This window comes from Balaenoptera ricei, chromosome 10 (genome assembly GCF_028023285.1).
Source record: "Balaenoptera ricei isolate mBalRic1 chromosome 10, mBalRic1.hap2, whole genome shotgun sequence".
Classification (NCBI taxonomy): domain Eukaryota; kingdom Metazoa; phylum Chordata; class Mammalia; order Artiodactyla; family Balaenopteridae; genus Balaenoptera; species Balaenoptera ricei.
Window position 1 is genome coordinate 15,596,721 of NC_082648.1, and position 576,716 is coordinate 16,173,436.

The 576,716-nt window shown below is 38.2% G+C and overlaps 3 protein-coding genes, 2 long non-coding RNA genes, 1 other non-coding gene and 4 pseudogenes across 18 annotated transcripts; 6 read left to right on the forward strand and 4 right to left on the reverse strand.

Moving 5' to 3' along the window:
* Window positions 1-5,886: 5,886 nt before the first annotated feature.
* Window positions 5,887-77,045, reverse strand: LOC132372439 (uncharacterized). The gene is made up of 3 exons (XR_009505190.1): window positions 76,844-77,045; window positions 69,897-69,954; window positions 5,887-5,961 (listed from the first exon to the last, which is right to left on the reverse strand). It is a non-coding gene; the product is annotated as an uncharacterized LOC132372439 (long non-coding RNA).
* Window positions 77,046-89,071: 12,026 nt separating this feature from the next.
* On the forward strand, window positions 89,072-92,467 carry LOC132372840 (phosphorylase b kinase regulatory subunit beta-like; annotated as a pseudogene).
* Window positions 92,468-93,995: 1,528 nt separating this feature from the next.
* LOC132372442 (uncharacterized) lies at window positions 93,996-97,363 on the forward strand. Its single transcript, XR_009505191.1, has 3 exons — window positions 93,996-94,457; window positions 95,242-95,440; window positions 96,984-97,363. It is a non-coding gene; the product is annotated as an uncharacterized LOC132372442 (long non-coding RNA).
* Window positions 97,364-139,655: 42,292 nt separating this feature from the next.
* On the forward strand, window positions 139,656-140,068 carry LOC132372440 (MORF4 family-associated protein 1-like). The gene has a single exon (XM_059934517.1). It carries the CDS (start codon window positions 139,703-139,705, stop codon window positions 140,066-140,068), a length of 366 nt encoding a protein of 121 aa, XP_059790500.1. The 5' UTR covers window positions 139,656-139,702.
* A 1,456-nt stretch (window positions 140,069-141,524) lies between these two features.
* LOC132372441 (ubiquitin-conjugating enzyme E2 S-like) lies at window positions 141,525-141,955 on the forward strand (annotated as a pseudogene).
* A 62,338-nt stretch (window positions 141,956-204,293) lies between these two features.
* On the forward strand, window positions 204,294-441,557 carry PLEKHA5 (pleckstrin homology domain containing A5). Of its 13 annotated transcripts, XM_059935403.1 has the most exons (31): window positions 204,294-204,535; window positions 204,685-204,764; window positions 207,074-207,131; window positions 350,422-350,505; window positions 351,964-352,084; window positions 354,531-354,635; window positions 356,997-357,069; window positions 363,423-363,523; window positions 366,861-366,976; window positions 370,737-371,204; window positions 376,184-376,649; window positions 381,026-381,109; window positions 383,832-383,951; window positions 384,779-384,832; window positions 401,421-401,501; window positions 406,415-406,450; window positions 406,969-407,031; window positions 408,223-408,303; window positions 408,437-408,586; window positions 420,340-420,441; window positions 423,313-423,424; window positions 424,328-424,374; window positions 425,144-425,332; window positions 426,176-426,293; window positions 429,558-429,676; window positions 432,357-432,566; window positions 433,456-433,596; window positions 434,125-434,249; window positions 437,104-437,249; window positions 438,623-438,728; window positions 440,729-441,557. In XM_059935403.1, exons 1-30 carry the CDS (start codon window positions 204,444-204,446, stop codon window positions 438,715-438,717), a joined length of 3,837 nt encoding a protein of 1,278 aa, XP_059791386.1. In that variant the 5' UTR covers window positions 204,294-204,443; the 3' UTR covers window positions 438,718-438,728; window positions 440,729-441,557. The 13 variants fall into 13 exon arrangements, with proteins under 13 accessions (XP_059791386.1, XP_059791373.1, XP_059791375.1 ...); XM_059935390.1 differs by lacking the exon at window positions 425,144-425,332; XM_059935392.1 differs by lacking the exons at window positions 425,144-425,332; window positions 438,623-438,728.
* Window positions 282,776-282,882, reverse strand: LOC132373894 (U6 spliceosomal RNA). The gene has a single exon (XR_009505550.1). It is a non-coding gene; the product is annotated as a U6 spliceosomal RNA (small nuclear RNA).
* LOC132372443 (ubiquitin-like protein 5) lies at window positions 379,749-379,969 on the reverse strand (annotated as a pseudogene).
* Window positions 416,017-416,628, reverse strand: LOC132372444 (COMM domain-containing protein 7-like; annotated as a pseudogene).
* Window positions 441,558-483,490: 41,933 nt separating the features above from the next.
* AEBP2 (AE binding protein 2) lies at window positions 483,491-542,275 on the forward strand. The gene is made up of 9 exons (XM_059935404.1): window positions 483,491-484,269; window positions 504,934-505,141; window positions 510,607-510,714; window positions 526,379-526,565; window positions 529,198-529,322; window positions 534,497-534,564; window positions 536,636-536,749; window positions 539,087-539,113; window positions 539,689-542,275. The coding sequence occupies exons 1-9, from the start codon at window positions 483,596-483,598 to the stop codon at window positions 539,732-539,734; spliced, it is 1,557 nt and encodes a 518-aa protein (XP_059791387.1). The 5' UTR covers window positions 483,491-483,595; the 3' UTR covers window positions 539,735-542,275.
* Window positions 542,276-576,716: the final 34,441 nt, after the last annotated feature.

A 576,716-nucleotide genomic window follows, 5' to 3' on the forward strand; every position in this document is an offset into this window, starting at 1 on the left:
TGATCTGGGCTTTTAGCACTAAAACAAGGGGATAATTGATCCATCTAAAAGTAGCTTTAAAACTATGAAACCTGCTTGAAATGTCATACAGGAACCAGGGAGAGGGAAGAGCCCACCGAGCCTGTATAAGAGGCATTTCTGAAACGAGTCAAAGTTACTTTATGCTTTTCAGCCGCTCTGAGCCCAGCTCATTCCACGGGTAGCTTATACACACTCAACGCTGCCTCATATGAATTATGGAATGCCCTCTTCCTTGGCATGCTCTCTGGGGGGATTAAGTTTCTAAAGGTCTGCCGGGTCATGTACGGCATGCACTGTTTACCCTACAGCCCTCCATCATTTTGTTCACAGCTATCTGGCCACCCTACCCCACCCCACCTCCACTTATGAGAAACTAGCAACTCCCAGCTTTGCACACCTGATGAGTATATAACTCGGTACATTGGGTTGGGCATCACAAAACACCTTTTGCATTTCTTGGTTGTGCCATAGTCATCACATCTTTGCTTCCTATGTTTCAAATCAATCTTCTGGTGCCTCAGTCGCAAGTCCTATGACTACTTGAGAAACAGCCAGAAGAACTCATTAGGTCTGAGTACTCTGAAATCCCCAAAGTAATTATTTCTTAAGCACTACTCCAGACAAGCGATGGAGGCCCAGGATAGGAAGCAATTTGTCTCTCAGGAGCATTCATGCAGATGACGTTTCTGCAGTTGTGAGAGAACAAACAGGGAGCAGAGGCAGGGAGGAAAAGGAACCGTCCTCATGATAAAGTACGTACAAACTACATCTGGACTTCGGCGTGCATTTTGCATTTTTAAAATATGGGACGCAGTCTAAGCTTACAGATTCAAAACTGTATCTAGATATAGCCATAAAAATATGTTTGTCAACATTCTGTCATGCTTTTTAATTTCCAAAAATGGTCATTAAAGAGTATAACGTGCCTTCTCATTTGAAGATGAAACTCCTGATGGCACCTAAAGAATGGTTTTAATAATATTTTGGGTAATATGACCATACTCACTGTATACAATGTTAAGTGATAAAAAGGTACAAAATTGGACATGCAGCATGTATATGTATATGGCAGCATCTAGCCATGTCCCAGCTTGGGGATCTCAAACATGTTGAGTTCAGATACCCCCAAATACACATGTGACCCACAAGCCCACAAGGCATCCAGGGCTCTCTGCTGAGTCATTGGGTCCCAGAGCAGACACTGTCAGCACCCCAGCAGCTTTCCTCAGGTCATATAAGGCAGGTTACACTGCTTGGCTTCCAACTGCCTTTGGGCTTTCTCTAGCATCCAGAGTCTGCTCTGCCTGCACCTAGAACAGGCTGGAAGTGACCGATAGTTAACATTTCCATCTCTACCAGTGTTCCACCAATGACTGACTAGAGTGGTGGTATAAATAAGCCAACTTCTCACCCCTCCAGCGAGACAATTCTGAGACACATGTTCTGTCCTGACTGTTTGTGTTCTCCCAGTAGAATTAAACTCCAGTTACCCACAAAGCTAACTGGCTTCATAACTCAACATTATTGGTGTTTCCTTAAGATCATCCCCAAAGATTGTACCAAGTCTTCATCTCAGGTTATACTTCTGTGGAAACCCATACTGAAACAGCTGGTGACGCAAATGGTTCTAGGAAGCAGATCCTTATCATGGACTCTGGAATTGGATACTGATAAATTGTGGGGAGTGATAACTTAGCTGTGGAATCATAATAAGGAAGACTCTCAACTGTGGTGAACTGGGATGAGATTAGGGTGCACTCACTTATGCAATATCCACAGAATTAGGGAGAAATTATAAAGACTGTGAGGTTTTTTGATTAGTTCGTTGCTGTTGAACATCACTGATGCACTAAAGGAAAAGTATTGACAGGCTCAGGTCAATCAATCAGAGCACACTGAGGAAACGAAAAGATGGCCTCCGTGACAGCCTTTAGAGACACTTAACTCTTGCAGCTAAAAGAGCAGCTGCTGAATATCAAGCCTAGAATCTGAGATTAGCCATTACAATGAGAGACTGAGTTGAGTCCAGCAAGTCTAGAGAAGACCCTAGATATTGAAGGAGTGGGATTCAGAAAACTGAAACAGGGATATCTGGTTAGACACACTTGAGAAACTTGAACCCCTAGGTTTCCCTAAATCTTCTGAGCTGGCAGAAATTGTCTAATCCCCCTGCTAAGATAGCAGCTTTCTCTTGTCTACAGATCATGCAAAATCCACACCTATGGCAGATGTCTCACAAGATAACACTTGCCTCCTCAAGATTTGCTCCCACCTCCTCTGATTACTTCCAGGCCAATAACTAGGGTTAAGTCTCAGCATGATTAAACGTGGGTCTCTCTGATTGGAGGAAAGGGATTATCTATGAAAAGAACTGGAGGACCTGGCTACTACGTCATGCCAGGAATGGGAGAACATGCCTGGGAATGGATCTTAATGGTACTGAACCAAAGGAAGCAGAAAATACTATTGAGTAAAGGAAATATTTATAATATAGGAGTACTCTCCTGTGACTCAGGATTGAACATCTGGAAGAGATAGATACCTGTAACCTGTTCTAATACCTTGCTGGAATAGCTACTTGAAGCTAGGAACAAAATGATGGTCTACAGTAAAGGAGATGGAAGTCAGAACTTCCTTGCCAGATGTTTAAGGAAGGGGGCCCAAGGTTGGTCCAAAGGTGGACATGCCAGGATGTGTCTATTATACATAAAATCAGAGGACTCATCAGCTGTATATGTTCCCCAGGAGGCCAGAGAACACTCTCCACTAAAGAAACAGTAATATGCTACTGATGTGTACAAGACATTTTTGAAAATTTCAGTGCTGGATGTTCTCTGTAAGCCAGGATTGATGGTAGGGTTAATGGTATGCAACTGGGCTCCGTGGTATCAATGCGGATGAATGGATTCTAGAATTGCAGAGGCCAAGTAGCAACACTAACAATAACCATTACAGCAACAAGTCTAAAATGGCATCAGAGAATCCTGACCCACAAAGATCTGTGGCAATGGCTAATATATCACAGTGTTCCTTGGATGAGATTGATTCCAGGTCCAAGCCAATTCTCAGACTCAAAGCCCACTGGTTGAAGAAGAGTCTGACTTCTTGAGGAAGGACACCGTGACACCATAGCAATTATAAACATAACAAATTCCCCAATCCTTCTATAAAGGGACCTATAGATATTCATTACAATAAAGATAACACCCAGAGGACTTCCCTGGTGGCTCAGGGGTTAAGAATCTGCCTGCAAATGCAGGGGAAACGGGTTTGAGCCCTGGTCCGGGAAGATCCCACATGTCACGGAGCGACTAAGCCCGTGAGCCACAACTACGGAGCCTGCGCTCTAGAGCCCGTGAGCCACAACTACTGAAGCCCACACACCTAGAGCCTGTGCTCTGCAACAAGAGAAGCCACTGCAATGAAAAGTAACCCCTGCTCGCCGCAACTAGAGAAAGCCCATGCACAGCAGCCAAGACCCAACACAGCCAAAAATAAATAAATAAATTTATTTTTTAAAAAAAGATAACGCCCAGATTATTTGAGAACAGTTGGCTACATGGTCTGAGCTGACACTCTTGAGATATTAGGAGATTCAAAACATCGTCATAGTCCCACTGTTAGAAGGGGAACTTACAGAGGCAAAGCAATAATTGGAGATCTGGACCAAGAATCCTCTTGTGGTCGTTTTCCCAGTCTGAGTGCATAATTATGGTAGATACATTTTAGCAGTTGGTATAACCCTCACCTCTGTTCTCTAACCTATGGAATAAGAGCTACAATAGTAAGGAAAGGCAACCTGTAAGTCTCTAAATCTGCCCCTTCCCCATCCAAGACTGTAAATCAAAGTAATACTACGTCCTGGAAAGAATGGCAAATTAGCGTCACCCTCAAAGTCCTAAAGGAGGCAGGATGGTGGTCTCCAACTAATCTCCCTGTAATTTACCAGTTTAGGCCACACAGAATCCCCATGGGTCACAGAAAATGATAACGGACTGCAGTAAACTTAACTAAATGGCAATCTTAGTCACTAGAGCAGTGCTGGATGTAGTATCTTTACTAGAAGAAATTAGCACAGAGTCTGGAATGAAGCTACAGATTTGAAGGAGTTCTTTTCGATTCCCTACAGGAAAGAGTATCTGAAGTAGTTTGCATTTGCTTGGATTGGAGAGCAGCTCACATTCATTCCTACCATATACTTCACGCCAAAAGCTATTGGCCTTTTAGGATGTTTGAACAACATCTTAAAGGCACAGCTGAGCCGCCTGCTATGGGATGGATAATAGCCTATGAGGTTAGGATGCAGTACGTATTTTGAACGAATGGCCATTATCTGCTGCTCTGTGTCAACAGTTAGGATTGAAGTAGGTCCGGGCACCAAGGAATGAGAGTAAACGTGGCCCTTCTCACCATTAGTCCCAGTAAATTATTCAAGGAGTTTGTGCTTACTGCTCCTTCAGCTTTCAGGTCAACTGGACTAAAGATCCTGGTTCCTGGGTGAGTGGAAATACAGTAAAGGACAAAGTAAGGGTCCACTAAACCTAAAGCTATGACTGCCTCCCAGGCATTTTCATCGTTCATGCTAATAGATCAGCAGACAATGTGAGTTATTAGACAAGCAAGAGTGACCAACTCTCATGGCGAGCTGGAATTTCTTCTACAAAACAGGCACAGAGGTTAAGTATGTTTGGGAGTCAAGGGATTTAGAGGGCACCTGCTGAAAAAAAATTTTTAAGCATTTGTGACTGGTCGCCACCTTGAAGAATGAATGACAGAATGGAATGAACTCATCATGGAGCATGAGTGGATCTGAGCAGTGCCAAGGGGCAGACTGTAGCAGAGATTGTCAGTGTACCACCCATACACCCTCAAACTTTACCATTGTAGTGCACAAAGCTGACTTCCAACTGTCTAATGACCCTCTCTGGTGGCCAGAGCCTCTCTGTCCACACACGTGGTAGGTCGGAAGTGTCAGAGAATTAACAACCCACAGGAGCAGCATTCAACCAATGACTGAAGGGAACTGGGGTATAAATGCCACAGTTCCTTTCACGTGGGGTGAGGATAACCCTGAGGCACACGTTCTGCAGTTTCCTAGAGTTCTTCAGTGAGTTTCCAGTTATCTACAGGGGTTACTTGCTTGACTAGGATCCCTTTATTGGCTGTCATCTCTCCCCTATTTCATCTTCCCACCCTCTTACCAGGGTTTCCTGGAATCATCCTCATATAAATTACTCGTACTTCAGTCTTCATCTCGGATATACTTCTAGAAGAAGCCAAACTAAGAAAGACTCCCAGGTCCCTGGTGGAGGGATGTTCACATGTGATACTCAAACAGGGACCAAGCGAAGTCTTGTGTCATGGACAGGATCACTTCTGCTGGGCAATGAGTGATAACGCTAGCTACAGACAGAATGCAAACCCTTCTCTGGCCCTGCTGGAAAGGGTGAAATGCTGTGGGAGACTACAGGAGGCTGGGTTATCAATGGGCAGAGACTCAGGTCCAGTGCACGTCCTGGTAAGTTCAGTAACGCCCCTTACAGCATCCCTTTGTCAGGTTCACTCATCTGAGACTTCCCAGAAATCAGGCCCTCTCCTTCCTTGGACAAAATTTCCCACCTTAATAGGTACATCTCTGTTACTCTTCACTTCTCCACTGCCATCCCATGCCACACATCCCCCCAGCCCACCTTTTCTCTTCAGGCTTTCTTGAGCAGCACTTCATCCCTCCTCAAAACTTACACTCCTCTTCTCTTTTATAATACACCCAGAAGCCCCATTAAACCTGCAATTCATATCTTTAATTATTAAGCAATTAACAAAATTAAACAATTAAAAGCTATTTAACTATATTTAACAATAGCTTGCCTTTTCTTGAGTGTCGGGAAAGTTTCATCTTCAGCCCCTTCCAGAAGATAAGAAGAAATTGTTGTGTACCACCTTTCATTTGCAGCAAAGAAAAAAGAAATAAATCAGGACAGTCTAAATGACCACGTTCTGTTACATATGTGTAAACAAAACACAACACAACATTAATAGGTTTTATTTCTTAGTAGTAAATTTACAAAGGGTTCTGATTTCCTTTATTCTTTTCTCTGTTTCCCCAACCTTCTGAAAGATACTACATGTACAATCTCAAGAAAATGCAACTATGTGTATCATTTTAGAGTCCATAGATTGTGGACTCTGTGGTTTTTCAAATAATTTGTCTATATTAGGAGGAAGGAACTAACAGGCCCTTGTTAACTTCGATTTCAATTTATTTCCCATTGACAGTTTTTCAAATTTAAAACACATGCACACGAGTAACTATAACTCAAATTCCGTGAATTAGAATACTACTTACCTATTTACAACTATAACAAAACTTGAAATTATTTTTTTCATGTGTATTCATGCAAACATAAAATCAATATCTAATCTTACTGAGTATTGAATCTATTCACAATTTTTTAAATTACTATCTGGCAGCCCCAAAACAATTCCAGCTTCAGTTAAATTTAAAGATAAAACTTATAGGTGCAATCTAATACACGACACAAATGAACCGATCTACAAAACAGAAACAGACTCACAGACATAGAGAACAGACTTGTGGTTGCCAAGAGGGCTGGGTGGGGGAGGGATGGACTGGGAGTTTGGGGTTAGCCGATGCAAACTATCATATATAGAATGGATAAGCAACAAGTTCCTACTATATAGCAGGGATTCCTGAATACAGGGAACTGTATTCAATATCCTGTGATAAACCATAATGGAAAAGAATATGAAAAAGAATGTATGTATATGTATAACTGAATCACTTTGCTGTACAGCAGAAATTAACACAACATTGTAAATGAACTATACTTCAATAAAAAATTTTAAAAGTAAAAAATAAAAAAATTTTAAAGATAAATTCAACAGTATGAGAGCTGATTCTGACCAAGAATGAAAGACCTTATTAGAAGATCATGGTTAAGCACTGGAAATTTGCTCTCTTATAAAATTTCTCATAAAATAGCTAAAGATCATCTTGCCTGAGAAGAGCAATAAAATAAAAGCTACTATCCTTCAAGAGAGCCAAAGGTATCTTTCTGAGCTGTTGCCTTCACTGCTCAAGAACATACTAGAATATAGCTCTGAGGCACAGGACGAGCTTCTATGAAATCTCATCCATTTACATCCTAGGCATAAGGAAAGGACTAGAAAAGAATGAGTAAAACTTGAAAGCTTTTCACTACATTCTGGATTAAGTTCCTTCCTTAGAACTGTCTGAAACCATTTAACAGAAAGTATGTAAGGAGATAAAAATTCAAAATAAAATAAATTAAATTTAGTACAAGTTAATTTACCATAGCTCACAGTAACTAAGAGAGACTATTTGAACAACAAAAACAAAGAGCCATTTCTGGGATAAACTGCTAGACACATGTCAAGTATTAAGTTGGAACTACATGAAATTGCCCAGGTTTGGCCATTTTTCAATCAAATGACAATTTCATATGATTTCACCTAGTATTTTCTCTTACATTTGCACAACTACAAAACTCAGAAAAGTAATATTTGGTTGTTATGCTGATTTGAAAAACAACATGCAAAAAAAAAAAAAAAAAAAGACAATACTTTATAATCTTATCTTCATAAAGTATGGTAAACTAGCCGGGGGTAGAAGGACTCGAGAAGTTGATATTCAGTTTTCAACTAATGTTCAGATGCACATGGTCAAAGACTTATCTGATTCACATAAATTCACATAAAATCAGTCAGAAAACTTGAGTTAAAAACGAATGCTCTTTTCCCCTACTACTTGTAAAATAAAACTACTTGTATTAACTGTTTCAGTTGTTCTCAGTCTGGTCCAGAGCACTATATTAGACAGGAATAGGAGGAGAAATTTCTCTCTTTGAGAAATTCTCCAATGGTATTGTCTTCACAACAATTTTTCAAGTAATATGTTAGCATAATATTTGTTGAGATTATGACGCAAAGATGTTTGAGGTGGGAAGCAGTGTGGAGGAGGGGGAGGCACTAGATAAGCCAGATCCTTGACACACATTTCTTTGCTTGGTCTCCCAATAACCAGTGACACATACCACCAAGACCGCCTGCCCAGCTCCACTCCCAGAATCTCTCCTTGGCTTTAGAATGTGGTTTCATCTCTGTCTGAAACCTTTACAGGAAAAAGGTAATATGGATCCTTGAACATACAAGGTATATTAGGAATATTTTAAAGGGGTAACCATTTATATCCTCCTTCTTAAAATACTCTATTTTCTTGGAAACCTTGACATCAACTCATTTGGTTTTCCTTCGACCTCTTTGACTCTTTTCAAATTCTCAGAGCAGCTTCTCCTCTCTATCCAACCTCTGAATGTTGAGGTTCCTTGGGGTTTAGTCGTGTGGTTTTTCTCTTTTTCTTTTTCTCCCTGATACCTTCCACTCCTGTGGCATTAAATAATATCTATATGATGACAATTCCCAAATTTATATCTCTAGCCAAGATCTCTTTTCTGAGATCCAGATCCACTGCCTTCTTAGCATTTCTACTTGGATTTTTCTCCCTCCCAAGTAAAAATTAGAAACTGAACTCTTAATTTTTCTCCCCAGAATTCATCCTTATTCTATATCCTTCATCTCAGTAAATGGCACTTCAATCTCACCAGTTGCCCAAATCAGAAACCTAGAAGTTATTCAACTTCCCTTCCTAAACCTATCACAACCATCACTAAGTTCTATCAATTCAATACAATGTGTGAGTGTGTGTGTGTCTCCAATTTTATCTACCTTTTTCAATGTCCATGGCCATTTTCTAGCCATGCCACCATCATCTCTCACCTATACTACTGCGGTAGTACCACCTTACCAAATTGTTCTTCACAAAGCTAAAAAGAGCAAACCTTTAAAAGTACAGACCAGGTCAAATCAATGCCAAGGGTAAAACCTTTTGACAGCTTTTAGGATATTAATCCAAGACTCTGCAGGATTTTGATTTGGTCTCTGCCCTTCTCTCCAGCCTCATCTTGGGCCTCTCTCCGCCATTCTTGGCCCATTCCTACCCCGTTGAGCAACTGACCTGCTGTTCCATCACCTCCAATACTCCCCTTGCTATTCTGTTAGCTAATATCTTAGGCTTCTGCTTAAATGTCACTTCCCAAAGAGGATTTTTCCTGATCCTCCAAACTAAATTAGGCTCCTCCTACTATGCTTCCTCATAGTAACCTACATTTTTCCTTTAAAAGACCACAATTTTATTTATACTTATGTGTATTTAATGTCTCTCCCACTATTCCACAAATGCCTTGAGGGCATTTTATTCACCAATACACCCAGAGTCTAGCAGAGTGCATAAAATGTAACTCTTGTTTGATAAATATTTGGAATATCTGAATCAGCTTTTGACATTAATAATTTATTTTCTGACACAATAGCTGTGTTAAAAAATAAAAATATCAAATTTCTTGCTCTTGCCTGGAATTGCATCAATTCAGTTTGATGTCATAGTTTACTTTTGCTGATTGGAAGCTCTGTTTCGCCCTTAGATATAATGATTTTTTAAGGGGAAACAGATGTTTTTATCATCACAATTAATTTATTATCATAAATGCAGTTTGAGAAATGAAGATCTTTCAAACGTCCGTAAGGAAAACAATAACAGAGTAAGGGTCTTGGCAATTTATTTATTTATTTTTTAACATCTTTATTGGAGTATAATTGCTTTATAATGGTGTGTTAGTTTCTGCTCTATAACAAAGTGAGTTGCCCGCCAGTGCAAGATGGTAGATTGAATACATATATTTACCATCCCTTCCTGCAAAGATTTAATTGAAATGACAATAATTTATGCCAAAAAAAGAGAGAACAAATTCATAGCAGCCCCAAGAAGAGGGAGTGACATTAACAGATTTGAATGATTTCTAGAAAACAGAAAGCAGGTGGAATTATGCAGATGGAAAAGGAGGGGCTGGGGGAACAGACTGCGGTCAAGAACATGCGGAGGAGAAGGCAGCAGGGGAAGGAGAAGCCACTCTTCCCAGCTCAGCTCCAGAGAAGCTCCAAACCCTGAACTGAGTGGGAAGGGGGGCAGAAATCAGGTGATCAATCAAAGGACAGTCTCTACAGCAGCTGCAACAGCAGCCCCCTCCCCCAACTTGCCTCCACGTCCACGTGTGCAAAGTGACTGGCAGCAGCAGCATTTTGCCCTAGACTAAAATCAAAGAAATGCTCTCTATAAACATTGAACAACACACCTGGAAAGGGCAGGGTTCCTAGAGTGGATGGGATACCACAGAATTAGGTGCTTCTTATTTAATCGTCCAGTAGACGGGCCAGCTTGGCTATATACTTCCTGCTCACACATTCCAGCTGACGCCCACACCCGCATACTATACACTCACAGCCAGCCTTCCAAAGCAGGGGAGAGCCTTGTAGGAAGAACCACTCTACAAAACATACCAGCTAGCTAGATTCATCCATTGAATCCTTTATTTAGTTCTTATCACGTCCAAGCACAAATTATATAGTATTATGCTGGGCACTGTATAAACATTTCTGGAATGGGGTAAACAAATTAACGAAAGATGAAATAAATCCCTCAAAGAGATTGTTGCCTAGCAATAGGCTTACAATCATCATTCTCCTAAAACTTTGTTTTGCAGTTGACAGAACTTGCAGCATTTGCATGTTTACTACCTGTTCTTTCCCCCAGTTTCAGGAACATTACTTTCTCCTCCTTCTTTGTCTGATCCTTTTCATTTTATTCTCTAGTTGTGCTTCCTCTTTATTTACATCAACTATGGAAATTCCTCCAAAACATATGGTTATTCTCTCTCTCTCTCTCCCCTCCAACCTTCCTCATTCATTCTTTATCAATTTGTTCTCTTTCTTTCATTTGCCCAAGCTCCTCTCTAATGCCCCGTCTTCTGGGTATTTCACTCAGATGTCCCTTGTTCACTTGAAAACCATCACCTGCCATCTGTGAGATGGTGACATCTCACAGCAATGCCACCTACTTACAGTCATTTATGTGAGATTTTGACTCACTTCTAATTAACTTCTCTCCTTCATTTTCTATACCCAGCCAATCTTTCAGGTCTGTCAACATATCATGGAAGTATTATATGATTTAAACTTGGCCTAATTCCACAGAAATATTTAAGATGGCATGTAGAAAGCACATAAACAAAATAGTTCATCATAAATTTAAAAAATCAGAACTAAAGAAAGTAGAAATTAGAATACAAATACAATATCGGGGAGGACTAAAACACAAATACGTAGATTATAAAAGCATATACAATTGTTCTAATTTAGTAAAAGAACTGGTTTTGAACAATATGATGAAGAAAATGAAATGAAAGATGTACATTCATAGTTTTCAATGTCCAAATATGAACATTGTTTTCATAAGATGATGGGGTGTGGAAGAAATTCAACAAATAGCAACCTTCTCTCCTACCCAGGTTTTCTGTCAGCTGAGAAATTAGAAGAAAGGAACAAGCCAGTGAAGCTACAATAACAAGATTACCACTGATAAAGCTGCAGTTTGAGAATGTGACCTATATCTGTACACGAATAGGCTTAACACACTGAACCCAGAATTAGGTCGACTCCCTCTGCCAGTCCCTGCCGTGGCCCCCAGTAAAGGCAGCAGGGCCCCCCTTTACCACGGCTTCCAGAACAGCAGAGGACAGTTGAGAGCACACTCTGTGGACAGACTCACTCCCAAAAAGAAGAGCAGAGAGAGGGAATGAGCTGCCCTTGCCCAGTTCTTCCTTCCAAAATCACCCATCAGATTAACTCACCCCTCCCCAAAGGAGGAGCAGGTGAGGGGCAAAGAGATATATAGTTTGCAGCCTCCTCCATGTGGAATCAAGAACATGGGAGAAAAGTTCCTTGTTCCCAACATCAGGGTCCCTGAGGGATGTGGCAAGCAAGGTATCTGACAACTTCCCTGCAGTGAATACAGTTTAAAAAAAAAAAAAAAAAAAAAATATATATATATATATATATATATAAATGTGTGTGTGTGTCTTACTGAAACCTGTAATTGTAACACAAAAAACCCGATTCACTGAAAGGAGTTCTGATGGCAGCCTCAACAATAAAAAGTAGAGCATAAAGATTTTCATAAAGAAAGCTTCATCATGTGCACCTCGGATAAATATAACCTTAGTTTATTTTACTTGTAATTTTTTCTATTACAAGAAATTCCACCTTAGAATTTATATCTTCCAATCCAACTCATCGCACTATTAAACACCCTTTCTGTACAAATCCTTTCTATCAGGCTGCATCATTGATCCATGAACACAAAATACTCATGTGTCGTTGCTTATATTGTTTCCATCTGGAATGTCCTTTCCTAAACTTTCAAATCTTAACCATCTTTCAAAGAAATTCTAAGACTGCCTTCCTCACAAAGCATTCTCTAATTACTCCAGACCACATCGGTATCTGTCTTTTCACTTCTTAGAGCACTTAGAGTCTGCATCAAAATTCTGCTCATATATTTGTGTTGGTGTTGGTCATTCTTGTTTGTCATGTATCATCATGTCTACTTAACCAGACTCTAAACTCTTTAAAAGATAGATATTTTGAACTCTTGAACTTTTCTGTGTTAGCTACATCTACCACAGGACTGAATGTAGAGTAGGTGATTAATAAGTACCCGTTGAATGACAATCAGTCAAATTGAGCATGTATCAGAAAACAGATACAAAACAGGATTACAAGTCAGCTGCTCCAAGGTCCAAACTGCATATAATCTTTAAAAATATTCAACTGAAGCTACGAGAGAATTATGACATTTCAGTCGGTTTACATATTATATGTTGTTCCTGCTTCCTCATATAAAATTATACATATGCCCGAGAATGGAGAGATTACATACAAGATGGCAGTAGCTGAGCACTTAAGTACATGAGTTTGGTTGTTAGATTTGGATGTGACTCCCAACTCTTACCAGTTGTGTAACCTTCCTTTTAATTTTGAAATTTTTTATTCCCACAGTAAATTTGAAAGAAAAGTACAATGAGCAGCACAGTTAATAGCTTGCCATACTGATAATATAGAGAGAGATGGATACCGATACACACACACACACAGACACACACTGCCCTTTGACCAAACCATCTGAAAAGAGGCTGCAGACCTCATGACACTTTGGCACATAAACTGTGTAATCTTGAGCAACTTACTTCAACCTCGATAAGCCTTGGTTTCCTCATAAGTGAAACCTGGGGAGGGGGTGATTATTAGGCACTCTTAATAAAGTTACTATGAGGATTACATCTTTAAATACTTGGCATATAACTGTTATTATTGTTATTAAGTCCCATAAAATCTGTACATTTCCTATTTCAGTCCAGTACTTGCCACACTTGTAATTGTTCATTTAATTGCCTTGTCCACTGGACTTTTAGACTCCACGAAGGTAGAACTGTGATAACTTACTCACCGTTGTAACCACAGCAACAAGCATTTGGTCTGTGTTAGGGCCACAATTTAAAGATTAAAGACAACACTTTAATCCCTACCTAAAAGGGCCATTGTCATTGCTTGTTGAATACTTAAACAAGAATAATCCATTTTAATGATTATTAACAGGTAATTTATGTTCATTACAGAAAATATGTTTTAAAGAGACAAAAAAAGAAAGTAAAATTCACACATGACCATCCCACCACCCAGAAATAATCACTCAGTTAATACTTTTGTATATTCTTCCAAACCATTAAAATGTGGGCTTTATAAAGCTATATATATGTTTATTAACTGGGTCTTATCGTGTCAAGTGCACAAATACAAATCAAAAAGCACCTTCTTTGCCCCTAATGTGTCATAAAATTTGCACCTTAATTGCTTCTTTGTGATTTGCCGGATTGTAAGCAAACAAAAGGCAGAGGACGTGTCTTATTTGCCTTGGAATTCCTTGGGACCTAGCACATGGTTGTTACACAACTGTTACTGTCAAATAAAAACGAGACCCATTAAAATCTAAAAACCAGCTACAGAATGATGATAAGCGCTTTGGAAAGACCACTTCTGGCAAGTTGTGCCATAATTCTTCTCAAGAACTAAGACCTCAATATATTTTGAGAATTTGTTTTGGGTGAAAGAAAAACTACATTTTAGACTCCTAGATTATGAGCCTTCTCTTTTCATACCAATGCATGATTTCATTGTGATTTTTCATTTTTGATTTTATTGAGTATAATAGAAAAGTTAACTTCAGTAGAAAGAAGATTTTTATTTTAAAGCCTTATGGAGAGGATTATTTTATAGGAACTGATGATATTGTAAATATTCAAATATAAAATACTTTAGTAGTTTTGCTGAAGTTTTCAATCTGCCATTTGATGTGAGCTGGCTCGATTCCCAGAACGAAGTCTATGTGTATTTATTCAGTCGAGTGAGCCCGGACGCATCTCTGAGGACACTGCCCATTCCCTCGAGCTGGCCTCAGAATTCACTATATTCCTGAACTTACCCAGTTCGTTGGGTGGCTCAGTGCCTTGGAAATATACCTGAGGTTTTTTTTCTTCTTTTTATACATATAATCCAAGCCTTTTGTGATCCTCAGTTTCATCTAATAATCTTATCTTCCTATTTCCAGATGTTCTCTTTCCTCCTTGATGTCATTTTATGTAATAAGTGCTTGCCCAAAGCACTGCAAAATACTCATAAACAATCAGGCTGAGCATGCTAAAGTTTTCTGTGAGGTCACTGACAAACAATTCTTCCTACATCTCCTTTCAATACTATGTAGCCATTTTTTTAGGTAAATGAAATATCTGGTATATACAAAAGAATATAAATAAGTCATGACACAAAATAATAAAACAAATATTGAATATTTACTTTTAAAATCTGACTGTTTCAGATTTAACAGATAATATTATCATTTAAAACGTTAATAAAACAGTGAGAGAGATAATAGATAGATAGAAAGATAGATAGATACATACATACATATATAGATGTCATTTATTTAACATATACTCATCCAAACAACTATAAATACTCACGAATGATAAGGCAAAACATGCTCAGGTTGCCTGTGAAGTGTGCATATACATGACAAGTAATAACAGGTTTCTGCTTCCAGCGATATGCCTGACCAGAAGGTTCAAGGAAACATCCCTCTATAGAACAACTGAAGTTTGGAAACAACATATTGTGTGAAATATTGCTCACCTCAGAGGAATAGGAACATTTCCCAGGGACATACTCTCTTTTGAAAAAGTCACTGGGTCCAGACTGGTAGCAGACATCCAGGAGGAGCAGAGTTCCCAGAAGGCGGCGCTATAGTAGCAACGCTGTCTGGAAACTCAGCCTTAAGCCAGCCTTGGGCCAGTACGAGTCTCAGAACAAGGACCTACAACTCACATGCAGAGCTTAGGTAGTTCCAGGTTGGAGGGTACCACCAGCAGGAAAAAAAAAGGAAATTCTCTACAGAACAGTTTCTCAGATTTTCAATTTAGGCACAAAGGATCAAGCAAGAAACTCACAATATTTGATGCCAAACATAGTTGAAAACAAGCCACCAGTGAGAGAGAGGGGAAAGAACAGATCCAGGGGCTATAGAGATTACAAATGTAGCTACAGAATACAGAACAATGACATACAAAATGATTAAAGAAACAGAGGATAAAATCAGAGATCACCTATCAAAATGAGACTGTTAAAGAATGACAGATATATCTGCAATAAAACTTGTGGAAAGGAAACATATAATGTTGAAATCAAGATCTCAGTCAATGGGCTAAACTGAAAATAAAACACAGCTGAAGAGAAAATTAATAACTAATATACACACAGACACACACACGTACACACACACAAAGAAATTACCCAGAATGAAGCAGAGAAGACAGAGAGATGCAAAATATGCAGATACTAAGACATATGGAAAGCCGAATAATGACTAACATAATTCTAATTAAAATTACTGAAGAAGAGAATAGAAAATGAATAAAAATACTGTGCCTGACCTAGAAAACAATCTGGTGAAATTGATTCTAAAAAGAAAAGCCTTTGGGAAAAAAATGTGTTCATACCGATGTACAGTCACATGCTTTAAAGCTTTAAACATGCAATACTCAGCTGAGGCACATTTTACATTTTTTCAGAGATCATTTTCCATGATGCACAGTGTTCAGTATAAAAATTACCTAATAGAATTCTAGTATTTTTAGATTAAAAAAATTGGCATTCCTGAGAGCAATATTTAGTTGTACAAATTTGTGACTGATTTCAAGTTCTCAAAGTCAATACCTGCAGGGGAACCGTATCCATAGGGGAAGAGGAGAACAGATTGGTTATTGTGATGGACAGGAAAAAGAAAGGGAGGTAAACGACATGAAAGCAGCCTTAGCACTTTATGCTGTAGTCCTAGAAAGAAATCTGGTGAAACTCTGCCTCCTACTAAAATTTTAAATTGCTTAGACCTGAAACTTGGAGCATTTAACAAATCTTTAAATTAAAATCTAACAGCATAAAGACTCAGCACCTTTTTGTTTATTTAAAAGGTCATACTTTTTGGTTACTCTTCTCTATCTTGTAAATATTTAAATCATGTAATGTATTATATTTATATTTAATATGCGCAAGTACCACCATACACATGCTTTATAACTTAGTTCATCTTCATGGGGAAGATGAACTAAGTTATGAACTAAGATGAACTAAGTTAAGATACTTAACTCACTCGGCTTTAGTCTCCTCGTTTATAAAAGTAGCACCTACTTCATAGGATGATGGTTAAGTATCTTGCCCAGAATCACAATGTTAGCAAAAAGAACATTGTCTACTAACACTTTTGAGTAGTGTGATTTTTTTTTTAAAACGGGTCATTGTGAAAACTACTCTTCTTATGTGAACATTCAAAGCTAATCCTGCAATGCCAATGGTAGATGAAATCAAATGTAAATTTCTAGTTTCTGGATCATTTCTAAAACTTCCTCTCCATCAACCTTTTCCAAAACTCCCCAGATATTAAAATTAGCCTGGGGACTTCCCTGGTGGCGCAGTGGTTAAGAATCCGCCTGCCAGTGCAGGGGACTCGGGTTCGAGCCCTGGTCTGGGAAGATCCCACATACCGCAGAGCAACTAAGCCCATGCGCCCCAACTACTGAGCCTGCACTCTAGAGCCTGTGAACCACACCTACTGAGCCTGTGTGCCACAACTACTGAAGCCCACGCACCTAGAGCCCACGCTCCGCAACAAGAGAAGCCACTGCAATGAGAAGCCCGTGCACCTCAACGAAAACCCAGCGCCTCCAATAAATAAATAAATAAATTTATAAAAAAAAAAAAAAAAAAAAAAAAAAAAAAATTAGCCTGCCTTCCTTCAGCCACCTATGTGTTCCTCAAATCTCAATCTGCTGAGGCCCTAACGCAACAGGGGAGCTGGAAAAGTCAGGCAGAAACAAAGAGGAAGGGTAGCCGCTACAGGATTCACTTGAAGTCACAGGGCCATCAATAACTGAGCCACCTCTTACTAGCGGTTAGGATATCCAACCCTACTGACTTTGCATTTTTAGAAAATTCTGAGGAGCGGTTAGGGCTCTATTGACGTGGAAGCAGATAGATTATGATCTAAGACTCTCGGGTAAATCTGACAGACTTTGAATGTGGTCTGGCATGTTTCAGGCAATAGATTGCTAACTGAAATTGGGCAATAAATTGATAAAAAAGGGATGAGTTTACATTGAATTGTCAGGCACATCACTGGCCAAAATAACTGGTTACAATAAATGGGATTTGATGCAGGATCGTCTCCATTCATTTTCATCTAGGTTTCAAAGGCTATAGTCCCACTAAATAATATTATATCTCACCGCAAACACCAATGTTAATGTGATCCTTTCCTTCTGGACGACCTGATCCAAGTACCATACAAAAAACACACCACTGAGTACTAAAAATAAATCCAGCATGAGGCAGAGATCTTCCCTTTCATCTTCCACATTGGGGTATTATTACAATTTTAATGATCTGCCTAGGATTTTTCATACACTCTGCTTCTTTTGAAGGAAGGACAGGAAACCTATTGAAACACACCAATCTCCTTGAAATGTCTACAGCAACAGAGCAGTGGGAATATATGCTTTGCTATATATAAAGAAAGAAAAAGACTAAAGCAATCAGAAATGTATCACTTTGGTCTTTTATGATACACTGATGTTCCTTTAGAGAGAACAGGTACTTGTGTTCTAATATTGTATTTTCAGTTACTACATTATTCCTTTAAGGTACTCAGAGTATTAACATCCCCACCAAAAAAAAAAATCTTCTCTCTAAATATTATTTCTGCTTTAGAACTTTGTAGTCAACCCAATGCAATCATTTGATTATATATCTGCTCAAGCTGCTTTCATTTCTTCCCAAAGGGAAATTTAAAAATTTTTTTAAATGATTGAAACCTCATCTATACACTTAGGAAGTCTTATATGCTTACTTAAAATACAAGTTTTGCTGATAAGTACTTAGAAGTGCTAGGAGTTGGGGTAGGAATAATGAAGGAACTAATGTTTGAGCAATTACTAAACAGTAGGTATTCCATAGTGGGTGTATTACTGTATAGTGAGTACCTTCAAATGTTATCACATTTAAACTTCTCAACAAACTCCAAATCTCAGCTAACCCTGTGTGGAAGGAAAATATTCCAAACATTAGGGTCAAATCAATTCACTTTTCTTACAATTCATCAATTACTCAAAGCCATGTCACGTTTTAGTTTGCTCAACATTTGGATTATGATTTAAAAAAAAAAAAAAAAAAACAGTTCCTTTACCCAGAACTCCTAATTGTCCCTCCTTCTTGTGATTGGTAAAACAAATCATTCTCTTATCAACAAGATGATATAACTTCTTGATAAAATTTTGTAGCATAATTTGCTTTCTTCTTGAAGACACTCTTTCTGAATATCTTGGGCTTCATCTTAATTTGGATCATCCAAGGATTTTATCATATTACTAGATTAGTTTTATTGTTTCTTGGATTCCATATCCTCTTTTCTCTTAGATTCATTTTTACTTCTCTTGACATATCTGCAAATACATTTTTCAGAAAAAGTTAATAAGAGACAAAATTTCTGGACCTCTTGCTAGAATTTCTGGAAATGGCTTTTTGGCCAGGTCTAGAATTCTACGATAAAATCTTTCCTTTCAGAACTTGAAATTATTGAACCATTATCTTCCTGCATCTAGTACTGTTGATGAAAAGTCTGAAACCAATGTAATTCCTTTTCCTTTGAAGGTAAGTAGCTTTTCCTCTGAATAATTTTCAGAATGTTCATTTTATTCATCTGAATAAATTTAGTCTTCTGAAATTTATCAGGGATATAGCTAATGTAAGATGTTAAAAACTATTATTCAGTATGGCACTTCATAGGCCCTTTCAATCTGATCACTCATATATTTCATCTATCCTGAGATATATTTATATTGTTTTTTCCTTTCTTTTTTTTCCTTCAATTTTCTATTTTTAGAACTCCTGTTAGATGTTTGTTGGAGCTCATGGATGGATTCTCCATTTGTCTTAATTTGTCCCTAATCAGCAACCATATTTGTAACTACCAAAAATTCCTTCTTTTTCTCTAATAGCTCCTTTCCTAGGGTAGCTTATTAGTTTCAGTGTCTTCTTGTCTCTGGCCACTCACCATGGTTCTGACATGTCACTCCCACCCCTACATATGCTCCAACCTGAGCAGGTCTGACCCCCCAACACAGGGTGGGAGGGAGGCTTCCTTGGCAGCAATACTGGCATCCTTCAAGTAAATGACAAGTTCCTACCTGGGCCCCCAATGTTATGACCAACTGCCACCAGGCAGGTGTTGCCCTTAGAAGATTGCTGTGGGGTCTATACCTCCATAGGACTTTGGTTCTGAGAGCACAGAGGAGAGAAGGAGAGAGCAAATACGTAGGTAATGAGGCCATTTTGCACAAAATGGCTGAGTGCTTTGGCTCTGGTGGCCTGGCTTCAAGAGGAGAAAATGGAATGAGCCTGAAGGCAGTTTGGGGCCAGGAAACACCTGGAATACATGAAGGTTCCCCTTTTCAGCACCTCAGTTAAATTTCACCTTCATTTAGTGGGATAAGTTCATGAAAATGGACCAAGTGCCCGCTTGTCACAAGAGTTACAAGCATTAAAATTTTTAGCAAAAACGACAGCATGTCTGAAGCACATAACAATAATATTGAAAAGAAAAAAAGCCAGACATATACATCCTGTATGATTTCAGTGATATAAAATTCTAAATCAGACATAAATGGTGGTGTAGAATTACGTGAGAAGAAATGGTGAAACTCTACAGAAAGGTGAGTAAAAGATTATTAAGTCATGAGAAGGGTTTCCTCAATCTGGGGAGAGGCAACTAGGAGTTTCTGAGGTGCTGATCATGTCCCATTTCTTGACCTGGGTAGTGGTTTCATGGGTATTTACTACAGATTAGTTATTAAACTATACATTTATGTTTCTGTACTGTTTTGGATGTATGCTATATTAAACAATTTTTTTTTTAGTGAAAAAGATTTCATTAGAATAGGTGGGAAGCCAGTTTCTGGTATAGAGTGATATATGAAAAAGCATGAGATGTCCCCTTCTAACCACTGAAGAAGAACAGCCACTGAAGTAAACAACCATTGCAACCATTGCTGTGTGCTGTCAAGTGGCTATTAGCTACCTGTGGTACAGATATGACAGACATAATAACCTCAACACACAGATGATACTAAATTACAGAAATATCATTAGGAAGTGATGGGTTTTGAGTATTTATTACCTCTGTTTTAAAAATAAATTATTAATCTTAGGTTCCTAGAACTTAATCCTTAATCATGGCCTCGTTTAATAACCAGCTCACAAAAACCCTGAAAATTTAACAAGTTACTGGTAAGCCAGTGCAAGCCAGCTTCAGCACACCACTGACTACAGTTCACAACACGGGACTTAATGAGGGTGAAAAGGAGTGTAAGCAAAGTCTGGTCTCGGAAACCGAGTACGTGTAGGGCACAATTTATTTATTTATACATTTAGGAATTGCATAGCACTTACTACCCGCCAGGTGCTGTTCTCAGCACTGTACAAATATTCACTCTGACGGCTGTGCCTGTGCCTGAAGCAGAGGCCGGCACTGGAATTAACTACTCAAGGTCTTCAAAGACGAACAGCATCACAAGCTCATCAAGAAATGGGTCAAGACTCACACACTGGCCAATGACAGAGGAAGTTGAACATCATGGAGGGAAATTGCTGTGATTAAGCATGGCCATTAATGAAGCATTTACAAAAGAGTTAATGAATGGCTCCAGTTGGGCACAGGAAGAAAAGGGGCCAAGCGAAAGAAATAAGAGGAAGTAACCAAGGAGAATGGGAGAGGGTGGTTAAGTGTCTTTATGTAAGACTAAGAACAAGGAGACAATCAAATGCGAGGAGGAAAGGGTGATACCGACAAGCACTCCTATCTAGATTGCTTTGGAGCCCAACGGATGGCCCTAAAGCCACAAGAAACTCTTCGGAGCTTCCAACACAACCTGAAAAGCAAGTGTGAAGGATAAAATTGCCACTAACTGTAATTAAAAGCATCATGTTCTTGGAAAGGCTTTATATTACAATGTGATGTAGATACAAAACCAGTTTCATACGGAAAAGAATAAATGGATGAATGATACAGGCAGTTGTCAGTTCTATTCAATATAATATTAAAACTTTTAAATTACTGTGTAATTTTAAATGATGTTATGAATGCCTGCACCTGCCAGATACTAGAATTCTAGAACTAGGTAATTATGAGTGGTTATTTTTTTTTCCAGTTTTATTGAGATAACTGACATACGGCACTGTATAGGTTTAAGGCATATAACATAATGACTTGACTTCCATACCTCATGAAATAATGACCACAATAAGTTTAGTGAACGTTCATCATCCCATATAGATAAGAAGGAGTAGACACCAGCAGTACTATGTAGGAAGCTACGGGTGTTGAAAACTAATTGGACACAGGTGTCAAATGATAGGTGTTGGTCAAAGTCTAGAAGCTATTGCCACATTTTTATTCTGAGCTAAGCAGTAGTCTACTAGAATGACACATTAATTTAAAACGAGAGGTTCATAGAGTGTTTTATTTTTGTGTTTCAATTTTAAATTCACTTACAGAGTTAGGCAGGATTTTTCTTAAATTTCTCAATTTTTTATATATAGTGGTTGAGGTGACACATTAAATCATATACTATATTAAATCATATACTAAATCACATATTTGTGGTTTCTCAAGGGCCCATATTGAGTTTGAAGTAATATAAAACAGAAGAGAAGACCTAGCCCGTGCCCTGGAGGTTTGTAATCTCCGCATGACAGGCAGCTGTAATGGTCTGACTAATACGATTCGGGGATGACTGGGTTACCACTGCGGCTTTGGTTTGCTCTAGGAACTCTTCCAATTATACAAAGAATCATGGAACCAAGAGAAAACTGGCATTTTGAAAAGAAGGATGCTTAACGCCTTTACCTCCACCCCACTCTCAATCTCGCCTGGGGAAGGAGAGGAGGAAAACGCAGAAAGGCAGGGTTGTCTTATCCCTTGGAAGGTGGTGGTTTTTGCTCTCCAAGGTATGCGTGTCACGTGCATCTACAGTAGTGCACTAATGCAAAGTGAAATTGAAGCTCGGAAAGCTTCCTTTTACTCTGTTCTGAAAGTGAAGCTCAGAATAGTATAGAGCTTATTGTTTGGATAAGATCTAGCCTCAGAACAGTGCCCTGATTGGAGGCACAATAAAAGTATATCTAGACTCTTGCGAAGACTCTTGACACATGCGCTGGCCTCCTCACCTGTCAGCACTCACGCCTGTTTGTAGAAGTGCTGGAACCTGTTATCATAAGATCAAAACCTACCCATAAATAATCAGTCTTACTTTTCTGAAACCTTGGTAAAGTCACAGCCTCCATGCATCTCAGTTCTTTCATCTGCCAAAAAAAGATCATAAAGTTGCCTCCCCCTTGTCTTTCCAAACCTATCCTTTCATAATCCCTTAAGCTGACCTCACCTGGCTTCTTCCATCCCTCACAATGCCATGTTGGTCTCTTTCTAAGTCCCACCACCCTTTTCCCCTCTTTAAAATAATTATTGCTGCAGATTTCCTGAGAGACGACTCCATCATTGCTGCTCAGAAACCTCTCTCTGTCTTTTCCACATTCCAGTATCATGGGATGACTTCAAGTGGCATTGCTGCCCCTCTCCTTTCTCCTATCACGCTGAGAAGGCAAAGAACCAGAGTAAAGACAGGGGCCTGTGTGTCTTGGAAATCAGGGGTCAGTCACATTTGAATGTTGAGAAATCAAGTAATAGCACAGTCGCTCCTGCTGCCTTTTCTGTCCTGGCACAGAGCCAGGAGAGGCAGAGCAGGGGACAGCAGAAGTGAGTTTTCAAGGGTGTCAGCTCTTGGGACTGTTCCAGCCTGCCTGGCCATATCCCCAGGAGAGGGGCCGGAGCCTTCAAACTCTGCTTTCATTGCCTGGACTCTACTGTGTCAGTCATCAGCTCTCCAACCCAAGAAGAAGGCAAGTGATAATAAAATCAAATTCTTTTATTTTTTCAGACAGAATCTGAAATTAGAGTTGAAATAATTTTGTGTGCACCTTCTTAATGAAGCACTGTTTCCTGCAGAGAGTTTCTGAATTTAGAACTCTTACCTCCTTGCCATCTTTATCACATCAGCTCTGTGGCATTTAACTTCTTTTTTTTCCCCTTTGGGAGGGGTAAAAAAACTAATGAATAAAATTACAGGTCACTATTGTTTGCAGGCTGCAAACAAACGATGGTAGAAGAAAATCCATAGTTGTTTGAAGCTGAAAATAATACCAATTGTACTGGCTGTGATACATTCGTATGTTGCACCTCTCAGATCTGGAGGACTATCATAATTTTTCAAACGGTTCTTTTCACTACAGGCTCTAACTCGTGAGCATGGTAGGCCTAAGGGACCTCATGAGGAAAGGACTATTATTAGAAATATTCATTTCTGCACCAGGGCTTAAGGAAATATGCAGTGACATATGGATCGGCACTGAAATTCTAAACCTTTAATTGACTTTTTACGGGTCCATACACTGAATATTAAACACATGGATTTTTTTCTGTTACATTTCCAAACTAATTTTGCATTCTGTTTAGTTCAGTAACATTATCTCTTTGTTTTTAAATTTGTTTTTCGCTAACTAATTTTATCACGCTGCTTTAGACCAAGCTACCATCATCACCCAAATCTGCCGTTTCACACTGTGTCATCTTGCTGTGTCCTGACGTGGTAACGCATACACGGCACATTTCCAATTATCTGCGGTAGTGCATGATTGGAAGGGCGTAGATAAGCAGAGCCCGCGAATAATCCTAAAATCTCTTTGTAGCCAGCACTACATTTTCAGGACTTTTCTTCATCAAACATTCCACAAAATTTGCTAATAAAATTGATTGGATTTCCAATTTCTGCTCCTGACCGTGTTAACTCATTGGTGAAAGTGATAATAATAATAATAAGTAGATAAATTATTAAATGACAACAACAGGAGAATCAAAATCGACATACAAAGGAGCCTGTTCTCCACTGCAGTAATGAGAGTTGGCTAAATCTCAATAGGCCTTTTTAAAAAACATAATGCTCTGCAGTGGGGGAAGGAGGTTTCCAAACTTGAGTCTGTGGTTTTGGCTAGGACTCAAACATCTGGCCTGCCTGGAGGTGGTAGCGCAACTTTGGGAGCCTGGAGCAGCGTTAGCTCTCTGGATGCCAGTCACTGGCAGCTAGCAGCAATGGCCAGTGCACCTCGTCCAGCTTGGCGGGCAGGCAAGACTTCTGCGTCAGACGTTACTGAGAGCAGCCAATGCAGCAAATAGGGAAATGGATTGCCCAACACAGGAAAGCAGAGAGGACCTGAATCTGACTGTGCATGAGCTGCACCAGGAGTGGATCTGAGTGGATAAGAATCAGGGAAATATTACTACCCTTAATATCACTCTTAAAAACATTACTCCCAGCGAAGTGAGATAGTGGCATGGACATATACACACTACCAAATGTAAAATAGATACCTAGTGGGAAGGAGCCGCATAGCACAGGGAGATCAGCTTGGTGCTTTGTGACCACCTAGAGGGGTGGGATAGGGAGGGTGGGAGGGAGGCGCAAGAGGGAGGAGATATGGGGATATATGTATACGTATAGCTGACTCACTTTATTATAAAGCAGAAACTAACACACCACTGTAAAGCAATTATACTCCAATAAAGATGTTTAAAAAAAAATATTACTCCCAGGAAAATGTGCGAAAGAGGAATTACAGGTATATTGGTGATCGCACACTTTTTTAAAGATGTAATTGTAGTGTGTAACTATGTGTTTGACTTTCTTACTTTTATGGCCAAACATGTTTCCTCTTTTCCTACCTCTAGGGTCTCTTCTGTTTCCCAGGTTCTTGGGAAATCTCTTCATTCATGTAACAGTAGTCAGGTGGGTACTATGTTTTCTCTGATAAAAGACTGGGGTGATCTGTCTAGATTGACTCAACCCAGAGTTGTAACATACTCAAACAGTGGCTTTATAAACACCAAAAATTTGCTCAGAAAATAGAGTATCTCAGATGGGGATTGACACATACACACTACTATATATAAAATAGATAACTAATAAGGACCTACTGTATAGCACAAGGAACTCTACTCAGTGCTCTGTAATGACCTATATGGGAAAAGAATCTAAAAAACAGTGGATATATGTATTTGTATAACAGATTCACTGTGCTGTACACCTGAAACTAACACACCATTGTAAATCAATTATACCCCAATAAAAATTTAAAAAAGAAAATAGAGTATCTCATAAGTCTTGCTTTGTTTCTAAGCCACAAGGGGATGTATTCAAACAAGAGGATAAAACAAGAAGGAAATGTATTCCTTTCCCCATCTTGCCAACTCTTCTCCCTTCCCCTGCTGGGTGACATGCATGTTTTGTACTTTGTGAAAGGAGGGGCAGGTAGAGCAGCAGTGGTGGGCGACCCCTGAAACACTGCCCAAAGGCCTGGCAAAGTGGGAATGTACATGTCCTGCTCTGTAGACATAGTTCGTTCCTGTTAGAAGTAGTTCAAACCATGTTCAGTGATCTTTAAGAATCCAGGAAAAGGGGAGAAAGGCTGTGAGACTGGAGACAGAAAACAAAAAACTGACATTTTTTCTAAATCCAAGCTGGATACTGTGAAGTGCAGACTAGCAATTACATTTGTTAGGCCAATTGTAGCCACCAATAGCAGAGAGCAACTTGAGCTTCTTAAACAAATAATGGGAATTCACTATAAAGCTGACCTGAAATCAAATTCCAAATACAGTCATGTTCAAGTCTCAGTTCTGTGGCTTCTTAACTCCGTGACTTTACACCAATCACCTAACCTCTCTAAGCCTCAGGGTTTTATCTGTGACATGAAGATCCTAGCGGCACCTGACATGCAGGTTTATGGTGATGGTTAAGTGAGATGATGCCTGTAAAGTACTAACCACAGGGCCTGGCTATTTGTAAATGGCAGCTATCATTATTATTATTAAAAGACTCACGTGAGGTTATGAATGGTGTCAGCGAACATGTAAAGAGTGGCCGTGTGGAAGAGAGAAAATAGATAGAGCTCAGAAACAGTTTCCAGCTCAGTTGGGGGAAAAGCTCTTGAACAATCTGAGTCATTCACGAGGAGAATGATTTGTCTCAAGAACTGGGAAGCTGCTTCCAGCTCCCTGGAGCAAGATAAATACCAGCAGGGCAACTTGGTGGGATGTAAAAGTTTCCCCAGCATTAAGGAGACGGTTGGCCAAGGAGACGGTTGGCCAACGAGACAACCATTAAGATTCTTTCAAGCCCATAAGATCCTGTGATTCTATTAGTCCTTTCCCTTTGAATTACAATAGAAATGAGAAGAAAGTCACATTTAAGGAATGGCAGAGAGGAGAAGAAAACACAAGAAGAAAGACTGCTGCTCCATACTTACTGAATAGCCACTATTTCTCCAGAAAAGACGTCACCCCATTACCATGAATGACGATAATTTCCGGAGCTCCAGAAGGTGGGTATTATGGATGTTCATTTTGCAGTTTGTAAAAACATACTTGCTGTTTCCAGTATTTTACTATATCTGAGGGCCTGCTTAGGACTGTAAGAGGGTTTCAAAATGACTCTTTCTGCACCTTCTAAAATTTAGTGAGCCATCTCATCAAATTGGTACTTACCCCACACTGAACAGAAACTGCCCCAGTTGGGTTGCCTCAAGGAGACACTCTGAGAATAGAGGTGTGCTTTTAGAGCCACTTGTCATCCTGCATCAGACAAGAATGCTCTTGCCTACTAACTATTCAAGGCAACTGCAGACCGCAGTAAAGGATGCTGCTTTTTAAAAAATTTCTCACTATTGACTCAAGGCTCTTTAGTCATGGGATGGTAGCACAATTCCACTTAGAATTAACTAGGCAGTCTATGGCCACCCCACTCTGTGGAGCATAGATGCACTGGAACTTGGAGAGCAAAGGTGGAAATACTTGTGTAAAAACCCCTGCTTAAAATCAGATTCTAAATAGTGCCCCATTTGGGTGACCAAGGATTCAGAATCTTAGAAGAAGAGGTTTTCAGTTCAGATGTTTAATAAAGTTTCCAAAAAAAAAAAAAAAATAGTCTCTACATGTCTGCTTATCAGAGGCCCTGACTATTTTTATCCTATTATGGGCTCTGGCTTTAACTTGAACTCTTCAAAGCCAGAGAAAGTTTAGAGAGTTTCAATACACAGACCATTACTTTCCCTGCTCCCATGAGTGAAAAAGAAAGAAAAGGAAAATATTCTGATACCAAGAATCTAGAGATGAAAGGACTATAAAAAGTAAGATAGCCATCACTGATAGACTGAGGAACCCACAACGCTGAGGTAGTGATCGCTGTCAACTACTGTCAGTTCTGCTTCAGGACTGGAGTGTAAGGAAGGACAGCTAGGGCAGTGTCCATAGTCATGAAACGATTTCCTCTTGGGCGAAAGTAGTTGCCATCAGGCAGTGTGTCTGGAAACAGAGAGAAAACACTTTATGCTATCTTTCGACTCACTGTCAAAGAACAAAGGTGTGTCCCTCGAGGTGCACACAGTGGACAGTGGCCGTGGTCATCTCGGCTCCTCCACGGCAGAGGACGAGGTTAAGAAGCCACTGGGTGGTGACTGGCGGCCACCCCGCCTAGCACTTGGAGCCGAGGACCCCTTGAACGAGGATGCTGCCTTGCCCTTTAGCACAGTGGCTGAAGTCTCTCACTGTGCAGTGTTTTTCAAACTCCCCTGATGATGAGAACCACCTGGAGTACCTGTTAGACAGACAAAGCCCCAAGCCCCACCTTGAACCACTGAATCAGAATCTCTAGGCGAGGGGGCTGGAAAGTTAAATATTGAATAAGTGCCCCCAGAAGAGTCTTATTTTCGAAGAGGCTAGGGAACAGTACAGTTTAAGTCCTTGTTCATAATTCTCTGAAACTTCTGGGCTCTAACCAATGGGATGGCAGGCCCTGTGCCTGGCCTGAGTGGCACATTGTCACCAAGCTTCCAGAGGCATCACGAACCCCTCATATTAGTCGACACTTTCAGCAGCTCAGCCTACATGTCACAGAAAAACAGAACGTCTATGATATAAACCAAACTATACAATTAAGCAGCACAGAAGGAAACAGTGTTTCATTAGAGAAGTTTTTTCCATTAAGTCTCTCAAAGTGTTTTTGGATTCAAAAGTCAAAACATTGTATATATGTGCCACATCTTCTCAGCCATAAAAAGGAACAAAATTGAGTTATTTGTAGTGAGGTGGATGAACCTAGAAACTGTCATACAGAGTGAAGTAAGTCAGAAAGAGAAAAACAAATACCGTATGCTAACGCACATATATGGAATTTCAAAAAGCAGTACTGATGAACCTCATGGCAGGGCAGGAATAAAGATGCAGACGTAGAGAACGGACTTGAGGGCACGGGGGTAGGGGAAGCTGGGATGAAGTGAGAGAGTAGCATTGACATATATACACTACCAAATGTAAAATAGATAGCTAGTGGGAAGCAGCTGCATAGCACAGGGAGATCAGCTCTGTGCTTTGTGACCACCTAGAGAGGTGGGATAGGGAAGGTGGGAGGGAGAAGCAAGAGGGAGGGGATATGTATACATGTAGCTGATTCACTTTGTTGTATAGCAGAAACTAACACAACATTGTAAAGCATTTATACTCCAATAAAGATGTGAAAAAAAAAAAGTCAAAACAAATGCTTTAGTTGGCATAATATTTGAAAACCACTTTCAGTATACCAGACTTCTGAAAACAGAAAGTTCCACGTTAAATCATAAATCCAATAGAAACATAAGCATGTAAACCCCCATCTAGGACTAAACCTAGATATTAGCTTATTTTCCATTTACGGTGACAATTATACTTTTCTAACAATTATACTTTTCTAACTCCATCCTACATGGAGTTCATAATTACTACAAAAATACCCAGATGAACAGATACTATTTATAATGTTACATAATAAGAATTAATTTTATTATTACCTTAAGTGAAAGTTAATCAAGATAAGATTATTTTATTAGAAAGTAAAAGACATTAAAACAAAAAGGAGTTTCTGCTTTAAAAAAATCTCATTGCTTATTTTGTCAACTCCTGTTAGTTAAATAGAGCAGAAAATGACACTTTGAGATGGACCCAGATTATTTCACAGTGTTCCACGTGGCTAGTGCGACCATTTGATTAAGTTCTGTTCAGTGGAACGTCAGCAAAAATAATGTGTCACTTCTGGGTCTTGCTCTCAACACATTTGAACATGAACCTCCTGGTTCCTTTGCTCCTTTCCACTGGTTGAGAGAAAACAGCCAGCTTGGACCCAAACGTGGAGGCTACAGGTTGAGAAAAGGAAAAGTGCCTGCCAGCCCAGGACATTTAGGCCTGTGTGTGTGTGTCTGTGTGTGTCTGTGTGTGTCTATGTCTGTGTGAGAGAATGAAAGAAACTCTATTTTGTTTAAGTCACTTTAATTTTGAGTCTGTTTGTTAGAGCAGCCTAGCCTGTACCCTAATTAATGCCACAAACCAAAACACAACGACCTTGAATATAGAAAAATAATAGGACTTTCAGAAAAGTTATAAACAAAAACAACCACTTTGCAGTACATATTAACCCTGATTGAACTCCTTTTTTTTAATTTCCAAATTTTTTAAATCAATGGATTGTTTTATAAGTAATTGTCAACTCTTCTAATACTCTCAATATCTACTCTTTGGATGTTATTGTAGAATACTGAATGACCTTTTAGGTTATTTATGATGTAAAACGAACTATCCTTAAAATTGTAATCTTTTAACTGTCTGCAAATCCTTGCAAAGTTCAACAGATTCATAAATAATGGAAGTTAATATTCTGCTACAATATTTATGAAAATTTAAGGCAGAGGCATATAGATTTAAAAATAAAAGCACAATATTTTTGCATTAGCAATTCAGATCGATAGAGACTGTATTTCTAAGGCTAAAGTTTTCAAGGCACTATTTCTATTTTCATATCTCTCTACGGGAAAAGTATTTTCTGTCATTTTATATAAATCCACAGAGCCTTAGTTCAGAATTTTTCAACATAGAATATTAGAACTCAGCAGATATAACTGTTAACATCAGAATTGCTTGGATGCTCTTCTCATAGGTTTCCTGTTTTGTTTGCTTAAGCGTTAACTTTGGGTAAATCCTTCTTATACAGGGCACACCTGTTTTGAGCAATAACCAAGGACATGAGTAATATCCCAGGGGTCTCTGTTCCCAAACCTCTGTTGAAAAATGTCATCCTAGATCTCCAAGCTCCTCAGACCACCCTCCTTCTGTTGAAGCCAGGCCTCCCAGTCTCCCCCATCTCTACTTTCCAATGCAGGGTTCTCAGCTTTGGGGAAGAAACTGATTATGACAGCCAACTCTCCAAATTTTGAGCTTGGGTTTCTAAAACTCTTCTGTAGAGGGATTTTGGCTAAAGGAAACCTTACAGAAAAAAAAAAAAAAAACTGGATCAACATCCATAATGATCATAAAAAGCTTCTTAAATATTTTATAATCATGAAAATAAGGTAATAAAGACTAGAGTTGCCAGATCTAGCAAATAAAAATACAGAACACCTAGTTCAATTTGAATTTCAGATAAACAACAAATACTTTTTAGTATAAGTATGTCCCATGCAACATTTGGAACATACTTACACTTTAAAAATTATTCATGGTTCATCTGAAATTTTAATTTAACTGGGCATCCTGTATTTTATCTGGCAACTCTAAATATAGACAGCACAGTTGAATGAATATAGCAACGAAACACATTGTTAGTATATCAGGGGTCCCAAATGCTAAAATTTTACTGGTCAAGGCATATACATGAGAAAAGGGGGCAGGTGGTCAGCAAGCATCTATTTGCAAGAATTGATTTACATGTGGGGAAAAGACACATAAAGAGAGGGAGGAGACGATGGGGAAAGGAGAAGAACACAGCATCTGTAGCCGGTTGGATTCCCAGGCCTGGCCCCAGGGACTCACGCTGAGCCATTTTATAGGGACTGACTATAGGCCCCAGGCTGAATGAGAGATTCTACAAATCACCCAGTAGAGGTCTACAGTGCACTTGTATCCAAGTAACATGTAACACTGAGTAACAATGTGACTTAGAGGACGGGACAGAAGCCCCCCTCCACTTCTCACCTTGCTGCTTGGAGACTTCAGAGGTGGCCCTCTGGGAGCACTGAATGCCCCTCACTGACCATGCTTGGAGCACCCTCGCTGATTCTAGCCACAGCAGCCAGACAGCAGTGACCCCCCCCCCCCAGGGTGATCACAATGAGCAAAAGGACCAGAAAGAAGAATACAGTAAGTCCCCTATATACGAGCCTTCAAGTTGCGAACTTTCAAAGATACGAACATGCGTTCTCATGTCCAATCACGAAAGCTAGTTCACGTGTCTGGCGTACATTGTCACGTATGTGCATCCTCTACAAGTGATTGTGCTGTTGTGTACTTTACGGTACAGTACTGTATAGAATACAGTAGTACAGTATCTTTATTTCCAGCCAGGATGTCTGGAAGCAAGCGTAAAAGCAGCAGTGATGTAGCTGGTACTGATAAGAAGTGCCAGGAATTGGAGGCCCAGAGAAAGGATGAAGAGAGACAAAAGGAAGAAGAAGTAACTGAAAAACCGAAGAGGTTCAAGACGCAGGAAATGGCAAGGGGATTTTCTTTATTTGAGGAGGCACTGTTAGTTTTTGAGGCATAGAACCCGAACACAGAACTGTACATGAAGGTTGCAGCAGCCGTTCAGAATGCAATCCAGTGCTTCCGTGTGATCTATGATGAGAAAAAAAGAGCTACTACCCAGACATCAATGGATCCTTTTTTCAAGAGGGTAGATAGAATTGATTCCAGCGAGGAACCAGATGCTGTACCATCAACGTCAGGCGTGAGTGAAAGTGCAGCTTGCCTTCCGTCTCCTATTGCTGAACGATCCCTCAGCTCTACCGTCTCCCACCTCCTCTCCCTCCTCCAGTCAGTAACTCTTCTTGCCTGTTCACTCGATGCCAGCCCCTGTATGCCAGCTGGTGGACTGTATTGCTGTATTTTCAAGGTGCTGTACTGTAAGATTAAAAATGTTTTCTTATTTTTTGTTTGTTTTTTATGTATTATTTGTGTGAAAAATATTGTAAACCTATTACAGTACAGTACTATATAGCCAATTGTGTTAGTTGGGTACCTAGGCAAACTTTGGTGGACTTACGAACAAATTGGATTTACGAACGTGCTCTCGGAACAGAACTCGTTCGTATGTAGGGGACTTACTGTATGGCAGATTTGGCAACATCTTTAGCCAACAGAATTGCTCTTAAGCACAAGAGATACATGTCAGATATGGGGGGAAATAAGTGGATGAGAAGTTGAGGAGCCAGAGAGCTGGCCGTGGCCCAGTGAAGGCAAGAACCAGAGAACCATAGGCAAGACTGCCAGCCTGAGCCCGTGTGTGTGTGCACAGATGGGGAGGCCCAGGGAACGCGTGTCCAGTGTATCAGTAAAGACAGGGATGCCCTCTGCTCTACCACCAACGCCTTGCTCATCAGACACTAATGAGAATCTCTCTAGGGAAGAGTTCATTCTCAGATCGTATTTTTTCTTCTGCAACCTTCCTTTCTCCAAATATTACATGATTTTTATGAGCAGGGATTCTCAACTCTCCATGCTCCCAACAAGTCCTCAAGGTTATCAGGAAGGTATTCAGAAATGGATTTACATATTCTATAATTTTATGTCAGGTGACCTTTCGATGGGGAAGGTATTTATTCTACTGTCCTTCATTTGTTTGCCTTTTATCTCCTGAGAAACCCTTCATGGTTTTCGGACTCTGCTCCTGCCAAAGCACAAACTGGAGGCTAACACGGAGCACCTGGGCCCTTCTTTGCAGCCTCGTGCCACTGAAAGCACTGCTGCCAGACGCTGGGGCCACAGTGAGTCCCTTCTCCTTAGAACTTCTCCATCCTGCTGTTCCCAAGGCCTTGCCTTCAGCCTCTGAGGTCTTTGCATCTGTTCTCCCAGGAGGCCTGGAGACTTGGATGCAAGCAAGCCTTTTGGGTAACTTGTCCTGACACCGTAGAAGCAGATGAGGCTTCCACCTTTATTTTCACTCCCTTCTAAGTAAATAAATGAAAAAGAAAAAAGAAACTCCTCACACTCTGGGCTCCCTAAAAGCCTAAATAAGACGTTTAGGATTTGGAAGGTGGCAGATAGGTCGAGAGTTTATCTTTCCTTCAGAAAAATATCAAAGGTAATAATATCTTAGATTACAGATCAGAGAACTTGAGCGAATTGCCTAAAGTCAAGTGGTGGCAAGTAGCAGGAGGGGAACAAGTTGCCTGCCTTTCAGCTTCATCCTCTCTGTAGTCACCCCAGCGCCTTAGTTAAGAGGGTCACACAAATGCCGACAGCCAGCATTTCAGAAGTGAGGTCTAATCCACTAACATCAGTCTGTGCAGAGTGCAAGGAAAAAGCAAGTACAGAACGATTCATGGTTATTGGGAAACGCTCACCATCTCTAAACTGTGCTCTTGGAAGGGAGACAAATCTTAAAGACACATTGAAGGATTTGCTGTCCCACAAGGCAGAAGGGCCAGAGCCTCCTGGGAGAGTAGGGACACTTGCCATCTCTCTTGCCATCTGTCTCTCTGGCTCCGCCTTCTCGGAGCTGTTGAGTACGTTAATGGGCCTTTTATTATATAGCAGGAAGATTCAAGGTTTGAGTGTAGGCTGAAGGAGAGGAAAGCTCCGTGGTCCTCTAGCTTCAGCCACCAAGTCCACCCTCCCTCACCAGGTTCTCTCCTAGCGTAAGTGAGCAAAGCATTTTCTTCCTTTACTTTGCAATGCTTGCATTCTCCCTTGGGAAGTTGGAGAAAAAGGGTGCTGAAAAGCCTGGCAGGATTCAGGTATTACTGTGTTCTTAACCATAATATCATCCTAACACCAACGAATACTTACCATAACTGGTAAAAGGGGTAATTCAGGAAGATAGCACACTGTGAGAGAGTAGAGCTAGACAGGGAGCGAATGAGACCCTTTGGAGCCCCAGAGGGACAGCACTCAGGGAATGAGCTGTGCAGAAACTTGACCAGAAGGAGCAAGAACAGGAGGCAAGGAAGGAATCCCAAAAGGGAACTGAGCAAGTACCAAGGACCGGGCTTTTCCTCCTCATGTTTCTGGTGATGGCAACAACCATGAATCTCCAATTTTTACTGAGCAAAAGCTGTTATGCTACAGATTTCCGAGAGACTCAGAGAACAAATATTCTAGAAACACTTATCTTATCCTAGATAACAAATAACACATACCAACATTCCCAAACTATTTACTATAATGTGCCACACAGTGGGCTTTTGTATTTAAGATTTGTTCAACCAATGAATGGTTTCTCTTTCACTGTCTCTTTTGTCTTTGATCTTAAAGGACATTTTGCTTTAAAAAGTTGCTAATATAACCTATATTTTTTAGTCTGCTAAAAATATTTTAAAACCTCCACAACTTTTCAGTAAAAGGTACTCAAATATAATCACTCTATCATTGCAACTACTGATAATAAAGCCTTTTTTGGAAGGGAGGTTAATGTATACTCAAGGAAGTAAAGTTGCAGAATTTTTATTGGAAACATCACTGGAAAACTCTAGCAAAAGCGATGCTTTTAATTTTGGAAAGAAATCAATTTCCAAAGCGCACTTATCACTTCAAACAGGTCCTTTAAGGAAGGACTGGGTGTAAAAGGAAATGAAATAATGATGTACTCATTATTTGGGGGTGGAGCAAGCCCTAAAGAGACATGTTAGACTACCAGATATAAAATAACGAAGTTACAGGGATGTAATGTACAGCATAGGGAATATAGTCAATAATATAATAACTTTGAATGGTGCATAATCTATAAAAATATCAAATCACTCTATTGTACACCTGAAACTAGTATAATACTGTAAGTCAACTATACTCCAATTTAAAAAAAAAAAAAGAGGCTTGTTATAGTTGCCCTGGAAGCCATGTCCTTCTTCTGTTCAATTGCAATGGAAAATGAGCAGCATGGTCAATTTGAGCTTTGATTTTTAGCTGTCAATTTACAGGAAATTTCCAAGAAAATGCCACACCAGGGTTGTGTATACATTTTTATTTTTTTAATTTTTTTTCACATCTTTACTGGAGTATGTTTTACAATGATGTGTTAGTTTCTACTGTACAACAAAGTGAATCAGCTATATGTATACATATACCCCCTTTCCCCTCCCTCTTGAGCCTCCCTCTCACCCACGCTATTCCGTCCCTCTAGGTCGTCGCAAAGCACCGAGCTGATCTCCCTGCGCTATGCAGCAGCTTCCCATTAGCGATCCATTTTACATTTGGCAGTGTATATACGTCAATGCTACTCTCTCACTTCATCCCAGATTCCCCTCCCCTCCCGCATGCCCTCAAGTCTGTTCTCTACGTCTGCGTCTTTATTCCTGCCTTGACACGAGGTTCATCAGTACCACTTTTTGAAATTCCATATATATGCGTTAGCATACGGTATTTGTTTTTCTCTTTCTGACTTACTTTACTCTATATGACAGATTCTAGGTCCATCCACTTATTACAAATAACTCAATGTTCCTTTTTATGGCTGAGTAATATTCCATTGTATACATGTGCCACATCTTCTTTATCCATTCATCTGTTGATGGACACTTACGTTGCTTCCATGTCCTGGCTATTGTAAATAGTGCTGCAATGAACATTGTGATACATGTCTCTTTTTGAATTATGGTTTTCCCAGGGTATATGCCCAGTAGTGGGATTGCTGGGTCGTAGGGTAGTTCTATTTTTAGATTTTTAAGAAACCTCCATACTGTTCTCCATAGTGGCTGTATCAAATTACATTCCCACCAACAGTGCAAGAGGGTTCCCTTTTCTCCACACCCTCTCCACCATTTATTGTTTGTAGATTTTTTGATGATGGCCATTCTGACCAGTGTGAGGTGATACCTCATTGTGGTTTTGATTTGCATTTCTCTAATGATTAGTGATGTTGAGCATCCTTTCATGTGTTTGTTGGCAATCTGTATGCCTTATTTGGAGAAATGTCTATTTAGGTCTTCTGCCCATTTTTGGATTGGGCTGTTTGTTTTTGTGATATTGGGCTGCTTGTATATTTTGGAGATTAATCCTTTGTCCGTTTCTTCGTTTGCAAATATTTTCTCCCATTCTGAGGGTTGTCTTTTCGTCTTGTTTATGGTTTCCTTTGCTGTGCAAAAGCTTTTAAGTTTCATTAGGTCCCATTTGTTTATTTTTGTTTTTATTTCTCTTACTCTAGGAGGTGGGTCAAAAAGGATCTTGCTGTGATTCATGTCATAGAGTGTTCTGCCTATGTTTTCCTCTAAGTGTTTTAGAGTGTCTGGCCTTATATTTAGATCTTTAATCCATTTTGAGTTTGTTTTTGTGTATGGTGTTAGGGTGTGTTCTAGTTTCATCCTTTTACATGTAGCTGTCCAATTTTCCCAGCACCACTTATTGAAGAGGCTGTCTTTTCTCCATTGTATATTCTTGCCTCCTTTGTCAAAGATATGGTGACCATATGTGCGTGGGTTTATCTCTGGGCTTTCTATCCTGTTTCATTGATCTATATTTCTGTTTTTGTGCCAGTACCATACTGTCTTGATTACTGTAGCTTTGTAGTATAGTCTGAAGTCAGGGAGCCTTATTCCTCCAGCTCCGTTTTTCTTTCTCAAGATTGCTTTGGCTACTCAGGGTCTTTTGTGTTTCCACACAAATTGTGAAATTTTTTGCTCTAGTTCTGTGAAAAATGTCATTGGTAGTTTGATAGGAATTGCATTGAATCTGTAGATTGCTTTGGGTAGTATAGTCATTTACACAATGTTGATTCTTCCAATCCAAGAACATGGTATATCTCTCCATCTGTTGGTATCATCTTCGATTTCTTTCATCAGCGTCTTAAAGCTTTCTGAGTACAGGTCTTTTGCCTCCTTAGGTAGATTTATTCCTAGGTATTCTATTCTTTTTGTTGCAATGATAAAAGGGATTGTCTCCTTAATTTCTCTTTCTGATCTTTCGCTCTTAGTATATAGGAATGCAAGAGATTTCTGTGCATTAATTTTGTATCCTGCAACCTTACTGAATTCACTGATTAGTTCTAGTAGTTTTCTGGTGGCATCTTTAGGATTTTCTATGTATAGTATCATGTCATCTGCAAACAGTGACAGTTTTACTTCTTCTTTTCCAGTTTGTATTCCTTTTATTTCTTTTTCTTCTCTGATTGCTGTGGCTAGGACTTCCAGTACTATGTTGAATAATAGTGGTGAGAGTGGACATCCTTGTCTTGCTCCTGATCTTAGAGGAAATGCTTTCAGTTTTTCACCATTGAGAGTGATGTTTGCTGTGGGTTTGTCGTATATGTCTTTTATTATGTTGAGATAGGTTCCCTCTATGCCCACTTTCTGGAGAGTTTTTATCATAAATGGCTGTTGAATTTTGTCAAAAGCTTTTTCTGCATCTATTGAGATGATCATATAGTTTTTATTCTTTAATTTGTTAATATGGTGTATCACACTGATTGTTTTGCGTATATTGAAGAATCCTTGCATCCCTGGGATAAATCCCACTTGATCATGGTGTATGACCCTTTTAATGTGTTGTTGGATTCTGTTTGCTAGTATTTTGTTGGGGATTTTTGCATCTATGTTCATCAGTGATATTGGTCTGTAATTTTCTTTTTTTGTAGTATCTTTGTCTGGTTTTGGTATCAGGGTGATGGTGGCCTCATAGAATGAGTTTGGGAGTGTTCCTCCCTCTTTTATATTTTGGAAGAGTTTGAGAAGGATAGGTGTTAGCTCTTCTCTAAATGTTTGATAGAATTCGCGTATGAAGCCATCTGGTCATGGACTTTTGTTTGTTGGAAGATATTTAATTACAGTTTCAATTTCATTACCTGTGATTGGTCTGTTTATTTTTTCTAATTCTTCCTGGTTCAATATTTGAAGGTTGTACTTTTCCAGGAATTTGTCCATTTCTTCCAGGTTGTCCATTTTATTGGCATAGAGTTGCTTGTAGTAGTCTCTCATGGTCTTTTGTATTTCTGCAGCGTCAGTTGTAATCTCTCCTTTTTCATTTCTAACTTTATTGATTTGAGTCTTCTCTCTTTTTCTCTTGATAAGTCTGGCTAATGGTTTATCAATTTTGTTTATCTTCTCAAAGAACCAGCTTTTAGTTTTATTGATCTTCGTTATTGTTTTCTTTGTCTCTATTTCATTTATTTCTGCTCTCATCTTTATGATTTCTTTCCTTCTACTAATTTTGGGTTTTCTTTGTTCTTCTTTTTCTAGTTGCTTTAGGTGTGAGGTTACATTGTTTACTTGAGAATTTTCTTGTTTCTTGAGGTAAGCTTGAATTGCTATGAAATTCCCTCTTGGAACTGCTTTTGCTGCATCCCATAGGTTTTGGATCGTCGTGTTTTCATTGTCATTTGTTTCTAGGTATTTTTTGATTTCCTCTTCGATTTCTTCAGTGATCTCTTGGTTATTTAGCAGCACACTGTTTAGCCTCCATGTATTTGTGTTTTATACTGTTTTTTTTTTTCCTGTAATTCATTTCTAATCTCATAGCGTTGTGGTCGGAAAAGATGCTTGATATGACTCAATTTTCTTAAATTTTCCAAGGCTTGATTTGTGAACCAAGATGTCATCTATTCTGGAGAACGTTGCATGTGCACTTGAGAAGAAAGTGTATTCTTCCACTTTCGGGTGGAGTGTCCTAAAAATATCAATTAAGTCTATCTGGTCTCTTGTGTCATTAAAGCTTGTGTTTCCTCATCTATTTTCTGTCTGGATGGTCTGTCTACTGGTGTACGTGGGGTGTTAAAGTCCCCCACTATTATTGTGTTACTGTCGATTTCTCCTTTTATGGCTGTTAGCATTTGCCTTATGTATTGAGGTGCTCCTATGTTGGGTGCATAAATATTTATAATTGTTATGTTTTCTTCTTGGATTGATCCCTTGATCATTATGTAGTGTCCTTCTTTATCTCTTATAACTGTCTTTATTTTAAAATCTATTTTATCTGATATGAGTATTGCTACTCCAGCTTTCTTGTGATTTCCATTTGCATGGAATACCTTTTTCCATCCCCTCACTTTCAGTCTGTATGTGTCCCTAGGTCTGAAGTGGGTTTCTTGTAGACAGAATAGATAAGAGTCTTGTTTTGTATCCATTCAGCCAGTCTGTGTCTTTTGGTTGGAGCATTTAATCCATTTACATTCAAGGTGATTATTGATATGTATGTTCCTATCACCATTTTCTTAATTGATTTGGGTTTGTTTTTGTGGGTTTTTTTCTTCTCTTGTGTTTCCCACTTAGAGAAGTTGCTTTAGCATTTGTTGTAAAGCTGGTTGGCTGGTACTGAATTCTTGTAGTGTTTGCTTGTCTCTAAAGCTTTTGATTTCTCCATTGAATCTGAACAAGATCCTTGCTGTAAAGTAATCTTGGTTGTAGGTTTTTCCCTTTCATCATTTTAAATATGTCCTGCCACTCTCTTCTGGCTTGCAGAGTTTCTGCTGAAAGATCAGCTGTTAACCTTATGGGGATTCCCTTGTATGTAATTTGTCGCTTTTCCCTTGCTGTTTTTAATATTTTTTCTTGTTATTTAACTTTTGATAGTTTGATTAATATGTGTCTTGGCATGTTTGTCTTTGGGTTTATCCTATATGAGACTCTCTGTGCTTCCTGGACTTGATTGACTATTTCCTTTCCCATTTTAGGGAAGTTTTCGACTATAATCTCTTCAAATATTTTCTCAGACCCTTTCTTTTTCTCTTCTTCTTCTGGGGTGCCTATAATCCGAATATTGGTGTGTTTAATGTTGTCCCAGAGGTCTCTGAGACTGTCCTCAATTCTTTTCATTCTTTTTTCTTTATTCTGTTCCCTGGTGGTTATTTCCACCATTTTATCTTCCAGTTCATTTATCCGTTCTTCTGCCTCAGTTATTCTGCTATTGATTCCTTCTAGAGTATTTTTAATTTCAGTTATTGTGTTGTTCATCACTGTTTGTTTGCTCTTTAGTTCTTCTAGATCCTTGTTAAATGTTTATTGTATTTTCTCCATTCTGTTTCCGAGATTTTGGATCATCTTTACTATCATTACTCTGAATTCTTTTCCGGGTAGCTTGCCTATTTCCTCTTCATTTATTTGGTCTTGTAGGTTTTTACCTTGCTCCTTCATCTGTAACATATTTTTTTGTTGTTTCTTTTTTTTTTTGTTTTTGGTGGGTGGGGCTGTAATCCTGTCTTACTGGTTGTTTGGCCTGAGGTGTCCAGCACTGGAGTTTGCAGGCGGTTGGATAGAGCCTGGTTCTGGTGCCGACAAGAGGACCTCCAGGAGGCCTCACTCTGATTAATATTCCCTGGGGTCTGAGGTTCTCTGTTAGTCTAGTGGTTTGGACTTGGAGCTCCCGCCACAGGAGCTCGGGCCCGACCTCCAGCCTGGGAATGCAAGCCATGTGGTGAGGCAAAAAAAAAAAAAAAAAAAAGGAGCAGTATGACAACAAAGAATAAAAAACAAAATAAAATTAGAAAGATAAAAAATATATTAGGAAAAATAAAAATATAATTGAAACAACTGCATCAAGTTAAAATGAAACCCTAACAGAAAAAAAAAAAAAAAGTGGGAACAAGCCAAAAGGAGCAGAACAATAACAAAGTATAAAGAATAAAATAAAATTAGAAAAATAAAAGATTTATTAGAAAAAATGAAAATATAAATGAATCAATAACAATGAATCAACAAATTAAAACAGAACCCCAATCTAAAAGAGGTAAAAAGGAGAAAAAAAAAGCCTTGGCTATGGAGGCAGAGTTTAGGCAGGGGTGGAACTTAGGCAGGGGTGGGGTTTAGGGTGGGGTGGGACCTTGGCGGGTGGGAGGTGACATTTGAGCATGGGCGGGGCCTAGTCAAGGTGACGTTCAAGCTTGGGGTGGGGCCTCTTCTTAGGACCTGCATGGAAGGGGAGAGGCAGCACGTCCAAATGAGGGCCTCTGGAGTGTGGAGTTCCAGAGCTTGCAGGGAAGGCCCTGGGTGAGGGTGTGTGGGTGGGGTTTAGGCCCAGCATGTTGGAGGGGGTCTCAGAGGGGGTCTCCGAGTGTAGAGGTGGGGCCCTGGGTGGGGGGTGTAAGGGCGGGGCTTGGGTTCTGCGTGGCAGGAGGGAGGCTCCGAGTGTAGAGGTGGGGCCCTGGGTGGGGGTGTAAGGGTGGGGCTTGGGTTCTGCGTGGCAGGAGGGAGGCTCCGAGGGCAGAGGATTAGGCCCAGGAGCCCAACAGGCTTCCCGGTGCCTAAGTGGACAGGGAAAGTGCTGGCCATGTTCCCTTCCTTTCCTCCGCGCTCCCCACCCCCCTCTTCCCCAGGGTCTCCCCTGTCCCCGCTGGACCCCTAACCATGGGTGGGTCCTGCTGGGTGTAGGAACTCCCCCCCTCCCCCAGCCACCCCTCAGGGGTGCCATCCTGTAGGTCTGGCCTTTACTTTTGCTCCCCCTTCCCTCCCTCCCACTCCCTCAGGACCTGCAAGGCTTGAGGGGGCCTCAGTGGGCAGAGGATCAGGCCCAGGATCTCAGCAGGCTCCTGGGGGCCAAAGTGGGCAGGGGAAACCTGGCCACTCTCCCTTTTGCTCCTCTGCCCTCCCAATGGTCCCCCAACTTCCCCCTTTGGGCGTGGGATCCCTTCCCCTCCCCCAGCCGCTCCTCAGGGCTGCCGGTCCGTCCCACCTCCACTTCTCCTTCCCCTCACTCCCCCCCACGCCCCACATCCTACTGAGGTTTCCTCCCATCCCCTAGGTGTCCGTGGTCCCCCACCATTGCCTGGTAGGCGCCCTAGTTGCGCGGAGACGCAAATTCCACATCCTCCTACTCCACCAACTTGACTCCGCCCTCCCACATGTTTAATGTATGAAGTATTTCACAATACTTAACTTTATCTGTAATACTTTAAGCAGTTACTATTACAATTTATGCAAAGTCTTAAATATGGCACAAAATAACAGGAAAATAATAATGACAGTGTGTGACACTACAGTAGTGACCGACCTAAATCACTTTCTCCCCAGCTCTAGATCTCTCTCCCCATGCCCTTTTCTTATATCACCACTCTTTTCTTTGAAGAACCCTGCCTCTCCTCTCCAGGAGGTGCATGTGACTGCCAGTCACTTACCATAAAACACCACCACCTGGGCAGGCAGGTGACTCACGCTGGCCAATCACTGCCTTCCCTGAGAATGAAGCAGCAATCAGGGAAGTGGAATCCACACATTATTTAAGCCCTTGAATCTTTCCAGTATTTGTCAGCCAGTAGATCCCACCCCACAAATTATTTCGCTTAAACTAGTGTGAGCTGGTCTCTGGTCACATGCATCTGAAAAAGTCCTGAATAATATGTGTACTATCCTTTAGTTTACTTGAACTCCATTTACTCTGATTTATTTTTTCTCACACAGTCTGGTATTTACACCTACCTTTAAACAAACTCTCCTTGATGATTTTTTTGTTGCTGTTAAACTCTTTTTCTAACATCAATTTAAACTACGTATCTCTGTTAGATTTTGGGAGTTCAGAATACTGATCCATCCTTTTTAAGCAATGTTTTCTAAACTTGCCTGATCATAGACTAAACTAAACTCTTGGGAGGAGGAGTCCTTGTTAAAATACAGATTGCTGGGTCCCACATAAACCTTGCTGAATCAGATTCTCTAAGGGGGAAGGCTAAGAATCTATATTTTTTAACAAGCATCACAAGTGAGCCTTCTAATAAGGTAGATTTAGGCCACACTGCCCTACAGCAACATTTGTCCTAAACTTAAATCCTTCCTTTTGAAGGAAAGCCTCCTTCCTATGGGTCTTTGAACTTTTGAACCCTTTGAATTTTTCCCTGGAGTAAATCTGTTTTCTTCTGAACACCTCTGATGAAGCAAGTCTCTTTGACTACTTTTCTTTTTATAAGTGTTCTGTAGTAAAAGTCATTCAGCTTAGCTAATTCCAATATAATCAATGAAGCTAAAGCTGTGTGAGCTCATTATTTAGGAAATTCATGGAAAGAATGCCAGCCTTGGAATTAGGTAAACCTGAATTTAAATTTCCCATTTAGACAAACCTGGGTATAATCCCCACAATATATTTAATAACTACATAACCTTGAGTGAATTCCCTAAACCCACTTACCCTCAATTTTGTTAACCTGTAAAGTTGGAACAGAACATATGGTATAATGCCCACCCTACAATGAATTGATAATAGAATACAGAGTAGAATGAACACTTTTGCTTAGTACTTTACTTTCATATAGTATTTTTTAAATATTTTTCTTATTTTTTATGAATGATGCAAAGCATATCAAGGTTACATAGAAAACTTTGCTCAAGTGGAACTTCAAGACAATTTGTGATGTTGCTCCCATTAAAAAGATATAGTAATGCTTCATAAGTAGTAGCTTTATTTATTTTAAAATACAGTTTTGCTTTAATGAGCCCTTATTTACTACTTTCATGCAAAAACAATAGGGAAAAAGAACGTTAACACCAAGCTGTCAAAGGAAGGAGAATCAAGTTGAGTCATTGCTCTTCCTACTTTAGTCTCCTATTTAAATAGTAAAAGCTTTTTTTTTTTTTTTCCAATTTCATTCTTTTCTTAGTTCATGAACCACAAACCTAATGACAGGATCAATAAATCCCCAAAACTGAAGCGATAAAAGAAGATTGCTTTTTACTTGTTGTATTGCTTTTTATCACTCGATCATAGTCGCCTAAAAACCTTTTTGTTGATCTTATTAATTACTTTGATCCTCTGCTTTCTCTGGCCTACCAAGGCTCTTTCCCAAATGTCCTGGCTTGCAAGAAATAGCAGGGACTCTTCTAGGGGAGGATGTGTTTAGCTACTGGAATCCAAGCTCATCACCACTGTAGGTCCCCCTTTTGCCCACCATGACAGCCCTGAAAGGTTCTTCAATGCCCATTCGAGCATTCTGGAAAATATCTAACCTGCTCATACAGAGGGTAAGAATTTACGACAAGAATGCTGAACCATTTGACTCAGATTATCATTAGTAGATAAAATTTTCCTGAGAAGTAGAAAATAATATTTGTATTGCTATAACATTTTAATATTCAAGGCACCAACTGTGAAACCTGGAAACGTAAACTGTTTTCAATCTTGCTTCCAATTTTAAAATCCCTCCTTGTCTGCAGATTCCTGTATATCCCAGAGCACGTCTATATACGAGCTTTGCAATCTCTCTCTGAGAGGTAGTCTGAATATATAGCTTACTATATTATGTTATTATATAATTACACAGATTTAGAGAGAATATTTTTACATAGAGTGTTTATGTAATTATCTCGGTTGCTATGCTTCTTGCTGGTGAATGGTAAAAAGAATCTCAAGATAACATCAAAACCTTGCTCAAGTAGAAATGCTAGATATTTTATGCTGGCCCTCCAATTAAAAACACAAGTATAATTCTAGCTGGAGAAAAGCCTCCATATCCTATGAAGGAAGTTGATTGGTGCGAATTGAGAGAACCATAGAAAGTACAAAGAAAACTGCACTTAACAACAAGAACAAAATGTTTACTATGTACAGAAGGGTTTAGCTCTACCCACCCCAGAAATTTTATCTTGATGTAACACATCATAAAGCTCTGTGTAACCAGTTGTCTATTTCCAACTTAAACAGTATACTTACAAAGACAAATGCCTACATTTTTTTGAGTTTACTGCAAATTTCTATTCACTGGTACTTCCCTGTCTAAAATTTTTCTGTTCTGACTGATATTGACAACGGTTGTTTCTTTAGCATTGTGTTTAGAGGCATGTTGGATTTTTTGCTGTTGCTGCTATTTCCATCTTTCGGTGGGAGTTTCAAACCATGCTGACAGCTAGTATCTAAACACCTTTCTAGTCACAGTTGGCTAAGATAATGTCTTAGAGCCAAGGTGGTAAGTTTTATGCGGTGCCTCAGAGAACCATGTGGTGAATGACGTATTCAAAACATACAGCACAAGCACAAATGATCATAGCGCAAGAGTACCCTAAAGTTTTCAGGCTTGAGTTAAAAGTAGGCAGTTTTTAATCCATGTGGTGAGCAGAACAACAATCTAGAAAACAAAAGCCACAACAAGACAGGATCCATATACAGTATTTACAGACCTTTAGGTAAATAAGGTAACACAATGTGGGATGTATAAACTAAATGGGTGGGTCAGAGAGGTAGGTACATTATAGATCAGAGTTAAATTATCTCATTGAGAGATATCACATCAGCTATTCATTCCAGAAGATGAATGTGAACGTTTTCTCTGCAAGCATTTTTTCCTGAAAAATTAAACTTAGTTATGCCTTACTTTATTACATTACCAAAATGATACATATTTTGACCACAGGAGTTCAGCACCTCCCAGCATTGCTTTGATTGAAATATGCTTTAATGATGCCTTAAGCTTCTATGCAATGTTGTAAAAAGAAACATTCAAAAGAAATTTGCCTTTGCATTTGTTGTTTAAAAAAATAATTGGGTAGATAATCGAACCTATCATTCAATGTCTCCTATAAAGATAAGCCCTTGGACAAAATTTATTCTAGAAAATGCTACCAGGAAAAACTATCTTTTCTAAGACCTGTGCTTTTTGCTTTTAAATAAGAAGAAACAGGTAGTTTACTTTATTTCCCCTTTTGCACTGACTGCCAGGAATCCCACAAGTAAGTATGAAGCTCAATATGGTAATAAGTTAATCCATATGGCATCATATTGCATTCTCCATTTTTCCATAGTTCTGATTTTCTATTTCTATTTTATTATGTTTGTATTAACGTTGCAAAAGCTACTTCATATTCTTCTGGGGAAAGGACTGGAATCAGCATATTAAATTATCCAGAGAGCACATACATGGCAACACTGACTCTCTAAAACACAGTTCAGATCATCAAAGAAAGTAAAATAAAAAAACTCTAAACAGTTTGAATCTAGTTACAAAAGCTCTGCACCAAAGACCACCCATGTTGCACCAGGAGAATGCCTCTGTCCTTCACTTAAAGCTTGTTTTAATTCATTTACACACAATGCTAACAAATTTGGTTATCATGTTCCTTAGGGCACAGAAAATATGAAGCAGGAGTGAGAAGCTGCTAGAAGCAGTTACACTGTTAACAACAATAATTTGGAATGACAGCAAGGGAAAAAGGTACACAATTATAACATGCCGTCAAAAGAGGTGAAACCCTAGCTAATCCAGAGCCATTTCACGAGTTTCTCAAAGTAATGAAGCACTTACATTAGCATCACCTGGGGAGGTATTAAACCGGTAAGGTCCTGAGCCCCGTATTAGCATCTTTGGGGGTGTGGGAAAGTGCAATGTTCACAAGCGTTTCGGGTGATTCTTTCCTAAAGGTCAGTTTGAGAATCACAGGTGTAGACACAGACAACCCTACATAACTCAGTAGGCCTTCAGGGCCAGACCGTACACCAACCCCCCAAAAGTCAAAGATTATTTCAGAACCTCTTTTAGAAGGTGGTAAGGTATGTGATCAATTGAGAAAGGTTATCCTCGGAAATTGCTAATATACAAACATTTTAGCATTTTGTTATCTTCATGTGTGGCAGGATAATTATCAGTACATCCAGATAATGGAAGAATTGTGACTGTCCCAAACTGTGAATGGGCTGAGGTTTTAGCCTAGTTGCAACTGCTACAGTTTCATGCTGGCAGAAGACTAGAGATTCCTGGGTCAGAGACAAAGAACCTGTTAGTCACAGCACAGCAGGAAGTATGAGCTTCTTATTTGTGTCAGTTTCCTTCTACCCCAAGTCCCTTGAGGGCTGGGCAGAGGGGGCCTAGACGGGTTTGTGTGACAGTTGAGGAAACTTAAGCATAGGAATCCTCAACCTTTTATAATGAGAGTTAGCAAACTGGCCTGAACTTAGCTCTGGAAGGAGGAGGCATTGTCCTTGTTATACTGGACAGTAAATAAAACTGTTCTCTGCTCCAGAGGGAGACACCGTATCTTCCAAAGCTGTTCACTCTACAAATATCTTTACAAAGATAGCCTGGAATAAAGACCGTCAGTGCCTCTGCTCACAAAATGTACAAAAACAAAAGACTCGCAGAGAAGTGTCCCCCAAATGTCCCTGTTCTACTTGGGTTCTGGAGTAGTGTGCGTTTTTTTAAATACAAGGGTTTATTGTCACTTGGACAAGAAAATGTTTTCTTTTCCTCCTATCTCACTCGTGGCTCTTCTTCGTTTTCTCCTCTGGTCACTCTTCTCCCAGACCTTTGGACATTGGTGTGCTCCAGGTCTTAATACTTCTCTTCCCTGCCTGCCATGACCCCATCAGCGATCTCATCCAATCTCAACACTTAAATAGCATTTATATTGCCAACAACTCCCAAATTTGTATTTCCATCCCAGAACATCCTCTGAACTCCAAACTTGTATATCCTAGTGCCCATTCAATATTTCCACTTGGGTGTCTAATCCAGACTCAAACTTTAGACCCACGTTCTACCTGTGGCTTCCTCTGCATAGTCGACTGGCAATTCTATCCTTCCAATTGCTCAGGCCAAGTATCTTGGAGCCATCTTGACCCTTCTCTCTCTCTCATATCCCACACCTAATCTGTCAGGACGTATTGTTGGAATTATCTTTAAAGCAAATCTCACCACTGCTACTTCCCTGATCTGACCCACCGTCACCTCTCTGCTCGACTACCGAACTAGGGTACTAAACTGGTCTCCTTCTACCACCTTAGGCTCCCCTAACATCCTTCCAACACACACACACACACACACACACACACACACACACGAGTCTATTGTAAAAGACAGATCACTTCACCCCTCTGAACAAAACCTCAGTTAAACTCATGAGAGCTGCCCCACCCCTGTTATCTCTCTAGCCTTTCCTACTACCATTCTCTCCCTCCAGTCACGCTGCCCTTTCTGTTGCTTGAACAATCACTGGCACACTCACACTGTATTAATCTCCTTTGCCACTGTAACGAATTACCACAAATGTAGTGGCTTAAAACAACACAAATTCATTCTCTTACAGTCTAGAGGTCAAAAGTGTGAAATCAGTTTCACTGGGCTAAAGTCAAGTTGTCAGCAGTACTGGTTCCTTCTGGAAGCTCTGAGGGAAAAGTCCATTTCCTTATCTTTTTCAGCTTCTAAGTGGTCACTTGTGTTTCTTGGCTTGTGGCCCCTTCCTCCAACTTTAAATTGCATCACTCCAACCTCTGCTCCCCTCATCACTTCACCTCTGACTCTGACTCCTCAGTGTGCTTCTTGTAAGAAGAGTTGTGATTACATTGGGTCCATTTTAATAATCCAGATAAGTTCCCCATTTCATGATCCTTAATCACATCTGCAAAGTCCCTTTTGCCATATAAGGTAACATTCACAGACTTGGGGCATTGTGACATGAACATATTTCGGGGGTGCATTATTTAGCCTACCATCCTGACCTCAGGGCCTTTGCACTGGCTATTGTCTCTGCATGGAACACACTTCTTCTAGATAATTACATGGCAGATTCCCTCACCCCCTTCAAGTTTCTTCTCAGGTGTCACCTTCTCAACAAGGCCAACCCTGATTACCCTATTTAAAATAAAGCAATGGACAACTCCTCACCCCTGTATTCCTGATTCCCTTTACCTCCCCCTTACCTCACCTGCTCTACCTTTTCCTCATAGCATTTATCACCTTCCAACATACTACATAATTTACTTATTTACTGTCTGTTTCCATGAGGTGAGCCACTGTGCCTGCTTTGTTCATGGGTGTATCTCAAACACATAAACAGTACCTGGCACACATCAGGAGGTCAATAAATGTTTGGTGAATAAGTAAATATGTCATAGACCTCACAAACCTAGCACGCCAAAAGCAGGTCACGTTTTTCAACGTCAAGTGATAATACCGCATGCTTCCACCAGTCTCAGTTTCAGAAATTAAATCCTCACCACGTCTGGTTCAACTGTAGGTGCCAATTCCTCACTGAGGAGGCTGCTCTGCGGGACACATCTGTCCCCCACTGTGACCATGATACTTCTGTCCCTCCTTCCTAAGCACAGTTCTCCGCAGCTCAAAACCAGACCAACATATTGAACAGAGACTTAGAATGATTAAGGGACAAACCAAACAAAGAGTGGCTTAAACTGCTACCAGCAGTGCCCACTCTTCTTAGAACCTAAAAACACAAACTCAGCTTCAGAATCTCTTGCCTAGTTTCCATAACTCCTCCAGGTAACAGAGGCCAGTTCACCCCTTCCGCCACATGGGAGGTTTAGGAACTCTGTTTATACCCCAGAATCCAGACAAAACTGTTGCTTGACTCAGAGAGAGTAGGAACCTAAAATTTGCCTCCAAGAATTTTTATTTCTCTGCCCTAGAACTGGCTTCATCCCACAGTAAATTATAAGGGATATACCATCTCCAACCCATATGCCCTAAGAGTTGTAACAGAACAATCCACTACCGTTCAATAATTGCACATTTTCTAAAGTCTAAAGCTATTCAATTTTTAATAACATCCTTTGTGGGGCTTCAACAGAACAGTCCAGAATAATAAGCTTCAACAACTTCAGTCAACTCATTTTTAGGGTCCCTCTCCCCCAGTTTGTGGTGTCCATTTGCATCCTTTCTCCTATAATTGTATCTTCCCTCTAATCTTTGGCAAATGCTTGGACAAAGGCATGAATAGGATATACACTCAATCCTCACAAGAAAAAATAATTTTCAGAGACTATGGGGTCTACATGTAGAGGAGAAAAAATTCTCTAAAGAAAACATGAAGGATACTCTTGATTTTTATGACTATACAGAACTCTCACCATCTCCCTCTGAAACATCTGCTTCCAGTTACTGCACCACCTTTAGGCCTTCCCAGACACTAACAGGGGAGAAAAAAGAACAACTTTTGAAAGAAGCCTTTCATTTGCATATCTAGAAGCCTTAGTCAAGAGATTTTCTTAAAATGAAAGAGCAGTTTACCCTCAAAGCTGAATTCAAATTGCTCCCCCCTCCAAGGCTCTGAGGCTTTGAGATTGGCAGGTTTTTTTAGCTCACAAAAAAAAAAAAAAAAAAGTTGAGGTTGAGGTCCAGCTACAGTGATAGAGTTGTACTAAAAGATGAGTAGTACCCTTTGCAAGGTGTCAAAACAACGTTTCAAAAGGCAACGAGAATTCTGCAATAGCAGAACCTTTCTGAAAGATGTTAAAGTCATTTCCTACAGAACTCTGAGCACCTATTTGATGAAATGGGTACCCAGAGAATAGCCATCTCTGAAGGAATATGTGCCACCTGCAGAAGTGACAAATAGAAGAAGAGGGAGGTCCAGAAGGAGTCTAAACCTGAAGGTAGTTAAATGTCACCTTCTAGCTGAGGACTTCTCTAGCCACCTTATCAAAGCATCTCAACCACCACTCTCCACCTACACACACACACGTACACACACACACAGACACACACACACACACACATACTTCCTAACCTCATTCCTCGTAGTTTTTTTCTCCCTTACACACATCACTATCTAATCTTTTATATATTTTACATATACATTTTTTTTAAGGCCTTAGCCATCAGAATGTGAGCACCATAGGAGCAGGGCTTTTTCTATTTTATTCACGACTTGTATCATAAGGGCCCAGAACAGTACTTAGTACACGGAAGGCACTGAATAAATATTTGTTAATTAAATGGATGGATGGATGGATGGAAAATCCTGAAGTTCTAAAGAGCAAACTGTCAGATTCTAAATAAACTGACTATGCTATAATAACAGCACATTTTATAGCAAGTGGATACACAACACACGATATTTGCCCATTTAAAGGTTTTTCACAATTTTTCCTTATAATGCACAACATATAACAGTAATGAAACATTTCAAAATAACACCATCACAGATGTTTATCGGTCTCTCCATGCTAGTTCCTAAGACCCCGATAGCAAAAATTGGGTCTCAAGCCTTGGTGACACAGTGCTTAGTAAGCATTAAGTTCTTCATGTGCAGCTAATGAATAAATGAAGTAAAGTAAGATTTCCAGTTCCCACTATGGGGCTTACAGTTTTCTACAAATTTCCCTATAAAGCATCTGCTTCAGTTTCTTGGATATAAAATAGTCTTTGAAGGTAAGTCGTTATTTGTTAGAATTTTAAGTTCTTTGAAGACAGAAAAAAAAACTGTCATGGGGGTATTTCTTATTTCCAGGGAATGTATACTTTGGGACAAGTGACCTATAAACTAGGTTTTTTAATAACTGCAAATGATATAATAGTTTATAAACTCTTATGAGAAACAAATAAACATTTTGAGACATTTACTTTTAGACCTGATGTTCCTTCCCTATCAGATGAGATAAGGTGAGACAAAGTGCTTTGTAAAAAACTGGCCCTATAAACATAGTATATGATATTGTTGTCATTTTTTTACAGTGTTAAAGGCCATAAAGAAAAGAAGTCTGTGCCCTTTCTTTTGGGCCCCTTCCACTAGCTTCCATGCAGAATTTAACAGAGTTTCAAACCATCTCTTCCTCCTCCTCTAAGAGGGAGTATTACATGAGAAGCCTTAAAAGCATATAGGAAAAGACTTGCTCCTGAAAGACTTCACTGATTGAACTTGCTCCAAAATGCCACTTGCTCCCTCCCTCCTTCACCCTCCAACCCCTTCCAAAACAAGGGCGGAAAAAATCAATGTTTTATTTTTTTAATGCTGTCAAAGGCTATAACTAAATAGCTAAAAGCAGATGAGAGTGATATGGACATATATTGCCTCTAGAACTAGTAATCCAGAGATCTTTTCCTACATGAGTTTGTAATGGTCAAATAGTACAGTGCAAGCAACAGACTCTCTTCTTGAGGGTTTAAGAAGAATTCTACAGGTAGGACAGGAATAAAGACACAGACGTAGAGAATGGACTTGAGGACACAGGGAGGGGGAAGGGTAAGCTGGGACTAAGTGAGAGAGTGGCATGGACTTATATATACTACCAAATGTAAAATAGCTACTGGGAAAGAGCCGCATAGCACAGGGAGATCAGCTTGGTGCTTTGTGACCACCTAGAGGGGTGGGATAGGGAGGGTGGGAGGGAGACACAAGAGGGAGGGGATATATGTATACGTATAGCTGATTCACTTTGTTATAAAGCAGAAACTAACACACCATTGTAAAGCAATTATACTCCAATAAACATGTTAGAAAAAAAAAGAATTCTACAGTATTAGAAAAATGATTTAACATTAAAATTGAGAAGAAAAATCTATGGAAATCTATGAATTCCCCAAAGAAATGGAAGGAAAAATGAGATCTCAAAGTTAAATACTCCGTTCCTAGGGAAAAAAACATAATCTAGCAGTTTTTCACCACCTTAGTCAAGTTCTCATTAAGTGCTGGCGATATTTCTAAGGGAAAAAAGCTGGATCAGCAAGGTTTCTAAAATACCACTCTAAAAGAAGCTTTAAAATGAAGGTTAGTTTGTCTTATCCTTCCCCAAATCTCCTTCTTTGGGCTACAGAGCTAACAAGAGTGGTTCAGAGCTACTGTATTCACTTATCCTTTCTCTAATGTCTTCCTTCTGAGAATAAAATACCAGAAAACTATGTGTATAGAGTTGTAACCTTAACTCTCTAGCTGACATGCACACTCTGGAAGGAATAAACAAGCATTTTATGACCCCAGTGTAATGTAGCTACCATACAGAAATTTTAGTAATAACCACTATGGCTGAATAGTGCCATGTGGGCAAAAAGACAAGAAAACATTTCCCAGAGGAGCAGGGAAATTTTTTCTTAAGAAAAATGTAGGATTTAGCTAGACAAAGAAACAAGTTTAAGGAAAGCCCCTTGGAAAAAGGAAGCCAGAATCATAAGGCAGAGGCCAAGCCACGCAGAGCCTTTTTGGCTGTGCAAAATAGTTTAAACCTCACCCTACCAGAGTAGACCTCGTAGGGCCATTTTGAAGAGTTTATCACCAGGGTAGACAATGAGCTAGTTGCATAGTATCACCTTTTCTGAAATTCCTATGCATTTCAGCCAAACTGTACAAGTTATTTTAAAGTGAGATATTTCTCACTAGAAACTTGACAAATATGACCATCAGATAATTATGCTGTAAACGATTGCTCTGTGGCTTAGTACACGCAGACCTGCTTGCTCTCTGTTTTATAGATGCTTAACTGTTTTTGTCTTTGTTGTTTTGTATGCCTGTTTATGTTTAGCAGTCCAAAGTTACCCTCTGTTAAGTTACTACAGTTATAAAAACCAATCTGGGAGCTAATCATCTGACACCAATTATCTTGTTTGTGCCATACAGATTATTCATTATGTACAGATGTTGTTTTCATCCAAATAAATTTTAGCCAGATACAAGTTATGGCTTTAAAAAGTGGCCTTCTATAAACAGGAAGCAGCTACTTAGGTAAACAAAAACACCAAAGCTTCTTCCTTAATACAAAGAGCCGGAAATTGATTACAATCTAGATACACGCTGGGAATCTGACCAGTCTTGGTTCCCAGGTCAACTGATGATATTTGCTCAACAATTATTTAGAAGAGGGTAAATCATCAACCACGACTGGCCCAGCCTCTTAAGGTGTACTCTAGCATAGTTTTAATCACATTTAGACCATAGCAGTGCCCGAGCTCTAGTTTAAGAGTTTCTGATTATGTGAAAGTCTTGCTAATAGAATTACTCCGGAACCAATATTTACTTCATGTAAATTGTTCCTACTTCATCACAAGACTGTTTTACTCTAAACTTTCAGTCCGAAAGCTACCTTAAGGAAAAGAGAAAATGTTCAGAAGCTCCTCTCATTTATGAGATAAAGCAAAGTCCAACTACCTACTCTATTGCACCTGCAAATTTTGGTTTTATTTTGATCACAAAACAAAGAAGTCATAGTTTCACTACTTGAAAGCGCCTCAAAGATGAATTCCCATTAAAGGCACAGAAACAATCCACTCCTGACATTCTCTTAAACAACATTCATTAGGTAATAAACTCGTTCATTTGCGCTTGTTACCCAAAGAACTATTATTTTTCTTTATCTTACTCTTCTTACACTGAGCTATAACATCTCACTGCAAATACAGGTGTATTAGCAGTGTTTCACTGCAATTTAGAAGTGAGTTCTAAGGAAAGAAAAGACAAAGACCTCACTATTTTCAGTGAAAACTACTGTTCAGGCAAAGCCTTTTATTCTAAGCTCTTTTAGACTTGTTTTTTAGACTTGTTTTCATCCCCCAGTTCTAAATGGAATCAATACCAGCCAGTAGAGATTTCAGGAGGGAAGCTCTGTTGTGGTCAAATTTTGACTCTTTCCCTTTAAATCATAAGCTTTCTTCCTAATACTCTTTTGATGCACTTAGTATAAAGGATACAGTATTAAAAGCTATTAAGATTTGTCTAATTTCATTTTCCTCATAAGCTTATTTCAGCATTTTATTTGCAATTAGTTTAGCAACTTCTCATTTTTCTACACTGAACATTGATTACTTTTATAATCAGGAAAAATAAACTAATAACAAAGACATTATAGTCAAGGCAGTGTAGTTATCAAACTCTTCTTAAACTGCTCATTATAGGAAACAAGGAAAGACATTCATCTCCCTGGCTGTATTTCAAATTTTTCACCAAAACTTCTTTTCAAGAGTACTTTCTGCCAATTATTTTGATGTCATTGAGACTGCATGACCCCTTTTAAATGTTTTCACTCAATAGCCTAGACTGACCTTTTCCCCCAAGGCCTGGGCTTAATGAACATTTTCCTATCACAAACTTCTCAGACCTGTTAAAAGGGCCCTTGAATATACAAGTTCATACTTCAGAGATAGCGATGATGCCCTCAGAGCTCCCCATTCAGAACAAAATTACTTCAAATACATCAATTCTCAATATTTCAAGTACATGAGGAGAAAATTGGCAATTATTATCCTAAAGCAAAATTAATGCTATGTCAAATTTAGACATGTATTCCCAGTTCCACCTTAAATCAGTAACAAGGTGACATATAAATAAACAAACTAATGCATCCATGATAAATATTTAAAATTTCAACTGAGGATATTAGTTAATGAGCTGTTTCAGGACAATGATATAAATATAGTTTGAAATACACAGCAGGCAAATAAATAATAGAAGGGTTTTTTCAAATCCACTTAACTCAGACCAGGTGCCTGGTCCCTTATGTGGGCTTCTACCCTCTGATTTTGGAGGTAAGTTGTGATTTGGCCCTCTGACAGCTCTGGACTGTCTCCCATGAATAGACTAAGCAATAGATTACAGACAAGTCAGCCATGGCCCTCCGTATCAGGTACCTTCCTAGCCCAGAGCGTGAGCCCATTAACTTTAAAGCACTGCCATGTTAATACTGTCACAAAGTCCCCCAGCAAAGCTGCTCTTCACAGTTGTGGCTCAAGACCGGCCCCAACCCAACACGACCAAGCTGCAGCTGCTTTCAAGTTTGCCCCACCGAAAGCTTGCAAGTTAGGGCTTTGGAGAAGTTTCTTGCTGCACTGGACCACTTTGGGGCATTTAGGCAGTTTCTTCAAAAATTTTAAAGTCCCACTGAGTAGTTGCCTGACATTTTTTGAAGTGGGCAAAGTGCAAAACATCACATGAAGGTGTCTTTCTTATGTATTTCAAAGGCTCAATCTGCTCCATTGCTTTTAATTAGCCTATTCTGACCCAATTAAATTCATCCATTCATTCATTCAAAATTGCATTTATTAATTCCACTGTTCAATTTAAACCAGTTGTCCAAGCTCAATAGGCAACTAATTTTCACCTCTGCCATATACAAAGGGAAAAACATGAGCCTGGTTAAAACTTATCTATATTTTTGTCTTTGTGGACAATTTACAGCGTTGGGCCAGAAAGCCCAACTGATTAGAACAAGGTGCTAATGAGGCCAAGGTTGTGGATTCAATCTCTGCATGAGCCAATTAACTTCACTTACACAAAACCACCATTCCACAGATGCAGATTAAACCTCTAAACCCAGCCAGCCATGTGAAAAACATGCCAGTGAGCTCAAGAGAATATTAAGAGAAAGAGTGCGCGTAGCTCAAGGAAAGTCACCATTACTGCTTAGAGAACGGAGAAAAATTAGTGGGTCATTCATTCAGCAATAACTATCCCACATCTGCCCTGTGCAATGTAATATGCCAGGTAAGTGGTGGATCGGAAGAAAACTAAGGTGGGTAGAGCAGTTTACAATCTGCCATTCAATTTCAGAAGAGTTTCTGCCCAACAAAGAAATAAAGTCAAATATTGAGGCTGAGACATATAAAAAGAAACTACAATACAAGCAAGAAGTAATTAATAGGCATAATAAGGTGTATGATAAACCATGAAATTTGAAAAGCTTCATAGTCTTACAAAAGACAGAGAGTTCATATTCAGCTAGTGTGACCAAAAGTGACTTAATGAAAAAAATAAAATTTGGTCTGGGGCTTACAGGAAAAATTGAGAGAAAAGTCTAGAAAATAGGTCAAAACTAGATAATAGAGGGCCTTGAATACCAAATAAATAATTTACACTCTATCTTCTAAGAAACAGAAATATTAGAATTTTTTTAATATAGCAACAACCTGATTAGAACTCTGAGACTACATTGGTGGTGGCATGGGACACCTTGGAGAGAGGGGATTGGGACAAAAGCAGAGAAAATGAGGCTTTTTTGACTGCTGTATCCAAGATCTCAGTGAGAATGGAAACAGATTCAGAAAATACTAGGAAAATAGAAATCGCCAGGATTTGGCAATGGATCAGATGGAAGAAATGATTGAAGGAAAGGAAATTAAGAATATATGAGGATTCAAAATCCAGTGATGGGGAATGGTAGTACCACAAACAGAAATAAAGAATAGAAATAAAAGGGATGGAATTAGCCAGGAGGAGTCAGAAAGGCAAATGATGATGATGAATTTGTGTCTATATATACTGAGTTTGAAGTACTGGGAGAATAGTTGGATTCATACAGCAGGCTTTAAATATGCCCCCAGCTTATGATTTTTTTCTACTTTATGATGGTGCAGAAGCAATTTGCATCAATAGAGACCGTACTTTGAATTTTCATTATCGATCTTCTCCCAGGCTAGCGACATGCGGTACGATACTCTCTCATGATGCTGGGCAGCGGTGGCGAACCTCAGCTGCCAGTCGGCCATGTGATCACAAGGATAAATACCATTTATAAACCTCTGTACCCAGACAATCATTCTGTTTTTCACTTTCAGTAGAGTATTCAATAAATTACATGAAATATCCAACATTTTATTATGAAATGGGCCTTGTGTTAGATTTTGCCCAACTGCAGGCTGATGTAAGTGCTGAACACATTTAAGGTAGGCTAGCTAAGCCATGATGTCCGGTAGATTAGGTGTATTAAAATGCATTTTCAACTTAAAATATTTTCAATTTATGAGGAATTTATCAGGAGGTAATCCCTTCATAAGTTGAGGAAGATCCATAATTGTAAGAAGAGGTAAGTCAATCATATCAAATGCTGCAGAAAAAAAGGAGAACGAAGAGAGAGAAAACTCTATTTGATTTGATAATAAGGAGACCTGGTAGTTCACTGAATACATTTCCATTCTTCCTTCTGAGCACATGTGAGTTTGTACTTCCTTAATTGACCCCTTTAGTTAGATGGGGCCATGTGACTAGTTCTGGCCAATCAGTTTGAGCAAAAGTGACGTCTCATTTCCAGGTGAGAAAATGTAATTTGCGAGTACAAAACCCTGTGGAATTCTCTTCCTTTGCCAAGGCAACCTGCAACGTTCCAGATATCAGCTGCTTCATCAGCCTGGATCTCAGAGTGAAGCTGTCATGGGCCAGCATCCCCAGGCCACCCCCAATGTTGCAGCGGTCATCTGTATAGCATGCATGAGAGGCTAACCTTTGCGGTTTTAAGTGGCTAAGATAGAGCCCATACTGACTGATAGACCAGGATTCTGGGGAACCATCAAGAAAGCAGCTTCGGGGACTTCCTTGGTGGTCCAGTGGTTAAGACTTTGCCTTCCAATGCAAGGGGTGTGGGTTCGATCCCTGGTGGGGGGCTAAGATCCCACATGCCTCGTGGCCAAAAAACCAAAACATAAAAACAGAAGCAATATTGTAACAAATTCAATAAAGACTTTAAAAATGGTCCACATCAAAAAAAAAAAAAAGAAAGAAAGAAAGACAGCAGCTTCAACAAAGTGGTGAGGAAAAAAGTCTGTCTTGCAAGGTGCCAAGAAGTGATAGAATGGAAAAAAGTGAGGTATTCTGCAAGATCATTGTGTTAGTAAATCTGGTCACGAAAAGACAGAAAGGATTCAGCAACTTTGAAGGTAATAGAAGAAAGAACTAGATTGTGAGAGCCTTTGTTGTTGTTTTGGTACAGGAAAGCAGTCCCAAGGAAAAAGGAATATAGGCGAGAAACAGATTAATAGAATAAGATTTCAAAAGAGTTGGAAGAGGGTCAAGGTAAAAAGACTCGCACTTCCTCCTCTGAGGCAAGAATAATGAGAAGAAAAATTAGCCTTCAGGAAATATTGTGATGGGAAGGGAAGAAACTGAACATGCTCATGTCAGATGGTTTCAATCAGTCAATAGTGCCATCTTCCTACACAAAGGCTGTCATATTTTAACATTATCCTGGGTATTATCGCTACTTACGAAATACTAAATAAAAGCAAAGTCTTTCATAAAATTCATCTTCCTTTTAAGACACAGTGAATGACTACAATGTTCTGAACACAGTGCTAAGCAAGAGGAGGGATACAGGCGTCTGGGGCATGCATTGTAGTCTCTTCAGTAAACAATGAAAATTAATATATATTTAAAATTAGTGAAGAGCAGAAAACTGTATATAACCTAGGGCTAAGATGTGAACTATAGGGGAGAGAATGATTATTCAAGTCTAGGAAAGTCAGGAAAAAATCAGTGGAGCATGGAGGTATGCAAGATTTAAACAGAGACACAGGAAAATGGAGGAATTCCTAGTGATTACTATGACCCCGGCAAAGCAGGCAGACCAGGAGGAGCCTGGCATGCTCTTGGGATGGGAAGATTGATCTGTCTAGGGTAGAGTATGTTATATGTGTTCAGTCAAAATTCTTAGCCATATGCAGTGAAAAAAACAAATCTGGCTATTTTAAGGATTCAGACACATCACAAAAATCTACAGAGCTAGGTTTAGAGGTTAAGCGGCCAGAGTCAATGACCAAAATTGTAATGCAGGACTGGTCTAGTAGATTCTAGTGCAGCCACTGATGGACATAGACACCTCAGTTTGCATTGTTGACCCCAGATACTGTCGCTGATGCCTCTGGAAAGTGGGTGGGTGCTGCCACTGCCACGACATATCACAGTGCATTCTGTGAGGGCCCTATCGCTCTGTGTCTCTATCTTATGATTCAAAGTCTGGGAGAAGTGTGTCCAAAGGAGAGAACCTAGATCATATGCTATGACATATGATGACACTGCAAGGAAGGCAGGAAAAGTGACTGCTGCAGTTTCTACAGCAGGGGTATAGCCCTGCTTCATAAGGTGGGGGATTGCCCATAGTTAAGAGCATTCCATTAGTGGTTGGCCAAAAGTCTACTACAGTGTTTATGACAAGCAGAAATATGACTGGGATGATTAATGGAGGATGAAGAAGTGAATATAGAGGATCCTGAAATCCCAAAGAATTTAGCTTCTTATTGAAGGAAAATTGGAACTATTAAAGATTTCAGAACAGAATAGAGATGCATATCAGAAACAGACAAGGTGATTTATAAAAATTTGTTGAATGACTAAACAATTAAAGCAGTAAGACTAGATGGACTGAAAAATGGACTAAAAGGATTAGAGACCAGAATGTTAGGCTCTAGCAGTAATCTAGACACAAGAGTATGATACCTTGAACTAGGGAAGTAGAAATATAAATAAAGAGGCAAGGGCCCATAAGAAAAATATTGTAAAGAAAAGATCAATAGGCCCTAGAGACTGACTGAGTACAATTAACAAAAGAGTAAATTACCTCCAAAATGCTTCCAAACTTTTTAGCATAGATCACTGAGGAAATTTCGACCAAAGCTGATTTGGGTGAATTTTCATTTTGAAGACTATAAACTTTCTTCTGCCATCTTCAATCTGCTGCTAAGACCATACAGTGAATTTTCCACTGAAAATTTAGTTCTCAGTTCAAGAATTTCCATTTGGTTCCTCTTTAAAGTTTAAAATCCTCTGCTAAGATTTCCTATCTGCTGTTAATAAGATAATATTTTCCCTTCCTTCTTTGAATATATTCATAATAATCAATTTAAAGTCTTTGTCTATTAAATTCAACACATGAGCCATTTGAGTTGGCTTTTATTAAACTTTTTTCCTGGTTATGGACCACATTTTGGGTTTTTTTTTTATTTATAATAATGGGTTTTTTTAATCACTCGATATTATGGATAAATCACTGTAAAGACTCTGAATTCTGTTATCCTCCCTTGAAGAGTTGACCTGTTTTCTTAGGCAGTTCAATTACTTAATGATTATCTTGAACCTTATATGAAAACCTTGTGGGCTTTGGTTTTATGCTTCATTAGGGAGGATCTGTAGAAGGCACAAGGTGTTTTCCAAGCCCCTCTAAGTTGGCAAAATTCAACTTCCAAACATTGTCTCCCCTAGGTTTTACTCTAGGATGTGGTCCTTAGAGGTTTTCTAGTATCTTAACTGGATTTTAACAAATATTAGTGAGATGTTAACTAGATTTCTCCCCGCAGCTGGATTGGAACTCCAATGTTTCCAGCACTGCTCAACCTCCAGCATCTCTGTTCCACTTTCATCCCCACAACTGCAAGTCTCAGCTCTCAAGTAAGCCTTGAGTAGTCTCTCCTGGCACATATGCAGCCCAATCCTCAGCCAAGGTATGTATGGGGAACTTCCATACACATTTTGAGGTTCGCTTTTTCCTCTCCAGTACCCACATATTCCACCTGCTTCTGCTGTCTTGAACTCTAATCTTTATCTCTTCAGCAAATAACCACTGCGAATTCCAGCATCCTCTGCTGTGACTGGGAAATGTTTCCCAGGCAGACATCCAGGTCAAGCACGGGGCTTATCTTGTGAATGTCCCTTCTTTCAGGGATCATGGTCTTGCATTACCTGTTGTCCAAAGCCTAAAAAGCAATGGCATATAGATCTTGTCCGGTTTCATGACTGTTTATGGCATGAGGTTATCCTTGTACCAATAACTCCAACACAGCCAGAAGCAGAAAATTAAAGACATTAACCTTAAGGGGATGCTGAAACAACAAAGTGAAAATTCAATACACTCCCGGCATCTGCTTTGTCTCAGACCCTTAGTGTGAGGCCAGGTACCCACATTCATTCCTCCGAAGCCCATAAGTGCTGGCTGCAGCCGACCCACTCTCTCTGGCATTTGTCCAGACTGCCTGCCAGTTTGACATTTAACCTCTCTCCTCAATCCTTCAAGTTCCTTCTCATTGGGTTGGAGAGAGGGGAAGGCAGTTTCTCCCCCTAGCTGTACACTGTTGCCAGCCTTGAAACTGGGAGCTGTTACACTGACTGAATTTTAAGGAGAAATTTCTTCCCTTCTCTCTACCTCTCACTGGCTTCTCTACATAGGAAGAAAAGTGACATAACTAGGGGTTCAGATTGCAAGAGGAGGTATTCTAAGTAGGAAGGTGGCCTGTCCTCCTCTGTGCATCTTCTTCTCTTATAATCAGCCTGTTCCCAGCCTGCATGAAGTACAGGGGTTGCCCTGCAGGTAGGTGCCCAGCTGCTCTGCCTGCCCTAAACCAAACCAGTCTGATTCACTGGGAGAAAGAGCAGGAAGCTACTTAGACCTTGGGGACAGTCACATTTCAAGTTCATATTTACTAGTAAAACTGAACCCAGAGTAGAAAGGTGTGTGGTTCATTGACCCTTCAAACTTCAACAGTGCCCTGGCTTAAGCCCTTCTCCTCATGTTGGTGACTCACTTAGACCTTTTCCTTTAACTTTGAAGCTCAGCTCTTGATTTGTGCCTGCTTCCTCAGATTTAGCAAACCTAACTCTACATAAGAGAGAATCTTTCTGCCAGTTCCTGCCCTATGGGACATACAACTACCCTGATTCCCCCTCCCTATTTCTTGCTGAAGATAGGAGATTAGAATCCCCAAGAAAAATATCATTTTTGTTTCTAAAATAAGCTTTATTTGGTGCTCATCTTTGTCTGTTGATTAAAGTACAATATAAATCATACCAAGAACAAGGGATCAGTCCCCACGTGGGCTAGTTAATTTAACGTGGTTCCTCATCATCTCAGCTAACATCTTACTTCTCTTAGCTCTCCAACCAAGTGGAACCTAAAGGGAAACCATAATGATTAACAGGACTCCAGGACCTTTAGTGGGACAACAGCCTAAGATTCGTGCTGCACTACTGATCAGTAGCAGACTTTTTTGTGTATCAAGGACAGCATTATCATTACATATATTATCACTAAAAGACTCCTCAAAACCAAAGAAATTTCCTTCTTTGATGTTAGACACATGGATGAAAAGGTTAAATGCTGGAAGAAAGCACAGTATAAATTTTTTATCCTCAGAGCAGTCAGGTCAATAATTATGATTATTCTTTACTATTAGCATCATAAAAAAATTTACCCAGCAAATATTATGTGGTATGCATAATTCCAGGTACCATAGTAGAGAATAGACAATGAACACCTTCAAGGAATATACAAAATACTTGTGAAAGCAAGACGCATTCATATGAAAGTATTGCCAACAATACAAAATAGTATACAAGAAGTGTCCAAATAAATGGTATAGGAAATGTGGCATGAAAAAATGGCTGTGTCCCGGGGGCTTTCCTTCTCCAATCTCACATTGGATGTTGGGATCTGAGTTGGACTTTATAGTCTGAATAGAATTATAAGATAGGATCATATGAAACTGTCATTTTTTTAATAGGTCAGAAGTATTGAATACCAGCAATTTCATATGGTTCAACCTAATAGCTGGGAAGTCTCGTTTATTATGTGAAAAAGAAAGTTTGGACTCCGTAGCAACAGGGCACATGGGGAATGGAAATCCATGAACAAGGTTCCAGTGCTGGCACAAAGTAGGCTGTTTAATTAAAGCTTCTGCTAAGTGAAGTTATTTAGCATTTCTGTTTTCAGTTATTTACTTTAAAAGGAAATAAATGCTCACCAAAATGGTGACCTTTGAGCCAGGAGCCACACATCTGTGTCCTCATTTACTCTTCACAACCATCCTGTGAGATGCACATTTCCTCATTTTTTACATGTAGAAACTGATGGTCAGAAAAGAACCTTGCCAGGTCACAACGTAGTAAAGAGGGTACCTGATGCCCTTAGTAACAATTTCCTGCGCCAGTGTAGCATACTGGAGGAACAAGCCAATCCCTGCCTCCCTGTAAAAATAATTAAGTGATTGATTGATATCTTAAGATATCTGTCATCTCTGTGTGATAGGGCAATGGAAATGTTTCCGAATTGACATATACTCAAAATCCTGTAGATTTTGGACTGTAAATTCATGGGGAATGACATTTTTCATATCTATTCAGTACTTTGAATTAGTCCTTAGAGAAAAAAAAAAGATTAATATGAGTACTATAGCTTTCTCATGTGCTATAAAGTTCAAGAGTGAGACTATTTTTGCTTTAAAATTGTTCTTGAAGAATTCTCAGACTGTTTCCAGCTAGGTTCTCTCTCCATGTGATGTCAGTCTAAAAAAATAGTCTTGCCCTCTGCAATTCTTGACCTACTCTTAATTGCAGGATTAGAATTCACAAGGAGGATTTTAAAGACACCAAAACTAGTTCACTAAAATCAATATTCCCTATACATGAGCTTGATATGTGTTCCTATGTTTTAAATTAGTTTACATTTATCCTAGAGCTATGTTAAGTGTCTTCTAACTAATTATGACAAATTAGATTATTCTCATCAAGTTATATTTGCAATTCAACTTGAAGACCCAGAAGAGCAGCTAAACATTTAGGACTTTTTTCTTTTTCTAATTAATTTTCTTTTACATTAGTCTTCTAATTGTTTCCAGAAATCTAAGGTATTTGAAAAAAAAAAAAGACCTCATTGATACCAAGATCTATTTCTTAATAAGTGTTAAGACCTTGGAAACCTACTCTCTAAAATATAGTTCTGGAAAAGGAATAGTTTAGCTAGCTGATTTGGGATTAAGGAAATGGATATCAAAACTACCTTTTTATCCCTGTTATAAAATAATATAAAATTACTTTCCCCTGAAGGTATAGCACATACCTTTGAGATCTCAGAGCAATTCAGATAAGGCACATACAGGATCAAGACACCATTGCCTCATTTTTTAAGAATGTTCTGCATACATTGATCACTACTTGACCCTACACAAATGATTTAACCTTTCTCTCTCCACAAAAAGAATTCTGACTCCAACTGTCTTCTGACAGACAAATTATTGTTTTACGGCATTTAAAACCCTTTTTAATTGCTCCTCTTGCTCACCATTGGTGAGCTTTGAAATATAGATAACACAAACTTTTAACATCCGCCTTCATGCAAGACATTCATTCTTGTAACAATCCTTTTGAAATCTGCACTCACTCCTTCTACTTCCTCTCTACTCATCACTCCTCATTCCAACCCAATCTGGTTCCATTTTCCCATCCACTCTTCTGATATCAATAACCTCCCTGTCATCAAGTCTAATGGACTTTCCTGAACACTCATCCCTTTTAACTTCTCAGCCACATTTCACACAATCGATTCCTTCCCTCTTCTTTCTCTCTTTTCTCATTTGGCTTTGGTAAAACTTTATTTGTTCTTTTATGTTTCAATTGTATCTTTTCTTCCTCCTCTAACCTGCTAAACATAATGGCCAGCCCCTTCTCTGCAGTAACACCATCCACTATCCTAATCAGAGCTCAGGTTTCACCATATTCAGTAACACCAAATCCATGCCTCTGGCTCGGAACACTCTTTTGATCTCCATACTCAAACATTTAGATGCCCTCCTGTATCTCCACCCATCTGTCCCTTCATTCCTTCAACTCAACATTTCCCTAGTGGAGATCCTCTTGTTCTCCCCCCAGACACCAACTCACTAACTATTAACAACATCACTAACTTTCAGATCAACCTGATACAAAACTTTGGAGTTGTTTTAATTACTCCTTCCCCTTGACCCGTACTTCAAATCAGTCAAGCTCACAACATTCTCAAATCTCTACCTTCTTTTTCAACACTGTTCCTAGCATACAACAGAAGTTACCAAGGGTTACTTTCTGATTTTATTTTAGCTATTTCAGCTGTATTTATTTCAGCTGTATTTCAGCTGTCATTTCTTTCTTCTGAATTATTTGTTCCTGAAAGGAAGGGGCTGTGTTTTATTCATACCGTGTAATCCTTTAGCTGTGCCATTGAATGCTGGAAGGGCAAAAGCAGTAGGCTCCAGAATTTCTATAAAGAAGGGGTTTAGCAATCTGGCTGTGGGAGCAGGGAGGACACAGGAGACTTCGTTGGAAGCAGCATTTGCATGGTTAGCACACTGTTTTCACTTAGGCTGCTTAGGTGGCTTCGGGATTCTGATGGAGATTTTGATGGCTCTAAAGACCCCTAAGATCCCTTCGCACTGCCTCAGCTGATAAGCACATTGCCCAAAAATAAATTGTATTAAGGACAGAGCAGGAATAAACCCAGCTTCTAGAGATGGTGAAAAGAGCCTTTTACATTTCCCTGGAGCCACAGCCTGTCCCTACTGAGTCCAGCTCAGAAGAATGTCAAGCAGTCCCTTTTTCTTGCCACCTTCTCCCCTTCTCTCTTCCTCCCATGATTCCTTACCCACCTGCCCCTCTTCTCTAATTCCACTTCTCCATCCCCTCAGCCTGGTCTTGTGTGCAGAAAGAAGGAACAAAGGGAAATTATCTCTCTCTGACTAGAGCCAGATGAAGCCTCTTCATCTGATTGCATAGCTCTGATTCTAAAGAATTTCTGTCTTTTTGCCCATTTTTACCATTTCCTATTATTCTAGTATGGAATAAGCCAGAACCCCCAGGAGGGAAGGGTATAAGCACTCTACCTATGAAAGGGTGAGGATTTTAAAATCCCATCCTGCAATTCACATAATCCTACAAAACTCAACACAGAGACTAGCACAAATAAATATTTGGTAAGTAAACTAATAAATGTGTTCTCTGTAAGATTCATAGCTGAAATGGAAGTAGTCTCAAAACCAAACATACTAAATTCTGATTAATGTGTAATGCTTTATAAAATACAATAAAAGAATTTAATCTTTTTTATTTTCCTTGGATTAATGGTGCCTTCCTAATGAATCCAGGCTGTTAATGAATTTGGCTCAGCGCTAGTAAAATCAGTGAAGCATTTCTGTCAAATCAGTATTCAGAGTATGTCTCCACTGATTTCAGCATAATAGTTAATATGTGAACTACCAAAACACAGTTGTTTCCAGTCCAGTGCTCAAAGATCCTTCCCTTGAAAAAAATAAGAAAAACGTTGATGTTATAGAGATACCCCAAAATATAGAGTTCTAAATGTCATCAAATAGGATGTGAAGCCACATTTTGGTAAATCATGTTCTATATTTCCACTAAATAACTAGAATAAATGTTACATAGCTGAGATCAGATGTGTTTGGTTGGCAACACCCATCCCTACACCGCCCAGCTTCAGCATCCATTTGTGGGAGCCAGATGGAAAATAGGGATAGAAAAGAATGGTTTTATATGTGGAGTCCAGGGTCCAGAGAGGACCAAAGACACAGGATAATATCTAGTCCTTTTTACAGCCTGCCCCCAAGATTCAGTCTGAGCTATCATAGAGAAAAGGGCTGCAGAGAAAAGTTGAAGTGGCTGTTTGCAGAAGGAATTTCATGAGATTGGTGCCAGGTTAACAATGTCCAAGGCAGAGCTGGGGAAAGGGCATTTTATCATTTCTGTAAATAACACAACATGGCTCCAATGTGGCCGTAAAAATGGAGAGGAATTCAGTCAGATTTGGCAGAGATGTTGCAGCTTTGGGAGCACTGTAAGAAAGTATGCTGGCTAGAGAAGCAGCCTTCCCACAGAGGCCACTGGAAAGCAGCTTGCAGCCAGCAGCTCTCAACAGGGAGAGTTAAATGGAATAGCACCAGACGGGTGTTAGGAGCACAAGTGAATCCCAAGAATGACTGGGGAGTTTTAAAGGTTGTGCAGATGGAAATCAACTAGCTAACAAAATAAATATATAAGCAAGCATGGCCTTATTTGGAACCAAAACCACTGAAGTTTGGGGATATTTGGTCTAGAGTCATAATGTATAAATTGATGTCCTTCTTATTCAAAGTTAACCACTCTAGTATGTGTGCGTGTGTATGTGTGTGTGTGTATGATTTCACTTATGAGTCTGAAGTTTTCAGCTACTTGGACACCAGAATATAATCCTTAATTTAATCCAACTCTCTTTTCTCTTGATTATTCATTTTACCCAAATAGAAAACAGCAATATGCTTTTTTTTTTTTTTTTGAGAAACAACATTGAGCAGTGTGGAAAAAAAATTTTTAATAGTCTTCCATTAATGAACACAAAATGTATTTGGGGACATGAAATGACACATAAAGAACAATTAAGAAATAGATCAAGAATATATGCTAACGTGCTCACAGAATACTTCTGGAAGAATACATAAAGACAGCGGTTTCTTCTGCAGAGGAGGACTGAAAGATAGGCATGGTTGGGGCAGTTTCATTTCATGCTTAGCCATTTGTACAGTTTGAACTTTTTTGCCATGTGTGTGTATTACCCTTTCAAAAACAAAATAAATGAGTTGTCTTTTTCTAAAGGAAGTACAGAATAAAGTATTAAAACCTAGTTATAATCTGTACAAGAGCATAAGTCATTGGAGTCAGACAAACCTGGCATTGCTAACTGATCTAAGCCTGTTAAGACTTTCAGAATTCTCTGGTTCTTTTTGGTAGATGTCTATAATCTCTGGAAATTAATAATAGATGAGAACTCTATCTACAGTCTTATTAACAAGTAGGATACTATAATGAAAGCAAATCTTGGGCCAAATATTGTGACAAATACAAATATTTATTAGTAAGTAGGCACTAAAAATGCCATACAATCTTGGAGCTTGGTGGAAGTCCTTTAGACATTCAAACATGTATCTCACAAGCATTACAGACATGAAAATATTTTAGCAACAGAATCAGCTAATCTTCTACTTGGAGCAGACAACAGAATCTTCCATTAAGTGGTAGAGTGCTGAACTGAATGGACTGAGTGCTTTTTTAAAGAGCTTTAGGCTGATGGGCTTCCTAATTCTTATTAATATATAATATTATGATATAATATTCTTATGCAACATTTATAGAGGTATCTGCATATCATTTCTAGTCAACAAACATATCTTAAATACCGCTTACTTCGCCAACAAAAATTTATTTCTAACAGATGCAGCACAGTATAATCTTAGAGGATGTAGGCTCTGGAATCAGACCACCTGGGCTCAAATCTGGCTGTGCCACTTGCTAGCCACATAACCTTGAGCAAATTATTTAAGTTCTCTGTGCCTCTTTTCCTTCATCTATAAAATAGGGGTGCTAATTATGCCTACCTTGAAGGTCATTATGAGAATTAAATGAGTTGATGTTTACAAAGTGCTAAGATCAGTGTCTGGCAACTAATAAGGGCTATAGTAGTACTTATTAAATATATTAAATTGGCACCTTTTAGGCTAATTAATGAACTCTCTAATGATGGGTTAGGGTTGGTTAGGGTTAGGGTTAGGGTTAGGGATTTCTTGCAGCCTTGGAAGATATAGATAGTGATTCCCTTTGGAACAAAGGGCAGGTATGATTACCACTCAAGAAAAACTTTTTGGATTTCCTAAACTTGGTGTTTGATTCCTGTAATACAACATATTGCATGTGCAAGTGTCATCCAGCCTTCTTTACATCACCCTATGGGAACTGGATTCTGGAAACTGGTAAAGAAGTATTAATACTCTAATTACTGCTACTGCTATAAGTAATAAACTATCCTTCATCTCTGACCCAAGAGTCTTGTGTCTTCTGCCAGCATCCATGCAGCTGTAGCAGGCAACTCATTAACTTACAAGTAGAGTAAAAGCTTAGCCCTTCACAGTTTTTAATGATATTAAAGATGTATTTTCAGCAAACTTAGGCCAATAAACCTGAAAACTTAGATGAAATCAACAAATGTCTTGAAAGACACAACTTACCAGACCTCTTCATGACATTGGGGAAGGCAAATTTTTCTTAGGCAGGACACGAAAAACACTACCTATAAGAGGAAAATAAATAAATTAGACTTCAACAAAATTAAAGTTTTTGCTCTTTGGAAAATATCATTGAGAAAATGAAAAGGTAAGCCACAGTCTGGGAGAAAATATTCATAATTGATATATCTTACAAAGTACTTGCACCCAGAATATATAAAGAACTCTTCCAGTTCAATATGAAGTCAAACAACTTAGTTTTTTTAATGAGCCAAATATTTAAACAGAAACTTCTAAAAACAAGATATAGAAATGGTCAAGAAGCATATAAAAAATTCTCCACATCACTAGACAGCAGGAAAATGAAAAATAAAACTATAATGAGATATCACAACATACCCACTACATGATGGCTAAAATTTAAAAGACTGGCAATACCAAGTGTTGGCAAGGATGTGAAACAACTACAACTTTTGTATGTTGTTGTTGGGAATGTGAAATAGTATACTGTAAACACTTTGAAAAGTACTTGGGCAGTTTCTTATTGAGTTAAATGTATACTTATCATATTACCAAGCATTTCCACTCCTAGATATTTCCCCAAGAGAAAAATATATGTAAACACAAATACTTCAACAAAAATTTTCATAGCAGCTATGTTCAAAATAGTCAAAAATGAGGCCATATATGACAAACCCATAGCAAACATCATTCGCAATGGTGAAAAGCTGAAAGCATTCCCTCTAAGATCAGGAACAAGGCAAGGATGCCCACTGTCACCACTTTCACTTAACATAGTTTTGGAAGTCCTAGCCATGGCAATCAGAGAAGAAAAAGAAATAAAAGAAATCCAAATTGGAAAAGAAGAAGTAAAACTGTCACTGTTTGCAGATGACATGATACTATACATAGAAAATCCTAAAGATGCTACCAGAAAACTACTAGAGCTCATCAATGAATTCAGTAGTTGCAGGATACAAAATTAATACACAGAAATCTCTTGCATTCCTATACACTAACAACGAAAGATCAGAAAGAGAAATTAAGGAAACAATCTCATTTACCATCACATCAAAAAGAATAAAATATTTAGGAATAAATCTACCTAAGGAGACATAAGACTGGTACTCTGAAAACTATAAGTCACTGATGAAAGAAATCGAAGATGACACAGATAGAAAGATATATCATGTTCTTGGACAGGAAGAATCAATATTGTCAAAATGACTATACTACCCAAAGCAACCTACAGGTTCAATGCAATCCCTATCAAATTACCAATCGCATTTTTCACACAACTAGAACAAAAAATATGTAAATTTATATGGAAACACCAAAGACCCCGAATAGCCAAAGCAATTCTGAGGAAGAAAAATGGAGCTGGAGGAATCAGACTCCCTAGCTTCAGACTATACTACAAAGCTACGGCAATCAAAACAGTATGGTACTGGCACAAAAACAGACATAAAGATCAGTGGAGCAGGATAGAAACCATAGAAATAAACCCACACACCTATGGTCAATTAATCTATAACAAAAGAAGCAAGAATATACAATGGAGAAAAGACAGTCTCTTCAATAAGTGGTGCTGGGAAAACTGGACAACTACATGTAAAAGAATTAAATTAGAACATTCTCTAACACCATACACAAAGATAAACTCAAGATTGCTTAAAGACCTAAATGTAAGACTGGATACTATAAACCTTGTAGAGGAAAATATAGGCAGAACACTCTTTGACATAAATCACAGGAATATCTTTTTTGATCCACCTCCTAGAGTAATGAAAATAAAAACAAAAATAAACAAATGGGACCTAATTAAACTTAAAAGCTTCTGCACAGCAAAGGAAAGCATAAACAAGATGAAAAGACAACCCTCAGAATGGGAGAAAACATTTGCAAACAATGCGACCAACAAGCAATTAATCTCCAAAGTATACAAACAGCTCATGCAGCTCTATGTCAAAAAAAAAAAAAAACCCAATCAAAAAAATCGGCATAAGATCTAAACAAACATTCCTCCAAAGAAGACATACAGATAGCCCAAAAGCATATGAAAAGATGCTGAACATCACTAATTATCAGAGGAATGCAAATCAAAACTACAATGTGGTGTCACCTCACACTGGTCAGAATGGCCATCATCAAAAAGTCTACAAACGGGGCTTCCCTGGTGGCGCAGTGGTTGAGAATCTGCCTGCCAATGCAGGGGACACGGGTTCAAGTCCTGGTCTGGGAAGATCCCACATGCCGTGGAGCAACTAGGCCCGTGAGCCACAACTACTGAGCCTGCGCATCTGGAGCCTGTGCTCCGCAACAAGAGAGGCCGCGATAGTGAGAGGCCTGCACACCGCGATGAAGAGTGGCCCCCGCTTGCTGCAACCAGAGAAAGCCCTTGCACAGAAACAAAGACCCAACACAGCCAAAAAAAATTAAAATAAATTAATTAATTTTAAAAAAAACAAAATAAAACAAAACTAAATTCATCATTCTAAAAAAAAAAGTCTACAAACAATAAATGCTGGAGAGGGTGTGGAGAAAAGGGAATCCTTCTACACTGCTGGTGGGAATATAAATTGGTACCAGCACTATAAGAACAGTATGGAGGTTCCTTAAAAAACTAAAAATAGAGCTACCATATGATCCAGCAATTCCACTCCTGGGCATGTATCCAGAGAAAACCATAATCCAAAAAGATACATGCACCCCAATATTCATTGCAGCACTATTTACAATAGCCAAGGCATGGAAGTAGCCTAAATCTCCATCGACAGAGGAATGGATAAAGAAGATGTGGTACATATATACAATGGAATATTGGCCATAAAAAAGAATGAAATAAGGCCATTTGCAGCAACATGGATGGACCTAGAGATTATCATACTAAGTGAAGTAAGTCAGACAGAGAAAGACAAATATCACATGGTATCACTCATATGTGGAATCTAATTTTAAAAAATGATACAAATGAACACATATACAAAACAGAAACAGACTTACAGATATCGAAAACAAACTTATGGTTACCAAAGGGGAAATGTGAAGGGGGGATAAATCAGGAGCTTGGGATGCACATACTCACACTACTATATATAAGATAGATAACCAACAAGGACCTACCATACAGCACAGGGAACTCTACTCAATATTCTATGATAACCTATATCAGAAAAGAATCTGAAAAAGAATGAATATATGTATATGTATAACTGAATCACTTTGCTGTACACCTGAAACTAATACAACATTGTAAATCAACTATACTCCAATAAAAGTCAAATTTTTAAAAATAGTCAAAAATGGAAACAAAAGCATTCAACAGGTGAATAAGTAAAGAAATTGCGGCATGTCATATAATGGAATGTTACTCATCATTAAAAGGAAAGAACTACTAATGCATACACAAAATGAATGAATCTTAAAACCATAATCCTGAGCAAAAGAAGCCAAAAACTGAAGTGAATATACTGCATGGTTCCATTTACATGCAGTTCTAGAAAAAGCAAAACTAACCAATAGTGACAGAAATCAGATCATGAGCCTGGAGATGGAGAATTGGTTTCAAAGCAGTATGAGAAAAGCATTTGAGGCTATGAAAATATTCTATATATTGTTTGGAGTGATGATTATAGGGAATATACACACACATATGCCAAAGCTCATCAAACCGTACTGTTAAAATTGGTGCATTTAATTTTATATAAATTATAGCTGAAGTGATTTTTTTTAAATCATGACCACTTTCACTAGTTATAAAAGATTCAGTGGGTTTCAACCTCACTGAAACTTTGTCTAAAAGATATGAATGATACTATCTATTGTACTGGCAAGAAAATTATATTAAATAATTCATATAGACCATTTAGCACCATGCCTGGATCAAAGTAATAATAATAATGTACCCTAAATAACTGCTGAGAAGGTTAAGAGTAGTATCGATGGTATTATCCATTAAGTTTCCCTGGGGAGGTGATTTCTGAGAAAACTATTAACAAAAGGCATGAATTATTGGGGAGAACATTCCATATAGAAAATGCCAGACAAAAGCACTGAGGTAAAATTGCCAAGATGAATATAGTAATGGGTAACCATCAGGTATATTCTTCTGGGTTAGACAGAAAATTGAGAAAGAAGTTATGGAGGAAGAGAAGGTGAGAGGTGATAAGTCCAGAGATGTAAAAACTAGACTAGGAAATAACGGGACACATTAGACCAAGTACAGAATGATATAGAGAGATTGGTGTTCAAAGTAGGCTATTCTGAAAACATATGTAAAGTGAATAGAAATAGGGCATGACTTGAGACAAGTAGAGGTAGAAACCTATCACTTCTCCATGCAAGAGGCAACAAGGCTTAGGTTAAAAGAGAGAAAAATAAGAACGTGCAAGAAACATTGTGGAGAAATATTTTCAGAAACTGACTCTAATTAGAAGCAAAAAAGAAAAAGGAGCTGCAAATAACTTCCAAGTCTTAAATTGGAAAAATGGGTTGTTCTTTAATACTAATGCCCAAGTACACAATATGTGCAGAAGGAGAACAGAAAGGAAAACTCAGAAGAGAAAGTTAGTATTTTAAAGGGAAAATAGGAGAGAGGTTAGAGATTGTGGTAGTCCTTAGTGCTTGTGTTAGTTTGCTAAGGCTGCCGTAAGTATCAGAAACTGGGTGGCTTAGAACAACACAGAAGCATTGACTCACAGATCTGGAGTCTATGAGTCTGAGACTAAGGTGTCCGCAGGATTGGTTCCTTCTGAGGGCTGTGAGGGAGAATCTGTTCCCTGCCTCTCTCTCAGCTTCTGGTGGTTTACCAGTGATCTTTGGTGTTCCTTTCTGCTAATGCTGCATCACCTCAATCTCTGCCTTCATCTTCATATGGTGTTCTCTCTCTGTGCATGTCTGTGTCCATATTCCCCATTTTCATAAGAAAACCAGTCACACTGGGTCAGGGATCCACCCTATGACCTCACCTTAACTAATTATCTTTGCAATGACCCTATTTCCAAATAAGGTCATTTTTTGAGATATTAGGGGTTAAGACTTCAACACATGAATTTGGGGGGGACATAATTCAACTCATGAAAGCACTGTTCAGCAAATATTTCTAGCCATCCCCTTCTGAGCATATGTAGAATTGTATTTCCTCACCTTCTCTGAAGTTATGTGTAGCCATATGATGTGCTTTGGCCAACAAAATGTGAATGGAAGTGACATATACCATGTCCAGATGAAGCTTTAAAGGCCAGTGCATGGTTCACCACATTCTCTCCCCTCTGCTTAGGTATATGTCAAGGTCAATCCTCCATCAGCCAATGTCACTGAGGAACTATCATATAACAAGCAGAGCTTCCCTTCTGACTTGCATTGGGAATACAGCAAGAAAAAGAAATAAGCTTTTGTTGCATTGAGTTAGTTAAATTTGGGTATTTTTTTGTTATTCCTACTAGACACCTAGCTTATCCTGACCAACACAGGGAATTCCCTGGCAGTCCAGTGGTTAGGACTTTCACTGCTGTGCTTTCACTGCCGAGGGCCTGGGTTCAGTCACTGGTTGCGGAACTAAGATCCCACAAGCTGCACAGCGTGGCCAAAAAAATTTTTTTAATAATAATAATAATAATAATTTGGAACTGAGCAATACAGAGATGACTGATCTTTTTCTCAGAAGAGTAGTGATTAAAAAAATAACTATCTATGAGTCAGCCATCACTTCACAGTTTTAAGGAAAAAAAGGCTAAAAACAGATGAGACCAAGAGCTTTGTTCCAACTCTGCACTGAACAGCAAGTTGGCAGATTGTTTCTTTGGTGGCCTCCAAAGAACCATGCCTCCTTGGGTAGAACTTTTCAACCTTGACTTTGGGATTGGCTACTTGACTGGCTTTGGCCAGTGGTCCACTAATGGGCATGATGAAAATAGAGTCTTGCACATGGAGCCCATCCTCTTGGATGCTTGCCCTCTTGACCCTCCCTCGCAGAACCCAGCAACCATGTTGTGAGAAGTCCAACCTAGCCACGTAGAAAGGCCACATGGAGGACCATCAAGACCTTGGCTGACAGCTCCAACTGAATTCCTAGTAATCATCAATTTGCCAGCATATGAGTGAGGTTTCTTGGAACTGGATCTTTCAGCCACAATTAAGCCACCAGAACTGATGTCATGTGGAGCAGAAATGAACTGGCACATCAAGTTCTGTTCAAATTGCAGAATTATAAGCAAATAATGACTGTTGTTGTTTTAAGACACTAAGCATGTGGGGTGATTATCGTAACAATCAATAAATGCTTTTTGTATGATAAGTAGTTGAAAAATTAAAAGTAAGAAATTATTCTGTGTATTAATAATTCCTTGTTCTTTAGTAAAAGAATACTTTAACATTACAGAGCCAAGATCATGAGCTCTGAAGTGGGCCATATTTGAGTTAAAACTCTGGCTCTGCCATTTACTACCGGGACAAACACAGGCAAAAAAAAACAATATGTGGGCAGAGTAGAAGTACATGCTCTCACTCCCTCTTTCGAGAACGCCGGAATCACAACTAACTGCTGAACAATCATGGACAGGAAGACACTGGAACTCACCAAAAAAGATACCCCACATCCAAAGACAAAGGAGAAGCCACAATGAGACAGTATGAGGGCCGCAATCACAATAAAATCAAATCCCATAACTGCTAGGTGGGTGACTCACAAACAGGAGAACACTTATACCACAGGAGTCCACCCACTGGAGTGAAGGTTCTGAGTCCCACGTTAGGCTTCCCAACCTGGGGGTCCGGCAACGGGAGGAGGAATTCCTAGAGAATCATTCTTTGAAGGCTAGCGGGATTTGATTGCAGGACTTCGACAGGACTGGGGGAAACAGAGACTCCACTCTTGGAGGGCACACACAAAGTAGTGTGTGCACTGGGAACCAGGGGAAGGAGCAGTGACCCCATAGGAGACTGAACCAGACCTACCTGCTAGTGTTGGAGGATCTCCTGCAGAGGCTGGGGGTGGCCGTGGCTCACCGTGAGGACAAGGACACTGGCAGCAGAAGTTCTGGGAAGTACTCCTTGGCGTGAGCCCTACCAGAGTCCGCCATTAGCTCCACCAAAGAGTCCGGCTAGGCTCCAGTGTTGGGTGGCCTCAGGCCAAACAACCAACAAGGAGGGAACCCAGCCCCACCCATCAGCAGTCAAGTGGATTAAAGTTTTACTGAGCTCTGCCCACCAGAGCAACAGTCAGCTCTACCCACCACCAGTCCCTCCCATCAGGAAACTTGCACAAGCCTCTTAGATAGCGTCATCCAGCAGAGGGCAGACAGCAGAAGCAAGAAAAACTACAGTCCTGCAGCCTGTGGAACAAAAACCACATTCACAGAAAGATAGGCAAGATGAAAAGGCAGAGGGCTATGTACCAGATGAAGGAACAAGATAAAACCCCAGAAAAACAACTAAATGAAGTGGAGACAGGCAACCTTCCACAAAAAGAATTCAGAATAATGATAGTGAAGATGATCCAGGACCTCAGAAAAAGAATGGAGGCAAAGATCGAGAAGATGCAAGACATGTTTAACAAAGATACAGAAGAATTAAAGAACACACAAACAGAGATGAACAATACAATAACTGCAATGAAAAATACACTAGAAGGAATCAATAGCAGACTAACTGAGGCAGAAGAACGGATAAGTGATCTGGAAGACAGAATGGTGGAATTCACTGCTGTGGAACAGAATAAAGAAAAAAGAAAGAAAAGATACGAAGACAACCTAAGAGACCTCTGGGACAACATTAAATGCAACAACATTCGCGTTATAGGGGTCCCAGAAGGAGAAGAGAGAAAGAAAGGACCCGAGAAAATATTTGAAGAGATTATAGTCGAAAACTTCCCTAACATAGGAAAGGAAATAGCCACCCAAGTCCAGGAAGCGCAGAGAGTCCCATACAGGATAAAACCAAGAAGAAACACACTGAGACACATAGTAATCAAATTGGCAATAATTAAAGACAAAGAAAAATTATTGAAAGCAGCAAGGGAAAAACGACAAATAACATACAAGGGAACTCCCATAAGGTTAACAGCTGATTTCTCAGCAGAAACTCTACAAGCCAGAAGGGAGTGGCATGATATACTTAAAGTGATGAAAGAGAAGAACCTACAACCAAGATTACTTTACCCAGCAAGGATCTCATTCAGATTCGATGGAGAAATCAAAAGCTTTACAGACAAGCAAAAGCTAAGAGAATTCAGCACCACCAAACCAGCTCTACAACAAATGCTAAAGGAACATCTCTAACTGGAAAACACAAGAGAAGAAAAGGACCTACAAAAACAAACCCAAAACAATTAAGAAAATGGTCATAGGAACATAAATATTGATAATTACCTTAAACGTGAATGGATTAAATGCTCCAACCAAAAGACACAGGCTTGCTGAATGGATACAAAAACAAGACCCATATATAGGCTGTCTACAAGAGACCCACTTCAGACCTAGGGACACATACAGACTGAAAGTGAGGGGATGGAAAAAGATACTCCATGAAAATGGAAATCAAAAGAAAGCTGGAGTAGCAATACTCATATCCGATAAAATAGACTTTAAAATAAAGAATGTTACAAGAGACAAGAAAGGACACTACATAATGATAAAGGGATCAATCCAAGAAGATATAAGAATTATAAATATATATGCACCCAACATAGGAGCACCTCAATACATAAGGCAACTGCTAACAGCTCGAAAAGAGGAAATCGACAGTAACACAATAATAGTGGGGGACTTTAACACCTCACTTACACCAATAGACAGATCATCCAAATAGAAAATTAATAAGGAAACACAAGCTTTAAATGGCACAATAGACCAGATAGATGTAATTGATATTTATAGGACATTCCATCCAAAAACAGCAGATTATACTTTCTTCTCAAGTGTGCACGGAACATTCTCCAGGATAGATCATATCTTGGGTCACAAATCAAGCCTCACTAAATTTAAGAAAATTGAAATCATATCAAGCATCTTTTCTGACCACAATGCTATGAGATTAGAAATGAATTACAAGGGAATAACCATAAAAAACACAAACACATGGAGGCTAAACAATACGTTACTAAATAACCAAGAGATCACTGAAGAAATCAAAGAGGAAATCAAAAAATACCTAGAAACAAATGACAATGAAAACACGATGATCCAAAACCTATGGGATGCAGCAAAAGCAGTTCTAAGAGGGAAGTTTATAGCTGTACAATCCTACCTCAAGAAACAAGAAAAATCTCAAATAAACAATCTAACGTTACACTTAAAGGAACTACAGAAAGAAGAACAAACGAAACCCAAAGTTAGCAGAAGGAAAGAAATCATCAAAATCGGAGCAGAAATAAATGAAATAGAAACAAAGAAAACAAGACCAAAGATCAATAAAACTAAAACTGGTTCTTTGAGAAGATAAACAAAATTGATAAACCATTAGCCAGACTCATCAAGAAAAAGAGGGAGAGGACTCAAATCAATAAAGTTAGAAATGAAAAAGGAGAAGTTACAACAGACACCACAGAAATACAAAGCATCCTAAGAGACTACTACAAGAAACTCTATGCCAATAAAGTGGACAACCTGGAAGAAATGGACAAATTCTTAGAAAGGTATAACTTTCCAAGACTGAACCAGGAAGAAATAGAAAATATGAACAGACCAATCACAAGTAATGAAATTGAAACTGTGATTAAAAATCTTCCAACAAACAAAAGTCCAGGACCAGATGGCTTCACAGGTGAATTCTATCAAACATTTAGAGAAGAGCTAACACCCATCTTGCTCAAACTCTTCCAAAAAATTGCAGAGGAAGGAAAACTCCCAAAACTCATTCTATGAGGCCACAATCACCCTGATACCAAAACCAGACAAAGATACTACAAAGACAAAGATAAAACCAGACAAAGATACTACAGAAAAAACCAGACAAAGATACTACAAAAAAAGAAAATTACAGACCAATATCACAGATGAATATAGATGCAAAAATCCTCAACAAAATACTAGAAACAGAATCCAACAACACATTAGAAGGATCATACACCATGATCAAGTGGAATTTATCCCAGGAATGCAAGGATTCTTCAATATATGCAAATCAATCAATGTGATACACCATATTAACAAACTGAAGAAGAAAAACCATATGATCATCTCAATAGATGCAGAAAAAGCTTTTGACAAAATTCAACACCCATTTATGATAAAAACTCTCCAGAAAGTGGGCAGAGAGGGAGCCTACCTCAACATAATAAAGGCCATAAATGACAAACCCACAGCAAACATCATTCTCAACAGTGAAAAACTGAAAGCATTTCCTCTAAGATTAGGAACAAGTCAAGGTTGTCCACTCTCACCACTATTATTCAACATAGTTTTGGAAGTCCTAGCCATGGCAATCAGAGAAGAAAAAGAAATAAAAGGAATACATATTGGAAAAGAAGAAGTAAAACTGTCACTGTTTGCAGATGACATGATACTATACATAGAGAATCCTAAAGATGCCACCAGAAAACTACTAGAGCTAATCAATGAATTTGGTAAAGTTTCAGGATACAAAATTAATGCACAGAAATCTCTTGCATTCCTATATGCTAATGATGAAAAATCTGAAAGAGAAATTAAGGAAACAGTCCCATTTACCATGGCAACAAAAAGAATAAAATACCTAGGAATAATCCTACCTAGGGAGACAAAAGGCCTGTATGCAGAAAACTATAAGACATTGATGAAAGAAATTAAAGATGACACAAACAGATGGAGAGATATACCATGTTCTTGGATTGGAAGAATCAATATAGTGAAAATGACTATAGTACCCAAAGCAATCTACATATTCAATGCAATCCATATCAAATTACCAATGGCATTTTTTACAGAACTAAAACAAACAATCTTAAAATTTGTATGGAGACACAAAAGACCCCAAATAGCCAAAGCAATCTTGAGGGAAAAAAGCAGAGCTGGAGGAATCAGACTCCCTGACTTCAGAATATACTACAAAGCTACAGTAATCAAGACAATTTGGTACTAGCACAAAAACAGAAATATAGATCAATGGAACAGGATAGAAAGCCCAGAGATAAACCCACGCACCTATGGTCAACTAATCTGTAACAAAGGAGGCAAGGATATACAATGGAGAAAAGACAGTCTCTTCAATAAGTGGTGCTGGGAAAACTGGACAGCTCCATGTAAAAGATGAAATTAGAACACTCCCTAACACCATACACAAAAATAAACTCAAAATGGATTTGAGACCTAAATGTAAGACCGGACACTATAAAACTCTTAGAGGAAAACATAGGAAGAACACTCTTTGACATAAATCACAGCAAGATATTTTTTGATCCATCTCGTAGAGTAATGGAAATTAAAACAAAAATAAACAAATGGGACCTAATGAAATTTAAAAGCTTTTGCACAGCAAAGGAAACCATAAACAAGATGAAAAGACAACCCTCAGAACAGGAGAAAATATTTGCAAATGAATCAACGGACAAAGGATTAATCTCCAAATTATATAAAAAGCTCATGCAGCTCAGTATTAATAAAACAAACAACCCAATCCAAAAATGGGCAGAAGACCTAAATAGACATTTCTCCAAAGAAGACATACAGATGACCAAGAAGCACATGAAAAGCTGCTCAACTTCACTAATTGTTAGATAAATGCAAATCAAAACTACAATGAGGTATCACCTCACACCGGTTAGAATGCGTATCATCAGAAAATCTACAAACAACAAATGCTGGAGAGGGTGTGGAGAAAAGGGAACCCTCTTGCACTTTTGGTGGGAATGTAAATTGATACAGCCACTATGGAGAACAGTATGGAGGTTCCTTAAAAAACTAAAAATAGAATTACCATATGACCCAGCAATCCCACTACTGGGCATATACCCAGAGAAAACCATAATTCAAAAAGACACATGCACCCCAATGTTCACTGCAGCACTATTTACAATAGCCAGGTCATGGAAGCAACCTAAATGTCCATCGACAGAGGAATGGATAAAGAAGATGTGGTACATATATACAATGGAATATTATTCAGCCATAAAATGGAACGAAATTGGGTCATTTGTAGAGACGTGGATGCATCTTGAGACTGTCATACAGAGTGGTGAGTCAGAAAGAGAAAAACAAATATCGTATATTAACGCATATATGTGGAACCTAGAAAATGGTTCAGCTGAACCGGTTTGCAGAGCAGAAATTGATACAGAAGTAGAGAAAAAGCATATGGACACCAAGGGGGGAAAGCGGCAGGGGTGGGGGGTGGTGGTGGTGGGATGAATTGGGAGATTGGGATTGACACGTATACACTGATGTGTACAAAATGGATGACTAATAAGAACCTGCTGTATAAAAAAATAAATAAAATTAAATTTTAAAGAAAAATCTGTGAACCTCAGTTTCTTCTTTCACACAGCAAGCATAGAAAGAAGAACCTCCCAAGTTTATTGTGAAGATTAGAGACAATTATTACATATAAAGTACCAGAAACAAAGTCTGCACTCAATAAATGGTAATATTGTTATTATATTTTGTTTAATTATTAATCATTCATCAACTGTTGATGGAGCATCAGCTATGTGACAAGCATATGATGGGTGGCGAGGATACAAAGATAAGCATATCCCTGCACTGCATTTTCTGAGACCTTATAGTCTATTAACTGCACTGTATTAAGTTCATCAGAGGAAAGTTACAGGTTTAGTAAGAAAGCCTAACAAGGACACCTTATTGAAATGCATGGTTGGGCTTCCCTGGTGACGCAGTGGTTAAGAATCTGCCTGCCAATGCAGGGCACACAGGTTCAAGCCCTGGTGCGGGAAGATCCCACATGCCGTGGAGCAACTAAGCCCATCCGCCACAACTACTGAGCCTGCGCTCTAGAGCCCGTGAGCCACAACTAGTGAGCCCACGTGCCACAACTAATGAAGCCCGTGCACCTAGAGCCCGTGCTCCGCAACAAGAGAAGCCACCGCAATGAGAAGCCCATGAGCCGCAACGAAGAGTAGCCCCCGCTCACTGCAACTAGAGAAAGCCCGCGCACAGCAACGAAGACCCAACACAGCCAAAAATAAATAAATTAAATAAATAAATAAATAAATAAATAAAATTTATTAAAAAAAAGAAATGCATGGTCTAGGATAGTTTCTCTGATAAACATTTAAACTGAGTCTGAAAAAGATAAGGAGGTATTAACCCGGTGAAGAATGCTGGAGAGATGGGTATGGACAGAGGAACAGCAGCATGAGACTGAAGCAGGAGAGGACTTGTACATTCTTAGAGCTGAAAGAAGGCTGCTGTGGCCTGGTCAGCAAGCAGGAGGGGTGTATAATAAGAGACTAAGAGATAAGCCTTGTGTTTTTCTTAATAGTTAGCCTAGAACCCCTATCCTGAGAGGCTAGGTATACAGTACTATGGCCGTGGTATGACCAATTGCCAACAATGTGCAAATACTACCTAGGAAATAGAAGTTAATGACCCATGAAGCAAATCATTTCCAAAAGGTGGTCCACAGGTTCGTGCCATGCTGTGAATAATAAATTTTAGTGCTTCGAGGTGAGGCAAGAAAAATGGGACAATGTAGAGAATTGTTAATAAATTCATTTGATTTTGAATTTTATAATTATGTCCTTACTAGTTTTTGTGAATAATAGTGATGATAGTCGGTTTTATTTTCAATGCCTTTACCTTGAAAAGTAGAAAGGTAGCAACTCTACTGCACCCCAGAAACTATTTTCATCTGACTTTGGGGTTTCTTCCTATGTTCTGTGATATATACAAGTCTAGGAACAATTGACTCAAAAGGCAACAGTGTCTAGATTGATTCTTACCTTAAATAGTTGACTATTTTGTAAGAGGCAGTAGTATAGAAGAAGCAGAAGTAGAGCCTCCTGCATCCTCAAGGTGAAGCTATTGAATCTTTGTTTGAAATTTTTGCTTATTAAAAAGAAAGGTAATACATCAGGGACTGAAAATTCATATTCACATTCACACACATATAATATTCTTTATGTAGAAAATGCATCAGGGAAACAGCACTGTAATTTTTCTGTGAAATATAAATGCCAAACACATGCATAATTTATACAACATAAAACCAACAGACCATGTAGGCTTGGTGTTTAATTATGATCCCTTGCTTCTTCCTGATGAGCACCATTAATCAGCCCAATCAGTGTCTGAAATGTCCTATTTCTGTCTACAGATAAACACCCAACTGGAGGTATTAAAAAATTTTTAATTGAAATGTACTTTTGTACAAAGCATTTCTCAGCCTAAATGTAATAACTGGAATTTAAAAGCAAATAATCAAATGATTGACAAAAACAGTAATATTTTTTTCTGAGATTTTTAGAGATATATGGAAAAGTATAATTTTAAGCATCTTGACCTTTTGCTCAAGCAAAACTTCCTCCTGTTTAATTAGTTTGTGATTCTTTTTTTTTAAAAAAAAACCTCTAGAGTTGCTGCTTTAATACTGATAAACTTAGAAGGGACCTTCATGCTTTTATGTAATTGTGTATTAGAATATTCGGCCTGATGGATATCCAAAGGCTAGAACAATCTCTCAATGGTTTCACATTTTCTAACTTACATTTTCTAACTCCCTCCACGTTTTCAAAGAGAAATGAAATCGACTGATAAGACAGGCTGTAAGCATTAAGACTTAGATCTTGTTTTTCCTTTACAAATCTCATTCTACAGCTGCTCCACTACATTGCCATAACAACATGGATCTACAGAACATTTTCAAATGGCCTGAAGGGACATTTCCTGCATGGAGGCTAGCAACATTGATAAGGTAAACATTGCCATTTGTTTCCTCAAAAGTAGATTGAAAACCTGATTTCAGCTCTACTCCTATCACACTAGAAGCAGCCTTGTCATTTGTTAAGATAGCCATTGTGTCCTCTCTAGTAGAAGAACAAGCTCAGTCACAGGCTTCTCCAAGTCTCATCCATCACGTTCCTCATGGCAGAGGCTGCTCCCATCAATCACTGTGCACTCTCAATTCTCTCTACCCTGTAATCCCTCTGGACAGTGCATTGCACTGTGCTGGATTCCAGGCTGCTTTACAAATATCATCTGGTAATTTCATCCATACGTATGTTTCAAATGCCAATTCGTTTATAAATTTGAAACAAAGCACTACTACTACTATTGCTCCTTATTTCCTAATAGTTTTATTCACTTTATATCCTTACTAACTGCTTGCAGGATAAATGGATAGACATCAATATAGCAGGGTGGTTAACAGCATGAACTTCAGGTTTGAATTAAGTTGGAGTCCTAGCTTCATCATCTATTAGCTGTGAAACTTTGGACAAGTTATTTAAACTCTCTAAACCTTGGGTTCTTCATCAGCAAACCAGGGATGTTAGTACCTATTTTATAAGTTTCTTGTAAGGATGAAATGTTAGGATCATGGTAGGACAGTTATCTAATGCAAAATAAGGGCCTAAGAGATGTTTGTTTTTATAGTCACTGTTTGTCCCACTCACTCGACAACTATTTTCTGAGCACCTACTATGTTCCCAGCACGTTCTAAAGGCTGAGTAATGAGTGGTGAATAAAAGAGACATGGTCTATGTACTCTATGGGGTTTACACCCTGGTGAGCAAGAGGCACAATAAACAAATCAGCATATAATTACAAATAGTGACAAAGGCTGAGAGAAAGACAGATGCTGTGATAGAGAACACCAGAGAAAGATGGGATAATCTGGAAGGGCTTCCCGGAGAAGGTTATCTTTAAACTCCGACCTGAAAGATGAGGAAAATACCCAGTGAAGAGTGGGAGAAGGCAGAGGACAGAGGCTGAGTGGGAAAGCACTATGAAGTAGGTTGAGGGTCTGGAGCACGCTTAGTAAGAAGTATTGATCAGACTGAAAGAGTTTCAGAAGCCAGAAAAGGCAGAATCTTGTAGGACATGGGAAGAAGCTTGGATTTTACTCTAAATTCAATAGGAAACTATTGAGAAGTTTTAAGGAGGAGAGTGGCATGATCTGATTTCTGTTTTTAGGAAATTACTCTGGTTATCATGTGATAATTTGGAAAAATGCAACAGAAGTGGATGGACAAGTTAGGAAGCTGTTGCAATAGTCCAGGAAGGAGATGATGGCGACTTGGACTTAGTGGCAGGGGTGCCAGTAGAATCAAATCTCACCATATTGACTGGGGGAGGGAGGTGTTGTGGTTGACTTCAATTTCTTCCTGTTTATTTCACTCCTATAACTATCACCAGCCAGCCTTTAGGCTCCCAAAACAGGGTGTAGCAGAATAATAATTTTAGATGTTTACATTAAATATTCTCTTGTAGTTATTCGGTTATTTTCTAGCAACCTTCTCAGAAACTTACTCAACACATTTCCCCATTTACATCAGTATTCCCCAAATCCTGCAATAAGACTTAAGGAAAAGTAAAAATGCTTCATCATCATGAAAACTTTACTCTTTAGCACCAAGCTGAGATGCTGGTAATCTGTGAAGCCTTGTTTTAATCCCATCCAATGCAACAAAAATTACTGAGGCTCGCCTCTATGAAATTTGTTTTTTGCCTTACCTGGAAGCCTCAAGGATTCTCTACATAATTTATTTTGCTTCAAATTTATATGTGCCTACTTTCATTCCCTTATAAACAACACCAACAGATGGTATGGAATATTTGGGTGCATAATGATTAAGTCTGAATTTGGTGAGAACTCAAAGATTAAGGTTATTCTTAGCAAAACAAGTAATCCACTGCCAGGACTTTAAAATGTTTAATGATTTATATCAAAAGAACACCTATGGAAGCACACCATGTGACTTGCAGATCTCCGTTTAAAACCATATATACCTGAAATAAGAATCCGTGTACATTCACCCACAAACACTATCTCAACACCATGAAAGAAATGAGTGACTCCATCTTTCTGTGTTAGGGAGTAGATTCTGAAACTAATCTCAATCACCACTTGATGCATGTTCCGTCAAAATGCAGGCCACCAAGGTGTGCAATACATTCTGGCTATTTAAACATCTTTATGGGATTTTTCTCAACAAGTGGGAGCAAGGCAATTCTTCTACTCTTACTATGTGTAGAAAATAGTTAACAGGAGGATACTTGAGAAAATATCACAGGGTCATTTCATTGTCCCATAGCTCAGCATGCTGTAGTTTGAAACAACCAAAGATCCAATTCATCCTATCTGTTGTAGTCCCAGAACTACCTTTTTAAAGAAAATTTTATATCTAAAATCAGAAAACTCAGCCTTAAAGTAATTCAACCCAGATTAGGCAATTTTGATAGCAGAGAAGAGAAAACAAAAACACTGAAGACAGCATAGCATGTCGTCCAGAAAGATGAGATGTGGGTGTGGAACCAGACTAGGGGCAGCAACACAGAATGATGAAGCATTTGGAAGAGGAGATGGAGTGGGAGAATTCCAGAATTCCAAAGAAAAGTTTTATCTAATAATTAAAATGGCATCCACCAGTTATCAAGCATATGCCAAGGGCCAGACACTATACTAGACACTTCATGAATTTTATCTCTAATTCTTGCAGTAACTCTACAAGGCAGGTCTTAAGTATTCTCATTTTTTGACGAGGAACCAAATCTTCAGAAGGTTATACACCAGGCTTTAACATTCCTCAGCTAGGAACTGCAGAGCCAGAATTTGATGTCATTTCTATCCATCTGTAAAGACCAGAACTGCCTGGTAGGGTTGTTCAACCTACACAACCCTATACAATGGTCCTGTTAAAGCCCACCTCTTTCCACAAAAACACATTTTCCAAAGTTTAAGTTTTAAACACTGACATTTAGAAGCCCTAAGCTCAAAGCTGCAGTCCTAAGGTGAATTTGAGAAGCCCCAAGCATTTTTGATGGAAGGAAGACCATATTGACACATTTTCAGAAATATGGCAGAGTAGTTCAGGGAAACTCTGACAGGGAGACCAAGGTGGCACATGACAAATGGATTCTGGGTGATCTATTTTGAGCAAAATTCGGGGAGAAGAGGATGTGGAACTGCACATAGTGGCTGACTTTATGAAGAGTGTGGCAGATATTGGCAATTGCCCTCTTATTTCTTTTAGGAACAGAACCCCCGAGTTTTAGCTGGGTTTAGCTGTTCAGCTAGATGCTTTCCCAGGCTCCTTGGCAGCTAGGTTCCAACCAGTGGAGTTTCTGGTTGACATTTGTCGGATTAAAAACAAATCTGGACTTTATTCGAAAGGATTGTTGAGAAGCATTGGGGAGGGATGATGGCAATGGGAGGGAAGAGAACTATTACAGCAGGGAGAACACTCTGACCACATGATCCGCATGTGTCAGGCAAAATGGGTTTCTTCCACCAAGAGGAGGAAGCAAGGCTAGACAGAACCAGGTGCGGGGAAGTGGGATGAAAGGGTGGCAAATTCGGACAGCAGATCAAAGAATGTTTCACCCTGAGTCCAGCCCATTTTCTGGGAGACCCTTAACGAGGGGCTGTACCCCGGCTCAGGCTGAGGGCAGGCCAAACTTCAAGGGGCTCAAGGGAAGGAGAAAATCTTAACCAAAGCTTGGTTAATAAATATTTTGTTCCCAGTGATCAGTGGGGACCAAACCATTCTGCTAATCAGTTAGGAAGCAAAGAATGGGAATTTGGAGGGTCTGTGTCTGGTCTTGTCATACACAAACAAGAGCGGCATCTTGAGTCTTTTCTAAATCATGGGTAAGTGTGGTTCTTTGCAGTAAGTTGTTTCCCAGAACACAAAGAGTAGGAGGGATTTCTTTAACCATTGCGGGTTTCCAGAATCACAGGGCTCTGGTAAAGTTTGACATGGTCATAATCTTAAGAGGAATCTGCTTGCCTGTACTTCCTCTTTGGCCTGTTAGTGGTTGGAGCTTAGACGTGGTGGCGATGAGTCACCCTAACGGAGGGTATAACCTAAAATGGGAGGAACCTGGGTGCCTGAATGACTTTGTGGAACAGAGCTGTCAGCTTGCCCTGGTCAGCTCACCTACCTTTGGACTATTAGGAAAGAGAGAAATAAGCTTCTATCTAGTTTGCAACGTTTTATTTTTAAGTCTCCAAGTTGTAGCCACTTAGCACATCCCCTCATGATTAAAAATAGTCCCTGCAAACGAGAAATTTTTTGTGTTTTTGGCATCATGGTCAACCTGTAAGCATCATCTTCAAATATGAGAGATAATACTAAATGCAGAGCTCCCTTGCAAGTATTCATATTCTCATTAATGTATGAACACCTGAAGCATCAAAAATTCAATTTTGCTCTTCTTTTTCTATGTCACATAGGAAAAGAATTCTGTTTCAGTTCCTGAAATGCATTTAAAAACTTTCCACTCACCTAGCATTGGAACATAAAAAAAGGAAAATGCACTTATTTCTAACTAAATAATATATATTAATGTATGTATTTGTTATGCTATTGTTGGGGCTCTTAAAAAGTTGCTTAAAATGGCATAATGTTCTACCATTTAATTCAAATGGCCTTTAGGTCAGTAATATACTCCTTAATTGGAAATGTGGGCATAGGAAGATATAGAAGTTTGACCAGTAGTGTTTAAAAGAACAAACTAATTGCTATCAACTATGTATCACTTCCTGTTAGACCCTGTAACGCACCCATCAAAGGCTGTTCCCAAAGGTAGCACCCACATGATGTACTTTGCTAATTGAACAATTACATGTATGCCTATTGCTAGTGGCACAGCTTGTCAAATTCCAAAGATATTTCCTTTCTTATTTAAATTTCTCAAGCAGTCCTAATAACGTAAATAAGAGTTATCGATTAGTCTATGTTCCTCTAGTGAAAAAATAGTCCCATATCAAAACTGCCTAGGAAGGCTGTTTGTTCAATTTAATCTAAACAAAGAATTGGGTAAGAGCACTCACTGCAGCCTCTTTGATTCACTGGATCATTGAATTCACTGTCTCAGTTGAGTTCTTAATGATTTTCAAATACATTTTGGAGAAGTTACCTATCCTAGCAAAAAATGAGCCTTTACAATTTTAATTCCCTGCATCTCCTCTGTATTTTATGTGTGACTTTAATATGCTGTGAAATTATTCCAAATCTTTATTGTCCATTGTTCCCTTTTTAAAAACAGGTCCAGAACAGACATGAGACAAGCAACCAAATATATGGCATCGTTTTTCACCTAAATACTCAGAGTTTCAAAAGCATTCTTTCCTCTCCCAAGCCACCCCTTCTCCTCGTGGCTTCTAAAAAGTTCTACTTAAATGGATAAGCTCCCCACTGGGGACATTATCAATTAAGAACTTCTGCTCCAGCCTTTGCACTTTGCAGTAATTCAACAATCTTTTATATGTTAAAAACAATCTCAGGCTTCCCTGGTGGCGCAGTGGTTGAGAGTCTGCCTGCCAATGCAGGGGACGCGGGTTCGAGCCCTGGTATGGAAAGATCCCACATGCCGCGGAGCAACTGGGTCCGTGAGCCACAACTACTGAGCCTGCGCGTCTGGAGCCTGTGCTCCGCGACAAGAGAGGCCGCGATAGTGAGAGGCCCGCGCACCGCGATGAAGAGTGGCCCCCGCTTGCCGCAACTAGAGAATGCCCTTGCACAGAAACGAAGACCCAACACAGCTAAAAATAATAAAATAAATAAATAAATAATAAAAAATAAATAAAGGAATTCCTTTAAAAAAAAAAAAACAATCTCACTTCCAAGATTTGGTGTTTCTTGCTAATGCAAAACATCACTGGAAAAGGTCATCCTTTTTTCTATAGTGGAACCAACAAAGGAGAAGGGCACTAAGCCTTAAGAAATTCACTAAAACCTTTTTTCCTTTTCATTCAAGCTTAAAACCTTACCTATCATTACAAAATGAAACAGAAATTTACCAGTCATTAGACTGAATTTGCTGATAAATAAGTACTTTTCTGCTTTTGAAAATCCTTTACAAAAAAGATTAACAAAAGCAGTTCCTATCAAGGTGATTATTGTACATGCTTTTACTTTTTAAAAGAAACCAGTTTCCCATGTTCTTACTTTGATAGGTTAATGCTAAACTCCACAAGAAGAAATCTTTTGGAAATGTGGACATAACCTGGGTTAGACATACTCCAGTGCTTTTCTCAGATGTTTTGGGTCCTTTCTTAAACATTCTAGGTTTGGTATGCAATATGAAACGCAATTGGGTAAAGGACAGTTCTAAGTTCCTTTGTATGTGCTGTTCAAAAAATAAGTTTACAAAGTCAAAAGTCAGTGCAGTGTGTGTATGCAATAATTTTGTATGTCTGTGTGACAAACCTGTACAATTGGTCGGCTACTGTTAACTGCTTTCTCTCCAGCACCTGTTTAACACAGCATAACGTGGTAGATACTCAATACAAGATTACTGAATTGAAAGGATGGTTGACGTGTAACAAAGATTACATATAACCGTTAGTTTCAAATGCCTACTTTCTTAAACAACTGATTCTCAAAAAAAAGCGAATACGAGATTTATTGCTAAATTACTGAATACCTATAAAGGAGTGTTTAACCTACTCCAACCTACACAATATGTCGACGGGATGTGAACACTCTTAATTAGCTGCATCCATTGGACAAGTTTCCCTACCTCACTGAGATCACCGTCTCCCTCTTAAAATAGAATATTGGGTGCTCGGGAGGCCGCGGAGACAGGTCGAAGCTCGCCCTCGCGATGACTTCCGGCTGGTGCGCCTCCCGACAGTGTCGTGCGGGGCGGGGCCTGCCGGGCGGAGCAGATCGCGCGATGTTTGCGGTCGTGGCCAAAGTGAGCTGGAAGGTCTTGGAGCGAAGACCCATCACCCAACGCTCAGTTTTGCAAACTGCTATAGTTCAGCCTGCGACGCTTGTGATTAGAGTCAACAATTTGTAATGGCCAGCTCTCACCTGATGCATTCTTAAGGTATGGCTTCTCCACCAGCTTTCTTAAAAGTCTGGCTCACGTTGAACATCTTAAAAGCATTAATCTTCCGAGACCTGATAATAAAACTATGGGATAAATTGGATCACTATTACAGAGTTGTCAAGTGACATTGCTGCCCTATCAAAGTCCAACCACAGGTCTCTTGCCCACTAAAACATGTGGCGATGATCAGGCCAAGATCCACGACAGTCTGTACTGTGCTAAGGGGCCTGGCTCTTGCATACAGGCGCATTGATGAGGACAAGGGAAGGACCCATGAGCTGGAGCATTCGGCCGTAAAATGTATGAGAGGAATTCTCTACTGCTATGTGCGTCAGGCCCATAGGGTCCAGCAGTTTAAGCAGGATCCACTCCCAACATATCTTTATCTTCAAGGCACGGACAGGGGATGAGATCCTCTCCTATGAGGAATATGGTCATCTTCGGATAAATGCAGTGTCACTCTATCTCCTTTACCTTGTGGAAATGATTTCCTCAGGGCTCCAGATTATCTATAACACTGATGAGGTCTCTTTTATTCAGAACCTTTTATTTTGTGAAGAAAGCACTTACTGTGTACCTGACTTTGGTGTCTGGGAAAGAGGAAGCAAATATAATAATGGCAGCACAGAGTTGCATTCGAGGTAATTTGCTGATTTATCAGCGTTTTTGTTTTTGTTTTAATTTAAATGTGTGAAATTTGAATATGAATAAAAATCAAAGTACTAGATTGGAAAACATAAAAATAAAAAATAAAATGGAACTAATATTAATGATGACAATTAAATCAGACAACACACACATTGTGCCCAGCATTGCACCAGGCATGTAGTAGATACCCATTAGATGGTAATAATTATTTTGTTTTACAAGAGTGAAAAGAAGAGTTTATTCTACCTGGTGACTCTGTTCTGATTCTGAGGGAAAGTAGCAAATTTTTATAATATGTATGAACTTTTCATCTTATGTATAAACGTTGCCTTCTCTCTCCTCTTTTTTTAGAAGAGTGGGATAGAGGGCTGACCAGTACCTGGAAAGAAAACAGCTGCATCCTTACACCTGACCTTCCAGGATACCCCCTCCCTCATCATTGCCACCTCTCTTGCTTTTGTCTGATTTCTGCATGTTGATCTCGATTTGTCTTGGGTCTGCATGGAGCCACCTGCAGGGCTTTTGTTTCTCCACCTATTGAGTCTCCCTCTGAGTAGAAAAAAGAAAAGATTTCCAGAGTCTGGACAAGAACATTTTCTTAAGTACCTAACAATAAAAGGGGCATGAAACTATTTACCAACTTCACTTAAATCCGGTAAAATTGCCATTTACAGGGTGTTGCGTTAAGTTGATTGCTTTCCTTTCTCTAAATAAAGACTTAAATTTCAGCTCACAGGAAAAACTGATACCAAGAGAAGCCGCTGGTGAAATGATACAAGCAGCCCCGGACGGGGGAATGTTAGAGGCAGGGTGGGGAGGAAAACAAAACTTGAACCAAAACCTTCACCGCATGTTTCATTTTAGAGTAATAATTAATCAAAAACAAACTAAATGTCAAGTTTCCTTGGATTATTATTCTCCCGGTCACGAGGCCACTTTTCATTGTTTCTCGGCGTGATCCTGAATAGAGATATTGTACAGCCCACATTAGGGAGAGAAACTAGTTGCTCTCAACTCTGACCACAGATGTAAAATAACAGCCTCTGTTATTCTTTCAGAAGTTTTGACTTCATTTTTTCTGGGAACTATAAAAAGAAATCTTTTTTGTTGCTACAGTTTTGCTGTGCTAGATGCTTTGTATTGCTTCCCTTCAGTCTGGTCTTAAGAGATGAGCTTTATCCTGCATACCTATTAGCAAAGAAAAGTGTCTTAGAATCCCTACACAAAAGAATTATTTTGTAGAGGTGTCCGGCCATAGGTTTATATTCATTCCTGGTTCCTCAGGTGACCTATCACGCATAACAAATTTTTTGAAGCGATTAGAAAAAAGATGGTGAGACTAAAGACGAATTTGAAAGTTCACTGTATCCAATAACCCAAGAAGAACTTTAAAAGAAAAAAAAAAAAATTCAGAGAGACAAAGTGGTTTCTAAAATAAATAAACAAGGATCTGCCTTAATAAAGTAGTTGACAGCTTCTCTCCCTCTTTTCCAGGCTCAGCCACCAGCAACAGACAAAAGGCCTCGTTTGCACAGCTGTTGCCCAGAGAACTGAACAAAGCGCTGAAACTTTAACTTGAATTTGAAAAAAAAAAAGTCAACTGACAAAAAAAGCACAGATATCAGGGAAGTCAACAAAGAGGCAAAAAACTTTGTGAGGTCAGGAAGAATTTTCTAAAAGGTAAATTTCCTGGGAGCTTGAAGGAAACTGGAAACTGGAGTCTGATAAAGGCACGGGGGCTGAGCTCTGGAAGCTCCCATCCCCGCACAGCCACCAGAGTGAAGATCACAACAGCAGGGAGAAATCCATTGCCCAGGATGGTGGAGCAGAAAAGGCCACAATTTCTTCAGAGCTCGGAAGCTGGAGCCAAGTGAGGGATAACTTCAAGAAAGAGCCTGCCTCATATCGTTTCTTCTAACTTCTGGAGTCTGCCTTAGAATGAGTCTCTGTCATGGGGAGAGGGAGGATCCGGGAAAGACAGAAGAAGGTAGTAATGTTTTTACATCCCCTTCATTTTAAATATTTTTCTTGTCCTTTATTTTTTTTTAACAATATATAAAGCCTCACCAAAGAAGAGGCAACTAGTATTTTACAAGTAAAGCCTCTTGGGAAAATAAGCAATATACTGGTTTAGGCTATTTATGATTTATAGACTATCAGTTTCAAAAAAAAAGCTTGAAGCATCCATACAATAGAAACTATGAAAACAATTAGAACATTAAACCAGGAATCAAAGAACAAGATGGCAGGATCTAATGGGGACAGGGAGAGGGAGTAATTGTACTGGAAAATATAGAAACCGTCTTCTCCTTTGCTGTATCAGCTGTGATATACAGAACTAAAATTTAACTTCAACTGCAGTGAATTCAGTTCTTTTTTTTTTTTTTTTCAGTCCTTTTCCAGCTGCAATAAGAAATGCTGAAGGAATTTCAAGTACAGTCCCAGAAATAGTAATTAAATGTTCACAACATACCGCCTATGCATTGGGTTTGCCCAAAAGTTCATTTGGGTTTTTCCATCAGAGGTTATGGGAAACCATATGAACTTTTTGGCCAGCCCAATACTAGACACCCCCCCCTTGAAGAGTCTTGGAGTCTTATGAGAAAGAGAAATAAAAACAAATAGTCTCAATGCAATATGATCAATTTGGGTTGCATTTCTTTTCATATATACTATAGGAGAGGTTCTGTGGGGCTAGGGAAGGAAAGCCTTCACTTGTTGGGAAAGAGAAAAAGCATTACTAACACTTCATATGGGTGATATATTGGCAGGCGCTTAAAAGAAGACCAATTTTCCAAATGGAAAAGAGGGAGGACAGTCCCCAAAGAAACCATGCATGCAAATGGACAGAGGAGGAAAGACCACAGCGTGTTCAGGAAGATTTCACCATTGAGGGGCTGGGGATAAGGTGGAAAAGTAGCTTGGAACTGTGAAAAACTATAAAGAAGACACTGAAGAGCTTTTTAACAGGTAAGTGACAGTATCCTATTTCAGTTTTAGAAGCCAGTTGCATGTTGCAACTTGGAGAGTGGATAAGAGTAAGGGTGAAATTAAAGCAAGGAAGGAGGCTGTTTTAGGGTTCTTCAGAGAAACAGAACCAATAGGATGTGTGTGTATGTATATATATTGTATAACAAGGGGTTTCTTTTAAAGAATTGGCTCACACAATCACAGAGGATGGCAAGTTTAAAATCTGCCGGCTGGGCTGGCAGGCTGGAGACCCAAGAGAGCCGATGCCACAGTTCTAGCTGAAGGCTCTGTGCTGTAGCAACAGAAAGAGCCAATCAGTGTTGCAGTTGAAGTCCAAAGGCAGGATGCTGAGAATTCTCTCTTGCTTGGGGGAGGTCGGTCATTTTGTTCTATTCAGGCCTTCAACTGATTGGATGAGGCCTGCCCACATTACGAAGAGCAATCTGCTTTACTCAAAGTCCACTCATTTAATGTTAATCTCATCCAAAACACACTCCCAGAAACGTCCAAAATAATGTTTGATCAAATATCCAGGTACCCTGTGGCCCAGTCAAGTTGACACATAAAATTAACCATCACAGAGGCTATTAGTGTATATAGAGGCTATATAGCATACATGAGACATGGTATAGGGTCTGGACTAAGCTCAGAGCAATCGGGACAGGAAAAAATAAATAAGATGTAGGGGAAAATTGAATATGAAGATATAAAAGGGACATTGTTAGGATGAAATCAAGATTGGTAGTTTGAACAAATATGTATAGGAAAAAAAAATGAATTAGATGGCCAGTAACCTCCAAGGATACATTTTTCTTTTAGTTCTTTTCCTATAGCAAATCCAAGTTTCTTCTGCCTCCTGGTGCCTATATTCACAATTCACATTTTTTTCTTATTCCAAACTGCATCATCAGTTACTCTAAGAATCATTATAGTTGCAAAGGATATTTCATTGATCAGATTTCATATGTGTGAGGATACATATTTCTTGATCTATTTTGAAATATGCATTTACTTCTTGTGAAATCTGGTAACTTGAATACACTTCTTTGCCTCTGTTTCTACCCAAACAAAATGTATAAACACATAGGAACAAGAATACATAGGAAATAACAACAGAAAGAAATAGTGACAAAATTTTGAGAACCGGAATTAGGTAGACTGAGTGATAAATCAAAGGAAAACAGAAAATCAAGAAATTAAATTCCCCCACAAAACCCAAGAAGAACTCAGCAATTGGAGAAACAATTCGCTTCTGAAAGGAGTGGGAGGTGTTCAAGGGGAGCAGAAAGTCTAATGTAAAAATCAACTAAATTTCTAAATCACCTCCCCAACTCCCTGCAACTAGCTGTCTGCCTGTCACCAACCCCAGCAGAAGACTGGAGGTTTTCTCTTTGGAGAAGTTGAAACAAAAGAAATATGGACTTGAGGACAATAGTCAGAGCTAGGGGCAAAAGATGTGTGTCATAATGAAAACTACAATTAAGTGAAAAATCTGCACTCATAATGGTAAAGTCTCCAATGCCTTTACCCCTTTTGTTCCCAGAATGCAGCAGCTTCAGCGATAAACCTCAAGCAAGAGATAGGAAAATCTGACCAACCCAAGAGAAAAAGACCCACAGAGGCAGATAGCTGGAGATTCCCCATTGAAAGACCCAGGTTCCATCCTAATCATCCAACAATGAAGCCAGCAGTTGACAAGCCTCTCCAGTGCACGCAGAACTTACAATCAGCTTTTTAGTGCCTTACAGTTAAACATAAAAACACCATCAAGGATCATTGGGCATGATGAAGGCTTTTAATATGAAAGTAGAAGGCAAAACAGGAAAAAGGAAAAGTGATGACCTACAACACAAGAGGCAAAAGAAAATGTCATACACCAAACTCTAGTGTCCCCAGGTAGAGAGGAGAAACTATTACACCCATTAAATAAAAACAGGATGCTTTTTAAAAAGTAATCCTTAGAGAACAAGCCCTCTTAGAATTAAAAAATGGCAGAAATAAAAATGTCAATAAAAGTGTTGGAAAATAAAGTTGAAGCTGTCCAAAAGGAAGTAAAACCACCAATAAGTAAAAAATACAAAAAGAAGCTGAGAAAAAGAAAATGGGCAAGAAAGTTGAACATTCAAATGACAGAAGTTCCAGAATGAGAGAACAGAGCAATGGAAAAGAGGAAATTATCAAAAAGAAAACACCAAGAAAAGTTCCCAGAACTGAAAGAGGTGAGTTTTCAGGTGGAAGGAGCCTAGAACCCCAGTGATCACCAGCCCACTGGAAGCACACATATACACACCAAGCATATTATAGAAGAACTTCAAGATATTGGGAATAAAAAGGTCCTTTTAAAAAAAAAAGTCCTAAAAGCTTCCAGAGAGAAAAAGCAGATCACATACAAAGTTATCAGGAATGAAAATTACATTGGCAGTTCAAGAATTCCTGGAAGCTACAATACGGTCAAAATTCTAGAAGAAAATGATTTGCAGCTTAGAATTCTAACCCATTTGAATTATCAATCATGCGTGATTACAGAATAAAGCAAGGTCTCAGAAGTTTTCTCTCTTCAATGCTCTTTCCCAGAAAGCTACTAAAGCAGTGATTCCCAAAGCAATGTCAGCATCACTTAGACATTTGTTTAGAAATACAAATTCTGAGACCTCACTCCAAATCTACTGAAGCAGAAACTCGGGGGCTGGGGGGGTGGGGGGAGGCTACAATCTTTGTCCTATCAAACCGTTTGGGTGCAAGCTAAAGCTTGAGAAACACTTTACCAGTGGATGTACTCCCCCCAAATAAGGAGTGAACCAAGAAAGAGGAGACATAAGCTATCAGTACAGGACACACAACACAGAGAGTCCAGAACTGAAGGACAGAGGCTACAGGGGGATATAACAAATTAACATCTACGACGTGACTCTTATTTTTCTAAAAATTTTCCATTTATTATGTTCAAATCATCCCAACAACCTCTTGAACCTTATGAACTTCATCCCAAGCAGTCTAAACCCAGGACCCGTAGGCTCTTAATTACAACATAGACTGCATGTGCCATAAAAACCGGGGACTTCCCTGGTGGTCCAGTGGTAAAGAATCTGTCTTCCAATGCAGGGGACTCAGGTTCAATCCCTGGTCAGGGAACTAAGATCCCACGTGCTGCAGGCCAACTAAGCCCACGCGCCACAACTACTGAGCCTGCGCACCTCAACTAGAGATGCTGCGTGCCGCAAACTACAGAGCCCACATGCCCTGGAGCCTGCACACCACAACTAGAGAGAAGCCCGTGCACCGCAACAAAAGATCCCTCATGACACGACTAAGACCGCAGCCAAAAATAAATAAATAAAATATTTTTTTTAAAAAACCATAAAAACCAAGGAAATGCCTGATGTGTTTAAATATATTGAGAGATTTACACCTCTGTGGAAGACTTATAGGGGATAGATACATAGAATACCCAACAAGTAACACTGAGGCAAATATTCCATGGAGAAAGAGTTGAACCAGAAAGAAAATGTAATCACGCTATGTGATGGATATTCATGTGGTCCTATGAGAATAAACACTGAATGATGATTTAACAAAAAATTATGATATCATTATATTAGAAGGATAGCAAGGTGAAGGGTAGCAGAATATGCCACCCCAAAATAGGACTATAGGAATTCAGGACCTGCCACCCCAAAATATGCCACTTTGGTACATTGATCATTTTGAGCTGTTAGTACTTGAAAAAACAGTAAATGAGGGAGAGGCCTTCTCTGAGCTCCTCTTACCTGCCTAAAGACAGATAAGTTCCCCATAAGAAACTCAACTGCCATAAATCCCTTCCCAGCAGTTTCATAACCAGAGAAGATTGATTCTTATCACAGGAGAGGAAACTAGAAATGGACACCTTAACCAGACAAACTTTGTCACAAACTATCATACCTCCCATTTATTCTTCTAAGGCCCCATTCATCATTCCTAAAAATCATTTACCTAAGAGGTGTACATCCCCCCTCACCTTTAACCTATTGAGATGGCATTTAAGTCTGAATTCTAAGCCACCTGGGGGAGTTACTCACTTTTCCCTGGGTCTCTCTCATGGACACATAAGGTATACATGTTAATAAACTGCTGTTTGCTTTTCTCTTGTCAATCTGTCCCTTATTACAGGAATCTCAGCCAAGAACTCAAAAGGGTAGAGGGAAAATCATGTTTCCGTCCCTCCAAAGACAAAATGGGAGAGGCGCAAAGGGGTACACAAGCTAAATTGTCCTCCTCCATATTACGAAGTTAATCGTTCATGCCTAAAACTGAAAAAATAGGAAATAAGAGTATAAACATGGTAATAGCTAAAAGAGTTAAAACTGGTTGCCCCTTTAGAGGAAGGATAGAGAGAAAAGAGAGGTAAGAGAGCAGACTTTTCAGTTTTGTTGTAAGCCTCACACAACTATTTGACCTTTTAAATTACTCCTGCATAGTTTGAGAAAAAAAATAAAATCAAGTTAAGAAAATAAACTTAGTACAATGTAGGAGTCAAAATTTAATAAATGTTTCTAAATTTCTTCTGACAGACAATTTCTGCCCTACTCTGTTTTCTGACACTCAAAGAGGAGCAAAAGCCTTCTTGGGGCTTTCCTCTTGTCCCCATAACCCCTCTCTGTCCCCAGCAGAACGCCTCAGACCCTGAGACTCTGGGCTTCAAGTTCAAAGGGACAGATGGGAGAGTCACTGGGGATGCCTCATCCTAACTCTCCCGTGATATTTTGGCAGAGTTGTTTTCTCTATGATCGTGTCTGCAGAAAAAACTCTCTCAATCATCTAGAAGTTTCTACTATGTGTAAGGTTGCCGTGTCTTTGCCTGTGTTTTGATAACATACCCATGAGCTTTTTGGTATCATGCTTTCACTTGTTCATTCATTCATTCATTCAAAAACGAATGTTTAATGAGGCCCTACTATGTGCTAGATACTTACTATTAAGTTTCTTAAAATTATTTTTTCTCAATGCATGGTTTTCATACTTAGGGATTAAGATATTTCAAGGTTCTTTATAATTCCTGCCTTTTTGTGTGTTAATTAGAAAAGGCAACCTTCTGTGATGTAATGATTAATTGAAATAAGGATAAACTAGATTATCTTAAGAAAAGAAAAGCTCCAAGATCTACTTTCTAAATTTAGATCAGGTCAGTTTAAATTTTCTCTTAACCAACATGTCAGTGGTCTCTGTTGTCACAAAAAAATTAAAATGTTAACATTTATCTAAAAGGGTTATCCACCTCCTGCTGCTGGTTTATGAGCAAACAGACTTCTGCATTTCCTCTCAACAGAGAAAAGTACATTTACAGAGTAGAATAGTATTTTGAAGTACTAATCCATGTATCCTCACTCCATCCCATGTGACCCCCATCTCAAATTCAGGCAATTTAACATAAGTCCACCACTGTCCAAAAGGATAGTTATTATGGCAGAACCAGTGTATGAAGAGGACAAATTAAAAATCCTTCAGCATAACCAAAGTAATATTACTCTGGTAATGTACTTGTTAGTTTAAGTTATAACTCAAGGCTTAGTTTCCAGTTATGGACTAAATGTTTGTGTCTCCCCAAAATTCATATGTTGAAGCCCTAATGTGGCGGCCTTTGAAGGTGGGGCCTCTGGGGGTAATTCGATCATGAAGATGGAGCCTCCATGAGGGAACTAGTGTCCTTATAAAAAGAGAAAGAGAGCTGCCCTTTTTCTCTCCTCTCCATCATGGGAGGATACAAGAAGACGTCTATCTACAAGCCAGGAAAAGGGGTCTCACCAGACACTGAATCTGCTGGTGCCTTGATATTGGACTTCCCAGCCTCCCAAACTGAGAGAAATAAATGTCTGTGGTTTAAGTCACCCAGTCTGTGATATTTTTGTGATAGCAGGCTGAACTAAGGTTACCCAAAGCAGGAATTGAAATCCCAGAAGTGGCCACCTGCCATGCAAATCAGGAGCCCACGCTCCAGAGACAGCCCATAGGAATATACACCTTCTGTTATCCACATCTCCATCAATGCTAGCTTTTCTAACTAGCATAATGAATGTTAGAAACAAGGTCTCATTGTGGAAACGAGTGGAATTTCAGATATGTTGTTCAATGAACAGAATACGAAAGTCCACCCAGGGCTTCCCTGGTGGCGCAGTGGTTAACAATCCGCCTGCCAATGCAGGGAGACACGGGTTTGAGCCTTGGTCCGGGAAGATCCCACATGCCGTGGAGCAACTAAGCCTGTGCACCACAACTACTGAGCCTGCGCTCTAGAGCCCGCGAGCCACAACTGCTGAAGCCCGTGTGCCTGAAGCCTGTGCTCCGTAACAAGAGAAGCCACAGCAATGACAAGCCCGCGCAGCGCAACGAAGAGTAGCCCCCGCTCACCGCAACTAGAGAAAGCCCGTGCGCAGCAACGAAGACCCTACGCAGCCAAAAATTTTTTAAAAAGTCCACCCAGGCCTGTAACCTGTACCCTCAAGGATTAATGCCCAAGGCTTGACCCACAAATGAACCTGTGTCCAATCATTGAGTCAGAGGACTGCTGGTTGCCTCATGCGACTCCAAGGGTACAGAATTCTGCCTCTAGATATTGTTGCATCTGCTTCAAGTAAACATTTCATGAAAGAGGTAGTTGGAGCACTTCAAAAGAACAGAGAGCTGGGACTTCATCGATCTTACGGAACAGTTTGTATAAATGTTTTTGAGCCTGCCTGCCAATGAATTTTTTTTAATAAGGTCTGTATTTGTGGCATAATTTATGGAGAGTAAGGCAGTTTTGTGGTGGTTACTCTTATTTACTAAAATAACCTAAAGTTGTATGAGACTAAACTGGCTTAGGTTTACAGAATTAGTTGACAGAGAGTGAAGAGCCCTGAATGAAATTTGTAGTCATGACCAGGGAACAGTGCAGCAGAAGAAAGCTTGGATCATATAGCTGAGAATTAAGAGCATGAACATATCAACAGAAGCTACTGTAGTGTAGCGACTACATCTGGAAACCATACACGATGACCTCAGCAAATGACAGCATGGACAACTACTAACCAAGGCCCAGATACTTCCTCCTTCCCCGGAGCCAAGAGGCTACTTAAATGCAATCAGAGAATTGCCTGCATTAAAACTTGAAGTGACTAAGTTGGCCAGGAATTGACTAAAACTATGGTTACTGCCATCAGGAAGAATCGAGTCTCTAAATAGATATTAAATTGGAATTTCTTGCACATCTGAGTTTTGGATTTTGAGAAATTCATACCCACTATATGCCACATGAGGAAAAACAATTCTGGGTCTCTCTCAATTTTTCTCTTCAAGGTCTTTTAAGACTTGACACCTCTGTTGCATTTTCTCCTCTAGTTAGGTATTCAGGAGTGACCCCATGATCCCCCTAGACTCTTCTTTGTAATCCAAAGTCTGGTTCAAAGCCCAAAAAGGGATATTCACGTCTTGCTGAAAATCAGGGAGAAAAGAAAGGCAGCATCTTAAGTATGTAGGTATGTGTCTTAGCTTGCGCTTCTATAACAAATACCATAGATTGGATGGTCTAAACAACAAACGTTTATTTCTTACAGTTCTGAAGGCTGAGAAGTCCAAGGTCAAGGTGTCAGCAGATTTGGTGTCTGGCAAGAGCCTTCTTGGCTTATAGGCAGCCACCTTCTCACTGTATCCTCACATGGCAGAGAGAGAGATCATCTTTCTCACGTCTCTTTTTATAAGGGCACTAATCCCTTGCACTGGGGCTCAACACTCACAACCTAATTACCTCCCAAAAGTCTCACCTCCAAATATCATCACATTGGGAATTAGGACTCCAACATATAAATTGGGGGTGGGGGGACACATCTAATCCATAGCAGTATATATTGTGGCAGGGAGGAAGGTGGTGACGAGGAAAAAGTTATGTTGAATTCACCTCCCAGGAATTTTACTTCCTGAGGGAAGCAGGTAGAATCATCTTGCATTCAGCAAAAACTTGACTCTCAGCCAGCATTAGGAAAGCACTAGTTTCACCAGGAAGAGTAAAATATTTTCTGACATCAAATAAGGAGACAGACCATATAATGTGCTGAGTGCTGTGATGGGGTTAGGTACAGAACCAGCGTTGGGGGATGGAGAGAGCCCAGCTCTGACTGGGGGCATCTGAAAAGCCTTTCAGAAGTGATGAGATTGAAACTGGGTCCTAAGTTTCACCATCAGAGAATGGCCTTGCCAGTGAGCAGTAACAGAAGATGTCAAGGCAAAAATGAAAGAAAAAGCATGGCGTGTTAGAAATGGTGACAAGTCCGGGGGTCAGAGAGTATGTGGCTGGACTGGCAAGACTATGCGAGAGGGTGAAAGTGTGGTCAGATCGTGAAGACTCACGAATGCTTTTCTGAAGAGACTGGCCTTGATGAGTTCAGCCAGGTCATCCAATGAGCCTGCAGGTCCCAAAGAGGTGCCCTACTGGGAGCACAAAACACCAGAGCTCTGACCCCCTCCACTTCACCCCAGACCACTTTGTATCTTTTATATATCTCTTAAGTTTCTAATTTGAAAGTAGAACTCGGCTGTTATTTTTAAGTTTTAAAATTGCTCATATAAGCAAATGAAAGTCATGAAAGATCTTTAATTAGGGAAGTTAAATGACCGTGTTTACATTTCAGACAGCTAATTTCAGTTGCAGGGCAGGAGGAAAGATTAGAGAAAGGAGACATAAGAGGCGGAAAAGTCATTAGCTAGACTGTTAAAATAGCCCATACAAGGAATGAGAAAGGGTCCAAACCAAGGCAGTGATAGTACGAGTGTGAACAGATGCAGGAAGAGGGAACAGATTCTAGAGACATTTTAGAAATTGAATGAACAGCCTTTTACAAGTCCTATTACACATGTAGCAGATTTCAACAGCATTTGGGCCTAGCAGGCAGGTAATCCACTTTACCTTTACTTTGGTGGATTCATGTAATATCAGTTGCTTCCCTTCAACTCCAGTGTATTACCACAGGGAGGTGAGATAAGGACCTCTGGCAACATTCCAAAGTCTAGGTTGTTGAAGGTATTACAGTTTGTAGACTGATGTGACTTTGGAAAACAACATTAAATTTAGTGGCTTATGGACGAACATAGGAAAAGTCACCAATGCAGAGTGTCCGTTTGACTTATCATTTCCAGAAGACTGATGTGGTATTTTGTTGTCTCTTTTCTTCTCTCTCTTTCATTTTCTACAAGTAATATTTTTTCCAACCCTAAAAAAAGGAATTTGAAAAAAATAAATTTAGTAGTAAATAAAGTAAGCCATAGATATGGTTCATTTTACTGTTGTTGTGTTATACTATTTGTCATGATATCACATGACAGAATGGTTTACTAAGATGGATCCTTACGTGTGCTGGCCTTATAGGCAGGCAGAACAGACTGTTGACTCTATTATGATTTGAGATATGGTGATGAGTTGCTCAACCCTTATTCACACATTCAATCATTCAGTAACTACTTACTAAGCATCTACTTCGAAAAAGGTCTTATGACAGGTAATCACAGTGGAATACAACACAGATGTGGTCTTAGGCTAGTAGAGTTTTCAGCCAGCCAGAGAGACAAACATTAAACAACCAGCTGCACACTTCATTATTTGACCACTATTGTGATAACTGCTTTGAAGATGAAAGAAAAGCTACAAGAGAGTCTAGAACAGGGGACCTCACCGAGTCTGCACTTCCGCGAGGGAGTGACCCTTGATGGGTGAGCTGAAGAACAGGCTGATGCTTCTGCAAGAAAATGGAGGAGAGATATTCAGGCAGAGTAGGTGCTGCAAAGCAGGCATATATGCGCTGAGCAGCTGGAAAAGGCCATGGTGGCTGGAGGGCGGAAATCAACAGGAAGACTGGCCAGATGCACAGATTTGTAGGCCTCGTTGGGGTTTGGTTTTAGCCAGAAGGCCAAAGGAACACCTTCAACGGAATCCAAACCGAGGGTGTAGTTATCAGACATTTTTTTACGGACTTCTCCAACTTCTTGGTGAAAAATAGATTGGAGTGAGACAGAAGTGGACTCAGGGAGACCACGTAAGTGGCTCTTGTCAGAAACCTCACCAGATTTCTCAGCTGCAGACCCTGATGCCACCAACCTGAGTTCCAGGGACAGTTTTAACCAGAGCAGAGTGTACATACAGTTAGGCTCAGATACACCCGGCAGCAGAGTCTAGAGTGTATCTTGCTGTTGAGTTTGATGTCCTGTGCCTCTAGGCCACAGCCTTTGCCACTGCAGATGTGTGGGCCTGGGCCATGTGCCAGCCACTGTTTCAGGGTTTCCTTCTTCCTCATTTGCTACACATGGCTGAAGCCTCTTCCTAAAACCTGCCCCTGACCTCTGCCTGGCTTCACCAGTCCTTAACTTCTGTAGTCATTCATCACACACTGGATGGGCCTCTTAGAATAACACTGTCTTCCAGATAGAGTTCTTTTCTACCAGCTGCTACTACCTCGGCTGTTGGTTCCCTCACTGGTTTCAGCCCTGCCCTAGGTCAAGGTCCTCACCTGGTCCCTCCCCTCCCCAAAAGTGCCTCTGAGGTGAGGCTGTCAGAATGATACAAAATAAACTACAATAAATAACACACAGTGGTGGGTTACCTATCTAGAAGCCTTTCCCTTTAGCAGAAGACAGCTTTCTTATTTCCTATTCTTCTGAGAGAGCAAGGTAAGATTTATTATTTGTTAACAGTTGCACCAAAAATTCCAGTGTGGCTGAAGTACTGATGCATACGGTTATCAAAAGAATCAGGAACATGTTTTATAGCGATAAATATCACTCAGATTTTTTTCTCAAACATGTTTAATTGTTTAGGTCTGTTTGCTTTTAACTGGCCTGAGTGTCTAACTCCCATGTTTCTCTGGATTTCCTGCAGTACAAATGATACACCTCAGTGAAGAGAGATACTGGGATGTGAGAAGAAGAGAGTCAATTTAATCTGCATTTAATCTGTAGCAGGTGTGCTGTTGGATTTAGTAATCATTTCTGGGTAAGCAGTGTTTTTTGTTTTTTTTTTCTTTCTTTCCTTAGGAAGAGGCCTTGAATCACATGAGCAAAATTTAAATCAAAACATGAAATATAATCTGAGCAGGATACAACAAATAATTCTCCACCCTTACACTTTCTCTACACCTAGAAGAAAAGAGTTAGAGGGGAAAAGTTTTCTCTGAGCTTGCTAGGGTATATTTCTTTTTCTTTTGTTTCCTCTTTTCCTTTCCCAGTCCAGGCAAGATGGGACCACCCATAGAAATTAACTAACATCTCATTTCCTGAGTCTGAAATCTGAAAAACATTCATAAGTTTCAGGATAACATCTTTTTACATCTGTGTTTGTGGTTCCCTTTTAAACACCTTTTTCTAAAAATAGAATTCTCAGTATGACCAGAACAAACAGGGACTGGGTGAAAAATGTTTCTGCCAGATTGTGAGAGTGATGTGAATTAAAGTAGCTGAAATGTAAGCCCATGTTATTGTAATCTGAAGTGTTAGAGCGTGCCCTTCAGCTAAGAAATGCAAAATATTTTCAAAACAAGCATCATGTGACACTCAGCAGATTGAGTCATGTTATTGCGGCTCTCCAGAGGAGGTAATCTGTTGTGCAGAGACTTTGGGATGTTTTGCTAAAATATTGACCTTTTATTTCCTAATGCGGCTCAGAATTCTCAAATTTTTGATGCACTTGTTTTACATTTTGTGCTGTTAACCGGATTGCTGTCAAAAATTCTAATGAATCTTACTATCTTTTAAGATAGAAGAGAGAGCAAAAAAAGATGTACAAGAAAGAACAACAAAGTTTCAGGTGTTTTGATTTAACACTTTTTATGCGGTTTTTGAAGTTCTCAACCATACTATTAACTTATCTACTTCAGCACTTTGTAACCTGTCCTCAAATTTGGGATTTTCTTTATCCTTTCTTCCATGTACTCTGATAGCACATATGTTATCATCTGTAGATTAGTTTAATTTTTCTGCAATGATGAAACATCAAAGAGTTTTAGTCACTTGAGCTGCCAGTTAGAAATTGCAGCTTCCAGCTCCACCTGAGCAGAAATAAACAAGCCCCAAAAGGAAAGGTGAGTAGGAGCCAGAAAGAGATCCAATGGCAAAGCCTCTGTGGGAAATATGGAAGAACAATGTTATTTCTGCTTACTAGATATGTGAGCACAGTGCGAGGGAGACCAAAAGCTGAGGCTGGAGAAAAACAAGAAGCAGAGGCTTTGACTTATATCAAAATTGGTCAGGAGAGAGGCAACTGTCCTTTTCAAATAATTTCCAAAAGAGCTTCCTACCTAACAATAGGCCCTCCATTCAGTTCATCTTTTGTCTTCTATTCCTTTTATTTCCTTTGGGGTTTTTTGTTTGCTTTGTTTTGTTTACATAGATGCTTAGCTTCTGGCTCTCATCATTTCTCAAACTCCAGCTCAGTGACTTTTTTTTTTTTAATAACAAAGGACTTTCCCAATTTAATGAATGAAATTAATTTTCAGATTTAAGAAATCCAGTAAATCTCAAGAAGAATAAATATGAGCAGAAACATGCTTAGGCACATAATAGATAGAAGGCTGAAAACCAAAGAGAAAAAAACTTGAAAGCAGACAGACAAAAAATGGCAACTCTACATAAAGCAGCACACAGTTTGAATGATGTTGATTTCCTATCAGAAACTATGGAGATGAAAAACAACATCAAAGAGGTTTAAAAAAATCTGCCAAGACAAAATTCTGCATCCAGCATAAGTGTTCCTCAGGAACAAAGGCAAATATAGACATTTAAGGTAAATGAAAAGAAAAAAAAGTCAGCACAAACAAACCTGAACCATAACAAATGGAAAAAACAAGTTTTTCAAGTTGAAGGAAAATTATACCAGATGGAATTATATATATATTTATATATATAATCTTAAATAATTTGTATATTAAGTAATATATAATTACAAATAGATAATTTGTATGCACATTTGATCATTTTCATATCTTTCCTCCATATTTTTTAGCTGGGAGAATTAAAGAGGAAAATTGTTTTGTCAGTTTTGAATAAAAGATTCTTTAAATTCTATAGTGCTCAACAATTTTCAGAAGTTTCACACACGTGATTTCATACAATCCCACAATAACCTTTTTTTTTTCAAATTCCAACTCAGTGACTTTTTTGATTTCTTTGTATTCAGTAGGTTATTCCTAGGCATCTGATATCTTGTGGCTATATTTTTAACACCCATAGTAAGATTTTAGATATGTTCACTTATTTTTTTAATTAGTCCTCCATCCAGAGCCAGCTCCCTCTGTTATTCTGTGCTGGCTCAAAGCTCTGACTCATCTTCCTGGTAAGATGCTGCCTATCTTTGCCAAAGAAAAAAAGACCCATCTCTGAAGGAGGCAGGGTTAAAAGTTCTCCAAGGGCCCAATTTCTGTGAATTCATAATCCAAACATATACAACATAAGTGAAAGCTGAACAATTACCTCATAAATATTGGAGAACATATTTGAGGCAGGGCCGTATGTGTCTGTGTTTAATTATCTTTATGATTAACAGAAAAACACTTTGAAGGACTGAAACATTTTTAGTTCATCTAACCAAAAGAAGATCAAATTTGTATAGGGCCTTTCAACTTAAAGGGGTACTCTTTAAGAAAAAGAACACAGAATTAAAACTAGAAAATTAGGAACAAAAGTGAATATATGTTTGGAAAGAAAAATAAATCACAATAAAATACAATTTAAAGAACAGATAAATACATTAAACATCATACAATACAGAAAATAACTATTTTATTAATTAATTGACTGTTAAGCCTCTCAGATACAAGTTTCTATTTTTTGGCTTCATACTCTGAAAAATATATACAAAATTAATTGTAACACAAGAGGAATTAAAATACAGTTTTAAATTGTTGCTACATTATATTGAGCTGCATAAATATGTAATCACATTACTCCTATACTACATACATTAACTAAGTTGATGAATATGCACAGGTATCTTGTCATCGTAGCGCTTATTTTTTCAGTCTATATTTCTTTATTGTTGGCAATTTTGTGTACTATTTCATCTGGAACTGCTCAACTTTCCAAGGACAAAGAATGTCAGATACTATAAGAAGTGATCTGACATATTAGAATGAAATGCACAGTCTGTCAAGAGACTTATTGTTACTTAATATTACTGTTTGTAATATTCCTAAAGTTTGTAACCTATAAACACAAGAATTATTAGATAGATTTTATTTTGTGTGATTCTCATCCAAAAAAGAAAAAAATATCGTGTATTTATCGTTGTACATTCTGCATTATTAAGTATGTTACTGACAGGAGAGAACGACCATTTTGATTAGGTGATAATGGGAAGGGGGATGTTTTGCTTACAATTCTATACTTCTGATGCTTAGAAAAATTTTCCACAGACTAGCTTCTGGCTTCCTGATTTCTAAGTCCTTTTTCTCTTCCACGATCCACATACGTCAGTGCCTGGTGCTATAGGACACGTTCATAACACAACATGACTCCACTCTTGCACTTTCATGTTGTAATGCCAGATAGTCCGCAGAAGTTTCCAGGAAGCAATTCTTCCAAAGAGATGGCAATTATACATGGAAGTGACTGTCAATTTCTGCATCCCCAAAATGCCTGACACCAGAAGAAGGGTGCAGGAAAGAAAGTATGAGTGGAGACAGGAGTCTTAACCAATTGTAGTTAAAAGTTTGTAAATTTTACAAAATCATATGACCATGTGAACACATGGCTAGGGCCTTCCCAAAGCCTGGGAGGGAGCCATGCAAGGAAGGGCCTTGAAATGCAAGCTCCATCAGCTTCACAGTAAAGTTGCTTCTGCATCTAACCTCATTGACCTTTTAAAACAGAATGGTTAGACTCCTGGTTTCCTGCACATAAGGAGCTTAGAGGTTGTCACGCCATCCTAACCACGAGTAAAAAGCTAAACAACTCTTCTCAGATCCATCAGAAGTCACAGGGTAAACTGCTGTCCCAAGAGCTGGAGAGACAAACAGGTGGATACAGAGAATCACAACTTACCAGAGCAGAAACCCACAAGCACAAACTTCCGTAGGAACCAGTAGGAAAACATAAACCATAAATTGACGAATCCCTGTAGGTTCAGTGTGGACAAGTCTGAGAGCTAAAAACTGTTAGGAGGCCATTCATTGGGGATGGGGGAGGGGTATTTCCACACTTTTGTGAGTTTTACCTCCAGGAGCTCTATCAGGTCCTCACCGTGAAGAGTGGATAAAAGTATCCTCATGCTTTCAGCAGGGAAAAGGGAAAAGGAAACTTTTTAAATATACCAGAGCATTCTGTTCTTCTTACAAGATCTGCCCTCAAGAGAAACGATTTTACAAGAGCCTAACCTATCAGGCTTTATCAGAGCCTAACTGAGCTGAGGGAAGGGAAATACCCACCTCTAACCCTCTCTATCCATCCTGTCCCACCTAAGGGGGGAGGGGACTGAGAAGTACTGCTGAAGTTCACAATCCAGGGGCACAGGCTCACCAAAGACTGAGACCTAATCATGGGACTGTAGAGTGCTTCCCCTCTCCCCACACCTTACCACTACATTACTAAAGATCTATTTACTTAAGTTTCTTTTACCAAGTACATCATGTCCACCTTTCAACAAAAACTTTCAAGACATACTAAATAGCAAAAAACATAGTTTGAGGAGACTGAGTAATATCAGAATCAAAGTCAGATATGGCAGGAATGTTGGAATTATCAGACCAAGAATTTTAATAACTAAGATTAATATGTAGACAACTTATAAGTAAACAACATTAAGAACACATGGATAGTGTAAGCAGAAAGATGGAAATTCTAAGAAACAATCAAAAAGAAATTCCAGAAATCAAAAGCATTGTAACAGAAATAATGATTTAGTAGACGGACATAGTTAAAGAAAGAACCTGTGAGCTTGAGGATATAACTATATAAATTTCCGAAACTGGAAAACAAAGAGAAGAAGACTGAAATAAAGTAGAACAAAATATCCAAAAACTGCGGGACAAGTAAAAAAGGTGTAACATATGTGTAATGGGAATACTAGGAGAAGAAAGAAGCAATTTGAAGCTATAATGACTGAGAATTTCCCCCAATTAATGTCCAACACCAAACCTCAGATCCAGGAAGCTCAGAGAAAACCAAGCAGGATAAAAGCAAAAAAACAGACCCCAAAACCCTACAACTAGTCATATCATATTCAAACTTCAGAAAAAAGATATAGAAAAAAAATCTTGGAAAAAGCCACAGGAAAAAAATAACTTACTTACAGAGAAACAAGATAAGTATTACATCCAACATCTCAGAAATGATTTAAGCAAGAAGAGAATACAATAAAACATGTAATGTGTTGAGAGGAAAAAACCCACCAACCTAGAATTCTGTATCCTGGAAAATGATCCAGGAGTAAAAGTAAAATAAAAACTTTTATTTTTCGTATTCTTCATTGATTTAACAGATAAGAGTTTGTTCAACATGATGACAGCAACACTGTATTCAATTAAATGTGCTTATGTACTTATGTATGCTTATGTATAAGTGAAAAGATTACAAAGGATGGGAGAGAGGAACTAGGAATATTTTGCTATTATAAGGTATTGAACTACCCTTTAGGCAGCATAGGGTTATTTGAAAGTGGGCTTGGATTTGTCATAAATGTAGGGCAACCACTGAAAAAAGTTTTAAAAGAAGCATAATTGATATGCTAAGAGGGGAGGGAAAATGGAAGAATATGATAATACTCAATTAAAACCACAAAAGGCAGAAAAAGTGAGGAAGACAAAATAGGAACAAAGAATAAGGGCAACAAATAGAAAACAGTAACAAATATGGTAAGTATTATCCAACTATATCAATAATCACTTTAAATGTCAATGATCTAAATACACCAGTTAAAAGACAAAGATCATCAAAGTGGATGAAAAAACAAGACCCAAATGTATGTTGTCTACAAGAAACCCACTTGAAATATAAAGACACATACAGCTTAAAATAAAGAGATGGAGAATGACATGCCATTTTAACACTAATCAAAAGAAAGTGACAGTAGCTGTGTTAACTTCAGACAGAGCAGTCTTCAGAGCAAGAAAAATTATCAAGGATAAAAAGAGGTATTATATGATGATAAAAGCAACAATACTCCAAGAAGACATAGCAATCCATATGTGACTAACAACAGAATGACAAAATACATGAAGCAAAAACAACAGAACTCCAAGGAGAAAAAGATGTATATATTATATTTGGAGACTTAAGCACTCCTCTATAAGAAATGGATAGATTCAGCAAGCAGAAAATTTGTAAGACATAACTAAACTGAACAATACCTCAATCAAATGGATATAATTGACATCTATGGACAGCATCAATAACAGCAGATTATACATTCTCCTCAACTTTGCATGGAACATTCACCAATATAGACAACTTCTGAGCCATAAAACACGTCTTAACAAATTTAAAGGAATAGAAATCACACAATGTTTGCTCTCAGACCACAGTGGAATTAAACTAAGTATCAATAACACAAAGAGCTGGAAATCTCAAAATACATGGGGAACACCAACACAATTCTAAACATACAAGGTCAAGGAATAAAATCTCAAGAGAAATTTAAAAGTATTTTTAACTAAGTAAAAATGAAAATACAACATCAAAATTTGTGGATGCAGTGAAAGCACTGCAAAGAGGAAACTTTATAGCATTGAATGCATTTTTTTCTTTTTAAAGAAATATCTAGGGCTTCCCAGGTGGTGCAGTTGTTAAGAATCCGCCTACAGTGCAGGGGACACAGGTTCGAGCCCTGGTCCAGGAAGATCCCACATGCTGAGGAGCAACTAAGCCCACGAGCCACAACTACTGAGCCCGTGTGCCACAACTACTGAAGCCCGTGCACCTAGATAGAGCCTGTGCTCTGTAACAAGAGAAGCCACCGCATGAGAAGCCCACACACTGCAACAAAGAGTAGCCCCTGCTCGCCGCAACTAGAAAAAGCCTGCATGCAGCAACGAAGACCCAATGCAGCCAAAAATAAATTTATTTTAAAAAAAAAGAAAAGAAATATCTAAAATCAATAATCAAAGCTTCCACATTAGGAAGTTAAAAGAAAGAAGAGAAAATTAAATCCAAAATAAACAGAAGAAAAGAAATAAGAATTAGAGCAGAAATCAATAAGAGGGCAAATAGGAAATCAATAGAAAACAATGAAATCAAAAGCTAGTTCTTTAATAAAATCAATAAGCCTCTAGCAAAGCTAACTAAGAAGAAGAGAGAAAGGACACCAATAGTAATATCAGAAATGAAAGAAGGGGGCTTCCCTGGTGGCGCAGTGGTTAAGAATCTGGTGGTGGCACAGTGGTTAAGAATCTGCCTACCAATGCAGGGGACACAGGTTCGAGCCCTGATCCGGGAAGATCCCACATGCCGCAGAGCAACTAAGCCCATGGGCCACAACTACTGAGCCTGCACTCTAGAGCCCATGAGCCACAACTACTGAAGCCTGCATGCCTAGAGCCCATGCTCCGCAGCAAGGAGAAGCCTGTGCACCGCAATGAAGAGTAGCCCCCACTCACCACAACTAGAGAAAGCCCGTGCACAGCAACAAAGACCCAACTCAGCCAAAATTTAATTAATTAATTAATTTTTTAGAAAAAGAAATGAAAGAGGGAACATCAATACAGGTCTTATGAACATTACAAGGATAATAAAGGAATACTATGAACAAATCTGCCCACACATTTGATAACCTGGATGGAGGATCATTTCCTTGAGGGACACAATTTGCCAAAACTCTCACAAGCAGAAATAGACAATCTGAATAGGCTTGTATCTATTTTTGTATCAAAAAATTAAATCAAAAATTAGTAACTGTCCAAACAGAAAACACCAGGTCCAGATGGGTTCACTGGTGAATTCTACCAAATAGTTTAGGAAGAAATCATACCAACTCTCTACAATGTCTTCCAGAAGATATAAGCAGAGAAAATACTTTCTAAACGATTTTATGGGGCCAGCACTACCCTAATACCAAATGCTGACTAGGATGTGGAGCAACAGGAACTCTCATTCATTGCTGGTGGGAACGCAAAATGGTACAGCAACTTTGGAAGGCAGTTGGGTGGTTTCTTATAAAAATAAACATACTTTTCCCATAAGGTCTAACAATCACACTCCTGGGTATTTTCCCAAAGGAGTTGAAATCTTAGATACTCAAATACCTGCATATATCATAATTGCTAAAACTTGGAAGCAAACAAGATGTCCTTCAGTAGGTGAATGGGTAAATAAACTGTGGTATATCCAGATAATGGAATATTATTCAACGCTAAAGGCAAAGAGCTACCAGACCATGAAAAGACATGGAGGAACCTTAAATACGTATTACTAAGTGAGAGAAGTCAACCAAAAAATACCACATACTGTGTGATTCCAACTATAAGACATTCAGGAAAAGGCAAAACTATGCAGACAGTGGATGCCTCGGGTTTGGGGGGAAGAAGGGATAAGTAGGTAGAGTACAGAGAATTTTTAGAGCAATGAAACCACTCTATATGATATCAGAATCATGCATACATGTCATTATAAAATTGTCCAAACCCATAGAACGTACAACACCAAGAATTAACCCTAGTTTAAAAAATGGACTTCCAATGATAATAACATGTCAAAGTAGGTTCATAAATTGTTACAAATAATCTACGCTGGTGGAGGATGTTGATAACAGGAAAAGCTATAGATGTTTGTGCCAAAAAGTAAGAAAGGGCATTGCAGGTAGAGGGCATGGTGTGTGAGAGGTTCATTAGAAAACAAGGAGCATAATCACTCAAAAGACTAAAAGCGTATGTGCCTGGAGCACAGTGAGCAAGGATTATCACAGGATGAAGCTAGAAATTAGGCAGAAGCCAGATCATGTAGGGCCTTCCCAGATATTAGACTAAGTGATTAAAAGGTTTTAAACCAAAAGGAGCACTGTCAGATTTAACCCTAAAAAAAATAATTCTGAGATAGACACAATATAGAAAAGTTGGGGGGAATGATACTTCTCTAAGGATATCATTTTTATCACTTTTTGAACCATGTTATTGTTTAATACTCATAAAATAAAAAAGAATATATTTTATTCCTAAAAGGGAATACAAACTAAAGCAAATGAACCTTATTATAATCCAAAAGAATAACATAACCATATTTGAGGTGGGGGAGGTGGGGGGAGGACCAGGAAGGGCTATTCAAGTAATTTTTTTCAAATTGAGATTTAATTGACATATAACATTATATTAGTTACAGGTTCAAGTAACTTTTGAACACAGCATTTTAATACTATACCTTCATTCTAAAGAGAAAGAACTGTAAGTAAATATTAAACATATGATTTTTAATATATATATTATAAAAGAGGGAGAGAGGTCAAGAAATAGATAAGGGATATATGTGTATGCATGTACATATGTATGTGTATGCACATACTTATTTCTTAGCAATGTCTATTGAGAAAACCTAGAGGTAATCACTCCCCAATAGCAATGAGAACAATTAATGACCAAATTTTGACTTCTAAATATATTTTGTACTAAAAGGAACCGAGACTCCTTAGAGAAATGTTTGATTTCAGCCTGGGGCAGAAAAAATAGAATAGGAACTGTGAACATCTTGTGCCAAAAAGTAAGAAAGGGCTTCAAAAATGTCGGGGATGGCAATAAAACACAGGAACAATTTTTTTTTTTTAATAGTCAAAAAATTTATTATGTTAAAAAGGCAGATTAGAAAATGGTATTACGGTATTATCTAATTTTTTTAATTTTTATGAATATGTTGCTTTTATAAATAGCTTGAATAAACATACACTAAAACATTACCATTAAATCCAAGGAAGAAGGAATATATGTATACGTGCGACCGATTCAGTCTGCTGTACAGCAGAAACCAACATAACATCGCAAAGCAACTACACTCTGACAAAAAATTTTTTTTTAGTTAAAAAATGTTACCATTAACTATCTTCATGTGTAAGAACCATGGAATTTTCTTACATATGTGTGTGTGTGTGTGTGTGTGTATATATATATACTTTTTTTTTTTTTTGGCCGTGCCATGCGGCATGTGGGATATTAGTTTCCTGACTGGGGATGGAACCCACGCCCCCTGCATTGGAAGCTCAGAGTCTTAACCACTAGACAGCCAGGGAAGTCCAATTATGGAAATTATAGTTCATTAATTAACTAAACACAGGAACCATTTTGAAAAAGATCTTACCTAGCCAAATCTAAAAATCACTATATTAAGATTAAAATAATTATATTATTATTTTAGGAAAATAAATATACTAACAGATTAAAACTCATTAAAGGAAATAAGAATCCATGAACTTATACTATTATAGAAAATATATGAATGAATGAATGAGTGAATGGGAAGAGAAAAAGCTTTTATATAACAAATATCATAATTGATTTAGGCAAAAATCATCAATCATTAAACTACTGGATGAAAGTTTGTTGATGAATCGAGAGACCTGTGTAGACTTACAAAATATTATCTCCCCTGAAAATACTTGTTAATTAAAAGGAGAAAAGTAGAAACTTTACAACGGAGAGAACTCTAACCAAATGATCAAAGTGAACATCACCGGTGTTCAGACAAATCAACATCATGTGCCTCACGATACAGGGCACTGAGAAGCATACAACATCACTTCTGTGGTATTCCTTCCGAAAATACATAACCTCAAACTAATCACAAGGAAACATCAGACAAATCCAAACTGAGAAACATTCTACAACAATAACTGGCCTGTGTTCTGCAAATATATCAAGGATATGATCAACAAAAGCAGACAGAAGAACTTTTCCAGATTAAATTAGACTGAAGAGATGTGACCAGTGCAACATGTGATCCTGGAGGAACACTAGACCCCATTTTTTTCTTTTTCTTTCCTTTTTTATTTTTTCTTTTAAAATTAAGAACTTCAGTTCCTTCAAAGATATTAAGAGAATAAAAGATATTGTTAAGAGATATTGTTAACAAAATATTTTCTCCACTGGGAAATCACATATTTGATAATCGGCTTGCATCCAGATTATATGAAGAATTCTCAAAACTCAAAAATAAGACAACAAACGATCCAGTTTTTTTAAGTGGGCAAAAGATTTGAACTGACACTTCATCAAAGAAGTTATATGCATGGCAAATAAGCACCATGAAAAGACACTCAACATTACTAGTTATGAGAGAAATGCCTATGAAAACCACAGTGAGATACCACTACCTACCTATTAGAATGACTAAATTAAAGAGTGTAAAACGTGTTAGCAAGACTGTGGAGCAACTGGAGGTCTCATACAGTACTGAGGGAATGTAAAATGGACCAACCACTTTGAAAGACAGTTTGACAGTTTCTTAAAATGTTAAGTATACGCTTATCATGTGACCAAGCCATTCCACTCCAAGGTATTTATTTACCCAAGAGAAATGTAAGCATATGTCCATACAAAGTCTTGTACATAAATGTTCATGGAAGTTTCATTTGTAATAGCCAACCACTTTCTACTACCTCAACTGATATAAAATCTAATCCAAGTCACATCATCTCTAGCTTTAATTATTATAATAACCCCTGCACTGGACTAAATGTTTGTATCCCCCAAAATTCATATTTTGAAATCCTAGCTCCCAATGTGATGGTACTTGGAGGTGGGACCTTTGAGAGGTAATTAGGTCATGAGGGTGGAGCCCTCATGAATGGGATTAGTGCTCTTATAAAAGGGACCCCAGAGAGCCCTCTCTCCCTTTCCTCCCTTTGAGGATACAACGAGACAGTCGGAAGAGGCGGGACGTCTGAGGTCAGAGGGCCAGCATGGTCAGGTTCTGGTGAGAACCCTCCTCCTTCTGTCGGTTATAAGCCATTTATAAGCGACCCAGTCCAAGGTGCTTTGTTATAGCAGCCCAAACTAAGATGCCCCATAACTGGTCTCCCTATGGCTGCCCTGACCCCAACCCCAGCAGTGTATTCTCAACATAACAGCAAAGTATCTCTCAAAGCATTAAGTCCTACAGGAGTACTTACATAATCCGACCTGCCTGCCCCACCTGTCTATCTGACTTTATCCCTTATCACTCTCCTTGGTTTTTTTTGGTTTGTTTTTTTGTTTTTTGGCTGTGTTGGGTCTTCGTTGCTGTGCCCGGGCTTTCTCTAGTTGCAGCGAGTGGGGGCTACTCTTCGTTATGGTGCACGGGCTTCTCACTGCAGTAGCTTCTCTTGTTGCAGAGCACGGGCTCTAGGCGCAGGGGCTTCAGTAGTTGTGGTGCACTGGCTTAGCTGCTCCATGGCATTCACTCTCCTTCTTACTTCTCAGTTCCAACCACATTATCTCCTTGCTTTTCCTCAAACACAGTAAGCATGTTCCTTCTTCAGAGATTTTTGCACTTACTGCCTGGAAACTCTTTGTCCAAATATCCACAACGATGACTCCCTTACCTCCTACAGGTCTCTGTTCAAATACCATCTTCTCACTGGAGATTCTTTCGGATAAATCCATAGAAAATAGCTAGTTCCTCACTGATAACCCCATTCCTCTCCCCTTTCTCTGTGCTACTCCTCACCATCCAACATGGTGTGTATTTACTTTTTTAGTTATTGTCTCCATGTTCTCACCACCACTAGAATATAAGCTCCATGAGAGCAAGAACTTTGTTCACTGCTGTATTCCCCAACAACTAGAATAGTACCTGGTAGGTAGACAGTCAATAAATTCTTGTTGATTGGATGCATCAATATTGTAACTGCATTATCTTTAATCTTTTGTTTGACATCTACAAATTGGTAAAGGTTTCCTGACCTATTAGAAGTAACTTAAGTGAGAACGTTTATGTTAAATTTACTTTGTTCCATATTTTATGGGATTTTTTTTTAAGTGACTTGTCATTGTCTATTCTTCCTTCCCTCATCCCTACCACATTAGTTCATTTAATTTCAAATGTGGCAATACTCTCTGATCATACATCCAAAGTGTTACACTATTTTCTCTTCTTCATTTCTCAAGGTCTGTAATAGCTGAGTAGGGGAAGAAGGATCAGACCTAGGGCTAAAATGTATGGTAGACATTTTCCTAGTGTGTGGGAAGGAATGAGTAATTTTAAAATGTAGAGAAAAAGAGGAAAGAAAAGGAAAATGGCTCTTCCTGGCAGCAGTATTTCCTAACCCTGATTCTTTGGTTACTCAGTACATAGCATTTGAGAGCTGCTGCTCTTATAATGTCCCTCTACATTATCACGATGATTGAAAGGCATGATTTGATCACCTGCAGTTTACCGTTAAGGATGCATGGTCGTTATCACAATGCATAACTGAATTAATAGAGCAAGAATTTGTCCAGAATAGCTGCCACTGTTATTTAGTCTCCAGTTTCTGATCATATACCACTGGCCATTCCCCACACTTAACTAGCACAATGTAAGCTTCTTGCTGTGATGCCATTTTCTAACCCCCTCCTGCTGAGGTAAACCAGTTGCTTACAGAAAGAAAGCTGCCTCGGGAGTGGCTGAGATTCTTTGCTGCTTACAAAAAAAAAAAAATTATTCTATGACCAATGTGAATAATGTGAGATAACTTGAAAAGGGCCAAAGAATTAAAAACAAGAATAAATCCTGAGGAAGGATATTTGACAAGCTTTTGGCATTATAAAAGAAGAAAATCTAAGAAATTATAGAGGGAAGACTATTTTGATCTTCCAACTGGGGGTGGAGAAAAAGGAAGAAAAATGAAAACTACTAAGTAGAAAAAGGACTCACATTTGGGTAGTTATTTCCTTAACTTAGAATGAACAGGGTTGAAATTAAATAGATACTGCTGACAAAAAAATGATTCCACTGGTAGATATCTTTGATATCAAGCCTCGCTATAGATGGGGATGTTAATCCAGCTCATTTCCAGTCTTCCCCACCTTGGATTAACCTCCCCTAGTTGCCATATACCTCTCTTCGTGACCTAAATACCTAAAAATGAAAGTCTGTCTCAATTGTTATTGTTTCCCGAAATGGGTCATAACACTGCATATTCTGACTACAAAATGGGGTGTCAGAACCCAACAAATGTTTGCCACAGGTGTTTTTAATCCTAAAAAATTACCATTTCACACAAAATACTCTAAACCACTCTTATACTCAGAGATCGTTCTGCAAGATATATGCCCTCTATCCAGAGTACCAGAAAGAAAGCACAACACTTTTTCCCTTTGATCCTCTTCCCTCTTCCTACACAGACTTAATGAAGATATCTGCCTGACAATAGTCAGCCTGTCAAATTAGACAAGAAACAGCCCAATTTTCCTTGTTATCTGCAAAAAAAAAAAAGGAAAACAAAAAGGATTTCAGAAATATATACACTTTATTTGGCTTTCAGCCCGTTCCTTGCTGATTACAAGAAAAATGAATGATGCTGAATGGTTTTACAATTCTCTTACTTTTGATGCTCCCTCCTGAAAAATGAAACTTTATTACTACTAAAGCCCATAAGCAGCATGCATAAAACAGGGAGAGAAGTTGCCACAGAGGAAAGTGGATAGTAAACATATGTGGCTCAAATGCTGGATCCACTGTGCAGAAAACTCTACCTGTTAGAATGGAAGAAGGTGGCTGAATAGGAAAGAGGAAAGCAGGTTCCCAAAGGGCTTGAAAATCAATTCCAAGTTTCCACAAATAACTAGACCGGCTGATGACATACGTAAAAAGCTGACACAGTCGTGTCTATCCCCCATGTAGCCTCTCTTGTCTTTTTCCACCATTCAAATTGATTCCTTCTCTTCTCTCCTCCTTTTCTATAACATTTCAACAGCAGCCCTACATATAATGCAAAAACAATGACAAAATAGAGATCATCTCTTGTGTCCATTTGGGAATTTCTTGTTTGCATATACTATTGTATATTCTTATTAGACAGATATACTTAGATATGTGTTATCTAGGATTATTTCCTGTGACAAATAAGTACATAATTGATACTATTTGATGGATTCATAAAGTTGTCTATTTTTTTTTTAACATCTCTATTGGAGTATAATTGCTTTACAATGGTGTGTTAATTTCTGCTTTATAACAAAGTGAATCAGCTATACATATGAATATATCCCCATATCTCCTCCCTCTTGCATCTCCCTCCCACCCTCCCTATCCCGCCCCTCTAGGTGGTCACAAAGCACCGAGCTGATCTCCCTGTGCTATGCAGCTGCTTCCCACTAGCTATCTATTTTACATTTGGTAGTGTATATATGTCCATGCCACTCTCTCACTTCGTCCCAGCTTACCTTTCCCCCTTCCTATGTCCTCAAGTCCATTCTCTACATCTGTGTCTTTATTCCTGTCCTGCCCCTAGGTTCTTCAGAACCTTTTTTTTTTTTTTTAGATTCCATATATATGTGTTAGCATACGGTATTTGTTTTTCTCTTTCTGACTTACTTCACTCTGTATGACAGACTCTAGGTCCATCCACCTCACTACAAATAACTCAATTTCATTTCTTTTTATGGCTGAGTAATATTCCATTGTATATAGTAAAGTTGTCTTTAGACTCAATTTCCCTACAACATTTCAACTGATAAGCAACCCAATCCAAAATATTAGTTCCTTTATGGACATTGGTCTTTATTGGCTGCCCAATCCATTCACCTTCCCCTGATTCTTTTGGGAAACTGCCTCTCTCCTGTTGTATGTTGTTATGGTGGAAAGGCAATTGCATGGCTTTGGAGGCCAAGGGACCCAGGTCCTTTTTCTGGTAGACCCAAGGGTCAGACATGTGACAACCTCAGCCAACAAGGTTCTCTCTCCTGGGACTATAAATCTTGAGGGTGTGATGCAAGAATGAAGAAACCATTGTAGAGATGATTTCATTTCACTGGCAGCAAAAGAGAAGAGGTGTGCAAAGCAGGTGTCTTTTGCCATGGGGTCGTTGCTGTCCTTCCTGGTCCTCTAAAGCTCTCTTTGCTCCTCTCTGTTTCCAGGCTTAGCTTCTCAGCCTCCTTGCCTGTTATCCCTACATACACAAGCACCATATCTATCCCCATCCCTGTCATCATAGTCTTAAATAAATTCCCTTTTAAGTTAACAGCATTCAGTTTCTATTGATCATAATTAGAGAAACTGATAGGATACCCTAGAGATAAAAGTGAATCTTCAAAAAAGTAATTTGCAAACTCTTTCTGATTTCAGTGGAACTACATGTGAGAGGAAAATTTGATAGGATGTTTCACTGCTACATGGGGAAATAGAATACACGAATTATTCACATTTAAATACTCTCAGGATGTTCTGGGAAAATAGGAGCCAAACGTTAAGAGAAAAGGGGCCAGTATTGATGTAAGAGACTGTTTCTACATGTTAGGTCAGAGTCAGTGAGATATTAACAGATAAAAACAGGGGTGTTTATCTTGACATATTGTGAAGACTGAAACATTCTAAAATTTCTCTAGGTTAGGGAGAGTTCAGGATAAAAGGCCAAAAGATCAGAGTAATGGCAATGGAGTGAGTGGATGTGACAAGAGGACATGTCATCAATAGCCCCAACTAATACTTTTGCTGACAGGCAGCTGAGTCATGAAATGACAGTGAGCAAAGAACTGTGAATGAGTGGAGAGAAGCCCATGGATGAGCAAAGATCACATAAGAAAACAAAATTGCACATTCCCAGACAAAATTTGATAATGGCTCCACTTGGTTAATACTAGTGATTAATTTTACTGAGAAACTTCAGTATTTATCACTAATTTTATTAGGAGTTTACTTTGATATCTGTCTCTAATTTTTGTAAATATTATTGGAAAAAAACTCAAAAATTGTGATTGCCGTGAGATAGTGATTTACCATAGTGTGGGCAACACAGAGCTTGCAACTAAATGCAGTGCTTGTGTGTGTATGTGTGTGTGTGAGAGAGAGAGAGACAGAGACAGAGAGAGAGAGAAAAACAAGTGTAAGTAGACAGAAAAGCAATGGGGCGAGGAGAATGAAAGAAAACTCAATCCTGAATTGCCTGAATCAAGTTTCATACTGGAAAGAAATAAAAGCAGACATGAAAATTGCAAATGCTTAAGAAGTAATGGGAAAGAAAAACATAACAGAATTCTTATGTAAGAGCTCTGTTAAAAAGAAAGAAGAGCAGGAAAAAAGTAACAGAACTGACTGAAGAAGGAGCAAGAGAACTAAAAATATATTACAATGTAAGAATAGAAAGATTCAGGAAAAATGCTATATATATGTCAAGGAAATTGCTGATAAAGAAAAGGCCTTTGGACTTCCCAAAGTGCCAATGCAGGGGACACGGGTTCGAGCCCTGATGCGGGAAGATCCCACATGCCTCAGAGCAACTAAGCCCGTGCACTACAGCTACTGAGCCTGCGCTCTAGAGCCCGCGAGCCACAACTACTGAAGCCCATGTGCCTAGAGCCTGCACTCCGCAACAAGAGAAGCCACTGCAAGGAGAGGCACATGCACCACAACGAAGACCCAACACAGCCATAAATAAATAAATAAATAAATTTATTTTTTTTTTAAAAAAAGGCCTTTGGATTGAGTCATACATATGCGTATTACTATAGCATTCATTTTTTTCTGATTTTTAGTGAAAACACATTCATTATTAAATTTGATGAAATACTGAAGAGTATTTAGAAGTTACCATAGATCAATTGATGATATTTCACCACCACGTAATTATTTCGGAGAGCAGGCTGAATATATATGCATGTCTATTTCAGTGGCAAGAATTACAGAGCCAGGGATGTGAAACCCTATGGCATCAAAAGATGTGTGCTTGACCAGCATGAATGAAACAAAAGGAGGTGAGTCCAAAGTCAATCATAAGGGCAGTTCTACAAATTATGATTTGTTTCATTATTGTACATGTTAAGAAAAACACTTTGGAGACAAACAAGCTTGCGTTCAAATTTGAGCTCAACTCAACTCTTTTCTGGGTGTGTGACCTCAGTTATTCAGTCTCTTCAAGCTTCACTACTCTCATCTGTTTAAAAAAAAAAAATACTATTTACTTCAGTGAGGGTTGCATTTGATAGAGTAAAAAGTATGGTTGGTGATATAGAAAGTGTTTAATACTAGAGTTATTGTTTAATACCTGGACCTATGTAGTAAGATTTCACAAGCTCCAACTTGTTATTTCCCTCCTTTCCTCACCTGTACCACCATCAGAAGGAAAAAACAACAACAGAAAAACCTCACCTGATACTCAGATGGAAACCTGAAAATTCCATTTTAGATTAAACCATTAGGCTAAATATTGTGTACCATTTTCAAGTTTAAAAACATACTTTAAAAAATGTAACATATTAGCTTTGTCAGTCATTTCTACCTCAATCGACACATTTATGACATCCTCGGATGAGAGTGTATTTTAATGGAGGTAGAAGGTCCATGAAAGGCCTGAACCTGTTTGCAATGGTGGCATCGATGAGAAGAAAAAGGGGAACCTGGGAGCACAGAGACGAATTTTACCTTCTTTATGGTTATTTTCTAGGGACTAAGAGAGTTTAGATGTGTTATTTTGGAGGGGGAAGAAAAAGATCTGTTTGATATTCAACAGTTATGACTTCATAGTGTGCCATGAGGGTAAAATGTAAAAGCTTTTATTAATATTCAGGCATTCATAATACATTTTTATTTATACATAGCCTTTATTTCCAGAGCTCTTGGGACTTTGCAGACACATTACATTTCAGCCTCCATTTATCTTCACAAGTGCGTCACTGAAGTGTGTAAGGAGGAGGTATAACTCTATTATCTTCAGATTACAGATACAGAAAAGAGCAGACACAGATAAAGCAATTTGTCTATGGCCTCACTACACGTAAGCTGTTGAGCAAGGCATAGAACCAGTCATGTAATAGATACCTCCCCTGTCAGATAAGGACACCAGGGCCCCATCCCAGCTGGGATGTGCCTTTTTCTGAACGTTTAGTATGAACAGATGGAAGGATGCAAGGTGGTGTCCTGTTCAGGGAAATCAAAATGAACAGTTCAGTCTCCAGCAAATCATTGCAGGTATGGTTGCTGTGGATTTGGTGGCTGTTTGGTGGAGGCAGGAGTCGAGACTGGTCTAAAGTTCAGAGCAGCTTTTTGTCTATTAGATGAGCGTCTGTATAAAGCCCTTGGGGCCCTCCCCTGCTGCCCCTCCCATCATACCCTCCTTTCGCTGGCTTCAAACCTGGTGTTGTTGAGTAAGTCCCTCTGCAGCTCTGCCACAGCTGAATGGGTCCTGAATCTTAACCTGACATCTCCAGCCACCAACCCAGAATCACACTGCAGCCACACTTCAAGGTACAGCTTAGCACATACAGAGCTCTGGCTGTGAGCCAGTTCTGAGGCAAGACTTTTCACTTTGTCTTTCCATCAGTTATTTTTATCTCGAAGGTCACCACCATTCAGAAGAAAATAAAGGAACACCCAACATGAATATATTCACATAGGGGTAATAAACAAGTGCTCATTTGTTATTTTTGTTTATAAAAATCTACTTCCCTTGTTTCTTGAGAAAAAATGAAATGAGATGGTAGAATAATTACTAAAACTGAATGTTTTAAGAGTAAACGGTTAAGATCATTTATTTTGGGTAAAAGTATGAAAAGGTGTCTAAAGCTTTAAATCAAAGTCTTTCTTACTGCTTATGATTGTGAACAGCTTGAATTTAGGTAAGAAAAATGACATTCAAAAATTTGGAATGAGGGACTTCCCTGGTTGTCCAGTGGTTAGGACTCCGAGCTTCCAGTGCGGGGGGCGTGGGTTCGGACCACCTTCTTCCAATTCCTCCTCCTCCCAACTCTTTTTTTGTTTTTAATTAAGAAAACTGGTCTTTTAGAGCAGTTATAGCTTTACAGCGAAATTGAGGGGAAGGTACAGCGATTTCCCATAAACCCCCTGTCCCCACACACGCGCAGCCTCCCCCATTATCCACATCCTCCACCAGAGTGGGACATTTGTTACAACTGATGGACCTACACTGACACATCATAAGCACCCAAAGTCCACAGTTTACATTACGGTTCACTCTTTGCGGTGCATGTTCTATGGGTTTGGACAAATGTATAATGACACATATCCTTCACTATGGTATCATATAGAGTATTTTCACTGCCCTAAATATCCTCTGTAATCAGCCTATTCATCCCTACCCACTTCGCCAATCCCAGCAAACACTCATTGCTGATCACTGATTTTACTGTCCCCATAGTTTTGCCTTTTCCAGGATGTCATACACTTGGAACCATATACTTTAAGACTGGCTTCTTTCACTCAGTAATACACATTTAAATTTCCTCCGTGTCTTTTCATGGCTTGATAGCTACTTTCTTTTTAGTTCTGCATAATGCTCCACTGTCAGGATGTACCAGAGTTTTTTTTATGCATTCAGCTACTGAAGGACATCTCGGTTGCTTCCAAGTTTGGCAATTTTGAATAAAGCTGCTATAAACATTAATGTGCAGGGGGTTTTTTTGTTTTTTTTTAAATTTTTTATTTTTATTTTTTTTATTTTTGGCTGTGTTGGGTCTTCGTTTCTGTGTGAGGGCTTTCTTTAGTTGCGGCGAGCGGGGGCCACTCTTCATCGCGGTGCGCGGGCCTCTCACTATCGCGGCCTCTCTTGTTGCAGAGCACAGACTCCAGACGCACAGACTCAGTAGTTGTGGTTCACGGGCCTAGTTGCTCCGCGGCATGTGGGATCTTCCCAGACCAGGGCTGGAACCCGTGTCCCCTGCATTGACAGGCAGATTGTCTGCCACTGCGCCACCAGGGAAGCCCCATGTGCAGGTTTTTTGTGGACATATATTTCCCACTCCTTTGGGTAATACCAAGGAGTGCAATTGCTGGATCACATGGTAAAATATGTTTAGTTTTGTAAAAAAACACAAAACTGCTCCAAAGTGTTTGTACCATTTTGCATTCCCACCAGCAATAAACAAGAGTTCCTATTTTTCCACATCTTTGTCAGCAATAGGTGTTGTCAGTGTTTTGGATTTTGGCTGTTCTAATAGCTTGGTAGTCTAACTCATTGTTGTTTTAATTTGCAGTTCCCTAATAACATATGATGTAAAGCATCTTATCATCTGCTTATTTGCCATCTGTATACCTTCTTTGGTGAGGTCTCTGTTCAGCCTTTTGCCTATTTTTTAATCTGGTTGTTTGTTTTCTTATTTTTGACTTTTAAAAGTTCTTTGTATGTTTTGGATAACAGTCCTTTATCAGATGTGTTTGCAGGTATTTTCTCCCACTCTGTGTCTTGTCTTCTCATTCTCTTGACAGTGCCTTTTGCAGGGAAGAATTTTTAATTTTAATGAAGTCTAGCTTGTCAATCATTTCTTTAATGGATCATTCCTATGGGTATCTAAAAATTCATCACATACCCAAGGTTATCTAGGTTTTCTCTATGTTATCTTCTATTAGTTTTTTTTTTGAATTTTTGAATTTTATTTTATTTATTTTTTATACAGCAGGTTCTTGTTAGTCATCAATTTTATACATATTAGTGTATACATGTCAATCCCAATCTCCCAATTCATCACACCACGACCCCCCCACCCCATCGCTTTCCCCCCTTGGTGTCCATACGTTTGTTCTCTACTTCTGTGTCTCAATTTATGCCCTGCAAACCGGTTCATCTATACCATTTTTCTAGGTTCCACATATATGCGTTAATATACGATATTTGTTTTTCTCTTTCTGACTTACTTCACTCTGTATGACAGTCTCTAGATCCATCCACGTCTCTACAAATGACCCAATTTCATTCCTTTTTATGGCTGAGTAATATTCCATTGTATATATGTACCACATCTTTATCCATTCGTCTGTCAATGGGCATTTAGTTTTCTTCAATGACCTGGCTACTGTAAATAGTGCTGCAATGAACATTGGGGTGCATGTGTCTTTTTGAATTATGGTTTCCTCTGGGTATATGCCCAGTAGTGGGATTGCGGGATCATATGGTAATTCTATTTTTCGTTTTTTAAGGAACCTCCATACTGTTCTCCATAGTGGCTGTATCAATTTACATTCCCACCAACAGTGCAAGAGGGTTCCCTTTTCTCCACACCCTCTCCAGCATTTGTTGTTTGTAGATTTTCTGATGATGCCCATTCTGACTGGTGTGAGGTGATACCTCATTGTAGTTTTGATTTGCATTTCTCTAATAATTAGTGATGTTGAGCAGCTTTTCATGTGCTTCTTGGCCATATGTATGTCTTCTTTGAAGAAATGTCTATTTTTTTCTTCTGCCCATTTTTTTTAATATTAGCTGTATGAGCTGTTTATATATTAGGGAGATTAATCCTTTGTCCGCTGATTCCTTTACAAATATATTCCCCCATTCTGAGGATTGTCTTTTCGTCTTGTTTGTAGTTTCCTTTGCTTTGCAAAAGCTTATAAGTTTCATTAGGCCCCATTTGTATATTTTTGTTTTTATTTCCATTATTCTAGGAGGTGGATCAAAAAAGACCTTGCTGTGATTTATGTCAAAGTGTTCTTCCTATGTTTTCCTCTAAGAGTTTTATACTGCCCAGTCTTACATTTAGATCTCTAATCCATTTTGAGCTTATTTTTGTGGACGGTGTTAGGGAGTGTTCTAATTTCATTCTTTTACATGTAGCTGTCCAGTTTTCCCAGCACCACTTATTGAGGAGACTGTCTTTTCTCCATTGTATATCCTTGCCTCTTTGTCACAGATTAGTTGACTGTAGGTGCATGGGTTTATCTCTGGGCTTTCTATCCTGTTCCATTGATCTATATTTCTGTTTTTGTGCAGGTACCATATTGTCTTGATTACTGTAGCTTTGTAGTATAGTCTGAAGTCAGGGAGTCTGATTGCTCCAGCTCCACTTTTTTCCCTCAAGACTGCTTTGGCTATTCGGGGTCTTTTGTGTCTCCATACAAATTTTAAGATTTTTTGTTCTAGTTCTGTAAAAAATGCCATTGGTAATTTGATAGGGATTGTATTGAATCTGTAGATTGCTTTGGATAGTATAGTCATTTTCACAATATTGATTCTTCCAATCCAAGAACATGGTATACCTCTCCATCTGTTTGTATCATCTTTAATTTCTTTCATCAGTGTCATAGATTTCTGCATACAGGTCTTTTGTCTCCTTAGGTAGGTTTATTCCTAGGTATTTAATTCTTTTTGTTGCCATGGTAAATGGGACTGTTTCCTTAATTTCTCTTTCAGATATTTCATCATTAGCATATAGGAATGCAAGAGATTTCTGTGCATTAATTTTGTATCCTTCAACTTTACCAAATTCATTGACTAGCTCTAGTAGTTTTCTGGTGGCATTTTTAGGATTCTCTATGTATAGTATCATGTCATCTGCAAACAGTGACAGTTTTACTTCTTCTTTTCCAATTTGTATTCCTTTTATTTCTTTTTCTTCTCTGATTGCCGTGGCTAGGACTTCCAAAACTATGTTGAATGATAGTGGCAAGAGTGGACATCCTTGTCTCATTCCTGATCTTAGAGAAAATGCTTTCAGTTTTTCACCGTTGAGAATGATGTTTGCTGTGGGTTTGTCATATATGGCCTTTATTATGTTGAGGTAGGTTCCCTCTATGCCCACTTTCTGGAGAGTTTTATCATAAATGGGTGTTGAATTTTGTTGAAAGCTTTTTATGCATCTATTGAGATGATCATATGGTTTTTCTTCTTCAGTTTGTTAATATGGTGTATTACATTGATGGATTTGCATATATTGAAGAATCCTTGCATCCCTGGGATAAATCGCACTTGATCATGGCGTATGATCCTTTTAATGTGTTGTTGGATTCTGTTTGCTAGTATTTTGTTGAGGATTTTTGCATCTATATTCATCCGTGATATTGGTCTGTAATTTTCTCTTTTTGTAGTATCTTTGTCTGGTTTTGGTATCAGGGTGATGGCAGCCTCATAGAATGAGTTTGGGAGTGTTCCTCTCTCTGTTATATTTTGGAAGAGTTTGAGAAGGATGGGTGTTAGCTTTTCTCTAAATGTTTGATAGAATTCGCCTGTGAAGCCATCTGGCCTGGACTTTTGTTTGCTGGAAGATTTTCAATCACAGTTTCAATTTCATTACTTGTGATTGGTCTGTTCATATTCTCTATTTCTTCCTGGTTCAGTCTTGGAAGGTTATACCTTTCTAAGAATTTGTCCATTTCTTCCAGGTTGTCCATTTTGTTGGCATAGAGTTGCTTGTAGTAGTCTCTTAGGATGCTTTGTATTTCTGCGGTGTCTGTTATAACTTCTCCTTTTTCATTTCTAATTTTATTGATTGAGTCCTCTCCCTCTTTTTCTTGATGAGTCTGGCTAATGGTTTATCAATTTTGTTTATCTTCTCAAAGAACCAGCTTTTAGTTTTATTGATCTTTGCTATTGTTTTCTTTGTTTCTATTTCACTTATTTCTGCTCTGATCTTGATGATTTCTTTCCTTCTACTAACTTTGCATTTTGTTTGTTCTTCTTTCTCTAGTTCCTTTAGGTGTAAGGTTAGATTGTTTATTTGAGATTTTTCTTGTTTCTTGAGGTAGGCTGGTATAGCTATAAACTTCCCTCTTAGAACTGCTTTTGCTGCATCCCATAGGTTTTGGATCGTTGTGTTTTCGTTGTAACTTATCTCTAGGTTTTTTTTATTTCCTCTTTGATTTCTTCAGTGATCTCTTGGTTATTTAGTAACATATTGTTTAGCCTCCATGTGTTTGTGTTTTTTACATTTTTTTCCCTCTAATTGATTTCTAATCTCATGGCATTGTGGTCAGAAAAGATGCTTGATGTGATTTCAATTTTCTTAAATTTACTGAGTCTTGATTTGTGACCCAAGATGTGATCTATCCTGGAGAATGTTCCATGTGCACTTGAGAAGAAAGTGTAATCTGCTGTTTTTGGATGGAATATTGTCCTATAAATATCAATTAAATCTATCAGCCCCATTGTGTCTTTTAAAGCTTGTTTTTTCTTATTAATTTTCTGTTTGGATGATCTGTCCATTGGTGTGAGGTGTTAAAGTCCCCCACTATTATTGTGATATTGTCAATTTTTTCTTTTGTAGTTGTTAGAAGTTGCCTTATGTATTGAGGTGCTCCTATGTTGGGTGCATATATATTTATAATTGTTATATCTTCTTCTTGTATTGATCCCTTGATCATTATGTAGTGTCCTTCCTTGTCTCTTGTAACATCTTTATTTTAAAGTCTATTTTATCTGATATGAGTATTGCTACTCCAGCTTTCTTGTGATTTCCATTTGCATGGAATATCTTTTTCCAACCCGTCACTTTCAGTCTGTATGTGTCCTTAGGTCTGAAGTGGGTTTCTTGTAGACAGCATATATAAGAATCTTGTTTTTGTATCCATTCAGCAAGCCTGTGCCCTTTGGTTGGAGCATTTAATCCATTCACGTTTAAAGTAATTATTGATATGTATGTTCCTGTTACCACTTTCTTAATTGTTATGGGTCTGTTTTTGTAGGTCCTTTCCTTCTCTTGTGTTTCCCAATTAGAGAAGTTCCTTTAGCATTTGTTGTAGAGCTGCTTTGGTGGTGCTGAATTCTCTTAGCTTTTGCTTGTCTGTAAAGCTTTTGATTTCTCCATTGAATCTGAATGAGATCCTTGCCAGGTAGAGTAATCTTGGTTGTACGTTCTTCCCTTTCATCACGTTAAATATATCATGCCACTCCCTTCTGGCTTGTAGAGTTTCTGCTGAGAAATCAGCTGTTAACCTTATGGGAGTTCCCTTGTATGTTATTTGTTGTTTTTCCCTTGTTGCTTTTAATAATTTTTCTTTGTCTTTTATTTTTGCCAGTTTGATTACTATGTGTCTTGGTGTGTTTCTCCTTGGGTTTATCCTGCGTGGGACTCTCTGCACTTCCTGGACTTGGGTGGCTATTTCCTTTCCCATGTTAGGGAAGTTTTCGACTACAATCTCTTCAAATATTTTCTCGTGTCCTTTCACTCTTCTCCCTCTGGCACCCCCTATAATGCGAATGTTGTTGTGTTGAATGTTGTCCCAGAGGTCTCTTAGGCTGTCTTCATTTCTTTTCATTCTTTTTTCTTTTTTCTATTCCACAGCAGTGAATTCCACCATTCTGTCTTCCAGGTCACTTATCCGTTCTTCTGCCTCAGTTATTCTGCTATTGATTCCTTCTAGTGTATTTTTCATTTCAATTATTGTATTGTTTTCTCTGTTTGTTTGTTCTTTAATTCTAAGTGTTTGTTGTTTAATTCTTCTAGGTCTTTGTTAAACATGTCTTGCATCTTCTTGATCTTTGCCTCCATTCTTTTTCCGAGGTCCTGGATCATCTTCACTAGCATTATTCTGAATTCTTTATCTGTAAGGTTTCCTATCTCCACTTCATTTAGTTGTTTTTCTGGGGTTTTATCTTGTTCCTTCATCTGGTACAATGCCCTCTGCCTTTTCATCTTGTCTCTCTTTCTGTGGATGTGGTTTTTGTTCCACAGGCTGCAAGACTGTAGTTCTTCTTGCTTCTGCTGTCTGCCCTCTGCTGGATGACGCTATCTAAGAGGCTTGTGCAAGTTTCCTGATGGGAGGGACTGGTGGTGGGTAGAGCTGACTGTTGCTCTGGTGGGCAGAGCTCAGTAAAACTTTAATCCACTTGACTGCTGATAGGTTGGGCTGGGTTCCCTCCCTGTTGGTTGTTTAGCCTGTGGTGACCCAACACTTGAGCCTACCCAGCTCTTTGGTGCAGCTAATGGCAGACTCTGGCAGGGCTCATTCCAAGGAGTACTTCCCAGATCTTCTGCTGCCAGTGTCCTTGTCCTCACGGTGAGCCACAGCCACCCCCCGCCTCTCCAGGAGACCCTCCAACAGTAGCAGATAGATCTGGTTCAGTCTCCTATGGGGTCACTGCTCCTTCCCCCGGGTCCCAATTCGCACACTTCTTTGTGTGTGCCCTCCAAGTGTGGATTCACTGTTTCCCCCAGTCCTGTTGGAGTCCTGCAATCAAATCCTGCTAGCCTTCAAAGTCTGTTTCTCTAGGAATTCCTCCTCCTGTTGCCAGACCCCCAGGTTGGGAAGCCTAACGTGGGACTCAGAAACTTCACTCCAATGGGTGGACTTCTGTGGCATAAGTGTTCTCCAGTTTGTGAGTCACCCACCTAGCAGTTATGGGATATGATTTTATTGTGATTGCGCCCCTCATACTGTCTCATTGTGGCTTCTCCTTTGTCTTTGGATGTGGGGTATCTTTTTTGGTGAGTTCCAGTGTCTTCCTGTCGATGATTGTTCAGCAGTTAGTTGTGGTTCCGGTGCTCTCACAAGAGGGAGTGAGTGCATGTCCTCTACTCCGCCATGTTGAACCAATCTCCTCTACTAGTTTTATAGTTTTATGTTTTATAATACATTTAGGTCTCTGACCCCTTTTGAGTTAATTTTTGTCAAAGGTGAAAGATCATCTCTAGATTCATTTTTTGCATGTGGCTGTCCAGTTGTTCCACTGCCATTTGTTGATAAGATTATCTTTGCTCCATTGTATTGCCTTTTCTCCTTTATCAAAGGTCAGTTGACTCTATTTATGGGTCTATTTTTGGGCTCTCTATTCTGTTCCATTGATCAATTTGTCTGTTCTTTCACCAATACCACACCGTCTTGATTACTGTAGCTCTGTATAAGTTTTGAAGTCAGGTAGTGTCAGTCCCTTAACTGTTCTTCTCCTTCGATATTGTGTTGGCTATTTGGGGTCTTTTGTCTCTGCATATAACCTTTAGAATCAGTTTGTTGATGTCCAAAATATAACTTGATGGTATATTGTTTGGTATTGTTAAATCTATATATCAATTTGGGAAGAACTGACATCTTAATATTGAGTCTTCCTATTCATGAACATGGAATACTTCTCCATTTCTTTAGTTCTTCTTTGATTTTGTTAATCAGAGCTTTGTACCTTTCCTCATATAAATCTTGTACATATTTTGTTATTTTGTACCTAAGTAATTTATTTTGGGGGTGCTAATGTAAATGGTATTGTGTTTTTTAATTCAAGTTCCATTTATTCATTGCTGGTATATAGGAAAATAATTGACTTTTGTATATTAACGTTGTATCCTGCAACATAATCACTTACAAGTTCCAGGAATTTTTTTTATCAATTCTTTTGGATGCTCTATATAGATGACCATGTCATCTGTGAACAAAGACAGTTTTATTTCCCTTTTCTCAGTTTATATGCCTTTTATTTCCTGTTCATGAGCTGTTGCATTAGCTATAACTTCCAGTATAATATTGAATGTGAGTGGTGAGAGGGGACATCCTTGCCTTGTACTTGATTTTCCTGTGAAAGCTTCAAGTTTCTATTAAATATGGTGTTAGCTATAGGGCTTTTGTAGATGTCCTTTATCAAGTTGGGAAAGTTCCCATCTATTAAAAGAGAGTTTTTATTATAAATGACTTTTGGATTTTATCAAAAGCTTTTTTCTGCATCTATGATAAGATTATGTAAAAAAAAAAAAAAAAAAAAAAAAAAAGATTATGTGATTTTTCTATTTTAACCTGTTGATGTGATGAATTACATTAATTGATTTTTAAATGTTGAACCAGCCTTACATACCTGGGATAAATTGCACTTGGTCAGGGTGTATAATCCTTTTTATACATTGCTGGATTTGATTTGCTGCTATTTTGTTTATGATTTTTACATCTATGTTCATGAGAGATATAGGTCCATAGTTTTCTTTTCTTACAATGTCTTTGTCTGGTTTTGGTATTAGGGTAATGCTGACTTTATAGAATGAATTATAAAGTCTTTCCTCTGTTCATATCTTCTGGAACACATTGTAGAGAACTGGTATAATTTCTTCCTAAAATGTTTGATTGAATTCACCAATGAACCCATCTGGACTTGGTGCTTACTGTTTAGAAGGTAATTAATTCAATTTCTTTAATAGATTCAGGCCTATTCAGATAGTCTATTTCTTCTTGTGTGAGTTTCAGCAAATTGTGTCTCTCAGGGAATTGGCCAACTTCATCCAGGTTATCAAATGTGTGGGCATAAAGTTGTTGATAGTATTCCTTTATTATTCTTATAATCTAATAACATCACCTCAAAATATGTAGAAAAAAATTTGATCCGAGCTACAACAGTAGGTATTCAAATCCACAATAAAAGAAATAGTTTTTTACACAACTTTCATTAACTTATTAGAATAAGAAGACAAGAATTCAGGAAGGATATAGAAGAATCAAATAATATTATAGCACACCTGACCTTTTCCAATGCACATGGATTATTTACAAAAATTGTCATCTCACAAAGATAGCTGAGAATAGGAAATTAAATAAAATAACTTAAAATGAAGGAAAGCAGACAGCTGCATGCAAAGCAATGAAGTTAAAACACACCCTCACGCCATACCCAAAAATTAACTCAAAATGGCTTAAAGACTTAAATATGAGACAGGACACCATAAAACTCCTAGAAAAGAACATAGACAAAACATTCTCTGACATAATCATACCAATGTTTTCTTATGTCAGTCTCCCAAGACAATAGAAATAAAAGCAAAAATAAGCAGATGGGACCTAATAAAACTGATAAGCTTTTGTTTTCACAGCAGAGGAAAACATAAACAAAATGAAAAGACAACCTACAGGCTGAGAGAAAATATTTGCAAATGTTGTGACTGATAAGAGCTTAATCTCCAAAATACACAAACAGCTCTTACAACTCAATAACAACAACAACAACAAAACCCAATCAAAAAATGGGCAGAAGACCTAAATAGACATTTCTCCAAAGAAGACATACAGATGGCCATTAGGCACATAAAAAGATGCTCATCATCACTAATTATTAGAGATATGCAAATCAAAACTACAGTGAGGTACCACCTCACACCAGTCAGAATGGCCATCAGTAAAACGTCTACAAATAACAAAAGCTGGAGGGGATGTGGAGAAAAGGAAACCCTCCTACACTGTTGGTGGGAATAAAAATTGATGCAGCCCCTATGAAAAACAGTATGGAGGTTCCTCAGAAAACTAAAAATAGAGTTGCCATATGATCCAGCAATCCCAGTCCTGGGTATATATCCAAACAATACTATAATTCGAAAAGATACATGCACCCTATGTCTGTAGCAGCACTATTTACAATAGCCAAGACATGGAAACAACCTAAGTGTCCATCAATGGATATTATCCAGATGAATGGATAATGAAGATATGGGGTGTGTGTGTGTGTGTGTGTGTGTGTATATGTATTACTCAGCCATAGAAAAGAATGAAATAATGCTATTTACAGAAACATGGATGGACTTAGACATTATTATATGAAGCAAAGTAAGTCAGAAAGAGAAAGACAAATACCAGATGATATCACTTACACATGGAATCTAAAATACAACACAAATGAACATATCTACGAAACAGAAACAGACTCACAGATATAGAGATCAGACTTGTGGTCGCCAAGGGTGAGGGGGATAGGGAAGGGAAGGATTGGGAATATGGGATTAGCAGATGCAAATTATTATATACAGAATGGATAAACAACAAGCTCCTATTGTATAGCACAGGGAAATATATTTAGTATCCTGTGATAAACCATAATGAAAACAAATATGAAAAAGAATATGTATGTATAACTGAATCACTTTGCTGTACAGCAGAAATTAACACAACATAGTAAATCAACTATACTTCAATAAAATTTTTAAAAATAAATAAAATGAAGGGAATATAAAGATAAGAACAGGGCTTAAGGTCTCTGTCACATATTCTTGTGTGTATGCTTGTTGTTTTGTTTTGTTCTGTTGTTTTGTTTCATTTTGTTTTTAACAACATTTTAAAATGTAAAAATTATTCCAAACAAAAACAGGCCATGGGTCAGATTTGGCCAGAGAGTTTTCATTTGCTGACTCCTGCTATAGATCATCATTAAAATGATCATAAAAGGATATTATGAAAAACTTCATGCCAATAAACTTAAAAATTCAGATGACATGGACAAAAACACAAGTTACCAAACCAACAGAAGAGTAGAACGCCTAAGTTGTTTTACAACTATCAAAGAAACTAGATTGTTAATTTAATTCCTTTCCACAGAGAATAACAACAGGTCCAGATGGCTTTGCTGGTGAATTCTACCAAACACTTAAACAGACTTTTCTAGAGAACAGTAAATGAGGGACTATTTCCCATCATTTTTGAGGGAGCTTAATAACCTTGATATCAAAACATGACAAAAACATCCTGAGAAAGAAAAATTCCAAGCCAATGTCACCCAGAACAGATTGAAAAAAATCCAAGTAAAATATTAACAAATAAAATTTAGCAAAATATAAAAATTTGGGTTTATTTCAGGAATACAAAATTGACTGAACAGTTAAAAATCAAGCAATATAATTTATCACATTAATGAAATAAGAGAAAAATCATATGACTATCTTAATAAATGGAGAAAATATTGTGATAAAATTCACTATTTATAATAAAGATTCTTAGCAAACTAGGAAGAGAAGGTAATTTCCTTATTTCAAAAGCAGTATCAACAAGATATACATACACAGCAAGCATTAAGCTTAGTGATGAAATGGTGAAAGCTTTCCTACCTGGAACAAGACAAGTATGTCTGCTATCACCACTCCCATTTAACAATGAACTGAAAGTTCCAGACAGTGCAGAAAGGGAGCATAGCTATTACACAAAAAAGAGAGAGAGAGAGAAGGAAAAAGAGAGAAAGAAAATTGGAGAAGGAGGAAGAGATTGGAGAGGAAGAAATAACACTTTCATTATTCACAGATGATATGTGTGTGTATGTTCATAGAAATTCTGAAGAAGGAATGTAAAATGGTACAGCCACTGTGGAAAACAGTATGGAGGTTCCACACACATAAACATCACACACATACACACACACACACACACACACACACACACACACAAATAGAACTACCATATGATCTAGCAAATTCCACTTCTGAGTATATATCTGAAGGAAATTAAATCACTGTCTCAAAGAAATATCTGCAGAGTATTGAGCTCCCTGTGCTCTACAGTAGGTTCTTATTAATTATCTATTTTACCTGAAACTAATATAATATTGTATGTTAATTATAATTCAATTAAATAAATAATTCAAATAATTTTAAAATAAGTAAATAAATAAAGAGATATCTTCACCCCCTATTTCATTAAAGCATTATTTGCAATAGCCAAGACATGGAAACAACCTAAGTGTCCATGAAAGGATGAATAAATTTAAAAACATGATATATATATATAATTCGGTCATAAAAAAGAAGAAAATCCTGCCACTTGCAACAATATGTATGAACCCTGAGGGCATTATGCTTAGTAAAATAAGTCAGGCAGAGAAAGACAAATACTGTATGATCTCACTTACATATGGAATCTAGAAAAGCCAAATTCATAGAAACATAATAGATTGGTGGTTGCCAAGGGGTAGGGTGAGGGATGAATAAAGGTGGTCATTTATAAGATGAATAAATTCTGAGATTATAATCTACATGGTCACTTCAGTTAATAAGACTGTACTGCATATTTAAGAGCAGCTAAGAGAGTAGATCTTAAGAGTTCTCAACACAACACAAAGATTGTAACTATGTGAGGTAATGGATATGTTAACTAACCTTATTGTGCTAGTCATTTATATATATATTTATATATTTTGTATATATTTATATATTATATATATATAGAAAATCATCACATTTGTACATCTTAAATTTACACAATGTTATATGTCAATTATATCTCAGTAAAGCTAGGGGGGGGAAGAAAGAAATTCCAAAAGAATTACAGGTATTTAGCATTAACAAGAGAGTTCAACACAGTTGCTATTTAAAATACACAAAAGCATTTCTTTTCCTATCCCAGCTCATGAAGTCATGTCTCCTATTATCTTCTAGAAGCTTCAGATACACACAAACGCATTTCTTTATATCAGCAATAAACAGCTAGAAAATAAGATTTTAAAATGATACCATTTATAACAAAACTGAAAACATCCAACTACCAAATATCAAATCTAACACAAGATACACAGGACCAGCAGTGTCATGAAAGGGCAGCAAAGACCCGCGAATTGAGGGCTCTGCTGTTTGCGTGCGAGGCGTTTCTTCCCAGAGCAGTTGGGAAGTGAGAGGCGTAAAGAGAAATTTTTAGAAGATAATTCCGGAATACTGTTGACCAGGAGTGTGGGTCACTTCGACTGGAGCAGTAACTGTTGATCAGCCGTCTCCACGGGACTGTGGGTCTGAAGCAGTGGCAGGAAAAATGTGGCCCTTGGACCTGGACGAGGTGGAAGCACCGGAGGAGGTGGACGTGCTGGAGCCGGAGATGGATTTGGAGCAGTTCCTGCTCCCGGGTATCAACCAGCTGCTGGAGGACATCACGGAGCTCACCCAAAAAGCCGGGAGCACGTGTCTGAGGACCAGGAGCAAGTTGTGGGAGATGGACCATCTGCTCATCCAGATAAAAACACAGGTGGAGGCCTCGGAGGACAGCGCCTTGAATGGGCGTCCCAGTGGGGAGACTGCCAACAGAGTATCACAGTTGTGCGAGAAGGCCCAGGAGATCAAAAAGGTGGCAGAGATGTTGGTCGAGCTGGTCTGGCGGATGGAGAAAAGTGAACTGTCCTGAAGGAGGGTCTCCAGTTCACTGCTAATGGACTCTGGTCAACTGATAAGAATGGGCCGACACCTCGAGGAAACCAAAACAGCTTGTCATTTTCTCTGTTTTGTTTTGTATGTTTTTTACCCCCATGTAACAATCTCCCTTAGGGTCAGTGGTTGGTGACCTCCATAGAGGTTTAGATTGTCAAATATATTTGGTTCTTTAAAAACAACTTTTGTTTGAGAAATACTCAAATAAGAGATATGGGGCTAAATCAAAAGTTGTTTTAGTGGTCAGATTTATTTTGTTCCTTTGCTGTGTTTTTTAAATGTTGGGCAAGGCCCAACATTTGCTGTTACCCATGTGACAGCATTGTTTTCTGGAACCTTGGAACATTTGAAGACTTGAGGTCAGAATCTCCCCACTTTAGAGGTGCAGTAGAAGGCACCACTTGGATGTAGCTGATCAAGAATGTAGGGATGAGAGACTTCCCTGGTGGTCCAGTGGTTAAGAATCCCCCTTCCAATGCATGGGACATGGGTGTGGTCCCTGGGTGGGGAACTAAGATCCCACATGCCTCGGGGCAGCTAAGCCTGCATGCTCTAGAGCCCACAGGCCACAACTAGAGAGCCCGTCTGCCACAACTACTGAACCTGAGAGCTCTGGAGCCAGTGTGCCACAACTAAAGAGAAGAAGCCCGTGCAGTGAAGTGAAGAGCCTGCACGCTGTGACTAAGACCCAGTGCAGCCAAATAAGTAAATAAATATTTTTTTTTAAAAAAAGAATGTAGGGGTGAGACTGCTTTGGAAAGACTGGGAAGAACTAGAGGACAGTTGGAGATGGAAGATGGGTCTGCATATATTTTGGAACTTTAATTCCTCGTGAGGCAAAAGAGGAGAGCTGTGTTTTGTGGCAGACTGTCTTGTGTATATTGTGCAACCTGACAGGTGACCCTGAATGACAAGGAAGCTGGAATAGGGAATGATGGGAGTACACTTGACCAACAAATACCCCCCCAGATTACAGGGGTTTCAGAGTATCGCATCAAAGAGACGATCTACAAAGAGCCTTGAGAGGTTGGAGAATGGAGAAGGCATCATGAGGGCCCACAAAGTCCTTTCTAGTTCATCAGGGTAGTAGACCTGACTGGGATTTGAGGACAAAATCAAACATCTAATAAGTGGTCATTTGCCTTGAAAAACAAAGACCTAAAAAACCTTTTTTAAAAAATAATTTTTTGGTCCAGATGACCAAAGCCTGTATGTGTAATAAAAAAATCATAAATAAATTTCTTTTGAAATGGAAAAAAATAAAAAAAAAAAAAGACCAGCACCCGGGGTGGGTGGAGCTGCAGGCGCAGTGCATGGGGGCTGAGGCAGGGGGGAGGGGAGCTGGGGCCCCTGGGGCTGCAGTGGCAGCAGTTGGGGACCGCCCCCCAGCTCAGGAAGGTGGCCGAGGGACCCTCCCCTTGCCAGTGGCAGTCATGAACTCCAAGGTGGGGAACCTGCCCCCCTCCCCCATCATCCACCTGGTGTACAGGAGGTGATGATGCTGACAGCTGACCCACCTGATGGCATCAAGGTCTTTTCCAACGAGGAGGACCTCACCGACCTGCAAGTCACCATCGAGAGCCCCGAGGGGACCCCAGGCGCCAGAGGCCTATTCCATATGAAACTCCTGTTGGGGAAGGACTGTCCTGCCTCCCCACCCAAGGATACTCGCTGACCAAGATCTTCCATCCGAAGGTGGACGCCAATGGTGAGACCTGCGTCAACATGCTCAAGAGGGACTGGACACCAGCTGGGTATCTGGCATGTGCTGCTGACCATCGAGGGCCTGCCGATCCACCCTGACCCGGAGTCCACCCTCGGCCAGGAGGCTGGCCCCCTGCTCTTGGAGAATTAGGAGGAGTAGTGCGGCTCACAGAGATCCCTCAGGGCGCAGGCAGGCTGAGGCTTCCACTGCTGACCCCATGGCCCCTGGGGGCCCGGGAGGGGCCGAGGGTCCCATAACCAAGAAGCACACGCCTCCTGCCTCTGTGTCCCTCCCTCCCCCCCGCACACCCTGGCCCCAACTCTGTCTGTAAGTTATTTAAATTATGGCTGGGGTGGGGGAGGGCATGGGGGCACTGGGACCTGGATTTGTTTTTCTAAGTACAGTTGGAAAAGCAAAAACAAATAAACAAACAAACAAAAAAACTGCAGAAATCTGTAAAACATTACCGCGAGACATTAAAGAAAACCAAATTAAATGGAGAGACATACCATGTCAATGAGTATAAAGATTCGCTAATATAACGATGTCAATTTTCTTCAAGCTATTCTATAGATTCAGGGCTATCAGAGTAAAACCCCAATCAGTTTTTAAATTTGGTTTATGTATGTATCATATTAAGTGTATGTTGATGTTTATGTGTGTGTATTTGTTTTGTTGTTGTTGTTGTTATGGAATTCGAAAGCTGATTCTAGAAAATATATTAAAATGCAGTGGACTAGCCTGATTCCAAAATGGAAATTAATGGAAAGGCAATGGACTAAGAATAGTGAGGGTACTCTTGAAGAAGTTCATGGTGTGAGAACTTACTCTACAAGACGTTGATAATTTCCCTGATGTGACAGTAATTGAGACAATATCATATTAATGAAAGGATAGACAAATAAAATAATGGGATAAAATCAAGACTGTGCATATATATAGATTCCTGAATGACTAAGATGACACTTCCAAACCTTAGGCAAAGCATAACTTTACAATAAATGTTGTTGAGAATATTGGCTATCCCAATAGGGGGTTGCTGGGCGTGGGGGCAGGTGAAAATGGACCTTGAACTCAATTACATACGATTCAGAAAAAACAGCTCCACATGGATTGCAAGGTTAAATGTGAAATACAGAACTCTGAAGCTTCTAGAAGATAAGACAGGAGAATATTTTCATGACCTACAGTAGGAAAAGACTTTATAAACAAGACACCAAAAGCATAAAGGAAAGATTTATAAATTTTACTGTATTAAGTTCATCAAGACACCAGCAAGAAAGTACAAAGTAAGCCACAGAGTGAGGGACAATATTTTGAATCACCTAAACAATCCTGCGATCAACAACAACAACAATAATAAAGTCTGGCAACCAAAAAGGAAAATGAGCAAGAGATCTGAACAGCAACTTCACAAAATATGATAGCCAATAGCCAATGAATATATGAACATGTGAAAGGAACTCAACTCAGGGGAAACGTAAACTAACAATAAGTGAGATAACACTACTCTGATAAGAAATATATATTTGGTTTCTGCCCTCAGTTCCTGACACAGAGTTCCTAAAACCCTTGTAATTTCCTGAATAATAGGAATAACAGGAGCATTTTTTGTTATAATATTTGGACTAAGTCCCTGGTTCCTGACACAAGAGTTTCTAAGACCCTTGGAAACTCCAGAGTGATAGGAGCATTTTATCACATGCTAATGAGATGACTGTCACTGGGGTCCCTGGTTAGCTTCATAATGGGAGCTAGTCCCCAGAAGGACCAAGGCAAGGAAACTTAGAAATTTCAGTCCCACCTCCGCCGACCTCCAGGGAGGGGAGAGAGACTGGAGTTTGAATTAATCACCAATGGCCAGTAATTTAATCAGTGATGCCTATGTAATAAACCTCCATAACAACCCTAAACAGCAGGGTTCAGAGAGCTCCCAGGTTGGTGAACAAATGGTGGTGCTGGGAAGGTGGCACACCCAGAGAGGACATGGAAGGTCCACACCCCTTTCCCACACCTTGCCCTATGTACCTCTTCATCTGGCTGTTCATTGTATCCTTTATAACATCCTTTATAACGAACTGGTAATAGTAAGTAAAGTGTTTGCCTAGGTTCTGGGAGCCATTATAGCAAATTACCAAACCTGATCAGGAGGGTTGTTGGAACCCCCAAGTTTTAGCCAAGTAAGACAGAAGTATGGATAACCTGGGACCTTCTACTTGCAATTAGCATCCGAAGTGGGGGCAGTGTTGTGGGACTGAGCCCTTAAGCTGTAGGGTCTGTACTAAATCCAGGTAGTAGTGTCAGAATTGAATTAAATTGTATAACATCCCGTGGGTATCCACAGAGAATTAGAGAATTTCTTGGTTTGAAAAATCCATACATTTGGTGTCAGAGGAGTTGTGAGTAGAGAAAATTTTCCTTTAACTACAAAACCCATCAAAACAGCTAAAATTTAAAAGACTGATAATAGTAATCATTGAGGCAAGTAGAGGGCAGCAGGAACCCTCATTCACTGCTGCTTGACAAGTGTATTAGTACAGCCCCCTCAGAAATGGGATTGGCAGTAGCAGCAGAGTTGATTACAAGCACACCCTAGGACCCAGCATTTCCAATCCTAGGAAGAGAGAAAAGAGAAATGTGTGTACACGTGCACCAGTAGACAGTAGAATAGTGTTCTTAACAGTATTATTTTTTCTTGCCTCAAACTGGAAATACCCAAATGCACACTAAGAGTAAAATATATAAATAAATTTTAGATATATACAATCGAAGACTATAAAAGAGTGGAAATGAACCAACTACAGCTACAATCAGATCCTGGGTAAATTTCACAAATATCTTGAGCAGAAAAAAGCTGGTCATGAAAGCAGTTATACTGTAGGATTCCATTTACTATAAAATTCAAAACAGAGCTACAGAGTTTGGGGATACACTGGAACTGTAAAGCAAGCGAGGAAGTGATTACCATAATTGCCAGGAGGAGATGAAGGGGACATGAGAGAGGCTTTGGAAGTGTCGGTGAGATTCTGTTTCTTGATCTGAGTGGTGTTTACATGAGGGTTTGCTTTGTGATAAATCATTAGGGCACACATTTTTGTTTTATATATTTCATATGTGCTTTTATATATGCTTTTTCCAAACTATCTTTTGAAATTTAATCAATTTAATAATAATGAAATAATTAATTTAATATTAATTTAATAATAATAGGGTTTTTAACTGAGATATAATTCATATAATATTGTATTCATTTTAGGTGTACAACATAATGATTTGATTGATACATGTATATATTGCAAGATGATTGCCACGATAAGTTTAGTTAACATCCCTCACCTCAAACAATTACAAATTTTTTTCTTGTGATGAGAGCTTTTTCTTTTTAATATTTATTTCTTTATTTATTTGGCTGCGCTGGGTCTTAGTTGCAGCATGCCGCATGCATTATCTTTAGTTGCAGCATGCGGGATCTTTAGTTGCAGCATGCTAACTCTTAGTTGCAGCACATGGGATCTAGTTCCCTCACCAGGGATCGAACCCAGGCCCACTGCGTTGGGAGCGCAGTCTTAGCCACTGGACCACCAGGGAAGTCCTGTGATGAGAACTTTTAAGATCTACTCTCTTAGCAACTTTCAAATATACAATACATATTGTTAAGTATAGTTGCCATACTATACATTATATCCCCAGGACTTATTTATCTTAAAACTGAAAGCTTGTACATTTTGACCACCTTCACCTATTTTGCCATGCCCTCCCCCAACCTCTGGGACCATCAATCTGTCCTCTGTATCTATGAGTTCAGCTTTTTTTTAAGATTCCACGTATGAGTGATATCATACAGTATTTGCCTTTCTCTATCTGACTTATTTCACTTAGCATAATGCCTTCAAGTTCCATCCATGTTGTTGTATATAGCAGGATCTCCTTGTATTTTTTTTTAATTTTTTTATATTGAAGTATAGTTGATTTACAGTGTTGTATTAGTTTCAGGTGTACAGGAAAGTGATTCAGTTATATATATATACATATATTCTTTTTCAGATTCTTTTCCCTTCTAGGTCATTACAAAATATTGAGTATAGTTCCCTGTGCTATACCGTAGGTCCTTGTTGGTTATCTGTTTTATAAATAGTAATGTGTATATGTTAATCTCAAACTCCTAATTTATCCTTCCACCCACTTCTCCCTTCGGTAACCATAAGTTTGTTTTCTATGTCTGTGCATCTATTTCTGTTTTGTATATAAGTTCATTTGTATCCTTTTTTTTTTAATTCCACATATAACTGATATTATATGATATTTGTCTTTCTCTGTCCGGCTTACTTCACCTAGTATGATAATCTGTAGGTCCATCCATGTTGTTGCAAATGGCATTATTTCATTCTTTTTTATGGCTGAGTAATATTTCATTGTATATATATGCCACATCTTCTTTATCCATTCATCTGTTGATGGACACTTAGGTTGCTTCTATGTCTTGGCTACTGTAAATAGTGCTGCAATGAATCCCCATATGTGTTTTAAAGTTCAACATTTAAAAGCTTAAGGAAACGTTCAGCATGAACCAGTGGGTGGTGTCCAGTGACACTGCTACTTGCAGCCAATGTCCTGTTAAGTTCAGCCCTGGTCTTTTTTATTGTGCCTTGAATAATCTTACATTACAGCCCAACACAACAATCCTTACTAAAGGCATCATGTCACTGATTTAAATGGAGGACTTTAGAGTTTTCTTTTTACCAAAGGTGAATTGTAAGGTTGTCAGAGAGAAAGAACAGCAGCCATTTCAAACCACATGTAAGCTTTAATTTAACTCTCTTTGTTAAAAATATATATATATATTCTCTTGCACTATTCCATCTAAGGACCCTCTAGGACCTCCATTGGAGTGCTCTGCTTCCCATAGAACTGTCAATGTGCGCACACATTGAAAAACACGAGGGAGCCGGGTACAAAGATCTTCACCCCTATGGAGCTGACTGAATTATCCTGTACCACAGAGCTCCCAAGCCTTCCTCGACAGTCTTTTAATATATTGGCTTTCACAACCGTCACCTCCCTTGTCATCCCAACTAAGTTATTAAAATTAAAGTAGAAGTGTTTAAAGCTAAAGGTTTTTGGTAGAAGTTCGTAAAGGGGTCAGAAATCTGTGCCTTGACTCCCTAGCAAGATACTTCCCCAGTTTTTTTGTTTTTTATTTTTGGGGGTTTTTTTTGGTTTTTTGTTTTGTTTTCTTTGTTTGTTTGTTTTATTTATTTTTGGCTGTGTCGGGTCTTAGTCGCGGCACGCGGGATTGTCACTGAGGCATGCAGGATCTTTCGTCGGGCACGTGGGCTCTTCGTTGTGGCGTGCAGGCTTCTCTCTAGTTGTGGTGTGTGGGTTTCCTCTTCTCTAGTTTCTCTTCTCAACTAAGCCCGTGCACCACAACTACTGAGCCTGAGCTCTAGAGCCTGCGAGCCACAACTACTGAGCCCGCATGCCACAACTACTGAAGCCCGTGCACCTAGAGCCCGTGCTGTGCAACAAGAGAAGCCACTGCAATGAGAAGCCCACGCACCGCAATGAAGAGCAGACCCAAGCTCGCTGCAACTAGAGAAAGCCTGCGCGCAACAACAAAGACCCAAGCAGTCAAAACTAAATAAATAAAAAATAAATAAATTTATTTTTAAAAAAAGTTTAACCTTTCAATGTTTAAAAACACAAAAACTCTGTTTGTATGAGAAAGTTAAAATTTACATTTAAAACTTCTCTCCACTGGCCTTCATCTTCCTCTAACAAAAGGTCAACTCTTCCTTGACCAAATTCTCAAAACTGGTATCTACAGACAAAGACACATACTTAGAGTGGATGAACTCAAACAGGAATTTTCGTGTACTCAGTACAATTGAGCTCAAAGTCACTTATTTTATTTTTTTGGGGGTTGGTTTTTTTTGTTTTTTTGTTTTTGGGGGGTTTTTTTATACAGCAGGTTCTTATTAGTTATCTATTTTATCCACATCAATGTATACATGTCAATCCCAATCTCCCAGTTCATCCCCCCCCACCCCACCCCCACTTTCCCCCCTTGGTGTCCATATGTTTGTTTGTTCTCTACATCTGAAAGTCACTTATTTTATGAAGAAAAGGGAACCACCCTTCTCATGCCAACATACTAGCTGCTTGAATAAAGTTCGGTGGTCAAGGCTGGGGAGAAAAGGATGTATTTCTGATGCCAGATAAAACAAAATAGAAAAATTCCAGGTTAAATACTACAGAAATGTCTTAATGAAGATATTTTTCAGGCTAGAGCAACCTCCCAAGGGAAATGATTTGGAGTGACATCCTTTGAGACATTTAAATTATAGTGGATAAAATACTCAAACCCACCACGAAGAAACACTCTTTGTAGGGCTCATGGGAGAATTACTGGGATTTATAATAGGCCTTTTTTAAGGGGGAATTAGCCCAGGAGGCAGACCTGCTGTTGAATAAATATTATTTTTAATAGAGTGTGGCTGTATTGTAACTCTATTCCTTCTTCTTTGTAGAAGACCATGAATGGGTAGGGTAGCCAAAAATTAATAGGTTTTTATTTAAGCGGTAGATTTCTTCACCAAGCCTTCCTAATTATGTGTTTCCTCAAGAAACTCACATTTCTATTCTCATTTTCTTTTAACTATTTTTTTAATGTTATCTACCCCTAGGACTTCCAGCTCCTTTCTCTAACAAATCAGTGTGTAACAGAAAAGAAAAGTTCAGCATTCACACAGCTTTCCATGTCAGATGCTGAAATTTAATCTCACCTTTTTTGAGTAGAATGAATTTAATGGTGACCCTCCACGCTAAGGCTTTCCCACAGCAGGGCTGACCCATCACAGCCCTAATTAAGCATAAAGCCTTCCACAATGAGTACATCACTTGTTTGGAATCAGCCTTTATATGTTAAAAAAAAAAAAAAAAGAAAAACCTGCCTTCTAAAGAGCCTTCATTTAAAAGTACAATTGCCATATTCTGTAAGCCCATTGATTTTTCTTCATTGTTGAGATGGAGAAAGTAAACAGAATTGCATATTTACTCATTTCATTTTCTGATACCTTTGCTCCAAGAGCTCCGCACTTTGGTCCCACGTGGATGAGAGGCTGCTGTTTCCAGAGCTGGTCCGTGGAGATGACTGATGAATGACCAGACAAAATTCTGATAATTGCTCTATAATTAGGAGTTTGCTTCTACTTCAAGAGGTTTTTAAGTCCACAGTTTTGACCGCACCATGTTTTCTTCCCCTTGGTAATTGCTGAAGTTTGACAGCCACTGTGTTTGCTGCCTGTAACATATGGCTAATTGAATCTGAGCTGGGGAAAGGATGACCAGATTCCTAATTATGATCCACTCCACAGATCTGAGGCCTGAATACATAGAAAACAAGGAAAATGCTGCTGAGCCAGAAGACATCATATTAGTGTTGAGGGCTTGTAGCAGGATGCAAGTATCCCCAGAAATGCCTGAAGATCACTTCTGTATGGTTTGCTCTTTCTGTCTTTTAATCAGACAGAAGGCAGATAAAGATTAGACAGAAATTTGCTTTCATCTGTGTGGTTTTTGCAAGTCTGGACTCTGGACACCTGATACATAGTTTCCTGAAACTCACACAATCTTACATTGGAACACTTTGCATTTCTAATAAGACAAAGACTGGATTTTCATCTTGTCGATTCTTCCCCATCCCCACCACTCCAGTAACGAAGATACACGGATGTGGACGAAAAATGTCACCTGCTGTATCAGTAAACAAAGGATGTTGTGACCCTCAAGCCATCAGCCATTGCAGCCCCCCACCCCCCTGACTGTGTACCCTGAGGGGATTCAGGATGGAGAAAAATAGGATACTGGCCCTAGATAGTTAAGGTGTGTATCAAAGGAATGATTTCAATGAGCCCAGACTCTTGCATCTTCCCATACATAGAAAAGTGCTAAATTCATTAATTTGAGTTGTTTGTTTTTCCTTCAGTTAGAAGAAATCTTTTGATGTTCAATAACTGGTTTGTTTTTTGCAAAACTTCTGTATATCCTGGCTCATCCCTTACCTCTTCGGAGCAGTCCCTCAGAGCTATCTGAGAGGCTACCTCCCAGGCTTAAGTCCTCAACAAGTTCACCAAATAAAGCATAATTCTCAGCTTTTAGGTTATGCATTTTTTTGCAGTCAACACGCATATATTTTTAAAAGTGTGCTTCAATTTTAAATGAATTTTTCTATAGCAGTTAACATAATGTAACATGCCTCCTCTGTACTGCCTCCCCTAGAGATAGGAGGAAAGCAGTAAATGAAACAAACCAAGTATATTCACTCATCAAACATTTTTGCTGAATATTTAGCAGTGTAAGCCAGTACTAGGTGTCAAAAGTGTATACAGATGATAAGACACTTTTTCAACTTTTTTTTAACCTTGTGGAGGTAAGCAAGGTGAGCAGTAGAAGTAAAATGTGAGGTAGGTTGTGGTATGTACATAAGAAAATATTATTTTCTTAGTGTCCCTCACAGAGATGCATAGTAGGTGTTCAATAAAATCAACTAAATTAATAAAGGAAAGAATGAATATAATATACAGTTATACTTGATTTAGAGAGAAGTCACTTCTGATTGTGGGGTTCTAGAACGGGTTTTGTAAGGAAGTAATTTTTTTGTTTTAAGTCTTAAATAAAGGAATAGATTTATAGTGGATATGATGGGAGTCTCTCTACTGAGATGGCTCAAGCATAGAGAAAAAGAAGATACAGGATATATTTGAGTGGCACAATAGATCTAGTTTGTTAGAGAAAGTCATATAATACTTCATATTTTGCAACATGTCATAAATTTTAAAGATACATGAAAACGAGTTGTGTAAGATAAACCTAGAAAGGTACATTGGGAACAGATCTTGGACGACCTTGATTACAGGCTAACGATCATGATAAAAAGCAGTGTTCCATCAATGTCTGTGGGCTCATTCAAATCTTAACCATTCATTCATAACAGGAAATGTTCTCTCCTCCAAAATCTCTCAAGAACTCATGTACTGGAATGAACATATTATGGTGGAAAAGATAAAGTTTGGTTCTAGCTGGAATTCATTTTCGGGATGAACCTGAAAGATAGTAGAGGAACCACTGAGAATAAACTCCAATGAAAACAAACATGCATGTTAGAAACCTGGTTCCTTCCACCTTTTTCTTAGCAGCTTGCCAGCTATAACTAAAAATAATTCAGAAATTTAACTTAAGGAATGATATCTATGGTGTCTTCTCTGTTAACAATCATATTTTTGTTGCAAAAATTTAGAAGAAGAAATTATCTGATTTAAAAGCTTGTAAGGGCTGAGAACACAGTTTCTTTGTAATTTTTTTTTAACATCTTTATTGGAGTATAACTGCTTTACAATGGTGTGTTAGTTTCTGCTTTATAACAAAGTGAATCAGCTATACATATACATATATCCCCATATCTCTTCCCTCTTGTGTCTCCCTCCCTCCCACCCTCCCTATCCCACCCCTCTAGGTGGTCACAAAGCACTGAGCTGATCTCCCTGTGCTATGCAGCTGCTTCCCACTAGCTATTGATTTTACATTTGGTAGTGTATATATGTCCATGCCACTCTCTCACTTTGTCCCAGCTTACCCTTCCCCCTCCCCATGTCTCAAGTCCATTCTTCAGTAGGTCTGCGTCTTTATTCCCGTCCTGCCCCTAGGTTCTTCATAACCTTTTTTTTTGTCTTAGATTCCATATATATGTGTTAGCATATGGTATTTGTTTTTCTCTTTCTGACTTGCTTCACTCTGTATGACAGAATCTAGCTCCATCCACCTCACTCCAAATAACTCAATTTCGTTTCTTTTTATGGCTGAGTAGGCAAGAATAAGTTTCTTTGTAATTTTGTGGCAAACACGACCAGTTGTTTACACAAATAGCTGTTCTTCCCTAATAGTATATTAACATTCATAAAACCTATTATTTTTCACAGGAAACATGGTCACCTGGAGACTTTCAAAAATAAAGTGTAAATTTTCATCTTCCCTTGCTAGTATAATTATGTGAATAATTTCTGGCCAATAATATGTAAGCAAAAGAATTGTGTGCAACCTCTGGGAAGACAGGAGATGTGACTTTCTTCATCCCATTCTCCATCTTGCCATCTGGAATGTGGACCTGACGGCTGAAGCTTGCTCAGCATCTTGGACCACGAGGTGGCCTAGAAATAGGAACAGAGCGAGAGAGAAGGCACTGGGCTCCAGAAGATTATGAAGATACCGTGTCGCTTTAGATTGCTTTCCTGTGGACTTCATTTATGGGTATGGAAAAAAAAAATTCTATATTGTTTAAGCTACTCTTATCTAGCGGTTTTTATCACTTAAAACTGAATCTGAACTTAAGTAATTTTTTTTTTTTTTAAGCGCTTACAAATGCCTGACAACAAAGAGAACTCTGTAAGGGTTAACTATCATTCACAGATCCCTTTTTTTTTCCTTATAAATTTATTTATTTATTTATTTATTTTTGGCTGTGTTGGGTCTTCGTTTCTGTGCGAGGGCTTTCTCTAGTTGCGGCGAGCGGGGGCCACTCTTCATCGCGGTGCGCGGGCCTCTCACTGTCGTGGCCTCTCTTGTTGCGGAGCACAGGCTCCAGACGCGCAGGCTCAGTAGTTGTGGCTCACGGGCCCAGTTGCTCCGCGGCATGTGGGATCTTCCCAGACCAGGGCTCGAACCCGTGTCCCCTGCATTGGCAGGCGGACGCTCAACCACTGCACCACCAGGGAAGCCCCTGAACTTAAGTAATTTAAAGTTTGAGAAAGAATGAAAGTAATATATAAAGCATCCTATGGTAAGTTAAACTGTTGATAAGGAAACATTCACTCTTCCTCTTTCCATCCAAGGCATATGCTTCCATATCCCATTGATGTTGGATTTGATCGTGTGACTTGCTTTGACCAATGAGATGAGTAAAGGCTTGAACTGTGCCTATGTGGCTGGGCTTGCCCTCTTGCTCTCCTTCTCATTGCCCTGGGAAAAATTTCCACGGGATAGCCATTACCCCTTTGACCCCAGTCTTATAATGAACACTCATGTAAGAGCCCTAAGCCCAGCCCTCAGCTAAAGCTTGGAGCAGCTGAACTCCAGATGACACCGAACGGGTAAACAAGAAATAAATGTTTGCTGTTTTATGCCATTGGATTTTGTGATTATTTATCATCCAGCATTAATGGACTAATGCTCGTCTTCTCCCGTTCAAATTTGTCAGGATTTTATGCATTGAGAACTGCACTCTGTGGTTTTCAACCACCCAAGAATCATCATTACAGTTCATTACAGCATTAGACCAGCAGATTACCAGCCTTTTATTGCCAGTAAAGTGACTTAAAGGGATGAATATTTAATTCGTATTTACGCTATAGTACGCCCCATGTAATTAAGGTCAGAATTGAGTTATATGGGATGGCAAGTCCTTTCTATGCCCATTGGCTTTTACAATTGTGACAGTTTCAAATAGGACTCATAGACCCAGTTTGTCTGGAAATGTGACAATTTAGTAACCAACTGCCTTTGCTGTGACCACCAGAGCGTTTGAAGATTTCCTCTTGTATTTATACACCTGGAAACAGAAATCACCTCACACCATTTACTTTCTGATTTCTCTCATTCTTAGCAACTGATGCAACAATCATTCTTGTTGAGGACATTAATAACTACTTTACTACAGGTAATGACAACAAAAGAGGTGCAAATTATCGCAAGATAGGTAATCCTTCTCAAGAGAGCTTTTATAGTTTTATTACTCTGTCTGTAAAACTTTTCATCCCCCAGAATCCAGTGTGGATTCTGGAGCTATTTGCTCAGATATCTGAGGAGGCTGTCCGCTCCTGATCTTCTTAAATAAAACTTTTCTTTATTTGTTCAGCTCTCCTAGGTCTCCCTGGCCACCATCACAATATATGTGGACGTCTTTCTCCTCTAGAGTCCTGACTTATCAACAGTGGCTCCAGACACTTGGTTGTGGACCCACAGGACGAACAGTTTTCCACAGCCCTCTCTATGAACTCATCCTTTGTGATCGGTGTGCTTGCCTTCTTGGCTTTTCCTGCAGTCCTTGACTTTTCACCCATACAGTAGATTGGTTAGTGATTCTCCCTTCTCTCATTTCCTCCTTCCCTTTTCTATAATAAATCTCTTGTCCTAATACTACTTATAATGGCTTTTATTTCCTGATTGAACCCATTTGGGTTGCGGTTTGGTTTGGTTTGGTTTGGTTTTTTATTGAAGTATAGTTAATTTATAGTGTTGTGTTAGTTTCAAGTGTACAGCAAAGTGATTCAGATATACGTGTGTGTGTGTATATTCTTTTTCAGATTCTTTTCCGTTATAGGTTATTACAAGATATTGAGTATAGTTCCCGTGCTATATAGTAGGCCTTTGTTGTTTACCTATTTTATATATAGTAGTGTGTATATGTTAATCCCAAACTCCTAATTTATCTCCCCCACCCCCACCCCCTGCTAGCCCCTTTGGTAACCATAAGTTTTCTATGTCTGTGAGTTTATTTCTGTTTTGCAAATAAATTCATTTGTATTCTTTTTTTTAGAGTCCACATATAAGTGATATCATATGATATTTGTCTTTGACTTACTTCATTTAATATGATAATCTCTAGATCCATCCATGTTGCTGCAAATGGCATTATTTCATTCTTTTTTATGGCTGAATAGTATTCCATTTTATATACACACACACACACACACACACACACACACACCCCACATCTTCTTTATCCATTCATCTGTCGATGGACATTTAGGTTGTTTCCATGCCTTGGCTATTGTAAATAGTGCTGCAGTGAACATTGGGGTGCATGTATCTTTTCAAATTATAGCTTTCTCTGGATATATGCTTTCTTTGGATATACTGCCCAGTATATGGGATTGCTGGATCGTATGGTAGCTCTAGTTTTAGTTTTTTGAGGAACCGCCATACTGTTCTCCACAGTGACTATATCAATTTACATCCCACCAACAGTGCAGGAGGAGCCCATTTGTTTTCATAGCGTTTGCTTCCTACTATGTCCTGCTTCCCAGCCACAACCCCACTACTCACTACTGCCAATCAAACAGTCCTTTTTGAGCTCCTGTGCATACAGAGGCATATAAAATCAAAGAGGGAGTCTTCTTGGATTTTGTGTTTCAGTAACCTACGCCCACAGTTCTTTAAGTGCTACGGTGAATTTATAGGACCATTGTGGCATATTTAAATTTTTGAGCTGTCAGACTGCACAAAGTACTACTATTAAGTTGTTTGCACCTAACCGTTTAATAAATGGAACTGTTAGGATTTTAGTATTTCATTTGTTTGTTTGCTTGTTGTTTATATGTTTATTTGTTTAAGCCTACGGATGCCATGAAAAAAATTATTGACACACTAAGGACACCATAAACCTAGAAAGGTGGGAAACCTCTGTAGACTAGTAAGGACTCAACGGCATAGGAACAATTTAACAAAAAACATAAAGAGTAAGTGCAAGGCTTTTCCCTCAATAAGGCCCCTGACTATTATAGGTCTCCTTGGCACAGGGAGGTGGGGTAATCAGGACCCAGCACTCTTGTCCTAGAGCCAAGCTACTATGAGATAGCAGAACTCCCAGATAAGTTTTGGGGATCTTAAAGCAAAGGAAACTTGAGCCCTATTTTATGACTAGTCCCCTAATAATTGGCAAGAGAGGGTCTTCGCAGCCTCCAGAGCTTTACAAACACCAGCATGACCTGGAAGCAGCAATATGATTCTTAAAAGCCTTAGAAACGTGTGGATGTAGCTGAGAGCCCTGCCAGACCTGAAGGCCTCATTTCAGACAGAAATGAAAAATGCACACCTATAAGAAACACCTATGTAAGCATATAAAATGGAAGTGATTTCACCACTATTAAGGCAGGTGCCATTTTTAAGAGATTCTGCTTTCTTTTTTAAGAAAAATCTGTCCAAACACAAAGAAGAATTTTTTCAATACCCCTGACCAAGCGAGATTGTGGTTCAAACCAAAATCCACTCAAAATCCACCATGCCCACTGTGATACATTTTATAAATATTATAACTAGAAAGAGATACTAAGAATATTTGTCCAGTGGTTTTCAAACATTTTTAAGTTCAGAAACGATTTCTTAGATAGAATATTCCAAAAAGAATATTAATAGACCCCAAGAGATAAAAGTGGTATTATGCTAGCAAAATTTTTTTCTTAACTCAAATTTATAATACGTGTTTATTAAGAAAACAACCAATGAAAACAGTAAAGCAATTTTGCAAATGCCAAGATATTGAAAATTGAAGATTATTGGTGTTAGTTGTAGTCTTAAATCAGACATGTGGTCTTAAATCAGATAGGATGCTCAATTTATTTCTGTATTTTGCATTCTCCATTTCTGTTGCTCAAGATAAATAGTTGGAAGTGGTCAGAACTTTCTAATAGCTTATCTGGTTATCTCAGATTATTCTTCAGTGTTCTAATTATCGATTGCAATGTAATAAACCATCCTAAAATGCAGTGGCTTAGAAAATCATAACAATTCCAGAATTCAGGCAGAATTTGGATGGTTGATTCTTCTTAGTTGGTTGGTGGCTTTAACTGAGGTCATTCTTTAACAGTACTTAGCCGACAGATGACCACTTCTGGAGCGATCAAAATTATTTCACTCACATATCTGATTCTTTGGTGGGCACAGCTGATAGGTGGGCTCAGCTGGGCCCTTCCCCCTCCCTGCAGACTCGGGGCCTCTCCATGTGGTCATTCAGCAAGGCAATCAAGTTTCTTTCATAGTAGCTCAAGGATCCAAGAGTGAGTTCCAAGAGGCCTGGGCAGAAGCTGCAAGTCTTCTTGTGAGCTAGAATTTTAGAAAATCCTTTCCAATATATTCTATTGATCAAGCAAGTCACCAAGGCCTGCCCAGGTTCAAGTGGAGGGAGGAATGGACTCCAGCTCTCAATGGAGAAATGGCATATGCATACAAAGAGCTGAAGGAATTGATGGAGGCCCTTTTAGAAACGAGCTACCACATTCAGGAAAACCAATCCAGGCATTTGGAAAAAAAACCGAAGTTTTAATATTTAATAAGTAACAAATATCTACAAATATTTCTTAACTGGTAAATGTTCAATGTAGAGAGAATCAATGAACGGATTCTTCAGACTATCATTGTTTGGTGGAAAAATAATTTTCAAACATACATTGTTAAATTATGACACGTTCAATGGCATCTTTTTCAAAACCCTGGGTTCTTAGATAATTTTGTCGGATATTTCTTTAATTCTCAAAATAATCAGATTGTGTTATTTTGTGTGTCAAGCCTAAAGTTTGTTTTCATTTCTTTACTGACACTAATCTGTAGCTGTAATTCATTGGGATTTTGAATTGCCAAACAAACATGAGCTTCTTCATGTTCTATAATTAATTACCCATAGCAATACAAATAGTCCTGAAAAACCTGCAGCTGAAAATGTGAGTTGATAAAATTGAGATTAGTATGGCACTATGTAACACTGTAGGCAAAGATGCTAGAATCCTCTTACTAGCTAATGTTTGTCTCATACAACATATGATGACTAAGTAAGTACATTTTGGTAACACATTTTCTCTGAGGCATGAATCCCTTGGTGCTTTTTCCCCCCACCACTGCTCTTACACAGTCATTGAAGACATTCCTACGTTAGTAATATTTGAAAAATGATTTTAACTTTTACCATTTCTTTCTGGTTCCTATGAATCATATGTTTGACACAGCATTAAATCATCTTCTTATATCCATGCCAGAACATATCATAAATTAAGCAAAAATGAAAAATCCACAGTATTTGCAGTATCATCAGTTGAATTGTAAAGAATTTGTATAATCTCGGCTTACTTACTAATACATCAAGTTCAGTAGATACATTCTAAAATCCTCTCTAGAATATGTTATCAGATAATGTTACAGATCTGCTCCCATATTTGTTACTAGGTTGTATCAGTTATTTGTTGCTATGTAACAAACCACCCCAAAGATCAGTGACTCAAAAAGACAATTGATTATTTTTTCCCAATCTATGAATTAACTGGTCTGCTCTTCTGCTAGTCTTGACTGGGTTCACTCCTGTGGTTGTGTTGATCAGCTGACTTGCCTTGGGTCAGAAGGTCCAAGATGGTCTCACTCATATGTCTTGGTCCTTGGGTCTTGCTGTTATGTAAACCATTCTTTCTGTGTGGTTTCTCATCATTCAATAGCTAGACTTCTTGACATGTAGCCAGAACATTCTAAGAGAGAGAGGCAAATGCTCCAATGCTTTGGAGGTCTAGCGTCTGCACAGTATAACTTCAGAAACATTCTATTAGTCAAAGCAAGTCAAGAGGCAAGTTCAGGTTCAAGGGGTCGAAAAATAGACTCTACCTCTTGATGGGAGGACCTGCACAATATTGATTAAAGGATCTGGAATCCCTATGTTTACATTCACAAAATTGCATTTCAAATGATGTTGTAACTTGATAGAATGTAAAGGTATCTTGCAAAACTTCACTATGTATATCCCATTGAAGATTTGGGCATTCTTATTACCACAACGGCAAGCCCCAAAGATAGATAATGGTTAAAAAAAATAATAATGCTTTGAAGTTTTCATTTTTCACATTGAAGATTTGGGCATTCTTATTACCACAAAGGCAAGTCCTGAAGATAAATAATGGTTAAAAAAAATAATAATGCTTTGAAGTTTTCATTTTTCACTGATACTTTAATCTGTAACTATAATTCACTGAGACCCTGAATGGCCAAACAAATACAAACTTGTATCATAGTGACTTTGAAGAGAATATTCTGCATATTGCTTTCATTTTGCATACTGCTGTCAGTATGCTCGATAAAATGGGAAGATGCATTCAGTACTTTATAGTATGACTCATTTTATTCTGAGCCTAATCAATACTGCATGTCTATCCTAAAATGTGAGCCTGGTCGATATTATCATTTCCCTCATCACATTTGCTTTTTAAATGTCCTGCTTTTAACTAGCAATCCATTTCTAGTTGCAGGGGAATTTTTCCACCTCACCTAAAACAAACAAACAAACAAACAAAAACAAATACACAAACCACCCAAAACGGGTAATAACTTTATCATAAAGCTCAGATAACAAGCATCCAAAATGAAAAATAAGCATTTAAACACACTGCCAATTGCATTATCAAGCAGAGATACAGAAAATAGTCACTCTGGACTATTTCACTAATGATTACATGGTGAGTTGGAGGAGGCCATGCAGAAGTGTGTGTTTCTGACTTGTCATTTCTTTGATGGCAGTCTCTGTATTCACTTGTATAATTGCATTTGAGAGGACCTGGGCCTGAATTTTCAGGAAATTTTCAGAATATCCTAGAAAAACTCTATTCTTCTTGATCAAGGACACATATATAAGGCAGTCAAATATAAGCACAGGAATCCTTATTCCAGGGTTAACCAAAAAAAAGAGGTTGATGTGACAGTGGGTGGGTGGTCTCAAATATGTTAAAATTTGGGACTTAACAGCCTTAGTTTGTACCAATTGAATTTTTAATAGTCAAAAATTACCTTTTAAATGTGAAATTTGAATCCAATTTCTTAGAATGGCTGTAGCAGCATGAAAACCACTGATCTGGTTGAAAAGTATTTTATAAGTAGACAGCACAGCCCAAAGTTAAGAACCTTGCCCACAAATTAAGGAACTAGGGCAAAAATCCAGGTCATGAGACTCCCAGTACCTCATCTTACTACACTAGTGGCCTTTAGCTCTGATTTTTATCTAACATTGGTTCTTCTATGTGCTTTGACCTTGAATATCTAAAGAAGTTTGGAAAGAGAAGAGAAGTTTTGTTAAGATCACACAAAGACACAGTAATTCATATTTCCAAGAACCAAAAATGACATTGAAAAATCACTCTTTTCCGATCAAGTTTGTGTAGATGTATATAATGTAATATGTCACAAAGAAGATGCATCTTATATTCCCCTTAGGCCATGACAAAATAAATCCTCTTTTTAGTTTCCATTTACTTTAAGTTCTTAAATAAGTCAGGGTGAAGAGCTCTAGCTAACATAAATTGTCAAAGTCTATTCTTATTTTAGGGCTCCAATCCTCACCAAACTAATTTAATTTAATTGCTCAGATACAATACCATCTGGCTGGGATAGAGACCTAGTTTGCCAAATTTTCCAAAAGGACAATTTCTACTCCCTCAAAACTATAGAATTATTACTTTCCTGGGCACCCCTTGAACACTTCATGCCAAAAACTGAAGAAAAGACAATATGTAGTATTAAGGAGATTTTAGGAAACTAGGTACTGTAAATTGTTTCGGTATTTCTAGAGGGCAATTTGGCAATGAGTATTAAAAAGTCATTTTAAAAGTGTGCAGTTACTTTGAGCAATTTCGCTTCTAGCAATTTAACTTAAAACAATAATCTCCCCATGTATATAAATTTTCCTATAAATATGTCAATCACTATTTCTTTTCCTATCATCAAATTAGCAACCACCTAAATATCCAAGAATACAAAATTGGTTAAATAGATATACAAATACAAAATAATACAAAATTTGTTAGTTGCTCAAATAAATATATGGCGTTATATCAATACATGAGCCAGTAGGCAATAGTGACTGAGATCTTAGTATTTAGAGTGATACAAATCTGGGTTCAAGTCACATGCTACCTGTCTGACAGTGAGTAAGTTATTTAAATTTTCTAAGGCTCAGCTTCCTCATGTTGAAATAAACTTGCAGGGTTATTGTATTAAATAAGTATTTAAAGCATATCTAGCTCTAGTATACAGCAAGTGCTCAGTGGATCTTAGCAACTAATATTATTATTGGTTTAATTGAATTGTTTGGGAGCCATTAAACATCATTTTATAAAAGAATCTTTAGTCATACTGAGAGTAAGAGTTACAAAATTGTATATTTTGATGCTAAATTCATGCATGCATTCATTCTTACATTGAAAAAAACCCCGCTGGAAGATAATCACCAAAATGTTAAAAATTACTACCTCTAAATATCCAAATTCTGGATGATTTTAATTTTCTTTTTTCATATATAGTCCAAACTTTATACATTAAACAATTTTTATTTTATGTATATGCAGGGAGAAATACTCACTATTTTAAAACCCTTCGTATCAGCTTGCTTAAACTGCACACTGCATTTTCTCATTTCCATTTTTACAGGAGGGGAAAGCAGACCTCAGGCTGCGTGAGTCCCTAGTGGGAAGGGACTGCTCTCTACCCCTGGAGGGATCTTCCGACCTCAGTGTAACACAAGTTGCAGGTTTTCATCTTTTTATTACTGTTTGATTCTATAGCCAGACAAGTTGTTTTTATACTCAGAAACCTGATATTTTAATAATTTAACAAAATTTGAATAGTCAAATAATTTCCAGGGGCAAAAAACAGGGTTTTGTTCTGCCGTCCCCCATCCTTTTTTCCACTTTATAAACACATGTTGCTTATTGTGGTGAGAAGATGGGATGTTGAAGCTCGGAAATAAATAAGATATAGTTCTTACCATCAAAGAGCTCATAATTTTAAAGAAATAACATGTGTATTGCAGTTTACAAAGCACTTTGCATGTATACCTTTACTTCCCATAGCAACAATGTAGGGGGTAGGATAGTATTATTATAGTGATGATCAATTAAGACATAAAGAGGTGGACTTCCTTGGTGGCACAGTAGTTAAGAATCTGCCTGCCAATGCAGGGGACATGGGTTCGAGCCCTGGTCTGGGAAGACCCCACATGCCGCGGAGCAACTAAGCCTGTGCACCACAACTACTGAGCCTGAGCTCTAGAGCCTGCGAGCCACAATTATTGAAGCCTGCGCGCCTGGAGCCCGTGCTCCGCAACAAGAGAAACCCCCGCTCGCCGCAACCAGAGAAAAGCCCACGCGCAGCAACAAAGACCCAACACAGCCAAAAATAAATAAATAAATAGATTTATTTTTTAAAAAAAAGAAAGACATAAAGAGACATAAGTAATTTACTCAGTTACTGGCGAGCCTGGGACAGACCCTAGATCTCCTTATTTCAAGTCTGCTGTTCTCTCCTCTAAACTACCACTAAATGTGTTAGTATATATGTAAGTTATATGCGACCCAGTCTCTGGTCTGCTTAAAACCTGCTCAAAGAGTCCCTTCTATCTATGTAGTTCACATATCAGAACATATAAATTCACCTCTATAAGTTGTTGAAGACACTGTCTTCTGATTCTCTGTCCACTACACCAAAAGCTATATAAGCTTTTTTTTTTTTTTTTCGAATTTAATACCAGAGAAAGCTTTACTTCCCTAGAGGAAACCATGTAATTCCCTCTATCTGTAAGAATTCCTTCTGTCTATAAGAATTATGTAATTGATCATATCTCCCTTGTTGACTTGGCTTCCAAGAAACTCAAAGCCAAACCTGAACCTAATATATGGATCGTAATAGTAGGTATCCACTAAATATTTAGTGGAAAAGTGAAAGAATGAATAATTGAATGAATGAGTAAAGCAACTATGTTGGCCCATATGATTTCATATTTGTATTATTTTCCTTAGTCCTTCTATTTCTGTTTATGTTATTTTTTTATTAAGGTAACCTTGGTTTAGGACATTATATAGGTTTCACGTGTACAACATTATATTTCTACTTCTGTATACACTACAGTGTACTCACCACCAAACATGTAGTTTCCATTTATCACCATAGAGTTGATCTCCTTTAGCCATTTTGCACTGCCTTCCCCCCCCCCCCCCCGTGACCCTGCCACATCCCTTCCCCTCTGGTAACCGCTACTCTGTTCTCTATATCTACGTGTTTGTTTTTGTTTGGTTTGGTTTGTTCATTTATTTTGATTGTTTTTTATATTCCACATATGAGTGAAATCATATGATATTTTTCTTTCTCTGTCTGACTCATTTCACTTAGCATAATACCCTCAAGGTCCATCCATGTTGTTGTAAATGGCAAAATTTCATCTTTTTATGGATGAGTAGTATTCCACTGTATACCCTGTACTACATCTTATTTATCCATTGATTCATTGATAGGCACTTAGGTTGTTTCCATAATCCTGGTGAGGATATGAAGAAAAGGGAACCCGTATAGCCTGTTGGCAGGAATGTAAATTGGTGCAACCACTGTGGAAAACAGTATGGAGATTCCTCAAAAAATTAAGAATGAACTACCATATGATACAGCTATTTGACTTCTGGATGTTTATCCAAAAAATACAAAAACACTAATTCGAAAATATACATGCACCCCTATAATCATCCCAGCATTATTATTCTTTTATATATATATTCTTATTGTAATCAGCCTCAATTCATTGGCAGAATGAGCCAGGAAATAAATAAATCAATAAACAAATGTCTACTGCACATACTGAATCTTATGGTCTTTACCTTTTACCCAAGACTTTTAATGCAGGATTCTTAAAAATAAGGCAGTCCCTGAGAGCACGGAGACATTCACTCATTATGCTCCCACGAGGCAGTAAATCAGGATATAATTTGATGGGAAGAAAGCAGTGGCCCTGTCAACAGATGCTAAAGAAACTAAAAGCTTATACACATTTCAAAGGCCCATTTGCTCCAGCTCTCAGTCTCCCCAAAGCAAAGATGTGAATTTGCCCTTCAACCCTTCACAACCATATGCCTCAAGCTGTCCTTGATGTCTTTCTTCCTTCTATTTGTTTTCATACACACACACACACACACACACACACACACACACACACACATTTTGACCTGATTTCACCTTTGTAAAAATAGTAATGAGAACAGTAGAAATGAAAATAAAGAATTGCTTGTCTAGGTTCTAGAGCCTCCCAGGCACCTGACCACCATCTTCATAATAATAACCTTCACTATGCATGTATATATCAGATCCTGTGTAACAGGGCTTTGTGACATGGTCACCATCTACAAGGAGTTCACAGTCTTGGTTATATAATACTAATGTGGAAAATGCAAAGAGAAATATTTTCATCTATTTAGGAATCATAGAAACAAGGTATTTAAGAGAGATGACAGGAAGACTTCCTGGAGGAACAGACATCTGAGATAACTTTGAAGGATGGTAGAAGTTAGCCAGGCTGGGTTGTGGGGCAGGGCGGGAGTAAAGGCACAGATAGGAAAGAGTATAGTGTGCATAGCTAGTACACACCAGTACAGCTGCACAGGTTTCTAAACTACAGAAATTGCTAGTAGCCATTCTTTGAGCCCGTGAGTCCCCCTCGGATACTCTGGTTGCCCAGTTCTCAAGGAGCCCCAGGTTTTAAGTCCCCAGTGGGCATGAAGCAAGAGACAATGTATTTGGACCTGTGTTTTAGTTAGATAATTGGCTTTCTCTGTAAGGACTGTTCAAAAAAGTAAAACTAGAACAAGACCACTAACGGTGATTATAGTATTTATAAGTTTTTCGTTTAATACCAAGAAAATTACAAAAGTCTTTCTCTCCCATCCACAAAAGCAGAGAAGCAATTTTAATATCAAGAAAATTGAAAAACTGATTTTTATGATTTAAACTCCAGTTTAATAGCTGAAGTGACTTTTTTTTTAATATTAGGACAGAGCAATAAAAACTAACCAATGGAAAAAAAAAATAAAAAAACTAACCAATGGTCAATATTTTACCAAGCTTCTCTTCATTTCCTCTTTGTTTTGAGAATTGTAACTGATCTGGATTCACTATGCTTTAAAATCACCACGTAGTGTAAAGTAGAAACTATATTAAACTCCAAAGAAAAAAAGATTTTAAGAAAATATTACAAAATTTTCCAAGCTTATCTTTAAAAGCAACAACAACAATAATAAAAAAACCCAGAAACAAGGAGCGGGTTTAAAGGCTTTTCAGAATTTCAGATAAGAGAGGATGAAGGCCTGAACTAAGTCAGTGATGGCAGACATAGAGAGGTATGGACAAATGCAAGAAAGTTTGGAAATTAAAATCAGTAGAATTGGTGAATGAGCAGATGTAGAGAGCAAGAAAAAAGGAGTCGTTCTAGATGACTCCCACACCTTTGGTGTGGGTTACCGTAAGATTCTTAGTGTTACCAGCTGAGGGAAATAATAGGTGAGAATATAGAGTTTCGTTTTCGATAAGCTGAGTTTGAGGTTGCCCATAGGATCGTAGGGTAAAGATGGCCATCAGGATACACATCGCCAAGGCTTGGAGCAGACATGGGCAGATGTAGTAGCAGAAATCAGTTCTGATATAACCACTTAGGGAGAAAGTAGGAGAGTGAGAGTGAGAGTGAGATTGAGAAGACCACTGGGTTTTTTGAGGCCACCAACATTTACTGGGTGGGTAGAAAAACAGGAGTGGCTGATGGAAATAGAGGACAGTAAAGGAATGGAAGGAAAATTGAGAGAGAACAAGTTTCAAGAAGTCTCCTTCATCAATGTGAAATGCAGCAGAAAATACTATAAGATAAAGACAGAAAAGCATGGTAAGTTTTTGCACTTAAGAGGTCAGTGGTAACCCAGAAAAATTGCTTCAGAAAGTATTGAATTGTTCCACTTACTGTCTTAGCCCACTTTGTTAACTTGTTAACTTCCTTTCATGTGCCCTACGCAAACAGTTGACGGCCTGATCATCGTGGCCCAGATTTTTAAGGAGTGATACATTCCAGGGTCTTCTTTTTGAGATGAAGTTTTCTGATTTGTCAAGTGATGCTAATGGTATTTCTGGGTAGTTGCATTAATAATGGTACTCCATTCTTTTAGCTATTTTATGAACACCAATCTTTATTCAAAAGAAAATTTGAGGGCCTGTAGGTTTTATTTTTACTTCGATAAAAAGTTGTAAATCTTCTATTGATACTGTGTTATTTTTGAATTACATTCTTTGATATTTACAGGTAGTTCTTTAGAGTTAAAAGTGATGTAGGGGGCTTCCCTGGTGGCGCAGTGGTTAGGAATCTGCCTGCCAATGCAGGGGAAAGGGGTTCGAGCCCTGGCCGGGGAAGATCCCACATGCCGCGGAGCAACTAAGCCCGTGCGCCACAACTACTGAGCCTGCGCTCTAGAGCCCGCTAGCCACAACTGCTGAGCCCGCACACCCTAGAGTCCATGCGCTGCAACTACTGAAGCCGCAACTACTGAAGCCTGCACGCCTAGAGCCCGTGCTCTGCAACAAGCGAAGCCAAGACAATGAGAAACCTGCGCACCACAACGAAGAGTAGCCCCCGCTTGCCACAACTAGAGAAAGCCTGCGCACAGCAATGAAGACCCAACACAGCCAAAAATAAATAAATAAATAAATTTATTTAAAAAAAAAAAAAGTGATGTAGGATAAGTCAATTATATCCCAATTTAAAAAATAATTTTTACAGTGATGTAGGTGTGAGAAGACCATTTCTAAAGCATGATCCACTTAATTCAGCAGAGCAAAGAGAAATAGGAAAATATTCCCTAAAATTTTTAGAGGGGATATGGGGATATACGTATACATATAGCTGATTCACTTTGTTGTACAGCAGAAACTAACACAACATTGTAAAGCAATTATACTCCGATAAAGATGTAAAAAAAAATTGCTTTATAAGACTTGCTTTATAAATCATTCATGTAGTTAATTCAAATACACATTCAAGTATTTACTGAGTGCCAAATGCTTGCCATAGGTATGCACGATGTTATACGGGGGTAAAGAGGAATTAGCTACCTAACTTTGCCCAGGAATATCACAGAAGCATTGGAGACGAGAATGTTTGATCTGAGATTTGAGGAGTGAATGGGAGTTTGCCAGGTAGACCACCTGGTGAAGGGCATTCTTTAATGAGGGGGCAGCTTTGTGTAAGATGAATCAGAATGGCTCAACCAAAAGTGGAGGAAGCAGGGAGTAAAATTAGAAGGCTATTGCAGTTATGAGTTCAAGGGATATAGGACTACTCTACTTTGTGACAGGTCCTGTGCCAGAAGCTGAACAGATTAAAATAGTGTAGTCTCTGATTTTAAGAAGCTCAATGTCTAAGGGAAAAAAAAAAAAAAAAAGACATGCAAACACTTCTGTAAGAGGCTACACAAAAGAAAGAAAACAGGGACAAGTAGGTACGATGGGAGAAACAATCTTCTCCTTTGCTATGTGCTGTTAAGAGTTGAATTATGTCCCCCAAAATTCATATGTTAAAGTCTTAAACCCCCAGTACCTCAGCATGTGACCTAACTTGGAAACAGGGTCATTGCAGATGTTATTAGTTAAGATGAGGTCATCCTGGAGTAGGGTGGGCTTCTAATCCAGTTAGACTGGTGTCCTTACAAAAAAGGGAAATTTGGAGAATGCACACACACAGGGAGAGCACCATATGAGATGAAGGCAGACATTGGGATGATGTTTCTACAAGCCAAGGAATGTCAAAGATTGCCAGAAAACCACCAGCAGAAGGTAGGGGAGAAGCGTGTAATAGACTTTTCCTCACAGACTTCAGAAGGAACCAACCCTGCTAACACCTTGATCTCGAATTTCTACCCTTCAAAACTAAGACAATAAATTTCTGTTGTTTAAGCCACTTATTTTTTTGGGAATTCCCTGGCAGTCCAGTGGTTAGAACTCCAAGCTTCCACTGCAGTGGGGCACGGGTTTGATCCCCTCTTGAAAAACTAAGATCCCACATTCCGCGAGTTGCGGTCAAAACAGAAAACAAAAACAAAAAAATGAAACAAAACAAAAAAAATAAGCCACTTAGCCTGTAGTAGTTTGTTATGGCAGCCCTAGCAAACTGATAAATATGCCATTAGCGGCCTCATTTTGTCAAGTCAGCCCAAATTCATAAAAGGTACTATGAGTGCAACTAGAAGTCCATGAAGAGCCCTGTAGCCAGAATAGTCTACCAAATACCCTAAAGTTTGAGAAATAACCATGACCATGTCATAACCAAATATTTTCCATCTTAGAGAGTTAACAGGTGGAAAATCAACAGAAACTCATTTTCCTGATATCTGTTTCAAAAATCCTTTTCTTCCATTTCCTAGAGCCATTCACAAAATCTTTAAGTTGGGACTTCCCTGGTGCCACAGTGGTTAAGAATTCGCCTGCCAGTGCAGGGGACACAGGTTCAATCCCTGGTCTGGGAAACTCCCATGTGCCATGGAGCAACTAAGCCTGTATACCACAACTACTGAGCCTATGCTCTAGAGCCTGTGAGCCACAGCTACTGAGCCCATGCACCACAATTACTGAAGCCCACACGCTCTAGGGCCTGCTTGCCACAACTACTGAGCCCATGTGCTACAACTACTGAAGCCCACGCGCCTAGAGCCCGTGCTCCACAACAAGAGAAGCCACTGCAGTGAGAAGCCCGCGCACTGCAACAAAGAGTAGCCCCCGCTCGCTGCAACTAGAGAAAGCACGTGCGCGGCAACGAAGACCCAATGCAGCCAAAAATTTTTCAATAAATAAATAAATAATCTGGCCTCAAAAAAGAAGAATAATGTTTAAAAAAAAAACCTTTAAGTTGTAAGAATTCACTTCACTCTTTCTACTATTTTTCTAATTTTAAGCCATTTGTTTTTCATCTATAGACTCAGCCCCACTCCAAGCTCTGAAATTAAAGATGTTCCTAGTCAGATGATACTTAATAATAGTAGATTAATCATCTACTCATCTTGGACGATGGTTAAGCATTGTTCTAGTAAATAGGATCTCCTTTTGTTCTTTATGACCAATTCCAGTTTGGAGTCTGCCCCCAAATGCCAGGTCACGTTAGGCCTCCTTGGCAGCCTAAATCTCCCTGACTAAAACTGTTTCATGACTTTCTGGGTGGCTCATTCTATAGATGGCACCTCCCCTGATCATCTGTGCCAACTTGGTGAATCTAGCCATTCTCTGGATCCCTACTTTCTCTGCTCTGGCCTGTCTAGCCACTCACTAAGCTCTGACCTAGTTTTCTTTCTACTAAATAGTGAAGATTTTATTTCCTAGTTTAAAAAAATACAACTTACCAGTTATCCATTTGAACTTACTCTATAGCACAGGGAACTCTACTTGATATTCTGTAATGGACTGTATGGGAAAAGAATCTAAGAAAAGAGTGGATATATGTGTACGTATAACTGATTCACTTTGCTGTACACCTGAAACTAACACAACATTGTAAATCAACTATATGCCAATAAAAATTTTAAAAAGAATACAACTTACTCTTGAGCACTTGGCATAATTGTCAGAATAAATTAAGTTATGCTATGGTAACAAACAACCCCAAATCTCAACAGCTTAAGACAACCAAGATTTATTTTCTTGCTTTTGCTGTGTGTCCATTAAAAGTCAGCTGGCATGGGTGGGTGAGGAGTGGTCTGCTCTTCAATCTTCTGCTCTACTTTCTGCTCTCCTTATTCTGGGACCCAGGCTGACCAGTAACCACCATCTGGAATATAGCCAAGAGTTACGGTCAAGAGAAAGAGAGCCTGCTTTGGGATGTAAATGCTCCAGTCTAGAAGTGACTTGTATCACTTCCACAAAAATGGACTAGCAAGTTCAGTGTTTGATTTGCCAGGAAAGAGAGGAGAACTGAATATTGATAAGTGGAACCAAGGACTACCACCCTTGACACTGATTATTTAGCTTGCATGTTATCTGGATCCCTTTCTTCTTGTTCACAGACTTCTAAATAAAAATAATATAATAGCTACGTACTACATGCATGGTGCTAGACTTGAGAGAGATTCTGAGAATAAATATTCTGTAATCAAATAAAACCTGTTGAGAAATAGGTTTACCTCTTGGATATTCATTTAATGTTTATTAGTATATCAAAATCTCTGTGATATTTTAAAGATCTGTTTAATTTTACTAAATCTAGAGTGTCCCCAATTTATTTAACCACTTTTTTTTTTTTTTTTTTTTTTTTTGGTAAACACCATCAGTTTGAAAAATACACTCAGGTCAATACTATATTATCTCTCTCTCTCTCTCTCTTTTTTTTTCTTTTTTTTTTTTAGGCCATGCCGTGCGGCATACAGGATCCTAGTTCCCCAACCAGGGATTGAACCCCTGCTCCCTGCACTGGAAGCGCAGAGTCTTGACCACTGAACCACCAGGGAAGTCCGTATATTATCTCTTTTAATTTTCTTTATTTATTTATTTTATTTATTTTTGGCTGCGTTGGGTCTTGCTTGCTGTGTGCGGGCTTTCTCTGGTTGTGGCGAGCGGGGGCTACTCTTTGTTGCGGTGCGCAGGCTTCTCATTGCGGTGGCTTCTCTTGTTGCAGAGCTCGGGCTCTCGGCGCGCAGGCTTCAGTAGTTGTGGCACGCAGGCTCAGTAGTTGTGGCTCGCAGGCTGTAGAGCACAGGCTCAGTAGTTGTGGTGCACGGGCTTAGTTGCTCTGCGGCATGTGGGATCTTCCCAGACCAGGGCTCGAAACCGTGTCCCCTGCATTGGCAGGTGGATTCTTAACCACTGTGCCACCAGGGAAGCCCTCTTTTAATTTTATTACAACTCTATAGAGTGAGAAATAAGGTGTTACAACTGAGTTTTATCTGCTTAATAGTTTCTGAAAAGATGTCATAAGGAGGGACTTCCCTGGTGGCACAGTAATTAAGAATCTGCCTGCCAATGCAGGGGACACGGGTTTGAGCCTGGTTGGGGAAGATCCCACATGCTGCGGAGCAACTAAGCCCATGCGCCACAACTACTGAGCCTGCACTCTAGAGCCCGCGAGCCACAACTACTGAAGCCTGTGTGCCTAGAGCCCGTGCTCCGCAACAAAGAGAAGCCATAGCAATGAGAAGCCCACACACTGCAACGAAGAGTAGCTCCCGCTCGCTGCAACTAGAGAAAGCCCGCACGCAGCAACGAAGACCCAACACAGCCAAAAATAAATAAATAAATAAATAAATAAATAAATAAATAAATAAATTTATATTAAAAAAAAAGATATCATAAGGAAGAAGAATCAAATTGTTAGTTTTGATAACCTATAATTCAATTATATATCATTTATTTCTCACAGATAATTCAGACTTTGTAATGACCATGTTTTTAGAAAAGTCGATAATGTTAAATTGCATAAAACATGAATTCCCACAAAGTCAAATGTTTGTTCAAATTGCCAACAGTCTTCTAAAAGTAGTTTTTTGTAAAAGTGTTATCAATGGAGGTGACAATTTTTGATGAGTTTCGACTTGGAAAATTTACTTCTTCTTTGCCTTTCCTTTATAATCTTATTTTAATTCTAAAATCAACTTCAAAGAATAACTTTTTAGAAGAACATATTATAAATTAACTGCACTTAGTCCATATGTTTTTCTATTATTAGGCATAATTATTTATTGCAAATGACTGTGACTTCACTTAAGATAAAGTCTTCCATCTGGATAGAAAAGTCTTCATTCACTGAAAATAAAAATAATAATAATGAGCTTTAAATGCTCTACCATAATTTTTTTTGCAAGTCAAAAAAAAAAAAGAGCTGTCTTTTTAAATCACACGGTTGTACTAAAAATCCCTTAGGCCATTCATCATTAAAAAAATCTAATTCAGCATGTATGTAAGATGAATGCTGCTTTTATTGCCCTATTGTTTGCAGGCTTTTTTCTTAAATATGACACCATACTTCTAAATCTCTGCTCTTTCTTAGTTCCTTTTCTCTCTATTTAGAAAAGATTTAGGTCACATTTTCTTAGCAAATTACAAATTTTCAGCGTTAGACGTTTGTTTTTCTATGTCCGTTTTTCTATTTCAGAGTATTATTTTCCTCCAATATTTTTATTCTTTCCTTGTTTCCCCAGCAAAACTTCAGCCAGTGCATTTAATTTTATCTCACATGTTTGCTAGCCAAAGGCACATTTCCATATGCCTTGTTCTCACTATTTTTTTAAAAACAAGACTACTTCCCATAAAATTGTTTCCTCTTCACTGCCCCACCTACACACACACACACACACACACACACACACACACACACACACACACAACATCACCACCACCAGCAGCAACAACAACAACAAAACCAGCAACAATGAAAACTAGATCTTCCAGGCTGAAAAGCTGCTCAACAGCCTGTGGAAGTCTAGGCAGGTCTGGAGCAGAACAAGCCCTTGTTTACCAGGAGCAGCTAAGCTGATTGGCTGCTGATTTAGAACAGACCTAACCAGTGTTTCTAGAAAAATGAAATAAAGCTTCTGTAATGAACAGAAGGCAGTTATTACACCCTAAACTTCATGAGAAAGGTAAAGGACAGATTCCATTGATTAATTTCTTTTTCTAGACAAGGGGCACTGTTGAATTCCTGCTGAATTCCAGATTACTGGACCAAGTGAAGTTTCCCCGAATTATGAAACAAATAGTGCAAGATGAGAGGGCTAATTTGACATATCTGAGAAGAGCTAGTACCACTGCCTTCTCTTCACCTCCACTAAATGTGGCAAGTTAAAACTTCTTGTGGGGGGCCAGCATCACTGTGCCTTTCATTGTGGGATTCGGTATGAAGAGGTCCATTTTGTTCTTGAATAAAAGCTTTATTCGTCATAATGGTGCTTTTTGAACATTCCGTCTGTCTTATTCTTCTACTTTATTTTTCAGTTTGTTCAGAATCCAGAAGAGGCAGAAAGGCACTATTTGGTGGATCTTCACAAAGACCCCCAAATTGGATGAATTGGCTACTAACATGGAGAAATAAAACAAAAGAAGTGGAACTAGAGATAGAAAAAATATATACACGAGAGGGGTCAGGACAGGTGGCAAAGGGCTTTACACTTTAGTGTATGGGCAGGACATTTTGACCTCAATGGTTTGTAGAGGCTTATTAGCCAAGTTGATTTAATAGATGGACAGATGGCTTTATCTGCTACAGCCTGAAAGTGAAGCTTTGAGTTTGGGGTCATACAGAATGATGACTACAATTTATGGCAGCTGTGTCCAAGGATGAGCAACTGTTAATGTAAGAGACAAGGACTGCTTGGGGGGTTGGGGGGATTGGTGTCAGGCGGGAGAACACTCTAGTTAAGTGCAGCTTCCAGCAAACACCTCTTGAACCACTTGGACCACAGAGCAAAAGGCAGGGACCAATGAGCTTTGCAAAGGTTTACAGGCCCTATGAATGTTAGTCTTGCAAACAAATGTGCCAGACAAGTGGGTTTTAGCAAGGATGAGGGCAGCCGCAAGATGCAGACTGCTACAATTTACTACATAGACACAGCTTTCCTTATGTCTTCCAGGAGAACATCTAACTAAGGAGAAAGAGCCTCAGTGCACAGGCCTTTAAGACATTAAAGGGTGCAATATGTTTTGGTGTTTTTACTTCGTTTCTCAGCCAGGCCTGAGACTAAATTAGACAGATGCATACTCTGTGCCCTGAGCATTAAGATGCCTCTGACTTCAAAGATTCACTGCCAGTTTTAGGAATCTGCTGCTCCAAAGTCCATTCAGCATTGGGGCTGAGGAGGGAGGGAACTGTGCAGTGTCTAATCTTGACCTCATGTGGCTTATGCATGGGTTTAAGTCATCCCCCACTGCATGATCTCAAGTTGGCTCTGTACGTGGTAATTACGTACGAGGGAAAAACTTCTCAGCAGACAAGTTTCTTCATCTTAATGGGCACAAAGGAAAAATGGAAATTAAGAGGTTTTGAATATAGCGTATGAGAAAGAAAGACCCTCCAAATGAGACCACGTAACCAAAATGCCGTCATTGCAAATTTCTGAATTTTGTCTTACCTGCCAATCTCAAAAAAAAAAAAAAAAGGCAGAATGCAGAAGCAGGTTTTTACCCTAGCCATGGTAAATGCATAATGCTAAAGGTAACTTCTTTCTGAGAGGCTTCTCCCAATTAAGATTCTAGAATGAACATTTCAGAAATTTTGAACTCTTCAGGTGAGAATGATGGAAGTATATCTTATTGGCTCCAGCAGGAATCAAGAGTCAGGAGACCTGGCTTTGTTTCCCTCAATGATTTTTTTTTTCTTAATCCTTGGTTTATATTATAAAACTAAGGAGAGTTAGGTTTATCTTTAAGAAAATTTGAACAATGGCAGGTTGACTCTTTGTACAGTACCTGGAACTCTAATCTGGAATATTCCAAGTACAGATGCGTTACATCCCTATAAACCCATCATAAGTTGAAAATATCATAAGTCAACATGCATTTAATACACCTAATCTACCAAACATCATAGCTTAGCTTAGTCTACCTTAAGTTTGCTCAGAACACTTACACTAGCCTACAGTTGGGTAAAAATCATCTAACACAAAGCCTGTTTATGATAAAGTGTTGAAAAGCTTATGTCATTTATTGACTACTGTACTGAAAGTGAAGAAACAGAATGATAGTCCGGATACAGAATTGTTGTAAGTATGTTGGTTGTTTGCCCTCCCGATCACGTGGCCGACTGGGAGCTGCAGTGGCTGCCGCTGCCCAGTGTCATGAGAGAGCATCATACTACACATCACTAGCCCAAGAAAAGATCAAAACTCAAAGTATGGTTTCTACTGAATGCTTGTCACTTTTGCACCATGGTCAAGTCAAAAAAAAAATCATAAGTCGAACCATAGTAAGTCGTGAACTGTCTGTATTGTTATGAGAACTATATTTTCAATAAAGTATTTGGAGATGCTTTTTATAGGTGCCCTTACTATAAGTAACACCTTCCTGTGCAGTGTAGTTTGTTTGTTTGTTTCTGATTGCATTATTGTCTCCCTTGCTCCTAGCTTTCTTTCCCTGGATTTTAGTTCATGTTTTAATGTGAGCTCAAAGAAGTACAGTATATACAGAAAAAACTGACTATTGTTAGACAAAATACATGTAGTACAAAATGATTTCACCATCATAACACCTTTTCTTTTTTAAAGGGGGAAATTAAATGCAATGTAAATGCTACATTTTTTATAAAACATTACTTTTTTTAAAAAGTGAATTCATTTAGTTTTACAGAATATTGCTGTTACAGATATTATTACACCATTATGCTTCTATAGAGCACCTCAATTAACCAGACAGCACAGTTCATGCATTATACCTGTCAGCAAAGAAATATCTGTTGGCTTTTTTTCAATCATTGCTTCCTTCACTACACAAGACTACCATGTCACCAGGTGGTAGGCTGAAGCAGAAAACCCATGGTGACTACAGAAACTCTTCTAATGTCACTACTAGTCTATAACCAACATATTTACTGCTAATCATACTACAGTGGCCCCAAGCCCATCTGCACCCTAAATCTAAAGTATAACAGACCTGGGCTTCCCTGGTGGCACAGTGGTTAAGAATCCACCTGCCAGTGCAGGGGACACGGGTTCGAGCCCTGGTCTGGGAAGATCCCACATGCTGCGGAGCAACTAAGCCCATGCGCCACAACTACTGAGCCCACGTGCCACAACTACTGAAACCCATGCGCCTAGAGCCTGTGCTCCGCAACAAGAGAAGCCACCACAATGAGAAGCCCGTGCACCACAACAAAGAGTAGCCCCCGCTTGCCGCAACCAGAGAAAAGCCTGCGCACAGCAACGAACCAACACAGCCAAAAATAAAATAAATAAATTTATAAAGAAAAAAAAAGTGTAACAGACCTAACCTCAATTATAAAGGAAGGAATCCACCTTGGCATAATTCCATTGCTCTTAACTAAGATTTTGTTTGTTTTTTTAGTTTTGGCCTCACCGAGCGGCTTGCGGGATCTCAGCTCCCTGACCAGGGACTGAACCCGGATCACGACAGTGAAAGCCCAGAATCCTAACCACTAGGCCACCAGGGAAGTCACGCTCTTAACCAAGGTTAATTTTTACTTCCAAACGGAATCCAGAGTAAGCAGAAACCCGTTGTCATCCAGAATGATCACGTAAGACCTCATCTAAACCTAGATGGAAATATTCAAATCAAATCTTAAAACATCACCTCTTTAGTGATTCATCTAAATTGATTCTTGTAGGCTGAAAATAAGGTGACCTCTTAAGAAAAAGAAGTGGATTGTCTAAGTTAGAACTCAGGTAGTGTGACTCTAGAATTCCTGCTCTGGACTTCTGTACTGCACGGTCCCTCTCTTAAAGAAAACACTGCTCAATTCCTCTCCCTGCGGAGGAGCAGCAATGAGACACCCCTTCTCTGCTGACATCTGACTAACTAGGTGTCCAGTTGCATCCCACTGATTCTAGACATTTATTTGGTAGAACTACCACTGGTCTCTTGGCTCCCTCATCCCAAATTGGTTTAAGAGTAACCAACACATCCTATGTCTTCCAGACGTCGTTGTCCAAGGAGGCGTGTCCTGTCTAGGAAGAAAGGTGTGGATTTCCACACAACCTTTCTTTGGTCTCTCAGATGTGTCTTTCTATTTGTATGCAAATTAGACATCATAACGGTAAACTTCTCAAAGGCAGGGATGTGTTTTCAAACATTTTTGCATTTCTCACCATGATGAGTGAACAGCAGGGCTTTTATAATTTTTGTTAATGTGGATTTAAGATTCTTTTCTTTGCATGCCTATGTATTTTTTTCTACATGTTCTTAAACAATAGTAGAGGTGTCATATTTAGTAGAGATGTAAAAGACTTTTATATTTAAAGCTTTCTCTCTTTACCTTCCACATTATTCTGAAACTGGCTGTGTGAAACAGAATTCATATTTATGGCAAAGAAAGAAAAATTTAAACACAAAAATTCTTCTCTGCCCTCTGGCTCCCTCTCTGTGCGTTGTGTATCCGCATTATGCATTGACCAGACCTCCCCCATCGGTACAAATACCTGCTCAACCATAAAGAACAACATTCTCCCAGCATCAATAAGACAACTCCTTAGAAGATAACATTCCTTCTGGATCTTGTAAAGGGTCACACGACCCACCACAATGGCACTTAAATCTGGATTATGTAAACTGTCAATAATATGTCATTTAATGTAGAGCCCTCTGTCTCAAAAAACTTATATAAACTGTGTCTTGACTTCTAACAGGCAGAACAATTCTCAGCGCTTTCTGAGAGGCTCTTCCTGGGTTATAATCCTCAAATTTGGCTCAAATAAAATTTTCCAATTCTTTTTTAGGTCGACTGATTAATTTTTCGTTGACAGCTGGCATGATCTTGTTACTTTACTGCCAGATACTAGCATATCGGTGTGACGTAGGATTTCATTTCTTATATTCTTATGGCATGAATTATTTAACACAACTTCTCTAGCCTTCCAACGTCATTCTTCTCTTTAATATCTAAAGAAGGATCAGAGCCTCCCTCCAAGGAATGCAGAAAGCCCAGTCCTTCCCCCAGACTTTATGAAGATACACAAGAAGTTCTCACATGTTTCACAAATCCATCCTGAGTGTTTTGTGTCAACTCCCTCTGGGCTGCTGCTTCAGATTCTCCACTGTTCACGCCTGGCTGAAGTTCTCCAGGCTCCTTAACCTCCCCAAAGTGTAGACACAGTTTCCTCCCAAAGCATAGAAATGGATTTCCCCCCACCTTGAATTTAGAAAACACAGTTAACACATTTTAGGGTATCTCACTAAGGCTTGAAGAAGATCTAGGAGATTATAATAAAGAAAAGAAAAATCTGAACATTGATGTGAGATGTTAATCCTAGAACCTAGAGTTTATTGACATGCCTCTTCACAGGGAATCAGTCTCCTAGGGGATCATCTCTTTGGGCCCCGGTCTACTTGCATATTTACAGAATCCACTTCATCTCCTCTGGCCAAAGTTCCCTTTTTGATCTCATTTCTTTCCCAAGTACCATATCCCCAAACACTATCTCAGATTCAGCTAGAGGAAGGAGAGCCATGTCATATAATTGAAATCTCTTCTGAGAAGCATGTAGCCTCCCAAAGAAGTCAGCAGACTTTGGGATCTATTTTTGTTTTTTTGTGTATTTGTTTGTTCTGTTTTAATTAATTTTTATTGGAGTATAGTTGATTTCCAATGTTGTGTTAGTTTCTGCTGTACAGCAAAGTGAATCAGCCATATAGATATACATATCTACTCTCTTCTAGACTCCATTCTCATATAGGTCATTACAGAGCACCGAATAGAGTTCCCTGTGCTATACAGTAGGTTGTTATTAGTTATCTTTTATATATAGTAGTGTGTATATGTCAAAGGGATCTATTTTTGGATGCCTATCAATAGGCTTCCCCAAAGATAATGGTGGGTATTTCATTTACAAATACTCAACTAAAAGAAATATTATTTACTTAATTTACAAATACCTAACTCATGAAATATGAGTCCTTCCAAAACAAAGGAGGATGATACCCTAAAACAAATCCACCTTCCATCATTTATGAAGGAGCTGCAGGTAAGAATGCTTGGTGGTTTAAAACATTTTATTCCCTCTTCCAACCATCAACAATTTAACTATTAGGATCTACGGTCCTAGATTACTGCCACAATAGTATTATGAACTCTCTTCTTCTTAAGCATAGTTATTTCTATTTGATTTTTCCTTTTTGTATGCAGAAGAGCTTTAAAGACTTGTATTTCCCCCCTTTTCTTACATTTAAGCACTATCTTATCACAGTGCATCTTACTGGATAATTCCTAAGAAACTTCATATTTGCAATCTTGGAGCACGAAAGTGTTGTTAGCTTTGGGGGATATTAAGTGAGGAAGGGACTGGCTTATGAACCACTTAAGAAGTAAACTTCAGAAAAGCACTTTTTACGAGGAAGAAGGGAATGGAGTATGTGGCATTTTGCTTGGCAAAAGTGTCACTTTTTTTCCTTATTTATTTTTTTAAATTAATTCTTATTGGAGTATATTTGCATAACAACAGTGTAAAAGTGTCACTTTGAAAAAAATCTGTGAGCCACTGCTTTAAGGGAAGCTTGTGCTTTACCCATTGAACTTTGTCCTCTTGTGATGGGTGTGGTAGGTTTAGTTAGAAGGAAAGAAGGATCCTGGCAGTTTCTCTACGCTTATCTTGAATTCTGGTTGTTTCTGCAGTACAGGGGTAGTTTTCAATTTTCATATTTGCTTTCTTTGTATATTATAAATACTCCAATATCAGGAACTTTAAATCAGTAAGAGTTTAAAGAGGAGAGGGAACTAAATACACATATATATATATATACACTTAGATAGAGATATCTATATAGATAGATATCTATATATATATCTGATATATACATATATCAGATATATCATATACATGTGGTGTTCCTTGAAATAAATGAAGGCAAAAAGGTTGGTATACTGTCTCAACAAGTTTATCATATTTAAAATTCTGCCTAACAGTTTCTGTGTAACCCTAAGTTAACCAACAGTTGATATGCCTATATTTCTGATAAAATTTGATCCCCGAATATATTTTAAATTTCAGCACTAGTGGAAAAAAATTGATTTTTACTGGCAAAATTAATTTCTTTCAGCTAAAAATTCACGTTTAGGAAGCATAACCTTGGGAAATGACGTGTTTTGTACTCATGTCTTTAAAACAAACTTTATTGTTCTGTTTTTACCAAAAAGAAGTAATTACACAAATGCTATATATGTACATTACTAAGTACTTAAAATCTTAATTATAATTATACCTGAACTTCTGCTGAATACCTAGGGACAGCAAAGACATGTCTCAACAGGTAAATCAGTACTTAATTAAATGACATCTGTGGCGCATGTGTTACACCCTCATGAAGCTCCAAGTATGACTACTTTCTATTGCACAATTTTTAGAGCAGTAACTTTTTTTTTCTAATGTTGCACAAACATGATAAGGACACGAAAGACATTTTTTTTCCTCTGGCCACTGAACTTTCATGAGAATGTTATGAGAACCGCCTTTCTTACCACACCAGCCCCCATCCTTGACTGTATTGCCCAATAAAGACCAGATTTTCCAAATATTATGTTTTAGCTGAGTTTACAGCAGTCAGTTATTAGGAATCCTTTGCATATAGCAAGGTTTATCTTAATAGTATTTTGAACTGAATATAAGGAAGCATCTTTAAAATCGCATTATCCAAAGAATCATACTTCAACAGTTTGGCTTTCTTCACATGCTCCACAGTGTCTATTATTAGTAATTAACTTGTACTGTCCACCCCACCACCTCCACCATCCTTCTGGGGTGAGCAAGTCATTCTTTAAGAAACAGTTTGTGGGAAAAAAAGAGACACCTTAATGACCCTCTATGGGACATTTTATTTCTCTTCAAATGGGACAAAAGTGGTTCTTAGATGTAATTTTACATAACCTCAGTGGCATGTTGAAGTATCGGAAGCAAAAGACATTTATGCAACTATTAAGTCTATTGTATATGTGAGCAAACATGAAGATAGAGCTATTATGTTGCTATAGCATTATTCTAATGTTTTGTCTTCATTTCCAATACCCAGAGTCATCTTTGGAGAATGTCAAAATGTTCCATTTATTATAATATATGATTGGCTTGGTTTTTTTCTTTAAAGGTTGTATCTATTTCTCTCCTAGAAAAATACTGTTTTGATAAATGAATTAATGATTGCAATCAAAAACCCAGTTTAGTAAAATTTTACAGAAAAAGTTTTGGTGGCATCCAAAAGGAAAGATTTGACTGACATACGAACGTAATTGCTTATGAAATAGAAGCAGAAAATATATTACATTCCTTGTAACCAAGATAAGACAGTTGAGCCAAGGTATGACCATTGTAATTGCCATTCAAGCATGGCAGATATTTTGGTCTGGCCTACCGGCTAGTGTCTCCCATTTTCAGGTTAATTTCCATATTTTTTTTTCCCAGAATGATTTCTCAGGGCTCCATGTCCCCTGCTTTGAGACAGGATGCTGTGGCTCCCATAATGTTAACTCTATTCTCTGGGGTGGCCCGACCTCAGCGTAGGGCAAACCATTCTCAGAATCATTACTCTGTTCCCATGACCTGGACCTGATTAAACAAATTATAGTGGCAAGCCCAGAAGTATTCCTCCAACCAGTTAGGCAGAAACTTGGGGCCTAAGCAAGAGACAAGTCACAAAGGAAAGCATCAAAGGGGAGATAATTTTTTCAGGCATAAGGACAGAAAACTGACAGTGTAAACAAGGGGCAGAATTTGATAAGCCTGGATGGAGATGGTGAACAGCAGCATGAAACAAATAAAACATCATGGTATGACAAGCAATTACAGACTCTGCAGTAAGCATGCGAGCAAACCTGGTATATTAGCTAGTCGAAATGTTCCAACTACCGAATCTATGAATCTAACAAAAGAAATAGAATAATAACCAGTGCTTAAATCTCATATCAAAACTGCCCCTCAGTGTAACTCTATACTGCCTGTTTTGTTTTCATAACTCATTTTCTGTGTCTCTAGGTCAAACTGGCTATAGTCCCTCTTGTTTTAAAAGTTCACCACTCCAGACCCATCTCACTGGTTAAAATAAGCAATCTTTCTACAACTTGTAAACATAAAACTTGCCTGGAAATAGCCTATTTGTTTTTCCTTGGTAAATGTTAATCATTTCCAAGTTAACAACATGAACTTGAAATTCAATTCAGTCTAGTTAGACATGAATTCAACTGACTTTAAAATTTTAACTGACAAAAAATAATAAAATCATTAATACGAAAGAGGATAGGGACGTTGTCTTATCAATATTCAAAATGGATATTCGCAAGTGTTCCCAAATAAGGCAAGTTGCAAGTGTTTGATTTAATAGTATTTAGTAGTTTGTCTGTTCTACAACTACTTTATATTGGGGAATTAACATCCATAGACAATCTCAGTGCCAAATTCTTTGTAATATCATTTTTATGCAGTTAAATGGATTAATTAACAAAAGGATACTTATCTTTCTTCTTGAGACTATGCTAATTTAGCCAACCTATAATCAATCAGTTTATACTTTCGATAGTCATTTATTGGAGACCTATGTATACGAAGCCCTCAGCTAGGGCCTGAAAATCACCATAGACAAGAGCAATATGTCCCAAACTCATTACAAGAGAAAAGGAGCTTCTGCAGCAGAGAGATTTTTGCTTTCCCACAAGTCTCCTGACATTTTGTGAGGAGGAGCTATTTCTCATTTTACTACTACATGGTGGGGCTTCAGATCAAGGAGGAAAATGAAATGAGAATAGATATGATGGTAAAGTTTCTATGTGGGGCAGGGGAAGGGGACACAGTAACAACTAGGTTCTTCCTTCTCTCTGGGGATTCCAACTGAATAAGGACAAAGGATAAGACAGTGGCATGGCATGGGAATCAAGAAGGGGAGCCTCTAAGAGTCTACCTTTTAACAATGTGGTAACCACGAGTGCTTTGTTACCTGTACTGGTTTTGGTTATGACTCATGTTTCTCCCATGCCTTGTGCTTTCTGTTCTTCTTAAATTATACATTAAAAAATAATAATAAGTAATGAGAATAGTTTTGTCCTTAAAGATGGTACATAAAGTAATATTCATTTCCAGATGATTATTTTTCTTTGAATAATTCTATCTTGATAGCTTGTACCTCTAGCTCATAGTAACCATCAATAGAGTAATGACATTTTTCGTAGACATTTTTGTTAGATTATTAGTGTGATTTACAAGCATCTTCTATCAGATAACAACAGTAAGAAGAACCTTATGTTTGTGAAGTGTTTTATAGTTTACAAACACTTTCACATACATTATCTCATTTGATTAACAACCCTGTCAGGTGGCCAGGGCAGACATATTTACCCCTGCTCTAAAGAAACTGAGACTTAGAGAGGTTATGAAACTCACCTGAGGCATCACAGTAACTAGTAGGGAGAGGTAGGTTTTAAACCTAGGTCATGTGTCTTCAAGCCCAGGTCATGTAATCCAGGTTCAGTTTCCTCTCCTCCATATTTTGCCTCCTGTATTATGACCCCGAGTAGATTGATTGGTACCATGACTTTTAGCCATCAGTGTTATAGATGTTGATAATATAGATGATTTTATCTGATGTTTAGTTAGCATAATATAAGTGATAGGGATTAAAAGTCACTAGCTACCACTGTGCATAAAGCAACCTGAAAAATATGATTAAATCATCATGGAAAGAGTATTATGAATGACCAAAAAAAGCAAGAAAATAAAAGAACAATGTCCATTATAACAGGTAATTTTTTTAATTGTTTATTAGGAGAAAAACATTTAATCTAAAAGTCTAATAAAATAAATCCCCCTCTTAGTGATTGGCTAATATATTAGCCTTCCTGGGGGTAATTTGTGTACTTTTTAAAGATCTCTATTTGACAAAACATGCTGCAGAGAAAATATTTAAGCTATTTTTAAATCACTGAGCCTTTCAGTGACTCTTGTCTACATTAGGTCAACATCATTCTCCATTTGATCCTTATTATACTATTCCCTAAAGGCAACACATTAGCAACTTAGAACACCACTTCTGGATAGTTACTCTGTTTTCTCTCCACTTTTTTGGATATTCAAATTAATAGAGAAATAGAATAATTTTTGAAATTCTTCTTGTTTAACTCAATTTACAACATTCAACATGTATGAAGCACCAGAAGCCAGACACAAGGAAATATGGAGACCAATTAAACTTGGTCTATGAACTCAAGAAATATGCAAGAGCAACTTCTCTATGAATAGCAAGATTTACTTGTAGCCTCAATTTATATTTAGTAGATAACATTTTGGGCTGATTCATCAGCACTTGCTCCTTTTTGGACAATGCTTCCCACCTATAGAGACAGGCCCTATGACTGCCTTACTCACCAGGGCTGGTCACTGGCCCAAGCTGAACTAATTAGATTCTCCCTCCTGAATTTCAAACGAGGACACAGAAACTTGTAAATTAGCTCTGGTTATATGTCAGATACACCCAGGAAATGAGGGCAATGGATTGGCTAGGCATGATGCTAGGGTTGCCAGGTAAAATATAGGCATCTTGTATTTTTATTTGCTAAATTTGACAACCTGACACATGTGCCATGTAATGTGAAGAAAGCTGCTCTGTAAAAAGAGAGTAGAGGACTTCCCAGGTGGTCCAGTTGCTAAGACTCTGCGCTGCCAATGCAGGGTGCTGGGGTTCCATCCCTGGTCAGGGAACTAGATCCCACATGCCGCCACTAAAGACCCTGCATGCCACAACTAAAGATTCCACATGCCGCAACTAAAAGATCCCACGTGCCACAACAAAGATCCTGCACGTAGCAACGAATATCCCGCATGCCACAACTAAGACTGGCACAGCCAAATAAATAAATATATTTAAAAAAGAAAAGAGAGAGAGAGAGAATAGAAACATAAAGATGAGGGAAATTAAAGACTATGGTGAATGTGCAGTGGGGGAGGGGATGAGACTGAGAGAAAGAAAAAAACATATCAAGTGTTGCCTTGGTCACTGACAACTTTTCAGTCCTCAGCTCCAGTCCCTTGGGAGATTTGACTGTATTTCTTACCCTTGAGTTCTCTGAGATACCTTGCCTCTTTATAAGAGATTTTTCTTTTCTTTAGATAGCTTAGAGAAAATCTGTTCCTTATATCAAATATGTCCTAAGGCATGTATAATGTTCTCACACTTTGAGGGAAAGTTCTTATTCTTTCACAGACTTTAAAGAATTCACATGGTCCATAAGATATGTGAACGGGAAACTTGTTTCTTATTTATCAAGAGTAGGAAATCTTGCATCTCTGTAATATATATTGTGAAAGGTCTGGATCAATACTTATAAAAAATTTTGTATTTAGAACCTATTCAAAATAGGTCTTCTTGGGCTCCTTAGAAGTGTCAGTAAACTCATTTGATGCACTTCCTCAAGATGTTATTCTAAAATGTTGTGCTAAAAGTAAAAACTATGAAGTGGCTAAATTATGAAGCCTTCAGATTTTTTTTTTTTTTTTAATGAAGGAAAATCTTTTTTTTTTTTTAATTTATTTATATTTATTTTTGGCTGTGTTGGGTCTTCGTTTATGTGCGAGGGCTTTCTCCAGCTGTGGCGAGCGGAGGCCACTCTTTTTGTTTGTTTTTTTTTTTTAATACTTTTTTTTTTTTAACTTTGGGTTTATTTATTTATTTTATTTATTTATTTATGGCTGTGTTGGGTCTTCATCTCTGTGTGAGGGCTTTCTCTAGTTGTGGCAAGTGGGGGCCACTCTTCATTGCGGTGCGCGGGCCTCTCACCATCGCGGCCTCTCTTGTTGCGGAGCATAGGCTCCAGACGCGCAGGCTCAGTAATTGTGGCTCACGGGCCCAGTTGCTCCGCGGCATGTGGGATCTCCCCAGACCAGGGCTCGAACCCGTGTCCCCTGCATTGGCAGGCAGATTCTCAACCACTGCGCCACCAGGGAAGCCCGGAGGCCACTCTTCATCGCGGTGCGCGGGCCTCTCACTGTCGCGGCCTCTCCCGTCGCGGGGCACAGGCTCCAGACGCGCAGGCTCAGTAGTTGTGGCTCACGGGCTTAGTTGCTCCGCGGCATGTGGGATCCTCCCAGACCAGGGCTCGAACCCGTGTCCCCTGCATTGGCAGGCAGACTCTCAACCACTGCGCCACCAGGGAAGCCCCCAGATATTTTATTGGTTTCAATTATGCTTCTTCTTCCTATTCCCTTTCCGTGCCTCTTTCCTTCTCTTTTCTTTGCGTATCCTCCCTCCCCCATTCTCTAACCTCCCTCCCTAAGTTCCTCCTGAGGAAAAAAAAGAGCCATCAAAAAAAAAAAAAAAAAAAAATCCCTAACACTTCAGTGTAAATTAGTCGAAAGCGTTATTCACACTTGGAGTATTTGCATTTTAAAAAAAGACTTTCAGAGAAGGAAGTCAACAGAACATTTCTGGTCTTGCTGTGAGCGACAACTCTACATAATGTGGAGTTTACATTAAATAGCATTAGTTAATGGATTGGGGACAGATCATGCTGAATGGTCAAGAAAAACATCCTGCTCTGGTTCAATCTACCCAAGCTGGGACGGGGGCTAGGGCTGGAAAAGACTTTGTGGGGTGGATCTGAGGAGAGGATCCACGGGGATGTAAGCTACTGACAGTTGTCAACTGAGCAACAGCCCAACCCCCAGAAGAACATAGAAACAGAGCCGACCACGGGCCTAAAGGAGGGACAAGAGATGATTTAAAACATGCACTTGATAGTACACTTCTAGGGTCAGTAGTATGGAGAGGTCAAGTAAGAGTAAATACTACTGTAAGATCTTGATCCTAGAGTGAACACAGATGGATAGACCTCTTTTTTTTAATTTATTTATTTATTTTTGGCTGTGTTGGGTCTTCATTGCTGCGAGTGGGCTTTCTCTATTTGCAGCGTTGCGGTGCGTGGGCTTCTCATTGCGGTGGCTTCTCTTGTTGCGGAGCACGGGCTCTAGGCGCTCAGGCTTCAGTAATTGTGGCATGCGGGCTTAGTTGCTCCGCGGCACGTGGGACCTTCCCGGACCAGGGCTCGAACCCACGTCCCCTGCACTGGCAGGAAGAGTCTTAACCACTGCGCCACCAGGGAAGCCCCATAGACTTCTTACTTCTACCCATAAGTGATCAGATTGTTCCCTCTCTCCAAAAACATCTACCCCCTACCTGAAACTCTAGTAACTGCATGTTCTTTCCATTAATCAGCAATCTCTTGTTAGAGTTTTAAGGAGGATTATTGGTCATTCATAACTTAATTTAATTAAAAAATAATAATTAAAAAAATAAAAATAGAAGCCAAAAAAGATGTTAAAAACAACTTAGGGCTTCCCTGGTGGCGCAGTGGTTGGGAATCCGCCTGCCAATGCTGGGGACACGGGTTCGCGCCCCGGTCCGGGAAGATCCCACATGCCGCGGAGCAACTGGGCCCGTGAGCCACAACTACTGAGCCTGCGCGTCCAGAGCCTGTGCTCCGCAACAAGAGAGGCCGCGATAGTGAGAGGCCCGCGCGCCGCGATGAAGAGTGGCCCCTGCTTGCCGCAACTGGAGAAAGCCCTCACACAGAAACGAAGACCCAACACAGCCAAAAATAAATAAATAAATTAAATTTTAAAAAAACAACTTAATGTAAACTATGAAGAAACCAATCACTTCTTACATGTATTATAAAATGTAGACATGTCTTATGGTTAGTGAGGGGGAAGAATTAATTTTGGAATAGGGGTAATTTGAAGGGCAGGCAGGCCCAGTGATAAGAAGGCAGCATTGATAACAATATCTGAAGTGCTGGAGTTATAAGACAAGAACTGGAAGACAAGCACAAAGGAAGCCTTCTAAATCAAGTTTTTTAGTTTAAATTTTCATCTATGGTTGATCTGTCCCCCAAAAAACTACTCCTAGAAACCAGATCCTTCATGCACATTGCAACCTTTACCTCAGGTGGGTGCTGATCTACCCCAGGGTGCACAGCTCAGTGAGCAGAGGGGGTATAGATTCCAGCCCCATCCCCCCTTTTTCTTAGCTGGGCATCTTGTACACAACTCATACATCCTTACCTACAACAGTCCCCTCCCCCCTGCTCTCCTGCCCACATCGACACTTGCACACATCTACACAGTACTGAATGAAATGTGACTCATCCATCAAGATCCAGCTCAGTAGTACTTCTATTGCAATTTTCCCTGGAGAGGCTTCTCCTCTGTTACTTTACACAAGCCCTAGAGAAGCACCATGGGATAGTGACTAACAACACCAACTCTGAAGTCAAACTGCCAGTGTTTAAATCCCAGATCTGCCATTTATTAGTTGCGTAATTGTCGGCCTGTTCCTTTATCTATAAAGTGAGGGTAATATAAGTAGCTACCTCATAAGTTTGTTATGGGTATATAGCAAGTTAATACATGGTAAGCACTTAAAACAATGTTAGGTACATAATGAACATTTAAGAGGTATTTGGAATTTCTATAACTCAGCTGATGCGGGATAGTACATCATTTAGCCCATTACATTTTTGTTAGATTTGTATGAGTCTAGTTTTTCTGTTCAAGAAACAAATTTTACTCCTTTTTGGATCCATAGTGCCTGGCAAAATACAGGCAAGAGGATACTCAGTATATGTTTGATGACTAAATGAATAAGCCTCTAGCACTTGGAGGCCAAGGAGATTACTCCCTTGGGAAAACAGGGTTGCAGAGGGAGAGAGGTCCCAAATACTGTATCCTGTGTTTCTGGCCTGGAAACCCCAGATCCACTTACATGAAAAGTAGAGATGCAAAAGGAGATGGGCGGATGGTGTGAACCCGTGGAGCTGGAGGAGAAAGCAAACACCATAGTTTGAGGGCAAAGGAGAAAATGTCCTTGGATAGGAGACGAAGATCTTCCTTTCACATCCTAAACCGTGACTAATCTCCATTGAGAAGCTCCTCTTCTCTCATCTCCTTCATATAATAAAGTGAGACGGACCCTCGTGAAACTGGGCAAGTCTTTAATTGGATGGACTCAGGGATACTTGTAAATGCTAAACAGAGATATTTCAGATTAGTCATATCTACATGTAGGAAATTCACCAGGGACACTGAATGGCACTTAGCATACTGATTGGCACAGTGTTGGTACTCAATAAATAAGTGTTGCCTTGATCCACAAATGTCAGAAAGAATAAAATAATGAAAGAATGAAAAGGGAGTAAATGAATCAGTCAGTTGCGGGGGCCAATCCACAAACTTTACCATGTAGGTGACTGGTTAGCGCTATCTTCCAAACTGTGTCCCAAGGAACACTGGGTCAGGGACATGCTGAAAGGTTCGTAATCATTTACATTTGAAAAAGGCAGCAAACTATACCATGGAGATTTTAAAAAATGAGCATTAGCTTATTAAGGACTCTGTTTAGCTTTGTGTGGTTAATAGCATGGAACGTTTTTCCTCTGTAGCGTGTTCAGTCGTCTGGCTCTGATTGCTGAGAAATTTGAAGAACTGAATAATCTCAAAGTTTGAGAAACACATAAAGCTAAAATTGAATTATAGGCTCGAAAGATTAAGTATAATGCACATTCAAAAACAAGAGCCATTTCTGGTATGAAGTTGTGGCATTTTTCAAAATGTCTGTGGTAGTTAAATGCTGTTTTAATTTTTATGTTTAACATATTTTTATTATGGTAAAATATACAGAACATAAAATTTACTATTTTAACCATTTTTAAGTGCACAATTCAATGACATTAAGTACATTTGCCATGTTGCGCAGCCATCATCACTATCCATTTCCAGAACTTTTTTCTCATCCCAAACAGAAACTCTATACCCATTAAACAATAACTCTGCATTCTCTTAATCCTTCAGCCCCTGATAAACTTTATTATGCTTTTTGTCTCTAAAAATTTGCCCTCTCTAGGTCCCTTATTTCAAGTGAATCATACAGTGTACATTCTTTTGTCTGGCTTAGTTTACTTAGCATTATAGTATCAAGGTTCACCTGTGTTGTACGATGAATCAGAATTTTATTCCTTTTTTATACTGAATCTACATTCCATTGTATGTATATACCACATTTTGTTCATTCATCCATTGATGGACATTTGGATTATTTCCACCTTTTGGCTATTGTGAATAATGCTGCTAAGAACATTGGTGTACAAGTATCTGTATGAGACCCCGTTTTCAATTCTTTTGCTTATATACCTAGAAGTGGAATTGTTGGTTCATATGATACTCTTTTTTGAGGAGTTAGAGTTTTTTAACTTTTTGAGGAACTAATGTTTTTATTTTTTTATGTGACAATATTTTTCTTAATTGCAAAGTTAATGAAGTCTAGATTTGGCTATGCTATGCAGGAGTTTATCAGTATATAAAATTTAGCAGGAATTTTATTTAATCATAATATTTTATGGGAAAAAGCAATTTCTCCACAATATTTAAGGCTAAAGACTATTCTGGGGATGTGGTTGGAGGTGACTGATATAATCAAGTAACATTACACCTAGGAAATAATAAAGGCAGTAAAAATACATTTGTTCCTCCTGCTCTCCTTCCTCCCAACTTCAGCCATGGGTCAATGCAAAATATATCCCCAGTGTCACTGTCTCAGTTTGGCATGCTACCATGTAGCCCAAGTGTCCTCCTTTTTCCCTTTTGATGACTATTGCTTTGTCCTTATCTACCCAAGGATAAGGCAAAACGAATCATTTCTTTGAATGTTTACATCTTCAATGTTTCATTTTCTCACTTCAAAAAAAAATTGTTGTTATAGTCTTTATTTCATTAGTTAACATTTCCACATAGGCTAATTTTTTGTTAAAAGTTTTACCAACACTTCTCAATCCTGAAAAATCTTCCATTAATAAGGAGATCTGAAATAAACAAAAGTTTCTGGAGTTTTTGGTATGATTGGATAGATTTCATCCCGCTACAGGACCCTTTTCTGCTTACCATCTTCCTCCACTTTATAAGCATTATTTATTCCTGAAAATTTTCTCCTTGGATTAGTTTAAAAAAAAAAAAAGAGAGATAAAATGTTATATAACGTTATATTAGTTTCAGGTGTACAAGAAAATAATTTGATATTTCTATATACTAGAAAGTTATCACCACAATAAGTCTAGTTTCCATACATCACCAGGCAATTAACTCCCTTTTGCCCACTCTCCAACGCATTTCTCCTCTGATAACCACCAATCTGTTCTCTGATTGAGTTTGGTTTGGTTTGGTTTGGGGTTTTTATTTTTTTTTGTTTTTAGATTCCACTTATAAGTGAAATCATACAGTATTTGTTTTTCTCTGTCTGACTAGTTTCTCTTAATGTAACATCCTCTAGGTTCATCCAGGTTGTCCAAATGACAAGATTTCCTTCTTTTTATGGCTGAGTTATATTCCATTGTATATATATACCACATCTTTAATCCATTTGACTATTGATGGACATTTAGGTTGCTTTCACAACCTGGCTATTGTAAATAGTACTGCAATGACATAGGGGCACATATATCTTTTCAAATTAGTGTTTTCATTTTCTTTGGAAAAATACCCAGAAGTGGGATTGCTGGATCATATGGTAGGTCTATTTTTAATTTTTTGAGGAACTTCCATAGTGTCTGCAACAATTTACTTTTCCACCAACAGTGCATGAGTGTTTTTTTCTCCATATCCTCTCCAACACTTGTTATTTCTTTCTTTCTTTTTTTTTTTTGATAATAGCCATTCTAACAGATATGAGATGATGTCTCATTGAGGTTTTGATTTACATTGCTATGCTTCTCTAGGCATTTAAGAAAATGTATATTTTCATAGTTAAAAACAGGTGAAAAAAATTTTGTTTTATTATAAAAATAAAATATACTCAATAAAGAACTATTAGCAAATACAATGAAATGAGTTTCTAGAGAAAAAACTAATTACTAAAAGTTAATCACTGCTAACATTTAAGTATGTGTCCTTCCCTGCTTTTCTAGTTATAAACAGACAGCCAGTTATATATTACAAACATTTTCCCATGTTAATAGTCCTCTAAAACCATGTTTTTAAAGACCATGTATTAACAGCATAGGTATACCAAAATGTGCCTAACAAAACCCAAATTCTTGGGCATTTATGAGAAAAAAAATCACTGTGATGAACAACTCTGTACATATAACTTTGCCCACATTTCTTATTATTGTCTTAGGATAAATTCCAAGAAGTATTACTTCTGAGCCGAAGAGTATACCCATTTTAAGACATTTGTCAAATATGACCAAGTTGCCCTCCAGAAAATTAATACCTATTCACCTCTCAGTGGTAGTATATGAGCATTCCACCTTTCCCACAACCTCTGTAAAAATGGATTTTTTCTCCCTTAAATTCTTTTTCTGCACCCAGTGTTAAGTAGTACTTAAGGAAAGAAATTGTCTTATATAATTGTTTCCTTGATTCTCAATACAGTGCCTGCCACATAGTCTGCATTCAAGAAATATTTATTAAATTAAAGAAAGAATGAATCAATATATACGATTCTAAGCTAAACATGAGGTGAATATGGAAAAATAATAGAATGTAGAGGAAAAAAAGAAAAACTAAATAAGGAGTCAGGAGGCTAGCTCCGCTCCTAACCAGTTTCATCACATCAGGCAAATAATTTAACCTGTCTAACCTCTTCTCAGAACTGGCTTCATGGACATGCAACGCTTACAGTCACATAGGGGCCTGCCCTCAGAGAGAGCTTCTGATTTGTTTAATGCTCTGCTGTCGCCATCTTGAAACGCCTAAAAGTTTTTGAACAAGGGCCCAACATTTTCATTTATGCAAACTGTGTAGCTGGTCCTGCCTCTACTTCCTCATCTGTAAAACATGATAAAGAAAATGAGGCCCATTCAAGCCACAGCAATTGTGATGCGATGAGTTCTTCCTGAATACTACCCACGAGGCTACTGTTTAGGTATGTAAATATCTTGAAACAATTTTGAGTCGTTCTGATTGCTTGATGGAGATCCTTTGTTCTGTGAATCACTCAGCCCTTTTCTCTAACCCGTCTCCGTCAGTGGTTTCCTCCAGCCTCTCTCTTCTGAATCAGCTTCATTATTGCACTGGATTATACTGTATTTACACCTGCAGTACTGCAGCCATTAACTTTTTAGGATGAAGGGACTGGGAAAGAGAAAGTTACTCCTGATGATAAATTCCTCTGGTGCGAAAAGAAAGAATTATCCAATATAATTTTCTATAATGAGGGTATTGAGCAGAAAAAAAAAAGAAAAACTTTGAAAAATCAGTTTTTCACAGATAATCCAAATCATGGAATAGTATGGTTCCTGTCTTTCTTTCTTCCCTTCTGCCTTCTTTTCTTCTTTCCTTTATTCCTCGCTCCCTCCCTCCTTTCTTTCCTTCCTTCCTTCCTTCCTCCCTTCCTTCCTTCCTTCTATTTCTAAAAGCAATTCATCTCCACCCCCAAATTAAGTATCATTTCATAGACGAAAATTCTCATACACAACTCCTTCAGAAGGGGACAAAAGCTCCGGCTCCAGTTTTATTTTGCAGTAGTCATTTTGAAACTAAGTGATGGACTATAGAGGAAAAATCACTGCAAGTTGCCCAGAGATGGGAACAGCATGCAAATTACTACTAATTTAAATTACCTTCCTTTCTTCTCCACTCTAGAAAAATGCCATGTTTATTTTAAAACATTTATATCTGAGCAGTTCAAGCTATTTCAAGATGTTATCTGTTTCAACACGCATAATGAAATGTGGCAGGTAAATATTCCGCCATTTTACAGAGAGATGGAAAGTGAAAACAACCGGCCCAAAGTGACACAAGGCTGAGATCTCTGAACCTAGTGTTCTTTGCTGCATCTCAAAATGTTTAATAAAGCACACTCCCGTTAATGAACTGGAACCATTTGGAAGTTTTTTTTTAATGTTTCCTAAAATGTTTACTCTTAAGACTTCATTATACGTAAAACAAACTAGATGATATAAATCTTCTTGACAACTTGGTCTTGCCCCTAATAAGTAGTGCTTTTCTACAAAGCATGTGTTTAGGAGAATGCTGATACTGGCATGGTTGGTATTCTTAGCCTCTCCCCGAGACCTGGGTAAACAGAACACAAACACAATGTAACACATGTCCATCAGTGCATAGTTCGCAAAGACACCTATTTTGGTCCAAGTTTTCTGTCAATTTTGCTCTTTGTTTGCAATAATGTGAAAACACATTGGCAATGTGTAGTCATAGGGAGTAAAGTAGTATGACTATTTGAAAGGTCAACTAACTTGTAACTGTTATAGTTCAAATTAAGATTTCAAAGAAATTGTCTAATTCCCAGAATGAATTAAAGTGGCTTCTGTAAGGGCCTTCCTCACTCTCAGGAAATAGCAAGGTAAGCAAAGAGACCACCTGGTTCATCTAAAAAAATAATTAGGAGTTATTCAGGCATAAGGCAAACTTTGTGTAAGTAATTTTGATGTGTGTGTGGAGAGTCACACATTCATTCTTTAATTCTTTCAAAAAGTTATTATCTGACATGTACTAGACAGTGTGTGATAAGGTAGACACACACACTACTACTTATCTGATGATACAGCAGATAAGATTAGGTTGAGCTGAGAGCAGCAGCGGATTTCCCCCTCCCCCAAACATCATTAGCTTAATCAAGATAGAATTTAGGGCTTCCCTGGTGGCGCAGTGGTTGAGAATCTGCCTGCCAATGCAGGGGACACGAGTTCGAGCCCTGGTCTGGGAAGATCCCACGTGCCGCAGAGCAACTAGGCCCGTGAGCCACAACTACAGAGCCTGCGCGTCTGGAGCCTGTGCTCCGCAACAAGAGAGGCCGCGATAGTGAGAGGCCCGCGCACCGCGATGAAGAGTGGCCCCCACTTGCCGCAACTAGAGAAAGCCCTCGCACAGAAACGAAGACCCAACACAGCCATAAATAAATAAATAAATAAATAAATAAATAATTAAAAAAAAATTAGTTATAAATTAAACACAACAAACCCAGTAAAGTTAATAAAATCAAAAAAAAAAAGATAGAATTTAATTTCTCCCACACTTGTAAGTCTGAAGGAAGCAGTTTAGAGTTGTCATGTTGGCGCTGCTGCCTGCAGTCCTTAGGGACCCAGGCTACATCCAGGTTTCTGCTCTGCATCCCTTGGGTGTGGCCTTTCTCTACCTCTTCCCAGATGGAGGGACAGCCATCCCATCCACATCCCAAGCAACAGATTGAAGAAGAGGAAATAAGCAGAACCAAGTATTTGCCAACCATCTTTTAAGGAAATTTCCCATAATCTGCCATACATTTCTCTTTTTACATCCTACTCACCAAAACCCAACCAAGGAGCTCATATCTAAGTTAAAGGGTGCTTGGGAAATATGTCTTTAGTTTATGCATCCATGTACCCAACAAAAAAAATCAGGGGCTATCTAAGAGGGGAGAAGAGATGTTGGGGAAATTATCAATTTCTGTCATGCATGGCCCCAAACCTCTTGTACCTAATACTCTAATAGAGCTAAAGGAGGGAGGAAGGAGGGCAGAGTCAGCTTACACTATAATTTACCAATTTCAAGATACTCTTCTCCCAAGGCAATAGAAATAAAAACAAAAATAAACAAATGGGACCTAATCAAACTTACAAGCTTTTGCACAGCAAAGGAAACCATAAACAAAACAAAAAGACAACCTACAGAATGGGAGAAAATATTTGCAAACAATGCAACCAACAAGGGCTTAATTTCCAAAATATACACACAGCTCATACAAGTCAACAACAACAAAAAAAACAACCCAATCAAAAAATGGGCAGAAGACCTAAAGTGACATTTCTCCAAAGAAGAAATACAGATGGCCAATAGGCACATGAAAAAATGCTCAACATCACTAATTATTAGAGAAATGCAAATCAAAACTACAATAAGTTACCACCTCACGCTGGTCAGAATGGCCATCATTAAAAAGTTTACAAATAACAAATGCTGGAGAGGGTGTGGAGAAAAGGGAACCCTCCTACAGTTTTGGTGGGAATGTAAGTTGGTGCAGCCACTGTGGAAAACAGTATGGAGGTTCCTCAGAAAACAAAAAATAGAATTACCATATGATCCAGCAATCCTACTCCTGGGCATATATCCAGACAAAAGTATAATTCAAAAATACATGCACCCTATGTTCGTAGCAGCACTATTCACAATAGCCAAGACATGGAAACAACCTAAATGTCCATTGGCAGATGAATGGATAAAGAAGATGTGGTACATATATACAATGGAATACTACTCAGCCATAAAAAAGAATGAAATAATGCCATTTGCACCAACATGGATGCAACTAGAGGTTATCATACTACGTGAAGTAAGTCAGAAAGAGAGAGACAAATACCACTTATATGTGGAATCCTAAATATGACACAAATGAACCTATCTATGAAGCAGAAACAGAATCAGGGACATAAAGAATAGACTGGTGGTTGCCAAGCGGGAGAGGGGTGGGAGAGGGATGGATTAGGAGTTTTGGATTAGCAGATGCAAACTGGCATATATAGAATGGATAAACAACAGGTCCTACTGTATAGCACAGGGAACTATATTCAATATCCTGTGATAAACCATAATGGAAAAGAATATGAAAAAGAAAGTATATATATATATGTATAACTGAGTCACTTTGCTATACAGCAGTAATTAACACAACATTGTAAATAAACTATACTTCAATTTAAAGAACTATTAAAAAAAAAAGAAATCTTTGTAGAGGTAGTGTTATTTAACAATATAACTCAGGTAACACTTTCTCCAGGAAGGCCACCTCCACCCATGGTTGCAAGATGGATGTCCTTTTTACAAGCTCTCTTCCGTCTTGTGCAGTATCTATCATAACATTTATTACCAATATAATATTTGTTTATCTCTTCTCCACTCCCTCCCACCCCAAGTTGATTGTAATGCCTTGAGGGCCATAACCTGAATTTGTATTCTTTCTATCCCCAGGTATCCCTAGCCTAGGATGCGACATACATTATTAGATTCAAGAAAAGTGTCTATTACTTAAATTGGATAAATAAATAAACTGCAGATAGAGGATCTCTAATCAAATATAATAAAGCTAGTTACCGTAGAGTAATAGTATAAATAGAATTTCTCCAGCTATCAAAATATTTAGCACCAAACTTTTTGCTTGCGAACAGAAGCGATTCTTTTATTTTCATCAATATTTAGAATATCATCTAATCTTCTGAGCATGTTAAATATTGCTGACAAACTTAGAACTCATTGCATTTTGTTGTTGATGAAAGTTATGACAATTATAAAAAGTTAAAAATCACCGTATTATCAAGATTGCCCGTCCAAAAAAACTGTCTTAAAATACTCTAGTAAAAAACCTGAAGAGCTATTTCTATCTTCTCTATACAAATGATAAAGCTGGGCTCAGAATGACACAACTGGAAATAGACTAACACACATGCCTCTAACCAACGTTGTTTCTTAGGTTTATACCCTATACAATTCTAGCAGGGCAGGCCTCCAGTGGATGACAAGACTGTCGCCAAAATGGGTTCCATGGCTCAGTCTCTCCTTCCCTCTGTTACCCATACACAACTTTGAAAAAAGAGAAATTTCAGCTGGTATGATTTTTTTAAAGCCTTTTTCATTTCAGACCTATTTATCTCCTATGTAATTAATTATTCATAAATTTTTCTTAGGTCAAACATGCATGTTCTAAAAAAAAAAAAAATGCATGTTCTTCAGATCAGAAATTCAACTGTTGGGATACTTCTGAATTTACAATTGCTTGGTTTTAAGATACATGTATCCAAAATAGAAGAGCTTTGTTTAAAAGTCTCCAGTTTTTTTTTCCCATCGCACTGTACACTGTTATGTTATGATTCATTCAATTACTAAACATTTGTTGAATACTAACTATATATAAGGCAGTGCCTATGATAATACAAAAATTTGCATTCACATTACATTTTCCTTAATTGGGACTATACAATACATTACAATTAGCTACAGGTATTCTATTTTAGGTTACTATTTATATAATTTTACATGTAACTGAAACATAAACAATAAATTGGAAACTGAGGAAAATTGGTTAAAAATCAAATATATACATATACATGTATGTGTACATAATTTTCTATAATGAGATATGAGTTGTTGGGGAAAAATTTCTTGCTTTAAGCAAGTAGTGACTCAAAATATTAAAGAAAAATTCTCTATTCAGAGAGTAAAATACTAATGATGAGGAAGAAAATGACTCCCCTTCTTTCTTTGTTTACTCCTTGGGCTTAGGGCATGAGATCTGATAACTTTTATCACTTATAGCTATACACATAATTAGTGATTGTAAGTTTATTTGTTTTTTCCTCCAGTTCATTCAGCTATCTGATTTTCTAAGTACTACATGTTATTTTTTATCAATATTACTTTCTCTAGGAAGAACTTATATTCAAAAGAAGGTTCCATAGGGCCCTTTAACAAATTACAGACAACGCTGAATCCTCTCTGTCCTTCAATATCTCACTCAATAGAACTCAAATCTTAGTATTCTTTAAGCCAGGTAGACAGCTCTATAGAAAGCAGCTATTTTCATACATTGCTATGCTGGTCTTGGGCCCATGCCATTTTTTTCTCTTCTATATGGGATATTCTATAAAAAGCTAAAGAGAATGTTAAACCTAAGAAAGGAAAGAAACATGACTCACTGGCAAGTTGCAGTAATAAAAAACAGAACTAAGTATCAAATAAGGAGTGCTTCATAAAATATAGGGCACTATGTAAATATCAGTACCATTATTCATTCACGTAAGTAAAGTTTATTGAATTCTAGGTGATAAAGATAAATAAAATGTTTTCATTTAGGAAGTTAGGGAGGAGAAAGAGATGTAGACTACAAGAACAATTCAGTAGAGAAGATACGGCAACATGGCGGAAGGAGCAGCTAGGTTGGCCCAAAGGAATCAGGGATGGTTTCCTAGTGAAAGGAAGTCTTGAGCTAAGAACATAAACATAAGTATGGGTTTGTGAGGTAAACAGAGAAGAGGACATTCTAGGGAGAGAGAGTAGTGTGTACAGAGACTTGAAAGAGCTTGGCTTGTTCAGAGAACAGTAGGCTGCTCCATATGGTGACCATGTAGGTGGGCAGGGCTCACATCAAGAAGGGTCCCCAATGCCAGGCAACAGCCTTTGGATTTGTCTTCTAAGTTTTTTGAGCCACGAGATGATTTTCTGCAAGAAAGGAACATAATCAGATCTGCATTTAAAAAAAAATCATTCAGGTAACGGTGATGAATGCTCATATTAGGATATGAGAAATGAGGAAGAGGGTAACTTGGTGATATATTTAATGCATAATTAATATAATTTATTAACTGACTGGTTGTGGGAGGATGAGTCTGAAGTTTCTGATGAATGAAGTTTCTGATGAATTTCTTAGTGAATGCTGGTACCATTCACTAAGAGGGGAACACACGGGGTGGTGCAAGTACTTGGAGGAAAAGTGACTTGTTTGGGAATGTTGAGCTTGAGTACTGGAGGACCACCCAGAAGGAATATTCCAGAAGGAACATGGCTAGAAGGAAATTTGATACATGGTAAGGAGAGAGGTCTAGGCTGGAAATAAGATTTAGGAATTATTATCCTATCGGGCAGTGGTTCTCAGACGTTAGTGTATATAAAGTCACCGAAGTGGCTGTTAGATGCCTATTCCTTGGTCTAATCTTCAGAGGTTCTGGGTGAATAGTCTAGGAGAGGCCCAGGAATCAATACTGAAATAAGCTTCCTGGTGACTGTGCTGCAGATGGTCTAGAGCAAAGAGCAGGGGGAGAACCACAAGGAAGTGGCATCAAGAACCCCAAAAGTGGAAAGTTTCAAGGAGTGGAGGTGGTGACATGAATACAGCAGGGAGGTCAAGAAATGTTGGAGCTGAAAGCATCCACTCGACTTGGCAGCCTTCAGGGGAGACACTGGTGACTCAGAAGAGCAGGTGCAGTGACGTGGTGAGAGCAGACACTGGCTGCAGTAGGTAGAGAGTAACTGCAGGTAAGGAAGAGACTTAGCGAATGAAGCTTGGCTAGGAAGGGAATCCCTCGTGGACAGAATTTGAAATCTAATGTCCAAAGGACCAGGTTCAAGCCCTAAGTTTGCCACTTAGTGGCTAGACTATATAATATCTTCATGGAGCCCATTTTCTTACTTATACTATGTTAATAATGTCTATGTACAGAGCCATATGTACAAGTTAAATATGATACTGCATGTGAAAGAACTTTGCAAATTGCCCTTCCAAATTTTTCTATTAGCAAACCATCTGAGTAGCAGAAAATCCTAAACAGTTGTATACAGCAGACATCTTACTTGTGTCTGTCCACTGTGACAAAACATCCCCACCTTCAGCTATTGGAGTGTTCACCCAATGAAAGCAGAGGATTTTAGAGCAAAAAAGAATCATACGTAATGTCCTAAATAGACCGATGCCCTTACTTTACAGATGAGAATCCAGAGGTGTGAGACAGGAATGGGGGTTAAATGATTTGTTCAAAGTCATACACTAATTCATGGCAAAGATGGGCATAAATTCAGCCAGACTCCTGACTCACTCTAGCCAGCCCCCTCTGCCTGCATAATAACATACTCCTTTTAATTCTCCACCATTTAAATTTTGGTCTTTCTCTTTTACAGCAAAGAGAGAAGGTGATTGAAGCTTTGCTGACTGGGATAAAGGAAGAGGTGTTTAATTTGACCAAGTCCAGAGGTTCAGAGGTAAGTTCCTTGAATACATTTTTGATATCCATCCCTCTGAGTCTCCAAGCCTCGAAGCAGATGCCAGCTTAGTCTAGAATCCCAGCTGTAGTAGAGGGATCCGCCAGCAGCAGGGTTACTAGTGCTGTTACATATTTCTTTCAATTAATCCCCATTTATAATTGAAGAGCTCTCCAAAACATTAACATTAAAAGACTGCAGTTTGAGATAGGCCTTGAGTGGTTCATGGGACACCCTTAGAAAGCAAATGCTAGAGAAGGTTTGTTTCTATCAGAAGGATAGAGATGCTACTTCCACACTATACTTAAATATTTACATCTCCATCTTCCTTTCCAAGCCGCCCAGAGCAGGCCAAGACTTTTGATTCCTCTCACCCAGCAGAATAGCTGGCACACCATCTATAGTAGGGATCCTATAGATCCCTACTATATATTGAATGAATGAATGAGTATTGAATGAATGAGTGAAATAGTTTCATCCGTAACTCTCTTATCAGTTTATTCCTTAACAGAAGTATCCCTAATAAATTGACTTCTGAATATTATTTTTCTTCCCTTAGCCCCTCAATCTCCATCTTTTCTGCCTAGATTTCCACTAAGCTAATTGTATCCTCTATTTTGCCCTTCCTCACAACTTTTCCTGATACATAACACTCTATAGTTGACTAGTTAAAGGAACTGTTTACAATATTCTTTATTTTGTGAACTAATAATGTAACAAAATATATAACACAAATATAGTTGGAAAGACAACCTAACCAAAGTCACAAAATTTTGTTGGTATATTTTAACAAACATTAATGTGCATGAATGAGAAATGTTTCTTGATAGTAAAGAAGAAATTTCTCTCTAGAGCCTCTTTCTCTACTTTCCAGAGCTTATGCTTTTATCATTTCCTTTAAAAGGGGAAAAAACTTGATTTGCTGTTTTCTAAGATGTCACTTTGTTCTCTTTCCTTTCACATATTTTAAGAAACTTTCCTTTGAGTTTTTCTTGTCACAGTATGTATTTTTTCTGTTATATTTGAACTGGAAGCTCTTTAGGACAAGGATTGTCCTCTATGTATGGACAGAGCGATGTTTACTTTTAGTGCTCAGTACTTTTAAACCTCTTCTTTTTTTCAGAGAAGCTGCACTAGTCATAGGCTAATACACCTTGAAAAGGTAGATCATGATGTATGAAATGGAATAGTTTCATAAGACAGAAAATTAAAAAATACAATAAACTGCAGAGGTTAGATATGAGTTTAGGTCTGAATCAGTTATTGAAGAGGTACAGAGTGATAAAAAGGGAATATGTTACTGGGAAATAACTGTTGGGAGGTCAAAGCACTGGGAAGAAAATGAAATTCAATAACCATCTGAGTACTGACTCAAGGTTGGGAAGGATTCAGTGATGGGGAAGACATGATTCTTCGCCTCCTGCAGTGAAGAAAACACACATGTACACACAACTAGAAAGCAAAGCGGACCTGCATAAGGCAACAAAGATACAGAGAAAGGACATTCTAGGAAAATTTAAAGAACAATACAGCTTTACTCATTAAGGGTGAAAATTTTTCAGAGTGCCTCACATTCTAATATATGAAGCTGCTTTTATTGGTTCCCAGAAGTCACGAGGGCTATTATTTTCCTGAATCAGGAGCACTTTGTATACGCCTCATTTTGTATATTGTCACTAAGTTTTTTATTTACTGCCTTTCCTAAATTTTGGGACACATGGAATTGTACTTAAGATTTTAGGTTACTATTTAAGCACAGCAAATGTGATTTCATAAGATACACATTTTTATTAAGTGAATCTCTATCACTTTTTGAAATATGCCTTGCATTAATGGATCTTGTAAATCAAAGATTCACAACTAAAAGGAATCTCCAGAAAACATATGGTCCACTTAACGACTTCTCAGCAGTATTTGTCAAAAAGTCAAATGCTATCGCTGGACTAACAGGTACTAGATTTCTAAAGTTATTATGATATTAAAGAGTCACTTTAGATTTTTCAGTCTGTAATGATAGTACAATATAAAGTCAATAGCTCTTGATTTTCTTGCTATGTTACGTCCTGTGACCACTGATGGTAATGTGAAACATTTCCTGCTATTCACTGATTAAAAAACCCCACATTTTTCCAGAGACTGGGCAGGAGATAAGATGTCAAGAAGTAAAGAAATGAAAGAGGATAATGCAAAGGAACCGAAAAGAGAAAAACATTAAAGTGATGTTATTTTTTTCCCCTGTGTATGCAGATGGACAGGAAAATTATAGCAGTAATTGCAGACTCCTTTTCACCAAAGACCGAATGGCCTTGGGGAATTAGAGTATGAGAGAAGAAGTCCAGCGAAACTACATTCTCATCCAGGCTCCACCTGAATTGCTGGATTTGGCCAAGGTCATTTACCCTTCTGTGCCTTAGTTTCTATAACTGTTGAAAAAGATTTTTTTTTTTTAAAACAACAGAAATTTATTTTCTTTTTTTCTCGCTCCTTTTTAAAAAAAATTTTATATTGAATCAGTTGATTAACAATGTTGTGTTAGTTGCAGGAGTACAGCAAAGTGATTCTTTTTCAAAATGTTTTCCCATCTAGGTTATTACAGAACACTGAGCAGCATTGTGCTATACAGTAGGTCCTTGTTGGTTATATAAATATATTTTATTTATTTATTTTTTAACATCTTTATTGGAGTATAATTGCTTTACAATGGTGTGTTAGTTTCTGCTTTATAACAAAGTGAATCAGCTATACATATACATATATCCCCATATCCCCTCCCTCTTGTGTCTCCCTCCCACCCTCCCTATCCCACCCCTCTAGGTGGTCACAAAGCACCGAGCTGATCTCCCTGTGCTATGTGGCTGCTTCCCACTAGCTGTTTTATGTTTGGTAGTGTATATATGTCCATGCCACTCTCTCACTTCGTCCCAGCTTACCCATCCCCCTCCCCGTGTCCTCAAGTCCATTCTCTACGTCTTCGTCTTTATTCCTGTCCTGCCCCTAGGTTCTTTGGAACCTTTTTTTTTTTTTTTTGGATTCCATATATATGTGTTAGCATATGGTATTTGTTTTTCTCTTTCTGACTTACTTCACTCTGTATGACAGACTCTAGGTCCATCCACCTCACTACAAATAACTCAATTTTGTTTCTTTTAATGGCTGAGTAATATTCCATTTTATATATGTGCCACATCTTCTTTATCCATTTATTTGTCTACGGACACTTAGGTTGCTTCCATGTCCTGGCTACTGTAAATAGAGCTGCAATGAACATTGTGGTACATGACTCTTTGAAAAAGATTATTTGCCTCTTTAGTGATTGGGAAGATAAGATAATTATTTACGGGCCCCAAAAAGTGGTCAGAAAAAGGTGCTATGAGAATACCAAGTAGTACTATTACTATTGAGCTGTGTATCCTGTTGGCATGAGTCATCTTGCTGCAAAGACACAGAAGCAATTCCAAGTGTGCCTGAGCATCAGAGACAATTAAAAGGAGGCCAGTGCACTTAGCCGGTGTTAAGGTAGATTTTAGTTACATTGAAATCTGCCCTTCACTCGTTCAAAAAAACCAAAGCAGGGGGGCACTTTTAAAATAAGAATAGCAATGTGATTATACAAATAGACTTTCGAAATATTAAAGCCAGTTTGAATCCAGGGTTTGCCACTTAGTACTATGACCTTGGGCAAGTTTCTTTAAACTTCATTTTTTCCCATCTGTATAATAGTATCTATAGGGCTATTCTAGGGACTTAAAAACGTACAGGGTTACAAGGACTCAAGAAAGTTAGCTATTATTGTAATTTATAGGAGATAGAAGAAAGTAGAAATTCAGATTGATAAATAAGTGAATCTTTAAAAAAAGTAAGAGAAAAAGAGAAGTTTGTATTTTATAAAACATTATATGATTCAAGGGGTCTAGGAAGAGGCAAACTTGTTTTGTCAAGTCTGAATCCACCCCTATTTCATGAGTCTACCGCAACCCATCTAAACCTATGATATCTCGCACACAAAACACAAACAGGACAAACCTTCCGTGTGCTTCAACAAAAACAGCTTTCCATTTTAAAGCCACCTATATATATTTATATATATTTTTGTTTGTTTGAAAAATCTCTTGGATACCCAATAGCTCTTTTAAAACAAAGCTCAGATGCTGTGTTTCTGTTGTTTTAAAGAGAGAGCAATCAGGGGAGCGCGGATTACGCTCCCTTTGAATCTCCCTGGGGGCTGGGAAGCCTTCAGGCAAAGCCCGGGGGGCAGGACGCTTTTTTTTTTTTTTTTTTTAAATCGATCTCGGAACCTTAGCTCCGGCGGCGGGGGCGGGGGCGGGGGCGGGGGGGGGAGCAGGGCGGGAGGGGAGGCGCGGGTGGGAGGGGTCTGGCCGCGGGGCGCGGCGCCGCTCACCCATCCCCCCACGAGCGCGCGGCTGGGCGACCGGCCGGCGGCCGAGGAAGATGCGGAGGGGCGGCGGCGCGGGCCCTACCCAGCCCGGGCGGCGGGGCGGGCGCCGCCCGAGGGGGTAGGGCGCGCGCGGGGGCGCGCCGGGCCGAGGAGGCGCGCTCCGGCCGCGCTCGCTCCGCGCTCCCTCCGCTGGTTCGCTCGCTCGCTCCCTCCTCCCTCAGCAGCCGCGGCGGCAGCAGGAGAAGGCGGCGGCGGCGGCTGGGGATCAGACATGGCGGCGGACCTGAACCTGGAGTGGATCTGCTCCCTGCCCCGCTCCTGGACTTACGGGATCACCCGGGGCGGCCGAGTCTTCTTCATCAAGTAAAGAGCTGGGGACGGCGCGGGGGCCCGGAGGGGGCGGGAGGCTGGCGACAGAGGGGAGCGAGCCGGGTCGGTGCCTCTCCGGCCCCCTCGGCTCCTCCCGCGCCCCCACTCACGCCCCGTCTCGGCCCCTTCTCTCACCCCTGCAGCGAGGAGGCGAAGAGCACCACCTGGCTGCACCCCGTCACCGGCGAGGCCGTGGTCACTGGGCACCGGCGGCAGAGCACAGGTAACGCCGAGCCCGGCCGGGCCCGAGCGGAGTTGGGTTTCGCCGGGAGGAGGCTGCAGAGCCCTGGCCGCCCGCCTCCTGCCGGCAACCTGCCCCGAGCCGTCGTCCACGGGAGGCGGCGAGGTGGGGCGGAGGCCGGCGGGCGGGGGCGGCCGCAGGTAGAGGGGCCGGGGGACTTCCCTCGAGTCTCCGGACGCCCCTCTCCTCCGCCTTTGATCGCCACTAGCCCACGGCGCCCTCTGCCCCATCCCAACCTGCTCTTCCCCCACGCCCCTGGGTGGCCCACTCCCCTCCCCCGGGAAACCTGGGATCCTGAGTTTTTCCTCCCGCGGCCACTCCTGAGTCCTCCGAGCGCCCCCCGGGCCCCCCACCTCACCCCCTTTCCACCTTTAGGAAGTCCTTTCCCACTCCCCTCCTGCAGCCCGGGACCCTGCCTCTCGTCCGCCGGGAGAATGTGTCCACATCCTCCCCCTCCTCCCCGGGAGCTGCCTCCCTCCTCCTGTGCGGCTTCCTCCTCCGAGGTGGAACTTGTGGGTAGGTGGCTGTTGGAGGAGGAGGAGGAGAGGAGTTTGGGGGTGCTTCGAGCCTCTCCGCGACAGAGCGGCTTGGGAAATCTGGACGCTTTCCCTCGTGCCCCCGGAGGAGCAGCCGGGGCCGGGGCAGGCATCTGCAGCTGCAGTTGCTGGCCAGCCAGATTCGAAGTCCCCGGCGGCGGCACCGAGGTCGCACACACGGCCAGGAGGCGGTGGGCGTGCTGGGGGGTGTCCTGCGTGTGGGCACTGGTGCCCTAATAGGAGAGGGTCGCCGGCGAAGCAGATCTTCCTGGGGCCTTGGGTAGCTTGTTTGAATGCTGCATGTGAGTGGAGCTGGAGGAGAGCTGATTGGAGCTTCAGTGCTGGTCTGGCTTTCTTTTGTCATTCTTTGTGTACATTCTTGAAACTTGTTTGTCTTTGAAACGTAACATGTGTTCTCTTCCTGGCCTGCCTCTGTTTCGGGTGATTGGAAAGGCTTGAGAACAGTTTGGGTGGAAGGTGAGGCCGGCTTCAGAAGTCTGTAGAGCTTGCCCTCCGGGATACTTCTGCAACTCTGAGATTCTCAAAGTTGCCAGGATATTGAACAAGCCTGCCTTCTCTATTACATTCTGGAGTTCAGCGAAGTGACTAATATCTCTAAATTTGCAAAAAGGTGGAGGAGGAAAGGGAAAGCTGGTATAGCAAGCATGATGAGGTTACATTTTTAAGGCATTTCTGACTAATACGGCGTCATATTTCTTAACTCCCCGATGTCGTCTTTGACTTGAATGTACATTTCAGTGTTTTGCATACGTAAGTCAACTTTGATGGCCTCTTTGCCTTATGGATAGTAACAGGTTTGTGTCACAAGAGATAATATGATATTTAGATTATTTAGCCTAATCGTCTCGTGGAATTATTCCATGATTATTTTGGCTATGTGAAATACAAATCTTTATCCTATTTACCCCCAAGGATTTGATAACATTCACACCTCAGAAAATTTTATTATATGATTTCAGGTTAATTTTATTTTTGAGAGATGATCTTGATTTTTTTCTGGTTTGGTTTACTTTGACTTTGTACACACATTATTGGTTTTTTATTTCAGAGCGGTATTATGATTAAATCCAAGACACTGGTTGTTTGTAAGTAATATGTAGCACAGAATGGTACCATCGTTCACCTGCATTATTGCCAGGTTTATTACTTGAAACTTCACATCTCTTAAAGTCAAGTCTGTAGAAACACACATGTACGTATAAGTATGTGATTTCAGATTTCTTTCCCCCTAATTAAGAACTTAGGAAGTTCTTTCTCATCAGTGACACTTCCTGGATGGATTCACTTATGTAGCTTGAAAGATGTGGTCTTACATAGACACAACATACCTAGGAAGAAGTGGGTGTTACCTTTTACGCATAGTCTTCTTCTTTGGTTTTGGGGGACTTTTTGGCCTACCGTTCAAGGGTACTTACCTAGGATTAGAAGGCATCCCTTTGCTTTTTTGGCTGCCAGGGCGTAGTTCCTCTCCACTCTGATCAAAGTGTATAATTATGTCAGATAACCTCTAATACTGTTTATACTTTTCTGGTGGCTTTACATTTGAATTGCCATTTTCCAAAAAAATGATATTATATCTGAGTTTTATTACCAGTCTAATGCTTTTTGGGGGGGTTAGAAACCTACTTAATAAACGAAAATAGCTGATCATGAAAAGGAATAATTAAAATGGTTTGAAACTTACTGTGCTATTCTATCAAAGTAATACTAATGGTGAAATGTATGTTTTTTTAGATTTGCCTACTGGCTGGGAAGAAGCATATACTTTTGAAGGTGCAAGATACTATATAAAGTGAGTTTTTTTAATTATGATTTTTTTCCTTGGTAATTCAAATGTTGTGATTAACCTTTGTATGTCTAGGTATGATCATGATTTCTTAAGGTTTATTGTATTACATTGACTTTATGCTTTATGAGTGTTGGAATTTTGAGGTAAAAGATGACACTCTTAGTTTTCTTATGTTGTTTGCCTGGACCTTCATTGATTTGGCAGTTAGATCATTTACGGCCACAGTTACATTTTTGGTGCTTCTGTATATATTTTTGAGTGATAGCGCATTACAGTATTTTGTCTTTAGCATGTTACCTTTTTTTTTTCTTTTTAAGTGAATTCTGTTCATGTGTATTTTGACGAGAACTATTAATAAGTAGCAAAAGTGATGTAAAGCGAGATTACAGTTTGATGGACAATAAGAAGACTGAAAGTAAAAGCAAATAAATAAGGAATATTTCACAAACATCCGTTGGAGCATTGTTTGTAATTTGCCTCAGTTTATTTAAATATATCTAAGTTTTGAAAATACATATCAAAATATTTTACCGGTAATTGTGTTTGAATAAAAGGCTTTCAGTAGCACTTACAAGGGACAAATGACCAGTCCTAACGTTAAATTAATTCTATAGCATATTGAAATAATTTTCTGTTCAGAGTTAACTTGATAGTACTTGGAGACAAATACAATGTTTGAGGGCAATATTATATAGGAAAATTTTTTATCCCTCAAGGGAAAATAAAGGTGGTTTTATCTTCATTTTAAATTAGAAACTGTTTACTTAAGAGCTTGTTTTTGTTGTTTTAAAATTTTTTGTTTAATTTTAAGGAACAGAGGCTTGAAAGAGAATGCTTAAATACAAGATTTGGTTGCGATGTCAATGGTTTAATAATAATAACAGGTACCTAGCTAAAGGCACCTCTGTTTCATTGGGCCCAGTAAGGTATTTTGCTAAGTGCCATTTTAAAGATGATGCCGTACTTCACTAAATTATAATTACCTATATGGTTTTAACATTTTTTAAAATGATATTTATATAAAATGTTAAGGGATATGTATAGTATTAGCTATGCTTGCTTTTTTGGATGTAGAAATAGAGAAAGCAGAACGAAGATGCAGGAATGGAGTATAGTTTCATGATGTGGTCATTCTCTGGATATGTTTAATTTACATCTTTTATTTGGAGATTGTGCTTTACATTGTTATTGTGCTTTACATTGTTAGATGGCCTAAAAAATAAAGGCATGAGTAAAGTGCAGAGTCACCAAGTATTTTTTCTAGCGGTTATTTTTATCCTGAATTAAAGTGAGTTTGTATTGCCATGAAAAGGGATGCTTCTTTTTTTTTTTTTTGGACAAAGTATTGATATTTCTGAAGAAAGACAGTTTTTTTGATGGAGTTCATTTATTTTTATCCAGTATAATTTTAACTACTGTACCTTAAGCCTAGCTGATCTACAGAATAGCAGTAACACTACAATTCTCAATATCATTTAAATGTCAGTGAATGTGTACATTTCTTAGATGAATGTTTGACAGTACAAAATGTTACTCTGTGTGGGCCAAATATGTATGTTTTAATTTAGAAGTAAGCTGTTAGAAAGACTGAGTTTTCTTTTGTTTTACTAGCCGTTTTGATAAGAGTTTCTTTTATGTTGACTTAAACAAATTAGAATCTTATTTGAGTGTCATGCCTAAGTAAGTTTCTCAGGCAAATGAGGACAATATTAAGAAAGTGGTAATAATTTTACTTTAACTCAGGATACATTTTTAAACTAGTGGGTGTTGATCATGTGGTATGGATAGACAGCCAATCATTGTGTCCAAAAGTAGCAATAAAGAATTTATATTATGAAGGTAAATTGTTCTAAAATTGAGCATGTTTTAGAAATATACACTCATTAAACTTCAAGTAAGATAACCACTGACAAATACATGATTTGCTGAATGTTAGGTGCTACTTCTTTTCCTTTCTGGGTTATATCAGAAGACTAATTTCTTTTAAGATTAGTTAAATCTCTAATGTGGGCTGTAACTTCCTAGAAATTTTTTACTTACTTGTGTTGTTATGAGCAATTAGGGATGCCTGATCATTCTAATATAATAGGGGAACTACTTTTATCTTAAACTTCACAATTTACAGAGTGCTTTCACATGTTACCACGTCTGAATCTCATTTTAATCGTGGATGTAGTCAGAAGAATTACTCTTTCCATTGTCACACCACATAATAAAACAACAGAAACATGCCTTTGGAACTTATGGTCTGCAAAGACAGCAAGATGAGAAACAGCAGGAACATGAACTATATTTAGAATGTTCAGAGTAGGAGAAAGGATAGGAGTCTGCAGTAGGAAAGTGATGACTGTTGGTGGATATATTTCTCATTGTTGGTTCTTTTTTAGATGAAGGAAGGAGGTTACTGCTCAAATTATAAGAAAAACAGGTGATATAGTGAGCAGGGTGGATTTTGTTCACAGGGGAAGAGGGAAGATGAAAGGCCAATAAAAGACACATTGACCGTCTTGTTATTCCTAATCCTGCGTTCCTGGGAGGCTCCCAGAGCAAGAACGGAGACTGAAAGAACTTGAGTTGTTTCTACTTTAGTTCCCAAGTGAAGTACATTTAACTCTCAAATTATTTCTCTCCTGAACAAATGTTGGTGTTTGTTCAAAATGGCGGAAGAAGAATTTATCTTTGCATAGTATTTTGGTATCAGCTGCATCCCTGTGGGCATGAAGGAGAAGAGTACTCTTCTGGGGAAGAGTTGGAAGGCAGGCCTTGACCCTCTAACACGTTGGAGCTCAGTCTTCCCGTCTTTAAATTAGGCTGGCTGGAAAAGACAACTTCTCAATTCCAGCCCACTTTCAAATTTCTTTGAATTTTATACTATTCTGGGAATTTACAGTATTCTACAAAATGATGAACTCACAGTGCCAAGAAGAGATAATGTGGGAAATGTGGAAAGTTACTTAGCTTTCCTATCCCGGTTTAATCTCCCTCTTTAAGCTTTGTGCAGATAACCATAGATAAGTCTAAGCAGAGCCAGAGCTGTGTTGTGCTTGCTGTCTTTCTGTTGCCGCATTTTGTATTTTGTGTACTCGTCTTCCAGGGAGAGCTGTGTGCGCGCAGTTAACAGTGCTAACTAATGTCAACAGAGGAGCTGATCAGAGTTGAGTTGTATAGATTTGAGCTGGATAATCAGTTTACTTTATACAGTTTTTGAAATTGGTTCTTTCATGAAAGTCTACAGTTAGGAAACAGAATATATAATATAGAGAAGGTATTTTACTTTAAATTAGTTTGGCCAGAAAATATTAAAATTTGAAAATTAATTCTGTATTGTAAAGATAAATATTTAGCTTTAATTTTTTATGAGAAAAGCTTGCCTTAAGCTAGCCAGCCTCTAAATTATTTTATTACTTGTGTGTGTATGTATAAATACATATACACAGAGTTTGAATTTGATTATTGTTTCCATATTGCTTTTTAACGCTTAATTCATGCTTTTTATCTTTAGGAAGAATGCTGAAAATTGCCAGTGACTTTTATAATTTATAAAGTGTAGCTTTAAATATTCAAATAACTTAGCTCATAAAATACAGAAGATAATCTTATATATTTGAAGGTTATAAAACTTTCTGCTTACTCCTTGAAATATTACTGAATGACTCTGTAATGACAGGTCATGGTAGCTTAAAATGGATGTGTCATTGACTATTACTTTGTGCTTCAAAGCTTTAAGATGGTTAATTTAAAGGGCTAAGTAAATCTTAAAACAATGCTCTCCTAATAGTGAGAAACTTTGTTCTAATTATTTAGAGGTCATTGTCTTATGTGGCAGGTTTGGGGATCCAAAAATGTCTTTGCAGGGTAATAAAGTAGTATGTAAATTTTGTGAGGTTATATTTTCATATTGCTTTTTTCTTGATTTAAAATTTTAAGTTCTGAAAATTGAACTTTTTCTTAGATATGCAAATAGAGCAGTGTTTGATTTTTGACTAATGAAGTTTCGTTTCAGTATCTGCTATAGTTGGATCTAATGTGTGCTTAGAATTTCAAACTAATCTGCAATGATGGGAATTCTAGTATGAAATAGCCATTTAAGGTTGCAAGTGAGAGGAAAATCTGTTTCTTCACAGATTATCACAATTCAAACTATGAGTGAAGACAGGGAACATAGCTGCCACGAGAATGTGAGAATATATTGCAATGTATTTGAGACTTAAAATTGTTTGGTACAGTAGTACTGTAATATTATAATTAGATATAGCAACACAATGTTTCAGAACAATTCATGGACATTGTACATCTTTTTCGTATTCATAACAGAGTTTTTGGAATAAGTAATCCTTTTAAAAAGCTTTTTAAAATTTGTTTATTTATTTGGTTGCGCTGGGTCGGCAGGCGGGCTCCTTAGTTGTGGCATGCAAACTCTTAGTTGCGTCATGCGTGTGGGATCTAGTTCCCTGACCAGGGATCGAACCCAGGCCCCCTGCATTGGGAGCGTGGAGTCTTAACCACTGGGCCACCAGGGAAGTCCCAGAATAAGTAATCCTTACGTGTGTAAAGCACTTTATGCTGATAGGTACAGCATAACAATTGAACTATGATTTCAACTTTCAAGGAGTTTGTAGTATAGAGAAAAGCATGCAGTGTATTAAAAAAGGGAGATGGTGTGGGCCCCATGGACTTGGTTAGTGTGAGGCACTTCGACACAGCATTCAGTGAATTGAATCCTCACCGTAGCCCTTAGTTTTCTTTTTCTCCCCGCCACCACCCCTTTTTCAGGATGAAACTGAAGCTTAATGAGGTTAAGGGCCTGTTGTAGGTCATATAGTTTCACTATGATTCACTAGCATTCAAATTAAGGTCTCTGGGCTGAAACCCTTCTAGACCTAAAAATACAGGGCAATATAAAGAGATCCTATAGTATGTATCCCTCCATAAGTAGGTTGCTTGGGGACAGAAATATCATTTCATAGAAATAAGTACAGTGGTTAGGTTAGTAGGCCAACCTACAAATAGAAGCTTGTTTAACCCCCTAAAAACTTGTTGACTAGTATTATTTTAGTAGAATCTTGGAATTTGGTCCTTCCTTTATATCCACTCAAGAGTGCTAAACACTGTTTTACGTGTTTGGTGATACAGCTGAGACCCGGCCTTCCTGGAGCCTACAATCTAGTAGGAAAAAGAGACGTTAAAACAAAACATGGAACGAACATGTAATTTTAAAATGGCGTCTTCATAAAAGAACAGCAGAGTGTTTTGTGACAGATTAGGAAAGTTTACCATAAAGAACAGTGTTTCAATGATAAAATGTGTTTAAGTTTCAAGGGTGGGGTGACAGGATTTCCAACTTTAGTGAATTTTATGGTGGGATCTCATTGTCCTTCGTAGCCCCAGGGCCGTTGCTGGGACCAGGCCTGCTCAGTGTCTTCCTGTAGTGCCTGCCTGTAGCTTAACGCCAGCGTCTAGTGAGCCTCTGAGTAAATGGTGTCTGCACTGATAATGCTGGCCTCCACCCTCCCGAGGAGTTAATCGGGCTAGAACCAGAGGAGTCCCCACAACTCAAGGGATTGCATTTGGAGAACCCTTTCTGGTTTTCTCAAATGATTTTCCCCTAATGTGGATAGACCTCTTTCTTTGTTTTCTTCTTATTCTCAAAGCTGGTGTAGTTTAGGAAGGGGCAAGAAATGGGGAGTAGAGAAAGAATTGGTTGGAAGAGTCAAAGAGTTGGAGGCCTTGGAGACTGGTAGGACGTAAACATCCCTGTCTAGGCACCTCTGTCTGTTCTACAAAGACAAGGGGTTTCTCAGCACTTGGGGGCCAATACTCTACTGGGACCTTGTCATTTTTCTATAACAGATATGTAGAAGTTGGGGTTAATGGTGAAAATTTACTTGTATAGATGTGTATGCGTAAGTTGGAGTTAATATAAAAAATGATGCTGGTTGTCTGTCAGACGGTGTCTTAAGAAGTCAGAGGAGGAGGAAGGAGCTTACTTAGGCTGGGCTGACGTGGAAAGGCTTGAAGGAAGAGGCAGGAGTTGAGCTAGGCCTTAAGGGCATGGATGGAATTCAGATGGGTTGAGATAGATGACTGATAACATAAATTCGTGGGGGTGGGGACATGTATAATATGTGTGATGAGTAGAGATAACTACCCTGCAGGTAAGTGATTAGAAAATGCTAGGATAATGGGAAGTCAGACGAGGAATACTGTTAGGAGTACTGTTTGTTGTTGTGTCTTGTCTTTGAATATAAGGCTGAGATTTTTATTTCTAGGCAAGCCCACTGCAGGTGTTTTTTGGTATAGCATTAATAGCTTAAAGTGAAGGTTTTAAGGGAGATTTTAATATAGGCAGCTTGGGTTAGAAAGGGGCAAACCTGGAATCGAGGAGTCCCGTCCTGGGTCTGTTGCTGTAACCTGGGAGTTAGTTGCTGGAACCAACTTGGTAGCAGTGGGAATGGAAAGGAAGGAGGCCATTGATCAAAGATACTGAAAAGGAGTTGACAGGCCTTGGAAGTCTTGCTGAGCTGGGTGGTTGTCAGAGAAAGAGAGGTCAAAAGTTACACAGAAGCCTTTATGTCTGAGTGGCTACAAGAATGATTGGTACCCTTGACCAGAATAAGGGGATAGGTGGTTGGGGGGAGCTCTAGGCAGAGGTGTTAATGATGGTTTGGTTTTTGAGCTGCTTATCTTGAGAGGGCATAGCATTTTAGGTGGCTAAAATCTGGCCTTTCCAAAGGACTCCCAACGTTATCTTCTATTCCTCCCTCATGAATAAGAAATACAAACCACCTCCCTCCCCCCTGCCCTTGCAAAATGCTATCTCAGCTACCTAAGTATCTCCAAATAGTATGTAGATCCAAGCCAGGAATGTCATATTCATACATCCAATTATTCATTCAACAAACACTTACTGAGTACTGTGTGCCAAGTGCTTTAGGTTTTATGAACAAAACAGACATGGACCTTGCTCTTAAGGAGCTTATTATTAAATTAAGGAGAGAGACAGCAGTATCATAATCACAAATATATAGTCGTAGGCTGAAAAACGCTGTGAAGTATACATCATGCTTTGAGCAGATGTATTGTGAGGACGTGGCCCAGTGTGGAAGAGGCCTTTCTCACAAACATGAGGAGTAAGCCTTCCTCTGAAAGGTTAGCTGCGAAGCCCCACAGAGTGATGAGAACAGAGCAGTGCAAAGTCACCTGAAAGATGAATTGATAGCATTTTGGGCTTGAGGTTGGACCATAACCTGAGTGAAAGCATTGCTGTAGCTAAAGAAAGACTTGGGGTGGGGTTGGTGTGATGTGGAAATTTAGGAAAAGGAGAAAAGCTGCAGCAGAAGTTACTCTCTACTATCTAGTAGAGAGCAAGGCTAAACCAATTGATTTTGACTATTATTTCAGTCCCAGTGGCAAGGTCTTCCAATTACTCAATCATTCACTGATGCATTTTCTTCCTTCACTTCTCTTCAATACATTTTGAACTCATAATTATGTGCCTTAGCAATTAGGATACATCATTAAACAAAATAGATCAAAAAACTCTACCCTTCTGGGGACTGGGATGGTGGAGGAGAGAATATCAGGCAAAGAAAGTAATAAGTTTTTTTAAAAAAAAATTAATTAATTAATTGTTTTATAGCTGTGTTGGGTCTTCGTTTCTGTGCGAGGGCCTTCTCTAGTTGCGGCGAGCGGGGCCACTCTTCATCGCGGTGCACGGGCCTCTCACTATCGCGGCCTCTCTTGTTGCGGAGCACAGGCTCCAGACGCGCAGGCTCAGTAGTTGTGGCTCACGGGGCTAGTTGCTCCGCGGCATGTGGGATCTTCCCAGACCAGGGCTCGAACCCGTGTCCCCTGCATTGGCAGGCAGATTCTCAACTACTGCGCCACCAGGGAAGCCCTATAATAAGTTTTATGGTATGTAAGAATTTATAAATGCTGTAAGAAAAATATTAGAGCAAGATGTGGAGGATCAGGAGGGGAGTGAAGAGGAATGGGTGTGGGAGAAAAAGACAGTGGAATCAGAGAAGGAAGAGCCGGGCTGTGTGGCGGCCTCGCTGGTTGATGTAATTCGCTGTTAACACGGGGAGATGTGGAGCTGTCGCAGGTCTGAGCAGAGGAGGAGATTCGTGGTCTGGCTTCGCCCTTTGAAAGGGTCAGTCTGACTGTTGTGTGAAGGTGAGACTTTGGGGGCCTAGTGGAGCCCCTCCAGTGTAAGTTCTCTCCCTCGTCAGATTCTCTCCTTGTATTTCTTTTTAACACTTAACAGGATCATGATTAAATATTTAATTGTGTAACCCCATATTTCTTTTAAGCTGCCAGCGATTATCAGTGCCATTGATTTAATAATAGTAACAGCTTTTCAGAGGGGAGAGACATAACCATATTAAATAAACCCCTTGATCCTTAATTCAGAAATAGTATATTGAAAAAGCACGTTTTAAAATCAAGTCAATGCTTGCTTAATGCCTGTTTGCCTACACTCCTTATGGTAGGTAAGCGTCATGAAAAGCAGCTCGTTCATTGCTGTGTTTTTAGTCCCTCAGCTTAAACTTTTCTCATAGTAGTTCCTCAGTAAATATTTGTTGATTGATGAATTTTGATGATGACAGTCAACTTCAGTCCATGCTATTCAGAAACCTGGTAATGTGGCTCTTTGTGAAATTTAAATATTCTCTTTATGTGACATCTGTCTGTCCCAATATGAATTAGGAAATCAGCTGTTTCTTGAGTTTGGCTTATGTGATTCTCCTCCAGGAGACAGATAGGATCTGCTCAGAGGCCTGATTGTGGGACCAGATCCAGGATCAAGCCGAGATAATGCAGGGACCTGTGAGGCCTGTTGGGAGACAGCTGAATCCCAGACCTTGCCACTGACTGTGCCATTTCCATTTAGAAACGTTCACAGTTCAGGCTGCTGTGGTTTGGAGAACGGGGGAGATATACTGTTATCATTAGTATGAGTAAAGCGAGTGTAGATCACTGAACTCAGTGGGTCCTAGAGAGGCCTGAGAGAAACAGAAATTAGTCCTCACGAGGTACAGGTGACAGACGACAGACGTTTCAGAGCCACGCGGAGAATTCCTTGGTTACTTAGAAGTAGCCTCCTAGCTATTTGGGAATTATTCTCTGAAGTGGCCAGTAATTTCAGAAACACCCAAGAGAATCCCTCTGGACTGTTAACTCCTTGAAGGCAGAGACTGTGTCATAATCATCTTTATGTTTGCAGCACTTGACACATAATAGGCAATGAGATGTTTGAAATGAAGACCTATTACAGATTGTACGAAAAACAAGTCATTGCCCAAATCTGAACGTCCCAGGACATTTTTCTGCTTCTCATTTGTCATCAAGTCAGGATTCATATTCTTGTAAATGTCAATGCCCCAAAGTCAACTATTATAAGCAAAAGCAAACTCTTTTCCCACATTAGTTCCAGGAGTGACACAAGTGAATCCTTCAAGACCCTTCCTCACTCACCTTTTTTCACTTTAGAAAGCTTTTCTCCACTTAACCAGAAAAATGTTTGCCAACGGCCCCAAATTACACCCTTTTAGCTTTTTAACCCAAAAGATAAGGTTTCTTCTCTATTCCTCAATAAAAAAAATCTTAGACAAGGACTTTGACCACCTTGTATTACATGCCCATTGCTGGAGTGAAGGCTGGCCCTCTGGTCTTCAGTAATTTTCTGTCCTTGGCTGAAGCCAAGATTATTATCAGCCAGCCTTCCAAGAAACTGTGTGATTAGGGGGGAAGGCCCGGTCACGTAGGAAGTCAGGGTGTGAAAGGCTGCATGATCAGAGATCTCCTGCTTCTCCCTTGTATACAGTGCACAGTGCTAAAGGCCAGGAAGGCCATGAACCTGAGCATCTGCAGACTTCCTAAGAAGTGATATTATCAATGATTTTCAAGGATGCCTTCTGCCTTCCATTGAAGAGGAAGTAGTTGAAGATACATGCAGGGTGGTTCAGGCCTGGACCCTGGAGAATGAAGAGGAAGAGTTAAATTCTGAGGAAGAAGCAATAGAAACCAATCCTATACTGGCTGCCTTGAGCAAGGGGGATCGAGGAAACCAACTTCGATTTGGTACAAGTGACAGTACAGCCTCACTGTGATCAAAACTCCACCCTGCTATGGTGGGCCAGGGATTTCCTCTGGTTCTTCTGAAATCACTGGCCACTTCAGAGAATAATTCCCACACAGTGTCAGTGCTTGAGTAATGCTACCCAAACTTGCTTGCTACATGCCTCCCATGGATGTTCTACATGCTTTTTGTCCCCCCGTCCCTTCCAAGTGACTAAGATTCTTTACATATATTATTTCTTTGGAATAGACATGGTCTTCAAAAGAGAGAATTTGCCTCTGAGATGAAAAATAGTTTTAGACTTCATATTGAGTGAATTCCATCAGCTTTTTGCTGAACTTGGTTGAAGGTACATATAATACCCATTTTATTAAATATTTACAATGAAGCGGTTTAACCTAAAATTTAAAACTTAGTAAAATAGAACAGTGTGGCAGTCTTAAGAAGAACCAAGGAATTACTCCTTGCTCATTTTTCATAGTATACAAAGCAATGGTGGAGGGAAAGTAATTTGTTAAACTTAGTGTCAATTTTTTTTCTCTGTTTGAAAATTCATCTGTTTTACTTTTATTTTGAAAAATTTAATCTATCACAGAATATAGATGCATCTAATAATGATGGCATTTAAAAAAATTTAGTAAAGAAATGTCAGAGAATGATTCCAAATCTGTGTTTAGTGTGTGTCCTTTTTTCCAACCTGTTTTATAATGTTAAGTGTTTCTTTCTGATTATAGAAGTAATGCATTTTTATTACAGAACATTTGGAAAAAACTGAAGAGTATAAAGAAGGAGAAAATAAAATCACCTGGTCTCATATGCAGAGAGAATTTCTATTAATATTTCAGTATATATGCAAAAATATTTTTAAAGATTTGGGTCTTATTGCTAATACTGTGTCGAATGCTGTTTTCATTAGTTATATCGTGTGTCCTTATGTCATTATATAGTTATTCAATGGAAGATTTTTTAATAACTTTGATGTTCTATCTTATGAATATATAATAGTTTAATCATCCCTCTATTTTTAGATGGCTATGTTGTTTCCAACATTTTGCTGTGAGAAAAATCCTTATATAACACATGCATGTCTGTTTCCTAGGCTTGGAATTATTGGGATAGGGTATGAGCTTTTTAAAAGGTTCATTACTTAACATTTTGCCAAATTGCCTTCTAAGAGATTTATACAAAGTTATGTTCTACTCTTAGTATATGAAGTTTATAAAAGTGCCCCTGTTTCTCCATACCTACAATAAATACTCTGGACAGATGAAATTTGAAGGTAACTGATGGAGAATCTGTGTGGGTTGTCATTAGTGATTCAGATAGTTTGGAACAGGGATTAGTCTTTCAGTTATCTGATGCTACATAACCAACTACCCCAAAACTTAGTGGCTTAAAACAACAATGATTTATAATTTCTCACCTTTCTTTGGGTTGACTGGGCTCAGCTAGGCTGTTCTATTTCCTGTGATATAACTGAGGGCCCTCCTGCGGATACATTCAGCTGCAACTTGACTGGAAAATCCCGTGTCTTCTCTCCTTGTGGCCTCTCATCACTTAGTAGTCTATCTAGAGTTTCTTGCTAACAGCGCAGCTGGCGTCTAAGAGGGAACATTCCAAGAAGACAAGCCCCTGGGTGCAAGCGTTTATAAAACCTCTGCTTGCATTATGCTTGCTCATGTCCTGTTGGTCAAAGCAAATCACATGACCAAGGCCAAAATCAAAAGTGGGAGAGAACTACACAAGCCTGTGAATACGAGGAGATGTGGTTCATTGCAGGCTGTTGATGTAATGGATTACCAGAAATAGTAAATAAGTTTCAACTAGCATCGCAACTCTAATTGATGAGCAATAGCGCTTTGGAGCACTGTGTTTAGAAGAATTTGGAGATCAACTTCTGGATCGGTAGGAAAGCATATTGTGACAAGTTAATGATGTTTGCGAGGGCTTAGGTGAGGAGGCTGGTATAATGGTGTATTTACCATCCTTAATTTAATATCTGAATTTATATCATAAAGCCACAAACGTAAACATGAAAGGCAATTCAAGAGCTTACATGTAAGCCCAAATACTTTAAAAACATTGGAGTACTTGAGTAAAGTGAGCCTTAAGCTTTTGCTCATCCTGGTTTCGTACTGACAATTGATACAACTGGTAGTGTAAGATATCAATAATTGGCATCTTGTGCTAGATTAGTTTGCAAGATACCCGTATTTCACACCAGGACTGCTCTTTCCCATTGCTGAGTGAAAAAGCTGTAGCAGGGTTCATAGATGAGGAACAAGTACCTATACTAGTGATTACGACGGTGCCCAAGGTCATGGTATGGGTGGGTGGATGGCTAGATGGATGGAGACATAATCTCACATATATATGTATTTGCATGTGTGAGTGTGTGATTTTAAGAGCTTGACTGAGTTGTGAACTTGACCCTTGGATTTACTCGTGTGATTTAACCAGTGTTATCAGTGGCAATATTTAAGAGTAGGCACTATGGCCTATGCCAGTGGTCCCCAGCCTGGTTCCTAACGGGCATTCCGAGGGAGACTTACAGGAAAATGTTACTATTCCTCCTGATACAGTAGTGCGGAGTCTCTTTTATGCTTTTCCCTCTCACCCCATACTCTGCTCCCTCAGAGGAGGTTCTGTGTATGTCAGCAGTTTGGTGTTTGTCGTCCTCCCCCTTCTTTGCATACCTATACATGCATACATTCATTTATTCATTTATTTTTACCAAAATGAGCTTGTCCTATATGTACAATTCTTTGATTTTTCCTTTTTATTTAATACTTTAGATCTTTTCGTGTTAGTACTTAGAAGTCAACACCGTTCTTTCAGTAGCTACAAAATATTCATTACTTATTTAGTTGGACATTAATTATTTAGTTGGACATTTAGTGTTTTTCCTTTTTTTTTTTCTCAGTTTCTAAAAATGTTGTCGTGAACATACTTATACATAAACTGTGGTCATATGCAAATGTTTTTGTAAAATAGATGTGGAAATTGCTGAGTTAAGCTGTATACGTATTTTAGCTTTGATAAACGTAGTAAAATCCTGCTAAACACCATAAATAGGGTCTGAAAATATTGAAATGATTAAAATGAATAATTATAAGGTTAATGAAAAGCAGTATTTTTTCATTAAGTTCATGAAGTCACACACACAAAAAAGGAAAGTGGTAGAAAGTGACACATTGTGCAAAACTACATAATGAATCAGAAAGCCTCAAATGAAAACAGGGCATTCACCCCCTAAATTCCTTTTGGAATTGGAGTTGGTCCAACTATTGGAGCCCTTCGACAGTCACATTCAGATTAATTTGTGGTTTTACTATTTGTGGTTTACAGTTAGGCCAACTTCCAAAAAATCTTTACCATCTTATCCTCGCATCATGCAGTGTATAGGATTATTGTCTCCTGTATCCTTGCCAGCACTTGGTGTTACCAGCCTTAAGTTTTGAGTAATCTAATGGACAAAAATGGTATCTTGTTTGAATTTGCACGTTGTTGGTTTTGGCCATGCTTGTCACCTTTCCCTCTGTTTGTTGCCTATTTGAGTCTCTTCTACAGATTGCCTCTTCCATATATTTTCTCTATTTTTTCTATTGCTATTTTTCTTAATGATTTATGTCATTATGTACTTTTTTGTATTTTTGATATCTGAGCCAGTTAGCTTAATAGAGCTCTCCAAGGTATTTTTGCTGTGCACCCTGATAAGTAAAACGTTTTTGGTTATATACTCTCATTATATGTCTATTTATTTATAGATTATATACGTGTATTGTTGTCAGTCTGTGTCTTACATCTTAGTAAAGCTTATTTTTTCCTTGTTTTATTGTGTTTTAAAAATAAGTGTAAATAGGGGTGCTAACCTGTCCACAGCCCAGTGTAGAGTCTAGTGTGCATTCACCTAGGAAATCAGGAGTTGTGAGCAAAATATGATTTAGGCCCTTTACAGGCCAGTTAGGTTGGCCAAGAAGAGCATGCTCTCTGCTTTGTGACCACAGTGTGCATATCTGTAAGCCCCTGGCCACTGAGTACTCTGGTGAAGTGGAAAGTAGCCAAGGGTCAGACCTTGGCTCCGTTACCTTTATTAACCATACAACTTGGAGAAAGTTGCTTACTCTCACTAAGAACCAGTTTCTTCATGTGTAAAGTGGAGAGGGTAGTCCTTGTCTTGCCTGCTTTATAGGCTTATGATGTGAGTTAATCTATGTGAATAAACTTTGAAAAACTGTAAAACATGGGGTACATATGAAATACGTGGGTATTTATTTTGCAAGGTCATAACATTGGGTGTATAAGACAACATACTTCAGGATCATTTATGCTGGAAAACAGCTGAAAATGGCTGGCCTACTAATTGTGGTTCAGAAGTATTTTAAGTCTTCATCGTGTGAAGATTTTAAACCTCTTGAAGGTAGAAACTGTTACACATGATGGTCAATAAGTTTTGTTGTTGATGGTGTATGTACATTTAATAATATACATATTTGGTTTTTAAAATGTTTTCTATTTAAGAAAGCCCTGTGATTTAGGAATTAGAAATCAGCTTATTTGTGAAATACCCAGTGGCACTAAGGAAGACTTTCTTGAAAGAGTAAAGTAGCTATTGTCCAGGGCTGCAGAGAAAAGGCAGGACCTGACATGAATATATTCTCCAAGATAGTGAAGAACTCAAGGCATTGTAATGGTAGGGTCTCTTATGTAGGTGGTGGAACTGAATTATGAGGAAGGTGGTGTATTACACAGCATACCCAGGAGTGATGATGAAAAGGCAGTTTTGAACATGGATAATGCTGTTTTTAAGAAATGTGTTTTATAATTTTTTAAAAAAATAAATGAATTTAACTGTAAAATAAATTATTATTGTCTGTAGAAGGTAGTGGACGGCGGGAGGAGAAATAAAAGAACTGAACCCCTTATCATTAATAAAAAAGAATAAGAAAATTGGGATTGCAACTGTGTAAATATATAGGTTTGAAGTATTTCACTAGCATTGACACCCAGGCTCTGCAACGGTGCTGGAAAACAGGCGCTCTCAGGCCCGTGCTGTTGGCTGGCCAGGCCGGCCCATGACCAGTAGTGGCCTGAGTAGGCTGGGACTGAGCTGTGGGCAGTGGGCCAGGCGAGGTCACATTCCTTCTGAATACTCTCCCCTCCTTCCCTCTCCTTTGATTCTCAGAACAACCCCATGGGGTAGAAAGCAGGACAGGCCTAGTCCAGTTCAACTCACTAAACCTTTTATGCTCACCCAGATGAGTGGGAAGGGGCGGTGGCATGCTTACTTATTATATCTACTTTCAAAAACTTATTTAAAACTCTCGGAGGGGTAGAAGACAGTGTGCAAAAAACAAACAAAATCCTTTGTAAGTTTGGAAGAATAGATGTGTTTCTCAGAAATAGTTCACACTGAGGAATTTCTGTATTTCAGAAAAGAATGATAAAAGGACTTTTTTTTTTTTTTCTTACACAGAGGAATTCCATGTCCATTTTGAACATTTACCTAATAATCTAGATTTCTACTATGTCAAGTCAGGCCCCCACCCCCTCCCCACCCCCTTTATTCTTTTTTTTTTTTTTTTTTTTTCCCCCTTTATTCTTATGTGAATGATTTTCAGTCCAGCTGCTGTTCCTTTCTCAGTGGAGCTGCAAAAGAAGCTCTGAATTGGAAACAGGCAGTATTATTGGTAAGAGAAATAAAATCTTTTGATGGGGTTCTACATCCTTTCTGTATCTACCCAGCCTGCTATTAAAGCCTCCTTGCAGAAGACCCTGAGATTAAAATATTTGACAATTTTTGGCTTCAATTCCTCAAAAACATTACAGGACAAATGTAATAGATTATTCAAGTTGAATAGATATGATTAATCTTGCTGTGTCAGTTACTGCTGTATAACAAACCGTCCCCACACTCCAAGGCTTAAAATAATCACTATATTACTGAGCACAGGTCCCTGGGTTGGCTGGGCAATTCCTCTAGTTTCTGTTGCATTTATTCTTGTCTGAGATCAGCTGTGGGTCAAGCAGGAGGCTCTGCTGATCTTGGCTGGTCTAAGATGGTCTTTTCTGAGATGGTGGGAATAACTGGGCTCTCTTGCATGGTCTCATTCCCAGTAGGCTTGCCCAGGCTTGCTCTTATGGTGAAGGCAGGTGTCCAAGCAAGTGAGCCTTAGTGCTCCAGGTCTCTTGAGGCCTGGGCTCAGAATTGGGGCAGCGTCACTTCATGCACTACTTTCGATTGACCAAAGAAGGTCTCAAGGCCAGCTCGAATTCAAGGAGTGGAGAGATAGACTCCATCTTTTGAGGGAAGTTGGAAAATCACATTGCAAATGTTGTCAGAATGGCCATCATTAAAAAGTCTACAAATAACAGATGCTGGAGAGGGTGTGGAGAAAAGGGAACCCTCCCACACTGTTGGTGGGAATGTAAGTTGGTTCAGCCACTGTGGAAAACAGTGTGGAGGTTCCTCAGAAAACTAAAAGTAGAACTACCATATGATCCAGCAATCCCACTCCTGGGCATATATCCAGACAAAACTATAATTCAAAAATACATGCAAGCTATGTTCGTAGCAGCACTATTCACGATAGCCAAGACATGGAAACAACCTAAATGTCCATCGACAGACAAGTAGATGAAGATGTGGTATATATATACAATAGACTACTCAGCCATAAAGAAAGAATGAAGTAATGCCATTTGCAGCAACATGGATGCAACTAGAGATGATCATACTAAGTAAGTCAGAAAGAGAAAGATAAATGCCATATGATATCACTTATATGTGGAATCTAAAATATGACACAAGTGAACCTATCTATGAAACAGAAACAGAACCACGGACATAGGGAATAGACTAGTGGTTGCCCAGAGGTGGAGGGGTTGTGGGCGGAGAGGGATGGAGTGGGAGTTTGGGATTAGCAGATGCAAACTGGTATATATAGAATGGATAAACAACAAGGTCCTACTGTATAGCACAGGAAACTATATTCAATATCCTGTGATAAACTATAATGGAAAAGAATATGAAAAAGAATATATATATATATGTATAACTGAGTCACTTTGCTGTACAGCAGTAATTAACACATTGTAAATCAACTATACTTTAATTAAAAAGTTAACAAACAAACAAACAAGAAAAACAAAGCTTGTGGATATAGGGAGAGGTGGAGAGTTGGAACCTTTTTGTAATCTGTATAGAACATGTGCCCCTAAATTTACTGAACCCATTTGAAGTTCATGGTTCCTCTGTCTCAAATAGGGGATTGCACTTGACCCTGGTCACTCTGCTGATCATGTACTTCAGCTACGCAGAAAATTAAGTGGACCTGTGTGTATAAGTCTCTTCTTTATTAAATCAGTTAGTTCCTAACTCCTGTAGAGCAGGGTTATTTTTTTTTTCCCCCTTTCATGATGTGTTTAGTTGGTTTGGTAGTCTCCCTGGGCTTTGTCATTTTAAGGTTCAGAATGGGGCCTAGTGCCTCAGTTGTGGGGTGTGGAGAAGATATTGTAGGTTTCAGTGTATTTAAGAAAGCTCTCAAGTAGATAACCTCCCCTGTCCTACCATACCCAGAACCCATTGACCAGGCACTTGCTGTCATATTACCTCCCATGTTTTATTTTCCTCCTGGTACTTAGCACTGGCTCAAATTCTTGTTCATATACTTTTTGGTTATTTGTCTTCCCTTACTGAGATGTAAGCTTCCCAAGAGCAGGGACCTCCTCTGACCTGTTCACTACTGAGTTCCCAGAGCTTAGAAGAGTGCCTTCCTCTGCTTAGGAGATGCTCAATAGAGATTTGTTGAATATTTATAATAAAAATTTTGTGATTAAACAAGTCCGCAGCTCATTAAAACACAGCGTGTTATGTGCTATGTCTCTGGTACATTGTAGACACTCATTAAGTGTTTATGGAACCTTTAGGGAGGGTCGTGGGCAGTGGGAGCTCAGAGAAAATGAATAGTTGGAGCCACCAAGGGTTTTTCCAGATGAATGTGATGAAAGACAGATGAGCAGGAGAGTTTAGAGTATGATAGATTTGTTGAAATGTTAGACTGTTGGATTTCAGGCTGGGAAGGAAGGAAGTGGAGCAAGAAGGAATCTGATGAACTAGAACAGAGATTCTCCCAAGACCAGAGACCCCAGAGAGGGAGAGTAGTTAGACATGCCTGCTGGAGGTTGGGGGTCGTGTGGATGCAGTATGATCGCTGATGTGCTGGTGATTTCAGATTATGTGCCAGGTTATGGGCACGATGGGGTCCTGGGATTAAGGAAATGAATGGCTCAAGTGGTTGAAGGACCTTGAGGAGGAGGGAATTAACAGCTGTTGTTTGAGAGGGTGCAGCAGGACAGCTGGTGTCCTTAGGGGAAAGTCCTTAACAGCCAGGATATTGGGGGTGATGCTTTGAGGAGAGGTTTGCTAACAACGGAGCACCGCTTCCGCAGGAAGTTTCTTTACAAGACAGAGGCGGGGTGGAGGCTAAATCAGGGACAGACCGAGCAAAGCCTGGACAGACCCAGCAAATGCTGGGTCAAGGGATGGATTGGGAAGGGGACTGGAGATGGTATTAACTTGGGCGTTGAGAGGCTCGATGGATTTAGTTTCAGTAGAATCTTAGAGAAAAGTGACCCTGGGACTAACCAGACAAGAGGCCGTGACTCATTTGGCCAAGGGTAGTGGTCAGCCTGGAAGTTCTGGGCTCTGCCTGTGTGGAGGGATTTTAGGTGGAACTCATGGGAGTTTACATGAGTTCTAAACAAATGTGTTCTCATTTATTGCTTCAGTATTTTCATTGTAGATTTTTCAGAATATTTTAAGTATCTTTTAAAATTAGAAATGGCATTTTCTAAATGTAAACTATTAAAAAATGTGAAACTGATATATGGAAATACTGAAGGACAATGATTTAATCAATTTGTGTAGCGCTATTTATCATCTAAAATCCAAGGATTAGGATTTTCAGATTAGTATTTTAATCTATTTTTTGGTCAAAGTTTTTTACATAGGTATTAATCAAAGTAGATATTTTAAATGTAAATATTTAATCTCTTCTTTTTGCTGTTAGTCATTTTGAAAGTCCAAACTGTGTGGTGAACTGGGGCAGAATTTCATAATCTTTAAACCACAAAGTTGCCTAATAGGCAACAAAGTAGGAATGACAGCAGTGGAAGATTTTACAAAGTCCCAGAACCACCTGGCAATAATTTTAGGAAAAACTTTTGACTATAAGCTCATAAATAGGGACTCTGTAACATAAAGAATAATTAATAGAAATTAGTTTCTTGCCTTTTAACCCTTTGGTCAGACTTGTTCCATTGAAATGAGCAAGGCAGGTTAAAATAATCTACAGAATTTAAATTGTCTGCTTGTGCAATACAGGTGAGTTTATTTTACATAGCAACAAATTGTCTAAACTCTGTGGGTTTAGACAATAAACAAATGTTTATTTTACTACTACTTGTGTCTGATGCTAAGTACTTTTTTAAACTTTTTTTTTGAGTATGTGTTTTATTTCATTATGAAAAATTTGATACATACCAAATGAGTATAACATTTGTCGGACATAAAGAAAAATACGATGATCACTGCACCAGATACTCAGCTTTAAAAAGAGAACATGTCTCAGACCTTTGGAGCCCCCTCTTGCCCCTCCTTGATGCCATTTCTCTGTCGTTCCCCCTACCCCTTGCCCCCATGGGCAACCACCATCCTGAGTGTTTATAACATTCCAATGGTTTTCTTTAAATTTTAACCACATATGTTTGAGTCCATATACAATGCATGGTTTAATTTCCCCAGCTTCTTCTTGTAACTTCATAAAAGTGAAGACGTTCTGTATGTGATTTGCTTATTTTGTTAAACATAATTATTTGTGAGATTCATCCCAAATTGATGTGGTTCATTTTTATGACTGTGTTCAGTGTCTGATTATACTACAGTATAAACATTACCCATTGGTGGACATGTGTTTGCTCTTTTTCTCTATGGCTTTATGTGAGCATTATCATATGTCTCCTCATGCACGTTTGCAAGTTTCTCTCAAACATATAACTAGGAGTATAATCGAGGTGGTAAGGTGCATTTCGACTTCATTGAATAAATCTAAATTATTTTCCAACGTGGTTGTACTGTTGTACTCCCTCCAGCACTATATGAGTTCTTATTGCTTCATATCTTTGTTAGCACTTCATATTGTCCAACTTTTACATTTTGGCCAGTCTGGTGGTTGTCAAATGTTTCCTAATTGTGGCTTTTACTTTGAATTTCCCAGGTTAATGAAATTAAGCATCTTTTATTAGGTTCATTATATATGTTTCTTCCTCTGTGAAATGTGCTTATATCTTTTGTCTACTTTTCTTTGTGTCTTTTTTCTTTGGATTTTGAGGAATTTTTTTTCTTTATTAAACATAGATAGTAATCTTTTGCAAATCTACTCTTTGGGTTTGTATCTGGCCTTCACTTTTTTTAAAGGTTATAGTCCCTTTATAATTATTATAAAATATTGGCTATATCCCCTGTGTTGTACAGTATATCCTTGTAGCTTATTTTTATACATAATAGTTTATATCTCTTAATCTACACGTATCTTGCCCCTCTCCCCTTTCCTCTCGCCACTGGTAACTACTAGTTTTTTCTCTATCTCTGAATCTGTTTCTTTTTTGTTATATTCACTAGTTTGTTTTATTTTTTAGATTCCACATATAAGTCATATCATACAGTACTTGTCCTTCTGTCTGACTTATTTCACTTAGCATAATACCCTCCAAGTCCATCCATGTTGTTGTAAATGACAGAATTTCATTCTTTTTTTATGGCTGAGTTGTATTCCATTGAGTATGTGTGGGTGTGCGTGTGTGTGTGTATGTATATAAAATCACATCTTTATCCATTCATCTGTTGATGGACACTTAGGTTGCTTTCATATCTTGGCAGTTGTAAATAATGCTGCTATTGCTGCTGTGAACATTGGGGTGCATGTATCTTTTCCAATTAGTGCTTTTGTTGCCTTCACTTTTTTTTTTTGATAAATTTATTTATTTTATTTATTTATTTTTGGCTGTGTTGGGTCTTTGTCACTGCGTGCAGGCTTTCTCTAGTTGCGGCAAGCGGGAGCTACTCTTCATTGCGGTGCGTGGGCTTCTCATTGCCATAACTTCTCTTTGCAGAGCACGAGCTCTAGGCGCACGGGCTTCGGTAGTTGTGGCGTGTGGGCTCAGTAGTTGTGGCTCGCAGGCTCTAGAGTGCAGGCTCAGTAGTTGTGGCTCACGGGCTTAGTTGCTCCGCGGCATGTGGGATCTTGCCTGACCAGGGCTCGAACCCGTGTCCCCTGCATTGGCAGGCGGATTCTTAACCACTGTGCCACAAGGGAAGCCCTGCCTTCACTTTTTTTAAGGGATCTTTTGATGAATATATAATTGTTTATCAATCTTCTGTAAGTCATGGCAGATTTTTTTTTTTCTTTCCAGTCCTTTTATCTTTTTCCATTCTACCCTTTGTATTTCTTTATGTTTCTGGTTAGTACCTCCAGTGCAATGATAAGTATTAATAGAAGCAACTACAGCTCTGACTTAAAAATAACTGCTTCTAATTTTACCATTAAGAATGATATTTAATGAAGATTTTTGGAGGGTATTCTTTCTAGGTTAAGAAAAATCTCTGCTATTCCTAGTTTGGTAAGAACTTTTATTAGGAGTGAGTGTTAAATTTTATCAAATAGTTTTTCTGCATCCATTTAGATGAATTTTTTAAAATTTTCTAACTCAGCAAATTACTGTGAATTGTGTTTAATACACTTGTTAATGGTAAGCCAACCTTTCATTCTTGGAGTAAACCCAACTTGGTCATGATGTACCTTCTCTTTTACACATTGCTTCATTGGGCCTGTTGATATTTTGTTTAGGACTTTGCCATTTGCGATAATAAGTGAAGTTGCCTTGTAAATTCCCTCTCTGTACTGTCATCGTCTGGCTTTGAAATCAAGGTTGTTCTAGCCTCAAAAAATGAGTTGGAAGGTATTCCACTTTTTGTGTCCTGGAAAAGTTTGCGTGAGATTGGAATCAGTTGCTGAGAAAGGTATATTAATAATTTTCAACTGTTTCTCTGTGAAGTTCTGTTTTGTTTTGTTTTTTAAGTTTTGAAATTACATTATCAGGATGCATTTAAGTGTAGAATTGTTATGTTTTGTTAAGTGTAGACTGTGTCATCAGAATGAAGTCAACATTTTATCCTGGGGAGTTGACCTCTACCTCCATTTATACTTATGGTCTTGCCTATTTGTCTGATTTTAATATATCATACCAGCTTTAACAAAATTTTTTTAATCTGGAAATTTAGTTTATATTTGTTGCGATTACTGGTATATTTAAAATTATTTCTGCCTTCTTATTTTGTGCTTTCCTCTTTTATACTTTCTTCTTTTGCCTTTTTTTTTTTGGAGCGGGGTGTTTAAAAGGGTAATACATATATTGTCTTTTACATTAGACCCAAAATACTTAGTAGTAGATAACAAATTTTCCCCTCAGTAGTTGACTTTACAAGAAAGATAGATTTCAGTATGTACCACAAGTTCAGTAAGAAGTTATTAGAGGAAAAGCCTGATAAAATCCCTTCATAATTTTGGAAGAAGTTATTCTAAAGAAGAGTACTGATCTTTGTTTAGTGGGAGGAGTTAAATGTTGGTTAAATGCTTTTCACTTTTTTTTGTTTGTACTTATTGATGGAAACAGGGTGTTTGGTGTGTTTTTTAGACTTAAACACTAGAGTCTACTGTTAATAGTCTGATATTTATACTGGCTTTCAGTGATTTAAAATAAAATGACATTTTTTATCAGGACACCAGGCAATATCAAGTGACTTCTGTTCTAAGGTCTGTACCTTGTGGGCACAGAGAAATGATAGGCTTTGTCCTGAGGGGTTCATATGCCCCAACATTATATATTGATGTTAAATCAATGTGAGGTAAGAGTGAGAAACCCCTTTCTTTGTATGTCAGTATTGGGCTAACCCTCTGGGTTCATACAAGCATGGCTGAAGCATAGAGTGGAAAATGAAGTGAAGGGGGGAGAAGCAGTAAAGGAACAGTCAGAAAAGCAGGAAGGAATACTACTGGAGGTATGCAAGTGGACAGAGTTGCCTGTCTTTAAACAGATTATTTTAAAGGTGTGCATAGGAGCTCTTGGTACTTATCTGAAAGCTCGTTTTCACATACTGGGAAGATCTCAGAAGCTCTGTGTAAAATAACTGGTGTGTTTTTATATTATCAACTTTTTACCTGGTAAGATGGAAGTCCAGACAGTTCTAAACTTGTTTTGATCATGAGATTAAATACAAATGCTTTTTATTAGATGCTCCTGAATAATGAACCCAACCCCATCTAGTAAGAGAGCCCCTGCCAGGAATGGAAGAAAGCAAGATTCTTTCTTATTAAGTCCTTAAACCTTAGTTTTTTTTCAGGTCCCATTTGTGTACTGTTCTGTTAGTCTTTAGTCAGACATCTACCTGATTACTGCAGTTTGGGGATCTGTAAGATTTTTTAATAAGCTTTGGAATCCCCCGTATCAGGACTTCAGATGTAAACTACTTAGAGTCAAGTGGAATGTGTGTTCTTCCGCAAAAGAAGATAACAGTTTAAAAGAGTGAATCATAGTCTTGGGCATACAATATCATTAATCTTTAAAATTTGTTAGTGCTCTGCACACAAGATTGCAAAGGGTTCATGCACTTAGGCGACAAGATTCTATCAGAGATAGAATTACTTCTCCTAATCCTCATAATAAATCAAACACATGGGGAAAAATAGTGACAGTTTCTGGCTTCTGTGGCACTGAGTGTGATAACACCTACTGACCCAAATATCCTAATACGCCCTGAAACAACTCACATGGCTCTCTGAAGCTAACTCATCTCTGATTGAAGATCTTCTTTGTCTTCAGAGACATTCCTGAAAAGTGTACATTGAATGAACCGTCCTTCTCTCTGTAATAGTTGATATAGGCAGACCCAGGTGTACAGAGAAGGTAATTTTTATAATTAGTACTTTTGTTTGCTTTTTGAGAGGATTATTTGTATTAGGAAGTACTTTCCATTTTAGAATCTTGCTTTTTGAGGTTTCCTGTATCAGTTATTGTCTCTCAAGGTTAGTATTGCAGGGACCTCCCTGGGAGCATGTTCTCTAATTGGCAGAGGGATCAAAAGGTTAGATAGGAGCGTTTCCTTGCTTTGTTTTCTTTCCTTTAGGGAATGGAGCCAAGCCAGTCATTACAACTTCTGTGAGACAGAACAGGAAGTAATTGGAGATTTTTATAGAGCAGTGTGGAAAGTTGACTCTTTACTTTAGAAAGTTGGTTGTATGGAGTTTCTCAGGTAAAAACCATGTGTTATTGGTGAAACTATATATATGACACTGAATTCTTATGTTTCGGTCTTGGTAAGAAGGCACCCAAAAATCCAGTATGCCATTTAGAGTAAATGCTTCTTGGATGTAAAATGATAACACTGCTGTTAATTCCTTAAGGTGATCAGCTTCTAAGACTTTTTCTTTTTTCTAGCTTTATTGATAAATAATTGACATAGTCTAAGACTTTTTCTTAAAACAGAACTTCCAGCAGTAATATTTTCATTATAGCCTTCTCACACATTTGTTTGGTCTGACCTCTGGTTAGGAATTATGGTTCTGTTCCCCTGTTTTACAGAACGTGAAAATTCATGCATTTATTTAAATATTTGAGCCCCTAATTTCTGTCAAACATTGAGCATCTATTGGGAATAATTAACCAGACAGACTTGGCCCTTACCCTTACTTATGTTGTAGTCCAAACACAAAACCCCTTACATTGAGTTAAATTACAAGTCAGAAGTTTTACGAATTCAAATTAATTTTTAATTGCATGAGAAAAGATGAAATTAACTGAATATGTTACATAATCTGCCAGGCCCTGGGATGCAGAGGTGAAATAGGCAAGGTCTCCAAACTAGAAATTCTCAGAATTTCATAATAGATTTTGATAGTTATTATTTAGTAATGTAACAATATTTGTCTAATACCTACTGTTTGCTAGGTATGGTGCCAGATGCTAGGGCTAACACATTGCATGATAATAATGGGAGAGGATTTTTTGGTTTGCTTTTTGTTTTTTCAAATTTTGAGAAAACAGTTATTTGAATCAGAGACAACTTTCACTTTTACTTGTATTTTAAGTTTTTGTCTATTTGTTTTATGTAATATCTGCTGTTTATGGAACACTTACTACGTCCAGGTACTCTGCTGAGTGTTTTATCTGCCTTACGTCATTTACTGCATACATTTTACGGACCTATCCACCGGTTTTTGAGCATTTATATATTCAAAAACCTTAAAATGAGGACCTCAAACCTTAAAGAACTGGCAGAGTTGGAATTCAAACTTGGGATGGGTTGACAGTTGTGGGGCTGTAACCTACCCAAAAAGATCTTTTAGCAGTTGAGTTTTGTGGTAAAACTTCCATTTACAGTATAAGTAATAGATGATCAGATTATTAAAATTCACCAGATCAAAAAAGAGGCAGTCGAAGATTTGTGATACCCAACTATGGAATTTATTCATCGTCTTATGTAACCAATATCATATATATTATGACCGGCTTTAAAAAAAACTTCCATACTTCCATATTTCAACAAATATGGCTATTGCTATAAACCTAGGGTCAAGTTTATAATGAAACTGAAAAAACAAAAATTCCATAAAATTAGGTTGAAAATTAGTGTATTTTCTTACAGTCAGGTGTCCTGTATAAAGGGAGTGTCTTATGCTTGATGGCATTAAAAATCGGTAGCTTGAAGAATGTCTTTTTTAGTAAAGTTTTGAATTTCTTATAGGTTCTGGGCTTCCATTGACCTTACAGTTCTCCATTTAAGAGACTAGCAGAGAGAGTAGTGTCTAAGGTAGCTCTAAGGAAGACATTCATCTGCTGTAGTGTTGCCTTGTCTCCATCTGAATATATCCCTGCCTCCCTGATTTCTCTGGCTAGAGTAGAAATCTTGTATCGTTTTTGAAGGGTAGAGAACAGGGCCATTTGCAGTTGTGATCTGTGGCATTAACTGACCTCAGTCTGTACTGAGTTGCTTTATTATTTCCCTAATTATCTTACCACAGCAAATCAGGTGTGATTTTTAACTTGCCCATCTTTCTTGTATTTTAGGTTACTTATAAGTGATGAGGCATCTCTTTTGTCATTTCTGATTTTAAATGGCATTAAATTAGAATTAACTCCTGAGTAATTCAACTGATGTTGTACAACTTAGAATATAAACAAGACAATAGATTACTGAAGCTAACATTCCAAGTAATTTCTTTTTTTAATCAATCAATCAATCAATCAATTTTGGCTGCGTGGGGTCTTCGTTGCTGTGTGCGGGCTTTCTCTAGTTGTGGTGAGCGGGGGCTACTCTTCGTTGCAGTGCGTGGGCTTCTCATTGCTGCAGCTTCTCTTGTTGTGGAGCACGGGCTCTAGGCGCACAGGCTTCAGTAGTTGTGGCGCGTGGTCTCAGTAGTGGTGGCGCACGGGCTTAGTTGCTCTGTGGCATGTGGAATCTTCCCGGGCCAGGGCTCAAACCCATGTCCCCTGCATTGGCAGGTGGATTCTTAACCTCTGCGCAACCAGGGAAGTCCCTGCAAGTATTTTCTAGTGTGCCTTTAACTTTTGCTGGGCACAAATGGAAATTCTCAGCCTCTGACTGTCATAAAAAGGGGTTGTTACCGTTTAGTAATACAAATTAAAACACAGCTGGGAATGAAGTATTTAGCCCAGTCTCACAGACATTAGCCTCCTTCTGTTTATTTCCTCCTGTTTGTATTCCTAGAAGCAAACAGCTGTGCATTCAATTTTATTCTTTATTCCTTTACTTAAAATCTGGATCTCAAAAGAAGCAAACTGGGCATTTAGGCTTAGAAAAATTGCCTTATCTTTTTTAGTTGAAACAATGATTGATCCATAATGTTAAAAAAATTTTTTGAAGTAGATTTACCCACAATTTCACCGTCACCCATTTTCATCTAGCTATAGCCATAATCTTTGTATCCTTTAGTAATCTGCTGTTTTCACTAGATGGTTGCTGTAACATTTTCTTACACTTCCATAGAGTCATTAAAATGTTAACCTCTGCATAGTATTCCATTGTTCAACGTTTCATTTAAAACTCTATGCAGTTCACTTAGTTCCAAAATAACATTACTTTCAGTAATATGAATAACATCCATTTTGAGCTTTACTGTCCAAATGTCCTTTCTGGACATTGTACTAATTAAATATTAGTATTCTCTTAAAGCCATTAATGTTGTGCAAATTAGCATAGGTTAAAAGTTTCAGTTCAAAGAAAGTCAGGTATGAGTAAATGAAAACTTTTAATTTGCACGGTTGAAATTACTACCCAAAGTATTTGAGGTATTTCTTAGTCTCAAATCTACGCAAGGCCTTGAGGGATGTGTCAAAGGCCTTGGTGAGTTCATTTTTTATGTAGTGTATATGTAGCAGTGTTCATGCATAGTAATTTTTGTGTAATTGGTAGTAGAAGGCTGTTTATTATAGCAAGTTGATGTGACTCCTTCAGCTGATAATCTGTCTATAGTGGGATTAAGGTGATCTTACCAATAGGGCATAGTTGGCTTCTGTGATTTGTTTAGTGATAGGTCCCCACATAACTCTCATACATAACATATTATGTATCTGTCATCCATGGACTTATTTTCACGCTGTTAAATCTATTTTTTTAGTGTATATTATAAACTTTTTGTAATATAGTGCTTTCTTCTAATTTTATTTATTGTATGACATAGAGATATACTATAATCCCAGTGTTGTTCATTGTTTTCAGATAAAGTCCTTGTTATTGGACACTTGGATAATCACCTCCTCCCCATTCCTATCATCATTATCATCATTTATCTTGTATGATTTTGTAGGCCAAATCATAAATTATTCCTTTTCTTTTAAACCAAAGAATTTTTAACTTTAGTTATTATATGGCAGCCAAATGGGGCATAACAATATATTATGTGAAGTAAAATTTTGTTCCTGAGTATAAAAGAAATGCTCCTACTGGGAAATATAGAAAATTAATACCAAAAAAATACCTATACTCTACCATCCACATATACAAACTGTTGACATATTTTTAGTTTTCTTCTTATACATTTATACACATAAGGGAATTGGGATCATAGTATACACATTCATAACTTGATTCCATTAATATGGCTGCAGTTTTTCTATTAAATAAATTGTCTTCTACATCTTTCTAGTAATTACTGGAAAAGCAATACATGCTGATGATAAATTCAGGCAGTTTATATAAAGGGGTGTAAGAGGACTGAAAAAGTTCCTATGCTTTCAGCCCCACTAGTGACAATTTCTTATTCTATAATGACTACACAGTATTGTATTATGTAGATGTATCATAATGTATTTCATTAATTTCCTATTTTCAGTGGTTAGTTTTCTAATCCTTTTTGTTAAAATAATTTAATTCTATGATAAACATCCTTGAACATAAATTCCTTAGGACATTTTTTTTTTAGATAAGTTCACAGTTGTATTGATGGGTCAGTGAGTTTGAATGTTAAATTTTTGACGTTTTATAGTAAGGTATTTTTAAATTAAATTTAGTGGGAGGGTGCAAAGGCTTTATAATTTTAATGTCCTAAGAAATAATTTTTTTGCTACTTGAATATTCTATGGCTAAATACTAAAATAAAATCAATAGTAATAATAGTGTTAAGAATAATAATAGCTCGTATTTATAAAAGAAAGCAGTGAGGTTTTTGCTTTCATTTAAATGAAAGGATTTGTTATAGAAACACATATTAATATTTTATATTAGAAGTGTTCAGAATATTCCCTAAAGAAAGAATATAGGAAAACTTAAGTATTTTTTATGGAATTTTTTTCTTTCACTCTTCAATTTTACCCTCATTTTTTGAAAAGAAGAGAAAAGCAAAATTTTCTCTCTCTATCTCTCTCCTAGCTTATTTTGAGTTAATCATTGGTTTTTCACTGGGAAAACACTTTCGTGAATATCATAAAACTTCCATCTGAATTGGCCAAAATATGTTTCTCTGTCTTTCCAAAGACTGAAATGTTAACCTCATTTGTAAGAAAATCCTTAATGTGTTCTGAGCAGACAGTTTAATAGTTAGCTACATATTAAAACACACAGCCAATACCCCTTTCCCACTCCGTGATTCCAACATGCACCAAAGGTTACTGTTTTAAACTCGCAGATTTAACAGATAGGATCTTGCACAAAGTGAAGGTCAACCTTTTATAGATTCAAAATGGAAGCTTTACTTTCTAAAGTGTGTTGGCTACTCTTCCTTCTCTAGGATTAGCAGGTATTGAGATAGTGATGTGTTGAGAATATGCCAGTGAAACAATTTCTAGGAGCAAAAACTTTTTGGCATTGAAAGAAGAGGATTTACTATAACATATGTGCTTTTGGAAATTAACCAGGATTGAGTTACGTGTGTGCCAGCTTCAAAACAGCACTGAGAATGTACTTTCCTTCAGGGCAAAGGAAAGAAATATAATCTTGATTATTCAAATTAGAGATCCCTTTTAAGAACAGAATGAGTAGATTTTTCTGGGGTCAAAAAGTAGTCTTACTTTTGTTCCCATAATATGAATTTGCACACTTTCATTTAAGTAAATGGCCCAAAAAAAAAGAAAAAAATTAGTCATCTGATGTAAATCAGAGATCTTTTAAAAGCAATTGTACTATGATGCAATCATTTTTGGGAAAGTGCAGGAAGTTCACAATTAGGTTTATTGCTGTAGCAATTGCTTTGTATTTATGTTGAAATAGAAGTTTGTTTTAATATAAAATGGAATTATTATACATTTACCTTAGTTTAATGTTTTTCCTTATTACAGAATTTACACTTAAGTAATTTGAATGAGAGGACAGGTTGCTACTCCAACTTTTAATTTACTCCCACTGGAAAGTTTTTAAACATTAAATTGCTTTACTTAACAAATACTTAGTGAGCTTCTACTGTGTGCTAGGCAAGCTCTGATTTTGTTTCTGCCAGCATCTTGGTGGATGATTTTAAAGTGATGACCACTAATTTATGCATTATTCTTCCATAAGAAATGGGTTTCTATTTAATTTTAACTCTCCTTCCATATAAGAGTGTTATATTGAACCTTTTTGGGAAAATGTTTTCTATTGAGGCAAAGAAAACGGGTAATTTATGGGTAAAACAGATTTTTCTTGAACATGAAATTGCTGGACATAATTCATCCCTTCAAGTTATTTCCATGAAGACAATATTTTTTTTTCTTGCAATGTTTTAAGATTTAAAGGAACCAAAATTATAAGGCACCGTCTCTCTATGCACTTTGTAGTTCGACCCTTCAGTTTTAGGATATATTCCTTGTCAGATTGCTTTGTGAATTTAAAGAATAAAGCACTTAAACATTTCATCTTGTAAGAATGTAGGCCTTGTGAATAAATTTAGATAGAAATTTTGTTCCAAGTATTATATTAGCAAGGTAGTGATGAAATAATACTTGAAATTATACGGGGAAAAACTAGACGGTGTAATTAGACAAGTACTGTAGTAAGTACGGAAGGGTCAGCATTCACAGTTACTTTGGAAAAATGCATCTGGCTTTTCCATTTCCTTCGAGTGTTTACAGTCTTGGTGTGTCATCACATCCCAGTATTTTCAAGTAGCAGTAGGATGCTGTTACATCAACTTGAGCTTAAAATATTCTTATTTGAACATTAATTGCTAGAATAACAAAATGTTTTTCTAAAGCTATTTTACTCATACGTCAGAAGCAAAGAAGTTCTAGTTTTATTTTTCTGTATGTCTTGTAACTACACAATTTTTGCTTCATCTTTTAGAAGGGTAACATTGTATCATGTAAATACTATTCCTCATGTTGATTTTCTGGTTAATTGAGAATGTGTCTTGTGTATGAAAAACAAAAAAGGCATTTCATTGAAAAATGTTTTTATAGAGGTATAGCGTAGAAAAATAACCAATTTGTGTGTGTTTTAAAATTTATGTTAAAGCATTGAATTTATATACTGAATTTAAGCTTGGCTTCGCTATGTGTATCTGGTTTTAATAATAAAGTGTAATCAACTAAAATTTGTGTAAAATATCAAAATATTCCTTGTTATTTTTTTTTAAAAGATGTTTACCACTGTCTTAATGTTTTCATCATTTCTTAAATTTTACTTTCTTATGTTCTGTTCCTACATTTGTTTGGTGCTTTGGTGCATAATTAATAAAAGTAGTTCTTCGTCATGTGTCATGTTCAGACTTTATATGAATCATTTGTTTAGAACTTGCACAAGTGCATTGTCTCATAGAAATAATGTGTAGGTAAATCAGCCAACTCATGATGTGTAATGCTGATAGTACTGGAAAACTTACTTCATCTGCAGTATTTTTGGGGGCAGATACATCCCTCTACTGTAACATTGTAAGGATTCTCCTTTGCCTTCCCCCTCCCTTCTTAATCAAGTGTGATGGAAACCTCTTTCTCTAGCTCTAAGCTTCGGCAGATGGCTCCTGGGCTTGCTATAGGGTCTCCAGTGGAGTTTTGTTCTGGGTACATGGAAGCTGGGGAGAAGAACCATGCGAATATGAACAAACCTGGGCTTCCCATTTGGACACTTCTTAGTCTGAACTAGGTGCTTGGCTGAGTCCTCTTCTACCAAGAACTAACCAGCAGGTCCTCTATCTTCACTGTTCTATATTCACCCAGTGTTTCTTTTCTTCCAGGCCCACTTCCAATGGGGACACAGTCTTACTCTTTCTTCTTCCTTTCCCAGAGCAGTTTCATAGCCCATGTGCTGGTTTCTCCAAGTATGAGTGTGTGTGTGTATGTGTTTTCCTTTATTCATTCCTTCTTTCCTTCCAACACTAGGAAGATGAGAAATAAAAACTCTTTCTGCAGCCCACCTCCCTTCCCAGCCCATTCCCTCCACTGCCCACCTCTCCCTATCCGACTGTCTCCTTGTTGTTTGATAGACCCCCTTCAATCAGGTGTGTAGCCACACAGGTTATGGGTCTTTGGACATTAAAAAGCTATGATTTGTCCAGTTGAGAGTGGCACGCTGACTACCCTGGACATTTTATCACTGATATTGGTGTTAGGGTTTAAGGAGCACAAGATGCTTCAGAGTTTAGGAGAGGAAATGGATTTAGAGGCTGTGAATAGAAATAATCATATTTGAGGGGAGAGGAGAAAAGGGATGCAGAATTGGCCATAGGTTTTCCTCTTTGCCCTCTGTCTCTTCCCAAGTTCCTTGCATTTGAAGCCAGGCAGGATGGAAGAGGGGTGTGAGGAGGGCAGACTGGGAAAGAGGAGAGAAAGAGGGGGGAATCTCTTGGAATAGAGCACCGAGAGGGAAAGTCTGCAGGGTCTTAACCGTCCTTTGAAGCAGAAGTTCTTAACCTTTTTAAAATCTGTATTACACACACGCGCGCAACTGTATGATTGCAGAGCAGGCCAATTATATTGAAATATAGATAGGACAATTTTCAAACATATTTGTGATACAGTAATATCTATATCACATTAAATAAAGTCTAAAAGTGAGTCTGATAACTGGTAATTTTGGAGTGGCAATGAATGTAAATGATATTTCAGGATATCTGCAGTGAATATAATATGATATAAAATATCTGAATTTTCTTGTTGATAAAAATCAGAGGTGCTGCTAATACAAGTGTGGCCTGTTGTCTATATTCATAATTAAAGGAAATGTTAAATTTCAGTTAGAGATCAGTGATGATAAAGGATAATTTCTTTCTTGCCTAACTTAATGGATTTTCTGAATTCCATCCCCAGATCTCTGTATTCCCTCGATTCCTTGGGGTACTATTTGTATGTAGGGAAAAAAGCAAATAGGAGTCTATCTTCACCTTGTGGCCCCTTCCCAATGAAATAAATTATACCTGTAAATATAAAATGCAGGGAACGATTGTCATATGTAATAAATTATTAAGGAATTTGTAATCTTCCATCAGAAGCTGTTTTGTATATCAACAAACATCTACTGAGTGCCCGCGAAGCCAGGCACCAATCTAGGTACTTTTAGATACTTTATCTGATTTTGTATATTTTCTCTTATTTATGGGTAGCATTTAACATGTGCCTTTTTAAAAAGACATGTGAGGGGTTTCCCTGGTGGTGCAGTGGTTAAGAATCCGCCTGCCAATGCAGGGGACACGGATTCGAGCCCTGGTCTGGGGAGATCCCACATGCCGCGGAGCAACTAAGCCTGTGTGCAACAGCTACTGAGCCTGCACTCTACAGCCCACGAGCCACAACTACCGAGCCCGCGATCCACTACTGAAGCCCATGCACCTAGAGCCCGTGCTCTGCAACAAGAGAATCCACCGCAATGAGAAGCCCACACACTGCAACGAAGAGTAGCCCCTGCTCACTGCAACTAGAGAAAGCCCGCGTGCAGCAACAAAGACCCAGTGCAGCCAAAAATAAATAAATGCAATAAATAAATTTATAAAAAAACAAAAAAAACCCGTGAGAATCCCTCTTGCGAGAGCACCAGAATCACAACTAACTGCTGAACAATCATTGACAGGAAGAGACTGGCACTCACCAAAAAAGATACCCTACATCCAAAGACAAAGGAGAAGCTGCAGTGAGACGGTAGGAGGGGCGCAATCACAATAAAATAAAATCCCATAACTGCTGGGTGGGTGACTCACAAACTGGAGAACACTTATACCACAGAAGTCCACCCACTGGAGTGAAGGTTCTGAGCCCCACATCAGGCTTCCCAACCTGGGAGTCTGGCAATGGGAGGAGGAATTCCTAGAGAATAAGACTTTAGAAGGCTAGAGGGATTTGATTGCAGGACTTCGACAGGACTGGGGGAAACACAGACTCCACTCTTGGAGGACACACACAAAGTAGTGTGTGCATCAGGACCCATGATCAGTGACCCCATAGGAGACTGAGCCAGACCTACCTGCTACTGTTGGAGGGTCTCCTGCAGAGGCGGGGGGTGGCTGTGGGGACAAGGACACTGGCAGCAGAAGTTCTGGGAGGTACTCCTTGGCGGGAGCCCTCCCGGAGTCTGTCATTAGCCCCACCAAAGAGCCCAGGTAGGCTCCAGTGTTGGGTTGCCTCAGGCCAAACAACCAACAAGGAGGGAACCCAGCTCCACATATCAGCAGACAAGCGGATTAAAGTTTACTGAGCTCTGCCCACCAGAGCAACAGCCAGCTTTACCTGCCATCAGTCCCTCCCATCAGGAAGCTTGCACAAACCTCCTAGATAGCTTCATCCACCAGAGGGCAGACAGCAGAAGCAAGAAGAGCTACAGTTCTGCAGCCTGTGGAACGAAAACCACATTCACAGAAAGACAAAATGAAAAGGCAGAGGACCATGTACCAGATGAAGGAACAAGGTAAAAGCCCAGAAAAACAACTAAATGAAGTGGAGATAGGCAACCTTCCAAAAAAAGAATTCAGAATAATGATAGTGAAGATGATCCAGGACCTCGGAAAAAGAATGGAGGCAAAGATCGAGAAGATGCTGGCAAGGATGTCATTCAGATTCGACAGAGAAATCAAAAGCTTTACAGACAAGCAAAAGCTAAGAAAATTCAGCACCACCAAGCCAGCTCTACAACAAATGCTAAAGGAACATCTCTAAGTGGGAAATACAAGAGAAGAAAAGGACCTACAAGAACAAACCCGTAATAATTAAGAAAATGGCAATAGGAACATACATATCCATAATTACTTAAACGTGAATGGATTAAATGCTCCAACCAAAAGACACAGGCTCACTGAATGGATACAAAAACAAGACCCATATATATGCTGTCTACAAGAAACCCACTTCAGACCTAGGGACATATACAGACAAAGTGAGGGGATGGAAAAAAGATATTCCATGCAAATGGAAATCAAAAGAATGCTGGAGTAGCAATACTCATATCAGAAAAAATGACTTTAAAATAAAGAATGTTACAAGAGACAAGGAAGGACACTAAATATTGATCAAGGGGTCAGTCCAAGAGGAAGATATAACAATTGTAAATATTTATGCACCTAACATAGGAGCACCTCAATACATAAGGCAGCTGCTAACAGCTATAAAACAGGAAATCGACAGTAACACAATAATATTGGGGGACTTTAAGACCCCACTTTCACCAATGGACAGATCATACAGATAGAAAATTAATAAGGAAACACAAGCTTTAAATGACACAATAGACCAGATAGATTTAATTGATATTTTTGCAACATTCTATCTAACAACAGCAGATTACACTTTCTTCTCAAGTGCACATGGAACATTCTCCAGGATAGATCACATCTTGGGTCACAAATCAAGCCTCGGTAAATTTAAGAAAATTGAAATCATATCAAGCATCTTTTCCGATCACAACGCTATGAGATTAGAAATCAATTACAGGGAAAAAAAACACAAACACATGAAGGCTAGAGAATACGTTCCAAAAAACCAAGAGATCACTGAAGATTTCAGAGGAAATCAAGAAATACCTAGAAAGAAATGACAATGAAAACATGATGATCCAAAACCTACGGGATGCAGCAAAAGCAGTTCTAAGAGGGAAGTTTATAGCAATACAGTCCTACCTCGAGAAACAAGAAAAATCTCAAATAAGCAATCTAACATTGGACCTAAAGGAACTAGAGAAAGAAGAACAAACCAAACCCTAAGTTAGCAGAAGGAAAGAAATCATAAAGATCAGAACAGAAATAAATGAAATAGAAACAAAGAAAACAGTAGCAAAGATCAATAAAATTAAAAGCTGGTTCTTTGAGAAGATAAACAAAATTGATAAACCATTATCCAGACTCATCAAGAAAAAGAGGAAGAGGACTCAAATCAATAAAATTAGAAATGAAAAAGAGATTACAACAGACACCGCAGAAATACAAAGCATCCTAAGAGACTACTACAAGCAACTCTATGCCAATAAAATGGACAACCTGGAAGAAATGGACAAATTCTTAGAAATGTATAACCTTCCAAGACTGAGCCAGGAAGAAACAGAAATTATGAACAGACTAGTCACAAGTAATGAAATTGAAGCTGTGATTAAAAATCTTCCACCACACAAAACTCCAGGACCAGATGGCTTCACAGGTGAATTCTATCAAACATTTAGAGACGAGCTAACACCCATCCTTCTCAAACTCTTCCAAAATTTGTGAAAGAAGGAACACTCCCAAACTCATTCTATGAGGCCACCATCACCCTGATACCAAAACCAGACAAAGAGACTACAAAAAAAGAAAATTACAGACCAATATCACTGATGAATATAGATGCAAAAATCCTCAACAAAATACTAGCAAACAGAATCCAACAAAACATTAAAAGGATCATACACCACGATCAAGTGGGATTTATCCCAGGGACGCAAGGATTCTTCAATATACGCAAATCAATCAATGTGATACACCACATTAACAAATTGAAGAAGGAAAACCATATGATCATCTCAATAGATGCAGAAAAAGCTTTTGACAAAATTCAACACCCATTTATGATAAAAACTCTCCAGAAAGTGGGCATAGAGGGAACCCACCTCAACATAATAAAGGCCATATACGACAAACCCACAGCAAACATCATCCTCAATGGTGAAAACTGAAAGCATTTCCTCCAAGATCAGGAATGAGACAAGGACGTCCCCTCTCACCACTATTATTCAACATAGTTTTGGAAGTCCTAGCCACGACAATCAGAGAAGTAAAAGAAATAAAAGGAATCCAAATTGGAAAAGAAGAAGTAAAACTGTCAATGTTTGCAGATGACATGATACTATACATAGAGAATCCTAAAAATGCCACCAGAAAACTACTAGAGCTAATCAATGAATTTGGTAAAGTTGCAGGATACAAAATTAATGCACAGAAATCTCTTGCATTCCTATACACTAATGATGAAAAATCTGAAAGAGAAATTATGGAAACACTCCCATTTACCACAGCAGCAAAAAGAATGAAATACCTAGGAATAAACCTATGTAGGGAGACAAAAGACCTGTATGCAGAAAACTATAAGACACTGATGAAAGAAATTAAAGATGATACCAACAGATGGAGAGATATACCATGTTCTTGGATTGGAAGACTCAATATTGTGAAAATGACTATACTACCCAAAGCAATCTACAGATTCAATGCGATCCCTATCAAATTACCAATAGCATTTTTTAGGGAGAACAAATCATCTGGAACAAATCATCTTAAAATTTGTATGGAGACACAAAAGACCCCAAATAGCCAAAGCAGTCTTGAAGGAAAAAAACGTAGCTGGAGGAATCAGACTCCCTGACTTCAGACTTTACCACAAAGCGACAGTAATCAAGACAATATGGTACCGGCACAAAAACAGAAACATAGATCAATGGAACAAGACAGAAAGCCCAGAGATAAACCCAGACACCTGTGGTCAACTAATCTATGACAAAGGAGGCAAGGATATACAATGGAGAAGAGATAGTCTCTTCAATAAGTGGTGCTGGGAAAACTGGACAGCTCCATGTAAAAGAATGAAATTAGAACGCTCCCTAACACCATACACAAAAATAAACTCAAAATGGATTAAAGACCTAAATGTAAGATTGGACACTATAAAACTCTTAGAGGAAAACATAGGAAGAACACTCTCTGACATAATTCACAGCAATATCTTTTTTGATCCACCTCCTAGTGTAATGGAAATAAAAACAAAAATAAACAAATGGGACCTAATGAAACTTCAAAGCTTTTGCACAGCAAAGGAAACAATGAACAAGACAAAAAGACAACCCTCTGAATGGGAAAAAATATTTGCAAATGAATCAACGGACAAAGGATTAATCTCTAAAATATATAAACAGCTCATGGAGCTCAATATTAAAGAAACAAACAACCCAATCCAAAAATGGGCAGAAGACCTAAATAGATATTTCTCCAGAGAAGACATACAGATGGCCAAGAAGCACATGAAAAGCTGCTCAACATCACTAATTATTAGAGAAATGCAAATCAAAACTACAATGAGGTATCACCTCACACCAGTTAGAATGGGCATCATCAGAAAATCTACAAACAACAAATGCTGGAGAGAGTGTGGAGAAAAGGGAACCTCTTGCAGTGTTGGTGGGAATGTAAATTGATACACAGCCACTATGGAGAACAGTATGGAGGTTCCTTAAAAAATGAAAAATAGAATTACCATATGATGCAGCAATCCCACTCCTGGGTATATACCCAGAGAAAACCATAATTCAAAAAGACACATGCACCCCAGTGTTCATTGCGGAACTATTTACAATAGCCAGGTCATGGAAGCAACCTAAATGCCCATCGACAGACGAATGGATAAAGAAGATGTGGTACATATATACAATGGAATATTACTCAGCCATAGAAAGGAACGAAACTGAGTCATTTGTTGAGACGTGGATGGATCTAGAGACTGTCATACAGAGTGAAGTAAGTCAGAAAGAGAAAAACAACTATCGTATATTCACGCATGTATGTGGAACCTAGAAAAATGGTACAGATGAACCGGTTTGCAGGGCAGAAGTTTAGACACAGATGTAGAGAACAAACGTACAGACACCAAGGGGGGAAAACCGCGGGGGGGTGGGGATGGTGGTGTGCTGAATTGGGCGATTGGGATGACATGTATACACTGATGTGTATAAAATTGATGACTAATAAGAACTTGCAGTATAAAAAATCAAACAAAAAACAACTAATACTAAACTTTCTTTGGGTTATTTGTATGGAAATATGTTAATATAAATGTTTCAGACATTACATGAAATTTCTAAAAATCTTATATATTCTGATATAATGTTATAAGTCATAATTCTAGTTATTAGTTTAAAATATATATCTCAGAAATAACTAAATTTCCTTGTCAATTGCATTGTTATGAACTTTCATCAAATCTTTAACCGTGGTCATTTTTAAGTCTTTTATCATTTACAGATAGTTCTCGTGTACTCTGATGCTTTTGCAAAAATGTTCCTATAAAAGGGTTTCATCTTCAAGGAATTCATGGAAAAGACTCTGACAAGTACAGGTTTCTGGTAACTGACTATACTGCTGAACTGAATGAATAAGCATTTTCAGAACTCTAATGGAAAACTGATGAATTCATAAAAGTGCTAACAAAAGATCAAGATACAAAAAAATTAATTACATGGGACTGAGTGAACTGATGAGGATGATTATAATTTTTGTGACTTTCTGTTTGAATATTAATAAAAAACATCCCACAAGGACTCAGAGGCAAAAAATATACAAATCAATTTTCACTGCAAAGTAAAGGAGCTGTTACAGTGGAGGATTACTGGACTGAATGTCAATATTATGACATAGTATGAGTGTGTTTCATGTTTGTAATTGCAATCATTGTTGCTTTTGTTGTGGTAATCCATTTACAATGCTTGGTGTCAGTTTATCTCTTGTAAAAATAAAATACAGTGTGTGTGTGTGAAAAAAAAAAGGCAAACAAAAAAAAAACCCGTATGATCATCTCAATAGCTGCAGAAAAAGCTTTTGACAAAATTCAACACCCATTTTTGATAAAAACTCTCCAGAAAGTGAGCATAGAGGGAACCTACCTCAACATAATAAAGGCCATATACGACAAACCCACAGCAAACATCATTCTCAATGGTGAAAAACTGAAAGCATTTCCTCTAAGGTCAGGAACGAGACAAGGATGTCCACTCTCACCACTATTATTCAACATAGTTATGGAAGTCCTAGCCACAGCGATCAGAGAAGAAGAGGAAATAAAAGGAATCCAAATTGGAAAAGAAGCAAAACTGTCACTGTTTGCAGATGACATAGAAAATCCTAAAGATGTCACCAGAAAACTACTAGAGCTAATCAATGAATTTGGTAAAGTTGCAGGATACAAAATTAATGCACAGAAATCTCTTGCATTCCTATACACTAACAACAAAACATCAGAAAGAGAAATTAAGGAAACAATCCCATTCCCCATTGCAACAAAAAGAATAAAATACCTAGGAATAAACCTACCGAAGGAGGTAAAAGACCTGTACTCAGAAAACTATAAGACACTGATGTAAGAAATCAAAGATGACACAAAGAGATGGAGAGATATACCATGTTATTATTGGATTGGAAGAACCAATATTGTGAAAATGACTATAGTACCCTAAGTGATCTACAAATTCAATGCAATCCCTATCAAATTACCAGTGGTATTTTTTACTGAACTAGAACAAAAAATCTTAAAATTTGTGTGGAGACACAAAAGACCTCGAATACCCAAAGGAATCTTGAGAGAAGAAAATGGAGCTGGAGGAATCAGACTCCCTGACTTCAGATTATACTACAAAGCTACAGTAATCAAGGCAATATGGTACTGGCACGAAAACAGAAATACAGATCAATGGAACAGGATAGACAGCCCAGAGATAAATCCACGCACCTATGGTCAACTAATCCATGACAAAGGAGGCAAGGATATACAATGGAGAAGTCAGTCTCTTCAATAAGTGGTGCTGGGAAAACTGGACAGCTCCATGTAAAAGAATGAAATTAGAACACTCCCTAACACCATACACAAAAATAAACTCAAAATGAATTAAAGACCTAAATGTAAGACCAGACACTATAAAACTCTTAGAGGAAAACATAGTAAGAACGCTCTTTGACATAAATCACAGCAAGATCTTTTTTGACCCACCTCCTAGAGTAATGGAAATAAAAACAAAAATAAACAAATGGGATCTAATGAAACTTAACAGCTTTTGCACATCAAAGGAAAGTATAAACCAAAGGAAAAGACAGCCCTCAGAATGGGAGAAAATATTTGCAAATGAATCAATGGACAAAGGATTAATCTCTAAAATATATAAACAGCTCATGCAGCTCAATATTAAAAAAGCAAACAACCCAATCAAAGAATGGGCAGAAGACCTAAATAGACATCTCTCCAGAGAAGACATACAGATGGCCAAGAGGCATATGAAAAGCTGCTCAGCATCACTAATTATTAGAGAAATGCAAATCAAAACTACAATGAGGTATCACCTCACACCAGTTAGAATGGGCATCATCAGAAAATCTACAAACAACAAATGCTGGAGAGAGTGTGGAGAAAAGAGAACCCTCTTGCACTGTTGGTGGGAATGTAAATTGATACAGCCACTATGGAGAACAGTATGGAGGTTCCTTAAAAAACGAAAAATAGAATTACCGTATGACCCAGCATTCCCACTACTGGGTGTATACTGAGAGAAAACCATAATTCAAAAAGACACATGCACCCCACTGTTCATTGCAGCACTATTTACAATAGCCAGATCTTGGAAGCAACCTAAATGCCTATCGACAGACGAACGGATAAAGAAGAAGTGGTACATATATACAATGGAATATTACTCAGCCATAAAAAGGAACGAAATTGGGTCATTTGTAGAGACGTGGATGGACCTAGAGACTGTTATACAGAATGAAGTAAGTCAGAAAAAGAAAAACAAATATTGTATATTAATGCATATATGTGGAATCTAGAAAAATGGTACAGATGATCCAGTTCGCAAGGCAGAAGTAGGGACACAGATGTAGAGAACAAACATATGGACACTGAGGGGGAAAAGTGGCGGGGCTGTTGGTGGGATGAACTGGGAGATTGGGATTGACATGCATACACTAATATGTATAAAATGGATGACTAATAAGAACCTGCTGTATAAAGAATAATGAAATAAAATAAAGGCAAAAACAAAGTCACAAGACCTTTCCCTAAACAAGGGAAACAAACAAACAAACAAAAGACGTGAAATGATTGACAAAGCACAATGCAAAATATGATACAAATGAAATCAGAGGTAAGTTAGCTTGACCAACGTCATAGCTAGTTAACCAGGTGCAAGAGTTTGAACCCACCTATGTTTGTCTTTCCGCCATCCTGTCTGAGGTGGAGGTGTTTATGCCCCCAAATGTTACGTCTGCTGTCTGTTGCTGGTGAGTTCCAGTGTCCTCTGGAAAACTGTGGCTGACTTCTTGTTCATGTTTTCCATTCTAAGTTTTTCAGTGTGGACTCCTTACCCAGATCTTATCCGCTCTTTGGGGAAAATAACTCTGCCATTTGGGGCCGTTATAAATTTCTAATTTCTGAGTCTCACTTGGGTCCTCAGTAATACTCAGTGACCCTTTAAATGGTTTCGAATACCTCTTCAGAGGTTATCCAACAACCCCTGTCCCTTCTCTCTCTAGAGAAGAGTAAGGCTGCCTGATAAGAATTTTTTTCTTCCACCACCCAGACCAAGATACAGTTTTATCCCATCTTTGCCTCCATTCTGTCTGTTTTAAAGGAGTGACCTTTATTCTTTTCTTCCAAGAGAAACTCTTCTTCCCCTTCTGCTGTTGATTCCGTTGCAACCCCGAAGTCTCGGATGTTGCTTCTATCAGCGGTCCCCAACCTTTTTGGCACCAGGGACTGGTTTCGTGGAAGACAATATTTCTACGCACCAGTCTCAGAGAGGGGATGGTTCAGGAGGTAATGCGAGCCATGGGGAGCCCCAGATGAAGCTTTGCTTGCTCGCTGCTCACCTCCTGCTGTGCGGCCTGGTTCCTAACAGACCGCGGGCTGGTACTGGTCCGCGACCCGGATGTTGGGACCCCTGGCTTATATGGTCACCCTTTTTACCTTCTGTTTCATTTCTTCAGATCAGAAAACTGGCTCAAGCCTCCCCCTTTCTGAAGGGCATCCCTTAACTTCCTCACATTCTCGGTATTTCTTTCCCACTTTGCTCCAAATTATTTTTTAATAGCCAGATTCATTGGTTCCTTTTCAGTGTGGCTACTATGTTATCCTTCTTCTTTGACACTGTTTCCCACTCTTTAAAATCTCCTTGTTTGCCTGGCTCAGAACCCTCCCCATTGGAATCCCAACACCTCCCCCCCCTCCAGTGTTTCCTCAACTTTTCTCCTCGAAAACAGCCAATTAAAGAACCTCCTGCCAGGAGGTAAAAACAAAAACGAAAACAACCTTGCTCTTTCCTCCATGAAGACTCTGGTTTAGGGGACACAAGCATCCACTCAGAATGTGCAAAATACCTTAAAGGTTATGGTTTTGGAGCTCCTGAAAAATTTTCTCCTGATAGGGTGAAGATGGTGTTCCCACAGATGGACAGATTACCGTTCTTCTAGGAAGTATCATGTGAAGTTTGGTTTTCTTATTTAGTATTCTGTAAGTGGCTTTTTAAGGAGTATGAGCTCTTATCACACCATTAAGTCAAGCTTACATGCATGCACCCTTGTACCTGGTCCATCCCTGATGCTTGGCACACGTTTGTTTTATTTAGAAACGTGGGATGTGAGTACCTCACTTCTTTGTTGTTTAACCCTTGTCTCCTTTCAATCATATAGTAAAGCTTCGATCAAAAGAATCTTATTTCTGAATAGGAACCTTTTATGTTAGCATCTTAGACGTAATTTTTACAGATTTTGGGAGAGTGTTTAGTTCGCTCACATCCTTAATCAGTTTTACATAGGCAGTGATGGAATCTTTGACATTCAGAGATAAGGTCTGAAGTATAGAGTATAGAAACGAGCTCAAACTAGAAACCTGTAATACCTGTTCAGCTTGTGCGGTGACCAAGACAGGGCAGGTTCTCTGCAGCGTCTGCTCTGGGGAACTTCCTACGCTTAGTGATTTATAATGTCTTGTATTCTCTCGAACTTCTGTATGTTTTGGTCAGACTATTTAAACACACAGACCACATTAGCGGGTGTGGCGACATCCTAGTTATACTGTGAGCAGTTTTAAAGAGGGTTCCCAAAAGGGAAAGTAATTAGTATTGTCCCAGGTACCATTATTTACCTGCCCTTTCAATTTGTAAAATATATAGAAGTGTGGAAGATTTAGTAACTTCTCACTTCAGTAGCAAAGATGTATTGAAGGCTGACTCTGGAGGCACCATGATTGGATCCTTAGGGAGTACAACATTGGGTAAAAGATCCCATTCCTAAGGGGATATGCATGTGTAGACAAGTTTACAGACTAGGAAATTGGATTTCACTAAGACACTCTTTATTTCCTCTTGAACAAGTAGTGAACAGGGTGTTGTGATGTAAATCCGAATGTAGCTGCCCCGTAGTTCACTGCAATACCAGAGGTAGCTGTGTGCCTGGATGCCAGGGCCCGCTGGCTTTTGTGTTGCTCCTCCCACCCCTCCCTTACCTCCTGTACCAAAGGAGTGGAATACTGGCAATTGCATTTAGTGTTCCCATTATACTTATTTTCACATTTTACTTTCATGAGTGACTCATTTGAACTTAAAAATATGATTTAGAAATTAGGCATTTTAACTCCAGCTCTTTGCTTTGTATTGACACCAGCTATATTAGTATTTATCCTGGACCAAAGGACCCCTCTTATTCAGCTCTTAGGAGGAAACCAGTCGGGGCCCCTCCTTATCCTGCTGCCTTGCAAGGCAGAGGCTTCTGCGTCATCTTCAAGCAAGGGGTCAGCACTAGCCTTTCTTGGGGAGGAGTGGGCCCAGAGAGTTCCAGGGCATCTGGGAATTCAAAATGATTAGTGTATGGACACAGACGTCCACGTCCCAAGCCTCAGCATCTCACTCCTTAAAAAAAAAAAAAGAATTCCCTTTCACTCTTTTCAGAAATAAATAATATTCTGAAATGATGGTGTCCCAGCATTTTCAGCTAACTGTTGTGATACTTGTTAGTACGATTTTTCAGTTGGTCGGTTTGATTTTAGAAGTAATTATGAGAAACTACTATGTTTATTACCAAGTGCTCTGTAATACCCATTTACTATTTAAAAAGCTAGTTTTTATTAAGATCTGATTTTTTTTTTTTTAGGTCTACCTACGTTTAAGCTACGTATTTAAAGACCATTGTACCTAGTAGATGACAAAACTATTTTTAGAAGCAAGATATTTTGTGATTAAGAAGATAGACTTTGGAATCAGAAAAACCCAGATTTGAATTCCATCTTTAACATTATTAGCTGTGTTTTAACCTTACTAGCTGTGTCCTTGGGCAAGTCATTTAACCTCTCTGCATCTCAGTTTCCTCATCTATGAAATGGGGTTAAGAACATCTAATTTATAGGATTGTTGTAAGGGCCAAGTGACGTAAAGTATGAATAGTACGAAGTAAGTACTCAGTAAGTGATGGCTATTTTTTTGTGGCCATTCCTTTATGTAAGTTGAATAAAAGTAAAAGATGGGCACTTTTCTTTTAATAGAATTTGTTGCATGAGCAGAAGGTATTTATAGCATGAGTAGAACGTATGAGCAATTAGATCTCTTAAAATATATACTTAAACTCATGTGTTTTATGACATGGAATTTTAGAAATCGACTTAACTAAAGGAAGCAAAGAATGTAAAGAGTGTGTTTTCAACAGATACTTACATAAAGCATGCCGTGTTCCAGGTCTTTGTACTTTTATAAATATTAATACGCTTAATCCTTGTAACTAGGAAGTAGATACTATTATTTTTGACATGTTACAGAAGGAAACTGAGGCAAAAGGAGGTGAATGACTGCCCAAGGTCACACAGGTGGTATCTGGTCCCAAAGTGCTTACTCTTAATGTGACACTATATAGCCTCTCCTAGTGCACTTTTTTTTTTCTATAAATTGTGTGTGGGCTTTAAAAAAAAAAAAAGTAACAATTCTTTTCTAATGCTAAAACATAAAAGAAGTCCCAGATTAGGACAGGGTTGAAGAAAATTTAATCTAAATTTAATACTTGATTTAATATTATCTAGCTTATTCCAGGTAATATTGACCTCATTGAAATGTACTGCAGTCATACAAATACATCATGGTACTAAATGTCTTGTTCCTGATGTTTTATACCTAAATGGCCAAAGATAACAGTGTTACCTAATTATGTCTGCTTTTGCCTCTGTTTTTCATTTGAGTGTCTGGCTGTCTTCTCCTGGGTGGGATCTTTGTGTCTGTACTCAACTTTCGCACATTGTTGATTATCACCCCTAAATGGTCTGCCACATCCCAAATTTGTCCTTTTGTACCTCAGCTGACTAGTGGCTGTGAGCCAGGAACTTGCGTCCCTGGCACCTACTCAAAGACTGTCAGCTGTCCAGGAGAAGTTCCAGATCATGCAGTTTACCAGTTAAGTGTCAGGTTTCTGTGTTGGTAGCTATTATATGTAATGATAAACAACTTTTAAAAAAGCCCTGTGTATTTCACCTTTTCTCCCTTTCTTCCTTTTGAAAGTAGTAGTGATCATGGCAATGTCAATTTAGTTTTTCCTAATTATGTAGACCATTTGACCTGTCATTTGTCACTCTTTGTGACCCTTGTGTCTGTTACTGTGCAGTCCACCTTATATTTTGTTTAAATTGAGTTAACAAATTTATCAAATAAGCCAGCTTTAAAACTTCTATACATAGGGACTTCCCTGGTGGTCCAGTGGGTTAGACTTCACGCCCCCAGTGCAAGGGGTGCGGGTTCGATCCCTGGTCGGGGAACTAGATTCCGCATGCATGCCGCGACTAAGAGTTTGCATGCCGCAACTAAAAACAAACAAAAAACTTCTATACATTCTCTTTCCACTACGAAAAAATAAAAAGTGAAGGAAGTTGTTGCATATATTCATCCAGACAGATAATCCCCACTCTCTGTTTTCATAAACAGGATGAGAACTGTTCACACACCCAGGCCCCACCTTACCTTACCCCATACGTACCCAGTTGTTGTATCTGTTCAGGATGGTTTCCCTTTTTGCAGTCCAGGCTTTTGCCCATAGACCAGTGATGAAAGCAGTCTCTCCAGGGTAACCTTGGAGCCGTAACCTGATCTCAGATTCTTCTGGGAACCAAGGAGAGCTAAAATGTGTCGTTCAAAAGGGGTGAACTGAATGTAGTTTCCTTACGCAGAAGACAGATGAAAGTGGCAGTAGATGCAGTCGCTTATTTGATTTAGGAAACCGCAGAAGTCTTGATTTTGGTGTTGGCATCACGCTTACATGAGACTCTGCAGGTCTTCTGAGGCCTCTTTTTTTTTTCCACTTTGGAAACATGGCTGTGGGCTGATTCGCTCTTGCAGAGATAATGTTTTTATAGTCCTTAGCTATGCTGACAGCTTCAGGTTTTGAAATCCTGTCATTTCCCTGTAGGTTTGACCCGAGATACTTTCATGCCACGGTCTTTCATTTCTTCCATTTTCTTTATTCATTTGATCGACCAGAAGATGTGAATTCAGCCTCTCCTTTGCCCTAGGTTGTGTGTTCTTCACCGGGGTTACTGTGGTGAGCACAGACGTCCTCATGGAGCCTTTGTTTTGGGGGGGGGGAGGCAGTCAGTAAACCAGCTGTCACACAAATCAAGGTCAAATTGCAAGTGTGATAAGCTTAGTGAAGGAGGGGCTCACAGTGTCATAAGACCTAGTCTGCAGGCAGTTGACTGAATTGAGATCCGCAGGATAAACGGGAATTATCCAGGCAAAGACAGAAAGGCGGCTCATTGTAGGCACAGGGAAGCGTTTGCCCAAAAGCCCTCTGGAGGGAGGAAGTGTGGTGGGTTTTTGTAGATGGAGAAGTCTGGGGCAAGCTGAGGCAGGGGAAGTAGGCACGGAATCATTACCAAGCAGGATCATGAAGGCCATGTTAAGGATTTTTGTCCTTAACATGGACAAAACGTGTCCTTAACATGAGGATGTTTGTCCTCAGAGCAGAAGAGTGCCAGCATCACATTTCTGTTTTGAAAACCTCATCCAGTGAGATGAGGTTAGAGAGGCCAGAATAGATGTAGAAAAATGAGTTAGGAGGCTATTGCAAATATCATTGTAACGAATTTTCAGATACAAAATGGTGCCCGTATTTCACTATCTTTGTGCTTTGTGTTGGGATTTCCCTGGTGGAAGCTTGTCTTTCCACCTGACTTGCAAAGGATTTTGAATCTACTTGGAAGTAGGTAAAGGGGAAGGTTACTTGAGACCCCTAACTATCTGGCCACGTGATCGCAGATGATTAACTGTCAGTCTTAGAGAATAAGCTCAGGTGTATTGAGGTCCAGGTGCTATCTTGCCTTCTGATGATTTCATTGGCTTCTTATTATTTATTTATGTATCTGTCTATTAGATATGTGACTGGTGGTGGTGACGGTGGTCCTAGCAGCAGCAGCAGCAGTAGTGATAGTTGCAAATGTACAGTTATGTCAGACAGCGTCCTGGGTGCTGTGCATATAAACATCCATTTATTTCTCATGCAGTCTCATGTGGTGTTCGACCTTTTTTTTTCTCTACTTATAGATGAGGATGAGGCCCAGAGAGATTTATGAAATTGCAGAGCAGGGTTTGAACTCAGGCAGCTTACTTGTAGGAACCAAGCTCTTAACCTTTCCTTTAAGTGGTGAAAGGTCAGAAGTGGCCAGTTAGTGAGGTTGGAGCCCGAGGTCACACTGCACAGTGTGTCGTGGACGCAGGACTCCAGCCCAGGCACTCTGACGTCAGAGCCCACATGATATTTCCAAGTGAATTACAAGCATGGGGAGAATAGTTTTCTTTAAGTCAAAGAAGGTCAGGTTGCAAGTGTCTACAACTAATTCACTTTACAGAGTGGCGGCCGATTTTCTTTTACTGTTTTCTAGACATTATTTTACATCATTGAGAACACATTTATATATAGCTTTGAAATCACATGTCATTGTAGAGGTGCACTGTAATTAAACTTCCTTTAATTTTAGATAATAAATTATTTTATGTTGAGAATAATTAAAAGCATATGGTACTTACCCACCAGAAGGGAGACAATGAAAAAGAAGTGTTGACAAGGATGTGGAGCAGCTAGAACTCTCCTGTGCTGCTGGTGGGAGTGCAAATGGGCGCCATCACTTTGAAATATTTAGTTTGGTCATATTTACTAAAGCTGAACATACGCATATCCTGTGACCCAATAATTCCTCTCTTATGTAAGTACCCAACAGAAATATGAATATATGTTCACTAAAAGACACGTATAATAACAGCAAAAAAAACTGGAAACTACTCAAATGCCCGTCAGTAGTAGGTAAATAAATTGAGGCATATTCACACAATGAAGTGCTATACAGCAATGAGAAAAAAAGAGTTTAAAACTGCATGCAACCATAGGGTTAAATATCATAAAGATACGTTTTTATGCATATCTTTCTAGATCTTTTTAAATAGTTACGTGCACATATAGATTTCCTCAAAAAGTAAAACTGCTGGTATTCTACTCTACTAGTCAGGGTAGACGAAGCTACTGAATGTAGGCCTGAAATGTAATGGCACAGATACAGCAGTTTATTTTCCTCTCACACAGCAGCCCAGGGTAGATGCTCCAGATGGGGGTAGGGTGGGGCTCTTTCCACCCCTCGCAGTCTTTCAGGAACTTGGTGTCTCTGCCACCTTCAGCATGTAGCTCCAAGGTTACAGCTCGGCTCCTGTTCTGTTGCAGAGAACGTACTCACAAGGCACAGCAAACTGAGTGTTGTCAGGAGGAAGGATGGGGGCGGAAATGTAGTCTGCTGTGTGCCCAGGAAGAATGTACATTAATAGTCTGTAGTCTTTGCTGTGCACATCATTTTTGTTGTTTTTTGATCTGTTTCCCCCCCCCCCCACTTACTAGTAGTACACTGTGACTATCTTTTCATGTCAATGAATAGAGATAGATCTCACTCTGTTTTTTAATGGCAGTAGATTATTTCATTGAACAAATGGGATGATTATAATTTAACATGCTTGTATTGGCAGTTTTTGTTTGATTTATTTTTGCTAAGCATTAACAATGCTGAAGCGAATCCTTGATAAGAAAAGTGTTCTCAAAGAGTAAGTTATTAGGAGTAGAATTTAATGGGTCAAAAGGTAAACCCATTTTTAAGGTTCCAATACACATTCCGATACACATTGGTCTCCAAATTGATTGTCTTCAGTATCCATTTTTGTTTGATAAATTAGTCATTTTCTTTTGATTTTAAATACGTTTTTCATTTGTATTTTGATTGTCGTTTCTTTATTGCCAGAGAAGTTTTTGTTCTATTGTAGTGAAATCTATCAGTCTTTTCCTTTTTTGATGTCTGTTTTTGGCATCATGCTTGGATTTATTCTTGGATTATGAACGTAGCTGTATTTCCTTCTATATGTTTGTGTTTTTATTCTTCATATTTACATTTCTAGTCCACCTGGAAACGGTTTTGCACATAGAGTCTAATCTATTTTTGCCAAGTAGTTGGTTACTAGTCACAGTAGAATTAACTTTTTTAAATGTATAGGATTGTATGAACACATATAAAACTATTATGAAGTATTTTAAATTATCCTTCTAATTAATGACTAGGATGGAGTACGGGAGAAAGTTTTCAGTTCTCTGGGCCGTTTGAAGCAGAGAGAGCCACATTGCCTCAAACAAAAGGCAACATCACTAAGCATTAAACACTGTATCGTGGAGAAGGTGAAGTCCCTTTCATTGGCTCAGAGGGTATGGTATGCTCTTAGATTTAGGAAATCTTCTCCATACTCCGAGCTGGTCCCCAGTTATAGGTTTATCATCTAATTACACGAGGCGCTACTTGGCTGCCATTTCCTGTGCTCTTCATGCCGTCTCACACCGAGTCATGGGGGAGGCAGGTATACTGCGAGGCTGTGTGCTGTGTGAAGTTAAAATAGATTCTTTTTAGTGGAAACTGGGATCATGATAACTTTAGGGACTGTGGGGTTCTTTTTTTGTTTTTCAACTTTGTTCTTTTTTTTTTTTTAACATCTTTATTGGAGTATAATTACTTTACAATGGTGTGTTAGTTTCTGCTGTACAAGAAAGTGAATCAGCTATACGTATACATACATCCCCATATCTCCTCCCTCTTGCGTCTCCCTCCCACCCTCCCTATCCCACCCCTCTAGGTGGTCACAAAGCACCGAGCTGATCTCCCTGTGCTATGTGACTGCTTCCCACTAGCTATCTATTTTACATTTGGTAGTGTATATATGTCCATGCCACTCTCTCACTTTGTCCCAGCTTCCCCTTCCCCCTTCCTGTGTCCTCAAGTCCATTATCTACATCTGCGTCTTTATTCCTGTCCTGCCCCTAGGTTCTTCAGAACCCTTTTTTTTCTTTTTTTTTAGATTCCATATATATGTGTTAACATATGGTATTTGTTTTTCTCTTTCTGACTTACTTCACTCTGTATGACAGACTCTAGGTCCACCCACCTCACTACAAATAACTCATTTTCATTTCTTTTGATGGCTGAGTAATATTCCATCATATATATGTGCCACATCTTCTTTATCTATTCATCTGTCAATGGACACTTAGGTTGCTTCCATGAGGGACTGTGTTTTTAATGAGCACTTTATATTACTTTAATTTCCTTAACCTATGTGACTATTAAAGTTACTATTAAAAATAACCGAAGTTCTTGAGCCTCTCTAGACATTATATATATATATATTTTTTAATAGATTTATTTATTTATTTATTTTTGGCTGTGTTGGGTCTTCATTTCTGTGCGAGGGCTTTCTCCAGTTGTGGCAAGCAGGGGCCACTCTTCATCGCGGTGCGCAGGCCTCTCACTGTCGCGGCCTCTCCCGCTGCGGAGCACAGGCTCCAGACGCGCAGGCTCAGTACTTGTGGCTCACGGGCCCAGCCGCTCCGCGGCATGTGGGATCCTCCCAGACCGGGGCACGAACCCGTCTCCCCTGCATTAGCAGGCGGATTCCTAACCACTGCGCCACCAGGGAAGCCTAGACATTATATTAACATAATCCTCTCCTTCGGTTTACATAACATGCTTTGAGCAAGTCTGTGTATGTGCAACAACTGTAAGGTCTCTGGAAGAAGAAAGAGGAAACCGTGCTTGCTTGCTGTATTTCGCTTACTCAGCAGTCATGCCCAGGTTCTGTGAGCAACAGAAAGAGAAACAAAATTTGGGTCCTGGACTGATGACTCAAGGGTCAGCTGGAACCACCTGTGCAGCCTCCCAGGCTCACAGTTAGTATTTGTTAAGGTTCCTTGTGCTGCCGGGACAGAAACTCAAGTCTAACCTCATCAAAAGAACTTATTTGTTAAAATGGGTCATTGAAAGGATTCTTGGGGAGCTTGCAGTCTTGAATGAATTGTTGCACAGGCAGATTTTGTGCGGGGCAGGAATCAAGGGCCCTAGCAGTAGGAGCTTCTGAAGTCTCTGGAGCGCTTTCAGTAAGATGACTCAGCTCTGACCATCTCTTCACTCAAGCCTCAAATTACCAAGAGAGAATCAGATTTGCTTGGTGGATGGGAGGACAGAGCCATATGTGGTATCAATAGATTGAATCATAATAATTTGCTGTTATTGGGCTGTTTTTGAACCAAAAAAGCATTTTTTTATGCTTCAACTTTAACAGTACAGATGTGGCCTTTAGGGCTCTTGTAAGTGTCAGGAGAACTGTGAGGTGGTGAGCCTTCCCAACTAATGTCTATTGCATATTCCTTTGATCGTCTCAACTCCACGGATCTCATCTGATTTCCTCATGTTCTTTTCCATTTTGCTATAAACACCGAGAAAAACTCTTAACCCTAGATCAGCTTCCCTATGCAGGGAAGCTAAATACTGCTGGGGAAAATGACAACCCTTGAGATGGCCCTCTTCCACTTGTCATTGGATACTGGAGATCTTCCTAGGCGTCATCCTTCTGTAAGGCATCCTTGGTAGTGTGGGTTCTTTCTGGTTGCTGATAATTCCATATTTCACTGCAGGCCGTGTTGCCATTCTAGTCTAAAAGCATAGTACAGTTACTTAATGGAGAGATTACTTCTTCATACTGGTGCATACTAGTTGAAAGCTTCTATATGTTGTCTCCCCCAACACCCAGCCCCTGAAGGAGATCGTGATTACTTTTGAACCATAGAGTTCAATCCATTAAAGCCATGTGTTTTGAATAGAGACAGCCTTCAGATTGGCTTCAGGATGTAAGCTGTTGCAGATAAACAGAAGGAACCAACTCCTGGCTGCCATTTTGCTTCATTTCTTTTGAAGTATTCTCCTTGGCTGACTTAATGGTTTTTGAGATTTACTTTTCATTGAAATCATGTATTTGGATTCCATCAGTGGAAAAAAATTTTTTTCTGCTTTATGTGTAAATAGGCTATCATAATACAAAGTAAACTTCAGAGTTTGTACAGCCACAGTGAGTTATACCTTATTTATGCCATAGATGAAACAAATCAATTGTGGCAAGTACATTTGTGGAAACCACAAGACTCTGAAGTGGACACAGTTTATTGCTGTGATTTACAAACTAATCGCTATCTAGCAATTTCTTTTGGGTAGGAGAAATAAAAATTTGGTACCAATATCTTTGCCTTTGTTTGAATGTTAAATTTACTTAAAATTCTGTATCTTCCCACGTATTCCTCTTCCCCCATACACACACCTGCACACGTTCTGATTTTCATAATGCTTTATTACAAATAACATCAATAAGAAAGAGCTCTTCTTTCCCTTATAAGGGAAAGGGTGTAATAGTAGTGGGTAATGCCAAATTTTGAGATTTCTTTTAAAAATGTGTTATATTCAGACATACAGTTAAAGGTAAGTGAATGATGGTGAAATGGTAAATCAGTGATGGTGAAATAGTAAATCAATATTCTGGAGCCAACTTGATGAAATGGAAAAAACTGGGCTTTGGAATCAGCCAGACTTGGCTTTGAATCCCAGACCAGATTCTAAGCCATATAACCCCTTTGAGTCTCTTGTTTCTTTTTCTGCAAAGTGAGATTAACTGCTGTCACACAGGATTAAAGTAACATACTTTGAGTTACTTTATAACTGAAGACATGCAAATAATGAGATGCAATAGTTATTATTTCAAAATAACTTATGAAAGATAAAACAAATTGCTTGGTTTATTTTATCCTGATATTAGTCCTAGAAAGTATGTGTCATCTTTCTCTTCTTTTTACACTTAAAGAAAAATTGGGTTATCCATAATGGGTTTAGCAGCTTGGCTGATGTCATACAGCTAGTTTAGACCCAATGGTTAACTTAGACCAATTTTCAGCTTTATCTTTGGACCTAAGTGAAGGTCTATTTAAAGATTATCAAGTTAAAAAAAAAAAAAAAAGGGTGGGGGGAAGTGTTTGTAAACTAAAGCCACCACTAATGAATGGCGTTAGTGTTGCTTGCCTAGTTGGTTTCCGCTGATACTACATGGAAGAGAATCAGAGCCCTCTCTTCCTGTCCAGTACTGGAAGGGTCTCAAACACCTTCTGGCCTTTACCCATCCAGTGTACAGTGATTCGTATGACAGTGCTGAGTTGACTTCCTCTGTCTAGCAGTGGTAGACTCGAGTTTCACATTGACTTCTGAGACACATTGAAAGATTGGCCAGTGGTTTAATACCTACTTTTCTAGGGAAAAAAACAAACTACTATATTAAATTCAAACATTGAATCTAAGATGAACCCAATTTCATAAACATTAAAATGTGAAACAGAATGTATGCCCTTCCAGGACTTGGAGGGCATTATGCTACGTGAAGTCAGACAGAGAAAGTCAAATGCTGTGTGATGGCACTTACATGTGGAATCTAAAAACATAACAAACTAGTGAATAAAACAAAAAAGAAGCAGACCCACAGACACAGAGAACAAACCAGTGGTTACCAACCGGGGGGAGAGGGAAGGGGGGAGGGGCAATATAGGGGTAGTGGGGGAGAAAAGGGTTATTATGGGATTATATGAAATCATTTGTGTGAAACTTTTAAAAAGTGTAAAGCACTATAGAATTTAAAGCATCTTTCATTCAATTTAAAAAAATATATACATCCAGGAAATATATAAATTGAAGAACCCATTAGCGAGTCCTTTTTGTGACCTTGCATGTGTTTATACAATTAGGGTTTCCCAGACCTGTCTTCTGCATCCCACAGGATCACCGGTGGCTCCCGTGAAAGGGCTAGGTGAAAACCAGGTTAAGATTTAATTGGGTCACAGTCTCTTAGACAGAGCTTGGACTGGGCATCTGTCGGGCCATTACTGATAACCTGCAGTTCTTCTACTTTGTGTACCTTTTTCTCTGCTCTATTTTCTAGAGCAATTTTAGGTTCACAGCGAAATAAAGAGGAAGGAGATTTCCCATATGCCCCCTGCCCCTACACATGCATAGCCTCCCCATTATCAACACTCCTCACCAGAGTCCACTCTTTTTTATAAACTGTCGTTCATTCTCTTCTCATTCCTCACGCAGCAGTGTGAGATAAGACATGAATGTTAAGCACCATGTGTAGAGAGAAAGCAATATGCAAAAGAAATGAATATTTTATCAGTATTTACTATGCATTGTTGATTGTGTGTGTTCTGTCTGTTCTAGAGCTGCCCAGCAAGCCCTAGCCCTGCGTGAACCACTCTAGGAAGTAGCCTGCATATAAATCCTGCATTAAAATGTCAAACAAGGTCAGGTAGAAACCCTGATCCCAGTGAACTCCATCTCTTGCTAGTTTTCATTTATTGGTAAAACACAAGTGTGTGACCTTTGCTGTATGATCAAAAAAAAATCTTTTTGTGCTTGGCTTATCTGGAATGTTTCTTTTTCCCCCCCTTAAATTAAAAAATAAACCCTGTACCAAACCTATACTTGGGTATTGAAGTTTCTGCGAGTATTTTGTTTCTAAACAAAAAAGTTGGAAGTATAAGAATGAGTGAGGTAAAAACGTTTAATTGTATGAGGGACACTGGTAAGGCAGCAATTCAGAAGAATCTTAATGACGCCATTTTTATCTTGGTCCTTGACTTTAGCCTAATTAAATTGTGGGAAACTCGGGTCGTAAATTGAAGAGTCACACTCCTCAATTGGAAAGGTTTCTTCTTAACCTCTGGAGTGGAATATGGATCACCCATCTGACTTGTGGTAGGTGGGATGGTGTTTTATTTATAGAGGTTCATTTTCAACCTGGCCTTAAAGACATTCAGTGAATAATTTAATGGCTTTCTTTTGTGTTTTAAGTTTTGATTGATCATATTTACACTCTGTGTTTAGAGTGGTTTTTTTTTTCCCTGTAAACAAACTGTAAGGGGGAAAAAAAGGGCATCAGTGACTATGATTATCTAAGGTTTTGTTGTTGGGCATTTCAACCCAGTTAATGGAGATCAATAAATTTCTGCACAAAATATGACTGAATTCTCCCTGTAATTATTTTATAGGTAATTTATCATCCTTCAGTTTTGGAGTCCACATGATTTTTTGAAACTTGACTGTCTTTCCTCGTATACTTCAGTTAAAAGTGAGCAGCCTGGCTGGGAGGGTAGTTGAATTACTTGTGAGGATGACTGTGCCACAACTCATATGCTTCAAAAACCACAGCTGTAAAACTCCTGTTTATAGTTGTCATCTGTTACTGTTACTAATTTCTGACTGTCTTTGGGGATTTGGCCAATAAGACAATTGCACAAAGTTCATAAAATCTTAAGTGAAAATTTTTCTGCAGTTTAAGATGTAAAATGAGAATCATAGCTACAGTAGAGATAGAGATATTTCTCCTAGTCTCTTTCTTTCCCCTACTCCAGAGAGAAACCCCAAACAGCCTGGCTTGACTTAATGGGGCGGGGGTGGGGAGGTGCTAGAGAAAAACAGCTTTTTTTTTTTATAGCTTGAGAACTGTAATGCCAACTTATGTCCCCCCAAACGGAGATTATTAAGAAGAAATCAGTTGAGGGGGTGAGCATTTAAATTCTGTCACAGACTTTGATAAAAGGTCTGGGAATCATGGAGACGATCAGCTCCTTTAACTGCACCTGGGAAGATTTTAATATTTTTTTTAATATGAGTATAAAGAAACACTTGATATTGGCTGTGAGTTCCAACAACACCCTTTAAGAATAGCTGCTTGTAAGTATAGATTTACCCTATGTAAGACAGCTGAATTAGCTCTTCTGAAATTTATGTGGATTTATTTATATATTTATTTAATTTAAGCCAGAAAAATGTTTTAAAAGAACAAAGTAAGAGGACTCATACTATTTGTTTTCAAGACTTACTCTAAAGCCACAGTAATCAAGACAGTGTGACCTCAGGGAAAGTCTATACAATAATAATATAGCAGTGGGGTAAAATAGTCTAGAAGGAGACCCATAGAAATATGGTCAATTTATTTATTTATCTTTACAAAGGTGCAAAGGTATTGCAGTGAAGAAAGGTTAGTCTTTTTAACAAGCAGTGCTGGGATCACAGGACATTCATATGCAAAAAAAAGAGAGAGAGAGAACTTCAACCCCGTATCTTATGCTTTATATAAAAATCCAAATGGATCATAGATCTAATTTTTAAAACCATAAAACTTCTAGAAGAAAACACAGGAGATGCTCTTTGTGATAACATGAATACTATATTCTCTACCATATTCAGTGGGTCAGTCGTGTGCTGTTGGGTTCTTAAGTTAGTGGTAGTGATTGTCGCCCTTGTGCCGGGACTGTGTTTTGCACCTGGGCAATAGAATGGGAAGATCTTTTTTTTTTTTTTTTGTAAGGAAAATCGCTCCTGATTTTCCTTTCTTATTTATATAGACTCAGGCACACAAAATTGTGCCATCTGTTTATGGGAAAATACTGTTTTAATTTCTTTTTGTTGCTAATTTTCAACCTTTGCCCATCAGAATAGTAAGGAAAGGTTCTTCAGAAAAAGACTGGCTCCATTCTTGGAGCCAGCTACAGCTGAGGGTGGAGACGCCAGTTCTAGCTGGGACCAGCGCTTTTTTCCCCCAGGCAAAGCCATGACATGGTGCTTGTGCTTTTTATTAGCAAAAAGATCTCGGGATGCACAAATCACTCACCATTCGAAACTGTCACTATCCTACTAACTAACCCCTTTGACTCCCTGGAACCGAGTCAGGAGAGAACAGCCTGGGGTTGGCCTAAAGTGTCATGTTTGATTTATAGTAATTAACCACCTCATCAGAGGAAGCACCATGTATTTTTATCTTTTAAGGCTTGAGTTTGGCCAAGTCTCATTGGGATCCAATTCATGTTAGTAGTGCAGAAAGGTCAGGAGCTACACCCTGTGCCGTCAGCCATCAAAAATCAAATAGTTAAGTTTCAAGTGTTGGAAATGTGCATTTTTCACAGTTCGATTCTCATAAACTGAAGCTACTGTTGCTATAGCAATGATTTTCCACCTACGTAGAATTTGTGTTTGAGACTTTTTTTTAAACACAGTTTTTAAAACTATAAAATGAATAAGCATAGGCATCATAGTCCTGAAATAATTATTCAAATGGGAGAAAGGTGATTTGTGTTTAATAATTTTATGAGTGGAAACATGAAAACTCGATCACAAATCTCAATTGATTTTATGGGTAGGAACATAAAGTCAAATACAAGTCTAGTTAAATGTGATATATCTCATTTAAAACAACAGTTGAAAAAATTAAAATAACATAGATGCCAGTGAGTGGCATGATATTGTTCCAGCAACAAGAAGCTTTTAATAGCAGTGGGCTCTTAAATAGGCTTATTTTTTATTCCTGCTAAACTACTCATAAAATGATTATAGAGAAAATTTGAAGATGGTTAAGTTAATGCTTTGAATATATTTAGTATATGTGTGTTTTCGCAAGTTCCTAACATATTGAGTACTTTAAAAAAAATGAAACGTCTAGGAAATGAGATATTACAATGTTGATAATCTTGTTATGATTTAGTTTTATTTTTTTAAATACACATATTTTTTATTATTTATATTTATTATTTATTTTTTACTCTGTAATGATCAAGTTATTTCATTATGTCCTTCTATAGGTATTTCATGGTTCTATGAATCTGTGAAGAAAATGTTGAAAGCTCTTAGATTTATGGGATTTATACCTGGAAGCAGTCTTAGGGATCATTCTGCCCAACTTTTTCATTTTATTGAATGAGGAGCTGATTCTTTGAGGCTGAGGTGACACCTATGGGTTATTTAGCTTATTGGAGCAGAGCTGAGACCGGAATTAGATGGACCCTGGCCTCTTGGCTGTTCTGCTGCATGATGCTGTGTCCCTGTTAGTTCCTTCCACACTAGAGTGCCACTTGGTTGCATTTTTATTGATCTTTACAATAGATTTATACATATAAAAACAAATCTACATGTGGTTATTTCTGTTGGACTTGGACAGGAGTAAGTACAAAAATTCTTAACGAGCAATTCAAATGACAAGAAAACTACAGCCAATTTTCATAATTATTTTTGTAATGAGAGAAATGTTATCGAGTGACCTTGAATATGTAGCACTGTAAAATATTTGATTCCCAGTAAGAAAATAATGAGCAGACTAGTAGAAAATGTGGGTAAAAGATGGGAACAGTGAAAGTCAACTCACACTAAAACAAATACAGATAGCCACTAAAACAACGCCAGCTGGAATGAGCTATCTTATTCACCTATCAGATTGGCCAAGAATTAAGTGTGGTAATGCCTCATATTAGTGAAGGCATAGGGAAATAGTCATTCTCTTTTACTACCTGTGGGAATAGTCAAATATAAAATGCTCATAACCTTTGATCTGTAAATTCTATGGCTGCAACTTTGTCCTACAAATATAATAGTAATAGTATGAAGTTAAAGTTTTCATATAGTTTATAATGATATGCAAAGATGGTTATTGAAGTTTTGTTTTTATACACTTACACAGATCAAAAAAAAGCAAAAACTGGTAATTGCTCAAGTATCTTTTAATAATGAACTAGTTATATAAATTATAGAACCGTAGAAAATAATAGAAAATATATGTAGCAGTAGATCAGTGTGTGTTGAAATCCAAGATTTATTAAGAGGAAAAAACAAGGATGTTTTAGAGATGTTTGTATACTAATAAAGATATACATATTTATGTTCTTTCTATTTAGAAATTCTGGTAAGATACAAATGAAAATGTTAGTAATAATGTATGTCTTCTGGGTTTTATTGGGTTTTGATGAGGAATATTGAGGATAGAGCAGAGGAGACTTCCCTTTTCACTTTAAATCTTTCTGTACTTTGTGAAATATATATATATATATATGTGTATGTGTGTACTCTCTACACATATGTTGTTTTTGTTAAATTTTTTTAAACAGTAAGGTGTGTTCATTGTTAAAATGATTTTGCTTATTAACTGCAAGTGAGGAAATCTTCCCTTATTTTGAAGTAATTTTGAAAAACTTCTTCTTGATTTCTTTATAAGTTAATTTCTCTTAAAGAAAAAGCATATTTAGTTCCAGCATTTAATTAAAGTTATTGAGAGTCAACCAGAAAAGTTTCAAAATCAGTAGAATTCTACCCCAATCATGTCCTATACCCCAGTCTTCATTCAGGAAGAGGTTTCTAAGAAGTACATATATCAAAAGTCATAGAGGTAATTTTATTCTTTGACTCTGTAATTCCATTTCTGGGTCTAGGTGCTAAAGAAATAAAAATTTTAAATCTTCATAATAGTAGAAAATGACTGTTAATACAAATGTCTAGCAATTGACTCCCGTTGACCAAACCGTGAGATAAGACGGAATGTTACGTTGTCTTTACAAATACTGAACACAGATAAGGTATGCATACAAAATAGTATCAGTGGTTAAAATAGTGCTTTTTGAGTGCATTTGAGTACCAGACATGCATGGTAGAAACCAGGTTTCCTATTGTATTATATCTAGACATTGCCTCTGTTTGATAGAAAAGGAAACTAAGGGTGAGGGGAGCTCAGCAGTTGTCATGTAGATGAGCTTTGTTTTGAAGCCCCAGTGTCAAAGCCCATCAGCTCCCACTCCAATCCATCCATACACTCACAGCGCATGCTGTCCCTCAGGAAGAAGTTCTGCACTCGTCTTTTGGAAATATTGCTTAAATGATCAGTAATAATGATTTTAAAGCACACCAAGAGTAGATCTGGAGCCTCTTTGAACTCTGGGACACCCAAGTGGTGGTTCCCTCCATATCTCATTTCCAATTTATAGCTGAGAATAATCAGACCTGTACTATGACCTCTGTGTACTTCTATAGTTATAATTTATAGGTAAATTTGTAATTTGAAGGATAATTCATAATAAATGATTTTCCTACTCAAAAATGTTTGATTTGTCTTTCCTGTGGTAGGAGTACTTGCTGCCATTGTTAATTTTCTATGATTTAGGCAGCACGGATGATCAGTTTCTGTGTGCATACCTTTGGGAGTTAACTCTAGAGGTATATATGGTCCTAGCTTTGAAAATGAGCAGATCATTCATTATGGAGTTGAGCCTGTGATGGTGTCCCCATCGTTTCCGTACTCCAGTTCGCAGCTTCTGCTGCTCCTGGTCTGCAGTGATCAGGTTTCAGAGGCCACTGAGCACCGCACCCCACCCTCCCCCGCAGCCTTCAGGGCTGGAACCAACCCCCAGCCCCCACTCTAGCAGTCCCCTTGGTCCGTTACTCCTGTGTGCTGCTCAAGTATTATCGTTTCCTTTGTGCATCTGTGACATGAAAGAAGTGGAGGAAGAACTGCTAGCAAAACACATGTTTATAAAAGTGTAACACAGATGTTGGTTTGATTTTCACTCGTACCTTCCATTTTGTTCAGAATTCATTATTCCCCAGGTGAAAGCTGCAGAGAGAGAGATGAAATGTCAAACTAATCTCATCATTAGTTAAAGACATATTCAGGGATTTTTGAATTCTAGGCCAGCATACTCAATTTCTAGAAAAACAGGGGAATCAAGACCTAGAGAAAACAAACAACCCAATCAAAAAATGGGCAGAAGATCTAAATAGACATTTCTCCAAAGAAGACATACAGATGGCCAAAAAGCACATGAAAAGATGCTGAACATCGCTAATTATTAGAGAAATGCAAATCAAAACTACAGTGAGGTACCACCTCACATCAGTCAGAACAGCCATCATTAAAAAGTCTACAAATAACAAATGCTGGAGAGGGTGTGGAGAAAAGGGAACCCTCTTGCACTGTTGGTGGGAATGTAAACTGGTACAGCCACTATGGAGAACAGTATGGAGGTTCCTTAAAAAAACTAAAAATAGAGCTACCATATGATCCAGCTGTCCCAGTCCTGGGCATATATCTGGAGAAAACCATAATTCCAAAAGATACATGTTCATTGCAGCAGTGTTTACAATAGCCGAGATATGGAAGCAACCTAAATGCCCATCGACAGATGAATGAATAAAGAAGATGTGGTACATATATACAATGGAATATTACTCAGCCATAAAAAAGAATGAAATAGTGCCATTTGCAGCCACATGGATGAATCTAGAGATTATCGTACTAGGTGAAGTAAGTCAGAGAAAGACAAATATCATATGATATTGCTTATATGTGGAATCTAAAAAAATGATACAAATGAACTTATTTACAAAACAGAAACAGACTCACAGACTTAGAAAACAAACTTATGGTTATCAAAGGGGAAAGGTGCAGGGGGAGGGATAAATTAGGAGTTTGGGATTAACATATACACACCACTATATATAAAATAGATAATCAACAAGGACCTACTGTATTAGCACAGGGAACTCTACTAAATATTCTGTAATAACATAAATGGGAAAAGAATCTGAAAAAGAATATATAACTGAATCACTTTGCTGTACACCTGAAACTAACATAGCATTGTAAATCAACTATATTCCAATATGAAATTAAAAAAAAAAAGACCTGAGAGACGGATTGCAACCGTGGGGCTTCCATGAAATAGGCTGTGCGGTAGGATGCTTGACCACGCTTTCCAAGGGGGTGGTTAATTTTATTCTTAATTTTCATGGTTGAAGTTACAAAATCCATGTAGTGAAACAGATGGTGCTGATGTGCACAGAGGTGGTATGCAGGCTGCTCACCTCTGTTTGGTGAGATAGCGACAGGGTTTTCCTGGTGGACGTGCATCTGTCCTGAGCAGAAAGTGGTAGAACTTCGGCTTCCTCCATTTCACTTCCCATCTCTCTCACTGGGTGTTAGTTTCTTCATCTCTACAGAGGAGGTGTGGGCTATCATGTGATGATGTCTGTTAATTGCTTTCTTTAAAAAGGAGAAAAGAAGAAGAAGTAGAATTATTTATAGTGAGTGGTGGTATGTTAGTCTAATTAGTTGAAATCTAGGAAGCCATGTATATCTTACTTACTTGGTTTATTCTGTTTGGGAATAGAAACCAAATGCTCTGGAGAAAGCAGGGAAAATCTTATCTTTGTGTTGTTTTAATTGCAAACACACATTGCCTCTTTGAGAAATTCTTATGACTCTTCTTATGACTAATGATTACATTACATTTTAAAGCAAGGCATTTAATTCCTTGGCACTGGGAAATCAGTTTTGGGGGTACAGTTTTTTTAAGTGTGAAATTGACTCTTATAACTATTCTTGAATACTTTTCCATTCCTTTTTCTTTTTTTTTTTTTTTGATTCCATGCATTATTGTTAAAGACCTTGGCATAACAATATTATTTGTATTGAAACAGAAGAAACAAGTGTGATACTCTGGGATCACAATTTTATAAATTTATGGATATTGCTAAAGACTGGAGGGGAGCCTGAAAAACAATTGGAATTGCAAAAGAATGAAGTGTTAGTTAAATATAGATTTGTGGGATACAGGTTTTTCCCTGGTGCATGGGGGGAAAATGGGCTTTTCCAGTAGTTAACAAGTAAGTTAATTTCAGGGTAGTTGAGATTTAACCTCTTATTTGTAACAGAATAGTAATATAACTTTCTTTTTGTTAAAGAGATACAGAAAAAAAAAATAGAATGAGGTAGAAGGTAACCTGATAAATTTATATGAAAAAATGGCATTTATTTAAGCAAAAGTCTTTCAGAGCCTCCCTCCTCTCCTATATAATTAATGTTATACTTAGTTTTATGCTTCGTACCAGAGTGCAGTATACCAGTGATTTTTTTTAGAGCTTGGGAGTGCCAGAGGTAGTAAGCAAATCTCAAACTGTCAGCTTTGAGATTTATTATGTGTGTCTGCTATTTGAGTCCAAAAGGGCTTAACAGCTGAATATAGATTTTTAAATCACCCTTGGGATTTAAATTTTTACTCTGAAAGACTAGGTCATTTGACAGTAGTCAAGGGCATTTTCATTCTCAAGACTGTTATGCAGGCCCAGCAGAAAGCTCCTCCATCAGCCCACGAGGGGCGTCATTCTCTGGGCTGAGGCGTACTAATCTGGGGTATTTCACACACAAAAATAATACAACACAGGGGGATTTGTTCTGTAGACTGATCCAGCAAGTGGGTTTTAAATTGGCAGCACGCAGACAGGAAACAATTGGTCCAGATACCGAGGATTAAAGGTATTTAGAATGTGTATTGTGTTATTGCATTTTGATGTGCAAGAAATTTTTACACCTGGAAGTTTGTTTTAGGAACTCACCAATATAAAGACTGATCAGTTGGGGAAAAAAATTTGACAGTGATTATTGCAATTATATTTTCAAAGATACATGCAGTACATTGATGATGTAAAATATATTGGTTACGTGAGATTTTTAAATTAAATGACTGGATGCAATATACATATTTTAAAATATATATCTATATTTATATAGATCTTTGAAATATAGTCTTTTCTTTTAAAGAGAAGAAAGGTTCTGCAGGCTGTGCTTCTTATTCACTGGTTCCTCAACAAATATCCGCAACAGCATTCAAACTTGGGCTCATCAGAGACCAACCAAGTCAGACCCCTCTGGTGTGGAGCCTGGGGGTCTACTTTTCAAGAACCCCTCAGATGATTACGGTGCACAGCCAGGCTTCCGAGCCACTGTTATAAAGTTCTGTGTGTGAAACATGGAAAGGCACATAGTTGAAAGAAATCTTATAGTTACCTTGTAGTAATTGTAAAAAGAAAAAAAAAATCAGTTTAGTTCTTTAATATTCTGGAAAATATCAGATTAAAAAGAATACCTCCCTCTCCAAGAAATAATTTCATTCCTTACCTGAGATGCCCAGAACTAAACATAACCAAATAGAAGATGGCAGAACAGCTGATAGCTACAGACCAACACTGGCATGAGTTAGACTTGAGCTAGGCTTAGATTATCAAGCAAGTTAAATTCAGCACTAAGCTGAGGTTAAAGGGGAGGCATGTGAGTAAATGAAGTAGAACAGTAGTACTGTGTTACCTTTTAAAGAAGTTTGAAATCTCTGGTTGAATGAAGCATAGTAATTTCATAGAACTGAAGTATAGACTCTGAAGGCTTAAGGTACAGTGACTCACTATAATTAAAAGTGGAAATGCTGGAAAGCATGAATGTGGCTATGTTGATTATTATTTTGGTATTTTAAAATGTGTTGCATGGAACAGGTTAGTACATTAATCTAAGATAGTTAAGGTAAGGTCGTGTAAAGAACTGTCACTAGAAACCTGAGAAAAGTGAAATGGCATCAGGCATTTATAATTACAAGCAAGGATAAATTTGCCTGGGTTCGTGTTTTGGTACCAGTGGTTGGGGCAGGGGTGGTAAACAGAAAGATATTTTTGCTGACTGGTCACGCAACTGTGGGTCAGATGTGACTCATTTCATCCATTAGCTTAATCAGTAAAACTGAGTGTGTTTAGATCTGGAGGAATTCAAAGATGATTACTACACAGTCCTTGCTCTCAAGAAACCTGTAGGTAAATAAGATAATATAGGTGTGTAGGTGAATAGAACATATATCAGTAACAACAATAACAGCACGTTGACTTTTTTCATTGATACAGCAGTTGGAAAAGGGGTTTGTTTACTGGAGAAGCCAGTGCTAGAAGGGTTAACTCATGTACCGTCAGTTGTTAAAGTCATAATATTTAAGTGGATAAATAAAATGGTGCTTAAGAAAATATGTTAAGGATCTGATCTGGGAGCGGGGGGGATCGGTCAGGAGGGGAAAAGGGAAAGATGGTAAAAGGAGGTACTGCTTCGTGGTGATCTCTGTATTGCAGTACCGGGGGTTGGGAGTTGGGGTCCATCTGGTGGAAATAGAGGCATCGCTTGGCACTGCGGAATAGGTCACAAGGTCCAACCTTCTGGGAGAAGGGAAGGTAATGATTAGCCGTATCACTTGTGTCGGCCAAGTGAACTAAGATTGAAGGAGGAAGCCACTTCTTGAAGGCAACTGCAGTAAAAATCAAGACTCTATATACCAGCTACGCTGCCAGCTACTTGTACCATTTAATCCTTGAAACGGCCCTATGAGGAGGGTACTGTTATGTTCCCCACTTTTCAGTTAAGGAAACTTAGTCCAGAGAAGTGAACAACTGCCCTGAATCACAAGACTGGGAGGTGGTAGAGCCAGGATTCGGACCCAGGGTGTCTGACCTAAGAGATGACATACCACTTCCTTTAGCCTAAGTGGATTGTTAGTATCCAAAGCCAAATGGAGCTGGGCAAGGCAGGGACTGATGACTGGTACAAGCAAAATTTTTTAGGACTTTGTGGCTGGTGTACTACTTTTTTGTGGGGGGGGGGGGCATGGTTTTTGATAGATGCACAGTCTAGATGAATATCATGGAACAACAAAGGATATGGAAGTGAGACAGTGGCAAAATATGGGCCCTAAGACTGCATTTGAATGGGTCTTGTATTGTTTTGAGGCAGTAGTGCAAGATGGAAAGGTAAGATGGGATCTTTTTGAGATCCGGAAAGGATTCCTAAAGTCAGATTCTTAAAAAGGAACTTAGGTTTTACTTGATTATATTCTGGAGAACTGAAAGCTTTCAAGTGGGACATTACGTGACTGAAGCTGATAATAGGTTGTGAGTTAGAGTATTATTTTTATCCAAGGGATTTGTTCTGCTTCAGCGTGGTCACAGTGGATGCTGAAGGTAGAAGATAGAATGAGTCAAAGGTTGGTTGAACAGGGAGAGTGATGATGTAAATAGTTTCAAACAACACACAGTAAGTGGGAGGAAGATGTCACTGGGAGTGAGGGTGGGAGAAATGCGTGGAGCCCATTCGGCACCTAGAGGCCCCTAGTACTGTGCTTACAGATTGAAGGCAATGATCTAGATGGACATCATCCTTGCGTGATGCTGAACCAAACCCAAGCCTGAAGATTATTTAGCTGTGTGACCCCAGACAAGTTAATTGGTCTGTCTTTTTAAGTCTCAAGTTCCTTCTGCTAAAGTAGGATTAGTAGTAGTACCACCTCACTAGCATGAGGAGTAACTGAGTTTAGCTCAGTGTATTAGTTTTCTGTTGCTGTTGTAAAAATTAGACACACTTTACTGTTGTAAAAATTAGCCAGCAGTGTTGCATCTCTCCCAGGCTTCTTGCATGGTCCCACCCCCACCCCCGACTCTTCTGCCTCCCTCTTCCATGTTTAAGGGCCCTGGGGATTCCATCGGGCCACCCGGCTACTCCAGAACAATCTCTCCATCTTGTCTCCCCATTTTAATCACGTCTGCAAAGTCCCTTTTGCCATGTAAGGTAGTGGGGTAACCGAATGGCGGGTTCTGGTGATCAGGACGTGGATTTCTGGGGAGGAAGTACCCTGTTACCCCTGCAGTGCCACTGTGCCTGCAAATTGCTACCATTTAAGCAATTTCTAGTACTATTATTATTATTGTTGTCATCATCATTACTGTTAATGACAGGATTACTCGCCGCTAGCATTTCATGGGTAACGTTAGTGTCACAGCAATGCTGAAAGCTTTATTTTCATTTGCGGCTCTACTGGATCTGTTTGGCAGAGATGTCAATCTGATACTATAAGTAGTTTAACTTGAGGTGGCATGTTAGTTTTTAGAAGTACTCAGGAAGGAAAATTCTGAACTCTTAAGTTGTGCAAAGATATTTTTTTCCAGATAATAGCATATGGCGGTCATTAATCAGCCTTGTCATCAGAATGTAAAGTTATGTGTGCCATTTTATTATTAATGATTTGCAAATAAGAGGACTGGTAACAATTTATTTTCTTCCTAATACATTTCTAATATATCTGGTTGGGGAGAGACTACATATTATATAACTTGCTTTATATTTTATGGTTTAAATAGTTGTTTTTGAACAGCAAATAGTTATATTTGTAAAAAGCAGAAAAAATTTTATACTGTTGGCTTGCTACTTATTTTTTTAAATCTTCAGATTTATTTATACACCAATTAAAGCCCTGTAAATTACACTTGAACAGGCATTAATATGAGCACCTAAAATGTTAAGAGTTTTTTGTTTGGCCAGATGAGGGCACTTTTTCTTTACATTTCTGGAGTTTGAGCTGTGAAGCAGATTTGTTTTTCTCCATCCAAGCTGTTACTTACTTTCTGTTATTATTGCCAGTGAGAGAAATAGTTCTGACATTTTTAATGTTTTGATTGTGTTGTATTCTTACAGGTTGATCTTTCCCCAAAAGGAAAAAGCTTCAGTTTCTTGCAAAATTTTTGTATACGGAAACTTTAAAATGAATGACAATTTCTGTGGTACAGGGTAGTTTTAAGAAATACATGTGTACGTGATTTGTAGTTTTGCTTATAATTAGTAATAGCGGTTGAAATTTACTTTTATCCTAATTCGAGTACTCTGTCCATAGCAAGATGAAGTGGAATTAGCCGGACTCTTCTTCTCCTCCTTCTTACGCCTACTTTACATTGAATCAGTGTCACTTTGCATCTCCATCAAAATCCAAGTAATGAAGAGGAAATAAAATACCAGAAATATTTTGTCTTAAAAACAAACCCCAAAACCAAAAATAAATAAATAGAAAGGTTAGATAGACCACACAATCCAACACCTGTAAGTAAAATATCAGATGTAGCATGCATAACTTTTTTATTTGTAGTGCTGGCTGTCAAGGGCTAGGGTGAGTTGAGTAGGATAAGGTTTCTCAGGTTATGTGTGATGGTACTAAAAACAGTACAGACTGCAGTTGCTTCGTGTTGATGTGAATATTCTAAGAAGAAAACCAAAGACAGAGTAATGTTGAGGATTATATTAAAGGGCCCCCGTCATAAAGCTCTTGTCATCTCACCGTAGATAAAACACGTTTACGACTTCTTTTGAAAGTTAAGTTTCTGAACAGCAATGAAACAGGGAACTTGCTTATTAAAGTTTAAAAAACACTAATGAAAATAGATGTCATCAAAACTTGATTGACTTGGAGATTAAAAAGGGGAGAAACCACCATGAATGAGTCCAAAGGGCAAGTTTGTTTAAAATTGTGCACAAGTTTAAAAGCCATGAGAAGGCATGAATTAGTTTTAAAATATACATATAGCAAGATGAGGATGAAGAATACCTCCCTGGAGTAGAGTCAAGAAAGCTGCGGTCAAGTGACTCTGGAAGGGGGTAGGGGCGTCAGCCTAGTGAGCCAGCCGACCTTAGTGTCCCCTGTGACTGCCAGCCAGTGCTGCGATCACCATCATCACAGCCCTTACTGTGGGCACCAGCTGTGCTGCAGGGGCTTCTCCTTCACTTACGCTCGTCAACGTCCCTGTGAGACACGTATTATTAGTCCCATTTTAAAGATGAGGACATTTTAGGCTCAGAGACATTAAGCAATGCATTCAGTGCCACAAAAACTAGAAAATAATGTATTCTCAGGCCAAAATTCATGTCATAAGCATTAAAGACACTTTTAAAGATAGGAGGAACATCACCAAGAAGCAGGGGCTTCGGGTTGAAAGGATGGAGTTCCCAGTCAGCTCTGTCTGCCTCAGAAGGCCATCTGAGCTGCTTGGTACCTACAAGGAAGGATTTGTTACGGCCTCAGCAGCGAGCACATCTTCGGCCTATCGATGGACTGTTCATATTAGTCCCTCGGAGAGAAAAAAAAACAGTATCCTAGTGTTTAATATCTACCAACATTATTATTTTTTTAAGCTAGGGGATTACTAAGAAAAAAGGAAAGAAGACAGTAGTGGCTTTTCACCTTAATTCTGTTTCTGTTCCCTGACTTTTTGTTTTATAAATTTTGGTAGTGGTCTTTTGCCTAGACCTTACCAAGACACAGACTGTTGGAATAGTAAAGCCGAACTTTTTTTTTTTCTTCTGACAATCCTTTTTAGCAAGTCGTAAATATTTTAAACCAGGAAAAGTGTAGATCTTTAATAAGAGTTCAACTTTTCTCTCCCTTTCATTAAACATTCATTGGGAGCCTTCTATGTACCAGCCGCTCTGCTTAGCCTGTTGGATACAGATGTAAGACACAGCTGTGCCCTTGCTGTTGGTTTATAGTCTGGGGTGGGAACTCAGGAAGCACACCAGTCATTACGGTGAAATGGGATAAATACTGTGACAGCGGGCGGGGTGCCCCAAAAGCACGTACCCCAGCCTGGGCAGGAGCGGGGAGGGACGGCTTCACGGAAGGAAGATGTGATGTTTGAGCTGAATCCTGAAGCACAAGTGATCAGAGTATTTCTCACACAGATAACTGAGAGGGAGGAAGGGCTGGGTTTTAGAGGGGAGATGTTTGTTTTGGGTATTTGGGGCGCGGTACTTAGGTTCTGAGGTGTATATTTGGTTTTGTACAATGTGGGAGTGGAATTTTTTTAAGGATTTTTTTTTTTTTTTGGTCCGGAGGTGAATATTTGAGACTCATTTGAATAGAAGTGACAGAAAAGATAGATTAGTGACAGAATAAGGTAGAAAAAGAGGGGAGGAAACTGGGGAGTGAATGCCTGAGAAAGTCAGAGAGGTTCCTGGAACCCCAGAGTCAGAAGCCAGACCGGTGCTTCGGGAAGAGGTGGCGGGGCGTCTGCGGAGGGAGTGCAGCGCCCCTACGTGGAGGAGGGCGAGGAAGGCACCGGCTGTGGTTAGGCCGCCAGTCAGTGTCGTGCAGGCTTAGATTTCAGGTTGCGTTTTAGAAATGTGCATGTTCTTCTCTAAGCCTTTTTTTTTACACTGGTTCTTGACTTTGGAGAGGGCATCCAGGGGCCTCTTTGAAGCCGTGTACGGACGTCGACGGCGTCCCTTTATTTTGTTCCCTGCCCATCGTCCTCTTTCTCCTGACAATCTAACCCGTATTTTCCTTGGGAAATAACTCCCTGCTCGCTCTCAGGCCTGGTCTTGTCCTGTATTTGATGCACACCTGACCCTAGGAATGTGCACGTGATGTGACTGGACCAGTGAGACTTGACCCTGCGACTTTCCTGAAACTCTGGAGGAAAAGAATCTCTTTGGTTGGATTTGAAGCTGTAAAGGTGTAAGCCAAGAGCTGTCTTCATGGGACAGGAGACTCGGGGAGGGAGCGGGGTGTGGAGCTGAGACAGACACACACCCCTTTATCGTGTGAGTTGAGTCTCTGGATCGATTCCTGGACTTTTCAGTTTTTTAAGCCAATAAACTTCCCTTCTTTTGTTTAGGTTCTTTTGAATTGGGTTTTCTGTCATTTGAGGCTCAGAGAGTCTCTCATTCCTCTGAAGAATACTATGTACTTACGTATTTTAAATCCTGCAAACGATTCAGGGGTTTACAGATGAGTAGAGGCCCACTGAACAGAATTAAATGCTTTACTCTGTTCAATTATTATCAGTAAGATTTGCCCCACAAATGTAGATTCAGTATTTTTATCATTAACAAATTTATAATGGTCATTCTTGGGACAGTTTGATCTTTATTACAAACATACGTGTAACATTTTGTTTTTTTATTGTAGATGAGGGGAATGGGACATTTTTATTAATGCCTTTTAGATTAATTGAGGGTTAACACATTTATCTCCTTCAGCTTCTTTCAGTAAGGATATCCTTTTGGAAATGTTGGGATTCCATTTTATTCGTTATCTGTCTCTATAGGCTTATAAATATTCTTGCCAACCATAAATCTTAGATCTAGGAATCAAGACCATAAACCATAAAAGCAACATAACTTGCCAAAGGCCACATAAAATAAAATATGAAGTCGTCCCTGACTCTAGCTAAGTAACTTGAAGGAAAAGGAAAATGGTTTTGCTAATTTTGTAATTAGGAGTAGGCTTCCAATTCAGTTGAAAATGATGGATATTTTAAAATTTAATTCAATAAAAACTATTTACTAGAAGGCAACATTAAAAATACTAGGGCAGTTGGAAAGTACTTGCTTTGATAAAAAGATTTCCAAGGGCATTGTGACATCTGCCCTCTGGGTTGAGTTAGTGAGGCAGGCCACAGAGAGGGTAATTATTTCTTTCTGGGCACTGCACGTGCCATGGATGGAGCTTCTCCCAGGCACACACTGATGCTTGTTTGGGTTACATAGAACAAAAAAGTTGGATTATAATCACCTGTGGAGAGCTGAGAATGTGCCTGAATTCAGTATACTAAATTTCTTCTTTTCTGTAGAAAGAGACATTTCATAAGAGAATAATACCAACTAATTTCTAGTTAGTACGTAGAAGAAAACGAGTAAGAGTAAAAAGGTTAGATTAAAATTGAGTCCCAGACCACATTCCCTATGCTCTGGTCATGTGTTCCTTGATATTGGTCTGATGTTCTCAGCCTCCATGCTTTTTTATTTTATTCTCTATCTAAAATACCATTTATGATTTAGTATTAAATTATGTAATTTATGAATTAGCACTAATTAACAGTATATGAAGTCCTGTACTCTAATGCAGCTCACACTCCAAGAAGCTTTTTGAGACATTATAGTCAGACTTAATCTCTTCCCACTTACGAACAAGCATCCTCCCTTCTTCTGTCCCTCCATTTGTGCAGACTTTATATTTTCTTTTCCTTCTACATGCTTTAGGCATTGCAAATGCTAGTGGGTCAAAGAAGAACAATGCCATTCCTGCCCTCTGGTGGTTGAAAGAAACATTGCAAACAAGTGATTATAAAGATCTGTGTGCTATGACTCTTCATCAGCCTTGGCATCATCCATTTCTTTCATTCCTGCTGCGTTTATTCATTCACTGATTGGCCAGTCATGTAAAGAGCATCTTCTGTATGACAGCCTTTATCAGTACTCTAATGGTGCCTTGTCTGGTGTAGCAGCATTCTGGGCTTCAGTAGCAACAGTTTATACATGTGAGGTCTTCGATGTGTCTAGATCTGACTTTCTGCCTCCATATTTGGGTTGCAAAGTGTTTTCCTATCTGCATCTAACATTTCTAGGCCTCCTGAGCTTCAAATTGGTTGTACATGTGATGGATGAAAAATAAAGAAGTATCGTACCTTAGTTCTCTCTACGTTGAGACTTAGCAGCTTAACACAGTAAGCATTTAATATCTCAGAGTTTCTGAGAGTCAGGAATTACGGAAGTGACCTAGCTGGGTGGTCTGGCTCCGTCTCTTAGGGGAATGCGGTCAAGATGTTGGTCAGGGCTGTAGTCGCCTGAACGCTTGGCTAAGGCTAGGATATGCTTCCAAGTCCATCCTGATCGGTGGGAGGCCACAGCTCTTTAGGTCATGGTGCTTGGCTTCCCCCCGAGTGAGCGATTCAAGAGAGAACAAGAGGGAGGCCTCAGTGTCTTCAGTGACCTCACCTTACAGGTGAGGCAAGAGGACTGCGTAGGGCTTGACTACCAGGAGGTGAGAATCACTGGGGGCCACCACGTGTTACAACCCCATGTTTGTGAGCCTCTGTCAGGGAATTTGGGCCCATACGAAGAAGACACTAGTAAATCTTCAAATGGAAGTATTTTAGAGTGAAATAAGGGGTTGAAAAATTAGACCAGCTCATCTTCACTTTAAGTTCATTCTTTATTCCCCTGGGAGAATGCCGATAAGTTCTCAGTGCTCCCAAGCTAATGCTTTTAAACGGAGCACTTAGAAATGAGTCTCATGAGAACAAATTTTTACGAACGTGAGACAAACATTTTCATTTTTTAAATCTGTGATCTGTTTCTGTTTCTGTGCCACTCAGTGGTGAGAAGTATTTCTGCAGAGAGGATGCTTAGTGATGGCTGCTTGTTTCTCAAAGGTTCTTTGTCAAATTGCTTACATATTTTAATTGGAGCAGTGAGCACCTTTTTGGGTCTACAGTCTGTCAGAACGCTGCTAGCCTCAACAAGGTTGTGATGAAAAATGGCAGAAATACAGATGATCGGGTCATAAGGAAAGTGTGGCCACCTCATGCATATGCAGGTTTAAACATTGCTAGGTTACTAAGCACGGGTGTGAGCAGAGCTGAGAGTAAAGTGTCTAGAACAGAATCTTAGTTTAGTATTAAGAACATCGGGTCTTTGAAGTAAAATTAGAAAGGAAGATTAAAGTTGCCACTCCTCTCTGCTACCTTCCCCCCAAGTAATTTTCCTCCCCGTTTTCCATCCCACCTTAATACATGTTTTCATAAGTAAAATCTCTTTTCAGGTTGGTATGTTCATTTTGAAAGTACAACAATGCTACTTTCAGCATTGTAAATGGATGGGAAAGGAAAATATGGGGGGATATAAACAATTTAAAAATATTAGAATTCTGTTGATCTGGTTTTCATGTCATGGTTTCAATACCATTATAGAAATAAATCATATTAGAAATGATATTTCTAGCTATGCAATTTTATTGATGCTTATGGTAATAGCCAACCTAGAATACATGTTTCCATGGAATAACTATAATAGCCTATAATGTTTGTTTATCTTTAAGGTCTTATTTTGCATATATGACTCATGAAATTAATATATTAATAAGTTTGTAATCCCCAGCGGCAAAAGGATAGATGATAATATATTATACATTGAGATTATTTCCTTTAGAATTTATTTCATTGACCATATTGTATCACATTGATTGATTTGCATATATTGAAGAATCCTTGCATCCCTGGGATAAATGCCACTTGATCATGGTGTATGATCCTTTTAATGTGTTGTTGGATTCTGTTTGCTAGTATTTTGTTGAGGATTTTTACATCTATGTTCATCAGTGATATTGGCCTGTAGTTTTTTTTTTTTTTTTCTGTGACATCTTTGTCTGGTTTTGGTATCAGGGTGATGGTGGCCTCCTAGAATGAGTTTGGGGGTGTTCCTCCCTCTGCTATGTTTTGGAAGAGTTTGAGAAGGATAGGTGTTGGCTTTACTGTAACTGTTGGATAGAATTCACCTGTGAAGCCATCTGGTCCTGGGCTTTAGTTTGTTAGATTTTTAATCAGAGTTTCAATTTCAGTGCTTGTGATTGGTCTGTTTATATTTTCTGTTTCTTCCTGGTTCAGTCTTGGAAGGTTGTACTTTTCTAAGAATTTGTCCATTTCTTCCAGGTTGTCCATTTTATTGGCATACAGTTGCTTGTAGTAGTCTCTGAAGATCCTTTGTATTTCTGCAGTGTCAGTTGTTACTTCTCCTTTTTCATTTCTAATTCTGTTGATTTGAGTCTTCTCCCTTTTTTTCTTGATGAGTCTGGCTAAAGGTTTATCAAGTTTGTTTATCTTCTCAGAGAACCAGCTTTTAGTTTTATTGATCTTTGCTATTGTTTCCTTCATTTCTTTTTCATTTATTTCTGATCTTATCTTTATGATTTCTTTCCTTCTGCTAACTTTGGGGTTTTTTTGTTCTTTCTCTAATTGCTTTAGGTGTAAGTTTAGGTTATTTTTTGAGATTTTTCCTGTTTCTTTTTTCTTTTTCTTTTTTTAACTTTTTTTTTTAATAAAACAATCATATACTTGTAAAGGAATCTTTATACTTGACTTTACTATTAGTTTTTAATAAACATTATCAAGGGACTATATTAAATTCTTACATTTTCCATATATCAAAAATGTGGAACGCTTTATGAATTTGCGTGTCATCCTTGCACAGGGGCCATGCTAATCTTCTCTATATCATTCCAATTTTAGTGTATGTGCTGCCGAGGCGAGCACTTTTCTTGTTTCTTGAGGTAGGATTATATTGCTGTGAACTTCCCTCTTAGAACTGCTTTTGCTGCATCCCATAGGTTTTGGGTCATCGTGTTTTCATTGTCATTTGTAGGTATTTTTTTATTTCTTCTTTGATTTCTTCAGGGATCTCTTGGTTATTTAGTAGCATACTGTTTAGCCTCCATATGTTTGTATTTTTTACAGTTTTTTTCCTGTAATTGATATCTAGTCTCAGAGCATCGTGGTTGGAAAAGATACATGATATGATTTCACTTTTCTTAAATTTACCAAGGCTTGATTTGTGACCCAAGATATGATCTATCCTGGAGAATGTTCCATGTGCACTTGAGAAGAAAGTGTATGCTGTGGTTTTTGGATGGACTGTCCTATAAATATCAATTAAGTCCATCTGGTCTAATGTGTCATTTAAAGCTTGTGTTTCCTTATTTATTTTCATTTTAGATGATCTGTCCATTGGTGAAAGTGGGGTGTTAAAGTCCCCCACTATTATTGTGTTACTGTCGATTTCCCCTTTTATGGCTGTTAGCATTTGTCTTACGTATTGAGGTGCTCCTATGTTGGGTGCATAAATATTTACAATTGTTATATCTTCTTCTTGCATTGAGCCCTTGATCATTATGTAGTGTCCTTCTTTGTCTTTTTTAATAGTCTTTTAAAGTCTATTTTGTCTGATGTGAGTGTTGCTGCTCCAGCTTTCTTTTGATTTCCATTTGCAGGGAATATCTTTTCCAGTCCTGTCACTTTCAGTCTGTATGTGTCCCTAGGTCTGAAGTGGGTCTCTTGTGGACAACATATATACAGGTCTTGTTTTTGTATCCATTCAGCCAGTCTGTGTCTTTTGGTTGGAGCATTTAATCCATTTACATGTAAGGTAATTATCGACATGTATGTTCCTATGACCATTTTCTTAATTGTTTTGGGTTTGTTTTTGTAGGTCTTTTCCTTCTCTTGTGTTTCCTGCCTAGGGAAGTTCCTTTAGCATTTGTTGTAAAGCTGGTTTGGTGGTGCTGAATTCTCTTATTAGCTTTTGCTTGTCTCTAAAGGTTTGAATTTCTGTGTCGAATCTGAATGAGATCCTTGCTGGTAGAGTAATCTTGATTGTAGGTTTTTCCCTTTCATCACTTTAAATATGTCCTGCCACTCCCTTCTGGTTTGCAGAGTTTCTGCTGAAAGATCAGCTGTTAACCTTGTGGGGATTCCCTTGTATGTTATTCGTTGTATTTCCCTTGCTGCTTTTAATATTTTTTCTTTGTTTTTAATTTTTGATAGTTTGATTAATATGAGTCTTGGTGTGTTTCTCCTTGGATTTATCCCATATGGGATTCTCTGCACTTCCTGGACTTGATTGACTATTTCCTTTCCCAAGTTAGGGAAGTTTTCAACTATAATCTCTTCAAATATTTTCTCAGACCCTTTCTTTTTCTATTTTTCTTCTGGGACCCTTATAATTCGAATGTTAGTGCATTTAATGTTGTCCCAGAGGTCTCTGAGACTGTCCTCAGTTCTTTTCATTCTTATTTCTTTTTTCTGCTCTGCGGTAGTTATTTCCACTATTTTATCTTCCAGGTCACTAATCCATTTTTCTGCCTCAGTTGTTCTGCTACTGATTCCTTCTAGAGAATTTTTAATTTCCTTTTTTGTGTTGTTCATCATTTTTTGTTTGCTCTTTATTTCTTCTAGGTCCTTGTTAAAACGTTTCTTACATTTTCTCCATTCTATTTCCAAGATTTTGGATCATCTTTACTATCATTACTCTGAGTTCTTTTTCAGGTAGTCTTCCTGTTTCTTCTTCATTTGTTTGGTCTGGTGGGTTTTTGCCTTGCTCCTTCATCTGCTGCATTTTTCTCTGTCTTCTCATTTTGTCTAACTTACTGTGTTTGGGGTCTCCTTTTCACAGGCTGCAGGTTTGTAGTTCCTGTTGTTTTTGGTGTCTGCCCCTAGTGGGTGAGGTTGGTTCAGTGACTTGTGTAGGCTTCCTGGTGGAGGGGACTGGTGCCTGTGTTCTGGTGGGTGGGGCTGGATCTTGACCTGGTGGTCAGGGCCCTGTCCGGTGATATGTTTTGGGGTGTCTGTGAACTTGGTATGACTTGTAAGCAACCTCGCTGCTAATGGGTGGGGTTGTGTTCCTGTTTAGTTGCTCGCTGTTTGGCATGGGGCATCCAGCACTGGAGTTTACTAGCCATTGGTTGGAGCTGGGTCTTAGTGTTGAGACGGAGATCTCTGGAAGAGCTCTCGCTGATTGATATTATGTGGGGCTGGGAGGTCTCTGGTGGTCCAATGTCCTGGACTCGGCTCTCCCACCTCGGAGGCTCAGTCCCGACACCAGGCCGGAGCACCGAGACCCTGCCAGCTGCACAGCTCAGAAGAAAAGGAAGAAAAAAACAAACAAACAAACATAAAAATGAACAGATAGAACCTCAAACCAAATGGTAAAAGCAAAACTAAACAGACAAAATCACACAAAGAGACGTACACACACACACTTGTAAAAAGAAAAAACAAACAAAAAAACACCAACAACAAAAACTTTAAAAAAAAAGGACAGAACCCTATTACAAATGGTAAAAGCAAACCTAAATAGACAAAATCACACAAAGAAACATACACCCACACACACACACACACACATACACACTCACAAAAAGAGAAAAAACGGGAAAAAAATTTTTAAAAAAAGGTAGAGAGCAACCAAACCAATAAACAAATCCACCAATGATAACAAGCACTAAGAGCTAAACTAAGATAAACATAAAACCAGAAACACATCAGATGCAGAGACAGCAAACCCCAAGTCTACAGTTGCTCCCAAAGCCCACCGCCTCAGTTTTGGGGTGATTCGTTGTCTATTCAGGTATTCCACAGATGCAGGTATGTCAAGTTGATTGTGGGGACTTAATCCACTGCTCCTGAGGCTGCTGGGAGAGATTTCCCTTTCTCTTCTTTGTTCGCACAGGTCCTGGGGTTCAGCTTTGGATTTGGCCCCGTCTCTGTGTGTAGGTCACCTGAGGGCATCTGTTCCCCACCCAGACAGGAGAGGGTTAAAGCAGAGGCTGATTAGGGCTCTCTTGCTCACTCAGGCTGGGGAGAGGGAGGGGTACAGTAGTCATAATTGGAATGTGGGGCGAGCCTGCGGCGGCAGAGGCCAGCATGACGCTGCAACAGCCTGAGTCGCGCCGTGTGTTCTCCCAGGGAAGTTGTCCCTGGATCACGGGACCCTGGCAGTGGCGTGTTGCGCAGGCTCCCGGGGGCGTGTGTGCAGATAGTGACCTGTGCTTGCACACAGGCTTCTTGGCAGCAGCGTTAGTGGTCCATCCTTGTCTTTGGGGTCCGCACTGATAGCCGCAGCTCGCACCTGTCTCTGGAGCTTGTTTAGGCGGTGCCCTGAATCCCCTCTCCTCGCGCACCTGGAAACAATTGTCTCTTGCCTCTTAGGCAGTTCCATACCTTTTCCCGGACTCCCTCCTTGCTAGCTGTGGCGCACTAGCCCCCTTCAGGCTGTGTTCATGCAGCCAACCCCTGTGCTCTCCCTGGGATCTGACCTCTGAAGCCCGAGCCTCAGCTTCCAGCCCCCGCCCACCCCAGCAGGGGAGCAGACAAGCCTCTCGGGCTGGTGAGTGCTGGTCGGCACCGATCCTCTGTGCGGGAATCTCTCCGCTTTGCCCTGCGCACCCCTGTGGCTGCGGTCTCCTCTGTGGCTCCGAAGCTTCCCCCTCCGCCACCCACAGTCTCCGCCCGCGAAGGGGCTTCCTAGCGCGTGGAAACCTTCCTCCTTCACAGCTCCCTCCCAGAGTTGCAGGTCCCGTCCCTATTCTTTTGTCTCTGTTTTTTCTTTTTTCTTTTGCCCTACCCTGGTATGTGGGAATTTTCTTGCCTTTTGGGAGGTCTGAGGTCTTCTGCCAGCATTCGGTAGATCTTCTGTAGGAGTTGTTCCACATGTAGGTGTATTTCTCTCTTTTTTAAAAAAATTTATTTATTTATTTTTGGCTGAGTTGGGTCTTTGTTGCTGCATGCAGGCTTTCTCTAGCTGCGGCGAGCGGGGGCTACTCTTCGTTGTAGTGCGCGGGCTTCTCATTGTGGTGGCTTCTCTTGTTGCAGAGCACAGGCTCTAGGTGCACGGGCTTCAGTAGTTGTGGCTTGTGGGCTCTAGAGCACAGGCTCAGTACTTGTGGCTCACGGGCTTAGTTGCTCCGCGGCATGTGGGATCTTCCCAGACCAGGGCTCGAACACGTGTCCCCTGCACTGGCAGGCAGATTCTTAACCACTGCGCCACCAGAAAAGCCCATGTAGGTGTATTTCTGATGTATTTGTGGGGAGGAAGGTGATCTCCACATCTTACTCCTCCGCCATCTTGAAGGTCTCCTCAATCTTACTCTTAGTATCTTTTTTTTTTTTTTATTGTTTAGTATCATTTTTTCCAGAGCTTTTCTGAAGCTTCATTGTGCGTTTTTGATAGAAAGAAAATCATCAGTTCACAATATAACCATCATCACCCTGAGCTTTTTTTGTTCATCCTGTCTCATTTTGGAGTAATCTTGAAATCTTCCCTCCTATTAGACAGTTTTAAGAAATGTTTTGCTCTATTATTTATATTTTCAGTGGTAGAAATACTACCTTAATGCTAGGAAAACTTCCTCATGGATAATAATGCCTTCCTCTTGAAGCATTACAAATTAGTAAGTGAATTATCCGTTGAGTGGATAAATTTATTTTTTATTTACCAAAATAAATGCCTTTTAAAAAAACATTCACTCTTTGATCAGCTTAATGCAAAGCCTGTACCAGGCACTACAGAAGAGAGCACTGGAAGATACTTCTGCACGGAAGATACGTCCTCTGTCTGCAGCCCTTGTCATAAAAGCAGAGAGCGTTTACCTACTGCATATTAGTAATAACAACGGGAACATTCACCGGGTGGAAAATATAATTGTTGCTGGGACATTACAGAGTTAAAAATCAACTTATAAGCCCAGCGTATCTGATTATTTCTAGCATGTTGGGAAAGTGAAGGTGATTCATTTGGTCAGAAGTCCCAGTGATCTCAGGGTCATTTCAGGTTCCCTATGCAATCTTCCTCTTCTTGCTTGCCTTACTCTTTCAAGACAGCCACTGAGTGTGTTTCAAAAGGGATGTCCCCAAGGAAAAGGGACTTCCCTATTCCCAACCCTCAAGATGGACAGAACTGAAGTTAGGAAAAAGCCGATTTCCACGTGGATTTTAAAATATCAATGTGAAAACAAAATGAGCGGTGAAGCCCAGGTTTTTAACAGGCAGTCAGAAGAGAAGTCGGAAAAGGAGAGCAAGATGGTGAGAACTGGGAGAGTATGGTGACTCATTAGTTTTCTAGGATGTTAATGTATTTGGCATTTTATGTCACTGGTGTTAAACTTTTTTGACCATTATCTATAACAAGAAATACATATTGTTACATGACCCAGTGTTCACATACAAATACATTTCTTTATATAAAACTGAAATGAAAAATTATTTTCCCCTTACTACCTGTACCTTCTCTTCTGTGTCATTATTTTAAAGTGCTGGCAGAAAGCATCCCATTAACTGCATTTCATTATCCTCTAATGGGTCAGACCAGGGTTTAAAAATACTGCCTTGGGAAACAGTGAGATTCACATAGGCAAGAATAGAAGTGAAGTAAGGATTGTTTTTTGGATGTAACTGTTATTGTGGGTCATCTGCCAGATTGTAGAAATCAACTACTTTGATCATCTGGCACACAGCTTTCCACCCAGCAAGTGTCAAGTTACTGTTGAAGAAATACAGCACAGCAGTCATTACTACTGTACAGCCAAATCAGTTGTTGCTAATATCAGTCTCGTCCTGTAAACCCATCCTATTGCAAGACAGGAGATGCTTGTTTATCAACTGCAGCTGCCACTGACCAAAACAGTTATACAAAATAAGCTAAACTGTAACCTAATCAGATGATGAGGATCCCCTGTGACTTCAAATCACTCCAGACCTTTGTACAGTAACCATTTCTTGTCATCCACAGTTACTGCAGGGCAGGAATTCTGGAGCTGTTCGGTAGGGCAGTTCTGGCTCAGGGTGTCTTATGAGGTTTTAGTTTGATGTTGGCTGGGGCTTGGAAGCTGGGGATGAAGGGTCACATGGCTAGCAAGTTGGGACTGGCCAGTTGGTTTCTCTCCACATGGACCTCTCCACCGGGTTACGTGCCTCTCGTGACATGGCAGCTGGCTTTGTCCAGAGCAAGCCATCCTAAAGACCAAGACAGAAACCCAAGGAGCTGCGATACATAGGTGTGAGTACCAGGAGGTGAGGATCCTTGGCTATCTTAGAGTCTGGCTACCATTCCTTAAAAGAATATCTTTATTAATCATTGCCTTGATTTTTTAATGAAGGGAAAAGGAAACATGTAAATGCTTGTTTTATTTTTTAATTTTGTAAGGCATTTCATTTGCAGAGAAGTGCTGACATTTCTACTTTTCACGGGAAATTTGGAGAGAATCCAAAGGTATAAAAATGATAAATTTTAGAAAATGGGATTCATGAGGAAATACTGAATCATTAAGCAAGTTATATTTAAAGTGCAGAATTATGAAAAATTAGTTAAATATTAGGAAGAATCTAAATGGAATTATTAAGGATAGAAAATAATTTAGTAAAATTAGTAATGCTAATCATTAAATAAGTAAAATGACCCATCAACTGATTGGTCAGAGACATGTGTCACTAAATTTTTACGGAGTAGTTAGAAGACTGTCATACACATTTCACTTAATTGCTGCTCTAGAGTAGGAGTTGGCAACAGTGGCCTGTGGACCAAAGCCAGCCTGCTGCCTTTTTTTGTAAATAAAGTTTTATTGGAATGCAGCCACATCCATTTGTTTACATGTTGTCTATCACTGCTTTCTCACTACAACAGCAGAGGTAATCATTGTGACCAAGACTGTTTGGTCCACAAAGCCTAAAATATTTGCTATCCTTTGCAGAATAAGTTTGTCGACCCCTGCTCTAGATTTAGATTTTAGACTTTTAAATACAAGGTTAGGTTTTGTAGTGTTGATGAGATGCATAAATCCAAGGACTGTAGCATGTAAGTGGACTTATAAACACAAAAGAAGGTGCAATGTTAAGTGTTCTTAATTTTTTTTAGAAGAAAAGTCTTAATAATTAGAAGAGGGGTAGAATATAGTGAGATTCACAAGAATAATGCTTCATTAGGCAAGACTTTATTAGGATAATTCATGAGCTTCACATGGGGCTCGTGGGGGAACACATGAGGCCAACATTTGAAAAACAAATGTGAACATTATGTTGACTGAATTAGGTTATTGTGAAAAAGCAATTTAAAATTTTTAATCAGTTTCTTACTCTGAATTGGAAGTGAGGAGTGTTATTATTTACTTGGAAATCTATTCTGGTTTATGATTAGAGTTTTGATTTCCTTTTTTTTTTTTTCACATGAAAATATAGTCTTAAGAACATGCCCCTGAGTAATACCCATTTTCTACCCATCTACTGTGGGATGACTTGAAGAGATACAGGTACTTATCAGTCTTATAATATGCTGCAGACAAACTGAAGAATGAAATTTCTGGGTAAGAAGCACAAAGTTTAGGGCTCAGGGTCAGACGAGTGAGGACAAGATGCTAGGTACTTATGTGCAAGGGTTGCAATATATTTCTAATAGTACCAGCAGCATATATTCTCCAACTAGGTTGGTTTTATGGTCATTATTAAAAATTACTTTTCTAAACTAGTGAAAAGAATTTATACCAAATATAATATACTTTAAGATTATGGTATAAAGAAGAAAAGATTTAGAGGTGAAGTTATTTTAGTATTCTCTGAAATTAACAGCTGCCATTTATTGGGTACTTATACTGGGCCACGCATTGTGTCAGGTACATTTCAAAAATTAGCTCCTTTAATGCTCACAGTAACTCCATAGGGTAAGAAATAACGTTATCTTCACTCAGCACATGAGTAAACTGAAGCTTAGAGGGTTTAAGTTGACCACATTTAGTAGCAGGACTAGGGCTTGAATCTGGGGGCATCTCGCTCAGGTCTCTCCACACCACGCTGCTCGCCTGGGTACCTGTCACCTTGCTTCTGGCTCCTGTTGGTTTCCTTTCTGTTCTCCCTTCTTCCCATCTCTTTTTCCCTTTCTCATTTCCTTTTTTCCCTTTTTATCAGTTAATTGCATAACTGATATATGCTGTGGAAAACAATTTACATAGCACCAAAGGGTACAAAGTATCAATAAAACGTGAAAGTCACTTCACCCATGCTGCCAACAGCCACTGTTCTCTCACCTGCTTCTGGGATGATGTACATGCACCAGAGACACCTGCTAGGATGGGACACACAGTTCTGCCCTGTTCTTTTTGACAGGTGCACGACCTGTTCCATAGTACAGATACTTTAATTTATGCAGCCATTCCTGTTGAGTATCCTTTCCACTCTTGGCATCTTGTTTTCCCTCTTGGTTGCTGTTTATGTAACTTTGCCTAAGGAGCATCTGGTGTTTGCCTTACCTACACTAACTGAGATGACTGAAGTGTATCTGTGAGTCTAGATGATTTTTGAAAAGCTATAGTTACGTTCTTCTGCGACCTTAAATGGTATTTTATTGAGTCTAATTTCTTGAATAGGATTTTGTTTCTGTGTCATGAAGTCTTGTAACCCTTTCTTAAACTCCTTGAAAAGTGTCCTTCTTTGCTCATTTGTCAACAGATTACATTTTGTATGTCAATTCTGATTAAAAATTTTTTAGGGAATCTGCTATTTCAAGCAGATGTTTTAAATTACCACAGAAAGGTGATTTTTAGAGTTGATTTGTCATAGGTCATTAAGCTGTAAAATCATATATATTGTTAAATCTATGCAGTGAAAAAATTTGAGCCACAAACTGTCAGGAAGTAATTTTTCCAAAAGAACATTAAGATAACCTAATTCCTGGTGTCATTTTAGTAATTTATTTAAATGAAGATCACAGTTTACCATCATTGTTGATATATTGGTTAATTATACGTTTTATACAGCAGTGATGCTTATTTTGGAAGGTCTTTTTTTATTTTTATTTTTATTTTTTTTTTAGAAAATGAACTTTTCTAAAATGCAATAGGACTTCGTGTGCAGAGTGGCTATTTGTATATAGCAGACACTGGTACATATTTATAAATGATAGAAGAGGGGGTGGATGGATAGATGGATAGGAGGGAGCAAGGGGAAAAAATAAAACGAAAATTAAAAACTTATCATGTCTATCTAGCAAGAGTGTCTTACAAAGCCAGAAGAAAACCTACCCTGTCTGCCTCTTGTTTTAGGTACATATAAATAGGAGAGAGACACGAGGTGGCAGAGGAGAGAAAACATGAACTCCTTCTAACCCCTTCCCTCAATTTCCTAGCAGTGAGACTGTGGGCAACCTCTGTCTGTTTCACCTTTTTCCTCATATAGGATGTGGATAGTAAATCTATCTGACAGTATTCTTTTTTTTTTTAACATCTTTATTGGAGTATAATTGCTTTATAATGGTATGTTAGTTTCTGCTTTATAACAAAGTGAATCAGCTGTACATATACATATATCCCCATATGTCCTCCCTCTTGCGTCTCCCTCCCACCCTCCCTATCCCACCCCTCTAGGTGGTCACAGAGCACCAAGCTGGTCTCCCTGTGCTATGCAGCTGCTTCCCACTAGCTATCTATTTTACATTTGGTAGTGTATATGTGTCCATGCCACTCTCTCACTTCGTCCCAGCTTACCATTCCCCCTCCCCGTGTCCTCAAGTCCATTCTCCACGTCTGTGTCTTTATTCCTGTCCTGCCCCTAGGTTCTTCAGAACCATTTTTTTTTTTTTTTGGATTCCATATATATGTGTTAGCGTACGATATTTGTTTTTCTCTTTCTGACTGGCTTCACTCTGTATGCTAGACTCTAGGTCCATCCACCTCCCTACAAATAACTCAATTTCGTTTCTTTTTATGGCTGAGTAATATTCCATTGTATATATGTGCCACATCTTCTTTATTCATTCATCTGTCGATGGACACTTAGGTGGCTTCCATGTCCTGGCTATTGTAAATAGTGCTGCAGTGAACATTGTGGTACATGTATCTTTTTGAATTATGGTTTTCTCAGGGTATATATTCCCAGTAGTGGGATTGCTGGGTCATATGGTAGTTATCTGACAGTATTCATGTGCAAATGAAAGATTGGTCATATATCCACAATACCTGCAATGATTCTCAACAGGTTGGTACCATATTGCTGTTGAAGCTGCTTCTCTGGCTTATGAGTTTTTAGCTCTTTTTCTCTGTTTTCTTTCTTCCTTTTTTTTTTTATAGCACAGAATAAAATGACCTTTATTATGTTCAATTTTTAAGACTAAATGTGAATGATATAGTGAACAAAGATATCTAAATGTAAATGCATTTTAAAGGATTTACCACATTTACTTCAAACTTAAAGGAATAATAAGGTTCATGATGTACAGTTGACCCTTGAACAACACAGGTTTAAACTGCATGGGTCCACTTATACATGGATTTTTTTCAGTAAATATATACTATAGTACTACACTATCAGCAGTTGGTTGAATCCATAGATGCAGAACTGCAGATACAGAGGGCTGACTGTGAAGTTATATGCAGATTTTTGACTGTGTAGAGGGTAGGTGCCTCTAACACCTTCTGTGTTCAAGGGTCAACTGTAGTTATTTGATAGGGAGTTAGATGGGCTATGGAAAGAACACATAGATAAATTATTCACACTAACTGCTGGATTGGAAATTTGTTTCCATGGATTTTGTTGTGGCATGCTTTTTTTTAATATATATATATATAGCAGGTTCTTATTAGTTATCCATTTTATACACATCAGTGTATACATGTCAATCCCAATCTCCCAATTCATCCCACCACCACCCCCTATCCCCAGCTGCTTTCCCCCCTTGGTGTCCATACGTTTGTTCTCTACATCTGTGTCTCAATTTCTGCCCTGCAAACCGATTCATCTGTACTATTTTCTTTTTTTTTTTAAGTTTTGGTTTTTTGTGGGTTTTTTTTGAGAAATAGAGTAGTGATTTTTGAGTGGTTTGTAATTAATAGAATGAGAAAATAAGCAAAATGGGCTTTTTGGATTCCAGAATTGATTGATGATGTTGACATTATTAAAATTTTTAAATCCTTATGTGTTGGCTGTGGCAGATCCTTAAGTCCTGAGAACCTGTCTTATTACATTTAGAAGTGAATATACCGCCTGCCAGCTGGACCTCCTTCCCTGCCCTTCCATAGAGATGACTTTCTTCTCTACTGGCTCCACACTGCACTTCCAGCATTAAGAACCTCTTTGTTCTGGTCTTACTCATACCCTTGCCAGCGTTCAGCATAGTTGGTCCTTGACACCCTTTCCCCCTTGGCTTCCGTGACATCATGTGCTTTTGGGTTTCATGCTGCTTTGCTGGCTCTTCTTCTTCTGCTCCAGCCACACTGGTTTCCCTGCCATTCTTCAGATATGCCAGTGATACTTTAGATCTTACTTATTCCTACCTCAGGGTCTTTGCACTGCCCTTTCCCTCAGCCTGGCCCTTTGTGCACATCTCATCTTTTGAATGAGCTCACCCAGACCCCCATTTAGCTCCATCACCCTAGCCACACCCCTGATTCCTCTATTTTTTCTTTTTTACATAGCACTTACCCCCCTGTCATACGCCACAGTTTACTTATTTGTTATGTTGTATCTGTCTTCTCTGAGAGAGTGTAAACTCCATGAGGGCAAGGGTCTGACTTTTTCACCCATATTCCAAGCACCTGTAATAAGCGTTGTGGACTGATGAAGGCCCAGCGTCTGTCCTGTGTTTCCTTTTCCGTCACCTCATTCACTTCCAAGGCGCTTTGCACACCATTTGCCAGTCACCCATAAACCCACATCTCCAGCCAGACCTTGTCCCCCTTCTCCACCTACTGACCTCACCACATAGTGTCTCATGGACATAATCAGAAGAACAATAAAATCTTTGCACCCTCCTTAATTTCTCTCTTTCCTTCACTTACCCACCTACCTGCAACCTCCAATCTATCAGCAGGCTCTGCTGACGCTTCCTCCGCCCAAAAAGCATCCCAGATCTGCCCACTTCTCTCTCTCTCTCTCTCTGCCGTACCTCCCAGCTGTGCCACCATCACTTCTCACCCAGACAATTCCAGTGGCCTCTCAACTGTTTTCCCTTCTCTTCTTGACCCTTTACAATCCATTCTCCATGCTGTAGCCAAAGGCCTCTTCTTAAAATGTACAGATGTACAAATCGCATCACATCACAGCCTTTGAGCGGCTTTCCATAGCACTTAGAATAAAATCCAGAGCTCCTTCTCTGGCTCATAAATCCAACACCAGTGGACCTGCGACCTGTCACACCTCATCTCTCAGCTCTTCCTCTCGCCCACCACACTCTAGTCCCTGGGCCTTCTTTCTTCTCTTTAGATATGGCGGCCTTGGAGCCTTCACACTGTCCACTATGTCTGGGTTTCTTTTCTGCCTTCTCTGCCGTTGTTCAAGCCAGTGCTTAAATGTTACCAACTCAGGACTTTTCTTGGCCATCCAGCCTTCAGTCAGTCACTTATCTTAGCATAACCCTCTCCCACTGTCTTGTAGTCGGCCCTCCATATCCACTGTTCTGCATCCTCGGATTCAACCAACCACAGATCAAAGATACTTAGAAAAAAAATTCCAGAAAGTTCCAAAACACAACACTGGAATTTGTCTCGCACCAGCAACTATTTATGTAGCATTTACATTCTGTTAAGTATTATAACTAATCTAGAGATGATTTAAAGTATACGGGCTAGGTTATATGCAAATACTGCACCATTTTATATAAGGTGCTTGAGCCTCCGCAGATTTTGGTGTCCTTGGGGGGATCCTGGAACCAATCGCCCGTGGATCCTGAGGGAATATGGTACATTCTTTGTTTATCGAGTTTCTTCCCCAAGGGAAAGTAAGCTCCATGAGAGCACAGACCTGTTTGCTGCTCTGTCCCTAGTATGTAGAACTGTGTCTGGCACAGAGTTGATGCTCAATCACTATTTGTGAGTGTAATGAATATAGACAATAATATTGCACTATAATGATGTAATGTGATAAATATTGCTTCAGTGGCAATCATAGTACGATATATAAATGTATCAAAGTAACATGCACACCTTAAATTTACAAAATGTTACATGTCAAATTTATCAAATAAAAAATGTAATTAAAAATAAATATTTGTGGGGTCTTCCCTGGCGGTCCAGAGGGTAAAACTCTGCGTTTCCACTGTAGGGGGTGCGGGTTCGATCCCTGGTTGGGGAACTAAAATCCCATATGCAGCGTGGCCAATAAGTAAATAAATAAATATTTGTAGAATGAATGAATGAACAAAGGGAACAAATTGCTTTTTTTAGGCTATAAATTTCTGTGATACTTATGATAATATTTTAACTAATTGACTAAGAATCCTTAGAATGGAAAGAAATTGACTATTCTGGTTTTGGGGAAGAGACACTAAGAAATACGTTCTGTCTCTCAGTAGAAAGCAGAAAATAGTTCTGCCCCACCCTCATTTTTTCTTTTCATTTACACAATACAATATTTTTTAAAATATTTTTCTCTTATGTCTTTATTTAGAAGCAAAATTTTGCATTCGCTTTTGTTTTTCTCGTAAAGCACGAGAGATTTTCTTATAGTCTTAAGCATTGTCTATAGCAAGAGACAGCTTGAATTCCAAAATAATGTATAATTACGTCTATTCATTATCTTGCCACATGCTAAGTAGATGCTAAGGGTTTGTCACTGCAATAAAAGTCATTGGGCTATTTAAGTTTACTTTATGAAAATATGTTTTAAAATTTACAATTCTCCTTTTGTCAGACAGTAACAAATTATTGTGCAGAAGGTATTCCTTTACCAAAGACTTTTGCAAATATATGCCCTGGCTTTTGCAGAGACTCTTCCTGTTATTTATTTATTTATTTATTTTTATTGTACATTGCCTGGGCTCACTTTATTGCTACATATTTGGAAAAACAATCCCAGTTGTACTAGTTATTAAGATTACATATTTTTTTTTCCGAATATATATATATATATTTTTAAATGGGAATTATTTGTTTATTTATTTATGGCTGTGTTGGGTCTTCGTTTCTGTGCGAGGGCTTTCTCCAGTTGCGGCAAGCGGGGGCCACTCTTCATCGCGGTGCGCGGGCCTCTCACTATCGCGGCCTCTCTTGTTGCGGAGCACAGACTCCAGACACGCAGGCTCAGTAGCTGTGGCTCACGGGCCCAGTTGCTCCGCGGCATGTGGGATCCCCCCAGACCAGAGCTCGAACCCGTGTGCCCTGCACTGGCAGGCAGACTCTCAACCACTGCGCCACCAGGGAAGCCCCAAGATTACATATTTTAAAAAGTCACAGGGCTTCTACTTTTTTTCTTGTTGATACGCTCTGAAGATCTTTGACTTGGAAAGCAGTAAAATATAAATAGGACTCTTTTACCAACAAGATGTATAGCGTCAGTACTAATGACTGACTGTTACTGTGTTGTACTGAGGAATGTCATCTGTTTGTCCCAAAGAAGGAAGTGGTGAGAGTGGTGGCCGTGGCTGCTTCTAACTTGTGGCTTATTTCTCCTCTTCAAGAGCCTGTTGCTTGGGGCTGGGAATGGAAGTGGAGATTGACTGCAAGCGGGGCATAAGGGAACTTCTAGAGGTGATGGAAATGTTCTAGAAGTGGATGCGGTAATGGTTGCACGACCTATAAATTTACTAAAAGTCACTGAATCGTGCACTTACCAGGTATGAGTTTCATGAATATAAATTTAACTTCAATAAAACTAAATAGAAACCGGTTTAGTCCTCCTTGCCTCATGTTCATTACTTCTCCCTTGACTATCAGTTCTTCTCTTCACAATTACTCTCGTCTCTTACCCCATCTCTTTTCCACATTGTCTCAGCTATTGAAAATCCTTTTTTTTTTTTTTGATAATTCTGCCTCCTTCGTAAGCTTACTGCCCTTTAGATCTCATTCAGACCATGGGTTTTGGGGTCCAAAATTTTGGATCCAAATTCCTGTACTGATTATCAGTGACACTGGGTAAGCCTCTTGAGCCTCAGTCTCCAGATCTGTAAAATAGGTAGAATAATAATCAGATCTATTGCATAGGGATGTTACTAATATTAAATGAACCCATATGTTTTTAACATTCTGTAAGTGTTATTTATTGGGGTTTTTTTTGTTGTTGTTTTTTTAAAGCATCCTAACAGTTGAGTTAGTGTAGCAAGTTCCTGGTGAACACACCAACTAGGGAATCATAGCATAGCTGTACCACTTGCGAGCTGTGTGAACTTGGGAAAGACAGTTAAAAAGCTCTTTGCCTTCATCTTCTCACCGCTATTTGAGGTTTTAAATAAAGTTATCACGTAACGTTGTTGCAGGGGCAAATGATGCAATCCTTGTAAAGTTTGTAGCACAGTGTCTGACAGAAAGTAAGCCCTCAGTAAATATACTTGTTATTAAGTCTCTTGAGGACTCAGTCCCACCTGAGCCTTTCCTAAGCTGATTTTCAACCCCACAGTGCTATTAAAACAGTGTTCCCGGGGTCTGTAGTGGTGAACCCCAGATGTATATTTCCTTCAGCCAATAGTAGATATCACCAGGGAGCTGTCAGGATGCTAAACTCCACCTGTTTCAAACTGAGCTAACCCTCCTTCCTGTCCTCTCTCCTTGTGCTGAACTCACTCTTCCTGAGATGCAACCCTTCCACCCGTCTTTTGCATCTGCGCTCTCTGGCTTAATTAGTTGCCTCACTGCACCCACTTGCCCCAACCAGAATCCTTGTGGTTGTTCTCTAGTTTTCCATCTGTTTGACCCCTCTATCCAGTCCAGCACCATATCCTATTGATTCTGTCCTTAAAATCTCTCAAATTTATCATTTCCTCTCCAGTCTTCCTCTTACTGTACTACTTTTGACTCTCCCTCTAATTCTCATATCAACGATCAGTCCCCAGCCATTAATCTCCCTTCCCTCATCCATTTTCTGCGGACGAGTTGCCATCAGCAATATATATATATATATATTTTTTTTTAATTAATTAATTAATTTATTTATTTATGGCTGTGTTGGGTCTTCGTTTCTGTGCGAGGGCTTTCTCTAGTTGCGGCAAGCGGGGGCCACTCTTCATCGCGGTGCGCGGGCCTCTCACTATCGCGGCCTCTCTTGTTGCGGAGCACAAGCTCCAGACGCACAGGCTCAGTAGTTGTGGCTCACGGGCCCAGTTGCTCCGCGGCATGTGGGATCCTCCCAGACCAGGGCTCGAACCCTTGTCCCCTGCATTAGCAGGCAGACTCTCAACCACTGCGCCACCAGGGAAGCCCAGCAATATATTTAAAAACATAAATAGGACCATGTCGGTGCACTATTTAAAATTATTTCGTGGGAATTCCCTGGCGGTCCAGTGGTTAGGACTCTGCACTTTTAGTGCTGAGGGCCCAGGTACAATCCCTGGTTGGGGAACTAAGGTCCTGCAAGCGGCCTGGTGCAGCCAAAAAAAACCAAAATTGTGTCTCTGAAGAGCTAGCAGTGATAAATGTGTTCATTCATGTGTTTACTACATTCTAGAATTACTTATAAAGTCTTTCGTAAACTGTCCATGTGCCTTGCTGGCCTCTTTCTGCTTTGCTGTCCCCATGCCATGCACACGCTTCCTGCCTTTCCCCACCCGCACGCATCTGCCCTGGCTTTCTGCCTTGCCCGTGTTGTTCCTTTGTTTGCTCTGAAAGGTCCTCTGAGGTGTCCGTCTGCCTTTTTGTACCAGAACATCTTCATGCTTCCTGCCAATCCTGCTCAAATTTAACTGATCTGTAAATCATGCAAAATTATTGTATCTTTCACATCCTCCCTTCCCTGTCTCTGTCATTGTCTTTCAATTATTTATGTGTCCATCTCGCTCTGTAAACTCATGGGTACCTCAAACAGTGGCTCTTAACCAGAGGAACCTCAGAATCATGTAGGGAGCTTCTTCATAACGTCTGGCCCCCACAGCGAGTGGGCATTCAAGATTTCTGGACTCTGAACGCGTGTGCTTGAGTGTGTTTTTCCTACCCAAATGATTCTGCTGTGACCCTCTGGTAAAAAACAAAACAACAAATTGCAATATAAGGCTCGTATGTTCATTTCCATTCTCCTTCCTCCCCTCCGCTTCCTGTGGTGAGGAATGAATGCCAGGTATGTTTATTACACAGAGATCCATCCAACCTCGCATGTGTACATGCAGTGAAATGCACTAGAACTGTGTACGGTCTTCAGAGGTTGCTCACTCTTCGTAGACATAGGTTATATCTTCTGTTGAATTTTTACAGATTCATCCATTCTTATCAGGGTAGCATTTGGGAAACTTTTTATCAGGTTTTGTAGGTAGAGAAAGCATAAGCAAGTAAATTAAAGAATGAGTGATGAGAGAGAAAGATTTAAAAGAAGAGAAGAAAAAACAGGACCTCTAGGTAAAATAAAAGGATACATGTAATTACAAGATGACCTCAAATTTGAATCAGAATGCTGAGGTCAGATTTTTAGGAGAGAGGAAATTCGGTTTGAAGAGCTATTAAGTAATATGGAAGAATTCAAAAAAGTGCTTTTGACAAGGGATGTACTATGCCATGTGCTGGAATAAATAAATGCCTGTCTCCCCTGTTTCTGTATCTGCCTGTCTTTCCAAAGTGACTCTTCCATTCTGCTTTTTAACACATTACCCTAACTCTCCCATTATTCAGGGTATAAAATGCTTCTTGCCATCTGCTTCCAAGTACCATCCCAGAATAATTAGCTTCTTGGTCCTCTTTTCCCTCGTCCCAGTGTTGACACTTTCTGGTCCCCATACCAGTTCCCAGGTCCTCTGCTGTCCTCCCTCCCAGTCCCTGACCTGGCTGTTTCCTCTTCCTTCCCTCTCCCTTCTGGGCCAGACCCTCCCTATTCATCTAGGCATTTCAAAAAGTTCACCCCCTCGCAAAACCTTTCCTAAATTCCCCTCATAGCATGCTTTCTGTCTTCCCTCCAAACGCTCCAGAACACGGAGGAACCTCTCTTCTGCCGTGGTGATCTTACCTTAATTATTTGTCCTCTTGCCTCATCGTCTGTAAGCTCTGCTGGAGACCCATAGTCCTTCTCGTTGTTTACTTCCACTCCGCATTGCCTTGTACCATGTGTCATATGTAGATTTTTTTGTTTGTTTGCTAGTTTTCAGTGGAGAACTTTTCCTTTCTCATTCAGGAATCATAGAGCTTTCCTTGAGTACTTTAGGTAACTTACTCTTTCTACAGAATCCTCACCCTGACCTGTACAGTACACAAAACTTACTAGACTTAACAGTACACAAAACATATGCATATTGACAGGTTTTGATAATTTGCTTTTATTCTGTGTTCCTTCACTTCCCGTGCTTTTTCGTTAAAGATAGAGTAGCACACGGCACCCATAGACCTTGTAGTTGAACTTACCGAATTTTTCTTTGGTAGAACGAGTCACTTTGGTAGAATGCTAAAGAAACTAGTGTGTTGGTACGTTTCTTTGAACTTAACACTTCTATTTTCTAGAAAGGTATTGGAATTAGATGTGGTTCCATAAATGGTTCTCTGTGTTTGTTTGTTTGTTTTAAAGCTTTAACATTTTATTTTTTACACTCTCTCTGAACCTTTAAGGATCTTGTCCCACCATTTATGGGGGACCTTATCCTGGCTGCTGCCATGGAGTTTGTCTATTTCCTATGCCTTCTTACTTTCCCAGGCCTTCCAGGTTAATTTGGGGGTGGGGGAGGAGGGAGAGAGTTCACAAAATGAGACATTTGTAGCAGGGCGGGGTATGCGTAGTTTACAATAGGGAAGTGGTAGAAGTAACCAAGAAGGGTTGTGAAGAACGGAGAATCATAAATTAGCACATGGGCCCCTTTAAAGGGCAGCCGCAGTCTGTCAGTGGTTTGCTGTCCCAGGCTGGTGTATGTCGAGTGCGTGGACACTTCCTATTTTTGCTTGTCTGCCGAAGGTAAAAATGGGAAGTGGACATTTGAGAATTGTCTGGTTGGTTTGGTGGGGCTGGCTGTATCTGCTGTGCTAGGTTTCTGTTTCTAGAAGACTGAACTGGTCATCGTGAGCAGAGGATAAGCTTCTAGACCATATTTCCATCATATAAAACTTTATGGTCTTTGCAGCAAGTTACTCAACAAACCAGGCAAATTAGTTATTTGGTGACAGAAACATACATGCTCAAACTATTTGGCTGATTTGTGTGTGTGTGGCATTTTGGTAAAAATTGTTCTTGAAAATGCAAAAAAAAAAAAATTAAGTCCTATTTAAAGCTTTATCAACATTTGGGTGAGGTCTGTTTTATATAAGCATGTAAACTGTTATATAATGTATAATCTATAGGTGAGAAAGATCCTATTTGCTATAGTTTGAAGAGAGCAGACATTTTTAATAAACACATTGAACATTCTAGTTTACTGATATTTACTAATATTTCCAAAGGAGAAATTCAAATATTACTAGATAGTTTGTAGATGGTTTTATTTAGTGAGTAGGCAAGAGGACAGAAGAAGAGGTTAAAAAGTGAAATATGAAAGGCTTATAGTTTGCTTAATTTATCAGTGGTCAGATTTATTTTTGAGGATCACATCCTGGATAATTTGAAATTTCCAGTTCATTCCAGCATTTTGGATGCTTATGTGGACATAGTTAATGAAATATAGTTAATGAAACCTAAGGACTTGTTTGAATAACGGTATAGAAATAATCATTTCCAGTCACATCATGTTAAATGAACCACAAAAATCATGAAGTTATCGATTATCATTGGGTGGTTCTGTTTAGTTTATTGCAGTAAATGATCTTTGACTGAATTTGCAGCTCTCGGAGTTTGGAAGTAGGCCATCACATGCCGACATGAAATACCAAGTCATTTAAATTAGATACCGAGCATGCTCATATGAAGTACTTATTCTTGGAGGCTGCAGTGTGGTTCAGTTTTCTTCAAGTGGAAATAGCAGAAAAGAGATCACGGTGTGCCCTTTTGTCGTCATTCTGTCAGAGAGCCTGTAATTTGTCTTTGGAAGCCAGAGGCCTGAGACAAAGAGAAGAATGCAGCTTTTAGCCAAAGGCTATTTGGTGAGTTAATTAGCTGTTTTATTCTATTCTGTAATTCCTAGCAAGGCTCTGTCTTTACTTATATCTGCTGCTTGTTTTGTACTAAGCTGAAGCTTTATGTAGCAAGTAACTTAGCTGAGACTGGGAGAAAATTGTTTCTGCTGTCCAAATCTCAATCTTTTGAAACATTTTCAGTGTATTTCTCAGGTGACAAGTTTGTAAATTGCTATGATGATATTCCTCCGTATTCTCCATATGTTTCATTTGCTCACTGGTGCTGAATAACGCCGGCAGAATTGTGTGCTGAGGGAGTTCAGGATTTGTCTATGTGAACAGTTTAACATTTTTGTTCTTGTATTTTAATTAAATTGTAATTTTTGCTTTCACATTTTTAAACTGTATCTAATAAAGTAGTGGCCTAAGAGCAAGAATTTAGCCTAAGAGCAAGAATTTTTAAACCGTATCTAATAAAGTAATAGCATAAGAGCAAGAATTCGTTAAAGAGAATGAGAGGCTCCGTTGTGATAATATGTCCATGTTGTTAACATAGGTGGTTCAAAAATAAATTGGCTTTACAATGTAATTGGTCATTTAAAATACTCTAAAATAAAATGAGATTGACAACACTTTGTGAAGTATGTTACGGTTATTCAGGATTCGTATTTGTAATTTGTTCTGTTTTTAGCTATTGAATTAGCTACAGAAGTGTTGGTAGTACAATAATAGTTTTGCCATTTGGGACTCTTCTCACTTCCTTTGAGCTCATAGTATGGTGATTGCTAGGCAGATAATCTTACTTAAATGTTTTGTGATTATTTTTTGTTATCCAACATGTTCATGTTTTACCATGAAGCTAAAGGGGGGAAATCTTTTTTTGCAATTTTTTGTCATGTTATCTTCTCATAATATCAAGCAACATTTAAAATCTGTAAATTATTATTTCATAATGAACATGATTTTTATTATATATTTATAATAGATAAACTTGGCAAGCAAATCTTCAGGGTATTCTCCTAGAAATTAAAATTGCATACTCTGCTCGAGATAAATCGTATTTTTTGAAGATTTGAAGAAAAAGCATCAAATTACCATATTTATTTCCTTGGGGGAAAATCATGTTTGTGAGTAAACGGAAATGTCAGGTAGGGAATTTTAGGTATAGAAGGTGCTTTAAAGCGCTCTAGAAAAACAATGAGGCTGTGGGAGGAATAGGAAAAGAATACTAAAAGCCCGGTGCCTTCAAACGCCAGGCAATTATGTGATGCTTTCCTAAAATATCTTTATTTTGAGAGCTGCCCCCACTATGCCATTTTCCAGGATTGGCACATGTGAAGGAGGTGGGTGTATACTTAAGCTTGTATATCATGGAAAAGGGAAGGTTAGCAGTTAGAGATGAACACTGGGTGACAATACTAAAAAACTCTATCCCCACTTCTAAATACTGACTCACTTGTGTGCCCTTGGGTGGCAGCTACACCCTGTTTATTTCCACTTCTTTTTAATCTTACCATGGTAATAGGAGGTTCATTTAAGGTTTCTAAAGTAATAAGATGATTTCTTGGACTGTTGCAAAGATTCATGAGGGCTGTAAGTCATTCACAGAGAGCTACTGTGGGGAAAGAAGCAAGTATTGCTTTTACAGAATCCTATCAGCTGTTTTCTTTTTTAATCAAAAATATTTCAAGTGTGTAAGTTCTTTGTGATCTTCAGGAATACACATTCCATGTATATTATATAAGTAGAAAATTACAGATTTTAACTTTTTCCCCCATATTTACTCACGAAATAATCATGAAATTTGCATGGCAAAAATGGTACTTTACACTGTTTTCTCTTACATATTTAGTCCCATTTACCTCTAAGCATAGATCTTCAGTAGAAGAGGAATGGATAATAAGTAGAAGATCTATTAAAGAAGAATATTAAGAAATGCTGGGAAAATGAAAAGAGGGGATTATGAAAAGAAAAATTACTGATGACAAGGATTTCTTTGACAGGTTTCTAAAGATTAAGTATATGCCTGTATATTTTGTTCATTTCCAAATCATTAAGTTCATGTACTCACTTATTTAACTTAACATCTGCCAATTAAGGAGCATTTATTTCCATAGCTTTTATGGAGTTCAGTACTGCTTAGAGATCCTGAGTGGTGTTACTTGAAAATGGGGACAGTGGTCAAGTAAGTTTGGGTAATAATGGGCCAGAAGGGCTTGTTTATAGCACAACTTCTTGGCCTTTAACATCTTGTTCAGAACTTTTCCCTCTGGAATATGGTTTACTTTTGAAAAGAAAAACCAGTACATGGTATTAAACATTTAGCAAACATTTTAGTAATTCTGAATATGTATTCCTTATATTGAAATATATGGAAAAGTGAAGGAAGAATTATGGGTTTGCATATATCTTGCAGAAAATTACCTCAGTTCTTTTCTCATTTTGTATTTAGAAGAAGCGTCTTAGAATTACAATGTAAATGGGATTTATAGGGTATGATTAAATTTGGTGATAGAAATGGTGATATAAGCTAAAATTACATTCTTAAAAGCCCCAAATGCTAGAAGTATAGGCAGTGAATACCCTGTGGAGGATTTGGGGCACAATATGACCAAGTAAAGATTTTGATAAATCTCACAAGTTCTAATTCATACTCTTAAAGTTACTCCTAGATTAGTCCCATGGAGAAACAAATTAATTTTTAAAATATGATTTGTAATGGGAAATAACGTATTTATAATCTGTTGGGCCTGGGTTCTAATCTAGCTTTTGCCACTTGTAACTGTAGGCAAGTATCTGCATTTCTCTATTTTCTGTGTTTTCAATAGTAAACAGAAATGTCAGTACTTTTCTTTTAGATTTATAGGAATTGAATTTCATAAAAATAACCCAAGCATGATGTTAGTCAAAAAGTAGGTGTCGAATAAATGTCTGTCTCCTTAATTTCCTCTCCAATTACATATTTTCTGTATTAAAGTTTTTTCACAATATTACCTATCAGCTGTCTGAAATATCAGATTCATAGAAGTATACTGATTTATAAATAATAATATACTTGGAATCTCTTTATAATATATTTTTTAAACCTGAATGCATACATGATAAAATGTTAAAAGGGTCTCAATTGCTTAGCCAACTTCTATAAATAGAATAATTGCTAGATACCTGTTATGTTCCAGCTGTGTTTGACCTGGTAGACAAAGTGATAAATATTTTAGCTAAAAAAATACCTCAAATTTGTTTCTATTAGTATATAAACAATGTTAGATAAATAAAATCACACTTATTGAAGTGTGAACTCTTAAATTAGTGGAAACCCAGCTGTACCTGGTACACAATTGGCACTTACTGAATGTTTATTGAAAACTTTTTCCATCTCATATTTTTCAATCCATATCAATGAATAACCTATTTAAGAGCTTATATTTTGGGGTTTTTTTGGTTCTTTACTTTTGTGAAACTTGCTGTTTTTTAAAAAACAAAGACCTTTTCACATTCCTATTGTTTAAGAAACACATTAAAGTTATCAGACTCTGTTATGTAATCGCCATATGAGCCAATAATACGAATAGATAGGGACTTTTTTTTTTAACTGTAAATAATTCTTTGTTGACCTTGATAGAATTTTATAATTACTTGTAGCCAAGAAGCCTGGAACTCTGCAGCCCATCCGTTGAAAATTTGGTTAAATCTGGCCCAACATAGTCCTTATAGAGAGCAAAGTTGTTCAGCTGTCAGAGACTGAATGGGTGCATGGGTTGGCCCTGGAAGAATACCTCAAATGCTTTGTCTTTGGGGCCATAGCCATTGTACACTAGCTTCTCTCTAGTACATTTCTTCTAACACTGGCTTTTTGGCTAATTCAAGGTCAGTTAACTAACTCGATATTAAACTTTTAATGAGAGCTCGGGGGCATGAATGATTTAAGACATGTGTGTCAAAATATACGTATATGTAATCCCCTTACTTAACCTAACGTGACATAACTCTTTAAATAGGCTATTAATAAATGGTCACTAAACCCTCAGCAAATTCACGTGAGTTTACCCTCAGTCTGTTGTTTCCTTGATGTTTTGTTGATGGTGCCCAGATTACCTGCTCCATTTCAGGTTGTCAGCCTCTCTTGATTGCACTTCCTGACTTAGTGGCTTACTGGTTCTTTTTTCTCATCTAGATCCTTCTTAGCAACCTTTTACCAAGTACTTGCTTGCATTTATAGCTCAGACATTTAGTCCAGGAATCACATTTCAATATTTGTGTCTTAGGTTTGTTTTGCTCTTTCTCCCTGTTGGAGAATCTTGGATTCGCTCATCCATAAGCCTTCTTTTTTTTTTTTTTTGGCCATCGTGCGGCTTGCAGGGATCGTAGTTCCCGACCAGGGATCAAACCCAGGCCCCCTGCAGTGGAAGCGCAGAGTCCTAACCACTGGAACGCCAGGGAGTTCCCAGGATGCACTCATCCAGATCTTTGCTTGCACCTAGCACAGAAGAAAGGGGCTTTCAGTTAGCCACGTGCATGGGATCGGTCTTGCCTAACTTACTCTAAACATTTTCAGTTTTGTGTAACTTGTATTTCCTCAGGTGTCATCAGCAATAAAAAGTAAGAACTACAGGTCAGAATAAACGTTAAAAATAATAACAGCAACAATAACAATAGCCTTACAGGAATTCCCTGGTGGTCCAGTGGTTGGGGCTTTGTGCTCCCAATGCAGGGGGCATGGGTTGGATCCCTGGTGGGGGAACTAACATCCCCCATGCTGCATGGCCCGGCGAAAAACAAAAACAAAAACAATAGCCTTACATCATTTCCAAAAAATATATCTTCCTCCCACCCATGTTAAGCTTAATGTTCGAATGCAAACAAACCGTCTCAGGCTCTACAGTTTCTAGAATGTCTTTGTTACGTTTGAGTGACTAGCTATGGACGTGCTCTCCTTGCCTAATCTGCCACACGTTTTTCTTAGGGGTTTTAAGCCTTAAAACGGTTTGAACTACAATGTACTGTAATAACCTCAGAATGACTTCTCCTCAGCAGCCCTTTAGCCCACTGGCCCTGAACTGAATTTTAAACTTTTTCTCTTCCCTCATGACGAGGTGCTAGTTCTTCCCCGTTATCCTGAATGCTGCCAGGGAAGTTACAGAATGGCCTTTAGTTTACTTGAGTCTCAAGCCTTCTGCCTCTTCAGTGAAACACATCAGACACACGTGGAGGTGAAATACCTGTTGGCTGCTCCCCTGGCCCACCCGCTTACTTTAGGGGCTCTTTGTTTTGATTTTGCTTTGAAAAATTGGTAGTTTGATTTGGTTAGCAGTTGAGGCTCTTATTCTGGCACCTCTGTTAAACTTGAAATTAACTTAAACTGTGTTTTTTCTTGCTTTACCCTAACAAGTATACATGTTCTCAAATACTATTGTATTCTGAGAAGGGCGGGTCCAAATGATACTGGATCTGGGGGCAAGGACTCCTACCCGGAGCTACTTGGGAGCCTGAGATGGGCTTGGTTGCTTTACCCCAGGATGCTCTGCAGATTGAATGTCGGTCTTGTTTGGTTTCTGAGAGTGGACATAGACCAAGTTTCTTATTAAGCCTAGCATAGAATTGGTATTTTGGTGGTTTAGTAGCCATATTTACTCCACTATAAAGGACTAGACATTGAATATGCAATTTAGAGAACCTTTAATGAAAAATACATGTCTTAGTAAAATCCTGCAAATATTCTGAGATTTTTATTTCTGACATTTTTCAAGTATAAGTTTAAAATCTACTTCGTAAAGATAGAAAATCACAAGTCTAGAACAGAGGATCTGTGACTTATTTAATACAGATGGAATTTCCCCTGCCCAAAGCCATCATTTAGCATGGATGATTTCCAGTGGAAGAGGTTCAGAATTAAGGATTGGGATCTTCTCCAGCCTTCTTCATGTCTGGTAGATAGCTTGTCTGCTGTCTAGCACACATCTCTGAGTTTTTTTTTTAATAGTTCTGATGAGCTATGAGAGAAATTTTTTTCCTGTCTGTCAGAAAGGAAATTATGCTTTGGATATAAGAATGAATTTTTCTTGGAGCTATACTTTTTCCTTAAGAATAAATCTCTGAAATTGCAGTTTAAGTCAATGAGAAAGTATGATTTTTGTCTACTAAAAGCAACTTTATAAGTATTTCAGAAGCATATCTTTCCTTTGAGGCCAAGTTGCTTATGGCAAGAAAGGGAGAACTGCGGCAGTTAACATCTAGCCAACAAAATCCATCTGGGAGATGGATAATTTAATCTTAGTAAATAGTGCAAAGATCTTTCTGAATCAAAAAATAGAAATTGTAGGGCAAAGGATGTGTAGATCGGGAAACTTAATCAGCATGTCTGTTTCCTGGTTGGTCAGAGACGTTCTCATTTTCACTACCTGTTTTCCTCTACTTCCTTAAAGAGTTAATAAGGAAGCAAGAGTTTTTTCCGTAACCAAAGAGTTGACCGGTTTGTAGATTTTAGCAATGGCATTTGAGAGAGTTACTGATGTAATTCTAGACATCAACCTGAAGCTTAGCACATTGGATGCTTTTTAGGGCTAATGGAGAAAGATTACGTTGTACCCTTTTTCTTTTTTAATACTTAAACATTATTTTAAAAATACTGTAAAGATATTATAAACCTACAAAGGATAGGGGTAAAAATACCCAGATACTCACTATCTAGTATAAGAGGAAAGAAATTGCCAGTACATTTTAAACCTTGTACTGCATGTGTACCATTTACGACTGCATTGCACATTTCAATTATTTTGGCATAGCTGAGAAGTGATTTAATATTAAATATATAATTCCTTGTTTAATGTTAGATTTCTATCATATATTTGTAAATAATTTTAAGAGACAACAATATATTGTTCAGTTTCTCTCTTTTCCTCCTATGTTTTTTGTACAACAGATTTGAATCTTCGATAGCATTTTCCTCTGTATAAAATTGTTCTCAAGAGTAATTGAAACTACTTGGTCAGGTAACTAAGATGGTGGCTTTCAGCAGTATTGGGGGATCATGTTAGGGCTGGAATAGAAAGACCATAGCTGTAGGAGCAGTTTCTGTAAAACAACTGGACTCTGAGTATAAAGAAAGGAAGATAGTGGAAGCTGCTCCTTCACAACTTTGGGACTTTGTTCTTGGGTCTTGTAAACCCCCCCTCCCCTGGCTAAGTAATGGTCCCTGGATGTGTACTGATCATGTCCTAGTCCCTGGAACCTGGAAGGTCACCTTATATGACAAAGATTTTGTACCTTGAGACGGGGACATTATCCTGGATCGTGGGAGCTGGGACTAAATATAATCACAAGTGTCCTTATAAGGGGAGGTGGGCAAGGGGAGATTTCAGGCATAAGAGGAGAAGTCAGTGTGATCCCAGAGGCGAAGATGGAATGTTGGGGCCACAAGCCAAGGAATGCCAGCAGCCGCCAGCACCTGGAAGAGGCAAGGAACTGATTCTCCTGTAGAGCCTCCCTGAGGGATCGTGGCCCTGCCAACACCTTGATTTTGATGCAGTGAAACTAATTTCAGCCTGATTTCTGGTCTCCAGAACTGTGAGAGAATAAATTTCTATTGTTTTAAGCTGCCCGTGTTGTGGTAATAGTCCTAAGAAATTAATAGAACACCACCGAACTGGGTTCACTGGGACACTCACCTTCCACCTTTGTCATGTCAGCCTTCACAAATCTCTGCCAGGCTGCACAGTTCCTTCTATGAGATCTGTCACACTATCAGTGTGTAGGTATAATCTCACAGCCTGAACGAGGTACCCAAAGACTTGGGTGTTATTAATCCTACTTAGCTCTGAGACTTTGAAGAATTCCTGTGTAAACATACCTGTCTTGCTCTAAAAAGGATTAAGACAGCTTGCTCACAAATTTGAAAGCAACACAGGGAGAGAACTTCAATTTAAAACAAATAAGAAAGATGACACAGAGAAAAATAGTGATAGAAAAATAACGAAGTCAGGAGATACTTTGAATAAGTCACTTTACCTCTGCTGGCCTTTGATTCTCAACTTCAGAAATAGGCCTATTATTACCATCCATGTGAGGATTAGGTTGAAGATTATAAAATGCTGCTAACGTACTAAGGTGTTTTATAATTGTCATTACCATGTTCTACCCCGTGACCACAGTGTTTGCTGATTGAATTTTTGGAAGAGATGGAGTTCTTTTTCCTCTTTGTACGTTAGCACAAAACATTTTGCAAATCATATATCTGATAAGAGACTTGTATCTAGAATAAATTTTTTAAAACTCCCACAGCTCAATCATAAAAAGATAAATAACCCAATTTAAAAATGGGCAAAAGATCTGAATGAACACGTCACCAAAGAAGAGCAAGTACCTGCAAAGACGCTAAACATCGTTAGCCATCACAGAAATGCAAATCAAATCTATAATGAGCTATCACTTCAGACCCACTAGGATAGCTCTAATCAAAAAGATGGGCAGTAACACGTGTTGGCAGTGGTGTGGGAAAATTACAGCTCCCCTCCATTGTTGGCGGGAATATAAAATGATGCAGCTGCTTTGAAAAGCAGTTTGATAGTTCATCAAAAAGCTAAACATGGAGTTACCAAATGACTGGGTAGTTCCACTCCTTGTTGTATATCCAAGAGATTTGAATACACATGTGTATACAAAACATGTACGTGAACATTCCTCCTAGCGTTATTCAGAATAGCCTCAAAATGGAAACAACTCAAATGACAGCTCGTAAATAGATAAATAAAATGCACTCTATCCATACAATGGAATACTGCTTGGTGACAAAAAGAAATGAAGTACTAATACATGCTATAACATGAGTGAGCCTTGAAAACATTATGCTAAATAAAAGAAGTCATTCACAGAGGACCACATATTATATGATTCCATTTATATGAAATATCCAGCATAGGCAAATCTGTAGAGACAAAATAGATTGGAGGTTGCCAGGAGCTGGGGAGAGAAGGTGATGAAAATGTTCTAAAATTGATTATGGTGATAGTTGCCCAATTTTGTGGCTATCTAAAAACAATTGTACATTTTAAATGATTGAATTCTATGGTATATGAATCCAAAAAGCTGTTATTTTTTAAAGTAATGCTAGATCATCGTAAAGAAATTAGAAAATACAGAAAACTATAAAGGCCATAAAAACTACTGGTAATTTCACCAAGAGAGAAACCAAGAACATTATTTACATATTGCCTTCTGGTTTTTTTCCCCATATGTGTACCCCCCACGTATACACATTTTCTTTCGTAATGGGTACCATCTGGAATATACAATGTTATAATTCTACCTTTTCACTAACAGTTTATTTTGAGCATTTTCCAAAAGATTTTTTAAATAATTTTATTGTAAAAAGTGATACATGCTTATTGTAGAAAATGTTTTTAAAAATGAACAGTAAAAAAGAAAAAAGAAAATCATTCATGATCCTGTTTTAATATTGATATTTTGCTGGCTCTTGATTTTTGTATGTTCAGTTTTAACCTGATGCTATTGAATAATGGCTGTCTTAACTTCAAATGACTTTTCCATATCTAATTTATGTGGTTTTTCCCCTTATTAGCTAATGCCTGTTAGCTCAGTCTGTCTTTCAGTCACTTCTTTTTAATTTCATTTTGAAGCGCCAGAGTTACTGAGTAGTAAGATAGAGGAAGTAATTGAATCTCAGTCATGCTGAGTTTGAAAAAATAGATGAAATTAGTGATTTTATGCTTCTTTCCATTACAAGGGTTAGAAAAATTTTAAATATGGAGTAGCCATCAACCGAAATCAAAAGAGAAAGAATTCCTTTAGTTTTAATAAAAATATAAAGCATCTTTTAAACTATAACTTTTATGTAAATGTGTTGATAAGTAGGTTTTGAAAAGTTAATCTGTGCTCACATGTTTAGTTTTCATCTTATGTACTTATAACTTTCGAAGTGTTATGTGATTGGTATGTTCATAAATTCACCAAATATTTCATGTAGTTCATGTTAGCAGTTGTTGAGTGCCTATTACCTCATATAATCCTCACAATTGTCTGTGGGAAAGGTATTATTATCCCCATTTCAGAAACAGGAAAACATGTTGAGAGCGGTTCTTTGAAGTTCACAGAGCCTGGTAAGTAGCGGAGCCAGGATGTAAACCCAGATTTAAGTAACTTCAGAATTCTTCATCTCCAACCTGAAGAACTCTTGTGTTTTTTATATTGTTCCAGCCCCTGTGCTAGATTCTGGCGAGCCTCAGACAGCTCTTAATCTGACCAGTAGAGGGGAACAGGGTCTAAAAAGATAATTTCTGTCAAATAATTAAACAAACATTTACACATTCCAGACCAGGTGACCTGAATCTCCAAAGAGGGGCGAGGAGGGATCCTTCTGGGGCGAGTACTGAGGACAGGGAGAGAAGGGTGCAGAGTGGGAGATGGCACAGCGGAGGAAGTGATCCTGCTGCCAGGGACCTGAGAGCGTGGGTGGTTCCCCAGAGGACATGGTGTCTGTGCTGGGTGTTGAACGATGATTCAGAATTTGCTAGGCAGAAGAGCAGGGGGTGGGTCGCAGTCAAAACAGAGTGACCAGCAAGACTAAAGGCTTGTAGATCTCTTCAAGGAGCAGTTATTCCAGGGCTGCTAGAGTATTGGGGGTGAGGAACTTGAGGGGAGGGAGCTCAGGAGGTGAGGAGGGCAGGTCCCTGTAGCACTGGTGGGCCATTTGTAAGGGTTTAAGTAGGAGAGCAGAGCAGGACAAATTGGTGTACTGGAAAGATAAACCTGCCACGGTGTGGAGGATACATTGGAGGAGGAGGAGACTGGGCCTGGATTCCTTAACGTCTGAAAGTGAGACCAGGATTTCAAACTCTGGCAGGAGAAAGGGAGAGAGGATTGGTGCAGTGGATGTTAAGGTGGCAGAATCTTAGGGTTCGATGAGCTGGGATAGGGGAGAGCAAAGGGGTGGGGAGAGGCCATTCTCCAGCATTTGGGTTATATTTGAGATGAGAAATTTAGAAGAGAAACAGGTTTAGCTGGGAATAAAGAGGTTTGGACATTTTGAGTTTGAAACATGGGTAGGATATTCCTTTCCCCGAGAGAGCACAAATTAGTTATAGGACCCCACAGAGCGGGGAAAAATACCAGCCAAGAGATGTAGATCAGAATGTATAGGTTTAATGAAAACACCAATATTGTTATTGCACAATAACTGGAGTCATTAAATAAAGACTGAATTACATCACTTAAGGATGGAGAGTGTAAATGAAGGAGAATTGAAGATAGAACCTGAAAGGAAACCGCATGTCTAGGTGGGGGGCAGAGGAGACCTAGAGGAGATGGTCGGCAGGAGAGAAGCAGAGGAGTGAGGTTGGGAAAGCCAGGAGCATTAACTGTATCAAGTGCTGCACATCAGTCCTCTGAGGTGATGACCAAGAAGCGGCCTTTGACTTTGTCCATTAGGAAGACATCAGCGACCTTCACTGAGGGAGAGGATGGAAGTGGGGTGACAGTCAGTGGAGGAGTGAAGGGGGGCAGGGGGAGTGCACGCAACCAGTGTGAACTAGTCTTTGGGCCGAGAAAGAAAAGAGAAATTCATTGACAAGATGCGTTAAAGAATGGGAATGGCTAAAGTAAGTTTTTTAGCTGGTAAAGTAGGAGCCAGGAGAGAGGAGATTGAAGATGCAGGAAAGAGAAGAAACATTGTTAGAACAAGGTCCCAGGGAACTTGGAAAGAAAACAGGTCAAGGATATAAAATGGGGGGCAGGCATCTCATCTTCTGAAAACTTGAAGGAAGAAATAAGAATGGACGTAACTTACAGTTAAGATTTGAGCTGTAGGGCAACAAATGTTTACTAGGGGGCACAGGAAGTATTGGGTAGGTAGCTTAAGGAGAGTGACAAAAAGTTTTAGAGTGGCTGCTGAAGGGAGAATAAAAGCAGGTTTAAAAGTTGCCTGCCAAGTGGTGTTAAATCTGGAGCTAGAAACCAGGAATCGTTAATCACATCAATCTGCACGGGTAGATAGATGTTGCCTTTTATTTGAAAGCAAGCATTTTTTTTTTCTTTTCTTTTTTCTTTTCTTTTCTTTTCTTTTCATCCCCTCCCCTCGCCTCCCCTCCTCTCCCCACCTCTTCTCTCCCCTTCCCTTCCTTTTTTTCTCCAGAATTTATTTGCTTACTAAAAACTAGGCCTTCCCTTCTTTTGCAATACTTGAAATCCCTGTCAGTTTAAGTTTCTTTAGGTTAGCCAAAAGTTTTTTTTTTCAAATGTGAAATATAAAAATATGTTATGAGTTATAAATAATATAGAAGCTATAACAGAATCCAGACGTTGTTATGTGCTGTCTAGGGTGCAGAGACAGACGGCCAAGGTGATATGGACTCTGACATGTTAACAGCTGAGGTTTTAGCCATGTATGTGCATGTGCATGTGTGGGTTGCATATAAGTAGTTTGGATCCACCCCACCCCACTTCAAGTTACATTTGAAATTTCCAAAAGCATTTTTGTATTTGAAACCATATATTCATATCCTGAAAAATGTCCTAGTAAGCCTATACAAGACCCAATCCTATTCCCTGAGACCCCTTTAAAAAATCTATTGAGCAGTTTGTGAAATCACAAATTATTTAGCAAATGTAGAGAAATCTCTTCTAAGCAATTGCTACTGGAGAGCCATGTTATAGATCAAAGAAGTGCTGGGTTTTGGTTTTCTGACTGAGTTTGTATCTCCAAAGGTAAAGGGATAATTTAACAATTAGTCCCCAACTTATAGATAAGATGTATTAGAAAAAAATGCATAATAATGAGTTTGATATGAATTAGATTTATTTATTTTGGGTTTTTTTTCGAGGAAACTTAAAACAAAAGGTAAGACAATATGATTAGTAAAATAAAAATAGATAAGTTGAAAACTAAAGGCCATCACCAAGTGCAAACTTGCAAAAAGTAGATGTCAATAGAGTTACTTTAATTGAACTCCACTTTTAGCTGTTTTTCCCGATGTAAAATGGAAATGTAAGTTACCATGCTGTTAGAAAGAAGATGCATATCGGTTCATCCACAAGACATTTTTTTCCTTGAATAGAATTTCTCATGCGAGTTTTTATTTGGGAACACTTAATGGTGTAATAGACACTCTACAAAAATTTTGCAGCAAAACGGGCAGACTTCTTACAACTTTTCATTACAGCTGCCTTTGAAAAAAGCTAAGGGAATGACATTGGCCATATCTTAATGTAGGCGATTCTTAGAGGGTCTAAGCAAAAAGGGCAGAGCCTAGACTGCTTAAGGGATTCACCGACGGAAAGGCTGTGGTCCAGGGACCACTGCTAGAACAGGGAGGGAAGACGGGAGGCCAAGTCATATTTGCCTGCAGATATGACTCCCGTCTCTCCCACCGATTGTCTGCCTGCTACTGTTACCTTTTACTGTGCCAACCATAACCTTGGGTTTTCATAAGTGTTTCTAATCCCTCTTCCCTTTTCTCTTCTCTCCAGAGATTGTCCTCCGGACTTCATTTCCAAATATTATTATATGTAACTACCGATGGGATTATTTTGATCGTGTCTTAAAGTCATAGCAGTGAAACTGTCTTACAACAATATTGTCTACACTAAGTAAATGCAGTTGTCAACATTTGACTGTTTTTGACTTATAAACATGGCAGTGCCATATGATTCAACTCTGTGTTGTAATTATGATTTTCAAACTTATTCTGATCAATAAATATAGTAGTAAAAGGCTTTGTTATTCTAGTTTGACCCTTTGCATTACCATATAAATTATTGAATTGGTTTTAATTTTCACAAGAAATCTTGCTGGAATTTTGATTGCAATTGCACTGAATCTGTAGATCAATTTGGAGAGAACTGACATCTTCACAGTATTGACTTTTCCTGATATACCATGTGATATTCCTCCATTTCTTAAGAACTTTTTTATTAAAACTTTACTCAGTAGTATTTTACAGTTTTCTACGTAGAGGTCTTGCACAACTTTTGATATGCTGGTACTTTATAATATACATGGAATGACATACATGTGCTTTAGAAATGGGACAAGCAGGTTGAATTCCTAATTATAATTATAATAGTTATAAGCTCTAAGCCAATAGTCTATTTTTTATGGCAGTCCACCCTATGTCAAAAAGAGGTGGGTTATGTGTGGGTTTTCCAATCTTTTATGCAGCAGATATACTACCATGTGCTTCATAGACATTACTGTGTGTCAAGCACTGTTCTAAACACTGGGGAGATGGTGATAAACAAGAGAATAAGGTACTTGGAATGCAGTTTACTCCCGGAAAAGGTAAGAAAGCTTGACTAAAGTGGTAGATAAGCCAGAATTGCAGAGTATATTTAGGCACCAAGGAGTTAAGAGGCTAGGCAAGTATGGGATGATATATAGGGTTTGTAAAGAGGTTGGCATAAGGTCTAGCACATTAGTACTTGATAAATTTTAATTGTGCTGGTTGCAGCTGTTGTTACTACCATACCTATTGTGGGAAAAGATGGGGACAGAAGTCAGAGTCTTGGAGAAATACCTGTGTTTAAGGGATCTGAATAAAAATGTAGCACATGAAGAAAGTCAGAAAATTAATCCAGAGAGCCTGGGTCAGAACTTAAGGGAATTCAGTATTGTGGAAGGCCAAGGATGTAAAGATTTCCAATTGTCAAAAGATGCATGGACGTCAAAGGGATGAGAAAGAAGCAGAGACCATTGATGTAGCAATTATGAGAATATTGATTGACCTTTGAGAAAGCAGTTTTAGTGGCATGATTGGTATGGACTCTCTAGAGAAGTTTGGCAGAAGGAGAAAGATGGAAGAAGCAAGGGAAAAATGCTTTTACATTTGAGAAAACTTAGTAATATTTGCAACCTTTAGGAAAAATTGAATGGATTACATTAATTTGCCTATTGCTGCGAAACAAATCATCCCAAAGTGTGGTGTTTAAAACAGCAATAAACATTTCTGTGGATCAGGAATTTGTCATATGATTGAACTGAATTTTTTTTGCCTAAACCCCAGCTCTTGACCTTCTTTGTAAATTAAAAAGTTGGGGACACCAGTGATTTTTTTTCTTTTGAATAATACCAACTATTTAACCTAGTTGTCAAGAACACTACAGAATGAGGAATAAATATGTTTTGTTCTCATTTGGGAAAGGAACCTTACTTTCATTAGACCCAACAAGAACAGGAGATAGCAACATATTCTTCTGTATTAAAAATTCATGATCTTAGCAGCAGTATCCAAAAATGCTGTAGAACAGAAATGTTACCCCGTAAAATAAATTATTTTCTCTAAAAAATATGTCGAAAGTTGTATGTATGATTGACTTTGCTCCGGTGGAAGGGAGGAGGGGATTTCAATAATAGGTATATCTGAAGCAGAAGGTAACACAGGTTGCCTGGATTGGGAGGGTAGGGTTAGATGGGTTTCACTTCTTACTCTCTGCCTAAATGAGCTTTTGAATTATCAAATCATGTGTATATATTTCATTTATTTATTTCTGTGTGTCAACAGATTATTCTAGGCATTGGGATCATTGGCCTATTTTGTTCTATTTTCTTCTATATGTCATTGTATATTTTTTAAAAACCCAATATTGTTCATTTTAAATAAAAGACACTACTATGTATGTAGTGAGATATAGTATAAAATACTTAAAAATGTAATTGTATTTCCAAACTTGAAATGCAGTCAAACCTCTTAATAACAAATCTGTTGATTATACTTCTATTTTTAACCCCCTAGGGCTGTAGATTTTTTTTTTTTAAGTTTTGGGGGTTTTTTTTTTGGTTGTTTGTTTGGTGTGTGTGTGTGTGTGTGTGTGTATGCTTTGTTTTGTTTTTAGAAACAACTGCAAAAGATTTGTGATTCATTTGGATATGTACTGCTGTGGATTACTTCTGTTTCTTGCTTTTTAAATTTCCTACCATGAGTTGGCAATCACAATTGAAATAGAAAGACTAAACTACTATATGATGAGTGCTTATAGGTAACCTACTCTTATTTAAAAAGCATACTAATGTAACATTTCACATATCCCTGTATTTTAAAAATACAGTTAAATTGTTTTTAGTTTTAGGCTTCAGTTGAATTTTTTTCCCTATGGATTTTTTTCAGAAGGAAAGATGATCTTCAACCTAATGAATGGCCTGGATTTCTGGTATCATTCAGGGAAAACTGTCTCATATAAGATCTTAAATAATTGGTTTTGGTGGATATGGAAGTGGGGGGGGTCATTTAAAAAATGGGAACAATAGAAGCACCTTTCTTTCTGGTTGTGTCAAACACTATAGAGTAACAGTTAATACATACGCTGGCCAAAGATTTTTTTTTCCTCAAAAAACAAATTCACACAAAGAGAAAGTCAAAAACATCTTCAATAGATGTTTTTTAAAAACCAGTGGTTGAATGCATCCATCACATTGACTCATTGAATGCAGTTATAATTCCTACAGAAAATAGAGAAGTTAATTTCCTTTGAATTGTAATTAGCCATATCTCCAGATAAAATGCCCAGTACCACTTGAGAAAAATGACCAGTTGAACCGACTTGGAATCTGCATCATTAAGCTCTACTGAGGTATGGAAATGGAACCTAGATGTTTGCCAAAGCCCTGATAGTGGACAGGCTATGCCATTAATGTGGCTTGTATTTTAAACAATACAACTCTCAATCTTTAATAAAGCCAAAATGTGCTCAGAATTTATAATGAACGTGTTAAAAGCTCTGTAGTGCACTGTTTTCGTGAATGTACCTTAATTTCTTTAATTATTTCTCCATAAGAGATTGTGACATTTGGGACTGATTTCATTTTATGTGCTGCTTTTTAGAAAAATAAAACCAAAGGCTCAAGTAGTTAGTTATTGGTTCTATTTTTGCTGACCTAGATGAAATGATGAGATTGATTTATAATCTGTTCTCTAGTAAATTATGTAAATCTGAACAAAAAAATAATTCATTAAAAATGCCTTTATTCAACAATAAGAAAACAAACAATCCAATTAAAATACGAACAAAAAAAGATCTGAGTAGACACCTTGCCAAAGAAAATATACAGATGGCCAATAAGTATATGAAAAGATGCTCAATACATTTGTCATTGGGGAATTGCAAATTAAATAATAGTGAGATAACACTACACACCTATTAGAATGGCTAAATTCCGAAAAAGTGACAATACCATTTGCTGGCAGTGTTGTAGAGCAATAGGAACTCTCATTCATTGCTGGTGGGAATGCAAAATTGGAAGACAGTTTGGCAGTCTCTTATAAAGCTAAACATAGTCTTACCATATGATTCTGCAATCATGCTTCTTGGTATATACCCAAATGAGTTGAAAATTTATGTCCACACAAAAACTTGCACACGAATTTTTATAGCAGCTTTATCCATAGCTGCTGAAACTGGAAGCAGCCAAGATGATATCCTTTAATAGGTGAATGTGTAAACAAACTGGTACATCCATGTATAATGGAATATTATTCAGCAGTAAGAAGAAGTGGACAAGCCACAGAAAGACACAGATGAATGTTAAATGCATATTGCTAAGTGAAAGAAGCCAGTCTAAAAACTCTACTAACTGTATGATTCCCACAGACATTTTGGAAAAGGCAGAACTATGGAGTCAGTAAAAAGATCAGGGGTTTGAGGGAAAGGAGGGACCAGTTGAATACTTGAAGCACAGGGGATTTTTAGGGTGGCGAAACTATACTGTGTGATGCTTTAATTGTGGTTATCTGACAAAACCCATTTAACTTTACACACAAAGAGTGAATCCAGACTATATGCAAATTCTAAAAATCATTTAGGAGGTCAAGGGATCCCAGGATAGAATGCAGACTGTGACAAAAGAAGCTAACTGTTACAAATACATGACACAACCTTATTGGACAGAGTGGGGCAGAAAGGTGCTGACCAAAGCGACTATGGAAGTGAATGGCGTCTCTAAGACTAAAGACAAAAGACTCTGTACATAAACACTCTATTCTCTAAGGTCAGGAAGAACAAGGGAACTCTGAGAAAGTGTCACAGCCAAGAAAAAGCCTAAGGACATGATGACTAGATATAACATGATGACTAGATATAACATGGTAACATGACTGGTTAACATGGTTAACTGTCCAACCCTCTTTCAGATTATAGGGTACAAACATCCTCAAACAAAGATGCATTTTAAAAATTTTTCCAGAGTTCCAGTTGATTTGGATTTAGGCATGTCTGAGTTCATTTCGTAATTAGTGCCGAATTAGTGCATAACAATTTATTATGTACACCAAAGATTTCTGTACTTTATAAAAATCTTGATAGAAGTATCTTTGGAAAATGTAAGCAGTGCCTAATTTAATGATTTGTTCGTTCTCAGCTGCAGGAATTACAGAGTGCAATTGTACGTGTGCACCCCTTACACACAACACCCCCTCTTGCTAATAAGCACACTCAATAGTTGTTGAATGAAATAGTGAATGAGTGAAGAGCTGGTTCAAGCACTAGAAACTTTCATTTATTCACAACCCGCCTCTTCCCATGAAGAATTTGAAATGGCCTGTAACAAAACAGACAATAAATTAATAATATATAAAGAAGGGAGGTGAAAGATCAGTGCCAGAGAAAATACATGTTCGAGTCGGACCCAGAAGTGTATGTAAATATTTTTTGAAACAGAAGCACATCAGGTTTTCTTTTAGCTACTCTTTAATTCTGGGATGACAAGCCCGGACGCCTGAGAGCGCGGCGGATACTGTAAACATGTGAAGTTGGGTCAAGTGTGACGCCATCGGGGCGGGGAGGCTCTGCCCTCCCTGCCTGCAGCATTCACGTCTCCCGACACCATGCTTGGGGAGATAGCTGCCCGTTTGCTTTGGTCTAAATTTTTGCTCAGTGCACCAGCTCACACAACCCCAGAGATGTTACTAGATAAACATTTGTTTTACTTGGGCGGGAAGCACACTAGATGTGAGTGAAATTTTTTGTTGTTGTTTCCTTCAATTATTGTGCACATCAAATCTAGGACTTTATCAAGATAGCTTTGCAGTTAGTTAGTCCTGGCCTAATTTTGATTCCTGTCCCCGAAATGTTACTGAGGGCCTCCTCCCCGCAGCCTCTGGGTTCTAGGGGCAGAGGTGTGCTCTGCCGTTGTCTCTGGGATTTTATTCCCTGCTGTGGATGCACTCACTGTGCTTCTGACATCCGAGCATACACAGGTTATGAAAATGGTATCACAACTGCCTCCTGGTGGCCAGTGGTCGTAAAATGCCATGAGATGTGAGAAGCCTCCCACTTCCAGAGCTGTTAAATGTTTTTAAAAACGTGCTTCTTGGAATAAATGAATAGGGTACTCTAAGCATGTTTATATAGTTCTTATTGTGAGATGGCAGCTATACTAGTACTTTTGAACTCCGGCAACTCCTCTGGGAAATCTGGGACTTGCAATCTATAGCCATAGTTGTTTGTTTTGTTAGAATAAATAGTTGCTTTTTTTTTTTTTTTAACATAAGGTTTCATTTGGCATTTCTCAAAGCATGGTATGCATGTCACTGGTAGTATATAAAATGATTTTTAGGTGTGTTTGAGCTGAGATAAGCCAACTTGGGCATTTGCCTTTGTTAATTCAACACTGGCAAGTACCTGTAGCCTCTGACAGTTACAGGTAGACGTGACCCGTGTATGCCATCAACTTGTGAAATATGTATGTTTTGTATTTTTAGAATCTGTCAGCATTGGAGTTCCTCTCTTGCAGCCGCAGTGAGACAGCAGTTTTAGGGCAGTAAGGGATAGACACCCATGAGAAGGGTTTTTGCCGTCTCTTAATTCCCTCGGTGTGAAGTGCGAGGCAGTACCCGGCTATTGCCCGTGCTGCTGAGCCCGGTCTACGTCCCTAAGGGCGAGGATCTCAGAATCTAAATATTTCACGGCCCAGGACTGCTGCTGTTGCTAGGCCTGGAGGAGAGATGATAGCAGCTGACAGGGTGGGTGCCTGCTGCCGCAGCCATAGCCCAGCCACCTCGATTCCTGTCCTCAGGGCAGAAATTCCGGACCCCTGCAAAACTTGCTTACCACATCGAAAACATCTGCAAACAAGGAAACTTTCTAGACAAAGATGGAATTTTAATTCCAGAACGTGTGGAGTTTTAACACAGAATTGCAAATGTTGCTTGTTCTTTTCCCTTGTTATGTTGTATTGTATGGCCTGCCTTCTTGGAAGGACACATCTGATCCTTGTAGAACATTTCCATTAAAACAACCGCGGTAGCAAACAATCTGTTTACCCCATCTTTCTCTTGAGAAGCAAAAACAGCCTTACAAAGTGATTTCAGAGGGTCCTAAACCACCAAGAAATCTCCCTAGGGCTCTTCACAACAGTAAATAATTAGGTTCTTTTTCATTTGTAATTTAGATCAGAATGCTTTTTAACTTAGCTTTTTCCTGAATGAGCTGGGTGGGCAATACCATTTGTGTTGTGGGAATTAATCTGAAATTCAGTATAATAGACTCACATTTTAAATCTTAGAATGCTGGATGTAATGGAGAAGATCCCAGATTATATCCAATCAGAGGAAGAATTGTAGAATGCTATGCTTTATTAAAGCAAGTTGAAATATTAATACTTCTAATCAGGATTGACTAAATTCCAATGGACATCTTCCTTCACATATTCATATTACAGCTACATTAGTTATTTTTTAATTCCTGTAAAATTCATATAGCATAAAATTAGCCATCTTAAGGTGTATGATTCAGTGGCATTCAGTATATTCACAGTGGTAGGCACCGATCACCTCTAGCTAGTTTCAAAATAATTTCATCACCCCAAAAGGAAACCCTGTGCCCATTAAGCAGTTGGCTCCCAATTTCCCCCTTCCCCCCCTAGCCCCTGGCAATCATTAATCAGCTTTTTGTCTCTATGGATTTACCTTATCTGAGTATTTCTTATAAATGGGATCATACAATATGTGATGTTTTGTGTCTGCCTTATTTCACTTAACATAATGGTTTTGAGGTTCAACCATGTTGTAGCATCTGTCGATACTTCATTCTTTTTATGGCTGAATAATATTCCATCGTGCGTATATGCTGCGTTTTCTTTGCTCATTCACCCATTGATGGACATTTGGGTGGTTTCCACCTTTCGGCTTTTGTGAACAGTGGCTAGGAATATTTGTGTACAAGTATTTGTTTGAGTACCTGTTTTCGGTTCTTTGGGATATATACCTAGGAGTTGAGTTGCTAGGTTGTATGGTAATTGTACGTTTAACGTTTTGAGGAACCACTGAACTGTTTTCCATAGCAGCTGCACTTTTACATTCCTGACAATTCTACGTATTTATGCTGGGATCTCGAACTGACTCTGGGGCTTCCAGATGAAAATCTGAACAATCGAGATGTTTTATTTTTGGTCAGATAACACCAGTATATATTTTTTTGGAAAATTTTCAAAGGAAGCCTATGAAAGTGATCCATTTCTAAAGTTTGTGTTTGAGTATCCATAATTTCTTATGCCGTTGATCCTCAGGCATCCGAACAAAAATTTTAAGAACAGCATTTAAGAGCTGAATTTACTCTGTGTTTTAAATTAATATATCTAGTCCTTTCTTATTTTGTCTTCTATATCTAATATGTAAATAACACTTTTGAAATATTTAGCTGATCTAGCAATCAGAGAGTAATGGGCACACAGATTGTTTAGAGTAGGAAAAAGTTCCTGACCAGTAATTTTCAAATCAAGTGTTTGATTTGATTGACAGTAATTTTACTGCATAAGGAAGTGGGTTCTATCCTTCCAGTTTCCAGTTGGGTACATCTTTTCTCTCGTTTTCTGTTGGCAGCTTAATCTTCCTTTTGTTGGTCGTTGCTAATGTTTTCCAGTCACTTAATGCACTGAACTGGTTTCTCCATGCTGAATTACATTTTGATCGGTTTAAACATGGTTTATTACTTTGTCACAGAATGTGATGGACCCCTTTTGGTGCCTAGCAAACTGCTGTCGACACATCCCTCCAGCTTTCTTCCTGTTGGAAAGAGTCCAGACTTTGTTCTAGTGGTTGTTTCCTCCATGTGTTCTGGGAAGGTGAGCCTCCAAAGCCCCAGGGTATAGATCATAATTATTCTTAGGGAGTTAGTCCTATGCCTTATGACATAGGTAATTGGTTTAAGCTGAAGAACTGTGAAAGTTTTCTTCGTTTTCTTAAAAAAAAGAAACCTAAGACAGGAATTCTCGTTCCCTTCTTTACCATAAGAACATGATACTTGGAGCTGCAGTGGCAACGGTGGAACCATGAGAGAAAAGTAAGGGATTCACAGAGGAGCCCCGCCCAAGCGCCCTGGCATTATTGAGCTTCTGAACTAGTCAACCCAGAGACTGCCCTGCCTCTTCTTGCCATTTGAGATGCTAAATTCTTCATTGTCTGAGCCACTTTTTAATTGATCATTCTGTTTCTGAAAGCATCCTAACTCATACCAGAAGATAAATAGAAAATGTTTTGTTAAAATGTGTAAAAACAATATACTTCATAATTCCCACATGTAAAATACAGGAAATTTTATAGGTTAAAAAAAAAATTTATAGGTAAAAATTCAGGAAATTTTATAGGCTGAGACATTTTCTTTAAACGCTTTCTATTTACCATTGAGGTAACTATTATCCTCATCATATAAATTATAAATATAAAGATGGGTTTTACTTAAGGGAAGAAACAAGTAGAACTAGTTTTGTTCACACATACATATCAGCTACTGAAGCCTATTTGTGCCTGAATGTAGTTTTGTGGCTTAGAATGTAATGCCCAAACTAAACCTGCTGAATCAGAATCTCCTGAGGTTTGGTTTGGTAGTGTGTATTTTAAGCCAGTTCTCCCATGATTCTGAGGCAACCAGTATTTGAGTTTAGGAATCACTGACCTAGGGTAAATGTCTAAATTTCTCAGTGCTTTAGAACTCTAAATACTGCTGCCTTTTTTTGCTGGTAATAAAAGAGTATTTGAATTTCACATTTCAGAAGCTAAATTTATACTGAGACATTGATCGTCAAAGATATGAAATATATGTGAAAGTGCCATTCTTGAATTTGTCCTTTGTTCTCTCTGCATTGTTTATTTAGCAGCTTTGTTTAGACATGGCAAATATTGTATAATTTGAGGAAAGGGGTTTTTTTTGTTTTATTTCTTTCCTGTTCTGTTTCGTATACCTTGTAAACCACTTTACTTTTTCCGAAATACATTGTCTTACTCAGGACTCTTTTGTTATAGAAATTGAACTCAGACTTTTAGGCAAAAAGAGGAATTAGATGGTTTATATACCCAAACTCTGTAGAAGGCATGGGTGCAACTCTGGGGAGTGGCAGTAGGGTTTGGAAGCAGTAACCCTTAACTCTGCAGGAGTTTTGCTGCTTCTCACTGGTGTTTGGCTTTATTATCTCAGATTCCACCCATCCTCTGTGGGTTTATGCTCAAAGCCCATTTACATTTGTCTCTGCTTTTTTGATCCACGTGGCTTTCAGAAGAGTAATTGTTATTGCTTAATGAGCTCTAATTATGTGTCAAATACTGTTATAGGGGCTTTAATGTTTGTATTCATCTAATCCTTATAACAATCCTATGAGGATGGTGCTGCTGTTATATCCATTTTAGAGATGAAGAGGTACAGTAGTTTTCCTAAGGCCTGACCTGAGCTTCTGACCTAGGCAGTCTGGTTCCAGAATCCATTTATGCTATAGCATCTCATATTCTTACTTGTTTTTTTATTTATGTAGTTATTTACCCACAACTAGTTTGGACATTTCATTTCTTTTTCTTTCTTTTTTTAGTTCTCCCACAGGAGCCAAAGCAAATGCTTCTTCTGCAGAAGAAGCAGTATCTTCAATAAATATTCGTTGAATGAATTTTAAAAATCTGTTAATAGTAGCCAAGGAAATTAAATCTCAGCCCAGGTTTGTTTAATTTTTCTTTTCAACACTAGACAGCAGTATGTATAACATTTCTAATAAACTTCTAATGTAAGGTATTTTCACTTAAAAGCAGAAAAAACTTGTAGGCCAAGGAATTTGTGCAAATGAGGTGTAAAAACAAAGAAATTACTCCTCCAGTGCCAGAAATGTGAGTGTAGAAGTGTAGTACGTTAAAACCTGTTTTGTTTTGTAAGGGAGAATACTCATACCTCGAACTTGGCCTTGGCAGGCAACCGGTCTTGGAGTTGTTGCCACAAAACCACCTGATTGTGTCTGTTATATAATGTCATGAAGAGAAAGGGATGACTTATGAGGAGGCCCTTTCGTGGAGTCAGTTGTAGATATAAAAGTCTCTTTGGTCCCAAGGCTATGTCTCAATTGTGGGTCTCCGTAACACGCTCCATCCTGTTCTGCGGTAGTAAAACCTTTAAAAACATGCATGTTCTCTTGCCTCCTTTCAAGAGAGTAAGCAGTACTTCTCTTGACTAAATGAAGCCGACACACAAAGCACTATTATAATAAGTTTCTTTGAGGCCTGTTTTTTGATGGTAATGAAACTGGTGACACTGTCATATGTTTGATTCTATTCCCACATCAAAAATAGGCCATGTATCTTCCAGGCAGACGGTATAAGTGTAGAATCTATTTAGTACTTGTTGGTAAATCAGGCTCTGTAGAAAACCAGTTAGATTTTATAATTTCTTTCAGAATGAAAATCAGTCTATATACAGGTAGAGTATAAGTCACAAACTATCGTTCAAAAATGTATATTCATCCAGAGTTGAAGTTAGGACCTAGTCAAGGAAATTAGGTGTAAATTTGTATTTGTTTTCCTTGGTTGTTGATATATTATTTCATGTTCATCAATGTGTTCTGGAGTCTGAATTTCTTTATTATGTTAGAATTTAAGATTATCTTTTATAAAATGCAAAATTTAAGATTATCTTTTATAAAACAAATTTCTTTATTATGTTAGAATTTAAGATTATCTTTTATTATTTCCAAATCTAATTTTTTATTAGTTACCATTGCACGTTAAAGTACAAAATTAGCAAAGTTTTCATACTTTACTTGTTGTGCACATACACTTTTACCTGGAATTTTTCTAGAATTGAAATGGTTGCAGTTAAAATATAGGTAAAGATGCCAGAGCCTATCAAAAAATTGACTACTCACAATCCATTTTTTTCCCTATCAAGTGAAAAGCACCCAGAGATAGTTTGAGGGTTCAAATATTCAAAGGAGGTACAAGCATAACCAGACATTTCACCTGTAGCTCAGAAGTTGAGATGTCATTTGCTAGTCGTGAAAGGGAAGAAAGATGATCGGTTTTAATGCCCACATCATTGCTGCCTTTTAGGTTTTATCTCTCACTTTGGTTTGTATTTGGTTTTATAGATGTGTAAACTTATTAGAGTTAGTCCACTTTCCGTGAGTATATATGTTCTATTTATTTTGCAAACTAGTTGACAGACATCTTTACTGACAGGTCCTTTGAGATGTAGGTGTGTATGACTGCAAATTTTGTTGATCATGCTAACTGTCAGTGATATGTATTACTGCAGCTACCTGAGTGAGGGAAATTGGGGGAAATCTCTCCAAGGAGGTGACATTTGAGCTGGACCAAAAGTGTAAATTGGTGAGATACACAAATTATGACAGAGTTCACAAGGAGGAAGTCATGGCTAGCAGTCTCACACAAGAAGTGGAAAGAATTTTAAAAGGATTGGAAGAAATAAATTAAAGGGATTATATGATGGCCAAGTCAGTATCTTATTAAACTGGCCTTTGAGGGCCAGCTTGGTCATCAAGGACCTGAGAACTGGATATTTTCAAATTAGAAGGTTCCTTGTCCTGTTAGTAAGCAAGTATATTTAGGAGCTACCACTCCCGGGGGAAGAAGACTCTAGTGGTGGGAAGGACTTCTTCATTATAATTGGTTCCTTCCTAAGCAGGTGTTTGTGGATTAATCTGACTCTTAAATCATTCAGCTTTTCCAATTACTTTTTCCAAGGGTTTGCTGTGTTATGAAATTTTAGCTCTGATAGAAAACCCAGCGGGTAGTGTGGAACAGCCCTTGAACATTTTTGTGTAGTGAACCGAGAATATCTGAACTGTTGCGTCAGTGTCAAGGGAGGATGACTCCAGCGCTCGCAGTGATTGCCTTCCTTAGTGGTGTTGAGTTGGTTTCTGTACTGAGCTTCAGTTGATGTAGTGGTTACCTGTCCGTGCACTAAGTACATGGGACATTTGGATTCTATCTCAGGCTGTCGTTGGGTGTGAGTGTTCGATTTCTGTGAGTTGACAGATTTACTCTTTACCTGACTCTGCCACCTTTTAACAGAAGATAATGAGGATGTGAGACACTGTATTTTTGAATTATAGCCAGTCCTTTGTATCTGAGGGTTCTGCATCCACTGATTCCACTAACTGTGGATCAAAAATATTGGGGGCGAAAATTCCAAAAGGTTCCAAAGAGCAAGGCTTGAATTTGCCTATTTACATACCATTAACAATGTACCAGGTATTATAAGTAATCTGGAGATGATTTAAAGTATGCTGGAGGCTGTGCGGGTAGGTTATATACAGATACTGTGTCATTTTATATAAGGGACTTGAGCATCCATGAATTTTGGTATCTGAGGGATGAGGGTCTTGGAACCAAATCCCCACAGATACTGAGGGACGACCGTATTTTTAATTTACTTTTGTAAATTGATGCCTTGATGTTTCTTTTTTAAGTCATGAAGATATGGTGGTTGATATGCCAAGACGAAAAAATTTGGAAATTTGGGAGAGAGGAAAAGGAGTCTATCCGTATTCTTACTTTACCTTTGTAAAGTATGTACCTGTGTACCTCTCCATCTGGCTATTTATCTGTATCCTTTATAATATTCTTTATAATAAACTGGTAAACGTAAGTAACTCTTTCTGTGAGTTCTGTGAGCCACTCACACTAATCAATCACGCCTGAGAAGGGGGTTGTGGGAACCTCCATTTATAGCCAGTGAGCTAGAAGCACAGATAACAAGCTGGATTTGTGATTGGTATCTAAAGTTGGGCGGGGGTGGGATGGGGCTGGGGGGACAGTCTTGTGGAACGGAGCCTGTGGGCTCTGACACTATCTCCAGGTAGATTGTGCCAAACGTAATTGCCTGGCAGTGTTAGAAGAAACACACCTCCGAAATATGTGGTTGTGGTCTTCTCGTTGTACTAATATTTTTCTGACCTGAAAGATTTGCATTAATTAAGTGACCTAGGGGATGAAAATCAGTAATCAGGTGATGGGACATTGGAGCACTTTGTGTTATCCAGCACTATGAGACACAGTATGGAGAAGACATTGGTAGATCTGTTTCTCACCCATTAAAAGAGCTTCTGCTTTGGGTATTAGTGATGAGTAAATGGGCACCAAATTATAGAGACAGTTGGGTGCTGGATTGAGTCATTTGGATTCATGCCTGTTTTGCAAAGTGAAGGCTGGGGAACCAGGTCACATAATTCAGGGTCAATGGTGGCATTTTTAAGAACGGAGTAGTCAAGAGTTTTAAATGCCACTGAGAAGTGAAGTAACCAAGAACTGAAAAATGATAGTTATCACAACTGAATCCTCAGTCATTATCACAAACAGCCCTAAAGAATGTACTGAAGCACATTGTTTGGTGACACATATTTTGGAGGCCCTCACTGGCCATTTTTTCTGTGACTTTTTAACAAAGCATGGTTCTTGCCCTGTAGTGTACAGATTCGTGAAAAGAGAATCAGGATTAATTGAGATTTAGGATTCTCTGCTGATTTAAAGAAGTTCATTAGCTCTGACAAAGTAATGGGGCATACATCCACGATCTACCTCGGCTTCCTTTCCTAAAAATGTTGTTTGGGCAGAATCAAAATAGCTAAACTAGCCATCCCTGACTTTGGGGAAAAGCAGGGCAGAATCTTACAAGGCGCCTGTAAGAATTGTCCTATTGGTATGCGTTTTTTTTTTTTTTTTTTTTTTTTTCCTTAAATGAATAGTTTCTCTGTTAATTGGGCACCTTTCGTAGGTGTAAATTTTAGATTACATCTTATCGTTGTGCTTTCACAACTACTGCTACCTCTAACTGAAATCTCCTCTTGAAATAGGTCAGCTGTCATTTACTGTACTTTGTTAAGTCTCTTCCAGATTCCCCCAGGCATTTAGCCACTTCCTCTTCTGCGCTCTGCAAATCAGGTTATGTTATAACGATCTGTTTACAGCTCTCTCTTCCCTATTAAACTGTCAGTTCCAGGCTGTTCTGGCCTTGAGAGGAGGGGCCTTATCTTATTCCCTCTTTTTTTGTTCCTTGCCCAGCCACACTGTTTTCCCTGTGGAAGTCCTGTAAACCGTGGGTGGTGGGCAGAAGGACCTGAGCCTCCCAGGTCCTAGAGAAATAGTGCAGGGTGCCAGTAACTTCATAAACCAAACACTGGTCGACTTGTTAGTTCTCGGTATTCCTGGTAATCTTTCAGAGTCTCTTGACAGATCTCTGCTGCTCCATTATTGTTGTTTTTCTCCTGGCAGCCATATACAGAACTACCATGCCACTGTGATTCTGCAAACATATTATGCTGCCATTTTATTACAGAAATGTTTGCCTTCAGATGGGATAATTTTATAGCATATACAACAGTGACTACATCTAAACCAGATCTGCTAGAATAACGTAAAACTTCCTTCTTAGCTCATTTTAAAAGTGTTTTGTTAAAACTGTCCTGATGGTGCGAACAGTTGAAGACTTACATAACACAAGGTCACATTGGTTTGGGGTAGATATAGTAGGCTTACTACATTTTAACCTTCAAATATTCTGCTTAAACATTGTTATGATTTGTGTCATTTAAAAGGGGCTGTCCTTTGCTTTTAGAACTATGGGCAAAAGTTATTTTGTTGACTTCTCTTTGACATTTTCAGGAATGGGTTTTGTTTTCCTTTTCAGCGTGAGAAGTTTAAACAGAGACTAATTGAGGCTAGCAAAACCTTCACTTCGAAAAAAAAAAAATAGGACAGATTCATGAATGACTGACTACTTTTCTAAAACATATGCAAACCCTTCTGGTTATAGCAAACTGTGTCGGCTTGCTTGTCTATATTTCAAGCTACATGATGAAACAATTTTGTTTCCTCAACTTGAAATGCTATTTTTAATTTTTGTTATAGCAGTTTCATATGAAAGGAGTGTTTCAGCTCCAGTTATGTTACATGCTAAATTTAGTTGTAAGACAACTCACTTTGATGTATCTGCACATTTTTATGTCATTAGCATTCTAACAAGATATTTCCAGTACATTTTGTAAAATGGCTTGTCTGTACTTTTGTTAAGAGTCACCATTTTGGTTGAAGGGCATGAAATGCAGAAGAAATATAGTCGGTCATTAAATATGAGTTAACATTTAATCAAACACTTGTTATGTGGTAGGCACTTTTCCAATTGCTTACATGGTTTTTCTCATTTAATTCCTCACAAAAATCCCATGAGGATTAAATTGTTTTTTTTATTTTCCGTATAAGGAAATTGAAGCATGGAGAGGCTAAGTAACTTGCCTGTGGTCAGAAAACTATTGAGAAGAAGAGCTGGGCTTGAACTTGGAGTCTTCTGACTCCAGAGCCTACGTACTTGTGGCCATTAGCTAGACTGCCTCCTGTGTGAATAAGCATATGAAGAAAGGTTTAACCTCACTTGCAATTAAAACAGACACACAGGGCTTCCCTGGTGGCACAGTGGTTAAGAATCCGCCTGACAATGCAGGGGACATGGGCTCGAGCCCCGGTCTGGGAAGATCCCACATGCCGCGGAGCAACTAAGCCCGTGCGCCACAACTACTGAGCCTGCGCTCTAGAGCCCGTGAGCCACAACTCCTGAAGCCTGGGCACCTAGAGCCCATGCTCTGCAACAAGAGGAGCCACTGCAATGAGAAGCCCGCACACCGCAACAAGGAGTAGCCCCCGCTCAGCGCAACTAGAGAAAGCCCACATGCAGCAACAAAGACCCAACGCAGCCAAAAATAAATAAATAAAATAAATAAAATTTTAAGATAATAATCATAAATAAATAAAACACACTCACACACAATTAGAACCGTATTTTCTGTTAGATTTGCAGAGGAGGAAAGTAATTGTCAATACCCAGTATGTGGGAAAGGAGAAATCTAATGCACTGAGGTATAAATATAAATTGTTACCTCTTTTTGGAGGGCCAAGCATGCGGATATTGAAAACATGCACATGCTTTGGCCTGTCCATCCCACTTCTAAGAATTATCCTACACAGCTAAATACAGAAAAGTACAAAGGTGTCTAGACCATGATATACATTAAGCACTATTTATAAGAAAAAATTTTAAATTAAGTGTCCAGTAGGAATCAGGTTTCGGTAATTGTGATGCACGGCCATCAGAAAAGAAAAGTTAGGGATGTAGTTACTGACATGGAAAGCTGCCCATGGCATATTGTTGAATTTAAAAAGCGGGTTGCAAAACAACATATATAGTTTGACTTCCTTATATTGACTAAGTATGTGTTTATATACACACAAACTCTGGTCTAAAAGAATGTTCACCAAAATGTTAACAGCTGTTATCTTTGCTGCTAGATGGTATAACTCAGTGATCCGATGTATGGGTTCTGAGTCCTGCTCAGTCACTGACTAGCATTGTGACCAGGGGCAAGTTCCCTAACTACTCTGTGCCTCAGTCTCTTCAGGGAAAGGGAGATAATTACAGAACCTACATCTTTGGGTTCTGAGGCTCAGATGAGTTTGTAAAGTGCTTGACATAATAAGTGATCAATTATTATCATCATTATTATCATTTTTAGGTGGTGGAACTGCAGGCAATTTTAGCTTTCTTTATACCTTTTATTGGCTGAATTTTTTCAAATAAGTATGTACCAACTTTGGAAACAACAGCAACAAAAAAAAATGTTTTTAAAGGAATCATTTAAATAGGTTTACTTACAGTTTTAACGGAAAATATCTATGTAGAGCTAAGGTTATTTAAAATTCCTCCCTGAACATTCTTCACGAGCTGTTTGCAACCACGTATGCTGGTATTTTACCCTATGCTATGTGCCAACTTTAAGGGAATTGAAATCGTTTTTTACTCTTATGGCTGGAAGGCATGCATAATCACAACAAACTCTTCTGGAGAAGCTGCCTCAGTTTGCAGCTGCAATGACATACTGGTGCGTGACGTCAGTCTGGTGTCAGACTGGCAGAGTGGCAGGCTGGCCAACAGCCACAGTGCATTTCCTGAGTGCTCAGTCCCCACAGCGCTCATTTGGGATCAGCTCAAAGACAAAGCAGTGGAGTGTGATTTTTATTCCAGTATCCACTTTTGCCTGTAGTTGAATGTCTGTTTACGAATGTGATTTTGATGGAGGCTGGTGAGTAATCCTTGTTACTTTCATGTATAATAATAAATAGCTGATGGATAGATGAGTGGTAGTCCTTTTTTCTCAGTTAATGATCCTCTGATAAATAATCTTTGTAGCCCTAGTGCCAGGCACAGTACCTAGTGCAAAGGATTTACATATTATAAATATTTCTATAACTGAAGTATTGTATTCTTGTAGAAATGTAAATGCATTGTTAGGCTTTTCAAATGACTTGAGATTAAGATGTAATCTTCCTTTTGGTCTCTCCTTAACTTGAAGTTGCATAAATGCACAGTAGTTGCAAATTGCTTGAAAGCCTAAAGATTTTTGTTTATTGTTTTAACTTCTTCAGAGGAGAAGCTTGATTTTTTTTTTTTCTCCCCCTTCACGAGAGCCAAATGAATAATTCTCAGAAGTTCCTTTGGAGGAGATGCTAACAGTACTCATTATGTAATACTTTTATTAAAAAGTATATTACTAGTCTAAATTAATTAAGTTAGCTGAAGCTGCTAGTTATTTAATTCTTTAATTATCTGGTAACGTGATTCAAAATAGGAATTCACAAAGTAGGATCCTCAAAATAGGAATCCTCATTTACCTAAAATTTAAGAGCAATATAATGGCAGGAGATTATTATAGACAATATTTTGGCATTTAAACTAATTAAATTACTACTGCCTTTGATTGTAAAGGCTGGCAACATGCCTTTAAAGATTTCTTATTAGCAATTTTAATTCATGTCTCTTTGAATTGCAGTAAATGAATTGATTTAGTTGTTTTGAAATCATTAGCTTAAGAAGTAGGCTATGTTGGGTAAGTTGTGTGTGTGTGTGCGTGGCTATTTTGCTTTTTTTCCCCTTCATTTTGAGTGGATGAATGATATTATTTTAATTTTAATTTCATACTGTTTATATAGTATAAACTGAAGCCTTTAAAGCCTTACGCTTTGTCATTTCTGGCATAATTCTTTTCTTGCAGGTTCAGTAGCAGCCTTGTGATTTCAAGGTCTTTTAGAGGAATTTTCCAACAAAGTTTTCTCTTAAAGAACAGGCACTTTTTACTTGTAAGTCTAGTTTAAGAAAAGACAATACGAAAATTCTTAATAAATGTAAATATTTTCACATCAATTTTCTGAAGCAATTAAAGAATAAGACTATTTGTACATATTTTTTAAATGAATAAGATAGGTACTGAAAGGAAGTGACCTAAATCAGTTGTTTATATGCAAATGTGCAAAGATATCAATAATTGCCTTATTATGACTCCTAATACATTGTATTTCTATTATATTTAGAAGCACAGGATATAGAAGTAGGGTTTCAACTTTATTTTATTTGACTTGACAGTCTTAATTCAAGATCCACAATTTTTCCCATAAGCTGCAGAATTTTCAGCTGAAAATTCTGCCCAGAGCTAGAAAGTATATAGAGAATTCATTAATATTTTTATTCCCTTTAAAATTTATCTCAAATCTACCTAAAATATTTTAACATGGTTTTAAAATAGCCTATATTTTAAACTTAATCAGTAAGTTACTGTAGTAATGATGAATTGGAATATATTCAGTATACATTCTAAACAAAGATGTTTTTGAAGCATTATGACATCAGAGGTCATTGGCCTAAACTGCTGCTAAAGTTCAAGTGAAGACAAGCTACTTAAACTTTTTTGTATGAACAGGAAATTGAATCTGGCAAAACAAAAAAGAAGGGAGGATGAGCAGAGCTTGTTGGGGGGGAGGAGGGATAACCTGAAATTGACTTAAAAGTCTGACTCAAGTCTAAAGCACTGGGAATAAAGTGCTTGTCTGTTTTCTAGTGAATAAGGTGCGCTTTGAGGAACTCTTTCCACCAATACTGAAGCCTGATGGTAAAATATAATTGCTGTATTCTTCAAGTTTGAAATTTAGCTTAATTAGTAAACTCAGATGGAATAGTAATTCTTTAAGCCCGTTATAGTCTTGAACTATATTTTTGTTTCCTAGTAGTGGACAGTACAAAACCTTGTGCTTAATAGATGCTTAATGAATATTTGAGCATGAATTGATGAAGCAAGTGAAATGAGTGAGGAGAATATCTTGATCCTGAATTAGAGAGATTTCGTCTTTTCTGGGATGATGGACACCTACTAGTTATCTAACCAACTAATAGCATGCCGTGGCCTTGCATTCTGTTAGAAGGAAGTGTCTCCAGAGTAGAATACGGCCATCACAGTGGTCTGCTGTGGGAAGTGGGCCCTGCCCTGGTATTCTGGGTCAGATTTCTGTCCAACTCCTACCTCATCTGTAAGTGAGAAATTTCTCAGTACTTGGGGATAATGAGTTGCTGACTAAACTGAGCCTTAGTTAAAGTGCTGTGTGCGTCACATAAGTGCATTATGATTTGGACCTTTTCAGAGTTAAAAAATATATATTCCTTGGAAATTGAAGTGACAGAGAACCTAAGAATGGAGCAAATACATTGCTTCAAAAGTTATATAATAAAATTTTTATATGTAAATATATTTTCACTCAAAGCCTAGATTTTCAGCCCCATTTCTGTGCCCCCATCCCTTCAGTCTGTGCTAAACTCTGGCCACATCCGAATATTCTTGCTGATTCATGGAGGCTCAATTCAAATGGCAGACACTTCTGTGCCACCTTCCCTGCTCTTCCCCTTTCTAAGCAAGATCAGTCCCTAATCTGCCTCCCCTTTGTGTTTCGTTTTTGGTTATATTACTCCTCCTATTTGTTTATGTATAACATTGTTAAGGCTGTGTGTCATCAGTGCCTGTCTCATATTGAATGAATGAAAGTATTTAAGTTACACAAAAACATAGCCATTTTGAAAGAAAGTACTGTTTTTTAACAAAATCTTTTTGTTGCATAAAGGTATCATTTGACTTATTAGTAACTCCCTTTTTGTCCTTGAAGTGGTTGTTTAGATAAAGCTCATGCAATATTAAAATGATTAAAGACTATGCAATGAAGGATAGTAAAATTCAGTGATTACTGATTTTTTTTCTTTTTCTATTTGAATTGAGCTGTTTAGTCTGTCAGCTTGATTCTGTTGGGAAGAATGTTTCATCTACAATAAAATAATTGGATCTTTTTTGCAACTGTGTGGTTATTTAAGTGTAGGTTAGAATTAGGTTAACTTTGTAAAGTAGTGTATAACCACCCGCAAAAAAGCAAAAGAGATGGTGTTTAAATTCCTCTTTTTCTAATTTGTTGTTTGCTTCCTTCCCAGTGGTATAGTAAACTTACATTTAATGCATGTTACAATAAAACATTACTAATTAGCATTCACTAGGGACTAGCAGAGTTGTCTGAATTAATGAAATTCTAGGTTATATATATTTTTAATGCCACATTATTGCTTTTAAATGCCAAGAATATTTCTGACTACTGACATGTTTCCAAGTTAGAGTTGTGCTTAGTTTTATTTTAAAACTCCATTAGATTTTTGTATTAATAGCTTTTTTTATACAAGTGACTGTAATTTTTCAAATAAGTATTCTTTGAAACCTCTAAAATATACCCTGTGATCATTTTTACTCTGTTGTGTGGTTTTACAAGGACTTTTTACATAGATCAGTCAATAGTAAGCTTTAACCTTAGATCAGTTGTACTTCACATTAAAGATAGAGCAGAGAGCCAGCAACTTTTTAAAGCAAGGGTATGACATAATTTTACTTCTTTTCAGGAAAGCTAACTCCACCTGCACATTCAAGTTTAGCTACTGTTTAGTGAGGGCTTTATTAGGTAATGGATGGTGGTGCTACCAGGTACTTGATCCTTTACAAAGCCCCATGGAGTAAAGTTTGTTGTTGTTTTGGTTTTGGTTCCTGTTTTACAGAAAGAAGTTGAGGCTCAGTGAGGATGGTCTAAATGGGAGATATCCTGATTAAAATGAGTTGGATTTGGATGTTAAGAGTCTTGGAGACATAAGAGCCTAGACTAAGGCAGTGATGGAGATGCCGTTAGCTGTCAACTTGTGTAGGGTAATTTCTGGGTAGCATCCAGAAATGTCACTTGTTTCTTGAGTGCTTGACAGAAAATTACTCTGGTGGATTAGCTTGTGCATTCTAAGAGCCATTTTTCTGTTTTAACCATAAAGTGTCATTTAACCTTCCCATTTAAAAGCTTCTTAAGAATCACTTAAATGGCTTCCAAGTGAGAGAATTATCTAAATTATTTTAAGCATTTTTGTGTATAATGTAATTTATTAAGTGATCTAAAATGTAGCTGTCCCATAACACTCGGGATGGATAACAGTTATTAACTTGCTGGGTACATTTTGTTCATAACTAGCATGGTGTTAATTGAATTATTCTTGCACTACTTCCAAAATTATTTAAAATCTATTGTAAAATTTATTTTGTAGATTCTAAATGAGCATATTGGTTTTATTCAGGAAGGTTTTTTTCAGAAGATGATTTAGAAATTATCTGTAAATACAAAAAACTAAAACAGATGAATTTATGTGTCTCATCTTTTGAATTTTTTATTTTTTTCTTTATTTTGTTCCTAGTCTATAATAATGCTTTCAGCTTTGTACTTTTGCAGCGTTGCGTCATACTCCTATTTTCCCAGCGGGAAAAGCAAAGTTTTCTGTTCCTGTTGGGTGATTCTGTAAAACCCATTCTTTACTGTTGTTGTTATTTGTACTTAAATTCTTCGGGACCGATAATCAAATGTGAGGTTACATTTACAATTATGTTGTGATAGTGTTGTCTGAGTAGCTAAAAGTGGAAAATGATTGCAAAGGCTTAGAAAATAAGAAAATGGAAAAGAAATGCTGGGTTTAAAATTAAGTTGGAATCAGAACAGGTTTCATTACTGTGCTTCAGATAGAAATAGTCTTGGGGTGATGCTACGCAATGGGACAGAAAGGAGAAGAGGGAGGATACACGTCCATGGTCTGTGCAAGAGGGAAGGACCTCCAAGGAAAGGATTGTGTTGTGTTGTGCTGTGTTTCAGTTACATTGGGAGAAGATGTAGGGCAGAATGTAGAAGTCCCACTGGCTGAGATGAGTCAAGGAAGGGGCAGCTGTTGAAAGGGGGGGGAAGGGGGACTAAACAGGGCACAACTGAAACCTTGGGGACCAGGTCTCTCTGTGACTTCTGACACCTTCGTAAATGCTGTGAGCCTCAGTTTATTCACACGTGAAGTGAAGATAGTAATGCAGACCTCAGGGGGTCTGTGTGAGGATAGATGGTCAAGTTTCCAGTGTAGCGTGCGACAGAAGGAGTGTGCGCGCAGCACTGAGTGTGACATCACGTGGTGATTACTATGTAGGTGATGATTTTAATGTTTATTGTTGGGAGCGAGGATCATCGAGGCCCTCACACCTGTTCAGTCCTTCGTTTCCCCCAAGAAATCTGAGCCGATCCATTTCCTGAATGATGAGAGGAGAGAGGATAGATTATAAAGGGTTAAGACTGTAGGGAGAATTTGTAGATGTGGGTAAATGAATCACTGAGGTTTGAGCAGGATGTCTGGAAGCAGTTAGCTCTAAGTTAAAGGCAAATGGCACTTAGAACTAAATGTGGGGAAAGGAAATATATACTTTACATGTTTTGCAAAGAAAAAAAATTACAATCTTTTAGATTGCTGACTCAGTGGTTATTTCTCCACATAACTAAGGCTCAAGAATTCAGTTTCTCTCAAGAAAAGGCATGGCACTTTTAGTGTTTTCTTTTGTTCTTAAAACACTGCTTTTAATTGTAGGCATAATTTTCCATACTTCAGTTTAAAAATAAATTGCAGAGTCAGTCATTGTGGTAGTCAGATTTCAACATAACATTTTTCTCCTTTTTATTTAAAGGAAAATGAATTTAAATAGTTATCTGCATAAGACATTAATCAACTTTATGTTTAACAATATTTTAAAATTTACCCTGGACCACCATAGACCCAATTGTGGAATTCATAACTAATAAATAAAAATAATATTTAATAACTAAATCACTGCTACAAACATGTTTTTTAAACCTAATTTGAGACTGAGTCTCAGTGGGTAACATACAGCGTTATGAGTTCTATTGATAAAAGCTGTTCAACTTTTTTCTTTTTTTTAACTGAAGTATAATTGATTTATAGTGTTGTTAATTTCTGCTGTACAGCACAATGATTCAGTTATACATATATGTATACATTCTTCTCCATTATGGTTTATCCCAGGATATTGATTATAGTTCCCTGTGTTATACAGTATGACCTTGTTGTTTATCCATTCTATATGTAATAGTTTGCAAAGCTCTTCAATTTTAAAGTAAGCTGAAAAGTATAATTGTCTGATAGTGTAATGAAACCAAGGCCAAATTGAGAATGTACAATATTCTTTTTGGTTTGAGTGGAAGGATGTTGAAGAGTTGTCAGTGAACATCTGAGCTCTTTGCTGTCTGGTTTTCTACCTAAATTTGAGAAATACAATCGCTACCATAATCCCCACATCTCCCTGCCTTGCTCCAGTCTAACAACATTGTGGGTATGTGGCAGCTTGTATGGGTTGGGCCCTTGTAAAAGTCCAAGTCATGACACTGGTTTCTCTACCAGGGTTGCAGAAAGAATTGCCAAACCACTATGATATCCTATTTTTCTTAGACTAAATTAAATCCTTCTTTCTCTCCCATAAGGGAAATACATGATTCTGAGCAAATCATACAAATGGGTTTGCAGCTGAATTTAATAAGAGACAACCAAAATCTCTTCTGTGGGACAGAGTTTTCTAAAATAACATATTTTGTTTGTGCATAGTGGATAAATTTTCGACCTTCTTGCCATGGATACACATATAAAACACTACCTAATAAACCTTGCTTTGTCTAATGTATTACTCAGAAGAATTATTGGCTGTTATTGACAATGTTAATAGCAATTTCAATATTTATTTCTTAAATTAAAAAACAGAATGGATTTTGTAGTAAAGCGGTCATTGGTGTTACTCGTGAAGCAAAGGTATTTTTAAAATAAAAACACAAAAACAAGTACTCCCGGGGAGAATTGCAATACTAAGAAGTAGCCAGTACATAGTTATTAATGGGCAAAACATTAAAACAATTTTTCCTAACAGCAAATGCAAAGGCAACAAAAGCAAAAATAAACAAGTGGGACTGCATCAAACTAAAAAGCCTCTGCACAGCAAAGGAAACAATCAACAAAATGAAAAGGCAACCTACCTAATAGGAGAAGATATTTGCAAATCATATATCTGATAAGGAGTAATAATCTCAAATATATAAAGAACTCATACAACTCAATAGCAAAAAAAAAAAAAAAAAAAAAAAATCCAGTTAAAAAAAACAGGCAGAGGGTCTAAATAGACATTTTTCCAAAGAAGACATACAGATGGCCAACAGGTACATGAAAATGTGCTCAACAATACTAATCATCAGGGAAATGCAAATCAAAGCCACAGTGAGCTATGACCTCACACCTGTTACATTGGCTGTCATCAGAAGTATAAGAGGTAACAAGAGTTGGTGAGGATGTGGAGAAAAGGGAACCGGGAATGTAAACTGGTGCAGCCACTGTGGAAAACAATATGGAGTGTCCTCAAAAAATTAAAAATAGAACTCTCATGTTGATCCAGCAATTCCGCTTCTGGGTATTTATCCAAAGGAAACAAAAACACTAACTCAGAAAGCTATCTGCACCGTCCCCCAACTCCCACATTCACTGCAGCATTATTTACAATAGCCAAGATATGGAAACAACCCAAGTGCCCATCAGTGGATGAATGGATAAAGAAGATGTAGTATGTATGTGTGTGTGTACATACACATACATGTACATAGGCACACGATGGAATATTATTCAGCCATTAAAAAGGAAGGCAGTCTTTCCATTTGCAACAACAAGGATGGACCTTGAGGGCATGATGCTAAGTGAAACAAGTCAGACAGAGAAAGACAAATACTATATGATCTTACTTATATGTAGAATCTTTAAAAAAGGAGAGAGAGCTTATAGATAACCGAAAACAGATGGATGGTTACCAGAGGCAGGGGAAAGGGTAGGGAGGGTGAAATAGGTGAGGGAGGTCAAAAGGTACAAACTTCCAGTGTTAAATAAGTCATGGGGGTATAATGTACAGCATAGTGACTATAGTTAATAATACTATTTTGCATATTTGAAAGTTGCTAAGATCTTAAAAGTTATTATCACAGGAAAAAAAATTTTTTGTAACTGTATGGTGACCAATGTTAACTATTAACTAGACTTACTGTGATCATTTCACAATATATTCAAATACTGACTCATTATCTTGTATACCTGAGACTAATATAATGTTATATGTCAATTAATTTCCAAGTTTGAAATGAATTAATTAAAACAATGCAAAGGAAAAAAATTTTTTTCTGAGGATGTAAATAAAACCTCTGGAGTTTTTAAAGTTCAGCTTAAATCACCCTCTTTACCTTCCCAAAGCTTCCCAAAAGAATAACCCGGTAAAGCATTTTCCTCTTTTATCAGGCAGAACAGGAAAATCTAGTTTTGAATATGCTAGTACCAGTATTTTCTTTGAAAACCTATGTGAGTTGCTTTCTCTAAGAAAAATGAGATGTTTCCTTAGCTAATAGCCTTTCCCTTCTCCTTCTTCCTTGCTATTATAATATAACCTCATTTTATTGACTTTCCTCCCTGTGAGCCACAGACAAAATTGTGAATCTTGAATGGTGTGAGTTCACTTACCGTTGATTGAATTAGACGTAGACGCATATGTCTGGCTCATGAGAGCCTGGACAAGGATGGCCGGGGAGCTCTTGGGAAATTTCTTGAAAAGGAATATGTAAGCAGAGACTTTCCTTTCACCTCTGGACTCTATGGTCTGCATGTGATGTTTGGGACCACAGCAGCCAGTTTGGGACTATGCAGATGCCTAACTAAACAGGGCAAGCCAATCAGTGTTGCCATATTATGCAGTCATGAATAATATCTCCTTGAAATCTCAAATGTTCTTATTTTAAAATCAGGAATAACGTCTTTCCATGCTTGGTTCAAAGAATATAATACCATGTGCTGTACTGATTTATTATATGCAACATTGCTCTAATTTTTCATTTTAATTTTTCAATCTAGTACTCTCAGTACTATATTCATTTTTGAAAAAATCAGACAAATCCTGATGTTTTAAAGAACTTCTTGTGAGGGTATTTTACCTATTTATAAATATCTGATTTAAAATTTACATTTACACTCAACAAAAGTTGCAAGGTTTTGGCCTTATTGTTGGATGACAGGAGTTTTATAACCAGATTTCATTTGTCACTTCATAGTCAGTTGTGTTAAATACTTCGTCTTTTACCTTATGTAGTTTGAAATAACACTCCATTAAGAATGAAACAGTTCCTTCAGTGTTACTGAAGTCAGTGTTCCTGACTTTTATCATTATACTAAAAAATTTAAACACCATATTAGCAGACACCTTTTTTCCTCTCTTTCTAAACCTGTAATTTTATTGGGGTTTATATTTGAAATGTACATTTTATGCATCTTTTTAGTGTATGGGCATTGTTTCCTTAGGGATGTCGTTGGTTGGAATCCTCCCTCGTAAGTCTCCTGCTGAGAGCAGACTAGCAATGTGGACCGAACCAAAAAATGTCTTCCTTCGGCAAGCCTGGAAATGGACACCCATCATCCCTGATCTTCAGAGTGCCGCCCCACAGTCTCAGTTACTCTTCATATAACAGAACCTGCTGCTTCGAGTTGATTCTAACCCACTAAATTTTGTTTCCATAAATAGGTTATAGGAGCCATGTAGTTTATCAGCTCATTCCCTTTTGATGTAAAGCTCAGAACTGCTTAAACAGCACACCTTTGCCCAGGTTTTCTGGTACAGTTACTTCCATGATGCATTGTTCACTTCACAAATAAGATCTGAAAAAGAATAAGGGAGTAATGAATTTCTGTTCCATCTCTCCAGTAGATATGTCATTTTTAATTTGTTTTTTATATAATTTGGTGGAAATATACCATTTTATACACACACTGATTTATTCATCTTAAGATCTTTTAAAACCAAATTATTATTGAATGGAATAGTTCCATAAAGGCTGGAATTAAGCAGGTCTTTCATTTGATTTTCTAGTTTTAGTAAATGATTAAATGTCTAGTAATAAATAGTGAAGAGGGCATAGTGCCAAAGAACAAGCAATTTGTGTTGCAACTTGTCAATTTCTTGATAACCTTTTCTAAAAATGGCATTGATTCAGTCCTTTATCTGGGCCTTTGATAGAGCATTAGCCTCAGATTGAACTATTGAATATGAGCAATTTCCTTCAGTCCTGAACTCTCTGGAATAGCAGAAGCCTTTTTTTTTTAAGTGTTGTCTGTCACTATTTAAAAACCTTCTCGAATACTGCCTTAAAAACATAGCTACTCTTGCTCTGGAGCTTTTATATTAGAATTACTTTTCTCCTCTATTTTTTGTTTTTTGGACATATTAAGGGTATCTTGACCAGAAGCATGAAAGCCAAGAGAGATCACAACTTTGTTCTTTTACAATAAATACTGAGTAGTGGGATAACATGAGTTTTTAAACAGTTTTGGGGGTACGTGTTAATATGAACTGTTACAGTTTAAACAGATGATTGAACAGTAGTCTGATGACAACAACATATGCTCAAAGTCCTGTAGTTCATAACAAAAATAAATAACGGTTATCGAGGGCTTGTCTGTTCCAGGTCATGTTTATACTCTTTACTCTTAACATCCCCACTAGAAAGTAAGTTCCATGAGGGCAGTGATTTTTATGTTTTATTCACTGCCATCCCCAGGTGCCCAGAACAGCTCTGAACAAATGAAGTAACAACCTGTGACATGGCTACTGTTACCTAATTGAGGCAGTTGAGGCGTGGACAGGTACAGTAACCTGCCTGAGGTCACCTAGCTAGTGAGAGGAAGATGCTGGGATTCACACCTAAGTAGTCTGATTCATGGACCAGTGGTCTCAATGGCTGCTTCTGTCATCTCTAGAGAAGAACAGGAACACAAAGAAATAATAAACGTGGCTTATTTGGTGGAGTTCATTGTTAGAGGGCTATGATGGTCTGATGCAGGGTTTATCGACCTCAGCACTGTTGATATTTGGGGCTGGATGCTTCTTTCATGTGGAGAACTTTCCTGCACTTTGTAAGATGTTGAGCAGCATCCTGGCCTCTACCCACTACATACCAGCCCCAGTTGTAACATTCAAAAATACTACCAGACAATGGATGGACAACAAGGTCCTACTGTATAGCACAGGGAACTATATTCAATGTCCTGGGATAAACCATAATGGAAAAGAATATAAAAAAGAATGTGTATCTATGCATAACTAAGTCAATTTGCTGTATAGCAGAAATTAACACAATGTTGTAAATCGACTGTACTTCAATAATGTATATATTACCAGACATTTCCAAATGTCCCCTGGGAGATAAAAATCATTCCCAGTTGAAAACCACTGGTCTAAACCTACACATTAAACCATCACAGACAGAAGTCTGGAAGTAAGAGTTAGGTGGAGGCGAATACTTGATCTCATATTTAGAAAAGTTTGGACCTCTTCCTATGCCACAGTGAGTCAGAGAGAAGGGAATTAGTTTGTTCTGTGACCATAAGGGTATTTTATATCAAGACCTGAATTTTATCCCTTCTTTGTAAGGATTCCTCTAGAAACCCAAATTTATATAAAACCGTATCTTTTCAGTTTTTCCCTTTCGGTCATGAAGAGCATAAAATCTCTGGCAAAGATTTTTAAAATAACACCTTGTCTAGTAAAGCTTCAAATGCATTTTTAGTAGCACAGAGGTATGTTAGTTCATAATTTAGTAGTACAGTCACTTTTGCTGTAACACGGCACGTGTCTTCCTAAAAATCGCCTCTCTGTGCAAAATTGGACAATGAAAGCATGGAGCTTTTGTGGAAAATGGGTTTAGGGGCACAGCACTAAAAAACCTCATTAGTAACACATAAAAATAAAGATAGGAACCTAATGAAAGTGGTAGCACAGTTTCACACATATTAAATGCTTAGAAAATACAAAAATACTACATATACCCTCTGCGTTGAGAAAGCCCTGCAGTTTGCTTGTGGAAATGGAATTGGAAGGGTTTCAGCTTGTGAATTATTGGGAACTGTTGGAAGTAGGCAGTTGTGAAATTAGACAAAGTTGTATCACTGCACGTGGATGGGTGTGTTTCATAAAACAGGCAATGAACTGAAGTAGCTGGTGGACGTTTGAGGGTGTGCAGGTGTGTGATTTGTGTGCTCCTAGGGGCTGCATCATCAAGGTGCAGTTTCTGCACTCACCTAGACTTCCTCATGGACGGGATCATGCATAAACAAATGCAGGATTTATGTGGCACTCACATTGTTCCTTAATATATGAATTGAATTGGAACACACGTCTACATGAATGTTATAGGAAAACTTATGGTACTCTTGATCTGAATTTTGAAGCCCTTCAAAGGAGGAGGGAAAAAAAAAAAACCTTTGGACTACAAAAAGGATGGCGAGTGTAGGATGAAAAGATACACTTTGTAAATAATGCTGGGGACAAACTGGTAGAATTGAAGGCTGGAATCTTGTCTTCCCTGCCCCCTCGTGGCCCTAAGCACTCACTCCTCTTTTGCACCAGGGAAGGTGGTCATGACATGTGATACCTCGGCCAGCCACCTCCCCACAGTGCCCAGTTGCTGTGTGTATTAAAGAACTCATGTATTATGCACTAAAAGAATTCTGTGCATTAACAGAGATAGCTTTTTCCTTATGTTTGCAAAGGTTCATTTGGATTTCATTTACATTGCTGTTATTTATTGGCACTAAGTATGCTTTTAACTCATATTTTTAGTTTCTGTGAGTAATTTAGAAATTATGTTTATCCTTTACCATTACAGTACTTAAAAATGCAACATTAGTATAAAAATGAAGTGTAAATGCCAACATAATAAGAAGGAATGGTTTTGAAATTTTTTTTTCACACACACACACACTGTATTTTATTTTTACAAGAGATAAATAGACTGACACCAAGCATTGTACATGGATGACCACAACAAAAGCAACAATGATTGCAATTACCAAACATGAAACACACTCATACTATGTCATAATATTGACATTCAGTCCAGTAATCCTCCACTGTAACAGCTCCTTTACTTTGCAGTGAAAGGTTTTGAAATTTTAAAATGTGTATAAAAATAGATTTGCACAAGAGCAGTGAGAATTGACAATCCTATCAGGTAGTGGAAAATTATGACGTTTAAACAGTTAAGACTGGAATTTGGTTTGGCTGATATTTTGGTTTGTCATACTCAATTTATTTTAATTCATTTTTAACAAAATGATTAGAAAACATTACTCTGATTTTTTATTTGCTAAGTATGTTGTTTTATGGGAGATGACAATTTTGTCACTAAACTAATTGCCTATAAAATCTCAATCTTCTGAATTTGGATTTTATAGAAACCTAGTAATCTTGAATGACTATAATTTAAAATATAAGTCAGAACAAATGAATAAACATTTCAGAGGACTTCTGTGTTTACTTTATGTTACAATTAGGTGTACGTAGTAGGAAAGATTATTTCTTTCGTTAAAGAACAGCAAAAGACTTTCATGTTAGAGTATCCTTCTAAATAAATGAATTTTTATGTCAATTTAATATCATAACATTAAAAGAAAACACATTGGGTACTTTGGAAAAGTAAAAGAACATAAATATGTTCATTTTTCATATTGGTTTTAGTCACTGAACTTTTAACTAAGATGGAATGCTAAGATTTTTATTTAGTTAGTTTTACTTTAAGACATTGTGATCTTAAAAAAGTACTTGGACAATAAAAATGTCAGTTTCATTGAAATAGCATCCACCTTGGGGGAAAAGAATGTTTGTGCTCCTTTTTGACTGTTCTTTAATGTCTCCATTGCCGTGTTTCCTTGTCTAATGGGTACTCAAGTCTACTGTTCCAGAGGTCAAAGGAATCTCTTATCCCAGTAACCATTGCAGGGCTGTGCTGTTATAATGTACAGCTTCTAGAATATTAGGATTAGAGTCTGCTATATTCATTCCTTCTAGACAAGATGACATATCGTAGGAAAATAATACAATAGGGGGTTATTTGTTTTATTTTTGCAATATTGGTTTTTATAAAAAGAATTTGTATATTTCTGTTCTATCTTCCACTCAACCAACTCCAGCTTTTTAATGCTCCTCCCCAGGAAGACACTTTAAAGAAAAAAGATGCTATCCTCCAGTTTTCCTTATTAAGGTGTCTAATCTGCATCGCAAATTTACTCCCCTTCTCCCCCACAGTGTTTTATTCTGTTAAAACATGAGAAGTTACATACCTTGACACATTCGTGGTATTCATCACATTTGGGTACTTCATCTTTTTCCACTTATCTCCAGAGGCTATACTTTCTTAGTTATTCTGTTATCAGTTGATTGCTTATTACATAAACTGATATCCCATTATGAGACTTTAGGTTTCCACTGTTGTACTTTTTTTTAATTTGAATTTTATTTTATTTATTACTATTGTACTTTTTTAAATCAACAGTTAAGATAAAGTCACTTGCATACTTTTTATGTAGTGAAAATATCACCACAAATAAATATCTAAATCCACCACCTCTTAACACCTATTGAATGTGTTTTGTAAAAAGAAAAAACCACCGCAAAAGGCTGATAATTTAGTAGTCTTGTAAACACCAGTTGGTGTAATAAGCACCAATTAACTAAAGGAATAACAGAAACACATTATATTCCACCAATCATTCTGTTGTCACAATAGTCAATATATAATTTTTTTTAACTGTATACCTTTTCTTTTATATGGTTTTAGTTTTATTTACTAAAGTTTCTAGTACTTGAGTAACCAATAAAAATAATATTAGTGAAAGTTCAGATTTGGAAAAGGAACTTAAGTATCTGAAGTTTGCCAGAAAGTTTGTGGCTTGTGGTTATAAATGTCCTGCAATACAGATCACATGTAATAATCTTTTAAGATTAACAAAGCAGTATTCAGTACAACATCTTGACAATTTTCTCCATAATGAAAGTAAGTTTTCTAAGATCTTGCACACCAATGATTGATCTTCCTTACAGGTCGCTTTGTGGTACGTTACTAAATGGGAAAAAAATATTTCTTTACAAATGATGTATTTTTTTTAGTATATCAATGTATATTGCATATTATTTTGGGCATCTGTTATTTTTGGCTTAGATAGTTTGGGATTTTTCTCCTCTCATTTCTAGAAAACAATAGGAAGCCTAATTCTATCATTTGACCTAGAAAGAATAGTATTTCTTTATATTTTATATTTCTTTATATTTTATTTCTAGTATAAGGCAAAGGCCTTATTCTCCAAAAAATAGTCACTCTTTTAATCAAACCAGATTTTTTTTCAGCAAACATAATAAGTAGATTTTTCTTTGTGTTGTTGTTTGTACATTTCATTTAAGATTTTTGTTTGCTCCTTCAGATTCCATTTTTCTATAGCATACTTCAGGTATCATAAAAATCAATCCCATTACATTATTATGTAAAAATTCCTTTGTGAAACCAAAATGCCATAAATTATTGCTCTTCCAGTGGTACTATGTTTTAATGTGCTGGTGCCCATCTGGTAGTACTGTTAGATTTATTTTTCCATACATGAATTTGGCATTAGGTTTCTGTAATGTACCTAGATTGGCATACAAAATAATGAAGGTAGGTGGATACTCATACTTTTCTGTGGCCCACCTGTCACGTCAGATGCAATGATTGTGGAGTCAGATGAACTTACTTTTGTTTATACAATAGAAGAACAAATTGAGGTCATACTAGGTGTGGGCATGGGGTTGGGAGTGGTGAGTCTAGCTGTACTGTAAAACTGTAAGTAACATTTACACAAACGTGTACACACAGTAGATAGTAGAAAAGGTTATGTAGGAGTGTCAACACCTGGGGGTTTGAATTGCATCTCCTTTATTCACTAACTTTAATGTTGCTATAAAGAAATGGCTATTTTGCTACCAGGATATTTTTTTAAAGTTTGTGGTAATAGCACGTACATTTTCTCTTATTCTGTTTTCTTCCAGCCATAATGAAAGGAAAGTGACCTGTAAACATCCAGTCACAGGACAGCCATCACAGGACAATTGTATTTTTGTAGTGAATGAACAGTAAGTAAAGCGTTTCATGGAATGCCTCTGTTCAAAATGGGGTTAGTCTAAGTGTCCATCGACAGATGAGTAGATAAAGAAGATGTGGCACATATATACAATGGAATATTACTCAGCCATAAAAAGAAACGAAATTGAGTTATTTGTAGTAAGGTGGATGGACCTAGAGTCTCTCATACAGAGTGAAGTAAGTCAGAAAGAGAAAAACAGATACCGTATGCTAACACATAAATATGGAATAAAAAAAATGGTTCTGAAGAACCTAGGGGCAGGACAGGAATAAAGACGCAGACGTAGAGAATGGACTTGAGGACATGGGGAAGGGGAAAGGTAGCTGGGACGAAGTGAGAGAGTGGCATGGACATATATACACTACCAAATGTAAAGTATATAGCTAGTGGGAAGCAACCGCATAGCACAGGGAGATCGGCTCGGTGCTTTGTGACCACCTAGAGGGGTGGGATAGGGAGGGTGGGAGGGAGACGCAAGAGGGAGGAGATATGGGGATGTATGTATATGTAGAGCTGATTCACTTTGTTGTACAGCAGAAACTAACACACCATTGTAAAGCAATTATACTCCAATAGAGATGTTAAAAAAAAAATGGGGTTAGCATTGAAATTGCTGTTATCCATACTTAATACAGTACAATTTAACAGTTTTCTTATCTGGACATTTGCAGTCAAGTATAATAACAGAATGCCATCTGTTTACTATGTATGGTATAGAAACATGACTTAAAGTTTTTTTTCATGAGGAATGTAATTCCAGAAGCAGTTTTTACAATAGCTCAGACACAGATAGTAAACTCAAGTGCGCAGGATGCAAGGTCAGGGAAACTGTAAACTTGGTCAAATTATTAAACTAATTTGAGCTTAGTTTTTTCATCCATAAATCAGAGGCAGTGGTAATTACCGTTTCTAAGGATTTTTGTAAGCATCAAATGAAATATGTGTGAAAATAGTTTATATACTATAAATTTGTTCACAAAAATTAGTTATTGGTATCATTATTGTTGTTTTCCTTTTTTTTTTTTTTTTGGCCTCACCTCGCGGCTTGCAGGATCTCAGTTCCCCAACCAGGGATTGAACCCGCGCCCTCAGCAGTGAAAGCACAGAGTCCTAACTCCTGGACTGCCACAGAATTCCCTATCATTGTTACTGTTTTCAATATTAGACTTGCTAATCTTGTAATTAAATTTTTAATGTTCCAGTTAGATGACCAAGTAGCATATCTGTATTAAGGCTTATTAAAATAAACATGATATTAAGTTGTGCTTAATTATTTTTAAAGTAGTTATAAATATTAAGCTCCAACTCTAGAGCTTATTAAGCTCTAACCAGTACCCAGCAGTTTTGAAAAAGTCAGACACCGGCATTGTTAACTCTAGGGAAATGTTACTGTAAAGTAGTTTACACAAACAGCAAGTTCTAGCATTCTGGCATATTATATTTTCAGGGCTGTTACAACCATGACATCTGACGAAAAGAAGGAACGACCTATAAGTATGATAAGTGAAGCTTCTAACTATAACACGACTTCAGACTACGCAGGGCATCCAGTGAGCCCTGTAGGCAGAGTAAGTTATTTTGCTTACTGTTAATTATTGATAACTGGTATAATTGGTAACACCTATTACCGTTACTCTTCATGGGCTTAGAATTTTAGAATAATCATTTCATTTTTGTTATTACGTGAACCTAACTACGTTCGAGGTAATTGACATAAGAAGCAGTGACTTAGAATATAAAGTAGTAAGCTTATATTTTAATAATTGAATGACTTAACATTTTTTAAATATTGTAGAGTTCAGATTTGGAATAATTTTACAAACGTAATGGATGTTTGTGTGAGAAAATGGCAGTTTACTGAATCAACTTAAGTTTTCATGGTGAAGATTAATGTAATGGCCTAGAACTCCCATTTTCTGACTATTAAGTATGCCTAGGATAATATATATTCTATCATATTATCCTGTTTTTTTAAAATGTAAAGTCTTTTACTGCTAAAGGGAAACCCATCAAGCCACTGTGCTTGATGACTGACGTGTTTAGAACCCATGATGTGAAAAGTGCCGTAGCCACGTGGAAACAGAAGTGGGTGGTTCTTCTTTGTAATCAGAAACAAAAATGTTCATTGTTTAATCTCTAATCCCAGACTTGTGTGTCTATAAAAGTTTGTAGTTATTGCTTCTTGTACTTTAATCTATAACGTTAATGTTTTAAATTTAGAATTTTAATATTAAAATGTCTTCAAGCTCGTAGAAAACCTGCTGCTGAATCTGAATAAATAGTTGCTGTAACGTTAATGTTCAGGTCCTAAATTAAGGATAGCAGGAAAATCAAGGGATGATAAAAAGAATTTTCTTTATTTAGAACGTAATTGTGTATTTTATAATAGTAAAACAATTGTAATAGTAAATTATGGTTATTGTAAAGAAATGGGTAATAGACAATTATCTATTTTAAATGCCTGTTAAGGTTTTTTAAATGAAATATTGTAGAATATTACAAGTAAATATAAATTTTCAAATAATGTAAGTTATTTCTAATTCTTGTATAACATAAAACACTAGCAGGATAACTCAGCATTATAATGCTTGTAAATTTATACTAATTAAAATCTAGAAAAATGACTTACCAGTTGAGGGCCAGTAAGTCATTGTCTGGAAAGAAGTTTGGAGCCGTGCCTCACACTTTACACCCAAAATTTTCCAGATGGATCAGGTGTTAAAGCAGTAAAAACAGAACTCTAAAAGCAGTACAGAAAACAGTGGAAGTTTTTTTTAAATAAACTCAGAATGCAGATGGGCTGTCTAAAATATGACATAAATCCCAGAAGTCAAAATAGAAAATGAGAAATTCAACCACAGAAAACTATCATGCATGCATAATATCTGTAATTCATATGATAATTAAAGAAGTATACTGAAGAGTAGGTATTATATATGCAGTTATTTGAGAAAAAAAAAGAGATATTCCATAACTATGAAAACAGTTATTCAGATGGACAGACACATATATACACAGTGGTATCAGTCGCCTCACAGGGCTGTGTTTGGGTTGTTTGGGTGCTGGGGTCCAGAGGTGAGAAGTAGACTGGTCCTTTTGTATCTTTTTGTACCATTTGAGATTTATACTGTGTTTAAGCATTATCTGTTCAAAAGTAAATTAAAATGTATTCCCCCAAAATGGTTGATATTGGGCCTTAAAATTCTATTATGTACTAATACAAGCCTCATAAAAGGAGATTCTAATGTAATGTACTAGATTTCCAAAGATTCTAGATAAGTTGAAAAATAAGAGATAAATTGATATTACTTACCTTCATAGAGAAATTCAAATTCAGCTTCTTTGTCTTTATGTTTGTTGGTTACTGCTATCATTCCAACAAGATAAAATGTTCACGATAAACACAGCAGTATTTTAAAAGATTATGTCTACTTTTAAGAATATGGTAAACACCATCTGTCTGGTATTATCCACGTTCAGAGTTTGTCCGTAAAGAAGAAAACACTACATGACGTTAAGCAGATCCTTCCAGTCTTGTTTTGACTTGATGTGATATGTTTGTTTCTATTTTATCTGTTAGATTTGCTCTTGTGACATGGCACTGTTAACTTTAATTGGAGCAACACGATTCAATGCAGATATAAATCAAAAAGTGCTGTCATTTGGTTTATTCTTTGAAATGTGTTAATATTATTTTTACTCAAGGTTCCTTCTGTTTAGCAGGTAGTGCCACACACTGTGCCTTTTTAAAAATTGTACACGCAGATTTTAAAGGAGAGAGATTTGTGATCCTTCTGTAATATCCTAGAGAAGGAAAAGTCTTTGTGCAGAATTCTTACATTTGAAACAACTAAGACACAAAAGTGGAATTGCAGTAATTCATCTGAAAAGATTAAATCCTGGAAGTTTCAGAGAAATCTGAAAAGAGATTAAAATTATGACGATGAAAAATAAACTCAATATCTAGGCATTAATACTACATTTTTTGTTGGGCTTTTTTTTTTTTTCCCTTAGACTTCACGGGCTTCAAAAAAAGTTCATAATTTTGGAAAGAGATCAAATTCAATTAAAAGGAATCCTAATGCACCTGTGGTCAGACGAGGTTGGCTTTATAAACAGGTATTTTTTTTCTTTTTTTTTCCTATTTGATGTGAAAAAAGGACAGAATCAAAAGGGACCTTTTCTGCCAAAGGCACATAAGACAATTGTATAGAGTGGAGAAAGAACTGTAGAGTTGGTCATCCAGATTCTTCACTTCTTATTACCACGGAGAGAGTTAGAGGAACAATGGAGAAAGAAAAAGTAGTGGATGTTACTTAGAGATATTGTGGGTGGGGGTGGGCAGGTATTTCTAAAGTTGAAATTAAATATATGCTGCCTGAAAATGTTAGGAACAGCATGCTAAAATTATCTAGGCAGAAATATTTTTTAAATGGAAAAAAAAAACAGAGGTATTGTACATTTTTCTGTCCTATAAAAATCATTCAAGAAATGTAGAATTATGTACTTCTCTGCTTTAATTTATAGAGAAATCTGATCGTAAGTTGAGATTTTTCTGATTTTTTCAGATTTTTGCTTCTGTGCTCTCAAGACCGCTCTCTTAAGTGTCTGTACTGTTTTTTCTTTTTTTTGTTTGTTTGATCAAGCATGGGTCACTCAGATTCCCTGATAAGTTGGGGTTTGTATTGTTCCATTATCTGGGAAACCTGGTAACTAAGCTTTTTTGGAACACTGTTGTACATTTTGGAATTAGTACGGATGCATGTACGTTGGGCTTGGTGACATCTATTTGGATTGCTCAGAGGCTTTTGTTTTCTTTTTCACTTTCTGGTTTGCAGCTGGGTTTCAGATAAATGAACTCCAGATAACTGAGATAACTCGGCACTCAAGACCTTTATCTTTCTTTGTCCAGTCGTACAGATGATGCAGAGCAAGTTAAATATTAGTTCACTGATAGTGCTAATTTATTCTGTCAAATATTGCTAATTGCTTTCAGATGGCCTAATAATTATATTCATTATAATTCATAATGACTTTGTTACGAAACATTCATTAGACCTTGTTCTGTCTGAAAGTTGGGCGGCAACTAAACTACTGTATTGGCAGAAGACCCACTTAAAATCCAGAGATTTCCCATTCAGATTAGTTTTGCCAATTTCTTACTGAGTTGATTGGGTATGTAACTTGGATACCAACTTTTCATTTTTACTTAAAGATCATTTACTATATTTTAACCATCTGACATTTAAACTTATCCAAGCTAAAAGGTTTTTTTAACTAGACTTTCTAATGAGTCCAAATTCTATTGAAATAGCTCCATGTGATATTGAGCTTTATAGAGGATATAGGGTTCCTTATTTTAAATGATTGCTGTTCTTATTTCTTGATCCCTTGGTTAATTTAGTATTGCCAAAGCGTTACCAACCAGTTTCTCTACCATGAGTGTTTATTTTGTAATAGGTGTGTGACTTACAGAGAATATTTGTTTGTAGAGCCGCTTAAAGATCTAAACTTTAATTATCTGTACTAAAGAGATAATTAATTAGGAGATTGAAAATACCATGTAATTTGGGAGGGCGGGGGAGAGCTTTCCTTAGTGTAGCTGCCAATTTTAAGGACAGATCTCTTACTTCAGGAGATTTTTACCCATATAATTTCTTCAGTTCTAAAGACATTTTTAGATGGTAGTCACAACTAGAAGTAAACTAAGAAATATAAATCAATGCACATACAAACTGACCTCTTTTTTGCCTTTGTGTGTGTGTGTGTGTGTGTGTGTGTGTGTGTGTGTGTGTGTGTCTGGGTCTGTGTTTCGTTTTCTCTTGTAGTTTTGCTGTAGTGCATGTGGGAAGGTAATTTTCATTGAAATTGTGATTTTGTTTGAGCTTGGCATTTTTATTACCTAAATAACTTAGAAAAAGCTGCCAAGTAGGTACTCTTTTCTGCTGGATAAGCAAAACCCAAGCTGTTTATGTAAGAAGAAAAAAATGTTTATGAAATGTGTTTATATGCTAAGGTTCCTTTATTCATAATCATTTAAAATCACATTACCTTTGGAATAATTTCAAATCACATACTTTTCTTCTTGTTGAAGATTAACATATTTATTAAATCTGGTTCACCAGAACGCACACACTGCTGCACAGTACATTATTCTCATGCTAGCAGACGTGTTCAATAGAGTGGATTTCAGATTGCTTGCAAATATGAAACCAAATCACATTACTTCAACAGAATTCCTTTTACATGACAGTATTACTCTTCAAAGACCAGTATACTTGGGACTATCTTAATATGATACAAGTCCCTAGAAAACTAACCCAGAATTTTGTTTAGCATTTTAGTTAGATTTCTGTATAGCCTATGTCGAACACACCTTGTTTTAAAAGCTTATTTTAAACAAATAAGAAAACCAGAAATGAGTTTTAATTTTCTGAAATGAAAAAAAAAAAAATCCTTTAATATGCTGATCTAATGCAGGACAGTACTGGCATGAAGCTATGGAAGAAACGCTGGTTCGTGCTTTCTGACCTTTGCCTCTTTTATTATAGAGGTGAGTTTACCGTAAACAATAGAATGTATGTTAAGTATCAGATACTTTTTTAAAGAAAAAACATTACAAATCTTTTTGCTATTTTATTATCAACAAATAGTATCAAGAAAATCTTTTCTTTATTGACATACAATTCTGAGTAATTCTGAGTAAGGCGGGACAGAAGGCAATATCGTGCTTCAAGCAGATTGGTCTTAGTTTTGGTCCAGTTTCTGTAATCTGATTGTGCTGAACTGATTTGTTTTGTGTGAAGAACATGTGAGTATTCACTCTATAATGTTATCCTTGAATTCAGTGCCTAATAGATGAAAAACGTTAGTTTGATGTTTGATTTTTTACTTGTCAGTTTTGTCAGATCTAGCCATCAGTCCGTTAGAGATCCCATTCTCCCCAGCAAATGATTTTAGAGCATTAGATTAGAGACTGCTATGATGTACTAGCAAATAAGAAAAATAACATAGAATGTATTTATTATGATCCCTTCCAGCCCTCCCCCCACACACACACACCTTTTTGTAAAACAAAAAGACCTCCATGAAACATTGAGAAAGTTACAGAAGGGATACAAACCAGGCTACTAATGTTTGGTGGAGAAGAAATAAAGGTATTATTAAAGGCAGTCTTCATTTCTCTCTCTCTCTCTCTAATTTTTTAAAAATTTATTTATTTATTTATTTATTTATTTTGGGGCACGGCGGGTCTTAGTTGTGGCTCGCAGAATTTTTCCTTGCGGCACACGGGCTCTTTGTTGTGGCGCGTGGCCTTCTCTCTTGCTGTGGCTCAGGGGCTCCAGAGCGCGTGGGGACTCTGTAGCGCGTGGGCTCTGTAGTTGCGGCACGTGGGCTCTCTAGTTGCGGCATGCGGGCTCAGTAGCCCAGCAGCACGTGGGACCTTAGTTCCCTGACCAGGGATCCAACCCGAATCCCCTGCGTTGGAAGGCGGATTCTTTACCACTGGACCACCAGGGTAGTCCGTCTTTTTTTTTTTCTTCTTCTTCTTCTTCTTTTAATGTTTTCTGGTTAATAAGTTGTTGATTAATAACAATTTTAAGTCAGAGTCTAGAGAAGTCTCTTATCATGTGCCATGTGGATCTGTTAGATACCACAAAGTTGGTACAAACAGAGAAAGGGGTGCATAGGCTGTGCTCTCCCTAGAAATCTGCTTCAGCTACAATATAAAATCGTGAACCTGGACAACCATTCCTTCTTCCCTAAAGTCTGGTTGGAAACAGTCACTAAAGAATTAGATTGTCAGTGCATGATTACTCATTTATATACCACAGAATACAATAGAATTTTAGAACCTATTAGCAGTTTTAAAATTTACTTTGTGATTGTCCAGAAAAAGGTGTGACAAAATTCTGTGGTCATCTATCAAAACAACATGTGCATATTGACCTTCAGATTTAGAAATTACTAGAATTGTATTCATCTTTTTTCCCCCACTGAATACTGTGGTTGAGAAGTACTGCTGAGTTAGAATTAACCAGACCTATAAAATTTCATTTTGTCATAGAGATGTTGGTCAGGCCGCAATTGTGGTATTATCTTTAGTTAAGTGCCAGACTTACTCTACAATTTTCCTTAAAGGTTTTCCCAGTCTTGCAGAAAGTCAGGATTTGTAACTCATACATTATTCCTAAGCTTATAATTTGTACTTTTCTCCCTTTTTCAGTATGTTTTATAGACTATTTAGAACTTTAAATAAGAACAAGAAAGTGTTTGTTCCTTCTCATATAAAAATTTCTTAGTGTTAATTTGCAACAAAAAGCGCACTGAGTTTCTTGTCTTTTGCTGTTATTATTGCCTATGGAAAGGTGCTTGCTACTTGTCACCTTTATTAAAATAGAAAAACTTTTAACCTAATTTGAAAGAAGTAAAGGTGAATTCAGAAGCCATGTTGAGTATGAGATTCCATATTATTATTAACCATATGCATTTTACATTCAGTGTATTTATTAATTTTAGTAAGTTCCCCAGACAGGAGGAATGTAAAAAAGAAGAAGATATAGAAAGGAAAGAAATAACATTTAACTCACTTCCATTCTTCAGATGGTTGGAAAGAAGCATATAATACTACACTCTCACTATTTTATCAATAGGAAATGTCAGATTTTAAATAAAAACTATCAGATTTTAGTGAGATGATCATAATAGCTTGCAATTTTTGGAACGTTTACTATATGCTAAGCACATAACATTATGATCTTGTCCATCTCTTCCTCACAGCCACCTGATAAGGTGGCAAATCTTATTATGCCCATTCACACGAGAGGAAACTAAGGGCAGCAAGGTCCAGTTGCTGGCCTGTCTCCCCTGGCAAGTCTCAGGGCCAGGATCTGCACCCAGACACTTCTCCTAAACACCCAGATCTCGTCTTCTCTCTCTCTCTTTTTTTTTTTTTTGGCCACGCTGCACAGCTTGTGGGATCTTAGTAGTTCCCTGACCAGGGATTGAACCCTGGCCCACGGCAGTGAAAGCGTGGAGCCCTAACCACTGGACCACCAGGGAATTCCCAATTTCATCTTCTCTTGTACCCTGAATACAATGGCCCCATTCATTTCTTCCGTATCTCTCAAAGCATTTAATATACTAACATACAGAATGTGCTGTCAGAATTTTTTGACAGGTTAGTCTGTGTTTTACAGATATGGGAAATAATACAGAGAGAGAATAAGAGCTTTGCTGTTTTTTTTGCAATAGGATAGCATCCAATACCAGATGGAAGCCCAGGTTCTCACTGTTCTTTACAATATACCAGGCATATCGTGAACACTGTGATAAAGTACTGAAATTGCTCTATTCTATAGTCAGTCTGTTGATGAAATTTACCATGGGGCGCAATTCACTCAACGAATGTTTACTGAGCAGAACCTGCTTCGTTCCAGGTATTTTCAAAATAGCAGTGAAAGAAAGCTTCCATGAAGCTTGTCATCTAGAGAGGTCAGGGAGACAGTAGATAAACTCAGATAAATAAACAAGACCATGGTAAGTGTTTTTAGGAAAATAAGGTCATGGTATGAAAGAAGGGCATGGGGCAAGGGCCTCTTTGGATGAGGGCTCTGAGCCGATGTTTTAGGTAGCAAGATCCCAGTGACAAGGAGCCAGAGTGAGCAGAGTATTCCAGGCAGGGGGAGCAATTGTGCAAAGGCTCTATGGTAGGAAAGTGTTTGGGATGTTGAAGGAGCAGAAAGAAACCAGTGTACCAAGCAGGGAGGTTAGCAGTAGGGAAAGAGATGGATGGGAGATTGCACCAGTTTTGGATTCTATTGGAGTTTAGGTTCTGCCCAAGATACCATAAGGAAACAGTTGTGTATTTTTAAGCGTAAGAGTGATATGCTTTTGATTTACATTTCAAAAAGCTCACTCAAGCTGCTGTTAGAGAATGAGTTATAAAGGGGAAGGAAGGAAACAAGAGTTAGCAGTTACTGTGTAGAAATGATGATGGCTTTAGACTAGGGTGGTAGCTAACAGAGAACTCTTTTGATGCACCAGACATCTTATTAGGTGGTAGGATGCAGAAATTAACAATATAAACCCCTCTCCTTATGGAACTCACAGATTAGCTGAAGGAGTCTGAGAAAAAATGTTACAGTATTCAGTTCTGTTGATGAGTGTTGACCAGGCCTGTACAAGGAAGGGATTAGGAAAGAAGGGTGATCTTGACAAAGGACTTAGCATGTACAAAGCATGAGTGAGCATGGCATATTTGTAAAATAACATATAGGACTTAAGGAATGAAGGTTATGTCTGAAGACCTAGCAAGAGTAAAGGCTAAAAAGTAGATCAAGGCACAAAAGACATTTGTTTGTTATTCTAATGAATTTAAACTCCTGTCTTGAATACAAAAACAGTATCAAGATCAAGTGTACATTTTAGAAAAATCACCGTAGCACTTGAACTAGAAGCCAAGAGACCAGTTAGCAAAATATTGAAGTATTCTGGTGAGGAATGATAATGAGTAACAATATTCCGGTCTGTAAGTTATTTACCCAGCTGTAACTGTATGTATTTCTTGTCTTGTTCCCAAACGTCTTTAAAGCAAAAGAAGGAATGGAGGGGGGTGGATCTAAAATGTCACTTGAATCCACTAAAATGTTGAGATTTTATGGTTCCTGTCCCAGATTGTGTTCCTCAGGAAGCGAGCCTTGTGATGGAGATCAGGGTGCAGGAGGCCTATTGGGGAGTGTCCTTGGTATCGGGACCTGGGCCCGGGAACGGAGGGAAGTAGGATGGGGCAGAGGGAGAAGTTAGGCTGCTCTGCAGTCTAAGAAAGGCCTGGCTGACTCCCCGTCCCCAACGAGGAGTTCATTCTTTCTACAAACATCACTCAGTTCCTACCCTTGGCTTGGCAGTGTACGAGGCCCTCTGGGTGATAGAAACTAAGACAGTTACCTAGGTAGAGTTAAGACAGTAAAAAAAAAAATCAATAAGACAGTTGCCTAGGTAGACAGTTACCTAGGTAGAGAACTAACAAGAAAGCCATGATTAGGAACATTTAAGTAATCTAGCAGGGGCCTCTTTGGATAGTCATTTGACAGATGAAGATTTTATATGCCTTCAGTTTTATGTAATAATGGCAGTAGTTACTGAACACTTAGTATGAGCTGAGTGCATTATTGCGTTCATTATGTCTGTTAACTCATTTAACCCTCACAACAAGTTCCTTAGTGGTAAGTCTTGTTTTCCTCAGTTTTATAGTAGATGAAACTGAGATGCCCAGCATCAGTAACTTGCCCAAGATCTCAGAGCTGCTTGGAATCTGGCCAGGAAACAGTCCATGATAATCCAGTGAAGTTACCCTGTGCTTTTTGCCGCTGCATATTCTGAAATAACTTTAGGAAAGTCAGTTTTCCAATTAGGCAACATGGAAGAAGGTATTATTTGATAAAAAATGATCCTTTAATAAAGATGACTTCAAGCTGTTTCTGATGATATGCTTTATATAAGCATAAAATTGGATTTAAAATTAGAATATGACTCAATTATAGAAAATTGTCACGTTCTCTATAATTGATGTCTGCTCTCTGCCTCTTTTGTTTTACCTTTTAGAATAAATCTGCACTTTTGTTCATTCTTTCTTGTATTAGTGAACTATATCTGAATGAGTACAGTATAGTAAAAACAAAATTTTGTTCCACTGTTATGAGAAAAGCTATAGAAATAACCCCTAATGTGACTTTTTTCTTTTGGAAGTTTCACCACATAGTCTAGAAGTGAGGGGAAAATAAATAAAATCCCTCATTAAGTTTATAATAATAAAAAAACATGGCAAGCATAATAAAAAGAATTATTTCTCATTTATGGTTTTTCTCATTGGTGAGTTCATCAGCCTAATGCACAGCTTTATTAACTTGTCTTTTGGGTCTCTAACAATATACTATGTATTTCAAGTTTCATAAACATCTCTGCCCCCAGGCAGCAAGTTAATATTGTGAATCTATACTGTGCCGAGATTAATGTTTTATCATTTTCCTGGGTATATTTTATGTGCTTGCCTTGTAGGCCTGTAATTTATTCCCATAACTTTATTGTATATCGTAGCAACTGATAAAAACAACCCTTCAAAGATATATGCTTAAAAAGCATATGGTTTTTATAGCATAGTTTACAAGAATGTATTTATGTGTATCATCATTTACTCAAAATTTTTTGAGTATCTACTACTGTTGTTCTCAGTGTCTTCATAGAGTTCACATTCCAGTGGAGAGAGAAAGATGATAAATAAAAAACTAAAACATACAGTGTATCAGCAGTAATTGGGGTGGTGGTGAGGGGAGACAGTGGTGGAGTTCCAGAAGAGAAGAGAGGGCTCTGGCATGGGTCAGGATGGGAAGCACTTTAAAATAGAGCAGTCAAGGAAGGCTTCATTGGTGAGAAATTGAGCCAAGTCTGAAGGATGTGACAAGTGAGCCGTGCAATTGTCCTAGCTTTAAAATGGTTGCACATTTATATCCTACCAGCAATGTGGGTGGATTCCTTTTATAACTTTTCTGTGTCATCACTTATATGCTAATGTAGTTTCAGTGAATCACATGTCAAAGGGCTTTGTAGAATGCAGTCTATATGCCAAACAAATGTATGCTGTTTTTCTGTCTAATTGACATTTTTCTGACATGTGGGCCAATTTCTGATTTGCTTAGGATAGGGAAGCATGTTGAAAGTAAAGCAGTATATATACTCTGCTATTTAATATTTTCTCTTAAAACCTTACAAAGAACTACCTAAACAATACATGAATTCTTCATTCATATATGAAAATCTTTTGATTTTTGTCAAAATGAGTTTCAAAAAAATTTATTCTGTTTCATGAGAACATTTAAAATTCTAATCAGATGTTCAATTATCTCTTAGATGAGAAAGAAGAGGGTATTCTGGGAAGCATACTGTTGCCTAGTTTTCAGATAGCTATGCTTACCTCCGAGGATCACATTAATCGCAAATATGCTTTTAAGGTAAGGAAATAGTCATACTTTTTTATTCTGTATTTGAACCTTGCACTGATTAAAAAGTGGATATTGACCATGGATTATTACAAAAAGATATTTTAGTAACAGTTATTTTTATGTTTAAAATATAATAGTGGTCTTAGGGTCGAGGAGGAGAGTGTCCCTTTAATTAGGCCGTACATGCTCAAGTATTTAGGGGCCAAGGGTCTTCATGTCTCTACTTTCAAATGGTTCTAGTTAAAGCAAATATGTTAAAATGCTAATAATTGATAGATATAGCTGTTAGGTGTCCTGGTGATCATTGTACTATTCCTTAAAGGTTACTGTATGTTTGAATTTTTTCATAGTAAATTTGGGGGTGGTGTGTTATTTAACATAATACATGTGTATTCATGATTTTATAGGATATTTGCAAAGATATTCTTGGGTCTAAGTACATCATGAACATCAGATAGTTCGGAGAGAATATTACAGTTGAAACATTAAATCTATTACTAAAGCTAAGCAGACCTGAGCCTCCCTCCCCTAACTAACAATACCCACCCGTCTCTGTGATGTGCTGGCTTGTAGAGCACCCTCAAGTAAGAGGCCACTTGAATGCTAAAAGTTGGTTATTTTTGTTTTCAAAGACCATACTGCATTCTTTGCTTTATGATTATGGCTGAAATAAATTTCAGAAGTCACCTGTTTTTTTTTTTAAGTCAGTGTTAAATTAAGAACTCTGAAGGGTTTAAATTTTTCATTTTAAGGAAGAGAGGAAATATAAGGGTAACATATGCTGTTATTTAACAATGAAAATGTTTGCACCATTATAAAATTGATTCAGTTTTTAATTCCTGTCCACTTTTAAAGAATACTCAGGACTGCAGCCGATTTACAACTTTTGCCAATTAATGTGTTACATTATTAGCTATGGAGAAAAGAGAGGGAAGGGCAGAGTGGTGGGAGGGTGATGGGTGACCTCAAAGAGAATGTAATATCTGAGCAAAGACCAGTGGCTACAAGGGCAATCGCTACCCATTTCAATAAATGTTATTAACAGTATGAACCAGAGAAATGGAATTAAGTATTTTAAGATGCTATAGCAAACTCTAATACCGATAACTTAAAGTAATAACTTTTTAAAAGTACATTGCCCAACTCTGTGATACTAACGCTGTTATTTGGGCACAGGTTTAAATTTTTTTGTTTGCTCGTCAACTTGTCAGATGTTTATTGGATTTGTACTAGTCATAGGACATTTTGCTGGGTTCTTAAACTCTAAAAAAACATAGATTTTAAAAAATATAAAAATAAATAGAATGTTAAAATAGCAGTAAAAGTGACCATGCGTGTTAAGTATATTGTCTCTGTAATTATTCGGTTTAATTTTGATTGGATTTTATCTATAACAAGGATATTGATTTCTATTTCAAATTCTCTTCTCTGCCATGTTGTTTTCTCTGAATTTATGAGCCGCTTTGACTACTAAGTCCGTTGGCACTGCTGCTGCTGCTTTCACAATGGTAAGTAGAAACTATAGACAATTGTTGAACAAAACTGCGGAACTTAAAGCTAAATCGGGAACTTTGCCATCATCTTGTAAATATTCCCATTTGACGGATCACAGGCTTGGGTGTGGTTTGTTAGTGTCTTTTGAGTCCTGGCTACACCTGGATCTTCTGAGCACCAGCCCAGTGTTCCTTCCGTTGATCACAGATAGGGGCAGTGGTCTTTATCCATTTCTCCAAAACCCCACTCAGCCAGTCCAGTGACTCTTGGTGGTGGTTTTAATCATTTTAACAACCGGTGGCATTTGAGCTGTTTCTTTCGCGTGGTTTCCGTAGATACTGTTACATCCCTTACATGGTCAAGTGAGATTTGTTGGTGCTGTAAGTTAATTTGCCCACTGTGTTGATTGAATTTATTTATATCCTGATTCTGAAAAAGATTCTGAAGCAGCTAATTTGACATTGTAGGTAGAGCAGATAGTCAAGATCTCTGAGTGAAGTGTGTGGCTCCAGATTTACTCCTCTCGTCTCTTTAGACTAACTCTGTGCTTAGTGCCCTTCCTTCTGCCTCATTCTATGCTGAAATAGCTTTTGTTTCTTTTTCCTTGTCCTTCAGTGTCTACCAGGGAGCTGTCACAGACATTCTTAAATGGAAATTAAGAATGGTTCCCCCCACAGAATTCCCCACCTTGGCCTTTGTTTTCTTTCTTTCTTCTTTTTTTTCCCCTTCTTTTTTAAAGAAATTTTATTGAAGTCTAGTTGATTTAACCATGTTGTGTTAATCTGGCTTTGTTTTCTGCTCTGATGTAGCTACTGCTGCTGTCCATCTTTGCGCTGCAGGCCCAGGGCTAAGCTGAGCGCTCAGTGCTTGAACTTGGGTAGCTATCCCTCAGCAGCGCCTTCTTTGTGTTGTTTTCTGTTTCTCTGGATAGAGGCAGATTGCCACCATAAAGAAAGAAACCTACTTACCAGTTATATAGGCCTCAAACCCAGTGTATTTACATTTTAACTCTGAAACTTGAGAAGAAAAGCTAAAGGGCAGTGCCATTTTGGGTCATTTATAAATCTTTTATGTTTATGTATAGATGTCTGTAAGGATTAGTCAAAATGCTTTAACAGCAGCACCTTTTAAGGGCTAAAGGAATTGGTAACACAGGAGGGAAATGCTATGACATGTACATTTCAATGACTTGTGTTGCTGGTTGCTCTGGAACATTCTTGAATAGAGAGATGTGAATTGTAGTAAATGGAAATTGCTAAGGATGTGTGCATGGAACAGGGACGTCCAGGTGCTTCCTTTCTTACCTCCTTCCCCTCCTATACATCTTTTTTTTTTTAAGAAAAAGAAAAATGGTAAAGTTAGGAGAAAAAATGTAATACGTATATATATATATTTTTTTAATTTTATTTATTTATTTTTTTTTGGGGGGGGGTGTGTTGGGTCTTCGTTTCTGTGCGAGGGCTTTCTCTAGTTGCGGCAAGCGGGGGCCACTCTTCATCACGATGCGCGGGCCTCTCACTGTTGCGGCCTCTCTTCTTGTGGAGCACAGGCTCCAGACGCGCAGGCTCAGCAGTTGTGGCTCACGGGCCCATTTGCTCCGCGGCATGTGGGATCTTCCCAGACCAGGGCTCGAAGCCGTGTCCGCTGCATTGGCAGGCAGTTTCTCAACCACTGCGCCACCAGTGAATTGTATTTTTCTTAAGTCCCTCATTTCTATATCAGTATGTAAGACAAGTTTGCTTTCTTTGAAATTGGATTGTAATGATCTGTGTAAAGGGCCACTGAACTTTCTTTCTTTTTCTTTTACAGATACCATATTTCTATTTAAAATGATCGTGCCATTTTCAATCAGGCAGCCCATCCAAACATGCGGACCTATTATTTCTGCACTGACACAGGAAAGGAAATGGAGTTGTGGATGAAAGCCATGTTAGATGCTGCCCTGGTACAGACAGAACCTGTGAAAAGGTAAAGGCTTGTAGGGAAAATAATGGTGATTTCCACTTACATTTTATTTGCCTTGCAAGTATGTCATTATCATAGTACATATCATTTTAGTAGTCATGATATGAAACTATTTCTTCCTCAGAAAGCAAGGATTAATTCATGTTTTATATTAAACTAATACACCTTTAGTTAGTTTGAAATAACACCTGCATTTTTATTCCACCTTCCCTCTTTATTCATTTTCACCTATCGGTGTACTGAGGTGAATCCAGAATCCTAACATTCCAACTGAATGTTCTTTCTTCTTACAGAATTATGTTTAATTTCCGGTAAGTACATTTTCAATTGCTATCTTAAAAGTACACAAGACAGTGGTTTTTTAAGGTTCTAAATCTTAGAAGAGAATTTATACTCATGAAGTTAATTTCATTGTGTTTTTATATTATGTTGTATGTTTTTCAAGTTTAATAAATTAAAATAAAATTTTTTGATGAGTTTCATTCCTTTGGCATTTCTGGGTTAATTCTGATTGTTTTATGAAGAATGTCTCCAGAAAATAGTTCATCAAGCATTTAGATTATTTCTAAATATATCTACTTCTTGATGAATTCTGCCTTCTTTCTTTTAAAACTCCAGGGCTTAGATTCTTTGGTAATATAAATATGTACTGTTAAAATTGATCTAAGTGTGATTTTCTTCCCCTGCTTTAACATATGAATCATTTTAATATTCGACTATATTAAGAAATAGTGAGAGGAAATCTGTTTCTAAAATATGTAAATAGCAGCTGAATAATGGGCTTACAACATTCTTGTTATATATTCCTATAATTTGAAGAAAGATCTATGATACAGTTAAATTTTTCTTCCAGTCAGCAACAATTGAGCGCATATCTCATATAAGGAAGATTGCTAACTTGCAAATTTGATCTTTTTGCTCTCTTCTCAGGAAAGTATAGGATTGTAAATCTTTTTTTTTTAAGTGTGTGTATTAATAAAGTCTTTTGATGTGTTGGTTAAAAGACTCAAGTTGATGCTATATAAGTAAATTTGTGTTTATTTTTTAAAGTATCTATTCCAAATTAACTTAACTAATCACTAGTAATTAGAGCTAGGGAAAAGTATGGAGAAAAAAAGGAAAGAAGGTCCAGGGTTGAACTCTGGGACACCTATTTTTTTTTTTTTTTTGGGACACCTATTTTTAAGAGTAACCACCTCAACCGTATACATTTTCTAGGTTGAGAGCTAATAAAAGGAAAATCTGCTTTTGGAATTCCATGTGTAAAAATGACCTGAATGGACGTAAAAATGAGGTGATTATGACTGACAGCTAGAGAAAATTTGTAGGTGAAAAAAATTAATTGAAAATCTTAAGATAATATTAACTTACGAGTAGAATTTTCAGGGAATTGTTTAGAATACAGAAATCAATATAATAATTAACATAATAATTAACATAATTAACATGTGATTGCCAGATAATTTCAGTATTGTATGTTCACTTATCCCAGAATTTCAACTTCCATGTTCTTTTCTTGTATTTTCCACTCTAAAAACTAATGATTACTCATAATTTATGGTGATAAAGATGATATTCAATATTTTATTTTGACTTCTGACAACTATTCGTTGATTATGTGCCCATAGCAATTTTTAGCCAGTTGTGTTGATATAATTTGCCCTATTAGCCAGGAATTGTTGAATACCACCTATGTGCCCAACCTTGTGTCAGTCGCCATTATCCTCTAGAAATTATGTCCTTTATTCTACTTCTAGCTCTTAGCATTTTTATCCTGCCCTGGTAGTCTTAATCATTCAATATGAAGGTACCTAATTACTATACTATTTTATTTCATAAGATGGGGAGATTTTGTTTACTTGGTTTTAAGGTATTGGGCTCTTTTTCCCATATGGCCAGAATACTTAACAAATGTTTATCACGGCATATCACCTAAGAGATAGAACATCCAGTTTTTAACTAGATAGTTCATTTCTTCTAAATTTATAAAGTATTTAACCTATGAACTACAATGTCATTGTCCCCAAGTGTACAGAACATTGATAGCATTAAAAATTCTAAGCATAATATACATTCTCTGAATAATTTCCATCTCCGGGCCCATTATTTTCATTTTCTATATTTGCATGTATTTTCTGCAGTAACTTAAATGTCACTTTTTAAAATTGGATCACAAGTTTTACATTATTTATGTTATCTTAGCATACATTTCTGAATCAGTTTTGGTTCCATTTAGAGAAAAGTCAGCATGTGTCTTTTTTGATTACATCTCTTAAATCTTTGAGAAAAAAATTGAGGAAAAAGTCATTGCAGTTCTAATTTAAAATAATAGCTTTTGGTAGACTAGAGGTAACTAATTTTAAAAAACCTTTTCAGATATTTGATATTCAATATTAAAAAATCCTCCCCACCCCTGAATTTAGCACGGATAATTGTGCTTTTAGTGTAGATCTTCTCTGACTTTTATCTTTCAAGGGAAAGAAGCTCCATAGCATATCTAAGTAAACTTTAACAGTGTCTAATATTCCTTCCAATATGGAAGCTATGAGTTTTATCTAACATAAATATATGGATAGTCCATAACTGTACTCCAAAGAAAATAGTCACATTTCCTTTTATTTTTTCTCACTGATTGTATTCCTAACTAGCTATCTCTGTATGGCTGTATAGGATATGTATAGATTATGTACTTTCTACACATCACTGAAACTGGCAGCAATAGCACACTTAGGATCCAATAGGAACATTATTATGTATTGAAATGTGCAAGGTTGGCCAGTTCCCGAGAGGGGCCTCCCCGGTGTGGTATGATCTTGGCAATTTCGTGCAGGTTCAGACACTCAGCTTGGTCTTGTCAGATCCTGGAAGTGATTGGTCTCAGGGAAGCTGATGCTCATCAAAAAGACCCAGATATGGCAGCTGGCATGGTGAGCAATAAAACTGTCCACTGGCCCAGGCACATACTGCTGAGCAGCCCATTGTTCCTGCGGGGACGTGGACATGAGATGCCAGATTCTAATCCACAATTGCTTGATGAGATGGAATGGTAGTGGTAATAAAGTCTGTGGCAGCCACTGATTTACTCGTCTAGTCCTCACAACAGTCTTGTCTCCTTGGTGCTACAATTTTCCCCATTCACCACAGAGAAGATTGAGGCTTGGTCAGTTTCTGCACCTTGCCCGAAACGCAGCTAGTAAGAGGTAGAGCTGTCAGCTGAGCACATGCAGTCTGGCTCCAAGAGCTCTTACCCGAAACTCAGGTCCTCTTGAACACAGACACAGAGAGTTAATCAGTCACATGGTTCAGATCTTTGATAGCATCAGAATATTATTTCCATTGCCACAAACCAGAGTCATGTTTGTCTCATGGTGAGTTAACCCTCCTGGCTGGAAACCATGTTATTTCAAATGACTAGTTACTGTGGTCTTTTAAGTGTGGATTTTTGTGGTTTCACTGTCAAAGGGCAGTCTTATTTGCTTTCTTTCCAGTTTTCTAATGGTGGGGACACTCATCACTTTTTTTCCTCTAGTGCTTCTTTACGCTGTATTTTAGGTTTAATTTTTTTCCCCTTTCTATTTATACATTCTGTTGTCGTACTTGAATTTTCATACTACAATATTGGGGATTTGTGCAGACTTCTCCTCTGTGACCGTTTCGGGGGTTTTTTTTTTGGTAAAGTTGAAGGTAATTTTATGTTTTTCCTAGATTGAATCCCAGAAATAACATGTGCATTATTTCATCTGGCTTTCTTCTCTGATTTCAGAGTGGATAAGGTTACATCTGAGAATGCACCAACTAAAGAAATCAATAACTTTCCCAACCATAGAGTGCTAATTAAACCAGAGGTCCAAAATAACCAGAAAAACAAGGAAATGAGCAAAAATGAAGAAAAAAAGGCATTAGAAGCTGAAAAATACGGATTTCAGAAGGATGGCCAAGATAGACCTTTGACAAAAATTAATAGTGTCAAATTGAATTCTCTGTCGTCTGAATATGAGAGCGGGTCAACATGCCCGGGTCAGACTGGACACTACAGGCCAGTCAATGTGAATAGTTCAGAGAACAAAACAGTCAATGTTAGCCTGGCAGATCTTAGAGGTGGAGGTCACCCAAATACAGGGCCCTTACACACAGAGGCTGATCGAGTCATACAGAGAACGAATTCAATGCAACAGCTGGAACAGTGGATTAAAATCCAGAAGGGGAGAGGTCATGAAGAAGAAACCAGGGGGTAAGTGTCTTGTTACGTGTTGTGAACCCAGGTTTCTTTCCTGTTATGTTGGTGGGAGACTGGTTTCTGAGATACCAATTCAAAGTATTAAGTTCGAATTGCGTTTGAGATATTACAGCTTCATTACTCATCTTTTTTTGATGGTAATCAGGTATCAGTGTTTTTTCTCTGCCTCTCAGTGTTCTGTCGCCCAACTTTACTAATAGCAAGGAGCCATCCTCCCTGGCCCAGCACAAGAGAAGGCATGGGCTGTGGGTACAGATCATGTTTGTTTGGGATGAGGAAAGGAGCAAGACCTAGCCTCACCCCTCTACATGCACACGTGCGTGCACGAACACACACGTGCGTACACGCACACACACACAGAGTGAGAACTTGTCTTCACTCTCCCCACTGCCCTGCTGTTTTCCACTAGTAGCTTCTGCAGCTTGATGTAATGCAAAGGTCTCCTGAGACAGGTAACGTGGAGACCGGAAAGGCTTAGGCTCTCTAGTTCTCAGTCTCATTCCTTGGCTTTCTTAAACTCATAATGCACATGGCTAAGTATTATATTTATTCATCTAAGCATTTATTCATTCATGTACACATTTGTTCTTTCATATACTTATTGTATAACTACACTATGGTAATCATGGGGCCAGAAAGTGAAATACTGAAAAGATATAGTCCAGATTTCTCACAAAGTTTCTTAGTCCGGTAGAGGAGAAAGTTAAACAAACAGGTACAGTATATGGTGACAAATACAGTGATGGAAGAACAGGATGCTGTAAGAAGATGTTTTGGGGACAACCAACACAACCTAAGGGTTCAGGAAAACCTCTTTGGAGGAAGTGAAACATGGGCCAAGATATGAAGGACGGTATGCTTATCTTGGTTTACATATGCAAAACTGGTAGAGCTGGGAAATGACTCCAAAGACGTGAGTCTGGCTTAGGCACAACTGCTGTGATGATGGATGGGAAGCAAGGCTGGAGAGAGAAGCCAGAGGAGATGTATGCAGATTGGTGTTTCAGCAGTATCATCCCTGCTGCAGAATCTGGAGAATGAGTTGGAGAAAGTTCAAAAACTATTGGAATGAATGAAATGAGAGGAAGGGGATGTAGTCACGATATAATTGACAAGGCTAGTTGGGTGCTTGGATGTGCTTGATTGCAAACTGGTCTCACTCGAGTCTAATTTGAGCGGCTGGGGGAAATCAAGAATGACGCCCTGCTTTTTGGTCTGGTCATCAAGTGTTGTCCGGTGCCTTTCGCTGCATAGAGAAGGTTTGGGAAGAGAGAAGGTAATGAGTGATTGGACAGGTTAGATCTGAGGTGCCTGCAGTCTGTATCTCCAAAGAGAGATCTGGACTTGAATAAGATTTGGGGTGTCGTCATTATATCAGATATGCTTAAAGGTAAGGATGAAAATCAGAAAGAACATTTATATTTAAAGGGAAAAAAAAAGGATGGTGGGCCTGCAAAAGAGACCAAAAATAAGGGCTAGAGGAAACGGAGGAAAAGCAGGTGATGGTGGATGAGAAAAAGTGTTGTGTTGTGTTGTTAGGTGGGAAGCTGGTGATGCAAGATTTATAACGTACTTTAATGAACTAACATAGTAAAATTAACTGAAGACTTACTGTAACTCTTACCTCTCGATAGTAGGAAACCAGAAAGCAATGAGTTACTAATGTTTTGGTTAAAAGCAGATGAACTTTTGTAATAGTGGAATGTCCTTCCAGTCTGGGTGGTTGTCTGCCAGCCTCTTCTCTCAGGAGTGCAGCTCAGCCAGGGCTGCAAAACCCGACTCCCGTGATGTGTTGCTCACTTCCGTTTTCTTCTCCTCCACCCTCAGTGCTCACTTTTCTAATATTCTCAAGGGACAATTGTGAGAAACAGTTGCTGTTTCAGAAATAAAATTTGATTAGACAGAAGAAAAGCCAGAGGTAGTTCTGGGCAGTGGTGGGGGGAGAAAGGATGTTTGAAAGTACTTATAAAGGTAATTGTTTTCAGGGAAACAATAATAAAAATCCCAGCCAGAAGATCTGCTGCATCTCTACCCGGCAAATTAAATCTCACTTCTTAATAGAAGCACTTTTCCTCAAATAAAATCATACTTTCTTAAGGTTGAATGGGTATAGTTAAAGGGGTTCAGTATCTGGAAGTTAATTTTTTTTAATTGTTGAGCATAAGTATTAGTTTTCAAGCACTAGTTAAAGTCCTTGGTTGGGTATAATTAACACACATAAAGGCTCTTTATTTTGACTGCAGACCTTCCAGCTTGTGAAGGCTAGTCTTAGGTTATTTTGAGCTAAGGTTTTTCTCCACGTTGCTCCTCCAACTTCAGCTTCACTGGCTGGAGTCCAGTTTGGATCACTGAAATAGATCATCTACATTATCATATGAACTTCATGCTTAAGAAACAGTTGCGAGGTTTTATAACGAAATAATTTTTATTGGTGGGAAGAAGCATAATGGTAATACATGGTACAGTTCGTTTTGTGAAACTTTATGAAAGGCTGGCATTTATTCCTAAAGTTCTGATAGAAAGAATAGAGGTTTAATATGTAGTCATATAAGTAGATGCCTGCATCTGTGAGCAGAGCCTGAAAGTTTCTTTGTGAGCGGCGGGCACCGTTCAGATGCCGGGAGCCTAAGCCATTGTTCTGCGTGGCAGAATCACAGGTCAGGGTTTTCATGGTGTTTGACAGGCAACTGCTGCTGAATGGAGCACTAAACCTGATGGAGGCGCTTACAGAGTTCGTTTCTTAAGCTTTCACTTAAAAGTAAATCACACTTTGCTTAATTTGAATTTCTTTGGGGAAAACCACTGAAGGAGACTGTAGTTTTTTTAAAAAGAGGTCTCAAAATGGTAGAAAGTATATGGGATAAAAATAAATATACTTGATGACAACTAGATTTTCCATTAAAATTCTCCAAAAGGAGCTCCAAAGATGGCAGAAGAGCCTTTTATACTTTGTGGTCCCTAATTAGCCAAACTTGGTAGGAAAATAGCCTGCTGTTAATGATCACATGATAATGTTCAACTTCAATATCCATCTCTGCCACAGGTTCCAGCTCACATGTTATGAATGCTTGGGTTTTGTGTAATCAGATTTTCTGAACTGGAATTTAAACATTATTCCACAGGCAGTTTTTCATGTATTTTAGATCGAAAATGTGTGTCCCCTCTTTATATGATTGTATATGATCTTTTTACAGATTTCCAAACGGGGTATAAAGCTAATATTATTTATGTTTTCAGTATATGCTTCTATGATATAGTTCTGTGCTTAATCCAGAGCTTCTTGCACAGCAAGGTCTCTATAATATTTCTTGAGTTTATGAATGGCCAAATAAACCAAGGTATATTGGAGTACGTTGCTTGAGTGCTAGGGCAGAATTTCTTGGATGGAATCATCTTCCCCTGTCTGACACGCTTTCTAAGCACATAGCCGTGGGGTTGCCAGCTCTGGACTTTTTCCGGTTTCTGGCTTAACGGAGAAGGTAGGAATAGGAAGGGAGACCAAGCAGGGGAAAATTAGGAAATGTACATGAAGAGAAAGCAGCAAAAAATTAAACTCTTTCTACTGCTTATATCAGAGTATTATTGGGTACTTTTCTCCCTCACTTCAGCCCAGAAGTCATCAGATGGTTGGCCCCTGTATAGTGGTTCTTGGGGTGGGGGTATGGGAGGAGGGTGGTGAGGATAAATTTTGAGCAAGCCTGTTTTAAATCAAGACATTGAAAAGCTGAGGGATGATCAGCATGATGAAGGAAATTCAGTTGAGGGGAATGGTTGAAGAAATTGGAACTATTTCAAGTACAATATAAGACATGGGATTTTAGAGTTGTAAGACCACTTTGTGATCAAATCATCTTCTAGATGAGAAAGCTGAATCCCAAAAAGTTTCAGTTGGCCAGATATCAGTAGCATGTGAAGGACTCTAGCACTTTAAGATTATGCCCTTCCTTATTTAGGGGTATCTTTTTATCTTTAAGTATATCATTGCAATAGAATAGTAAAGTTTTTAAAAATAATTTTCATACTTTTGGCACAAATTTTAAAATAGAAAGTTGATCACCCCAAGTATTAAAAGGAGTATGATCTCTTGGTCTTCGCTACACACACACTTGAACATTCTCTCAGTCCCAGAGGTGTAACTTTTCTAAGGTCTCCGCACGTAGTGGGAAAGCAAGAATGAAAGCTTGGCCCCCCTGGTTTTTGACCAACTGCTTTTTCCCACTTGACTAATAATGAAGCTCGCTAATATTAAAACATTGTAAAATTCCAGAGATTTGCAGTTTTGTATCTGAAATATTATATTGGAAGTATTTTGTCTTTCAATTTTGAGCTTTGGCTTCAAGTCATTTTTATTTCTCAAATTAAGAAAAGTTATCAAGGGAAATTATTCCTTCAAGCCACAAATGTACTGATGGATGTACTTCTTCCCATAGACAGTCATGCTCTCAGAAGGACGTGGTACAGTAGAGCCTCACCACCTGCAGTCCTTCATTTCCTGTCTTTGCACTCTTAGGCACAACTCAAAAACTCCAGTGTTCCATCCACACGCAGAAACCCTATTTAACTATTCTGGTGAGATGTGTGAAGATGAGATTCTAGGAGTTTATTTATGTAAAAACAAATAAGATATGAGGACAGACTTGAGATGAGATCTTGAACATTCTTTTTTCTGAGAAAAGTTTAATACTCTTCTTTCTTGAAATAAAACTGTACCTTGTGTGGAATTAATAGTCTTTTATGTGAGTGACATAGATGCTGTTCACTTAATATATTAAATCCATTGAATTGAATTTCATAAAAAGATTAAAATCTGTTCATTAATCACTTGTACCTTATATAATATTTTGGTCTTTTAAAAAAATAAGTCCTAAGTATATATTTTACCTACCAAGAGGAAAAAAAAAATTTTACTCTAATTTAGAATCTGGGAAACAACTCTCCTTCATTTTTACGTTCCAATTGTTCTTTTATTTCAGAGTAATCGCTTACCAAACATTACCAAGAAATATGCCAAGCCACAGAGCCCAGATCGTGGCCCGCTACCCTGAAGGCTATAGAACACTCCCAAGAAACAGCAAGACCCGGCCGGAAAGTATGTGCAGCGTAACTCCTTCCGTTCACGACAAGACGGCTGGACCTGGGGCTGAAGAGAAGCGGAGATCCATGAGAGATGACACCATGTGGCAGCTTTATGAGTGGCAGCAGCGTCAGTTTTATAACAAGCAGGGCACCCTCCCTCGCCATGGCACCCTGACCAGTCCTAAAACCATGGTGAATATTTCTGACCAGACAATGCACTCCATCCCCACATCACCTTCCCACGGCTCCATAGCTGCTTATCAGGGCTACTCCCCTCAGCGAACCTACAGATCAGAGGTGTCTTCACCAATTCAGAGGGGAGATGTGACGATAGACCGCAGGCACCGGGCCCATCACCCCAAGGTAGGACGTCTGCTCATGCAGGGTTCACTGCTCCTCCAGGGATGCCGCGTTTTACTTCTAGTACACGTCTCTCTCTCTCTCCCTGAATGGGAGAGACAAGAAAATGGGGAGGAGGTAGGCAAGGCCAGCTCGTTTTTTGGTTTTAAAAATTAAGGAAGAGTGGGCTTCCCTGGTGGCGCAGTGGTTGAGAATCTGCCTGCCAATGCAGGGGACACGGGTTCAAGCCCTGGTCTGGGAAGATCCCACATGCCATGGAGCGACTGGGCCCGTGAGCCACAACTACTGAGCCTGCGCGTCTGGAGCCTGTGCTCCGCAACAAGAGAGGCCGTGATAGTGAGAGGCCCGCGCACCGCAATGAAGAGTGGCCCCCACTTGCCGCAACTCGAGAAAGCCCTCGCACAGAAACGAAGACCCAACACACCCAAAAATAAATAAATAAATAAATAAAAATTAAGGAAGAGTATTCTGCAGTGTCAGAATCTCATGTAGAAAGCCTAAGCTTGCAGTGCTTCATCTCTCAGGAGCAGCTCTTTGGAACAGATGCATTATGTATTCTTCCCTGCTTGATAGCATGTCTCATCAGCTTTCCCTGTAGGTTAAGACCACACACATTTTGATTGGCCCTTCATACACACAAATGCTACACCCACCCTCTTCTAGCATCCCTGCAGTCTTGTGTCAGGCACTTCATGTTCTTTGCTAAGATAAAAGTGCTAACCTCAGGACTTCCCTGGTGGCGCAGTGGTTAAGAATCCGCCTGCCAATGCAGGCGACCCAGGTTCCAGCTCTGGTGGGGGAAGATCCCACATGCCGCGGAGTAATTAAGCCCGTGCGCCACAGCTACTGAGCCTGTGTGCTGCAGCTACTGAAGCCCGTGCACCTGGAGCCCGTGCTCTGCAACAAGAGAAGCCACCACAAGGAGAAGCCTGCGCACCACAACGGAAGAGTAGCCCCCGCTCGCCGCAACTAGAGAAAAGCCCGTGCGAACGAAGACCCAACACAGCCAAAAATGAAATAGATAAATAAATTCATTTAAAAAAAAAAAAAAAGTGCTAACCTCATCTTCTAACCAGCGGAAGATATGGCGTATTGAAATACTCCTCAGGTGCCCAATTGCATATTAAAGTAACAATGCTTACTGATATATATACTTTTTTTTTTTTTTTGTCCGTGCCTTGTGGCTTGCGGGATTTTAGTTCCCTGACCAGGGATCAAACCCGTGCCCTCATCAGTGAAAACGAATCCTAACCACTGGACTGCCAGGGAATTCTCTACATATACTTTTTAAAAAACTAAGTTATAAATAGAGATCATGCTTTAATTTGCACCTTAAGTTGGTGTAAGCCTTGCTTAGTAGATTTTTTGAAGTGAATTAGAGTGCTTTGCATTGATCAGCTTTTCATAATGCTGAAGCAGTTGTTTTGATCAGTCACCCTGTGTGCAGCTGGGTCTCTAATGTCTGCCCTAAAGTGAAAAGGAATTTTCCTGTCACTTTCTTTTTTTTTTTTTTTTAATTTATGTATTTATTTATTTTTTATTTTTTTGGCTGTGTTGGGTCTTCGTTTCTGTGTGAGGGCTTTCTCCAGTTGCGGCAAGCGGGGGCCACTCTTCATCGCGGTGTGCAGGCCTCTCACTATCGCGGCCTCTCTTTGTTGCGGAGCACAGGCTCCAGACGCGCAGGCTCAGTAGCTGTGGCTCACAGGCCTAGTTGCTCCGTGGCATGTGGGATCTTCCCAGACCAGAGCTCGAACCCGTGTCCCCTGCATTGGCAGGCAGATTCTCAACCACTACGCCACCAGGGAAGCCATGTCACTTTCTTTTTAATTCTAAAGAACCTCTTGCTTTATTCCATCTTGAAAAGCACCTTTTCTTATCCTTGCGATGGGCTGACTCCTTCAGTTACATCATTGCATAAAGCATTTGCTTGATTTTTCCATAAATAAGCATTAGTTAGAAATTAGTAAGTCAATCAGGAATTTTCTTCTGGAGGAAGCTTTAGTTTGTCTCACCAAAAAAAAGCTCACTTTGAACTCTGCTGTAGCAAAGTTCAATATTTTGTCACTTCGTACATCCAAAGACTAATAAAAATAGTAACAATATTCAAGAGAAATCTGATCTAATACAAATTATTAGTGTGTGGTTGACGAGTGTTCTCATGGCCAAAATTTATATTCTCTTGCAGCAGCAGATATGAGATGCGTGTGTGCTCTCTAGCCAGTTTTCCCAGTCAACTAAACATCTCCTCCTCCCGAAAAACTTCTCCAACGTTGCCAATTTTTCTTTCAAACTGTCCTATCATCTTCCTTGATGTGATCAGTGGTTATCAAAGTAGGGTTCATGGACCCTTAGGGAGTACCTGGGGGGTACCTGACGGTCCCCATGACCCTTTCAGGGAGCCTGTAAGTAAGCTCAGAACTATTTTAATAATAATAATAAGGCATTATTCATTGTGTTACCATTTTCTAATAGTGCAAAAGCAATAGTGGGTAAAAGTACTAGCACCTTAGCCTAAGTCAAGGGAATGGCTCAGACTATACTAGTGGTCATTGTAATGCTTCACTGCCACAGACTTGCCGTAAAAATAAATCCCTTTGATGAAACAGTAAAAGATAATTTTATTCAATCTTGACTTTTCATTCCATAGTATTTTAATATTCTGTGTGATGAAATGGGAAATGTACTTAAAGCATTTCTATTTGCATACCAAAGTGCTAATAGTTGTCTCAGGGAAAAACACTTGAGTGGTTATTTGAGTTGCCAGCAGAACTAGCTCCGTTTTTGGTTTTGGTTTTTTTTTTTCAGCCTCTTAAGTTTTTATTAACATGAGTTTTCAAAAATAAGCATCCAGGGACTTCCCTGGTGGTGCAGTGGATAAGACTATGTGCTCCTAGTGCAGGGGGCCCGGGTTCGATCCCTGGTCAGGGAACTAGATCCCACATGCATGCCGCAACTAAGAGCCCGCCTGCCGCAACCAGGGAGCCTGCGAGCCTCAACTAAGACCCGGCACAACCAAGTAAATAAAATAAATAAGTATTTTTAAAAAACAAACAAACATCCATACTAGTGTTGTGGGGTGAGGGTGGGAGAAGAAATTCTGCTCTATTGGTAATAAAGCTCCAGGTTCATCCCGTCATGGATCTCATAGTCCCCCAGAGACACGTCTTCCTTAAAAATCATGTACCACTTCTTCAAAACAATCTTGTTCCAATGGGTGCCAGTTTGGGCTGCAGTCAGCTTCTAAGGTCCCTGATGGTGTCATCAGTATTGCATTTAACTCAGAATTTCGTCCCTAGACGGTCGTTGCAGACAACCTTGATCATCCTAGCTGGAACTCGAGTCACCGGAACCATCTGACACCACAACCTTCTCACTCTAGTGCAGAGCCCAGGCCTTTTTTTTTCTTCCTTTCTTTCTTCTTCTTCTTTTTTTTTTTTTTTTTTATGAAACACCATTTTTACTTGAAAGAATGAATGACAAACTCTAGTTGTTCAGACTTGGTATTTGACAGACACTTCCTCAGAGTGAAATGTTAGCCTGTCACTTCAAGGAAAGCAACCCACAGTATCTGTCACCGACCACAACATTTGAGCTTTCAAGCAAAAATTAGAATTTTGGAAATCTTATATCTGCCTCTGTGAGCTTGACAGCTCTCTGGTGCTTAAAGATCAACGATGGTATTAACAGATAGGCGCTACTGATCTTGTAGACTAACATGTGCCAGCATTTGGAACATCTGCATAACTCACTGACCCAGTATTTTCCGCATGGCCAGTGTTTGATGTCTCAAAATCATAGATGGGTAAAAGATTCATTTAAAGTGCAAATAGACTAATGAATGGATGTCAATGTCACAGAGTACAAAAAGGTCATTGATACAGTTTCAGATACCACTTCGCAACTAACCTTTAAGAAAGTACCACTTTTTGACCTTTAGTGCAGTATCAAAGAAGAACATCTGCAAATATCCAAAAAAGCTATTCAAGTTCTCTTCCCTTTTCCAATTACGTATATCGAAGGTGGCTTTTCTTCATGTACTTCCCCTAAAAGAGATTATCACAACAGATCGAATACAGAGGCAGATATGAAAATCCAACCAGACATTAAAGAGATTTGCAAAACTGTAAAATAATGCCACTCTTGTCGCTAAAATCTCCTTTTTAAGGATGTAAAGGGCTCCTGAGACCAATAAGTTTGAGAACCACTGAGCCAGACTGTATGGAATTACTCTGTTCATCAATGTCTGTATTTTAGTCCTGAAGTTTTAGTATCTATCTTCTTTCATGAGCACCAATAGCAATTTTAAATGGCATTTTATAATATGATTTTCATCACTGACATTGACCACAGAATTTATACTGTGCCTTTTATCTTCCTAGCACATGTATGTGCCTGACAGGAGGTCAATGCCAGCTGGCCTAACCTTACAGTCTGTTAGCCCCCAGAGCCTCCAAGGCAAAACGGTGAGTACGATATCTTTATTTACCATATGATGTTTTATTTATGTGCTACACATGATAGCACATATCTGACATAGCTTTTAAGTTTGAGTTTTCAGAGAGGTGCCTCCCAGAGAAAAACCATCACTAGTTTTTTGGAAGAGATACTCATCAGTAGAATTTGGAATCATGTCGCCATTTCAGTGTCTTCCTGATACCTTTCCCTGAATGTCTGACTGCCTAAATATAAGATTCTGTTTTCCAGAATCTTTATAACCTGGGAGGGTTTCTTTACTTTATAACCTGGGAGGGTTTCTTTACTTCATTGAATGTTAATTTCCTCTTCCTTAAAACGGAAGTTGGAGTAGTTCCTTAGGGAAACAAATCCAGCAAGCAACTCTGTGTCTATAGTCAAACCACAGGCCTGTCAAGTTTCTCCTGTGGATTTTTATATAGATTAACTACCTTAGAGCAGAAAAGAAACTGATTTACATATTTATGCAGAGAAAGAGAGACTGTTAGAAATACTAAGTTCAAGCAAGTACTTACCTTTACCATTTCATAGTGTTATTCCTGTTCACATTGGAAAGGAGTTATGTTACCAGGACACTATTACTCTTCAAATTGAAGAGAAAAGGTGATTTTTCATCACTTCATTTGATTTTAATGGCATTCTTTTATCAGGGGAACTATGCTTTCATATTAGTAGGTAGTCTTAATTTCTTTGAAGATATGATTTGAGGACCGTATATATAGTTGTTCATTATTTAAAATCCTCTTCCTGCAGTAATCAAAACAAGTTTATCTTCTATGTATTTTTCAAACATTGTTTTATTTCATCTCTTACATGCTTAGATATAAGGCAGATTTCTTGGCTTTAAACTACTTGTGGTTTACTTATTAAAGGCGATAGATATTGCTTGACTATAACTAAAAATGTTTAACTGTTGGAAATGTTAAACATTAGATTGTTGATCTGGCAAACAGACCTTAAACATAAAATAATGCTAAGTATCATATTATGAAATTTTCTCTTCTACCTTGCTCCCTCTAGTGGCCACTTAGGACAAAATTTATTTACCACCTCCTCCTTTTGGAGGAATCAATTGTGCCTCTTTTTATTTTGCCTCAAATTTAAACATCTAGCAAACTTATTGTAATCTTTCATGCTTTTGAAAATCTCTTTAACTCCGTAAGTAATAAACCAGAGTCTTAAGGTTTCTTCTTTTAGTATTTCTGTCAAATATCCCTCTGGGTCTTAGACTATCTAATCCGTTACCCCACTCTCCTTTCTCTCTGGCAAGACCTCTAGAGCTTGATATGACGACATAAGATGTGGACTGTCTCACAGTCATGAGGTCACAAGATGTGGTTGGCCTCAGAGCAAAACCATCTCTTCTTTTCCTGTTAAGAAATTTCTTCTTTAAGTCACACATGCACACACATTCTTTGACTGTTAAGAAGCTATTGTCTCGTCTGTGTGGATACTCAGAGAATCCAATAGTAACTATGGTTTACTTCTGACGTTTTTTCCTCTTGAAGGCAATAGCCTTTAATGGAACTTCAAGTAACAGTTAAAACTGATTTGTAACAGATATAGACTACTGTACATAAAACAGATAAGTAACAAGGATTTACTGTATAGCACAGGAAACTGTATTCCATATCTTGTAATAACCTATAATGGAAAATTTTTTTTTTATGGAAAATAAAGGGCAACAGCAAATGAACAGAACAGAAGAGAGCTCAGTGTAATGCTGTGCTGTAGGCAAAACAAGTCAATCTCGGGAACGCTTTTTGGCTCGGAAGTTTTAAGAGCACAGCTGTAGCTCTTAAGTGAGCAGAGTCTCCCTGTGGTCTCTGTGCAGTTTTTAATCATAACAAAGCTCAGTCAAACAGCGAATGATATTTTATGGCCTGTAAGACTGCCAATGACCATACTTTACTGCATTTCTAACGAAAAAAAATATATCGGATTGGCCTTTTAAGGAATTGTATCTACCTTTGAAAGTTTATTCCCCTCAGAGATCAGAGTAACCAATCAGGAACCAAAAGGTTCTCTGCTCTCCGCCAAGGGTGGAAGGAGGGTTTATGCGCACATGGAAACGTTCTGTGTGTAGTAAATACATTTTTTTCTTCCTTAAAAATAAAAACTGGTCTTTTGGTCAATATAAAATATCCTGTGAAAACACTAACAGTGGCATTTAAAAATATAACTGGGAAGCAGTTAATAGATCTCAGGTACTGACTGAGCTTAATGATGTGAAGATGTCATCCAAGTTTTACATGAATTTTAATTCTTTTTGTTTACCTTGTGTTCTCTAGGATAGAGTGTTGGGCATGCAGGTATTGTTCTATTGCTATAAAAGTCTTAGGTGTCATTTTTAAACATCTCGTTAAAATATATTTTAATAATAGCTCTCATGTACAAACCTTTATAATGGCGTTTTTCTTTTTTTTGGCATTGCACTTTTTTATACTTAAGATTTAAATATTCTCTCATGAGTTCTGAGAAAATGCCTTAATAGACTGTTGTTTTGCTGTATCTTACCAAGTAATACTGTTCCTTCTATTTCTCTAGATATCTATGCATTTATGTATGACCTATCATCATAGTGCCTAGGCACTATGTTTGATGTCAACCATAAGAGGAAACTTGCCAAGAAATCTTGGTTTAATATCTGTCACTTAAGACCACAATTAATCTGTTTTCCACTGTTTGGATTCTTAAATTGTACTCCTTCAGCCAGAGGAGCTTACGCTGCTGCTTATAAAGCTGAGACGGCAGCAAGCGGAGCTGAGTAGTATCCGGGAGCACACGTTAGCACAGCTCATGCAGCTAAAGCTCGAGGCGCACAGCCCAAAGGTCAGCTATGGAGACATGTGTCTGTGTGTCTGCTCTTGTCACTCACGCTGAGCCATTCATTATGAATCGGTTTGATCAGCGTCATTCCCGTGAGCATGAGCCCATCCCACCACTGCGGCGCCGACATCGCGATCTCCTATTGACCCTTTGAGAATTCCCTTGCTTATACGTTATGAAAGGAAAACGTGGGTCGGCTGCGTTTCTTCGTAGCCTTCCACCCACCCACTCACCCACCAACTTTTGGTTGTGAGGGAGGAAATGCATGCAGACTTCCGAATACTATTGTCATTCCTCAAACACTAACTTCCACCTCCGGTAAAACAGATATTGAAGAGTCCCGTTGTTTCCCATAAAGTATTAAGTTGAGAAGTGATTAGCGTTTTAATAGTACTGCCTTTTAAATGTCAAAGATTAATTTCGTGTGTTCTTGATTTTTAAAATGAACACACGTAAACATTTCTCAAAGGGTTGAATAGCCTCTGGTTATATGAGAAACATCCAAAGAAGTAGTACCATATTGCAGAAAAGAATTAACACGTAAAGCTTCTAACCTTGAGTCTGCTAAAGCCATTTGAAGGATATTTCTGCTTAATGTTTCAGCTTATATGCATGTCTACTTAATTTCTCACAAAACTAAGTGTAATTTATAATCATTGTATGCATCATCTGTGCCGTTTACAGGGGAGCATGTGTGTGGAAGTCGTTGTGTGCTGTGGTATAATATAGGTTGTGACAAAGTACCTGTTTTCCCTGTTTCAAAATTGACCTTTTCATAAATTCCGCACCCTCTTTCTCTGTCCCTTTGTACCTTGATTGATGCCTACTAGAATGAAATCCTTTCACATCACCTTCAAAGGAACACCATATATTTGGATCATCAGGTGGGCCTTGAAGAATTTTTCTTACTTATCATACCTTATGTTTTAATGTTTTCAATGTAGTACAATTTTCGGACTACTCAGATATTTCAGTCATTTTGCGTTAATAGTGTGACTTTTACAAGTGGCAGACTAAGAGACCCCTCACCAGGGGAATTCAGGAATACCAGAATAAGCAGGTTAGAAAGGGCAGTTGTGGAGATGAGGTGGGATAACAAATGCCGGGTCTCCGGAAATCGAGAGCCTGGATTCTCTAGATTTCTTTTTTCTTATCCCAAGAATACTTGTACTTATTGGCTTGTACCAGCTTGGAGGTGACCTAATTAAAGAAACAGGCACCCAGCTGTTGAATGCCTTGTTGAAGGCCAGGAGGAGGTGGGTGTGGTGCTGTCTGTATTCCCAAAGGGGAGGTTAACGATGGGTGAAATGTGCGAGGAAGGTATTTTGTAATTGTTTGCCACCTACCCCCAGTGTTTGGTGTTTGCTAAGGTCAGTGTTACAGTGGCCTGCAGTTGTTCGCGTTCTCTCAGTGGCAGTGAGCATGGTTGGTTAGGGTAAATGTTGAAAAGTGAGTGGAAGTTGACTCACTGACGCTCCTAAATGTTGGCGTTTATGAACTTCCCTGTTAATATTTAATTTTAATTTGATGAGGATGTTTTATGTGTTCTTAAACATAAAATTTCTTCTAGTGAATGCTTTCTTTGTGCATATAAATTAAGGTAGAATTTGCTTTAGCTTGTTTTCAAAACGTTCAAACTTGAATATTTTATCAAATGAAAGAGGTCATTGCGGAAAATGCTATAAGACAGTATTTACATATTTATATCTGCCCTGTTTGAAACAAAATAATAATGTACTGCTTTAAATTAGTTCTATTTAAAGAGGAATTTTGCATTAGGATAACCCTTGAAAAGATGTTCAATCATTTTTCTTTTAATTTTTAAAAGAAATATGCTTTTGTTAATTTGTCATTTATTTTCCCACAAAATGTTTTCATCATAGTTTTGCCTATTGGAATGCTTTAGAAATCAGCATTTCATGAATCCAAAGTCTAGTCTTCACTTCAGAGACTGGTGCTATTAAATTTAACCACAGTGTACATTATACAATATCTAATAAAGACATGTTTGCCAACAAAATAGTAAGATAAGCCTTCCCTCAAAATTCCACACTGCCAGAAGGCTTCTAAGGTACATGGGGAATAACTTTCTTAAAAGCACCTCTGTCTATAAAGCTAGAGATCCTTCTGACAAACAATGGGATATTACAAAAATTAGGGTTAAAAACAACGATATGAATGTGACTCTGAAGTTATCTAGAATCTCTGGAAATAAACTTAGTGGTTTATTCATTTATTGTTAATTTACTGCTCACCTCAACAAATCAAAACTGGCATTGCAGACACATAGAACTTGAGCAGCTCTTGGGAAAGGACAGGTAAATATGTCGAAAAGACCACCATTTGCTAAGATGCCTCTCCTCACCTCCCTTTCCCGGATTGAGCTGTTTCCTCCCTTGGCCTTAGTGGCCCAGATCCAGTTGAGGCTTCTGTGCCCATCCTTTGCTCCCTTGGCAAGGTGACTTCTACAATCTCAACTTTTAGGCGACGCGCTAAGGAGTGCCTCTCTAGAAGGTGGAAAAGGCAAGGAAATGGGATCTCCCCTAGAGCCTCTGAAGGGAACATGGCCCTGCCCACACTTTGGTTTTGGCCCACTGAGATGATTTCAGACTTCTAGTCTCCAGAAGTATAAGAGAATAAACGTGTGTTGTCTCTTAATTAATTAATTAATTAATTAAAATAAAAATCTCAACTTTGTATCAATCCTCTCTGTTCTGTCAACATGTCAGCAGAGCTTTTCCAGTAACTCACCTTTTTCTTATATTAGATCCCAAAATAATTATATTATTCCACTTTAAAAATTTTGTGATAATGAGAAGAATTGTAGAATTTGATTGTTTAAATGATGATTTGCATTGAAATAAGACTATTTCTGATGGCAAAAATTGGACATTTTTAGATAATAGACAGTGCATAAAAAACATGGTGAGGGCTTTGCCCAGAAACTCAGATATGCCTAAATGTGTACATCCTTAAGGTTTCCTAAAGAAAAATCTCTCTTTAAATAAATCGAAAAATTTTATGGTTTCAAATAATTGCATTTAATATAAATGAAATATTTACCTTTGAACTGTCCTGTATTTTACATCAGTAGTAAGGTTATTAAGTTATGTAGAAAGAATTCTTGGTAATTTTGAATTTTAATGAAATTTTTCACTCAGCTCAAACATTTCCAGCTTTTAATCTTGTTACTGCCAGTAGCCGATTCTAGGTGACCAGGTGTATTTTTATGGGCATTATTGGTTGCCTGGGTTTATAAACTGATTCGCGAGTTTTATGTAATTATAAATTTGAAAGTAGATTTTAAAACCTGAAAGTCAGAGGCTCTGGTCACATTTTATAGACTGTATATCATACCAAGAGAACATGTACTAATTGATACTCTTTAAACACTTATTCTGCTTGCTCAAATAAATCATCAGAATAACCTAAGGCCAATTTTTAATGGATTTAAATTCTCTTAATCCCTATCACTATTCATGAACAATAGAACCAAAGGGTAGTCTCTGAGTTACTTCAGAGGTAAATTCATCTCTGATATTATAACAAATAAAAAATAAAAATGCCTTGTCTGAAATGCTGAAGATTTACATATTATACAGTCAATCGAAAACTCTTGACTTCTGGTGCCATATCACCATCATGAGGACAAGTCATGTACTGAAGTGTTTTTAAAAATAACAAAAGCTATACTAATTATATGGTAGAATTTTCTTCTGCTTTTTGTTTTACTCTGAAGTACGCTATTACAGTTTATGTTTTTACCCAGTTAGTAGACTATTCAACGTCTACATTTCTTAAGATGAGCCTAGGTTTGTCATTTTTATGAATTTTAAGATAAAACCCCAAAGTATAATCTGTGAAAATAAAATAATCCTAACTGGGTACTTTATGAACCTCATCCAGGTTCTATTTCGAAAATGAATAAATACATAATATATCAGTAACTCATTTTCTTCTCATTTAGCTTAGTCATCACTGAACGTTAGAGAAGCTTTTGGGTAACGTTTAAGTGAAACTTGGAAATTTCATCCTGCAGTATACCTCTGGAATGGATTTGACATTGTCTCTTCCCTCGTTCATTCCTCTACTACCAGAATATAGGAGAGGGGGGAAAGGCCATAAGTGCAATCTTGCAGTGACCCTGTACTTGCCAGGAAGTTGGAGTAAATTCGAGATTATCAGCAGTTGTAAGGGCATCTCCTCCTGAAGAATGGAGTGTCCTCTTGCCGTTCTTTGATGGTGAGGGAAAAGAGACTGTCTTGATATATTTTCTTGTTTTCTCAGAACAGGGCAGATTGAGTATGAGTTTTAGAGCTATATGACCCTGCTGAACATGTATTTGATGACTAGGAGTTCCTAATATTTCGTGGAGCCACGTGCAAATCATCTGTTTGAAGCCGGCATAACAGGTCCCCATAGAAGCTGACTGTTATCGACCGCCTGCTGTTCAGCTGGGGCATATATATCCACTTCAGCAGGTCTAACATGGCGAGCAGGGACTTCATTTTCTTACTCTTGTCCCTTACGAGGATTTCCTCCGGTGTCTAGTTCTCGACTCCTGTAGTCTGGACCAGGACTGGTTGTATTGAGCAAAGGAAAGAAGCTGGGATCCTAGAAACTAGAGCAGGAGCTGAGGAGAGGGAACTAGGCAAGGCCTCTGTGGATGAAGAGGTGGAGCAGGGGCTGGAGCTTCTCCGATCAGTCGTAAAGGGAGGATTAATAGGATTGGGGAGATTAGGCCATGTTCCCATCCCTTCATCCATCTTCTTCCCTCCATTTGTTTCTTTCTTCCTCACTTGCTTTTTCTTTCTCTTTCTGTTAGTGATTGAAGAGCAGTTATGAGGGAATTTCTGCCAGCTTTCCATGTAGGCCATGGTAAGAGAAAATGAGATGCTTAAGAACTGAGATGAAGAAATATGTAGGTAGGGATGGACAGAAGGATCTAGAGACTTGCAGCAGCCCTTCACAGGCCTTTTGCAAGCACGCTGCCCCCTGGTGGGTAATCTTGAGCATATGGCAGCCCTCCTCTCCCTCTTCCCTCCTCTTCCTCCTCCTCCTCCCCCTCCTCCTCCTCCTCCCTCCCTCCTCCTCCCCCCTCCTCCCCCTCCTCCTCCTCCCCCCTCCTCCCCCTCCTCCTCCTCCCCCTCCTCCTCCTCCTCCCCCTCCTCTTCCTCCTCCCCCCTCCTCCCTCCTCCTCCTCCTCCTCCTCTCCCTCCTCCTCCTCCTCTCCCTCCTCCCCCTCCCCCCTCCTCCTCCTCCCCCCTCCTCCTCCTCCTCCCCCCTCCTCCTCCTCCCTCCTCCCCCCTCCTCCTCCTCCTCCCCCCTCCTCCTCCTCCCCCCAGCCACCAGTATGATTAAACAGTCCAGTAGCCAGCCTCCCCGTTACAGAAAACCTGATACAATAAATGGAGTTTGACTCCTACACTTGTGAGCTTTGCTTTTGCTGGTACTGCAGCAGACATTTTTTCATTTTTTAAACATAAAATGGTAACATCGAATGTGCTTTCACAAATGGCCCTTAAAATTATGACATTCTGCCTTTACCCCTGTCCCTTCAAGCGTCACTGTAGTTAACTGCATCAGAAACAGCTGCATGAGAACGGGAAAGGAAGGGACATCCCTCAGTCAGTCACACCTGTGTTGGGGATTGCCAAAAGTTCTTTGTGAAAAGAATATGACTCTGCTACGGTAATTTTATGAAATTCATTTGCCCCTACCCAGCTGGAGCTGTCTTCCCCGCCCCCCTCAGCATGGAACATACCTAAGTCATTTCTGAATTTAGCATCAAATGGTATATTCTTTAACACCAGATGGCTAAAGGACCTTATCCTCAAATTTTCATGGAAAAGCTGGAAGTTTCTCATAACCAGTTTGCCATAGTACAAGAAAGGAAAAATACAGCTCAAGCATACCTGTGGTGTTCTTCTTGCATGAAAATGTTGAAGGTTAGCAAGTCAATAACTCAATCCTTCTTTTATCAGCACATTTTTTTATAGTATGAGCAAACGCTTGTGAGGAGGATGAGAGTCATTTTTGATCATACTAACCTCTAAAACATCTTCAAGAGTAAGCTGAAGTTTCTGATTTGCAAAAGTTTTGTAGTAGCATTCAGGTTTTATAATGTAATTCTTTTATAAAGATTAATATTTTATGAGCCGTGCGCTAAAACTACTAGTGCCTTTTGGAAGAAGTCTGATATTCTATTAATATTACTGGTTGCTGTGGACATTGCTCACCAGCATGCTTTCTGTATCCTTTCAAGAAACCACAATGTAAAAACAGGAACTCTGACCACTTTTAAACATACTTATGCCAAGGGAAATGCAAAAAGGAACAGTTAACTGGGTGTATGTAATTGGTACTGAAACCATTCAAGGTAAAAATCTCAGTACTTTCTTGCCTTTTGTTCTTTGTGTTCATGAAAGACAGCTTCCCTATAAGGGAAGAAGTGCTAACAAGATGATTGAAAAGATTCTTGATGGCTTTCATTGTTGTCCATTCAGCAACCTCATTCTATTGAGCTATTAAGCAAGATCCCATTTTCTCTAATATTTGAAGGGGTCCTAGAGCTTCTATTTTTAGGGATGACTGAGAGCTACAGGAGGTAATGTTTCTAGGGGATATAGAAAAGGCATTTGAAAAAAAGCAAACTAAGGAAACTGGAAAACTGAAAGAATATTATTTAACACTTACTAACCCAAACTAGTTACCTAGTGTAGAATATCTGTATTTTCTTTTGCCGTGCTATTCAGAGCATTCCTCTCTCTCTCTCTCTCTCTCTCTCTCTCACACACACACACCATTCCTCCTTTTTTCTCTTTCTGTCTCTCCCTTCCTCTGCATATTTGATCATAGAAGTGGGAGAGGGAGATGACACTGAGAAAATTCTTAATCAGGACATGACATCATAATGGCAGAATATAAATAAATGGACAGTGGGTAGATTAGAATTTAGAAAGTGGAAAGATTTAATACACGTGTCAATACTCTGATCTCTCGGCCTATCGGATGCTTACCCATTATTATCATGGTTCTCCTGTTTCTTACCAGTGATTCACCTGGCCCTTCTTGATAACTGTTTTCACCCCTCTCAACCCTAACTGGGGAAGTGCCCTGTTTCTTGGTGTTCTCTCATCTGAACATTCATCTGCTCATTATTTTACTAGTTGTCTCTTCGTTACTTTTCATCTCTAGCCCCTGGGTTTCTCCCAGAAAGCAGAGCCTGTGATGTGGGCTTCCTTGATGTGGGCTTGTTTGCAGGAAGTTTACTTTAGGAAGTGATTCCAAGGTACAGCAGTACAGAGAGTGAGACTATATACTATCAACTGCCATAGGCAACTGGGGCCTCATCTGATACTTGTTGACAAACAAATAGAAACCCAGCTGAACTAGAGAAGAGTACTCACTCCCGTCTTCCACTGACCAAGGGTTGTCCCTTGAGACTAACTCTCTAGCACACTGAGGTTATGCATACATGAGCACCCAGTGGGTTCCCATACACCCAGGAAGACCTGAAACCGAAGATGTGGAGAGGGGCACAAAAGGCATCTAAAACACCTCTCTCTGCAGTTTCTGTTACGTAGTTATAGTTGCTCACGGAGATCTCCATTTGGAATTTCTGCCTTCAGTACATCTCCAGCGTGTCCAAAATTAAGGTTGTTATCTGATCCCTCAATTCCCTGACCAAAAAACTGAAAGCAGAAGTGGTTCAAAATATTGGTCACCTTTAACCCCATTGATGTAACAGATATTTATTGAACACATCATCCTTGGGGGAGAGATTGATGGACTTTGAGAAGGATTAGGACCTTTCTTTAGCTGTTTGCTTAGACCTAGAACATAAAGTGGGAAAAGAGGAAAGTCTCCTCCAGCTGTGGCTCGGACAGCCTCTCACAGCCTGGTGGATGAAAAGAAAAACAACCGGCAGGCTACCTGGAAGGACCCCCAATGTGATGGTCCTTGGTACCCTGCCTGCTGTTCCACCACTCTGAGTGTGGAGATTCTACAAATTTATGAAAATGGCAGAATCAAGTCATCCAGCCTCCTGGAGTTGTATTACGTTCTCCTAATATTTCATGTGCCCAACACCAACTCATGTTAAAGCTAACAATACCTTGAAACTGGAGTTAAAAGTACTTTCAAAAAACACTTTTACTGAAAACAGGAAAATCATGGAATTCTATAGAACCATCCGAACAGATTTTACTTTAGCTGATACATAATATCTGCATGGTGTTTAGTCAGGATCATAGAAGCCACCAAAACACCTTCCACGTACTAGCTCCTTGTTACCATTTAGTCAACAAATCCTGGCAGTACTCAAAGCGCCTGCCACATTGTCTTTCAACTAACTCAGGAAACTTAAAACTCCTGGTTGCCTACAAAATAAAGTCTCTTTTTCGTTTGTTACTCAAGCCCTCATTTCATCACCACCACCCCCTACCAACCTGTGAAACACTTCCTCCCCCATAAACCCTTTTCTCCAGCCAGCACCTCATCGTTTCTCAGATACTACAGAAGCACCCCCATTCTCTACAATGTGCACCTGCCCAGCGTCTGTCCATCCTAATAGCTTAAGTATCACTTCACAGTTTTCAAAGTGCTGTTATATACCGTGTCCCATCTGCTTCTAATACTTGCCTCTGCAGCATGTGGCCAGTTACTTTTGTCCCCAGTCACGTTGAATGACTTGTCCAAAATCACAAAGCTAGGATGAATACCTTGTATTAATGAATTTTCTTTCTTTTTTTTTTTTTTAATCTATTCTTCCTTCAAAATCAGGAGTTGTTCTTGTGCTTATAGAATAGTTCTATTTCAGGTTGCTGATCTTTGTTACCTGAAGAATATCAGCTCTTGGTTATGTAACTGGCTATTCTTCTATCTAACAAGATAGGAAAATGAAAACAAAATTTCCCCACCCCTCCTAAAATGCATAATACTTACACAGTTCCACAGTTTATTTACAAAAGCAGATATTTTTATAAGCCAATTATTGCGGCTTTTGTTTGCTTCTGTCTTATTTTAATGTATTTTTTCAGAAAGTTCATTCAGCTGAGATTTATGGAGCTCAGTGTCAGGCAGGATGTTAGAGCTTGCAAAGTAGAATTGTAAATGATTTTCAAAGCTCAGGAAGGAAATAAAGTTGAGCATAAATGCCAAAGTCATTTCTGGGATCAACCTAAGGATGTGATTCTGTAGTTAAAACATAAGCTGATAAATCTTTGAATTAATGGTACGAATTCTGCTACTCAGTGCCAATTTTAACTCAGTAAGAATACAATTGCTATTAATAAAACCCAGATCCTGTACCTAGAAGATATTTTACTTTTGATTTAAAGCTCAAATATATTTTTCTAGTAGATTTACCCATTGGCCAGAACAAATACTTTTTTTTAGCTAACAGAGATGTAAGATTTTCACTTTGGGAATGTCTTGTCCCTTTAAAATAGTATTGTTTTATGGTATCGTTTTACAAAATGCTTGCAAAGAAGAGAAATATATGACCGTTTCAAACACAATATTTATTTATTTCCACAACAAAGCATTTGTACAAAATGGATTTTGAGCTTTTTTAATATTTTCAGTTGCCTGTGGATGCCAGGAATAAAGATGGTAGCATCAGATAATACATTACTTAAAGTTAAAGGAGCAATTGTTTAAAAAAAAAAAACAGTCATTAATCAAGGAAAACAGATTTAAGCCACTGAAGTAAACATCAGATCTATAAAATGTATCCCGTAGCCAAAAGGATTTTAATTTTTTAAAAAATTCTTGAGACTCGTAGGTGAAAAAGGATGAAACTCACGGTAAATAAATTATATATGTAAATTATTTGGAAAGACATTAGCCTAGACCTTAAAAGTTTACTTCAAAATATACCACAGGTATATACCTCAAAATGGTGGCTTAAAAAATTCAGCAATTTAAATAAGTTTGTGTGTAGAGATTACCCTCCTTTTGTTCTGCTGGATTTAGGGGTATTTTCATATTTCTCAATAAATGGACTTTATTCCTGAAGCCAGTACTTACAGCATCAGTCAGTCTAGAAATGCTCTTTTTTTTTTCCTTCTTTTCTTTTAAGGAAATGTCAGATACATTTGACTTCTGTGTTAGTGTCGCAATGTGTTTTTTCTTTTTCTTTCTTTGTTTTTAATCCGTCTTTCTCCCTTGAAGCAAAAGAGGATATGTTGTATGGTCCAGCTACATCATTTAAAGTACCATTGATTTTTCTGAATACATATAATAGTAATACTTTCCCAAAGTTTTACCTTTAGAAACCATATATAGCATAGAAGAGCTTGTTCTGATTGCTTTAAAATTGCCAAAGAAATAGACCTCCATACTTTGCCCCATCGGCTATAAAGAGACTTATTTACATTCTTCTATTTAAAAAGTCACTTCAGATTTTCCTGCTTCCTGTTAAACAATGCCTGGTTTCTATAGGTAGTCATACCCTTCAATCTCAGGTTCTCGGACTTTCAGAAGTGCCTGGAGTGAGAGTGGAAGGCATTTACATTATCATTATCCAAATGGCCTGTTTACAAAGGCCCCTGCATTCCTCAGCTTCACCCTGGGCATGTCAAATTCTTCAGCCTTTTATTTTTGCCACACATCTTAAAAGTTTATTGATCTAGACACAGGAGGACATTCTTGAGAGATGGATTCTTCAGTGATGAGGCTATCAGGGTTTTTGGCTATTGTTAAGACAGATTCCCAACTTAAAAATTCTTTTTCTAAGATGTCTTTAAGAACTCAGGAAAAATCCATTTTCCATTTAAATGGAAAATGACAGCACAGAAATGGGTTATCAGTAAAGGACAAAAGCTCTGTAGGGTGGATAGAAATCATCCAGACTTCTTGCCCCCGCCCCCAAAAGAGGGAGGAAGCTCAGACTCGCAGAATTCAGACTCGAGGAATCTCCTTTACTAGACAGAGCTTGAGCAGATGTTTTCCCTTACGGGAGTGAGATACAAATCTAGGGGGAAATTATACTTAACTTTACTGGTCTAGAATTTCTAGACTTACAATCCAGTATAATAGCCACTAGCCATATGTGGCTACTTAAGTTAGTTACACTTTAATAAAAATAAGATTCATTTTCTCCGGCACACTGGCCACATTTCAGGGGCTGAGGAGTCATTGGTGTGGCATGTTGGACGACACTAATGGAGAACATTTCCATCATCATAGGAAGTTCTATTGGACAGTGCTATTCTAGGTGAATCATTATGTAAACTTTTCAAAGAGCAGTTAAGGGACTTCCCTGGCGGTCCAGTGGTTAGGACTCTGCGCTTCCACTGCAGGAGGCTCGGGTTTGATCCCTGGTTGGGGAACTAGGATCCCGCATGCCGCGCGGCCAAACAAATAAATGGCAATTAAGCCACTACTTAACCACTTCTTATACCTAAAGGGCGGTTGGGAAATTAATCTTCCCAAGGATAAATTATATGAATGATTGTCCTGGCTTTGCTCACTGCTAGTCTTTCTCCTTCCCGCCCCTCCCCCTAAAAATTATTCTGGAGCATTTATCTCATGACTTACAATATCCTGTTCCTTCTGCATTCCTAGCTGGTCCAATTTCTGTAGAGATAGAGACCTTGAAACGGATATTAGAAGTTGCTAGGATAATAGAACAACTGGCAACTGGAAATTGGATTCGTAATGATACCCCGGCCCCCCACCCTGTGATTCTGCTGAGTCCACTAATATTATTAATAAGGAGATTCAGTTGCTTTTTTAAAGGGGTTAAGTCTCTTAATGCTATATTTCATACAAAGACAAGACTATTTTAGTCTACATGCAATATACTTGTGTTTAGATCATTAGTTTGAAATTTTTCATCTTTTGATAGTTGCACGGGTATCCTGACCAACATTTAGTACCAACTCATCAAGACCTTGAAGAATTCCTTAATGGTGATGGTTGAATTGGTCCTCAATGACTTAAATTAGTGCCAGCGTAGGACCATTGTTCTCAAGCCTGATTTCCTGTCAGACCTACCAACAGATCTTTAGAAAGACAAAAACAAAGTACAATTCTCAAGGCTGTCTGCCCCCCAGCCCCCAGTGAGAATTGCCAGAGCCCACTCAACCCTGCCTGTTTTGAAAACTCCACAGGTGATTTATTTTTTTCTCCTCAGTCAGATTTGAGAACTACTGAGATAAATAATGACAAGGAACGCCAAAGAAAGAAGAGATGTCTGGGGTGTTTTTGAAACATAAAACACTATCTTAGTGCTTTCTAACCTTTTTCCTATATGGCCCACATAGAAAAGTGACAGTAGATGTGCTCACCTTGACAGAAACTTGAGGCCGTGCTGTTGGGAGCATGTTAGGCCCTCCGAGGACTGAGGTGGTCCCCAACTCCAGACACCTGGAACCCTTTCCCAGCCCGCAGGTGTCAGTTGGGAAGTTCCTACCAAGATCCTACCAACTATGGTGCAGTTGCATAGAATTGTGTTGAATAAGTTTTTTGGTGATGGGTTTTTAAATCAAGATATTTCTAACAGTAACATCAAAGGATGCTCTGTATTCACACTAGCCCAACGTACCTCAAACCTCAGAAAGAGGCTAGAGTTAAGTATCTCATTTTCTAGGTGGTTTTTGTAAACATTTGGACTTACAAATTTCAAGTAAAAATATGTGTTTTTGTTGTAAACAGAAATATATTGGCATTGCCTAAGTGTATTTCCAAGATATTTCCACTTAGGTTTTCTTATTTATTGCTGAAGTTAATTATGAAAATAGTGTCATCCCCAATTCATACATTCTCATTTTTATTATTATAAAATAGTGGACCTTTTATAATAGCTTTATAATTTAGCAATTAATTGGAAACTAAACCTGTATTACCGTTTAGTTCAAAGAAGGAATTAAAGCAGGAAGCAAAGCATTTAACTCATTTTCAAGTAAATTATTAAACATCCCCCAAGTACTAATTAGTCTTTCTCTTGCTCTGATTCCTGAAAACAAAAATACGTTAGCTATTAGCAGCGGTGCCTTAATGCTGCCTAGGATTCTTATAGTATTCAAACCAGAAGAGAATTGCTGGATAGTCCTTTTTTTTTTAAGAACTTGAGCATGAAATTCTAAGGTGCTCATAGAGCATTACGTATTTGGCGGGGGGGGAGGGGGGAGTCATATTTTACTGCTTTAATTCAAAAGCTGTTGTATAAAGTTTACGTAGCAAAAGCCAGATAGAATGTGCTGTTTCAGTGTAAATTACAGAGATGATCAGTTTCTAAGTTTTAAAATACAGATATTTCATGAAACAAATGAACCTGTCTACGAAACAAACAGACTCACAGACATAGAGAACAGACTTGTGATTGCCAAGGGGGAGGAGGGTGGGAGAGGGATGGATTGGGAGTTTAGGGTTAGCAGATGCAAACTCTTATATATAGGATGGATAAGCAACAAGGTCCTACTGTACAGCACAGGCAACTATATTCAATATCCTGTGATAAACCATAATGGAATAGAACATAAAAAGAATGTATATGTATAACTGAATCACTTTGCTAAACAGCAGAAACTAACACAACATTGCAAATCAACTATACTTCAATAAGATAGCTAGCTAGCTTAGAGATATTTCAGAGGTGATTTAGTGAAAGAAATCACTAGCCTATTTCTAGGATCTATTTGGAGAGAAAGCAGATCTAGTATTTCCAATTCAGTAAATCTGGAAAGAGTCAAATTTCAGGCAGATCATTGAAATTGTTTAATGCGGACCGAACTCCCATTGTGTGGGATCCTGAGTACTGTATTTAGCTGGCCTCAGCTGTTGCATGCCATGTGCAAGGAGAGTGCCACCACATACAGGACCACTCCCCTGTGCAGATTTTTCTTACAAGCCCAGTCATCCTAACAGCCCTTGGTCAGGTGAGTGTGGTGCCCAGAGGAATTCTGAAATAGTTCTGCTGCTTCTGTCTGCAGATAGACTTATCCCATCTCTCCAACTTGAGTAAAATGAGATTCCCAAGGAGTATGTAAGCTGAAGAACATTCACTGTTATCAAATTACATTTGACTGACTTCAACACCTTGAGAAAGAACATTGTAGTTACTTCTGCCAAAAGGAATCTTTAGACCAGCCTGTCATCTTCATGTTTTAATGGTATTGTCTACATCAGAGATTTTCAAGTTGCACATTATAATTATCTGGGAATCAGGGTCTCTGTTCTTTTCAAGTTCCTCAAGTGATTCTGGGTTAAGAACCACTGGTTGAAATAAGCTTGAACTTTGATTTCTGAAGTAGACAGTAATAAAAAGGAAAAAAGATATTAATAAGATAGTCATAGGTATTTACAAATGCATTGGGGCAGCTTACTTTTTTTAGTTAGTTAACATTTCTTCAGTCAACTTCTGATGTGGATAAAGACTCATACGGCAGAATAAAGGTTGTGAGAACAGTTCTCTAGGTCAGGGCCTCGCTGCACTAAAGGACTCCAACAGCTTTGAACATGACACAAACACGTGTGCTAAAATTTTTTCTTAGCCTCTTTGTGTCACCAAGGGGTGTTTGCCAGAGAATATAGTTGTTTCATTAATCTAGTTTATTTGGTATTTATATATTTTTATCCTTGACTCTCTAATAACATTTTTTTTTTAATTAGAAAAGCAGTATCTATTCAGTGGAGAAATTTTGAGAAATGTAGAGAAGTATAGAGAAAGAAAAAAATAATGATCCGGTCCCACAATTTAAAATAATTACTGCTGACATTTTTCATTTCTTTGCTGTACTAAGTTGTCACTTTCCAAAGATGCCTTCTGATTTTAATATTCTAGGATTTGATATATACCTTTGAAATTTTTCATAATGAAAAACAGTCAATTCCAGAAGTGATCTCTGAGACACTCTGTACACTTTAAATGTTATTTTTTGTTAGACAGAGAAAGACAGATACTCCATGTTATCACTTATATGTGGAATCTAAAAAATAAAACAAACGAATGAATATAACAAAACAGAAACAGTCTCATGGATGTAGAGAACAAACTAGTGGCCACCAGTGGGAAGACAGGAGTGGGGAGGGGCAAGATAGAGGTAGGGGATTAAGAGGTACAAACTACTATGTATAAAGTAAATAACCTACATGGATATATTGTACAGCATAAGGAATATAGCTAATATTTTATAATAACTTTAAATCGGGTAAAATCTATAAAAATACTGAATCACCATTGCACACCTGAAAATAATATAATACTGTAAACTAACTATACTTCAATTTTTAAAATTTAATCTTTTTTTTAATGTTATTTTCACTCTTAGTATTTTTTTAGTTTTTCTGTTGCTAAGTCAGTGTCTTCTTGCAAGATCCTTCTCAGTGACTTAATATTTAATGATCTTTGACAGGTAAATTAAACAGTCATTTTTAAATCACAAACGTGGCTTCCCTCTATAACATACATATTTACCCTCTCAAAGTATTCCACTAAATAAATCAGGCTTGATTACCCTTCTGCAGAAATCATACTGTCTCTTCTCCCTTTATAAATACATTTCAAGTAAATTCCTCAGGCCTAGAGGCTGAACACTAGTCATTGACCTGTACCACCAGATCAATCATTGATCTGCTCCACTTAAAGGTGGGAGCCGCCATATTAGCAGACCTAGCCCTTTGACAGTGGCCTCTTTGTAATGCCAGATTTCCGAGACTCCAAGGCAGTTTCAGTTTGACCTTGAGTGACTTTTACATTTGGATACTCTCTGACCTGCATTATTTCTTAAATATTCATATGCTCCTGACCTTCTTTCAAACCCCAGCCCCTCTACCGCCTCCCGCCAACCCCCCAACCTCTGAGTCAAGTACTCTTCTGTCTAATTTTCATGGCATGCTATTGAAAAGTAGCAAGTATAGATGAGATTGCTTTGAAAATCAAAATTAAATAATACTAAAAATGAAGAGAGACTTAAGCTACCTGTATTATACAAAGTGTGTATCAATGCAGTCAAATGATTGAGCCAAAACCAAAGGCAGTTACACTGTTCCAAGATCAACATTTGGCTAAGATAAAACAGCCAGCGTTCCTTTAAAACATAACCTGTAAAATATAAAGAGGTCTTAAATTTCTGTAATAAACGTTTTTTTTCTGCTAAAGAAAAATTTATATCTATAGTTGTCTCTTTATGTTACTTTCCAACACTGTAAAATTTTTTCCTGTACTGCATATCAACATAGTTCTTACCTGTGTGCATGAATGAGATGTCACCTATAAATGCCTTGGTCCCTTATTGGATAACATTGGGGAAAAAAAGAAGTTTGAGTTGAACCGATGAGTAGATTTAACTGATGTATAGAAGTTTGAGTTTAACTAATAAGTAAATGTGTAGATTTAAAAACAAATTACTTACCTTGAATAAAACTTTTTAAAAGTAGATTAAACCAGTCACAGGAGGTTTCTTATTTAACAACCAAAACAGGTATTATTGACATGAAACATTGGTAACTAGACTGAAAATAAAATTGTCTAGGTATACAGTTTTCAAGATTTAATTTTTATTTATGCATTTAATCTTAATATTAGTAAATTTTTGTTGCAGATTTAGCTAAATCAGTAAAGTAGCATTTGTTAACCATGATGGAAATGCTTATATTCTATAATATGGGGGATGAAAATTATATAAACTACGTGTTATAAATTGCAATTATAAACAGACTCATCTGCTTATAAATGGTACAAACTTTGTTGGCCTTTTACCATGTATATATATAAAATTGTCTTTTGAATGCTTTAATTCTTGAGTCCAGAGCCTGCTAAAATAAATATTTTTCTAGAAGCAGTAATTAAGTACAATATAGCTGGAAATGTGAAACATGGTTTCAGCGTTTTAAGGAGCTAGGGAGATTCACTGAGTCTTTGCTGAATAAATTTTAGTTTGCATGTCTTTGAAATCATTCTACATACAGTGCTATACTTTGAGAAAATCCAAAATAGAGTATATATAAATGTCTATCAAGATTAATAAAATGTGTGATTGTCTAAGTGACAGGATATATTATTTGTAGAGAACTAAAATTTTTCTGAATAACCTTATAAAGAACTGAATATCATTTTAAGCTTTTTTTTTAACTATGTAAGTAATTGATTAAGTCATGCCATTTTTTTCCTTTTAAGTTTATAGGTTGTCGCCCTTTAGTTTATTCCTTGAATCTTGATGCTTTTATTATCTATTCTAGTATATATAGGAATATTCATTAATTGACAATATTGGTTATGTTTATAAAGTAAAACCTTTATTGCAATTAGTAAGCTTTTTTATAACCTTGGAAGTATTTTACAGCATTTAATACTTGTTTGAAATGGTTTATATTAAGTTGATTCTATGCAACCTTGGGATAATATGTAAACAACTGCACTATTAGGAAGATATTAAAGTAGAGGCTATATTTACAGTGTCGTCTTTCAAATCTAGCTATGCTGTAAACTGATGTTTGCTGTATGCTCCTCCTGATTTGAAATAGATGAAAGAAAATGAACCTATTATCACCATGGTTCACACAATGATTGAGAACTCGGCGCTAAGACCCCAACTGTACCAGCAAGTAAGGTCTTGGACAGTGAATGATACTGCTTTATCATCTGCAAAATCCCCCAGTGACAGTTTTGGTTTATCCTCAGAGTTACTCATAACATTAGTCTTTTTCTTATTCCATTTTTTTGTTTCTGTCTTTTTGGAAAAAACACAATTCATCCGTGCTTTTCAAGATGCTGCAGTTCTTAGCATGGCTTTGCTGAACATTTTGCTGTTGAATATTAAGTGTGCCATTTTCCTGAAGTTTTTGTGCAGAGTATTTGATTGATATGTACTTGGAGGTCTGCAGTACACTGGCAAAATTTTTACTAACTTGCCATTAATTTTGATTAACTCTAAAGGCATAACTGATTTTTAGGGAAAACTTTAAAAAAAATTTTTTTTTCCTTTCAGGGGCCGCCTCCCTACCCCACCCCACCCCAATGTTTTAGGAATAGATTATATTTGTATGGGAGTTATTTAAAGGTTGTTTCTGTACTGTGGTATGGTAAGAACTAAAGATAGCCATTTCTTACCATACTGGGAGTATCTTCTCCCTGTATTCTTTTCCCTCTTATGTAGTAGTCATCATGATCATCATATCTTACCCCATTCTTTTCCCTAACTCAAAATATGTGCCATGGAGTTGGCTGGCTTTAATTTAGGACCTTGGTAATCTGCAGATCTGCAAAAGAAGTCATGTTATACATTCCTATCCAGTTTTTTTGTATTTCATGGTCTAAATGTTCTTAGCTGTGTGTTTCACAACATCAGCTTCTTCCACTTCAACCCCCTCAAATTACTGTGGCCTACGACCTGTTACAATATTTTAAAAATCATACAGAGGGAGAAAATTAACTAACATGAAAAATGAATATATATTTTGATTAAAATATGTATAAAAGCACCTGGTAAAAAGAAGCACCTTGAGCTCGCACTGTCTTTAAAGGCCTCTGGTTTGCATTGGGCGCCTTGAGGGTCTGCATCATGGGCCTTGTAAACTGGGAGACTGAAACAGTTGGTGGATGGGTGGCTTATTTCTGAGCATAGTTTTTAATTAGCAATAAGGAGATAAAGTACTAAATATTTAAAGTTAAACAGCCTTTCTTTTCAAAAGAGAATGGAATCTTACCACTCTTATTAAAGTCACTAGATTTTAGAACCTTGACACTTCATTCTAAAAAGCCACACTGACAACCTTAGCACTTGTTCTGGAATTGATACCTTTTTCAGTGTCTGAAGCTGTCAGCTTATTTATAATTTTATATGATGCCGATTGATGTGAGATCAAAGGCCTTCTGTTTTAATTAGGTTATGGTTTCATTTTTCACATTTTGTATATTTCCAGTAAGAATGAGAGCTGGGATTTTCTGTTCCATTTGGTTTGGTTTTTCTTTTTTTGTATTGATCGGTAATCAAGGTTGATGGTGCAGAAGTCATTGCTGATTGAAATCACTCAGTTGCACTAAAAGTTCTTACTGGAGTCTGTCAAAAATATGGAGGTATCTGAGACTGGTCTTATATAGCATCAGTAACCTTGAATACCGAAAGAGTAATAGATTCATATAAATATATTTCCTCATATTGATACTTGAAAGAAAAAAACCTGATATCGTATAGAACAGGAAGATCTGAATGTGTAACAGCAGCAGCCATGCCTGGGTTTGACATGGGCAGCCTGGTAATCGATATTGACTGTCAGTGCTATCAGATCTAGGGAGTTTTTAGATGATACTTTTCTTTAATCAGCCAGTAGTAAAGTACTTAATTATGGCAGAGTATCATTGGTAGATAAAAATGACAGATGTATTTCTTAAACTCTGTTAATATAAAATTCTATAAATTGAAATTACATCTTTTTTTTCCTCCAGATTTCCATTATCATGTTACTATTCAAAGAAAATCTTTGTGAAAGTTTATATTGTACACCTGATGGTTTGCTTTTCTGACATTGCATTGCAATGCTGTGTTAATAGGTTCCTGAAATTTAGCTGAAAATAAAGTGGCAATATAGTGTTTTATGACCAGTTTTTCTGAATCATAGCCATTCAGGTTTTCTCTCAGGAGAACCTCTGTGTTTGCATCTTCCTAGAAGAAGGAGGACACCTGAGGAATTACCTAGGCAGTAATTTTTTTTTTCTTTTTTTAAAAAATTTTTTGGCTGTACCACACAGCATACAGGATCTAGTTCCCCGACTAGGGATCGAACCCACACCGTACAGTGGAAGCATGGAGTCTTAACCGCTGGACCACCAGGGAAGTCCCAGTAATTTTCTTAAAATTAGTCAAAAAAAAGGATCTAAAACTGAATCAAAACAAATGCTAAGTGAGCTTCAAGTTGAAAAGCTCCTCTGCGTTTATTAATCATTCTACCACCTTTCACGAGTACAATTTTGTACCAGAATTTTTGTAACATACTTAATATCAGTGAAATTAATCACATGATAAATAATTGCTTTAAAGGTTACAGACTAATTGGCAAATACATACAGTCCAACAAGCATTTTTGAGTTTTCATAGAAATTAAAGTCTAATTTTATCAAATATTTCCCCAAAAGTCTTTTTTTTGTGTTTTGTATATATATTCATATGCTTTTAAAATATATATACACATATATATATTTCACATACTTAAAAAGGGATACTGTAGAAAGTTGAATTTTAATTGGCAAAAGTGATTTTGTTTTAACTTAATGCCAAACCAGTTTTTAAAAAGATTATAAGATACCTTACTATGAAAAAGTTCTGACTTTCTAAATATTATATAATACATATCCTTATATAGTCAGTAAAGTCTGTATAATACGCTTCTCAGATTGAAGCTTGAGCACTGCTCAAGCTTATATAATTACCACGTAGCCCCCTTTCACTTACTTTTCTAGTGTTGCTGAGGTACCTCAAACAAAGGTATTCAAACTCAGAGCTTTTTTGCTAAAGATGAGTTTGAAAAATGCTAAAAAGTATTGCCATGAAACATTATTTCATGCAGAACTTGAGTTAATCAGAATATTCATGAAATTACATTTTTCTGATTAGTAGAATTTTCATATTGAGGACAAAATAGTAAACTTCAATTCTAGATGGAAATTTTTTTAATAAATTATATTCAGGAATTCCCTGGCAGTCCAGTGGTTAGGACTCTGTGCTTTCAGTGCCATGGCCCGGGTTCAGTCGCTGGTCGGGGAACTAAGATCCCGCAAGCCATGCGGCATGGCCAAAAAATAAAATTTTTTTAAAAATAAATAAATTATATTCATCTTTTCTTAAGAAAAACCTCAGTAATTATTATCAGTAATGGGAAATAGGCCATGCTTAAAAGTTAATTATTTAAAGAATAATCTTGTTTTCTTATGCTTTCCTTCTGACAGGCAAAAGAAATGTATTCAATATAGTGGAAGGTTGATTATTTTAAGATTTTTATTAGTTGATATTTAATTATCTTTATTGACTAAGTTGATAAAAGGTTTAAATAAATTTTCATTGGTACCAAAAATACAGGTACAACAAAATAAATCTAATTTATATGTGTAATATTTTTTCTGTCGCTTTAAGGAGATACCACTCTAAAATTATAAGTACACAGTACACATCTTTCTTTTTTATAATATGCCAACTGATATGAACATGAATATGCAGTAAGATTCCCTAAATAAAAATATTATACCATTACCCTAAATATTTCTTACAAATTACTAAGTTTCCATTTTAAAATACTTGTCTTTTTTTCTTTTGACCCTGGGATATAGGGTACAAAGCATATTTTAATCTAGATATAGCACTAGCCACTAGGTATGTTCAAATTATGCATTCCATGGTTTAGTAAAGCTGTTTGGCGTTTAACTTTAAATATTAAATAAGCAAAGTATATGTAGACATTTAGTAGCTAAGGCTTTACATCTTTTATTTCTTAAAAAATGAGAAATACTAATTTTAGCATTATCTCACATTTTTTATTCTGGATCTAAGCATTTTAAAACTTATTTTTCATTACTTTCTTTTTTCAAGTGGAAGTATAAATTATTTTCTTGGATCTGGGTGCTTTAATTTAGAATGACAATTGACACTTCTCAGGACATATTCAGTGGTCTTTATTTTAAAATAGTGCACAAATATTCTGACTTTTGTCATTAAATTCATTTTTCATGTGATGTTCACTTCTATGAAAGTTTTGTGGCTTAATAATCACTGTGTATACCCCTAAATAGTCACAGAATCATTTGCATGAGGTACGTGAAAGCAGTGTCTTGAAGTGAAATATGGAAATCCAGGATTTATTATTGTATGTTTGGAATGCTTACATTTTTAATCTCCTGATTCCCACATTCCTAGATCCACTTAAAGTTATCTACTGTTTAAATTATGCCTCTTGAGATGTAAATGTCAAGCAGTTTTTTACAGACAGGTCGTATATAGTTGTAACTTACATTCTTGTGCATTTGTATATGTATATACAAGATTTAATTTTCCAATCTAGAATGTAGTTGGGATACATTACTCCTATCCCCACTTTGAGAAAAAGTGTACCATTTAGTAAACATGCAGTGAGCCCCAATTACATTTTCCTACTATGTTTTTGTTACTGTCTAGCAGTCAATATAAAGTTAAAAGACAAGAGAGATAGTGCAGTTTTGCCTGCAGAGGCGCTATGATGTGACCTGGGGTATAACTGACTGGGATGGCTTTTGAAATCTTGGTAAGCACCATCAGAAATGAGGATTTGCCTGACCAAAAGATATTTGGAAGAAGCTGAAAAAAGGATGTTTAAATACACTGAATAATAATTTACTACAATATAATGAAGCACATGGTGTCAGCAAACACTTACCAACTTTTTATGCAATTTGACTGTCCATAGTTTATAATGTAGGCTTTCAGTTTTAAGAGATTTTTGAGTGCTTTACCTCTTTTCGATTAAACCCATCCTTTTCCTCCATTATCTTTTAGTTCTTAAGACAGAGGAACAAGATAAGTCTACATTGTGTATGTGTGTTTATATATTATGTATATGTATACAACGTGTTATAGGTTTTGTTAATAAAACTGTGCTAAGATGTGTTGGCATCTGAGTGTACACATACACAGTTGTGTGATTATGTGTATACCGTGAAGGTATGGTTTTGACTGTTGAAATATGCCTGATTCAAAATTTGATTCAACTCGGTTGCTACGATTGTATTTGTCAATTTTTCATTAAAATAATGTGTGTCTCGCAAATGGAAAATGTAAGGTGCTGTATAATTTTGTTTGGCCAGCTTATTATTTTGTTTGACAAGCCTAAGTTAACATCATTCTTATGTATCTTGCATATTGTATCACTGTTAAATAATTTCCTATTTTTGTCATGATCTGTGTTTGAATTAAACTTCTAAAAGTATAAGAATCATTAAAAACCCATTTTTTGTTACTGTTGTATAAATCTAAAATATTAACTATAAGCTAATTAAATGTGTATTTTTAAAATTATTTTTAAAGTTGCTCTATGACATTTTCCCTTATAGCTGTCACAGGATGAATGTAGAGGCACATTGTACAAATACAGACCTGAAGAAGTAGATATTGATGTACGTATTAGCATGCGATATATTATCAATGCTCTGTCATATTCTCTGGCAAAACACTGGAACTAAGCATGACAAAAAATTTCCTCTTCCTCTCCTGCCGTCCAAAATGACATCAAATAAGTAACATTTTCTTCTTTTGCGCCAATTAAATCCTCACTTCCTGATTTATTCCCTGCCCACCCCACGCCCATAGTTAGCAGTTGACCATAATTTAGAATCACTTAAATGAAAGCAAAGACTATTTCTGATATAAAATTATGCAGGATTGGAGACAAAGTAAAATTGTCATCTAGAGAAAGTACTGGCCTCTAGAAATTCTGTCACTGCATCCTTTGTTATTGTTCTTAATCATATTTTACATCACTGACGTCCCTATTTATATCTCATTCTTCCCTCCTTTCCCCTGGTTTTATTCCACTGAATTGTACCTCCTTCTCATTTCAATTGTATTCCATCTGATGTAGCTTGAGTTGTGTTGTCTAACAAAGATAAGGTGGTTACTTTAGTAGATAAATGGCAAAGAAAGTGGAATTTCAAATTTCTTGCTGTCTTATCATTATGCAGTAACGTTTGGGACATAGTTACAGTTTGTCCAGGGTTTTTATTTTCAGACATGCAGTGAACTGGTTTATTGCGGGATTGAAATTTTATTAAAGTACCCGCTCATATTTTTATAATTTAAAAAATTGGGGTATTACCAAGAATTTAAAACATTAAAACTATTAAAAGTGATTTTTCTCCATTAGCAGTGTTTTTATTTGTATTGTAGTTAGAAGCGATTTTTCTGAAGAACATAAGAACGTAATTTTAAAAATATGAAAACAGAATCCAGTCTGTGTTTTAATTAAGGACTGCATAAGTTACTTAACCTATCCAGCAGTTTGTAGAGAAAATATCTCAACCACATTAAAATGGTTCATTAAAGTCATATGAGACTGCCTGATTACTAAGAATCTTTTGAATTATGTAGGTTAAATAGTATGGTTGAAAATGCTTTTTTACTCTATATGCATTTTTTAAGCATTCTATCTTTATAAGCTATATTTTAGTTTTTATTTTACTGATTGAAATAAAGACTGACCTAATTAGCTATTCCATGGCTGTTTTAAATGTGTTTTTTTATTATGCCTAAATCCAATTACAGGGAAAATTAAAAATTGCTAACAAAAGACGTCTTCTCTTGTAACCTAGGTCAAGTTAAGCCGATTATGTGAGCAAGATAAAGTGGTACATGCTCTGGAAGAGAAACTTCAGCAACTCCACAAGGAGAAAGTAGGACAATTATGTTTATTATCTACAATTGATGTTACTTTATATCATTATTATCAGGACACTGATAACTAAAGTAAAAAAGAATTAATTTGATGATGCAGAATATTAAGTGTAATCATTTTTATTATAATAGTACACGCTTGAGCAAGCTTTGCTGTCAGCCAGCCAAGAGATAGAAATGAATGCAGATAGCCCAGCAGCCATTCAGACCGTGGTGTTACAGAGGGACGATTTACAAAATGGACTGCTTAGCACGTGTCGAGAACTCTCTCGAGCCACTGCTGTAAGTAGCAGATTTTCTGTCCTAGTAAGAGTCACTGGAATGTTAGGTAGTTCTTTTTTTTTTTTTTTTTTTCTTTTTTCCTATTTATTTATATCTCTATTTAATTGGGCTTTCTCTAGGATTTTTCTTTATTATAACAAAAATTTAATTTATTATTAGTTAATAATAACAAAAACAAAGGGTGGTCTTTTTGTTTTTTTTAATTAGTGGGGCTTTTGTTCTTTGTGAAGAAGTTTTACAGAGAAGATAAATACACCTGGTTATATATTATGAAAATGAAAAGTTCTTAAAAATGTTAAAATTTATTGTGTTAAGAAAATAAATGTTTTATTATAATAATTTTTGGAAGGTAGTAATTGGATTCATTTAACCACCCATTTCAATTACAGGCTCCTGTGAAATGCTTTTAAGACGCTGTCAGCATTACCATTTTATAGCTGCAGTGTGAGCTAAGTTTAGATGATAGTTTTGAGTGAGAAATATAATTAGCAGAATCTTTTAACCCATAGTTGAGTTACTTAATAAAGAGTCTCTTGGGATTACCAAATCTAAAAGTCTTACTTAGAGTATATAAATGGAGTGTTTTATGAGTTTAAACAGTCTACTTTAGATCCTATGATGTCATCATTTCTAAAGACAGTAAGAGCACCTGCCCAAGCAGCCCTTTGAAAGGGGAAAAACCACCTGTTATAGAAAACTGCTAACACACCCTTGTCTATACCTTCAGTGGGCTGTTTAGGGGGCAGCTACCTTTTAAGAAAGTCCACAGACAGTATAGCTTAACTAAGAAAGGTCTTTCCAAGCTGTGAAGCTACCAGAATCTCAACATGGCTTCAATTCTAAACACTAAATTCACATTCCAAACATGAACTGTTTTTAAAGGAATATACCATGGTTTTATATAAATCAGAACTTGGTTTTTGTGCCTCTTAAGTACCTTATATTAAATATACTTATTCTTTTTTTAAAAAACACTATTATTGGGACTTCCCTGTTGGCACAGTGGTTAAAAATTCGCCTGCCAATGCAGGGGACACGGATTCTATCCCTGGTCCGGGAAGATCCCACATGCCAGGGAGCAACTAATCCCGTGTACCACAACTACTGAGCCTGCACGCTGCAGCTACTAAAGCCTGTGCGCCTAGAGCTCTGCTCTGCAACAAGAGAAGCCACCGCAATGAGAAGCCCGCGCACCGCAATGAAGAGTAGCCCCCGCTCACCACAACTAAAGCCCACACACAGCAACAAAGACCCAACACAGCCCCCCCCCAAAAAAAAAATGTGATGAATGATTGAACTGAATGACTTACCCAACATTACAAAGCAAATAAATGCAATGCCCAGAGGTCAAATGCAGGTCTTCTAACCATAGTCCTGAAGACTTAGATCTACGTGGCTTTTTATAATATCATCATAAAGAAACTATATGAACCTAAAATGTTGTCTGCAAGCGAGAAGTCATTTAGTTCATCAGTGATGGGTAAGATTTGGAAGAAAGAGGAAGTCCACACAGGACAAAACACTCTGAACCATAGCCCAGAGATGAGAATGTGCAGGATATGTTTGGAGAAGCAAAAAATAGAACTGACTGGCTGACTGAAATAGAGGATGCTGATTATGAGATAAGAAAGGGGAAGAGGGGTTAAGCTGTCAGTTCCAAGCTAATGAAAAGCTCAGTATCCCTGTGACAACCTGAGTCAAATCAAAATTAAGTTAGAAACTATTTCATGATGTCATGTCTGTTATGGAAAGTTCTAGGGATGTACAATGTTCCATTAAACTGTTACTTCTTCCCTTACCAAATAGGTTTCATAACTTAAATCTGATCCATAGGCTTAGAATTTGCTCCATCCCAAGGTAACTCCAGTCCTGATGGAAGTTTTATCAGAATATGTTCAAAGAAATTAATCATGTTTGAGTATCTCATTCTCTGGTTGTTATCCCATATGATCACTTTCCTGGGGTTTTTTTCTTTGCCTTCAGCATTATTCAGTGGTCATTACAAACCCTCAATATGTTCTTCTAAGACATGTTTTAATGCATAGAATACAAAGTATGTTATTTGTGCCTTTATGTAAACATACTCATTTTTGTAGCTTAAGGCTATAATTGATGCGTTTATAACAACATACTGGACATATGGTTGGCACTCAGTGGATGTTGATTAGACGTAAATTTGAACTACATTTATGCCAGCAGAATCCCAAAGGATTCCTCTGATTCTTTCACAGTTGATTTGGGGCATTGGTTCAATTCCAAGCCTTGAGTTATAAAAGATACAACATATGAGGTATAACATTAAGGCCTCTGTAGATCAAAGCTTTGATTCTGAGAATATCTTCTCCTCACCTGGTCGGCCACTAAGGTATTAAAACTAGGACTAACACAAGGTAAACATGTAAAGCAGTGTTCCCTTTGTGTTTGATTTAATTCTTTTTTTTTAATTAATTAATTAATTTTATTTTTGGCTGTGTTGGGTCTTTGTTGCTGCACCAGGCTTTCTCTAGTTGTGGCGAGTGGGGGCTACTCTTCGTTGTGGTGTGCAGGCTTCTCATTGTGGTGGCTTCTCTTGTTGCAGAGCACGGGCTCTAGGCACGTGGGCTCAGTAGCTGTGGCTCACGGGCTCTAGAGCGCAGCCTCAGTAGTTGTGGAGCACGGGCTTAGTTGCTCCACGGCATGTGGGATCTTCCCAGACCAGAGATTGAACCCATGTCCCCTGCACTGGCAGGCGGATTCTTAACCACTGCGACACCAGGGAAGTCCTTGATTTAATTCTTGATGCAGCATCTCCTCTCCCTAAGCCCCACCCACCAGACACACACATGCACGCACGCACACATACTTTAAGCATATAATGACTTTTGTGTGCTCTCCTGGCCTTTACTTCTTTTTTTCTTTCTTTCGTTTTAATTTTTTTAATTTTATTCTACTTCTTTTTAACCTAAGCCTGATTAGTGAGAAAAATTTTTATAGCAGTCAGTTATACCTTGAAAGTTTTCAATGTGTCGCTGTCTTTGCTTAGGTTTTCTTCTGAAAGCAGAGCCTGGGATGAGGACCTGGGCTCAGAAAGTTTATTTGGGAGCGATTACAGGAAGCAGAAGGGAGGGAGGGAGTGTGGAAAATGAGACAGGGAGGGAGAAAAGCCAGTAGAGGTTTCACTTCTGAGTTGGTCGCCACTGTGGGCGACCCTCAGGGGACCGTCTGAGGAAATGAGCTGAATGTTTCCGAATTTTCCGCGGAGAGGCGGAGAGGCCAGGGTATCTATCACTCCTTGGTCGGAGTTGCCCCAGGGTCCTTAATTCACCCACATTTCCAAACCGCCTTAGCTAATTGACCACGAACACTGGCAGACGTGGAGCTGAACCACAGTTTCTTGAAATCAGGTGGGCAGAGGGCATAAACATCTGCTACAGTCACCTCTCTTGGGGAGTTTACATTAGGCCTTATCTCTAACTGTAAGAGAAATATCCTCATGCTTTATCCACCTAACAGTTGCTGCTTTTATTCTTTCCAACAATTCAAGGAGCCAGGTAAAGCAGACGCTGTGCACATATCTTAGATGAGAATGTGGGGCTCATCCAATAAAATATATTTGTATTTCTATATTTTGTACATGTATTGTCTGGTTTGGTCCTTAAGCAAATGCTGTGCAAAATAGATGTAATTATTATCTCCATTTTATTTTCATTTTTATTACCTCCACTGCACAGATGAAGAAGAAACTCAGGTTCATAGAGGTTAAATGACTTGCCCAAGTGACATAGCCAATATGAAAAAGTCAACACCTAAATCAAGGACTTTTTTAATTCTAGGGCTTGTATACTTTCTATTCCACTTCACTGTCTGTGTGGTCATTAATTTGTACTTTCTGAAACTTGGAATCAAATCTAGATTCTCTTACTCAAAAATCTAAAATTGGGATTTCATAGTTCAGTCCTGGGTTTTGGCACCAAAATAATTAATTAGTTAATTAATTAATTAAAATTGGACTTTCAGATATCAGAAAACAAGTATAAAGGCCCCCAGTCATCCCGAATGGCTGGTAGATGGCTTATGCATTTATCTACTGCAGAATAGGACCAATATATGAAATAATAGTAAATACTGTGAATATTTCTGGAGCAGTTTATTGAGTGCCAGATTCCATTATAAGTGCTTTTACATGTACTTAAGCCACATAATAACCCTTTGACAAGGGTACTATTATTACTATGTTAAAAATGGAAAACTGAAGCACAGAGAGATTGCCCAGGGTTACATAGTGAATAAGCATTATGTATAGACTGCCATTAAACTTATTTATGTTTTAAACCGGCTTCTGCATGGGAGGGCCATGAGTAAATGGAGATTTTAGACTAGAATGGATAAACTTAAAGGGGCAAGGGAGGAGGGCAAATGAACCTCCCTGAGGAGAAGCTTGCACATTAAATGTTTTCATATTCTCATTCTCAGCGTAACAAAGAGCTACTGAGAATTATGGTGACAGCAAAGTGTGATTTTTTTTTAACAGAAGATCTGTTGACATCTATGAATTGTCATGAGTATGCTTTGAAAGATTTCAAGATAGTTTTTAAATACCCTGGTCATTTCATGATCACAATACTGCATTCCCAGAAATAGAGACAGTCAGGTGTGATACACCTCCTGATGTGCTGCAGTGGAAAGCACCCAGCAATACTTGTGAGGTTTGGAAAATCAAATGTGAATCTCAGCAAGCCTCAATATCCAACTAGGAGTTTATAGGAAATACAGGAAACAGAAGAGCAAACTAAGCAATACCACAGGAATTCAATTAACAAAATCTAGCGTCGGAGAAATTCTACAGAACAAGTGACCCATTCTCTTCAACAAATAAGTAGCAAGGGAATAAAGAGGGGGGTGTAGGGAAATCGTTATAGTTAAAAATATTTTTTAAGAAATTCCCTGGCAAAAAAAAAAAAAAAAAGAAAGAAATTCCCTGGCAATCCAGTGGTTAGGACTTGGCACTCTCACTGCTGGGGCCCCAGGTTCTAACCCAGGTCGGGGAACTAAGATCCCACAAACCTCGCGGTGCCACCACAAAAACATATATGTATATATATTTTAATATTTTTTAAAAGAATACATATTATTGATTTAAATAAGTAAGAATTTGCCTGTTATTTTTTTTTCATTTTCATTTCTTTTCTTTAGCAATGCATACTGAAGTATTTATAAATGAAATGATATGATGGCTGGTGTTTGCTTTCAAATAATCTCACAGGGATAGAAAATGGATGCTGTAGATGAAACCAAATTGGCCATGTATTGATAACTATTGAATTTGGGTGCTAGTGGGCTACTTTTGTTTATATTTGGAAATTGCCATTGTGTATGTCTGAGAAAGGTTAAAAGAAAATTCACAAAAATGCTAACAAAAGGGTAGCATAATAATCGGTCATTTTTTTCATCTTATCCTGTATTCTAATTTTTCTACTTTTTTTTTAATAAATTTATTTATTTTATTTTTGGCTGCGTTGGGTCTTTGTTGCTGCGCATGGGCTTTCTCTAGTTGTGGCGAGTGGCGGCTACTCCTTGTTGGGGTGTGTGGGTTTCTCACTGCAGTGGTTTCTCTTGTTGAGGAGCACGGGTTCTAGGCGCACGGGCTTCAGTAGTTGTGGCTTGCGGGCTCTAGAGCGCTGGCTCAGTAGTTGTGGCGCACGGGCTTAGTTGCTCTGCGGCATGTGGGATCTTCCCAGACCAGGGCTCAAACCCGTGTCTGCTGCATTGGCAGGAGGATTCTTAACCACTGCGCCACCAGGGAAGCCCTTTCTACTTTTATAATTATAAAAATTTATTATATCTTCAATTTGTACAGTAAAAAGTAACGACTTTCTTTGAGATGGAATATTGTTTTGTTTCAAAGAGAAGATTAGAAGAGAAACTAAATACATGAGTTAAAGATTATAATTAGGCAATGAGTTAAAGATTATAAGTAGCCAAAACAGATGACTATAATTGTTATCATAAACTAGAAATTTAAAATAAAGGTAGCTCTGTAACCATGCCTGATTTAGTTGAACCTCACTTTATACCGTTTGAATGTGGTCCCTTGCAACATCTTTTTTGGTTTAAAAAAGCCAATATTGGGGAATTCCCTTGGGGTCCAGTGGTTAGGACTCCACACTTCCACTGCAGGGAGCCCAGGTTTTATCCCTGATCTGGGGAACCAAAATCCTGCAAGCCGTGCAGCGTGGCCAAATAAATAAATAAGTAAATATTTAAAAGCCAATATAGTAGTCATTACTAGATAGTATAGTAAGATATGTGCTTAGTAAATAGTGATTTTTATTTGAGATGCAGTTATGTACTAAGGCAAGTATAAAATCAAAAAAGGCATTCTTATTTAAAAAAAATTATTCAAATTACTAAACACATTCTTAAAAATGTATGGCAAGAAATTTCTATATCCTGAAGGTAGAAACGAGATCAGATTAACTTTATCTTGACTGATCTCAAAAATCAACTGCTTCTTACACCCAGTTGACAGAATTGTTATTGTTGAGTGGTAGTGGCCAAAATTAATATTTTTTGTGCCTAATCCCCAAAACCTAACAGTAAATTTAGATAGCGCAGTATTTTAATTATCCAAGGTTTAGTAGTGGACATTAATCTGTAATATTTAAAATTGAAGAGTTGTTGGCACTTAAGAAGCTAATAGTCACATATCTATATTACTGACTCGTCTCTATTTTGAAACAGAAAATCTACTGCCAATTCCTTACTAAAGCCTTATGCTTCATTTTTTTTTTTCTTCAGAACCTTTTTTATTCTTCTTCTAACCACCAGAGAAGGTCAGCGTGAACCAAAACAAGCTGAAATAGCCTCAAAAGGCCCACCTCATTACACACAACAGGGCAAAACCTGAAGTGAAGCCTCATTTTTTTTCAGAGCAGACCCAGCATGTATTCTTACACATGTGTCCACTAAAGGCTGATCAACAAAGCACCACCACCACAAACATACAAACTCTGTTGGGGGCTCCCCCGTGTGTCATTCACGGAGTCCGCCTCTTCCCTCAGCCACAAGCAAGCCCTTCCTTGTTCTTTTGCGGGGGAAGGTCCTCAGTGCGTAGAGCGATAGACCATTTGTTTACTCTGGAACTTGGAAAGGGAGGTGACTCAACTTATTTCCTCCCCTGCATCTGAGATGCAATCCCTTCTCTGAATATCTGAACGGTGACCTGGGAGATAGGTGGTAGAGGGTCCCTCAACAAAGACTCTTCAGGACCAGCCTGTCAGGCTCCTTAAGTACTTAATCCTTTGTTTTTCAGAAACCTTTGCACCTGGGCTCTCAAGGGGCAAGCAGGCCCAAAGGAGCGGCCACAGGCCTGGGAGCGAGCGGCCTCTCTGAACAGTCACCGGGGAGGAGGAGGGGGGGGCAGGGAGGGGCGAGGTGGAGATGCAGGGGACAGAAATTAGCTGAAACACTCCATGCTGGTTCTGACTTGCTCCATCTCATGCAGGAAGCTGTAGAACTGAGGCAAGGTTAATTCTATGTATAAATTTTCCGTTTGATTTCCTTTCTTAACCACCAACTTTAATCGTAAAAACATACTTCCACTTTTTCCAGTTCGCTGCCCCCAGACGTCACTCCAAATGTCCACTCCATATCTATACGCTGGTTAATCATCAGAGTCTGACCTGTGGCCCGTCGAGCAAGGGTGGGAGCATTCTGTTTCCACTTTTCAGAAAAGTAGGTGGCTTTCTCTTCACTGAGACCCAAGAGTTATGAAATCAGCCTGGACCTGCTCAGCTGTGAGACTCTTCTTCAAGGCACCATTTGAAACCAGGAGGAGGCTCTTCACGATGCTTCTGAGGGGGCCGGGCCTGATTTGCTTGGTGGTGGCAAATTCAGAGAGCTGAGCCAGAAGCCTTTCCACCTCTTCTGGCTCAGTGAGGCAGTGGAAGAGCACTTCCTTCAGGGCTGAGAACTTCTGCGCGCCCAGCTGGTTCAGCTGCTGCGTGTAGCCGCCCACGGCCCCGGGCACGGGTCGGGTCCTGCGTGCAGTGCCGGCGGCCCATGGCATCCGCTCAGCCCCACGGACCCCCAGCTCCCACGCCTCCCCAGACTTCCTCCTTCACGCCACCCTTCATTTTTAAAATAGAAAATAGAACAGGGACTTCCCTGGTGGCACAGTGGTTAAGAATCCGCCTGCCAGTACAGGGGACACAGGTCCGAGCCCTGGTCCGGGAAGATCCCACATGCCGCGGAGCAACTAAGCCCGTGCGCCACAACTACTGAGCCTGTGCTCTAGAGCCCGCAAGCCACAACTGCTGAGCCCACGTGCCCTAGGGCCCACGTGCCGCAACTATCGAGCCCGCGTGCCGCAACTACCGAGCCAGCGTGCCGCAACTACTGAAGCCTGCCCACCTAGAGCCCGTGCTCCACAACAAGAGAAGCCACTGCAGTGAGAAGCCCGCGCACCGCAGCGAAGGGTAGCCCCCGCTCACAACTAGAGAAAGCCCATGCGCAGCAATGAAGACCCAACGCAGACAAATTAATTAATTAATTAATTAATTAAATTTTTAAAAAATCCTCTCTCATCTTTTCGGTAGTCTGGGGTTTCATTGCCTCTGAGGATTGCAAACCTACTTGTAGTTTGTTTATTTTTTTCCCCACGGTGGTTGAGTCTTGCCTCAGTACAGACTATAAAGAAGTAACCACTATTAAAATGTACTTGTTCTAAGCCTTAAACTTGGACTAAGTCAACTTTTTTGAAAGTTTTCTGCCATCCCTCTAGCAACTCCACACATGCACACACACATTTTTTTTTTAACCTTTGTTAGAGTAGGTCATATTCTCGGAAAAGTACACAGGTTTAACTGCGCAAATATGGCTAACACCGTAGCAAGGCCCTGAATTCTACTAACGTTCCAGAAACTCCCTTCCCAGTGATGGCTCCTCCCCAAACACCACTGCCTGACTTTTAAACTCTACATTAGCTTTGCCTGTTTTTGAACTTAGTAAAAGTATCATCATGTAGTATATACTATTTGGCTTTTTTTAACATTATGAGGTTCATCCATGTGGTTGTAAATTGCAGGATTTAACTCATTCTCTTAACTGTATGGCACGAAGGTCCATGTTTTTATTGAAAGCACTGCTGTGTTTCCTGACTTGTGCCTGTGATTTTAAAGATAATTGTATATTTGCAAGTCATTACCCCTTTTATTTGCCTTAGTGTACCTATATATTCTTGACAAAAAAAATAGTAATCTCATATTTAAAGATTTTAACGTTGTACTTGTATAAGCCACTAAATTCTTTAATGAAATACTCAGCCAGGTGTTAGGAGGACTGATGTTATGCCAGTGCTGCCTCTTTTCTTTCTGTCCCTGTTGACTTGTGTTACTACCCACCCATAATCATGCTGGAGGAGCCCAGAGGTAAAGGCAGAGACAGGCCCAGCAGGATAATGGGACTCAGGCCAACTGGTACAGTACAATGGCAGGACTTTCCAGGTTAGGAAAATTGAAAGTATATTGTGTTTCTTCACCCCTAGAATATTAGTAGAGTAACCTCTACCTCTCAATCTCTATTTGTCATGTGTTTCTGTAAGAAAGACAAGAATTTCCACCATCCTAAAATGTTCTTGTATTTAGTTGCCTCTGCAGCACCTTTAGTGTCCCCTTGAACTTTTCTACAAAAGAGGCTCAGTGTCAGCCTGGCAATGCCATCTCATTTCATTGCTGGGCTGCCACTGGGTCTGTTATCCTCATTTTACCCTCCCTGAAGCCTTCAAAGGCCCACTATTTAAATTTGCAGTTTTTGTGGTGCTTACAAATTAAAAGATGGCTAGAAGCAATTTTTCTTTTACTTTTTGGCAACGCCGCATGGCTTGCAGGATCTTAGTTCCCCGTCCCGGGATTGAACCTGCGTCCTCAGCAGTGATAGCGTGGAGTCCTAACCACTGGACTGCCAGGGAATTCCCTTTTTTTTTTTTTCTTTTCTTTCGTTTTCCAGGCAATTTTTCTTAAAGGAGATCAATATCCTTATTGATTCAGGTAAAAACAGTTTGCTGAAGCCAAGTCAGGAGGGTAATATTTACACAATATAAATGAGATTAAAATCTTTAGTCCTTTACCACTTTGCCTTTTTAAAATGTAATTCACTGTGAAATCTGCATAATAGACTCCCTAAATTATATAATATAGAGATGATAAAAAAATCTCCAGTGGTTTATTTCTGCTTTTTTAAAAAACGTAGTCCATTGTAAAACCTGCTTATGGACTTCCCTGGTGGCGCAGTGGTTAAGAATCCGCCTGCCAATGCAGGAGACACGGGTTTGAGCCCTGTGTCCCACATGCCGCTGAGCAACTAAGCCCGTGCGCCACAACTACTGAGCCTGCGAGCCACGACTACTGAAGCCCATGCGCTTAAAGCCCGTGCTCCTCAACAAGAGAAGACACCGCAATAAGAAGCCCGCGCACCGCAGCAAAGAGTAGCCTCCCACTCAACGCAATTAGAGAAAGCTCATGCGCAGCAACGAAGACCCAATGCAGCCATAAATTAATTAATTATTTTAAAAACCTTATAAGGAGATATCTTAAATTCAAAAAGCAGTTATTCCAAATGGCCCAAATTCTAACACTCATTTTAATTTTTAAAGGTAATTTTCATTGCCTAAGTTTTTAAGCAATTGTAAGCTAGTTGCAGAATATAGAAAATAGAGAACCTCTGGGAACTTGAGTATTGCTGCTTTTTTTTTTTTTTAACTGTTAAGATGATTTTCAGTAACCTCTCATCTACATTCAGTACCCTCTTTTCTTATCCCAAAACTATTGCTGTTGTTAAACTAACATTTCCCAGGGGAGCTTTGCTTAGAGCAGTTCAAGTCAAGAAATCTATGGTCAAGGGAAGTTCTTAGACAAGAGTTACTAATTCATTTTACAACAGCATTCAGTAAACATTTGTTGGTTGTGTCATGTGTGCCAATACCACGCTAGATACTGGTGACAAAATAGTGATCAAATATAGTTCCTGTCCTTAGTTTATCAATTTGACCTCATACCACTCTCTGAAATGTCTGAATAGTACCTACACTATCAAGTACGAAAGTTTTCTCTATGATTTGAGGGTTTGGGGGTAGTTTTTTTTCCCCGAAGGAGAAAAGTATAGGTGGGTAGTACCTCTATTGAGTCTCTAGGAGCAAAATTCACTAGATTAGTTAGCTGAATTAGCTTCATTACATTACTGTAAATTTGTTCTAAGTGAAGTCATGTCAGGCTTCTGGTGTTATTGAAAATCCAACATGCTAAAATACAACCTATTTAGTATTTTTATTCCTGGACAAATTTTAATCACGTCAGATAAGAAAGTGCTTTATTTATGCCTCTTCTGCATTTTAAAAAATCACTTTCAAGAAAAATTTAACATATTACTATGAATAAAATAACACATTTTCTCAAAATAAAACTCTTTAGATATTAGAATCAACTGAATATTTTGATGTCATGAATGAATAAATAATAAATAGTTCAGGTGGGTTTGTTTGGGTTTTTTTGGTTGTTTAGGGTTTTTTTGGGTTTTTTTTTTTTAGTAATTTTGAGTATAGCAGCAGCACAATAATAAATCAGTTCCTCAGTAAATTTTTCTTAAATTGAGCAAAAAAGAGAGGAAAAAAATAAAGGAAAATGAGTTATAAAATTTTTTATGTTTTCCGTTGTAAACTACAGGATTGATAACACAACAGCACATTTTCTCCATTAAAGTAATTAAAGCTCTGATTTCAGGAACTGGAACGAGCATGGAGAGAATATGATAGGTTAGAATACGATGTAACTCTCACCAGGAACCAGATGCAAGAGCAGCTAGATCGCCTTGGTGAAATTCAGGTACAGAATTATAATATTTTTACATTGTTTTAACTGGCTTTGACTGGTACTGTACAGCCCATCTTGTTAGCTTCATGCACACCCTAAACAGTTTTTGCATTATTGGCTACCTAACATCTGGGTTTCAATACTTTCAATGATAGGAATCTTACGATCTCACAAAGTAGCCCATCCCTCACTGTTTAAAAGTTCTTTATCCAATTGGACACATGGTGAGCCCTAGAGTGTTCTGTGCTCCTAGCTAACTATGTCACTTAGCACTGAAGTGTCAAATTATCTTATCCATTCTTTATTAAATCCCTCTCATTTATCAAACCGTTATTTAGCCTATTGTCTTGACTGCTATTTTATTAGAATAGATGAAGATGCAGCACCATTTGGCATAAAGAATCCAGTTTTGTGAATAGGCAGATATGGAATCAAGTTCCAGGTGTTTGTTTTCTTATCTATAAAGTTGAAATAACAATACCTGTCTTAAAGCATTGCCCTGAGGAATGGAAATAATACATATTTAAGAAAATAATAAAAGTCACTTTATGCTTGTGACCCTATGTAAATTTGGTCATCTGCATTGGAAGCCCAGTAGACGCAACAAATCAATACAACAAATAAAGAGTAAGGCTGACTCATAGAATGTCAACTGTCTTCTATGCGTGCTGTCCAAAATAGTAACCACAACCACGTGTAGCTGTTGGGCACTTACAATGTTGCTAGTGTGACTGAGGAACTGAATTTTTAATTATCTAAATTTAAGTAGCCATGTGTGGTTGTGACTTCTGTACTTAACACTGACGTTACTAAATACAATAGAAAAAAATGGTAAACATCTAAAATACAACCAAGGGATCAACAAACTTTTTCTGTGAAAGGCCAGATATTAAATATTTTAGATGTTGCAGGTGTATACGCTCTGTCACAAAACCTTTGGTGTTTGGGGGTTTTTAATAACCCCTTAAGATTATAAAATTTATTTTTAGCTCACAGGCCATAAAAAAGAAGCCATGGGCCAAAGCAGTTTGCCAATCCTGACTTAACCTAACAAAAAAAGTTCATCATGAAAATTTAATTACTACATTATAGGACATAAGAGAAGACCTGAATAAATGGAGTGGTATAATTGCTATACCATGTTCATGGATGGCCTGATTTAACGTTATCACGATGGAAATTCTTCCCATAAGCACAATTCCATTCCAACCAAATTTCCAGAAAAAATTAACAAAATGATTCTGTATTTTTAGGATATAATAAAGACCACAGTAGTTAGACATTTTTTGAAAAAATACAGAACTAGGAAACACACCTTATGAGAAGTAGCATTGCACATGTAACCTTAGGCCAGTTACATAACAGCTTTGTACCTCAGTTTCCACAGCTATAAAATGAAAATAATAATAATACCTACCCCTGTTGGGTTATTATCATGGTTAAATGTGTTGATTTTCTTTGAAGCACTTAGAATAGAACCAGGCAAATAAAACAGACTATATATATAAGTGTTTGTTAAATACATAAGTAAACAATGAAGACAATATAGAAAACTTGAAAAATGACATACTAGGAAGAAGTGAAGTATCTTTGACCTCTAAAAATTCAACAAGTCACTGTCTAGATTTGCAAAGAACTTTTTAATTTGGAGAAACAATGCATTAGAAAAATAGACAAAGAACATGAGTAGTTTTAATTAATGGAAAATTTAACTCACATTGCTAACAAGTGTTTGAAAAGTTGGTCAGTGTAACTAGTAACCAGAGGAAGTGCAAAATAAAACAAAAATGAGATTTTCATTGTACACCTTTCAGATAGACAAAAATATGTATATTTTTTAAATTAGTGCAAAAGTAATACATATTCTATATGTGCAATTATCTGATTTTTATAGTTTATATTCCCTCTCTATAAGTCTTTATCAGTATTCACATCTCAGGGCTGACATAATTGTTACAGTTATCATACTTATTTACCTATTTCTTTTATAGTTATATTCCTAAAAATGATATTTATCATTTTTCTATTTATCAATAAGAGTCATTAGAGTTTTACTAGAATCTTACCAAGATGATCTTATTTTGGCTTCAGTTAGAGTATTTAGCCTAAGGGACATGAAATGGGGTAGTAAAGAAATAACTTTAGGATAGAGTAAAAATGGCAATAATCAATTTTGGAAGGTTGCCTATCTCCACTTCATTTAGTTGTTTTTCTGGGGTTTTTTCTTGTTCCTTCATCTGGTACATAGCCCTCTGCCTTTTCATCTTCTCTATCTTTCTGTAACTGTGGTTTTTGGTCCACAGGCTGCAGGATTATAGTTTTTCTTGCTTCTCCAATAATCAATTTTGAAAACTGAAAATTTGTCCTGCAAATACATTTAACTCTATCAGTAAGAACTCTTCAAATTGCCCTTTCTTTTTTTCTTTTTTGGCATGTCTCTATGTTCTAGAACTTAAGAGGCTAAAATACTTTCCTTTTTTTCCCCTAAAAATGTTTTGTTTAATTTGGGATTTGTGAGTTTCTGATCTGTTGTGTTTTTGTTTTGTTTTGTTGGTTTTGGTTTGGGGGAGGATTCCACATTTTTAGCCCCATCTAATCAGTATTCCTTCCTGGGATTGTAAATAATGCAACACAGTGCGTATTGAAAAGAGGTGAAATAGTGTGTGTAGGTCTGAAATATTAAATTTTTCTGTTTCTCTGCTTTTTTCTTTTATCTTTGCCATTGACTTTGCAAAATTGAGAAGGTCACACAGATCATATTAAATATCCTCAAAACTTAATCCACTGTAATTCTCATTTTTTAAGTATATAATTAGTGGAATTTATAACTGTATTTAATGATTTTTTCCCCCCTGTATGTGGTCTGTCCATTTTTACTGATAGACTGAATCAGCAGGAATTCAGCGTGCACAACTTCAGAAAGAACTCTGGAGAATTCAGGATGTCATGGAAGGACTGAGTAAACACAAACAGCAGAGAGGCACTGCAGAAACAGGTACATTAGCTTCATCTTTTATTCTGCACTAATTGACCATAATAATATATCTAAATGGAATAACACATAGAATTGGGTTTCTCTTGTTATTTTAATGGATTTTTGACATTAGAAAACAGGCACTTTGTAATATTGAATCAGTACCCAAGTTTATATGTAATATAGAAAGCAAAAGTTTTACCAACCACACTCACACAAAAATGAATCATTGTTTTGTGTCTAAAATTATAAACGCACACAGTGTTTTGGGTTTGGGAGTTTTTTCCCCACAACAGAAAATGTAGTTTTTCATCAATATGTTTTTTTCTCCTTAACAATACAATACAATAACAGCTGTGTAAGAATCATTGTATAGATGAACTATAATTTATCCATTTCAGTGTTGATGAACAATGTAGGTTGCTTCCAGGTTGTTGGGTGGGTGGGTGGGTGGGTTTTTTTGTTTTTCTTTCGTAAGCCATGATGTAACGAACATTACTGTGTACATAATAAACACACCTGCTAGTACTTATGGGTTCTAGGAAATGAGAAATAAGTGCACATTTTTCATTTTGATACGCACAGCCAAATTGCTCTCCTAAAAGATTACATCAAATCATACTTAAACCAGTAGTATTTGAGAAAACCCATTTCCCCATACTCTTGTTTATATTAGATATTTCAGTTTGTATTTTTTAATGTATTGGGGTTTTTTAAATGTATTTTATTGAAGTGTGGTTGATTTACAATGTGTTAATTTCTACTGTATAACAATGTAATGGGTTTTAAATTCAGAAAACATTAATAAATGAGGGGTTAGAAACTGAAGGCTTTGTTTAAAATAAATGAAATTGTTCCTTTTTTTTGTAGATTTAGGAAGATATGTTTAGTGTACGTAGTTATATTTTACAATTTTTTTAATAGGTATGATAGGATCAAAGCCTTTCTCAACAGTTAAGTACAAAAATGAGGTAAGTTTGGACTGTTTCTCTAACTATAAATTATTTTATAATTAAAACATGAATTAGAGTTTTCTCTACTCATAACAAAAATGTTTTCTAAATATGTTTGAGTTACTGTTTTGATGTTGAAATTTTGCTGGTTCAGTAATTTGGTTCTTCTAACAAATGTGATCTTCTTCCCTTTTCTTAATGGAAAAAAAAATTGAATCACTACTTCTCATCTATGTTAGAACTTTAACATTGTCATACTTTTTCTAATCTAAGTAATTTGAGTATTTATTTATCATTGTTTGGTATGATAAGTTGGCTGTGTATCATGCATACCATAAAGAAATGACAACTACAAAGAGATACTGTCAACCTAGTTGAAAGCATCTGTGGTCTTGAATTTTGTATAAAAGCCAATCAAAAAGAAATGGTTTTTTTTTTCTCTTAAAAATTAGCAAAACAATATGGAGTGAGATTTTTTTAAATTAATTCTTTCCTTTTATTTTTAAAATGAAATAGAGTAGTTTCATACATTTGTTTTGATGTTGAGCTTTAGAGTAAAGCTAACCTGTGTGTTACAGAAAAAATTAAATGCAGTCAAATTTAAAGCCCAGTTATTGGCTATCATAAACATTTTTTGGTTTTACTTTTTAATATGAGACCTCTTGGCTTGGCAGTGTCCCTTTAATTATCTTAAAGTGAATGTAAGTTAACTTACCATTGCAAAGAATTTCGATATACTTAATTCAATATGCTTATCTAAATAAGGTGACTATTCTACAATCTTTAGGAAGAGGAAGTAGTCCCACCTCGTCCTCCACTTCCTCGGTCCTATGACTTTACAGACCAGCCTCCCATAATCCCCCCTCTGCCCAGTGATAGCAGCTCCTTGCTCTGTTATAGCAGGGGCCCAGTCCATCTGCCCGAAGAAAAGAAGATTCACCAAGTTCAAGGATATCCAAGAAATGGATCTCACTGTGTAAGTGGCTGCAATAGCCACAGAATAATCAATCGTACATGCCCTCATTTTTCAAACTTAATTTATTTTAGACTCAAAACTTTTTTTTATTATAACACCACTTTTAGCCAGCACTTTTTTGTTCATATATAACATTATCATTTGTTTTTCCTGTTTTAGTTTTACCATTCTTATTTTGTAATATTTTCACAATTTTAATAAAATTTCATAGTTTCTGCTTTTCATGAATATTTTCATAAAGTGGTTACTTTATGTGCCTGTGTTTAAGGAGCCATATTTTAAATATACCATTTCAGGATATTAGAAGCAAAATGATATCTTTAGATCAGAAAGATGCAAGGAAAAGAAGATTCTTACCAGGAATGATCAAAAGGTTGGGATGTGGGCAGTTCAGTCTAGGAAAACTGCTAAGAGAATGTGGACATTGCCAAGGAGAGACATTACCCATGGAAACTGGAAAAAAGGAGTCTGGGGATTAAACAAATAAATGTAAAATGTAATAAGCAAGGAGAAGAGAACAAGGAGAAAAGGAATAGGGCTAATTGAGTTAATATGATATAATTATTTTTAGACTTTAGTTTTAGTATGATAAAAATGTTCTGATGACTTTGTCCCTAAGAGGAATATTCTTAATTTTAAAATCAAAAGATATGCTGGTTAAACATCTTTTTTAAAGTCTTTTTTTCTACCCTAATTGTAACATATATATTAATTGTGTTATACCCAAGATAGCTGACTGAGGCTTTTAATTGTTAGAGTGTGAGTGTTTAGAGATAAACATTTTAAAAGAGACTTTTGCCTTTTTGTGTGTGTTTGTGTGTGATTACATATCTTTCTTTCAAGGGTCCAGATTATAGACTCTACAAGAGTGAACCAGAGTTAACAACAGTGGCAGAAGTTGATGAGTCTAATGGAGAAGAAAAATCAGAATCTGTTTCAGAAATGGAAACTTCTGTTAAAGGTCAGCGTTTGAGATATGTTTTATCTGCTGCGTTTTTCAGACACCTTAGAAATAAATTTAGTTAATATGTTGACACAGTACATATACAAGTCCACAGTCCCTTATCTGAAACCTTTGGAATCTGATGCGTTTCTGAATTTAGAAGTTTCAGATATTGGGAAGATAACATGACCCATAAACCACATATCAACATGTCATCTCTCTCTGCTTAGACAAATGTGGCAAAATGTGGGATTTTTCAGAAAAGTAATTTCTGATCATAACCTGCTAGTCAATTTTTTTTTTATAATCTGCTAAAGGGTCATAAAGTAAAGCTTGAAAAATAGTAAGTGGTAATATTCACATAGCTTTTTCCATAACTGGAATATTCTTCTAGGTTTTCTAACGCTGGGTTTTGTGTTGTTGTTGTTTTGGGGTTTTTTTTAATTAGAAAAATACTGCCATCTTGAAAACTTAATATTTATACACCTTTCTCATTCTCATCCAAATCATATCTTTTTCTCATTGAAAGTCTTTGTTAACTTTATCTTTTCATACACAGATGTAAGTGAAACAGTCATAGTCTTCGTCCTTACCATATTCGTGCATATAATTATAAATATGCAGGAAATATCAGACTGCAAACAAAAGTAAATGTTTTTGGCAAATAGGTTACTAAATACCTGGCCAATCCTCCACAGACTATAAACACTGGTTCATATCATTTTAAATATTTTTGAGACGCTTCAACAAGTTGCGGAAAAGTAAAGAGAGGGATGTTCAGGCCAAAAATTATATGAAGGGTAGTGCATTAGTCTGCTCAGGCCGCCATAACAAAATACCATAGACTGAGTGGTTTAAACAACAGAAGTTTATTCTCACAGTTCTTGAGGCTAGAAGTCCCAGACCAAGTTCTGAGAGGGTTTGGTTTCGGGTGAGGACTCTTTTCCTGGCTTGTAGATGCTGCCTCCCTCACATGGCCTTTCCTCTGAGTGCCTGTAAATTCTCTGGTATCTCATTTTATAAGGACACTAATCTTTGGGGGCTAGGGCCCCACCCTTATGACCTCATTTAACCTTAATGACCTCCTTTTAATCCCCATCTCCAAATATAATCACATCAAGGGTTAGGGCTTCAACAGGAATTTTAGGAGGACCAATTCAGTCCATAGCAAGAGGCATCCAGGAAGTTAAGTGGAGCATGAAAGCCAGCTTTCACCTTGTGACAGGACAAAGCTCAGAGCATGAACAAATTAGGAGTCTGCTAGGAGACCCCCTCAAATAAAGCTGGGGCCCTCTGAGGGCTATACTCTCAGTGAAAACTGATTAATTCAATTTCATCAAAATTTAAAACTTTTGCCTATCAGAATGGAAGAAAATATTATCAGTACATATACCTTACAAAATCCTTGTATCCAGAATATATAAATAACTCTTGCAAATCAGTAATAAAGATAAACAACCCAATAAAAAAGTAAGCAACAGCCTTGGAGAGTTAACAAATCAGGTATATACAAATGGCCAATAAGCACATGGAAAAGCTTACAACTTATTAATCATAAAAGAAATGCAGTTTCAATGCAAATAAAAATCACATTTCACACCTTCTAGAATGGCTCAACTTGAAAGACTGACTACCTAGTGTTGGTTAGGATGTGGAACAATTGGAATTCACACACGTTTCTGAGGTGGTATAGGATGGAACAATAGTTTGGCAGTTTCTCATATAGTTAAACATGCAGTCATCATAGCCAGGAATCCTATATATTTACCTAAGAAAAATGAAAACATAATCCCTCAAAAGACTTATACAAGGGTTGTTATAGCAGCTTTAATTCATAATAGACAAAAACTGGAAGCAGTCATATGTCTGTCAACAGAGTATGGCTAAACAGGTTGTAATACTGCTCAGCAAAAAACTGATAGATGTATTTACTCATAAGAACTATATCATCTGAAATATGTTCTCTAATATGGCTTGAATTCTTCCTGGAAGTTTTTCCTCTTTTAAATTTTGGGTTTTTTTTTTTTTTTAAGTATATAATCATAAGCTCTCATCTAAATAAATTGTCTGAAGTGTACAGATCGATTACAGTGTAATTTATTTTGTACCACATGACTTAAAGTCGGGCTTTTAAAAATGGACCACTGACTGGCATAGTAGAAGCCTTTTCTTTATTTGAACTGTAAAAATTACTTGTAATACATCAGTCCAGCTCTTCACATTCTCAAATATACAACTCTAATAAACACAGAGTTCATAAACAATATTAAAACTTCATTAAGCTGCAGATTGTTTGGTTCATAACCTAAAGGGGCCCTGAATGATTGACCACCATCTGTCTTTGGGGGGAAAATAAGATTTCATTTTTCTACTTAGTTAATGTAACTTTAATGAGCCCAAAGAGAATGATTTTTTTTTTTTCAGCAAACTATTGAGATTTCATTAATTTCTTATTTTACTTGTGTCCTCAGTGGACAATACTATATATATTCTGCTTACACAAGATGACTATGGTACAGATGAATACATTTTATGTGAACTGATCATTAGCTTTTATTGTTGTGTTAATGATTTTGTGTGTGTGTATTGTTTGTTTTCTAATTATAAAAGTAGTGTGTGTTCATTTTAGAAATTTTCAAAAATGCAAAAGTGAAAGTAACTTCAATTACCTGTAGTCAACTATTGTTAACATTGTTAGTGGATTCTTTATTGAGGTGGTGCAGTGTGATTGAAAGAGACCAAATGGGAATTAAGGACATTTAGGTAAATCACTTAACCCTTCTGGCCATAACTTTCCTCATCTCTGTGAGAGGATTAGATTAAGGTACTTTTAACCTCCGAAAATATTGTAAATACTTCATGAAGAAGCAGAGCAACAAGGGAAAACGGGCCAAAGCAGAAGCTCTAGCCATGCTGCTGCTAAGCTATATGGACTTAAGGAAGTCAGTTAACCCAGATTCTGCACTTCATTTACCTTCTTTTTTTACAGGGTTGTTGTGAAGAGATATGATACACTGCGTATCACTAAATTTTATAATTTTTTTAATGTCATCTGTTATCATCAGTAGAACTTTATTTCTAAAGCTAACCCTAAATTTGTCTGGTCAGTATCATTGCGGGCTTATTAGGTAAAATAAGTAACAAGGCTATTACATTTCCCTGTCTCTTTTCAAACGATAAATTTGCCTTCTGATTTCAAAAGCCTCAGAAATTGAATATGTCCAAAGAAAGCAATGCCATGTGAAGATGTTTTGTAGAACTTAATGCTGTTTTTATTTTTAGGTTCCCACTTTCCTGTTGGAGTAGTCCCTCCAAGAACAAAATCACCAACACCCGAATCTTCGACAATAGCCTCATATGTAACTTTAAGGAAAACTAAGAAGATGATGGATTCAAGAATGGTATTTAATTATACATTAATTTCCAGAAGGATTCTCAACCTATTTATTGCCACCTTGTATATGCTTTAATTTTTAGAGGTTTTTTTCAAAACTTTTTTTTTTTGGGCCACACCACACGGCTTGCGGGATCCTTCCCCGACCAGGGATCGAACCTGTGCCCCCTGCAGTGGAAGTGCGGGGTCCTAACCACTAGACCTCCAGGGAATTCCCATCAAAAATTTTTTTTACATACTCTTAAGAAAAATTTAGTAATCTTAATTTTTTTAATTACATTCAGGGAATTAGCACCTCAGAGGACAGGCCTAATCTAGGTCTTCTTTGCTCAGACTCCACATGAGGTCTTTGGGGCACAATTTGTGGAATCTGTTCTCAGATAGCTGCCCTGTGTTACCCCTCTTGACACCTCTAAAAATTTCCTTAGGAGAGTGATAGACATGTGCTGTGGTCACCCAAGCTAGTGGACTTCCAAGCCAGCCTGAGTTTGCAGGGCCTTTCCTCTGCAGTAGACTTGGAGTTTGCCAATCCTCTGGTTACAATGAGCAATGTGAATTGAGAATGAGAAGCAAATCCTGTACTTCACACTTTCATCTGAGATCCATTTAATTCAGACTGGCTTTTAACCAGTCTAATCTTGGTCTTCTTGGGAAGATTCTCAAAGGACTTAACTCCCTTTCCCCAAGTACTCTCTAGAAATTTAGGCTGCAAAAGAAATTTTACTTTTCATCTTTATAAATTCTATTTATTTGGTATGAGATAACTTAAAACTATAAGAAAAAACTGAAAGGTACAACAAATGATAAGATTTATGATTATTCTTGAAAGATATTAAAGTATGGTACAAAGTATATGCCAGAAATTCTGACAAATTTATGTATATAAGAAATATAATGGTCCTGTAATACTGTTGTTCATAGTTAGGCATTTTCTAGATTAAAAGGGTGTGTTTTCTTTGGAAATTATAATGTGAAATAAGGCAACAGAAAAAAAACTTTAAAAATGCATGTTGAGATCAAACAGAAAGATATTAGTGGATTTATATTCTGTAACTATCTTTTTTAAAAAATAACTATCTTAAATACTAGAAGAAAGACTTCTACATAACCAAATACTGGGGGGAAAGTATAGAAGACTAGTTACCTAATACTGTACCGGAAAGTCCTTTATAAGCAATACAGATACCAGAAGAAAATACTTACAATATAACAGACAAGTTTCATAATATTTGAGGAATTAATACAAATCAGTTATTTTTAGGGCTTTTTAAAATGGAAACTATGTAACAGTAATTCACAAAAATATGAAAATTGCTCAACCCTGATAATCATTTTTAAAGTGCTAACTAAAACCCCAGTGAGATACTCTTCTCCAGTTATACTGGCAAAAAGATCTAAAAATTAATAATATCTGGCATTTTAAAAGAATAAATAGATTTGTACAATACGATAACTTGGAAAAGGAAGTTTCAGTGAGACAACACTTTTGCACAAACACAGGAAAACCAGGAAGAATACATGTTTGTTGTTACTAAAAATGAAAGAGTGCTAAAGTAGCCAACTTCCCAATCAGTATCTAGAATTTACCTTTATTTAAAAAATTTTTTTCACAAAAGCAAATGCTTTGTTTCACAAATGAGAAGCATCATTTCTGCACTCTAAGGCTTTTCATTTTTCATTTTCCTTTCAGTTTCTACTTGAGCTCTTCAAGATATTCTATACAATAGAAAACAGTTCTAGATCTGTAGCTACTGCCCTGCAGACACATTTTAGATTGCAGTGGAGAGAAGAGGATCTTGGCCATTATCCTGACATACTGCTTAGTCACGGAAATACTTACCTCTGCCCTGGCTTCTTTCCAAAACACCAGCAACTCCACCAATGTCTCAGTCAGTTCCCAGCAGTTCAGTCCAGAGGACACAAAGAAACCTATGCATTCTATTCTATAGATCTTAGAATATGTTTAATCTCTAAAATTTCTATTATATAAAATAAGCTAAAATTTCCTTTTGACAGTTATTGATATACTTATTTTGGATCTCATACCAATATTGTTTTATATCTTTAGTAAGAAAGTGAGAAGTAAGAACTGGTTGTTTAATGTGACTAATATTTTTAAACCCTTCAGTAAACCATAAAAATGAGCCATGTAAATGTATATATATAAAATATAACCTTCTGATTTATAGAAAATAGATTCTTCCATAGTTTTTCATAAACTAAGGATGTTTTCTCTACCAGTCTTTTCACAGTAAAAAATGTGTGACTTGAAACATTACATTTTTAGTATAATAAAAGAAATTGCTGATTTTTAGAAGCTATGCCCCCTGTTTTCTCCTAGTTTGAGTTTTATACAATTTCCTGTCTCAGGGCTGTGGGGTAGGGTCACTCCAGAGCTGCCATACGTTTTTGTATTTTTTTTTTTTAAAAACAAGCAAATCCCCTCCTTAAGTTCCTCTTCTCTCCCCTCCCTCCTACCTCCTCTCTCTCTCTCTTTCCATCGCTGATCCTGCATCAGTGCATGCATAAAGTAATCTGTCTTTCTGGTGTTATCTAAATGACATCCAAAACCTCCACTTTAGATTTTGCAAACAAAATAAATGCATTGTAGGACATTTTTTATTCTAACATACTGTTCAGAAGTTATCCTGTATTCAGGTATTCATCTGTTTACTTTCAATTTAAAGGAAAGACCAAGAAGTGCAGTGGAACAGCTCTGTTTGGCTGAAAGCACTCGACCTAGGATGACTGTGGAAGAGCAAATGGAAAGAATCAGGAGGCATCAACAAGCATGCTTAAGGGAAAAGAAAAAAGGATTAAACATTATTGGTGCTTTAGACCAGTCACCCTTACCAAGTCCTTCAAATTTAAGGGATAATCCATTCCGGGTTACCCAGGTATATCAATTGCTTTTACTCATTCTTGTGGGTAAATCTAATATCACTTGAATCTTAGAATCATAGAGTTACATGGTTGATGGGCTTTTAAATGTCAGCAACATGGATAGTTATATTATTCAACTCTTATAATGTGCCAGGACAGCTTAGTAAAATGGAAATAGCCCTGGGTTCAGGAAACCAGAGCTAAATTACTTGTTGGATACCCTCCTATCCGTTGTGGACTTAATCTCCTCTACCGTAGATGAAATAAAGATACAACCTGTCCTATCTACTTCATGGAGATAGTAAGAAGATAAAAGTGCTTTCAACAAATGTAAAATGCCATGCAGGTTAGCAGGATAGTCCCCAGTTCCCCTCCCAATGAAATGTGTATTACTCTGTATACTAATTTAGCATGACCTAAATTGTAGCGAGAGAGGGTTTCTAAAGAAAAGTTCTACTATTCATTACATTTTAACTTCAGTCTTATAAAGAGACACCATTCCATTTCTTATTACTTATTTGTTTGTTTGTTACCCTGATTCATAAATCAGAGCAGACTAAGGAACCTTTCCAGTGGCTTCAGTCTGGTCTATCCCTGTTAGTAGACATGGACCAGCTGAAAGTGATTCCCTGTCGTCATAGAAATCCCCTTTCTGTCTTGTCTAATGGAGAGCAGGCATTGCTAACGGTGATTCAACCAATTAACAGTAGAATAACTGCACATTCGACACATTACAAAATAGATGATTAATATATATAAGATTCCTCTGTTGTTTTTCATAAGGAAACCTCCTTGCAAGTGAAGAGCCAACTTTAAAAAAAAAAAAAAATCAATAGATACTGTCTAAAAACTATGCATGACCGTATAGTATGAATCTAAAAATGCTGTTTATCTGTTGAACAGACTCGAAGGAGAGATGATAACCTTAAGGAACCGGACGCCGTCATTAGAGAAAATGATGTGAAGCCAAACCACGAAACTCCTGCCGCAGAAACTGTTCGACTAAAAGAAGCTGAACCTCAAAATACAGATTTCAGCGAAGAGGTAGAGAGATTATTTTAGGACAGATGTTACAAAGGGGTGGATTTTTGAAGATAAGGTCAAGTGAGAAGGTTGAAAATAGTTACGTGTCATTCTGTCACAGGGGCTATATAGATCTTAGTGAGGTGATAGGCTTCGTATAATTTGATTGATGTATTCAGCCACAACAAAAACTGGGTTAATTGAAAACTTAAAACATGATCAATCAAGGCTGGAATAAATTATCATTAACCCAATTAAAGAATGTTATATCCCAAAGCAGCTAGCTAATGGCAATGTACCTTTTATCCTAGTAGCAAAGGACATTAATTTTTTTTTAATTTTTTTAAAAATTTTTTAATTTTATTTTATTTATTTTTTATAGGACATTAATATTTTTAATGTACTTGAATATAAATTTATATGTCAGTAAATATTTGATAGGGTATGGGTTTTTAAATAAACTTTATTTAGGAATCATTTTAGATAATTCACTAATATATTAAATGTGGTAAAAATGATTTGAAAAAGAAAATTTTTCTTCTTCTATAGTTTAAAAAAACTGAAAATGTTTTTTCCGAAACACTTTTCACACCTGAGCCAAATGGAGTAAATTCTGAGGAAGTGGTGGATAAAGAAGAAAACAAAGAAAAGATGCCCAAGGATGTTCCATACAGGTAATAATTAGGAAAAACAAACAAAGGAGTCATTCACAAAATTGTATACCTGCTTAAAAATGGTAAACTTCAGAGTCAGAGGTCTTGGATTCCAGTCCCAGAATATCTCTTACAAGCTGTAGGATCTTGAGCAAGTTACATAACTGTCCTAAATGCAGGTTCCTCACTTGTAAAAATGAGGATAATAATAGTATCCATGTCACAAGTGTGCTATAGGGATTAAATAAGAAAATACGTGTATAGCACTTAGCACTGTGCTAAACACCTAGCAAGTGATCAATAAATACCTTTTTTTAAAAAATGCCATAGGCACACGAGCTACAGCAAAGTAAGCACCTCAGCGTTGCCTGTATAATGACAGACATTGATCAGATGTCTAAGATGTCTGATAAGTGTTCCAAAAATTATAGTGATTTGCCATTTTTTTTTAACTATATTTCTTAACTAGCGTTTTAAAATGCATATCCTCAGTCTCACCATCCATAAAAAAATTCCTAGTGCTGGAAAAGAGAAATGCTGTATTTCATGTTATTAGGAATGCCTTTATCTCTTCAATGAATAGCAAGAGGGAATTTGAAAAATATTTGGTGATAGCTGATAAGAAAAAAATCTCTGCTGAACTTTTGTTAATAGACATAGATTAAAACACATCCCGTATATTACAGATCTATGAGTTCATAATGATACAACAACAACAACAAAATAATTTGTTGGCCCCTTCAGAGGACGCTAGGGAATCGACTTATTGTTCCAAAACCTGGTACATAAAGAGAAAGAAGTAAATATTTATCTTACCTTTCCCAAACAAACTGCAACCAGAGAGTTTATGAGGAAACTCTTCTTCTTTATTAGAAGAATTTCACTCAATAAAGAATGAGAGGGCTTCCCTGGTGGCTCAGTGCTTAAGAATCTGCCTGCCAATGCAGGGGACACGGGTTCGAGCCCTGGTCCGGGAAGATCCCACATGCCGCGGAGCAACTAAGCCCGTGCGCGACAACTACTGAGCCTGCACCCTAGAGCCCGCGAGCCGCTACTACTGAGCCCGCGTGCCACAGCTACTGAAGCCGGCGCGCCTAGAGCCCATGCTCCACAACAAGAGAAGCCTGCGCACCACAACGAAGAGTAGCCCCCGCTCGCCGCAACTAGAGAAAGCCTGTGCACGGCAACGAAGACCCAACGCAGCCAAAGATAAATAAATAAATATATATTTTTTTTAATTTATTAAAAAAGAATGAGAGACTTTGGGACTTCCCTGGTGGTCCAGTGGGTAAGAATCTGCCTTCCAATGCAGGGGACATGGGTTCGATCCCTGGTGGAGGAACTAAGATCCCACATGCCGTGGGGCAGCTAAGCCCACGTGCTGCAGCTACAGAGCCCATGTGCTCTGGAGCCCACGCACCACAACTAGAGAGCCCACGCACCACAACTGCTGAGCCTGTATGCTCTGGAGCCCCTGTGTGCCACAACTAGAGAGCCCGCACACTGCAATCAAGACCCAACACAGCCAAAATTTAATTAATTAATTAATTAATTTAAAAAAAAAAAAAGAATGAGAGACTTAGAATATCACTGCTTTGCTAAAACCCTGTTAAAATAATGGATGAACAATATTCCTCAGTGCTGCTAAAGCTGTTAGCTAAAAAAATATGACCGGGAGCTTTAAAATGAAAGGGTCAAACTGATAACCCCTGAAGTCACTGATCTTTTTTTGTTTTGTTTTTTTAAAGATTTTTTGTATGTGAACCATTTTTAAAGTCTTTATTGAATTTACTACAATATTCTGTTTTATGTTTTGGTTTTTTGGCCACGAGGCATGTGGGTTCTCAGCTCCCCGACCAGGAATCAAACACCCACACCCGTTGCATTGGAAGGTGAAGTCTTAACCACTGGACTGCCAGGGAAGTCCCCTGATCATTTTTAACATCAGGAAAGGAGACAGCCTATTAATGCAGTAGTGCAAGACACCCACCTAATAGAGTATTACTTGCCTCCTTTCCCCCCAAACCTAAGTCTGATCAAGCCTAAGAATCATACCAGTTTATAAAAAATACGAGGGATACAGTCATCAAAATCCAGAATGTAGTAAATTATTGGACAGATAAACCAGGTTCTTTCCTAAATAAATGACAAAGAATAAAACGGGTGTGTGGGGTGGTATATTTTAAAGTAGACTTTAAGGGACTTGTCAGGCAAATACAGTGTGTGGACTTTGTTGTTTGGATCCTGATTCAAACAGATAACTCTAAGATGATATTATGAGGCAATCAGGATCATTTGAGCATTGACTGGATATTTGATGGTATTTACAGACTGAATGATATGTCTGGAATCTTCTTTAAAATAATTTGGGGAGGATTTCCCTGGTGGCGCAGTGGTTAAGAATACGCCTGCCAATGCAGGGGACACGGGTTCGAGCCCTGGTCCGGGAAGATCCCACATGCCGCGGAGCAACTAAGCCTGTGCGCCACAACTACTGAACCCACGCGCCTAGAGCCCGTGCTCTGCAACAAGAGAAGCCACCGCCATGAGAAGCCCGCACACTGCACCGAAGAGTAGCCCCCGCTCGCAGCAACTAGAGAAAAATCCGCATGCAGCAACGAAGAACCAATGCAACCAAAAATTAATTAATTAATAATAATAATAATAATTTGGGGAGTAGGGGGCTGAGGGTTTAGAATGAAACAAGATTGGCAAAATGTGGACAAAAATGCCAACAAAATGTTAGCAACTGTTAAGTACAGATGGTGACATCTTTTCTGTATAGTTAAGATTTTTCATAACACTAAGTTGGAAGAAAAACAATTAATTGCATTCTAAAATAACGAACTTTAAAACTTCCATCTATTTTCATTAGCCCTCAAGATGAGTCACAGATCCCAAATCATAAACCAGAAGGCCACCCTGAAGAAAATACAAAGGACAATATTCATGAGCAGGAAGAAACTGTTATTTCTTATGAACTAACTCCTGAGGCTTCTAGAGGAAGTCAGACAATGGCAGGTAGATATTACATGTTTCCTCATTTTCTCACTGGTGCTTCCTCTGAACCTCTGAATTTATTTGCCATGTGGAGACTCTAGCAAGGGGGCCATGCAGGGACATCAACTGCAGACCAAGCAGCCTTTGCCTTCCCACACTTGCACGGTCAGGAGGGCTGCACTTGGACCAGAGCACAGGGCCAGCCCTGCCTGAGCAGCTAGATCCGCCCTCTCTCCTGTCTTGGACGTCAGTTCCTTCTCTTTGTTGTGTTTTATTTGTTTTTTTAATCTGAACCTTTACACATACCTTAAACTTTTTTCTAAGAAGAAGATATTTTAGTACTTTTCTCTGACGCTGGATTCTCAGAGTATTCATAAGCCTACCCCTTTGGGAACTGTGGAAGATTGAATATCTACACTAGTAGAGTGGATTTACTTACTTAGCCTCTACTGTAATCCACATCTGGGTTTTTCTTTGATAGTGGAAGACCATGATCCATAGCACGTTTTAAAAAAATAAAAATTTCTGTGCTGTTCTTTTATACTTTCTGGATTCTTCACACATCTTTTTTCTTTTTTTTTTCTTTATGACTTTTGCCAAGGGATGGGGGTAGGGGAATCATCCCACTAGTGTAATGTATCAGTTTCGCTTCTCATGGTCCATAAACAAAAAGCTATCCCTAGTAATTCTTTCTTCTCCCCCCCAACCCCGCCTCCAGTCATTTTGCAGAAGGGTAAGTACAATGAAATTTAATTATGCAGGACTGTTCTTAAGAGCATTTTCTGTATCTTATATACATATAACATGGAAATTTATATCATCAGCCATGTTCCTTTGTAACCAGTATGAAGTACTTTTTCCTTTGCCTCTTATCACTCACAAGGCAATGTGTACAGGAATTCTCACTTTCTTTAAAGATTGTCATTGATCACATTCCGTTATTATTATGCCAAGTCTGTGTTAAAGGTTGGGTGGGTGTATTAAAACCACAGCATTTATATCATCTGCAGTATTTAGCTTCATGCAACTAGAAAAGCTTTTAAAAATGAGACCCAACAGGGGTGAGTCACTGATAGACACCTGAAAATTAACCTTGAAGCCCCAAAAAAAAAAAAAATTTTTTTTAAATTTTTTTCCACTTTCATTGAGATATGATTGACATTATAACATTATATAAGTTTAAGATGTACATGGAAGAAGAATTTTTAACCAGTCTTCCAGAGACATTTCATACTGAATAATCAGTTGCCAGAATAGCAAAAAGCAGAGCCGAAATGCAACTAAGAATTCCTTCCCGACACACGTTCTGTGTTGGGAATCGCAGCGTCAGGATTTCCTTCTCCGAAGGTGTCTCCAGGATTTTGATCTCGTCACATTTTCTCGGTGTGTTTTAGTGCAAAGCCTGTCCCCGTCTCCCGAGTCCTCGGCATCACCCGTTCCGTCCACTCAGCCGCAGCTCACAGAAGGCTCACACTTCATGTGTGTGTAGTCTCAGAACAAGTACGTCGTTTCCTTTCATTTTTGTGCTTTACTGTTAGAGCTTTCAGCCTGACTTTTGTTGATTTGGTGAATAAAAACTGTGATGAATTCCGGCCTGTGTGTTAGGGATAGTTAGCAGACCAAGTGTTTGAACCACAGGCAGTAACTCAAAATTTCCAACATCAGCCCTTCAATGATCTGCAACATGACAACATTTTCTCTGTCTCTTCTTTCACCATGCATAAAAACAGCTAAACTTGGAGGGAAGGTTTTGCAGTGTTTTGCAGCCATGCTCCCACCTAACGTTTCTTTCCACAGTCAGGTCTGAGAATTCTGTTCAAGTCGTTACATTTTGATACAGAAATGTTTTTTACATTCAGCGTGACCTATCTACCACACTGGGAGTTTGCTAATTATTTTTAAGGATAAAGAAAAGTTTATGGTACAGCCAACTAGATATGGAATGTAAAATCTTTAAGATCCATCAGAAATTATTTCTAAATAATTATTTTTTTTTAAATCAGGGCTTTTAAAAAAGCCACAGGTGGGGGACAGGGAGACGGGGCCTTTCTCAACCAGTGTTCCTTAGACCACACTTTTAGAACCACGAATAATTTCCTAAGGTGTCTTACTTTTAAACTTTATCAACAGTGGCTAAAGTTTACCTCAGTTTTGTACTTACATACTTTTTTTATTTTTCAGAAAAGCTGTGAGGTATGGAGTGAACATTTTATGCCTTTTTCTGCACTTTTTTTCTCAGTATCTACCAGATCTTCTCATGTTTGGTGCCTTCGGATTATCACCAATTTCTGTTTAACAGTTATAAGCTGAGAAAACACCTACAGACATTATGAGCATGACTACAGACATGTTCTTTGATTTTTACTCAAAATAAATGAGTACAAATACCAACTTGACTAAGTTTTTCATCCGGTAGTGCTCATTTTCTAGCACCTACGTCCATTCACACCTTTTTGTAGCAGCTATAATCTGTGTCCCTTGTTTTCAGCCAGAAGATTTATGTTTCATTGTCTTGTCATATCTGTAACTTTTATTTGAGATCATGTCTATCTGGAGCCTAAAAGAGGCTTTGTTTGTTGTCAGTTGGTATCTCTTTAGGATTTGTTGTATTTGTTGTAGTCTTAACCTGTGTCTTGCCTCTGTCACTCATATATTTAAACTTTTAACTTAACACATTCAGAAGTGGCAGTTGCCACTAGTGACAGAATAACACCAAACACGGGGATAATAAACATGATGCTCATTTTATTCCTCCCGTGCAAAGAATCGATTGATGGCCTCTGTCTGTCTTAGGGGTGAAATGTACTTTGAGAGCCACTCCCGTTATCTCTTGGTTCAATGAACAGGTTACAATTCATTGTACTTCGACCATTCTGATAACAAGAATGTTCACAGTTAAAACTGGAGTACATTTCCAGGTTCCTTAAGTTGTTATTATTCGATTTTGTTTTGTTTTACTTTCATTCCAAGAGCCAGTAGTATTACGTACTAGAGTGAGGTACAGGGATTGCCGGATATTTTCTAGCTTTGTGGTGTGCAGTCACCAGAACCAACCAGTGGCATTCAAACTTGCTTTATTTTATAATCCATCCATCTTCTCATTGTGCATGTGTCATCTTTCGGAACTAGCAGTTTTGGCAAGACTTAGGAAAGTTTTACAAATGACACCGCTATGTAGGCAGCTTAATATAGTATTACATATTTTAGTGAAGTTGTGCAAATCTCTGCCCATTTTGTCAATCTTTTGGATTCAGCCACAAGTTTGGGTCCTTTTTTTCATCTGAATTGCCATGCACATATTGCCTTATGTTTCTTTGCTTTGTGAATTAAGCTTATGGAAATGAAGAGAAGATGTCCTTCAATTGTATTATGTTTGGGGATTTTCATGGCCATGCTTGTCAGTTCTATTGCTAGAGAATGTGGCCCTTAGTTACTTCAGGAAGTGGTCATTCATTAACTTTGCAGGTGTCAAAGTAATTTTACTTCTTTGTATTTTTCAGCTATACTGACTTCTGTTGAAACCATTCAAAGCTGAGGACATGGACCTTTGGCAATGTGAGAAGATATTGTACAGTATATTTTAAATCTATGAAATTCATAGTTCTGATGCTTTTGGCCACAGAGCATCATTTTATCACTTCTGGAAAATGTTTATTCCAAAACAGCTTTAATGGCCCATATGTACACTCAAGGTTATGTAATGTAATCTCAAGGTTATTATTCTGACACCAGCTTGCTGCTATGATTTCAGAGCACATAAGTAAAGGTGCTTTTTAGTGTGTGGTCTACAGCCAGAGCTTACTTAGTTGCTGATTTCCAGATTTTGATGTTTCTAAAGTCTAGGTGGATTTATATTTCTTTTCACTTTTCAGTACATAAATTTAGTTATTATTTCCAGTGAAGCTTGTTTTCCTTTTTTTTTCTTCTTCTTCCTCCCATTTTGGCTACTGCAATGCTTTGTTTTTCACCCTTGATTTGTAAAAATTTTATATATATATTTAAAATGTGCCATTTTATTACTGCTAAGTGACGTATGTCCGTTTCCTGCTATAATTATTTCTCAGTCAGATTGCATTGTCAGCAGTTATGCCACACTCTTGTCAGCTTAGATACAAATGTTATCGCTTACTTTTTCTTAAAAAGCAATTTAAAAGGTAGGTATTTTGAAGTACTGGGCTTATACTTCATTGGACTAGATGTGTACAGCAATAAGCAGGTTTTCAAATCCAGTACTTAGTTTGTGTACAAATGTAATTATGTTCATTGTGTATATATTATACAATGAGCACATGTAATGTAAGTATTAAAGGCTACTTACTGTTGTTTAAATGCAAATGTTCATATCTCATTTCTTTTTTATCATGTTAAATAAATGTTGATGTTCTTAAATCACCTGTGTTAGAATTTTTGCTCTTCCCATCTCAAATGGAAAGTCTGAGACTTTAAGAGACTTCTAGATGAAAAAGTAGTCTGTTAATCTTACTGGAAAGAGCATTGTAAAAGAACCGTGTCTGTCATCCAGCTCAGCTCTCCCATGTTGAAGTCAAGCAGCTTGAGGCCCAGAGAGAGAAATTGACTTGGCCACAGTCACATTACATTTAATGACAAAATTTGCACCAGCATAAAGCTTTTCTGACTTTTCAACACCACTGGGCAAATGTCATTTTGTCAAGTCTTCTATACCTATTTCTGTTGGTTTCCGTGTCACAGAAGGCATCTGCAGCCTGGCTCTGCTTAGTGGACTGAGCTTGGGGTCGGGGGCGGGGGCAGAGTTATTTCTCTGACATGGGTAACTAGAAACCGTTTCATCCACATAAGCAGAGATCATTGTCTCTTACACCACATTCTCTGCAGATGTTCACGCTCTTCAGAATCAATTACATTTCCTTTCCACTATAACCTTTTGTTCAGGCTATACATTGTTCCCAGAGTACAAGGAAATGCGAGGCTTTGGGATTCCTATATAAAATTGCTGAAACTAAATTGGTGCTGGTCAGTCTTTTTTTTTTTTTTTCCATGCTATGTTAAAGAGGATTTAGATATAATTTAAAATGCAGATGTATAAGAATTCATCTGCACCAAACAGAAACACACAAAATGAAGTGCAAATAGATACAGTCTTTAATGTAGGAGGTGAATGAAAAGAGAGGTGAAAATGGGAGAAGAATGTTTAGCTCCTTACATCCATACGAACATGTTTACACATATTACCTTTTTCTAAAGATGACACACAGAAGTCTTCTCAGGGGAAATAGTCAACAGATTATGATTTCCCTTTAAGTCATGACACAATGATTGTTACCAATCTTTTATGGGTGTGTTGAGGGGAGAGTTGATGTTATTCTTTGGGATTTGTTTGGGGTTTTATGTGGGGCTTTTGTCTTTATGTTTGGGGTGTGTGTGTGTGTGGTGTGTTACTTTGGTTTTACTTGAAGCACTTCTTTTTATAAATTTATTTATTTTTATTTTTGGCTGCTTTGGGTCTTCGTTGCTGCACGCGGCTTTCTCTAGATGCAGCGAGCGGGGGCTACTCTTCATTGCAGTGTGCGGACTTATGGTGGTGGCTATTTTTGTTGTGGAGCACGGGCTCTAGGCATGTGGGCTTCAGTAATTGTGGCACGCGGGTTCTAGAGCGCAGGCTCAGTAGTTGTGGCACACCGGCTTAGTTGCTCCACGACGTATGGGATCTTCCCGGACCAGGGCTCAAACCCATGTCCCATGCATTGGTAGGCGGATTCTTTTTTTTTTTTTTTTTTTAATATTTATTTATTTATTTATTTATTTATGGCTGTGTTGGGTCTTCGTTTCTGTGTGAGGGCTTCCTCTAGTTGTGGCAAGCGGGGGCCACTCTTCATCACGGTGCGCGGGCCACTCACTATTGCGGCCTCTCTTGTTGCGGAGCACAGGCTCCAGACGCACAGGCTCAGTAATTGTGGCTCACGGGCCCAGCCGCTCCGCGGCATGTGGGATCTTCCCAGACCAGGGCTCGAACCCGTGTCCCCTGCATTGGCAGGCGGATTCTCAACCACTGCGCCACCAGGGAAGCCCTGCTGGGCCCCATTCTTAAAATTTCTGATTCTGTCAGTCCAGAGTGTGGCCCAAAAATTTGAATTCTAACAGGTTTCCAGGTGATTCTAATGCCGATGCTCCAGGTACCACACCTTGAGAACCACTGGCACATAATAAGGCTCTGTGTTATTTTTTGAATTTCTGTTTTATTTACATGTGGTAGTAAAAAATTAGGATAAATTCAGTTTTTATTTACAAAGGTGTGCACAGAGTGTAGAAAAACTAAAAAAAAGAATGCAACAACTCAGAGATGTTCTACCCCTAGGCCCAAAGGGGTAAGGGGAGAAGTAAGTGGAACCCATAGAAGAGAGTCACTTGAAAGAAGCCTTAATCTTTTTTCAAGAGACCAAGCCAGCCTCAGTGTACGGAACCCTGCAGGGATGGGGCCAGGGCAAGAAGGATTGCCATGGCCCTGTCTTATTGCCAGGGCTCCCAATGGCTGAACCCAGTGGGATTCAGAGGTCACAGGAGTTGTGTTGAGTGTGGCCGGGAACTGATGAGGGTTCCCAGACCTTCTCAGAAGATCCTTGAAGTCAAAACTATTTTCATTATAACACTAATCTGGTATTTGCCTGTTTCACTTTCATTCCTTCAGTAGTGAATAGTGGCGTTTCCCAAAGGCTATCTGACCTGTGATACATCAACAGACTGAGTGCAGAAGCAGATGTGAAAATCCAGCTGTCTTCTGTTAATCCCGATAGAAAAGAGCGTTACAACAATGGAAATCAATTTTTTTTTAATTAAAAAGCATGTTATTTATGTTAACACATAGTGGGTTTATTACTGTTATTTTCGATGAATGAGAATATTGTAAATGTTTCTCAGCTTTAATTTCTATTGCCGTAAATGCCAATAGATTTAACCCACAAAACAAGCTATTTAGAGTCCTCAATAGTTGTTAAGTTGTGAGAATCCTGAGACTCAAAAGTTTGAGAATCTCTCACATAGTCCTTAGAGGTTAGCCTCCCATTGCAGGGTGCAGTTGAAAACTTTGAGGGGCGAAGGAGATACCGGCCCACCTTCCTAAGGACAATGCTACTTGCAGTCACTACTTGCAGCTCACCACCAGTCTGCTCCTTGAACTGAAAGCCCCAGTGTCTGTGAGTGACATCCAGAGCCTGTGGGTCCCTCTTGGGTCCTGCAGGCTGCAAATCATTCATGAAAAATGACTCAGAAAGGCGGCGTCCAGACATGCAGAAGTGTAGAAAGGCTGAGGCTCCCTGGAATATCTGTTCTCTTTTTCTCTGTGCGCTTCAACACACACTTTTGCCCTTGCCTCGGTCCCCAGCTGTATTTGAATTTTTACTCTAGCCCTCGTACCCAATTCATACTGCCTTATTCATAGCCTTGGGTGATTACGAAAACATCAGTTCAAAATGGGTAAATGAAGATGTGTCATTCCACGTCAACATGAAGGAGCACCCCTGAAAAAATCCATTACGTTATTCACCCAAATGATGTTGTTATACGGTATGTGATTTATACGGAGACATTCGTGTCACCTGTAAGAAACTGCTATTCTCTGACTGCCGGGCTGTCTGGTTCCACCCAACGTAAGAAAATGAATGATTGAACCCTTTGTATTTGAAGTAGCAACTTAACGCTGTTCAGAAACTTGTTCAGCATATACCTTAAAATAGCAGATGCTCAAAGATCCCTAGCTTTTTTTTTCCTTTGAGACATAACATATCTCACCAAGATCCTTCCCAAGTGTGTTGGGCTTGTGGAGACATCTGGAAACTGCCAAAGAGCAGGCCTGAAACAGAGCTCATGTCTGTAATATCCTACTGGAAAGTGACAGGGATGTAATGGAGTTGCTGGAATTTGAAACAAATTGGCCGCTAGCCATATCCCCCAACATTGCCTACAGCCAAAGACGAGGGAAGCAGCTGCTTCCAGTAAGTTCCCTGGTCTAACTCGCAATTTACAAAAGAAGGAATAGAAGCATTCACTAAATGTATGAATTATCAGTGGTAATCAAAGATAGACAAAATGAGACAAATTACAATGAGATATCTTTTTTACCCATCAGTTTGGAAATGGTGCAAAAAAAGCGATAATGCAGTCCACAGTCCATGTTGTGCACTTCAAAATTGGTTAATTAGTAAACTTATACGATGTTATATGTCAATTATAGCTCAATAAAGCTGGAAAACAATTTTAAGATGGCAGATCTCACGTTAACTGTTCTTACTGCCTGCACGCACACAAAAACACGATGGGTCACAGGGACACTGGGAAGGGTTAGATGTGTATATTCCCTTGAATGTTGTGATAGTAGTACAGGTCTTTGAATATGCGTTCATCAAATTGTGCAGTTCTTTGTATATCAATTATACCGCTATAAAGCTGTTTTGTTTTCTATAATATAAAAATAATAATGAGTGATAATATCCTGAGTTGGCAGCGTGTAGAGAAAGTTGTAAATTTATATAGAGATAGCCTGGGACCTGGGACCCACTACCAGAGCGCTTGCACCATGCAATAGCTTGGGACCTGGGACCCTTTACTGGAGTGCAGAGTGTAAACGCCTCCTCAAGCAACGGAATACAAAGAAACTATAAAGGACTAAAAATAACTGCATGCATGCTGCAGTCCCAGCAGTTATGAACAACAAGCTACAAAAAGGCCACAAACCTACTGCCACGTCTGAGGTGCCGGGAGCAAAAGCAGGATACTGCGCATGACCCCTGCGCACAGCACCACCGAGGGGGTGGGCAGACCACCTAAGCCGCGCCTCTGGTCCCACCCACCAATCCGCCTCACCCGCACGCCATTTGAGGAACCAGCCAGCCATCCGCGGAAAGCGAGCAAGGTCACCTGTTTCTTGTTTTCGTTCCCTGGTGCTGCAGCGCGAGCACCAAGAAAGCCTTGCGTGAAGTTCTCGTCTGTCCTCTTATCAATTTCTATTGATTAAAGAGGCCAAGGACGCAGGTCAGTAATAATACAGCGCTGGTGGGAGTGTCAATTGATAAAACGTTTCAAAAGTATTTAAAAACGCATACTCTGATCCAACAATTCTACTTGTGGGAATTTTTCTTGGAAATAACCTAGTGAGTAGCCAGGGGCATTTTGTAGTTTGTTTCGTTAGTGGTTTAAGTAAGGTGTCTATCTCATGCCATTAGAAGTCCAACAGAGGGGCCCAGGGCTGTGGAGACTGAGGGATGAGTGAGGGAACCGGACTGCCCTATTCCTGCTCTGCTCTAGGCAGTGACTGCTGCACCTGGGCCCCCAGGTGCAGGCCCCCTGCGGAGCAGGAAGCCCAGGAGGCAGTATTGGCTGCTTCCATTTCTGTCTCTTTGGCCAGACCCAGATGACATGGCCACCGGACCTGCAGGGGTATCTGAGAAAGCAAGTGTTTATCTTTCCAGCTTTTAGAATTGAACAGGGCAGTGAGAAGGGAGTTGAAGTGGGTGTTGAGTAGGCCAAGCTGCAAAAAGTACCCCACAACCTACATGTCCATCTTTGGGGAACTGTTCAAATAAGTGAGAGAATACCCATCATAAGCACTCATTTCTTGTGGTGTGGTTCATCTATGAAAAGCGGTTCACTGCATATTTAGTGAAAAGAGTGGTTGATAAAATAGTATGTTTCATAGGACTCCATGTTGTTAAAAATACATGTGTATACTCTACATTTGCAGAAAAACCTGATATATATGATAATGTTAATTCTGGATCTTTAAAGATTTCTACATTCCCTGAATTTTTTTGGCAAGCAGTCATGTCTTAGTTTTAGAATAAGGAACAGAAAATAAATTTCCATTTTTAAGTTCTCACTGGACCTGAAACAGGAGGTAAACTAGTCAGTCAGTTAAAATCAACCTGATGAGGCCTTCTGCCCCCACTTGACCTCCAAATCTTAGCCCTACCATCCCAGCTTTCTGATTCACTAAGTCTGGAGTGTATCCAAGGAAGCCGCATTTTTTTTTTTTAACCATTTCATTTTTTAGATGAACTGTTAGTAAGCTGTAATTTACATAAAATATACCCATTTAAAGTGTACAGTTAGGTGATTATTTTTTTTTTTTGGCAAATATGTATACCCCATTTAACCTCTACCACAGTCAAGGTATAGATTATTTCCATCTGATGAGGCCTTCTTCCCCTAAGTGACCTCCAAATCTTAGCCATGAGACTTTCTAGAATGATTCAAAACCAAGTATAACGAGAAAACCATAACACCCAAAATGTTCCCTTGTACCTTGGCAAATCATGTCCCCGACCCACCCCTGGCAACCTCCACCCCAGGCAACCACTGATGTACTTCCTGACCCTGTGGATTGGTTTTGCTTTATCTAGAGTTTTGTATAAATAGACTCATATAGTGTACCCTTTTCGGTCTGGCTTCTTTCACCCAGCATAATGTTTTTGAAATTCATTCATGTTGCATATATAAATAGTTTGTTCCATTGAATAAATATTCCATTGAAATAGATATGCCAAAATTTGTATATCCATTCATCTGTTGATGGACATTTGGGTTATTTCTAGTTTTTTGCTATTATGAATAAAGCTGCATGTACATTGATATATAAAAGAAGTCTTTGTGTGGACATACGTTTTCATTTTGTTGGACTAAATACATAGAAGTGGAATTGATAGGTCATACGGTTAGGTGTAAGTCTAACTTTTTAAGAAACTGCCAAATAGTTTTCCATTGTGGTTGGACCACTTTACATTAGTACCTGCAACCTATGAGAGTTGCATTTGCTCCATATCCTTGCCAACACCTGGTGTTATCAGTCATTAATTTTAGCCATTCTAAATTTAGCCATTCTATTTAGGGGATTGCGGTATCTCACTACTTTTAAATTGCTTTTCCTGATAAATGTTGAGCATGTTTTCATGTGCTATCGGCGAGTCCTATGTCTTTTTTCATGAGGCATCTATTCTAATTTTTTGCCAAGTTATTATTGGGTTGTTTTCTTATTTTTGTTTTAAGATACATATATTCTGGATATAAGATTAAATATATGTGTTACAAATATTTTCTTTGATTTTGTGGCTTGTCTCTTAGTTTTCTTCATAATGTCAACAAAGAACAAGGTTTCAATGTTGATAGAGTACAATTTACCAAGTTTTTCTTCTATAATTGGTGATTAGATTATCTCATCTGAGAAATTTTTGCCTATACCAAGGTTGCAGTGATTTTCTCCAATACTTTTTTCCTAGAACTTACATATTATTAGCTTTTACTTTTATGTATATGGTCCATTTTGAGTTTAATATTTGTTTATATTGTGAGATAAAGATCAATGTTCACTTTTTTTCATGTAGATATCCAGTGGTTCACCATTTGTTGAAAAGACTTTCCTTTCCCCAGTGAATTGTGTTCACAGAGTCAAAAATCAATTGAAAAAAGAATTTTTATATATAAAATATATGTTTTATATAATATATGTTACATATTATGTTATAAATTATATATAAATATGTAATATATAATAAAAATTATGTATACATTTTATATATAATTATATATATGTAATATAATTTAATATATATATATGTGTTTCTCGACTCTCCATTCTGTTCCGTTGGTCTATATGTCTGTTCTTTCCCCAATGTGACATTGTCTGGATTACTGTAATATGTCTTGAAATCAGATAGTGTAAGTTCTCCATCTTTGTTCTTCATTTTTAAGATTGTTTTGGCTAGTCTAGGTCCTTTGCATTTCTATTTCAGGACTCAATTTGCTAATGCTTTGTTAAGGATTTTTTGTGTTTATCCTTCACAAGCAATATTACTCTGCAGCTTTCGTTTCTTATAATGACTTTGTCAGGTTTTGGTGTTGTCAGATAATGACCTCATACATAGAAGGGTTTCCTCCCCTATTTTCTGAAAGAGTTTGTGTGTTATTTCTTTCTTAAATGTTTAATGGAATTCACCAGTGAAGCCATATGAGCATGGAGTTTTCTTTGCAGAAAGGTATTTAACTATAAATTTTATTTAATTATTAGATATAGGACTATTCCAATTTTTTATTTTTTCTTGAAATAGTTTTAGTAATTTATATCTCCAGTGAATTGGCCCATTTCATTGATTGGCATAAAGTTGTTCATGCTTACTCCCTTATTAACGCTTTAATATCTTCAGAGATGTCCCCTCTTTTATTCCTGATATTGATAATTTGTATATTCCCTTTCTTTTTTCTTAATCACTCTAGCTAGAGTTTATCCATTTTATTGATTGTGTTTGATGGATTGTGTTTCCTTTCAAATATTTTCTAATTTCCTTTGCAACTTCTCTGACCAGTGAGTTACAAGGAAATTTGTTGTTTAATTTCCAGATATCTGGGCAGCTTTCCAGATAACTTCTGTAATTAATTTCCAATTTAATTCTATTGTACTAAAAAAGAACATTCTGTAGTTTTTCAATCATTTTACATTTATTGGGATTTAATTTATGTCTCCAAATTTTCTCTATCTCAGTAAATGTTTCGTGTGTACTTGAAAAGATAATGTTGTTCACATCTTTTGTGTCCTTCGAGATATTCTATCTTCTTCTGTCAGTTGCTGAGAGCAGTATTGAAAGCGTCAACTAAAATTGTGATTGTGGATTTGTCCATCTCTCCTTTTGGTTCTGTCAGGTTTCACCTATCATATTTAGAAATTTTGATATTAGGTACATGCATATTTAGGATTGCTTTGTCTTCTGAATGAATTGACTTTTTTTTGTCATTATGAAATGTATTGCTCTTTAACTCTGGTGAAATTCCTTGTCCTTATGTCTGTTACCCAAAAACTGGGTTAACCTCTTGGTGGGTATCAAGCCGAAAGACACAACCAAGCCAAAGATCTGCATAAGGAAGGATTAATTATTACTTGCAGCAAGTAGGGAGAACACCAGGGATCCTTCCCAAAGCAGTGTCTTCCTGGACAGCAAAATTGGGTAAGTTTTAAGCTAAGCGTTCATGCATATTCATGAAGGGGCTTGGGTGGCCCAGTCCAAGCTTTAGTTGACTGAAGTCACTGAGGATCAGAAAAAGTCAACATCATCATCCCTTAGATTCCAGTTGATCTGGTGGTTGAGCAACGGAGGGGGAATTTAAATTCTGCAAGATAGCACAAGACAATGCTCTAGGCTAGTCTTTACCATTGAAATAGAACTGGGTGTCTTTACAACTGATTTGTTATCTTTGCATTTGTTACTTCACTTGCCTGATAACAGTCCTTTGTTTCTGCATTTTTTGTTCCCTTAAGGTCATTAATTACCTGTTCAAGGGCAAGCATTGTGGCCAGGCTTGGATCACAAAATGCCTTAGGACAAAAATGGCTTCTCTTATGTCAAGAAAACCCTGCCTGGTTCTCTATCTCCAGCGACCCCTTGCCTTATCTGCTTGCATGTCTACTTTGTCTGGTATTAATATAGGAAAATCACCTTTTTTATGATTAGTGTTTGCATCATATATCTTTTTCTACTTTTTACTTTCACCCTATATGTGTCTTTATATTTAAAGTGCATTTCTTTTTTTAAAAATTTTATTTATTTATTTATTTTTGGCTGCATTGGGTCTTCGTTGCTGCACGCGGGCTTTCTCTAGTTGCGGCAAGTGGGGCTACTCTTCGTTGCAGTGCGTGGGCTTCTCATTGCGGTGGCTTCTCTTGTTGCAGAGCATGGGCTCTAGGCTCGCGGACTTCAGTAGCTGTGGCACGCGGGCTCAGTAGTTGTGGCTCGTGGGCTCTAGAGTGCAGGCTCAGTAGTTGTGGCGCACAGGCTTAGCTGGTCTGCGGCATGTGCGATCTTCCCCGACCAGGGCTTGAACCCGTGTCCCCTGCATTAGCAGACGGATTCTTAATCACTGCGCCACCAGGGAAGCCCAATGTGGTTGAGTTTTTTGTTTGTTTATTTGTTTTGTTTTGTTGCTGAGCCGTGAGGCTTGCAGGATGCTAGTTCCCCAACCAGGGATTGAAGCCGGGCCATGGCAGTGAAAGCTCCAAGTCCTAAGCACTGGACCACCAGGGAATTCCCTCAAGATGGTTGAGTTTAAATCGACCATCTTGCTATTTGTTTGCTATTATCTCATCTGTTCTTTAGTCTTTTTTTCTTTTTTTCTTCTTTTGAATCGAGTGCTATCTCTGCTTGGGATCTCCCTCCCTGCACCATTGTCCTCAAAATGCCTCTGGAGCAAAGTAGGGCTTATCTCATGGTTTCCCTTCTCTCAGCTTTGTTCACAGTCCTGCACTCTTGTTGTCCACTGTCTGAAAAGAGTAATTTCATATATTTTGTCCAGTTTTCTAGTTGTTTACAGAGGGAGGGTGTATGCAGTCCCAGCCACCCAATCAGGGCTTGAAATTAAATTCTAGAATAAGTGGTGTTAAAATATCTAAAATAGGCCCAAGATGGAGTTGCTCACGCTAAGCCCCACATCAGCAAACCAAAACTTAACTTTCTCTCCTCAGCTCTCCCAGAAAAGGAAGACCTAGGTCAACCAGTCAGCACTTGCCAGCTCAGCACAAGTTACCTGACCCAGCTAGAGTTCCCCTTTACCCCATATAAGGAAGGTAGTCCTGCTTTAACCATCAGGGAATGCCTAGTATAATTCCTTGTTCCTTCTAACTTTTGTCTATAAAATCTCTAGCCTTGCACAGCTCTTTGGAGTGCCTTTCTATCTGCTAGATTGGATGCTACCTGATTCATGAATTGCTGAGTAAAAGCTTACTGGATCAGTACATTGTCTGTGGGTTTAATAGTATTTAACAAGTTTAAATTAAGCAGAATTAATTAGAAGTATGTATCTACTAGGCAGGAAAATATTTCTAATACTTATTTCTGTTCTTGTTCATTCAGCCAAGTTTTATTGAATGCCTACTAAGTGCCAAGCACTTGGTATGGCTCTTAGAGATGCAATGTGAGCAAAAATAGATATGGCCTCTGCAGACTTTTAGTTTGGGTAAGGAGGTACTTACAGGAATTCAACCATCTGGTTATTTGTTCTAGAAAATTCTTATGAAAGCATGTAAAGGAACCGATCTAGCAGGTGTGGTAGAGATGGTGGGGAAGGCTTTCTCACGGAAGTAAATTTGAGCTGAGATCTGAAGAGTGAGTAGGAGTTAATTAGTAGAAGGGGAACAAGCCAGGGGCTTAGGACAGGCTTTGGTGGTAGAAGGAGCCTGAAATCAAGCCAGACGTGATTGCAGTCCTCAGCAGAAAATCAGCAGTTTTCTACTGCTTGAGGTATCTTGAGCAGGAGATTGACATGATCGGATCTGCCTTTTGAATAGATAAGTCTTTCATTCTTCTATATGCATACAATGAAGAGATTCCACTGCATTGAAAATAAATGGACCAGCACAACATGTTTCAGCATGAACGCTTCACACTAACAGGAGCTTTAATTGAGGTGTGGGTGGAGAGCAGTGGCAGAACGACACATGCAATGTGACTTCATCTCTATGAGGCATTAAAATATTCAAGAAAATATACAAATACACAAAGGGACACATACTAATGTTGTAAAACTATACAGATATGTGAGGAAATGATAGAGGTACCTACCATGCTGATTTGGGTGTTTATCTGCAATATTTAAATACAGGTAGACTGAGGAGAGGAGAATATGATTGGAGAGGGTTACAAGAGGGACACAACCAGATGTATTTTTATTTTATTAATTTATTTACTTAGGCCACGCCACACGGCCTGTGGGTTCTTAGTTCCCTGGCCAGGGATTGAACCCAGGCCCTCAGCAGTGAAAGCACAGAGTCCTAACCACTGGACCGCCAGGGAATTCCCTATTTTTATTTTCTTAACATGTGAGTTGGATACATGAATATACATTATTCCTTATTCCTTTCTGTATGTCTGAAATACTTTATTAACATGACTTTGCAATACGGAGACGAGATTAGAAAAGATCGAGAATGGATATGGAATAAAAATAATAATTGAGATGGAAAAGCTCTAGGAGATCATTATGGCAGTCTACTTGAGAGTTGAGGATAGCTTAGACAGGTGAAGCGATAACAAGATGGAGAAATCTAGCTGTATTTGAGTAACATTTATATTTAAGAGGTAAAATCAACAAGATCAGCATATGCTTACATCTGATCCATATACCTTTCTGTCCATTTTATTTTCTAAGGCTCTCTTGATTATATCTACTTAGATCTGATGCCGAAAGCTCTGTGCACCAGTGCCAAATTGAATCTCGGAGACAGAGTTTGGGGTGAAGTAGAAAAGAATAGTTTTATTTCTTTGCCAGGCAAAGGGGGACACAGTGGGCTCCTGCCCCAAAAAACTATGTGTCCCAACCCAGGAGGATTTGATGAGTTTTATAGCAGCGGTTCAAGGGTGGGGTTGCTGATAAGATTAGAGTGTGTGCAGGGCCTGCAATCCTCTGATCTGGTCTCAGGTAATCTTGATGAGCTTCTCTGGTTCCTGGCCTCAGGTGGTTTCTTGGCTACTCCTCCCTTGATTAGCAACTGTTTGAATCTGCCCTTTGGAACTCAGGAAAGGTCATGGAGGTTGGATTCTGTTTCCTACAAGCAAGAAAATAGGGGCCAGAAAGGCTTGTGTGCCCAGGAGCCTCACAGGATCCTGCTCGGTTTCAGTTCCACCCTCAGTGCCACTATGATTTCCCACCTGGATTACTACACCAGCCTCTAAGCCAAACGCAGAGTTACCTCTTACTTTCAATCTATTTTCTTCTTTTTTTGGCCACACCACGGGGCCTGTGGGATTTTAGTTCCCTGACCAGGGATCAAACCTGTGCCCCCTTCAGTGGAAGCATGGAGTCCTAACCACTGGACTGCCAGAAAAGTCCCTCAATCTATTTTCTTTCCTTTTCTTAAAAAAAATATGTATTTATTTATTTGGCTGCGCCGGATCTTCATTGCCACGTGTGGGGTATTCATTTGCAGTGTGCAGTATCTTTACTTGTGGCATGCAGGATCTTTAGTTGTGGCATGCAGACTCTTAGTTGCCGTGTGCATGTGGGATGTAGTTCCCTGACCAGGGATGGAACCTAGGTCCCCTGCATTGGGAGCACGGAGACTTAACCACTGGATCACCAGTGAAGTCCCTGGGATTTCCATTTGGGGTGATGAAAAAGTTTTGTAACTAGATAGTGGTGACGTTTTTACACAAGATAGTTGTGAATGTACTTAATGCCACTGAATTGCACGCTTTAAAATGGTAAATTTTATCTTACGTGTATTTTACCATAATTGTTTGAAAAAGACAGAGGGCTTGAGAGTCTGTGCACTTAATCCTCTTGCTACCCTGTCCCCTCAAATCTGACTGCTGGCACATGCTTCACGGAATGTAGAGACGCAAACACTCACTCACGCACACTCTGCCCTTGTCTAAGAAATGCCTACTTACCCTTGAGTCAGCTTAGACCTTACTCTTCTAGAAGCCTTTCTGGACTGTGTCACCCCTCTCAGGATGAAACTCTCCTCTTTCGTGTCCCTCACAGCTTTAACTTCTCCCCTATCACAGCACTTAGTAACCACTGAGGCCAGCAACTACGTGCGTATCATCGCTGTATCCCTGCCACTTAGCAGAGTGCTTTGCACATAGTAGATCTTCACTGAATGCGTAAGTATGTCATAAATGTTTGTTGTTTTTTAATATGGGCAAACTTGTTCTATTGAGCTTCGCTTTATTGCGCTTCGCAGATTTGTGTTTTTTACAAATTGAAGGTTTGGGGCAACTCCACGTTGAGCAAGTCTATTGGCACCGTTTTTCCAGCAGCCTTTGCCCACTTCGTTTTTCTGTGTCACATTTTGGTAATTCTTGGCAGTATTTCAAATGTTTTCATTATTATTATATCTGTGATGGTGATCTGTGATCAGTGATCTTTGATGTTACTGCTACGCAACTTGCTGAATGAAGGCTCAGATGATGGTTAGTGTTTTTTAGAAAATGGACTCAAATGATGACCAAAATCTGTTCCCAGCAGTGATGACAACTGACATTAAACGTATGTTTTTTGTTTGTGGGGGTTTTTTTTGCTTTTTTTTGTTGTTGTTTTGGCTGCACCGCAAGGCATGCGGAACTTCCCCAACCAGGGATCGAACCCGTGCACCCTGCAGTGGAAGCGCAGAGTTTTAACCACTGGACCACCAGGGATGTCCTAAACATATATTTTAAAGGATGATAATGGAATTAATTCTAAAAACCTCCTTTGGGCTTCCCTGGTGGCACAGTGGTTAAGAATCCGCCTGCTAATGCAGGGGACACGGGTTCGAGCCCTGGTCCGGGAAGATCCCACATGCCGCAGAGCAACTAAGCCCGTGTGCCACAACTACTGAGCCTGCGCTCTAGAGCCCGCGAGCCACAACTACTGAGCCTGTGTGCCACAACTACTGAAGCCCGCGCGCCTAGAGCCCGTGCTCTGCAACAAGAGAAGCCACTGCAATGAGAAGCCCGTGCACCTCAAAGAACCAAAGCCATAAATAAATAAATAAATAAAAATTAGTATAGGCTGTACAAGACATAGTTATGGCACAGAGGGACATTCTGTTAGCACTGCCCAAACAAAGAGGACACCCACAACTTCATTGCGTTTCTATTCTACTTGCTCTAGTTGAATGACAGTGAACCCTGCCTTTCTCCCTTCCTACCAGGGATCACTTCTTCAGCAAGGTACTGGGGATGGTGGCATGAACCAGACTGTGGTCACTGCTTACGGTTTACCCAACCATCTGCCCATCCTCAGACATCATAACTTCCCCCAAAGTTTCCTCTTCTGTATGTAAAAGAAGTTGGGAAATTCCCCAGTCCTGTACTTGGCTCTAAGGAGAAGCTCAAAAAAATATTAGTTCCCTTTGCCCCCTCTCCATCCTCCCAAGGGCTGTGAAAGAAGGGCTGTGTGTTCTGGAAGCCCGGCTCCAAGTTCAACCATTTGATAGACTAAAATGTTTCTTAATAAAAGAGAAACTAGAAACTTACGAAAAGAATGCCTGCCTTTTTGTAGAAACATGGCTTTTAAGTTGTTTGTTAATGATATCTAGGTTCAATGGAACTGTAATGATTAGAGAATCAAATCTCTGTCAGAGCAGAAGTCGATGGGATTTTTCTAGAGAGAAGGCCATCAAAAGACACTTTCTCTACCAAATTCTTATTTTACCTCCTAAGATTTCTTCCCAACTAAGATATCCTATCTTTGCTAGCTGTTTCTCCAGCCTGTTGCATCTTGCCTACAAAGATAACAAACAAATTAACATTAATAAAGCTCAGTCTTGCTGGCAGGTTGGATGAGAAGGCTTTCAATATGAGAAATTGCTCTGGAAGTATGGTGGAAGGTAACATGGGTTATAACGTGAAGTGGTTTGCAGGGCAGAAATTGAGACACAGATGTAGAGAACAAATGTATGGACACCAAGTGGGGGAAGTGGCGGGGTGGGGGCAGTGGTGGTGGGATGAACTGGGAGATTGGGATTGACATGTTTACACTAATATGTATAAAATGGATAACTAATAACCTGGTGTATAAAAAAAATAAAATCCAAAAATTCAAAAAAAAATTAAAAAAAAGAAAACTCTGAATGTTATATATATACGTATATGTTATATGTATATATCAAATCAATCAATCAATCAGTCAGTCACTGTGAATGTTCAGCAGTTCCTAGTGGTGACCTCTTGTTATAGCAAGGAAGTAAACTCATTAATGTGTAGACAGATTCAGAAATGAGGGGAGAAACACAAGGGTTATTTTTCTATCCCTAGCATCTCACTTAAAACATTCAGGTACGAGGGACTTCCCCAGCGGTCCAGTGGTTATGACTCCGCCTTTCAATGCAGGAGGCGTCGGTTTGATCCCTGGTCGGGGAACTAAGATCCCACATGCCTTGGGGTGCAGCCAAAAAATTAAAAAATAAATAAATAAAAATAAATAAATTGCACATATCTTAAAAAAAATTTCAGATATGAAATAACTGTGTTTAAATGAAGAATCTAGGCCAACTCACTCAGCTTGTTGAACTCTGGTGCCAAGGAGACCAAAGGCTTCCCCCCAGGGGACCAAGGGATTCAAACACAGGCACATTTTCTTCCATCATCACCACCTCTAATCCTGCTTTGTCACCTCAAAAACAATGCTGTAAATTCCCAAGGGATTTAAGAAAGCAGTGTAGACAGAACCTTTTCAACACTCCTGGGGAAAGTATGTCTTTATATTTTCTTTAATATATCAGTAGCATCCTCTTCTCATTCAAGGGCCTGCCTGATCTTAAAAAATAAACTTAAGAAACTTATATTAAGTGAATAATGTTGAAGTTCATGTTCAAGGGCAGCATGCCTCTTGACAAAGGAGACTTGGGCGTAAGAGCCTCACATTTGTAAGTGCTTTAGATCCTGATTTCCTTTTAGGTCACAGGTCTCTTTTCCCTTGCCAACCTCATACATAATGCAGTGGTATCCACTTTCAGTGAAAGCTTGATTGATTTCTTCTCTTTCAAAAGCAATCACGAGAATGAAGCAATTAAACTTAATAACACACAGTAGAAAGAAAACAGCTCTGTTTGTGTTTCAGTCTTACCTCAGGAAGATCATATGGCTTTTGCATAATTTTAAAGAATTTTATGACAATAGTTACATGGATTTTTTTTGGGGGGGGGTATACTCTTAATTGAATCAACCTGTCCAAACAGCTCACAATTTATGAAGTTGAAGTGTTCTTAAGTAATTGGATAGGAGGTTTCTTAGTAGGATATTAAAGGGCATTTCGAGTGAATAAGGACAGCATTGTAGATGTAACTTATGACTTGGGTTTATCTTACAAATAGGCAAATATTAACGACCTAATGTCCTATCTCTTCCAAAATGATATAGAGCAACAAATTATTGTCATTTATTTTAATCAGCAAAGATTTTAAAACTTCCTGAAGTGTTTCTTTAAATTTTTAATTAACTTCTTCATTTAGATTTCCCTCCTAATCAACATGCAGGTACACTCGGTAACTACTTCTTTCTTTTTCTTATTTATCTGCCAATGTTATGCTTTTTATAAAAATATAGAGAATACTTTTTATAAACTAATTGGAACCAAATAAATTAAATCTACATTTTATTTCTTTTTTTAAAAAATAAATTTATTTATTTTATTTATTTATTTTTGGCTGTGTTGGGTCTTCGTTGCTGCAGGAGGGCTTTCTCTAGTTGCGTCGAGCAGGAGCTGCTCTTCGTTCCAGTGTGCGGGCTTCTCACTGCGGTGTCTTCTCTTGTTGTGGAGCACGGGCTCTAGGCGTGTGGGCTTCAGTAGTTGTGACTCACGGGCTCTGGAGCGCAGGCTCAGTAGTTGTGGCGCACGGGCTTAGTTGCTCCGCGGCACGTAGGATCTTCCTGGACCAGGGCTTGAACCCGTGTCCCCTGCATTGGCAGGCAGATTCTTAACCACTGCACCACCAGGGAAGCCCCTACATTTTAGTTCTAATCTAATTTTCACAAAGTTTTAGAAGTTTGAGTTTGGGGCTTTCCTGAAAGGGAAACCCCAGAGTAATTCTTAGCTCTGAGGTTTTTCACAGCACCTAACCAATAAATATAATCTATCCATTTAGGTAGAAAATTTAAAAACTTTTTAAAGATATTTTGGCTGTTCTAATAGGTGTGCAGTGGTGCTACAGCAACTCTCATTCATTTCTGATGGGAATGCAAAATTGTACAACCACTTTGGCAGTGGCTTGGCTTTGCCAGATAGCTTGGCAGTTTCTTAGAAAACTAAACATACTCTTAGTGTACAATCCAGCAATCACACTCTTTGGTATTTACCCAAATGAACTGAAAATTTGTGTTCACACAAAAAACATGAACACAAGTTTATCTCAGCGTTATTCATAATTGCCGAAACTTGGAAGCAACCAAGATGTCCTTCAGGAGGTGAATGGATAAAGAAATTGTGGTACCTCCAGACAATGGAATATTATTCAGCACTAAAAAGTAATGAGCAATCAAGCCCTGAAAAGAGAAGGAAGAACCTTAAATGCATACTACTTCATGAAAGAAGCCATTTTGGAAAGGCTCCGTACTGTATGATTCCAACTCTATGACATTCTGGAAAAGGCAAGACTATGGAGACAGTAAAAGAATTAGTGGTTTCCAGGGGTTAGAGGGCGGGAGGGAAGAATAGGCGGAGCACAGAGGATTTTTAGGGCAGGAAACTATTCTGTGTGATACTATAATGATGGATGTCATTATACATTTGGCCAAACCATAGAATGTACACCAAAAGTGAACCCTAACATGCACTATGGACTTTGGGTGATTCTGCTGTGTCAATATAGGTTCATCAATTGGAACAAATGTACCACTCTGGTGCTGATAGTGGGAGAAGGTATGTGTGTGTAGGGATAGAGGTATATGAGAACTCTGTACTCTCGGCTTCATTTTGCTGTGAGCCTAAAAGAGCACTAAAAAGTAAAGTTTTGATTTTAAAAATGTATTGAGCACTTCCTACTTGGAGCTAAGCAATGTGCTAGAGATACAAAGATGGATTCTGACAACATATCTGCCTTGAAAGAGCTCACAGACTTGCAGGGAGACAGAAACAAAGAAACACTTGATGCTCTAATGGAATGATGGGTGTTGCTACCGTGAAAGTATATCTTCCATATAGGGAGATCCAAAGATGGGATTTTCTTCTATGGGATGGTGAGCACGAGGAAAGGATTTCCAGAGGCAATGGCAGCGAGGTTTGGTGAGGGGGTGGTGGTTAGGGTTCTTTTCTACTGTGCTACAACCAGACACCAAAGAAATGATTCTTAGTGTTGTCTCCTTTCCACTCCCTAAAAAATGTGTAACTGAGAGGGGACTAGGGAGGGAGACATACCAACCGATGTTTTACTTGCTCTTATGAGCAGCCCAGGATGAGGTCCAAATAACCATTGAAAATATTAAAAGATTCTATTCTTCAAACATTTATTCAGTACCTATTAGGAACTAAATGATGAATGGAAGAGAATTTGGTCAAGTTCATGAACTACATAATCAAGCCATGCTTCAGCCTCCAGCTTTTCTCACTTTATATTCTGTACCCCGTGATCTCGGGACTAGCCCTAGACAGAAATATCTGGAAGCACATCATTGTCTCAGGTGAATATCTCCAGCTGCATGTTTGACATCTCCACTTGCATGTCTCAGAAGCACCTTTAATACAACGTGCCGAAAACGGAGTTCACACACTTTCGCTCTAAACCTATCCCTCCTCCAGTTCTTAGCTCACGATTGGCATCACTCTCTGTCCAGCTGCACAGACGGACCCCAAGGAGCTATTGCAGTCATGGCTCTTCCTGCCCTCCCCCCGACATCTGCCTCCCGGTCCTGCTGCTGGATCCTCGTATTCCTCAAGTGTATGCTCTTCTCTTCATCTCTTCCTCCGTCTCCCAGATCAAACTACCATCAACACTCACTTTTTATCTCCCCCCAATCCATTTTCCCCCTGCGCAAAAATGGAAACTTGAGCACATCCTTCCACTTAAAATCTGTAGTATCATAAATAATAAAGATTTAGGGAATTCCCTCGTGGTCCAGTGGTTAGGACTCTGCGATTCCACTGCAGGGAACACAATCCCTGGTAGGGGAACTCAGATCCCACAAGCCGCATGGCCAAAAATAATAATAATAAATAAAGATTTAGTCTCTGTCCCTGGTTCCTGGCATATAGCTCCTAAAACCCTTGGAATCTCTGGAGTGATAAGAATGTCTTTTGTATGCTATTGAGATGACCGGTGGCTGGGGACACCTAGATAGCTCTAGGCTAGGGGCTGTTCACCAGGAAAGACCAAACCATGTGATTAGAGGGTTGGAACTTTCAGCCCCCACCCCTGACCTCTGGAGAGGGGAGAGGGGCTGGAGGTTGAGCCCAATCACCAAGTCCAATCAACAATGACCAATGATTTAACGATTTGTGCCTATATAATGAAACCTCCATAAAATCCTCTAAATAGTGGAGTTTGGAGAGCTCCTAGTTGGTGAACACATCAAGGTACTGGGAGGATGGCCCACCCACCCAGAAAGGTCATGGAAGCTTCGAGCCTCTTCCCCCATACCCTGCCCTACGCATCTTTTCCCCTGGCTGTTCTTGAGTTCTATCTTTTATAATAAACCAGTAACAGCAAGTAAAGCAATTTCCTCAGCTCTGTGAGTCATTCTAGCCAATTCCTAAATCTGAGGAGATGGTTCTGGGAACCCCCAAATTATAGTCGGTCATTCAGAAGTAAGAGTGTTCTGGACATGCAGTTGGCATCTGAGGTGGGAGCAGTCTTGTGGGACTGAGCCCTTTAACCTGTGGGGACTGACGCTAACTCCGGATAGGTGGTATCAGAATTGAGTTGAATTGTTGCACATCTAGTTGGCATCAAAGAGTTGGAGTCATGGTGTTGGAAAAGACAGAAGTGGTGTCAGAAGTGGTATAAGTAAAAACAGCCCAAAACCCTTCAAAGGGTTTCCATTGTTTATGGACCAAAGAGCAAAATCCCTTAAGGTCCCACAAAGTGCCGCACGCTCTCTGGCTCACGCCTGCTCCTCTTTCAGCCTAACTGTGAGCTGTTCTCCTCGGTCACCGGTGCTCCAGGCACCCCGGAGTCCTCTCAGTCGCTTGAATATGCCTTCTCTCTCACCCCTTTCTGCAGATCTTGGCTCAAATGTTACTTCCTGAGGGATTTTTTTTTTTTTTTGATGTGGACCGTTTTTAAAGTCTTTATTGAACTTGTTATAATATTGCTTCTGTTTTATGTTTTGTTTTGTTTTGTTTTTCGGCCCTGAGGCATGTGGGATCTTAGCTCCCCAACCAGGGATCGAACCCTCTGCATCAGAAGGCGAAGTCTTAACCACTGGACCATCAGGGAAGTCCCACTTCCTGAGGGATTTTTGTCTTCAACACCCTCCCCTCAAGACACACCAAAACTAGACCCGCTGCCCTGTTATGTGCTTTCAGAGCAATGTACTTTCCCATCAGAGCAATTATCACAGTTCATCAATATAAATCTGGATGATTATTTATTGTCTGTCTCCCCATTAGAATGGAAGTTCCCCTAAGTGTAGGGACCATGGCTGTTTTGTTCATCATTGTAACCCAGCTCTTAGGATAGTGCCTGTTCTATAACAAACGATAATAAATATTAAATTAATCGTATTTTATAGTAGAGTGAGGAGAAAGGGCTGCTAAGCACTTTTCATGAGAGGAGAGACCTTTAAGATGCTGGAATGAAAAAGGGCCACTAGGCCATTTTCTAAAAGTTCAAGGAAAATAATAAATTTCTCTGCAAAGGGGCTTCATGGGTTAACTATAAGGTCAAGTTATTTGCTTTGAGTGAAAGGAGATGTGTCAGTATGGTATCTCTGATGACCCAACCTCACCAGAAGCTCTGATTGCAAGATTTATTTACCTTTGACTAAAGATCAAATTAATGGATACATGTATGTATGTATGTAAATAAAGCAGTGCAGTTTTGTAGCCAATATGAGATGCAGCAAAGGAGTAATAGAAAGCTGGTCAGCTTTGGAATACCAGTAACTCCAAGATTGGTATATAACCTTGGGCATGTTACTTGATATCTTTTAGTCTACATTTCCCCATGTGTAAAATGGGTTTAATAGTTCTAAATCAGATAGGGCTGTAAGGATTAAAAATGAAACAATACATTTAAAATACAGTCTTTGGCAACTAGTAGTGAATATAGCCTCATGGTTAAGAGGAAGGCCTCTGAAGCCAAATTGCTTATAATTTCTAGCTCCACTACTCTTGCCGTGTGACTTTGAGCAGGTTACTTAACTTCTCTGTGACTTAGTCTATACATCTGTGAAATAAAGATAATATAGGGACTTCCCTGACAGTCCAGTGGTTAAGACTCCGTGCTTCCAGTGCATGGGGCGTGGGTTCGATCCCTGGTCGGGGAAGTAAGATCCCACATGCCACGCAGTGAGGCCAAAAAAAAAAAGATAATATAAGCTCCCTCACAGGATTGTTATAAGGAATTAGAAGTATGTAAAACACTTAGAATAGTGGCTGACATATAGTTGTGCTAAATAAGTGTTAGATATTGTCAAGGGGCGTGTGAGTGCTGCTTTTAACGTGACAGGTTGTCACGTGGAAGCTATGGACTTCCTCAGTGGACACCTCTAGACCTGCCTTTCCCATCAATGCTGGGACCCATGGGACAGATAAAAGTCACATGCCCGACATAGTCCCGTGGCAGATCCTCATTTTTGGACACCACCCCCTCCCTCAATTCTTACAGCAGGAAAGTAAAGAACTTACAATAACTTGTCGTTGTCACAACAATCGAAGTCTGTTCGTTGTGGTGACTTGTTGGCCTCCAGCAGGAGTCTAGCGGTCAAGAAAATGTCTCAGCTTCTCTTCCTGCTTCCTTATTCCCCAGGAAAGAGTGTGTTCAACAGACCATCAGGTCTGAGGGTGCTGACGGGGGCATCCTACTAGAGGTTGAGCCTGATTCGGATGGAGAATAAATAAATCTGTGGTGTGCAAAACAAAAACAAAACAAAAAAAGTGTTAGGTATTGTTAGTAGCAGTGGGGATTTAGCAAACAGCAGTTCTCCTTGCCTAATAAATATTAGGTTTCATGACCTGTTCAAAACTTTGTGTCAATTCAGGAAAAATAATATGAATCATTTTGAAAGAGAGTCACCAGGTGTAAGATTAACCTCATTAAAAAAAAAAAAAAAAGTTTGTGTATCCGTTCACCTGCTGAAGAACATCTCGGTTGTTTCCAAGTTTTGGTAACTATGAAATAACCCTGCTATAAACATGTGTATGCAAGTTTTTGTGTAGACGTAACTCTTCAGCACACTTGGGTAAATACCACGAAACACAATTGCTGGATTGCATGGTAAGAGTATGTTCAGTTTTGTAAGAAACTGCCAAACTGTCTTCCAAAGTGGCATTTTGCATTACGGCCAGCGAAGAGTGAGACTTCCTGTGGTTTCTGTGGCTCCTCGCCAGCATTTGGTATTACCAGTGTTTTGGATTTTCACCATTCTAATAGGTGTGTAGTGATATCTTATTGTTTTAATTTGTAATTCCCTAATAATATATAATGTTGAGCATTTTTTCATATACTTACTTGCCATCTGTATATCTTCTCTGTTCAAGTCCAGTGCATTTAAAAAAGCTTTTTTTGGGGGGGGCCTTGCCACACGACTTGCAGGATCTTGTTTCCCCAACCAGGGATTGAACCCAGGCCCCGGCAGTGAAAGCGCTGAGTCCTAACCGCTGGACCACCAGGGAATTCCCGTCCAGTGCATTTTTAATCAGGTTGTTTGTTCATTTTCTTATTGCGAGGCTTTTCCCCCCCAGACACCAAATATATGGTGTCTTTTCCAACACCATCAATTCTCCAGTTCTCTGACACCAGCGTGGTGTCCAACAATTCCATTCATCTGGCAATGTCTACCTGGAGTTAACATCAGATCCCACAAGTTAAAGGGCTCAGGCTCAAAAGACTGTCCCACTTCAGATGCCACCTGCAAATGACGTACCCAGGCTACATACAGTTTTGCCTGACCAACTACAAGTTCAGGGGTTCTCATGAACCACTCTCATGTTCAATAATTTGCTACAATGGCTCACAAAACTCAGGAAAGCATTTTAATTATATTTAGGATAAAGGATACCACTCATGAAGGGTCAAATGGAAAGAGTCACAGGGCACAAAGTATGGGGGTAGGAGGAGTCAAGAAGCTTCCACACCCACTCTGTACATACCACCCTCCTAGTACTTGAATGGGTTCACCAACTCTCTTAGAGCTCAATGTCCAGCCTCCCTTTCCCTCCTGAGGTTGGTGGGTGGAGCTGAGAGCTCTGACACTCTAATCATTAGGTCTAGGTTATCTAAGGGCCCCACCATGAGCCACCTCATTAGCATAAACCCATTGTGGTGGAAAGGGCTGGTTATGAATAAAAAGATACTCCTCTATTACTCAGAAAATTCCTAGGGTTTTAGGAGTTCTGTGTTAGGAACTGGGGGCAAAGACCAAATATATTTTCACAATACCCAATTATTGTTGAGTTTTAAGAGATCTTTGTATATTTTGGATAACAGTCCATCATCAGATATGTCTTTTGCAAATATTTTCTCCCAGTCTGTGGCTTGTCTTTTCATTCTTTTGGCAATGCCCTTCATTGAGCAGAAGTTTTTAATTTTAATGAAAAATAGCTCATCAGTTATTTCTTTTATGGATCATGCTTCTGGTGTTACCTTTTTTTTCCTTCCTTTCTTTCTTTTATTTTTTTGGCCGTGATGCACAGCTTGTGGGATCTTAGTTCCCTGACCACGGATTGAACCCGTGCCCTTGGCAGTGAAAGTGCAGAGTCCTAACCACTGGACCACCAGGGAATTCCTCTGGTGTTATATTTAAAAAGGCATCCACCATACTCATGGTTATCTAGGTTTTCTCCAAATCTATCTTCTAGGAGTTGTATACTTTTTACATTTTACATTTAGGTCTATGATCCATTTTGAGTTAACTTTTGTGAAGGATGTAAAGTCTGTGTCTAGATTAATTTTTTTTTTTTTTGGAGGTGGATATCCACTTGTTACAGATTTTGCTCCTTTGTCAAATGTATATTTTGAGTTAAAAAAAGGTATGGCACAGATTAATATTTTGCTACGCTACCCTTTGTATAAAAATAAAGATTAGGACTTAGAGAATACGTATATGTAGTTACCTAAATATTCATAAAATGTCTCAGAAAGAGTTACACTCCTTACTGCAACAAAAACAAAATCAAAACAAACTTAACAATATAAGTTGTTTTGGAAAGGAAAAATTGGGCAGCTAGGGGTTAGGGATAGAAAGACTTTTCCTGTATATCCTTTCTCAGTTTGGATTAACGTGAATGAATTACCTATACTAGTCAAATGACAAAACTAGAACAATTTAGTAGCAAGTTTGATGTCCTTTATTTATTTATGGCTGTGTTGGGTCTCCGTTTCTGTGCGAGGGCTTTCTCCATTTGCAGCAAGCGGGGGCCACTCTTCATCGCGGTGCGCGGGCCTCTCACTATCGCGGCCTCTCTTGTTGCGGAGCACAGGCTCCAGACGTGCAGGCTCAGTAGTTGTGGCTCACGGGCCTAGTTGCTCCGCGGCATGTGGGATCTTCCCAGACCAGGGCTCGAACCCGTGTGCCCTGCATTGGCAGGCGGATTCTCAACCACTGCGCCACCAGGGAAGCCCTGATGTCCTTTATTTAAGGGAAATATTCCATGGATTGGGGGAGTCCAGTGCCTCAGGAGCAGTGGAGCAAGATCTGGGGCAAGAGCAAGCTTTACAGAGGAGTTTATTAGAAGAGGTAACGTGGAAGTAGGGCATGATTGGCTAGGAGGTGGGGGATTTCCTTATAAGGCCAGCCATCCTATTTTCTACGCTCAGGTAAGCTAGTGAAAGCTGAGTTAGAGGATTTTGATTGTTCAGGTTCAGTTTCTTGACAGGTGTTTCCCATAAACACAGGCTGATTTAGGTTGAAATTTGTGATGTGGGCCAGGCCACGGAGGCTGGCTTCATTTTGTGAGTCCCAGTGTACAAGTTGTCTTGATCGATACAGAAAAAGAAATATAAAATATGCAAAAATTACAAAGTTTTTTTTGTGTGTGTGTGTTTCTCTTCTGGAAGATGTATTTTATGTATATATAAGCAAATATGTATTTACCTTTTCTACCTGGAATAGAGTTTGGCTTAGGATAGGTGATAAACTACACAAGGGAAGAATGACACTCCAGAAAGAATCCAACTTGACTACAAAAGCTAGCAGTCTTCAACTGAAGATTTTTTTTTTAATTTTATTGAAGTATAGTTGATTTACAATGTTGTATTTAATTTCTGCTGTACTATAGCAAAATGACTCAGTTATACATACATATATTCTTTTTCATATTATTTTCCATTATGGTTTATCACAGGATATTGAATATAGTTCCCTGTGCTGTACAGTAAGACCTTGTTGTTTATCCATTCTGTATATAATAGTTTGCATCTGCTAATCCCGAACTCCCAATCCGTCCCTCCCCCACACTCCCTCCCCTTTGGCAAGCACAAGTCTGTTCTCTACATTTGTGAGTCTGTTTTTGTTTCATAGATATGTTCATTTGTATCATATTTTAGATTCCACATATAAGTGATGTCATATGGCCATTGTCTCTCTTTCTGACTTACTTCGTTTAGTATAATTTCTAGGTCCATCCATGTTGCTGCAAATGGCATTATTTCATTCTTTTAAATGGCTAATATTCCATTGTATGTATGTACCACATCTTCTTTATCCATTCATCTGTCGAAGGACATTTAGGTTGCTTCCATGTCTTGGCTATTGTAAATAGTGCTGCAATGAACATTGGGGTGCCTGTATCTTTTCGAATTATGGTTTTCTCTGGATATATGCCCAGGAGTGGGATTACAGGATCATATGGAAACTCTATTTTTAGTTTTTTGAGGAACCTGCATATTGTCTTCCATAATGGCTGCATCAACTGGTGTTTTTAATTAGCTTATTTAATTTTGTAATACCAAAGCAAAAAAAAAAAAGTTTTCTGTATCATTTAATCTGCCTGCATTGGTATTTCCCTGGCAGGTGGCTGCAAATTCACATTAGTTCAGTTACAGAATTTTGCACTATATTAGGCACAACTATTTCCCTTGGGTCCTCATTAAATAAGGTTGAATCAACTTTCTGCCTATAGCATTTGTGCTAAAAAAAACCAAAAAAACCCCAAAAAAACCAACCAAACAAAAACTCCATTGCATTATTCTACGTACCCTTAGAGAAATATAAAAAGCGAATGAATATCTTCTCTCAAAGGGTTAAATTCAGAATTTTTTTTTTTTTAAACCCACTGGAAAATGGCTTCCACATTCCAAAGGATAAGGAAGGAAAACTATGAAATCATTTTGAATGGATTTGTTCAGCAGGGGAAGAGCTGGCTCATTTTCCACGTGGGCTGCCAAGTTCACCAGGCATAGGGGGAAATGATTTTATTCTTTCTTACTTCACATACATTTTTAAACTGCAGTCTTATGGAAATGAAAATCCCATTTGGAGATCAAATTCTTCAGATGGATTTAATTTATATACCATTTGACCAAGTCAATCAGGCCAGGCTTAGTAGATGGCTTTTTTCATTACAATGTTGTGGGCTTTGCTGAGGAATCTTTTTTTTCTAGGTTACAGAAAGTCGATTTAGCAAGTACTGCATCTAATTTAGGTTTTGTAGCTAATTATCTGTGGGCTGCATGAAAATTTTCTTCTGAGCAATAATTACGTTGCCTCTCCTTAAAAGCAAACTTTCTGAATTATTGTCTGATTTAACCTTCTAAAATCTAGAGTTTTCCGCAGATTCACTGGTAGCTAAATATGATCAAGGGAACTGAGTTCAGCCTGTAGCTTGTTTGTGTAGTTGTCAGAAATGTGCAAGGATGGAGCAGACCAGGGCAAGAAAACAGTACAAGCAAAGCTTCTCCTCTAAGAGATCAGACTCTGTCTCATTCTAAGAAAGGGCCCAGTGTCCAAACTTCGCTGCTACGCCTCCTTTTTCTTATTGTTTGAAAATACCAATGAGTTAATTTTCTGTACCTTACAGAGCTGAAGCCTGTTGGATTTAACAGATAATTGCATACCAGCAAGTGCACCCACACGAAAATGTGTGCCCTGGGATTAACGGAAGAAACTTTAGCCACTATTCTCCCTTCAAGGGAAGCTGGAGTAAAGCATGCCTCCTGCCACTTCATTATGTCAGAGGTTTGTGTCTCCCGTTAGTAAATCCACAGAGAGCAGGGACTTCCTGCCAGCCAAATGGTGTAGATGGAATAGATTCAAATATTTGAGACAGAACCTGCATTGTGTCTGGCCTTTTCACAGACGTTTTCTCTAGCTGAGGGAGTCCGTGCGAACGCCCCGCTCTCGCCACAGCCTCCCTGTGCCTCTAGGAATTGCTTCTCTCCTTTTTCTAGGCTTTCTCCATCCCCTTCTCCAACCGGAAGAAGATTTCTGAATTCTCTGCCAGAGACTCTACAAATCCTGGCACATAGTAGGTGTTCAGTCAATATTTTCTGAATAAATAAAAATACCAAATTATGACATACGTGATCTGTTTGCCGGAAGGCTGGAAATGATCCGAACTGTTTCTGCCCATGTGGATCTTGATAGCCAAGAATTCAGGGGCTGGAAGCATTTTGAAGACCTTTCATTGCTGTGAGCTTGAAGCGATCTGTCACTGATATGCCAGCAACGTAAAGAGCCGCATGGGAGGCAGTGGAGAGATGACATGACACGCTTTACAAGCGCTAAAATGCATAATTTGTTTTGGGTAAACTAACTTTTGTTACTTAAGGTTAACTTCCATATCAATGGCCTGGAGAACCTGATGACAGAAGTGACTCGGTTCACTGAAAGTTCTCAGACACGCTAACAGACGTGAAACGCACACCATTCGTGAAACACACAACCATTTTTTTTGGCTTTTTTTTTTTTTTTTTGGCTGCGTTGGGTCTTCGTTGCTGCACACGGGCTTTCTCTAGTTGCGGTGAGCGGGGGCTACTCTTCGTTGCGGTGCGTGGGCTTCTCATTGCAGTGGCTTCTCTTATTGCGGAGCACGGGCTCTAGGCGCGCGGGCTTCAGGAGTTGTGGCACGTGGGCTCTAGAGCGCAGGCTCAGTAGTTGTGGCGCACGGGCTTAGTTGCTCCGTGGCATGTGGGATCTTCCCAGACCAGGGCTCGAACCCGTGTCCCCTGCGTTGGCCAGCGGACTCTTAACCACTGCGCCACCAGCAAAGTCCCCACACAATCGTTTTGCTGACCGATAAACTAAAGGACTGGCAAAGCTTTTGGCAAATGATTGAAAGTCAGCATGTGGGAACTTGGACTACGATTTGGGAGTGGATCTTCTGAAACCATTTAACTCCACTAAACAAACCAACAAACCTACTCTCATATTTTATAAAACACAAAGGAAATCATCTTAGGATCTAGTGTTCATCATTAGCTCTAGTGTTACACGAGCAGCACAGCTTATTTGATAGTTCGCAGTATTAGAAACTGGTCGGAGGAGAGGGCGCTCCTCGTCTGAGCATGGTACCCCCCGGACAGGCCGTGTGCCCTGACTGCTATGCTACAGGCCAGGTAGGGAGACCCAGCCTGGCCAGATACCCACATGGACTAGAGAGAAAAAGCGACGAGAAGTTCCTCTTCTGCCTTAGCTCACTGAGCCAGAGGAGCCTCAGGACTCTGGAGGGGGCCGTTTTGCATCTCTGCGCTGGGATTTTACAAATTACTACCTCATAGGGTTGGGACGATTAAATGAGTTAATCCACATATAATTCTTAGAACAATGTCTGGCAGAAGTAAAGACAATAAATTCTCCTTCTCCTGGAACTTCCCTGGTGGCGCAGTGGTTAAGAATCCGCCTGCCAGTGCAGGGGACACGGGTTCGAGCCCTGGTCCGGGAAGATCCCACATGCCACGGAGCAACTAAGCCCGTGCGCCACAACTACTGAGCCTGCGCTCTAGAGCCCGCCAGCCACAACTACTGAAGCCCGCACACCTAGAGTCCGTGCTCCGCAAGAAGAGAAGCCACCGCCACGAGAAGCCCGCGTACTGCAATGAAGAGTAGCCCCCGCTCACCGCAACTAGAGAAAGACTGAGCACAGCAACGAAGACCCAACGCAGCCAAAAATAAATAAATAAAATTAAAAATAATAGTAATAAATAAATTCTCCTTCTCCTCTCCTTCTTCCTCTCCCTCACCCTTTCCCTCCTCTTCCCCTCCTCCTCCTCCCTTTCACCATCCCTTCCCCCCTCCTCCTTATTATTATTTTTACCATCATCTCAGGTCTTGGCAGGTCCAAAACCTCCACCACTGCTGGAACATTTCCTGAAGGAAACAGATGTATTAAGTCTCTATTAAGCTCTTCTAGAGAAACTAGCACTTAAGGAGCACCAACTATGTTACAGGCAGAAAAGCTTTACTTATGGCTCTTTCACTCCTCACAATAATGCTAAAAAAGTAATGATGATTACTCACATTTTAGAGATGAGGAAACAGGCACGACTCAGGTGAAGCCCAAAGTTTCCTGGCAAATGGTTGGCTTGGATTTGGAAAGGTCTATTCAATACCCATTTCTCGTCACCCACATATGAGGTAGAGATGATAGATCCCTGCCATTTGGGTGGAGCAGACTTTGCACTTTCCCAGGCCACTGCCTGCCCAGCGTGTACCCTCTGCAGGGCTGTCTTGTCCTAACAAAAGCACCTTTCAGAAGTCACATGTAGGCTTTGTCTGGATTCTCAGAGGCCCTAGGAATCTCAAATCTTCAGGCGCCAAAATTCAGGTAACCTATGAACCGTTACCAAGAATGCGTGCTTTGATTTCCAAAGTTTTTATAAGAGGAAATCCTAAACTCCGTGTGTGATGTGCTGAAATTGTTTGTGCAGGTGAGGCGCCTGAGATCTCAGGGTGGGGACAGGGCAAGGTGAGGGAGGTACCCAGGACACAAAATTTAAGACGCCTTCATGCAAGCACAGGCGTGGCGTTCTCTTTCTGTCCCAGGCGTCTCTCCTCGCCCTAGTCCCTGCCTGACTAGTCAGCAAACATTGAATAGCTCCGGGTACCTATGTGGGGACAGAAGGCAGTAGAAAAGTGGTTTGAGGCCAAATCCTAGGGAGCCTTCAGAGCCATACCTGAGAGTCTGCATATTACCCCACTGGCCAGCGTTTCTCCAAGCGTGGTGTTGGAATCATCTGTTCTTTTAACTTCAGAATTCTCAAATTGACTGGAAAGGTCTTTTCTACAGAGAATACATGTTAGCTTGGCTGAGTCCTTTGGAAACCTTCTTCCTTTCTGGGAAAGAGATAAATGAGATGATGTTGGTAAAAGTATCTAGTAAAGTCATTATGAGTTCTATAATTTTCTTTAACATATTTTAGCCTATATATTGGGATATTACATGTGTACCACTTAGATTAGGCTGTAATTCAGATGCTACCAGCATTCTAATCTGGAAGGTACAAGCCAGTAACAGCCAAATGAAAGGCAAGATCCTCATTGGGTCTGGTTTTTAAAAATCAACTGTAAAAGACCTTTTGGGGACAAATGTGAAAATCTGAGTACAGGCTGGACATGAGAGGATATTAGGGATTACTGTTAATTTTATTCAGTGTGATGGTGGTATTGTGATCATGGGGAAATGTATTAGGTTGTTAGAAATGCATCATAAAGTATTGAAGGGTGAAATATCATGATTTCTATAATTAACTATGTAATACTTGAGCAAATATGATAAAATGTTAAGAATATTAGGACTAGGTGATGAGTATATGGGTGTTCATTACACTATTCTCTCCACTTTTCTGTATGTATAAAAAAATGTTTATAATGAAAAGCTAAAGAAAAAAAAATAACACGCAGTCCAGGGGTGATGGTTTTCTTGCTTTCAGAGGCAGCTTTTGCAAATGCTTCTGTTACCAGTAGCTTGACCAACCATGACACTTTATAATTTGCCAACCAAACATGAGAAATGGGATTTACTGGTAAAAACAATGGCCTATGGAACAACAGGATTAATGTTGGAAATTAGATTTTTTTCTTCTGGCCAAATGAAAGATATTCAAGATATGTGATTTTTTTTTTTTTTTTCGCCTCACCGCGCAGCTTGAGGGATCTTAGTTCCCTGACCAGGGATTGAACCCGGACCCTCGAAAGTGAAAGCGTGAAGTCCTAACCATTGGACCACCAGGGAATGCCCAAGATATGTGATTTTTCTAAAAGTATTCCCTCCCATTGTGTGAGTAGGGTGTACATATCCCAAGAGGTCTGTAGCCTGTACCTTTAGCAATGATGCCCTAGGCTAAATCCTTCAAGGGGTCTCTCACCAGGAACACTGGAGGATTCTGGGTGCCTGACCCAATTCTCCCTTTGGATTCTTGGCTTTTACTTGAAGTAAAATTTTTTGGCTGCTTGTGTCTAATAAAAAGGACCTAAAAGTTGCACATGCCCAAATTGACTCAGGTTAGTTTGCAAGAATACGACTTGCACATAATAGCTTTTCAATATTTGCTCATTACTTGCATTTCACAGCTTTGAACTTTTTGCTGTTATAAATAATCTGGGATACACGTTGTCTCTTTAGCTGTCTTTACAAAACAACAATGGTCCACGACTCTCTTTTACTTACCATACACTCCACCTATTCTGATTATTCAACTACTACTTCTAAATACGACTTTCCTTTCTTTGAAATGAAATGGACATAATGTAAACACCGATGAACACCATGGTGTCCTTGAAAATCCAATCTCCCCATATTCTTCAGAAGTTGATGTCAAGGACGCATTTCATTTACCCTGTTATTGGTTTGTTTTTTTCTTTTTTTCTTTGTGGCCACGCCACGCAGCTTGTGGGATCTTAGTTCCCCGACCAGGGATCAAACCTGTGACCCCTGCAGTGGACGTGTGGAGTCCTAACCACTGGACTGCCAGGGAATTCCACCCTGTTACTGTTAAGTGTCTAAGAAAATCACACTGTGTTTTCCTTTACTCTCACACCCACAATACTTCTGACTCTATCTACCTGTAGGGTGTCCTACAATTTAGTTCAGTTCTGACACAATCACCTGGAGTTAGCTTACAAGTTAAGGACTCAATCCCACGAGACTGCCTCACTTCAGACTCCAATTGAAAGTCCCAAGTTGTCACCTGTGCTTCTGAGCCACTCGCTATAAATCAGGACTCCTATGACCCCCTCCTCAGGTTTAATAATTTGCTAGAATAGCTCACAGAAATCAAGAAGACATTTACATTTACCAGTTTATTATATAATAAAGGATATAATAACAGATACAGAAGAACATCCAGATGAAGAGATACATAGTGCAAACCAGAAGGGTCCCGATCCCAGAAGCTTCTCTCCTCACGGTTCACGAACCTGGAAGCTTCTGAACCTTGTAATTCAAGGATTTTTATGGAGGCTTCATCACATATGCATGATAGATTATCAACTCAAGCTCTAGCCCCCCTCCCCTCCCTGAAAGGGGAATGGGGCTGAAAGTTCCAAGCTTCTAATCAGGGCTTGGTCTTTTGGTGACCAGCCCCCATCCTGAATTTATCCAGGGGTCCACCAAGAGTTGCCTCGTTGGAACAAAAGATGCTACTATTATCCAGGAAATTCCAAATGGTCTAGGAACTCTGAGTCAGGAACTGAGGTCAGAGACTATATATTAAAACAGAAGATGTTCCTAGCACGTATATTGCTTAGGAAATTGCAAAGACTTCAGGAGCACTGGCCAAGAGCAGGGCACAGCGACCAAAATGTATATGTTTCTTGTTAAATCACAACATCACAATAAGATATGGAAAATATTATTGCTTCAAAGTAGCAGTTATTAACACTCTCAGGTCATCTGTGGAACTATATGTGTGTGTGTGTGTGTGTGTGTGTGTGTGTGTATTTTTTTTTTTTTTTTTTTTTTGGCTGCACCTAGTGACTTGTGGAATCTCGACCAGGGACTGAACCCTCACCCTCGACAGTGAAAGCGCAGACTCCTAACCACTGGAGTGCCAGGGAATTCCCTACATATATGTATTTATATACATGGACCAGAATCTATAGCATTTCGAGTGTACATTGATAGCTTTTTCTGATATAAATAAAATTCAATATTTTATTGATATAAAATTAAAATACTGTAAATGATCTAATAAAGTCCCGCTTTTATTTCCCTTTCTATCCACTTACATTCCATTATCCATTCTCCTGCTTACATCTTCAACTCTTTTGGATTTTTGCCCTTTTGACTTACCCTCCTGGCAGAGCCCTGACACTGGAGCAATCCAGTATACCTGTCTTGGATTCCTACACAAAATCTGCAAACAACCCCATCATCCCACCCAGTGAGAGTGTAAAGGTCCTATGGTCTGGCCAATCTCAATCAGTTTGGGCATGAATCCCAGGACCAACTGGGAAGATTATAATTCCTTCCCCAAGGTATTTGGGGTTGAGATTCAGAGAGTCTTGTCAGTTTCTTCATGGCTAAAGATTTGAGCAAGAGTGCTATTTAAAATATTCAGTGATTGGAATGATATGGGTACTCGCCATTCAGAATGGATAGAAACCATGTGACAGTAGGAGGGGTCTGGGGGGGTCCTGATGTCTTTTGTTGTCCCTGTAGTTGCTGGATCTTGGGAAGGATCTGGGAGTCCTAGGGAGGTAGTGTGCTTCAGGATTTTAAAATCTCTATGTGGGTAATTCCCTGGCTTTCCAGTGGTTAGGACTCTGTGCTTTCACTGCCGTGGGCCCAGGTTCAATCCCTGGTCGGGGAACTAAGATCCTGCAACCCTTGCGGCACAGCCGAAAAAAACAATAAAGATCTCTATGTGAAACTTGGGAGTTCTGAGCAACCATACTTCCTGCCATGTTGTCATATTGCCTCTGTAATAATTTATTTTAAAATACTTCCTTATAAACAGTGTAATGTACTTGTGTGTAAATTAACTTTAATCTACACTCTAGGGGAGGTTAGTTATCATTAGAGTTACCCTATTAGGAATTCACGCTCCAGAGGTGGTGAGTTACCATCTGAAGTGCCCTAATCAGGAATCCATACTCCCCAGGTGGCTACTTAAGCATTTCAAGGATCTTTATTGAAATTTATACCAGAAGGTTCATTAATTAGCATAAGGGATGTTAGGAATACATTTTCATTGGTGAAATAAATGATGTCCCAGATATATGGCTGGCTAGAAAGACTTCACAGCCCTGTCGCTCTGTGAGAATGAGGTACAAGAACACCTAACCAGAGAGTAAGCTCTATGAAAGTAGGAATTTTTCTTGACTTTACCCACCATAGGTCTATATCCAGTGCTGAGAACAGCGCTTGACACATAGGAGACATTCAATAGATCCAATATATGGTGAATAAGTTGCTAGAAAGCCCAGCAACCTACTACCTTCTCAGTCTAAATTCTATATGGTTCTGTGTTATCTACCTCTCCCCAGTGTCTTCTATTCAATTTTTTAAAATAGTGTCTATTGTTTTCTTTATTCTTTTGTTTTTTATTTAATTTTGTTTTTTATTTATTTATAGTTGATTTACAGTGTTGTGTTAGTTTCTGGTGTACAGCAAAGTGATTCAGTTACATATATATGTATTTTATATATATATATATATATATATATATATATATATATATATATATATATACACACACACACACACACACAGGTATATATATACATTCTTTTTCAGATTCTTTTCCATTATAGTTTATTACAAGATACTGAACACAGTTCCCTGTGCTGTACAGTAAACACTGTTGTTTATCTATTTTATATATAGTAGTTTATATCTGCTAATCCCAAACTTCTAACTTATCCCTCCCCACCCCCCTTTCCTCTTTGGTAACTGTAAGTTTGTTTTTTATGTCTGTCAGTCTGTTTCTGTTTTATAAATCAGTTCATTTGTATCTTTTTTTTTTAAGATTCCACATATTAGTGATATCATATGATACTTGTCTTTCTCTGTCTGGCTTACTTCACTTAGTGTGATAATCTCTAGGTCCATCTTCTATTCAATTCTTGGAGGCATCTACTGACAGACCCGAATAGAAGGTGGAGTGATTCTGCTGTTTGGATATTGCTGCACCCACCTCAGAGTGAGCCTCTCCTACAAGATGCTTTCGGCATGCTTCAGGACAGAGAGTGAGGATTTCCTTAACCTTACATGAGCAGGTTATAACTTTTTTTGCCCACTTGCAGATAAAAATTTACACATTTGGAAGAATTTCGACGAAGGCTTGCTTTCCTTGTAAGCTACCACCTGACTTCAATGTTGGGTGGGAGAGGGGGCATGCTTAACTTCTGCCTAGTCCAATCAATGGACTTTGAGTAAATTGATATTTACTCAAAGTACCTGACAGTTGCTGAAGGACCCAAAAGGCTGAAGTCAATTGGCAATACATGGGAAAACTGGGGGACAGACACACATACAAGTTTTTACATTGGTGCTGTATAAATGAAGGATCCTCTATTGTAGGGAGGCATTGGTGCTCTCCAGCCATGCGGAGGATGAATCTGGGAGGCTCTCAAGATTCATCATCAAGGGGTCAGAATCGGGCGACTGGATGTTATTTACCAGGAAGACTCTGTAGAACAAGAAGAGAGTTGGCCAAGTATATAGACTTGGGAACCAACATTTAAAGAACAGGAGATCAAGAAGAAACGATGAAAGGTATTGGCAATCTATTATAGATAAGTGTGGCATCGTAGAAATCAAGAGAGAAGAGGAGAATATGCCACAAAGTGCACAATGCAGAATTTGACCTGAGACTTACTTTCATCGTAGTGTGATAGCAAAGTTGTAAGGTAAGAACTGAAGAGTATCCCCTAGGTTTGGCAATTAATGATTTTACTGAGAGTAGTTTTCAAAAATGTGGGGTTGGATATCATTTTGCAGTAGAGAGACAGTATATGGGAGGTAAGAGAGTGTAACAAGCAACTCTTGTTCATATTTTTAGAAGTTTAGATGAAAACGGAATCAATACTTACAAGGATGGAAAGACCTGATCGTGTTCATGAACTGAAAAGAAAGAGCCAGTAGAGAGGGTGGGATTGAAGACACAGAGAAGGAAATGGACACTGATGGGTCAAGATGTAAAGGTTCGTTCATTTGAGTGAAAACTAAGTTGTCATTAAAAAAAAACCAAACCATGGTATTTATGTTCTTCACTTCTCACATTTTGCTTATACTTTCATTGCTAGTTTATAGAAAAAGCATTTTACTAAATTCAAAATGAGAAACTATTCAAAATGCCAGACATGCTTATGATCTCCTTATTGTGGAAAGTTACCAGCCAAAGCAGTTATGTCTTAAAATGGTCCTACTGACTGACAGAAACTTTAACTCAAAAACTGTAATCATGAAGAAGATGATGCTGATAGTGATGATAATGATGGTAACTAACATGTGCTCTTCTGAGCCCCTTAGGGCTACTCAGCTTTTGACCTTTACAACAACCCTGAGGGAGATACTATTATCAACCTCCTTTTACAGATCAGAGAACAGAAGTAAGTTGCCCAAGGTCACAAGGGTAAAGGGAAGAAACAGGACTTGAACCCAGGCAATTTGGCCCCAGAGCTCATGCTTTTTTTTTTTTTTTAAATAAATTTATTTTATTTTTATTTATTTTTGGCTGTGTTGGTTCTTTGTTGCCGTGCGTGGGCTTCTCATTGCGGTGGCTTCTCTTGCTGCGGAGCATGGGCTCTAGAGCGCAGGCTCAGTGGTTGTGGCCCACGGGATTAGTTGTCCCGCGGCATGTGAGATCTTCCCAGACCAGGGCTGGCACCCGTGTCCCCTGCATTGGCAGGCGGATTCTTAACCACTGCGCTAACAGGGAAGCCCCCAGAGCTCATGCTTTTAACACCGCACCACACAGCCCCTCCAGTTTGATGAGATGAGGCATGCTACAATGCTTTAGAAACCAGAAAGTGCTACAGTAAATGTAAGATACTTCTTCTATTTAAAAAACAAACTAACGTAATAATTAGTTGGTTTTATTTTTGTTGGATGACAATCTGTAGATTGGGGAAGCTTTCATCAGATTTCTAGTTCTTTTCCAGCTTTAAGATCCTATCATTCCATCTTTCAGTAAGACGTTCTCTCTTCTCACACGTACTTTCTTTAGATGTCAAGTCAATCAGAGAATGAGGTCATTACACTGCTGTTGACTCTGCTCGCCATGGCAGTGTCAACAAGCAGAATGAGGAACCTCAAATAAAGGTGCAAAACCTGCTACGGCTGCATATTTTAGAGAATTTTTCAGAAGTATCTTACATGTAGTATAGCAGGAATCTCAGCCTGAATCTAAGCTGGGTCTGATGCTGGGGTTCAAGCATGTCTCGGCATGTCTGGCAAACTGGTGAGGCAGGGCTGAAAGAAACCTGCTGACCTGGGGGCTGAGACTGCTTCCTTGAACAGGACTCATGTTCGTGGAAAAGAAAATTAGACAGAGAAGCCCTATGAGAAAGACTTAGTCATTGGATGGGGAGTAATAAATACAGCTTGGGGTAGCTGTTACTCAAATCCATCGCCAGTCTAGGCCCATGAAAGCATGTCTGGGTCCCTAGGAGAGACAGAGCTCTGAGTAAAACCATAAAGAGCTGTTTCATTGAAAACCATATATGATATTGAGCCAAGCAGTCTGCTCCGGGGTTCCCCTGAAAGAGGTCAACACAGTGACCTCCATTTCTTCAGGCTACACCATGGCTTTGGCTGTTTCGTCTGTATCACAGGTCCCGGTAGGAGGAGCCTGCAGTGTCTGGTAGGAGCAGAGCAGGGGGAGGGGCCACTGGGTGAGCAGGGTGTGAGCAGAGATCCCCCCCACCCCCGGGGCTCCCCGAAAACTGGCAATGACCTGCCTGTGTTAGCAGGCTTGGTAGGTAGAAGCGCCAGTAAAATTCCAGTTATTGTTGCTAATTTGACCCATTGGTACTGTGGTTGATGAGTTTGAATACTATTCCTAATCAAATAGCTCTTATGCAATGGTGTATTATTGGGTAACTTATAATTATGCATAGAATCACAGGCTCTCCAAGCAGGCAGGAGGGAAATAGAACAGTGATTCTCAACTGAAGGACCAGTTTTTTACTTTCCAGTGGACTGAGGCTTTTGAAAAATACGATAAAAGTGAATTACCAGATGGGACTTCCCTGGTGGCGCAGTGGTTAAGACTCCCGCTCCCAATGCAGGGGGCCCGGGTTCGATCCCCGGTCAGGGAACTAGATCCCACATGCATGCTGCAACTAAGGAGCCCGCCTGCCGCAACTAAGGAGCCCGTGAGCGGCAACTAAGACCCGGCACAACCAAATAAATAAATAAGATAATAAATTAAAAAAAAGAGTGAATTACCAGAATTATAAGATAAAAAATAAACTGATGACATAAAAAAAATAAGCCTCCCTTTTTTATTATTAGGTTCAGCAGATGTAAAATTACTCTACCATGTTGTTATAAAAGTTTCCTGAAGCTAATTTCAGCGTGTATCTAGCTGCAGGCTGGTAACGAACGGGGGTGGATGGGCACTGGTCTGCAGACCACACTGCTTGCATTTCATCCAACCTCTCACCTGATGCCACCTGAAACAATTCTATCACCCAGAGGTCCTGCCTTTAGTCAGACACTTCACTGAATGCGATAATGGCATTGTGACACTGTGGTTATGTACGAGAGTGGCCTTGTTCTAAGGAGATGCATGCAGAGTAATGATGTCTGCAACTAAACCAAGAGGGAGAGCGAGAAAGGGAGAGGGGGGAGGGAGAGGGAGGGGACACAGAGAAAGAAACAGAGACAGAGGGACACAGACTGTGCAAATGTGGCAAAATGTTAGTAATTGATGAATCTAGGCGGGTGTACAAGTGTTTATTATCCAATTCTTTCAAATTTTCAGAAAATTTGCAATTAAAAACAAAACAACAAGAAACCTCTCCATTGATGGGAAACACACTTTTCTCCAAAAAGCCAGTTCTAAGATAGCTCGTTTTCATCTTCAAGTATAAATACTGCAGTCGGAGCATTCATCTGTGGCTTTGATACCTGCCATTTCCACGTGTCTAATCTCCATTCACCTTTCAGTCTTTTCACACTTTTCTCCATGTCATCTATAACATTAGATACCCTTATAACTTTAATCATAGCACACCTTTAAAAAATATTTTTTCTAAATATATATACACACAGACACACAGACACACTGTGGTATATATACCTGTCATCTTTCAAAGTCAATCTTTTTATTCAAGATTTTCTGTAATCTCATCTTGAACTCTTTTTCAGCTTTTTAGCTTCGTTTTCTCATGGTAAATTAACAGTCACAAATTAAATTGTTATGCTTTTCCAGTGTTATTGCTTCTCAGTCCTAGAATTCCCCCTCACACAGAATTCTAGTCTATTCACTCTTCAAGATCCAGCTCAAATGACTTAAACTTAAATGTAGTATATCTTACATACACAACTGTTCAAATCCTACATTCTTCATTAAGTTTTCCTTAAATAACTCAGCCAAACTCAGCCAAAATCTCTAGGGCTTCATACAGTGCTTGGCACATACACTTAATATACACTTTTCAGCTAAACTCTCTCATAGTTCTTTTTTTTTTTTTGGCCTCACTTCGCGGCATGTGGGATCTTGGTTCCCAGACCAGGGATCAAACCTGTGCCCCCTGCAGTGGAGGCGTGGAGTCCTAAACAGTGGACTGCCAGAAAAGTCCCTCTAATAGTTCTTAATTGACAACACAGAAAGATAATACCTTCCTAGTCTATCTCAAATAGTGGCTTTGAGGTTAACATATTTGCGGTTAGCATTTTGCATTGTATGTGTGTGTGAAGGTATCTGTAAGCCATAATGCCCCATACTATTATTTCTTATTTTTATTTTTGCTTTCCCTTGAGGCAACATATGGAACGTATAACAGCTGTCCAAAGGCCTAAGGCAATAGACATAATACTGGGGTATTCATGGTGTATGAAGACTTTCTAAGATGTGTATGAGCGCCGAGCCTGTTTTAAGGCAATCCATCCGTTCTCTGATTCTCACTTCCCTTTTACCTAAAAGGATCTGCCTGAAAATGTGCCCTGGGGTCAGAGGGTAATGTGGGCTCCTTTCCAGCTTCCCTTATCCCAATTGCCCCTCCCCTATTTTACAAAAGAAAGGCATAATTCTGCCCCACCTCACATCTTCCTAAGGTGCTGTACCCCGGGGATGCAGAAACCTCCAGGACACCAAAAAAGGAACAATTGACTGGTGAATGAGAATGAGTAACACATCCTTTTACAAGTCAGGTGGTTTTCAGTTACTTGCTTTCAACAAAGTTGAAAGAGAGTCTAGTCTGTGTTGTCAGCAGATAGACCATTAAAAGTATTTTTTTCTTGTTAGATCTTTGTGTGACTTTTTGGGCATATAATTTGGAAAGAGTTCAAAGAATTGAGTTGCATTGCTGTAACAAAACTCCATTCATTCTCATGTACTTATTTATGTGAACAAGTTTTCTCAGTGCTTACATCCATGGAATTGAAAGCTTGGAATAGAATTGAAGCAGCTTGTTCTCATTCTAGAAATACTCATCCACTGATAATCTGGTTAAAAAAAGTATTCAATTCCATCTTTGTGAGGTGCATTGCCAACAAAATTTTACTTTTGTGTTTAATATTTATTTATAAATATTTTGAAATATATTTGATCAGTTGAAATAATAAGACAAGAGTGTTATGATCACAGATTTAAAAACAACCGTTAAATTTCAATTTCTGTACACATTTTTGTTACAAGGAAATATAAGATGATCAATAAAACAGTTCGAATATAAAATATATTATTAAGATAAAATTCTGGACAGGATGTAAAATGTAAATGAGTCCCAGAAGATAAAGGATGGAAATTTACCAAGCATAAAAGAGATCGGATTCTAAAAGGTGGATATTGGTGGGTGTTAAATCCCTATGGTGTTAAGGGTTCAATGGCTACGTTTAAAAAAGTGTGACAGTTATAAAATATAAGAAGCTGGAAAAAATGTGGATGTCACTTTAAACCGTATAAGGATGTACAAAATCGTTTTAGAGGGCTCAGGAGCTAAAAAGTTTGAAGATCTTGAACACACATGTTTGCTCTGAGACTGTGATTTAACCATTCCTCGGGTTATTCGAACGCAGGTTAGATGATAACCTGTGGCTCTATGTCACGCGTATGGACTCAGTACCTCGCACTGTATTATTCATTTTTACTCATTTTAATCGCCTCTCCTCGTAGACTGTCAGCTCTCAGAAGCCCAGGGACTTGTTCGATTCTTGGCTTAGCGCCTGTGCACCGGGGACGCTCCCCAAACACCCCCCGGAATGAATGACTTTATCTTGAGACCTCGGAGGGCTGTTAGAATCGCCGGCTAGCGCTCAGGTTTTCGTTCCGCGTGTCCCGCCCGCCGCGCGAGCAGGGAAGGCGTGGGAAGGCCCCGCGGAAACTCTGAGTCCTCGGCGGGTCGGAGCGGAGGCCGGGCGGGGACCAGCGGGGGCGCCGGCGGGGGTGCGGAATCCGCGGCCGGGGTGGGGGGGTGGAGGCGCCACCGCGTGCCGCCGCGCAGGCGCGCAGCCGTCTCCGCGTGAGTGCGCGCAGTCGCGCCCCTGTCCCCGCGCGGGCTCCGTAGCGCGTGTGCAGGCTGACGCAGCTCGCGGGCCCTCCTCCTGCTCTGCAGCGGCGTCGGCGGAGTTTTGGGCGTTCGGGAGGGGGCACGGGAGCGAGAGTCCAGAGAGGGAGGCGGCGGCGGCGGCGGGGAGGAGGAGGAGGAGGAGGAGGAGGAGCAGGCGCCGCCATGGCCGCCGCTATCACCGACATGGCCGACCTGGAGGAGCTCTCCCGCCTGAGCCCTCTGCCCCCCGGCAGCCCCGGCCCGGCGGCGCGGGGTCGGGCTGAGCCGCCGGAGGAGGAGGAGGAGGAAGAGGAGGAGGAAGAAGAGGCGGAGGCCGAGGCGGTGGCGGCGCTGCTGCTGAACGGCGGCGGCGGCGGTGGGGGCGGTGGAGGCGGCGGCGGAGTGGGGGGCGGCGAGGCGGAGACGATGTCGGAGCCGAGCCCCGAGAGCGCCAGCCAGGCCGGGGAGGATGAGGACGAGGAGGAGGACGAGGAGGAGGAGGACGAGAGCAGCAGCAGCGGCGGGGGCGAGGAGGAGAGCAGCGCCGAGAGCCTGGTGGGCAGCAGCGGCGGGAGCAGCAGCGACGAGACGCGCTCGCTGAGCCCCGGTGCCGCCAGCAGCAGCAGCGGGGATGGGGACGGCAAGGAGGGCCTGGAGGAGCCCAAGGGACCGCGGGGCAGCCAGGGCGGCGGCGGGGGCGGCAGCAGTAGCAGCAGCAGCAGCGTCGTTTCCAGCGGCGGAGATGAGGGCTACGGGACCGGGGGAGGCGGAAGCAGCGCGACCTCCGGGGGCCGGCGAGGCAGCTTGGAGATGTCGTCGGATGGGGAACCCCTGAGCCGCATGGACTCGGAGGACAGGTCAGTGCACTGAAGCGTTTCCCCTTCCCTTCCTCCTCTTGCGCTCCTGGGCCCCTCCGAGGGGCCCGAGGGGACTTTTTGCTGAGATCCCCCTGCTCCCCGAATCCTCGGCCCCTCCCCCCGGCTCTCAACTCGGAAACCTCTGCCGGCCGCCGCGCCCCTCTCGCTGCGGATAGCGGCTTCCAACTCTCAAACCCTTTTCCCCCCAACTCTCCTTTCCCCGCCCTCTTTCCCCTCGGCTCTGCACTCCGTACGGACCGAAGGACGGCTCCAACTCGGAAACAATCCCCAAAGTAGGCCCAGATCCTGTGGCGGAGCCGAAGAGGGCCTTGATGTACGCACCTCGGTACACAAGGTTAGCTTCATCCAGCCGTGTTCGCGAATACTTGTCAGAACCGTAATTGACAAGTGTTTTCCAACATGGCTGGTCTCGCCTGGATGTAACAGAACTTCCTTGTTCAGGGAGGAGACCCCCAACCATCACTTTCCTTTATTTAGAAAAGTAAAGACTATTCTTTTATATTTAATCCGCGCTTCCAGAATTCCTCATGTGTGGTCATTAACATGGTCTCCAAAGTGATTTTAGTAACTTCGATTTCGTTGGTGATCAAATTGGGGAGAAAGTTTTAAAAACGTATAAATCGTTGTGTAAAAGAATAATGAATTGGTGTCCTTTAAAATAACTTTGCGGAATCGAAGAGAGTAGGAATTGTAACAAAATGCAGTCATAAGGTACAGCATGTTAGTATGCGTTTTAAAATCTTTATACAGTAATGCTTCAACGTGAGAGTCGTGATTTTAGATGATAATATTTAAAGTCATGTTTTGGCGAGATCTCTGAAGGGATTAGTATAGCATTTTTCTAAAGCTTCTTAGAAAGAATGTGGAGACTGACAAAAATGCGCTTCATTTTTTCGGGACATTAAGAAGTTTATTGTTATGGTATGTTTCAGTTGTTACTATCATTACTTTTGATCTCTGGAAAACTTCGTATTTTAACTAATTGGTCTTTAATGTACTTTTTTAAACAGAGAACCGTGTCATGCGTATTATAATGCATCTAAAGTATATTAGTTATTTTGACCATCTGCTAATGTTTTGATGAGCAGTAGAATTTTTAACCATCTTTATTGACTTGGATTTAAAAGTTAAAGTATTCTAAAGTTCTAGGAATTCGATTGTTAACATAAAAATGAACACAATGGCTTATATTTAGTGTTATGAGGAATTCACAGCTCTAAATATTTTGAAAATATAGCATCAAATTCTGTTTGACATTTACTTTAATGTCTAGTTAAGGAAACATCTTGAGTGGGATAAAGTAGAGAGTGCAAACCTTGGAAAAATTGTCCTGAACTATTCAGGCATGGCAGGAATGAGAATGTCTTCAAGAAAATTAAAAATTGTTGTGAACTGCACAATGAAGCATGTGTCATTTATCATTTTACTGTATACGCCTTCTTTGGTACCAGTAGATATTTGAAAGTTGGCATTAATTTATACAGTCAGCATCTACCACAGTTGTTCCATTTACCTAGTATACACATACACCCATAAAACACACTTCCCTAGCACTGCACGATTTAAATGCCTTAATCATTTCATTTTCACAACTCTGGCGCAAGATAGGTATTATTTTGACTTCCATTTAACAGATGAAGAAGCAAGTTGAGTGTCTTACTCAAAACAGTAAGTATAGAATGGAAGTGGTGGAGCTGGATCTGAACAAAGGTTCTCTGCTATTCCCACTTCACAGGAGTTAGAATAATTCACTTTAAATAGCTACAAGCAGTATGTGCCAGGTATTTGGGGGTTTTTTTCGTTTTTTTTTTTTTAGTTAATATCTGTCTACTAGTCCTTTTAGGAGATAGTAATTGGCCAAGCAGTATTTCAGGAAGTGAAGTTTTGACTTCATTTTTATTAGATATTCACTTGAATATGTAATTTTTACATCATATTTCAGAGTAAGGAGTAAGATATTGGTGCCAAATAAGGTTAAACCCTGATAACCAAATGTACTTGCTTTTCTTGTTGCTTAAACGTTAGAGACTACAAAACACTGCAATCATTTTACCATTACTGGGTAATAAATTTATCACGTGTATGAAAAAACCTTATATTACTAGTGAAACTGGTTGTGGTCTTGATAATCTTAATTTTGAAACTCCCCTTTTTTTGCCTTTGAGTTTTTTTTAAGAGTTATTTTAAATTTGCAGAGGATTCATAATTCTTATAAACTGTCCTGCAGATTACATCAATCTACGGATTTTATAGATTGATTTCACGGTAGGAAGTCTTTATATTTGTAACTGATGGGAGGATATCGTGGTTTTAAAGTGCTTTTTAGAAACATGAGGCATCCTGTTGCAAGGATTTTATTATCATTAGAATTTACTCTATTAGAATGCCAATTGAGTTTTTCTTTCACTTTGAAATTAGTTTATACTTTTCAGTTTATCTAACATACTTTATAAGTTGTTGAAATTATCTTAAATATTTTTAACTGTAAGTGCTCCATTTTAAGAAAGAACTAACTTTAAAGATTTGGATATTAAAGCTTGTGATCCAAGGAGTCAGTTTAAAACATGTATTCGAAGTGTTGTGAAAGTGATTAATTTATAAAATGATTAAATCACACTTGGTACCAAAAACATTGTTTTTCCCAGGAGAAGGTTATTCAGAACCAGCCTAAGTGTATTGGTGTGTTTATTGTGGTAAAGTTAGAAAACCTTAAAGTTAATATGTAGTTTACTTTTAGTTTGGTTATAAAGATAATGGAATTTTCTTTGAGGGGAATATTTAGCTGTGTGAGGCCACTAAAAACTAGCTTTTATTTTATTCTACTTTGAATCTAAGCTTAAGTACCTTTTAAAAAGTTACCACCTTTTAAGTTAATTTCAGAGGCTAAGTTGACTTTTAAATAGAATTTTAGAATGCCTCTGAAATAATTTTAGTGTAAAAATTAGTTCTAGCTGTTGAATCAGATTATACATGAAAATACTCTTCAGTTGCTTATCTGGATAAGCAAATTGATAATAACAGTCTCTGTTTTGTGGTTATTCGTCTCTATTACGGTTCCCCCCTCCCATCTAGAATATAAGATACGACTTATTTTGAAAAAGCCACTTTTATCAGCCTTTCTGGGTAAATCCAGGTGTCAGGTGAAGAGTGCATGCATAAGGTTGGGGTGATAGGGAAGGGCATTTAGTATGAAACTTAATGATCAGCAAACACTACAGGCCCTTACTGTTCTGTGGATTAAAATTTGGATTACCAACCTAATGGGTTGCGAACTTTGAGGTATAATTAAGATTGTTTTGACACCGGGAAAACAGGGTTATGTTGCTCACTTTCCCAGTAATATGATTAGGAAGATCTTTTTCTAGTATGGAGGCTAAATTTTTAAATCAGATTAATATTAGAAGGCTGCATGTTGAGGTTATCATCAGGATCTATTAAGGCTCTGTAGGGTTGAGGCAATAAAATACTTTTATAAGAGGTAAGATTTTGCTCATACTTCATGATGGAACTGCTTTTCACCATTCACTTTTCAACTCTGAAGCAGCTGTTCATAGTCTCTCCAGAATCCCTGTTTTAAGCTACCTTTTAATTATGACTAAATTTAGGGAAGAGCTTCTAACAGGTCTCAGTTTTCATTGATTACGGATTGTAATTCTCAGTTAAGGAAGGTATGGCTCTGTGCTAAAAAGTAAACAACAATAAAACTACAACTTTCAGGATTGAGTTTATATGGAGAGATTCTAAGGGGTCATTTTACTTTTAAGAAACATTGAGACTATTGCATTGGATCAGTTAGGAAATCTTGTGTGTAAGCTAGTTTGTTACCAAGCGTAGGTGTTTACTGTGTGCAGGAAGGACTCTACTGGATATTGTGGGATACAGGAAGACAAAATGCTTCCCACTTATCCATCTTGCATATTGCTCTGAAACTTTTAATTCCAAAGTGTGGTTTTGCCATAATTCCTAGCACAAAACTTTATTGACTCTAGACAAAGTTAGAGATGTCACACCTTGCCTGTTGTATTAGCTATTTATTGCTGTGTAACAGATATCCCCCAAATTTAGCAACTTAAAACAAACATTTGGTATCACATAATGGTGGTTTCTGAAAGTCAAGAATGGAGAGGCTTAGCTCGGTGGTTCTGGCTCAGAGTCTGCTGTTGCAGCGAAAGTGTTGGCCAGCCCTGCAGTCATCTGAAGGCTGGACTGGGGCTGGAAATCGGCTCACTTAATGTAGCTTTTGGCAGGAGGCCTCAGTTACTCACCAAGTCAGTATCTCCATAAGGCTGTTTTTGTGTTCTTATGACATAGCAACTAGTTTCCCCCAGAGCAAGTCATCTGAGAGAAAGAGAGCCAAGGATTTTATGACCTAAATATACCTGCTCACATATTCTTCATACATCTTCACTTAGCAGATACATTTTTCCTATTTTTCTTTTTATTCATACTGTGATACACAATAATTGCTTCAGATTTTTGTTGACTGAGACAACCTTTCAAAACCCATCAAAATGCCACAACAAATTCTTTCCTGGTCTTACTAAACTTGATTTTAATTTTTTTCTTTTTAATTACTGTATTTGTATTTCTTCTTTATTTTTTCATCTCGGTTTCTGGCTTTGTTATGTAAGGATGTAGAATATTGCAGTATAAAGAGCCTGTAATTAAGAGTCAAAGGACACAATTCAGATTTTAGCATTGCTACTTATATTATGATTTTAAGTAATATCTTTGACCCTTAGTTCAACTGCAAGACGACAGGGTTAGGTTTAACCATGACGGTGTTCTAAGGTCCACGTGAACTTCTGTTAAGGAGCCCTGTGGACCGTTTGGAAGAATCCATGCTGTTCAAAGCACTTGAATGCTTGCTTCATCCTTTTTGTTGTAGCATGGTAGTTTTGAGAGCAGGGATAGTTTAGCTCATTTAGATCTTTGTAGCATCTAGCACAGTACCCGCGTATGGTGAGTACTCAATTATTAGAATTAAATTGAAATACCTACAGTAGAATTTATATAAAGAAGACTATAAAGTGAGGGCCAGGAATTGGTGCCTTTGGCTGGATCATTGTATTTAATATAGTGAGTTTAAGGCCAGCTTTTCTCTGGGGGTGTACTCTAGTAAGGCCTTTGAGGTCGTATGCAAAATTTTATGTGGGCGTTTCTCTGAGAAGATGTCAGCAGTTTTTCTCAGAGTCTTAAAAGGGTTTGGTCTAAGTTAAGAACTACCAATTTAGAGGCAATCCAGAGGTGCATAATAAATACTTTTTAAAAGATTGGACAACTTTGAAATTGTAAATTTCTGTAAAAAGCTTATTTTGAAAGTAAGTATAAGGATGGAAAATCTGAAGTGGATAGTCACCCGAGGGTTTTTTTTTTAAACCACTGTTTAGAAGCATTTATTGTAGAAAAATGCCCAACATTTTATCAAAGGTACATGGAAAATTTGAAGTTAAGGAGAGAAGTATAGGGAGAAAAGTGGTTAAGAGTACAAGATGAGTCAGAATGTTTGGATTTGAATTCTGGCTCTCACTGAAGCTGGGTGACCATGGGACAGTCGTTTAAGTTATTTAACGTCTTTCTACTACTACAGGTTTCTTATCTGCAGAAGGGGGACAGTAATAGTTCCTATCCTGTAAGATAGCTATGGGGATTACATGCACAGTATTTGGCACACAATTTACTAAGCATGTATTATGTGATAGGTATTTATTCCACAGATGTACATAGAACCCCCATTATGTGCCAGGTACTATTCTAGGTGTTGGGTACACAGCAGTGACTAAAACAAAGCACCTGACCTCATGGGTGGGGGAGACAGACTGTGCACAAGAGCTGAGAATAGTAAAGCTAGCATTGGTCTTTTGTTGAAGAAGTTTAAGATCTGAAATGCCAGAAGTACTGTACCAGCTGTTAAATGTGTGGCAAGTATCTGTAAATGAGTGCTGCAGAACCTTGCAAAAGGATACGCTATACCAAAATATTTCATTACAAAATCTACATTTTAATCATTTTCTTTAACATACATGGTTGACCTAAAAGGCCTCTTAATACCTTTTATTTTTAATAGTTTTTAATATGTAAGTAATGCTGCTGATCTGTTACTAAAAGGTTTTGGGATATGTTTTCTAGTAATGGTAATGGAGTTGCAGTTATCTAACCGCATATTGAGTTCATTTTTATGACTGATAGTATACATTAGTGAAAGTAATAGTGATATTGACCTTAGAACTAAATGGACAATTTTGGGCATGGATAGGAGATCAGGTAGATGTTTAGATGTTTAAAAAATCATTTTTGGGCTTCCCTGGTGGCGCAGTAGTTAAGAATCCGCCTGCCAATGCAGGGCACACGGGTTCAATTCCTGGTCCGGGAAGATCCCACATGCCGCGGAGCAACTAAGCCCATGCGCCACAACTACTGAGCCTGCGCTCTAGAGCCTGCGAGCCACAACTATTGAGCCTGCGTGCCACAGCCCTGAATCCCGCGTGCCTAGAGCCCGTGCTCCGCGACAAGAGGGGCCACCGTGATGAAAAGCCCGCACACCGCAACGAAGAGTAGCCCCTGCTCGCCGCAACTAGAGAAAACCTGTGCACAGCAACGAAGACCCAATGCAGCCAAAAATAAATAAATAAATAAATTTATTTTTTTTAAAAGTCATTTTTGAGGATTTACTGATGGTTAGCATTTAACCCTGTTTAGTGATAAGAAAGAAATGTGCATCCCCAGATAGTTTTTAAAGAGAAGACTAAAAAGATGATTCCATTGTTCTCTAGTTTTCCTGTAAATTTGTTTGTGACACAGTACATTAAAATTAAAACTGTGGAGTATTATAGTCGATGACTAAAGTTTTGATGGGAGAGGGTTTTTATGGATTTTAGGGTTAGTTGAGTGATGAAAAGAAATTTCTAGGAAGCCTAAATGAAACATAGGAAGGAAAGAGCCTAGCATATTCAGAAAACTTTCTGCCTAGATTAGAGGATCCACATTGGAACTGGGAAATAAGAATTCATGACTAAAGTGTGACCTTTCATGCCAACACAAATGTGCCCATCTTTCTGTCTATAGGCTTGTGAATTGGATTCTTTGCCTCTCCCCAACTTCTGTCTTTGTAACTCAGAGTCATGATCAGGTCTTACCTTGAACATTTTCTCAGGCAAACTATCCCTGATTCTTTGTTGGACACATTGCTAGCCCTTCAGGTTCTGCATTGCCTTTATCACAATTTGAGTAATTATTTACTGTTCGTCTCTCTTCCTAGAATGTGAGCTCCTTGAGAATAGGAACTGCGTCTGTTTTGAACATTACACTATCTGCAGTACCTGGCACAGTGCTTGACGATCATTTTAGGTATTTTAAAATACATTTTGAATGAATGATGAAACTTGTGTTACCGGAAAATTAATCACATGTGGCAAAGGTAGAGAAGGAAAGCTGGGGAGCTGGGAGACCAATTAGGAGGTAGTAGGAGTAGTACAGGTGTGAAATAAAGGGACTTGAGCTGGGATAGAAGTTGGGGAAAAAGTCATGCTTGGGAAACTGAATTAAAGGAAAGAAAAGCGAATTTCCTGAGTGATCAATAAGAGAAATAGTGTATTCCTGAGTAAAATGTTTTTTTCTTGAGGATATAACTGGAGCAATACCTTACCATATTTTTCTAGACACATCTATCACTAAAACAGCTAAAGGAACATTGGGTAGTGAAAGAGCATGAACCTCTAAGTCAGAAAGACTTGGCGTTATAATTTAACTTATCAGAAGTTGTTTCCTTACCTTTAAAATAGAAGAAGTATCTGTCTGTCTATTTATGGCTGCATTGGGTCTTTGTTGCTGCACGTGGGCTTTCTTGAGTTGCGTCGAGTGGGGGCTGCTCTTCGTTGCGACGCGCGGGCTTCTCATTGTGGTGGCTTCTCTTGTGGAGCACGGGCTCTAGGCGCGCGGGCTTCAGTAGTTGTGGCACGTGGGCTCTAGAGCGCAGGCTCAGTAGTTGTGGCGCACGGGCTTAGTTGCTCTGCAGCATGTGGGATCTTCCCGGACCAGGGCTCGAACCCGTGTCCCCTGCATTGGCAGACAGATTCTTACCCACTGTGCTACCAGGGAAGCCCTAGAAGAAGTATCTTAGTGTTATGATTAAATGAGACGGAATATGTAAAGGGCCTAGGGCTGTAATTAATTCAGTGTCATTTATTTTCCCATTTCTCATGTGTAAAATGTGGAAAGAGTACTTTATTGAGAATAATCAGTATTGTAGTACTGGCATTACTAGAGACTGCCTGCAGGATATTTGGCAAATCGTTTCATTTCTCTGAACTGTAGATTGACTCTTTTTCTTTAAAGTGAGGGTTTTGGACTAAACAGTATAAAGAAACTTGGAGCTCAGATGTGATAAATCTGCTGTAGATTTGGCAAGTGCTCTAATGGAAGTCAGAAGATAAATATATGTATCATATTGTGAATCACATTCTTTTCCCTTCGCCAGCTTCTGTTTTTGTAACTACTAGTCACGATCAGGTCTTACCTTGAACATTTTCTCAGGCAGACTGTCCCCAATTCTTTGTTAGGCTCATTGCCGCACTCAAGTTCTGCACTGGCCCTATCACAATTTGAGCAAGTATTTACTGTTCATCTCTCTTGCTGGAATGTGTGCTCCCTGAGAATAGGAACCTATTCTGTATACATGCTGTGTGTGTGTGTGTTTCCTATCCTTTAGACAAACCCAGAATATTGCAGGTGTGTCTTTGCTCCATCCAGGATCTCAAAGATACTTCAGGTTCTTCTGAGTTCAAAAATCACCATAATTCTAATTCATATTTATGGCATTGCATTGAAATATCCATTTGTGTTTGTGTTTGTGTTTGTCTTCTCCAGGCTATAACATTTTTAAGATTAAAATCAGGTCCTATTTATCTTTATACTTCCAGCACGTACCTGTAGTGCACTCACCTGTTACACTCTGTATATTCAGTAACTCTATAATTGGTTGAGTTCAGCTGAATGTGGATGTACCTGATACGTATTTCTTCTGGATGTACCTGATACATACTTCTTTCTCACTGTTACTGGTGTGGCTGCATGAAACAAGGAGTTGAACCATTCTGTGCCTTCTTTCTTCCCCCAATTCTTTGAAGCAGCGCATATGTGAAAACAGTATTTGAAAAAAGTTGTGGTTTTTTGAATAATTTAAAAAAAGCAGGATTCCCCAACTTATATTTTGTTTCCCAAGAAAAAAATATATTTACACATTGTTTTAGAAGAAAACCCACTATTGATTGTCTAGTTTGCTTAAGAATCTGAGACTTGAGCTTATTGAAAGGATTTGATGAAGTTCATCCACAGAACCAGTGAGGCGAGGAAGCACGCACAGACTATCTCGTTTACAGTCACGCAGCTCCTGGAGAATGTTGGCAGTCCTGGCTGTAGACGTGGTCTTAGCTACTATACTTATACTGCCTGTAGGACTGTTGTAACAACCTTGACCAGGGAAGTTTAATTAAAATATCAGTAGTTTACATTAGCGGCTGTTTTAATTTTCATCCTGTCTCTTTTGCAAAGAATAACTTACGCGCTTGAGTTCATTTACATTTCTGGGCTTTATTCTCATTTGTAATTATATAGTTAGACTTTGTAACCTAGATTCCTCTTAAGACTATGAAATACAGAAGTTAATTTTTTTAAGTATTATAGGTATTCAGTCTTTAGGGGAATAGAGAGAGAGTCTTTATTGACATTTTATTTCTTTAATTTTAACACTTTTCAAAGCCCTTGACTTGTTTTCTGGTTTTCATTTATATTTTGAGTTTCTAGAAAGAGAAAGTGTTACCAATTAGAGAAAACACAGATTTCAGAAGGGTATTAGTATTTCTTAGTAAATACACTTACTAGTTCATTTCTAAATTATAAAATTTTTGTCATTACAAAATTATGAATATATAAATACTTGTTAACAAGTACTGAGGGTGGGATGAATGAGCAGTAGCCTTTCTAGTGATTTACGTTCCTGTTGGCAGTCATTTGAACATGTCTTCTGAGGTGTTGAACTCTCCTGTAGTTATTCTTGTCAGATATGGGTACACTGAAATGATCTGATAAAATCATTTTTATGATTTAACACTAACTTAAAAAAACACGAAATGAATATGTGAATATTCTGTATAAAATGGGTATTGTTTTTCATAGCAGATTTTTTAATATACCATCATTGTGTATAGACATTTTTCTGGAAACCTTTTTAAGACTGTAAAAGATGACTCCTTATAGTGTAGTTTTATTGAAGTAGAATGTTTCTAGTATTAAAATCTTTTTGAAGATAATTGCTTGCTGATCTCTTAAGCTGGATGAAAAATGTGGGTGGAGTAATCTTAAAGGGCATAGACTAGAGATGAGAAACAAATTGAAAATAATGTGCACAGCGCATAGTGGTGATAGAAGAATGTAACGTACTTGTTTTCCATGAACTATATTTCATCATTGTTGCATAAAGTCCCTTTTGGCCAATTTGGTGAATACTGCTGGGTCTTGGGGAAAAATCTTTTGTCTTTATTCAGTGAAATAATTGTAGGGATAGAGAGTAGTCTTTTTCTTGATTAGAAAAATCCATTTAGCTTTTTAAATTACAGTGATAATAGCTTATAATTACAGTAACAATAGTAATAATAATATCTTGGTGTTGGCTAATGATTTTTAGTGTGCCTCCAATTAATTTTAATGAATATCTCAGTGTGACAAAGCCATATATTTTACTTGCCTTAAAAAGCCTACTTAAATTTGTCACTGAAAACTATATGAGCAGTTACTGTGTGCAAGGCACTAGCTAGGTTTAGGAGTTTACTCTGAATAAGAGGTTTATAGGTGACTCATAGTGCAGATCAACCAGATCATAAAGAAGCAGAATTCCTTCCGCCTTAGGTGGGTAGGAAAGAGCTTAGGGAAGTTTGACCTGAGCATATATATAGCACATACAATAAACTAGGCACTTATCTTTCCTTTTTTTTCCCTGTTTCTGAGTTTAAAGCTCTGAAAGCCTATAAGCACCACAGCAGTTTGAAAGACCAAACCAGGCAGCCTTACAGAAATCAGATGTGGTCTAAATTCCTTAATCCCAGTTAAGACCAATCTCATAACTTACTCTTTGTTTTTGATAAATAAAAACTGAAGTGTCCCCTCGTTGTTCCTGGAGTATTTTGGAGTTGGACTTTACGCTGACATTGTTTGGCTCATAATCTGGTTCAGTGGCCTAAGTTCTAAATTTGGAGCAAGTTCTACCTGAGAATAGTGTTGCTTTGTATGACTGACCTTGAATTAATTTTTTTCATGGTGCTAATTGACTTGTAGAAATCAAATTTAATAGTTCATTCTTGTAAAACCATCTGTTCAAATGAGTCAGATTACATGTAATGCTAAGTATCTTTGTGTGTGTGTGTGTGTGTGCTGTAGATGTACAAAAGCAAAGGAACAGCTCCTTGTGTGTGCACACCAGATGAAACTGTCACGTTATCTTGATATGTAATATAGGTGGCATTTCAGTATTTCTTAAATCGGTAATTTACTCATTTTTCTTTTGTATAAATGTGGCAAATAGATTGTTTGGCATTAATGTTTTGTACTTGTGTGACTGGGCAAGTCACATAATTTTTGTGTTTTCGTCCCTTTTATCTGCTCAGTCTCTTTTATCTGTAAGATGAGGCTACTAATACTTGAGTATTAGTAAATAATGAGTAATTTACCTCATTTGGTTGCTGTAAGCATTACATGAGTTAATACACATCAGGCATAGTTCCCGTTACTATGACTGCATGCAATCAACTCGCAGCATTTAGTAGTTTAAAACATTATTTTGCTTACAAATCTACAGTCCGAGCAGGGCTTGGCATGGTTAGATCTTCCTGCTCCACTTGGTGTCAGCTTGGAGCAGTATAAAGTCTGGGGACTGCAGTCACCAGAAAGCTTGCTTGCTCACGAAGCTGTCACGTGTGTGGTGCCTGGGCTGAGAAGACTCAAACAGCTGGGAGCTGGAACAGCTGGGGCTCCTGGCATCTCTCTAGCTCTGTGTACTTTCTTCACAGGATCTTTTTAGCACAGTGGCTTCAGGGGAGCCAGATTTCTTTATAGGGTAAGTAAGTAGTTCAGGGCTCCCAAGCTGTATGTCCCAAGAGAGCCAGGCCGAGCTGTATTGCCTTTGATGACCCAGCTGTGGAAGTTCTGGCAGTGTCGCTTCTGCAAGAGTTTTAGGACTGCTCAGATTCAAGGGGAGGTAGTATAGATCTCTCACTTTTTTTTTAAAAAAAATTAATTAATTAATTAATTTATGGCTGCGTTGGGTCTTCGTTGCTGCACGCGGGCTTTCTCTAGTTGTGGCGAGGGGGGGCTACTCTTCGTTGTGGTGTGCGGGCTTCTCATTGTCGTGGCTTCTCTTGTTGCAGAGCACGGGCTCTAGGCATGCGGGCTCAGTAGTTGTGGCTGGCGGGCTCTAGAGCACAGGCTCAGTAGTCGTGGCGCACGGGCTTAGTTGCTCCGCGGCATGTGGAATCTTCCCGGATCAGGGCTCGAACCTGTGTCCCCTGCATTGGCAGGCGGATGCTTAACCACCGCGCCACCAGGGAAGTCTGATCTCTCACTTCTTGATGCCAAGCTGTAAGAAGAGGATGTGGGAAGGTGTGTGTATGGGGGTGGCTGTCTTTGGAAAATACAGTCTGACACAAGCGCAAAGAACAATGCAGGGCATATAGCAAATAGTACTTGCTAGCTGTTGGGATAAAGAATGGGAAATCAGATTTTAAAACAGCACCTTACTTTTGTGATACAAATTTTGATATAGTAAGTTACATAATCCCTTTTTTCCTTAGGATAAAGTCATAAGATGTAACAGGCAGGCAGTTCATAGTTTTCTTGAAGTGTCTGTTTCTTTTAACTGGTTCAGTTTTAGCTTTTAATTCCTTTGTTAATGCCTAGAATAAGGAGCAGGGCACAAAATCATGGTCTCTTCCAACAAAAGGAGGCGAGGACTGGTATGGATAATTGAAGTAGAGAGTTCACTCAAAGTTGTATCATATCAGGCATACAACTTCAGACTTCTCAAAAATATAGGATTGTCACTGGTTGACCAGCAACTGGCACAATTTGACATCAATAAGGACTTAACATCTCCTCCACAAAATGCCTTAGTCTGCCTATGATAGAATATGGTCTTTGTTTTAATTAATTGAATTGATTAGATTCAGTTTTTTGAATGAAAAAATATAGGATTGTCTGACATGTTTTGTACTGTTCTGAATTTTAATAATTTTGATTACAGGTATGGGAGAGACACAGACTAATCTTTGTAGTATTGAGTGGCTATTTTATTATAGATGAAAGGAACATCACCTTTTAACCAAATAATAGCTTACCTTGTTATATGATTAGATAAGGAATCCCCTGTGTGTGGTTATGTTTACCTACAATTTGGTAAGTACTTTGAAAACTATATAGTATACTTATTTCTATCCAAAGTTTATTACCAGTTACAAAATTAAGCTAAGTTTATAATGCTTGACCCTGTTAAGTGTTCCTTACTTAGACCAGTAGAATTTTTGTCTCCCTGTAGCTCGTTGCACTTTCTTCAGTCCATATGGGGAACCATGTTCCATTCTTAAAAAGTTAGAATTAGAGAATGTTTATTTTATAATAATTCAGATACCGTCTATGAACTGAAGGCTTCCTAAAGATTATGTGTTTTTCACTGATAGAACAAAAATAAAACAGCCTTGGGGAATTCCCTGGCGGTCCAGTGGTTAGAGTTCCGTGCTTCCATTGCAGGGGGCACGGGTTCGATCCCTGGTTGGGGAACTAAGATCCCGCATGCCGCGCGGCGCAGCCAAAACAAAACAAAACAAAACAGAAACAGCCTCGATCCTTTAGAGATTAAGGGGGTTCTTTTGTGGAACTTCAGTCAGTAACTTCCAGATCCTGAAGAGAGTGGCTAGATGCCTTGATCATTCTGTTTTCCTACTGCATTTTTAAAGTTTATGGCACTTAATCTGTATATAATAGAACTCAGTGGTTTCTAACCTTTTAATATAAAAGTTAGTAGTTTGACAATTTTGAGGTCTGTTGTTATGAATTTTTATGTGGAACCCCAATGCATAAGATATATTAAAATGATATTTTATGAGTATTTTTTTTGTAAGTTCAAAAATTTAACAATTTATCACGTCAATCAGAATAGGAAATTTTTTTGAGATGAACTTAAATTTGATGTGAGATTTGTGGATGATACAAGTTTATGTCAGTATTAGCATCCAGTTTTTTTCTTACTCTATTTTGGCTGCTTAATCTTGAAGATGTGACTTGTGGACACGGGCAGCTTGTCTTTAGTCTCCATATACACTTTAATTCTTCTGGCCGAGAACTATGAAAAGGGATTACCAGTATGGAAACCTTGTTTGGAAGATGCCATTACTTAATGGTTGGTCTTAATTGTCTTTACTTCATATCACAAATGCAACAGTGACCAGAATCTTTTTTTTTTTTTTTTTTTATGCAGCAGGTTCTTATTAGTTATCTATTTTATAAATATTAGTGTGTGTATATATGTCAATCCCAAAGTGACTAGAATCTTAAAGTTATGCAATAAAACTCTTAATATTGTTTCACGCCAGCTCTTTGATTTGTTACCAGCCACCTGGCTAGTCCCCTAGCAGAAGAGAGCATTCAGCAAGTAACTGTGAGTCTTTTTGGAAGGCATTTAATTGGATAAAGCATAAGATATGGGATTTGCAGACCTAATTTTTATATGAATGGGCAAGTGGAGGCCTAAGTTAGGGTTGGAGAAACACCAGTGCAGAGCTGCAGCTTTGCTAATTAATGACGTACTTATAGGAAATTCTGAAATTCTTATATTTTAGTTTTTTGATGACAAGAGTAAATTATATTTGATTTCACATTATACGCTTGTATCCCCTTCAGGTCCCTGTCCTCAACCCTCCTTTAAAGTTACGCATTCAGTAGCCTAGAAAGAGAAGGACTCAAAGTTACCAAGGAAAATTCATACTCCAAATGAGTTTCCTCACAGATAACTGAAAAGTAGATTGCAGATAAGGCTGCCTCTACCCATTTGACCACAAACTGAATTTCAAATTCAGCAGTTAACCTTAGAATAAAATAAAAATATTCCAGGTCAGAAACATACTCTTCCCAATCTATTTCAGAGAGACCTTTAAGCCTTGCTTTAAATATAGTCTAGATCAGTGGTTCTCAAACATTTTGTTTGTAAGGACACCTTTGCTTTCTTTCTTTTTGTTTTTTTAAATTAATTTATTTATTATTTTTAGCTGTGTTGGGTCTTCGTTTCTGTGTGAGGGCTTTCTCCAGTTGCGGCGAGCGGGGGCCACTCCTCATCGCGGTGCGCGGGCCTCTCACTGTCACGGCCTCTCTTGTTGCGGAGCACAGGCTCCAGACGCGCAAGCTCAGTAGCTGTGGCTCACGGGGCTAGTTGCTCCGCGGCATGTGGGATCCTCCCAGACCAGGGCTCGAACCCATGTCCCCTGCATTGGCAGGCAGACTCTCAACCACTGCGCCACCAGGGAAGCCCCACCTTTGCTTTCTTAAGTATCGAGGAATATGAACTATATCTCAGTAAAGCTGTTAAAAAAGTTACTGAAGAAACCATAGAGCTTGTTTATGGACGTTACATTTATCACTATTACAGGACCAAAAATCAAAACTGAGAACATTAAAAACATTTATTTAATCTAAAAAATAAACCAATTATATGTAACAGGAAGTTTGGTTTTCTATTTTTTTTTTGGCTGCGTTGTGTCTTCGTTGCTGCATACTGGCTTTCTAGTTGCGGCAAGCGGGGGCTACTCTTCGTTGTGGTGTGTGGGCTTCAGTAGTTATGGCGTGCGGGCTCAGCAGTTGTGGCTCGTGAGCTTTAGAACTCAGGCTCAGTAGTTGTGGCACATGGGCTTAGTTGCTCCATGGCATGTCGGATCTTCCAGGACCAGGGATCAAACCCATGTCCCCTGCATTGGCAGGCGGATTCTTTTTTTTTTTTTTTTTTTTTAACATCTTTATTGGAGTATAATTGCTTTACAATGGTGTGTTAGTTTCTGCTTTATAACCAAGTGAATCAGTTTTACATATACATATGTTCCCATATCTCTTCCCTCTTGCATCTCCCTCCCTCCCACCCTCCCCATCCCACCCCTCTAGGTGGTCACAAAGCACCGAGCTGATCTGATCTCCCTGTGCTATGTGGCTGCTTCCCACTAGCTATCTATTTTACATTTGGTAGTGTATATATGTCCATGACACTCTCTCACCCTGTCACATCTCACCCCTCCCCCTCCCCATATCCTCAAGTCCATTCTCTAGTAGGTCTGTGTCTTTATTCCCGTCTTGCCACTAGGTCCTTCATGACCTTTTTTTTTTTTTTTCCTTAGATTCCATATGTATGTGTTAGCATACTGTATTTGTTTTTCTCTTTCTGACTTACTTCACTCTGTATGACAGACTCTAACTCCATCCACCTCATTACAAATACCTCCATTTCATTTCTTTTTATGGTTGAGTAATATTCCATTGTATATATGTGGCAGGCGGATTCTTAACCACTGTGCCACCAGGGAAGTCTCAGGAAGTTTTTTTAAATGCAAAATAACTTTTCCAGTTAAAAAGAATAGAAGAGTGACATTGTTTTATATTTAATGTTTGGCTTAACAACTGGTTTCTCATATCTGCTTCTGCATTCAGCCTGGTGCAATGAATTGATTTGGTTGAGCCATATGAAGAAAATCTGGCCTCGTGCAGATATTTAGTTGGAAAAGGAAAGAGTATTTTAGTATACTTTTTAAGGTAATTGTGTGGCTATTTGATAATATACCAAAACTTGACAAGTGATAGTTTATTTGCAATGTGGAATCTGAAACCATGTCAACGAACTTTTCTTACTCTGTTACATTAGATCATGGTCTCTTCCTTCTCCATCATAACATAGCATCCATGTATTGCTTCCTCTGCTCCTGTATCTTGTCATTTAGCAAGCTGATCTTGTCAATGTTGATAGCCCTATTGACAGTGGTCACGTCCACCAAACATATGTTTTGCTTGGAAGTAATTTGAGTTATCAGAGAGGGGGCTGTTCTTGCATGTATGCGTGAACTGGCCTTTGAATCCTCGAGGGAAACCATTTTCATAAAATCCATGTAGTTAGTTACTCTAGACGTTAGGGTCTGGTCTGCCAGATAGTTTCTTAACAAGGCCCATGGAAAAGAGGAAAAAGGGAATGTTGTTATGTTAAAAATGTCTTACATCCTTCCCTAAATATTGCATAGGAATCTCTAACAATGTATGTGTGGTGTTTTTTTTTTTTTTTAAATTTACGGATTTTCTGTCATCCTGTGTGTGTGTGTGTGTGTGTACGCGCACACACACGGTTGCTTTAGCTTACTATTCCACAATAGGAGACAATTCCTTAGATAGTCTGCTCAGTTTCAGTCGGGCAATAATAATGAAAGAGATCTTTTAGAGTCTTGCTACTTAAAATGTTGTAGCAGCATCATCAACAAGGCGGCTCTTGCTAAAAACACAGTATGTCAAGTCTTACCCCAAACCCACCGGATCAGAATCTGCAATTAATAAGATCACAGATGTTCATATACATATTAGTTTGAACAGCACTGCTTCAAATTATTGAAACTATCTGAATAGAGTGAGGGCTTTTTCTGGCTTAGGTTTTCTTAAAAATACCAGGCTGCTTTTGTTCAGATTTTACAGAATCAGTAAGTTCATTGGGAAGGAGAACTAACTGAATGAAAGATCTTAATATATGCTTGAACCTAGACACAAGGTCAGGTGGAATGTCATCTTTTAGTTCTGAGCATCTTGTTATCCTACTATTATAGGAAGAAGAACACTGCTTTCTATGAAACCTTTATCTATCTCAGGGTCCTGTCAAAATCAGAAATTGCTTGTAACTCATCTCCTGTGCTCTCCTGCATCAGGACTGTTGTTGCCTTTATCAGTCTTAAGACTGGAGAGAACCACTGATTGCCGCATGGATCTGGGGCCAAAAGGTAGCCTGGAGGTTTAGGCTTAGACACTTTCTAGAAGTTGGAGGAGCCAAGAAGGGATCGTGAGGCAGGACTCCAGTTTGCCCTGCTGGGCTCTGGGAGGCTCTGTGGGGATGCTGCCCAATTGTGGAGTACCTCTTGAGTCTTCCGGGGTAGGGTACCTGCCCTTTACCTCCTCTGCCATTGCATTTGCAGCTTGTTGCCAACGGTAGACAAAGTGCATGTCCTTTAACACCTGCATTATGTTCTCCTTTTATGAGGATCCATAGCCACATGAAGTACTGTTTTTCAAGTGAATAATACTGCACGTAGACAATACTGCACTTAAAATTGTTAATATTTTGTTTGCCTTTGGAGTTAATTAGTATGGTTTATGAAAGTATGAACTTTACAGTTAAAATGTTTTAGACTATATGAAGCAAGTGATAAGGAAAATAGGTAACCATTTAGCAGTTAAGGGCCTCATGAGACTTGAAATTTCTAATGCTCAAGTAAAAACTCGTATTTCAGTATATACCGTACTTACAGTTTATTCCTGCAAAAACAAACAGTATATAAGTAGATTTTCAGATATTTAAGAACTGATTCACATTGGAGAGTTTTCTTGAGATTACAGAGTTTTAGAATGAAGTTTTAAAGTTGCAATTTAGAATCTGTGTATTGACTGGTAGATAGTTAGCCAGATGGACTTAAATACGTGAATATCCTTCAAAGGGAAATCTGAGACATTTTTCACCTCTGAAGCATCCTACAAAAACATTTTCGTTATCTTTGTAAAATGGGTGCATTTGATGTTAGACACAAGTCATTATTAAGCTTATTTAAAAAGTTCAGTTTAATTCTTGGGTGTGAACAAATAAGGTTGTAGTGGTTACAGGTGAATGTTCTTATTTTTAGAAGGCATGTACTGAAATAATTGTGGTTGAAGTTTTATGTTTACAACCTGCAGATGATTGAGAAAAACAAATTATAGCAATATAGCAAATGGGACAGGGACTTCCCTGGTGGTCCAGTGGTTAACACTCTGCACTTCCAATGCAGGGGGTGAGGGTTCGATCCCTGGTTGGGGAGCTAAGATCCCGCATGCCACGCAGCATGGCCAAAAAAACCCCCAAAAACGAAAAAACAAAAAACAGGACAAAGTGTTAATTGTTAAGTTCAGATTTAATTATTTTTATTAAGATATAGTTGATGATACAATATTATATACATTTTCAGGTGTACAGCATAGTGATTCACAACTTCTAAAGGTTATATTCCATTTACTAGCTATTATAAAATATTGGCAATATTCTCTGTGCTGTACAATATATCCTTGTTTATCCTAGCTTATTTATTTTATGTATAGTAGTTTGCACCTCTTAATCCCCTACCCCTGTCTTGCTCCTCTCCACTTCCTTCTCCCTACTGGTAACCCCTAGTTTGTTGTCTACATCTGAGTTCAGATTTAGAGATATTTTTCTGTGTTTTTGAAATTTTTTATAATAAAAGCTTGGGGGTAGGGAAGCATATCCCTTAAAAGTTAATATCAATTTTATAATTTACTGGTACTTAAATTACAAGCAGTTATATAGCTTTTAATGGATTTAGTCTGAAGCATTCTTACTGTTGGTCCTTCTGTGATTGATGCCATGTCCATTTAATTTCTCTGTGGAGAAGATACTGAAAAAAGAGAATTAGAAAGTGAATTGCTTTTAAGATGAAGGCAAAGTATATTACATTTTATTATGATGTGAACATTCAAAATTACTCAATTACTTTTACTTATTACTTTTATTACTAATGTAATAATTTTTTAGTAAACAAGAATTACTAACACGTAATACTTTGTTTAGTAAATAAAAAGTAAAAGGGATTGATTGGCATTTTCAGTCTTTTTGGTGCATAGGAGTTTAAAAAAAAAATGAGGGCCAGGAAAGTACTTCTTATTTAGACTTTGGTAAAATCAGAGAAACTTTTATTGCACTCAGATTTCTCTCTTCTGCCTATTATTAAGAAGGGAAAATACAGCAAAATTTCCCAACTTCTTTGAGGTGGAAAGAGGTAGGATGTGATAGCAGTTGTATTCTCAGATTAGTGAATAGGAGAAAAGATTTCAGATCAACAAGTGATTTGCAGAACTGTAAAGATTAATCTTTTGATTCTGAATTATTTGCAGTTGGAATCTATATTACTTTATCATGCTTCTTAGAACTGTGGAAGGGATGAAATGTGATGAGCTGTGTGTGAGTGTGTGTGTGTGTGTGGGGGTGTGTGTGTGTGGTTTGGTTTGGTTTGGTTTATTTTCTGTAAGGTATGGTGTTGGGGACTTCATATCTGCCAAAAGTTGCTCAGATTATCCCGTATCTGGTTTTGAGGAACTAGCTTTTCTTGCCTTGATTTGCACTTTATTGCAAATAATATTTATTTGAAATTTAGTTTCAGAGAATAATTATTTGAAACTAAATAATTTTAAAGCAATGTTGTTTTCTAATGGAAAATATGGTTAGTATGCTTTATGGGGCAGAATGTCAAGTGGTAATCTTAATTATTTATAAGATCATATTCATGTTAGTGAATTTCTAGGAATAACACAGCCTTTTTTCTTCTTTTGTAGCATAAGCAGTACTATAATGGATGTAGACAGCACAATTTCCAGTGGGCGTTCAACTCCAGCAATGATGAATGGACAAGGAAGCACTACTTCTTCAAGCAAAAATATTGCCTATAATTGTTGTTGGGACCAGTGCCAGGCTTCCTTCAACTCTAGTCCAGATCTGGCAGATCACATCCGTTCCATACATGTAGATGGTCAGCGAGGAGGGGTTGGTTTTGTCATTTCTTTTTTTCACTCCCTGTTTTCATTAGTTTTATTAATTTATAATTGCTAGTTAGGCTTTTTTTTTTTTTTCAAAGTAATTTGGGATTGCTTTTACACAGGCTTTATTTTTTTCAAATTTTTTTTCCCCTTTTATTTACTTCCCACATATTTGATGGAATCAAATTAAATAGAACATATTATGTGTTGGATTTTAATTTGCTCTTAGGTGTATTACTTTGAAGAAATTAGACTTTCTACAATACAGTGGGAGTATTGTAAATGAATACTGTGTATTTCAAGCTTCTGATGTTTTGAGTTGAGGACATTTAGGAATTGGCACTGTTTGGGATTTCTGTTGTTAGAGTGGTCTTAAGTTATCCCTGATGCTGAAATTAACTAGAGAAACTATTGGTACCAGGATTAGTATAAACAGTCCTGTTAAATGGCAGTCTGTACTCATTATTTGTGATCATTGATCATCTTTCCCAGGTCTTGTCGGAGCTGGCTGAGTTAGTATTGACCTGTATTCTTTCAGGAATCCATTTAGTTGTGTCAGTTCATATACTTTTTATTGAATAGTAAATAAAGAGCTAAAGCACATTAGGTGAGTCACAGTGTAATGGACCAAAATATTTATAAAACCGATAATATTATAATTTTGTTTCAACTTTATCTAGGTTTATGTCTTGAATAGTTAACCATACTTAGTATGTTTTCCAGAAATTAATGTCACATTGTAAGTACAGATAATTTATTAGGCCACACATTGCCTGTCAGTGTGCCATCACTTTTGAGATATACTGATACTAAAATGGTTAAAATCTTCTTGGTTTAAGTAAGTGGGTAACTGTTTCCATGGTGGTATTGATATTTAGATTGTATTACTGATCTTTTTTTTTTTAAACACGCAACCGTAACAGGCACTCCTAATGTTTTTACCAGTGGTGTTGCATTTGAAATTTCTTTTAAGAAATATTTGCTGTTATCACAATATGTTATAATGTTTCATCAGTCTTTTAGTTACTTGATAAGTAAACATTTGTCATATTATTAGATTTAACGTATATGGGGTCTGGGTAGACACCAAGGCGTATATTAATGAACTGTGCCCATCATATGGTATTTTCACTGCATAACCCAACTCAGTGGTTAAGCTCCGTTGGTAACAGTCTTTATTTCCCCCATATATATATATATCAGATTTCTAGTGAAACTATCTTAGCCAAGTTGGTTTCTTGGTCATTACAGAGTTGCCTTTTGTGAGCCATTGCTTGTTGTCACTTGGTATATATCACTAAGGTAGTCTTTTGAACCATGGCATGATGCTTTTTAGTCACTTGACTTAGCAACTGCATATAGGATCCCAAGCTATGTAGGCGATCTCTTAGGAGGTATAGGAGAATTTCACATTTCTAAGTCTTGATCCTGCAAGTTGAGTTGGCACACAGCCTTTATGAGAATGTTTTCTGCCTTTTACAGATTTGAAGAAAAAATGGAGTTACAGTCTGAATGTATCATGCAATCACTGCACCTGCACGTATCTTACTGATATTACAGAGCTAGGCATGAAGTTTTGGTATTTCTGCAGTAACTATAAACTTGTTGAAATGGAAACCCCCTCCCCCATGTCATTTCTTGAATGCTTATTCATAAAATTACTTTATTACAAATAATAAGATTTTCTGGCTAATTTTAAGAGTAATGCTATTTTGACTTAAGAAAGGAGTCCTGATCTTTGAAGGACGTTAGTTGCTAAACTACAAACGTAAAGGATCAGCTAAATGAAGAAAATAGATTCCAGTTATTTCTACATATCAGTCTTTGATATCTAGACTTAAGCTTTCAGAATGAAAGTGTGAATGAGAATTTGAAAACTTGATACTGCTAGATAAGACAGGAAATCTTGATCTAGTTTGTGCTTTAAAATAGAATAGTTGTGTCTACGGCCGTACCACCCTGAACGCGCCCGATCTCACCTACAATAAAGTAGTTGTTGGTTGGAACATTTTTTTTAAAAACGACCTCTTGGAAGGGAAATTAAAAAGAAATCATTTTAATTGTTTTTAAGTGTACAGTTCAGTGGCATTAAGTACATCACATTGTTGTGCAGTCTTCACTACTGTCATTCTCCGGAACTTTTTCATTTTCCCAAACTGAAATCTGTACCTGTTAGACAATAACTCCCTAATCCTCTCTTCCGCTAACCCCTGGTAACCGCTATTCTACTTTCTGTCTCTATAAAATTGACTATTCTAGATACCTCATGTATAGTGGAAACCAGCTGATTTTGATGACATTTTTAAAGAATTTTTATTTCTCTTCTTTCTACTCCAAGTGTTAAACTGTCATAATGGAACAGAAACAAATGAGGAAATTATTGGTAATTCTGCAGGATTTTATGTTTCTAATTACTGAAAGATGACAATTTTTCTGGAGCAGTAAGTTAGTAAGATCTAAATACTATATTAATTCCTGTTCTTTTTGTCATCCCACTCTAATCTTCGCCCTGGGAAAAACAAAACTGTCATATAACAGCTTAGAAACTTCTTTACCTTCCTGTAAGCTGTTTATGTTGCCATGTCATGTGGACTTTATATTTGAAGGATGAAATCAGGTGGAGTTTAGGTTTTCCTCTGACCCTTTCAAAGTGGGTAGACACTTAATTCTACATTAAAAGTTAAACTTACCATTTAAACACCTTTTATGAATATACCTTTTTTAAAAAGAATCATGAGAGTACTTTCTTGTATTTAAAAAATAAAAACAGGGACTTCCCTGGTGGCGCAGTGGTTAAGAATCTGGCTGCCAATGCAGGGGACACAGGTTCGAGCCCCGGTCCGGGAAGATCCCACATGCCAGCGAGCAACTAAGCCTGTGTGCCACAACTACTGAGCCCATGTGCCTAGAGCCCATGCTCCGCAACAAGAGAAGCCACAGCAATGAGAAGCCTCCGCACCGCAACGAAGAGTAGCCCCCACTCGCTGCAACTAGAGAAAGCCCGCACGCAGCAACGAAGACCCGACGCAGCCAAAAATAAATAAATTTATAAAAAAAAATAAAAAGGAAGAAAAATTTAACCTTTTTTGTTAAGTAAAATAGAATTGTGTTCTTCGGCTCATACTTCCGTGCATGACTGGATTTCAGAAACTAGGCTGAGCTGTTTTACTAATCAAATTTCAGACCCCTGTGTCCTCTTAACATAAGTCTTGGTAGGCAGGGAACTTCATCTTGTAGGATTTCAGTGGTTCTGTAAGATCCATTAGTGTTCTGTTTTCTTCTGTCTTAGCTGCTTCTTATTTTAAAAACAGTTGCCAGAAAGAAATCTGTTTATGTTTCTTGATGCAGGGGTGCTTTTACATGTGTCACTTTATTAAGTTTACTTTTGTATATGTTCTTTGGTGTGTTGGAGGGAAGAGGGCCAGAGGGAGATTTTGAGGAGGGGGGATAATAAGATTATTATTCAAAGACTGGAATGAGTTACCTCTATGTTATTTAAAATGATACTTTTAGACTCTCATGGTTAAATCTGAATGCTGCTAGGAAGTGGAATCAATCTTAGGAGGTTACTTTGTGTTTTGATTGCCAATCTGGTATCTCCTGAACACAACATGAAGTTGGTCATATCTTTTGCAAGAAATGAGAAATATTTTATTCTTGTATTTGGACAGTTTATTGAATATTTTGTCCTCTGTTTATTAAATACCTTTTAACAGAGGAAATTGAAAATGTTAGCACATTTACTGTGGCTAAAAATTATAGGATACAAAATTATAGCCTTCATTTTAGACAGATCTTGAAAGAGCAGACTGATTTGAGACAAAATAATTATAAAAGACATTTGCTTCTCTTTTACATGTTCACATTTTGTGAAAAACTGAGCTAGTTTTTTTCCTAAGAGCTTAAAGGAACCATGAGATCATCCATTCAACCCCTTCCTGACTTTTAGATTGTGTCTCTCTTATTTAATATAAAATCTTTTTTGTATCATTTTACTGCAGAAGGAATCTAATTAGTAAAAGTAGGCTTTTTTTCACTCCCTTTGAGCATGTAAATTATACTGCTTCCTGGCTCTGTATTTAGAGTATATTTGACTGGTTTTACTTTACTAATAGTAATGGAATTTTCCTTATGCATGCTTATTAGACTTTTACAGGTTGCATTGTATTATTTTGCAGTGGGTTTTACAGTTTACCTAAAGAAATTTTTGTCTACATTCATTTAAAAAGTAGCTTTTAATTCTGGGAACTCTAGGAATCATTTTATAAACATGTATTAGGGTCAGGAATTTTAAGTACCAAGGAGGAAATGTTATGACTTACAATATCTGCTTAACTAAAAGAAACCAGCAAATCTGTTGTAGAATCAAGATACGCGATAACATTCGTTAAGCATATCAAACAGCAGTAGCAGTGTTGTCTTGTTGTAAAATGATTTTGAGTAAAAATTGATCTCAGTTACTTTAGACTGTTTTTCTAGACTTCTAAAAAATTTTATTTTACGCTTACTGTTTAATGATTGTTTCCTCAGTCCTGTGTGTATCTTTGTTCCGTTCTATAGGCAGTACATTATAATCTTCAGAGTGTGGCTCTATTTATAATTGTTCTAACCTTAGAAGAGAACAGAGCCTATATATGGTTTTTTGAAGGTAGTGGTTACAGTAGATTCATACTTCTTTTACTGATGATGGGGAGCAGTTTTCAGTGTTCAGTTTGATAAAAATAGAATCGGTCAAAAAATTGATATCTCCATGGTAGGAAAAAGATTATGTTGTTAGTTGTTAACCCAGTCATACTCAGTTGCCTGAACCCAAGAATGTGGATCTGTTATGATGATAGAGTATCTCCTGACATTGCTTTTGCAACTATATTAATTTTAACATTCTGTATTAGATTTTGCTTCATAAGCAAGATAATTTGAAATCATTTTTAATAAGGAGAACAATATAAACGTAAGTAGTATTAGTATACATTTGAGAATAGGAAATCAAGAGCAGAAAGATTGTAATTGGATAACTTGTTTACTCATTCTTTGAATCAGTGTCCACCAATTGACTGTTTTGATTTATTTTCATTGCTTCTTTATACCTTTATATATTCCTGATATTTACAATTGATACATGCTTGTTCCCTCATGCAGTAAATACAAAAAATGTAAATAATGGTCCATGGTTCTAGTTCCTAGGGCTATATTGTTAATATTTTGTATATTTCCTTCTGAATGGCACTTTGGGATTGGTGTATCAGTTCCTTATTGAGGGAATGGACAGAAGCCTTAACGGGGAAGGGTTAAAACTATGCCTCTCATTCTGGAAGTTCAGAAAGTTTATCTACAGTAAGCATTTTGATTGACTTGTACAACAAATGTCTCTTTGTCAGTTGAAGACTTCCAACATGTTTATTTGAATTTACAAGGAATAAAAGTCCTTGTTGAAATAAGTGATGAAAACAATTATGGCTCTTCTTTTAACAGGTATTTGTTTGCTTATGGAAAGGTTGTAAAGTATATAACACTCCGTCAACCAGTCAGAGTTGGTTACAGAGGCATATGCTGACACACAGTGGAGACAAACCTTTTAAGGTAAGTAAGTGTATGTGAGTTTTTTTCTTCACTTCAAGTTAACATGTTTTTTAATGGGCATACTTTTGCCCTTCTAAAAGTTTTTTAAAGAACCATTTGTTTTAACATTCCCATAGATGCATGGAATTTATAAAGTAGATGAAGGTAAAGATAATTTAATCCAATTTTTAAAATTTGAAGGCCAGAAAAAAGTCACTGTGAAGGTAGGGTCTTGAAAACAGTTAGTGTGCAGACCAGTGACTTGAATGTATGTCTTTAAAATTGCTTGGTTGTGGTTAATACCTCGTGCTCTAATTATATTTTCTCACTGTCATAGGTTTCAGCCTTTTTATTAGCAAACAGTACTGATTATTATATGAAAAAATAAAATTGTAGAACATTAAGGGATTTGATTCCTTTCACTCAGTTTTGAGGTCATGCTACTGAGCTTAGTCGTAAATTACCGTGTCAAATAGATGTATTTGGGGAAATCTGTACAAAGAGCAATTTTCTGTAAAAACCATTTTTCCTTTTATCCTCATTAAAAGTTAAAATATTTTGGTTTGTAACTATGGAAAGCATATACCATAGAGATTAAAAGTTTGTATTTAAAGAAGTTTCATAAGTTAACAGTGTCTGCTGGTATATAAATACTGTGCCAGAAAGTTCCCTTGGGTTTCATTAGAGAAAGAGGTAATTCTTGTAGAGTTGTTTTTTTAAAAATTACTTAATTTTTTTGGAAAAGATAATCATTAACAATTTTTAAAAATTATAAAGAAAAAATTTATATTGAGAAATCTTGCTCCCTTTCTTGTTCCTTATTTTTGCTCCCCCAAATATATAACCATTGTTCTTAGTTAGTAGTGAATTCTTTATGAAACTACAAGCAGATACATATGTAGGATCATTCTCCTTCCTTTTACACAAAATCTAATAAACTGTATACTGTCTGTATCTTATTTTTTATAAGCTTTTTATTTTAGAGCAGTTTTAGATTTACAGAAATATTACAAAGATGGCAGAGTTACTGTATGTCCTATACTGTTTCCCCTGTTATTAACATTTTTATTGTATGTATGTGTACATTTTGTAACATACTTTCTAGTAGAGATCATTTCATATCTGTTCATAGAGAATATTCTCTTTTTTAACAGTTTCATAGTATTCCATTGTGTGGCTGTAGCAGTTTATTTAACCAAACTTGTATAGATACTTGGGTTGTTTTTAGTCTTTCGCTATTGCAAATAGTACTTCAGTGATAAATCTTTGAACATATGTCATTTTGTACATGTGTAATTGTATATGTAGGAGAAATTCCCAAAATGATGTGAGTGGTTAGATCAAAGGCTATATAAGCATTGGTAATTTTGATAAATATTGCCAAACTGCCCTCTCTAGGAGTTGTGCCCTCATCAGCAATGTTAGAGCGTCTGCCTTCTTCACAGCTTTGCTGAGAGGGTGTTGTCAAACTTTTGTGTTTTTGCCCATCTAATAGATGAGAAATAGCATCCTGATGTAGTTTTTTATTTTTATTTTTTGGCCGTGCCTCATAGCTTGCGGGATCTTAGTTCCCTGATCAGGGATCAAAACCCAGGCCCCTGCAGTGGAAGTGCCAGGCCCTAACCACTGGACTGTTAGGGAATTCCCTCCCCTGATGTAGTTTTGCTTTTCCTTTATTATTGATGAAGTAGGTCATCTTTTCATATGTTTAACCATTTGGATTTCTTTTTTTTTGTTCTTTTTAAAATAGTCTCATTGACCTTTCTGTTGGCATGTGGGTCCTGTAATGTTCACCCCCTAGTCTTCCCTGTAGTCATACTACAGATCCTGGCCCTGAACTATGTGACCTTTGAACTTCCCATCTAACATGTAACTGGTAATAATAGTTACCTCATAGAGTTGTACAGTATATAGCTAGTAAATGTGAGAGATTGTTGTTAAAGTAAAAGAATCATTTCCTTTCTCATTGTATTTCCATATATTTTTCTTTAAGGCAGCAATTCTGTTGCTGGTTGATTATAATGTTCAGGTTAATTTCACAGCCTGTACAAATGGATTTCCGCCCCCCCAGATCTCTTTTTAGAAACCAGAGAAGATTCCCATTGGAGAGGGGGAAAGAAAATGTCTTTAAAAGACAAAAGTTAAGGAGTGTGATTTAGTGAGGCATTGTTCTATAAGTCATAGGAATCATTTGAATCAAAAAAAACATTTATTGATGTCTGCAGTACATGGCAATGTGCTAGGCATTTGGGAAGCATGGTGAGTAAGAAAGGCAGGCCTCTGCCCTTCAGGGAACTTACATCTTTAGGTTTATACAGATGTAAGTAGATTTAAGTAGTGAAATGTCACTATATAGGTCACTATAGTGACCTTCAAAAGGTTCTCTGGAAACATGAATTAGTGACGAATGGGGCTGGAAAACAGTAGTAGGAGGTGAGTGGAAGTTGACTATAGAGAGGAGGTGATGCGGTGATGATGCTTGAGGCAAGTCCCTTTGAGAAAAATGTTTTTAGTTGTAACACGATATAATGTACAATAAAGTGTTTAAAGTACACTTAAGTGTTCGGTACTTTAAACTTCAGCACTTTCGTATGTTTGTATGCACCTGTGTAACTACCATTCTGATGAAGAATATTTTCAGTAAAACCAAGTTGCTTAATGTAATGTCCCTTCCCAGTCTGTCCCCCTCCATCCTTCTACTCCTTCCCCAGGCCATGTTACGATTTCTATCATCCTGGCTTAGTTGTATGAACTTTTGTGTCTGGCTTTTTTTCACTCAACAAAATAGCAGTGAGGTTTGTCCTTGTTGTAGGTATCAGTCATTAAAAAACAACAACAGGGCTTCCCTGGTGGCGCAGTGGTTGAGAGTCTGCCTGCCAATGCAGGGGACGCGGGTTCGAGCCCTGGTCTGGGAAGATCCCGCATGCCGTGGAGCAACTGGGCCCGTGAGCCACAATTACTGAGCCTGCGCGTCTGGAGCCTGTGCTCTGCAACGGGAGAGGCCGCGATAGGGGGAGGCCCGCGCACCGCAATGAAGAGTGGCCCCCACTTGCCACAACTAGAGAAAGCCCTCGCACAGAAGCGAAGACCCAACACAGCCAAAAATAAATAAAACAAAACAAAAAAACAACTGCTGTGTAGTATTCCAGTGTCCAATAAACCATAGTTTGTCCATTCTTCTGCCCATGGGTTCCTAGCCTTTGGCTGTGATTAATCAAGCTGTCCTAAACACACTCTTCTACATGTCTTCTGATGGCACACATGTACTCATTTCATTTCTCTTGGTTGTATAGTTAGGAGTGGAATTACTGAGTTATAGAATATGGCATATTTAGCTTTAGCAACTGCAAACTCTTTTTCAGATTGGTCCTATCACTTTACATTACCACCAGCAGTGAATGAGAGTTTTAGTTGCTGTGTATCTTGGTATTTGCCATCTTGTTAATTTTAGCCATTCTGGTGTCTGTGTTAGGGGTATCCCATTCTGGCTTTAATTTTTATTTCCCTGGTGAGTAATGATATGTTGCACACATTTTCATGAGCTTTTGGCTATTTGAATTTCCTCTTTTGGGTGAAGTGCCTATTTCAAGCCCTTTTCTGTTATTTTATTGAATGATTTGTCTTTTATAATTATATAAAATTTTGTATATATTTTAGATACAAGCCCTTTGTCAGATATGTATATTGTAAATGCCTTATTGCAGTCTGTCTTTGGTTATCCTTTCACCTTTCCTAATGGGATCTTTTGAAGAACAGTTTTTAGTTTTAATGAAATCTAATTTATCAATTTTATGGTTAGTGCTTCTTGTATTCTATTTAAAAAATCTTTGCCAACCCTCAGTATATGAAGATGAGGAGGATCTTAACAGAGCTAAGAGTTTTGTCTCATGGTAATAGGGAGATCATTTCAGAAGTGTGTGTGTGTGTGTGTATACAATAATATAATTTACATATCATGAAACTTACCAAGTGTATAATTAAGTAGTTTTTAGTGTATTCATAGGTTTGTGCAACTATCACCAGTAATTACAGAAATATGTACTTTTGAAAGAAAGAAAAGAAAGCATAAAAGAATGAGTGGACTATTTAGGGAATAACATGTAGTTTCATATATTTAGTGATACTTTATGGTGGCAATTTGAAAATATGTAAAAAAAATTTCTGACTAGTGAGCTTGGACTCTTTAGAAATTAAGTATAAAAGTAATTGGTTGCAAAATGTTTTCTTTGCATTACTGTTCTTATCTCTTATTATCTATTAGTCTGGAATCCGATTATTATAAGGAGTTTGCATTGTATTTTTTGTCTTTTATTTTTACCATAGGCTTCAAGCACTTGCCAGAGAGTTCAGTTGTGTTCATATATTAAACAATATCGGTGTGGCTGCTTTGTGGTTGGATGGTTTGTGTGGGGGATAATTGATAGAATCATCTTGATGAGAAATTTTTTAAAATGCGCACTGCCTTTTTTTTTTTTTTTTTTTTTAATAAATGCTCTTAGGCTGAAGAATTTTAATTAATTAATTTATTTTTGGCTGTGTTGGGTCTTCGTTTCTGTGCAAGGGCTTTCTCTAGTTGCGGCAAGCGGGGGCCACTCTTCATCGCGGTGCGCAGGCCTCTCACTATCGTGGCCTCTCTTGTTGAGGAGCACAGGCTCCAGACGTGCAGGCTCAGTAGTTGTGGCTCACGGGCCTAGTAGCTCCGCGGCATGTGGGATCTTCCCAGACCAGGGCTCGAACCCGTGTCCCCCGCACTGGCAGGCAGATTCTCAACCACTGCGCCACCAGGGAAGCCCCAATGCGCACTGTCCTTAGTGAAAACATTTAAAGTTGTTAATTCTTTAGAATGAAGCCTGAATAAATAAAAGGGATGGAGGATAGGGAAAGGAAGGGCTAGTATAGTGCCTAGTGTTGCCTGGCTATGACAGACCTGGGAAGTTCACAGCCAGCAAAGCTTTTCCTTAGTTCCTAGTAGACTCTCGCTCTTCTTCCTCCACTCTGTCACATGGAAATAAGTGTGTTATAAAAGTTATGCTTGGGCTTCCCTGGTGGCGCAGTGGTTGAAGGTCCGCCTGCCGATGTGGGGGACGCGGGTTCGAGCCCTGGTCCGGGAGGATCCCACATGCCTTGGAGCGGCTGGGCCCGTGCGCCACAGCTGCTGAGGCTGTGCTCCGGAGCCCGTGGGGCACAGCTCCTGAGGCCCGGGCGCCTGGAGCCTGTGCTCTGCGACGGGAGAGGCCACCACAGTGAGAAGCCCGCGCACCACAACAGGGACCCAACGCAGCCAAAAATAAAATAAAATTTAAAAAAAAAAAAGTTATGCTTGCTTCATATTAAAAAATTTGACATTGAAAAGCTTAAATAAGAAGATAGTGTAACTATAATCTAACTATCTATTATATTTGACTTCTTAACATATATGTACAAAGTAAAGAAATAAACGGGATCATTTTGCACCTACGTGTATTGTACCTTTTTTTTTTTTCTTTTTGGGCCATGTTGCTTGACTTGCTGTATTTTTAGTTTCTGGACCAGGAATTCCCTAGCCTACCAGTTTAGTTTTGTATTGGACATCATTTCATGTCAATAAATTAACTTTTTAGTGGTTGTGTGATCTTTCTATGTAATAGTTTACCATATTTTATTTAATCATTCCTTGATGGATTTTGTTGGTCCAATTTTCCACAATATAATCAGTTAACACATTTTTATAAACTACTTTTGTGAGCTAGTATAAATTCCTAGAAGCTATTTTGCTCAGTCAAAGGCTATATGTCTAGGCTTGCTTTTGAAAGGTATTATTCCCCCTACAGAAAAACATACCAATTTGTATTCTAACCAGCAGTGTATAATATAGTGCCTGTTTCTCAACAACCTTGAGGCTTGTTGTTCTATTTTATCTTTACCAATCTGCCGGTATATGGTAACATGTTTCTACTTATGTAAGTGCAGACACATACAGTGTAAATACAGTATAAATACTTTTCTATATATTCACATCATTTTTCCCCTGTATTAATTATTTTGTATTTTTAGAATGGGAATCCTTTTTGAGCTCATTATTCTTTTTTATAAAGTAGGAAAAAATTTCCCTCCTGTGATAGGAATTAAATATTTTCCCCATTTTGACCTTCTTCTTGACTTTTTATGGTGCTTTTTCTAAAACACAGATTTTTTAAACTTTTAATTTTGAAAAATTTCAACTTGCAGAAAACATACAAGAACTCCCATATATTTCTCTCACACATGTATGTGTAAAGAACTCCTGTATACCCTTCAGCCAGATTCTCCAGTTAACATTTTGCCACATTTGCTTTCTCTGTATCTTTCCACCCATCACTACATCATCCATCTCTCCATCTGTCTCCCTCCCCCCATCTCTCTCCTTTCCTCCCTTTTTTCCTGCATACACACGCGCACGCACACACGCACACACACTCTTTTGGGGGAACCATTTAAGAGGAGCCGTATCCCTAGATAACTTCAGTGTGTGTTATTTCCTAAGAGCAAGGATGTTCATTTACATAACCTTAGTACAGTTACCAAGTTCCAGAAATTTAATATTGATGCCATCAGCTATTCAGATTTCACTAATTGTCCCAATAATGTCCTTCATAGCCCTTTTTCTCCCCCCTTGGTTTAGAATCCAGTTGAGGATCATGCATTACATTTAGTTTTCATGACTCCTTGAAACTTAGTTTCCTCAGCCTGTCTTTATCTTTTATAGCACTAAAATTTTTGAAAAGTATAAACATTTTATTTTGTAGTATGTTCCCCATTTGGGGGTTGTTTGATGTGATCAGATTCAGTTTATACGTTTTTGGTGAACGTAGAATAAAATTGTCACTGTATCACTTCAGGGGACACTTGATGAGAGTTTGTTCCATCATGGATGAAATTACCTAGCATCACTTGGTTAAGGTGGAATTTGCCAGGTTCTCTACCGTAAACTTATTATTTGTCCCTTTACAATTAATGATTAATTTTTGGAGAGATACTTTGAACTATATGAATATATTGTTCCCCATTAGAACTAGTTTTAGTATCCATTAATGTTTCTTGCCTGAATCATTTATTACTATGAGGGTTACAAAATGAGTTTTTTTCTCTCTTCCCATCTAAATTTATAAGTTGATATTCTACTTTCAGCGCTTTCTGCTCTTTATTCTATCCGTCAATCAATCATCTATCTACAGAATGGCTCATGTATTATGTTATTCTTTTTTTTAAAATAAATTTATTTATTTAATTCTTGGCTGTGTTGGGTCTTTGTTGCTGCACGCGGGTTTTCTCTAGTTGCGGCGAGCAGGGGCTACTCTTCGTTGCAGTGCGCAGGCTTCTCATTGCGGTGGCTTCTCTAGTTGCAGAGCATGGGATCTAGGCACATGGGCTTCAGTAGTTGTGGCACGAGGGCTCAGTAGTTGTGGCTTGCAGGCTCTAGAGCGCAAGCTTACTAGTTGTGGCGCACGGGCTTAGTTGCTTCGCAGCATGTGGGATCTTCCCGGACCAGGGCTTGAACATGTGTCCCCTGCATTGACAGGCGGATTCTTAACCACTGCGCCACCAAGGAAGCCCTATGTTATTCTTCGGCTTATAATACATGACTATCATTTTGATGCTCATCTAATACAGATTTTTATATTATCAATTTTTGCTCATGTGGCTTCTGGAGCAACTGTCTAAAGATTCAGATGGTAAAAGTCCATTGGAGTGTTGGTAATGGCAAAGGGTAGAAACTGGAAGTCTGTAAGACCTAATTGAGTTGACATGGGAAATAAATGAAAGTCATGGATGTGTCATTTAGGTTTAAGTTACATTTGATATTTCTTAAACTTGTTTGTTTTGTGCTTGAGAAGAAGTTAATGTCATATGAAAATAATTGATCATGTCAGCTCGTTATGAAATTTTAGTTTTGTAAAATCAAACATACTCCTAAAATGTAAATACAGTTTTTTCTTTTAATAATGTTTATCTTTTATAATTAAAGTACAAAGATTATTCCTAGATAAGCACCTTCCGCCCCAGCTTCTCCCCGCATTCACTTTGTCTTGTATATATACTCTTGCTTTGTATGTGCATTTAGAGTTTGTGTGAAGGGGAGTTGCTGCTGCCATTTTGTTAAATGTAGTGAAACCTTTCATTATTAAAGGTTTGGAAAACATTACATGTGTTTATAGGACTAGGATTTTGGAATTCTTTCAACTATTCTCTGGTCCTTTTTTTTTTTTTTTTTAAATGTGATTTTGATTCTTCTTAGTCATTTGGTATTAAGCATTATCATGGCTAATTGGCTTCAACTCACCATGCTCAGAAATGCTTTACTTAACTGAAGAAAATAAAAATTAGTCATACACAGCATATTTGGTGATTGTTCTGATTTCCTTTTTTGCCAGTGTGGCAGTGGCTTGTCTGGACAAATTTGTATAGTATGTTAGAAATTACATAGTTGTACTTTTCAGATAGGCTCCATAGTTTTTTTTTTTTCTTCCTACGTGTTTCTCCCCTACTCTAGTATTTCTGTTTACTTTGAACACGGTACTTGTAGTCACTCAGTTGTCATGGGTTAATGAATTTATTGTAAGTTTTCCTCAGCAACTAGTCTCCAGCAGCTCAGCGTGATTGGCTTCGTTCATAATAGTGACACGTCTGAATGACTTCTTATCGTGTTAAGAGTATTGCTTGAAAAACTCAGATTTTCTTTCAGGTCTTATACATGAAATAGCCAGTCTTTTTAGGTGTTTTGGAATCAAGAACCTAGCCTAAATTGTTGATGAAGAAAAAAGAAATTTCATCAAACCAGACTTAAGCTATTATATCTTTATCACTGTGAGTGGCTTACAGTTGTGCATACAGGCAAATTCTGGTAATTTTTACAGTACATAGTGATGCTAATAATACATCATTCACTGCGATGGGTGACAAAATAATTTCCTTCTTCAGTTCCTTTGTAACCTGTTTTATAATGTTAGTCGATACTGATAATTTAAAAAATCTTTTGCTTTTTCCCCCCAGCTTTGTTGAGGTATAATTGACAAAATTGTAAGATATTTAAAGTGTACATCGTGATGATTTGATATGCATTAGTCAATTGTGAAAGTATTCCCTCCATCTAGTTAATTAATACATCCATCACCTCACAGATATATGTATAAAATACATTTTAAAATTATATATATATTTATTATATATATTTTTTAAATTATATATATGTATATATATATTTTTTTTGGTGAGAATCTTTTGCTTTTCAACAGACATTCTCTGTAATAATACAAAGCTTTAAGCACCCTGTTCTAGCTTTAATTCTCCTTTACCTTTTCGTATGTCTCTCTGTGTGTCTGTGTATTTGAAGCTCTCATGTTCCCTAGCCTTGGCAGACAGTTTTTAGGAGACTCCCACTGACCAGAGATGGTACAGTTTGAGTAAAATAAGGAAAATAGCTGCAGTGAATATGATGATACTGAAAAACAAAAGGTGATTCCTCTCCCCCCCCCCCCCCCCCCCCCGAAATGAAAAACCGATTGGTCACCATTGGAGAATGGTAAGGATCTCATTATTTGGAAATCTGGTAAGAATCAAGAGGTAGTTCTTTCTTTACTATATGAGCTGTGCCACTCGATATTCAAATTCTGGTGCCTGAGTTGCACCCATGACCAATTAAATTAGAATCTCTGGGATGTGCTGCCAGTCATTGCTGTATTCAAAGAAATCTTTCTGGTGATTTGGATGTGTACCCAGGCTTAAGAACTTCTGTTTACAAGTATTTCTCTTATAGGGGGCCCTTGTAAGAGAAATACCGCTTATTATAACACTAGGTGAACTTTGTTAGTTATAAAAGCTGATAACTAAGCAATATTTCTCTGGTAAATGAGGTTACCAATTCAGTGCTCATTGAAAGGAGGAAAAAAGGCACATACAAAAGATGTATGCTGTGTTTACTATGTGCATGTTGCATATGGGATCTTGTTTTTACTCTTTCTTCTCTGGGCCTCCTTGATATCCCACTTGCCTGTTGTTCACCCCCACCCAAACTCAGTGGCTGCTCCTTGCCAGTCTGCTTTGCTGACCTCTGTTCTGCCTGACTTCTAAATGTTGGAGAGTGCTGTCAAAAATTCTCACCCTAGGGGTTCTTATTTTATCTCGTCCTTTGGTTTTAAATACTGTGTATATTCTGATTACTCCCAGATTACCTCTAGCCCTGACTTTCCCTCTTGGATTCCAGAATAGAATATTCAGCTTGGATGTCTAATAGGGCATTTTGAACCTAACATGTACAAAATCTTGGTTTTCCATTTCAAACATGGTTCTATCTTAGACTCAGTAAATAGTAAGATCTTCCATCCAGTTACCCTGACTTTAAGAGCCCTGAAATATTCTCGATTCTTCTCTTAACTTTTCCTATACCGCCCCACCCCCCCATGCATTAGCAAATCCTGTCGATTTGCTTGCCTCTCAGTGTATTTTGAATATTATTACTACCTCTCACTCTATTATTCCCAGTTATTCTAAGGTTCACTTAGTTATTACTATTTGAAATCCTTGATAACTCCTCTCTAAATTAAAATCTATTTCTTAGCATGATGCATAATATCATATCTGATATTTACCTGCTTCTCTACTCTCATTTATTCCCTTACTTTACCTTCATAGGAAATTGTGTTCCAGCCATACTATATTACTTGTAGATCTCAAATGGGTCACATTTTGCCCTCATTGTGGTTTTGTATAGGCTGTGCTTTCTACCTGAGAATCTTAAAAGCTTTTTGTTTTGGAAGGATTTTAGAGTTACAGAAAAGTTGCAAAGATGGTACAGAGGGTACCCATGTACGTTTACCCAATTTTTTTCCCCCGATCTTACCATCTCACATTCTGTGGTACATTTGTCAAAACTAAGAAACCAACGTTTCTACCTGGAATTTTTGTTTTCCTTTAGATTACCTGCTAATAAATACTACCATATCTTCTGTGAAACTGGTGTTTTCTGCTCTATGTTTCAGTTGCCCCTTGTAGATTTTCATACTACTTAACGGGAATATGAGTATGAATAAGACAGTCTTTGTACTAGCAAAGACAGTCTTAGTGTTGCTTCATTCGAACAGATCTGTTTGAAAAAACTGTCATTCCATGTTTCAAATTTTATAACAGCTACTTGCCCACAAGAGTAGCTGGCATATTGAATGTTTCAGTGGATTTGAGAGACAGAACATTTAAAACACTCAATGTCCAACAGCCAATTTTTTTCCCTGATTGTTCAAACAGGCTTTTTTTTTTTTTTTTTAAATCAGAGCACCATATGTGGTAGCTTGAGTTCAGTAGTCATTGTTGTATGTGTGGGTGAAACATTGAATATTTGAACAGTAAAATCACTCAGCACCATGAAATGCTTGTGTTAAGAGGAGTGAAGGCACTAAGGTACTAAGACCATTTGAGGCAGCAGATTTGTCTCTCAACTTGTTCTCTGGGATAAACACTAAATGAGTGGAATATTGATTAGATGATGCTTAAAATTACTTTCTCTATTAGGGTAAAAGAATTTGTATTTTAGTGAAAGGTGTGTGTTTCTGTTGTATTTCTTTTCATTAAAAGTACTCTTTTTCTCTCATTCTAAATTCTCATTGTATTTTCTATATTTTCTTTTTTAGATTTGTTTTTGATTCTTGAATGATGAATAATCAAAATCAAAGATAAAACAATTTTCCATTAGAATTCTCATTGATTTTATGTCCTGAGCATTGATTGAATCATTGCTGATTAAAATAAACTTGTGATATTTACTCTCTCACTTCTAGATACTACCAGGGCTTATTCATTGCAGTTTTGAAGGAACCCAGGACAAAATGAATCTGTTAGCCTATTTGGGCCCTTGTAATTAAGGATAATCCTGGGTGGATTCATATCACAAAATCCCTTTCAATTTAAACCTGAGGACTTAGATCTGAACTGTTATTATCATTGCTGCTTTAACTGTAGTCACGTAGCAGTTCTAAAATTTGAAATGTGGAGTTTCTCAACAAATTTTTTTGAATAACCAGTACTAAACTGGGAATCCAAGGGCAAAGACTGTTTTATTTATATTGTATTCCTTGAAATATCTGACACATGGGACACAAAATATGCTTATTTAAAGTATGTTTTTATTTTTTATTTATTTTTAAAAATTTATTTATTTTATTTATTTATTTTTGGCTGCGTTGGGTCTTCGTTGCTGCACGTGGGCTTCCTCTAGTTGTGGTGAGCGGGGGCTACTCTTCGTTGTGGTGTGTGGGCTTCTCATTGCGGTGGCTTCTCTTGTTGCAGAGCACGGGCTCTAGGCACACGGGTTTCATTAGTTGTGGCTCTCGGGCTGTAGAGCGCAGGCTCAGTAGTTGTGGCGCACGGGCTTAGCTGCTCTGCGGCACGTGGGATCTTCCCGGACCAGGGCTCGAACCTGTGTCCCCCGCATTGGCAGGCAGATTCTTAACCACTGCGCCACCAGGGAAGCCCTAAAGTGTGTTTTTAGGATAGGTGTTAGGAAATACAGGGATGACATCTAAAATTGAAAAGAAAAATAAGTACTGCATGGCTTAGTCTAAGGCAGTACTGTAGAATAGAAATATGTGTGACCCAAATGTGTTGTTTAAAATTTTCCAGTGCTGTGTTAAAAATAATTGAAACAAGTAAAAATAATTTAAGTAATATCTTTGACTTAACCAATTATATCATTTCAGCACCTTATCAATATACAGTATAATTAATAAGATGTTCTGCTTTTTTGGTACTAAATCTTCCAAATTTGGTGTGTATTTTATACCTACGACACTTTTTAATTTGGACTAGACAATTTAAGTGCTAAGTAGCTGTATGTCTAATGACTAAAATGTATTGGACAGTGTAAAACTAACCCATTAGGGCAATTCTACTTCAGCACTCTTAATTCAGGTGCTAAACAATTCATCTTTATTTATTTATTTTTTTAAAATCGAAGTATTGTTAATTTACAGTGTTGTGTTAGCTACAAGTGTACAGCAAAGTGATTCAGTTATACATACATATATATAAAATGTATATATACTCTTTTTCAGATTATTTTCCATTATAGGTGATTACAAGATATTAAATATAGTTCCCTTGCTACACAGTAGGCTTTGTTGTTTATCTGTTTTATACATAGTAGTGTGTATATGTTAATCCCAAACTCTTAACACCCCCCCATCTTCATCTGTATTTAGATTTCATAAAATTTGCAGTTGGAGAAGTAGATTCACACACTCAAGTTTTCCAAACATATTTAAAAGTTTTTCAGTAGTTAAACTGAATATCAGGTTTTAAATTAAAAATTAAAACAGTTATTAAGGAAATACAAATAAAAACCACGATGAGATAACACTTCTTACTAGGATGGTTTTAATAAAATAAATGGAAAATAACAAGTCTGGGCAAGGATGTGGAGCTATCCTTGTATAACCTTGTATTTGTTTATACATTGTGAATACACTGAATACCACTGAATTGTATACTTTAAAATGGTATGTTATGTGAAAGTCACCTCAAAAAAATTAATAAAATTAAATAAAAATAAAAGTTCAGTTTCTTATAGTAGCCTTATTTAAAATGTTAAGTAGCAGCATCTGGCTAGTGGCTTCTGTAGTAGACTGTGGTGTTCTATGGCAATGTGGTGATCTACAGAAGACAGAAACTTTAAAAAGCATTATTCTTTTCTGGTACTCAAAATACGTGTAGTAAGTTTTTAAATTCTAAGAATTCAGCATCTGTTAGATGCTAAACTTCTCATGGTCAGAATCTGTAGCTGAACGTTCTTGATGTAGGCTATCTGAGGACCACACTACTGATAGGATTGTAAGAATTAAATGAATTGGTAAGCACTGAATATGGCTAATTGCTTCTTTTCAGGGTTCCCGTAACACTCTGTGCCTTACCCCTGACTCTAGGTCCTTTGAAGCTGTTGCTTCGTATGTATGTCTTGCTGATCACATGTAAGCACTTTCAGGGCAGGAACTGTATCTTAACCATCCTTATACTTCTAGCATCTTACATAGTACTGAATATAGAAAAGATAAGTATTTGAACTAAAATCTTGAGTTATTCCTCTGCCTCTTAACCTTTTGTTAGCAATGCTGAGTACAGTTAGAGCCCATAACATGTCTCTTGTATATTGAAATAAATAGAATAATTATTAATGGTACTATATAAGGATTTTGCTGTGAAATGTCTTAGCTAGCATTGATTTTTATCAGAATCTATAAGCCAGTATATTTAGAAACACCTGTGATTTGCAAGATGCTTCTGGTAATATATATATATATATATTCATAAAAGTATGTTCCTGCCTTCAAAATGCATGGAAAAGATGAGTTGGGATAAATTATCTAATTATGCTCTGAAAGTGTGAGGATGTCCTCAAAAGAGGATGAGCTCCCTTTCACGTGGGCAGATTTAGAGAGATTTTGTGAATAAAGTTATAATCTCTACTAAGAGAGGGTTGTAGTGTGTTTTTAGAAGTTTAAAATGGTAGAGGTACCTAGATTGAAAGAAAGAGCCTGGAAGCATGTGGATTTTTTTGCGGTATTATCTAGAAAAATGTAATTAAGTTGAACCACCTGGGAATAATGTGATGGATACATATAGTGGCATATGTGGCAAATTTGCATACTTGGAGTTTTGTTGTCAAGTCAGAAACTAAGCAACTTTAATAAATTACTAATAGAAACCCACCAGCAATCCAGCTGTGGATTTTGCTATTTGGGGATCATTTTGGAAAATGTTTGTTTTAATTAGTAACATTCATTTGTTAGAAGACCTGCAATTACTATTTTCTAAGATCTAACTAGAAATCACACACTTGTACTGTAGCTAATTTGAGCATTGTAATTTTAGTGATATCCAAACATTCTGCATTCATTGTTGGAATAGCAGATCTGCCAGGTGACAGGTAGTTAAGTTGACCTCTTGTTTTCTCAGTCTTGCAAGTACAGAAGGCTGAGGAGGCAATATTTAATGGAACTTACAGAGGGTTGCATAAGACCAACCCTGAGCATACAAGATGTCTTCTCTGACTGACTAGATCCAGTAGTTTAAAAGTCAGTATTTCTTTCTTGTCTGTTACAACAGTGTAGAGCAGTTGGGAGCCTGATGAAGGTTTTGAAGTAGCATATATATATATATTTTTTCTTCTTGTGGCTCCGCGGCTTGCGGTATCTCAGTTCCCTGACCAGGGATTGAACTCGGGTCACGACAGTGAAAGCCCGGAATCCTAACCACTAGGCCACTGGGGAACTCCCTGAAGTAGCATATATCTTAAAATAAAAATAACTTTGAAAATCCAGGAATCCCAGTAATTGTTCGATTATCTTATTCTTTGATGTGAAAACAACTTACTGTTCCTCTTAGAAAAGTGATTAAACTCCAGATTTTTCTGGGAAGAAGATTCCACTATTTTTGTCTTGCACATGGTGGGAAGAGCAGTAAACTAAGGAGTCATGAAATTTTCCAGGCTCTGTCACTGCTTAATCTGTATTATTTTGTGCAACCTATAAAGTGAAAGGGGGGTTGTACTAGTCCCTCATAGATCCTTTCTGGAATTAGTTCTGCAGTGTTACTGATTTACTTCTGAAAATATGAAATATTCACTCATTCACATTTTGCTTGTGTCCTATACAGCATCCCTGACATTTTTTTAATTTTTATTTAGTGTGTTGTTGGTGGCTGCAATGCCAGCTTCGCTTCTCAGGGAGGGCTAGCTCGCCATGTACCCACACACTTCAGTCAGCAGAACTCCTCAAAAGTTTCTAGCCAGCCAAAGGCCAAAGAAGAATCTCCTTCTAAAGCTGGAATGAACAAAAGGAGGAAATTAAAGAACAAAAGACGACGCTCATTACGTAAGTGTTTCACTGAAAATCAGTGTGTATTAGATGGTTTTGTTTTTGTCTTGGGCTTTCATGCAAATTCAGTTTTTACCATTCTTCAACTTGGCTTATCTATTTTTGTTAACAGTAATGAACAGATAGGATCTTGGTCTTTCACTGTGAGAATTCAGTGATGTATGTTTTACCTCTAGTAGCTAAGGGAATGTAAGTATATGTGGCCTTAGAATACAAGCTCTGTAATTAGATTTTGAGGGCTACTTTGATTCTCTTCTAAATTAAGACAAATTATGACAGTGTTGGTATTTCTAACAATATTTTAGAAAATTTGAACATGTTAAAGATAAAAATCAAGTAAAAGTTAAGTAACCTGTCTGCTCCAAAGTGGTATGTGTGAATAGTGAAGCTACGTGTAGTCTGTCTCTACTTAACAGTCTTGCTGTGACACACATGTACAATGGTTATGTGCTTACTCATCAAATTATGAGATGTATCCTTGATATTTAGGATAGAACATAATTAGATGATTGTATACTTTCGAACCACAGGCGAAGAGTCTCTATTTTTGTCGTCTTCAAAGGTATTTCATTATACAGCTCATTAAAAAAATGGTTGGGCACCCAATCTTAACTTGTGTATTTATACAGTATATATAGGTAACACTGCTAGTGTGCGTTATAATTACCAAGAAGGAATACTGAAAAACAGAGATGAAAAAAATCCAGAAGTGGTATTATTTTCTTCCCCACTCTAATGGATCATGACACACAGCTGCTTTGGAGACTGTTACTTTAGTTTAGTGTTCTTGACACTTTAATAGTGGACATAACATGGTTAAGGTCTGAATGCGTAGAATCTGAAATTTGGGAGCTTTTATTATTCTGAATTTAATTCAAGTGATGACTTCTGTGTTTGAATCTTGAGTGAGGAGTGATGTATTTGAATGATTTAGAGGGGTGAGTTATTTTTATTTTCTCTAAGTGCTTATCCTTCTCAGGAAAAAGCATATTTGGAGAGCATGGAGAAAGTATACATTTTCCCCCCAAGTAGCAGCAGATCAAATAGGAAGGGGATTTGTTTCTCAGCTTTAGGTAAAATCATGACTTTTTTCTCTCCCATAAATCTCTCTTTTTTAAATTTTTTATTTTTTTTTAACTGATTTCCCATTGTCATTGCATTCTTAGTCTTGTGGGTTCTGTTAGTTTATCACTAGCTGGTGTTTTGTTTATTTCCTTTTGAGCAAAAAATCCAATGAGAAAAGAGCTATTCACGTTGTTTTATTGAGTATGCCAGCTGTTAGATTTGTGTAGATGTACAGTGAACTCCATGAATAGTAGAGATAATTTCACTCCACATAGTGGTAAGTCAGAATAGTGTGGTAAATCAGCATACATGTAATTCAGAATATGCTGTACCAAGAAATCAAGCCATTTCTTTTATTGTCAGTAAAATGTACTTTTTAATTACAGATGATCTTGAGATATTTTACATATATTAGAAAGCTTCACAACTGTAAAATAATAAATTCGTTTCCTTACTTTGAACAGTGTTTTTATTAGGAATAAAAACAACACATTTATAATAATATTAGTGGGATAAAAATAGAAATTTAAAAAATGTTTTTATCAAATCTTCAATGTTTAACTTTGTTGTGATCATACTAAAAGATTGCTTACTCTAAGTTTGTGAATTTATTTTTTAATAAATGGTGTAAGCGTACTCATCTAAACTGCGTTATGACTGAAGGCATTTTTCATGTACATTTATTTTACTTATTCATAATCTATAGCTGTTATATTTCCATTTCTCAAATAAGGAAGCAGTCTAAGGTAGATCAAGCAGTTTGTGCAAAGTCACGTTGCTAATAACTGGTGGCATTGAGAGTTAGAAAGAATTTTGGTGGACTCATTGGCATTAAAAATATATTTATGGGACTTCCTTGGCGGTCCAGTGGTTAAGACTCTGTGCTTCCACTGTAGGGGGCACAGGTTCACTCCCTGGTCGGGGTACTAAGATCCCGCATGCCAGGCAGCAGGGCCAAAAAATTAAAAACAAAAACAAAAACAAAACAGCATTTATAATTTTCTTAGATTATTGTTAGAAGAGTTATTCTTAATCAAGAAAATGCTTGTCAAAAGTTCCAAAATAATGTGACCACTGTGTCAAATCTGGAAAATATTTTGATTACATATTAAAATATTCATGAAATGTATTTCATATGTTTGGCTGAGGTGAATGAGATCTGTGTGTAGTGCACAGATGGAGACATTTATCAGATTGTTGAAAATGTAGGACTGGTGCTCAGGAGAGATGCTGGAGTAAAATATAAAATTATATGAAAAAGATAGTAGCTGAAATATGCAATCATGAGGTCGGAGGCTAGAACCTCACACACCAAGGGGCAGAATTAACCCACACTTACTCATTGGTTGGAGTTCTGCTTTTGTACATCCTTACCTTGTTAGCTAGGTTCTGTGTTTTGAAAGCAAAGAAAATCTTGCATTTAAACACTAGATAGATAGTTATTCGTTGTTTCAGTCTTTTTTACTTATTACATATTTTTGTGGAAAGTGGACTACTAATATGGCTGCTTGGAGACTGTTATATTTTTCTAAATATTCTTTACCTCTTTTATATTGACTTTTAGCACGACCACATGATTTCTTCGATGCACAAACACTGGATGCGATAAGACATCGAGCCATATGCTTTAACCTCTCAGCTCATATAGAAAGTTTAGGGAAGGGACACAGTGTTGTTTTTCATAGTACTGTAAGTATTTGATTTTTTTTTTTTTCAAATATTTCCCACAATTTGACATTTTAATCATTACGTTGAATTTTGTAGCCTTTAATTTGAACTATTTAAGAATATTGGGGTGGCATTTGAGCTACTAGGCACTTGAAGATCAGTCTCTGACCTTAAGTAAACTAGGTGTCTTTTCTGACCTCTGGTTTCCTTGCAGGTAAAGTGAGAGCATTAGACTTCCTTTAACTCACATCCCTATGTGCTGCATGCTCCTCCATCACCCATAAAATGCACATCTAAAGTTTGTGTTAAAGCTTTCCATCAAATGAAAGGTTCATGAAGGAGGGAATTTTAACCTGTTTTGTTCTGTGAATGTATTCCAAGTGTCTAGAATTGTGCCTGACACATAGTAGGAACTCAGTATATTTGTTGAATAACTATGTTGTCCTACTTGGAAAAAGAAAAGTATTGAATTTGAAAAGGCAATAATGAATTTATTTTTTTGGTTAACTAGGAGTTAATAGAGAGCTGTTCTTTCTTCTCATGCCCCCTGCCATTTTTATTATCCAGTCATCTTTATATTGCTATAGTTTGGTGTAGGTCAGTTAGTAGAAATAAACTTTAGACCAGACTTTTGGTGATTTGAATCCCTGGAAAGAGAGATTATTTAATTTTGCCTGTTGAAATAGAAAATATACTAAATTTAGGTTTTATTTTATATATTCTAATCAAAATGCATGAGAATTTAAATATAAAAGATCAGTATTGATATCTCTACTGGTTTGAATCTCTTATTCTTCCCATCTCCTCTAATAATGAGGTTTTCTTATATTTCCATTTTTTCTTTTATGTATACTTCCAATTCAAAATGCCCAATTTTGATTTTGATTTCCAAAATTAAAGGCAAGAAGGTAGAAGATCAGACACAAAGGAAAGGGAATCTTTTCTGAGATTGGAGCACAAAATGGTGTGAGTTAGGGTTTAAGGAAAGTTGTACCATACTTATGCTCTTTTAAAGAATGTTGGAAATATAGTTATCTAAATAAGAATGAAGACAAAGTAAAAATGTGCTGGGAATTTTGTTGGGATTCAGCGAGATCAGGAGCTTGCTCGACAGTGATGGTTGAAGTCCTTTGGAATTTTATAACATACGTTTATGATTTGGTAGGTCTATAATTGTTCTTTTTTTTTTTTTTTAAGTTGAAATCTAATATTTATTATCCAGGTTTACGTTTATGTATTGTTAATAGGAGATAGAAAATATTAATCATTTTATAAGTTGAAATAAGCGGAGGATTGACTGTAATCAAAAAGTATTTCATGATGATCTGATAAAGTAGACTTTTAATTATCTTACTGAATAAAAACATGTCAGATACAAAATAAGTTAATTTTTTAATCCATGAGTTTTTTAAAATTTTTAATTAATTTATTTATTTTTATTATTTATTTATGGCTGTGTTGGGTCTTTGTTTCTGTGCGAGGGCTTTCTCTAGTTGCGGCAAGCGGGGGCCACTCTTCATCACAGTGCGCAGGCCTCTCACTGTCGCGGCCTCTCTTGTTGCGGAGCACAAGCTCCAGATGCGCAGGCTCAGTAGTCATGGCTCACGGGCCCAGCTGCTCCGCGGCATGTGGGATCCTCCTGGACCAGGGCTCGAACCCGTGTCCCCTGCATTGGCAGGCAGATTCTCAACCACTGCGCCACCAGGGAAGCCCCCATGAGTTTTTTTTTAATTGAAGTATAGTTGATTTACAATATTGTGTTAGTATCATGTGTACAGCAGTGATTCAGCCATATATATATACATACATACACACACACACGTATATTTTTTCAGATTATATTCCATTATAGGATATGACAAGATATTGAATATAATTCCCTGTGCTATACAGTAAATCCTAGTTTCTTATCTGTTTTACATATAGTATTTTGTATCTGTTAATCCCATACTTCTAATTTGTTCCCCCTTCCCTCCCTCTCCCCTTTGATAACCGTAAGTTTGATTTCTATTATTATTGTTCTTTTTTAGTAAGATGTGGTCGGTCACCAGACCCTGAGTGTGGCATTAGGGATAATTTGTTCATTTACTTAAATATTGAGCACCTACATGTGCCAGGTACTAATGATACAGCAGTGAACAAAACAGACTAAAACAAAACAAGAAACCATGCCTACACTCTAGTGGAAGAGACATGATACACAAGATAAACTAGTAAAATTAAAAACTTAAAAGGAAGTGAGGGTGTGAGCCATTCAGTTATTAGGGGGATGAGCATCATAGCCAGAGGGAAAATCAAGCATAAGATCCTCAAGTGGGGACATGCAAGTATGTCTGAAAAGCCGTGAGGAGGCCAGTGTGGCTGGAGGAAACAAGTGAGGCAGAGAGAGTAGGAGCAGTCGGAGAGGCAATGGGGAGAGTCTTGTTGGGCTGAGACATTGGCTTTTGTTCTGCGTGTGTTGGGAAACCATTGGAGGAGTTTGAGTAGCCATACTCTGTTGTGATTTCTTTTAAATAAAATTTTTATTGAGATATAATAAATACAGACTCACCCATTTAAAGTATACAAGGTAATTCCCTGGCGGTCCAGTGGCTCTCACTGCCGGGCCTGGGTTCTGTCCCTGGTCAGGGAACTAAGATCCTGCAAGCCACGCAGCACGGCCAAAAAAATACATATGCAATTCTGTGAGTTTTGACGGTTGTACTTAACCTGTGAAACCAGCACACCACCACAGTTGAGCTGTAGAACAGTCCTGTCACGCAGAACATTCCCGGTGTAGCTTTTTCATCTCGGCCTCTGCCCTCTGCCTTAAGAGAACTCACTGATCTCTTTCCTCTCATGTAGGTTTTAATGTGCTCACTCTGGTTTCTGTATTGAGAACAGATTGTAGGTCAGGGTTGGGGAGAGAAGGGATCAGTCTTTTCAGTATCTCAGGTGAGAAAAGACCAGAATGGTTGCAGTGGAGATACTAAGAAGGGTTAGATTCTGGATATCTTTTGAAAGTGGTATTGACAAGAATTATGGATGGATCAGATGTCAGGTGTGATAACGAGAAGAAAGGATGACTCCAGTGTCTTTGGCCTGGGCAGCTAGCCAAAAGGATGGAGCTGCCGTATAATAGAGGCTGTGAGGTGAGCAGGTTCGGGGAGAGGGGAGTATCAAGAGCCGTAATTCAGCACGTTCTATAGAACATCCAGTGCTTCTGTCGTGTAGGCAGAAGGGTGTAAGAGTTTGAGCTTAGAGGAGAGGTGTGGCTACAGATAAGGATAGAACTTTCTAGCGTATTAGTGTTATTTAAAGGTATCAGACTGGATAAGATCACCTAGGAAGTATTAAATAGAAAAGAGAAGAAATCAAAGGACTGAGGTTTGGGGCCTATCAACATTTAATGATTTAAAGAACAATAAATCTGATGAAATAATGGTCTAGTAATGAACAAGTATCTCTACATGTTAGGGAGTAGAGGTGATGATGATAAATAAGGTTGTGTTTTAAAAAATGAAGCATCAGCTTCATGCTTTCATTAGAGCAGCTCTTTGGATGAAATCTTAGGCTCACCATGGGAGGAGTAAAGATGATCAAAAAAATGAAGGAACTAGAAATGTGGTATTAGGAGTCTGGAAGAAAACTTAAAATTTACTCAGAGTGAAAATAGTCTGAAGATGAAAATAAGTTTTCGAGCCGTAGAAAACATCTGAGAGGATTTAAGAACATGATTGATTACCTATGTTTATCATAAATTTTAAAAACCTAGGAATAAGAGTGATTCACACCCCCAAGCGACACTGGGGTGGCAGAGGTACCTTGACTGAGAAAAAGTCACAAAGGTGTAGTATAATCTGAAGAATGCTTTTTCCTGGGGGAAGTGGAAGGAAGAAACATCCCTAATGGGAAAAGGTCTTCCTTGGAGCTAGGTGAGGAAGTTCTCTAAGGTTCCATGAGTAGGACTGGAAAGGTTGCTGGAGGCAGTTTGTGTTAAACAGTAGTCAGAGATGTTCAGTACTAACTGCAAATGTAAGTTTCCTAGTTACCAAATTAACTTTTATAGGAAATAACCATATTTATAGTGAAAAGATTTGCATAAAAATATTTATGTGGGGTACTATGCTGTGCAGTTCGCCTAATTTGTCTTCTTTAATTGAAACATTTTCTTTTGAGCCGTCTCCAGAAGAGGTCAGCAGAATCCTAGTTACCAGTCAGTTGGCTTGCTGTACTTGGTTGCATTGCATTATTTTTATATCTTACTTCTTTGTAGAGATATTTTGTTTTAGCATCTGCAGATCTGTCTTTGAGCTTTTTAATTGATTCCATTACCGAGTCTAGAATTAGGGTACTTAACTATAGGTTTTTAAATAATGGGGCTAGAAACTGTTTTATATTTGTATGAACTGCTGTTTTTACTTCTAATATGTTTTGAGGATGACACATAACATTATTTTGTGAGGCTGTTTGGAACTTAAACTTGGTAAAAATATTGAGATTTAGATTATTAAAACACTAAAGAGCTAATTTGGTTAATATTGGCAGTTCTAAGAGTTAATAAAATACCATTTTGATCGATTTTTAAAAATCATTACCTTAGTTTTCTGAATCTGGTTATGAGTGACAAGCATATTGTTTTTACTACACTTATATAGGTCTTTATGTTGTGGTTGATCCACACTTTAACTTAGGTAGATTCCTAACTGAACTGAACACTGATTGGTTAATGTTTCATTTAAATTAACGGAAATCAACCAACAAACAGAAAACTCCCGAGCAAACGACAAATACCTTAATCCTAAAAAGGAGACCTCTCCCTTTCTAGCATTATTTTTTCTTTACTGTTCATTTGCTCTTTAAAAGTATTGCAGCCAGTATGGATTCTTGGTTGGCAGTCTGGCTCAGCTAAAGACTTTGTAGATAGTAAAATAAATAGCATTTTCAAAGATAATATGGTTTGGCTATAATATTTTGGCTGGATAATATTTGGCTGTACAAAGCTACTTCAGTTCCTTTTTTCTTTTTCTTTTGTGAAAATATATGATCAAAGGTGGGAAATTGCTACAAACCAGGGCAGAACAAGATGTTGTGGTGGTAATATCTGGTCCAGGACATGAAAACTTAAGTTCTTGATTAGGACCAAAAGTGTTTTTTGAACATATTAAAATGATCTTTTATAAATAGTTTTATGATTTCTTTTATATCATTACTAGGTAATAGCTAAGAGAAAAGAGGATTCTGGAAAGATAAAACTTTTGCTTCATTGGATGCCTGAAGACATGTAAGTATTTGGAATACTATATATATAACTAATAAACTGATCAGTCTTATTTTTATTAAAATCTTATACTCAAAAATTACTTAAGCTATTGGGTTCAAAATAAAAGACTTAACAGAAATGAAGCCACAAAACACTTTGAGGTCATCAGCATTAAAAAGATAATCTGTAAAAGCTCTTACGAGTAACTGGCTCAAGGTATAAGCTTTAAAACTAGCTTTTAAAATTGTTTTTAATGTAAGCTGTTAAAGCAATTTTTAATCATTTTTAGGATGTGATTATTTTTAGAATTTTTAATGACCCTCAAGTAGGATAGGGTGCAAGCAACCTTAGTTGTGCCTTTGTTTGAATCATTTATTTTAAAAATTTCTAAACATTTTCCAGCACACAATTAATGATATTTTATAGAAAAAAACAATTGGTCAGTTTTCCAGGAGTGTTAAATTTTTCTTTTGAGTTTTAGTACCCTTTTATTAGAGCAATTCTGGCCCAAATGCTCCTTAATTTAATTGCATGCTCCATTTTCCTTTTATTCTCAAAAATAATTTTTTTTGTCGTTGCAAAAGGTAATGAAGATGTATCAGAGAAATCTTATCAGCATCAAGAATAGAATAAATTCAAATGAGTGGAATCTCATTAAAAATTAATAATATGTGGTTAACACTTGTTATTAAATATTTTTCTGTAATATTGTTTCCCAGACTCCAATCTAAAGAGATGTTAATGAATCTGATATGAATTAAGAGCTTTAAAAATAGATTTGGAAGATTACAATGCATGTTAGCATATTGAAGTAAAGAAATCTCTTCAGCTTTTTTTTTTTTTTTTTTTTTTAAATATTTATTTATTTATTTATTTGGCTGCACCAGGTCTTAGCTGCAGTAGGCGGGCTCCTTAGTTGTGGCATGTGAACTTTTAGTAGCAGCATGCATGTGGGCTCCAGTTCCCCGACCAGGGATCAAACCCGGACCCCCTGCACTGGGAGCGTGGAGTCCTATCCACTGCGCCACCAGGGAAGTCCCATCTTTAGCTTTTTAAAAATCCTGTGATTGTCAAACTTCTATTAGGGTAGAACATGTTTTCCACTTCCTTTTACCCCCGCCCCTTACAGGTCTTAGGGAAATGCTAGTCTAAAATATTTTGAAATAGCGCGTAAAATTTATTTAATGAACTCTTTTTTACTGAACATTAAAGTTACCCATTTTTCTCTACTGTTAAAAAAAGAGACATTAAAGTGACTTTATTTACAAAGTATGCAAAATGTTATGGGTTTTGATAGGCATCGCCTTCCCGAAAGTTTGTACCAATTTCTGATCTCATCTACTGCATTAGAGAGCTTATTTCCCTGGCTTATTATCAACACTGGCTATTGGCATTCTTACATTTTTCATTTCTTCGATTATGAGCAAGATAATTTAAAAACTGTATCTTTGGTGAATTAATGGTTTGTGACCTTTGTCTCTCTTGTTCCTTTTTACCTAATGAGTGTTCACTTGTTTCATACTGATTTGTAAGAGCCCTTTTTATATTAAGTTTATAAACAGTTCCTTTAAAAAATATCATATTCAAATATCTGTATTCTTAGTATTTTGGAAATCAATCAATCCAAATATCAGAATCATTTTATTTGAATTTTTCTATAGGATTAAATTTTTTTAAATTCAGGATTTTGGTTATATGTGCTTTTTTTTAAAGTGGAAATTAATCTGGTGGGGATTTTATTTCTTATTTCTTCAGAAAGAAACTAGGTATCAGATTTTCATCAAGTTAAGCTCAGATATAGTTCCACTTAGCAAACTAAAAGACAGTGTGTTCTAATATTTGTTTCTAAGTTTGATGTGGCTTTGCCATCAAAAATTCATAATTCATTTCCAGATTTATGCCTAAAATTTCACCTTGCCGTTTTTCAGCTGGGACTCTACATCCCACTACTTAGATCACTGAGTTTCCTTGGCATCTGAGAAGCTCGTTAACCTAGGTGCCTCAGTCAGACTAGCAGAAAAAGCTGGGTAATGTGAAGGGTAAATTTAAAATTAATGTTATTTTATATATGACTTGTTTTTTTAATTCATAGTCTGCCTGACGTGTGGGTGAATGAAAGTGAACGACATCAGTTAAAAACTAAAGTAGTTCATTTATCAAAGCTACCCAAAGATACTGCCTTGCTTTTGGACCCAAACATATACAGGTAATTTAATTCTTGCTTTGATGTTTTATTTTTTTGAATTGTAATCTTAAATCTTCTTAAATTTTGGATATAAAGTTAGGACTTAATTTTTAAGTACTGAATTTCAGTATCAAGCATATCTTGCTTTTCTGGAGTTTCATGTATGGAAATTACATCACAACGATTTATAAATTGTAGACTAGAAGGGTAATATTTTGGTAAAGTTTATATGCCAGGTTAATTCCAAATTTACCTTAAGTAGCTTAAATTGTGATATACATAGTATTTTGAAAATAAGTTCCTTTTGTTTAAGTAGGTAATTCTTTTTTATAATATCAGACGTGTTGACCTGGGAATATATCGCATGTGCCCTTAATACCATTAATGGTTGAAGTTCTTAAACTTGTACTCTCGCCAAACTTTTCAAAAGAGCATTTTAAATATTACTGTGTTTTTATTTAAGAGGTAGCTCGGAGTGTTCACGTTTCTAACAATTTTCTGATCTGACCTTTGTTTTAGTGTGCTGTGCATATGAAGGTATAGGGGGGGAAGGAGAAGAGACCAACATTTCTGGCTATGTGCTGAGTCACTGTGCTAGGTGCTTTACATATACTTCATCCTCACAGCAGTCCTGTGAAGTAGGTGTTCCTATGTCTGTTTTACAGATTGGAAATCTGAGGCAAGAGGTTAAGTAGCTTAAATCTGAGGCAAGAGGTTACACAACTAGGATGTGGCTGAACTCCATACTGCCTCTATCCACATGACATATACTAGGGTGATTAAAAAAGTGGTGAAAATGTTTAAAAGGCACTCTTAATGAGTGAACTTTATATATTTTAAAAAGGAATTCTAGTTTAGTATATATTTTATATAGCAATAGGTTGGGTAAGAGTAAGATGACATAATAATTGATAATCTCAAATGTGAATTTCAGCTATTGTAAAGGTACTATGTCTTATGCCAAATTTTGAAACAATTAAATACTTTGAAGGTTTTGTTCATGCCATGACTCAACTTTTTGGAATGTGAAACATCTTCTGAGAATGAAATTCTCACATAATGGGCCTTGCTGTGTGTGGAAACATTGAGACTCTTCCAAACTTTTAAAGCATCTTTTGGTGAAGGTCCTTAATATAATGAAAACTTGTTTTTTGTGGGATGAGCTAGGTTAGCAAGAAATTAACTAGCAGAGAGAATAGTGAAATGACCTTAAAGGAAAAGATTGAGGGACATTCACTACCAAAAATATGAGAGTTATGATTTACCTTTCTCTTTATAAAGAAAAATAATTGAATATTCTTTATTAGCACCTTATTTAGGGTTTATTTCTGCTTATTCTTTGAAGGGAGTGATTAAAATTTGCATTCGAAAAGAGTGGTATTTGGGGAGAGCCAAGACTGGTAGTAAACATGCCTTAAGCAGTGAGTTGACAAAGGGGCATGAATCTTAATTATAAGATTGAGACTAACTTCTGTGTGTCTGCCCTGCATTCTACTTCCCACTCTCTAAGGGTCTTCCTTTTTCACAGAATCAGCTTATTTTTGCTGTTCTTATGCTATATAGGAAGCAATTAAGATATTTTGGTGAAAGTGACAAATAAAAATCATTCAAGCTCAGAACTGATGTCCAGAAGTACATAGGACTTGCATCACCTGTTTTCAGGGTATAATTCTGCAATTATTACTGATTTCTGGAGTAATGAAGATGTTCTTAAGATATATTTGGTGCTTCTGTGGTGTTAATTTTCTTTAGCTGTAATCCACCCTCCACCCCATCTTAACATTTAATCTTGAGTCTGAACTTTCATGCTTCTACTATTGTGGAAATTAGAATCAAGTCTACTCTAAAGTGGTACAGAGTCCTAGAACCCACTACATTTGCCATGGTGTAACATCTTAGCAATGCCTGGATTTTGACTGGGAAAACTTGTGAAATTAAGAGGGGAAAAAGCAATTATTCTAATTTGTTTCAGGAGAAATAACTTACAGCTTATGCACATCTCAAAATGAAAGCATGACAAACCTTCCAAAAATATATTAACTTCAAAATGAGAGTAAAAAGGACATATTTATTTGAGGTTTAAACATTAGTTTTAAAGTATGGTTAAAATGTATGTGTTAAACATGAGATTCTTTTTTAGAAACACATTATCAGGCTACATAAAAAGGATTTCTTAACAAGCTACATATATTATGTAACTAAATTTATATCCATCATGTGAATGCTTTGGAAATAAATTTTCATGGTGATCAGTGATCATCACATTGCCTATTTCTTATACATATTTGTATTTTTGAAGCACTTAATGTGTTTTTCATTCAATTGAATAAAAGAATACTCCTTTTTCTCTTTTTCTAGAACAATGCCGCAGAAGAGGTTGAAGAGGTAAAAAATAAATAAATACATAAAAAGCAAACAAGCGGGGACACCTGCAGTCTTAGTCACTGACAATGGGTTTAGTAAAAGTTGCACATTAGAGTCAACCCCCTTCCTTCTTTTTTCCTTAAATCCAGTATTTAGAATAATATTTATGCTTAGTGTAAACATTCTGTGAATGAAGTAGGCTCTTCTGTGGAATATATTAATATATTACTGTATATCCACATTTTCATGGAATGGTACTGTGGGAGACTGAGCAAACACTCTTCTGGCAACTTAGTAGAACAGCTTCTTAAAGGCTTTGCATGCTTGCTGCTTTAAGCTGCCTTTTTTTTTTTTTCTTTTTTTTTTTTTTTTTAAAAACCCTTTAGTGATTACAGTAGTTTATATTGAAAAGAAAACCAATTACAACATGTGCCCTTAAAAATACCAAAAGCACTGTAAGGATATTTGTCTTGACAGTGTCTATTGATTTGAAGTCATGTAAGGAAATATTTAGACAATGAAAATTATCAAAAGATAATTTACCTTTCAACTATGATAAATAGATGTGATTGGTTGCCATTTGTGTTCTTTTGCAGAACTCTGATAAGAAAAGTGTTCAATTTGTATTTAAGCAAACAGTGAACGACATTTGCAATCAACTAAAAATTCGTCTATCGAATTAGGGCTGAAAATTTCTGTTAAAGAGTGTTGCAGTATGTCTGGTGGCTCCCCTTTCAGGACTAGGGTTTTCTCATGGAGTACAGTATGTTAATATTTACCTATATAACTAATCTGTTAACGGTTTTTGAAAAACCTTTATTTCAAATTATTTGAATAATCCTCATATTTTCATTTTAACCTATATAAGCCTCTAATTTTTTTTTTTCTGAGGAAAGCATTTGGTTTATGAGTTGTTTTTTCTTAACATAAGAAAAACTGTATTTTTTTTTTAAAGTATCTTCAAACTGAATCCTTTATGCACCAAAGTTGGTTTTGAAAAGGAAAATAAAATCACTTTCTTGCTTGGTAAGCAAGAAGCCATATGGATTTTTTTTTTAACTTACAGAAATGGAAATATGTGTAACTTGTTAGTATTGTATCAAACAAATGTTGCATAGAGATAATAGAACATTGCTTGTAAATAATTCAGCAGATTTGTAATATATTTTTATATTATGAAATGTACTGTAGATGTTTTTCTAGAGGCATGAAAAGTTAAATGTATATATTATGAGTAGAGATAATATTGAAGGATATTGTAATTCACTAGTGCTGCCAGAGGAATTGTTAATAAAGCACCTTCTTTAACAATAAATGTCTTTTGCAGACTTAAGGGACTGTGTACTACTGTTAATATCTGTAAGAACAAAACACATTGAACATCCTTCCAGAAAGTCTTTGGGGGAGGACCTATACCCATAATAGAATTATGGCACTCATTTCTGACAGTGACCGTGAAATCAATTATTTCCTTACTGTTGGAAGGACATATTGTAAAGTATGTGGTTATATGCAGTCAAACTGCAGAAAATACTCCTGATTAAGGAGTTTTCACTTTACTACAGTGATATAAAAACCAGCAGTTTTTACACTAAAATTTTTTAAAGAAAGAATAGACAAAAATATAGAATTAATAAGCCTTTTGGTTCCAAAATGGGAAAGGTTCCATGATATATAAGTCATTTCTCATTTACTTTAAAAAATTTAAAAAAAATAATAAAAATTATGGGAGACTTTATTCGTTAACAATGGGGTAAAGAGCTATATACATGAAGTGAGTCATATAAAATTAAATGAAGTGCAAATAAAAGCACTGCTTCTATAAGACATTCTGGAATGGTTGTTTAATAAGGGTATTATTCATATGACTTGTAGCAAATGTGATTTTATTTTTAAAAAGAAGAAAAGCAGTGTGTTTTCTTACTATTTTTTTGTTTTCTTTTGCTTAAGCACTTCATCAGTTGCTTTATTCTGTATCTACGAAGTAATCTGCAATCTCCTTTGTTCTTTTTAAATTTTGATTTGTTATAAAATTGCCAAATAGAAGTGTTTCAGATATATAGTTTGTACCTGTATTTTTATTTTATTGCCTCATGTTCTTGTAAGTCATTCTTAATTGACCGATGATTGTAGACCTTGCCTGAGTATTTTTTCTAATAAAACAAAGCAAATCACATTTAGTTTCAAAATTGTAACAATTCAATTAAATTTTAAAACATCTAAAATATACATCTATTTTCTTCAGGGGCACAGCGAATAGATTAGTTTTCCCATTGTGTAGAAATACTAAGATATCCAAACCAAATTTCATGGTTATTGATTAGCCTCTGAGTACTCAGTCACTCAAGATACTCTGCTGCTTATCTGACTTTGTTCTGATACTACTTACACACCAAAAAGAATATTGAATCAAAATGAAATAGTTTTATAACTTGTATGTATACATATATACACACATGCAATTATGATTGGGAAACAAGTGTGGAAATTTTTATTTTATAGTGTTCATTTAGTGATAGCTATCCATCTATATTATTCTTCCTACCCCTGTGGCCCCCCCTGCCCCCCAATATATGACATATTGGTAATATGGCACCTGAAATAATTAGTCTCTTATTCAAAATCCACTGTCTTTTCAGCAGCAGGCAAAACTGCAGCTCACAGGCATACCCATTCATTTACTTGTGACTGCTTTCTCCCTGTTGTGGCAGAGCTGAGTAGTGACACTTTATTGCCTGCAAACTTAAAATACTTACTGTCTCACCTTTTAAGGAAAAATTTACCAATCCCTGGTTATAGTTGATAAGTTTTTCTGAAAAATAAAGCTCGACCGCACAACTTATATTTTAATATGATAGTATTATCTTGGTAATAAGCACATTAAATTTCAGTGAGCTGTTTAATATACATCAGAGTAAATATTGCCATATTAGGTACATGCAACAAATGATGGGGTTTTTTTTTAACTTTTACATTGGAGTTCTTAATAGTTACTAACATTTCGCCGTTTGTTTTTGTATTTTGTTTTGTTTTACTAAATAGGACTAAATGAGATTTTGTAAATCAGATCATGTTTAAATCATACGGCACATCTGCTCTATCTGAAAGAATCTTGGAAGTGGAAAATACTGTAAAATTTAAAGTTGTTTATTTTTCTAATAAACTTACTTTTTCATATATAAATCTTCCCTAAAGTGGACACACATTACCTCTGAATTTCAGATGAAAGGAAATTAAGATGGACAGTAATTGACTCTCAATGCGTATTTTAAGATTTGTTTTACTCTCACTTGAAAGCATTGATAATCACGTCAGTAAACCTTTGTGAAACTTTTTTCCCTTTCACACCTTAATAAAGTGTTTTAAATATGCAAGTACTCTTAAAAGGATAGAATTTGCCACAGTTATTTAAGACCTCTTTTATTGTTGGATGTTTGAATTCTTTTTTTTAATACTGTATGGTTAATAAAAGTGTTAGCTATTTGAATAAAATATAAAAATGGGAAAATATGGTTGAAGTCTTTAAAATAGTTGATGGGGGGGCTTTTTATATGGTTACAACTATTTCTTTCTTTTTAAGTCTTTAATACCTCTGCATAAGTTCTCTAAAAGACAAAGAGAAATTCTTAGTTTAGGTAGATTCTCAATTTGAAAAACTGATATCTGTATAACAAGGCCTAGGGTTGCAGACCTACAAAGAGATGCTTATATATATAGTCTTTATTAAAAAGGAAGTTGAATCATATATGTCATTTGAATGTCTTGGGGGTTTGTTTTTTTTTTTTTTTTTTGAGAGAAGTGGCACTTTTTTGGGTTTCAATGAAAAATATTTTTCTATTCTAAAAATGTATAAAGTATTTCTTAAAAGGTAAGATTTTTAAAGAAAACGTCTTACATATTTTTCTTTTTTAATTATTAAAGAATCTGACCTAGTGGAGAATGTTTTGCAATTCCAACACTATAGCTTTAATATAAATAAGGTCTAAGGATTTTTATTTTAAGGGTTAGAGTATTTTGTCGTTTCTAATGGTATGAGCTTCAGTAGCCTTAAAGAATGTGACAAAATGATGTATTATTTTAAATTAAAATTTTTTTAAAAATGTTTACATAGTCCAGTTCATTCTCTGAATCAGATTTGCCTGGTATATAACACATGGTTCTATTACTCTGAAAATTAAAAAGGACTTGTAACCAGAGCAGGAATTGCAACCCATATATTTTTCTAGGTCAGTAATCTTTCTGCTATACCAAACAGCTTTTCACAGCGTGAGAGAGGAAATAAATGTGCGTTGTAATACCACTACAAATTTGTTTTCAGTGTTTCTGCCATAGCTAGTCCCTAGCATGATGCATGGTACAAAATTAGTCTCTGAAATATTTGTTGAATGAGTATTGTAGGTGAATACTTGTTAAAGAAAGGTATTTTGGAGAGTACTGGTTGAAACAACCTGGCTTAAACCACACTCTGTGATAATATTTAACTTTATATATGAACTTATAAAGGGAACTATATTTCAGTTTGTCTGAACATTCTCAATGGAAAGAATTATTGATGTTATATTTTTACATAACTCAGTTGTAATGTAAGTAGTTTTAGTTTGTTTAATTTTGTTAAAAATGTCCTCAATCATGTTTTTGTAGAGGCCCCTCTCCCTTTTTAATTGAAGTATAGTTGATTTACAATGTTGTGTTAGTTTCTGGTGTACAGCAAAGTGATTCATATACACACACACACACACATATTTGTAGAGCCCATTTTTAAAATAATTAAGACCTCAGTTATATTTATGATATGAATAACATGTTTTGAAGTAACAACACTATTTTAAAGGAGTTACCCAGTATTTGATTACTTTATCTTATTGTTTTCATCTCACAGCATTGTCACCCAAAGGACCTTTTTTCCCTCTTCAGTATTTATAAGATTCTGCTAACGGAAAAGTTAAATTTTATAAATCTTACAAATTTATTATGAAATTGCCAAGGATTTATATGTTCCTGTTAAAACCATTTCAGAAATTCATTTATATTTGGATGACTAATAAGTCTCATATAAGATTATTACATGTTTGAGGGATTTTTCCTTTTAGAGAAGTAAAGTTTTTTGGGGTGAGTGTGTAGCTAGGGAAGAATAATAGATTGTAAAAGGTGAGCATTGTGAGCATTTACTCTTGATAGCTGGGCCCAGTTTAAGTAGTTTAGCATAAACATCATTGAGCGTTGCGTAAGAGTAGGTCAGAAGATTCCCAGCTCATGTCTTCTTTTTTAAAACTTGAGGTAACGTTGGTTTATAACATTATATGTTGACTTCTGTGTACACTGCAGTGTTCTCACCATCAGAAGTTTAGTTTCCATCTGTCCATCACCATACCAGTTGACTCTCTTGGCCCATTTTATTCTCCCACACACTCCCCCTTCCCTTCTAGTAACCACTGCTGTCTCTCTGTATCTGTGTGTTTGTTTGGTTTTCTTCATTTATTTTTATATTCCACATATGAGTGAAATCTTACAGTATTTGCTTTTCTCCATCTGACTTATCTTCACATAATACCCTCAAGTTCCTTAACGGATTGTTGCAAATGGCAAGATTTCATCTTTTTTTTTTAATGACTGAGGAGTATTCCATTTCGTGTGTGTGTGTGTGTATGTGTGCATATATATATACACACATGCACACACACCACATCTTCTTTATCTATTCATCTTTCAGTGGGCACTTAGGTTGGTTCCATGTCTAGGATATTGTAGATGATGCTGCTATGAATATAGGGGTGCATATATCTTTCTGAATGAGTGTTTTCATATTCTTCGGATAAATACCCACGAGTGGGATAGCTGGATTATATGGTAATTTAATTTTTTAAATTTTTGAGGAATCTGCATAGTTTTCCATAGTGGCTGCACCATTTTGCATTCCCACCAACAGTGTCCAAGGGTTCCCTTTTCTCCATATGCTCTCCAACACTTGTTATTTCTTGTCTTTCTGATAACAGCCATTCTAACCAGAGTGATGGGATACCTCATTGTGGTTTTGATTTGCCTTTCCTTAGTAATTAATGATGCTGAGCGTCTTTTCATGTACCTGCTGGTATCTGTATGTATTTTTAGGAAAATGTATATTCAGCTGTTCTGCCTGTTTTTAAATCATGTTGTTTGCTTTTTGTTGTTGTATGAGTTCCTTATATGTTTTGGATATTAATCCCTTATTGGATATATGATTTGCAATTTTTTTTCTCCTATTGGTAGGTTGTCTTTTCATTTTGTTGATGGTTTCCTTTGCTGTGCAGAAGCCCTTTAGTTTGACGTAGTCCCATTTGTTTATTTTTGCTTTTGTTCCCTTGCCTGAGTAGCCAGATCCAAAAAAAATATTGCTAAGACCTGCGTCAAAGAGTGTACTGTCTGTGTTCTTCTATGTGTTTTTTATGGTTTCAGGTCTTATATTTAAGTCCAATTCATTTTGTGTATGGTGTAAGATAGTGGTCTAGTTTCATTCTTTTGTATGTGGCTCTCCAGTTTTCCTGGCGCCATTTATTGAAGAGACTATCATTTCTCTGTTGCATGTACTTTGCTCCTTTTTCATACATTAATTGTTCATGTACGTGTGGATTTATTTCTGGGCTCTGAATTCTGTTTCATTGGTCTGTGTGTCTGTTTTTCTGTCAATACCATGTTCTTTTGATTACCATAGCTTTGCGGTATAACTTGAAATCAGGGAGTGTGATACCTCCAGCTTCTGATTTGTATTTTATTTCAGGGTTGCTTTGGTTATTTGGGGTTTTGTGGTTCTGTATAAGCTTTAGGAGTTTTTGTTTCATTTCTGTGAAAACTCATATGATTTTGATAGGGATTGGGTTGAATCTGTAGGTTGCTTTAGGTAATATGAACATTTTATCAATGTTAATTCCAGTTCATGAGCACAGAATGTCTTTCCATTTCTTTGTGTGTTCTTCAGTTTCATTCAACAATGTCTTAGAGTTTTCAGTACACAGATCTTTCACCTCCTTGGTTCAATACATTCCTAGGTATTTTATTCTTTTTGTTGTAATTGTAAATGGGATTGTTTTCTTAATTTCTCTCTCTGCTAGTTTGTTGTTAGCATATGGAAACACAACAGTTCTTTGTATATTGATTTTGCATGCTGCAACTTTACTGTATTTAAAAAAGTTTCTTTTAATTAATTTATTTTTGGCTGCACTGGGTCTTCGTCGCTGCACGTGGACTTTCTCTAGTTGTGGTGAGCGGGGGCTACTCTTCGTTGTGGTTCGTGGGCTTCTCATTACGGTGGCTTCTCTTGTTGCGGAGCACGGGCTCTAGATGCGCAGGCTCAGTAGTTGTGGCTCACGGGCCTAGTTGCTCCGTGGCATGTGGGATCTTCCTGGACCAGGGCTCGAACCCGTGTCCCCTGCACTGGCAGGCGGATTCCCAATCACTGTGCCACCAGGGAAGTCCCTGTATTTATTATTTTTAATAGTTTTTTGGTGGGGTCTTTAGAGTTTTCTATGTATATACATCATGTCATCTACAAAGTGGCAGTTTTACTTCTTCCTTTCCAACTTGGATGCCTTTTTTTTCTTTTTCTTCCCTAATCGCTCTAGCTAGGACTTCCAGTACTATGTTGAGTAAGAGTGGCTAGAGTAAGCATCCTTGTCTTGTTCCTGATCTTAGAGGGATAGCTTTCAGCGTTTCACTGTTGAGTATGATGTTAGCCATGGGTTTGTCATAAATGGCCCTTGTTATGATGAGGTATGTTCCTGCTATACCCATTTTATTGAAAGTTTTTATTATACATCAGTATTGAATCTTGTCAAACACCAATATTTTTCTACATCTATTGAGATGATCATATGATTTTTATCTTTCATTTGGTTGCTATGACGTATCATATTGATTTGCAGATGTGGAACCACCCTGCATCCCTGGAATAAATCCTACTTGATCATGGTGTTTGATCATTTTAATTATTGTTGTATTTGGTTTGCTAATATTTGTTGAGTACTTTTGCATCTATGTTCATCAGGATATTGCCTGTAATTTTCTTTTTTTGTATTGTCCTTGTGTTGGCTTTGTAAAATGAGTTTAGAAGCATTCCCTCCTCTTCAGTTTTTTGGAAGAGTTTGAGAAGGATAGGTATTAGCTTTTCTTTGAATGTTTGGTGGAATTTACCTGTGAAGCCATCTGGTCCTAGACTTTTGTTTTTTGGGAGGTATTTGATTACTGTTTCAATCTCTCTCCTAGTGATTGGTCTATTCAGGTTTTCTGTTTCTTCATGATTCAGTCTTAAAAGGTTACATGATTCTAAGTATTTATGTTATTTCTTCTAGATTGCCCAATTTGTTGGCATATAATTTTCGTAGTATTATAATCTGTTGTATTTCTATGGTATCCGTTGTAATTTCTCCTTTTTGTTTCGTATTTTATTTATCAGAGACTTCTTAGCCAGTCTAGCTAAAGGTTTGTCAATTTTGTTTTTTTTTTAAAAAAAGCTTAGTTTTATTGATATTTCCTATTTTTTAGTCTCTTTCATTTATTTCTGCTCTGATCTTTATTATTTCCTTCCTTGTGCTGACTTTGGATTTTGCTCTTTTTCTAGTTTCTTTAGGTGTAAGGTTTGACTATTTATTTGAGATTTTTCTTGTTTCTTGAGGTAGGCCTGTGTTGCTGTGAACTTCCCTCTTAATACCACTTTTGCTGCATCCCATAGATTTGGTATGTTGTATTTGCATTTTCATTCGTCTTCAGGTATAAAAAGATTTCTTTATTTGTTGACCCAATAATTGTTCAGTAGCATGTTGTCAAGTCTCCACATATTTGTGAATTTTCCAGCTTTTTTCTTTTTCATTTCTAGTTTCATACCATTGTGGTTGGAAAAGATGCTTGATCTGAGTTGAGTTTTATTTAAGTTACTGAGACTTGTTTTGTGTTCCACAATTTGGTCTATGCTTGAGAATGTTCCACGTGCTCTTGAGAAGAACGTGTATCCTGCTGCATTTGGATGGAGTGTTCTTTATCTATTAAGTCCATCTGATGTAATGTTTCACTTAAGGCCACTGTTCCCTTGTTGACATCGTGTCTGGATGATCTGTCCATTGATGTAAGTGGGGTGTTAAAGTCCCTTACTGTTATTGTGTTGCTGTCAATTTCTCCCTTTAGCTATGTTAATAATTGCCTTATGTATTTTGGTGTTCCTATGTTATGTGTGTATATATTATTAACTTTTATACCTTCTTGATGAATTTTCCCCTTTATCATTATAGAGTGTCCGTCTTTGTCTCTCATTACCTTTTTCTATTTTGGCATGAAGTCTATTTTGTCTGATATGAGTATGGCTACACCTACTCTTCTTTTGTCTGCCGTTTGCTTGGAGTGTCATTTTTCATTCTTTTACTTTGAGCCTATGTTTGTCTTTAGAGCTTTGTCTCCCAGAGGCAACATATAGTTGGGTCTTGTTTTTCTAATCTGTCCAACCGCCCTGTGTCTTCTTTTGTTTTTTGTTTGTTTGTTTGGCCCAGCCGTACAGCTTGTGGGATCTTAGTTCTCCAACCAGGGATTGAACCTGGGCCATGGCAGTGAAAGCACCGAGTCCTAACCACTGGACCGCCAGGGAATTCCCACACCCTGTGTCTTTTTGATTGATGAATTCAGTCCATTTATATTTAGGGTGATAGTTGATAAATAAGGACGTATTACTGCCATTTTATCGTTTATTTTCTAGTTGCTGTGTATCTCCATTGTTTCTTTTATTTTGTGTCTATTTCTGTCTGCCATTTTAGTTTGGTGGTTTTCTATGATGTTTTTCTTAGTTTCCTCTTTTGTTATTTTTCATGTCTGTGATCTAGAATTATATTGTATGGTTACCATGAGGTTTGTATAAATTTCTCATAAAGTGGTTCTTTTCCTGCTGATAGCCTCTTCATTTGCCTATATGACTTCTGTCCTTTTCCTCTTCAGCAGTGTTTCTGTGGTCCCAAATTATCCCTTTTTCTGTTGTAAGTTGGTTACCAAATTGAAGTCGCTTTAGTTATTTTTACTGCTTTTTCCCCTTTAACCTTTACGTTGTAATTAAGTGTTTAACAACCTATTCTAATACTGAGTTACAGTTTTCTAATTCTGTCTATCACCTTACTCAAAAGTTCTGTGTACTTTTGCCTTTTCACTTCAGAAGGAAGTTGTCCTTTCACCATTTCTGGTAAGGCAGGCCTAGTGGTCATGAACTCCCTCAGCTTTTGTTTGTCTAGAAAAGCCTTTATTTCTACTTCATATCTAAGGATAACTTTGCTGGGCAGGGTATTCTTGGCTCACAGTTTTTATCTTTCAGTATTTTGAGTATGTCATTCCACTCGCTCTGTCCTGTAGTGTTTCTACTGAGAAATCTGCTGGTAGTCTAATGGGGGTTCCTTTGTAGGTTGCTCTTTTTTTTCCCTTGGCTGTCTTTAAAATTCTTCCTTTGCCACTGACTTTTGACAGTTTTAATATGATGTATCTGAGAGAAGGTCTTTTTGTATTGAGGTAATTAGGTGTTCTGTTAGCTTCATGGACTTATACATCCAGTTCATTCTCCAGGTTTGGGAAGTTCTCAGCTATTATTTCTTTAAATAAACTGTTTTCCCTTCTCCCTCTCTTCTGGGATACCCATTATTCTTATGTTGCTCTTCCTAGTAGAGCCTGATAGTTCTTGTAGAATTTCTTCTTCTTTTTTTAGATCTTATTCTTTCCTTTTCTACCTATGTCATTTCTAGATTTCTGTCTTCAAGCTCACTTGAAGAGAATTCTCTCTTCCATACCACCTGCTTTATTTCCAATGCTTTCTACGGTTCCAGAAGTTTCTTTTTTTACAGTTTCAATTTGTTTGATAAAGTATTCTTTCTGTTCATTAATTTTATTCCTGAGCTCTTTGAAATGCCTTTCTGAACTTTCTTGTAGCTCATTGTGTTTCTTCACGACAGCCAGTCTGAATTCTCTGTCAGTTAGATTGCAGTATTCTGTGATTTTAAGTTTGGTATTTGGAGAATTATCATTTTCTTTTTGTGATACCATGTTACCATGGTTTTTTCATGGTGCTTGATGAATTTTTCCTCTGCTGGTGCATTTGAAGTAGTGAATACTTTTCTTTAGGTAAAGCTTTTTTTACTTGATTCTAACAATTCAGCAGGTTAGTAGTTAGAGGCCTTTTCTTTTGTTTTCCAATAGGTGGTGCTGTAGCACAAGTTTTTGGTTTCTCTTACCTGAACCACCTCTGGTTATGTTTGAGAATCAACACTTTCCACCCTGCACTGCCTCTGCTGGGGGTGTCGCCTGGTGCCCTCCTTGTTGCTGCTCGTGCCTCCTGAGTCACTGGTGCCTTGCTGCTGCTGCTGCCACTACTGTTGCTGCCTGAGGCACTGGGAGGGCAGGCACCTCTGCCACGCCCAGGGTTGCCTGGGTCGTGGGCTATGCCACCACAGGGGCAGGTGGGGGAAAGCCAGGATCCTGGGTGCCTCTGCTTCATCATCATGGGGTTATTGGGTGACACTGCTGTGGGCAATGGGGGGGTAGGGGGCAGACTCACAGGTGCCTCTGTAGCCGTAGGTTTGGGGTCGCAGGCCCCTGTGCCACTGCTGCCAGTTTCACCCTGACCGCAGGCACTGCTGTAGGTAGGACACTGGAATCTCGTGCACTGCCTCCCCTCCTGCTACTTGTGTTCTCCTGGGCTCAGCTGCTGCAGCCAGGGGAGCTAAAATCATAGGCACCTCCTCTGGGGGATGTAGTCCACTCACCTTTAGATGTACAGACGTATGGAATTCTCTGGTGTTCTGGTTTAATGAGCAGAGGAACCTCTGTTGTTACGGATGTTTTCCTGGATGTAGATTGAAAGGGAGTGTCTCATGCCGCCATGATGCTGACGTCACTCCCAGCTTATGTCTTCTTGAATTTCATAAGAGGGCTTAATTGGTTATCTTTGTGTATTTTTAGTACTGGTATAAAACCTTTAAAAGATTGTAGTAAGTATCATAACTGTCATTCTTTGTAGAAGTTGAGGGCTTATTTAAGTTTCGTTGTATTTCTTCCTTTTCTCTATATGTTCTCCCCTAAATCACCCAAAATATCTAATTCCCTTTTTAAATGTAACTCAGAATTGTCAGCAGTTCATTCAAAATTTATCTTAAACATCAATAGTATTTTAAAAATACTTAGTTTCTTTGTTATTAAAATTAAGAAATGTTGGAATTCCCTGGCGGTCCAGTGGTTAGGACTTGGCGCTTTCACTGCTGTGGCCCAGGTTCAGTCCCTGGTTGGGGAATGAAGATCCTGCAAGCTACACGGTGCAGCCAAAAAAAAAAAAAAAGAAGAAATTAACAATACAGAAAATAGGGATCATAGGGTTACTTTCAACTGACCATACTTTCCTAGTCTCCAGATTAATATTTTGTTGAATTCTTACAAAATGTTTATTTTGTGCTATTTAAATTGCTATTATATGCCCAGGTCTACTGTTTGGCTTTTACTCAAGACATTCATATAGCTATTTCTTATTCTTTTTTATGGCCAGGTGTGATGTACTGTAAATCGTTTAACCATCCCTGCCTGTTGACACTGAGATTGTTTACAGGTTTTGTGTCATGTAATTAATACAGTAGCATCCTTGAAAATATAGTTGTAGAGAGATTTCTATACTGCAGTTTCCTGTGAGGGACTACTAGCTGACTTAAAGAGTTTGTGAGTTGTGTCTATTACAAGTTTTGGTATTGCCAAAATATTTTCCTAAAAACGTGGTGCCAACATAAACTCCCATCGACTGGTTGTGAATGCTCTTTTCCACGTACTGTACCAATACTTAAATACTATCAATCTTTAAAATTTTAGTCAATCTAAAGTGGAAAAGTGGGTTAAGAGTATGAATTGCCTGGATTTAATTCTCAGTTCAGCTGAAAATTGACTTGGTGGTTTTGGGGAAGTTAAACTCTCTGTACCTGCTTTTTCATTTATAAAATGGCATGCTATTATCACTTTCCTGATAGGATTTGTTGTGAGGTGAAAATGAGATGACGTGTAGTCGTTGTTTTGCACCTGTGTGGTTTGAAGAGTGCAATCTTCCCCCCACCCCCTGCCTCTTCCTGGCTTGCGGGATCTTAGTTCCCTGACCAGGGATTGAACCCGGGGCCACGGCAGTGAAGGCACCGAGTCCTAACCACTGGGCCACCAGGGAAGTCCTTGAAGAGTACAATCTTAATCTTTCTATCTTCTTATGATCCCTTCAGAGCCACTGTGGATGTGGTCTTTTCTTGTCACTGGAAGAAATCTCATGCAGGTTCCCTTCGTTTTTCTGATTATGCTTGGGTAATAAAAAGCCCCCCAATCTCATGTAGTCATAAAAATAATCTCAGTTTAACATTTTATTAATTTCATTAAGTATTTATCTCTTAATCAATTTTACTTATACTATTAGATGAGTTTTGACAGATGCTCATAACCATGAAATCGCCAACACAGTCAAGATACAGAATGCTCCCACCCACCTCCCATAAGTTTCCTCCTGCGGGGTTGCAGGTTGTCCTTTCCTCCAGCCCTGGACACTGGCAGCCGCTGTTCTGTATTCTCTCTTAATGTATTGATAGATTGGTTCGCATTTTCTAAGATTTTATATAAATGGAATCATACATACATGTTCTCTTTTGTGTCTCATTTCTTTCAGAATAATGACTTTGAAATGGATCAATATATACTGTAAATATTTACACTTTCTGCTTCTATAGTGATATTAAACACTTTCTTTTCTGTATTTTTTGTCTGTTTGTATTCTGAGTAGACATTGGGAACACTAAAAATTATCTAAATTCTTCTGACTTCAGTTATTATTAAAGATTTACTAAGTAATATAATAGACTTCTGGTTCTGGGATATGATTGGGCAACATTAAAGACATGATTTAAGGCAGTTGTTTTTTTAAAAACAAATTGTTTAATCATAATTTCATAATTTATATCTGTTTTTAAGGTAGTTGTGTGGCTTAAGATGGAAGTTTTTAGGTATTTCTTTATCCTGGAGATGTGAGAACAAATATTTCTAGCAAAGAAATATAGCTGTCATACTTAGAATGTCATGAAGTTAGCTGTTAGCCTACAAAATTAATAAAATAGTAATAGAAAGCAAAATCTTAAGAGCATCTGCAAAGTGCAAGGCGCTGCAAACACTCTTGGTCTCATGGGACTGAAAAGTGTGTGGATGGGAGAGGAAAGGCAATCTGCAAATGAATAAAATTATACAGTGGGTTGTGTGGTATAAATGCTGTGAAGAAAAACAAAATGAGGATGGGGAGAGAATTTGTGATGCAGTGTAAGTAGGGTAGTTGGTAAGGCGACACTTGAGCAAAGCCCTGAAGGAGCTGAGTGAGGGGTCATGCAGGTATCTGAGCGAAGAGTGTTTCTGGCAGAGAACAGCAAGTAGAAAAACCCTTGAGGCAAGAGCAATTATTCAAATATGTTATCAGGTTCTTAACATTATCCCAGCATGATCCCAGGTATTGGTGGTGCTGCGTTGAACAAAACATTACAAGAATAATTCCAGCTTCTTGGAGCCGACGTTTTATCAAGCTTGGTGTGTTGTTGGGCTGGCGATGATGTGAAAGGACTCTGGGGAGGCGGGAAGGTCCGATGACTCTTTGAAGAAGTGACTGTAAAGAACAAGGGCAGAGGCAGGAACCAGAATGGATGGTGGTAAAAAGTTGGAATTCGGGTATTCATTTGCAGGTAGATTTGCTGAGGGTTTGGATGGGGTATGAGAGTCAAGAATGACTTCAGCTTTTGGACTGAAGCTGCCATCCCGATAGTGATGGGAAAGACTGCGGTGTGGAGAAGGTTTGGGGAGGGGTGAATTAAGCTTCGAGTGGTTTATATTTGGGATGCTTATTAGACATCCATGCAGGGCTGTCATGAGTCAGAAAGGAATATATAGTGGAAATGATTTAAAGTTGAAGACTGTGAATGCAATTTACATACTTTCTTTGAAGTCTAGGTTAAGTTAAATGTTTATAAAGACGAGTTTATCATTTCACCTCCAGTGAAGAGTTCATAGACTTCCTTTGGAGTCTGGGCTTGAGCAAAAGCAGGATGCTGGGCCGTTTTTGAACAAGCTATGAGCAGCAGGAATTCAAGCAAAGACCTAGAAGAAACAGATAGTTTTTGATTGGTTTATCAACTGCCAAGTGGTGGTAAAGAATGGTCAGTGGTTTGAGAGTTGCTTGTGATAAAAAAAAAATTTAGGAACAGAAAGACAACTGTTTATCCCTTATATCCTGTGTACCAAATACTGATTTAAGTGAATCATCTTAAATCCCTTCTACAATAGTGTGGGATAAGAGAGCGTTAACATTATCACTTGGAATAATAGGAATAGTGAACATTTCTCAGACCACAAGTGCCGGACTCTGTTCTGAGAGTCTTAGGCATATTAATTCATTTAATCCTCAAGATATCTCTGTGAAGCTGGGATCATTCCATTTTATGGTGGAGAAAACAGGTGCAGAGATTAGGTGATGGTTAAGTGAGAGGTTAAGTGATGTTTCCAAGATCACACGGTAAGTATTTGGGAAATCTCTTGGAGAATTTGTGAATAATATCCCGGAGGAAGTGACTTTCGAACTTGACATAGAAGGATGTGGTGAAATTTGCCAGAGGAAATAGCATGTGCAAACAAGACAGAAAATTTAGTACAACTGTGAAAATGTTCAGTGCCCAGCATGTATTTAGTACTTTGAATAAAAATGAATCAGGTGTTCTGTTCATACTTTCCAGACTTGGGAGGAGGAAGGTTATAGTGCGTTAACATAATTTCTGTGCAGTGTGAAGGGCCACGTTGGAGGTTTGCCTGGACGATCGTGGCAGCGCCAAGAGCATCTGGCCGGCCTGGAGCACTGGGGCAGGTTCCCTCGGAGGAGAGCTCAGAGTTACCTTTTAAAGATTACCTGGGACTTAGTGCTGGAGAGTGGAGGACAGGACGGAGTAGGTTAGGACAGCGGGAGCTCCGTGTGCCGGATGCTGGGACAGCCTGTGTGAGGTGATGCTGGAGGTGGTCCTGCAGAGGTAAGCAGGGACCTCTGTTGACGGCCTTATTTCCATGCATCACAGTTTGGGTTTCATGTGGAAGATTCATGGGAAACTATTTAAGGTTTCAGGAAGGGGACTAATGGTCAGATTTGTTTTGGCCACTGTGCCCAGTAGTACATGAGAACCTGGGCCCGGTGGTGGGGTGATGGGGAGACTACTCAAAGTATGTTCTGCCTCGCTCTCCAGAAAGGGGAAAATAAGAAAAGGAAGGTAAGAAAATCATAATTTTCAAAAATGTGTAAGTTTTACTGAAAAGTAGTTCCCCAAGAATTGAAAATAATAGAATTCGTTACTGGGGAAATTAATATATTTTCTTTTCTTACAGTTCTTAATCAAATATATTATCTATTAAATTCAGACTTGCTTTGGGTGAAGTTGAGGGCTAGACTAAGTGACGTTTTTAGCTCTGTGTTGTGTGTTGCTCTAATTGTACCATCATGTTTTCTTTTAAAGTGGGGTGTGAAGTACAGAGTACAATACGTTGCCCATTTTATCTTTGTGAGAGGTGAAACATCAAAAATGTCCTTAAAGCACTTAAAGACAGTCTTGCCTTTATGGTATATCATATTCAAACTGGCAGACAAGTCCTGCCTAGATGTATTTCCAAATAGGGGAAAACATAGCCTCATTAACATGGGACTGAGCCAAGAATTATTTGTTTTTTGCTTCTAGCATTTTGATTTAGTTTGTGACATTGTGCACATCACTGAGGAACTTAGCAACATAGGGAATATTCCCTGAAATAGAGAATGATATTTAGTACAGAGAGATTTGTTGATGTTTGTAGTTTATAAGGAAATTTGAACATGAGGCAGGTATTCAAAGCAGATTTGGTAAACATCAAATAATTGAAACTTAATCCTTGCCAGGAAAAAAAAAAAAAAAGCAAAATACAGAAATGAATCATAGTGACCCATAACTATGTGTGTGATAGGCATTTCCTGTGGTTGGGAACATGGACCAGCGGGTCTGCCTTGGATGCCGTATTATGAAGATTGGCAGTTGAGGTACTTCTAGAAGATACCTCTGAAGATCGTTTCATCCATTCCTTGGAGAAAATACAAAACTGTTGGTTTGGTCTCTACCTTTTTATTTCTCTCCTTGTTTCAAAAGGTTTCATACTATTATGAAGTATGAAGCAAGATAATATTTTTAAAAACTAAGAAATTTAATACATAGGAAAAATTTCAATGTAAAGTACAGTTGGGGTGATGTCTGCAAAATGCATGCTCTGAAATTTTATACATTTGCTAGAGATTGATCATCAACTTGCTACCTCTAAGCTTATTGTGAAGCTAATGTAAAGAGGAAGTTGCCAGGTTCATACTGTTTACAACTCAGTCATTAAGCACTTAGAATTAGCGGGACAGAGGGCTAGGTGAATTTGCATATCCTTCACGTTTGATCCTTACACTTAACATGTGAAATGTGGGTTTCATTATTTTTGTTTTACAGATGAGTTACTCAGGCAACTTACCCAAGACTATACAGTCAGCAAGTTGCCGAGCCGGGAGTTTGAACCACTTTTGCCTGATTCTAAACCTAGAGGTCTTACCACGATGCCTTTTGGATAAGTGGTTTATTATTTGAATGTATTTTGCAAGCCTGTGTTAAAAGCATAAGCATCTCTGAAAGAAAGCATCTTAGTTACTGTCAAGGAAATCTTAACCAAGTCTTGCTCATCTTTCTCCTTGTCTCCTTCCAAGCGATTTTCACTTATTAATGCAACTCTGCCTAAGGATTGAAATTGCTTTTAATTTATGACAAACAGCAAGGTAAGTGTTGTACAAAACCATTGGAAGTATTTTATCTTCATTTATTCCTTCCTTAATGCTCTTTATTTTTTCAGATCTGAGTTTCTGACATATATCATTTCCTTCTCTCTGAAGAACTTCTCTTAATATTTTTTGCAAGGCAGGTCTACTGGCAAGAAATTCCCCCAATTTCTGTTTGTCTGAGAAAGTATTTCTCCTTCACTTTGGAAGGATAATTTCACATGATACAGAATTCTTGGTTGCTGGGTTTTTTGCTCTCAACACTTTTTTTTTTAGTTAATTTTTTTTTATTGGAGTATAGTTGATTTACAATGTTGTGTTAGTTTCTGCTGTACAGCAAAGGGAATCAGCCATACATATACATATATCCACTCTCCTCTAGACTTCATTCTCATATAGGTCATTACAGAGCACCGAATAGAGTTCCCTGTGCTATACAGTAGGTTCTTATTATCTTTTAAATACAGTAGTTTGTATATGTCAATCCCAATCTCCCAGTTTATCCTCCCACCCACCCTTACCCTCTTGGTAACCATAAGTTTGTTTTCTACATCTGTGACTCGATTTCTGTTTGGTAAATATGTTCATTTGTACTGTTTTTTTTTTAGGTTCCACATATAAGCAATGTCATATGATATTCGTCTTTCTCTGACTTACTTCACTCAGTTTGACAATCTCTTAAGTCCATCCATGTTGCTGCAAATGGCATTATTTAGTTCTTTTTTATGGCTGAGTAGTATTCTTTTTATATATGTACCACATCTTCTGTATCCATTCCTCCGTTGATGGACATTTAGGTTGCTTCCATGTCCTGGCTGTTGTAAATAGTGCTGCAGTGAACACGGAGGTGCATGTATCCTTTCGAATTATGGTTTTCTCCAGATATATGCCCAGGAATGGGATTGCTGGATCATATGGTAGCTCTGTTCTCTCAACACTTAAATATTTCATTCCTCTTTCCTTGATTGCACAGTTTCTGAGGAGATGTCTGATGTTATTCTTATCCTTGATCCTTAAAGATAAGGTATTTTTCGCCCCCTCTGGCTTCTTCCAAGATTTTTATCTTTGATTTTCTGCAGTTTGAATATGATATGCCTACATGTAGTTTTTTTTTGGCATTTATCCTGCTTATTGTTGTCTGAGTTTCCTGTATCTGTGGTTTGCTGTCTGACATTAATTTTGGGAAATTCTCAGTCTTTATCACTTCAAATATTTCTTCTGGCCCTTTCTCTCTCTCTTCTTCTAGAGGTATTCCCATTACACATATGTTATACCTTTGTAGTTGTCCCACAGTTCTTGAATATTCTGTTTTTTTCTTTCTTTTTTTTTTTTTTAAAGTCTTTCTTTTTCTCTCTGCTTTTCAGCTTTGGAAGTCTCTGTTGATATATCCCCAAGCTCATAGGTGCTTTCCTGAGCCCATCAGTCTTTTTCCATTTCTGTTACAGTGCTTTCTACTTCTAGCATTTCTTTTTGATTCTTTTAGCTTTCATCTCTGCTTACATTACTCATCTGTTTTTTTTTTTTTTTTTTTACTCATCTGTTCTTGAATATTGTCTACTTTTTTCATAGCATATTAATACTTATTCTCTTAGCATATTAATTTTAATTATTTTAAATTCCCCGACTGATGTACACACTGCTATATTTAAAATGGATAACCAACAAGGACCTACTGTATAGCACAGGGAACTCTGCTCAATGTTATGTGGCAGCCAGGATGGGAGGGGAGTTTGGGGGAGAATGGACCCATGTACATGTATGGCTGAGTCGCTTTGCTGTGCACCTGAAACTATCACAGTGTTGTTAACCGGCTCTGCTCCAAGATAAAATAAAAAGTTAAAAATAAATAACTAAAATAAATTCCCAGTCTGATAATTCCAAAATGCCTGCTGTATCTGAGTCTGGTTCTGATGCTTGCTCTGTCTCTTTAAAAATGTGTTTTTTACCTTTTAGTACCTATGTAATTTGTTGAAAGCTGGATGGGATGTACCTAGTAAAAAGAACTCTGGGTTTTAGTGGTGTGAAGCGTTCTTTAGTCCTCTGCATGTTCAGTATTTTCACTGTAAACATCTTTACTGCAAAAAGCTTCACCACATCGCTAATTGGCCATAAGGCAATTATGCCGTTAAAGATAAAATAATGAAAATAAAAGGGGAACATTAAAAAAAAGGACATAATGAAACATGAAAAATCAATGACAAATTTTAAAAGATTTTATTGTGAAAAATAAATCCAAAAAACATTTGAATGCATTTAAAATATGTGTAGATTCATGCTGATAGTTGTATTTGAGTATATCTTAGAGGAAAAAATGATACCATCTTTCTCAAAGACAGTCACTAAAGATTCAGGATCTAACGTCAGACATAAACTCTTTACGATGTAAAGAGATCTACGTCTCTTCAGATTTCCCTAGGAGTAAAATGAACAGACAGGGATGCTGCTATTTCTTTTCTACACGTGTAACGTATGGAAGTGGTAGTACATATCTGGACTACCTTTTTTAAAGTTACATCACACGCTCAGTTCCTTATATTTCAGTGAATCATCTTAGCCAGATTCTGTGCCAATACCAAAATTCCATCCACATAATGCTCGTCACTATCAAATAGCAAAAAGCTTTCACCATTTTCAAGAAACTTTTACTTGTCAGGAATCACATAACCATTTCTTTTTTGGGGGATTGGAGGAGTGTGATTCCACTTTTGCCTCCAACTTGTAATATTGCATGAAACATTTGGTAAAGATGGTGTTAGAGAACAAGCTGTTGGATCTAAATTAGCTAAAAAATCGAGACTGAGTGCTTTTGAAGACTGCTGTGAATTATTAGCCATAGCTTGGTAAGCTTCTGGTTTTGTCGAGCGTGAGGATGGTGGTGCTCACCAAAGGCTCTGCAAACCGATTTGTTATTTTCTAGTAGAGTATGCTATCTGGCTTTACACTCTCTTATCTCACACTTCCAGTAAGTCTTCTATCACCGTATTTTCTATCAAGTTGATATACATTTGTTATTCTCCACATCTTAAGACCTCCACACGTACTCATCACTGTATAGACCATTGAGGCCCAAGATTTCTATGATATAAAGATGGGAGTACTGCATCAATGGAGAAACGAAACCGAACTGTTAACCAGCTGAAACCAAACTGTGAAACGAAACCATCAACCGATTATTTTATCTTTTACAGCATTGAAACCAAACTGTCAAACCAAACCATCGGCCATTTATTTTGTCTTTTACCGCAAAATTGCCTTATGGCCAATCAGTTGTCTGGCGAAACTGCTTGCATGAAGCTTCTTATGACAAAATACCTAGAGCCAGTCCTATGATTAGGTGAGCCTGTGCCTAGGCTGTGACCTTCAGGAGTGCTTCTCAGTTTTTCCTTCCTTAGGTGGGGCAGGGTGGCTGGAGGAGGCTGCAGTTGGGACTTTCCCTCTCCCACCTGGAAGATTCTCCCAGGTCAGTTAGGCTCTGGTAAAACTCCAGTAGGGTTAGGCTCTGGTGAAGCAAGTTTCTTCTTTTGAGGGTGGGCCTTGTTAAGAATGGCAGAATGCTTTGTGTGTACAGTTGACCCTCTGTATCTGCTGTTCCACATCCTTGGATTCAACCAACCGTGGATTGAAAATATTTTGGAAGCAGAAAATTCCAGAAAGTTCCAAAAAGCAAACCTTGAACTTGCCATACTTGGGCCACTATTTACCCAGCATTTGCCTTGCATTTGCAACTATTTACATAGCCTTTACATTGTATTAGGTATTATAAGTAATCTAAAGATGATTTAACGTATACAGGAGGATGTGTGTAGTTGCATGCAAATTTATATGAGTCTTGAGCATCCGTGGATTTTGATATCTTCAGGGGTCCTGGAAGCAATCCCCTGCGAATACTGAGGGACAACTGTATTTCAAAATGACTACTTTTCCCTCGTCCTGCAGAGCAGGAGGGGACTTTTCTCTCTTTTCACTGTGAGAATCTGGTAGAGCTCCTGGAGGTAAAACTCACAGAAGTGTGATGGGGCCCCCAACACTGGGTCTCAGAGTTTTCAGCTCTCAAAGTTGTCCACACCGTGCCTCCAGCAAATTGCCAATTACAGTTTAGGTTCTCCTATCGCGTTACTGGTCCATGGAGGTTTCTGCTCAGGTAAGTTGTCATTCTCTGTATCTGCCTGCCTCTCCAGTTTTGGGGGCAGTGGTTTGCCCTGTGACCTCAATTCTCTGATGGGTCTAAGAAGAGTTGTTGATTGACAATTCAGCTTTTTACTTGTTAGGGCAGAATGATGACTTTCAAGCTCCTTACATGCCAGACCAGAAATCAGAAGTTTAATCCATTAGAAATAAATAGTAATCTGCTATTGATTGATCCACTGCTGTGGCTTCATTACGGTGAGGGTTAAGCATATGCAAGGATCAGGATTGTGTTTCCAGACTGTGTGTTATGTGATTTGTGTCATCGTATTTTAAGCATTCTCAAACAGAATTACGGTATTTTTATGATTCGTGTCAAAGTTTTGTTTTCCTCTACATGACTCTAAAATGGAGGAACTTCAAGGAAAAGGAGGGATCAAATTAGCAAAAAGGAGGGAGGGATCAAATGAGGATTGAGAAAATTCATTAATTCAGTACTTACCGAATTTCTACTGTGTGCCATGTTCTGGGGGTACAGAAATAAAACGAAAGGCCCAGTCCTCGTGGAACCCACATCCTAATGGGGAAGGAAGGGCTGAGATAATAAACAGATGCATGAAGTCAGTGATGAGGCCGTGAAGGAAAACAAAGCAGAGTGCGGCGCTGGAGAAAGGGAGGGTGTGATTTTAGTCAGCACAGCCACGGAAGTGCCCTTCGAGGTGGTAACGTTTGAGCAGAGGGAGACCTGACTAACATGGGGCGCAAGGCGTGCATGTGTGTGTGGGAGAGAATGTTCTGGGCGGAGGCCTGAGGGGGGAGGAGGCCCGGCCTGCTGATGAATAGAAAGCCCGTCGGCATGGCTGGAACCCAGCGGGTGAGGGGAGACGCCAAGCACATCATGAAGGACAGGGATAAGCAACCTGTTTTTCTGTAAGAACAGTGATTTTTTTTTTTTTTAATTTTTTTGGGGGCTTTAAGGTCCCTGCCGTTGTAGTGAGAAAGCAGCCATAGATGTTACATAGACAGATGGGCAGCTGTGTTCCAGAAGAACTTTTTACAGGAGCAGGCAGTGGGCCAGATTTTGCACGTGGGCCATAGTTTGCTAATTTCTAACATAGGGTCTCATAGGCCCTTGGAAAGCGCTTTGGGTTTTAGTCTAAATATGATCATAGTCGCTGGAGGGTTGTGAGCAGGTCAGTGAAGTGATAGGATTAATTTTAAAAGGATTACTGGTGGCTTCACAGGGAACAGAACGTTTTCTCCACACAGGAATGGAAGCAGGGAAAGCTATTGGGGGTTTTGTATGAGTTGAGAGAAGGTGCCTCGAACTGAGGTCGTAGCAGCAGTGGTGTTGGCAAGAAGGGGTGTTAGATGAAGAGTGTATGTGTGTGTGTGTGTGTGTGTGTGTGTGTGTGTAGAGGCAGCCAAGGATGACTGACTAAGACTATTTGAGCAACTGAGTAAAAGGCAGTTTAGGGAAGACTTCACAAGGATGAGATTTGGTGGAGAAGTCAAGTGTGGTTAAATCTGAGATGCCTGTTAGACATTTAGGTGCCAGAAGTGAGGTAGGCAGTTGGAGGTATTCCAGTCTTCTCTCTTCCAGGGAGAAGAAAAGGTGTGTAAATCCTCTGGGAGAGTGAATGGAGTAAGGAAACGTAAGAGACATACTAGACAGCCCTGAAATAGCACAAGGTCTGTCCTCATCAATTTAAAGTGAAAGTAGATGCCATTACTGTGTACATGCTCCTGCAGCCATGAGGAGCTGTGTGGTGCAGGTGTGGAGTTGGTGGAGGGTTGGATTGAACTAGAACTTGGATTTTATTAAGGAGGTTGAATGAAGGAAGAGAGTCCTGGGAAAATATGTGGTCTGTGGAATCCAGTTCGGGTGGGGAGTGAAAAATGAATAGATCGTAGGTCCTGGTGGGGTTGAAGAATTGTTGGACTCATTGTTACTGGAGGAAGTGAAATAGAAAGCCAAGAGTTTGGTCAGATTTTGCTATTGATACATTAATTGCTACCAGAAAGATGCAACACAGGACCAGGAGAACGGGTGATGGATGTGAATGAAGATGTGATTGTTGGATGTAAGGAAGTCCAGTAACTGAGAGGCTAGAGTGGGCGCTTATCCTTCACGTGCATTTTGGAATCACAGGGATCATCGGAGTAGTACTGGAGACCAAGGCAGTAAGCTTGGAAGCAAGTGAAACTCTTCAGTGAATGTGAATGATGGCAAGTGAGCCAGAAGATAGTTGTAACTGCTGATTTTAATCAGCTCTGTGGCTTCAGGTCAATCAGTTAACCACTCAGGTGTCAGTTCCCTTCTGTTTGTGGTAGTGAAACACAGTGAGTGAGGGGAGACTAGAGACACATTACAAAGGACAAGAATTGGCAAACTTTTTTTATATAAAAATAGTCAATATTTTTTTAAATGTTGGGGGCTTTATGGTCTCTGTCACAACAACTAACCTCTGCTGGTGTAGCAGCATTTTTATAAACGTGAAAACCTGGACTATCATAGAAATTGGAAGAAGCAAGAAAGGGCTGGGAAGGGAAAGAATGGAAGTTTCCTTCTAGGGCTGTGATATCTTTGAGCATTATTTACTTCAGGCATCAGTTTAATGAATCCATTGATCCGGAGTGTTCAACAGTGATACAATCACAAAGCTGTCACCAAAGTCAAAAGCCAAAATACTTTTCAGTGATTATAACTGACTTTTGTATCTCATGTTACCTTTGTCTGTATTTTTCAGTCTCTACCATAGTGTTTCATATGTTAAAAGAGCTTTAATAAATTGTTGTCGAATGAAGATAAAAGACTTCCTAAAGTTAACTGTTTTTAAGAGGCAATTTTACCCTTTATGCAAATACAGCATGATGAAAGATTAGGAAATAGTGGTTATACTTCTGCATAGTTTACTTAAACTTGAGACATTTACTAGCTTTTTGTATGTAAATAATTTTAATGGGTATAAAGTCTTTCTATTAATAAGGATTTTGTAATGTGTAATATTGAACAACCAGTGTGTGTTGTAGCTAAAGTATATTTATAATAAGATCAGAGTGATTTAAAACTTAATTAGGTCATGAGGAAGCAGGAAAATTAATCCATTTCCGATAAGGTTTGCAATTTGATTTTCACTTTCTCAAGGATTCCATAGTCTCAGATACGGGTATTTCTTTTTTCCTTTAAGCAGTTCCTAAAAAGTCATCTGTAAAGGAGTAGTCTCTAAATTGAGGTGCTCACTTTTCATTGTGGACGTATAGCTGTCCATTCCCATAGAACAAAATCAGTCAAAGACCAGGGTAAGGCATAGAATGTCCGCAGAGGTATAGTGAGTTTATAGAATATTTAGAAGGCAGCAGGAAAAAAATCTTTTATCTACAAATAATCTTTCTCCTGGCTGATGGTATGGGGCCCACAGCAAATGCTTAAGAAGTTGTTAGTGAGTGAATGGTGATGCCAGGATAATGTTAGACTTTGTCTCTGGAATTCTTTTTTTTTTTAATGTAAATTTATTATTATTATTTTTTAAATTAATCAATTAATTAATTTTTGGCTGCATTGGGTCTTTGTTGCTGCACGCGGGCTTTCTCTAGCTGAGGCAAGGAGGGGCTACCCTTTGTTGCGGTGCGTGGGCTTCTCATTGCAGTGGCTTCTCTTGTTGTGGAGCACGGGCTGTAGGCACACAGACTTCAGTAGTTGTGGCACACGGGCTCAGTAGTCGTGGCTCACGGGTTCTAGAGCTCAGGCTCAGTAGTTGTGGCACACGGGCTTAGTTGCGCCGCGGCATGTGGGATCTTCCCGGCCCAGGGCTCGAACCCATGTCTCCTGCATTGGCAGGCGGATTCTTAACCACTGCACCACCAGGGAAGTCCCTCTGGAATTCTTTTAAAATTTACAAATCTCCTAAGAACCGTTATGTGCATTAGTGATACAGAATGGAGATAATTTACGTGTGCAAACAGTACTGGACTGCAGCTGGCTTTGGAAAGGCTAATGTTTTTGACAAAATTTATTTGCCTACTTGGCTTAAACAGCAATAACTTTCATATCCAGCTGTAGTTTGTGCAAACTGCTTGGTTTTATAGTTGTAGCTTTTTACTCTTTGTCTAATGAGAAATAGCTGAATTATTTTTTGCTAGGTGCCATACAACTGGCTGAGAAAAGTTGCTTTGGTCATAACCAGGAGCAGGAATTTGGGATAGCTTTTGTTTTTCACCCAGGTATAGCCAGATAGAAGTAAGGAGAAAACTTAGGATAGTATTTGGAAAATTGGTAAAGAAAACTTAAGTTGTTTCCAGTCTTATATGTATAGAGTATTGAACAGGATGATTGCAGTCCTAAATCAATTATTGTTTCAGTGACAAGACCCAGCCAGACTGATTGATCCCAAAGGAAATTGTATAGCACGTCTGAAGGAAGCTTTCCTTTTTGGTTTACAAGATTATCTAATCCATAAAGAGGACATAGGTATAGAATATGAATTTAAGTTGTGTAGGCTTTTCTTTGGGGGAGAAAACAGGTCCAGATTTCAGAAGACACTATAGTGCTCCAAATAGTTAAATTTTTATTTAAAATAGCAACTGGATAGCATAAAAGGAAAAATAGCCCCTTGGTAAAAGAACAAAAAAATTAGAGAAATTCTTAGTCAATAAAGTACATTTTCCAAAAGTATTCCAAAAGAAATCAAATAATTTCCTTGGAAATTTTCCAAATACAGTATGACAGTAACATATATTCAATATAGAGAATTTAGGAAATCCTGACAAAAATAATGAAAATAAAAATTTATCATCTAATCATGTTTTAAAAATCACTGTTAATATATTAGATATCAACGTGTGAGGTTATTTGTTTTTGGCCGCGCGGCTTGCGGGATCTCAGTTCCCTGGACACAACAGTGAGAGCTCGGAATCCTAACCCCTAGGCCACCAGGGAACTCCCCAAGGATGTTTTCTTCTATCTACACAGACAGATCTTTTTCCATGTTGGGTTAATAAAGTATCATGTATATGCTGCGCATCTTCCCATCATTGGACTACTCCTAGCACTGATGTTATATTCCACTGTATGTATGTGTCATACTTCAGTCAGCTGGGCACCTATTGAGTATTTTACTTTCCAGTGTCTCACCAGTATGAATAATGCTTTCACAAACATCCTTGAACTGAAAACTTTGTGTATTTGGTTACTTCCCTAGATGGAATTCCTGCAATGGGAATTATCTTCTCAAAGAGTAGAAACATTTTTTAGTTCCTGGTATCTTTTGTTGTTTGCATTCTAGAAAATGTATGTGGCATTGGTTTTAAGTGCCCTTCCAACCCTTAATATTATCATTACAATTTTTTAAAAAGTAAGTATAAAGGATAGTTCATTGTTTTAGTTTACATTTATTTTATTACAATAAAGCCTGGGCGTATTTTTATGCTTATTGACCAGGTTGTATTTCTTATTTTAATATTCATATATAAGAATATTCATCCTTTTCTCTTGTATGTTGCAAAAAATGTTTGTCTAACTTTGTTATTTTTATATAGATTTTGAATCAAAACTCAATCTTTTTCATTATGGATCTTTTCTTTGTTAATGTGTAGAAAGTCCTTTCCGATGAAATATCAGAGTAAGCTATTTTCTTCAGGTTATTTCGTTTTTTTTTTTTTTAATTTGTTTATTTATTTATGGCTGTGTTGGGTCTTCGTTTCTGTGCGAGGGCTTTCTCTAGTTGTGGCAAGCGGGGGCCACTCTTCATCGCGGTGCGCGGGCCTCTCACTGTCGCGGCCTCTCTTGTTGCGGAGCACAGGCTCCAGACGCGCAGGCTCAGTAGTTGTGGCTCACGGGCCTAGTTGCTCCGCGGCATGTGGGATCTTCCCAGACCAGGGCTAGAACCCGTGTTCCCTGAATTGGCAGGCAGATTCTCAACCACTGCACCACCAGGGAAGCCCTTCAGGTTATTTCTTGATTTCATTTTTTAGAAAACAATTACGTAAAATTTCAAGCATATTTAAGAGTTACAGAGAGGAGCATAATGAATCTGTGGTCATCACCCATCTTTAACAAATATCAGTACATGGCCAGTCTTGTTCCATCTATATCTGCCCCCAAATACTCTTGGGGTATTTAGAAGCAAACCTCAGGCATTTGAGTATCATTTAATCTGTTGATATTTAGGGTTGTATCTCTAAAAAATGAGGATTTCACTTTTTCAAACATAACCACAGTACCATTATCGCACATAATTTAACAGTAATCCCTAATAACAATCATTCAGTGTCATTTTCCTGATTGCCTTATAATTGTTTTCAAAAGTTTGAAATTAGGAATCAAAAAAGATTTGTACATTGCCTTTGGTTAATACACATTGAAGTTTCTTTTAATCTGTAGGCACCCCCTTTATATTTTTCCCTTTCCTTCTTCCTTTTTTCCCTCTTTCTTTCCCTCATTTTTTGTTGTAGAAATGGCTTAAAAAATCAGGTGATACAAGTCCTCCAACTTTGTTCTCCTTTTTCAAGATTTTTTTGGCTATTCTTGGTTTTTTGCACTTCCATATACATTTTAGAATCAGTTTGTTCGTTTCTACAAATAGACTTGCTAAGGTTTTGATTGGAATTGTCTTGAGTCTTTAAGTTAATTTGGGGAAAATGACGAGTTAACAATATTGGCTTCCAATCCATGCATATATCCATCAATTTTTTAGGTGTTTTAAAATTTCTCTCAGTTATATTTTTAGTTTTCTTTGGCTAGGTTATGTAGATGTTTAAATTTTCCCTAAATATTTTGTGTTTTTTGATGCTATTGTAAATTTTTTTTTTTTTTAAATTACCACTTCTAGTTGTTTGGGGTTTTTTTCTACTTTTGTTTAATTTTATTATTTTGAATATATAAAATTTAACATCATTCAAAAGTCAAAACTATATATTAAAAAAAAGTATATTTAGCAGTCCCATTTTATCTCCTATACTTTCTGCCTCTTTCCCACCCACTGCCTGTATAGAATAATTTTATTAGTTTCTGTTTTAATCTTTGAGGGTAGAATTAGTTTGAAAGTCTAAACACTCTAGAAACTCTGATCTGTCATGTCTCACTTGGTGTTGGAGGGCAGTCAGTTTGGACTCAACTAGAGCGTTTTAAAAAACAGGGAGCGTTTCTGACACATTTCGTGTCTCCCTGCGGGTAGAGGTGATGACCCACGTGACAGGTTCAAAGTATAGACTTTTTCTAAAATATATAACGTGTAGTAGGCAAACGTAGTTTGTGGACAGAGAGATGTCTTACAGAACTTTCGCAAGCTTTTTTGTTCTCATCCTTGTTGCAAAATGTATATATAGTGTAAATACAATTTATCCCTTAGGAAAACATTAGTAAAAATTGGATAAGGTCAAAGGACAGCAGTGGCAGTTCCCTAGTCCTGTTTGTTAGCCATAAGGAGATGTAGTAGACAGAAGGACTGTCCTCATGGTTTCTGGCTCTGTGTGTGATGGATTATACTTCACCTCCTTGAATTTAGGTATAGCCATCTAACTTGCTTTGGCCAGTGAAATAAGAGTGGAAATGGCATATACTTCCAGGTGGAAACATTTAAGAACCGGAGCAAAATTTCCCTTTCACTCTCTCTATCTCCTTCCCACTGCTGCTATCAGTAGCATGTTTCAGATGGTGAAGCCTCTCTGTCAGCCTGGGTCCCTAACTGAGGAAACTTGGAACAGAGGCCCCACTGGTGTGCAGTGGGTGTATAATTTGAATAAGAAATAAACCTTTCTTGTTTTAAGCTACTGACAATAGGGGTTATTTCTTGCCGCAGCATAGCCTGATTTTTCCCCTCTAATATAGGAGAAGTTTATTAATTTCATGGTAAATGGTGGAGGTTTGGGACTTCAGACCTAGACAGAAATTGAACCAAGGGTCTCCAAGAACAGAGAGATGTGGAGATCATGAGTTCAGTTTTCGACCATTACTAGTAAGCAGCAACAGTCTGTCTAAAAAGTGACAAAGATATTATCATGTGGACTTCTTCTTTTTTTGAAAAATTAATTAATTTATTTAGACTGCACCGTGTGGCTTGCAGGATCTTAGTTCTCTGACCAGGGATCGAACCTGTGCCCCCTGCAGTGGAAGCTCGGAGTCCTAACCACTGGACCACCAGGGGAATTCCCATAAAGTGGCCTTCTTGTTGTGGAGATGTAATGAGTCTAAAGTTTACTGTCTCATGATGGAGAGGCGCCTATTGAGAAGATAAGCTTGAAGATATAGAACTGAGGGAACATGATAATAACCACGTCCTGTAGAGGCTGGGACAGATGGGATCTCCAGAGCACAAGAGGCTTAGACAGGAGGTGGGACTTACTCTTTTTGGAGCAAGAGGAGGAAAGGAAAATTGGTGGGTGCAGATGTAGGTAGGTTTATAGATTTGCTTCGGGGGGGAGTTGAGGGATAATAATTACAATAGGTCATGTTTAATGCTTTCTAACCCATTGCTGATCTGAGTGCTTTGTGTAAATTATAGCTCATTTAATCCTCATAACATATGTCATACTGTTATTCACCCGTATGTCATAGATGCTGTTATTCCTATTTTATAGGTGAGGAAATTGAAGAGGTTCTTGATTTTTTTTTTGGCCATGCCACGCAGCTTGTGGGAGGATCTTAGTTTCCGACCAGGGATCGAGCCCAGGCCCTCAGCAGTGAAAGCGCAGAGTCTTAACCACTCTGACCACCAGGGAAGTCCCAAGAGGTTCTTGTGAATTTGTTTTTGTCTTAGATGTTGGAGGTGAGGCCATCTGATGGGATTGAAGATGGAGGTGAAGTGGGAATAGCTTCTTCAAAGTCCATGCATCCTCACCCACCCCCAAAATAACTTCAGATTAAAAAATATATATTTAACAAGGGCAATGGATATTTTTTGTGAGAGCCTGTGTGAAAGGAACACTGGTCTTCCCTAGTTAGCTCTCACACCAGTAGCAGCTCAGGAAGTTGTTATAAGAGGGGGAGGAGCAGCAATGTGATTGGTGGAGAGGCTAAAAGAATTTCCTTGAGCTGAGTTTGCATAGCAGTCACACAATTTGTACTTAGATGGTCTGTTACATATCAACTAAAATAACAAAACCATTGAAAGGTGTTTTCACTTAGAAGTTTCCAAAAATATCCAGTCCCTTTCTTTAAAGCTGTCCATCCCTAGAAGTTATTGTAAAATTGCCCATCTTTGTAAGAAAAGCCACTCTCTTCTCAGAAATCTTTTTAATCCTGGTTGATCAAAACTCCTGTCTCGGCATCAAAGTTTCTGGGCTTTAAGTGCCTATGTTTTCTTCTTTTATTTCTTCTCCTTTCACGGTTGTAAGTATTTCATCTTATAGAATTTTGATTTTTGATCACCTCCCTCAGTCGTTATTTCCTTAGAGATATGGGAGGTCCTACCTACCCCCAGCTGCATGGGTCTAGTGTATCAGTTAAGGAAGAAAACAGAAAAAGTGACTTTTCATTTTAGCAATATGACAATTTAGTCTGACCCGAATATCCTTCTTAGCATAAGTTGAGGTTGCCCTGGAGAGGGATAGTGGTGGCTTCTGTTGTGTGTATGTGTGGGGATGGGGGACTGTGGAATAGGACGGGATGGGATGGTGGGTCCCTCTTGATGATCTAGACAAGAGACTTGGTTTCTACCATCCATGGAGGATGTAGGAGATAAAAACTTAGCCTAGGTGAATTAGGGAGTTAGAAATGAGATCCCTGCAATCAAGATAGGATTCAGGAAGGGAGTTGGAGAGAAATGTCAAAGGATTAATTAAATCTGCTCAAATGTGGTGTGAATGGGAAGAATGAATATGAATAACCACAGAGAGCTGAGATGGAGAGGGAATGAAAGATGAGTAAATGTTCACGTTGAACTAACATGTGACTGGATGTTTGTGGAAATAGATTTTGGTTTGTAGAGACTTTTTTTTTTTTTTTTGGTAGAGAGATTTCTGTAAATTCTTCTGTCAGAGATGTGAATTAATAAGAAAAAAAGGAATTGATATTTTGGGTTTTAATTTTGCTGCTGTGGGGAATTCCCTGGTGGTCCAGTAGTTAGGACTTGGCGCTTTCACCGCCGTGACCCGGGTTCAATCCCTGGTCGAGGAACTAAGATCCCACCAGCCTTGCAGCTCGGCCAAAAACAAACAAACAAACAAGCAAACAAAATACTGTTGCTGCTGTGTATTTAACCGGGAAGCCTAAATTATCCCTGTTACCACTCCTACCCCAGAAGATGAGCCCAGCATTGTTTCTTAAAGGTCTGAGTGGTTCTACAACCTGCTTGCACCTCCCAGCCCCAGTGGGGAAAGTGTTGGGTTTTGTATTTCAGATCCACTGATGGGGATCAAGCTGGATGACTCAGAGAATAAGAGGATGGAGGCAGGGTTGGTTGAAAGCTGATTCTGGGAAGAAACTCCCTTGACGTTGGGAAGAGTGGTGAAGGCCATTGGCCTATAACACCCATGACTGCATGTATGAGGGTGACGGCAGGAAGCCTGTGCAGACTGGACTTTAAGGGCCTTGGTTTTGGGAACATTACCGAGTATCTGTCTAGCTGAGCCTGAGGTAAGAGGAAAGGACAGCTGGGATTGCACCTCAGAGCCGCCCTGAAGTGATGGTGACCAGTGCTTGTCCGCATCTTCAGGTGAAGAAGGAAGAGTGGTAACCATGACACCCACCACAGACTAAAGCTCCTCCCCTCATTTTCCAAGCACTATATCAGCCCCCAGAATTTGTATGCGATCTTGAGGAAACAGATGGGAAGATCTTCCCTCAAATAATAGGAAGGAGAACCCTCTTCCTTCTAAAATATGTTACACTGAATTTTCCACTAATTCTACTAGGTGAAGGTAGGCAGGGACCAAAACCAGATTAATCTGATTTATAAAAATTAAAAAAAAAAAAGAAACCTTAAATCTTATTATTATGAAGCAAATTCATACCTACTCACATTTTTATAATTAAAACCTATGGGAGTCAAATGAAAAACTGCTTTGCAAACAATACTTTGCAAAGCACTTTGCTTTTGAAGTATTATTTTTCAATGATTAATTACTTTCACTTCCTCTATAATTGTCACATACTCCCAAATATGTTGTCTTCCCTTTTTTCCTCTGTCTTTGGATAGAGAGGCTCTCTGTTATGCTCATTTGCTGGGTGGTTTTACGAGACCTGGCAGAGTGAAGCCAACCAGCAATGCATTTACGGATTTAGGTACTTATTTATTTACTTATTTGCACTTTCATAGCACTTATGTTCATAGCACTTACTATGTGCCATATAAAGCTAATAAGCACTTACAACTAAAAGCTCAGTAAAAATCTTGACAGATCTTGGCATATGGGTTACTTGGGGATTCTTGCCTCTGCCCTTTTGTCCTCTGTATGTGAGCATCTGGCTGGTGGAGAGAAGCCCTATTGGACTTATTTCTGTTCTTCCAGCACTTCCTGCCCTCTTCTGCTTCCGTGTCTGTAAACATGCTGTTCCTTCTGCCTGGAACATTTTCTGTACCTTTCCTCCCGGATACCTGGCTTTAATCATCTATCCATCCTTCTGATCTTGGCTTGAGCATCACTCCCTCAGAGCAGCCTTCTTTGGTGCCTTTCTCTCGATGAGGCTCCCTTGTGTTAGGTTAGGGTCCTGTGGCACCAAATACTGATCATATTTGTGTCCATCTTTGTGTCAGTATGTCTTCTTCACTGGAGTGTAAGTTCCCTGGAGCCAAAAGCTTTATTTCTCTTGTCCTCCCCATTCCCCCTTTTGGTGCTTACGTTGTCTGACACCTAATGGACACAAAACAAACTGAAGCGGAGTTGCAAATAAATGTTATTGTCACGTGTATTCTTGACTTTTGTTATGGAGACATTCAAAACTCAGTTTCTAGTTACCATGAATAACAGCGGACATTTCCTGACTTATAAAACAAAGCTGGAGAGAGGTATGATGCAGCTCTTGATAGGAAGCATGGGCTGCGATTTGACTCTTAGCTCATGGCACATAAGTTCATTGATGAGGTAATTGGTGCTGAACTCCTTGATCACTTCAGCAAAGATGAGAATACTGCTGGGAATCCAGTATTAGTTGCTCTGGTGGGAAAACCCAGCTGTGTCCACCTGATGTTCAGTTTTTATTTGGATAGTAGATTTTGGTGTCATGTGAGTATCTATAAAGAACTGGTCTAGTCCTCAATAAGGGAATTATCTAGGACTTAGTCAGCATGGCCTGGGAGCTTGTGAGAAATGCAGAATCTCAGACTCCACCTGAGGCTTCCTGACCCAGAATATGCATTTTAACAAGATTGCCAGTTGACTGGTAGGTCCTTTGAGGTTAGAGAGGCACTGCTTTAGCATACTAATTACATCACAGGCAGTTGAGGGGATCAAAGGAGAACCATTAGTACATGTTCATTCATTCATTCATTCATCCACAGAACAATGATCTTTTAAGCATGTAATTTTTATTAGGCATTGGTAGTTTTGGCAATAATAACAATAGCATGAACCGGGCACTTTATATCATGCCTTATTTCTAAATCTCACAACAACCTTGAAAGAAAGGTGGTATTAGGTCCATTTTACAGAGAGGTCTGACAAGTCCCCTATTTTTTTTTTTTTTAATTTATTTAGTTTTATTTATTTATGGCTACGTTTGGTCTTCGTTTCTGTGCAAGGGCTTTCTCTAGTTGCGGCGACTGGGGGCCACTCTTCATCACGGTGCGCGGGGCTCTCACTATCGCGGCCTCACTTGTTGCGGAGCACAGGCTCCAGACGCGCAGGCTCAGTAATTGTGGCTCACGGGCCTAGTTGCTCCGCGGCATGTGGGATCTTCCCAGACTAGGGCTCGAACACGTGTCCCCTGCATTGGCAGGCAGATTCTCAACCACTGCGCCACCAGGGAAGCCCAAGTCCCCTATTTTTATACCACTTTTGTCCTAAAAACAGAGGGTGTAAAATCTTGTACTTTGAAATCCTTAATAATCCTACAGCTCATTTTTGGTGTACGTGAAAAAAGCGAAACATGATCTAGTGATTTATGTTCAGTGCTAAGCTTCACACTGAAGAAAGATGCAGAGAGGAGAAAGCAGAAATTGCTAAATAAAAACGTTACACTTCTCTGTCCACACCAGATATAAAATTGGGAATAATTCCACAGTAAGTGGAATGATACTCCCATTTGCCTCACAATCTTTTTGTGGAGGAGCAAAATTAATTTCAAAACATGGAATCTGAAAAATCTCTGGAGAGCTGCATTTCTCAGTGTTTTGCATCAAATCTTTTGTTTGACCTCAAAAGCCCAACAATGACTTCAGGTGAAAAGCAGAAAAGAGGGTGATGCACCTACCTGGCTACGAGCTGGCCACTGATTTCTGCGGGTCTCAGGGCTTTATCATTAACTAGGTGACTAGAAAGGGCACACCGCCTTGCATGCTTCTCTGTGGAGTGGGGCAAGATAACAGTTTTTATTACCAATCACAAATCAGCTTGCTTCGCTCACCAGAAAGCTGCCCGAGGTCCTGCTCTGTGTCTCCACCTTCTTGTTTGCCTGGGAAGAGAGATTCCAGCTGCAGACAGTTGATGCAATGAAATGCCTTTGCTTTCTACTCCACAGCATGGGGCCAGAGTGTTTGCTGGGCAGTAAACAGTTTTCAGTGTCATATTCCTATTTTCCAATGCTGTGAGAAAGACCATTGATGATTTTAGCACCAGGAAGCAAAGATTGTTTCCTTAATAGCCAAAAAAAAAAAAAAAAAAAAAAGCACCTTACAAAATATGAACCAATTCAGGCAAAGCCATGATGTTTGAGGTAAATATAATTCAAGCTTTTCTAAAGCTAAGGGATTTGGGATACCCACCCGTAGCTTTGCTTAGGATCATTATAGGTTCTGTGAGCTTGCTTTCTGCTTGAGAGGAAAACTTGCCTTTTGAAGAAATGTGGCACACACGCTCTTAATATAACATGAAAGAAAAGGTTCTTCATGCCAAGAAATCCCTCACGTGAGATGGAATCCCTTTAAACAAATCTGGTGGCAAGCTTTTTCTGAAAGCTTGAAGGAAGGATGAAATAATCTTAAACTGTGTTCATGGCACTCCCCCCTCGGCCTTTCATACGGAGTTTGCAAAGCCTGCCTGAAAACTCAGACTCAGCCCCGGCGGCCTCTTTTGTACAGCCAAATGGTGTGCAAAGCCTGCTTCTCTGGCTAATTGGTACAGCTTCCAGGTGGCGGCGATGATGTTTAGATCTACGGCAAAGTCTAGATCCGCCTGGAGACACAGCATGTTTGAAAAAACAAGGTGTCAGTATTTCTGGGGTGAGGGTAACCAACCAGGGCCTCTCAGGGTCACGTTCAAGTTCATAACCGCGATTCAGCGATTCAACACCGAGGGAAACAAGCACCTTTGCAGGTTTTTGGGTTTTTTCTTTTCCCCTTCAGCCAAGGACTGAACCTACTTTCCTTTATCACACTGGGCTCCGTTCAGTACGGTTTTGCATCGAGTACCATCTAGATGCTGCTGGGAGTTCAGGGACTTTCAGCCTTCAATCCCCGAGTCTCAGTAAAACTCCACCCACCTTCATATTTGCGAGTTTTTCCCATGCTGCTAACATTCCTCTTTAAAACGGAAACACACTGTTTCCATCTCAGCCCTGCTTTCTTGACCCTCCGTATCACTGATGATTTGTTGAAATCAAATAGGCATCGCTGCCTCTGCATTCTTTTCCCAATTTGAGTCTTTCCTCTGTTTGGAGAGATGGCGGCCTGCTGTTAGTGAGGCCCCTTGGACTTCAACCTTTGGAGAGAATTCAACAAAGGCAAGAACTCAGCCAAGAAATTAAACTGGATCAAACTTCTGAACAGCATCCAAAACACAGTATTGGGGCTTCTATCATCCCGAATAAGACCCAAATAACCCCTGAAAGTTACTTCTTTCAGCGACACAAGCGTGATAAAAAACATGGAGATGTTACTACTTTTTTTTTTCTTTCTTTTTGATCAGTAATATCCTAGGGTGAAAAAAAGTATTTTGTTCATATTGGAAGTGGTAGCCTTCATGAATCCCCCTTTCTTTTTTTCTTCTTTTTCCCCCGACTCAATAGATGCAATTTTGTTTTAAGTTTGCTTTTGTTGTCATAAAAGTAGGAATTTAGCTCTCTACCCAAAGACGTGAGAATTATTTTTAAATTTATGACAAATCTCAGACGGGTCTAGGGTAAAGAATGTACACTTGTCGAAATATGAAAGGCAATCCCTTGAGAGGATTGTGTGGGAAGCATGCTATTTAAATATTTCTATGCTTTCCCAAATCATCCTTTGCTTCCTGCCCTGGAGAGTGAAGCCTCATTCCAAAGGGGTGGGAGAGAAATTCTGGATTAGAAATCAAGAGATGCAAAAACCCGAGCACCATACCTACTGCGAATGTGTTTTGTCATCTTGGGCAAGTCATTTCCTTTCCCTCTACACCTTGGTGAACTGATCAGTAAGATGATGTGGTGAAACCGAGGCAGTGAATTTAAACTTGATTTTGTTTTTTTCTTACTGCAGTGTCCTCTTATCAAACATAATCTTACATAAACTCCAGTACATCATTTAGATAAAAGACAATTTATGAGATCTAAATTAATCTTTATTAAAAAGTTAAGCC

Bases quoted from the DNA above. Each gene is read 5' to 3' on its own strand.
- LOC132372440 (XM_059934517.1), top strand. From the start codon at position 139,703: ATGTGGCCCTTGGACCTGGACGAGGTGGAAGCACCGGAGGAGGTGGAC.
- PLEKHA5 (XM_059935403.1), top strand. From the start codon at position 204,444: ATGGCGGCGGACCTGAACCTGGAGTGGATCTGCTCCCTGCCCCGCTCC. The intron at 381,110-383,831 runs GTGAGTACGATA...GTACTCCTTCAG, and splicing joins AGAGCCTCCAAGGCAAAACG to CCAGAGGAGCTTACGCTGCT. The intron at 429,677-432,356 runs GTATTTAATTAT...TTCAATTTAAAG, and splicing joins AGATGATGGATTCAAGAATG to GAAAGACCAAGAAGTGCAGT.
- AEBP2 (XM_059935404.1), top strand. From the start codon at position 483,596: ATGGCCGCCGCTATCACCGACATGGCCGACCTGGAGGAGCTCTCCCGC. The intron at 484,270-504,933 runs GTCAGTGCACTG...CTTCTTTTGTAG, and splicing joins CGCATGGACTCGGAGGACAG to CATAAGCAGTACTATAATGG. The intron at 539,114-539,688 runs GTAAAAAATAAA...GTTCTTTTGCAG, and splicing joins CCGCAGAAGAGGTTGAAGAG to AACTCTGATAAGAAAAGTGT.